The sequence below is a fragment of the Canis lupus genome, chromosome 8, assembly GCF_048164855.1.
Source record: "Canis lupus baileyi chromosome 8, mCanLup2.hap1, whole genome shotgun sequence".
NCBI classification, from domain to species: domain Eukaryota; kingdom Metazoa; phylum Chordata; class Mammalia; order Carnivora; family Canidae; genus Canis; species Canis lupus.
The window spans coordinates 15,270,674-15,842,679 of NC_132845.1; the positions used below are offsets into that span (position 1 = coordinate 15,270,674).

At 35.8% G+C, this 572,006-nt stretch overlaps 1 protein-coding gene, 3 long non-coding RNA genes and 3 pseudogenes across 13 annotated transcripts; 4 read left to right on the forward strand and 3 right to left on the reverse strand.

Moving 5' to 3' along the window:
- Nucleotides 1–13,998: 13,998 nt before the first annotated feature.
- COL24A1 (collagen type XXIV alpha 1 chain) lies at nucleotides 13,999–401,539 on the reverse strand. Of its 6 annotated transcripts, none has more exons than XM_072834342.1 (61): nucleotides 401,421–401,539; nucleotides 400,838–400,968; nucleotides 391,472–391,536; nucleotides 376,599–377,953; nucleotides 368,251–368,304; nucleotides 365,577–365,630; nucleotides 346,458–346,511; nucleotides 343,253–343,306; nucleotides 330,002–330,046; nucleotides 325,807–325,860; nucleotides 324,548–324,592; nucleotides 320,627–320,680; nucleotides 317,644–317,688; nucleotides 304,797–304,850; nucleotides 302,667–302,711; nucleotides 295,711–295,764; nucleotides 295,590–295,634; nucleotides 295,301–295,354; nucleotides 294,967–295,020; nucleotides 290,574–290,627; nucleotides 267,484–267,537; nucleotides 248,719–248,772; nucleotides 247,128–247,172; nucleotides 240,668–240,721; nucleotides 237,401–237,445; nucleotides 190,889–190,942; nucleotides 188,608–188,661; nucleotides 186,541–186,594; nucleotides 185,046–185,099; nucleotides 176,279–176,332; nucleotides 175,913–175,957; nucleotides 175,745–175,789; nucleotides 159,121–159,174; nucleotides 147,907–147,960; nucleotides 141,907–141,960; nucleotides 141,485–141,538; nucleotides 140,164–140,217; nucleotides 139,888–139,995; nucleotides 108,694–108,747; nucleotides 106,778–106,885; nucleotides 103,168–103,221; nucleotides 102,858–102,902; nucleotides 102,145–102,201; nucleotides 92,572–92,625; nucleotides 86,187–86,240; nucleotides 86,023–86,076; nucleotides 79,840–79,893; nucleotides 78,614–78,721; nucleotides 59,693–59,800; nucleotides 57,999–58,106; nucleotides 57,850–57,903; nucleotides 57,215–57,277; nucleotides 54,112–54,165; nucleotides 49,685–49,720; nucleotides 39,492–39,527; nucleotides 39,362–39,388; nucleotides 26,831–26,896; nucleotides 26,024–26,192; nucleotides 21,282–21,391; nucleotides 18,423–18,638; nucleotides 13,999–15,466 (listed from the first exon to the last, which is right to left on the reverse strand). In XM_072834342.1, the coding sequence occupies exons 2-61, from the start codon at nucleotides 400,891–400,893 to the stop codon at nucleotides 15,320–15,322; spliced, it is 5,121 nt and encodes a 1,706-aa protein (XP_072690443.1). In that variant the 5' UTR covers nucleotides 400,894–400,968; nucleotides 401,421–401,539; the 3' UTR covers nucleotides 13,999–15,319. The 6 variants fall into 6 exon arrangements, with proteins under 6 accessions (XP_072690443.1, XP_072690439.1, XP_072690442.1 ...); XM_072834338.1 differs by having other exon boundaries at nucleotides 102,858–102,911; XM_072834341.1 differs by having other exon boundaries at nucleotides 102,858–102,911; nucleotides 401,425–401,501.
- Nucleotides 115,756–117,029, reverse strand: LOC140637548 (SWI/SNF-related matrix-associated actin-dependent regulator of chromatin subfamily E member 1 pseudogene; annotated as a pseudogene).
- Nucleotides 130,528–186,712, forward strand: LOC140637873 (uncharacterized). Its single transcript, XR_012034953.1, has 4 exons — nucleotides 130,528–130,670; nucleotides 175,774–175,819; nucleotides 185,290–185,392; nucleotides 186,543–186,712. It is a non-coding gene; the product is annotated as an uncharacterized lncRNA (long non-coding RNA).
- LOC140637872 (uncharacterized) lies at nucleotides 304,675–336,856 on the forward strand. Of its 5 annotated transcripts, none has more exons than XR_012034951.1 (9): nucleotides 304,675–304,902; nucleotides 305,315–305,608; nucleotides 311,007–311,075; nucleotides 312,444–312,516; nucleotides 312,768–312,919; nucleotides 320,641–320,686; nucleotides 331,976–332,306; nucleotides 334,565–334,642; nucleotides 336,566–336,856. It is a non-coding gene; the product is annotated as an uncharacterized lncRNA (long non-coding RNA). The 5 variants fall into 5 exon arrangements; XR_012034949.1 differs by having other exon boundaries at nucleotides 304,676–304,902; nucleotides 331,991–332,306; XR_012034952.1 differs by lacking the exon at nucleotides 320,641–320,686 and having other exon boundaries at nucleotides 304,677–304,902; nucleotides 331,991–332,306.
- Nucleotides 400,684–425,977, forward strand: LOC140637871 (large ribosomal subunit protein uL30 pseudogene; annotated as a pseudogene).
- A 4,433-nt stretch (nucleotides 425,978–430,410) lies between these two features.
- On the reverse strand, nucleotides 430,411–435,310 carry LOC140637874 (uncharacterized). The gene is made up of 2 exons (XR_012034954.1): nucleotides 434,976–435,310; nucleotides 430,411–430,702 (listed from the first exon to the last, which is right to left on the reverse strand). It is a non-coding gene; the product is annotated as an uncharacterized lncRNA (long non-coding RNA).
- Nucleotides 435,311–561,405: 126,095 nt separating this feature from the next.
- On the forward strand, nucleotides 561,406–562,127 carry LOC140637867 (platelet-activating factor acetylhydrolase IB subunit alpha1 pseudogene; annotated as a pseudogene).
- Nucleotides 562,128–572,006: the final 9,879 nt, after the last annotated feature.

Sequence of the window (572,006 nt, forward strand, 5' to 3'; positions counted from 1 at the left end):
TTTGAAAGTCCTGCTGATGATAGCTTGTTTGTTTTCTCTTTCAGATCATGGAGGACAAAGTTGAGATAACCACATTTCCCAGTTCTTGGCACATTCTTCTCATGTGCAACAACCCTCTCCTTAATATTTTTGCTATTTGTACATCTCCACTCTCATACATTCGATAGGGCTCCTCATATATACATATGTCTTCGTGAAATATGTAGGATTATTTTACCGTGTGCATCTTTTTTTTTTTCGTGTGCATCTTTTTGACAGCTTCATTGAGGTGTCAGTCACATAAAATAAAATACACCTATTATAAACATACAATTCAGTAATTTTAACTTAAAAATTTTATAGAGTTCTGCAGCCATCACCAAAATCCAGTTTTAGAACATTTCCATCTACCTCCCTCCAATACCCTTGTTCTCATTTGCAATTAATCCCTGTTCCCATCCCCAGTTCCAGGCAATAATTGATCTACTTTCCACTCCTATAGATTTGCCCTTCCTGGAAATTTCTTACGAAATAATACATTATGTGGTCTTTTGAGTCTGGTTTCTTTTATTTAGCATTAAGTTACAGAGGTTCATCCATGTTGTAGCATGTCTCAGTAGTTTATTCCTTTTTATTGCTGAATAATATTCTGTTATATAGATATATCACGATTTGCTCATTCATCAGTTGATAGGGATTTGGATTGTTTGCAGGTTTTGTGTTATGAAAATTCTGCTTCCACATTCCCATACAAGTTTTTGTGTATATATATCTATATATATTCCCATTTCTCTTGAGTAGTGTTACCTAGGAGTTGAATTTCTAGACCACGTGGTAAGTTTGTATTGAATTTTTAGAAATGGCCAAATGGTTTTCCAAAGTAGTTATACCATTTTACATTCCCACTGACAATGTGTGAGGATTCCAGTTTCCCTACATCCTTGCCAGCATTGGTATTTATGGTCAGTCTTTTTGATTATGGGTGTATAGTGGTATCTCACTGTGAATTTAATTTGCATTTCTTTAATGACTAATGATGTTGAGCATTTTTTCATGTGCTTACTGGCCAGTTCTCTATCTGGATTAGTGAAAAATCTCTTCAAATCTTTTGCCTATTTTTTTTAAAGATTTTATTTATTTATTCATGAGAGACAGAGAGAGAGAGAGAGGCAGAGACACAGGCAGAGGGAGAAGCAGGCTCAATGCAGGAAGCCTGACATGGGACTCGATCCTGGATCTCCAGGATCACACCCTGGGCTGAAAGGCGGCACTAAACCACTGAGCCACCCAGTCTGCCCCATTTTACCTATTTTTAATTACTTTTTTTTTTATTATCTAGTTGTAGTAGTTCTTCATGTATTATGGATAAAATCTTTTTTAGATAGCCGTCAAGATGTTCCTTAATAATCTGCACCTCCTGCTATTCATGCCAACGTGTAAAACTTTCCCAAATTATCTGGGATTGATCTGTGTTACTGATCGCACACAGTAGAAATATATTGTGTTGCTCCTGAGGTTAGGTTTTAAAAATGGCTGTGGAGCCTGCTTCTTCCTCTGCCTGTGTCTCTGCCTCTCTCTCCCTCTCTCTGTGTATCTCATGAATAAATAAATAAAATCTAAAAAATAATAATAATAAATAAAAAATAAAAATGGCTGTGTTTCTGCTTCAGGCAATTGCTCTCTTTCTCTCTCGGATCGCTTACTCTGAGGGAAGCACGCTGCCATGTTCTGAGTTGCCCTACCAGGAGGGCTCATGTAGCAGGGAGTCGAACTCTAAGGCTGAACTGTGTCCCTCCAGAATTCATATGTTGAAACTCTAACAGTACCTCAAAATATGGCTGTATTTAGAGATAGGGCCTTTAAAAGATGATTAAGTTAAAATGAGGCCATTGAGGTGAACCCTAATTCAGTCTGATTGATGTACTTGTAGAAGGGGAAATTTGGACACAGAAAAAGATCAGAGATGTGTGCGCACAAAGACCATGTGAATACACATCAAGAAGCAGGTCATCTACAAGCCAAGGAGAGAGGTCTCAGAAGAAACCAAACCTGCCAACACTCGATTTTGTACTTCTTCTTTCTTTTCTTTTTTCTTTTCTTTCTTTTCTTTTCTTTTTTCTTTCTTTCTTCTTCTTTCTTTCTTCTTTCTTTCTTTCTTTCTTCTTTCTTTCTTCTTCTTTCTTTCTTTCTTTCTTTCTTTCTTTCTTTCTTTCTTCTTTTTCTTTCTTCTTTCTTCTTTCTTTCTTTCTTTCTTTCCTTCTCCTTTCCTTCTTCTTCTTTCTTTCTTTCTTTCTTTCTTTCTTTCTTTCTTTCTTTCTTTCTTCTTTCTTTCTTTCTTTCTTCCTTCCTTCTTTCTTTCTTCTTTCTTTTCTTTCTTTTTCTTTCTTTTCTTTCTTTTTCTTTCTTTCTTTCTTTCTTTCTTTCTTTCTTTCTTTCTTTCTTTCTTTCTTTCTTTCTTCTTTCTTCTTTCTTTCTTCTTTCTTTCTTTTTTTCTTTCCTTCCTTCCTTCCTTCCTTCCTTCCTTCCTTCCTTCCTTCCTTCCTTCCTTCTTCTTCTTCTTTCTCTTTCCTTTCTTTCTTTCAATTTTATTTATTTATTCATGAGAGACACAGAGACATAGGCAGAGGGAGTAGCAGACTCCACGCAGGGAGCTCGATGTGGGACTTGATCCTGGGACTCAATCCTGGGACTCAGGGATCATGCCCTGAGCCAAAGGCAGACACTCAACCACTGAGCCACCCAGGTGCTCCTGATTTTGGACTTCTAACCTGCAGAACTGTTAGAAAATAAGTTTCTGTTATTTAAGTGACACATTTGTCCTATTTTCTTAGAGCAGCCCTAGCAAACTAATGCACTGGGCGACAACCAGCAAGGAACTGCGGCCTGTCAACAGCTGTATGAGTGAGCTTGGAAGCAGATTCTGTAGTCCTAGTCAAATCTTGACATGGCTGTAGCTCTGGCCAATAGTTGTGCTCAGATTCCCCACATTCAAAAATCATGTGACAGAATAAATATTTGTTGTATTAAACTGCCAAGTTTTGGGGCAGTTGCTACATGGTAATAGATAATAATCCTTATATGGTTTACAAATATATTCTCCCAGTATGTGGTTTGTTTTTAATTTTCCTAATTGTGTCTTTTAAAGATTGAACATTTTATGTTTCAATGAAGTCCAGTTTATGAATTTTTAAATTTTTTTTTAAATTTTTATTTATTTATGATAGTCACATCAGAGAGCGAGAGAGAGGCAGAGACACAGGCAGAGGGAGAAGCAGGCAGGCTCCATGCACCGGGAGCCCGACGTGGGACTCGATCCCAGGTCTCCAGGATCGCGCCCTGGGCCAAAGGCAGGCGCTAAACCGCTGTGCCACCCAGGGATCCCCAGTTTATGAATTTTTAAAGTGAATTCTGCTTTTTGTGTCACACTAATAAATTTTTGGCTATCCCAGCATCTCAATGATTTTCTTCTATATTTTTTAGAAGTCTTAGGGTTTTAGCTCTTACAGTTAGATCTATGATCCATTTTGAGGTTTTTTTTTATAATGCAAATAAATGATTTATTTTTTGCATATGGATCTCTTCTTGTTCAAGCACCATTTGTTGAAAAGATCATTCTTCCCCCTTGAATTGCCTGATATTTTGTAAAAAATGAAATGACCACAAATATAAGGATTTATTTCTGGACTTTCTGTTCTGTTTCATTGATTTATATGTCTGTCTTTACACCAATACCACACTTTGTTGACGACTGTAATTTTTTTTTTTTAAATTTTTATTTATTTATGATAGTCACAGAGAGAGAGAGAGAGAGAGAGGCAGAGAGAGAAGCAGGCTCCATGCACCGGGAGCCCGATGTGGGATTCGATCCCGGGTCTCCAGGATCGCGCCCTAGGCCAAAGGCAGGCGCCAAACCGCTGCGCCACCCAGGGATCCCGACGACTGTAATTTTTAATAAGTTTTCAAACTGGGTAATTAAGTCCTCCTCCACTGGTCCTTTTTCAAAACTGTGTTGGTTATCACAGCATAACAGATGGAGATGTTGAATCACTATGTTGTACACCTGAACTATATAGCATTGTGTGTCAACTATACTTAAAAAAAAATTGTGTTGGCAGATAGGGTTGAATATGTAGATCAGTTGGAGAGAATTAGCATCTTAACAATAGTGTGTTTTACAAGCCACAAAAATGGAATACTCATTTATTTAGATTGTCTTTAATTTCACTTAATAATGTGTTTAGTTTTCAGCATACAGGTTTTTTGCACTTCTTTTGCTTAATGTATTCCTAAGGATTTTATTCTTTTTAAAAAAAATACACTCTACACCCAGTGTGGGGCTTGATTGAACTAATGACCCCAAGATCAAGAATCCGATGCCCCACTGCCTGAGCCAGCTGGGCACCTCAGTATTTTATTCTTTCTGATGTGATTTTGAAACGAATTATTTATTTTCATTTTTGGATTTTCCATCACCGGCCTATAAAAATGCAATTGATTTTTTATACTGATGTTATATCTTGCAACCTTACTAAATTCTTTTTTTGTTATATATATTATATATATATATAATATATACACACACACACATATATATATATATAGCTGGATTCAATTAACTAGTATTTTGTTTAGGAGATTTTATGTATCTTTATAAAGGATACTTGTCTATAGCTCTCTTTTCTTGTAATGTCATCAGGTTTTGTTATCAGTGTTCTTCATGCTTTTTAGGAGAGTTTCCTAACTAATTTCTACATTGTTCATTTGTTATTGATAGTATTCAATCTTAGTCAACCCATCCCTTAAGTTCATTTCAATCATTCTGTTTTTCATAACCAATTTCTCCAGGTTATTTTTGCTTCATATTGTTAATATCCTCCCTCATCTCTTTGGAGATATTTCTTTTACTCATTGAAAATTTCTCGCTTTTTAAAAAATCCATTAATTTTGCTCCACAAGTACAAATTGTCCAGTTTTCTAAGAAATTTCTTTTATGGAATTACACTCTTCAGATGCTATAATATTTTCCTCTATGATCTCATATTCACTTGGGAGTATTAGCAACTTCAGCTGTAATTCATATTTGAAAGGGAGGATCAAAAGCCTGAGACTTGGATTGTGAGTCTTCTGATTTTTTTTTTTTTTTTTTTTTTGAGGTGGCCAGTAAGGAAGACAGTGGATGAGCCTTAAAATAGAAAGCTTCTGATATTATAGTCAGGGCTTCACTAGAACCATTCTGGCCTTTCATGAGGAGAACATGCCCCTCAGGTTATCTCCCATATGCCTGCATCTGCCAACCCTTTCAAGAACTACTATGTTCTGTGGTATCACCCAGACCCTAAGGTAGAAGGAAAAGAGAAATGTTGCAAGCCAACCTGTGTGTATAGTTATCAGCTACCTTGATGTCACTCCACCTCCATGAGCAGGTGTTGGGCTGGCTCTGCTGTTGGCCCTTGAGTTGGGGCGGGCCGTGATCCAACTCAGGGTAATGTGAGTAGACAAGGGCACAACCAGAGATACTATCCCACCATTCTACCCCTTACTTCCATCAGTGTCCATCTACGACTCTAATCCTTCCTTTCCCCATCACAATGGGCCCCAACTCCCTTTTCTCTTCTACAGTCTTCTCAGAATTTCTAAAGAGCCTCCAAGATCCATTAACACCTCCTCATTTATATGACATCTTCAGTATTAGACTTGGGGACTCCAGGAAGTAAGTGTTATTAATTTGCTATCTTTGTCAGGAACTGGATTCTCCAGATTGAACTTTAAAAAATAGGGATGATAATAACTTTCTGAAATGATTTTAGAGGTGTCCTAAACATCTTTCTACTGGGCTTCCCATGGTATTGCTCAAGTTTTTCCAGGATGCAAGATGTTTCATTATATTCAGAAGTTTCATTATATTTACAACTTGGAGGCCATGTAGCAATTTCCGTATACTTGTCCATGGATTGTTGTATCAGCATCACCTGGTGTGCTTAATGAGATTTCTGGGTCTTTCCATAAAGGTACTTAATCAAAATAGAAAGACTACTGGAAAATATTTTAACAACTGTCTCTCTGTGGATGTATAAGCAGGTTCATGAATCACTGGGTGAAGGCATTACAATTACACAGTCCAAGATGATAGTTACTAGCCACAGTGGCTACTGAGCACTTGGAATGTGGTTGTCCAAATTGAGATGTGCTATAAATATAAAATGTAGACTGGATTTCAAAGATTCAGTACATAAAAAAAGAATGTAAATTATCTCATTAATAACATTTTTATATTGATCAAATGTTAAAATGACAATATTTTAGATCATTAGGTTATGTATAATACATTTTTAAAATTAATTTCACCTGTTTTTTTGTTTTTTCTTTTTTTTAATGTGGCTACTAGAAAATCTTAAATTACACATGAGGCTTATATATTTCTATTGGGCAGTGCTACACTGGAAGAGGTTATTAGAACTCAAACTCCCATTAGATGTGATTTAGATAGTAGAAGTATTCAAGAATAGCTAAGCATGGTAGTTCATTTGTTAATTCAGTCAATAAATATCTGTCTCTTCATTCTTCAAATTGTAGCCTGAGCATCTTTACATATCACAAGTCTGATAATGTCAGCCAACTCCTTAAAACCCTTCAATGTCTAATTGAATCTATACTTTGCCTTCAGGGAGGTCACAGTTTAGTGAAGGGAGACAGGCATGTGAAGAGCAATAACAATCCATTGAAGACAGGATGTATAGAAGACAGAATGTGACCCAAAGAGGAAGCAGCATGCATTCCTTTGTGGGGAAAGTTAGGAAAGTTTTCCCAAGGAGCTAACTTGAAGAAAGAGTACGAGTTGGCCAGGAGGACAAGGCAGGAGAACTTTCCAGGCAAAGGAATGAGCACATATTGTATGTTCAGAGAACATTAGGTAAGTTAGGTATGACCCGAGTGTACTGACTTTAATAAGAAAAGGTGAGCAGGTTGACAGGTAATCAGAAGCTGGGTCACTAAGGCCTTACAGGTCTTGCAGAAAAGCTTGCATTTCTTTATTCTATAGGTGAGCAGGAGCCAGTTTCATTTCCTCAGCTTGGGTTCTGAGGTTGGGACAAAGAGAAGAAACCACAGATTGGTTCTGGGTATGAAGATTCTTTAGCAGGGGAGCATGACATACTGTGATTTGGATGGGCCTATTATTACAACACAAGTAATTTGTTTTCAAAGAATTGGCTGGTTCTTCTATTACTGGCAAAAGCATTATTTGGATCAAACAAATAAATCATGATTCAAGAGGTTCAATCATAATTGATGAGCCTTTAGAAGGATCCAACAATTGTGTCATTACTATCAGAGGAATCCAGGATCTAATACAGAAGGCATAATTATTTGCAGCAGGGAAGTACATGAAATAGATTTCTAAAAAGGTTTTAGAAAAAAATTTTCTGAAAAATATTCTAAAAAATGTATTATTATCTTTTAACACCTGAACTCTGAAGGTAGCAATAATATTGGTTATAAAATCTAACTAAATAAAGTCTGATTTAGTTTTTCACTTCCAACTATTAAGCCAAAAACTTGTTGGTATCTAGTGAGTAAATTTTTTCATAGTTTTTTATTCTTTCATTGTAGGAAGACTTGGAAAAAATATATAGTATTTTTCTATGGTATACTGAATTATGTAGGAAATATTTGGGAACAGTTAAAAATTATTTTAACTGAATGTTTTATATAATGCCTGGGCATTTGTTTTGGTCATTAAATGGCTTACCCTCTTTTACAAATTGAAACCTCAAGTGAGAAAAATTGTATATAATATCAATGAATTCAAATAAAGTTTTTATAATTTAAAAATAATAATCTAAAAATAATCTAAAAATAATAAAATTATTATTATTATTATTATTATAAATAATCTTTTATTATTATAAAGGGAGATCTTTATCCCTTCATGAAGAATGTCTTTTTCTTTTTCTTTTTAAATATTTCATTTTATGTATTCATGAGAGACACAGAGAGAGGGGCAGAGACACAGGCAGAGGGAGAAGCAGGCTCCATGCAGGGAGCCTGATGTGGGACTCAGTCCCAGGACCCCGGGCTCATAACCTGAGCCAAAGGCAGACACTCAACCACTGAGTCTCAACCACTGAGACACTCAACATTGCCTGAAGAATGTCTTTTTCATGAAACTGGATTCCTAGTGTTTGCTTCAAGAAATGAGAAGTTTTCTTGAATTTCAACTATAAATTTGTTCTAAACTAGATACCTTGTAAAATCAAATTATTTTTAACAGATTGTTACTGAGATTTCTCTGCACTTGTGTGCAGTGCTAAAATTTCACTGCTAGGAACAGCCAAGATGATAGCTCAGATTTCCCACCAGTTGCTCTTCTCTACGGAGGTGCCATTTTTCTAAATTAGCTTTGAATTATACCAGGACTCTGAATCCAAAGTGCACAGATTGCATAATTGCCTACTCAGTTGAGGTGGTAATGACTTAATCATGCCTTCAGAGCCAATTACTATGTAGGTCATGGTGGAACAGTTATACTTGAATAGGGCAGAGCTCATTACATTCAAGGCGTAGCTTACACTTATTTCTGAAACTATAAAAGCTGCTAGTCTAGTATGGGAGGACCAAACTTAACATTTTGTTCAGGAAGTGAAGTCTGTCAAAATGCCTGCTGTGGAACACCAGGTTTCTACTGCTCAGGTAATTTCTGTGCCACTAGCAACACTCTCTCTTTTTGTCCATTGTAGTCATCAAACAAGAACTTCTTGTTTCCTACAGAAGGAACTACATTTGTGTTTCTTTCCAGGTAAAAAGCAGGGATAGATCTTTTATGAAGCCTAAGGCTCATACAATTTAGGGTCCTCTTTATGGAAAATAGCTAAAAATTACTGTACTTTTGCAAACTCTACAAACATAAATGCCCTGGTGAAGACATTTTTAAGGCCACTTCAAAGCCCTAAAGCTTAAATGTATTAGCTTCATGGTAACTGCCTCTAAACATATTTTAGGTGAACTTGAAAGCAGCAAGGGAAGATGACATATTACACATGGGGAACAACAGTATGAATGATGACTTCTCATCACAAACAGGCCAGAGACATCAGATTGACATATCCAAACTGCCAGGGGAAATAAAGTCCAACAAAGAATTCTATATTTAGGTAGACAAAAAATTCTTAAAAGAAAAAAAAAATTCGAGATGCCTGGGTGGTTCAGCAGTTGAGCGTCTGCCTTTAGCTCAGGGTGTGACCCCGAAGTCCTGGAATCGAGTTCCACATTGGGCTCCCTGCATGGAGCCTGCTTCTCCCTCTGACCTGTGTCTCTGCCTCTCTCTTTGTGTCTCTCATGAATAAATAAATAAAATCTTTAAAAAAAATTCAAATGAGAAAAGCCAAAACTGACAGAATTTCCAACAGAAAATGATGGAAACTATAGGACAGTAGGGCATCTTTAGAAAGAAAATGACTGATAATCTGGAATTCTATACTCAGTGAAAATGTCCTACAGACAAAATAGTTTTTAGACAAACAAAAAAATGAGAGAATTTGTTAAAGAATTACTTAAGGGAGTTCTCCAGCAGGAGGAAAATGATCTTAGATGAATGTATTATAATAAAGAAAGGAAAGGAAGGACAGGAAAGTATATATAGGTGGATAAAACCCAAGAAATATTGTCAGTTTAAGATATTAGAAAATAACGACATCTCATAGAATTCTAAGTATGTGCGGAATTAAAATACCTGACAACAACATTCCAAAATGTCAAAGAGAGAGAGAAGTGGAATTAAAGTTTTGTAATATCGTTGAGTTGTCTGGAAAGTATAAAAGTACTAATTTATGTGGCCTCTACAGAGTCGAGGATACTTATTATTGCCTTTAAAGTAGCCGTTAAAAGAAAATAAAAGTAATGCTTAATAAGCTAAAAGAGGGAGAATGGAATAATTTTACCAATCCAAAGGAAAATAAATAAATATAGATGAGACAAATACAAAATAATAGTAAAAAATGCAAATATAATAGTAATTACCTTAACTAAACAGACGGAATACTCTAAGAGTCTAAAATTGTCACAGTATATCAAAAATAAACAAATTTATAAGCATGTGCTGAGTATAACAAATATGCCTAAACAGAAGGATGCATAAAGGTTAAAAATAAAAAGATGAACAGAGATATACCAGGTTGACAATAACAAGTTACAACACAAAATTGGTATAGTCCAAGCATTTACACCACCAAAACTGACTAACATGACAAGTAGGGATTGTTTCTCTTTTCACCTTGGAGGGCTAGTTATTAAACACTTACCAGGGCACCTCTGTATAAAGCTGTGGTAAATTTGAAGGCAACCAATTACAAGTATAAAGCAAAAACGTGAGACGTAAAAGGAGAAACAGGCATATTCATAATCACACTTGGAGATTTTTAACCCATCTACCCATAACTAGAAGAAGCAGACAAAACAAAATTTTTTTATATTACAAAAAAGATTGGTGATATTTACTTATAATGACCACTGTAATTCCTATATTAATATACAAAAATGGGGAGAAAAGGGAGGCATATTATGTAACTACTGTTACACTTGTACTTTATTTCTAGAAAGCCTTTATATTTAATCTATATTATAAAAATGTAAAATCTATTGTTATAAAACAAATTATGGAAATGGCATGGCTAAGAAATAAATGAATAATTTTATGATTCACCACCACCGCCTTGGTGACAGCTAGCATGCAGCTTATCTATTAAATCTTCAGTGATGTTGTTGCTCCAACAAGAGCAGCAGCTAGTGCCTACAAAGTGATTAATGGCTTTGTGCCAGGAAGTTTTATACTTTCCCATGGTAATTTACTGAATCCACTCAACCGCCAAGTGAGATAGTTAATTTTATGTGTCAATTTTATCAGCTATAGGTGCCATGTTAAAAATTATTTCTGGGTGTTTCTGTGAGAGTGTTTCTGGATGAGATTAGCCTTTGAACCAGTGGACTCAATAAAGTAAATTGTCTCTCTCTCACAATATGAATGGGCATTAGCCAATCCACCGAGAGCCTGAATGGAACAAAAGGCAGACTAAGGAAGAATGTGCCCCCTTTTGCTTTGTCTGCCTGCTTGAGTTGGGACCTCTCATCTCCAATGGCCCCCAGACCGGATTTTAAACCATTGGCTCGCCTGGTTTTCAGACCTTTAGACTTAACAGAATTATATTACTGGCCTTCTCAGTGTCCAGTTTACAAGGTGGCGGATTGTGGAAATTCTCAGCTTCCATAATTGTGTAATCCAATTCATCCTAATAAGTTTCCATATAAAAAACATAAAATATTTTCATATATTATGCATACATAACAATATTATATGTATATTATAGATAAAATCTGTATTTCTACTTATATCTATCTATATCTCCTATTGTTTCTCTAAGAACCCTAACTCATATAGATTTTTACTTTTATTATCCTCATTTTGCAGTGAAGAAACTGAGGCAATGAAGAATAAATGATATGCCCAAAGTCACACAGCTAATCCCGAGTACTCTTAACCATTACACATAATATATTGCCTATTATGAATGGATAAAGAAGATGTGGTATATGTATACAATACAATAAAAAATTTTAAAAATTAATTAATTAAAAGAAATATATATAAAATAGAAATACCTTTGTTTTTTGTTTTTGAAGTATTAAATTTAAAGCACATTTTATTTTTTTATTGGAGTTCAGTTTGCCAACCTATAGCATAACACCCAGTGCTCATCCCGCCAAGTGTCCCCCTCAGTGCCCAACACCCAGTCACCCCAACACCCCGCCCACCTCCCCTTCCACTACCCCTTGTTCATTTCCCAGAGTTAGATGTCTCTCATGTTTTGTCACCCTCACTGATATTTTCACTCATTTTCTCTCCTTTCCCTTTATTCCCTTTCACTATTTTTTATATTCCCCAAATGAATGAGACCATATAATGTTTGTCCTTTTCTGATTGACTTATTTCACTCAGCATGACACCCTCCAGGTCCATCCATGTCGAAGCAAATGGTGGGTATTTGTCGTTTCTAATGGCTGAGTAATATTCCATTGTATACATAGACCACATCTTCTTTATCCAGTCATTTTTTGATGGGCACTGAGGCTCCTTATATATATTTCTTAAATGCTACCTAGGGAAACCACTTATGTCTCTGAAATAATTTTTTTTGGGGGGGGAACAAAAGGTATAGCACATAGACAGAAACTCTAGTTTCTTTCATTTAGAATCAACCTCTGCTCCTTTTAAGAAACAATTCTATGGTCTTCAAGTGGGAAAGCAGACATTTTTGCTATCGCCCCATTAAAAAAAATTGTAATAAAAGATACAACATAACATTGGCCATTTAAATCACCTTAAGTGCTAATTCAATTGCATGGAGTACATTCACATGTTGTGCAACCCTTATTAACATCCATCTTCAGAACTTTATCATCATCCCAAATAGAAACTTCTACTCATTAAAAAATAATTCCCAAACCCTACCTCGCCTCTGTTGTATTTCTTGTCTTTGAATTTGTCTATTCTTGGTACTTCAGGTATGTGGTACTTCATAATTTGCCCTTTTTTTCTGGCTTATTTCACACAGCATGTTTTCAAGGTAATCAGTGTTGTAGCATATAACAGAATTTCATTACTTTTTAAGACCAAATAATATTCCATCATATGTACATACCACATTTTGATCATCAGTTCATCTATGGATGCACATTTGGGTTGTTTCCATCATTTGGCTATTCTGAATGGTACCTCTGTGAACACTTGTGTACAGATATCTATTTGAGTCCTTTCTTTCAATTATTTTGCATATATATGCAACTTAGAATTACTAGGTTATATGGCAATTCTGTTTAACTTTTGAGAAATTGCCAAACTATTTTCCACTATGGCTACACCATTTTACATTCCCACCATGAATGTAGAAAGGTTCCACTTCTTCAGCATCCTTACCAATGCTTGTTATTTTCCTCTTTTTTTTTTTTTTTTTGATTTTGGATAATAGTCATCGTGGTGAGTGTGAAGTGATATCTACCTATGACTTTGATTTGCATTTTCCTAATAACTAGAGATGTTGAGCATCTTTTCATTTGTTGGCCATTTGTACATCTTCTTTGGAGAAGTGTCTGTTAGATCCTTTGTCCATTTTTTAATTGGATTGCTTTTTCATGTTGAGTTGTAGTTTTTTTTTTAAGATTTTATTTACTTATTCATGAGAGACACAGAGAGAGAGAGAGAGAGAGGCAGAGACACAGGCAGAGGGAGAAGCAGGCTCCATGCAAGGAACCTGACTCAGGACTTGATCCCAGATCTCTAGGATCAGGCCCTGGGCTGAAGGCGGCGCTAAACCGCTGAGCCACCCAGCCTGCCCGTTGTAGGAGTTTTTAAAAATACATTCTGGGATATTAATTCCTTATCAGACATATGATTTGCAAATATTTTCTCCCAATCTGTGCGATGTCTTTTCACTCTCCTGATAGTGTCCTTTGATGTACAGAAGTTCTTAATTTTGATGTAGTATAATTTATCTTTTTCTTTTTTTGAACATGGTTTTAGTGCCATCTCCAAGAAACCACTGCTAAATCCAGTGTCGTGAAGACATTTCCCTATGTTTTCTTCTAAGAGTTTTATAGTTTTGGCTGTTCCATTTAGGACTTGAGTTAAGTTTTGTATATGATACCAGATAAGTGTCCAACTTCATTCTTTTGCATGTGGATATCCAGTTTTCCCAGCACTATTTGTTGAAAAAAAAACTGTCCTTTTCCCATTGAATGATCTTGATACCTTTGTTGAAAATCAGTTGACTATATATGATATATGAGAAGGTTTATTCTGTGCCATGACCTCATTTTGTACAAGTGGGAAATAGACTCTATAATCCTCTTATAGTTATGTAATGGATACTTTGTAATAATGCAAATGTAAGAGTACAGAAGAACTACTCAGAGGACTATCATAGGTAATAAAAGGATATGATAACAAAAGAAGAAAAACAAATACCACCAAAAAAGATTTAAAGCATAGTTTTATTACAGATAGGTAAGTGTGGTTTGCTGTGGCTAAAGATATGTTTATAATGAATGTACAAGCTTTTCTATATACCAAAAGGTATAATATTTTTCTTTTAATACTGAACTAACATTTCTCTGACAAGGAAAGTCTGAATGGGCTGAGCCTATTTTAAATGGCTAAAGACTTTTTTTTTCCCACATGTTGCTTTTAATACTGGTAAATTGAATTCTTTTAGGTGTCAACACAGTAAGTTTAAGCATAGTGAAATCAATGAATACTACAAAACATGTAATTCTTACGAAGCAGAAATAATGGTTTTTATAATTTAAAACAGCAGCAATTTCAAAAGATTTGCTGAATTAAAACTTTACAAAATATATATATACATAGTATCATTCCAGATGATCATGGATTTTTAAAAATAGAATATCACAATCCCAAACTCTAACCCAAACCTACTACTAGATGTAGCTGGCCTGTAATATTTTTTACAACAATTTAAAAAATAAAAACAAAAGAAACCTTCCAATTCTCTTGTGCATAAGCACAGGTTACAGTGTGCTGGCTTTGATTCCATATCCACAAAGAGAATTTTAAAACAGAACAAGGACTTCACATAAATAATGTTTTACTTGTTATTAAGTATGTAACCAAACAAATGAAAATAAGTACTAACAACCAAAACATATCTTGATGTAACCAGTACATACACTCTTAAAGAATGACAAAGACGAAAAAAAAAAAAAGAAATAAAATAGTCTATGAAAGCCACAAGCACCTTGTTTTAGAAAGAGCACCGAGCAACACAAAAAGGCAACACGTAAGAGGTAGTGTACCACCGGCTAAGATGTATATGCCCATTGGGGACCTGAATACAGCTTAGTATTTGGGAAAATAAGACATATTAGACTGTGGCTTGTAATTTTTAGACAGAAGCATTGCACATTTGGAAGCATTAGCCAGTATTGCTCCATAGTGCTCTGCATCTCCAGCTGTCTAATGGGTACTTTGCTCTCAGTCAAAAAATACAGGCTACCCTGAAGAATTCCATGTTTATAAATTTTCAGTTCTAGGGAATTCTCTAAGAAAGCTCAGGTCAATATAATTTTTAAAAGAATTAAATACTTTATCAATTATAGTCCTTTAAAAATGCCTTTTCTCCTTCTTAGGAGGAAATCTTTTCTTCCTGAGATACTTTAAGATTTAGCCAATGCTTTATTCCATGCATTTCACAATGATAGTATCTTTCTGTCTATATTTTTCCCTCTGCAGCAATTACCTGGCCAACAGCACAAATTCTGATCTAATTCAGGAACCTCATAGAAAGCATACAGCACTGCTTTCAATGTAGTATTTCCTTTCAGTTTTGAGATGAGGAAGTTTTTGTACTTCAATTACTGGAAGCTGATTAGGGTCCTGGGTGTGAAAAAGGAATTTTGCCTTATGCCAGCTGCCATCTTGAATCTGTAAAACAAGAACAAGATGCTTTGATATGTAACTGTGTCATTAGGAGTCATTCCCAGCAGACAATGCCCTTCACTGTCAGACAACGTAGATTTAGTTTAAGGATTAGAGATAATGAATAGAAGGTCCCTAAAGCAAAGTAAATGCTGGCAGAGAGTAAGTGCTCATTTGTAACAATCATTGTGACTAGTTGAAAACACGAGTTCATTCTTTTCTCTACATGGCAGTGTATGTTCTGATTTTTCAGTCTCAGAGGCTAAGACTAGGCTTCTGCTTCTGTTGTCTGTGGATCATTGGACCAGATGCAAATTAAAAGGCTGTACTATTCCTAATATGAGTTACCCCCATCTGTTCTGTGTTCCTTTATTTGGGGCTAATTCTTCAGGATGGGCATTCTTCTTGGATGAAAGGCAATGAACTATTGCAACCTCTCTGTACATGAGGCAGGAAATAACCAGAATTGCTTCAGTCAGAAGTAAATTATAATTATATTGAATCACCTTTTAGGTTTCTTTTTTTTCCAGTCTGTGGTTACTGTTTCTATAGTTTCTTTCCTCTCTTCTTTCTAGGACTTTGTTTTTCTTATTATTGTATGCTCTTTTGTTTCTGACAAATTCTACTATGGAACAAAAACATATCATAAAATACCTTATGCTTATGATTCAACAAGACGAAATCGAGAAACACAGTTGACTAGTTTTGTGAAGCTTTTTATTAAGGATTTTATTCACTTACTTACAGAATTATCATAATATGAATTTTAAAATTTGAAGGATCTTAACTGTTAGAGATTACTTAAGCTATAAATTCCATTTACTAGTCATCAGCTTGGTGTGATAACTAGAACTAGAGCTCTGTGTATAAGACACCATTAGATTAACTCGTTAAATCTTTCAAGTAATATTTATTGAACACTAAGTTCAATTGGCACAGTTGAATAAGACCTAACCCTCTATTTTCTTACAGTATTTGGGAAATATGAAGGATGAACAAATTAGTTCTGACTTCTGAATACTAGCAGCTTACAAATTTAGTTGGAGAGGAGAAGCACAAACAGACATAACAACACAAGATAACATATGGTAAGTGCAGCATAAATTACGTAGACAGTGAGTGTTAAATTCCTCATTTCCAACTGAAGTACTCCGGGGAAGTTTTATGAGTTCAGAATTCAGAATTTAAGATGGGCCTTCAAGTATGCCTAAAATTTCCACTTGGTTAGAGAGGTAGAGAAGGCATTTCAGAGGAAGGTAATGACACGAGTAAAAACAAACATACAAATAGAAAACAGTTGGCAAAGTAGAAAATGGTTGCAAAGATAAGCTTAGCATGGGGTGAAGTGCACAGATTTTGAAAGAAATCCAGGAATCCAGGATTTTCTTTTTATATAAAATGTGAAATATACAAACTTACTTCACACAGTTGTGAGGATTAAATGAGATTTTAATTAAAATACCTAACAGTATAGTGTAGCATGGGCTGTGGAGTTATACACACCTGGGGTCTATTTCTTGATCTGCACTAATTAGCTGCATGACCTTGAGCAAGTTATTTAACCTCTCTGTGCCTTCACTTTCCTACCTACAAAATTAGACTTCTTTACAAAGCTGTTATAATTAGATAAAACAATGTATGTAGTACAGGGTAACTGCTCTATAGTAATGCTCCAATGATTAATAGTAGGAATTATTGTTGATGCTATTATTATTATTATTATTATTATTATTATTATTATTATTAATAGATCAGTTTGGCCATACTTTAGGGTTGACAGCCAATGAAAGCCCAACCTAGAAAGGTAGGTTGGAGCCCAACTGTTCTAGATGCTAAACAAAGAGCTGATAAGTTTAGATTGTATCTCAGAGATACTAGTGAGTCACTGAAAGCTTCTGGAAAAAATTGTAAAAGTTAAATGAGTTTGTTGATAATACTGATCTCTTTGCTTATAGAGAATGAGCCATATATTTCTAACTGTTTGCCTTTCATTTTTCAAATACTCAAGCACTATTTGTCTGGAAATAAAATGCTGTGAAAAGAGTCTCCAGTCCCCTGGAAATGGGAAGAGATCTTAAATTATGGGCTTCATGGTACACAAGAACAGGAAATCAAGCTTCTTAAAGTCATTAATAATATGTATGTAAAGTAGATGCTCTTCTCTCTAACAGGGTTGGGAAACCCTTCTGTAAAGGGCTAGATCATAAATGTTTTAGATTTTGTGAGCCATATAGTCTATCGCATTTATTCAACTCTGCCATCATAGTGTGATAACAGCTATAGATAATAAATTAACAATGAGTGTGGCTATGTTCCAATAACGTTTATTTATGAAAACAAGTGGTGGGCTAGATTTGGTCTATGGACTGTAGTTTGTGACACCTACTTTATACCACAATATTTTAAAATTATAGATTTTTATTACATCCATTATTTAGTTTAATAAGAAAAATGGGCTATGATTTCAATATTGATTGGCAGGGCAAGTCAATCTGCAATTATGCCCATGTTTGGTATCAGGTATAGGGACTGGCAAAATGCCCATGTTTGGTATGTATCAGGTATAGGACTTGCCTCTATAACCTGTCTTCATTAATGTAATGAGACATAAAATTACAGTGGTGAAAATATATGAAATAAATCTATTTATTTATATGCTCTTTCTATTCATGCAGGTGTAATATAAATGTTTCATATGAACAATTAAAATTAAACTTATGTGTTAATGCCTGTTTTGCATATAAAAATCCATGGATGTCCAATGGGTGTGACAAAAGTTGACAAGATATTATATAAGCAAATGATTGATTCTGAAAAATGTAAGTTTATTACAAATTGGGCACATTAAAACCTGCTACCTTTCTGGATCTTCAGCAATTAAAGTCTTCTTCCCATTATTTTAATTTTATGGTCATCAATTTTATGTTAGTTATATTGAAGAATTCTAAAAGTGCCACCTTACCTTGCAGTCATCTGAAAGCACCTTAGGTTCAAGTAGAGTGTTTTCTTCAAAAATCTGGCCATTCCATCCTTTGAAGCCAACAGGCAATCCTGAGCCACTTGACTGAGCACTTGTCCACACTGGCGTGTTTAGACAGTGAATGGTGATGATATGGGTGGCTTCTGAGCTCAGTAAATGAAGGAAGTTCATCTGGACTTTTCCAACTCCAAACTCCAACTAATGTCATAGAAATAATATACAGATTATATAAGATGTGGCAGTTGAGAAACTTATAACTTGGGGAAATCTGAGGAAAGTCCTTGAATGCAGCCTTGAGAAAGCCACTTTCCTTGGCATTAAAGTGCCAGTAAGTGGTATGCTGTTAAATGCTTAACCACCGGCTCTTGTAGGGGTGGGGAGGGGGTAATTCCTGATTTATAGCATTTTCCAATTTCCATGGTGTAAACACTCCCACCACAGCTTATTTCAGGCTATCATGGTAGTATCATTGAAAACAGGTTGGAAAGGGATATTAACAATAGGTAACAATAACAATGTTAACCATGAATCTCTATGAGCTGGCTTCAGCACACCATTAGGCTACTAGACATGACAAAAATAATGAAGGAATTTACATAATATTATCTAAAATGCATTATAATTTGTTGTTGATTAATGCTTTAAATTTTTTTGCACAAAAATCTGAAATTGTCTATACTTTTTCTTTGAATATCTTTTTTTGAGTTTCCAAGGTTACAAGTTGCAATAATAACTTGTTGAGTAACTTTAACTAGGAGAGACTTTAACGACAAGGATAGAATCTTAAATTCTTTGTGTTGCCAGCCCCTAATGCAGTTCCATTCATAGAGTGGTCATCAATAAATGTTTATTGAAATGAATGAATGCATGAACAAGTAGTAATAATAAAGTCAATAATATAGGGCAAAATTGGAGCAAAGAGGTCTGATTGCAGATTTCTCAGGCTTGGACAAGGAAGTAGATTTTTCTATAACTTTTGATGTTATTATTATTATTTTAGCATTATTCAAGCAGGGGTACTGTCATAAGGAAAATGAACAAAAATGGTTTCTACAAGGAGTTCATATTAACTTCCAAACATAAAATTAGAAAAATATCAGTTATAAGGTATCAAAGAAAGAAAAAAATATAAAATGACAACAACCAACAAAGTAAAAGGAAAAGAGAGGAAAGGCAAAGGAAGGTCAACGAGAATGAAAACATGGAAGGATCATCAAAGAACACTGGAGTTTAAGTAGTTCAGGTTCCTTTATTTTACAGCTGAGAATCCCAAACATGTAAACTACTTGAACTTTCTGAGCCTTGGTTTCTTTGCTGGTAAAGTGGAGTAGGACAGCTGTGTGGCAGGATTGTTATAAGAATTTAAGGTGCCACATGTCACCTCTACCACAGTGCCTGAGCAGAGTAGGCTCAGAGTATGATTTGCCAGGTTGGTAGAGGGAGAGAGACTAGAACCGATATCCCTAATGCCAAGCCTACTATTCTTCTCACTACCTGCCTAGTCTTTCTGAGGTAGAGTTTATGGAGGGGAGAGATGGGAGGCTTGACTCAGTCGAGGAAGGAATTGAAGTTCAGCAGTGTCACAGCTCCTATCTCCTTTGCACATGCCTCCCAGCCCCCATCTGTCTTTTATGATAATCCAGATAAAAATCCTGGGCCAAATCCAGGGGAATAAGAATGATCATGCAGATATTTTGGAAGTAGGACTATCATGCTGATCTTCATCAGAGGAACATGGATTCCCTAGGAATGAAAGAATCTTTCTTTCCTCTGCTTGAGAGTAATACTGGTGAATGTCTACTGAGATGAACTGGTGAGACACCCTTAATGAAGAGGGATAATTTAGGAAAGGGCATTGTAACAAAAAGCAGCTACAGAGACTAATAAACTGCAAATTTGAGTTGCTGCCTCTTTACGATGGACCAAACACACCATGGACAGCTGCATCAATTCTTTGTCAATGAGAAATAAGTTCTTGGTAATAATACCAAACTGGTTTAACCAGAAAAAGAAAGAAGTGCAGTTTTTATTTCTTCAATATATATTATAGATAGAACTAAGATACAGGTTTTATGAATGCTTGTCAGGGTCAATACCAGGGTCATACCAAACTAATTTTCATTCATTTTATTATACTGGAAATGTATGTTTAAGGGAGATTCTTTGTGCCAAATCATCAAAAAGAGCAAGCTTTGTGGCAAAATTCCTCTTTTAATGATGTCATTTTCAGAAAACCTTTAGGCAACTGATTACTAATTGCAAACATTGCAGCTGTTTGGGGATTTCCTAATGTGTATACATAAAGACATATATTCCACTTTTTTTTTTTTTTTAATATTGAGAGAGAGATCTGCATGAGCAGGGGAGGCACAGAGGAAGAGGGAGAGAGAATCCCAAGCCGACTTCCTGCAGAGGCAGAGTCCCATGTGGGCCTTGATCTCACAACCTGGAGATCATAACTTGAGTCCAAACCAAAAGTCAGATGCTCAACTGACTAAGTCACCAAGGTGCACAACCCACCCCCTACAACATTTTTAAAAGAAATTAAAAAGCCTAATCAGTAGAGAAAGCCATAATAATGTCAATCATAAAACACATAATCAAAATGTCAAGATTCACTAGAATTATTTTTTTAAAACATTATAAATGATCAAGCTTTAAACATATATTTATATTTTTATAGTCTTACCTGTAAAAAAAACTTAGATGATTATATATGGTAGAGAATGATAGCTTGCTTCCATTCATAAAAATCATAATTATGTGAAGTGATAGAATTTTAAAAATCATGTTCACTGATACTGGGCAAGTACCAGCATACAGTCTACCATTAATACATACCTTTGCTACAGAAACAGGAGATAAACATGTCTGACCACCAGCACTGAAATTACAGAAAACCTCAATGGCATCTGAAGGGCATCCAAGATTTGGATCAATCCAGTATTTTCCTATTAATTTATTGTAAAACATAAAAATATTTAAATTCTATAGTGAAACATATTGGAACCATCATTATAAATGATCAAGCTTTAATATATTTTTAGTCTTACCTGTAAAAAAAACTTAGATGATTATAAAGATACTTACATTTAGTCAGTGAATGAAAGCGGTAAGCACCATGCAAAATTGATACCAAAAATACTGTATTTTTCACATACTTGTCAATTTAAGGGCATTTTATAATTTCAACAAAAAAAATGATACAATGGCTGAATTTACAGCTTCTTTCCACAGATGAGCTCATCAGCTTAAAGCAAACTGTCTAAAATTAACATAGTTAATTTAGTTCACAAAGTTGCAATTGCTGTGGTGTACCTGCACACGTCTGTTCTATGTCATTACAGTTTAAAAATGAATATATATGTATATTAAACAGAAAAAAGTTCAACCTCTCTGAGGTAAAATATTACCTTTATGATAATTAGAATAAAAATAATAAGACAGCCTTTGCTTTCAGAAAGAAAATGTACAATTAAATGGTTACCATTTTTGCTCTTTCTTCATCAGATTTGTGAGAAAAAATGAAGTCCCTACAGCCAATGTAAGCCTGTCAACTATTGCTTTCACTGAATGTCCAGGAGAATCAAATGGGGTCTTAAATTCAGCCTACAGGAAATACTCAGGCTGAAAAGGTATTGATCTAATATCTAAATTCCAGAATAACAGGCTCAGAATAGTGAAGTAGCACCTAATTCTAAAAGAAAGAATTTTTGAATGAGATAGACCTGCTTTTTTTTGCTTTAAAAAGGTAAGATAACCATACAGTATTTCTCAAATGTCATTTCTACGGTAGGTAGAAATACTTGTTCCATCCTTACCCTATTGCAAAGATTCCTCTACCTCATCCTGGGCTTCCATTATTTTAGCCTTCTAAAATATCCTCAACTCTTCTTTCCTCAACTATTCCACTAATCCTTCAAAATGAATACTTGCTGAACTGGTGGCTCCAGGAGTAGGGACTGTCTTTTATTGCAGTGTTTTCACATTTTAGTGGCATTTAGAACCATCTGTTAAAACACCGATAGCTGGGTCCCATCCCCAGAGTTTCTGATTCATTAAGTCAGGGCCTGATAATCTGCATTTCAGTAGAATCTAATTCTGGTCCAGGGACATTTGAAGAACCACTGATCTATTGCGATATGAAAGAAAGGGGTGAAAGAAATCCTATCCTTTTTTTTTTTTCCTTCCCTCAGAATTTTGGGCATTTTGTAATGTTTATAGATATTAGTGCTGGATTTTTTTTTTTTAACCAGGATCTAATGTAGGCTTCCAGTTCTTATCTAATGGGGTAAACACATTATCTTCACTACCATCTCTTCTCTTCTAAGAAACAGTTTCCTTTTACTATGTGAGCTAATAAATTTCTTATAAAATGTTTTCCATCAAGCAAACTGTCATTGTTATATAGGGTAGAATGCTTTGAAGTCAGGCATTATGTTGTACAACAGTGAACTGGCAGGTACTTTGTGATTTTTTTCAGGCTATGTTGAGCTATTAATAAGATGCTATACCATAATATATCTTTGGTAGGCCTAAATGTTCAACCCCAAACTGGCTCTCCCCTAAGGACACCACTTCCCTTGCAGCCCCTTCACAGCCCCTATTAGCACTGTGCCTGGGGTAGGGAAGGTGTCTTTCTCGCTCTTCATTGACACCTCCGTTCTTTTTATTGTTTCCCTAAAACAACTCCATGGTAAAATTACTGTCATTACATTGTATCATCCATTATCCCTTCCTGTTGCAATCATGCTTTTTCTTTGAAGATTTTAGCTTTGGATGGCTATCGCTTTCAGAAAATCTATGACCTAATTCTTGGTGATTTTAAATTCACGTGGAGAGCACTTCCAATACTCTGGCCTCTCAGTTCCTTGAACTCTTCTGCCTATATTCTCATACCCTTCCCTGCTCCCCCTACTACCCCAGTCATTTCCCAGGCCATTATCCTACCTAGCCTTTGCTGTTACCTACAACTAGAATTCTTTTTTTTTTTTTTTTAAGATTTTATTTATTTAATCATCACACACACACACACACACACACACACACACACACAGAGGCAGAGACACAGGCAGAGGGAGAAGTGGGACTTGATCCCAGGTCTCCAGGATCACACCCTGGGCCGAAGGCAGCACTAAACCACCGGGCCACCGGGGGTTGCCCTACAACTAGAATTCTGCTATAATTTCCCCTCTTCTTTTTTTAAACTCATTCACTCTAGCGTCCTGACTCCAATAATCCCTCCATTCCCCAGGACCTGATATCCATTGATACTACTGTTTTTCCCCTATCTCATAATCATGTGTTCATTTCCCTTCCTACCCATGTAAAACCCATAGTCCTTTACTATAATTACTCCCTTGAAGACTTCCTCAACATCCCTGCCCCTGCCTCACTTCAATGTACTTGTCCTATAAAGTCTCAACCTTATAGCAGTCCAGTTTTGTGCCTAATCTGTGCCTGACCTTGCACAGCTAAATGTGTCTGAAGAAAAAGACAACCATGCTGACTAGACTCACTTTATATTCAAATGTTTGTAAGGCTGCCAGACAACATTGTGTTTCCCTAGTGAGTTCCCTCTGTCATTCTCCTAGTTAACTATTTGAAACCATTTCTTCTTCCCTCAACCTTATTATATGTATCCCTTCACACTTTATTCTTTTTTTTTAAAGATCTTATTTATTTATTTGATACAGAGAGAGAAAAGCAGACTCCCCATTTAGCAAAAAGCCTGATGTGGGGCTTGATCCCAGGAGCCTGAGATCATGATCTGAGCAGAAGGCAGATGCTTAACAGACTGAGCTGCCCAGGTGACCCTCCTTCATCTTTATTCTTGACTGATAACTTTTCAATTTCACTGAGACAACTGAAGCAATCTGAAATTAACTTATATAACCTCCCACTACTACATCTATTTACCTATCTGTACCTGCACACATATTTTCTGCCTTCCTTCTTTTTATAGTGGATAAACTGTGTTTCCTTATAAAACCCATATAAGGCTTACCTTATCTGTTATACCTTCAGTTTTGAGTTCTTCCCCTCTTATTTTTTCTTTTGAGTCTAATTCTGTTTGCCGTTTTTGCCAATTCTCATTCTTAGTGCTTTGTTTACCAGTATGCCTCATTATCACTGATTGTGTGCTGGGCACTATATTTGAGAAATGATTTGTGGAAATAATTTGAGCCCTAAGATGATGGCATATTTTATAGAGGACTTTTGTTTCTGTCAGATACGGGGTGGGTTACAAGTAGTCTGGAACAATCTTAGTCCAAGTTCAAAACATAAGATTCTGGGATCCCTGGGTGGCGCAGCAGTTTGGCGCCTGCCTTTGGCCCAGGGCGTGATCCTGGAGTCCTGGGATCGAATCCCACACCGGGCTCTCGGTGCATGGAGCCTGCTTCTCCCTCTGCCTGTGTCTCTGCCTCTCTCTCTCTCTCTCTCTGTGACTATCATAAATAAATAAAAATTTTTTTAAAAAAATTGAAAACAGATTAGACTTTTTAAAAAAAACAAAAAAAAAAACCACATAAGATTCTGAGGGGTCTTCATGATGTGAAGCTAGGCTACAATCTGTATGAATGTCTCTTTTCTTCCAGTGTATGTTTACTCTTAGAGTGGAGCCCTTTGAAAGCATTCTAAATCCCCACGTTTGGTGGGTCACAGATTCCAAGTTTTGATCCCAGGTCCCATGAAGCCACCAAAACCAGGATGTAGTTTGTGAACACACCCAGGGTAAAAGCAGTTCTAAGTGTGTTCATCTGTCTGCCATCTTCTTTGAAATATTGACTTGAAATGTCCTCAGTATTTTGTTAGCTATTTGATGCTTTTAACACTGTGTAGGGAATAGAGTTTTCAGCAAAAAATGATAACTACTAGTATTGATTGTACAGCTGACCACAGACCCAATAGAAATGAAAATGAAATGTGTATTGTAGCAGACAGGGTTCCCCTATTTTTCATTAGATAATTATAAATCTTCTACTTGCTTTAAAACTTTTCCTTGATGCTTCTACTCTAAATTGATTTTTGCACCTCTGGTTAGTGGATTTTGGGCTATCAGTGTAGGGATGAAAAAAATTCCAAGAATACCAAATCATTTGCCTACTCATTGACTCTGCAATGATGCACTTAATTTCCATATTGTTTAAAAACCATAATTTAAGGACAAGTGGTGGTAGGCACTCTACCATATTTTTTTCATGTTGCCACCTTTGGTGGACCTGATAGATAGTTAACTCCTGTTAACCCAAAATCAGTCCTTCCTATTCTCATTTTTAACATGCATGTGATAAGTTCCAAGCACAAAGTGTAAGCAAGTGATATCGTTAGGGTGAAGTAGGAAAAGCTGAGAATCAGTAAGGCTGTATAGAGGACATTTGTCATATGCACCCCCAGAAAAGGATACTCTGACTTCAGAATCATGTCTCCCTCTAAGAGTATTTGGTTTTTGATAACATTCAAATGCCTTCTACACTGATTCTATCAAAATGATTAAGATTTGAAATGAATACATTCTAAATCTCAAACACACTGAAATGACGAAATTAGACATCAGAGTTTGAGAAAAACCAAGAACTTACCATCTGATACCTTGTGTTCACAGTTAAGCAAATCTTTGCAGATTCGTGCTGGGTTATCTCGTGTGCCAAGAGGATTCTTGATGCTGCGCAGTAAATTGCTAAGGTAGTTCAGGGTCTTGAATATCTCTGCACTGTAGTCCATTAAAGTCACTTCGGTATTCTGGTAGCTCTGTCAAGTCATCAGAGGAATCGTATTAGCAGAAAAGCATGGAGTAGGTAACCATCACAGTAGGTAACCGTCATGATCAACATGGACCAAGACAGAAGAAAAATGTATTCTTGTTGTGTGCAATGAGTTGGAGTAGGGTGTAAAGAACAGTTTATATTTAAATATAGGCCTATGTGCTTTATTAATCTTGATTCTAAATAAGAGATTAAATTCACTCTAAAGGCCTGGTTTTCAAGCCAACATAAAACTTAACAATTATTGTGCCAATTGTAGTATAATGTTTTAAAGAAATTATATATTGAATAGAGTTTAAATAAGAAAAATAATTAACAATGATAGATCCCATTTTAAGAAATGGCTAATTTCATTTAACTATTTTCTTCTACAGTATCTAATTCCTTCTTAAAAAATTCCTTAAATGTCTTACATTTCAGTTTTAAGTGTTTTTGCTTAAAAACATCCCATGCATATATTTCTGTTTATTAAAAATGCTTACTTTGTCCTTAAAAATAGTTTCATTATGTTCAATATGTTTTAAATCCAATCTTTGAGATAAAGGCACATTTTGGACTCTGAAAAAATGTTCTGTATAATTTGTATATTGAGAGTGCCAATGTAAATAAAGCCAGATATATTACCTCCATCTGTAGGGCAGTATGTGATTCAATCAGGGCTTGAATAGCAGCATTGATATCCATTTGTTTCTGTGTAAAACAAAACTATTTGAGATTAGCAGTAACATCAACACTGAGTGCTTGAAAGTGGAGGCTGTAAATTCTGAAAGCTGTGTTATTAAAGTATCCTAGACTTGTTATCAGAAAGGGGTTTGTAACTTTTATGGTTAGACAGATCTTACCAATTTTGCCTGGATATCTGAAAGGACAATATGCTGCCTTCATCCAAATCTCAAAAGTCTCCTAATTAGAACAGGACCAAAGTCTAGAGCCTTCAAATGAAAAACTATTTGTCACTGCTACATAAAAACACACACACAAGTTACTCAGATGGAAGAAGAATGAAATATGACCCCCTCAGTTAATAAATTGTAAAGTGAAGAATAAATAACTGTAGTAATTTATAACAGTTACATTCTTGGAAGGAAAATATAATAAAATACTACTGTCCTGAGGTAGTCACCACATTCGTTTAATCTGATACTTTTGCGGTCTTAAAAACAATTTCTGAAGTTGGAAAATGCACCATTAGTCCCAAAAGAAATAATACAGCATGAATCCAATCTCCTCCTGTATTTAATAAAAGATATTTTTAGAGAAAGGCTCAGGATAACCATTAGTAAAAGTCTTTTTTGTATTTTATTTTTTAAAAAGCTTGGAAACTAAGAAGCATGAGTTGGGAGAAAGTTCTGTGAAATGGCATCTGTATAAACAAATCAAGCAATCTAACTTCTTTCAGAATGATTGTGCTGCTAAGATATCTTTTTACTTGGAGGGCCATACAATGAAAACTGTTTTCAACAGATCTCTCATAACTCATGGCTAGTAATTTGAAAAACTATTTAAAATGATGGGACAATCAATAAAATGCACTCTTCCTTGCCTCAACATGTGTTTTTCATATTGGAAAATAATTGAATCATTCTGTACATACATACTGCCAAACACTGTGATACATATTGAGGACAAAACAGTAAGCTAAAACGAAAACCACCCTTGTGAAACTGAAGTTTAAGGGAGAGAAAGGTACCGATCAAATCTTACATCTACATAATTGCAAGTTGTGATATGTACTATGAGAGAAAAAAATGTGCTTTGACCCATGAAAGAGATTGGGAGGTTTTAGTGAAATCTGGAGGATAAGAGCTTTGGAAGAATAGATCAAGGAAGGTTTCCCTGAGATAGTGACATCTGATCTGAGATCTGAAGAATAAGAATTGTGAGGAGAGGGGCTAGGAGAGCTTTCCAGGCAGAGTAATAGCCTTGCACATGAGCTATCACATAGAGAAATGTGGCCTAGTCACAAAGCAGAAAGGGTCAGTGTAAAAGTTTCTATGCAGATTAAATAATTCTGACCATCATGCCTGTGTGGATGAACAGATTTTGGGCATGAGTCACATAAAAATATTGGCACTAAACATAGGCAAGTGAATTAAGTACTAGATAGTAGCTACTTTTATATTTTCCAGTTGGTTTGTGATTATGGCTTTGAGCTTAGAAAACCTAGCATAAGCAGTTCTCAAACTCTTCAGTTCAGGACCTTTTTGCACTTTTAAATATTATTAAGGGCCTTAAAGAACTTATTTATGTGAGTTATGTCTTTTGGTATTTACCACAGTAGAAATTAAAACACAAATTTTAAAACTATTTGTGTTAATTGCTTTAAAATAACCCATCTATGTTAATACAAATATTTTAATGAAAAAGGATTGTGTTTTCCAAAACAAAAAAATGGGTGAAAAGAATGGTACTGTTTTACGCGTTTGTACATATCTTTAATGTCTGGATTGATAGAAGATAGCTTGACTGTCATATTTCCTTCAGTATTCAATTTATTTTGTGGAAATACATGAAGAAAATCTGACCTTATAGAGCTATACAGATATTTTATTTTATTGATTTAAGACCTAGTTTTTTTTTTTTTTTTTTTTTTTTTTTTTTTTTTTTTGAGATGAGAGCATGTCCCTCAATTAGGGGAAAGGGCTGAGGAGGAGAGAAAAGGATAAGCAGACACCACCCTGAGCATGGAGCCTCAGATGGGCAGACTTCACCACTCCGAGAGGAAATAGGATTATTTTAGCAGCCTTTTCAGATAAGTATGGATATTCTTCTTTGATATTATACCAAAACTTGACAAATGATAGGTTTTTAAAAAATATTTTATTTATTTATTCATGAGAGACACATAGAAGGAGGCAGAGACACAGGCAGAGGGAAAATCAGGCTCCATTCAGGGAGCCCGATGCGGGACTCAATCCCAAGACCCCAGGATCACGACCTGAGCTGAAGGCAGACGCTCAACCACTGAGCCACCCAGGTTCCCAACAAATGATAGTTTCTTAATGGTTAGTTGAAATGTGAAATCTGAAATCGTCTATGAACTCTTTTGTGCTTTTTATTTTAAAATCTATTGGTCTATCTTAAACTGTGAAAGAATCTTTTATGTATCCATGATTTGTTAAATTATGCATTGCTTATTTAGAAAACACTGGTTCATGGAATTATGTATGTAGATCTTCCAAATACTGACACATTTCATTATTATCACATATTTACATTTGTTAACATCATCACCAATCTCATCTGAAGAGTATAAGTACTGGGAAGCTATTAAACACACAGTGGTAAACAAAAGTTTTCCCCAATTTATCTTAAAAAAAAAAAGTTTTCCTCAATTTTTATTTTTGCTTGGAAGCTTGAGACTTATCATTGGCATCAACTTCTGTCAGTAGTTTTCTTGAAATGACAGGCTCACTTCAATCATGTTTAAGGAAATATCTGCCAAGTACTCACATTTGTATAACATTGTTAGTCTGTCAAGTAAATATGGTATTCTATGAAAAGAGCAACTAATTCCATTTGTAACTGAAAGCAAATGCTATACTTCAGTGTGCAGCAGAAGTGTTCTATATGTTCTTCTATTTCAGCACACAGATTATTAAAGTGCTGTATACTCAAGATTGGAGATTTAGGAGACAGCGAAAACAGTGGAGTAATAACCTCCCAGAATTTTCTCTCCTATAAATGCAATGAGAAAACTGGAAAAAATGTCAGAGTGAAGTTTTTCAGGATTATGGAAATTAACAAAATGCTTGCAGCAATCCGGGGAGATTCAGGAAAAATAGCTGGATTTCAGTAAGGGCAGTGAGCTTCATAGAACTTTAATTTGCCCTATTCCCATGTTTTTCTTTCTTTCTATGTCTTTCTTTCTTCCCATGTCTGTCTGTCTGTCTCTTTTTCTCTCTCTCTCTCTTTCTTTCTTTTGTCCCCCATGTCTTCTTTTTCAGTTCTGCAGTAGCTAAAAAACAACAGCCTATAATTACAGTAAAAACAAGAAGCCTAAAAGCCACAGGCGGGAGCAGTATGGGGTTGGAGTTGCTTCAAAGAGTCATTTCCAGTAAATTATCATTAAATGACTTGTCTGGTGGTTCCCTGGAGGACACTACTTGCATAGTTGTCTTTCTTTTACTTGACTCACAGCTCATCCAGTGCAAAACACCTGTACCCTGGGAGCATTTTTCAAAAACATGTAGAGGGAATTGTTTAACTTTGTGGCTGTCTGAAGCACTAAAAAGCAGTTGGGGCAAACAATAAGCTAACAAAAAGCATACGAGAAAAAGGTAGGGAATGAGATATCCAGTGACTTATTTTGACATATTTCTGGAAATCTAGAAGTCCATGTACATAGGTAGAGTTGTGCACATGCTTAGAAAATATCCGAGAAGGCTCTAAGTTTTCTCCTCTAGCTTTTAGTCTCTGCAAAGTCAGGAAGTTAAAGTTAAGTTATAGTTTTCAGTTGTTGCCTGGTTGAGCAATGATGGGTGTTCCAATATACACAGAGACATTTGGTAAAAACCAGGAGACTTGGGGATCCCTGGGTGGCTCAGCGGTTTAGTGCCTGCCTTTGGCTCAGAGCGCGATCCTGGAGTCCAGGGATCGAGTCCTGCGTCGGGCTCCCAGTATGGAGCCTGTTTCTCCCTCTCTTGTGTCTCTGCCCCCTCTCTCTATGTCTATCATGAATAAATAAATAAAATCTTAAAACAAACAAACTGGGAGACTTACTGGTTCTGCCATTTAAGGAAATCTCTCTCCAATTGTTAGCTGGCCACTAAGCTGTGTAGAAACTTCAGTGGACACATGTCAAAGAATACAGATTTTATAATATTCAGAAAAGTCACTAAACAATAACAAATAGCAACAAAAATAAACTCAAGGGCCAAGGGAGCAAATTTATTTCTAGAAATGCCGCATTATATTATTTACAATGCACAGTTTTCAACAAAAAATTACATGACATGCAAAGAAATATTAAGGTATGGCCCATAAGCAAGCAAAAATGCAATCCATCGATAGAAACTGCTCCTGAGGGAGCCCAGATGTTGTACTTATTAGACAAATATATTTATTAGCTATTTTAGATATGTTCAGAAAACTAAAGGAAATCATGTCTATAGAACTAAAGGAAAAAGATACATTACAAATAAAGAATACCAATTACAAAAAAATAAAATTATGGAAAAGAACCAAATAGAAATTCTGCAGATGGAAGGTACAAAAAATGAAATAAAAATTTTCTAGAGAGGCTCAACAGTAGATTTCAGTAGACAGAAGAATCAATGAACTTGAAGACAGGTTTATTCAGATTTTCCAGTCAGAAGAGTAAACAGATAAAAGAATGAATAAAATGAACAGAGGCTCTGAAACCTATGGAACATAAAGAAAAGTGCTAACATATGCATAATGGGAGTCTTAGAAGGGGAGAAGAGAGAAAGAGGGGCAGAAAGAATATTTCAAGAAATAATGGCCATAGGACAGTGATGAAAGAAATTAAATTAGAAGACACAAATAAATGAAAAGATAGTCCATGCTTGGATTAAAATAATTAATATTGTTAAAATGTCCATACTACCCAAACCAGTCTACAGAGTCATGCAATCTCTTATCAAAATTCCAATGGCACTTTTCGCAGAAATAGAACAAACAATTCTAAAATTTTTATAGAATCACAAAAGACTTTGAATAGCCAAAGCAATCTTGAAGAAGAACAAAGCTGCAAGTATCATGTTCCTAAATTTCAAACTCTATTTAATATCAAAATAATATGGTGTTGGCATTAAAGTTGACATATACAGACCAATGGAACAGAACAGAAAACCCAGAAATAAATCCATGCATATGTTGTGTCAAACAAAGGAGCCAAAAATATATCATGTGGAAGGGTAGTCTCTTCAATAAACAGTATTAGGAAAACAGGATAGCCACATGCAATAGGATAAAACTGGACCATTGCCTTAACCATATACAAACATTAACTGAAAATGGAAAAGACTTGAAAAAACACAGGTGGTAAGCTCCTTGATATTAGTTTTGGTGAATATTGCTTTTTTGGATTTGACAACAAAAGCAAAGGTATCAAAAGCCAACATAAACACTTGAGACCACATTAAACTAAGAAGCTTCTGCACAGCAAAAGAAACAATCAGCAAAATGAAAAGGTAACCTACTGAATGGAAGAAAATATTTGCAAATAATATAATCTAATAAAGGGTTAGTATCCAAAATATATACAGAATTCATACAACTCAATAGCAAATAACCCAAAACAATCCAATTAAAAATTTGGAAGAAGATCTGAATTGATATTTTTCCTAGGAAGACATAAAAATGGCCAACACATTTATGAAAAGGTGCTCAACATCACTAATCATCAGGAAGTGCAAATCAAAACCACAATGAGTGATCACTTCACACTTGTTAGAATGGCTATTATCAAAAGACAAGAAATAACACGTGTTGGAGACAATGTGGAGAAAAGGAAGCTCTTGTACAGTTACTGAAAATGTAAACTGGTACAGCCACTGTGAAAAACAATATGGAGATTCCTCAAAAAATTAATAGAATTACCATATGATCCAGCTAGTCCAATTCTGGGTATTTATCTGAGGAATACAAAAATGCTATTTTGAAAACATATATGCTTTCCTATGTTCACTGGAACATTATTTTCAACAGAAAAGAAATGGAAAGAACCAAAACCACCTGAAAGTAATAAAATGTTTTATGTCAATTATATCTTAATTTAAAAAAAAGGACTAGCTGAACATTTGTAGCTGAACATTTGATGAGAAACATTAACTTACAAATCTAAGAAGCTCAGTGAACTCCCCAGAAACATCATAAATTGTTGAAAGCTAAAGACAAAGGGAGAATCTTGAGAGCAGAAAGAGAGAAGACTCATTAGACCCCAGAGGTCCTCAATGAGATTAACAGCTAAATTTTCATTAAAAATCATAAAGGCGGGACGCCTGGGTAGCTCAGTGGTTGGGCGTCTGCCTTCATGATTCTGGAGTCCTGGGATGGAGTCCCACATTGGGCTCCCTGCATGGATCCTGCTTCTCCCTCTGCCTATGTCTCTGACTCTCTGTGTCTCTCACGAATAAATAAATAAAATCTTAAAAAAAAATCATAAGGGCATGAAGGTGTGGGATGACATATTCAGAGTGCTGAAAGAAAAAGAATGTCAACCCAGAATTCTATATCCATTAAAACTACCCTAAAAATGAAGAAAAATCAAGACATTCCTAGATAAACAAAAACTAAGAGAATTTATCACTAGCAAACCTTCCCTAGAAAGATAATAAAGGGAGTACTTCAAACTGAAATTAAAGGATACTAGGCAGAAACTTGAAACCAAATGAAGAAATAAAGAGCACTGCTAAACTATATGGGTAAATATAAAAGAAAATATAGATTCCAAATAGCCAAAATAATCCTGAAAAATAACAGAGTTAAAGGCCTCACACTTCAATTTCAAAATTTACTACAAAGCTACAGTAATCAAAACAATGTGGTACTATCATAAAGACAGACATAGACCAACATAGAATAGAGTCCAGAAGTAGACCCTCACACATATGGTCAAATGATTTTTGATCAAGGTATCAAGACCATTCAATTGGGAAAGAAGAGTCTTTAACAAATAGTGCTGGGGAAACGTGATATCCACATACAAAAGAATGAAAGCTAGACCCTTATCTTATATCATATACAAAAATAAACTCAAAATAAATCAAAGACTTAAATATAAGGTCTAAACCTATAAACCTCTTAGGAAACATAGGGGGAAAACTTCATTACATTGGATTTGGCAATGATTTCTTGGATATGACAGTAAAAGCAAGGCAAGACAATATAAACAAATTGGACTATATGAGAATTAAAAACTGGGTAAAGGACACTATCAACAGAGTGAAAAGGCAACCCATGGAATGGGAGAAAATGCTTGTATCATATATTGGATAAGGGATTTTTTTTTAAAGATTTTATTTATTTATTCATGATAGTCACAGAGAGAGAGAGAGAGGCAGAGACACAGGCAGAGGGAGAAGCACGCTCCATGCACCAGGAGCCCGATGTGGGATTCGATCCCGGGTCTCCAGGATCGCGCCCTGGGCCAAAGGCAGGCGCCAAACCGCTGCGCCACCCAGGGATCCCAGATATCCACAATGTATAAAGAACTCCTACAACCTAACAACAGTAAACAAGGCACCCAATTCAAAAATGGGCAAAGGACTTGAATAGACATTTTCCCAAAGAAAATATATAATTTAATAAGCACATGAAAAGATATTCAACCTCACTAATCATTAGGGAAATGTAAATCAAAACTACAAGTAGATATCACTTCACACCCATTAGGATGGGTGTTACAAAACAAACAAACCGGAAGATAAAAAGTGTTGGCAAGGATGTGGAAAAATCGGAACCTTGCGCAGTGCTTGTGGGAATGTGAAAGGGTGCAGCTGCTATAAAATAGTATAGCAGTACCTCAAAAAATTAGTATACGTGCTGCTGAAGCGAGCATGACAATATCTCAAAAAATTAAATGTAGAGTTACTATATGATCCAGTAATGTCCCTTCTGGGTGTATAATTCAAAGTGAATTGAAAGGAAAGACTCAATTTGTACCCCTATGTTTATAGCAGTATTATTCACAATAACTAAGAGATGGAAAAACTCATATGTCCACCTGGATAAACCAGACACGGTGTGGTTTATCACACACACACACACACACACACACACACACACACACACACACTGGAATATTATTCAGCCTCAAAAAGGAAAGAAATTCCAACACAGGCTGAAATGCAGATGAATCTTGAAGATATTATGCTAAGTAAAGTAAGCCAGTCATAAAAGGACAAATACCGTATGACTGTCATTTACATGACATTCTTGGAGTAGTAAAATTAATAGAGACAGAAAGTAGAATCATAGTTGTTAGGTGCTGGGGAAGGGAGGAGTGAGGAATTATTATTTAATGGGTACAGAGTTTCAGTTTTGAAAGAGCGAAAAAGTTCTAGAGATGGGTGGTGGAGATGGTTGCACAACATGTGAAGGTACTTAAAGTCACTGAACAATATACTTAAAATGATTAAAATGATAAATATATGTTATGTATATCGTACCCAAATTAACAACAATAATAAATAAATATGCTCATTATCCCTTACATTGAACCATCCCACTGCTGGGAATTAGTCCTATAAATATTCTGCAAAATGGAAGAATATGAACTGGACATTTGTAGTGTTTGTATTAGCAAAAGATTGGAAGCAAATACCCATCAACAGAAGACTTAGATGAATATTCTTAAGTAAAACGACCATACTTTATTTCCTGTGAATGTGTGGCAATGAAGAATACAATGACTTTTAGTGCGTTAATAGTGTAGAATATGTGACTTAATGCATAGTAAGGTACTAGCAATTTTAAATGTCAACTTAATAAAAAAGGCTTTTTTACCCCCTCCTAACAGGCACTGGAAAGAAAAGAAATGTCATAATACTTGGTCACCCATAAATGTTCTTGGCAATACACATATCTGCATAATTCCCAGCATAATCCTAAAGCCTAACTCATGCCTGGCACATATTAAAAGGATTTGCTGGGGAAGTTATTCAGCAACATCTAAGTGCCCACATCTGAGTGTAAAACTCTCATTAGGTGCAGGGATGGAATCCAAAAGCAGTAGCTCCCTCAATGTGTTTTTGTTAGAGAGAACACGTTCTCACATGAAAATCACTTAAAGTTCACAAAAACATGCACATAAAATAGAAATATAGAGAATAAGAAGTAATCAGATTGTTGGCACTATGAGGGGAACTAGGATTCATTATACCTTGGGGGAATGAAATCTTCACAATTCTTTTCCCAATTATTTTTAGTGATTACTGTTTCCACCCCCACTCCAGCACACATACTCATCTTGTTCTTCCTTTTACCCCACCAATCATTTTTGGTTAACTTTGGCATTCTATTGTAGATTTGTTAGTTTCTAAATATTTTACCATGTGCACTGATGGCTGGCCATCACTGTGATAATATCCTCAAACTCAAAAGCACCATCAATATATATGCCTTTTCCAGAAACACTTCTGTTTAGCTATTCTTAGGAACTTGGGCAAGTTACTTTACTTCTAGGTCTTAAAAAGAGGAAATTAAACTAGAGTTGAGGTTTTCAAACTTATTTTGGCCCATAGTAAGAAATATATTTTTACTTCATAATAAGGTTCATACAAAAATACAGTCATTTAATTGAATAGTTTTACAATATTTATTCTTACTAGGGCTGATATACTGATTTTTTTCTTTTTTTATTGAAGTAAAATTCACATAGCATAAAATCCACCATTTTAATCATTTTTAAAGTACACAATTCAGTTGCTTTTAGTAATTCACTATGTCATGTAGCCATCAGCACTATTTAATTTTGGAGCACTTCCATCACCTCTAAAAGAAACCTTGCACCCAGTAAGCAGTTACTCCCCACATTTTTTTCTATTTCATTTCATTTCAAAAGAATTATGAATAAGACTCACTAAACTGGTCTTAAGAAACCACTAATGAGTCACAAGTCAGTCCCAAATAATTGCTAAATAAACTACAAAGAGATTGTCTATCTCTAATTCTATGATACTCTTCAATTCTAGACATTATTTCCCTCCAAGTGAAATATTCTATCTTGGAGGATTCCCACTGAAATTTTCCAAGAGATGAACTTGCTTTTTGTTCACTCAACAGACACCTATTAAGGGCTTGAATGGAAAAGAAATTAAATAATGGTTTCCACCTTCAGAGAGTTCACAATCTCATAATAGAAACAGACTGGCATGAAAATGATTATCAATAACAAGGGGAAGTGATCAGTTCTACCTTACAGTGTGATGAGAAGAAATTAAGAAGAGTTTCAAAGAAGATATGATCATATGTTGACCTTAGAAAGAATTATGCAGGTGTTTTCTCATTGACAGATTTCTGCTCTAGAAGTCATCTTCTCAGGGTTAAACTGCCACTTTGCTACAATGGACTGTGCAAATCCTGGAAAGATAATACTAAAAAACCAGCTTTCATATTGGCCAAGAAGAAGGAAGACAAAAAGGAAAGAAAGAAAGAAGAGATAAAGAAACTAACATTTGTTAAGTATCTACAATGCGACAAGCACATATATTTTCTTATTTAATCCTAATAATTTCTCAAAGTATATATTCTTATCCACATTTTGTTCAGAGCAAAAAACTCTCGTATTACTTCATTTTGGCTGTATAGGAACACATGCAAACATTTTCTAAGTGAGAAGGGCTATGGTGCCACAAAATTTGGTATTTCAATGTGAAAATTTTCACCAATCACCTCTAGTCTGCGAGTGATTTTTTAGGACTTATTCTTTCTTAGGAAGGCAGTTATGTCAAAGTCATTGTAAAATGAGAAGAAAACTGATGAAGGTATTTGTAACCCGTGCTTTGTGGAGATCCAGGTATGGGGGTGGGTGAGGGTGGAGGGGGAGGAAGAATGGAAGTAGAGAATAATTGAAGATTAAAGAAAGGCATTCCCATTGATGTTCATGCCAGGGAAGGTTTCAATCTCCTAGTTTGATAGCCAGAAAGGGGGGGTAATTTTTTTAAATCATGGAGCATAAATCTCCTGTTTCCAAGGGGATAATCTTCCTGTGGCATCTTGCTTGAAAGTTACTCTTTGCCCTGGTGAAAAGCTGAAAGGAATGAAGAGTTTCTAGCCTGCTGAGAATAGACCACAGTGATCCACCAACTAGAACTGTCAGAGATCCAAATGACACTAGAGCAGCATGTGGAAATAAGTAAGGCTAGAAGGCATAGGACTAGACATTGTTTGGGATAATGTGGCCAACAGGAGATCTTTTTTAGGCAGGAAATCTAAACAAGGACCATTGTATTTGACCAGGCTGCTGTAGGGGTGGGGCATGGGTGAAGGTTGGGGATGGAAGGAGACCTCCTACAGGAAGCAGGAAGACAAATAGATTATTAAGTATGAGAGGGAATGCAAAGCATGTGGGAAATCAAACTTGGAACTTGAGAAGCCAGGGGATAACAGTTGATAATGAGGCAACGGAAGCATTGTTTCAAAGATAAGGGTAGCAAGCTCTGGGCTGTTACAGATAACAAGCAAATAGTTAAGTCTGAGGGCTTCCACAGCCACTGGCAACTGAAAAGGATTCATGTTACACCTAAAAGGTGGATTACTGGTTGGTAGAAAAGGAAAACATACATTTATTTATTTATTTATTTATTTATTTATTTATTTATTTATTTTTATTCATTTATTAATGAGAGGGAGAGAAAGAGAGGCAGAGACAGGAGGCAGAGGGAGAAGCAGGCTCCATGCAGGGAGCCCAATGTGGGACTCGATCCCGGGTCCCCAGGATCAGGCCCTGGGCTGAAGGCAGCGCTAAACTGCTGAGCCACCCATTTATTTATTTTAAGGATTTTATTTATTTATTCATGAGAGACACACAGAGAGAGACAGAGACATAGGCAGAGGGAGAAGCAGGATCCCTGCAGGGAGCCCAATAAGGGACTTGATCCCAGGACCCCGGGATCACTACCTGAGCAGACCACTGAGTCACCCAAGTGTCCCTGAAAAGAAACATTTAAAAAAGGAGAGCCAGAAGTTGAAGTGGGAAGAAATAGAGGGAGTTAGTATTTATGAGCACTTACTGTGTCAGACATTGTGCTATGTGCTTTACTTATTTAAAACTCAAGGGGCACCTGGATGGCTCAGTCAGGTAAGCCTCCAACACTTGATTTTTGGCTCAGGTCACGATCTCAAGGTCATGGGATTGAGCCCCCTATTGGGCTCCCTACTCAGTGGGAAGTCTGCTTGAGATTTTCTATCTCCCTCTGCCCCTCCCCCACCTTTCTTTCTCAAATAAATAAATAAATCTTAAAAAAAAAACCCCTCAAATCCACCCAAGAAAGTATGAGATCATCCCCATTTTAGAGACAAGAAGTTTAGGTTTAGATTTTGTTATTTTAGCTGGGAAGACTCTATATCAGATTAGCAAAAAGGATAGAGGTAGGGAGGAGAAACACTTTTAATAGGGAGCTAGAATAAGCTTTAAAAAGTGTTAATGTAATATACTAAGATAAAGTAAACAAAACCAGGAAAACTTACCCTTGGGCCTGGTGCTCCAGGTGGACCCTATAATATAACAAATTTTAAAAAGAATTTTTCAGTAGAGATCTCAAACCAGACAAGCATATAAACATCAACAGTAAGCAGATATAAATGTAAATAAACTCACTGGAGGCCCTGGTTGACCTCTTGGCCCTTGAGGACCCTAGAAGAAATGGAGACAAAGCACAATATGTATATCTTATGCTTTTGGTTTGATAGAAACAAGACAATGAAGATTCAGCCTTTCATGTGCAGCAGGTCATAAGAGTCAAAACTGTTTCAGTATTTTGAAGTTATTTGCTCTTTGCATTCAACTATCACACACATTCGTGAACAAGCTGGGTATTTACTTTCATGTTCTATTGATATTAATAGAAACTGAATGTTTTCATTTTAATAAACAATTATAAACATAACATTTAACATTTAAAAATGTTATTACTGCCTAAGTATGTTTTTCCTGTTATTTCTATTTACCATCCACTTTATCAGCAAAGATGAAAACTTTAGTGTTCTTAGACACCTCCTTTTCCTTCAACATCTACCTATAATTTAGCTATCTACTACTCCTGAACTGACCTCCAAATCTCTCCAAAATACTATTTTTCCATCTTTCATAGCAACTGCCTTAGTTTAGTGTTAATCGTATACTATAGATTGAATGTTTGTGTCCCCCCCCCAAAACTCACATGTGAAAGCCCTAATCTCCAATGTGATGGCATTTGGAGGTGAGGTTTTGGGGAGGTAATCTGATCATGTGGGCCCTTATGAATGTGGTGACCTTCTAAGAAGAGACAAAAGAGATATCATCTCTCTTTCTACCATATTAGGATACAGCATATCCTGTAATGCTGTCTGCAGACAAGGAAGAGGACCCTCACCTGACATTGAACCTGCCATTACCTTGATCTGGATAATGTTTGTTGTTTAAGCCATCCAGTCTATGGCAATTTGTTATAAGAACCCTAGCAGAGACATCACATTTTGCCCGGACTCCTAATCTGACATCTGACTTTATTCTCTTTACTATGCTAACTACATTCTACTTATAAATGGAAATCTAATCAGGTTATTATTTAGCTTTACACTATTCAATGGCTCTTTTTCATCTAGAGCATAAGTTATGAACTTCCTAACAGTGATAGCTACCATTTATTGAGAACTTATTACATGCCACATTGTGTGCTCACTTTGTGAGAACTGTATACCGTGTTGTGTGCTTTCTTTCCATTTTAGAGTTAAGATAATGGCAACAAGCAAATACAGGTTAGAGCTAGGATTAAAATCTAAGTCAGCTGAATATAAAAGTATACATTCTTAATCAATGTACACCCTGCCTCATCTTCAAGATCTGGGCCTCACCTGTATTTACTCTCCCCGAGACATCCTACGTTTCATCTATAACTAATTACTTGTAGGTGTCTGAATTTTTAAAAAGTTCTTTCACACATGTGTTCTCTTACATGTGCTATTTCCTTGACCAGGAATGCTCTTCCTTACCTTCTCTCTCTGTTTAACTCTAGTTCCTCATCCAGTCCAGCCTTTAAAACTCTATACTCACCTTGCTTACCCCTCCCCGGCCACCTTCCTCCTGCTCCACTAATTGCCTCTGCATTCCCTAGTACATAACACAGTGGAAAATCCCTAGGAACCCTTAAGAGTGTCTTAGTCACCTTTCCATTTTCTGGAACAAGAATAGTGTCTACTTTGTAGTAGGTGTTTGAAAATTGTTATTGAATGAATGAATAATGTTAGAATCAATTAGTATTAATTTAGAAATTAGAATAGTTAAAAATGCATTAGTAAAATGTGAAAAGTTATGTTGACATTTCTCAAAATGAAACGATAGTAATCACTGTTAAGAATGTCTGCTCAAGAGGCACCTGAGTGGCTCAGTCAGTTAAGCATGTGACTTCTGTTCAGGTCATGATTTCAGGGTTCTGGGATTGAGCCCCATGTTGGGCTCCCTGCTCAGGAGGGAGTCTGCTTCTCTCTTTCCCTCTGCCCTCCCCGCTGCTGTGCACACACACACTCTCTCTCAAATAAATAAATACAATCTTAAAAAAAAGAGAATGTCTACTCAAAATTTCACTTACTTGATGGTCAACCAAATGGTAAAATGACATTGAGTCAAATTCAGATTATGGTTAAAAGATGATAGAACACAATTTATCTTCAGTTGAGATTTGAATAATACTGATTTTTAAAATTATTTTTATTTATTTGAGAGAGTGAGAATGAGAGAGATCAGAAAGGGAGAGGGAGAAGCAGAGTCCCGCTGAGCAGGGAGCCTGATGTGGAGCTCGGTCCCAGGACCCTGAGATCACTACCTGAGCCGAAGGCAGATGCTTAACTGACTGAGCCACCCAGGCACCATTAGGCTTGACTTATATTAAGTACTGCCAGAGCTGTTGATTCTAAATATCCTGGGGGAATTAGAGAAAGCAATAGCAACTTAAAAAAGGATAGTGTACTCCAGTACCATGCCTGCTGGACATTTCTTAGTTTGCATGGCTTATGATTACAATCTAAAGTAAAGAATGTACAAAATTTCTACCTCAGAAACTGCAAGATAAATTCTGGAAATGTCATGTTGGAGATAGCTTTTATTATTTTATTATTTTAATTTTTAAAAAGATTTTATTTATTATTCATGAGAGAGACAGAGAGAGATGCCGATACATAGGCAGAGGGAGAAGCAGACTCCTCGCAGGGAGCCTGATCTGGGACTTGATCCCAGAACCCAGGATCACGCCCTGAGCCAAGGCAGACACTCAACCACCGAGCCACCCAGGTGTCCCTGGAGATAGCTTTTAAATATAGAGAGGCTCAGAATGATTTTGGCTATGTAAGTTCCTCCATTCTGGAACAACATCGTAAAAATAAACAGTTGACATTTCACCCCACTTAGCATATTTCTGACATTTGCAGTCTCACTGGTGGTTCAGGACAAAACATTAATCTTTGACTTTGAAAGAGGGATTTATCATAGAAAGAAGAAACTATTTCTATTGTTCATTTTATTGATTTCTTTTTAGCTTGTTACTCAAAACAAGTCAGGTCATCACAAATATGATCAAATGACATACTTGCAACCAAACAAGACAGGGCAAGACAGCCCTAAGAAAACAACTACGTAGAATGCGGCAATTAGCCAAGTAAAATATTATTCAACAACATAACACTTATTAGTTCTTTTCTATTCCTTTAGCTCACTAATAAGAAAAGTGATTCTCTCTCTCTAGATACTATAAACTAAAGCGGTTTATAATAAAAGAAGTCTATAATAAAATTATGATCGTCTATGTTAGTTTCCTAAAGGGAATAATGTAAATGGTAAATACTGTGAATGGTTATAGTGATTATTTGGCCATAGTCAAAGCACTACCATTGGAACTAGACTGTCTTTCCATTTAGTCCCAGAATTTACATTTGATCCTCCAAAGGTAACATTTTTTCTTACTCTGAAAAATACTCGTAAGTTCATGTTCTAGAACCTGAGCATGTTAGACTTTGCCTTTATGTAAATGCAATCTTGACTTAGTTTCATAATCTTTACTTTATGCTGGCTTAGATATAGAGAGCTTCCTTATTCTCATTTGTAAATTGAGAAGCTTGCATTGTAGGATGTTTAGCAGCATCACTGGTCTCTACTCACTAGGTGCAACTAGCAACTCTCACTTTTCCCTAGTTGTGACAACCAAATATATCTCCACATATTGCCAAATGTCTTCTGTGGTGTGTGTGTGTGTGTGTGTGTGTGTGTTAGGGAGGGGGGATGATTCCTGGTTGAGAGTCACTGATCTAGAGGGTTTAATTGGGAATTTAGTAATATTAAATAAGGTTTATTAGAAGTAATGTGATTAGGATAGATTCAGTGAATAATAAGGCACAGAGAATAACTACAAATTAGGAATCTACTTGTGGAATCTGCCAAATAAATGGCAGGTGAGAGTGATCTATCATCTATCTATCTATCTATCTATCATCATCTTCTTACCCAAGTGGCTCCTGAAGCTTATTTTCTGAGAACTACTATAATAAATAAAAAAGCACAGTGGTGTGGGAATTGGGAGACCTGGGTTCTGGTTTTATCTCTGTATCCAATTAACTGTATGTCCTTGAATTGTTGCCACATATTTGGATCTCAGATATCTCAGTTGTAACAAGGTTTGGTGAAGATAAATCTCTAAAATTCACTTTAAATTGTGATTTTCAAAGATTTTATCAATTTTCTTCTTCATATTTTGTATTTGAAGAAAGAAAGTGACCACATGTATACAAGTTGGAAATTTTAAATTTGAAGTGTGTATGAATGTAAGGAAGTATGTACTTGAATTAAAAGTTTACTAATTTTTTATTTTAAAGAATTATACTATATGAATTTAAAAAAGAATCATATACATATGCTTTAAATTCTTAATTTGTTAATATTTAGGACATATTTCCCTATAACTTAGCTTTTCCTTTTAATGCATCTTCCTCACTTTCAAATTGGAGGCAAATAAGACAATTCTAATAAAAAACTGAAACATGTGAACTTAGAGGTAATATGTGAAAAAATGTCAATTGTATTCTTCAACACTTTATTGATTTTCATTAAATAATATGCTATAAAAATGAGGCAGCTAATCTAAAATTTCAAATGCTGAGATGAGTCTCTATTTTTTCTACTTCTGTGGCTTTAAGCAATATATTCAAGTCATGACATTTTATCAAAATCCTTTTCAGGGACGCCTGGGTGGCTCAGTGGTTTAGTGCCTGCTTTCGACCCAGGGCGTGATCCTGGAGTCCCGGGATCGAGTACCATATCGGGCTCCCTGCATGGAGCCTGCTTCTCCCTCTGCCTGTGTCTCTGCCTTTCTCTCTCTCTGTCTCTCATGAATAAATAAATAAAATATTTAAAAAAATCCTTTTCAGATGATTGACACTAGGAAATTATTTTTGTTATGAGTTAATTTTTCTTTTCTTTTCTTTCTTTCTTTCTTTCTTTTTTTTTTTTTACTAATTCTATCTATTATTTCTGGTAATAATTTCTGCATTATTTACTTCATAAATTAATCATGCTCTAAAATTGGTGTCTCATGGACTTTTTAACTTTTTGGGATTGATCTGCCATTAACATGATAGTTTTGAAGCAGGTGAAGAGAATTCTACATGCTATCTGCCAGGAAGTCTTCTTAGGGTGTCTTAGAACTCTGGCTTAGTTTAGGGTATATATGAGTCCAGGGACTTATTTCTAAAATAGTCCATAGGCAGGCAGATATGGAGCAAATAGGGAATAAAAGGGAAAAAGGCATTCTTTCATATATGGCAATACAGAAACAACTTTCTCAGCAGTAGAGAGGACCTATTTAGGACCAACACTAGAGTTTATAATGTTATATTGTAGAAGATATAAAGCCTCCTAGCCAAGAAACCCAAATTTATTTTAAAGGGGATACTTTTCATATATTGTATAATGAGCTGTAACCTTTTTTTTAAGGCTCTGAATCATAATTTGGTCTTGGTGTAAAATGGCATAGCTTTATACATTGGTAAGAATGGCATAGCTTTATAAATTATTATGCCAGTTTCATGGAAGATTTAAAAATAAGATTTATAAAGCCCACTTGATAGATTCTTGTATTTCTGATGTTTGTATGAAGAGTGAAATATCAGATTTGTCTCAATACAACAGATCTTGGCTAATAAAAGTTCATTTCAAAAGTGCCCCGGGGGGCTCAGCGGTTTAGGCCTGCCTTCAGCCCAGGGCCTGATCCTGGAGACCCGGGATCGAGTCCCACGTCGAGCTCCCTGCATGGAGTCTGCTTCTCCCTCTGCCTGTGTTTCTGCCTCTCTCTCTCTCTCTCTCTGTGTGTGTCTCTCATGAATAAATAAATAAAATCTTAAAAAAAAAAAACCCACAAAAGTGCCCCATGTACTGGTATTATTTGAGGCTGAGCCCTTTGAGAGTGTTATATTTGGAAACATAATAGTTAACTAGAAGTCTCTAGGTAGTCAATTATTTAAACCAGTCCCTTAAAGAAAACAAACATACAGAATATACTGAGGAAGCCCTAATGAGAGTATCAGAAATGTTACTAAAATAGACTTTTTCATAGGATGAAAACAGAGTATGATTTAATTGTACATTTTATGAAGTTAATTGCAGATGATTTCTAGGAATTAAAAGATCATTTTTAAAAAGTTCCTTAAATCACAGTGGAATCAAAGGGAAAGCAGTGATAAAAAGATATTTAGTACCAGTTATTCAACAATAAAAACCAGAACAAACCAGTAAGTTCGAATGTGCCAGTTAATCCTTTTTTCAAAAGTGAGTTTTACTGCATATATTAAATACCACTTTGTCCCCTCCCCACCTTGGAGATTGGGAGTTTGCACGTCATTTATGAAAAGAACTATGGTAATCCACAGAGCAAAAGACTAATAAGTATGTTAACTCAGAAAATGCTGCTTTACCAGCCAGAATTGAAAATAGCTGTTAGCTTTTAATTTCAGGGAGCAGTATTCATTTATTTATTAATTCATTTCTCAAATATTACCTACTATGTAGGTAATATGTGGTAGGTTCTTTTCTGGATACTGATAACCAGTGTATCAAGGTTCCCTGCTCTCATGGAGTTTATATTCTAGCAGAGGAGATGGAAAAATAATGTAAAATACTGCTGACTACTATGAAGAAAACAAAACAGGATATTGTGAAAGAGAATAACCAGGAATAATATGACTAAATGATCATGCAAGGCTTCTCAAAGATGATAGTTGAGCAGAGACCTGAAAAATGAGATTAAAAACCAGCCTTGTGAGGAGTAGATGAAAGAATTTTCTAGGTAAAAGGGAGGCATGTTCCAAAGAAAAGAAAGAAAGTCAGCATGGTGGCAAGGGGAAAGGTGTACATCATGAGTCTAGAGGGGCAAACTGGGGCTATTTCTTATAGGGCCTAGTAGATTGAAGTAGAGAGTTTAGATTTCATTCTCTGCAAGAAGGAGTCATAGGAAGGTTTTAAAGAGGTGAGTGATATAATGTGGTTTATGCTTTAATGGCATCAGTCGATTGCTATGTAGAGAATGGATTGTAGTGGGGAAAAGTGGAAAGAAGACAAAGAAGTCAGGAGTCCAGGGGAGACATCATGGCGATGTGGACAACAGTGTCAGTGATGAAGAATGAGAGAAGTGCATGGATTCAAAATAGAAATCGGACTTGACAGGACTTGACTAGCCTCTACTTTAAAGAACTTTTCTTTATGTTCTGTGCCTTTCTTTGTTCTTTTATGGGGGATCTACTTATTTTTCTTTTATGTAGAATCATAAACTCTTAGAGCTGGAAGGGACTTTAAAGGTATGAATTCTAGTTCCCTGTTCAGTGCAGGACTATGAGTCCCATAACTCAGAAAGATAGTCATTAGGCTTCTATTGACAGGCATTATCTTGTAAAACTATATTGTTTTAAAGTAGTTCCTTATCGGGGCCTCTGGGTGGCACAGTCGGTTGAGTGACTGTGGTTTCAGTTCAGGCTGTGATATCAGGGTCCTGAGATCAAGCCCTGTGTGGAGCCCCTCTTGCTCCTGCTCTCTCCTAAAAATATGTAAATAAGCCGTTCTTTATTATATTGCACAGCTCATTATCATGTTGAGCTGAAATCAGCCTCAGCATTCCATCCATTTACTTAACAGTATCTATTCTGTGCTAATTATGTGCTGGGTTCTGTGATAGGCTGGGAATTAGGGAGTATCAAATATACTTCATGCTCTCATGGAGCTCACTGTCTCTCGGGGAGCTAAGCACAGAAATGGAAAATTCAATTCAATAAATAAATTTTAAATTTATCCTCGAGAGTCACTCATACAGATTCTTTCTCTTCCTTTCAAATGTTTAAAGACAACTATCATGTCCCAACACCTCAAATGTTTTCTAATTCATTCACCAGTAATTTACTAAATATTTATTGAACAGCAACTATAAGACAGGCACTATCTTAGGTGTTGCGGACACAGCTCTAAAACAACAACAGATGAGGGTGTCTGGGTGGCTCCCAGGGTCCTGGGATCGAGTCCCACATCCAGCTCCCTGCTCTGTGGGGAGCCTATTTCTCCCTCTCTGTCTGTGGCTCCCCCTGCTTGTGCACGCTGTCAAATAAGTAAATAAAATCTTTAATATGTATATATTAAATAATACTATATATAATATATATAATACTATATATTAAATACTATATATTAAATATTGTATATATATACACAAATGTGTGTATATATATACAAATGTGTGTGTGTGTATATATATATATATATATATATATATATATATATATACAAAAAAAAAAAACCCCAACAACAACAACAGCTAAAATGTCTGTGTTCCAGAGCCCATAATCTAGTGAGGAGAGAGATAATAAGCAAAAATCCCAAATAGATATGTAGTATTTTAGGTTATAAGGAAACAGGTTAAGAAAGGATAGGGACTCGCAGGCAGATGGAAGCACTGCTGTTTTCTATAGGCTAGGCAGGAAAAGCCTCTCTGATAAGAGGACATCGAAGTAGAGAGCAAGGAACACTTTCCAGGCATCGTACTAGGTCCTGATTACTAGTTATTATGTCCATAGGTGGCAGTTGGGTTGAGGATAAACTATGTCAGTAAGTAAGTCTACCTTGAGCAAATGATCTTTAATGATTTAAATGATTTAATGATTTAAATCTTTAAATGATCTTTACAACTTCCTGAATAGTGCAAAGCGCATGGGCAGGAAAAAACAGTTGCAAAACCCAGGAAGTGAAGAGAGAGCAATGAGAACAAGGAAAGGGATGATCAGAGGATAGAAGTCTGGCAGGGCTGAAACATTCCAGCTATTTCAACTGGGTTTTCCAGGACACGGATCCCAGATACACCACTGATCTGAGAAAGCCTTCTCTGAATCTGCTTTACTTTTGTCCATGTAGGGATGGCCTGACTGGTGCCACCACCCGCTTTATTCTGGATGCCATATGTCTATCAGCACAAACTAAAATTTCAGGCATAATCTGCTGAATTTGCAATCCATCAGGGCCGCTGAATTTTCTTTCATAGGAAATGCCTGTGATGTGGTCATAGGAACTTGAGGTTTCCTAATGCTGACAAAAGCTTATGTTCCAGCCACGGTAGTTAGAGACAATAGGTCAGGAAGGCAGATGGAGACAGACAAGTCTGGAAAATGGGCTAATTCCAAACCTCTCTACTTCTCCTTTCCCCTTTTCACTCTTCCTGGGGGATATGACTTCACTATGTGCAGTCATCCTTGCTTCCTGCTAGAGTAGGTCTGCTGAGAAAATATGAAGGTCACACTTCTGCAGATTAAAAACATCTATTTTGGGGCACCTGGCTGGCTCAGTCGGTAGAGCATGTGTCGCTTGATCTCAGGATTGTGAGCTTAAGCCTCGTGCTGGGTGTAGAGAGTACTTAAAAATACATTCTTTAAAAAAAAAAAAAAAAGAAAAACATCTATTTTGATGCCCTCTGGGGATTCTTAGGCTATCTGAAGCCACTTTATTTCCCTTCTTCAGCTAATTAATATAACTGCAACTTACTCGTTCTAAGCCCCAAGCACACCCTACAGTGAAAAGTGAAAATGTCAGCTGTCAATGGAACTTCATTATCTGTTAGGCAAGACTTTTCTGCAAACTTTATTTTTATTTGTCTTCTATACTTGGTTTCCCTCCCCTTCATTTTATTCTATGCTGGCCCTCTGTTTAAGCTGCTGCTTTAGTAAGCTCAGCAGGGTCTCTGTTGGGAAAGTGGCCTCTTTACAAAATATCCTCTTTAACCTGGAAGAACTGGAATCCCAGAAAAGTAGGAAATAGTGTCAGTATAAGCCATTTAGGGGCCGAATGTGCTATGTACCTTCTGTCCATCCTCTCACAATTGTTTGTAATTGGTTGCAATTTATAGCAAATGATTTGCTTCTGCTTTGCACCTGGTGGGCACTGGCTGGACACAGTGGGTCAACCACCTTTGCCAGAGACCTGGCAATGCTCTCACTCCAGCACCGGCGTAGAGGGCTCACAAAGCAGATGCCTGATGCCCAACAAGGCAAATATGCCCTTTCACACAGTGTGTGGGGAGAATTTGATTGGCAAGTTCTTAAACACTGTTAGGGGTTATCAGGTTTCACTACAATGTTATGCACAGATTAGTTCTACTTCCTGAAAACTATAATTTTATTTTTATACAGTATTTTTATAAGTACCAGAGACATACAATGAAAAAAAACAAACAAGGTCCTTGCTTTTATGGAATTTATATCGCCTAGTGACAAGTGATAATATAGCCACAAATTTAAACTTACAGCTTCACCTCGAAAGCCTTTTTCACCTCTGGGTCCCTACAAGAAAATGAGAAATGTTTGTTTAGTGCTACTGACGGTTATTTACCGAATGTAGTTGAGGCTACACACAGAAACATGATAACTTCTGTTTTTGTTTTTTTCTATCTAGCAAGACTTCTTTAGCAAATTTATATAAATCCTAGGTTCCTTTCCCTAAGGTGAGCAACACAAAACACAAACAAGAATGATTGATTGATTTATCATGTTCTGCACAAAGTGAGACAGGGATAACAAGCACTCAGGTAAGTCAAAGCAGCTGACCTGACAATCAACTACAGAGCAATTTAGAAGGGATGTCATCAGATTAAATTCTAATATTTGTTTCCCTCAGCCTTTGAAAACCTTGTTTCCACGGTGATGTCCTCCTTTTCTTTCATTGTCTCTTTCTAATCCTCCTTCTGAGCTTCATCCCACAAATTCTGATACACTGCATACCAGAACATTCAGTTCAAAATATTTTCTGACTTTCCTTGAGATTTCTTCTTTGATCCATGGATTATTTAGAAGTACATGCTTTAATTTTCACATATTTGGAGATTTTTTTTCAATTAAAAAAATTTAAATTTATTTTATTTAAGTTCAATGTGTCAACATAGAGTATAACACCCAGTTATACCCTCCTTAATGCCTGTCACCCAGTCACCCCGTCCCCCACCCACCTCCCCTTGCAACCCTTTGTTTCCCAGAGTTAGCAGTTTCTCATGATTTTCTTATTATCTTTCCTGTTCACTGATTTTTACTTTAATTCCATTATGGCCAGAGGACATACTTCATATGACTTCAGTTCTTTTAAGTTCAGTAAAAAAATTTTTTGGTTCAAAATATGGTCTATTTTGGTGATTTTCCATGTACACTTGAAGAGAAAGTAGAGTCTGTTATTAGATGGACATACTGTCTTAAAATTTTCTGTTTTCATTCTTGTAGAAATTATACATGTATTTTATTTATTTATTTATTTAAATGAGATGAGATAATACCATTCATCTTTTCAAAAACCTGAATTTACACTTTCACAATATGTTATGAATGTTTTTATATTAATCCCCATTCCTCTAGATAATTATAATCCTTATGTATTGTTTAATAAACTACAATACTTTTTTTTTAAACTACAATACTTTTGTTGAATTTCCTGTTAGATAATTTCTAATTTTGTCATGACAACAGTGATAAATATCTTTATACTTTATAAAATTGTCCTCCAGAAAGTTTCTTTGAAATTGCATGCACGCCTGAAATATATGGGAGTACAGATCTTCTGACACATACCATGTACTACCATTCTTTGTTAATCTTGCAGGCTAAGAATACGATTTCATTATTTCACCATTTATATTACTTCTTTCGTGTTTCCTGTCTTGTTCTGAACTCATTTTAAACCAGGTTATTAACTTTGAAAAACCAATTTTTAAGATATCTTTATAGAACTTGTTTTTATACCCTCTTCCACCTCCAGCCCAGTGTTAACAAGTTGGTAGATACCATTTAATAACTTTTTTTCTAATAAAATATTGACAAATATATTTATATATGATGAGGTGATCGGTCATTTTATAATACTGATATCATATTGTATACTCTTCTACACATTGGATTTTTCACACTTAATACTTCATAAGCAACTACAAGGCAGGTGAACTAGATATAACTAATTGTTTTTAATACTTGCATAATATTCTTTTTTTTTTACTTGCATAATATTCTATGAAATGGTTAGGCCAAAGTTTATGCAACCATTCTTCTACAGAGGAACCTTCATTTGATTTCACGTTTTGCTAATACTGCCACTACTGTGAAAAAAATCTTTGTAAAATTGCCTTAGTGTACTGAGTGCTTAATTTCTATGGCACAAATTCCTCCAAGTGGAACTGATTGGTTAAAGGGTATATGCACTTATATTTTAACAAATATCTTTCCATGAAGCCTGTAATTCACATCTACTAGTGATTAAACAAGAGTACTGTTTTCCCTAATCCCCTTCTGAGAGATTATATGTAGCATCTTATTATTACTTTAATTTGTATTTCTGTGACTATAAGTTAGGAGAGCATATTTCCAAATAATTATTGACCTTTTTGGATTTGTTTTTCAATTTTCTATTGCGTTTTCTATCTTTTTCATACCAACTTGTAAGAGCTCTTTATACATGAACTCATTATATGTTTTTGCAATTACTCTTTCCCAGCTTATACTAATTCTGTTTATGGAATCTTTTTCCAGACAAAATTTAAAAATTTTCAAGCAAACACATATTCTGTTCTTTTATATAGTTTTCAGATTTCCCTTCTTATATGAAAGGTCTTTTCCAACCCTTAAGCTATACTTAGCATAGTCACTGGCATAGGAATGGGCATGTGGCTGATCAATGGACATGAGGAAAAATGCAATGGAAGACTTCTACAAAAAGCTTTATTTTTTTCCCATGATAGGGCTATAGATCAGTTTCCACTTTGGGTATTATGTCTGGTTGTAATTGCTGAGAAATTGTAGTCATCTTGCTATAAGTTTAATTAGAAGCTAACATTCAGGAAGGCAGAGTAGAGACATGGAAACATCCTGGTCTTGGATAACATGATTGAGTCACTAAATTAACCAAATCTAAAGCCCTTCCAATTTCTGGGCTTCCTATAATGTGATATAAATTTCCTTATTATTAAAGCCGTTCGATACATGGCCCCTATTAACTTATAGCCCAAATCATCCTGATGTACCATTTTTCTTATATTTTTAATATCACTTTTGTTATAATTAAATTCCTATATTCTGAGATCTAATTCTGGACTCTAGCCTGTTTGCATTCATCTATTTGTTTATTCCTTTGCATTACCATATAGTTTCATTTACAATGACTTTAAAGTAATGTTTCCTTATTTGGAAAAGCAAGTCTTTCATCCTCTACCACTATTTTTTTTTCCCACAAAGTTTTGGCCATTCTCAAGAGCTTATTCTTTCACAATGAACTTTTCTTAAAAGTTTCTTCTTAGAATGGAAAAAAATGGAATATAGAAAAAATTTGATGTGCACGTTGGATATTATAAAGACCTTTAAGAACTATCTATAAACAAAAGATATTTTAATTGAGGCATTTTTTTATTATAGTTTCCTTGACCAATTAAAATTTCACAGTTTTGACAGAGAACAATCATTCAGTAATCACAACAGTATGTGTTTCTTAGCTGGCTGAAAAATCACCCACCAAAATCTGAGAATTCTTCCATTTACAATCTCCCATTTAGACTACATAGTGCTGAGTGGTAAATGCTGAGAATCTAGAGAAATGTCGAGTTACACTTTCCATTCTGTAAAATAAAAAATTCAGCAGTTTTGGTAGGAAATTCTTCCCTAATTTATCAAATAAAATCGAATGAGTTAATACCGCAAATATTTCGGTTTATATATTAAGACTCTGTGCCTCTCTACAATAACATTTCCAAATGATTCAAAATATTGATTCTCTGCAGGGAATACCTCTTTCCTCTTCAAATTTGTCCCTACCTACTGGGTTCTTCCTCTTGTATGTTTACACTACTGTTAGTATTGTAAAACTCTCCCCTAACCTCTTTGCCAACACATTGTCTTATTTTTCTGTTGTATTTCATAGTCAAATTTCAAATTTCTAAAGGCACTGGCATCTACTAACTTTCTCCGTTTCCTCTCCAGACGCAGCTTGAATGGGGTAGAAAGAGCACTGATCTTGAAGGAAGAAACATCACCTCTGTAATTCACTAGCTGTTCTACCTTGAATAACTAGGTGAATCTCTGTAAACTTAATCTGTTTCTCCATGTCTTAAATAGAAATAATAATACCTACTGCAAAAGTTTGCTGCAGGAATTCAAGAAAAGGTATTGAATATTTATATCTACTTCCTTCTTCACTTAAGTTTGTACTATATCTTCCAATATAATTTATTTTCTTAAAGATCAGTGTTAACTACTCCTTTCTTGAAACTCATCTATCTGAACCTTGTGCTTTTCTGTTTTACCTGGTGTTGCCACCAACTATCTCCTTCCTTTTAGTGAGTGGCACAAGGCCTCAGATCTTGCCTGTCTGCCTTTCTTCTGCTATGCTTTCTCCTTCAAAAAATTCTTTTTATTGCTTTAGTGATCACCTCTATACTAATGCTCAGCCCCTTCTCTCCTGCTTTAGTTCTAATTTCCTTTCTCAACTCCAGTTTAAAATGTCTACCTCACTACATATACCTTCTTTACACATATAATCTCTAAGTTCTCAGAAATCACCTTGCAGGTGAAAATGTACAACTATTTTTGCCCTTGGCTTCTTAAATACCCAGGGTGATCCTTTTTTGGGTTACTCTAGAAATAGGATTAAAGAAGAAAAAACAAGAATATGAAAAGGAAAAGGAAGACCTATATTGTAACAAACTTACAGTTCTACCTGTTGGGCCTATTATACCTTCTTTGCCAAAGGGGCCAGTGTTTCCCTGTTGGGGTAAAAGAATATCAGTCAGTCTCATTGCGGGTGTAATGCAGAAAAATTCTAGAAAATTTCTTGTACAATGGTAAAATAGTCCACGCTAGCATAATTCCAGTCTTTAGTATAAAAATCTTATAGCATCAGAAGAAATCATAGTACTTGTGATTTGCAGTATGTGACACAATTCTGTTTATTATCATAGATTCTTATCAGGAGAATTACATCTGTATAGTTTCTAACAAACTGATAAATCAACATTATAATTTTTATGTGGTGATAACTTCAATGATGCCATTTTACATGTGGATAATTACATAACAAATGTACTTACTTAACATAAAGAAGACTCCATACAATGATGAACAAAATTTTGAGTAACTATCTTTATAGACATTGAAGGAGATGTCTGAGTGACGTGCAGCATGGAATTGAAAGAAGGTATTGGAAAGAAACACAGAGCATTATATGTGACCAAGCTCAGTTTCTCCATCTGTTAAATAAGAATGCCTATGTCATAGGGCCATTTTGGAATTAAAAGTGAAAAATGATTTTGAAACTATAGGCTGTTATTGTTTATAAAGATAACCTTGAATAAGCTCAATCCTGGTGAACTCTTCTTAAACTATGTATGGAAATCATTTTTTTTAATTGAAGTACAACTTATATACAATATCCTATGAGTTTCAGGTGTACATCACAGCTGGAATCACTTTTAAATACAAAGACCGACTTTAAGTTATGATTTGTAAATATGGTATCCAAATCTGAAAGATCCATAATCAAATCAAGAGAGTTGATTTTTTAACCTAATCAAATTTAAGCTCTAGGCTGGTTTATTACTGAAAAAAAAAGTTAATAAAAATTTCATCAATGAACTTAACCATGATCTGCCTCTAAAATAATGATTTGTTAAAAAAATGGAGGTATACATGAACTCTAGAGAACAGTAGACCAAACAGCAAAAAATTGTCTATGTTTATTTAAATGTGTCCAAAAGATAAAGTGTTGTGACTTTATTTATCATTTATTTTTATCTTTTTAGAGAGGGAGAGAGAGGTGGTGAGGGAAGGGCAGAGGAAGAGGGAGAGAGAGCATTTCAAGCAGGCATGGAGTCCAATGGGGTGGCTTGATCTTACAACCCTGTGATCATGACCTGAGATGAAATCAAGAGTCCGACGACTCGTAATGGACTAAGTCACTCAGGCGACTAACACTCAGGTGTTATGATTTTAATGGTTGGTACCAGTTAACTACATAAATACATCTTTGAAATGAAGGATAATTAATCCAGATTTCCTACTTCAATTAATTTATTTAATCATCTAGTATTTATTATTGAGCAAGAATTAGTTCCTAGGCCACTTACTATCCATTCTATATTCTAATTATGCAGTTAGCAGACAACCTTATAATACATTATTTGGTCAATCAGCTGTGGATTCAAATTTTGGCTCTTCTACTTACTAGCCAGATATGGCCTTGAGCAAATTACCTTTAAGTGACTTAGTTTTCCCACCTGAAAAATGGAGGTAATAGCATCTCTCAGAGGATTTTTTATCAGGATTAAGTGATATAAGGGACACAAAGTGAACACTGATAGATAACAGTTTTTTGCTAAATACTAACTTATAATGACTTTTCACTTGTCTCTATCATGACTTAATAAGAGATAACTGCAATTGTAAATTAGTATTTGTGAGGAGTTACCAGAACTTTACTATTGGTGAACTGATAATATTTCTGGAGCTGCAAAGCAGTACAGGCTCAGATCCTGGCCTATAGAGACCCAGCATTTGGTGAGATTCTGCTTAGGACAGATACTAGGCAGGCAGCCAACTTCTCTTTGACAATATCAAGAAAGGATTAATTAATTGAGAATTTAATAAAACTAGAATGAAGGAATTTAATTAGTAGGGAACTTAATATATGTAAGAACTTAAAAGCAATATTTATTATAGAGAAGACTGTCTACATATAACCCACCTGTGGATAATCAAGAATTGGCCCTTATATAAAAGCACCAAATTTCCATGGTTCTTTAAAAATCATAAAAGAAACTAATAAATTTGCACCTGAAGAAATGTTGAGGCAGGGCTTTAAACAAACATTTCCTATGACAACACCAATCTTTGTATTACCGAAAATAATTTATCGTAAGAGTTGGGGAAGGGGTGTAGGATTTCAAAAATTTGACTTTTCATTTTAATATGTTGTGTAAGACAGTGGTTTTCAGCTGTAAAGTTCTTCAAGATTCCTTTCTCCTGCTTCTGGACCACTCTCCTTCTCTATGCTCTCTCCATCCTTGTCCTAGTAGCTGCTATTAGTCAAGGGGGTGCTACTGCTACAGTCAAATTATTGTTGGACATTTTATAGCTCTTTTTTTTTTTTTCAGTTTTATAGATCATTTCATCAACTAGGAGACTGTGGTCGAGAAAAACAAAAACAAAACAAAAACCAAAAACAAACAAAAACCAGTAATTGCTGATGGCTTATCTATCCCTCTTTATATTTGTGACAGTTTGCAATTCCAGGCACTAAACAGCTAATTGGAGTTCTTCAGACACTAATCTTTGCAATTATTTAAGCAGTCCCTCATCACTCTCCAGGGAGAGCTACCCCTGAGCTGGGAAAACACAGCTATTGGGAAATATTTTTCAAAGCATGGTGTGAGGAGCTCTGGTCATAGGCAAGCCTCCTGCAAATGGTGCATGGGGTGGTCTCTGGTTGTATTAGTGCTTATAACATGAAACTGCTTTATGTTTTTGTTCCTAGTGTGAGTTAATAAATACATTATCCAGTATCAACATTAATTCTGATATATATTTTCTAAAGTAAGAATTGGAAAAATGGGTGGTTTATGGGGTCTTTTGCTCAAATTAATATATGAACTGAAAAAGGCTGAGAGCCTTTGCATGTGATCTAATGAGTTTCTATCTTAAAAGTCATTTTATTAAGTTATTAATTGGGAGTATATTAATCTTAGAGTCCTTAATGTTAATTCCTACAATCTGCAAAGAATCATGATTTCTGGGCAAGTAGAATGACTTTATACTTACTCTCTGTCCAATAGGACCTTTAGGACCCGATATTCCAACAATGCCAGCATCTCCCTCAGGACCCTAAAAATATGATAAAAATAAAAGTAAAAATCTTTAACTCTATATGAATATTTTACAAGTGAAATAATCTTGTAATAATCTATTAAGAGTCGGCTCTTAAAAAATGGAATGTTAATGTAAATGGACAGTTAATGATGTACATGCTGGAGAACTACGGAGGAATTGTTCTGAAGTATGGAATCTAAAGTATACCACTATCAATTCAAGGAGGGAGAGGAGGACAGATAGATACATGATAAAGCAAGTAGAGTAAAAAGCTACAGAAGAATCTAGGTAATGGGTATATGGGTCCTCACTCATTCTCTCAAGTTTGCTGTTTGTTCGAGAATTTTCAAAATAAAATGTTTGGGACAATGAAATGTGAGGGGACAAAAGCAAGTTATTAAATAAAATAGGTAGGAAAATATATAGCTATGTAGCATTTAAAAAATTAACATATCCAAAATATACTCAAATTTATAACTATACCAATGGAAGTTTTGCAGATTAAGAAATACAGAAGCTCAAGTCAGAAACTAAATATTGGTATTTTGACATCTTTCTCATGAAAAGCAAAAGTCATGTCAACATACTCTGGGGCCTGGGAATCCTTGGAAACCTGTCAAACCTTGAACGCCATGTTCTCCCTGCAACGTGAATAGATTATGATCATCATTATTGTGCAATGGTGTTCTGGCCTGTAGACTAATGATACTTAGTGAATTTCTGAGTTGACACATACAGGCTGCCCTTTCAGACCAGGCTCTCCACATGGTCCTTGATCACCTTGTGCTCCTCGGTGACCTCTTTTACCTTGAATTCCAGGTTCACCAGGTAGCCCTTGTTCACCCTATGGACAAAAAAAGAAAGGTGATCTAGCCTTTAGAATCTACAAATATTTTGGCTTTTAAATGAAACCCAAATACAGGTCCAACCTCAGGCATAGTATGAGGCGCTGGGGAAATCAAATTCTGTATCGTCATTATCTCTACCAATATTTTCTATGCAAGGAATATTTGATTATAATGAGCAAGAAGCATAGCAGCAGGGAATGAAAATTCCAGGGATTGTGGTCATAACTGTGGAAAGAAAAGAGAAGGGGGAACTTAAAAACTAGAAAGAAGATAGCGAGGCTAAAGAGAGAATGGTGAGAGGTGGTGTGTGTGAGGGAAGGTGTTTATATATGATTTGTATTTTATTTGAATTGGTATTATTTTGCTCTGTTTTCCTTACCATACAGAGATGATTCAGCTGATATCAGAAACAGAGCAGAGTCTCCTGAAGTGTGAACCTTCGTTTTTGACATGGTTATCTTTCCAATCCTATCATTAAGAAATCTCCATTACCTGTTTTCCAAGGTTCCCTTTGATATGTATTCCCTTTAGCTCCTAAATTCCACTTTAAAGAGATACTTAAGCACCACTGTTTTATTTGTAAAAGTTAAGTCTTTTGTAAATTTATTTTTATTTTTGAAATGAAAGTTGTAATATTTTCATACCATTTCTAAAAGCAGGGATCTGGAGAAGTTTAGAGATAGATTAATGAAAAATGATGCTTGATAGATTCTGATCAAAGATTCCTTAAGATTAGCAAATCATTCTTCACTGTCTGGAGACAAAGCTTTGGAACTTGACAACTATGGATCCTTTTTATTGCAAGTTCATACATTAGAGATAGGAATCTTATTTCAGTTCCTAGTTTTAGCATTTGCTCAGCTACTTTGAAATTTAGTGGAAAGGGATAGGTCATTTCCAGTTTACCCATATGGGTCAGAATACCTGAACATTCTTTAGAAGTGGAACTATGAAAATCAAACTAAGAGGTGATAATGATGATGGTGCCAACATCTTAATCCTAGGCTTTTATGAAATTGCTTCAGACACTGGACTACTCTCTTGGTTGTCTGGGTCAATTCTGCATTGAGATAGCACTAAAACAGATTTAAAAAGCCTCTTGAATGTACAATACTCCATTCAATGAATGTGAATGCAAGATTTAATTATGGTCACTCTGATTCTAAGAAATAAGCTCCACTCTTATCAGATTTATTCATTGGTTGGTGAGATTCAGATACAGAGGAATAGGAAGTTTATCTAAGAAAGTTTGTATCAGGAAGTAAAAAAGATTTCTCTTTTTCGGAGGAGAAGGTGGATGACAGAGAGGGAAGAGGAAACAGAATGACTCAGGTAGCATTTTTTAAAGCATTGCCAATACTGAGTTAATGAGTCATTCTGGCAAATTACATGCACTGTGGTTACCACGGGAGATGAGTATGTCCAGGCCACACACTTTCCTTTTCCTCCTAAGATATTTTTATTATCGGTCAAATTTATTAAAAGCGATTAATTTTACCAACCTGTGATCTAGCCAATGAACTCAGGGACAATATGTAGGTCAATAGTGCTGCTCATCCATCAGAAGAAAATGTTAAAGTACCTTTGGGCCTGGAACCCCTGGGCTTCCCGGAAGGCCTGATGACCCCTTGGCTCCTCGAGGACCTGGAGACCCAGTCAGTCCTGTTCTTCCTGGGCTGCCCCTGGTGCCCTAAATAACATAGATAAGGGGAAAAAATGGGATATTTCCTAAAAATCCATCCAGAGGCTAAATATATGTAGGAGGGATTGGTGTTCTGAAAGCTGCTGTTGACAGGTTTGAGAGTTATCCTGGGCTTCTTTCCCAAATAAGTGAAATATTTAAGTAATGTTTTGACTCACCTAAAGTCTCCAATTATAATGTAATGGTCTGAGGTATTCAAAATGAAAATACTGAGGCAGTACAGTCCATCAGGACCTTTTGACTTAAATAGCCTACGTGTAAATTATGTGTGTTGTAGTCTAACTTTCTGTATTGTATTCTGGTTGCACGACAACTCTAATAACTGATTAATGTTTCCTTAAAAAATATTCTGTGGATATTAACTAGACTTACTGTAGTGATCATTTCTCAACATACATATATTGAATCATTATGTTGTATACCTGAAAGTAATATAATATTCTATGTCCCTTATATTTCAATTTAAAAAAAGATTAAGGAATTTAAAAAAAAAGTTTTTGAGTGGTTCATTCGTTAGCCCAGCACAGAATATCACTTATTGATATGACATATTACTAGAACTTAAGCTATGTGAATAGTTTATAGGTTGACTCTCGGTGAGAATATTTTCAAAGAAGTTAAAACACTAAATCAGTATAGCTTCAAGTAGAATCTGCTAAAATGTGATAAAATTGATAGCAATGCATTGGGAAAAGATTTATTGGACAAGTTTACAAAACTTGTGAAAATATAAGGTATTTAAACCTACGGATATTCATTGTATTATTCACCATCGGGTACACTGAGGAAAATACTCAAATCTAGCATGTATTAATGAATCAGTAGTGTCAACAGTGAACTCTGTCAATTCTTGCAACCTGGTCCAGTGTGTGGTTTTGTGTGTGTGTGTGTGTGAAAATAGAAACCGAATATCCTAATTTTTTAAAAAGATTTTATTTATTTATTCATGAGAGACACAGACAAAGAGAGGCAGAGACACAGGCAGAGGCAGGGAGCCTGATACGGGACTCGATCCCTGATCCCAGGATCAGGGCCTGAGCCAAAGGCAGATGCTCAACCACTGAGCCACCCAGGCGTCCCTGAATATCCTAATTTTATCATACAGCAATTTGATGGCTTAGTAGGGATAAAGTTTTATCAAGATATTTTGAGAATGAGATTGAAATGTTTTTGAATCGGAAAAACTACCTTAAACCTCTGTTATTGAATAATGAATAGCTTTAAAATATAGATTTTACTGCAGACTCCATAATGTTTATCAATGAATTGAACCTAAAATTATAAGGCAAATCCATGCCTGTATGTGAAGCATATACTGTGTAAAGTCTTCTTTTTCTTTTTTTAAGGGTGGGGGGCAGGAGCAGAGGCAGTGGGAGAATGAGAATCTTAAGCAGGCTCCATACCCAGCGCAAAGCACAATGCAAAGCTCAGTCTCACAACCCTGAGATCATAACCTGAGCCAAAATCAAGAGTTGGGCGCTTAACTGACCGAGCTACTCAGACAACCCAAGTAATTTTTTTTCTTTTTTTTAAGTAATTTTTTTACAGTAATCTCTATGTCCAACATGGGGCTTGAACTCATAACCCCCAAGATCAAGAGTCACATTCTATACTGACTCAGCCAGCAAGGCACCCCATATGGTAAAGTAATTTTGATGACAACTAATGTTTGAATCACAAGTAATATCAAGCAACTTTATACATTTCCTATGGTGTCAAAAATTAAAACAATAAAACTCTCAAACCTGGGCAATATGTCACTCTTCATTTCTCACGCAAATTTGCAGTGGGTAGATTTTTTTCTTTTCTTTTTTTTTAGTGGGTAGATTTTCTGAGCTCAATTTCTTTTAGTAGCATTTTTTAATACTAGAGGCAATAAATTTCTATACCTCAAAATCCATTTAACCATGCCACTGAGGAGTTCTCACCTAACAGTTCAATTGGAAATGCTAATATAAAATGTTATGACATGCTAGAAGGCAAATATCAAGAGAAGAATCTAACAAAATTTTATAAATTCTTTCCATGCAATGAATATGCACAATTAAAGTCATATGTTCAGGAATTTGGCAGTACCTATCTGTGTGAAAAGAATTTTCAAAGATAAAATATGGAAAACATGCAAAATCTCATTATAGGTAAGCATTTACAAATAAAAAGAAAATTTTGATGATAGGGAACTATAATAAGCTAATTGTGATCTCTCCTCCCACAAATCATTCCCTTTTTTCTTGTTAGTAGACTTGTATTACAAAGAAAATTGTACTAAATTATTATATTTTGAATTTTATGAAGAACAATTTTGTGAAAATCTGTTTTCTCTATTGTTACATAAGTTCTTAAATAATACGCTTAATTTTGCCTCTTGCCCTGCAAAGCCTAAAGTAGTTGCTAATATTTACAGAAAACATTTGCTGACCCCTATTTTAGGAGATGACTGCTACTTTCTGAGTTGATTCCTGGGGCACTAAATTGGGTTGTGCAATCATTCTTCTAGACATTCAGCAAATATCTGATGATGATATGTGAAAGGAAGGTACCGTGGAAAACCCTATGAGGAATATAAATATGAATAAAATATGGTTTTTGTTTTCAAGAAGCTTAAAATTAAGTGAAAAAGATAAAATGTAATATATAAATAGTTAAAGACAAATATTTTTTAAATTGTCAAATGAGGATAGAGATATAAAGCAAATACTAGAGAGGTATATAGGGGAAATTACCTCTGGTGCTAATCATGAAAGGAATTACTGAGAAAGTAGTGTGGAATTGGATTATAAGATAAAGATACTGCTGTGGCCCCTTCATTCAAGCATCAGACTCTTGATTTCAGCTCAGGTTGATCTCAGGGTTGTGAGATAGAGCTCCACATTGAGCCCTGCACTAGGCTCTAGTGAGCATGGAGCCTGCTTGGGATTCTCTTTCCCTCTCTGCCTCTCCCCTCATCACATATGCTCTCTCTCTCTCTCTCAAAAAAAAAAAAAAAAAAAAAAGGATAAAGATAAAGATAAAGATATTGCCCTTAAAGTTACAAATGTAATAGGAGAGATGATTTGCTCAAAAATAGTCTAGAGTCATCTCTGTAGAAGGCCTGGTTGGGAGAATAAGATTTAAAGATAAAGTCGATTTTGAATAGAATACTGAAGTATTTTTCCTTTTCTCCCAAGTTATTTCTTCCAAATTATATCATCACATATCTTTACATTCTCTTACTTATGGGAAGTAATTCGACATCGTTAGAGAATTAACTTTTCCAGGTAGATTTTCTTCGTGATCACCAAACTCACTAAAATTATGAGTGAAAATGTGTTTCATATTACTAGGTGCCATGTACTATGCTGGCACTTACAGGGAGATACCTACAGGATATAAATTCATATTCCTTAATTTGACCTCTAAACTTTTTTTTTTGGTCACAATCTACATTGAGTATTTTTTCTCTTATCGTTTCTATATTAGTAGCTCTTAAAATATGTAAGGAGCAATTATTAAGACAAAATCCTCATTGGAAGAAGGTAAAGGGGAGGGGGGAAACAGAGGAGACTAGGGAGAGAGTGAGAAAAGAGAGGGGGAGAGGGGAAGAGAGAGAGAAAGAGAAAAAGAAAGAAAGAAAAGAAAGAGAAAGAGGGAGGAAGCAGGACGGGTAGAGAGAAAAGAGACAGATCCACATTGTGGATTTAAGATTCAGGTGGCATGGTTCTCCCATGTTGCTTGCATCTTAATCCAAGTGTATTAATCTCTATTTCCTTCCCCTTGCCACATGAACTTGAGAACCCTGGGTTCATGTAATTGGTTCTATTTCCTTCCCCTAGCCACACAAACCCTGGATTCATGAAATGGTATCATTTTAGAACTCATCAATGCAAATGAAAGCACATCTAGTCATAGTCATCTGAGACTTTGGGATGTAAAATCTCAAAAATGTTCAATGAAGGCAGTTGTTATACCAATGGCCAGGTCTCAACAGGAATATGACTATACAGAAAAGGCAAGTCTCAAAAACAAAATTCTGATGAACAGTGCCCTCCCCACTAAAAACAGGTGAAAAACCAAAGAAACCAAGGGCTTGCAGAGAAAGAAGGGTATGTAATAGCAAGGAAAATTAAAAAACCCACCAAAACATACAGACTTAGGTTAACCCACCAAAACATACAGACTTTTTTATTTTTTCAAAACATACAGACTTAGGTTAATATACAGACTTAGCTCCAGAGTTAAACCAGGTGAATAGTTAAGTTAAAGAATGTAGATCAGTATAAGGATTTTTTTTTTTTTTTAGAACAGATTGTCTTGCAAGGCTATGAATATTCTATCCTTGGATATATTTTAGAGGTAATAGATGCCACAGGGAGAAGGTAACACATGACAGGTTACCCTAGACAATTTTAGGATACCTCAACATTCCAGAATTCTAATATAGTAGCACTTCACTTGTAATTTTAGGCAAACTTTAAGACCTTTTCTCACCAACAGGAAAAAAATGTATCTTTTGGATGATGCATGGACAACAGACATTCAGATGCTGCTGAACGCTCCTGAAGTCAATAGGTATTTTTGACTGAGAATAAAAAGGACCCTAAGACTACTCTTTAGGGTTTACTGAAAACTAGAAACTTTACTTGCAGCGTTATCACACATTTAGCACCAGACAGTGAATATGTTCCAAGTCATTTACTGTTCATGTTGGTTTCTTAGAGAGAAATTTGAGGATGGTAGCAGAGTGTTCTGGACAAAGTTCCAAACAATGTTTCATACAAGTAGAGAACAAATATTTCTTATTATGAACACAAAGACGGATGAGTAATTTTGCTTTCAAGAGAAACAGATGCTAATGCCTATGCATTCTTTCCAGTATCTTCTAAATGGTTTGTTTCAAACCAATCATTAAAGATTAAGTCATTCTGAGCAAATTTTGAAAAGTAAATAAAGTCATAATTTGTTCAGAGATGCTGAAACCAATAAACAGTTTACCCGAGTCTTTAAAAAAAAGGTTAATAGTATGATTAAAAAAAAAAAAAAAAACAACTCGTGATGTCTCATGGCTAGAGACTTCCATTATGATCAGATAGGAATCAGATTTGCCTGCTGAGTTTTTTTTAAAACTGACATATAATTGATATATAATATTGTGTAAGTTTAAAGGGCACATTGTGTTGTTCTGGTACACTTACGTTTATGTATTACAATGTGGTTATTACAGTAGTGTTAACTAATACCTTTATCATATCACATATTTATAATTTCTCTTTTGTGCTGAGAACAGTTAAGATTTAGTCCTCTGGCAACTTTGAAATTTACAGTATGGTATTGTTGACTATAATCACCGAGTTGTGCATTAGATTTCTAGAACTTACTTATCTCCTAGTTGTAAGTTTGTATCCTTAAATTGGTTTTCAACTCTGTAGGAAGTGTCAATTTTAGCTGGACTGAAACTGATGACTGCTTAAGCCTTGATAATCTAAGGAAAGAAGTACTTGGTTCAGTAATCAACAACATCAGCCACAGCAAGAATTACTTTTTATTGAGTGTCTTCTGTGTATCAGAAACTGTAATGGTAAAAAAAGAGAAAAGAAAAGAAAGAAAAGAAAGAAAAGAAAGAAAAGAAAAGAAAAGAAAAGAAAAGAAAAGAAAAGAAAAGAAACAAAACTGTAGTGGTATATGGTTGCATTGTTTTATTTAATCTTATTTCCTTCAGTAAGAGGAACTTCTTATCTTTCACTTTGACTTCCCTGTGAGGAAAGGAAAGAAGAGTATGTAAACATACACATACTTAGGTATAAATCTGCCTTTATTCTGGAACCCAATGGAAAGACATGAGAAGAAAAATGGAGTTATATGGATATATTTATAAGACAGAGAGAGAAAGATTTTGGAACAATGATGACTGGTTTGTATAAAATAGTGAAACATAACAATGAGAATGTCACTTTGTTATTCCCTAGGCCCTTTAATTTACTTGTCTTAATTTCATTAGGATTGAAACAAGTATATTAAGAAACAAGAAACAAAATAAAATTTCTTAAATACAGGCAACAACAAAAATCCACATTAAAAAAAAAGATTGTATTTATTTATTCATGAGAGACACACAGAGAGAGGCAGAGACATAGGCAGAGGGAGAAGCAGGCTCCATGCAGGGAGTCTGATGTGGGACTTGATCCCTGATCCTGGGATCATGCCCTGAGCCAAAGGCAGATGTCTGCTCAACCACTGGCTGAACCACCCAGATGCCCCCAGAAATCCACATTTCAAAGTAGATGTACAAAGGAAAAGCACCTTAAAACCGTGTTGAATGAAAAGACAAATATTAATTTTATTGATTTCTCACCAGAATGATAAATTTAAAATGACACTAAACTTCAAATTAGTTGACATTTTTCTTTAAAGTAGCACCTTGAAAATTATTAAAGTTTTTTCCTTTCCCTATTGCCAAGCATCTTCTGTGCTCATAGCATTATGTTTATATATTTATTTACTGTATGAGAAAATAGCAGTTAAAATTAATTTACTTTCTATAGAACAAAAAAAAAATAAGTATGATGCCCTGAAATTTTTTGCATTAGGCAACATAAGTACTCCATTTTTTGTTAAGCCAGCAAACCAATAGCTTATAAAAGTAATGCTTTGCTTCCTTTGTTCCAAGCAACTAAAAACACTTCTGTTTAAGTAAGAATTTCTCATTTTATTTGGTTTACTAAATATATCCCTCCTAGGAAAAAATTGGCTGTTTAAAAAATGTGGGATAATAATTATTAGGTGATTATATGCAAGGCTATATTATATAAAAATAATGTAGCATTCATAACATTTTCCTTCAGTGCCAGTCATAAGTAATGTGGCCAAATGCTGGAAACAAGATTTATGAATGAGCTGTATACTAAAGTCAGGAGGTAACTTTAGTGTTGAATCTCTAAACATATTAAAGCTTCTGGAACTTGGAACAGGGTTGAGACAAGTCATAGGGTAGTGGAGACAAGTCAGGTCTGCTTGACTTAGGTCTGTTCCCAAGAATCTACAAAACTAACGCTTGTTTGCCCTTAATGAATACAGGCATTTCAGCATTGTATTACCTCACAGAAATTATTTCTATATTTCCATTAGGGCAATTGGTGGTTTATCAGTCTTGCAAAATGGACAGTACAAATGTCACTTTAACATTGGGCAAAATTAATGTATCTTATGAAATCTCCTTTACTCAGGTCTTAACTGATAATCCCAGCACTAATGGGGATCGAAAGAGGGCTTTTCATTTATACTTTGGCTCTTAGACATGTCTAGGCTCACATCACTATGAAGAAATAAATGCCCATCTTTTGTTTCAAAAATAACAAATCTATACCCATACTATCTAATTTGATCTTCTGATAATCCTGTGAACATGTCAGTTCTTTCCTGACTGTAGGTTTTTCCATTTTGGTTCCTTCACAGAACACGTTCTTCCCTCATTTTTTATATACCTGGCTCGGTCTTACCTTCCCAAAGGAGATAAAGTGTTTATATACCCAAATATGACCTCCTTGGTGAGGCCCTCCACTGTCTACTTCCTCTATAATCTATTTCCCACATGCTCTCTCTCAACACTCTATTTATTTCTTTCATAACACAATTTGGAATTACCTGATTTGTTTATTTATTGACTACCACCCAATTACTGGGCTGAACCACATTACATTATGAATTTTAAGGTAAAAAATGGTCAAATGTCAGAAATTTCTTGCTGTTCCATGTATGTTTCATGAAGGCAGTTCTTTATCTATCTTGTTCATTGTACTCCTGGCTCATATTAAGCACTAAACACATATTTGTTGAATGAATGAATGTTAGCTTAAGCATGAGTACCTATTATTATAGGAAGATGATAATAACGATGTAGTCTACTAAATGCTTCATGTACAATGTCTCATTTGATTTTCAGAAAAAACCATTTGAATTAGGTATTATTATCTTCCTGTTACAGATAATACTTAAGACGTTATGTAACTGACACATCTTAATTTTATTCAGGGCTCCAAAGTTATAGTTATTATGCAGAGACCATTCGAATACTCTTCAAATATTTATTGAGCTTCTTCTATGGACCTGACACAGCTAAGTGCTAGGGATGCAAAGATGAATAAAGTACAATCCCAATTCTATATGAGTTTGCAGTCGTTCATCACAGAAAGTCATGACATTATGTAATCAGCAACCATATGACCTGTGCTCTGATGGAAGCAGTGTATAGAGTGTACACAAGTTTAGAACAGGGTGTCCAAGGAAGAGTGGGGAGTCCAAGGAAGAGTGTCTGAAAGAGGTCACAGTTTGGTTAAATCCTGAAAGAGCAAGAAATTGTTCATCCTAAAGTAACAGAGTAAGGTGGAGGAGCTTTTCAAGCAGAGAGCATAAATTATATGTAAAAAGACATGAAAGTAAGGAAAATATACAGAATTCAGGGGGAACATCTTAGTAATTGAGCATATCTGAGTGGGGGTGTAGCATGGTGGTTAAGAACACAGGCTGTGAATCTAGATTGATTTTGAATTCTGGCTCTATTAGTCATTGTCTATGTGACCCCGGGCAAGTTACTCAGTCTCTCTGAATCTCACCCTCTTTTCTGTAACCTGGAGACAATAGTTATACCTACCTTGTGGTTGGTTTGTTTGTTTGGTGAGAATTCAATAACTTTATACATATTCAGCACCGTGAATAGTACCTGGCACACTGTAAATGTTTAATAATTGTTAGCTGTCATTATGACTGAAATGTACAGCAAATGTGAAGAAAAAGGTAGAATGTAAGACTGGAAATGTAAACAGAGGCCAGACCATGAAGATCAACATTCCACAAAGACTATGAACTTTTTGGATTGGGAATCACTGAAGATTCAACTAGGAAATTTACGTCCTTTAGCAAATCTTTCATTTTGTTGCTAATAAGCAGCCAAACAGACTGTGTTTTGTCTGCTCTGGAAGGGTTCCTAATGAGTGGTAAGTGAGCCAAAAAAAGCACCAGGGGGAAGAGGGAGAAAGTAGCAATCAGGAAAAGCCATAACTGGAAATCACCCTCTTAATAATAAAGAGTTGACAGGATCTGCTGAATGTAGATCTGGCAAATGCAAGTACATTTCTTTCTCTAAAATACTGTGAAGAAAGAAATGCATCTTCTCAGAAACAGAGGTTTCTTTGGTGTGACTAGTTCACAGGCTAGAGGACACAGCAGATGGGTGGCAGGGCTGCTGGTGGTCCTGACAGAGGCTTCCATGGTGGTCCTGCTACTCTGTGCTTGGATTATGAGTGGGCTGATGAAGTGTGTTTTTCCTTCTTATACTGGACACAATCCACAGTGGAAAACTCTAGACTTTCGATGTTCTTTTAGGACAAGCATCTCATTTTCTACCACACTTAAGCCTGTGTTCACCTGACAAAGTGCAAAGTCAAGATTGAAAGGCCTTGATTTGTCTTAAGTCAAGATGTTAGTTTTGTTTCTTTCCCTCTTTTCCAATAACCAATTTTATTAGTTGCAGCAAAAAATAAAAAGACTGGTAAGCCTCCATTTTGATGACAAATAGATTTATGATCTTTGCAGGGAAAAGTTGTTTTCCTTTTTCATAAATGATTGAGGCACTACAGAAGTCCAATGCAATGAAAACAGCATGGTAGACTCATTTACTACAGATGTGCTAAGTTGACTAGTCTCAAAACACTCATTTATACAGAAGGAAACTCACACAGGCAAATGTGAGCCTCCCCAATCCTGTCCTTCAGTTATAGTCACGTGACCTTGAAAAAACATTGAAACTGTGGCGTGAATATGCCAAAAATTCTTTAACTCCTTGGCCACATCAAAAAAAAGAACATTGTTTAGGAAAATCAGGCAGTTGCATAATGCTAGAAATCCCAGAATAAATATTTTTTTCAGTGGAAAAATCCAGCAGTCTTTAAAGGTAAGCCAAGAAACACCACGGTGCCATGATTTTAAAAAATAAAAAAAATAAGAATAAAAAAGAAAGACCAATGGAAAGATGTCCTTATCCATTGTTGAAAATATTCTAGGGAATATGCCAGTATTTAGAGATTGTGTTACTTTGTCTTAACTAGTTTTTCTAATGCAATAGTAAGTTTCAGAAATGATTACTTGAAATCATTTTATCTAATGACCAGTTTAGTCATTGTTATCTAATATCATTGACCAGACTAGTTCCTTATAAAGCATTATCATTCTAAGTTTATATCATATATTCTACAGATAACAGAAACATTGGTAGAAAATATTTCTGTATTCATAAATACCAATAGCATGTGTAAACTTTGGGGTTAAAAGGGGGATTCCTCAAGGGAAAGTTATTTTGTTTTTTTATTTTGATGGATACAAAACACTTCAATATTTATGACATCCTGATATTCAGTGTGTATGTGAAATTTTTCTGACTTAGTCTCTGAAAATGCTAAAAGTAGGAGATGATGAATTATGATCTGATACCTAATTGCTTACTAATGGCAATAGCAGATATCATTCAACTTCATGACCCTGGGTGATATACTGCAGCAATATTCAACATTATTGTAATTCATTTGAATTCCTTTTCATCACAAAATTCCATGAGATTTTTATACTAGCCATATATAAAGGAATATGTGGCTCAGAATCTATTTTTTAAAAATGCTCAGTTTGAAGTAGAATAGCTTCATTTTTTTTAAAAAAAGATGTTATTTATTTATTCATGAGAGACACACACAGAGAGAGAGAGGCAGAGACACAGGCAGAGGGAGAAGCAGGCTCCATGCAAGGAGTCTGATATGGGATTTGATCCCAGGACTCCAGGATCACACCCTGGGTGAAAGGCAGATGCTTTAACTGCTGAGCCACCCAGATGTCCCAGTAGAAAAGCTTCAGAAGTGGACTAGAATGTGTGTGTTTTATTGTTTGATTAGTTCAGACTCAGATTCTTTCTGATTATGTCTTCAGCCTCTCCATCTCTACTGCCCATCTAGCATGTAAATGGGCTCAAGGTTCTGTCACTTGCAAATAACTCCTACTTTAATTTTAGTTTCATCTCTAGTTGTTGTCCTACTTTCTCTTTCAGAGCCAAATTTCTCCATTGAATTGTCTATATATCCGATTTCCTCACTGTCTACTCTCCTCAAGCTCTGCAATCTTCTTTCTGCCCCCACTAATCAAATCAAATGGCTATCTGCTGAAGTTACTGATCACCTCTATATTCTAAAATATAATGGTTATAATTTCATCTTTTTAGATTTCAGTGCTAATCAGGGTCCTTATTTGCAAATACCAGAAACAAATTCTGGGTAATTTAAACAGAAAATTTCCCTGAAAGGCATTGAATAGCTCATAAAAATCACAGAGAAATCCAGAAAGACAGGTTTGGAAAATGCTTAGAATTGTAGGAAGGTTAGGAACTACTGCAGCTCCTGGCCATTGACTGCAGGTCATCCCTGGAAACAGAGTACTACTGATGCTACTGCCACTAGAATAGAATCTCTATTATCTCTGCTTCTGCATATCACAAACTCCCCAGCCAAAGGCCTTCCTTGGTGGACATAACAGATTGGTTCAGCCTAAGTCATGGGCTTATGTCCTTGTTTCAAGGAGGAATTAGAAGGTGAGAGTCCAGAATTTGACTTCTGTAGAAAATGGCCTTGATTTTGGCTCAGGTGGTGATTTCAGGTTGTGAGACTGAGTGGGCACTGAGCTCCGTGCTCAGCAGGGAGCCTGCTTGAATATTCTCTCCCTTTGCCTCTGCCCCTCAGCCCATTTTCACTCTCTCTCTCTAAAATAAATAGATAAATCTTTAAAAAGAAAAAGAAAAAAAAGTGCCTCCCTGCCAAGACTCAGAGAGTTAATGCAAGCATTTATAAACATAAAAATGAGGTTAAGATGCTGGCTAGCCAAATAAAAAACAAAAATAAAACGCATGTCCAACACAACCTCTCAGGATTATTATAGTTGGTGACTTCCTCCTCGAATTATTTTTTTCTTAAGTTTCCATGACATTGTATTCTTTTTCTCCTATCTCTTATGATCACTACTTCTCAGTCTCCTCTTCCTCCTTTACCTGATTTCTGAATGATGGCATTCATTCCTCACAGCTTGGTACTGGATTTTCTTTCCATTGTTTACTTAATATTTGTGTTTTTCTTCCTTTGTTCCCTAACTCTATTCACTGCTGCTCCTCTATCTAGCTATTTGTCCTGGGATTTTGACCTGCATGGACTGCATCACCTGGGTTCTCTTGTCTTCTCTTGACTTTCAGTTGGGGTTGGTCAATGGGATACACATCACTAGGATATTAGAGGAGAGAGGAATACTTCATTTATTTCTCCCATTCCTTCCTGGCTTTGGCATTCTGTCAGTGGCTAGGTTACTTTCAACTCTAGCTCCTGTGAGGTGTCCCTTTTCCAACAGCTCCAGCTCTCAACTGGACTCTCAACTTGACATTATTTCTTTCCTTTAACCTTTCAGGTCTAAGGGCAATAACCACTTCCTACTGTTGATAGTCTCTGGATTCCCCCAACATTCCATTTTGGCTGTCTGAACCCTGTCTATTTCAGTAAATATTGTCTTCAAAATTCAAAAGTAGAGTTTTTCATCTACTTTCTAACATGACTGATTAAGTACACTTTAATATGTTGATGACTCTCACATTTATATCTGACCTCCTCTCTGAGCTCTAGGCCAGAATATTTAATTGCCTACTTAACATCTTCACATGAATATTATAACTTGGTCCATAAAATTTGGGTTTCCTTCAGTGTTTGCTTTTTTAGTGATGGGCACTATGATGCACCAAGTTAGAAACTTGCACAAGTTAGAAACTTGTAAGTTATCCTTGACATCCTTCTCCCTCCTGTCCCTCCCATAATCAAGTATCAAGTCCTATAAAAGCTACCTCCTAAATACTACTATACCCACCCACTTCTTTCCATTTGCACGTCACTAGTCTAGTCCAAACCATGAACATATGTAACCTGGAATACTGCAATAAATAGTCTTATTAGTCTCCTGTATCTACTCTTGCTCCTTTCAATCCATTTTCTATAATGAAGCCAGAGGAAGTCCTTTAAAAACGTAAAATTGGATAATGTCCCTCAATAGGTCCTACTATCTTCAGATAATGCTCAACATCCTTAATATGTCTTTCAACATGCACCATGTTGGTTGAGCCACCATGTGGTTCCTGTATACCACAACAGTATCAAACTGTATTAGTTTACAGCTTGCCTTTTGTTTACATTAGTCACCTTTTGATGAATATTTGGGATGTTTCCATTTTGGGACTATTACAAAGATAAGTGCTATGACTATGCATGGGCAAGTTTTGTGTGGACATATGTTTTCACTTCTCTTTGCTAAGAGTAGAAGGGCTAGGTCCTATGATAGGTGTTATTTTTAATGTTTTATGATACTGCCAATTCCAAAATTGACATCCTAATAGTATTAAGTGTTCTGATCCATGAACATAGTACATATCCCACTTATTTAGGTGTACTTTAATTTTTGTCAGAAATGCTTTATAATTTTCAGCATGTAGGTTTCCCCTTTGGTTAAATTATCTCATTTTGGCACTATCATATGTATTGTTTTTTAAATGTCACTTTCTGAATGTTCATTGTTAGCATATAGAAATTCAATTCAAATTTGTGTATTGATCTAACATCCTGCAACTTTGTTAATTTTACTTATTTTTTTGTAGATTCTTAAAGATTTTCTACATAGATGATCATGTTATTTATGAATAAAGATAGTTTTATTTCTTCCATTTCTTTCTGGGTTGGTTTTATTTCTTTTCATTACCTTGTGAGGGTAATAAGAAGCTTATTGCATTAATTAGAACCTCTAGTACAGTGTTGAGTGTGTCATTTAAATGTAAGAGAGTAATACAGATATCTGGAGGCATATGAGGCCTCAGAAGGCTTGTCTCACAAATGCCTACTTTGGAAATGCTCTTTGGAGGAAGTATTGAAATAATAATAGAAGCAAATTCTAGAGATTCTATAAAGGATATTGAAAGTAATAATGATCAGATAGCTTAATTAAGGTTACTACTCAAAAAAGATGCAATGGTAATAAAAAAGAAAGTAATGCATAAAAACTAAAAGTTGGGGCACCTGGATGGCACAGTGGGTTAAGCATCTGACTCTTGGTTTCTGCTCAGGTTGTGATCTCAAGATGTGAGATTGAGACTTATGACAGGCTCTGTGCTCAGTGCAGACTGCCTGGATTTTCTTTCATTCCATATACCCCTCCCCACCATAATTTTTCTTTCCCTTTCTCTAAAATAAATAAATAACTAAAAAAAAAAGAACTTTATAAATTAAAAAAAAACAGTAATAACTAACTAGAGAATAAAATAAAAAATAATACAGAAGGCCTTTATTAAGGGGCAATACTGCATATTGATAAGAACAAAGAATATTGAGTTTGGCTGCTTTCATATCTCTGAGACAATGAAAGTGACAATCTCTCAGTGCTTCGGAACGTATGTGAGTATGTATTTTTTTTTTTAAATTGAAGCATAGTTGGCCTCAGTTTCTTCATGTACAAAATAAGGATCATAATTATATATATCTTATAAGATTATAAAGATTAAATGAGTTAATATAGTTAAACACTTACTTTGGTACCTGGTACATACTTAACATTATATAAATCTTTGCCATCTATATGGAGCTGTTCTATAATAGCACAATAAAGATGATAAGAAAAAATATTTCATCTCTTATATTGGTTAACTACAATGATAAGATACGAATTTTCTTCTAATATATCTATAAAAGCAAGGTAACTCAATGACAATTCAAGCTTTCATTATGTTTTTAGAGAAACTTAGCAAATCTAATCTCAAATGTATGTAGTAGAAGTATAAAGAAGGGGGACTTTCCCTATTAAATATGAAGACACATTACAAAGTCATAGAATAAGAACAGTGTGATAATACAAACAGACCAAGGGACACCCAATTTTTTTCTGTAAAAGGGCCAGAGAGTAAATATTTTAGATTTTGTAAGGACATTGGTCTTTGTTGCACCCACTCAACTGTGATTTGTGATGCAAAAGCGCTATTTTTAAACAAATGACTGTGGCTATGTGCCCATACAACTAATTTATGGATACTGAAATTTAAGTTTCATGTCATTTTCACATGTGACAAAATCTTCGCCTTCTTTTTATTTTTTCTACCATTAAAAATGTAAAAACCATTCTTAGTTCATGGGCCATACAAATATATATCCATTTGGTTCATCAGGTGTAGTCTGCTGATACCCAGAATGGACAACTGATACAGGCCATGTATAAACGAGAACTTAAATAGAGTTGGTTGGATGTTTTCTATTTGTGTTTTGAGATCCAGTCTCTGTCCTTCTCCACCCCACACCATGCTCCAGTGGGCTCCCTCACCGTCTAGCTGTTGGTCAGTGACATACCAAGGGGAGGAAGATGGGAGAGAGCCTACTCTTGGTATAGGCAGAAAGGGAGTGTATTGTCATTAGTGAATTTTTAAAGGAATAATAAAACTTTTTGTTATCATCATCATATACTGGCAACTCTACACAATGTCAGTGATAAAACAGTCCTCCCCATTAGTGCTACTATTATCACCCTTATTTAGTTGAGTTTGGCTAATGGGACATCCTGGCAGGGGGCTGGGGTCAGGAGGACACTGAAATCTCCAGCAGATTCAGGATGCTATGTAAGCTACCTTGTTATTTGCCCCTTGTGACTGAGCAATGATAATAGCCAATAATAAAAGAGGGATCTGTGGCTGGTAGAGATGCTCTATAGGCCCTCTGATAACCTCTCCATAGCAAATCACAGCTTGTATCTATAAGATTTTGAAGATAAGCCATGCCTTCCTTTGTGACATGTAATTTTCCATCTGGAAGGTGGTTCTAGGCTTGCTCTGGTTGAAACTGAATAACCAACCCTGAGACATCAAATGACTATGTTGCCCTGAACTGCCTATTATGAACTAGGTGATGATATGTGATCCACTGAGTCATAGAATTGGATGTGCAGCAGCAGTATTCTCCTAAACGGAGATGACATATATTGAGACTGGGCCCTACCAGGTCCAGAAAGTGCAAACAAAATATGCAAGCAGCATGGGACGACTGAGTGGCTTACTGGTTGAGCGTCTGTCTTTGGCTCAGGGTGTGATCCTGGATTCCCGGGTTCGAGTCCCACATCGGGCTTCCTGCATGAAGCCTGCTTCTCTGCCTCTCTGCCTCTCTCTCTCTCTCTCTCTCTCTCTCTGTGTGTGTCTGTCTCTCATGAATAAATAAATAAAATCTTAAAAGAAAAATCCAAGCAGCCAATTAAGATTTCCATGATAGCTGCTCAACTGTTCCTTAAGCCTAGAGAACTCCCTGACCAGTTAATGGAGGAGGGAAAAGCTCAGACCTGATTTATAGATAGATCTGCGTTGAATGTCAACATCAGCTAGAAGTGCCAGACTTTAATGAAATGTGCTAGACTTTAATGAAAAGTGCTAGACTTTTCAGACTTTAATGCAGCTGCTGCATTAAAGTCTGAAAAAGATCATTAAAGGGAAATCTTCCAGTGGGCACAACCTGGGGCAAACCACATACAGGGCAATCCATACATCCATGTCCAGCTATGTGCAACCAAACAGCCCTGGTTGATACTCCAGAGTCCTAACTGCAGTTTGGAATAGCCCCGAGTGTGCAAATAGTCTTGGCATCTAGTCTTTAGTCCCCTTCAAGCTTGCCCGTTTCATGTAGAACCAGAGACTCAATTTTATGCATAAGCCATCACCCACACAGCCAATAAAAACAGTGTGGTAGATTCTAGGAATAGGGCTTAGAGTGGCATCAAATGAAATCAGTATCTTATTTATGTTGATTATTTTCTGTATTGTCTTTCTCTTTGCCATTAAGTTACTGTCCGTTAAATATGATGTAACTATTGAAGAAAGGTGTAGAGTTGCTAGAAAATATCTATTATCTGGCTAGAAACTAGCAGCACATAATAGTCACTTGCCACATTGCTGTTTTTATGCATAAAAACAATTCATGTTTTGGTAATCTAAATCAATTTTCTTATTCCATGGAATTTTCATCCTTCATAGGGGGAACTCCATGTGTCACATATTGCCAGAAAAAAAGTAGTTTGTTACATAAACCATTAAATAAACTGATATAAAAAGTAATTGATAACTTTGACCGGTCACTAATCTGATGATTACCTAATACACTGAATTATCTGAAATTCTTATTAAACACATATGTACAGGACCCTGGTTTCTACTATCCATATCTGGAATGAATAGGGATTAGCAGTATTAGCCAGACAAGAAATGATTCCCTCTTCCTGGCAATTAAGTAAATCTGTTGGCTATTAGTAGTATTTACAATTCACTTTTTAAACCTTATGAACTACTAGGTACATCTACATCCACACCACCTCCATGATCAAGCTTGTGTTCAGCAGCAAGAATTGTGATGTTTTGAAACGTGTTTTCCTTGTTTCAACTCTCAAAAGCTTATCCAAAGTAATAAGGTAAAATTTACTACAACATTTCCCAGTAAAACTTAATCCACAAAAATACAGACTCTCAGACCAATTCAATATGTTTTATTGTTATATTTTTAAAAATCCGCAACCCCATTTTAAGACTAGTACATGGTGAGTCTGGAGAGCAAAGTGAGAATGAGGGTCCAGTGCATAAACACTCTTAAACACTAAGATCTCAAATGAAAGAGACTCTTCTTTCAAGCATACTGATGTTTATGGCAGACAGAAGTCTATAAAATATCTGCTTTAATTGAAAACATCAGACTGCTGTCAAAGTTTTCTAGATTTTAACCCGATGTGCTGATATTCTGACATATTGCCTCCAAAATAAATAGAAACCATGTTTAGACTCCTTAAAAATATTCATCTTTTCAGATAGAATCTGGCTGTATTACTTCTGAAATAACTAAACTATCTCATACTTTAATTAATTATTTTTTTTCAAAGAGATATCTTATCATAGTAAAAGACAAACATTAGTTTGGGTTTGGGCTTAGGTACAGCACCAAGTTCCATTTAAATAAACAACTAGGATTGATTTAGTATTTAAGAAAAGAAAAACAGGACTACAGGTAACCACATCCAAATAGCAGAAATCTAAAAGGGTAAATATTACAGGGTTCTTGAAAGTACGTGGTTTATTATTCTAATATTTCAAGTGAAGATACAACGTGAGATGAAAAATATCTGGATTATGAGGACTTTAGGGAAGGAAAAAGGATAGGTGGCTAAACGAAGACAAAAATGGTTTTTAAAGTTCTGATCCAAATAAATAAGATAAGCACTTGCATAAAAATCAGAGAGAAGCTATATCATTGCATCACTACTAGATGAATACACAGAAGATATTCACACAATTTTAAGAAAATACTGAGGCTGTAAAAGTAAAGGGAAAATGAATTTTGGCAGGATTCCATTGAGTGACTGCCAAGCCTTAAATGTTCCAAAGGTGGCTTAGGATGTTTGATGAACTTAAGACACAGCCAGGTGATGTCGTCCCTAAAAATTTGCTTCTTATTTATAAGCTTTTATTTGTGCACAAATGACATGTATTATTTATAATATGGGTTTTTTGATGCAAAATATCCCAGAGAATGTACTCATTGACATTCCCTAAAGATCATAAACACAATTCCAAAACAACTATTAAAACAGTGGTTGGCTAATCTGAGTCAATATCAAAACTAAGAAAGCCAAAATATGTGTGGTCTAGTAAACAGATGCTTATAAATAAGACAGGAAAAGTAAAGAGAGATTCATTCTACTCACAGGAACTCCCTGGTTTCCTGGTAGCCCAGCTTTTCCAGAGTTTCCTGAAAGGCCATCAGCTCCATGGTATCCTTGAATGCCTTTTGGCCCGGGTAGGCCAGGAAGACCCTGGTAATCAAAAATTACATAGATTATAGAGAGACGCTGTACAAATGTTTAAATGACAAATACCTTTATATTTGGGAAAGGGATGTTTACATTTTTAATACCATGTCCCAGGAGAAATTTTCCTGTTTCCTTTTTGGATTCAGGTAACTGTCTTTAAAAGTTCCCTAAACAGAAGTGCTGAGCTAACTAAAATATAAACTTTTCAGCGACAGTATAATTCTCTGCTATCTTTCACTGTGCTGGCCTCTGCTCTATCCAGCTCGGGAGAAAAGTCAGCTATATGTACCTGTCAGCTTAGGATATAGCTATCCTTCACCATCTTGCAAAACCTCATGTCCTATTATTTTCTCAAGAAACAAATTATGGTTCTCTTTGTTGCCACATTGAACTAGATAATTATATGAGTGCTTAAAGGTCTGAACATTTTGTTTCTACTCTTGAGCAAGTGGATTTTATCTGTATGAATCTCTGATCTGAATGTGCTTATAATAATTTATGTTCATGTTCTCTTCTTTTTTTGAACCAACCCAGGCTACCCCAAGTAGGCATCTAGCCCTTGGCTACAGAAGACCAGCAGGAAGTAAGGCTCTGCTAATAAGCCAGTCAACACATATTTGCTTAGCTAGAGAAACTGATGGGGAAGGTAAAATTAATCTTTGTTCTGTGATGAAATGATTTAAAACATTTTCTTCTAAGACATTCTGTTCTATTTGCCAGGAAACCGAGAGGCTGTGTCCTTCAATTACAATCCAGCTCCTGCTTTTTATTCATGCTTGAGGATCTCTGACCCTTGTCACCAATCATTCAGTCATATGCCATGTGCTCTGTTTTCAGTGGTTCATAATCAGAGAGTAGCATGAGTCCACAGAGAGAGCTCCATAACACCGGAAACCAGCAGCCTTCAATTGCAGAGACTTATATTTAAACAGCACAAGCTTGGTTTTGAACTAATGGTCATATTTTGTTCCCTCTGTGTTCCAGCTTGAGCTTAAATTTTTTTTTTTGAAGACAAGCTGATTTATCCAACACTTGTCATAATTGGCTCCAAACTCTCTGCTTGCTGAAACTGCCAATTCTATTTAGAAAAACAAGAAAGATGAAAAGGGCCTGTTACTTACAGGAATCCCAGGTTTTCCAGAAGGACCAGGAGCTCCTTTTTTCCCCTTAGGACCCTAAAAATGTGAAGCATAGCTGTCACTAAATGGTAATAACGTTAACTAAGCTGAAGGCATAGAAAATATAGAAAAGAACCCTGAAAAAAAAAAAAAAAAAAAAAAGAGAACCCTGAGACCAGGATAATGAACCAGTCCTGCCACTGGCTGGCTGTACATCACTGAGATTGCCATTTAACTTTCCAGGGAGCTATTTTCTTTATCTGAAAATGAGAGAATTTGACCAGATAATTCATGAATTTCCATCTAGCTCCAAATTAAATCTTAGCTCTAAAAGGGAACTAAATATTATTTAATAAATGTCCACGTTTTCAGACTGGACCTTTGTCTTCCTATTGAAAGTGGCTAAGTGCTTTACTAATTTCATAAACATTTATTGGCTATTTTGTATCAAGCGCTCTGTTATGTGCTGGTAATGCAAAGTCAAAGTTACTGATCTCAAGTCACAGTGTGGTAAGGGACATGAACCGATAGCCTAAAATGTGCTTATCTGGAAGCATGGAGAAGAACATACTTGTGAATCAAAGAAAAGATATTTATTTCCCACGGAACTCTTTGTTTTTCCATGTGTGAGAGGTTTTAAATCATAATTGATTCAGCAGTAACTGGTCTGCCAGGATAGTTAGGAACTTTGCCCTTGTGAATCATGCCATTATCCTGATGATATCCTAAAATTATTTAAAAAGAAAAATGTGGAAAAGAGTGACCTAGTTCACAAATCAGAAAAAGAAGCATATTGTCATTACCAGACACATTTCTCAGAAGTCATCGAAAGTTCTCACAAACAATAATTCCACCAAAATGGGATGTTGTTATTAAAATTTGAAGATAAATTATGCCAAAGATTCAAGTTGACAATAACAAAATAAATAATTTTATAACATATTATATCCACTGAAAATGATCTTAACATTTTAAGAAGAAATAATATATTCAGTCATTAGAAAAAAAGGACATTTTCTGTAAGAGATTAGAAATCCAATTTTGTTAGAATTTGATAATGGGGATTATATGGAATAAGAGTTTTACCTCCAGCTTGGAAAACTATTTTACTTGCCTTAAAAAATCACTAATGTAAAGTCATTCTAAAAGTAAGGAAACCAGGAAATGAAACAGTAGATGATATGACTTTAGTTGAAGAAGATGCAATTCCTGGAATAATATCTCTAAAAATAAATATACCTTTAGAACAAAATAAAGAAGTAAAATAAATAAGATTTTAATATTAAAAATTGATTTCACTTATCTCTAATAGCATTAATTAAATAGTATATGAACTGTGATAATATCAAATATGTAACCAGAATGTTTTTTTCCTTTACAGTATTTGTTTTTATGTAAAGTGCTAATCTGTTCTAGATTTTAGATTTTCAAAATAGGTATTTCCTTAGCTTATGAATTTCAAATAGTCCTCTGAAACTCATGGTGGGGTAATAATTGGAGAAGGATATAATATTTTGAGAAGAATATATTTTTAAATACAAAAGCCTGATTTTTAAATATTTAAAGTCAAAACAAGATGACAACACTTGGACAAGATCCACCTGGCCACTAAAGGTCTCCATAGTGAATAATTCATGGTCAATGATTATTCTTGTAGAATTATGACTGTGTTTATATTTGATTATCAAAAACCAAGGTCACAAAGGATTCAAGTCATATAATTTGCCCTAAAGAACAGATTTAGAATTATAATAGTATAAGAGAAAATTTTTCCTATTTGAGGAGATATAAAGATCTTTAAGTTGGAGAAAGGTAAGAAGAGAAGTAGAAGAGAAGCAAGATTGTTCGACACTAACAGGAATCTCTGAGAAGGGCCCTTTACACCTCACTCTGCCCTCAAGTCCTGGGGTGGGTAGAAGCAATAATTCTCTCAGATAAGTGAGGGGATTTGGGAGACTGAAGTCTTCATTTAGAAGTCCACATAAACTGCACTGAGTATCAGCAGTAGAGTAGAAATTTCTACATGAGATGTCTAGGTCTGTGGGCTTGAGAAAGTCTGAGTCTCCCAAGCACAGGGCATGGTATAGGGATTAGCAGAATGTATTTCCACATGGCCAAGAACAGAAACATATAGCCCTTAAGGGCCCATATAAGGAGACTTTGTGCCTTTTCTGTACTCAGAAAATGGCTGTACATTCCAGCATGAATTAAAGAACTTCTGCAAGGAAGGCCAAGGTAGATGTCAACATAGTGGGATGATGGCAGCTGGGAATCTAAATGGATGATGTGCATTTCGGTGTATACTAGTGTAAATAGATGACTAAAGACCAAACTCACATCCGATTCCTCTTCCCTACCACTGCCACCCAGAATATATCTGCAAAACTGACAAGAAAGTGAATAGGGAAAACTCTAAATCAAATGTAGGATATTTGTGTGGATGGAATTAAAGGCACTCAGTTGATTAGATTTCCACCAATTAGATTTCTTTTTTTTTTTTCTTTTTTTTTCCAATTAGATTTCTATCACGAAGCAGAATGGGCACATGTGCACTCAGGACAGATGTTAAGTTCCATTATAAAAAGCATATAAAAAACAAAGTCATATTTTTAGTATACCTGAGTTTATGTCTTCTGGTTCAGACATACTACACATGTAAATCAGGGTTTTACTCCAATGTTCATATAATGAAATAAAAACAAAGAGATTCACAAATCATCACAGATTGATTACATTTTGGGATGCCTATTATGTTGGGGATTGTTTCAGAAAAGTTAAATGTTGTGTCATGAAATCTACATGCATGGGTTTATAATCATGAAAATTAGAATGTTATTCAGACTTGGATGGGCGTCAGGAAGCAGCTCCCAATAGAATAACACAAAACGGAAAGTATGACTATAAAAATTACTTTCAAAGTATATTTTGCTACTTGGAATAGGACAATTGCAGCAAAATCGGTCTACTGAAGACAAAAAGTGCTTAGCAAATAACAAAAATATAGTCTCTGCTGTTTTGAGATGTTCAATTCAGGAAAGATTTCCTTATTACAATTATTGTCATCATACTAAAAGGAAGTAGGTCAGTTAGGAAAAAAACACAGTCTTACAATGGAGATTTTAGATGTATCAAGATCATCAAAGTGTAGAACATTGATTCTTTAAAAAATTGTACATTAAAAAAAATCTCAAAATGGAATTGTTGGCTTATAACTCAATTAAGAGCCAAACATTACTAAACCTTAGTCCTATGTAGAGGTATTCTATTTCAATAGGAAATTACAGATTTGGGCCAAAGACAAAGAAAAAAAATTGTCATATAAGGTGTTGGTACATGATTGGGTTGCTATCATAAGAATGAAAAGAAGTTACTCCTTAACCAATACCCAGGATTCAAGTATAGTAAAGTTAGAAGTATTCTAATGCTACTTTCAAACTTAATTTATTCATATTATTTTATTGAAATATTAAGTACCCCATAAATCAACAAACAGACTTTTCTGTTTTCATAATAGGAAAGGCAAATGAATTTTACATGTAGTCTTTAGAGTGAGCATAAAATTGTGCTTTCTCTTTTGTCTGGCTATCTTTGAAAAAGAATGCTCCCTTTGAAATGAGATCAATTTAAAACAGCTTTCCAGTCATCGGGATGATACCAATTCACAGGCTCCTAGGGAAGGTAGTCTAATTCTTTTTTTAAAATTTTATTTAATTATTTAATTAATTAATTATTTATTTACTTGTTTATTTTTAATTCTTTTGATAATGGACATTTAACAATGTATCATTATAGTCCAAACTCTTGTTTGTTTTTATTTAAATGAAGCTGAAAGACAGTTATCTCAACATTTAGCTAGTTCTAACTTTGTTAGGATAGCTTTACAATATAAACAGATTTAGAGTTAGGCAATAATTACTCTTTCTTCCTTTTTTTAACCAAGAAACTTCAATTCACTAAAATCTGGAATTTTGTTTTGGAAGAAAAATAAGATTTTTGGCTTGAGTCTTAGTCTTTGAAAGCCATTATAGGACAGTTCACTACTTTTGAATTACAAAAATCTTTTTGAAAATGTAGTGGTTGTGCAATTGGCTTTGACTTGTTCTTTTTCTGTATAGATTCCCACTGTCTCATATATGAGAGCCCAATGATTAAGTTAGTTGGTTAAGTAAGATTAATCGTATTTTACTTGATTTATAAAAGATTTCAAAGTAATAGAGGCTTTTGTATAATATTAGGAGTCAGGAAATTTCTAGTGTTGGTTCTGTTGTAAACTAATTCTGGATCTTAGGTAACTCAATCTCTCTGACACTTAAATTTCTTCATCTGAAAAATGAGAGGATAGTCCAGATGATTTTACAGGGCCATTTGCAAACCTAAAAAACAAATTTAAAGCTTTGCAAAAACAAGATGACAACAATTGGACAAGATCCACCTGGCCACTAAAGGTATCCCTAGTGAATAATTCATGGTCAATGATTATTCTTGTAGCAATTATGACTGTTTAAAATTCTAAGAGGGTTTTTAATGTAACCGTGAACTGTTTGCCAGTATTGCCCAAGGCAGGATAGAATGAATCCCCTTCGATTATACAGTATTTAAGCCATAGCTTCTCAGTATCTTTTGACTCTAATACCTAGGGATAGTTGACTACATCAGCTGGAAACATAGTTGTCTAGTAAGAATATTTGAATTTCATTGGCATAATTTTAATAGATACTAATAAATATTTAAAAAATTTCTTCTTCCTGACATATGCCAAAAAAGAAAAAGAAAATACTGAGAATATGAAAGTACTAATTGTAAGAGCTTAGAAATTTTAGGATCAAGCCTTGGGAGCGCATGTGCATCCTTAGGCACTTAATCCAAATATAAGGAAGTCACATGAAAGCAGTAGTAGTGTTCTTGGTTCATAGCTTTTTCCACTATTTTTTCTAATTTGGGTACTAAAAGTTGTAAATAAGTGGGGCAATTACCTTCTCTCTCTTCATTTATTCTTGTTAAGGCTTGCCTTCAATGGTATATTTTAATTTTTTTTAATGTATTAGTTCTTATTTATTGAGGAACTGACAAGGAGTTAGTAGGTAGATGTCAAGACTATTCAAAATGGCTTTAGGTGAGTGAGCACCTATGTAATATCAGATTCGACCCAATTTTACTATTTATTCCTACATGTGGTAAACACAAAGTATGGGTGAAGACTGCTTAACGACTTTGGAGAAATATGGCCTTAATTTGATTATTTTTATCAATTTTCACCTAATTTATTATTAAAATACAGTACATTTTCTTAAGAATTTAATTTAAAATTGATAGTATATGAAATCAGAATGCTATGAAAAGTAGGGTAGCAATGAACTGACAGTATAGATTACACAGCAAATTATAAGGTAACTACCTCCAATAAGGCAGAGTTAACATTGAGCAATGCACAGGAAAAGAGATGTCTAAATTCAATAAGCTGATGTGTTTTTAGTTTATTTGATAACAGATAATTGGCTTGTCTTACAGACAAAAAGATTTTAAACCAAGCATGAATCTTTGTCACGTAGTCAAACTATTTCTACCCCTACTCTTACTAAAACTATATAGGTTTGACCAAGAGGTTTTCACTTTTCAATGCTGGTTTTAAGCTTATTGATATTTTTGCTTAAAACCGCAAAGAGAGACCATTCATTCTGGATAGCTTTGGGCAATTTTCACAAAGCCAGAGAAGCCTGATGATAAGGGGAAATTTGGATGGCAGTCAAAACACATGAAATAATCAATAATCTGGTTTTTGCACACTTAGTGACAAACACTCTGATGAGAGGCCTACAGTGATCCTTGCTCTGGAAGGGTGAATGATCATTTAAATCACAATGAACAGGGGATCCCTGGGTGGCGCAGTGGTTTAGCGCCTGCCTTTGGCCCAGGGCGCAATCCTGGAGACCCGGGATCGAGTCCCACGTTGGGCTCCCAGTGCCTGGAGCCTGCTTCTCCCTCTGCCTATGTCTCTGCCTCTCTCCCCCCAGTGCATGGAGCCTGCTTCTCCCTCTGCCTATGTCTCTGCCTCTCTCTCTCTCTCTCTCTGTGACTATCATAAATAAAAAAAAAAAAAAATTAAATCACAATGAACAGTAGCTCCTATGCCCCTGCTTTCTAAAACCAACATTAAGTTTCAAATTGTCTCAAATAATTTCAACTTACTTCAGATCCTCTCTCTCCTTTTAGTCCTTGCTCACCTTGGTCACCTGGCTCACCCTTTAATAGGAAACCAGACAGAAATCATGTATGAAGCAGAGACCAAATAAGATATATCAACATTAATTTTTTTCAATGCCAGAATTACAAAGAATATTTTCAAAACATACTGGGGGCCCTTGTTGTCCAGTAGCACCTCTTGGTCCTGGCAAACCCACATGACCCTAGGAAGAGAAAAGATGAATTATTATAGTAAATAGAGACATGTAACTTAGAAAATAAGGTGACATTGGTTAAAATAGCAGTAAAATGTTATAAAATGCAATTTATATAACAGAAATTATGATTCTTTCTTGGAAATGCTGTGGAATATAATAGCCACTGGATATTATGATTACTGAGTAGAGTATAAAGTTTGTTTCATTTTGCACATAGGTTAATGTAGTGGGGTAAATCATGGCCCACCAAAAGATTTCTATTTCCTAATTCCCAGAACCTGTGAATGTGACCTCGTTTGGAAAAAAAAAAGGTCTTTGCAGATATCATTAAGTTAATGATCTTAAAAAGAGATGATCCTGAATTGTCTAGAACAAGTACCCATATAAGAGAAAGCTAGACACAAGCAACCAAGGAGAGGGCCAGAGGCAGGCACTGGAGTGATGTAGCCACAGCAGTTAGAAAAGGAAAGCAAGGATTCTCCTCTAGAGCCTGTGGAAGGGAGCACAGTCTGCTAACATCTCAATATCAGATTCTGGTATCTAGAACTGCGAGAGAATAAATTTCTGTTGTTTTAAACCACTTGGTTTACAGTGATTTTGGTCAGGAAACTAGTATAGTAAATAACCAAAGAAAAAGGGCTTGAGAACAAATTTCTTTTTTCAACCTATTTCCACTGTGGAAGTGAATTATGTATGGTCTCCATTTTTACAAACTAAGTTTATACCATTTGGATAGATTTATTGAGTTGAAAACTGGGAGTTGTTACTGTATATAATGCCAAGACACATCAAATGACTTTAATATTCAGCAATCTGTCATCACGCTAGTCCTCCTCAGAAGGAATGCTGACCTACCACATTTCCCTTTTCAAGTGTGTAAATAGAAACTAGCAACAACCCAAGGGCATGTCAGAGTATGCATGAAGAATTCTGCATGCAAGCTCTTTTATCCCCTTTCCTAGTGTCCTCTTTGCTTCAGATTTCTTTCTTCCTGCTCTCTGTATATTACAAAAAGAATGCCATAGGCCCATTTCCTTTTTTCTGGACTAGAAGAAGAATTGCCTACATAGGCTAATGATATTTATCTCACAGAAAGATCAGTTGAAGCCTTCTTTGTTTGCATTCTTTGAGGCAAATATTTATGGTTTTAAGATCCAGCTAATTGATTTAAAAAAAAAGAACCCTGTTTAAGAGAGTGAACAGAGGCAAAGAAAAAGTCTAGTTTGGAAAGCTTTCTATAGAATATGGTCACAACTAAAGAGAATACACATGTCCTTACCAGAAAAACATGAGCAGAGTCAGCAATAATAGAATCAGGTCAATGAAGATAAAGTTTGGTACAAGTAAATACGATGATTATAAGTCATTTATTAAGCAGAACTCAGGAGAGAAATGATTGGTGAAGAGCTGGAGTTAGAGAGTGCAGTGAGACTGAGCATTTGAGCAAACTCAAAACCATGAATGGCCAATTGTGACTTAGTTACCATATTGGTCTGTAGTTTAGAGACCTTTTTGTTTTTTTTAAAGATTTTATTTATTTATTCATGAGAGAGAGAGAGAGAGAGAGAGAGAGAGAGACAGAGACACAGAGGGAGAACAGACTCCATGCAGGGAGCCCAATGTGGGACTCCATCCCAGGACTCTAGAATCACGCCCTGGGCTGAAGGAGGTGCTAAACCGCTGAGCGCCCCCGGGCTGCCATAGAGACCTTTTTAGAATGATCACAGAATAGCCAACTATTTCTCTTAGGCCATTTTTCTGCAGTGTTGAAAATTAAATATGCTGTAATAAATATTATTATAAAGTAACATAGGCAAGGTTATGGGAAGTGATTGACTTTGTCTAGTGATATTAGTGGTGGTATGCACTAAATGTCCAATAGGAGCTAGATGGCCAAGGATTTTATAAGGGAAGTGATGATATGCTGAATTTTGAAAGATGAGTGTTCCAGGTAGCAAAGTAAAAAGACCTTCTGACAAAGGAGATAGCATGGAGGAATAAGTGGAGATTAGTTTGCCAGAACATGTTACATGGGGAATGGGTTTGAGAGGCCTACAAATGGGGATAGGGAGTCTAGTTAGGAAGTTATTAAAGTAATTCAGACAAAAATGATGAAACTGAACTAAAGTAGGGCAAAGTGGCTATGTTTCAGAGCTATCTGAGGTCAAAAGAAGTGGTGAAGTAAATTTTAGAGATGAGAGGAAAGCCCAAGGAGAGGAGGGAGAGGATGAGAGAGAAAAAGAGACAGAAGCAGAGGGAGAGCAATAGACAGAGAGGGAAACAGACCGAGACAGAGAAAGAAAGAGAGGGATGATTCATTTATTGGCTTGAACACCTTAATGTCTGATGGTAGCATTCACTGAATTGAGGATGTAGAAAGAAGAGGATCAAATTTGAGGAGGATGATGAAACTGTGGTATAGGACATACTGAGGTAGAGGTGCCTGTGATGATATCCCATAGCAATCTGGATATGCATGTCTGATGCTAAGGAATGATGGCTAACTGAGGATTTAAATGTTATTTTGTTGTGCACAAAGATGCTATGGACTTTGCCAAACCAAATCAAAATGGAGTTTGAGCTAGAACATAATTTATCCAATGTATTTCTAGGACTTCATCTCACATAAGTTGAGTCTGACTTAATCTTAGGTATGTGCATGTTTTTGCCCATGGTTTTAAAAAGCAGGTGTTGACAGTATAATATGCTTATTCTCATTAAGTCCTCTGGCTTTCTCATGCCTCAAATGAATTTAGCTTGACCTATGGAATGTATAGCTTTCTGGATGACAGCTATAATTTACTATATCTTTTTTTATACTGATTAAACGTTCTTATTCTGTATATCTTTACATGTGTTTTACACAGAAGTGGGGACTGTACCTTGGAGAGGTGTCCAGTATTAAATTCATGATACCTAGTTCTGCTCCTGGTCCATGGCAGACATCCAAATATATGATGAGTGACCAGAGATTTTATTATGCATAAGACATAAGATCTGTCATGTATAAAGATGCTTAATGAGTGTTTACTGATGACAATGAGCAAGACACATGACTTCTGTAATTCTCAGTTTCTTTAAAAGGAAAAAAGAACAAAGCATGGTGAAAAAGATTTTTAAAAATTTCTAATAGTTGATAAATGAATGGAAGTAAAAATTTGCACTAGCCATTCCATTTTTTAAAATTTATTTATTTATTTGAGAGAGAGAGGGGGAAAGAAAGAGTGTACACCTGCACATGAGTGGGGAGAGGGGCAGAGGAAGAGAATCCTTAAGCAGACTCCCTGTTGAGTACAGAGCCCAATGTGGGGCTTGATCTCATGACCCTGAGATCATGATCTGAGCTGAAACCAAGAGTGGGACACTAAACTGACTGAGCCATCCAGGCGCCCCCTATTCCATTTTTTTTATCCAATAGGATAATCATGAGTTCATGACTGTAATAAGAGAATTTGTAAATATAAAAATATTTTTAAAAAGTTGGTGATTATTCAGCCACAAAAGGCACAAAGTACTAATAATTCTACAACATGATGAATTTTGAAAACATTGTGTTAAATGAAATGAGCCAGACACAAAAAGCTATATATTATATGATTCCATTTATATGAAATGTCCAGAATAGATAATCAATAGAGACATAAAACCAAGTAATGATTGCCAAAGGCTAAGAGAAATACAGAGTGAGTGCTTAATGGGTAGGTGCTTCCTCTTTGGGGTGATAATCAATAGAGACATAAAACCAAGTAATGATTGCCAAAGGCTAAGAGAAATACAGAGTGAGTGCTTAATGGGTAGGTGCTTCCTCTTTGGGGTGATGAAAATGTTCTGGAACTATGTGTGATGGCTGCAAAATATTGAGAATGTCCTAAAATTCTCTTAATTGTATACTTTAAAATGGTTAAAATGAGCATGCCAGGGTGGCTCAGTCAGTCAAGTGTTTGCCTTTGACTCAGGTCATGATCTTAGGGTCCTGAGATGGAGCTCCAGGTTAGGTTCCCTGCTCAGTGGAGAGTCTGTTTCTCCCTCTCTCTGCCCCTCCCCCCTGCTCATGCACACACATGCCTCCTTGGCTCAAATAAATAAATAAAATCTTAAAAAAATAAAATGGTTAACATGGTAAATTTTATGTGTATTTTAACCTAATAAAAAGAAGGCTTGGTGATAATGCTAACCACCAGTTTCCTAGAGTGAAAGGATAATACGTACATTTTAAAACTATCGAAAAGCAAACATTTAAAAATTTCATCTGAGGCTATAACAGAATAATCTAACTCTAAAGCAAGCATCATTTCCCAGTATGAATCAAACTTGTGCTTGGGAAAACTTGGAAGGGGACAAGTGTGGATATTTCATGGCTTTCAGATATCTAAGCAATAAAACTATTGTGGCTGTCTGGCTTAAGATGGCTTGTTTAGAATAAAACCAGCAACAAATGATAAAAATGACCTCTAAAATCTAAGAACATAGGATAGAATAAGACACAAGGGAAGATGTGGGTCAAACTAATTCATGAAATATCCACAACTGAAAACTTCACCAGTATTTGTGGAATGAGGAAGGAGAAATAGATCCCACAGTGGGCCTATGAAGAAGTTCTCTGATGAAGGATTTCTGAGTAAGGCGTGTCTATAAAGAATAAGGCAGGCAGAGTTTTTCTTCTCCTAGCCAGATGAAGAGATTCTTTTCTTCTTTCAAAAGAATAGTTACCTGTTTGTTTGGCAGTAAATTTGCTGGTTTAGCTACCAAATGTTTTGTAGTTGTAGAGACCAAAAGAAGATATTGCAAGAACCCAATTTTCCTGAGAATGTGTGAAGGTATGCACAGCAAAAACTAAGAACTTTAAGATGCTTCTCAAATTATTCTGGAAGCAGTGGGTTGGCTTCTCAATCCAAAGGAAACCTAATTTTGAATAAATACAGTGGATTCCCTGGATTTAGAAACACATATAGACACAAATGTTATATAAATTTGAAACGGAATATATATATATGATGTTTTAAAATGTTTCTCTAAAAATAGAAGAAATGCAAGATGACCACCACAACTATTACAATCATTTAGAGCTACCTTCAACATTTGTTTCAAGGAGAATTTTAGGGAGTAAAAGCTGATTTTTCAGATTTCAGACTTGAAAAAATCAATTTATTAATGATAATTATCTACCTACAAGCTTATTTATTCAATCTAGCTATTTAAATCTTCATTTCAGATATGATTACTGAAATTTTATGGGAGGAATATATTGGATCAAATAACCAATCAATTCATTATTAAATATGAATTATGTTTATATGCATATTGTATACTATTATGTACAAAGCTCAGAACAAACATTGTAGAAGAGAGAAATCATATTCAAATTGGAGAGCTGAGATACTTCTGCACATTACAAATAATTAGCAAAAATATCCACAACAGAAGAGGGTAAAATATTTCTGTTGAATGACTTCTGTAAATAATAAATATAGGACTACAGAATAGGGAAAGATTCCTGTTAGGGTGAGTTGGGAAAAAAGGAGTTTGAACTAGATTATAAAGGATAGATAGGATTTATGTAAATAAAGATAAAATAATACTGTGAGTAGACACAGAATATTGTGAGCAAAGGAACATAATAGAAGCTATAGGAAGTGAGTTAGCAGATGACCATTTTGTTTAGCTACAGACACTGTAAACAGGAAGAGGACATGAGGCAAGAATACAGAATATCCGAAACACAAATGTGCTAATAAAAAATAATACAGTGAATTCTACACATGGTCTAATATAATTTTGGCTGATGAAGCTCTTCTCATAAAATCCTTCTAACAATGGAAAAGAATTGACAGAAGGCTTGAGAATATAATGACATTCATCCACCCATTTGACGACTCTTTAATGAATTCCTACTATACACCAGGAATATTATGTTCTAGAAATTAGGGGTATAATGATAAGAAAAAAAAAAAAGCCAAAGAGTCTTGTTTTCATGGATCTTACTTTTTGGTAGAGGAAAATAGACAATAAACAAAGAAAAATGTACCAAAAAAGTAGTAAGATAATACAGGTAGCATTAAAATATGATATTAAATGATGGATAGAAAGGGCAGTGAGAGAAGGTCTTTCAGGAAGTAACATTTCAGCTGACATCTGAATGATGAGAAAAAAGCAGCAATGAGAGGAGATGAAGATGATTCTAGAAAGTTGGAACAGAAAGTACAAAGAGCTATGCTTGTTCTAATACCACAAGATATTACTAATAACTCAGTGATGCTTATTTTTATTTGAAACCAAACAAAATCACAAAGAATACTAATTCAATTTAGAAGCAAAATATTAAATTTGCTCTAATTACCTTATAGCCCTCTTCTCCAGGCTCTCCTCTCTCTCCTTGTTCCCCGATAATACCCTACAGAGACCACATGCAAAAATAATGTTTCACAGCTGGATCTAAGTATTTGTAAATACAGATAATATAGTTAGTGTGGAATATTTTTTCCAAAAATATGAAACCAAATGTATAATAATTTGCTTAGTTCCACTAAATAATTTCCAAAGATTGAATTTCAGTAGTACCAAGAGCATCATAAGCATGGAGTTATTTAAAGAGAATCTTATAATGATTCTGCTAGGAAAAATATCGAAGAAATGAAGTCCACTTTAAACAATATGAATTTTCAGATGAATAAAGTATATTAGGGACATTGGCAAAATAACCTGCATTTCTACTTAATGTTAAAATGATAGAAAAAAATTTAATCTGGATCATTCAGCCACATAATTAATTCCATTAATTAAAATATTATATTTAGTACATTATTTATGTATTTTTTGAAGTATAGTTGACATATGATATTATATTAGTTCAGGCATGCAATGTAGCGATTTGACATTTATACACATTATGAAATGATCACTAGAATAAGTCTGGTCACCATCTGTCACCATATGTAGTTATATTATTGACTATATTCACTATGCCGTACTTTCCATCCCATGACTTGTTTATTTTATCGCTGAAAGTTTGTACCACTTAATCCCCTTCACCTATTTTTCCCACCTCCCTATCTCATCCTCCTTGGACAGTTTGTTCTGTGAATTTATGAATCTGTTTGTTTGTTTTTTTTCTTCTAGACTCCACATATAAGTAAAATCATTCAGTATTATCTGTCTCTAACTTATTTCACTTAGCATAATGCCCGCTAGGTGCACCTATGTTGTCACAAAGAAGAGATTTCATTCCTTTTTATGGCTGAGTAATATCATATTGTATGTGTGTGTGTGTGTGTGTGTGTGTGTGTGTGTATAACCATCATTTTACCCATTCATCTCAGTGAACACTTAGATTGTTCCATATCTTGGCTATTGTAAATAATGCTACAATGAACATTTAGGTGTATGTATCTTTTTAAATTATATTTTTTAATTTTCTTCAGATATACACCAATAAGTCAAAGAGCTGGATCATACAATATTTTTAATTTTTAATTTTTTGAGGAATCTCCATACTGTTTTAGATAGTGGCTACACCAATTTACATTCCTACAACAGTTCATGAGGGTTCCTTTTTTTTCCCACATCCTTGCCAACATCTGTTATTTCTTCTTTGTTGTTATTTTTGATACCAGCCATTCTGACAAGTGTGAGATTAAATCTCATTGTGGTTTTGATTTGCATTTCCTTGGTTAGTGATGTTGAACATCTTTTCATGTGTCTATTGGCCTTCTATATGTCTTCTTTGGAAAAATATCTATTCTGATCCTTTATCTATTTTTATTTATATTTAAAATTTTTTTAAAAGATTTATTTATTCATGAGAGGCACATAGGCAGAGACACAGATAGAGAGAGAAGCAGCCTCCCCGGGTGGAGCCTGATGTGGGACTCGATCCCCAGACCCGGGATCATGCCCTGAGCTGAATGCAGACACTCAACTGCTGAGTCACCCAGGCATTCCCCTTTACTCATTTTTTAAAAAATCATATTGTTTTATTTGAGTTCTTTATATGTTTTGGATATTAATCCCTTATTGGATATATCATTTGCAAATATCTTCTCTCATTTAGAGGGTTGCTTTTTTGGATTTTTTGATGGTTTCCTTTACTGTGAAAAAGCTTTTTTTTTTTTTTTTTTTTTTAAAGCTTTTTAGTTTGATGTAATCCCAATTGCTTATTTTCGCTTTTGATGTCTTTGCCTGAGGAGACATATCCAAAAAAATATTGCTAAGACTGATATGCAAGAACTTACACCTGTTTTCTCTTGGAAGTTTTAGGATTTCAGGTCTTAATGTTTAGGCCTTTAATTCATTTTGTGTGTTTTTTTGCATGTATTGGAAAAAAAAGGTCCAATTTCATTCTTTTGCATGTAGCTGTCCAGTTTTCCTCAACATTATTTATTGAAAAAACTATCCTTTCCCCATTGTATATTCTTGCTTCATTAGTCAAGACTAATTGATCATAGAAGTATATATTTATTTCTGGGCTCTCTATTCTGTTCATTGATCTATGTATCTATTTTTGTGCCAGTACCATAATGTTTTGATAACCACACCTTTGTAGTAAGTACTGTTTGAATCAAGCAGCATGATATCTGCAGCTTTGTTCTTCTTTCTCAAGGTTGTTTTGGCTATTCAGGGTCTTCTCATTCCATACAAATTTTAGGATAATTTGTTCTAGTTTTGTGAAAAATCCTATTGAAATTTTGCTAGGAATTATATTGAATCTATAGGCTGCTTTGGATAGTATGAACATCTTAATATTGATTCTTCTAACTCATGAACATGGTATATCTTTCCATTTATTTTTGTCATTTTAATTTCTTTCATCAATGTCTTATAGTTTTGAGAATATAGGTCTTTCACCTCCTTGGTTAAACTTATTTCTAGAGATTTTATTATTTTTGGTTCAATTGTAAATGGGATTGTTTTCTTAATTTCTCTCTTTTTTTTAAAAAAAAGATTTTATTTGTTTATTTATTCATGAGAGACACGCAGAGAGAGAGGAAGAGACATAGGCAGAGAGAGAAGCAGGCTCCATGCAGGGAGCCAATGTGGGATTCAATACTGGGACTCCAGGATCATGTCCTGGGCTGAAGGCAGGTGCTCAACCACTGAGCCACCCAGGTATCTCTTAATTTCTCTTTCTGATAATTTGTTATTATTGCATAGAAAAGCAACAGATTACTGCATATTAATTTTTTAACCTGAAATTTTACTCAGTTAATTTAGTAATTGTAATAGTTTTTTGATGAAATCTTTATTTTCCATTTATAGTATAGTGTCATTTGTAAATATTGACAATTTTACTTCTGTCTTACCAATGGGGATGTCTTTTCTTTCTTTTTTTCTCTGCTTGCTATGGTTAGTATTTCTAGTACTGTGAATACAAATGGTGAGAGTAAGCATAGTACTATTGTTCCTTATCTTACAGGAAGAGCTTTCAGCTTTTCACCATTCAGTATGATGTTTGTTGTGTGCTTCTCAAATATAGCCTAACTTATGTTAAGATATTTATTGAGAGTTTTCATCATAAGTGGATGTTGAATTTTGTCAAATGCTTTTTCTGCATCTATTGAAAGAATCATGATTTTTATCCTTTATTTTGTTAATGTGTGTATCAAATTGATTGATTTGAAATACTGAACCATCCTTGTATTTCTGAAGTAAATCTTACTTGATTGTGGTATATGATCCTTTTAATGTATTGCCGAATTCTGTTTGCTCATATTTTGTTTTTTTTTTTGTTTTTGTTTTTTTTAAGATTTTATTTATTTAAAAAAAAAGATTTATTTATTTATTCATGAGAGACAGAGAGAGGCAGAGACACACAGGCAGAGGGAGAAGCAGGCCCCATGCAGGGACCCCGATGGGGGACTCGATCCCGGGACTCCAGGATCATGCCCCGAGCCAAAGGCAGATGCTCAACCACTGAGCCACAGAGGCGTCCCACATTTACCTCTTTTTTTTTTTTTTAATTTATTTTTTATTGGTGTTCAATTTACTAACATACAGAATAACCCCTGGTGCCCGTCACCCATTCACTCCCACCTCCCGCCCTTCTCCCCTTCTACCACCCCTAGTTCATTTCCCAGAGTTTGTTTGCTCATATTTTGTTGAGGAGTTTTGCATCTATATTCTTGAATCTATGGTCTATGTTTATCTATGATATTGGCTTGTAATTTTTTTTGTACTGTCTTTATCTGGTTTTGGTATCAGGATAATGCTAACCTCATAGAATGAATTTGAAAGCATTCCTTCCTCTAATTTTTCTGGAATAGTTTGAGAAGTATAGGTATTAATGCTTCTTTAAATATTTGATAGAGGGCAGCCCGGGTGGCTCAGTGGTTTAGTGCCGCCTTCAGCCCAGGGCATGTCCTGAAGACCTGGGATTGAGTCCTGCATTGGGCTCCCTGTTGGAGTCTACTTCTCCCTCTGCCTGTGTCTCTGCCTCTCTCTCTCTCTCTGTGTCTCTCATGAATAAATAAATAAAATATTAAAAAAATAAATAATTTGATAGAATTTATCTGTGAAGCCATCTGGTCCCAGACATTGGTTTATTGGGAGATTTTGATTGCTGATTTATTTTCATTACCAGTAATCAATATGTTCAAATTTCCATTCCTTCTTGATTTAGTCTTGGAAGATTATACATGTTTAGGAATTGATACATTTCTTCTAGGTTGCCCAATTTGTTGGCATATAACTTTGTATTAGATGGAGGATGCTGTTTTTATTTTCATTTGGCTTCAGGTATTTTTTTTTTAATTTTCTCTTTAATTTCTTCATTTACTCCTTGTTTGGTTAGTAGCATGTCGTTTAGCTTCCATGTGCCTGTGTGCTTTTCCAGTTTTTTTCTTGATATTTATCTCTAGTTGTATACCATTGTAATCAGAAAAGATGCTTGATATGATTTTAGCCTTCTAAACTTTATTAAGACTTGCTCTCTGGCCCAACATGTGATCTAACCTAGAGAATGTTCCGTGTGCACTTAAGAAGAATGAGCATTCTGTTTTTTTTTTTTTTTTAAGACTTTATTTGACAGAGCGAGTGAGCACAAGTAGGCAGAATGAGAGGGAGAAACGGGTTCCCCATTGAGCAGAAAGCCCAACATGGGGCTCAATCCCAGGATGCTGATGCTGGGATCGTAACCTCAGCCAAAGGCTGACAACCAACTGACTGAGCCACCCAGGTGCCCCTTTTCTTTTCTGCTGTTTTTGAATGGAATGTTCTGTATATATCCATTAGGTCCCTCTGGTCCAACGTGTTATTTAAGGCAACTATTTCCTTATTGACTTTCTGTCTAAATGATCCATCCATATATGTAAGTAGAGTATTAAAGTGCCCTATTATTGCATTACTGTAGATTTCTCCCATTATGTCTATTAATATTTGCTTTATAAATTTAGGTGCTACAAGGTTTGGTGCATAGGTATTTACAATTATTATATTCTCTAGTTGAATTGATCCTTTTATCATTATGTAATGCCCTTTCTTATGTCTTCTTACAGTCTTTGTTTTAAAGTCTATTTTATCTAATATGAGTACGCTATCCAGGTATTTTTCATTTCCATTTGAATGGAATATTTCTTTTCCATTCTTTCACTTTCAATCCATGTGTGTTTTTAGGTATGAAGTGAGTATCTTATAGGCAGCACATCGATGGGTTTTCTTATCCACTCAGTCTTTTGATTGGAGCATTTGTCCACTTACATTTAAAGTAATCATTGGTAGGTATATACTTATTGCCATTTTGTTAATTGTTTTCTGGTTATGTTTGCAGTTCTTTTCTGTTCTTCTCTTGCTCTCTTCCCTTGTGATTTGATGGTTTTCTTTAGTGGTACATTTGGATTTCTTTCTCTTTATTTTTTGTGAATCTATCATAGGCTTATGGTTTGTGGTTTCCATGAGTTTCATATCAATGCCCTATGTACAGAGTAGTCTATTTTAAGTTGATAGTCATTTAAGTTCAAACACATTCTAAAAGTCCAACAATTTTATTCTCCTCTCCCCACGTTTTGTGTATTTGTTGTCATAATTTACATATTTTTATTTTGTGTATCCCTTAGTTAATTATTGTGGTTATAGTTGCTTTTACTATTTTTTAAGAGAGGGGAAGGGCAGAGGGAGAAAGGAGAGAAATAATCTTAAGCAAGCTCCACATCCAACATGAAGCCCAGTATAGGGCTTGAACTTGCAATCCTGAGATCATGACTTGAGCCAAAATCAAGAGTCAGATGCTTAACTGACTGAACCACCCAGGTGCACTGTTTTTACTACTGTTGTCTTTTAAGTTTCCCACCAGCTTTATAAATGGTGGATATGCTCTCTTTACTATATGTTTGCTTATACCAGTGAGACTTTTTCTTTAATAATTTTTAAATCTTTAGTTATGGTGTTTTCTTTTCCACTTAAAGAAGTCCCTTTAGCCTTTCTCAGAAGTCCAGTTTAGAGGTGATGAAATCCATTAATTTTCATTTGTCTAGGAAACTCCTTATCTCTTAATTCTCTATGATAATCTTGCCAGGGAGTGTATTCTTGGCCAGATTTTTTTCTTTCAGCACTTTGAGTATATCAGGCCACTCCTCTCTGGCCTGCAAAGTTTCTGCTGAAATATCAGCTGATGACCTTATGGGTGTTACTGAGTATGTAACCAGTTGCTTTACTCTTGCTGTTTTAAGATTCTCTCTTTATATTTAATTTTTGACATCTTTATTTTCTGTTGGTGTGGATCTCTTTGGGTTCATCTTTTTTGGAGCTCTCTTTGCATCTTGCAGCTGGATGTTGGTTTCCTTCCCCAGTTCAGGGATGTTTTCATCTATTATTTCTTCCTTTTGTCTTGTTACACTCTATTTATTAAAGTTTATTTTATAAGACTTATATTATATGCTTAATATTTTCCCAGAGGCCTCAAACTATCTTCTTTTCTTAAACCTTTTTTTCTTTTTGGTATTCAGTTTGGATGACTTCTACTACCTTGTTTTTCCAGATTACTGATCTGTCTGTATCCTTTAATCTGCCATTATTCCATCTAGTGTATTTTTTCATTGCAGTTATTGTATTCTTCAATTCTTATTGGATCTTTTTAATACTTTCTATCTCTTTGTTGAAGTTCTCACTGTTCATCTATTCTCTCGAGTTTGGTGAGCATCTTTATGATCACTACTTTGAATCCTTTATGGGCAAATTGCTTATCTCTGTAATTTGGTTCTTTTTCTGATGCTTTATCTTGTTTTTTTGGAACATATTCCTCTGTCTCTTTGTTAGGCCTGACTTACTGTGTTTGTTTCTATGTATTAAGTAGATCAGCTATGTCTCATGGTCTTGATGGAGTGATCTCATATGTAAGGTGTTGTTTGGGCCTAAGAAGCACATTCCCCCCCAGTCACTAGAACAAGGTACTCGAGGGGTGCCTGGTGTAGGCTGTCTGTGCCCTCCTGTTGTGGCTTGGCCACAGCTGTTGCTTCCATGCTGGTGAGCAGTGCTGCCCCTGGCCCAGATGGCTGCAATGATTGGCCACATTGCTGGGGGCATATTGGTGTGGGTAGGGCAGTGCCTGGTATGGCTGGTTGTGAGGTCAAACTGAATTTGACCTGAATTATTTCCATATTTCCAGGCATACTGAATGGGTGGGCCTTGCCCTTTGTCCTTGTCAGGAGCCACATTGGAGGGATGCTGGTCCAGGCTAAAGCCACTTGTTTGGTGTGTTGGGACAGGAGCTACTTTGGAGAATGCCAGTCCTGGCTAAGGATATCTGCTGGTGTGGCAGGCTGGGAGCTACTTTGGAAGACACTGTTTAATGTTCTTTTTAAAAGTATTTAATAGCTGGGGCATCTAGGTTACTCAGTTGTTTCAGTGTCTGACTCTTGATTTTGGCTCAGGTCACAACTACAGGGTCATGAGACTCAGCCCCGTGTGGGGCTCTGCACTCAACCCTTCACTGCACTTGAGATTTTCTCTCCCTTTGCTGCTGCCCTTCTCCTACTCTCTTTCTCTCTCTCAATAAAAAAAGTTTTTTTTTTTAAAGCATCTAATAGCTAATCCTACTTTACCATTATCAAAAATTCCACTGTTTATTCCTTAATCTATGGATTTTTAATTTTTAAAAAAGATTTATTTATTTATTTATTTTGAGTCTGAGAGAGAAAGAGAGAAAGAGCATGCATGAGTAGGCAGGGGAGGGGGAAGAAGGAGGCAGAGGGAGAGGGAGAGAAGTAAACTCTCCACTGAGGCAGAAGCCTGACAGTGGGGCTTGATCTCATGACCTTGAGATAATGGCTCGAGCCAAAATCAAGAGTTGGGACACTTAACCAACTGAGCACCCAGGCATTCCTGAACTTTTGTTCAGGAATATAAATTAACCTAATAAAATTGTATTTATTTATTTTAATCCTTCATGTAGTACCTAACTAATAAATTTACACTTTTAACTTTTTCAAGACATACCTAATATAAAATCTTTGGTATGATTTTAAACTGTTAAAAATTTTCATATATTTTTATGATATATGAGAAAGCAATTTTTGCATATGAGACCTACTGTCTGAAAAGAAACTCAAATTGAAATGTTTGGCAAAACCATAAAATTGATAATGGATCACTAATTGATAAATTTTAACTTATTCCTATGTGAATAAAGGTATTTCACATAATTTAAGACAATAATCTCCGACTCTGCTTTAATGATTTAGAATGTTCTTGGTTTAAGTTTCATACCTGTCTTATGTCTACCAGATAAAATGATGCTTTTTATATTAGACTTTTAAGATATTTATTACATTTCAGTGACATTGTTTAATCTTGGCAAAGTTTTTGCATTATTTCCATATTTTCTCCCCCAGAGCTTTAGAGAGACTAGAGCATATTTGATAAAAATCTTATATATCTTATATATTCTTATAGATAAGTATTCCTCTGTATGAGATGGCTTAATTTAATCAGAATAATTCCAAAATCCTTCCTATTTCTAAAACAAAAGATAACTTTCAAACATTTCCAAAGAGACAGATCAAAATATCAGAAAAGACTACAAAATGTGATTCTTCTGCTTTAGGATTTTTTTTTTTATAAAAAAAATTATATGGAAAATGGAAAATTTAACCAATTACATTTATTTTTATGAACTGAACACTTTTGTTCTACCTATTTAATTTACAAATGTCCTTTAAGATTGTTTTAGTCAATCATGAACATAAAGGTGGTTATTCGGATAATCAAAACTACAATAGCTACTTTTCAAAATGGTGTTCATAGCTCTTAAAATGCTGAATTAGGAGAACAGGTCAGTGATCTTTAAAGAGTATTGGTTATAATAGCTGGCTAGATAAGTTTTAAAATCATTTGATAACTATGTAGATTACTATAAAAAAGTATACAGATCAGATTTTTTTAACACTTAGAAATAAATCTGGGGATCCCTGGGTGGCGCAGTGGTTTAGCGCCTGCCTTTGGCCCAGGGCGCGATCCTGGAGACCCGGGATCGAATCCCACGTCAGGCTCCCGGTGCATGGAGCCTGCTTCTCCCTCTGCCTGTGTCTCTGCCTTTCTCTCTCTCTCTCTGTGACTATCATAAATAAATAAAAATTAAAAAAAAAAAAAAAAAGAAATAAATCTGAATTTGATAATTAAAGAAACATCTGTCTTAAACTGTCTAAGGTATATAGTTTTTGATAATATCTGCAAAAAGTTGTTATAATACATTTAATGCTGAAAATTAGATTTGGAAATTCATTGTATTAAACTATGTATCATGCTAAGGATCTTAACCTGGATATAAATAAATTTCACATTTAGTTTATATAACTATAAATAGTACATGCCTATAAAATCATGTTATGAAACTAACAAAACTCCTTGAAAAGATGTGATTGGTGCTGTAAATTTATTATATATATTTTATCTTGAAACATCAAAATAATTTTAGAAAAAGACCTACTGGTTCACCTCGAGGCCCAGGTGGTCCTAGTACTGTGCTATCTTCTCCTGGATAACCCTATAATGAAGATAATAATTTTTTTTTTGAAGATAATAATTTAAAACAAAATCAAATTAATAAAATTACCTTTGAAATACACAGGCTATTATTGTCTAATATGTTATGAAATATACAATATTTATCTTATCTAAATGGAAAGCTTTTACCTACAAAACTTAGCATAGGATATTTTCTACAATTGTGATTCCTATAGGTTCTAAGAAGTGTCAATCTGCTTAAATTACATAAAAAGCAGTTTAGGAATTTGCTCAAAATTTCAGTTTTCCAATGATATTGCAAATCTACAGGAGTCCTCTTATAGTTATTCTTAACCTATAAAATATTTTACTATAAATATATTAGTCATTTAATCTATAGTCTCATAATTGCTTTCAGTAGGTAATTAATTTTACTTTCACAAAGCTTTACAGATTGCAAAGTGCTTTAGCATGTATTATTTCATGAATATCTTGAAACAACCAATCCAATCAAAGACATTTTGATGACTTATTTACATTTTTGTCTCTTGTTATTTATCTTCTAGAATTTATAATACTTCTCAAGTTGAAAAGTATTTCTTTTATTCTTTGAAAATGTTTCCATGCATACTTTCAGAAAGAACATAAGTATTTAATATTTAACTTTAGGATTGAAAAGTCAATATACACACATACCTTTTCTCCTTTAGGTCCTGGCAACCCAGGAAGTCCTGGTTGACCCTGATGACCCTAACAAAAGGACAAGTAAGTAGACATTCTACATATCATTTGTCCATATTCCACCTAATACCACCAAGGCCATACTATTAGATATTGCACTATTCTGAAAGAAAAATAAGATTTATTCTCTAGGGGGTTGAGGTCTAAATATATTAGAAGAGTTTATCAGTGAGATTTTATTTTGATTTGCATAATTGGTATGACATCTTTATAAAATCACTTTCATGTAAATACATATTTAAAATTTCCAATTAGAAATGATTACCCTATATCCTGGAATTCCTGGTTCTCCATCAGGTCCAATCAATCCTAAATGTCCCTAAAATACAAAGTAAATATTAGAGAGAAAATAGACAACTGTTTAAATCATTACTCTTATTATTTATTTGTTTATTTATTTATTTATTTATTTAGTACTCTTATTATTTAAAATTTAGACTTTTTTTAGGTATAATGTTTTACCTAGTCTGAAATGGGAGAACAAAAATTTCTAACTTTTGTCTTATTTTTCTTCTGAACCACAAAATCCACCCCAAAAAATGTTTCTGTAGTCTATGCCTGGTATGAATATTCTTAATTTAAGAAAAATATTTTCAGTTGCTAGAATCCTATATTTTTCTAGTAAACTCTTGGCAATGTAGATTGCATCTGTCAAAGTTTATGGTAGACGTGCATCACTAAATATTAGGATACAGCCTGATAGTTTTTGATATTGTCACTATGGGATCAAGGAGAACATATTTATTGATAATTCAGATGCTTTTTTTTTTTAAAGATTTTATTTATTTATTTGACAGCAAGAGTGAGTGAAAGAGAGGGAAAGAGAGAGAACACGGGCAGAAGGAAGGGGCAGAGAAAAAGGAGAAGCAGATTCCCCATTGAGCAGGGAACCTGATACAGGACTGGATCCCAGGACCCTGAGATTATCACCTGAGCCAAAGGCAGACGCTTAACTGACTGAGCTATCCAGGTACCTGATAGCTTCAGATGCTCTGATGAACAGTTTCAGCTCTAGTTAAAAGTGTTAAAAATAGAGATGGTCGACAATTTATGTGCAATAATCACCCTATTGCTTTTCTTATCAATATTTTGCAGATGAGGATACTATATAAATTAAGGGCTAATTAGTAAATGCCCCTAAAGTACTGAAAATGTGACTCAGACAATTGAAAAGAGCAAAACTAAAAATCCTAAAAATGTCTTATCTTTCATACTATCAGAAAGTTTCCACATCAACTCTCCTATTTGAGTTTGAAACTAAATAGGAAATAAGAAAATTAAGGCACAGACTAGGTATATGCCTAACCAAATATCAGACTAACCAGAAGTTCTAAATATGATAATTTACCCAAAGAACCCATGAGAACACCTATCATTAAAGTGGATATAAAGTAAAAATATAAAACTAAATGTCTTAAACAGCATCAAAGAAAAGATCTAATGGAAAAAAGGACTGCATTATAAATCATAAAATCCATAAGAAACTAACAATAAACCTAAAAAGATATAGGTAAGAACAGAATGAAGGAAATAACAAAACTTTATTAAAGGATGTATAAGAAGATATAAGCAAATAGAAAGACATATATTGCTTCTATACAGAAAGAGTCAATATTAAAGGAAACTGAAGAGCTGATTTCAAAGTTCACATGGAAGAGAGAATTATAGTAAGAGCTGAACTTTTTAGAGAAATGAATTATGGAGTACTTGCTCTTACAGGTCTCAAAAAATACTATAATAGTATAATAATTTAAATAGTATGGTATTGGACCTACGGATAGACTAACAGATTGATAGAAGAAAACAGAGAGAATGAAAACAGGCCAATAAATATTTGAGAGTTTCATTTATGGTAAGGGTGGAATTTCAGAAAAGTGGGAAACAGATTGACTATTTATTAAATGATTTTGAAACCACTGAATATCAATTTAGAAAAGAGAAAAATCAGTTCTTTATAATTTATTTCATATCAAAAAATAAACTTGATAGGGGTGAAAATAAAGCTATAAAAGTATTAGAAGAAGGATATGGAAGAGTATTTTTGTATACTTTAGGTAGGAAAGGCATTTCTAATGAAGAAATAAACCTAGAACTGTAATGTAAAAACCTGAAAAATTGGACTACATAATTAACCCTCTGTCCAGCAAAAGATATCACAAATAATATTAAAAGATAAATGATAGCAAGGGAAATCTATTTGTAATATATTTTATAACATCTTTAACAAAATACATTACCTAAAATATGTTAAGGTGTTATTGCAAGTCAATAAGAAAAAGACAACAACCTAATATAACTCATGTAAAGTGCACATGAAAAGGCAATTCCAGGGATGCCTGGATGGCTCAGCAGTTGAGTGTCTGCCTTCAGCTCAGGGCATGATCCTGGGGTCCTGGGATCGAGTCCTGCATTAGGCTCCCTGCAGGAGCATGAATATGTAACATGGAGCCTGCTCTCCCTCTGCCTCTCTGCCTCTCTCATGAATAAATAAATAAAATCGTAAAGAGAAAGGAAGAAATAAATAAATAAATGGTAATTTCCAAAAAATATTCAAATTACTTAATTGTAATTAGGGAAATGTAAATAGAAAGAAAATGAGATGCACTTTTTCATTTATCAGATTGCCAAATATCAAAAGGGTTAATATGAAGTATTGGTGGTGGGAGTGTGAATTTAATGAAACCTTTTGGAAAAGTTAGATATGTATCAATGTTTAAAAAGTAAATATTCTTTTTAGACAAAATCCAAAGTAGGAGCCTACTTTGATGGCAAGACTCTCAATTAGTTCTCATGTTTATTAAAAATTAATCACATTGCATAAAGTTTTTAAACATATAAACCAAAAGCAGAAACATATTAATAATTTAAATAAAAGAAAGTAAGAAAGACCTGAAGTAGTAAGATGAATATGTAACATGAGCCAGAGACAAACTTTTCTTAGCAGACGGATTATGCAATGCTCTCAAGAAGGCCTTGGTGAAAAGCCTAGCATCTGTGACTTTTTTTTTTTTTTTTTTTTTATTTATGATAGGCACAAAGAGAGAGAGAGGCAGAGACACAGGCAGAGGGAGAAGCATGCTCCATGCACCAGGAGCCCGACGTGGGATTCGATCCCGGGTCTCCAGGATCGCGCCCTGGGCCAAAGGCAGGCGCTAAACCACTGAGCCACCCAGGGATCCCGCATCTGTGACTTTTAAAGAAGAGGAGGAAATATACATGCATACAAGCTTATGAAACAGTGAAAACACTAAACACTATATCTCAAATATTCTGCATCTCTCATGCTGGGACTTTCTGAACAGCTCCAAATATTTTAGCGATAAAATTTTGCTATTATAGGTTCAGAAGTATTATGCTGCCCTTGTTTCCAACATCATATAAAGTTCATGCAAAAGATTAAATATTCGATGTTACGGATATTGATCACAGCTGGTTAGGTAAAAAAAAAAAAAAACTCTAGATAAGCATGTGGAGTCCAAGCTTATAACGAAAACTCATTTTTAAATAAACCTAATTTTCAAAGCAATTTGCCAATCCCAAAAGTATAGTTTTATATAGATATTAAATTATAAGTGCAAGGCATATAAACTTTCTTAGGTGAGGAGTTATAATTTGATTTTTTAAAAAACTTCATTTCATATTTTATTTCCATTTTGAGTTTTTTTCCCCTTTCCCTTTTCCATGTCCAGAAACCACTAAGCCATTTAAGTACTGTGGAATGCTTACAATTCTCCACAGCCCATGGAGGTAGATTATTTTCAATGGAACTATTGCTTTCTCTGTAAAATTAATCAAGGGATGAAACTTTAAGGACATGGATACATTTCTTTTCCATCCACAGTGAACTCAGGTCTGGAAACAAATCAAATACTAACCACAGCACCTCTAGTTCCTCTGGCACCCTTAGGACCACTTTCCCCAATTTGTCCAGGAGCACCTCTGTTTCCAATTTCTCCTGTGGGCCCTATTTGTCCTTTGTCACCCTGTGGATGTCATTAGCAAGAGAGAAAAGTGAGAAAAAAACAAATTTTCACTTAGATGAATTAACTATATCATATACCTGAATGACCCCAGAGGATATTCTGTGAGCATCATCACTGACAATAATAACATACCATAACCATCTATGTTATCCTAAAGATATAACTAAAAATAATTTAGGGAAAGAACATTAAAAAAATAGTTTTGGCAAAGCAAGCAGGTAGATCTGGTGTTCATGTTGAGTTAAAAATAACCAAGTTTCTTATTTTGAAATTTGTTATGTATGTATGTTTGCATGCATGCATGTATTTCTTGTTATCACGAGAAAATATAGGTCCTATGAGAGGCCTGTTTCTATAGAGAACGTCAATGCCACAAAGATCTATTTAATGCAAAAAGTTTCCACTGTATGGTTCTGTATATTCAAATTCATCCCTTATTGGTTTGGAGTCTTTAAAAATCCATAACATTTTTAAAATCGATAATATTTTAATATCATTTTACATCCTTCTAAAAACTAGTTACCCTCTGTTTCCCATCAAGCTGACTATCATTCTCTGCCACCAAAATACAGCTGCTTTCATTCAACTTTAAGTGCTATAATTCATTTTCTGAAAGTGGGAACCAATCTGTTCTGTTATTGATAATCAAGTAAATACAAAGGAAGACTAGACTGTGATCACAGGAAGTTTTTGGTATTCAAAATAACTCCCAGGGGTGCAGGATTTTGTAAGGACTCATACTGTCCCATTTCTGTGGGACAGTATAATAACAGTATAATAACATAAAATAAAATATTATTTTAGATATAGCATTATGTATGATAAAGAGACTTTAATAGTGGGGTTATTTTCATGGGCAAGCACAGCTACTAAATATGTAAGTGATGAATCACTGAATTTTACTCCTGAAACAAATATTACACTATATGTTAACTAACTAGAATTTAAATAAAAACTTGAAACTAAAAAAAATGGCCACTAAAATTTGCTTCATTTTTCTTTACCTTTTATTCTCACTTATATTGTCTCTACATTATGACAAAGATGGAGTGGGTATATATTAGTAGAAGCAGTAAAATTGGATTTCTGGAACCAGATATGGTATGATTTGAAGCTAAATCTAGTAATATATTCAGAACTATTATAGGAGAATTAAGAAAATCATTTCTATGTCTCACCAATACTTGAACAAATTATTGACTGCCATACAAAGATGAATTTTTCATTTTAACAGTCTAGAATATTATAAATATGCCATTCTTAGTAAAATATAAAGGAAACAAATCAACCACATTCTTGATTTGTGTTTCTTAGTCAATATATGAGAAAGATAAAATCAATCATTAACCTTTTCAATTTAGATAAACATAGTAATAATAAACCCAAAACAATTCTAATCATATTCCTTTCCACTAAACATTTTACTAAAGTTGTTAAATAAATAGCACAAATGGTATAGTATTTTCCTTTTTTCTCTTTTCCTGCCCATATTCTACTAAAGAATTTTTGGCAAATAGGAGAAGGAAAAGCAAAGATCTTTATAGAAACTACAAAGTAGGAAATTTGCCTTTAAATAATTTAAGGTGATGGGTACTCTGAAGTAGAGTTAAACATTAATTTATACAAACATGCTTTTTAAAACCAAATTCATAGTTCTTTATTATTTTATGTCTAGTGCAAATGAAAACAACACATCATCCTATTAAGCTTGGGGCATATCAGAAGAAAGATGTACCATAAAAAGATGGAAAAAAAAAGTAAACAAAACAAAACAAAGCAACAACCATAAAAGATGTAAAAAAAATTACCTTTTTCCCTGGACGACCTCTTTGTCCTGGACTTCCCACAATTCCTTCAGGTCCCTGGATATACAATTTAAAAAAGAAAATAAACTGTTAAGGAAGGACTAGAGTGTTTCAATACTTATATCACATAATCACTGAATTGAACATTATGTAAAAATGAGGATTACTTTCCAATAATATTGTTTGTATATTTATTTATTTATTATTTTAAAAAAGATTTTATTTAATTATTCATGAGAAACACAAGAAAGAGGCAGAGACATAGGCAGACGGAGAAGCAGGATCCCTATGGGGAGCCTGATGCAGGACTCGATCCCACGACCCCAAGATTACAACCTGAGCCAAAGGCAGATGCTCAACCACTGAGCCACCCAGGTGCCCCTATTTATTTATTTCTAAAGATTTTATTTATTTGTTTTAGATAGAGAGCATGAGCACACACACGAGTGGGGGAGGGGAAGAAGGAGAGAGAATCTCAAGTGGACTCTGTGCTAAGTGCCCAGCTCCAGGAGTGCTTCATCTCACGACTCTGAGATCATGACCTGAGCCAAAACATAGAGTCCCACACTCAACCAACTGAGCCACCCAGGCACCGCTGTATAATTGTTTAAGTCATGATGATTTAGAGTTCTAGCTGTTAGTAGTGAGTAGTTTACATATATAATCTGGCCAAGATAGGTAAAATTAAACTGTTCTTTACTATAGAAAAAAAATTATTTGGTTTCAGTGTAACCATTTTAATTACTGAGAATGTAATTAAAGTAAACCCAGTGCATCCATTTTAGCAGTTCTATAAGCTTTACTGTGGATTCAATATTTTGTTGAATGTATAGGATTATAAAATGTATCTAAAACATGGTCAAGAATCTCAAAATCTTATTGGAGTAGATTAAGGAGACTTTCTTTGTTCTGTGGGAAAAAAAGAGAGAAATGCACAGAGAAAAACGGAGGTAGTCATATTAAACTGTTTAAAACAATATTTTCATTTCAAATTTGTATTTTGTTTAGACAAAGTAGACCGAAATTTCTAATACACACTTTTTAAAGTAAAAATTGGCTAAAATATTTTAGATGCCATGTGAATTTTCAGGTCAACAATAATTAGGCCTAAATGATATGCACGGTAAGCCAGGATGCAAGTTCTAAAATGGGTAATAATTAATCATAGCACTCCTTGCATTAGTTGGACATGAAAATGGAAATCTCAAATTTGTGTCCCAAACCTTGGCAAACTGTAAAAATGATGTAGACAAGAAATAAATTGTGGCTTACCACTGTGCTATGTAGGCTCTTGATAAATATTTGTTGAACGAATAAACAGATACCTAAGGAAGTGACTCATGCCCTATGCTCCTGAGCAAACACTCTTCTAGCCTCAGAAAGGCAGTGAATTTAGAAGCCAAAATGGTTAAGTTCTATTGCTGTAGTTCTAGCTGCATCCAGAGGTTGAAATGATAGTTGCACTAACCTGAGATTTCTTTGTGGTTAATGCAGAGTTTTAAAAAAGAGGCAGATTAACCTTCATTAGCGGTTAACGGTGTGAACTTTTAAAAGTCACATTGCTCATTTCATATTCTGGCTCTGTCACCTTACAACAATATGACCATAGGTAGATTATTCAACTTCTAAAGGCCTCAGCTTTCCATTATATGAAAGAAGTAAAATAATACCCTTTCAAAGGGTTACTAAGATTAAACGAGATAATACATGTAAAGGTTTAGAAGAACTGGATTTTTACCGAAGCACTTAACTCAGTGTTAGTTCTACTATATATATATATATATCAAAGGATGTTAGAAGGTACAATAAACACCCATGTACCCACCACCGACTTGAAGAAAAAGAAGCAATATATATATGCATATAATTGAAGTCCCTTTACACATACCTTTCCAAACAGGTCACCCTCTCTCCTTACTCTGGTGCAAACACTGCCCCTAATTTGTTTATTATCATTCCCATGCATTTCTTTATAATTTCACTGTTTGCAATATATGGTTATTTTGCATTCAAACTTTATTTTTTTTGCATTCAAACTTTAAATAAGCACACTTTATGTATTCTTTCAAAACTTTAACACATTTGGTTTTGAAATTAATGTCTTTAATCTGTTCACTTTCTGTTTTTAATGCTACAGGATTTCATCTTCTTATATCACAACTTATTTAACCACTTTCCTACTGATGAATTTTTGTTGTGGGTTTTTTCTCTCTCATATAGATAATGCTGCAATAAATACTTTGTGCATCCCTCTATGTGCCATGTCAAAAGTTTTTTTTTTTTTTTAAAGTACAGCCTCTGAAGTTAGATTGCTGAATTATAGGGCATATGCATCCTCAAGTATACAAGATACTGTCCAATTGTTCTCCAAAGTAGTTTTGTCAATCTATATTTCCACTGCAATGTCTACGATCAATTACTCCAAATCTTCTGTAATACTTAGTACTATCAGACTTCAATCTATCTCATTGTGGAAATGACACATTGTTTTCAATTTGGATATTTCTGATTACTAAGGAAGAATGATTATCTCCTCATACGGTTATTTGACATCTTTATGTGAATCTCTGGCTCTTACCTTCTGTCCAGTATTCTCCTGAGCTGTCCTTACCTGAGTTATACATAGAAGTTTTTAATACATATTCCTGATGTGAATATTTTGTTCATTCTATGTAATACAGATCTCTTCTCTCAGGCAACAGCTTATTTTCTCACTTTAACATAACTTTTGATTAATACAAGTTTGCAATTTTAACATAGTCATATTCATCTATATTTTCTTATTTCTTTCAGTGTTTAGGAGATTCTTCTCCTCTCCCTCCAGGAGGTCATGACATGTTCTCATAAAAGTTTTCCTATTTAAAAATTTGATTTTCACAGTTAGGTTTTCACGTGGAATTTCATTCTTTTGTCTGTGTGTACACTGGTGGAAGGAGCGGTTTTATTTTGCTTTCAATTTGGATAACCAACTGTAACAAAACCATTTATTGAATATTTCATCTTTTCCTTACTGATCTGCAATCTATAATCAATTTATCAAACGTCAAGTTTCAAAATATCCTGAGATCTGAGTCTAGGATATCTTCTATTTCCACTGGTCTCTCAGTCTCCCTGTGAGTAGGCGTGACTTACTAAATTACTCTGGATTAAATAATAAGTTATGATATTGGGTAGGGCAAGTTCTCCCTTCCACATACCACTGTATTCCCACCCCCCCACAACCTGTTCTTGAAAACAGTCTTGATATTGACTCTTTGTTCTTCCACATTCTTTTTAAAATAACTTTTCATCAATCAGGTCCTATAAAAAATTCTTCTCGGGATTTTGACTAACATTGTACTGAATTTATAGACTAATTTAGGGGAGAGTTGATACTTTTTTGATATTGAATCCTCCTATTCATGAATATAAAATATTTCTCCATTTATTTAGGTCTTTGTTAATAAACATATTTTTTTCAAAAAAAATTGTGCCAACCTATTGTTAGATTTATTCCTACCTACTTAATTTTGTTGCTGTGTTGTAAATAGTACTTTTTAAAGTTTTTTTTCCTTTTTTTTAATTGAAGTTCGATTTGCCAACATATAGTATAACACCTAGTGCTCATCCCATCAAGTGCCCTCCTCAGTTTCCTAACTGCTTGTTGCTTGTGAAGATGAATGCAATCTTCTTTGTATATTCTTATATTTAGCATCTTGCTAAAATTTCATCATTTCTAATAATTTATCTGTAGATTATTTCACTTATTTTACTGTAGTGGCTAGGTCTTTGAGTAAATGTTGAATAGAAATAGTGAATAGTGGTGATCTTTGCCCATTTCTTTGAAGCTTCACCATTAAGTATGATAATCAATATGGATATTTAATTTTTACAAATGCTTTTATTTCATTGAGATTATATTATTTCTTTGTTTAATTCATAAATATGTGACTTAAACTTTTAATTCTTTTTTTTGTATATTTTTATATTGGAGTTCAATTTGCCAGCATACAGTATATCACCCAGTGCTCATCCCGTCAAGTGCCCCCCTCAGTGCCCATCACCCAGTCCCCCATCCCCCCGCCCACCTCCCCTTCCACTACCCTTTGTTCGTTTCCCAGAGTTAGGAGTCTCTCATATTCCGTCACCCTCTCTGATATTTCCCATTCATTTTCTCTCCTTTCCCCTTGAATCCCCTTCGCTATTTTTTACATTCCTGAATGAATAAAACCATATAATATTTGTTCTTCTCCGATTGACTTACTTCACTCAGCATAATACTCTCCAGTTCCATCCACCTTGAAGCAAATGGTGGGTATTTGTCTTTTCTAATGGCTGAATAATATTCCAGTGTATACATAGACCACATCTTCTTTATCCATTCATCTGTCGATGGGCACTGAGGCTCCTTCCACAGTTTGGCTATTGTAGACATTGCTGCTATAAACATCGGGGTGCAGGTGTCCCGGCGTTTCACTGCATCCCTATCTTTAGGGTAAATCCCCAGCAGTGCAATTGCTGGGTCGTAGGGCAGGTCTATTTTTAACTCTATGAGGAACCTTCACACAGTTTTCCAGAGTGGCTGTACCAGCTCACATTCCCACCAACGGTGCAAGAGGGTTCCCTTTTCTCCACATCCTCTCCAACATTTGTTGTTTTCCTGTCTTGTTAATTTTCACCAGTCTCACTGGTGTGAGGTGGTATCTTATTGCGGTTTTGATTTGTATTTCCCTGATGGCAAGTGATGCGGAGCATTTTCTCATGTGCTTGTTGGCCATATCTACGTCTTCCTCTGTGAAATTTGTTATGTCTTTTGCCCATTTCATGATTGGATTGTTTGCTTCTTTGCTGTTGAGTTTAAGAAGTTCTTTATAGATCTTGGATACTAGCCCTTTATCTGATACGTCATTTGCAAATATCTTCTCCCATTCTGTAGGTTGTCTTTTAGTTTTGTTGACTGTTTCTTTGGCTGTGCAGAAGCATTTTATCTTGATTAGGTCTCAATAGTTCATTTTTGCTTTTGTTTTCCTTGCCTTCATAGATGTATCTTGCAGAAGTTGCTGTGGCCAAGTTCAAAAAGGGTGTTGCCTGTGTTCTCCTAGAAGATTTTGATGGATTTTTGTCTCACATTTAGATCTTTCATCCATTTTGAGTTTATCTTTGTGTATGGTATAAGAGAATGGTCCAGTTTCACTCTTCTGCATGTGGCTGTCCAATTTCCCTAGCACCATTTATTGAAGAGACTGTCCTTTTTCCAGTGGATAGTCTTTCCTGCTTTGTCGAATATTAGTCGACCAGAAAGTTGAGGGCCCATTTCTGGGTTCTCTATTCTGTTCCATTGATCTGTGTGTCTGTTTTTGTGCCAGTACCACATTGTATTGAGGATCACAGCTTTGTAGTACAACGTGAAATCCGGCATTGTGATGCCCCTGGCTCTGGTTTTCTTTTTCCCCCTATATTACCCTGGCTATTCGGGGTCTTCTGATTCCATGCAAATCTTAAGATGATTTGTTCCAACCCTCTGAAGAAAGCCCATGGTATTTTGATAGGAATTGTATTGAAGGTGTAAATTGCCGTGGGTAGCATAAACATTTTCACAATGTTAATTCTTCCATTCCATGAGCATGGAATATTTTTCCATCTCTTTGTGTCTTCCTCAATTTCTTCCAGAAGTGTTCTGTAATTTTTAGGATATAGATCCTTAACCTCTTTGTTAGGCTTATTCCTAGGTATCTTATGCTTTTGGGTGCAATTATAAATGGGATTGATTCCTTAATTTCTCATTCTTCAGTCTCATTGTTAGTGTATAGAAATGCCACTGGTTTCTGGGCATTGATTTTGTATCCTGCCACACTGCTGAATTACTGTGTGAGTTCTAACAATCTTGGAGTGGAGTCTTTTGGGTTTTCTATGTACAGTATCATGTCATCTGCGAAGAGGGAGAGTTTGACTTTTTCTTGGCCAATTTGAATGCCTTTTATTTCTTTTTGTTGTCTGATTGGTGAGGCTAGGAGTTCTAGTACTATGTTGAATAGCAGTGGTGAGGGTGGACATTCCCTGTCATGTTTCTGATCTTAGGGGAAAGGCTCCCAGTGTTTCCCCACTGAGAATGATATTTGCCGTGGGCTTTTTGTAGATGGCTTTTAAGATGCTGAGGAATGTTCCCTCTATCCCTACACTCTGAAGAGTTTTGATTAAGAATGGATGCTGTATTTTGTCAAATGCTTTCTCTGCATCTTATTGAGAGGATCATATGGTTCTTGTTTTTTCTCTTGTTGATATGATCTATCACACTGATTACTTTATGAGTGTTGAACCAGCCTTGCATCCGGGGATAAATCCCACTTGGTCATGGTGAATAATCTACTTAATGTACTATTGGATCCTATTGGCTAGTATCTTGTTGAGAATTTTTGCATCTGTTTCATCAGGGGGATTGGTCCATAATTCTCCTTTTTGGTGGGGTCTTTGTCTGGTTTTGGAATTAAGGTGATGCTGGCCTCATAAAATGAATTTGGAAGTATTCTGTACCTTTCTATCTTTCGGAACAGCTTTAGTAGAATAGGTATTATTTCTTCTTTAAACATTTGATAGAATTCCCCTGGGAAGCCATCTGGCCCTGGACTTTTGTGTCTTGGGAAGTTTTTGATGACTGCTTCAATTTCCTCCCTGGTTATTGGCCTGTTCAGTTTTCTATTTCTTCCTGTTCCAGTTTTGGTGGTTTGTGGTTTTCCAGAAATGCGTCCATTTCTTCTAGATTGCCTAATTTATTGGTGTATAGCTGCTCATAATATGTTTTTAAAATTGTTTGTATTTCCTTGGTATTGGTTGTGATCTCTACTTTTTCATTCATGATTTTATTGAGTCTTTTTTCTTTTTAATAAGGCTGGCTAATGGTTTATCTATCTTATTAATTCTTTCAAATAACCAACTCCTGGTTTTGTTGATCTGTTCTACAGTACTTCTGGCCTCTATTTCATTGAGTTCTGCTCGAATCTTTTTTATTTTATTTTTATTTTTATTTTTTTGCTCGAAACTATTTTTTTCAAAAAACATTTTTTTTTCATTTAAAAAGTATTTAGAACACATAAAACAAGGCAACATTTATTCTTTCTTCTCATCTTCTGGTGTGGGGTCTGTCGGTGGCTCCTCCACTGTTGCACTGTTGCTCTCTGAGACAGTGTTACTATCACTGGTCCCTTCCTCGGCCATACTGTCCACCCCCTCTTGCCCGCTCTCCTTGTCCTCAGGAGTAGACGTGCCTTCTTCACTGTTTTGTTAGCTTTCCGTTGCTTCTTCAAGGTGTGTCTCCTCTGTCTCCATAGGGATGCTTTCGTCGTCCTTCTTCTCCTGGGCCTTACTAGCAGCTGGCTCTTGCTCAGGAACCGTGCTGCTCTGACTACGTTCAGCTTGCTCTGCTGCTTCTTTCTCCCTCTCCTCTTGCCTTTTACAAGCCTGTTCTTCTGCCTGTGCAATTTCAGCGGCAATCTTTTCCATATCCACTTCTAGTTTCAAACTGCACAACCTTTTAAGTTCATTATTAAATGAATCTCTGCTTTCTAGGAACTTTCTCTTGTTTTCCAGGTGTTGCTCCTCTATCTGAAGAAGTTCAGCTTCTAGTTTTCACTGATGAACTATTAAGGACTGGACCTGTCATTTGAGGACCTGCATTCTAGCTGTTGTGACAAATGACCGAACGTCTGGCACCACACTCTGATTTCACTGATGAGGCGGTGGTTTCTCTGGAAACGGGCGGTGGCTGTCTGCTTCACTGAAAAGCCATCATCATAATCATCTGGATCTTTAGCAGGCTGAATGCTCATGTAAGGTTCTCCTTGCTCCATGCGAGACTGTCTCTGTCGACTTTCTTCCTCTAAAGCAGCTTCTGCACTTTTCGCATTTATGTAAGCAAGGTATGCGGGAGAATTATGATAGGCCTTCGTAGGTTCATTGTACTCTATCTTTTCTGCTTTGTATTCGTTTAAATATTCTCGTTTTTCTTCATCAGTGAGATCTCGCCACATGCCACCAATAATCTTGCCAATCTCCCACAACTTTAGGTCAGGGTTGGAAGTTTTTACTTGGTCCCAGAGCTTTCTGCTGTACTTCATGTAGGGCATCAGCATCTTACCTGGTGGCTTTGGGGGCTTTGGAATCGTAATATCAGAGGATGCTGTGACCCGGCTGTTGGTGCCCGGGTTCCCTCCCAGCCTGTAGTTGTTGTAGGTGAGATGACTGTATGGATTGTATCCCACAAACCCTGGTGTGCTGGGCATTTGTGTTGCAGGAGCTGGGGTGGGAGGTGGGGCATAAGATGGTCTTTTTGACATTTTGGAAGATTAAATTCTCAGTTCCTTAAGAATGAACGATTGTATCTTCATTCTCATTAGTTTCCATGAATCTTTTAAATTCTTCTCTAATTTTCTGGTTGACCCATTCATCTTTTAGCAGGATACTCTTTAACCTCCACGTGTTTGAGTTTCTTCCAAATTTCTTCTTGTGATTGAGTTCAAATTTCAAAGCATTATAGTCTGAAAATATGCAGGAGACAATTCCAATCTTTTGGTATCGGTTGAGACCTGATTTGTGACCCAGTATGTGGTCTATTCTGGAGAAAGTTCCATGCGCACTTGAGAAGAATGTGTATTCAGTTGCGTTTGGATGCAAAGTTCTGTATATATCTATGAAATCCATCTGGTCCAGGGTATCATTTAAAGCTCTTGTTTCTTTGGTGATGTTGTGCTTAGAATAGCTGTCATTTGCAGAAAGTGCCATGTTGATGTCTCCTATTAGTGTATTATTATCTAAGTATGTCTTTACTTTGGTTATTAATTGATTTGATATACATGGAGCTCCCACATAGGGGCAAAAATATTCATGACTTATAGGTCCTTTTGTTGGATAGACCCTTTAAGTATGATATAGTGAAACTCTTCATCTCTTACTACGGTCTTTGGGATAAACTTTATCTGATATGAGGATTGCTACCCCAGCTTTCTTTTGAGAACCATTTGAATGGTAAATGGTTCTGCAACCTTCCATTTTCAGGCTATAGGTGTCCTTAAGTCTAAAATTAGTCTCTTGTAGACAGCAAATAGATGGGTCTTGCTTTTTTATCCAGTCTGAAACCCTGCGTCTTTTGGTGGGATCATTTAGCCCATTCATGTTCAGAGTTACTATTGAAAGATATGAATTTAGTGTCATCGTAATACCTATTCAGTCCCTGTTTTTGTGGATTGTTTCTTTGGGCTTCCTCTTTCTTTTACAGGGTCCCCCCTTACTATTTCTTGCAGAGCTGGTTTGGTGGTCACATAGCCTTTCAGCTTCTGCCTATCTTGGAAGCTCTTTATCTCTCCTTCTATTCTGGATGAGAGCCTTGCTGGATAAAGTATTCTTGGCTGCATATTTTTCTGATTTAGGACCCTGAATATATCCTGCCAGCCCTTTCTGGCTTGCCAGGTCTCTGTGGAGAGGTCTGCTGTTAATCTAATATTTCTTTCCATATAAGTTAGGGATCTCTTGTCTCTTGCTGCTTTAAGGATTTTCTTTTTATCTTTGGAATTTGCAAGTTTCACTATTAAATGTTGAGGTGTTGAACAGTTTTAATTGATTTGTAGATAGAGAGGGGGACCTCTCTATCTCCTGGATCTGAATGCCTGTTTCCCTCCCCAAATTAGGGAAGTTCTCAGCTATGATTTGTTCAAATATGCTTTCTGGCCCTCTGTCCCTCTCGGCGCTCTCTGGAACCCCAATTATACGTAGATTTTTCCTTTGAGGCTAGCATTTTTTTCCCTTAACCTTTCCTCATGGTCTTTTGTTTTTCTCTTATTTCCTCAGTTTCCTTCCTTGCCATCAACTTGTCTTCTATGTCACTCTTTCTTCTACCTCATTAGCCCTCATCGTTAGGACCTCCAGTTTGGATTGCATCTCATTTAATTGATTTTTAATTTCGGCCTCATTAGATCTAACTTCTGCAGTCATGAAGTCTCTTAATTCCTTTATGTTTTTCCAGAGCCACTAGTAGCTTTATAATTGTGCTTCTGAATTGGCTTTCTGACATCGAATTGTAATCCAAGTTCCATAACTCTGTGGTAGAGAGTACTGTTTCTGATTCTTTCTTTTGTAGTGAGTTCTTCTTTCTAGTCATTTTGCTCAGTGCAGAGTGGCTGTATGAGTGGGCTGAGTCAAGAACATCAACCACGACCTAAGTAAATTTCACCCTAGAAGATTCTGCTGAAGTCAGAGACCAGAAATTGAAATCAAAGATCAGAATGGTATAAAACAAAAGGACTGCTAAAGTGAAAAACAAATTTTAAAGGATAGTAGTAAAAAATAAAAGGCCAAGAATCCAAAGAACAAGAGGGAAAAAAAAAGAAGAAAAAAAGAGAAGAAAAAAACGGGGTGGACTGGGAGGTGGTGGTGGTGACGAAGTTGTAGTGGAGGGAGAAGGTGGTCTACTTGAGGGGTTCTAGAGGGTGATCCTCTTGTTTCTGAGTATATTAAGTTCTGTGTGTTAGAAGATGCTCAGTCCCATATTTATATAAACCAGAAATACTTGTAGAAGGCCGCAACATTGACCACCAAAACATAAATGAGATAAAAGGGGGGGGGGGCAGAAAGGGAATGAGGGATCTCACAGAATGAACCAGCATGGTATACCACTTGGTTCTGGGTGCATGCTGGTCATGTTTTAGAAGGTATTAACTTCAGCCATTGTAGAACAAAATGAGGCAGAGAAAACAAAAAACACAAAACAAAAAACATATCTTGTATATCTCCCAAAATTAGTTGAGTATGTTGAAGGGAATCTAGAAGTGGAAAATATACCTAGGACCTGTAATTGTAGAAATATGAGAGTCAAAAAGGAAGAATCTTAAAAATGAAGAGGTGGTAAAGCATTGTAGTTAAGGTGGGAAAGGAGAAAAAAAAATGGAAATTTACAGTCTGATATAAAAACAAGTTGTACTGGAAAAAGGAGGAAAAAAATAGGAGGGGTCCCCTCTGGTTCTATATGCTGTAGATCCCTCCACTTCCCCTGGAGCTTTCCAGCGCTGCTCAGCCAAGAACCTGCTCTTCCCCTGTCCCTCCAGCTGGTCTCCGGGGGAGAGGCTGCTGTGCTGACTCTCAGGTGTGTGCACCTGGGGGAGCTGCCCCACTCCGCCAGTACCCGGCTCCGTGGGAGCTGTTGACCCCGAGAGGCCCCCGTTCCCTGGGGCTCCTCCCCTCCCAGGCACAGGGTGACACCAGGAGGACCACCACTGGCGGTGGCCAGGTCCCCAGCCCTGGAGTCGGCTCCTGCAGTAACCACCGCAGCTCCCAGTCCACACTGGCCTAGGTGCTCCCGGAGTGGGGGGCGCTGATCCGCACAGCCTGGGGGCAGGAGCTCCCCGCTGTCCTGTGCCCTCCCCGCCTCTGCCTGTCCCGGGGGGACGCAGGATCCTGGGCCGTGTCCCCCAGGACCCTGGGATTGCGCTCCTGGGAGCCCCCAAGGCAGCAGGGCGCAGCCCCCTCTTCCCGGAGCCCCCCCTGACCCAGCGACTTCTCCCCGAGGCCCCCCCCTCCCCGGGCGTGGGCTCCAGCCCTTTACTGAGCTCGGCCCGGGGTGTGTGGGGCGCTCTCCCCCCGGGGCCCTCCTATGTTAGTGACCCCGGGAGACTGGAGGTGTCCCTGCTCCCCATGCGGTCCTGCCGGGTTTCCCTGCTGAGCGCCTTTCCCTTGGGGAAGAATCCGGTGCAGATTTTTAAAGTTCTCGCTTCTTGGGGCGGGGGCCCCCCTGTCCCCAGGCTCTCACCGCCCCCTTAGCCCGGCTCCTCACGGGGCCCCTCCCCCACTGAATTCTTTATTTTTTCTCCACTTTCCTACCTTGTTAGAAGCGAAAACCCTTCTCTCTGTAGTTCCAGCTGTTCTCTCTCTAAATCTCAGGTTGAGCTCGTAGGTGTTCAGGATGGTTTGAAAGTTATCCAGGGAGGTGGTGGGGCCCGGTGAGGTGAGGACCCTGCTCCTCCGCTGTCTTCCCCAAGTTCCTAGTTAATACTTTTTTTTTTTTTAAATTTTTATTTATTTATGATAGTCACACACACAGAGAGAGAGAGAGAGAGAGAGGCAGAGACACAGGCAGAGGGAGAAACAGGCTCCATGCACCGGGAGCCCGACGTGGGATTCGATCCCCGGTCTCCAGGATCGCGCCCTGGGCCAAAGGCAGGCGCTAAACCGCTGCGCCACCCAGGGATTCCCCCTAGTTACTACTTTTTGTGCTCTATTAAACCTGTGCGCATTCCCAAGACAAGAAGATACTCTCCTATATTTTCTTCTACTTCTAGCTTTTTATATTTAGCTTGCCTTATGATCCATATTTTATTTTTCTTAAGATTTTATTTATTCATGAGAGACACACAGAGAGAGGCAGAGACATACATAGAGGGATAAGCAGGCTCTAAACTTATAACTCTTAACAGCGTTAGGCCTTTGTTGCAATACTTGTATGAGAGGGAATCCATAACCCTTTCATTATGCCAGCACTCCACAACTGCATTGAACTCAAATATTCAGGTGTCAGCTGACACTACCGTGTGGCAATGCTACCTACCAACTAAAAATGCAGTGTAGGCATCGTTGCGTTTATATATTAATAAAAATTTGTTGATATATAAAAATAGAAGTGCTGATGTTGGTGATAAGCTTCAGTCTCACAAATGTGTATAATTATGAAATTTATTATTGCTCTGCAAGATGGCTTGTACATTCTTCAAACCTCCATTGCCTCATTTTCACTAGAAACTACACAGCCTTGCCTCGTAATGCCCTGAGACCAGTAGCAATCAAACAATAGACATCTCTTCTCAATGCTCAATCTACTGACACATCTCCGTATGTACACACATTTTGCTTCCCTTCTCTTATGAAGGAAGAAATTTCCCTGTTTTATTGTGTGAGGTCAGTTGTTCATTTGTATCTAAAACCCATGTTCTCTTCAAGGCCTTCTCTTACACTTGCACTATTAATTTTTTTTTCTTAACTAAATCACTTCCAACAGCAATTAAATATGCTAGATAGCACTGACTTAAGAAAAATACTTCCCTTGACGTCATGTCCCTCCCATCTTTTCTCTCTACTCATTCAATTTCTCACATACTTTCTAGTTCCATTTTTGCTTCCCCATGATAGCAAAACTTTCTGGAAGATTTATTTATTTTCCTTGTCACTATTTCCTTACTTCTCATTCCCTCTTCATTTGGGCTTTTGTTCTTACCACAACTCTGAAATTGATTCCCTTTGGGTCAACAACTGGCCTTACATAGTCAAATCCAATGGCTCGTTTTATCTGAAACTGTTTTCCATTCTTGAAACTTTTTAAAACTTTTGTTTACATAACAGCACACTTCTCAAATCTTCTTCTTACTTATGACATCTCCTTATTTCCTTATAGTCTAATAATTCCTAAACTTATGTTACCTGTCTTGACAGTACCATTGATCTTCTGATTATCCCACCAGCTGACATCTTTTTGAACTCCCAAAAGGCATCTCAAACTTTATGTGTCTCAGTAGGCATCTCAAATCTTGAATTCCCTCCTTAAACCCCTACACCTTGTCTCTTTGTCTTCCCCATCTCTACTGTAATGAGGCAGTATTTTGAAAATTATTAAAATTGCTTTTCTATTTTGCCTTTTTGAATACATGGGCTTTACCCTATTCAGCTTGAGGGGTTCATATGCCCAAGGGCTGAATGTATTAAGAGAAATTTTTTTTTAAATTTTCTTTTTCCAACTTGAAAATTTACAAGTTGAGCCTAGAGCACCCAGCACATGGGTTGTCCTATTATAGAAGGGCACACTTTCCATCTATAGCAAGAGAACTCTAAAGCTTTTACTAGATGATAGAAGGTTGAGATCAAGACATAGGGGAAATATAGAGAAAGCCAGGTTTTTTCTTTTGATCCCAGGAGTATGCAGGAAGGCAAAGAGGGAGGGAGAGACACAAGTGTTCAAATTTTCCTTTTTCTGAGTTTTGGCATAATGAAACCCTTGTTCCCTACTACCTCTTCAGGATGCAGGAAGGGTATCTTCTTTTTAGATATCACCTGCTTTATGGCCATATCAATTTGGATGCTCAGGAAAGTAAAAATGAAGAACATTTGTTAAATTTTCCTGAGCTACTCCTTGATTTCTATATGAAGTAGATCTAGAGAGGAACTTAGAAACACTTGAGGAGCTTGTTGAGTGGGAGTGTACTCTAGAAAGACGTGCCTCTGCTGTAAGGACTGAAGTGCAGATTTCCTGGGCTAGAACTAAATGAAAATGAAAATCCAGAAGACCTAAGAGGGATCTGAAGATTAGTGGAAGCTGAGAGGGAACACAACCCCCCACCACCTAAAGAAATGAAAATTACTAGCTACATAAGTCATCATTGTAGGCCATCAGGGTAGGCAGCAAGCAAATTGACAATCAGGGGCATGGTAATGTCACTATGAATAACACCTGCATCTAGATCCAAAGTTTCTTCATCCTTGCCATCACCAAATACTCACACTCTCTAATGGAAGGAGTAAAAGAGGGAGGTTGAGAATTGATACATTTGAGAAACAACATCGTAAGAGTCTGAGCATTACCTAAACAGAGTACTAATTTATAGGAATAGATTATTTAAGCTTTCAGCTGGGTTGGATTCAAAATTTCCTTTTCCTAGGGTACCTGGGTGGCTCAATTGGTTAAGCGTCTGCCTTTGGCTCAGGTCATGATCCTACAGGGTCCTGGGATTGAGCCCCATGTCAGGCTCCCTGCTTAGCAGGAGGGTCTGCTTCAACCTCTTCATTTGCCCCTCCCCCTGCTCATGCTTTCTCTCTCTTGCTCACTTTCTCTCAAATAAATAAAATCTTAAAAAAATAAAAAATATCTTTTCTCCCCAACCCCCCAACTCACTAATCAGTAAGTTAGAGCTTATGAGGAAAACCAGATAAACCAAAAATAATGAAATCACATATTTGCACATACGTAAGTACCAATTTGTAGCCCTGTAACACACTTAATGGTATGATCTAAAAACCAGGATTTTTTCTTTATATTTTTTCCCTTTCTCTCAACATCCAAACAATGAGAAATCCAGTCAGCTCTCTCTTCAAAGTATCTTGAATTGGATCACTATTCACTTTCTCTCTTGCCCCCTTACATACCAAACCACCTTACCACTTTCCATCTACACTATTGCCATAGTCTTCTAAATCCACTTTTACCCTCATAGTCTGTTTCTTCAAAATACCCTACATTATCACTAACAATGTTAATAAAACATCTCTCCCTGGTTAAAACCTTCCAAATGGCTGCCCACTAAAATCAGAATCATCTCCAAACCTCTTATCATGGTCTGTAATCCTCTACATGACCTGGCTCCTTCTCTTTCTCTGACATCATGTTTTCCAGTTACTCACTACATTCTAGCTACTTGGCTGTATTTCCCTATTTTTTCTTTTTCTTTCCTTCTTTTCTTTTCTTTTTTCTTTTCTTTCTTTTCTTTTCTTTCTTTTTTTGTTTTTCCCGGTTTCTAATAGTGCATCTAATAAATGCCCTTTTTATCTTAGGGTATTTGCATTAGATGTTCCCTCTGCCTAGAAAGCTTTTTCTTAGATATTTACATGACAGCTTCTTCTTATCCTTAGACATCTGGTTCAATGTAACCCTAGGTAGTCCTTTCGTGACCAGCCCAATTTAAAGTAGCCTATTGCCTAGTCACTTACCATGTTTTATTTTCTTCACAGCTCTTATCACTATCAGAAATTATTCTTGTTTACATTGCCTTCCCACACTACAGTGTAAGTTCCAAGACAGCACAGAACCTGTTTATTGCTATAACACTAGTACCCAGAACTTTGCCTCACATATAACCAATGCTTAATAAATATTTAACAAACAAATGAATGATAGAACATATGCCCAAAGTAGAAAGTATTTAGCCTTAATCAGACAGTCACCTAGTCTACTTGGTATATTCATTTGTAAAGAAATAACATCTTAAAACACATGTGCTAAAGTTTGAAGTAAAACCAAAGCTTATGAGTAAAAGGTGAAGAGTAGTGAGACATTTTATACCACCTTTTAGTTTCTAAGAAATGTAGCCTATGGATCTTCTTGGAGCATTTTACACAGTAAACTTTTGTACACTTGAAGAACACATTATGTGTGCAAAAGGGGGTTGCCTGTATTCTATATTGTATTTTCTTCTGACATTATAATCAAGAAGGTTTCCTCTGTTTTTTTGGTCCACATCTTTTTTTCTCTTCAAAGACAAGTTCTTTTCCCTTTATGCAGGAGGGGGCGGGTGAGGATTGCAATAAACTTCCACTGATATTAGGCTGGTTTATTTTGGAGCTTGTTCTGAAATGCTTAAGAAATGTCTTGCTCCAAAATGTTGGCTATTAAAAGTTAACATACGCATTGCAACCCGTTTATGTATTTAGAAGCTTGCAGAGCAGACTGGAAAAATAGCAACAATTTCTAAATGTGCATTTTTTCATAGATTTCTTCGACAATTACAAAAATAAGAATGCTGGGCAGCCTGGGTGGCTCAGCGGTTTAGGGCTACCTTCAGCCCAGGGCCTGATCCTGGAGACCAGGAATCGAGTCCCATGTCAGGCTCCCTGCATGGAGCCGGCTTCTCTCTCTCTCTCAGTCTGTGTCTCTTATGAATAAATAAATAAAATCTTAAAAAAAAAGAAAAAATAAGAGTGCTTTTATTTAAATGTCATGTCGACAGAGAAAAGTTGGCTTGATGCTGAGCCTAGTCATAAAATAGAAGGAGTTGGGATTTTAGTCTATTACTTTAAATATGTGAGAATAGTTGTATTGTCTTCAAAGTAACACATCTAGTTTTTAAAAAAAACTTTGAGATATAATTCACATGCCATATTATGAACCCATTTAAAGTGTACAATGTAATTATTTTTAGCATATTCACAGAATTGTGCAACCATCACCACAATCAATTTTAGAAAGTTTTCACTGCCCTAAAAGAAACCGTGTACCCATAAGCACCCCATTTCCTCCCAACCACTGCACCTCCACCTCCACTCCCCACCCCTAGGCAATGACTAAACTACTTTCTATCTTTATGGATATGCCTTATTTGGGACATGTCATATAACATGTGGTCTCTTTTGACTGGCTGCTTTCATTAAGTGGAATGTTTTCAAGGTTCATCAGTGTAGTGTGTATATCATTTCTTTGCATTGACAAGTAATAGTCCATTGCATGGTTCTATAACATTTATTAATATACATTTACTAATTCATCAGTTTAGGATCATTTGGGTTATTTCCACTTTTTCGCTATCATAGATAATGCTGCTATAAACATTTATGTAAGTTTTTGTCTGAACCCTGTTTTCAATTCTTTTGGGTATATACTTAGGAATAGAGTTGGTGGATCATGTAGTAACTCCATGTTTAACATTTTGAGAAACTGCCAAATTGATTTACAAAGTGTCTGTACTATTTTACATCCCATCAATGATGTATATTTAAATCATCAACATTTGGTATTTTCTGTTTTTAAAAAATTTTTTTAAATTTTTTATTATATCCTAGTCAAGTGAAGTGGTATATCATTGTGGTTTTATTTGAATTTTCCTAATAGCTAATGATGTTGATCATCTTTTGAATTGCTTATTGGCTAACTATATATCTTCTTTTGAGAAACATCTGTTTAAATGTTTTGCTAATTTTTTAATTGGGTTACCTTTTTACTACTGAGTTGTAAGAGTTCTTTATATATTCTGGATACAAATCCTTTATCATATAGGATTTGCAAATATTTTCTCCCTTTCCATGGGTGTCTTTTCACTGTCTTAATAGTTTTTTGAAGTACAAAACTTCTAATTTTAATGAATTTCAATTTTTTTCTTTTGTCACTTGTACTTTTGGTGTTATCTAAGAAAACTGCATAAATCAAGGTATGAAGATTTACTCCTATGTTTTCTTTCAAGAGATTTATAGTTTTTGCTCTGAAATTTCAGTGAATGACCCATTTTGAGTTAATTTTTATTTGTACTTTAAAGAGGGGTCCAACTTTATTTTTTTGCATGCAGGTATCCACTTGTTTTAGCATCATTTGTTGACAAGACCATTCTTTCCCTCTTTGAATGATCTTGGTACATAATATACTGTTGCAATTCAAATTTATTTTGTTCTATTTTTGTCCCCTAGGATTTATTGTATCCATTGAGATAGCCAATTACTCTAGATATATTAAACAAAGTTTGCGAGTTACACAGTGGTTTCTATCACAGACTATGTTCCTCTTCTGCTTGAAACCTTTCAATGCCTTTTTACTACACTTTGAATAAAACCCAAACTTCTTGTCATGATTTAAATAATCCCTCATGATCTGCTTCCTATTTATTTCTTCAAGCTCATCTCAAACAACTTTTCACTATTCATCCTGCAATGGTCTAGTCTATGGTCAGTGTTCATGATATTACAAAATCTGGGGTCAGGAATCTTGCTAATCTTGTTCCTCTTGGTATCCCCATTGCTTAGCAGAGTTATTGGTTCATAGAAGGTACTCAAAAACTTTGCTGAATTAATGAATGGACAAATATATATTTTATAGAGTCACAATCTGTAAGGCTAATAAAAATTTAGGAACATCTACACTAATGTGTTTTTTGTTTTTTGTTTTTTTTTTTTAGCATTTCTTCCAATGAAAGCTATACAGAGGCCAATATGTTAGATATATATACAAAGATTTTTTTTTTCCTGACTCACCTAGTAATAGAAGGAACACTCTTGCCCATTCAGCATCCCTCCCTGACATAGCCATCCTGGGAGGTTCTGCACAGCTCCAACCCCTTTATGTGTAATGCGTAAACTGAGAAACCAAAGAATGACTCACCCAACAATGTACAGCTCTTTAGTAGTAGAGCAGGGATAGTGGAAGAGCAATTCTTGCATAATGGTCAGTGCAGAGTTCTTTCTATTTCTGTGTTGGTTTATGACACAACAGTTCAGAACAAACAAGCCTAAGACCAGAGTCATAAAAATCATTCAGAAGATAAAAATTTAAATAAGTCCTTTACTCTTTAATGCCACTGACCTCAAATTTTCAAAGTTACTATTTTTCAGGGCTTCTAAGGAAATTATCTCAGGAATAAGAGTCATGTATACCTTTATCATTCTTTACTAACTATTGATAAGTCCTCTCATCTTTCTGACTTTGTTTTTTAAGATTCTATTGAGAAAGTTTCTTTATTTTGCTTCATCTTTTCTTAAGATATTCCCCTATTCCCAATCATCATACCACTCTATATAGATGGAGGAAAAATCACACTTCAATAAATCCAACCAAGTTTTGTCCTAACAGAATAAAAGAAGACAATTTTTTATACATTCAACTTTTAACTCCCATAGCTTCACATCTGTTTAGATGTTAGATACAACAGTGATAGTTTTTCACTTTTTTAGAAATGAATGACAGACCATAAGTCAAGCAGATGCTTCTTCTCAGATGTTTCCAAATTCTTTTCCAATACAGAGTTATATATTCAGGTGAACTGAACACCTTAGCACAGAATTAAAGCATAAATTATACATTTTAAAATTCCGTTCAAAGAAGTCTGCATCTTAGATTTGGGAATTTGTTATTAATGCTTCCCTTGCCTTATTTTTCAACTTAGTTTTCATTTTCTAATATTGTAGAAAGTAAGAGAAGCATTTTTTCCCTTGAAAAGAAGTTTTATTTCTTTTTCTCACTCTCTTTCTTGTTTATTTTTAAAGAATAGGTAGCATCTTTGTGACATTGCCTACAGAAAAATTTTTTTAAAGTGAAAAATAAATCCAACATCAGGCTGTCTGATTAAGCAATAGTTCCTTGGATCATAAAATTCTTTTGAAAAAATGTGCCATGGTATTTTTATTGAGTTTATGAGCTGAAAGGCATTTAAAATTCCAAGGAGAACAACAAAAAAGAATAAAAAAGAAACACACATGTGTTGTTACTAAAAAAGGCACCAAAGATGTGTATGAGGCAAGATTTTTCCTGGGAAAAATTATGAAGCAGATGAAATCTGTGTTTATCATTTTTCCATGTCTTGTTTTGAGCCCCCTTTTTCATTTCTGTTCTGCCCATCACCAGCTGTCATGATGTATCATCCCAATCTGGGATTCCTGTCTCTTATCCTACGGCATGGCTAGGCCTTTCTTTTTCCTAGTTCAGTTCTCCCCACCGACTTATAGAGTTTTGCTGGGGAAATAGGTTAAATGATTGAAAAAAATCCATGGTAAAGTATTAATAATTGTTAACAGTTAATGACTTTCCCATATAAAAATGAATTTGGGGATGCCTGGGAGGCTCAGGGGTTGAGTGTCTGTCTTTGACTCAGGGTGTGATCCTGGGATCCTGGGAATGAGTCCTGCATTGGGCTCCCATTAGGGAGTCTGCTTCTAGCTCTGCCTGTGTCTCTGCCTCTCCCTCATGAATAAATAAATAAAATCTTTTAAAAAATGAATTTGATAGGAATTTTCTGAAAGATGATCACACTTTTTCAAGCATTTGTTACTTGGCTTCTCTATAAGTCCAGCCCTGATGAATCTCCTAAAAAAGATGAAAAATATCAAGAACCTCAGAAAAGGCAAAATATAAGCCCAAGGCTTATATTTGTAGTATACTCATGGAGTAGTGTAGCTTAGAGACATAGAAGTCATAAAGGAACTAGATAGAGCCAGCTCTGCCATCTGCTATATTCTCAGCTTTCTCTGAGCCTGGTTGTTGTTTTGTTTTGTTTTGTTTTCAGTTGTAAAGTGGGGAAAATAAAGCACCACTAGATTATTGGAAGGATTCTAGAGAAAATATAAGTGAAATTCTATAGTTCAGCCTGGACCAATAATTTGAAGATAATTTTGGGGGGTGATTCTCTAATGCTTTGTACTTGCTGCAGTAGAACTTATCATAGCTTTCCAGGAGTGAGAGGGCAAGACAGAGGAGAAATGGTCACTTTACCACTTATGTAAAACCAAAGGGAAAAAGACTCCATTTGCCAATTGCTGAAAACCAGGCAATATTTCTGGTTCATCTTCAAATTTCAAATGTCATGTTGAAATACACTGGTATGGTTATTTATTATTTTGGAGAAGAAGTGAGATAGCATTATTTTAATTATTGCTAACAGAATCAAAATTATTGGTAAATGATATGAATGGCAAGATAGCCAATTTATGCTTCATTTATGGTATTTGTTGTATTCTTCCAGAGAGTTTCTTCTCAGTTCTTGAAAATGTAATTGAGATTACTGGGAGGAGGAACTACTTTAAAAGGCTGAGCAAGACTCTCAGGGTACGGCAAAAAGATAAATCACTTTCGGGTAGGGTCATAAGTGATGACTCCCAAGATATGAGTATCTTCAAATGCAGGAAAACTTAGAGAAGTAAAAAGAGAATAGTTTCGGGGGAGATCTTATATTTAAAGATATGAGACAAGATAGATAGAACAGTAAAATAAAAAAGAGAGGCCATATCCGGAAGAATATAACAGATATCATAAATTAAGCATTTAAGCAAGAGAGAAGATATTCGCATTATTTATTTATTGATATCTCTCACCTATAGTGAGAGAATCTGTCCAACATGACATTTAGAATTTCTCTTGAAGTAATACTACAATTTGAGATCAGATGTTGATAACTTAAATTATGCCTGCAAAAGATTTCTTATGTCATTCTAGAGTTAGGATATTACTCTACAGGAATTATGTCAGCTCTATGAATAAAAATGAGAAATACTAAAAGTAAGTTTGAGATAACACAAAGTGTTCCTCTTCAAATGCTTTATGACAGAAGTTCCGTAGCTGAGGTGACATCATCAGGATAGTGACATGAAATTCCTGAATTCAGCCATCCTCAGAAGACCAAGTAGCAAGTATCCACATAAAAGACCACCATTGTGAAAACCCCAGAATCTCAGGGTGAGGCTGAAGCACTCCCCTAGATCACAGAGAGATACAGAAGGACCACAGTAGAAAGGTAAGAATTAAGATTTCATTTTGATTGTATTGTCCTTTCCCCAGACCAGCCACCACAATCAGGGGGCCCCCTTGGCTTACAGTTTCTCCAGTGAGGAAAAGAAAACCCAAAGTGGACATTCAGTTCTCCCAGTGTTATGAAATGCTTCCAGGATAGCCCAATAAGGTCTCACCTCATGGGAATCCCTGGGGAAGCTTGGGGCTTGACCACTGAGCATCAGATAGAGACAGTAATAGAAGCAAGGATCATAACAACCTGTGCCCAATCTTGTTCATTGCATTCCTGCTTGCAATAGCACTTGAGCAGAGATCTATAGTGATTCTGCACATCTACAGAGCTGAGTTGGCTCTGTCTGGTCAGGGGACTTGGTTGAAGGGCTTTGCATGATTGGGGTCCCCAGCCAAAAGGAGCATACCTGCTGTGGAACCCCTTAGATGGCCCTGGGTAGGCAGGGAAACATATCTGCAACCCTGCCCAATAGCTAACCATAGACTGCCATCCCACACATTCAGGATTGCCTGGCCATAGAATCTAGGCAGTTGTGGAGTCCAAACTATACCTCTAATGAGGCAGTCAGCCAAGCCAGCAGCCCTGCCAAAATGTTCGTAATGACCAAATAATCTGAACAGTGGTCCTGGGCAGCCTTGGAACCCAGCTTAAAGTACTGCCTTGCTGTGAAGCCCAGCCAACAGCTATACCCAGCAGCAAAATCTAGCTCATGGCCCTGTTCAATTCCTAAACACAGTCTATAACCTTGTAGAGGCAAAAAGGCCAGCAAGTGGCCCTGTCCAATTACCAAAGCATAGCCCTCATCCCTGTCCAATAAAAGAGCTCAGACAATATCTCCACCCAACCATGGAGTATATAATCTCCAGTACCAACCAACAGTGAGATCAGCTGGAGACCCCACTTGACCAGAAAGCCTGGCAAGTGACCTTACCCAACACAGAGGCACAGCTAGTGGGTTAAGTAGTCATGAAGCACAGCCTGTGACTCTGTACAAACTTGAGGCACAGCCTGTGGGTCTGTCCAACTGTGAAGCCATGAAGTCTCATGAAGTTGGAGTTCAGCCAACAGCACTATTCAGTTAGGGTGCACCACAGGAGGCCTTGCCCAACTGCAGAGTCCAATCAGAGGTACTGCCTTGTCAGGGAATACAGTCTAAGGTCTCACCTTACCAGTATCCCTGACCAACCAGGGTGCCTATTCACTGGTCTCACTTGAAAATGAGGCCCAGCCAACAGGATCACCCAGCTGCAAAAAACAGCTAGTGGCAGTCCTCCCCCAACCTCATAACATAGGTAAGGGCCTTGCCCGACTGGGGACCTCAATAGTAAGCTGTGCCTGCCCCCAAATTCTACCTGTTAACCAGTCTAGTATCCTAAGCTAAGCAGGCTGGAGAAGGGCTTTCCTTGCCAAAATAAACCTCAAATGTCTGGAAAAGGGACTGCTTACTCAGATAATGTGCAGATACTAGTGCAAGGATACAAGGACCATAAAGAATCAAATCAAGAAAAAAAAAAGAATCAAATCAATATGACAATGCCAAAAGAAACTAATAAAACTTCGATAATTGATACCAAAGTAATGGAATTCTATGGACTTTATGACAATCATCTTAAAGAAGTTCAGTGAACTACAGGAACATACAAATAGACAAAATTAGAGAAACAACACATGAATAAAATGAGAAGTATGACAAACAGAAACCATAAAAATAATGAAAACAAAAATCCTAGAAATGAACAATACAATGAACTTAAGAATTCAATAGAGAGCTTCAGTAGTAGACTCAGCCAAGCAGCAGAATCAGTGAATTCAAGACAAGCCATTTGAAATTACCCAGAAGAGTAAAAAAAAAAAAAAAAAACAAAACAAAATAAAGGAAAGAAAGTCCATGGTACTTATGAGCATCAAGTGAAATAATATGTGTATTGTGATAATGCCATAAGGAGAAGAAAGAGTCTATGTGAAGATATAATGGCTGAAAATGTCCCAAACTTGGGGAGAAAAATGCACATCCAGATTCTTTAGGCCCAAAGGATCCCAAATAAGTTGAATCCAAAAAGAATTACTTTGAGACACATAACTAAACTGCAAAAAGTCAAAGACAAAGGAAGAATTTTGGAAGAAGCAAGAGAAAAACAATTTGTCCCACAAAAGAGAGCCTCCATAAGACTATAAATACATTTCTCAGCAGAAACTGCAGGCCAGGAGAAACGTTCAAAGAAAAAAAAAAGTTAACCAAGAATACTATACCCAGCAAAGATGTCTTTCAGAAATGAAGTGATAAAGACTTTCCCCTCCAAAAAAAAGCTGAAGAGTTCACCACTAAACCTGTCTTACAAGAAATGCTAAAGGGCATTTTTCAGGCTCAAATAAAATAATATAATTAATGTAAAAAAACATGACTTATAAAACTCACCAACAGATGTAAATATATATTTAAAGCCAGATTCTTTAATATTGCAATGACTGTGCATAAATCACTTACAACTCGAGTTAAAAAATTAAAAAATAAATGCATTTAAAATAGCAATAACTAGGGGATCCCTGGGTAGCTCAGTGATTTGGCGCCTGCCTTTGGCCAAGGGCGTGATCCTGGAGTCCTGGGATCGAGTCTTGCGTTGGGCTCCCAGCATGGAGCCTGCTTATCCCTCTGCCTGTGTCTCTGCCTCTCTCTCTCTCTCTCATTATGTCTATCATAAAAAAATAGCAATAACTACGATTATTTGTTACTGTATACATACTACAAAAAGATGTAAATTGTAACATGAAATGTGAGGTGGTGAGAAGAAGTAAAAATATAAAGTTTCTCTATGGTATTGAAGTTGTTATCTGCTTAAAATAAGATGTTATAACATATTTTATGTGAGCCACAAAAAATGTGGTAGATACACAGAAGTTTAACAAAGGGTTAAGTCATAGTGCTACAAAAAGTCATAAGATCACAAAGACAACAAGAGAGAAAACAAGAAGACATCATATACAAAAGGGCCAGCAAATAATTAATTAAATGTCAATAGGAAGACCTTATCAATCATTACTTTAATTGTAAATGTATTAAATTCCCTAATCAAAAGATACAGAATGGCTGCATGGATAAAAGACAAGACTTACCTATGTACTGCATACAAGAGACTCACTTAAACTTTAAGGATACACAAAGATCAAAAGTGAAGAAACAGAAAAAGATATTTCAAGCAAAAGAAATAATAATAACCAAAAAAAAGCAGGGATAGTTACACTAATATTAGACAAAATTGGCTTTAAGCAATATAGTCATGAGACAAAAATGGTCATTATATGATTATAGTAATAATATGTAAATATAAATGTTAATCAATATGTAGTAATTGTAAATATTTATACATCAAACATTGAGGCTCTTAAATATTAAAGCAAATACTAACAGAAATAAAGGAAGAAATAAATACAATACAATAATAGCTGGGGACTTTAATACTTTACTCTTTAAAATGGTTATATCATCCAGGCAGAGAATCAATAAGGGAAAAATGGATCTGAACAACACTATAGACAAATGTACCTAACAGATATATACAGCATTTCATCCAAGAGCAGCAGAATATACATTCTTTTTTAATTTTACATGAGACATTTTCAAGAATATTTCATATGTAAGGCCATTATATAAGTCTCAACAAACTTTGGAAAAGAGAACTTGTATATCAAGTATGTTTCTAACCACAGTGGTATCAAACTAGAAATCAGTAACAGGAGGAGGGATGGAAAATTTACAAATGTGTAGAAATTTAAAAACACAGTCCTCAACAACCAATGGATTAAAAAGGGAATTAAAAGGGAAATTAAAAAACTTCAATTTAACAGTTGTAAATATTTATGCCCCCAAATTGGGAGCACCTAAATATATAAATCAGTTAAAAACAAACATGAAGAAACTCATTGATAATAATATAATAATAGTAGGGGACCTTAATATCCTACTTATAGCAATGGACAGAGAATCTAAACAGAAAATCAATAAGGAAGCAATGCCTTTGAATGATACACTGCACCAGATAGACTTAACAGATATATTCAGAACATTTCATCCTAAAGCAGTAGAATACACATTCTTTTTGAGTACACATGGGACATTCTCCAGATTACAAACTGGGTCACAAATCAGGCCTTAATTAGTACAAAAAGACTGAGATCATACCATGCATATTTTCAGACCACAATGCTACAAAACTTGAAGTCAAACACTAGAAAAAACTTGGAAAGGCCATAAATACATGGAAGTTAAAGTTAACGAGGAAATTAAAGAAGAAATTTTTTAAAAATACATGGAAGTAAATGAAAATGAAAACACAACAATTTTGGATGCAGCAAAAGCAGTCGTAAGAGGGAAGTATATAGCAATACAGGCCTACCTCAAGAAGTAAGAAGTATCTCAAACACTTAACCTAACCAACTTTACACATAAAGGAGCTAGAAAAGGAATAGCAAATAAAGCCTATACCCAGCAGAAAGGAAATAATAAAGATGAGAGCAGAAATAAATGATATAGAAACAAACAAAAAACCCCAGTAGAACAGATCAATGAAACTAGAAGCTGGTTCTTTGAAAGGATTAATAAAACTTATAAACTCTTAGCCAGACTTATCAAAAAGAAAAGATAAATGACTCAAATAAAATCATGAATGAAAGGGGAGAGATTACAACCAACACAGAAATACAAACAATTATGAGAGAATATTATGAAAAATCATATGCCAACAAATTGGGCAATCTGGAAGAGATGTACCAATTCCTAGAAATATACAAATTACCAAAACTGAAATAGGAATAAATAGAAAATTTGAACAGACCAGCAAAGAAATTGAATAAGTAATCAAAAATCTTCCAATAAATAAAAGTCCAGGGCCAGATGGCTTCCCAGGGGAATTCTACCAAACATTTAAAGAATTAATATGTATTATCCTGAAACTGTTCCGAAAAATAGAAATAGAAGGAAAAATTTCAAACTTATTCTATGAGACCAGCATTGCCTTGATTCCAAAACCAGACAAAGACCTCACTATACAGGAGAATTACAGGCCAAAATTCCTGATGAACATGGATGCAAAAATTCTCAACAAGGTACTAGGCAAATCAAATCCAACAGTACATTAAAAGGATTATTCATCACAATCGAGTGGGATTTATTCCTGGGTTGCAAGGGTGGTTCAATATTCGCAAATCAATCGCTTTGATACACAACATTGATTTAATAAAAAAGGATAAGAACCATATGATCCTCTCAATAGAAGCAAAAAAAAACATTTGACAATATACAGCATCTATTCTTGATAAAAACCCTCAACAAGGGGAAACATACCTCAATATCATAGAGGCCATATATGAAAGAACCACAGCTAGTATCACCCTTAATGAGGAAAAAGAGAGCTTTTCCTCTAAGGTCAGGAACAAGACAGGGATGTCCTACTCTCACGATTGTTTAAGATAGTACTGAAAGTCCTAGCCTCAACAATCAGACAACAAAAAGAAATAAAAGCCATCCGTATTGGTAAGGAAGATATCAAACTTTCACTATTCACAGATGACATGATACTCTATGTAGAAAACCTGAAAGACTTCACAAAAAATTGCTATATCTGATACATGGAATTCAGCAAAGTCACATGTTACAAAATCAATGTACAGAAACCTGTTGCATTTCTATACATCAATAATGAAGCAACAGAAAGAGAAATTAAGGAATCAAACTGATATACAACTGCATCAAAAACTGTAAGATACCTAGGGATAAATCTAACCAAAGAGGTAAAAGATGGGCAGCCCCGGTGGTGCAGTGGTTTAGCACTGCCTGCAACCCAGAGTGTGATCCTGGAGACCCAGGATCAAGTCCCACATCAGGTTCCTTGCAGGGAGCCTGCTTCTCCCTCTGCCTGTGTCTCTGCCTCTGTGTGTGTGTGTGTGTGTGTGTCTCATGAATAAATAAAAATTTTTTAAAAAGAAATAAAATATCTGTACTATTATATATATATAATAAGGTTATATGGCTGAGTAATATATATATAAAACCTCTTTTGTGTGTGTATATATATATATATATATATATAATACACATTTCTCAGCCATAAAAAAGAATGAAATGTTGCCATTTGCAATGATGTGGGCGGAGCTAGAGAGTATTATACTAAGTAATATAAGTCAGTCATAGAAAGACAAATGCCATATGATTTTACCCATATGTATGAAACAAAACAGATAAACATAGGGGAAGGAGGGGGATAAGAGAGGGAGGCAAGCCATAAGAAACTCTTAACTACAGAGAACAAGTTGAGAATTGATGGAGGGGGAGTGGGCAGGGGAGGGGCTACATTAGTGATGGGGATTAAGGAGGGTACTTGCGACAAGCACTGAGTGTTGTATGTAAAGTGATGGATCACTAAATTCTACTCCTGAAACCAATATTACAGTGTATGTTGACTAAAATTCAAGTAATAACTTGAAACAAAATTTAAAAAAACAAAAAATCTTCAGACAAAAAAAATATGGAAACACAGCATAGTAAAATTTATGGAATGCAGCAAAAGCAGTCCTAAAAGGGGAGTGTACAGTGATAAATGCCTACTTTAAAAAAGTAGCAAGATCTCAAATAAATAACTTAACTTTATAGAAGGAGAAAAAGAAGAGCAAACTAAAGCCAAAATTACCAGAAAAATAGAAATAATAAAAATTAGAGTAAAAGTAAATGAAATAGAAAACAGAAAAAATAGAGATTAAAAAAATAGTTGGTTTCTTTGAAATGGTAAAACTGACAAACACTAAGACCTAAAGGCCCATTACAGTTAGAAATGAAAAAGAAAAAAACATTATAAATGATAATACAGAAAAGCAAGGGATCATAAAAGACTAATAAGATACAATTATTTGTCAATTTTGGACAACTTAGAATATATCTATTTGTAGAACCATACTACTTACCAGGATTGAATCATGCAGAAATAGAAAATCTAAATAGGCCAATAATGAATAAGAAGATTGAATAAGTAATGAAAAATCTCTCAACAAAGAAAAACCTTAGCAAAATATCTCAACAAAGAAACCCTAGCATTTGCTGATGAATTCCACTACACATTTAAAGAAGAATTAATGGTAGTATTTCTCAAACTCATCCAAAATTTTGAAGAGTGGAAATACACACAAGCTCAGGTCCGTATTACTCTGATAAAAAAAATCCAGATAAAGATATTATAAGAAAACTATAGGCTAATATAATACCCCTGATGAATATAAATGCAAAAATTCTCAACAAAATACTAGCAAACTAAATTCAACAGCACATTAAAAGGATCATACACCATGTTCCAATGAGATTTATTTCTTGGATGCAAGGATGGTTCAAATTGATGGCAAATTAATCGATGTGATATACCCTATTCACAGAATTAAAGGTAAAACCATATGATCATCTCAATAGATCTAGAATGAGTATTTGACAAACATCAATAAACTTTCATTATAAAAACTCTCAATACAACAGGTATAGAGGGAACATACCTCAACATAATAAAGGCCATATATGATAGACCCACAGCTAATATCATATTTAACAGTACAAAGTTGAAAAATTTTCCTACGATCAGGAACAAGAGACCAAGGTGCTTACTCTCACTGCTTCTATTCAATATAGTACTGGAAATCCTATCTGGAGCAATTAGGTAAGAAAAAGAAATAAAAGGCACCCAAATTAGAAAGGAGGAAGGAAAACTAAAACGGTCTCTGAAGATGGCATTATCTTCATATATAGAAAACTGTAAAGACTTCACAAAAACTGTTAAAATTAATAAATGATTTCAGTAAAATGTCAGGATACAAAATCACCCACAAAACACAGCCATGTTTCTTTATACTAACAATGAATTATCAGAAAAAGAAATAAAACATTCCCATTTACAACAGTATCAAAAACAAAATCTTTAGGAACAAATATAACCAAGGAGAAATATCAATACACTGAAAACTATAAGATATTGATGAAAAAAATTGAAGACACATAAATGGGGAGATAACTCATATCTATGAACTCATATTCATAGGTAGGAATAATTAATATTGTTAAAATGTTCATATTTTCTCAAACCACCAACAGATTCAATGTAATTCCTATCAAGATTCCAATGATAAGCATTAGGAAAAAAAAATCTTAAAATTCACATGAAACCAGAAAATATCCCAAATAACCAAAACAATCTTAAGAAAAAATAAAGCTAGAGGCATCACACTTCTTAATTCCAAAGTACATTAATACAAAACTATACTAATCAAAACAGTATGGTACTAGCATTAAAACAGACCTATATAAAACAAACAAACAAACAAAAAACCAGACCTATAGACTGACTAATGGAAAAGAATTGAGAGACCAGAAACAAATGAGTGCATAGAAGGTCAACTTATATTGGAAAAAAGTATGGTGTGTATATATATATATGCTTTATATATACAATGGAATATTGTTCAGCCACAAAAAGGAAATTCTGACATTTACAACAATATGGATAGACATGGAAGTCATTATGTTATGTGAAATAAATCAGAGGGGGGAAAATACTGTATGACCTCACATATGTTTGTTATCCAAAACAACTGAAATCATAGGAACAGAGAGTAGATTGATGGTTGTTGCCAGTAGTGGAGAGATGGGGGAAATAGCAAATGGGTACAAATACCTGGTTACAAAATGTTACTCATAAATATATAATGTACAATGTGGGGACTATATTTAACAATATTGCATTGTGTTCTGAAAGTTGCCAAGGGGATCTTAAAAATTTTCACCATCACACAAAAAGGTAACTGTAAAGTGATGGATGTGTTAACTAACCCTATTTGGTAATCATATATATACATATATATACACATATGTATATATATATATCAAACCACACATTGTACACATTAAATTTACACAATGTTACTTGTCAATTATATCTCAAAGTGGGAAGGAAAAAAAACTTCAAGGACTTGCATGACACATGGAAAAAGTATCTTTCTTCCTTGGATGTAAGGTAGACTGATCATTAGTCCCTGGTTTGGCCCTTTCTCAAGCCACAGTTCCATACTTTCAATTACCCAATGGACATCTAAGAGAATGAGAATGTGTGTGTGTGTGTGTGCGTGCGTGCATGTGTGTGTGTGTGTGTGTGTGTATAGGGGACTAAGTTCAATTAGTACTCACCGGAGGGCCCATTAGACCTGGTCTACCCAAGGGCCCTGTAGCCCCTGGTAGGCCTGTCTCTCCTTTTTCTCCATCCTCTCCAGAGAGACCTCTTCCTCCTGGGTTCCCCTGTAACCCAGTAAAAACTTTTAAGAAAGGGAAGGCAGTAAAATAATTATACCACAAAAGAAGCAGATTTTTGTTTGGGACATAAAAGTAATTATGTAATGATAGAATATTTTAAAGATTTCACAAACAAGTATCTACTTGTACATAATTGAGAAAAGTATAATTTACCTTTAATCCATCTTTTCCTTGGAGACCTTCTTCTCCAGGAGCTCCTGGTTCACCCTATTTTGTAGCAAAAACAATTATTTTGTTAAATCATTTACCTTATTTTTTGTTCCTGGTATCTTTAAAAAGTAGCAGGTTTATGTACATTTATTCCTACTTCTACCTTATTTGTACGGAATATTTGGCAGTATAATAAGCTTGATATAATTTGCTTGGACTAGCTCTGAAGATGATTTAAAGAATCAGTACTATAAATTCAAATATAAGATGGGTCCAGAATTTTAACTTTTAGATAATTGAGAGTAATATGTATTCACTTGGTACCTCTGTAAATTTATATAGTTAGACCTGTGTTTCCCGAGTTCAAGGACTGTAAATACTCTTAAGTGTAGTAGCTTGTTATACTGAATTAAATGGATTAATATTAATAATATTAATTCAGTTCAAATCAGTGTACCAGATTTTTAGGGTATTTTCTCCCTTATAGAGAGAAGCAACAATTAAGGCCTTGATATATCAAGAAGCTGTCTTCTAGATATAGAACTTAACAGAAAAGTATAGCCATACTCTATGAAGATATTAAAGTAGTATTGGCTCTCTTGTTACCCAAAATATTTAAAAGTGAGTTAATTATTGTGTCTTCAGAGTTGCTTCCAGACACTTCCATTACCCCAACCTCACACTGCCCAACCCCTGCAAATAAAGGAAACAAAGAAAAAGAAAATGGATGTAAAATGTATCTCCCTACTTTGCCTTTTAGTATGCAAATGTCTCTTCAAATTATCTTGGGCACTGTTATCTTGGGAAAAAAGCTTACCACAGCTCAAATTACAGGCTGTCTATATTAGAACAACTACTGTAAGCTATCTAATTATACTTATTTACAATTATTTCCTTGAATCTTGTTAACTTTTGTGACTAGGTTTTTGTTGTTGTTTTTATAAACATAAATGAGGCTGTAATCATTTGTTTGCCTTGTTAGGTCAAGAAATATACTGAGAGTTGATTACTGTTATTTGTGAATTTCTTCTTAATGTTCACATTAGTGACAATCTCAGTTACTCTGCATATGTTTAAAGCATTCTGCAGAATGCACTTCATACTGAGAAAAAGATGTATGAGGTTAGGACTCCAAATACTACTAAATTACTATATGAACAGGGTCTGGCATGTAGCTTTTAAAACTTAGAAATAAAGATAAACTTTTTCTATTATGCACCGGAAAGGTTTATTATGCATTTTTTGAAACTTTATGTATGCTAAATGTTGAGTCTCTGAACCCCTCAGGCCAGTGCATTAAAACGGTTCCCAGCAGTACACTTACCCGTAACCCTGGTTCTCCAGCAACTCCAACGTTGCCTGCAGGTCCAACATTTCCCTGAAGAAACAGGGAAAGATTAAAACTTTTTTCTACTAAAACAGCATATATAATTATGAAATGCATATCATGAGCATAGGGCTTTCAAAACACTTTCCATTTTTCCCCCAGATTAATTTATTGATAATATTTTGGCCCATTAGCCTTATCATTTGTATTTCCTCACACACAGTCAGTATATATATCTATATATTGATATAGATATATAGATATATAGATTGTATTTTTTTCTGACTCATTTGTAAACACTTCTCATTTTTATCTGCTGTCATTCATTTGCTTTCAAGATGATGGGTATTTGCTAAAATACGGCAAATGGGGTTCAGTGGTAAAAGTTTAGAGACCCCTTTACTATTTAGGAAGGTTACCTTTGCACCTGGTTCACCTGGCAGGCCAGATTCTCCCTCAATACCTGAAGGTCCCTAGAAGAAAATGATTTGACACATCATCTGTATACTTCCTTCACCAATTGCAAAGGCAATAACAACCTCCTAAGAAGATGGTAGTAATTCTTAGCTCAAGGGTAAGGCATATGTTCAGAAAAACTTCTGCTGTCACTATAAACTTCATGGCATAAGACCAGATAATTCTGGGACTTTTTAACAGTTCAAATGCCAAAACAACATTATCTGAAGTCAGGACTTTTAAGACCAATTTCTTCTAATCTTTCCTGTTATCCTTTAATCCTTGGTCAAAAACAAACCACCTCCCATTTTCTCTTCTAATTTTCTGCCTTCATACTCTTACTATTCTCTGTGTTTTTTCACTTTTCACTTTTCCCAATCATTTCTGTTGAGCCCTCTGGTGCACACTTCCTTTAAAAATTTCAGTTTTCTTTATTCATTTTATAATAAATATCACACAAAGATGTTATGAATTTATTCACATTATAGAAGATGCATATGACATGTTTTCCACTTTCCTTTCATGGTAAGGGGTCCAGTTGGGAAGAATTTGGTTCCTTTCATCTTGAAAACATACAACTTCTTTTGACCTCTGGCTGTCTCTAGGCCTGGAGCTCCTACAATTGCTGTTGTGTTGTGTTTTTCTGTTTGTTTGAGAGATATTTATCTTGTTTTTGAGCACACAAAAGGTATCCCTCCCCTCTTACCTTCCTCATTCCCCCTTCCTTTTCTCTTCTCTTTCACTTTCATTGTGTGTGTGAGTGTATGTATGTGTGTATATGTATAACTGTAAAAACATACACATGGGGCAGCCCAGGTGGCTCAGCGGTTTAGCGCCGCCTTCAGCCCACGGCCTGATCCCGGAGACCCGAGATCGAGTCCCACATCCAGCTCCCTGCATGGAACCTGCTTCTCCCTCTGCCTGTGTCTCTGCCTCTCTCTCTCTCTCTGTGTCTCTCATGAATAAATAAATAAAATCTTAAAAAAAAATAAAAACGTACACATGTATTCTGTAGTTCCCATGTTTTGGGAGTAGATGGGTATTTTAAAGTGATAATTCACAACATTATCTTGACCAAAAGCTTCCTATTTCCTTTGTATCTTTCAGGGGTTCCTCAGAAGTTCTGATCCATGGGTGATATTCTTCCTTTTAACTATTAGAGCTTAAAGTATCTTTTATGTCAGTATTTCAGAGAAGAGGAAGTTCAGTTTTCCTTTTTTTTTTTGAAGTTTAGTTTTCCATTTTGACTCAGCTTCTGCAATCCATACTCACTTTGCTTTTTTTCTAAAATAAAAGCTATACATGCACAAAGTACAGATGGAGTTATGATGAAAAACCCTAATCCCATTCCTCAGAGGCAACTACTTTATAAAACAATTTTTGTTTTTAGCTTTCTTAGTGGTTACTACTACAACTCAAAAATTATACCGCTACTTCCTGATGTATCATCTTGCTAAAAGTTTAGTTTCCTTATACTCCCTCTATTTTACCATCATTTCACAATTTTTTAATAGTTACATAATTTAAATTTTTCTGTGGGTTACTTTTGTGACTTCCTTACTATTATAGGAGGCAGCATAGTATAGCACTTAGGAGGAAAAACTATGCTCTGCCTTAGAAATGACAGAATTTAATATCTTACTCTAAGATTAATATTCTATCTTGAGAGAGAATTCCAACTCTTAGAACTTCCATATTAAAATTGCTTTCAATGTCACAGATCTCCTCTGGTTCTTAATTTCTCCCAAACTGTCAGCTCCTCCTGGCTCTTTTTATTCCTTTCTTAAACTAACTCTAGTAGTTGATCTTCTGAACTCTGGTCTTTCTTTTCTTATGCCACTCTTGGATTAGCCCTTTAAATCCTCTTCTCCATTTCTATTTCCAGTTGAATACTGCTGGAAAAAATTGCACACTTGTGCGAGTGTCATCATTATATGTTGAGAGGCATAGTGGTTAAAAGGATGGGTTATGGAGAAAGACTGCCTGAACTGAAATGTTGGCTGTACAACTACTACTAGCTATTGCTCTTGAGTAAGTTACTTAACCATTTCATGCATTTGTTTCCCCATCTGTAGAATGAAAATAATAACTACATCTATCTCACAGAGTGTAATGAGAATCCATTAATACAGTAAAGCACATAAATACTCTTAGGCACATAGAAAGTGCTTCATAATTGTGGGCTCTTATCATTACCATCAGTATGATGCCAATTCATGATATGCTACTAAAAGCTTGATTTTAGTAAGGTTTATCTGCTCTTTCACTTGCCTATAGTCATTTTCTTCTCCTATTGTCCTCAACCACTATTCTAAACCAGCAAATTTTCCTCAATAGACCTACCCAACCCCTACTCCTTATTCCAACAGAATTTTTGTCTCCTACTCTGTTAAAAAAAAAAAACCTTCTAGTTATTACATATGACTTTCTCAGCTTTCTTTAGGCTCAAAGGATGTGGCATAGTATAGGTTATCAGCATCAGCTTTTGAGTCAGATGTGGATTCAAAGCCAAGCTCTACTACTTAAAAAAAATTTTTTTTAAAGATTTTATTTATTTATTCATGGAGACACAGAGAGAGAGGCAGAGACAGAGGCAGAGAGAGAAGCAGGTTCCATGCAGGGGGCCCAATGTGGGATTCGATCCTGGGACTCTAGGATCATGCCCTGGGTGGAAGGCAGAGCCACCCAGGCATCCCAGATCAACTACTTCTTAATCATTTACCTTGGCCAGATTAACAGAGGATGATCCCCATCTCTTTAATATTCCTCTCTGGTCTCAGGAAAGGTATTGCCATTCGTCCTGTTGCACAGCCTAGAAATCTGGTAATAATTTTTGACTTTCTTTCCCCTTTACTTTCCATATTCTACAAATATTAAGGTTCTGCAGAATTTTTATAACAAACATTTCTCAAATCCATCCATTTCTTTCCCTTTCTATCCCTACGACTTTAGTTCAGATGTCCATCATTTCTTGCCTGGTTGAATGTTACGGTCCTTTAGTAGGTATTCATGGCTTCACTCCTGTCCTCTCAAATATATCCTCTATGCAGCTGCTAGAATTATCTTATCTTCCAAAAATATAAATCTGACTTTATCACTGCCCTGCTTATCATAGCTTAGAATGACTTAATATAGAAGATAAAAAATTAAGCTTGTTAACAGAGTACATGCTTTTTATGATCTAACAATTTTTTGATATTTTCATCTATTATCACACTTTGCTTTGATTTTAAACATCAAAGAATCCATATTGCATCATGTTTGTATTCTTGCTCACACTAATCCTTTTTTCTGGAAATTTCTTATCATTATTTACTCTTTTCATATGGCTAACTCCTACTTATTCCTTAAAACTCATTTTCCCACCACCCCACATTCCCCACAGTCTTCTATTTCCCTATATCCAGATGGGGGTTAATGGTGTCCATTGCTATGTTCCTATGTTGACCTGTGAATACATCCATTACTGGGTCTAATACATTGCAATGTAATAATATTTTATATGATTATCTTCTGGAATAGGTTATAAATAGACTCCTAAAGGAGTCAGGGACCATATATCAGCCATCCTTGTATTACTAGTAGATAATCATGGAATTAAAAAGAAGTCAACTAACATGGAGCACATAGAGAAGGAAAAGAGTTTTATTGGTGTGTGGCTGAACAGGTCTACACAAGTCAAACAATGTAGATCATTATTTATCAGGTTAAAAAGTTGGCATTTTATTAAAGATGAGAGCAACTGAAAAATTCCAAGGAGAAGAATGATATGACAAAGAGAAACTGGCAACAATTAGCTAAGGAATGATGGGAGTTGCTGGAGACATGCAACGAGAGCAGAAGACTAGAGCACTGGCAATTGGGATGAAAAGAAAAGGTCAAAACTGAGACATTGTAGGGGCTTATTCGGAGGGAAATGATGGCTGACTGGAGGAATAAAAGTATAGGAAGAAAGTAAGAGAAAATATAGTAGGAAGTGTCTAGGATGACTCAGTTTTTGGTTGTTGGGCATAAGGAGTATCTTTCAGTGAGAAGGGAATAAAAGGAGGAAGAACAGTGGGAAAGTGATGGGTTTGGTTTAGATACATTGAATTTAAGATGTTTATGGGTTATTTAGATGTATGCATAAAAGACAACAGGGACTCAGTAACTTCAGCTGATGAGACAGGCATGACTTAGAGCCATCAAGATGAGAGCTATGAGAATAATATTGGTAATTAAAGTCATTGTGATATTATGATTGGTACGCTGAGAAAGGACTAATCAGAAGGTAAAGAGCAGAATCAAAAGAGAGAGTTTCACAAAGGTCAACTGTGGGACTTGATCCCAGGACCCTGAGATCATGACCTGAACCAAAATCAAGAGTCAGATATTAACCAACTGAGCCACCCAGACACTCCAAGGATCACTTCTTAATATTCTTCTATAAAGGAGATATAACATCTTAGAGTGAAGGCCTGTCAAGTTAACTCTGAGTGAAGGGTAAGTGTTATTCACTTTATGTTCTTTTATTAAATGGGCTGTTAAGAGAACTTTATGTGTACAGGCAATAAACTCCTTGACATCAGCTATAGCAACTATGCAAATATGTCTCCTGAGACGAGGGAAACAAAAGCAAAAATAAACTATTGGAACTTCATCAAAATAAAAAGCTTCTGTACAGCAAAGGAGACAATCAACAAAGCTAAAAGGGAACCTAAATATGAGTAAGTTACTTAACCATTTCATGCATTTGTGGGAGAAGATATTTGTAAATTACATATCTGATAAAGGGTTAGTATCTAAAATGTATGAAGAATTTATCAAACTCAATACCCCAAAAACAAATAATCCAGTTAAAAAATGGGCAGAAGACATGAATAGACACTTTTCCAAGGAAGACATACAGATGGCCCACAGATACATGAAAAAGATGCTCAACATCATTTATCATCAAGGAAATGCAAATCAAAAGTACAATGACATATCACTATACATCAGTCAGAATGGCAAAAATTAATAACACAAGAAACAACAGATGTTGGTGAGGATGTAGAGAAAGAGGAACCCTCTTATACTGTTGGTGGGAATGCAAACTGGTACAGTCACTCTCGAAATGACTCCATACTGATTCCTCAAAAAGTTAAAAATAGAACTGCCCTACCATCCAGCAATTGCACTGCTAGGTATATACACAAAGAATACAAAAATACTAACTCAAAGGGATAAATATACTCCAATGTTTATAGTAGCGTTTTCAACAATAGCCAAATCATGGAAAGAGCCCAAATGTCCACTGACTGATAATTAGATAAAGAAGATGTGGTATGTATGTATGTATGTGTATACACACACACACACACACACACACATATATATGTGGGAATATTACTCATGCATCAAAACGGATGAAATCTTGCAATTTGCAACAAGGTGGAGGGAGCTACAGCGTATTACACTAAGTGAAATAAGTCAAAGAAAGACAAATACAATATGATTTCACACATACATGGGAAATCAGAGGTTCACAGGAGGAAAAAAGAAGAAAACCAAGAAATGGAGTCTTAACTTTAGAGAACAAACTGATGGTTATCAGAAGGAAGGTGGGTTAGGTAATGGGTTAAATAGATGATGGAGATACAGGAGTGCATTTGTGATGAGTACTGGGTGTTGTATGCAACATACACTGTATTCAATGTATGTTGAATCATTAAATTGTACACTTGAAACTAATACTATATATCAACTAACTAGAATTTAAGTAAAACTTTTTAAAAAGAGAACTTTATTAGATTCATAAAACAGTCATCCCTACCATCATCCCTACTATTAATGGAATTTTAGGCTTTATTTTCTGAATATGAAACACAACACTACAGAATTATTCTTTAAAGGTATACCTAATGTATCAACTTTACCTTGAGGAGTCTCACAAAAAGTACTGGGATGATGAAATAACAAAAAAGAGCCACAAAAAACATTACCTCAGCACCCATTTCTCCAGGAGGTCCAGCATCACCTTGCAATCCTCGTGGTCCCTACATTAAAATAAAATTTAAGATCTGAGAATCAAAGTTTACTCTGTATTTTGAATAACTTACACATCTAAATACAGAATTTATAATATATCATATGTAATAGAACACATAATACATTTATCAACTTTTTGTATAAACAAAATTATAACTTTATAGTTAATGCATCTGTTTGTGTGTGTGTGTGTGTGTGTGTGTGTGTGTGTGTGAATAGTATAAGCCTTTGGATTCAAAAGAAAAAGAAAGGACAGTACCTTTCTTGCTTTTGTTCTCCAATTCACTAATTCATTCAATAAACATTTATTAAGCACCAAATAAGGATGAAATATCATGCTAATGACTATCAAAAGTTATCTTATTTAGTGGATATGTCGATTATATTTCTACTGAATATTCCTGGCAAATATGTGACAAGCGAAATAGCATTTTTAAAGAAGCAAATATACGATCTTCAAAGAAGTAAAACTATGTTAGTATTTGCTTGATGTCATACTTTATTATGGTAGTACGTCCAGTTCAACAGTTTCTCTGTTTCATGTGAACAGATATAACAATATTTACACATATGAGATAATCACTAAGTTGCAACAAAATGCAGGTTGGGACCTGTATTGGGATCTTGGTCACTGTCATACTGAATAGTATAATTTTAAGTAAACAAACATTGAATATTTAGTTTATTGCATAAACATTAAATTGCTAAACCAAAATGATCTTCTGGGTGAGTGTGGAAGCCATTTAACTGGCTAGAATTATTTTAGATGGATTAGTACTTATTTATTTATTATTGATCGATTGATTAGTACTTATTTAGCAACTACAATATAATGCTGTTTCTCCAGGCATCTAAAGAGGCTACTTGTAGTTTTTGATCTTTCTGGAAAGTTAGCACAAAGAAGCTGTTTTCTTAGATTCAGAAAATAACAAGATAGTTAAAATTACCTATGAGATTATACTCCATAATAGTTTTGTGAATTTAAAAATGTAATAATGGAAAGAAAAAATGTGCTACGGATGGTTATCTTAAACTGTTTTCTGAATGGTTAGTCAGTAATGTTCATTTTAATTATTTGAAAAGTATGAAAAGTACGAAAAAACCCCATTTAGTATAACATCCATAATTCTACCATTCAGGGGCAACACTGTAAATATTCTTGTATATTTCCTTCTAGTTCTATTGTGGGAGCATACTTAATAAAAAATTTTAGGTCTATAGATACTTTACTATTATAAATACTTCATAACAAGTTATCCAACAGCTACATAATATTCCATTCATTTCATATTCTGCAGTACCATAATTTAGTTATTTTCTTCATTTCCAGACCTTTATATTGTTTCTATATCTCCTTTGCAGTACAATTTTACTTTATTGGATTTGTAATATGCATGTTCAACTATCAGTGAATGTGAAGGTCTGTAACATTAGGTGAGATTGTCAAATAGCTAAGATAAACATTTGAATGGTAGGATTGCAAGGTTGGTAAGCAAGTGTCACAGATGTCTTTTCTACTCAATAGTATAGCTACTAAAGGTATTCAGAGGCCACTGGTGCTTTTCAGTTATGGCTTATTAAACATTATGTATGATATTTAAACATTTATGAATTCTCAGAATGTGTTTCTACACTATTATAAACACACTGAGAGAAACACGTCTGTGCAGAAGTCTGTCTATATTTTGCATTTTCTCCCTTACAACAGAGTCTAAAATGTACCATTATTTGGTCACAAAGTTGAGTAAATGTCCTGAAAGGTGGCAATAACATTCCACAAGCAATATATAAGAGTAAAATCTATTTCCTTGAATCCACGCCAACAAAGAATATTATTTTTTAAATTCTTCTGTGATTTGATGGACAATTTCAAATATATTTGACTATTAGCAAGGTTGAATATTGGTTTTGTTATGGTTTATCAGCTGTGATATTCTATGTGTTGCTTGATCATGTTGCTTTGCCAATGTATTTTGGGAGTCATTTAAAAATTTTATGTGAGTTTTTTATGTGTTGTGGACATAAACTTAACATCCTATTTTACCATTAACATCTGCCTCGTATGTAGTTTGTCATTTAATTTTTAAAATACACTGTTAAAGATAACCTTTTGCCCCCTAAATATGATCACTGTAGATTATCTAGAAACACATAAGAGTAAAAATGACCCAAAATAACCACTTAACATTTGCTGTATTTCCTTAAAACTTTGTGCATGCAAAAAATTGGGATGGGAGAAATTTAAAATTTGTATATAGTTTATTTTTTTTTTGTATATAGTTTAATGTTAAAAACTTTTTTCCATCACACTTAAGTTAAAACATCTGTTTCCATGTAATAATTCTATATTATTTCTTTTAAAATCTACTAGCCCTAATCCTCCTTTTACAGTAGGTTAAAAATATTAAGCTATTTTACTTGCTCATAAGTTATTCTTACAATAATTAAATCTCACATCTGATTAATATGGGTACTGGGATTTTTGAATGGGATTATGTTAACTCCAATAAATACATTAATTTTAAAAATACTTAGTCTTCTAGTTAGACAATAATTTGACTTTCTACTTAAATCTGTTTCTAGGTCTCAATGAATTTTTGATGTTTTCTTCATATGTGTCCCATCAAATGTTCATTAAGTTTATTCTTAATTATTATGTTTTGTTTCTATTTAGAGTGGGATATTTTTTCTATTATATTTTATTATTGTATACAGAAAAACTGATTTTTAAAAATGTCTATTTTATGTTTTGCCATTATATTACCCTATCTCAGAAATTGAAAAATACAGAATTAAATCTTTGGAGTTTTTATTTATTTTTATTTTTATTTTTAAATTTTTATTTATTTATGATAGTCACACAGAGAGAGAGAGAGAGAGAGAGAGAGAGAGGTAGAGACACAGGCAGAGGGAGAAGCAGGCTCCATGCACCGGGAGCCCAACGTGGGATTCTATCCCGGGTCTCCAGGATTGTGCCCTGGGCCAAAGGCAGGCGCCAAACCGCTGCGCCACCCAGGGATCCCTGGAATTTTTATAAATTTTGGAGGATTTATTTAAATTTTCTTTAAATGCTTTTCTTTCCTTATATGATCATTCTTTTTTTTTTTTTTTTTTTAATAATAAATTTATTTTATTGGTGTTCAATTTGCCAACATACAGAATAACACCCAGTGCTCATCCCGTCAAGTGCCCCCCTCAGTGCCTGTCACCCATTCACCCCCAACCCCTGCCCTCCTCCCCTTCCACCACCCCTAGTTCCTTTCCCAATGTTAGGAGTCTTCATGTTCTATCTCTTTTTCTGATATTTCCTACCCATTTCTTCTCTCTTCCCTTCTATTCCCTTAAAGAAGATGTGGTTGTGTCATTTACTATGTTAGCTAAAACTTTCTGAGTGTTAGATAATGTGACAGTGGCATCTCATATTATGGTTCTTATGCTTCTATTCTTTTGGTGTTTCCTTGTAGGTTGGGTGTAGATATAAGATAAGCTACTTTGCCCTATTACAGAACCATATTTGACATTACTAGAATATTTTGTTTCAATTAGTAGACTATTTCTTAGAGAAGTTTTAGGTTTACAGAATAATTGAACAGAATGTACAGAGTTCTCATATACCATCCCTGCCCAATTTTCTCTATTTTTAACATCTGACATTAGGGTGGTACAATTATTATAAGTGATTAACCGTCATTGTACACTATTACTGTTTAAAGCCCATAGTTTTACATTAGGGTTCACTCTGTGTTGTACAGTTTTGAGAAATGCATAGTATCATGTATCCATCATTACAGTATTATATAAAATAGTTTCACTGCTCCCATATTTTCCCATTTCCACCTATTCATTCCAGATCCTCTTCCCCCAACACCTGGCAACCACTGTTTTTTACTGTCTCTAGAGTTTTGCCTTTTCCAAAATGTTACATAGTTGGAACTATTTGGTATTTAGACATTACTGACTGGCTTTTTTCACTTATCAGGATGCACTTAAAGGTTCCTCTGTCTTTTTGTCAAAGGCTTAACTGCTCTTTTTTTATTGATATGTAATATTTCATTGTATGGATGCACCAGTTTGTTTATCCATTTACCTTTTGAGGACATATCAGTTGCTTCTACTTTGGGCAACTATGAATAAAGCTGCTATAAGCATTCATGCGTGGGTTCTTGTGTAAGCATTAAGTTTCCACTCATTTTGGTAAATATCAAGGAGCATGATTGCTGAATCATAATGGTAAGAATATGTTTAGCTTTGTAAAAAACTCCCAAATTGTGTTCCAAAGTTACCATACCATTCTGTATTACCACCAACAGTGAATGAGAATTCCTGTTATTCCACAACTTTGCTAACATTTGGTATTGTCAGTGTTTTAGATTTTAGCCATTCATACAGGTGTGCAATGGTATGTTATTGTTTTAATTTGCAATTCTCTAATGACATATGATGATAAGCATATTTTCTTTTCTTTTTTTTTTGATAAGCATATTTTCTTATGCTTCTTTGCCATCTGTATGTCTTTGGTGTATTGTCTATTCAGATCTTTGTCCACTTTTTTAATGGACTGTTTTCTTACTGTTAACTGTTAAAAGCTTTTTCTACAAGTCCCTTATCAGATACACGCTTTGCAAATGTTTTCTCCCGATTGTCACATGGTCTTTCATTCTCTTAACATGTCTCTCACAGAGCAGAAGTTTTAAATTGAGTGAAATCCAACTTACCAATTTTTCCATTCATGAATCATGCTTTTGATGTTATACATAAAAAGTCATTGCCAAATCCAATGTCTGTGAGATTTTCTCATGTTAAAGAAGTTTTTCAGTTGTACATTGTAAATTTAGATCTATAATTCATTTTTAGTTATTTTTTTGTCTAAATCCTTGTTTTTTGTTTTTACTTTTGTTTTTATATGGATACCTAGTTGTTCCACCACTATTTGTTGAAAAGACTATCCACTGAGTTGCCTTTGCAACTTTGTCAAATATCACTTCATTATATTTTTGGACTTCTATTTCTGGGCTCACCATTCTGTTCAAATTATCTATTTGTCTATTCTTACTATACTGTCTTAAATACTGTAGCATTATATTAAGTTAACTTTTAAGTTAGGTAGTGCCAGTCCTCTGACTTTGTTCTTTACTATTATTTTGGCTTTTCTGTTTTTTTTTTTTTTTTTTTTTTTTGCCTTTCCATATGAATTTTAGAATTTATCAATATCTACAGAGTAACTTGCTAGTATTCTGACTGGAATTGCATTAAATCTATAGATTAAGTTGTGACATCCTATCAATATTTAGTCTTCCTATTTATGAACATGAAATACCTGTTTATTTAGATCTTTTATTTCTTTAATCAGTTTTGTAGTTTTCCTCATATATTCTGTATATATTTTGTTAGATTTATACCTACTCCTTTTTTTATTTTTGATGCTAGTGTAAATGGTGTTGTGTTTTAAATTTCAAATTCCAATTGCTTGTTGCTGGTATACGGAAAGCAAGTGACTTTTGTATGTTAATCTTGTATCTTGATATCCTGCAACCTTGTTATAATTGCTTATTAGTTCCAGGAGAGGTTTGGTTTTTGTTTTTGTTTTTGCTTTTGTCAATTGTTTGGGGTTTTCCGCATAGTTGGGTTCATATCTACTATTTTTTGTTTCTATTTTCTACTTGTTACTTTTGTTCTTTCTTTCTTTTCTTTTTTTTGTCTTCCACTCTTTTAGCCCACTGTATTTTAACAGTGAATTTTAGTTGATTCCATTTTCTCTCTTGTTTTATCATAGCAATTATACTTGTTTTAGATTTTTTAGTGGTTTCTTTAGAGTTTGCAACGTATATTCACAATTGATCCAAGTCTATTTTCAAATAACACTATACCACTACACTCAACCATAAGGTATGAGACTAAATACACTGTTGTGATTATTATTTTGTGTAAATTACCTATTCTAATAATTAAGAATTATTAGGAAAGAAAAGATTTGGTTTTCCTTTTATATATTCCTTCTAAAGTTCTTCCTTTCTTCTATCCTAGATTCTCATCTGTATTACTTTTCTTACCTCTAAAGAATTTCATTTAACATTTCTTATAAGGCTAGTCTACTAGTGACAAATTCTGTCAGTTTTTGCTTGTCTGAGAGAGTCTATTTCTAATTCACTTTTTTAAAAAAGTTTATTTATTTGAGAGAGAGAAAGAGAGAACTCAAGCACATGACGGGGGTCGGGGGGGTGGTCAGGGAGCAGAGGAAGACGGAGACTCCCCGCTGAGTAGGGAGCCTAATGTGGGACTCAGTCCCAGGACCCTGGGGATCATGACCTGAGCCAAAGGCAGCCACTTAGACAACTAAGCCACTCAGGTGCCTTCTATCTTACTTTTAAATTCCTAGTCTGAAAATTTCAAAATCTCTGCTATATCTGAGTCTGTTCCTGATTCTTGTTTTGTGCCTTCAGACTGTTTTTCCCCTTTTATCATGCCCTGTAATTTTTTTGTTGAAAAACATGATGCTTAAGGTGAAAAGACCTGAGGTAAATAGGCCTTTAGTGTAAGGTTTTAAGTTATCTTGCTGAGAATTAGGCTGTGTTTACTGTTGCGGCATTATGGTGTCAGAGGCTAAATTTCCTCCTAGTGTCATTGTTTTTGTCTTGTCTGTTGTCTTTAGGCTTTCCCAGAGATGCCTTAAATAGGGTTCGGGTTTGCAGTTGTTTTAGCTGTAGTCCTTCACTATTATATACGACCCCTATTAACGTGATGGTAAATTATAAGGGAGGAGAAGCACTCTATAGTTTTATAATTACATCTCAGTCTTTTAGTGAGCCTTGAGTTGAAGTATTTCCTTTCCCCCATGTTGAAGACTAGAAGCAGCTAGGGTTGGGAATTGCTCTCCTCCCAAGTTCAGTAGGCTTCAGCAAAACCCAAATCAGTCTGGCTCTGATAAAATGATTTCCCTTGTGGGCAAGCTTTGTTAAGGAGAACAGAGAACTCGGAGTGTATTTCAAAAATGGTTTCTTTTCCCATCCCACTGTTACATGAAGAAACAGGTATGTCTCTGAACTTTGTAGTAAGAACCTAGCAGTCTCTTGGTGGTAAAATTCAGGAACATAAGGGGTCCCCTCTTAGTTTTTAACAATTTTGATGGCCTAAATTGTGTCTTAAGCAATTTGTCAACTTTAAATTGACAAATATAATTATAGTTTAAAGTGCTCCTACCATCCAGTTATGGACTTCTGCTTCTGGTAAGCTGTGGTTCTCTGTATCCTCCTGTCTGTCTCTCCAATTTTCAGGCAACAGTTGGTCCTTTGACCTCAATGGTTTAAAACGTTGTTGATTTTCATTTTGCTCAGCTTTTTCCTTGTTGTAAGAAGAGGGATGACAGCTTCCAAGATCCTTACAGTTCAGACCAGAAACCATTTTACTATAATTTTTAACAAATCAAAAATAGTTGCTGAATGTTATGGAGTACTTGTTTTTTAGCATTTTCCTAGTATACCTGTAATATGCTATATTATAGCCTTCTTAATATTAAGTGATTTTTGCTATTTTTGTAATTCTTCTTTCATTTCATTTGTCTTTCATTTCATTCACTTAATTCTTTTTATATGTAGTTGAATTTTACTTCATTTTTCTGGTATGTAGCTGAAATTCATCTTTAGCTTTTTCTGTCGGTGCTATTTTTGTCTTATTTTAGTACTGTCAAAATTCAACCAAGATACTAATCTTTGATCTTTTGTTTCTAGAACGGTTGCCATTTTTTATATCTTCATAAGTAAGTTAACATCAGGTTTTATCATATACTTTAAATTAATCTGCGAGGGGATCCCTGGGTGGTGCAGCGGTTTGGCGCCTGCCTTTGGCCAGGGGCGCGATCCTGGAGACCCGGGATCGGGTCCCACGTTGGGCTCCCGGTGCATGGAGCCTGCTTCTCCCTCTGCCTGTGTCTCTGCCTCTCTCTCTCTCTCTGTGTGACTGTCATAAATAAATAAAAATTAAAAAAAAATTAATCTGCAAATTCTATTATCTTTTAACGTAAGTGGAAGTGACTTCTGGTACTCAAATAAGGAAGTATACCTAAAAAATAACAGTTTTTAAGTTGGAGTACATATTCTAAAGCAAAAGAATCAAGAATTGATTTTTTAGAAACTATAGCATTCCTCTCACCTTCCTTTTTAAAGGTAGTTTTTCAATGTGTAAAGGTATAAAAAATATTTATTTGGGTCAGCCAGAAACTTAGGAATCACTTTATATATGGACAGTCTATCTCTTGTTGATTTCTTTTTTTTTTTAATTTATTTTTTATTGGTGTTCAATTTACTAACATACAGAATAACCCCCAGTGCCTGTCACCCATTCACTCCCACCCCCCGCCCTCCTCCCCTTCTACCACCCCTAGTTCGTTTCCCAGAGTTAGCAGTCTTTACGTTCTGTCTCCCTTTCTGATATTTCCCACACATTTCTTCTCCCTTCCCTTATATTCCCTTTCACTATTATTTATATTCCCCAAATGAATGAGAACATATAATGTTTGTCCTTCTCCGACTGACTTACTTCACTCAGCATAATACCCTCCAGTTCCATCCACGTTGAAGCAAATGGTGGGTATTTGTCATTTCTAATAGCTGAGTAATATTCCATTGTATACATAAACCACATCTTCTTTATCCATTCATCTTTCATTGGACACCGAGGCTCCTTCCACAGTTTGGCTATCGTGGCCATTGCTGCTATAAACATCGGGGTGCAGGTGTCCCGGCGTTTCATTGCATTTGTATCTTTGGGGTTGTTGATTTCTTATCTCCTGTTGAATCTTTTATAGCTATCCACGTCTTTTCTCTGCCTATCAAAAGGGTTCTACTATCTCTTTTTGGATTATTGCAACAAAAGGATTTCTTGTCCATTTTCAGTCCTTTCTAATTTGTTTGAATGATCTTTACAAAACAATAATATGATCATAAACTAGTCTTTATCTGTTCAATGATATCCCTTTGACAAAAAAAAATGATATCCCTTTGTTCTTATGATAAAAATACAAACCTTGGGAGTAGGGGTCACAAAGCTCTAAGCTTTGTCCCATGCTTCCTTGTCCATCCTCATCTTAAACTTCTTGACTATGCCATTGCCATGCTAGCTTTCTTTTTTTTTTTTTTTAAGATTTTATTTATTTATTCATGAGAGACACAGAGAGAGGCAGAGACATAGGCAGAGGGAGGAGAAGCAGGCTTCCATGCAGGAGCCTGATGCGGGACTTGATCCTGGAATTCCAGAGGCAAAGGCAGACACTCAACTGGTGAGCTACCCAGGCGTCCCTTTCTTTTTAATTTTTTCCATGTTAGCTTTCTGTTAGATCTTCAAATAAGTATGTAGAGATTCCTCTCAACTCATGACTTCTCTCTAAAATAACCTCTCTCATCTTTGCCTATGTAACTGCTATTCATCCTTGAGATCCTAGATCAAATGTTTCTCCTCTGGAAGCCTTTCTTGTTTCTCTGTTACATATTTTTTAAAAAATTGAATTCCTATAATTCACAGCATTTATCTCAGTTTGTAAATATCCACTTATCTCTGTGATAATTTAATTGGGATATTTCTATCATTAGAATGAAACTTCAATACTTACTTACAGGTACTTAATAAGAGACAACTCTAATAGGTGCTGACTATAGAAAAGATGTAGCCCTCTCTATTTTATGATTCTCAAAATATAATATGTTTCAACATCTCTTCTGTGTCCTTCATTTTGCCAATTTACTTCTTTTCTATGATTTAACCAGGCAGCTCAAACATATATAACAAAGCCGTCATATCCACTATAAACTGATTTATATTTTATTTACCAGCCCCATGGACCCGGTGACCTGAATGTCAATTTTTAGGTGCTTTTAAACTATTTAGTTGTTTATGTCTACAGTAACAAGTCTTTTCTTATATAAAGCCTAAGATATTATCTCTGCAATTGCAATAGCTCTTTTGACATACTTTAATGTGTTCCTTATTAAGATTAAGTTAGCTTTCATTGCATTTCCCTTCATCTAATATTACTGACTAAACTATTATGCTTTTGGGCAAATGACCCTTTGTCTACTGAGTTTAACAAACATACACTAAGTAGATCTAATATGCAAGGCATTATACCAGACAAGATTACAAAGGTGAGAGAAACAGTCTCTAATTTCAAAGAGCTACAAACTTTTTCAAAGAGATATTTAAATAAATAATGCTAAAGATATTTGATCAAAAATTACATTATTTTTGGTCAAATAAATATTAGGATTGTGATGGCAAGAGATACAAAACAGGGAGAAAATCAAGAGGAGTTTAGTTTGAAAAAATCAACACTGTATCCAAAATTCTTCATTTGGAAAGAATTATATATACATTCAAATATTTACTTATTGCTTAGAGAACTTATATCATAGGTTAAATATGTAAAGGAGGAAATGAATACAATTTAGTAAGAATAGCTCTTTGTTAAATTTTCCACTTGCTACTAGCTAAATGAATTATGCTAAGGCCACCTGTAAGCCTCTGGGTCAACTAATAGATAAAATCAACCCAGTAGAGTTTGAAAGACTATATTGTATTATAAATCTTACAAACATGTTACAGCATATTACATCTGATACCATTAACTAGAAAAATGACTTCATAGGCAATAAAGAATAAGTGAAAGAGTAACCGTGACAAAATCTTTCCTTTTCACAATTATTTTCCATGGAGATTTTATAATTGAATTACATTTTTGAAATCGTGATGTAAGTTTTTGAATTATTGATGTACTGTATTTCTGTCATGTTTGTACATTTAGGCCCATTGGATGTAGAGTTTGGCTTCTTTGTATGGTATTTTATTACAGAATTGGTCTCAAAAATCTGATTTTGTGTGTGTGTGGCAGGATAATATAATCATTTTAAGAACAGCAAGCCATTCACAAAGAAAATTTCTGCAAGTCAATAAAACAGAGCCATCCTTGTTGAAAATAGAAATATGTGAAGTTTTACCAGTTCCAGAAAAACAGGACCAAATCTGACTATATGAGGCCAGAAAGGCACTAAAAACCACATTTTCTATATATATTTTCTATATAATTAGGCCCATGATAAATGCTGCTTTCAAAAATGTACCAGCCATAGCACAAGAGGGCAATAACAGAAAAGTAAATTAGAAAAGTACAAAGATAAACTTACTGGTTCTCCTTCAAGTCCCCTCTCTCCTGTACTCCCAGGGGGTCCTTGTAAACCCTGAATAAACAAAGGCAAAATGTGAAGAAAAAGTGATGCTTGAAGATGTTTTACTTCCTTACCTCAGCCTTCCTTTACAATCTTCCCACCCATTTTTCTGTCTACCTCTATTCCCTCTTTTCTTTTTATTGTAAAATATACATAACATAAAATTTACCATCTTAACAGTGTTTAAATGTGCAGTTTTGTGGCATTAAGTACCTTTGCATTGTTGGGCACTACTATCATCACTATCTATTTTTAGAATTGTTTATCTTCCCAGACTGAAATTCTATACCCGTTAAATAGCACCCTTTCCCCCCTCCCTGTTTTCCCTGGCAACCATCATTCTGCATTCTGCCTCTAATTTGAGTACGCTAGGTGACTTATGTAAGTAGTTATACTACATTTGTTCTTTTGTGTCTGGTTCCTTTCACATGGCATGTCTTCAAGTTTCACCAGTATTGGTGAGGAGTAAGATATCAGTGGCATGGGAGGATGCCAGATTCCTCTCAGCCCAATAATACAACAAGGTAATTATCAAATTATCCAAACACCCCAGAAATTGACTTGAAGACTGATAGAAAAAACTCCATAACTAAAGGGACGGTAGAAGCCATATTGAAGAAGGCAGGAAGGGCAGAGACATGGTTTAGGGGAGAAGTGAATCTTGACTGCTGTGGAAGGAAGGAAACTTTGGTTGTGGAAAAAGGCAAGAGAGAGAAGCACACAGGGGAATGCATAAGAATATTTCCCCAGAGCTATTGGCTTGAAAAATGAGAAGGGCTGAATTTCGTGAGTTCTTATAACCAGTGGAGCTTAAAGCCTAGTTTTAAAGGCCAGCAGGCTGGGCTGGGATAGAGCCCAAAGGGCACTGTGCTGCTCTTGGACAGAAGGTGGGCAAACAACCTGGAAGCATATAGAATGGAAACATCAACCTAAAGAGTGCTTGGGGCACAAAGTGGGGGCCACTATACTCTTCTTAGAGAAAATCCCTGAGAAGCAGTGTTCAAAGAGACACTTGTCTGGGAACAAAGGAGCTAGCTGGCATTATTTGCCTCCTGCGCCCTTCAGCATAAACAGTCATCTGTGGGAAGGAGTGAGCAGCACTGACACTGGCTGCCTAACTTGTTTACACTAAGCCCTACCATCCTGAACTCTGATGGAACTGCCTTTCTCAGTCACACTTGCCTTGGTCCCAGCACAGCAGGCTCCCCAAGAAGACCAGCAAAAATCCCTGCCCATACCGGGTCTCCCAATCAGAGAGTTCTGCAGAACCTCAGTTCTGGTGGAGGTGGTGACAGGTCTCATTTCACAAACAGACCAGAGCATACCTAGTTAAAACTCACCACATTCAGGCCAAGAGCCAAATACTGCCCACATCACTCAGAGGAGCCTCTGCAAATAAATGGCCTAACAGATAGAGCAGCCAGTACACAATAGCAGAGCACATGCAGCACACATGTGCCAGGAGAAACTCCCTGAAGTGCCAGGCCCTGGGCACTATATGACTTCTTTTTCATAAGGCCATTAATTCCAGGAACAGAAGATACAACTGGCTTTTCTAACACAGAGAAGTAGGCAGAGACTTACACAAAATGAGAATACAGAGGAATTTATCCCAAATGAAAGAATAAAATAAAGTCATGGCTAGAGACCAAAGCAAAACATATATAAGTAACATGCCTGATGGAGAATTTAAAGCAATGACCATAAGGATACTTACTGAACTTGAGAAAAGAAGAGAAAACATCAGTGTGATCCTTATCACAGAGATAAGAGAGTTTAAAAAAAAAAGAATCAATCAGAGATGAAGAGTGCAATAAGTGAGATTAGAAACATACTTGATGCAATGAATATCAGTTTGGAAGAAGCAAAGGAAGAAACTAATGACTTAGAAGACAAAATAATGGAAAGCAATAAAGCTGAACAAAAGACAGAAGGAAGAATTATGCAAAACAAATATATATAGCAAGCATTATGGAACTCAGTGACTCTATCAAATGTAATAACACTTGTATTATAGGAGTCCCAGAAGAAGGAGAGAGAGAAAATGGGGCAGAAAATTTATTTGGAGAAATAATAGCTGAAAACGTCCCTAATCCAGGGAAGGAAACAGACATCCAGATATAGGAGGCACAGAGAACCTTGTCAAAATCAACAAAAGCAGGCTCAGACCAAGACATATTGTCACTAAATTTGCAAATTTTACTAATAAAAAAAATCTTAAAAGCAGCAAGACAAAGAAGTCTTTCATTTACAAGGGAAAATTCATAAGGCTAGCAGGAGATTTATCAACAGAAATTTGGCAAGCCAGAGAAAGTGGCATGATATATTCAAAGGGCTGAATGGGAAAAATCTGAAACCAAGAATACTCTATCCAGCAAGGCTAGCATTCAGCATAGAAGGATATAGATAGAGAGTATCCTACACAAACCAAAATGGAAGGAATTCATGACAACTAACCCAGCCCTGCAAGAAGTATTTAAGGGGACTCTTTGAGTGGAAAGGAAAGACCAAAAGTGACAGTATAAAGGCAGGAAACACAAAATCAGTTTTATCAAAAATAAAAAAATCATTCAAAGAACTCACAAAAAAGATATATAATATAATAACATATACCTAAAGTGTGTAGAGAAGAGTAGAAAAGAATGGGTTCAAACTTAAATTACCATCAATTTAATATAGACTGCTATGTGCAAAAGGGGTTATTTACAAACCTAATGGTAATCATATATCAAAAACCACTAAGGCACATGCAAAGAATAAAAAGAAAGAAATCCAAATATATCATTATCAATATATCTGCAAACAATGTTAGAGAGAAAGGCAAGAAAGGATCAGAGACATCTCCAGAAACAACCCCAAGACAAGTAATGAAATGGCAATAAATAAATATTTATCAATAATTACTTTGACTATAAATGGACTAAACATTTATGTGTGTAGAGTTTCAGAATGGATAAAAAACAAGACCCATCTATATGCTGCCTACAGAGATTCATTTTAGACCTGAAGTTACCTGATTGAAAGTGAGGAAATGAAGAAATATTGATCGTGCAAATGGATGTCAAAAGAAAGCCAGAGTAATAATGCTTATATTGGACAAACTGACTTTAAAACAAAGACTGTGGGGAATCCCTGGTTGGCTCAGTGGTTTAGCGCCTGCCTTCCGCGCCAGGGCATTATCCTGGAGTCCTGGGATCGAGTCCCACATCAGGCTCCCTGCATGGAGCCTGCTTCTCCCTCTGCCTGTGTCTCTGCTTCTCTCTCTCTCTCTGTCTCTCATGAATAAATAAATAAAATCTTTAAAAAAATAAAAAAATAAAACAAAGACTGTAATGAGAGACAAGGAAGGATTTTATAGAATCATAAGGGGGCCAGTCCAAGAAGAAGACATAGCAATTGTAAATATTTATGTACCTAAAATGGGAGAATTCAAATACTTAAAAATATTTATACACCTAACATGGGAGCACCCAAATATTTAAAACAATTAATAACAAAGAAAAAAGGAACTAATCAATAATAATACAATAATAATAATTTTAACACCCCACTTACATCAATGGACAGATGATCTAAACAGAAAATCAACAAGGAAACAATGGCTTTGAATGACATACTGGACTAGATGGATTTATTTTATTTTATTTTATTTTATTTTTAAGATTTTATTTATTTATTTATTTATTTATTTATTCATTCATTCATTCATTCATTCATTCATGAAAGGCACAGAGAGAGAGAGAGAGAGAGAGAGAGGGAGAGGCAGAGACACAGGCAATGGGAGAAGCAGACTCCATGCAGGGAGCCCAACGTGGGACTCTATCCCGGGATGCCAGGATCACGCCCTGGGCCAAAGGCAGGCGCTAAACCACTGTGCCACCCAGGGATCCCCCTGGATTAGATGGATTTAGCAGACATATTCAGATCATTCCATCCTAAAACAGCAGAATACATATTCTTTTCAAGTGCACATGGAACATTTTCCAGAATAGATCATACAGTAGGTCACAAAGTAGGTCTCAACAAGTATAAGAAGACTGAAGTCATACCATGCACCTTTTCCCACCATAACACTATGAGACTAGAAGTCAACTACAAAAAAAAGTCTGGAAAGATCAAACTAGATGGACATTAAAAATCATGCTACCAAACAATAAATGGGTCAACTAGGAAATAAAAGAAGAAATGAAAAAGTATGTGGAAACAAATAAAAATGAAAATAGAATGGTCCAAATCCTTTGAAATGCAGTAAAAGGGTCCTAAAAGAGAAGTAAATAGCAATATAGATCTACCTTAAGAAGCAAGAAACATCTCAAATAAATAACCTAACTTTACATCTAAAGGAACTAGAAAAAGAACTACAAACAAAGCCTAAAGTCAACAGAAGGGAAGAAATAAGAAAATCAGAGTAGAAAAATAAATGATATAGAAATGAAAAAGACAATAGAACAGATCAATAAAACCAGGGGTGAGTTCTTTGGAAAAAAGAAAAACAATAAAACTGATAAACCTTGAGCAAAACTTATCAAGAAGAAAAGAGAAAGGGCCCTTCAAAAAATAGTATCACAAATGAGAAAGAAGAAATAATAACCAACACCACAGAAATACAAATAACTATAAGAGAATATTATGAAAACTATATGTCAACGAACTGGACAACCTTAAAAAAATGGATAAATCCCTAGAAACATATAAACTATCAAAGTTGAAACAAAAGGAAATAGAAAACTTGAACAGACCAATAGTCAGCAAAGAAATTGAATCAGTAATAAAAAAAATCCCCAAAAAACTAAAGTCCAGGACTAGATGGCTTCACAGATGAATTCTACCAAACATTTAAAGAAGAGTTAATACTTATTCTTCTCAAACTACTCCAAAAAATAGATAAGGAATGAAAACTTCCAAAATTATTCTCTGAGGCCAGTATTTCCTTGATAATAAAACCAGAAAAAGACTACCAAGAACTATTGGCCAATATCTCTGATGAACATGCTTGCAAAAATCCTCAACATAATACTAGCAGATCAAATCCAACAGTATATTTAAAAAAAAATCCTTCACCACCATCAGCTGGGATTTATTCCTGGGCTGAAAGGGTGGTTGAATATTCACAAATCAATCAATGTTATACATCACATTAATAAAAGAAAAGAAAAAAACCAGATGATCAAGACAATAGATGCAGGAAAAGCATCTGACAGTACAACATCCACTCATGATAAAAACTCTCAACAAAGTAGGTTTAAAGGGAACATATCTCAACATAATAAAGGCCATTTATGAAAAATCCATAGCTAATATCCTCACTGGGGAGAAATTGAGAGCTTTTCCTCTATGGTCAGGAACAAGACAGGGATGTCTACTCTTGTCACTTCTATTCAACAGAGTACTGGAAATCCTAACCATAGCAGTCAGACACCATAAAGAAATAAAAGGCATCCAAACTGAGAAGAAAGAAGTAAAATTTTCACTATTTGCAGATGACATAATACCATATATAGAAAATGTAAAAGATTTCACCCAAAACTGATAGAACTGACAAATCAGTAAAGTCACAGAACACAAAAATCAATGTATGGAAATCTGTTGCATTTCTATACACCAATAATGAGGCAGCAGAAAGAGAAATTAAGGAATCAATCCCATTTACAATTGTACCAAAAACATAAAATACCTAGGAATAAACTTAACCAAAGAGGTGAAGGACTTATACTCTGAAAACTATAAAACACTGATGAAAGAAATTGAAGATGACACAAAGAAATGGATAGAGATCCCATGCTCATGGATTAGAAGGACAAATATTATTAAAATGTCAACACTACACAAAAGCAATCTACAGATTTAATGAAATCCCTATCAAAACACCAGTAGCACATTTTACAGAGCTAGAACAAACAATCCTAAAATTTGTATGGAACCACAAAGACCCCAAACAGTCAAAGCAATCTTGAAAAGGAAAAGCAAAGCTGGAGGCATCACAATTCTGGACCCTCAACTTATATTACATAGTTGTAGTGATCAAAACAGTATGGTACTGGCACAAAAATAAACATATAGATCAATAGAACAGAACAGAAAACCCAGAAACAAACCCATAATTATATGGTCAATTGATCTTCTACGATGCAGGAAAGAATATCCAATGGGAAAATGATAGTCTCTTTAACAACAAATGGTATTGAGAAAAACTAGATAGCAATAGAAAGAATGAAACAGATCACTTTCTTGTACCATACACAAAAATAAATTCAAAATGGATTAAAGGGGATGCCTGGGTAGCTCAGTGGTTGAGCATCTGCCTTTGGCTCAGGTTGTAATCCTGGGGACCTGGGATTGAGTCCCACACCAGGCTTCCTGCGGGGAGCCTGCTTCTCCTTCTGCCTATGTCTCTGCCTCTCTCTCTGTGTCTCTCATGAATAAATAAAATCTTTAAACAACAACAACAAAATGGATTAAAGACTGAAATGTGAGACTTGAAACCATAAAAATCTTAGAAGAGAACATAGGCAGTAACTTATCTGACGTGGACTGTAGCTACATCTTTCTAAACATATGTCTTCTAAGGCAAGGGAAACAAAAGCAAAAGTAAACTGTTGGGACTTCTTCCAAATAAAAAGCTTCTACACAGCAAAGGAAACAATCAAAATTAAATGGCAACCTTTGGAATGGGAGAAGATATTTGCAAATGACATATCTGATAAAAGGTTAGTATCCAAAATGTATAAAGAACTTACAAAACTCAACACCCAAAAACCAAATAATCCAGTTAAAAAATAGGCAGAAGGCATGAATAGACCCTTTTCCAAAGAAGACATACAGATGGCTAATAGACACATGAAGAGAAATGCTCAACATTACCTACTATGGGGGAAAAGCAAATCAAAACTATAATGAGGTATCATCTCACTCCTGCCAGTATGGCTAAAATTGACAACATAGGAAACAATAGGTGTTGGTGAAGATATAGAGAAAGGGGAAGACTCTTACACTGGTGGTGGGAAGGCAAACTGGTACAGTTACTCTGAAAAATAGTATGGAGGTTCCACAAAGTTAAAGATACAATCACTCATTGATCCAGCAATCACACTACTAGGTATTTACCTAAAGAATACAAAAATGCCGATTCAAAGGGATACATGCACCCCAATGTTTATAGCAGCATTATCTATAATAGCCAAGATATGGAATCAGCCCAAGTATCCATTGACTGATGAATGGATAAAGATGTGATATACACACACACACACACACACACACACACACACACTGGAGTATTACTCAGCCATAAAAAAGAATGAAATCATGCCATTTGCAATGACATGGATGGAGCTAGAGAGTATTGTGCTAAGTGAAAGAAGTCAGTCAGAGAAAGACAAATACCATATGATTTCACTCACATGTGGAATCTAGTAAACAAAACAAAGAAGCATAGGAAAAAAAAAAGAAGAGAGGTAAACCAAGAGACAGACTGTTAACTATAGAGAACAAACTGATGGTTACCGGAAGGGAGATGTATGTGGGGTGCATGGATTACCTAGGTGATGAGGATTAAGGAGTACATTTGTGATGGGCACCTGGTAATGTATGGAGGTGCTGAATCACTAAATTGTATGCCTGAAACTAATATTCTACTGTTATGTTAATTAATCAGAATTTAAATAAAAACTTAAAAAAACTTTCTTTACTTTTAAAGTTCAATAGTATTCCATTGTAGGTTTATATCATATTTTGTATATCCATTCATCCATCAGTGGACACTTGGGTTTTCTACCTTTTGGGTATTGTGAATACTATGCCTATAAACACCGCAAAAGTGTTAAAGTTTCTAAGTTCCTGCTTTCAATTCTTTGAGGTATATATCTAAAGTGGAATTGATGGGTTATATATTAATGCTATGTTGAACTGTTTAAGGAAAACCACACTGTTTTCCATAGCAATCTCACCTTACTATTGTACCAAAACATAAGATACCTAGGAATAACAACCTTACCATTTTACATTTCCGTCAGCAATGCACAACGGTTCTAGTTTTTCTACTTCTTTGCCAACACTAGTTACTTTGTGTGTGTATGTGTGTTTTGCTTCAGTTTTTCTTTAATAATAGCTGTTCTAAGGGGGTGAGAAGTGGTTATCTCATTGTGTTTCATACTCACATTTCTCTAATATCTAGTAATATTGAGCATCTTTTCAAGTGCTTATTGGCCATTTGTATATCTTCTTTGGAGAAATGTCCATTCAAGTCCTTTTGCTCATTTTTAAATCAAGTTGTCTTTTTTGTTGTTGTTGAGTTGTAGAAATTCCTTATACTTATCTGTATTCTTATACTTAATCCCCACTTATATTCAGAGACAATTATCCAGAATTATTTTAAATTTTTATACCTTTAATATTGCTATAAAAATGGTTTCTTTCTCCAAAAATAACAACCTTGTGATGTGTTAGTAAGTATAACTTATGTCCTTAAAAACTGGTAAGGCTTAGGAGTCTCAGAAGCTAGATGGCCAGAAATGACTAAATTGAACTCTAACATCCTTTATTTTCCCTTATTTTTACATCATGCCATCTATGGTACCATTAAATTGAGTCTCAGAAGTGGGTGTATATTCTAAAATGGTATATAAAACTAAATCAAATTTCAGATCCTCTTTGATTATTCCATTTAACAATATATTGAGGATGTATTGTGTGCCAGACATTGATGACTATGAATGATATGGAAATTATGCCCTTCCTTATTTGTAATTTGCTTGATCTACATTATTGACCCTGAGAGGTTGGCAGTTATACAGTGGATCACAATCACCATTTTATATTAAAACTAAATGCTAAGAAAAATATGATATTAAATTGGAAGTAAAATTATTTAAAATTCCTAGCAACATAAAAAAATTTCTAAGTTATAGTCATTAATGCTATATTTAGGTGTGTGTAGTTCTCTGGTTAAGGAAAGAAAGATATGTGAAATCACAGACTCAAAGCTGACTAAGGCCTTGTTTCAGTCATGAAAATTTTATGTTATCCATTCACTCCAGGCTCCAAAGTTAAAGAGACAGGATCAGTATAAGGGTTCCTTTTGTGCCTCATATACCAACTGAAATATATAGCAAAAGTTTAGAAACTTAAATAATGTCTGCCTGATTTGCTTTGTAACATGTGTTCATATACCATGTCAAGCTTGATATATACTTTCAACAAGGTTAATGGTTCATAAAAGCTGTCTGGCAAAGTTATGAAATGATCTAAGTGGATCTCCTTATTTTTATTAGAGACAAACAAAGCACAAGCTAGTATAAAATAAAAATCCCTATTAAGGCTTTTCAGATAGTACTGAAAATATACTCTTTGTAGTAGAACTTCTTGCTCCATGACTTCAACCCAGCAATTATGATAATGATGACTCAGAGAATAATGAGTATTTGTTACTATGTATTGAAAGCATATGCCAAGCACATAATGAACATCATTTGATATAACTATAAAATTTCATTTTGTATTTCCCTGATGGCAAGTGATGCAGAGCATTTTCTCATGTGCATGTTGGCCATGTCTATGTTTTCCTCTGTGAGATTTCTCTTCATGTCTTTTGCCCATTTCATGATTGGATTGTTTGTTTCTTTGGTGTTGAGCCACAATGAGATACCACCTCACACCAGTGAGAATGGGGAAAATTAACAAGGCAGGAAACCACAAATGTTGGAGAGGATGTGGAGAAAGGGGAACCCTCTTGCACTGTTGGTGGGAATGTGAACTGGTGCAGCCACTCTGGAAAACTGTGTGGAGGTTCCTCAAAGAGTTAAAAATAGACCTGCCCTACCACCCAGCAATTGCACTGTTGGGATTTACCCCAAAGATACAGATGCAATGAAATGCCAGGACACCTGCACCCCGATGTTTATAGCAGCAATGTCCACAATAGCCAAACTGTGGAAGGAGCCTCGGTGTCCATCGAAAGATGAATGTATAAAGAAGATGTGGTCTATGTATACAATGGAATATTACTCAGCCATTAGAAACGACAAATACCCACCATTTGCTTCAATGTGGATGGAACTGGAGGGTATTATGCTGAGTGAAGTAAGTCAATCGGAGAAGGACAAACATTATATGGTCTCATTCATTTGGGAAATATAAATAATAGTGAAAGGGAATATAAGAGAAGGGATAAGAAATGTGTGGCAAATATCAGAAAGGGAGACAGAACATAAAGACTCCTAACTCTGGGAAACGAACTAGGGGTGGTGGAAGGGGAGGAGGGCAGGGGGTGGGGGTGAATGGGTGGCGGGCACTGAGGGGGGCACTTGACAGGATGAGCACTGGGTGTTATTCTGTATGTTGGTAAATTGAACATCAATAAAAAATAAATTTATTATAAAAAAATCTCATTTTATTTTATTTTTATTAAAAAATATTTATTTGAGAGAGAGAGAGAGAGAGAGAAGAGTGCACTCGCATATGTGTGGTGGTGGGGGGAGCGCAGAGAGCGAGAGAGAGAAAAATCCAAGCAGACTTTGTACTGAGCATGGAGCCTGATGCCAGGCTTGATCTCACAACTCATATCTGACCTGAGCTGAAACCAAGAGTCAGATGCTTAACTGACTGTACCACCTGTGCTCCCCAAAAGATATCTCATTTTAAAGATACAAAAACTGAGACTCAGTGAGGTTAAATAATTTTTATAAAGTCAAAACACCTCGTAAGTGGCAGAACCAGTATTTGATGTCCAATGTCTGATTCCAATGCCATGCTCATTGGCATGCTCATCCACTATACTGAATTGCATTCTACTGATTTCAACAAAAAATCAAACACTCAATGCCTTTTCCATATTCAGTAAATATATAGAACGTCCTCAAAGGTTTTTCTATAAGGATAAGCAAGCATGTAAATGTTATTTCATTGTAGGATTATGAAAACTGTATCTCATTATCTGAAAAGAGAGAAAGAATAGTTAATACTATATACTTTGTGTAATGTAAGGATTATGAAATAAATATTTCTCAAATATTCTGAGTTACTTCAGGAAACTACTTAAAGAACTGTTAAGAGTTTCCACTTCCAATATTGGCCAAGTAGCTCCTGTCAAAACACCTATAGTTACAGATAACTATAAACCCAGGACAAAATATCTTATAAAAGCCTGAAAACATTGAAGAAAGATAAAAAGCAGGTAAAAATTAGAGTGGAGAGGTCTACATGTAGAAGAAAGGAATGGCACTAAAATGAGTGTTTGATTTTTTATTTTAAATAAGGCTTTTAGCCAGAAGGTAAGCTATATAGGATGATTAAGAAAAAAAGAGGATAGAAATCTACAGTCTTACTGGCATGGAGAACTAGAAGGTGGAATGTGGAGTGACAGCTGCTGGGAAATGATGGACGAGAAATCCAGAGAGAAGGAATCTCAAATTCTGAGTGTAAACTCTGCTTAAATCTCTTGGTAACATTTGAAGTAAGTATTAATATGGTACATACCAAGCGTCCTACCAAAGCCACAAAAGAATTGGACAGAGTTTTTAGCAGGGAGCTACTACAGGGGAGAGAGAATTTGGAGTTTGAAAGCAATCAAGTTAATGATTTGCCAAATCAAAAAACAAAATGAAACAATGAACCATTTAAAATGTTCAACATATAGGAGTGCCTGGGTGGCTCAGTCAGTGAAACATCTGACTTTTGATCCCAGCTCAGGTTTTGATCTCAGGGTCATGAGTTCAAGCTCCTTGTTGGGCTCCATGATGAGCATAGAGACTACTTAAGAAAATAAAATGTCCAAGATATAACTCAAAACTACTAGACAGGAAAATTTTCCCATATTCACAAGAAAAGACAATTAATGGAGAGCAAACTCAAAATTACCCAAATGGTAGAATTATCCCATAAGGATTTAAAGTGGCTATTATAAATATGCTCAGTAATGTAAATAAAAATGCAGTTATGATGAATGACAAATAGGAAATCTCAGAAGAACAGCATCTATAAAAATGGAAATTACAGAACAAAAAATATCTGAAATAAAACTTAAAAATTCCATATCATAAATAAAGTTTTGCTGAGTGGGCTTAAAAAGTGAGTAGGAAGATAGAATTAGGTTATCCAATTAAAAAAGAAAACAGGAAACAGATTAAAATTGGAATGACTAAAGCCAGGGCACTTGGGTAGTTCAGTGGTTGAGCATCTGCCTTTGGCTCAGGTCGGGATCCCTTGGCCCGGGGACTGAGCTCCTCATCAGGCTCCCTGCAGGGAGCTTGCTCCTTCATCTGCCTATGTCTGTGCCTGTCTCTCGTGAAGAAATAAACAAAATCTTTGAAAAAAAAAAAAAAAAAGGAATGAATGAGGTCTCAGGGACTTGAGGGATGATATCAAAATGTTTAATATGTATTTAATTGGAATCCAAGAAGGAAAGGAAAGAGAAGATAGAATAGGAAAAAAAAAAACCCTGAAATAAACAAAGTTGAAAAACTTCTAAATATAGTGAAAACGGCAATTTACACACAAAAGAAGCTCAGCAAATCTCAAGCTGAATAATAAATACAAAGAAAATCCATGTAGGCACATCAAACTACTAGTCAAACTACTAACAGTCGAAAGTAGAGAACCTTGAAAGCAGCCAGAGAAAAATGATACATTACATGCAGGGGGAATAATGATACAGATAGATGTGGACTTCTCATCAGAAATAGTTGAGGCCCAAAGAAAATGACATGTGATCTTTATAGTACTGAATGGAAACAAATAAAAGAAAGCCCTCTTAACCCGTAATTCTATATCCAGTGGAAAAAATGATTTTGCTCATATGTGGAATTTAAGAAACAAAACACACCAGCAAAGGCAAAAGAGAGAGAGAGAGAGAGAGAGAGAGAGAGAGAGAAAAGCAAACCAAGAAACAGACTATTAACTATAGAGAACAAATTGATGGTTACCAGACGGGAGGTGGATGCCCAGGGGGATGGACTAACCAAGTAATGTGGATTGAGGAGTGTACTTGTTGTGATGAGCACAGAGTGATGTATGGAAGTGTTAAATTACTATACTGTACACCAGAAATTAATATAATGCTGTATGTTAACTAACTGAAATTAAAAACTTTAAAAAAGAATTCATATAAAATTAAAAAATGAAAGTGAAGCAAACACTTTTTCACAAACAAATACTAAGAGAATTCATGACTGGCAAAATTTGACTATAAGGAATCTAAAGGAAGTTCTATAGGCTTCAGGGAAATGATACCATTTGGAAATGCAGATCTACAGAAAAACAATGGAGAATATAAGAAAAAGTAAATGCATAGATAAATTTTTTTAAAATGCTACTTTTCCCATAAATACTCTAAAACACATATTTCACTTATATTAAAACAAAAATACTTTATTTATATTAAAGCAAAATTTAACTTTGCAAAAAAGGGTTTATAGCACACATAGATGTAAGAATTGAAAACAGTGATAGTATAAACAACAGGATGTTGATGGTGAATCGGTGTACACAGTTGCAAATTTCTTACAATTATGTTAAGCATTACTATATTAACTCTAAGCAGACTTTGGAAAGTTAGGATGTGTACTATAATCCCTAAACCAGCAGCTGGCAAACTACAGCCTGGGGGTCAAATCTGGACCAGCACTTGTTTTCTACAGAAAATGTTTACTGAGTCCTGGCTTAAAATAATCACTTAAAAATAATAGTTCAAAGAAATACAGATAAAAAGCCAATATCTAAATTAAAATGGAGTGCTCAATGCCAAAAGAAGGCACTGAACAACAATACCACCACAAGGGAAGAATAACCATAAAATGGTTGATCAAAGTACAACCAAACTGATAATTACATTAAATGGAAATGGACCGAACACTAATTAAAAGATAGAGATCTTCAGAATGAATAATAATAAAAAAAGACCCAATTAAAAGACACGTACTTTAGATGCCAAAATTCAGATGGGTTGAAAGTAAATGAATGAAAAAGATAGGCCAAGCAAGCTGCAGGCATAAGTAGGCTGTAGAGATTTATTGATCAAATAAAGCAAATGTCAAAACAAACAGTATTAGCAGGAATAAAAAGTATTACTAGAGATATAGAGGAATTTTTTTGTAAAAATAAAAGGGGGTCAGTTCATCAGGAAGACATTATAATCATAAATGTGAATATTCTTAAAATAGTGTTTTAAAATATATAAAGCAAAATTTGACAAATTTAAAGAGAGAGACAGAAATACAAAATCATTGGAGATTTAACATCCTTAACTTATCAACTGAAAGAATATCTAGGTTTAAAAAAAATCAAGAAGTGTTTTTATCAGATTTAGATATCTAAAAACAATTACCCAGGTTTTTAGCAATTACCCAGGTGTATCTTAATAACACCATGGATCATGACCTTTCCTCCTGAGTCAGATCTACATGTGGATGGAAGGCAAGTACAGGAAACAGAGTTGGCCCATTGACAGATGTACTTCTCCTGATTATCTCGGCAAGAAATGCATTACCATTTTTCATTTAATACCTGGCTTTAGAATTATGACAATTTAGAGATGTCTCTCTAATTTTACATACAAGGAAAATATCCAGCGAGCTAACCAATTTAGTCAAACTATACAGCTGTTAGAAGCATGGACTGGAGCAAAGGTCAGTCTGATCTTCAATATATCTTTCTATTATACAGCACTGCCTGCTTGCTGACAGTTGCATAGATGATTAGAGACATCTAGATTACTAGATGTGGAAGATCAAATAAATCTTTGGGACCATTTGAATTTCTTGGTCTGATTGATCCTAGCTTCCCTAAGATCTCAGAAGTCTTTTTCAGTTCAATCAAGAAGGAGATAATGTAGGTATAGAGCCATGTAAACCTCAACAACTATTATAAACTCATGATTTAATGTCCAACCCATACCCTTCACTAAAGTAACTGTACTCAATTGCTTGCCTTAAGCTATGGTTACAAATGGGTCTAATGTCTTTTATTTGATTGAGGAAGTCAAATATCACATTTTGCATTTATCTAGGCATATCTAATAGGCTGCAAATGAAAGTAAAATTCTAAGGAAGTCAATAATATATAAAATGAGTATTTTATTTCTCTCGGCTTCTTTTCTCTACAATAACAAGAATGTGATGAGCTTCAAATTTCTCTACTCATTGTCATATATTTTAAGCTTTATATACAACATAGCAAAGTGAAAAGAATCTACAGAAATACCATTTGCATTGATATAACAGAAACCCAGATGAATATTAATACTCAAAGAATTTTCTTTGGCGATGACTTCAATAAATAACACTGTCACACATAAATTCTTTCCCTGGATACAGTAATTTTTTTCTTTTAGGTCTCTGATGCTTTAGATTTGACCACTGTCAAATATCATGCTATTACGGGAAACAACAGGCAGGGGGCAGCAGATTTCAAAGAGGAACAAGTAAATGCAGTGACCTTAGTGACAACTGCTATAGCAGAAAAAAAGATTTTTCTCTTATCTTTTTCTGACTGTTCAGTTGCTGTCTATTTAAACTATTATTTAATTTTATAACTTTAAATTGTGCATATATATATATATGATAAAGCAAGATGTCATACAAATTATAATTATGATAAAATTAGGATTCTAAATAAAATCAGAAATATATGATATTTGAAAGCTCACACAATTAAGATTACTCAAAGTTTTATATATATGTACCAGTATATGTGTGTGTGCACATATGCATATGTGTATCTTTTTTTGTTTTTAATATTTCTCTCCTTCATTAGTGAATGAAGACCCTGTGATCTTTTCTTTTTTTTTTTTTTCCTGTGATCTTTTCTAGTTGACAAAATCCTGCTTTTTTGTGCTATGATCATAAAAAAAAAAAAAAAACTTGTTGCCACTCAGGGGAAAAATTTTATAGTTTCTGAAAATGTTTTTTGATAGTAGTAAAATATTTAGCATTGTATAATATTAAAAACTCTTAGAGCAGTGGCATGTCAAAGCATGATGACACACATAGCTCCCTCCATGCTCCAAGGGTCTAAAGAATGATCAGATTGAATTAAAATGAAAGTAGGCCAGAAGCCTCAAAGAAACTTCTTATTATGTTGGCTTTATTAATATTCTACTATATTTATATAATAATCTCACCATTTTATTTTTTTATTTTTTTTAAAGATTTTATTTATTTATTCATGAGAGACACACACAGAGAAAGAGAGAGAGGCAGAGACACAGGTAGAGGGAGAAGCAGGCTCCCGGCAGGGAGCCCGATGTGGGACTCGATCCCGGGACTCCAGGATCACACCCTGGGCTGAAGGCGGCACTAAACCACTGAGCCACCCGGGCTTCCCACCATTTTATTTTGAAACAGACTTTATAGAAAAATTAATCAGAACTAGGGTAGAATAAAAGCAACAGTTATCACCACCAGTTTAAAAACAGGTAAAACCAAGGCCCAGAATGTATAAGCAACTTGCACAAATCAAATATCTCCCTAATGACTGAAGGAGGAAAATAATTGGTATTCTCTTAGTCTAATGTACTGATAGTAATGACAGTTGTGCCAGAGAATAAAATGAATAAAATTTATTCAGAGCTTAATTATTCTTTATTACTTACTGGTTTCCCTTGAACTCCTCTCTCTCCAGGGTTTCCAGTCTTACCCTACATAAAGAAGAAAAGGCTTGGGTCACGGTAGGTCACTCACCAAATATTAAGCACACACACCAAGAAAAACAGTGAAGATTTTATATGTTTATCTTTAATGTGAAATGCTTTACTACTTACAATAAGACCATAAGGCCCTCTTTTTCCTTGATCTCCTTTTTCACCCTAACAAATTATCAATATCAGAGGAGTTAATATGGATGTGAAATATGGTCTTACACATGCTAGTGTATAATCACATGCAAGAAAATAGAACATCAAGTACATAGCTCAATATTTAAAAGAAAACATTTCTCTGTGTGTAGTAAAAACTTTATGTATGTTTCATACTTATGCAAAGAGAAAATTTAGAACCATACTTTTGTAAGGAACTATAACAGTTTTAAGTCAGGTAGAACATATATGGGCTCCCAAAAACTTAACTGCATATGAAATGAGAAAAATCAAAAAAAAAAAAAAAAAAAAAAAAGAAAAATCAGTGTTTACCTTGGCACCTTGTATACCTTGTTCCCCTAAGAGACCATCTGGTCCCCTTGGCCCCTAGGGATGGAAAAAAAAGGCGTACTGTTAATTTGAAATGTTGTTTTTCTTACTGTTAGGCATCCTTACAAATGAACACATTGTCTTCTTTTTGACAAATTCCTTCTGCTTGTTTCTGTACCATGGCCACAGAAAAAATATAGCTAGGTATACAGATGAACCTATTTGTATGGCATAATCAAGTCAGTGATTTAATGCCAAATAATAAATCAGATGACCACAAATACATAATACAGGTTAGTTATTTGAATATTTTGTTCACTTTATTTACTCAGGAGCCATCCACAATTTATTCTAAGAACAACTCTACATTAACTTATAAGTGGCTGGCTTGTTTGTCCAATAGTCTTAAGTTTTATATTTTGGGAATGGCGTTCTTCTCTTTATTAGAGAATAAGCACTGACTGTATTGTATCCACTATGCCCCTGCATGACAGCAGTTACTGAAAGGTAGCTAGGGCACAGGAGAGGAACAGAAAATACTGCTGGGAATACTCATGTAAATGTAAAACTTCTCAGCTAAGTTGCTATCAGTATTTATTCACTAGTTGTGAGGAACCACTAGCTGCAGTAGCCACTCTCTAATAAAATGATGGTATATGTCTCTACACCTAAATTGTAACTATCCTTGGAAGGTCTTAAGGTCCCTTTCAAAGGAATTAACTCACTCTACAACACTAGCAACACTGCAGCATCTACTGCGGAAAAGGTACCACAGTAAGTGTTACGGGGACAAACAACTGTAAGGAAGTTTCTCCTTCATGAAGTTTAAAGAGTGGTAAGGTGAATTATACAAGTGATAATATAGGGAGGTATAAGGCATTTTAAGGGCTAAAAAGATTCAAAGGAGGGAGAGGGTTTTCATATCTCTGTATATGGAAGAAAGATACCATTTTGACATTTGGAGTCATGCTTGAAAAGGAACTCTGGACAGAGAGAAAAGATGAGAAAAGGGTACAGAGGCAGGAAAAAAGATAACCAAAAATGAAAAAAGTAGTCTTAGTCTCTTCAGCTGGTCTACTGACTACATGTAGTATTTCCTAGGATTTCTACACTATTTTCTATACTAAGAAATAATTACTAAGAAATAATTGTGAAAAAAGAAAGAAATAATTGTCAAAGACTGGGACTTAAAAGGTGAAAGACTAGAGTTTATATTTAAATCAATAGGCACTGAAGATTTCTATACAGAGTGGTGATACGAATTTCCCAATACAACATGCTGATTTGAAGGAACCCCCTAGGCTCCTTCTCTTGCATCCCATCTGAGGTCAGCTTGGTTTATTCTATGTTCTCAAAAAGCTGCTTACCATGATACGATTCTCTTCCTGAGTGCTTTTAGGGTACTGCATTCCATGATCCACTCAGGCACATTCATGGGATTAGAGAGAAGGCTTACACTCCATGAGGATCTAGAGCTCCACTGGTCACAGTAAAGTTAAAACCATAATTCTAGCCTTTCAATCTCAGTCTGTATTGAAGGTACTCCATGATCTGGCCCTACCTTCCTTTTCTGCCCTATTCTGCCCTATTTTACTGTAAAGGACTGTAAAACTGAGTTACAGTCTTATTGTGTAGAACCTTGAATGTCAAGTTGAGGAATATGGACTCAATTTAGTAGAGAAGAGATCTTCAAAGGGTGTTACTCATTCAACAAACATTTGCTGAGTGCCTATTAGAAGCCAGGCACTGTTTCAGGCACAGACGATGCGGTAGGGAGAAGAGACACATCCCTGAATTCATAAGCAACCAAATAAACATATAAACTTAAACTATAAAATGACAGTAGGTAGTCAAATGGAAGTAAAATAAACGAGTGTAAGAGACAGAGTGGTGTACGAAGCCTCTCTAAAATGGCATATGGGGAAGATCATTCTGGCAGAAGAAACAGAAACTATAAAGGTCCTCCTGGGATGGGCACATGCTTGGGATGTTTAAGAGTTAAGTGACTGAAGAAGAAAGCAAGAACAATTATTAAAGGATGACTCTGAAGTTTTAAGTGCAAAGGTCCCTTAGGAACTTGTACTAAACATCACCTTTACCTTAAAAATTCAACAGCCTATATTGATTCTCTTTCTCTGTCACCTTCTATGCATTCCCCTCTTTCTGCCATATGAGAAAACACTTTGCAAAATTTTATAACAGATGGTGGCTGAGAGTATGAAAAGGAATGAGTGTTGTCTGGTGACAGATGGCAGCGACACTTGTGATGAGCATAGCATAACCTACAAAGTTGTTAAATCTTTATGTAATATACCTGAAATTAATGTAACATTGTGTGTCAACTATACTTCAATTTTTAAAAGAGGAGGGATGAGTGGTCCACATTCTAAAACACTACAGAAAACAAATGAGATCTAGACTGAAAACGTGTCCACTGGGAAGTTGGCACTTAACCCTTTTGCAACCTGAAATCTCTATATTGGATATTTTGTTACAAGAACTAGTAGAATGATGACAGCAAACAAACATAGTGTAGGTTTGCTTGGGTGGAGAGAATGAGGCAAATATAATGAATGTGATTCCAGACAATCAACCACAATGAGGCAGGCACTCCAAGGCTAGTGCTAGAGACAGAAGTCATTCTGTTTAGGTTTAAATGGTAGTATCCATTCAACTAAATCTTCCCAAACATAGAGCTATAAATTTAGAATTTAAGAAAAAAAATAAAAAAAATATTGTTTGGTCCAAAGACGTCAAGTTTCTTTTCTTACATAAAATCAGATTAAGTGGCTGCCTGGATATATACATAGAAAAGATTGCACCTAGGTCAGGAGGAGGATCTCATAATTAACTGCCGGTTTCTGCCTCTGAACATAGATCATCTAACAACAAAGCTGAACTAGTACAAACTCTGCTTTTTTAATATGAAGAAATGGAAGCCTGCAGATATGAGTTGCCTGATTCATATGATTTCTAAACATACAAAGACTTTAAATAATTGTGCTTTATTAAGTTTATATTTTTTCAAATGTTAAAAAGAAGTAAGGGTTAATCCTGTTAACAAGTGAATTTAGATTGAAATAGGACTTGAAGTTTAGAGGAAGTTTATAAGATGAATATGAAACATTTATAAGTAAAGTGTTGATTGATATTATAATTGAAAAGAGCTCCCTCCAAAATTAAGGAATACATATAATAATGATAATCACTCATTTTATTATGTTTTATATCAAAATACTTTTACTTTAAAAAATACTTTCAGATTATTATTTACTAAACCAGCACTACACAGGGAACAAAGAAAGAAATTTCTGCTCCTACAATGATGACAAAGATAACCACATTTAGTTTGAAAAAAAAGGTCTACGTATAGCAATTGCATTAATTAAAGGCTATAAAGCCTAAGATTGCTGGTTAATGGGTTAATGCTGAAAGAACTCTAGGAAAGCTTAATATTCTCCATGTTTCAGTTAACACCAAATTAATTAACTAAAAGCTTAGCTTTATCAGCATCTGTAAGTTTCACTCTGATATTACTTGTAAAAGTTGCCCCTGGGTTAGTTTATCTGCTCTCTTTGACTCCTGAAACAAAATAAGCTTTAGGACAAGTTCTAAGAGAGATATAATAGACACCTAATTGGGCATAAAGTTATCTTTTAATAACTGTTTTAAAATATCTGATTATCAGGGTGCCTGGATGGCTCAGTCAGTTAAGTGTCCAACTCTTGATTTCAGCTCAGGTGAGGATCTCAGCAGCTTGTGGTAGAGCCCTGCATTGGCTTCCATGCTGGGCATGGAACCTGCTTAAAATTCTCTCTTTCCTTCTACTTGTATCTTTTGCCCCCAGTTGCATACATGTGTGCTAAAGGAAAGAAAAGAAAATTTAAGAAAAGGTCCAATTATCTATAAAGCTCTTGGAGAATCTATGCTAGCTAAATTAAAAAATCTGATCTCTTTCTCATCATCTGTAAAAAAAGTTAAAGTTGGCTACAAAGTGGCTATTAGTAAGTTCTAAAAACTGGAATAAAGTCTGATAGCTCAGCTAAATTAAGTATGTATCATAAAATCACAAGTACTTGAATTGTAGGCAATAGTCTTAAAGCGTTAACAAAATTTCTGAATAATCAGTATAATCTGAGAAGTATTAGATGATAGGAGATAAATGTTACAATTAAAAAAATTATCATTAACTAATATATTGAGCTGCACACTAGTTTATGTAGGAAGCTTTTATCAGAATTTTAAGACCATCTCTATAATGCTTGTAATCAATTTTAATAAGCTAAAGTATCTATGAGTGGAAGAAACAACCCTTATTCACAGAACAAATGTCTTTCTGACTTGGATTCAGTATGTTTGTTGTCCCTTTAACCACATCCATCTTTGCTTGACCCCTCTATTAATTTTAAATTACTCAGATGCCTAACTAATTATGCCTAGCAGTCTGTTCTGGCTCTTGATTGATACAGCTGGGACAAATGTTCCCTTAAACAAAACCTAATATTATCTGTCATTTTGTGGGAAAAATAATTTCTTTCTAATCTTGTTATAAACTTTTTCAGGAGAAGAAACCACACAAAAAGCTCATCTTTAATACCCGGAGTGCTCCAGGTAGCAATAGCGCTGAATCTAAATGCAAATGCTGATAGCTGGTTTCCCAAAGTGGTTTGCATTTCCTTAAAGAAGCCACACATAAAAAAATTAAAAAAATAAAAAAAAAGAAGCCACAAATCAGAATTTTTATGGTCCTATCCATTCCACCTCTTGCACAGAAAACCTTCAGCCATTACATATTTCTAAGATAGTTATTCCAATTTTTTCCCTCACTTAAGTATTAAGTAGTATAGAATTAAAAAATTACTCAGTTGTATGCCTGTATATCCCTTCCTCCCGACAAGAAAGGGTACAAAAATCTGAAGTTGCCTAATGATCAAAGGCTCAATCCATGGGCAAGGAAGGAGAGGTTAACTTTGCTCAGTATGTCATCTTCCTGTTAGGGCGGCTGGAGAGAGGGCACAGAAGTACATACTGGAGAGATACCAAAGGATCTGCTACCTAGCCCCAGAGAGTTAAATGTGCACAAGAGGGACAGCAGCTAACGTTGTGCTGATCCCTAGTGACCCAAAAAGCCTAAGCCACCATCTTTCTGATACTGCAGTAGAGAATCTGCTAGCCTATATTATCTATATGACATATATGATTGTACATATTAATTAGTTTTGGCATATTAAATTATCTTACTACACTTAAATGATTATTCTTTAGCCAAATTTGGCAGGCAAAAAAAAAAGCTTAGAGTATGTAGGATAAATAATAAGAATACCTTAAATTTAGGCCAAATCTCTCACCTAAGAATCTCAAACCGTAAGAATAATACTTTTAACCAATCCTGTTCTTTTTCAACTATATAAAAAGCAGGATTATGCAACCTTCACAAAGTAGGTTAGACAAATCTTCATTAGATTAATTTGTTTAGGTTGTTTTCTGAGCTGGCAGACATTGCTGCCTGTTGAATTTTTCTTATCCTCTGGAAAAGTACTAATATTGTACAATACTTCAAAAGCCACTGGGTTGAAACTAATTAAATAGCAAAATCCAAGTGGTCCAGATCTAAAAGATAGTTATCCTTGAATCCTCCTTGGTATGAGGAGAATGCTTGACAAACTATATGAAACCAGTAAATGTTAGATAGTTGAATGGCAGATTGATAGGCAGGCAGATCCTTAAGAGTGTGTCCTATTATAGATGATGTTCACATGGCCATGTGATAACAGTGTAAGTCACAGGCAAAACAGTAAGGGCATATAAGCATTAGTTTCATAATAATAATCTGTGTGATCTCAGGGTCAATGTACGTAGGGCACAGCTTCCTCCTCAGTGTACTGTGACACAGTTGTGCCATAAGAGGTTATAGGTATGCTGGAAGGTCAACTCCCTCAGCTTTTGGGGTGGCATGGAAGAGCTACAGCACAAGGAACTTCTAGCCAGATACCTTTTTCATTTACCTCAGTCGGTTAGACATATTTTATTTATTTATTTTATTTTATTTTTTGCAATTGAAAAACATTGGGAAAGATAGACTGAGCATATTGAGATCACATCTATAGTGGAGAGTTCATCCATAGTGGAGAACAGATTGAAAAGAAGAAGACAGTAAAAATAGGAAGATATTATGTGACATCTGGAATGAAACTTTCTAATAATATATTCTCAAATATTCTGGTCTTCAGTTCTTTTTTTTTGTATTTCCAATGTTCAGGAATTACCTGAAGTATCTTCCTACAAGGAAGTGTTTTTGTACTAAACAAAGCCTTTATTCCTAAGTAAGATTTCTTGGGCAGCCCAGGTGGCTCAGCGGCTTAGTGCCGCCTTCAGCCCAGGGTGTGATCCTGGAGACCCAGGATCGAGTCCCACGTCAGGCTCCCTGCATGGAGCCTGCTTCTCCCTCTGCCTGTGTCTCTGCCTGCTTCCCTGCCCCTCCGTGTGTGTCTCATGAGTAAATAAATAAAATCTTTTAAATAACTAACTAACTAACTAACTAACTAACTAAATAAATAAATAAATAAATAAAATTTCTTTGTTTAGAGACAATTGAATGAACTTTAAGTAATTGTGAGAAGCCATTTGGGGAAATAATCAGTAAAATGTATTTGGAGAATAAGAGGAAAATAGGAGGCAAGAGTTGAAAACAAAGTGGCAAATCAGAAAAGGATAACAATCTATTGACTGATGAATGGACAAAGAAGAGGTGTCGTATTTATACAATGGAATATTACTCCACCATCAAAAAGAATAAAATCTTGCCATTTGTCATAACATGGATGGAACTAGAGTGTATTATGTTAAGCAAAATAAGTCAGCTGAAGGGACAAGTACCATGTGACTTCAATCTTATGTGAGATTTAAGAAACAAATTAGATGAACACAGGGGAAGGGAAGGAAAAAAAATAAGATAAAAACAGAGGGGGAAGCAAACCGTAAGAGACTCTTAACTACAGAGAAGAATCAAGGCTGCTGGAGGGGTGGTGGGTAGAGGGATGGTGTAACTGGGTGATGAGCCTTAAGGAGGACATTTGTTGTGATGAGCACTGGGTATTATGTATAAGTGATGACTCACTAAATTCTACTCCTGAAACTAATACTACACTATATGAATTTAAATATAACTTGAATTTAAATAAAATCTTGGGAGAGAAAAAACAAAAAGGAAAAAAGGGTAACAATCTACCCAGGGATCATGGGAAGGTTAGAAAAAGACATAGCAGAAGAACTTTCCATACAACTTAGGAGAAAGCACAGGTGGTTCAAGAGGAGTCCTTGCTTAATTACATGGCTTCTATAAGATCTCAATTACCTAATTAACAAAAGGCAAAACAGAAAAAGGATTTCTGCTTTTTTTCAATTGTTACAAAACTGATTGAACTTTCTCACTTTGACTAATAAAAAGTTGAATAAACACATTGGATCTGACCATTTATTGCCTGCTGGCAGGGTATGGACCATTAAATGACAGTTTGGGTATAGAACATCTACTGTCATTTTATTTTATCATTTTAAATCTCATTTGGGCTAAAATAGATGTAGCCATCACAATTATTTATAGACTGTAAATTTGTAACCCAGTAAGAGACAGAGTTTTTCAGAAAAGAAATAATAATAAAAACAAATTTGCACTCTTTCACCAATCTTCACTGAAAACACAGGACATGGAACTAAAGTTATTATTTCAAACTGGGCATTTATAACACTTTTCTCCCATTTGCCAACTGGAAAAAGCAGTTTTTGTTTTGCTTTTAACTTTTGTTAGTTGAGCACCATGTTTTTAGAGTTTTTAAATATTTTCTCCAGTAGCTTTAAAAATAAAAGTAAAATCATACGAGAAAGGAGAATTCATATAGCACACATATTCAGATTTATCAAGTTAAAAAAATGCCTTAGTATTCTGTGTGGTGTCAAATAAGCATAGGCTTGGGAGATAGATAGACACACTAAGATTTGAATCCTGGTTTTATCATTTCTCTCTGTCTGCCTGTAGGCCATATACTTAAACTCTCTGAGCTTTGTTTCCTTCAGCTATAATATATGAGACAATACATCTTCTTTGGGTAGTTTTGAGTAAAACTAAATAATAAATGTAAAATAATAATAATAATAATAATAATAATAATAATAATGTAAAACAATATATGTCAAGGTGCCTGGTATGTGACAGACATGCAATAAATTGTGGTTTTTATTTCTTCAAAGAAAAAAAAGGGATTTAAAAGACTCAAAGACTAAAAGGCTAAAAGATTTCTAATTTAATTCTTATGCATAGTTACCAAACAATAATTATTATATTACCTATGATTTACAATTAATAAACAGTCATCCCGCATGTGTCCTCATTCCATTTCCAGTTGCTCTTATTTTGTCAGGATATTATTAGTCCTTGCTAATGTAAGTCTCTTGTGAGTAGAAAAATTATTTAAACATCTTCACATTTACAGTTCTCGCAAAGATGGAACTGGCAATTGAGAATGAAAAAGAATTCTATATGAATTAGTAAAATTTATAAAACATAAAATGTAAAAGTATGGCTTTATGAGTACAAATGATAATGAGTCACACTCAATCAATGTAGGTAGTTTCATCTAATATAATGAAAACAAGGAAAAAACCAACAATATCTAAACACAATTGTGAAGACATAGGGCTCTTTTTGCTGACTACATCACTCTTTATGAAATCATTTTTTGAGTTAATGTACTTCTTGCATTAGATAACTTACTCTTTGTCCTTTAGGACCCTGACTTCCAGGTGGTCCTCTTGCCCCCACATGACCCTATATATTGAAAATTTAAAAATCAGTTATTGAATTCATAGGAACATTAGCAAAATAGGAGTTACAACCTTTCTTATGACATGTAAATTCTTAAAATAAAATTGATTAGTCTCCTTAAAAATATGCCTTATTTATGAAATAAATGCCATACATTTCTCTCCCATTATTCTGCTATTCTTCTCTCCCCTAGTATTCCAACTGGTTTTCAGGAGGAACACATGGAGTGACAATGGAAAGAGATACCCAGTTAGCCAATCTGACTAGTCTAATCAGCTTGGTTCATCAAAAAAGCAGTAAGTATTGCTGCATGATTTCTTTCTCATTATTCTAGACATTTATGATAATCCCATCACATAAAAATAGATTTTTTTCCTTTTATGATGAAATGTCACAAAATGCACCAAATTAATGTGTCACAAATAGACCTTAATGAAGACAAAGTTGTTACTTATTACTAAGTCAGTTATAATGAATTTTTTTTATACTTGATAATCTTTAATAAAGACTTCCTTAGAAAATGAAATTTATCTACAGGACATTAGGCAGATAAAAAACATCAACTTTTATAGGATCTTAGATTTATTTATTATCTTATGTGAGTAAAAAGATTGGCAACTGTATCAATCTACATCAATCTTCCTAATTTTAGAAGTCAATAATGTGCCTATCAGTGTACTGGAAAGTCAGCCCTATCTTCAAAACAGAAACTTCACAAAACAGCATAAACCATTTCTGATAATAGTTCTGTTTAGGAGTTTATTAAGGCTTACCATTTTCATATTTAAGTTGATAATAATGGCCAAATTTTCATAAGCAAACTTTATTTCTTTAGAGACAAGATGTTTTTTATCTTTCTCTGTATAACAAATGAAGTACTTTCAAAACTTAAGTTTTGGTCAAAGGTTTCTAGGACTTTTATCTGTCTGCTTGTTTGAGAATATTTGCAAATTTATAAGAAAAATACGTTGGAACTTGATTTTATTATCTTTCTCTGTATAACAAATGAAGTATTTCAAAACTTAAGTTTTGATCAAAAAGTTTATGATTCGTCTGGTTGTTTGATAATATTTGCAAATTTCTAAGAAAAACATGTTGAGACTTGTTGGTGATTTGTTTATCCAAGCTCATCTCTGAGATTGATTATTGATTGCTTTCTTATATGTGGTTATTCAAAAGAAAGTTTACATTTCTTTTTCTTTTAGACTACAGAATTGTACTGATTATTAAACATAATGATAAATAATATAGCAAGTAGAGATGAGGAAGTTTAAGATACCATGAAATATTCTAGCATGTTTTGCATTTACTGAGAGAACTAGCCTCCATCAATTTATACATTACTTCTTTTGCATAACAACAAAAGGTAGTATATAACCAAAATCATAGATTTAAATTTAAAGAGACAATCTAAAAGGGAATTATAAATCTTTTCTTTACTTACAGGTAATCCCAGTGGACCAATGGGTCCTGGATCCCCAGGAGGACCTGGATATCCCTATAATTTGAGTGAAAATATGAAAGATATAAAGTCTCCATCATATCTGATTCTTTTCATTGAAGACAAACCAGTAAATTATAAGTAGTAATAAAAAGTGATAATGTAAGTAAGATCTCTCTTTCCTATCCAAGATAAAAAAGGTCGTGAGAAATGTACCATAGAGATAAGACATGTTTACACAGAAGTTGTATAGCCTTTTATTAGTAACTCTTCCCTTAGAAAAGAAATTTGCTAACCAGAATCACATATTATGATCTATTGAGAAGAGAATATTCATCTTATCTTTCTGTAGGTTTTGTTAAACTATAAATATATGTATGTCATATTATATAAATTAAGAAGTTATTTCATTGTAAGAGGCCAGAGAATTCTATAATTAAGAATGTGGGGCAGCCCCAGTGGCGCAGCAGTTTAGCGCCGCCTGCAGCCCAGGGCGTGATCTGGGGACCCTGGATGGAGTCCCACATCAGGCTCTCTGCATGGAGCCTGCTTCTCCCTCTGCCTGTGTCTCTGCCTCTCTCTCTCTGCATCTCTATGAATAAATAAATAAAACCTTTAAAAAAAAAAAGAATATGAATATGTATAAATACTCTAGCCTATCAAATTTTAGAGGAACACGCCCTTTATGGTATTAATACTAATTCGGAGAATGTCTTAGTAGGTAATAATTCCTGAAATTGATTAACCTAATGGGTATATTAAATTTCTTAGTAGACAGAACTGGACGTAGCTAAAAAAACAATCTCATAATACTTTGCTTACAATACAGAAGTTAAAACTAAGGTAAAATAAATTTGTGGACAGTATTATGTGCCACCAGATCTATTACAATATATTTTCTGAAAGCAAGATTCTTTCATTATTTTTCTTGTTCTAGTTCCTATCATATTTAGAAACTATTTAATAAACTAAAAAATGCAACCTATATACAATATTTGTCAGCTATTCCTAACCTTAAAGACGCAAGAGAGGAAGATGAATTCTGGATTCTGATGTTTCACATATCAAAGAATTACATCAGGACCACAAAGTCATGAAACAGTGGCAATAATGATATGTGCCATATAAACTATAAGCTATGAAAGAAAAGTAGAATCCTAATTGAATTTTCTTTTTCATTCATTTCAGTTAATTTATGGTGGTTTAATTTCTTCTCTTAAAACTACAGATTCGGGCAGCCCGGGTGGCTCAGTGGTTTAGCGCCACCTTCAGCCCAAGGTGTGATCCTGGAGACCTGGAATCGAGTCCCACGTTGGGTTCCCTGCATGGAGCCTGCTTCTTTTTTTTTTTTTTTTAATTTATTTTTTATTGGTGTTCAATTTACTAACATACAGAATAACCCCCAGTGCCCGTCACCCATTCACTCCCACCCCCCCGCCCTCCTCCCCTTCCACCACCCCTAGTTCGTTTCCCTGCTTCTCCCTCTGCCTGTGTCTTTGCCTCTCTCTCTCCCTCTCACTGTGTCTCTCATGAGTAAATAAACAAAATCTCTAAGACAAACAAACAAACAAACAAACAAACTACAGACTCATTTGACCAAGCCATCTGCTTTGCAGGCTTTGTGGTGCCGAACAGCATTTGAAAGGAAAACTGTTTAAAGGAAAAGAAAATTCTAATGGAAATATACCATAAAATAGACATTTTCACTTACTTAAATTCCATTCAAGACAATTCCACCTCTGGAATTATGATGGAATTATGATTTTTTTATGCAAATTTAATTTTATTAAACCTTACAATGAATGTTGTGGCATATCATTTTCCATTATGTGACAATTTGTTGGCTGGCATCTGAATACAGTACTTCTTCTGAAAAATACACAGTGGGAAGTGACGAAAGGGAGAAGCTAGTTGTTTAGTGATATATGAGGGTGGGGAAAAAAAGAAAAAAAAAAAGGATGATGACCAATTAGTATCTTTAGAATCTAACTCTAAAATGGTTAAAGTTCCAAGCAATAATGCTGCCCTTGCAGCATCTGGAAACATATATTTCAAATCACTGACTCTTACCATAACACCCTTTTCCCCCTGGGGACCTAGTGGACCTGGACTGCCACGTTCTCCCTTTTAAAGCAAAGAAAAAAAAAAAAAAACATTGAAGCATGTTAATCAGTCATGACTGAGCTAAACCTTGACAGGAAAATTGTCAGAATCATACCTTACATGCATTTCTCACCTTAACCGCCAATACTTTTTAATTACAAAGTTTGCATTTTTACCTTAAAGTCATTAGACTTCTAATAAAATTAAAATCTTCTTAAAATATATTTTAAGGGATAAAATACTAAAAGTATGGTTGTTTTATAAGTAGAAATGCTTATCATTTTGAGGCATATAAAATAGAAGGATGGTAAAAGTATTAAAACATATTGTAAGAATTAACTAATTTCTAGAACTATTGAAAAAATATTTATTTCTGTAGTCTATCTACCACAATTAAGTATAATCATTGATAATCAAACATGCCATAGCAGATTAAAAGAATTAAACTGATTCATATTAAAATTCCCATGATTGTCAGAATCATAGTGTAGAACATTTGACCTTGCATGGAAGAAACAAAGTAAGAATGAAAACAATTATAAATCCAAAGTTTTTGAACTGAGCTCATTTTATATTTCTTATATTGTTACTAAAAATCAATAAGTATATATTAAGCACTTTCAATGTACTGGAGAGTTGGAGAAATATAACAGAAATTTGACTTAGAGTGTACTCTCAAGTATTTGGAGACATGACATTAACAAAGGTAAATCAATTAGGACAATTAAATTGTAAATTATGTGGTGCTTATTCTACATCCAGGAAGGGAAGAAATAAGGAAGGATTAGAGGAATCTGGGAAGACTTTATAGAGGAGATGAGAATTTGAGTCTACAGTTTGGCTTTGAATAAATACAGGGAAGGGGAGACGATACTCTAAACAAATAAAAAAAAAAAAAAACCAACAAAACCCAGTAAGAATAGGAATAGGAACATGTTGATAGTATATGAGATGGGGGAGAGAGAAAGATTTATATTGGAAAATAGTAGAAGAATTTTTGAATGAATTCATTAAGCCAAAATTATGTAGTAGTTTGACAAGAAAGTAGAGGGGTTAATAGGATCAATAATAGGGATCTAATGGTGGTTTTTCAAAATGTTTCATCATGACCCATCAAAATTAGTTCTATGCTTGTAGATAGGATGGATTAGAGAATAGAAAGGGAAGGGCAGGGTAAATTTGACAGGGGGTAAATTTAACATAAACTAGTAAGAGTATGTCTGGAGGTGGGGGTGGACTTTGGATTGACTATTAGAAAAGATGAATTATATAGAAAAAACTCTAACTCCTGCTAAAAGATTAGGCATAGAAAATGGAGGAAAAGGAAAGCAAATATGGATTTCACTCTGTTTATTCCAGAAGACTGGAAGAATCGAGATTGGGATAAGGCACACTAAAAGACATGAGATTATTGGGAAGAGACCAGTTTAAAGGTGGGGAAAAAGTGATACATTTTAGATATGTTGATTCTGACTTAAACTAAAAATTTTAGGTGGAAATAACTGGAATATTATCTAATTTACTTCTAGTCCTGGCACTACTTAATTATTTACAGAGTAGCTTTATGTAGTAATTGCAGAAGACTATCATGTTTACAATTTATATTTAGTTAATCATGTTTTAGACAAAGACCCAAAATTTTTGCTTTACTAGTCCGTTATAAGATTCCATTAAAAAATTTTAAATGCCTTTGGTGGTTTCAAACAAAGAATTACTTTTTTACTTTTATTTTTTAAAAACCTTCCTAAATTTGAAACTCAACATGGAAAATTACTCCCAAGGCAATGATTTCTAGGTAATCTTTAAGCAAATTACAATTTCCATTACAATAGCCAGTAATATCCATGGATAATTGCATACTGGATTCCAAATGGAAAGAAAAAAAAATTGTGACTGAGACTTGGATCAGGTAAAGGGATAACTTAATTCCTTTCAAAACTGCTTCCTTTAGGGGGCTTGCTCTGATAAAGTAGATTTAAATATGGTCTAGTCATAAGCATAGACCATCAGTTTTCTTTTCTCTTCAGACTACATCATTGCAAACTAAAGAGTAGTCTGCCCTTTAAAAATTAGAAACATATATCCTATTAGCTATATTTCAATATATTTAAGATATTCAAGACAGGTGATGTATTTTAAGTTATGAGTGATTTCTAATTAACATAAAGTACCATATGAATATCTCTCATTTGAGTTTAGCCTGGAACTCTTATTATTAAAAAATAAATAAATAAAATAAAGACATTACCTTTTCACCAATGCTTCCTGTAATCCCAACTTCTCCAGGTAAACCAATAGGTCCCTTTTAGGAAAAAAATATAAGAAAAAATATACATTTTTATTGCATTGCTATTGCATCTTGATTTTAAAACATCTATTATCCTTGTTTTTTTCTAACCCACCCTAAATTCTTAGAGTAAAATTCCTTCTAGTATAGATGTCCAGCCTGTGACTTCATACCAAAAAGTAATCATTCAATCAACAAATATATATGAATGTCTAATATGCGGCAGCCCCTGTGCTGGGAGGCACGTAGTTTCATATCCAAACACAGTCCCCGTCCTTGTGGAATTTATAATCCAGTGGATGTTATTAAAAACTATAGTTTTCATAACTTCTTGATGTAGATACATCAGCTTAAGTAGTCATTTCTGTGGCTTCCTTGAAAATTCCTAATATTTGCACACACCCATTCATTAATTCATTGTCATTCAAGAAATATTTGGTGCCCTTCCCTCAAAAGGCAAAAAGTCTTATACAAAGACCCAAAACAACTACATTAAAAAGTGAATTATTACAAATCATCACATTGGCTCATAAAGGAAACAAGTGTTATAATGAGGTAGAGTGAAAGAAAAGACCTATGGAAAGATGGTCAGGGTAAACCTCAGGTATGACATCTAATCTGAAGGCTGAGGAATAAGAAGAGGCCAGTTGGCCAAGAGAAGAAAAGAGGAAGAGGGTTCTAGACACAGTAAACAGCTTAAATAAAGGATGATTTTAATGTGCTGAAAAAAATGATAGAAAGCAATCAGTAACATTATTTCACAGTGAACAAGACTCAGTGTTCATCTACCTTGTCTCTATGGATTCTACTTCAAGCAATACAGAAAACAAAAAGAATAGCCTAGAATAAGCTTTACAACAACAGCATAATCTTTCTCCTATCTTCAATTATGAAGCCCTTTTCTACTATTGTTTAAAGATATATGAACCATTTTCTTTTTCAATAGCTACCAAGCAAAGGCCCTGCTTAAATAGATTATATAATAATATGTGTTAGCATATAGAAGTCACCTAAATCATGAAAAAAGATTTGCTGTATTGAAGCTAACTGAAGTTAGTGCATAGGCTATGATTTTATCCACATATATTTGTATCATTATCCATATCAATCTCTTTCTCACTCTATCTACCTACCTCCTTACCTACTGATCATGGATACACTGACATATATTAAGCATTTCCTATGTTGTCTTCCCCACAACCACCATATTTGGTAGTATCCTAATGCCCTTATAGACAAGGCAGGTGAGATAAGTAGCTTCCTGAGGTGGTTATGTTTAAGTAGTGTGGATGAGTTTAAGTGGCCATTGAGCACTTGAAATGTAGCTAGTCAAAACTAACATGAGCTATAAATGTAAAAGACATCAGATTTTGAAGATTTACTACAAAAAGAATGAAAAAAATCAAATCATTGTTTAAATTGATTACAAACTAAAATAATGTTTTGGAGATACTGGTTTAAATAAAATGTTACTAAAATCAATTTCATCTTTATTTTTTTTTACCTTTGTAAATATGGCTACTGAAAAATGTTAATGACATTTGTGACTGACATTATATCTCTACCAGACAGCATAGATCTATATTCTCAAACACTATGCTAATGTTATTTATGCTGGCTATATCCAGTTGGAAGTGATCTAATAATTTATTTCTATGATAATTAATTTTAAGAGCATTAACACTTTTACTCTGAGACAATTAATGATCAATGGTCAGTTAATCAAATCTGAGAAGAACAATGAAATATAACTGTGAGACAGTAAGCAAAATAGCAGAACCCAAACACAGACTAGTACTGACCCAGAGGAAAAACCCTTTTCCTAACACATAATCTGGGTGAGTGAATGGAGTAGGCCCATTTGACTTACTCCAGTATTGACCATGTATACCAGAACAATGTCACCTACAGAACTATTTTGCTTAGCCTATAGCCCTTGCTTACTAATTAACAGAAGCTGAATTAGGTACTAAGACTTAAAAATCCAGAGATTTTCTATATAAAGACTGGCAAGATTCTTTGTTTCAGATGACCTAGCAAGCATCAAAGGTATTTTCAAAGGCAAATCTGGATGGATCTAAGCAACAGTTGCTACTTAGATGCACTCTTCAGCTCATCATAGTCCATATCAATTGCTCTTGTCTCTTATATCTGACCTATTTCACTACTTTATACTACCTGCCTGCTCTCAATAGGGCATCTAAGTTTGTCACTCCTGATATAAGTATTAGGAGGTGCAGTCTATCAAAGGAACATACTTGCAAGAGACAGGTTCTCACTGGAAAATAGGCAGTTCACAGGCTTACATCTTTGTCCACAGGGAATCTTCAATGAAACTTAAATTAAATAATTTACTAAGACCTTGATTCCTTCCAACAGTTTTCTTTAGTTTTTTTTTTTTAAGGATTTTATTTATTTATTCATGAAAGACACAGAAAGAGAAGCAGAGACACAGGCAGAGGGAGAAGCAGGCTCAATCCCAGGATCCCAGATCACACCCTAAGCCAAAGGCAGAGGCTCAACCACTGAGCCACCCAGGCGTCCCTTCTTTAGTTTCTTATATCTATTTTCAAGTTATCCATTTCTGGAGAAAACTCTAAATTAGTGTTGTTGGAATGATGTACATTTTCCCAAAAATGAAAATTATAAAACTTCATTCTTATTTCATTAGTAATTGATTACCTATCAGGTATAAGAAACGATACTAGTCAATTTAGAAATAACTAATAACTAAAATACAAAGTAGATAGCAAAAATATTGCAAGAAGATAAAGTACTATAGGATATCAGATAAAGTAGCAGTCAGCAAACTGTGAACCCAAAGACTGGCTACTTCTTTTTGTAAATGTTTCACTGAGACACAGAAATGCCCACCTATTTACCTCTTCTCTATGGCTACTTTTGCCATACAAAGGCAGAGTTGAGTAGCTGAGACAGAGTCTGTATGGCCCATAGAGCCCGAAGCATTTTTCTTGGGTGTTTAAGGGAACAAAGAGAGCAGTCATTGAAGTTGTAGCCTTTATTTATAAGAATTATCAGCAATTTATATCTTTTTGACCAAGAATTTTCAAAACCCTGATTCCATGTCTAACATACATTAAAGAAAATGACAAACCCTAAAGCCAAACCATGCTGTGTGTGAAGAGCTAGGCAACTCTACAATAATTGAAAACATTTCACTTTTTATAAAATAGGATATGTAATAGTCTATTTATAGATTTTGTTAGCTAAAGCAGAAATTCAGAAGGCTAAAAAGCCTTATGTATAATTAATCACTTGTTAGAACTGAAAAGAAGTATTATTTTTTTCTAAAACAGTAAATGCTTTAAAATACACTAGTTCTATTTTTTAAAGTAACCACATCCTTCTTATTCACTAAAGACTGGTATAAAATTAGAATATTTCCTAGTTGAAACTAAAATGTTTAAAAATCTTTTTATATAAAGTTCTTAGACTTGACAATTGTGCCTTGTGGTTTAGAACTTGTCTATATTGTCTCAAATTTTCTTTTCAATGAAGAAACAATTGTAGTTACAAGACAAAAGAAATAATCTCAGACTCCAAAGTTCTTTAAATTCACTCAAAAATGGAATATTATAAGGCTAATTCTCCAGGATGTAGTTCTGTTTTATCTTAAAACCTATTACCTTCAATGTTTGTATATATTAGTGTTATTGCATTTACTCTCTTTAAAAATAAAAATTTTAGAGGTCATTTCAGCACAATAAAAGTAGTATTTGCTTGTACTATAATGAAATTGCTGATATTTTACTTTTTTACCTGAAAAATTAGTGATTTTACATGATTCAATCTCATACAAAATTTTAAGGGTAGGAGAAAGAAGACTAGACAGACATGAGAAATGACAACTTTAAGCTCTAGATGGGAAAATGTACTTCCGTATCTAATATTTAGTTCTCTACCTTAAGATCTCATACTTTCTTATATTTGTCCAAGACAATGAAAATACAGACTATGGTCAGTTTAGACAGATACAGGGAAGATGTAGAAAAGTAGAAATAAAGTGTATGTAATCTACCTGGATAAGAAAGAGGAATTCCTTACCTTTTCTGGGTAAGAAAGAGGAATTCATTTTAAGATGAACATGAGATATATATTGGACATTTTGGTAGGAATATTCTAACACAATTGAGTAAACAGCTCTATAGCTAAGGAAAAGAGATTTGTGAATCATTAGCAAAAAGATAGTAAAGACAAAGAGAGTAGATGAATCATTAGAGAGAGTACATGGACTGAGAAAAGGAAAGGCCAAAAACTATAACATTTAGAAAGCAGGGTGAAAAAAATAAAATTCATGGAATTGACTATAAAAGAAAGTGTACTGTCAAAAGAAGGATACCGTCGGGGTGCCTGGGTGGCTCAGTCAGTTAAGCATCTGACTCTTGATTTCAGCTCAGGTTATGATCTCAGGGTCATGAGACTGAGCTCTGTGTAGGCTTTGTACTCAGCGCGAAGTCTAGTTGTCCATCCCCTCTGCTCTTCCCCCTACTTGAGCACTCTCTCTCTCTCTCTCAAATAGAATCTTTAAAAAAAATACTAAAAGGAGGATATCGTCTATTTTGTGTGTGTGTGTGTGTGTGTGTGTGCCCATAATGTTTCCTTAGGCCTTTTCATTTAGGGGTAATTTTATAACTTGACAAACATGAATCGACCTTTTCTGTTTATTTGGAAATACATCACTGTTCCTAAAAAGCTAACCTTTGGATCACTTCACCTCTATTTTCTAATTAAATCAGTAAGCTAAGGATATATTTGTTAGTGTGACTTGGACTAAGCAACTTTAGCTCATTGTGCCTCATCCTTTGCCATTTAGGAAGAACCTCAAGTTCTTTAGTCTGCAATGCTCTGTAAAGCAAGGATAAAGTCTTATCTGATACTGTATCCCTAATACCTGACATACTCCCTGGAATACATAATTAATAAATATATGTTGAATGAATAAGTAAACAAATGAGACAGAGCAATAGTGGTGGAAACAGAGATGAACTGCCCACATTGCTCTTTAAGAAAGATATTTTTGCCCCTGTAATCAACTTCTTCAAAGTCCAGGCTTTAGCAGAGAGGCCTACATCCAAAGACTAACTAAAGTGAGAGTATAAAGGCATGTCCATTTTTGCCTAATATGGGATTACTCTGTTGGGCCCTATATTCCCCAGAGCTCCCTAGAGGATTGTTTGGGCTCTCATTTCCTCTAGTGGAAAGAAAGAGAAACTGAGCAAAAGCCCAGGATTCAATAGAGTGGTCAAACTCCAGGGAAGGTTAAACATCTAACCAAGACAATTCTGTTAGAACAAGTCAAGGCCTTTGCTGGGAAAAAAATAAAAATGGGACCCTGACACTTATCACAGGGACATCTGGATAAAGGTCCCTGAATATTTTGAACCACCAGACTCATTTGGACTCTATGAGCTTAAAGACGTAGCTTATCTCTCATTAATGGTAGCACTCTCCCCTCTAAGAAAACATGTACCCCGATTAGGATTTGTCCATATATCCTCTTTTAGCCCTTATGCCACATACTAGGAGTAAGTCACAGCATAACCCATCTGCGAGCTTGCTGTGTCTGACTTAGGAGGGAGAGACACTACCCCAAATGAATGAAAGATCTAGCCAATGTACACTAGTAGGAGTTGGGAGAGTATATGGCAACCTGATTTTACAGGTACTTAATCAAGGGAGCCATAACATAATCTAAAAAATATAAATATAATGTAAATTGGATATAAGAGTTTATTAATTTGAGAACACTTTTCAAAGATATAGGATTTAACACTCTGGCAAGGATCTCAAGAGGTTGTGCAAACTCTTGAAGTGGGTTTAAACTGTGAGGTAAGCAACTCTGCCACTTGGGTCACATGACTGGACAGACCCTATAGTTCTAGAAACATCAGAGATAGGAAAGAAAGTCATGCAGAGCTTACAACAAGCCTTGATAGAAAGGACACAACAGGCTCCTTGGATTATGTAGCAAGGTCACGCCATTTGCAATAAAGAATTTTATGTGTTTTAATTCTAATGTGCTACTTGGCTCTAATAGATACTGAGCACCTAACCCCGGGACACCAAATGACCATGCTTCTGGACCTATCTATCATAAGCTGAGTTGTGTCAGACATAAGGTGAGCAGTTCCAGTGCAATCTGGCTTAGAACCTGAGGAGGAGAGAGGTAGAAGCAAACTGAATGAACAAGTAGTCTGGATCCCCACACAGGACCTCTTTTTAGCAGAAACCTTTGGCTATCTGGGAGATCCCTTATGACTAGCTACTTGAAAAGTCCAAACTTGGTTTATGGATGGGCAGGCTTAGTGCTATGGACTGGATATTTGTGTCCTCTCAAAATTCATATGTCAAATATCCAATGTGGTGGTATTTGGAGGTAGAACTTTGGGGAGGTAATTACATGATGAGAATGGCACTCCCATGACGGGATTAATGTTGGACTTTCCAGCCTCCAGAAGTGTGAGAAATACCTGTTTGTTGTTTAAGCCACCTAGACGATGGTGTTTCATTATAGCAGCCTGAACTGTCTAAGACACTTACTATTTAATGGCAAGCTGAAAATGGATGGAAACTGCACTATTGCTTCACTCAGGAATGACTTAAAAAGCAGTGGCAAGGGAACATTTCTAATGAGCAGAATCTCTGGCAGTGCACCAGACCATCCACATTCTGGGAAGGATAAATGGCTTCAGGTTAGAGTATGTACAGACTAACAGGTATCTGTGAGTGACACTAGGGCTGGTTAGGCACCTGAAAGGAAGAAGACTGTAAGGCTGGGAACAGGATTTGAAAATGAGGCATATAGACGGGTACATTGGGTACATTAAGACACAAAGTACAAAGATCTTTGTATCAAATGTTAACACCTACCAGAGTAGGTCAAACATGGAAGAATGCCTGTAAGGATACATAATGATCCATAAAGCTGACATTAGCAAGTCTTGGTCATTAGTCATCTTTGCTGGATGATGGGCATATGAACGAAATGGGCATGGTGGGAGAGATGGAAGGTATGCATAGGCCTAACACCATGGGTTCCTACTTAAAAAGGCTTAATTATTGCTGCCACTGAATATTCACACTGCAAGCAACAGAGAACACCACTGTGCCCATGAAATGATGCCAGTCTTTGAGGAAAACAACCAACCATTCTTTGATGAGGCACATTTACTCTGGAAAGGCCGAAGATTTATTCTAACAGAAATGACATACTCTGGGAATGGGCTTCTTTCTTATCCTCAGGCTCAATTAGCAGCAGTATCTGATAGGTTACAAAATGTCTAATCTATGTTACAAGATCCCAAAAACATGTGTCAGACCATGGTACTCATTTTACAGCAAATAGGTTGTAAAAGTGGGCCTATGTTCATGGGATTTAGAAGTTATATCATATGACAAGAAGCTTCCAATGTGATGGAGCATTGGAATAGACTGCTAAAGGAGCAGTTAAAGTGCCAGCTAGGAGGTGATACTTTTTAAGGATAAAGCACCACCCTCTAGGATAAAAAAACCTACACTCTGAGTCAAAGACAGTTATATGGTATTGGATCTCCAACAGGAAATATTCATTGGTCTTGGAACCTAAGGGCAGAAGTAGAATTAATCCCATTTACTGCCACTCCCAATGCTTCTGTGGAGAGCCCTATACTTTCTATCCCCACAAAATGTAAGCTCTGCCAGAATAGAGGTCTTGGTCCTAAAAGAAGACATATTTTTATTAGGTACCACAGTAAGAGTTCCATTGAATTATAAGCTCCAGAAGCCCTTTAAGCACTTCAAGTTCTCTGGATCTGGGCACCAGAAAGCAGGAAGAGTCACCATTGTGGCATAGTTAATTCACTCTGATCATCAGAGGGAGAAGATTAGTATCACTTATGGTCCTAGAGTTAGCTGAAGTGTTAGGGGCTATAATTTGTACTACTAAGTCCTTTTCTAAGTTTTCCCTCAGGAAGAGAATCCACCAGAAACCTAAAAGAAGCAACTCCCTGAGAGGATATGAAGGTGACTCAAGTAACACAAGGAGTATACTGTGCTGAACACCAACATGAGGCCACCCAGATACTCCATCAAAAAAGCATGTGTTGCCTAAACCATCATCAGCTTCATGTCTTCACCTTCAGAGGGCCTTCTTGACCAGTGCACACCCCAGGGTCGCCCATATACTATGAGAACTTAAGTTAGAGTATAAGAGCCCAGTCATTCAGCCCAGCATGATGGGTTTGTAAAGGATTCAGAGCTTCCTGTAGGGATGGTTGAGATTTAACTAGGGCCTGTATCAATTTTAATTCTCAATCTATTCAATCCCATTTCCTCTTCCTCTTTCCTCAAGTGTCACTTTGTAATTAATACCCTGCAACAAAATGCTATCTTAGCAGTCTGCCTCTAGAATATCCCACTTCTGCTCACAGTTTCTCCTTAAATGTGAGCCTTAATCTACTGAGGGCCATGGAATTATTACAAAGTGTCAGGGAGTCAATACGTAGGTGCTGAGAGTACACTAAATACAGAAAAGCAGGACTAACACTTGTTGGTCTCTGTAAAAATGATCTTCATTTGTGAAAAGCCTGGAAATCACTAAGAGTATGTCTGAATTAGTAAAGGCAGATTCCCTTTTAATATATTCTCTTTGACAACATATAACTGTCATACTTAGTGTAGCTACTAGATACACATCCTCAACCTACTTTTTTTTTTAATTATTTATTTATTTATTTATTTATTTATGATAGTCACAGAGAGAGAGAGAGAGGCAGAGACACAGGCAGAGGGAGAAGCAGGCTCCATGCACCGGGAGCCTGATGTGGGATTCAATCCCGGGTCTCCAGGATCGCGCCCTGGGCCAAAGGCAGGCGCCAAACCGCTGCGCCACCCAGGGATCCCCCTCAACCTACTTTTAATGTCTGAGTAATGACTGTTTTCTTCATTAAACTGAATCTTTTATTCTTTTTACTAAAAGGGAGGAAATTTTTCCTTACCTATACACGGTTTCTGGGGATTGACTTGTAGGTCCAAAGTATAAGAAAATAGCATTTGGAATGTATCCCAAATGCAACTGGAGGGGGACTCTCTTGAGATAGCATCTGGAGTGAGATTTCATCCCTTTCCCTTTGTACTGAGTGATAAATCTTTTCTTGATAGATTGGGAATGAAACTTTTCAAGCTCACCAAAGCCTGAGGACACTCTGGCAGCAAAAAATTATAGCTTATTATAATTTGTTTTCCAGAATATTTGACTTACCTTACAAAAAATTCTTTAACCCTACTTCTCTTTCAAGTAAGGTGCACTTATATTATATATAGACACTATCACTATACCAATATCTAGTGCCTACAAATTTAAATAAACCTAATGAGGAAACCATGTAGCAAGGTGATTATGATAAGTCATACCTGTTACTAAATTGAGATAGTTCTCTTAATTTTTTTATAGAATGATGTAGAAGACCAAGTAAATAAAAACAGTGATTAGCCATCTGTGTTATCTGTTCTTTGAAACTAAGAATGTGCCTACTTAGCCTTATTCATTTAAAGTTTCTGAAAATTGAAGATAAGCTATCTTTAAATATTGGTGACTTGCTAAAGAAAAGCCAAACATTTAGAAAGCCTGTACTCATTAACACTTTAAAAAGTATAGAACTGCCCTAAGGTAAATTCACTCATTCATTTAGTCAACAAACATTTGAGAATACATGCCAGACAATAATTAATATGGAAAATTTATATAGTCAGTTAAATTTAAAATATAGACAAGCATTTCATTATTTTAAAAGTCCTGATTGGACAATAGTGTATTGTGGCAACAGTTTCTCTGCTTCAGACTGTTGGCATTTGGATATATGGGTTTTCTAAAATATGTAACTCGATGGTCTGCTCCGTATCCAAAGAGGGATTTCAGTTTCTGACATTTCCCTAAACAACTACTTGACTCTTACTTCCTTGGATCATACATGTAGTCATGAAATAAAAGTTCAGAATGAAGTTTTTCCCCAGGAAGGCCTGGCAATAATTAAAAGAATATGCCTGGAATGTCTACTCAACAGATGCTTTTACTCACACGTATGTTATGAGAAGCTTGAGAATAGACAGGCAACTGGTGCTGTCCTCCCTGCACTAAATTGCCTGGCATCTGGTCACATTATTCTGCTCTTCTGCATGAGTCTCATGACAATAAATCAAAGGTGATAAAGTGAGTGTCAGCACAGGGCTACCCTCTAATCTCAGTTGAACTTCTTAAATTATTGATTAAAAAAATAAGGTGGATGAGAAATAGGAATTCTCCTGCTATGACACTTGTGTTGCAAAACATTTGAACTGTAAGCTCTTCCTAAAAGTCTAATAAACTAGCAAGATCATTCACAGAAAAGAATATGTGCTTACAATTATAGCTTATTTTTTCCACATATAAAGCATTAAATTAGTTCTGCATTCTTTCATGCAGATCTCATCTGTCTTGAGTTTGGGATGTGTGTGTGTGTGTGTGTGTGTGTGTGTGTGTGTGTGTTCTATCTGAAAATAAAATTAGAGTCAGAAAATCTGTTGTCTGATGCCTCCCATTAAACCCCTCTTCCACTAAAATCCCTGTACCCAGAAATGAGGAAAATAACAGTGTGGTATTGGTAGATTGCTAAAGAGTTGAGTTCCTAGTTTAGATTTTCATTCATGAAGCAAGTCATTGAACCAGTTTGGATCTCATCTTTCCAATCTAAAAAACAAAGAGGATGGACTAGATAATATTTCTCATACATTCCGGTACTAAAATTCTATAATCTCTCTCAAAGTTTTCATACTAAGATTCTATAATTTAACTACAGGAAGATAAAAAGCACCCAGGTATGTAAAGATACTTAAAACCTTTTGAACAGGTGGCAAAGAGATGTAATTTTTTTAACTGGAATTTCAGTTCCACTATTTCATAGTGAGGAAGCTGTACTAAAGAAATGATTTGCTGAAAACATCTACCAGAGGCAGCCTTTGTGAACTTTCACAGATCTTTCTTTTTTAAAATTTAAATTCAATTAGCCAACAGAATAGTACATAGTTTCCAATGTAGTGTTCAATAATTCATCAGTTATGTATAACACTCAGTGCTCATCACATTATAGATCTTTCTTTAATGTTTTCTTTAAATTCATTGTTTATTACCTTAAAAAATCTAATTTATATAAATTCATTGCGAATGGGCTGTGTTCTGTTCATCTTGATGTTCATCTCAGCTAATCTCATTGCCTAGCACCTTACTTGGCACAGAGCAGGTGTTCAGTAAATAGAATGAATGCACAGCATTAATTGGATGTTGGATTCTTTTATTTCAGTATAGCTAACATACAGTGCTAAATTAGTTTTGGGTATATAATATAGTGATTCAATAATTCTATACATTACTCAGTGCTTATCACAAGTGTACTCCTAATCCCCTTCACTTATTTCACCCATACATCTACCCATTTCCCCTCTGGTAAACATCAGTTTTGTCCTCTATAGTTAAAAGTCTGTTTTTTACTTTGTTTTTTTCCCCTTGTTTTATTAAATTCCACATACAACTGAAATCTTATGGTATCTGACCTATTTCACTTAGCATTATACCTTCTGGATCCATCTTACGGTATCTGACCTATTTCACTTAGCATTATACCTTCTGGATCCATCTGACACCATGATTTTTATGGGTGAATAATATTCTATTATATATATATCCCCCTCTTCTTTATCCATTCATCTACCCATGGGCATGTGGGTGGTTTCCACAAATTGACTATTGTAGATAATAAACATAAGGTGCATGTATCTTTTTGAGTTAGTGTTTTTGTATTCTATGGATTAATACCCAGTAGTGCAATTACTGGATAGTGTGGTAATTCTATTTTTAATTTTTGAGGCATGTCCATATTGTTTTCCACAGTGGCTGCTTCAGGCTGCAGTCCACCAAAAGTTCAAGAGGATCCTTACTCCCATCCTTGCCAACACTTGTTGTTTCTTGTGTTTTTCATTTTAACCATTCTGACAGGTGTGAGGTGACATCTCATTGTAGTTTGGGTTTGCATTTCCCTGATATTAGTGATGTTGAACATGTTTTCATGTGTCTGTTGGCCATCTGGATATCTTCTTTGCAGAAATGTCCATTTGTGTCTTATGCCCATTTTTAAATTGAATTTTTTTTTTTTGGTGTTGAGTTGTAGAAGTTCTTTATGTATTTTTGATACTAACACTTTATCAGTCATTTGCAAATATCTCTTCCCAGTCAGTAAGTTGTCTTTTAGTTTTGACTGTTTCCTTTGCTGTGTAGAAGCTTTTTATTTTGTGTAGCTCCCAAAAGTTTATTTTTTGCTTTTGTTTCCCCTGCCTCAGGAGACATATCTAGAAAAAAGTTACTATGGCTGATATCAGAGAAATTACTGCCTGTGTTCTCTTCCAGGATTTTTATGGTTTTAGGTCTCACATTTAGGTCTTTAATACATTTTGAGTTTATTTTTGTGTGTGGTGTAAGAAAGTGGTCGAGTTTCATTCTTTTTTTTTTTAAGATTTCATTTATTTATTCATGAGAGACACACACACACACAGAGGCAGAGACACAGGCAGAGGGAGAAGCAGGCTCCGTGCAGGGAGCCCGATGTGGGACTCGATTCCGGGTCTCCAGGATCTCACCCTGGGCTGAAGGTGGTGCTAAACCACTGGGCCACTGGGGCTGCCCTCATTCTTTTTTTTTTTTTTTTAATTTAAATTCAATTTGCCATCATACGGTATAACACCCAGTGCTCATCCCATCAAGTGCCCTCCTTACTGCCCATCACTCAGTTACCCTATCCTCCCATCAACCTCCCCATCCACAAACCTTTGTTTGTTTCCCAGAGTTAGGAGTCCAGTTTCATTCTTTTGCAAGTAGCTGTCCAGTTTTCTCATCATCATTTGTTGAAGAGACTGTCTTTTACCTGTTGCATCTTCTTGCCTCTTTTGTCAAAGATTATTGACTATATAATCATGGGTTTATTTGGGGGTTTTCTATTCTCTTTCATTGATCTATGTGTCTGTTTTTGTGCCAGTATCATACTGTTTTGATTACTACAGCTTTGTAGTATATCTTAAAATCTGCACTGGGTGTTATTCTGTATGTTGGCAAATTGAACACCAATAAAAAATAAATTTACTATTAAAAAAATCTGGAATTGTGACACCTTCAATTTTATTCTTCTTTTTATTTTTATTTTTTTTTAATTTTTATTTATTTATGATAGTCACAGAGAGAGAGAGAGGCGCAGAGACACAGGCAGAGGGAGAAGCAGGCTCCATGCACTGGGAGCCCAACGTGGGATTCGATCCCGGGTCTCCAGGATCGCACCCTGGGCCAAAGGCAGGCGCCAAACCGCTGCGCCACCCAGGGATCCCATATTCTTCTTTTTAAAATTGATTTGACTATTTGAGGTCTTGTGTGATTCTAGAGAAAGTTTAGGGTTATTTGTTCTAGTTCTGTGAAAAATGCTAGTAGTATTTTGATAGGGATTGCATTAAATCAGAGTATTGCTTTGGGTAATATAGACATTTTAACAATATTTGTTTTTCCAATCCATCAGCATGGAGTTATCTTTCCATTTGTTAGTGCTGCCTTTAATTACTTTTATCAATATTTTATAATTTTCAAAGTACAGGTTTTTCACTTCATTGGTTAAAAATTTAAGTATTCTTAGGGATCTTAATTTTTTGAGTGCAATTGTAAATGGAATTGTTTTCTTAATCTCTCTTTCTGCTACATCATTATTAGTGTCCAGAAGTGCAACAGAGTTCTAGAAATTGATTTTGTATCCTGCAACATAACCAAATTTATCAGTTCTAGTAGTTGGAATTTTAGTTTTCTATGCATGTCATCTACAAATAGTAAAAGTTTTACTTCATCCTTGCCGATTTGGATGCCTTTTATTTCTTTTTGTTGTCTGATTGCTGTGGGTATGCTTTTAGTACTATGTAGAATAAAAGTGGTGAGAGTGGACATCCTTATCTTGATCCTAACCTTAGGAAATATGCTCTCAGTTTTTCCTCAGTGAGTATGAGGTTTGCTATGAGTTTTTCATATATGGTCTTTATTATGTCAAAGTATGTTCCCCCTAATCCTGCTTTATTGAAGGTTTTTATCATGAATGGATGTTGTACTTTGTCAAATGCTTGTTCTGCACCTACTGAATTGATCATATGTTTTTTTTTCTTTCTTTGTTGAGGTGATGTATCATATTGGTTGATTTAGGAATATTGAACCACCCTTGCATCCTGAGAATAAATCCCACTTGATCATGCTAATTTTTTAATATATTGTTGGATTCATTTTGCTAATATCCGTTGAGATTTTTATATCTATGTTCATCAGTGATATTGGCCTTATTTATCTTTTTTTGTAGTGTCTTTATTTAGTTTTAGTAGCAGGGTAATGCTGGCCTTACAGAATGAATTTGGAAGCTTTCCTTCCTTTTCTATTTTTTGGAATAATTTGAAAAGAATGAGTACTAACTCATCTTTAAATGTTTGGTAGAATTCACCCATGAAGCCATATGGTCCTGAACTTTTGTTTGTTGTCAGCTTTTATTAATGATTCAATTTCATTGCTGGCAACCTGTCCGTGTGAACTTACTATTTCTTCTTCAGTTTTGGCAGGTTATATGTGTTTAATTTGTTGGCTTATAATTTTACATTATATTGTCCTATAATTATTTGTATTTGTGTGATATTGGTTGTTATTTCTTCTCTTTCATTTTTAATTTTGTTTATTTGACTCCCCACTCTCTCTAGTGTGTGTGTGTGTGTGTGTGTGTATCTGGTTAAAGGTTTATCAATTTTGTTGATCTTTTCAAAGAACAAGCTCTTGATTTCATTGATCTATTTTATTGGTTTTTTAGTTTCAGTATCATTTATTTCTGCTCTAATCTTTACTATTTCCTTTCTTCTACTGGTTTTTTGTTTGTTCTTCTTTTTCTAGCTCCTTTAGGTGTAAGGTTAGGTTGCTTATCTGAGATGTTTCTTCCTCCTTGAGGTAGGCCCATATTGCTATAAATTCCCCTCTGAGAATAGCTTTAGCTGCATCCCAAAGATTTCTAGATCTTTGTATTTCTTTTTCTAAGATTTATTTATTCATGAGAGACACTCAGAGAGAGAGAGAGGCAGAGACACAGGAGAGGGATGATCAGGCTCCATGCAGGGAGCCTGACATAGGACTTGATCTCGGGTCTCCAGGATCACACCCTGGACTGAAGGCAGCACAAAACTGCTGAGTCACCAGGACTGCCCTAGATCATTGTATTTCATTTTCATTTGTCTCCATACAGTTTTTGATATCCTCTTGATTAGTTGGCTACCCATTCATTGTTTAGTAGCATGTTATTTAACATTCAAGTATTTGTGTTCCTTCCAGACTTTTTCTTGTGACTGATTTCTAGTTTCATAGCATTGTGGTTGGAAAAGATGTATGCTATGAGTCAATCGTTTTGAATTTGTTGATACCTGTTTTGTGGCCTAATATATTATCTATTCTGGAAAATGTTCCATGTGAACTTGAAAAGAATGTATATGCTGCTGTTTTAAGATGGAATGTTCCATCTTGTCCAATATGTCATTCAAAGACACTGTTTCCTTATTGAGTTTCTGTTTGTTTGTTCTTTCCATTGATGTAAGTGGGTGTTAAAGTTCTCTAGAAAAATTATTTACTTTATGTTTACTATTAGCTGTTTTATGTATTTGGGTGCTCCCATGCTGGTGCATAAATATTTATGACTGTTGTATTTTCTTGTTGGCTTATTCCCTTCATGATTATATATTATCCTTGTTTGTCTTGTTACAGTTTTGTTTTAAATTTTATTTTGTCCATTCTAAGAAATGCCACCTAGGCTTTCTTTTCAATTCCATTTGCATGATAAATACTTTTCCATCCCTTCACTTTCCGTATGGATGTGTCTTTAGGTCTGAAATGGGTCTTTGGCAGGCAGCACATAGATGAGTCTTGCTTTTTATCCATTCCATCACCTTTGTCCTTTGTTTGGAGTGTTTAGTCCACTTACATTCCAAGTAATATTGACAAGTATGTATTTATTGCCATTTTGTTACTTGTTTTATGGTTCTCTTTGTAGTTCTGTATTCCTTTCTTGTCTTGTTCTCTTCTCTGTTTGCTGGCTTTCTTTAATGATATATTTGGATTCCTTCTCTTTACTTTTTGTATATCTAGTACTGGCTTATGATTTGTGGTTATTGATATGCTTGTATATTACATCTTACACATATAGTAGATATAGTAGTCTATAACCCATTCTTTACTCTTCCTACCACAGATCTTAGGCATAAGGTATTATACAGTATATCCTTTAATTTTGTGAATCCTTTGACTGGTTTTTATTGCTATACTTAATTTTCTTGCTTTTGTACTGCCTACTTTTGTTACTCTACTTATAGTCTTTCCTTTCCACTCAGAGTCCCCATTTGATATTTCTTACATAGCTGATTTAGTGGTCATAAATTCCTTTAACTTTTGTTCCTCTGGGAAAGCCTTTACTCTCCTTCTACTCTGAATGACAGCCTAACTGGACAGAGAATTTTTGGCTGCAGGGTTTTTTCCTTTCAGCACTTTGAATATATCATGTCACTCTCTCTGGCCTGCAAAGTTTCTGCTGAGAAGTCAGCTGAGAGTATTATGGGATTTTCATTGTATATAACTATTCCCTTTTCTCTTACTGCTTTTAAAATTCTGTCACTACTTTTGCCATTTTAATTATGGTGTGTCTTAGCGTGGATCTCTGTGGGTTGATTTTGCTGGGGACTCTCTACCTTCTTGATGTGAATTGCTGTTTCCTTCCCCAGAGCTGGGAAGTTTTCAGTTATTATTTCTTCAAATAAATTATCTATTCCCATTTCTCTCTCTTCTCCTTCTGGGATTCCTATAAAGCAAATGTTATTTCACTTGATCTTGTTTCTGAGTTTCCTAAGTCTAATTTTCACTATTTTTTTTTCCTCTCTCCCATTTAAGTTGATTGTTTTCCATTATTCTGTCCTCCAGGATGCTGACTCTTTCTTCTTCTTCCTCTAGTCTACCATTTATTCCACCTAGTGTATTTTTAATTTCAGTTATTGAGTTTTTCATATCTGATTGGTTCCTTTTTATATTTCCTATCTCTTCGTGGAAGACCTCACTGAGGTCCTCTAATCTTTTCTCAAGTCCAGTGAGTATCTTTGAAACGATTATTTTAAATTCTGTATCAGGCATATTACTTATCTCCATTTTGTCTAGCTCTCCTGCTGTGATTTTGTCCTATTCTTTCTTTTGGGACATATTCCTCTATCTTCTCATTTTGTCTAACTCTGTGTGTCTGTTTCTGTGCGTTAGTAAAGTCAGCTAAGTCTCCTGTTCTTGAAAGTAGTGGCTTTATGAAGAAGAGGTCTTATGGTGCCCTGCAGCGCAATATTCCTTGTTCACCAGAACTTGGTGCTTCAGAGTATCCCTTGTGTGTGCTGCGTGTGCCCTACTGTTGTGGCTGAACTGTTTGTCTTCAGTCCAATAATCTACAATGGTTTTCTTTGCCTGTTGTGGGCAGGGTTGCTCCCTGCATTGTTAGTGCACCAGTCTGGGGCCTCCTTGGGCTTGCAATGAGTGAGGCGATGTGTTTGTCAGAGATGCAGCAGCACTGAACTATAAGGTGCTTTCCCTGTATTGTCCCCTGAAAAGCTTTCTTTGGTGGTTGAGGCCTGCAGTCAGACCAAATGTCTGCTCCTAGCTCACTGTTGGGGCTGCAGTTGGACTGATGAGTGTGGTATCTTTCCCTTTCCTCAGGGCAGGAGTCACTTTGGGGTGGTTCTGGACCCTACTGAGGCTGCTTGCACACTGCCAGGCTTGTAGTCCTCCTTTGAAGGGGCTCCAGCCAAAGGCATATTGGAAGGGCAAGTCTACAGGAAGTATAGGGGCCATCAAGATCCATGCTGGTCCACTGTGGGAGGAGACATGCAGTCACTTGGGAAAACTGTCAGACAGGCGGGGTTGGAGGGGGAGTTTCAGCAGAAGCACATGGGGATGGGGCACACTGTTAGCAAGCAAGTTGGAGACTGTTTCACTGTGCTGATTCCTACTGGTGTTCTAGGCTAGAAGGCATGGGATATAAATATTCATATCCCTTACTTAGGAAGTGAACAATGATGGGACAGTACCACCAAAGAAAGTTGAATTCTAATGGGTAGAGAAGATGATGTATATGTATATGCAATGGAATATTACTGAGCCATTAGAAACGACAAATACCCACCATTTGCTTCGACATGGATGCAACTGGAGGGTATTATGCTGAGTGAAATAAGTCAATCAGAAAAGGACAAACTTTTCATGGTCTCATTCATTTGGGGAATATAAAAATTAGTGAAAGGGAATAAAGGGGAAAGGAGAGAAAATGAGTGAAAATATCTGTGAGGGTGACAAAACATGAAAGACACCTAACTCTGGGAAACGAACAAGGGGTAATGGAAAGGGAAGTGAGCAGGGGGATGGGGTGACTGGGTGATGGGCACTGAGGGAGGCACCTTGGCGGGATGAGCACTGGGTGTTATGCTATACGTTGGCAAATTGAACTTCAATTGAAAAATTTTTTTAAAAAAGTTGAATTCTAGAAGACATTTATTTATCTAATTAGAGGACAAAACAGCAACTCAACTATATCTAAGCTACCTGAGATACCAAGTCTAGCCAGATAGGCTTATTCCTTATTATTATTTAAGATCCAAGCCTGTTGGGAGTTTCTAAGGAAAAACCTGGAGTCTGATTTTGCATGACCCTTCTCTTGCTTTGGAGTTCTCAATACATGGGGGTGGGGGGATCACCAAGAAGCAATGATCTCATTCTTTAATGACTGGAACCTCAAGATCATCACCAACTGATCTGCTAACCACTCCACAGATGTCACACAGTATGCTCTACATATGGGGCAACCAGTTACATACTAAGCCAGATCTTGGACAGAAGGAGGGTAGAGTGCAGTTCCAATTTTAGGTGGTTCTGAATTTTAATAGTGAGATGAATGAACTCAAGTTCAGACTTCTTATAGTTTGAGTGACTATCTACAACCCTAAAATGTTCTCTAGAGGGATATTAATAGTTTTTCAGACTTGTTTGGTGAATCATTGGTTACTTGGAAGATATTCGATATGTTCCTCAAATACTACCTCGTATGAATAGTGCATCTGCATTTCTCTGCAGGAAAGACTTGACATAGCAGGCCTGAGATTACTATCCTTATAATTCCCTTCACTGGCATCTGGGATCTTGGATGTAGGGATGGTTCCGACCATTTCTGGGACTCAAAGGAATGCTTCTTATCAGAGTACCTAAACTGTGGAAACAGTTTGGTTTATGCTGAATACCTGCTTTCTTTCTGGAAGTCTCGAATTTTGGTATGTGCTAGGCCAAGGGTGCCTATGTGATCAGTCCTCAATGAAAACCTTGGGTATTAAGTCTCTAATAAGCTTTCTAGGTAGACAATATTTTACATATGTTTCATAACTCATAAGCTAGTCCTGTGTAAGTCAAATGAGAGAAAACTCTGGGAAGCTACCCTGGTTTCTTTTAGACTTCACTCCATGCATCTTTTACCTTTGCTAACTTTGCTATTGTATCCTTTCTCTAATAAATCATAGTCACGAGTATAATTACATGCTGAGTTTTGTGAGTCCTAATGAATCCTCATATCTGACTGAGGACTTGGGGACCTTCCAACACAATGTCCTAGAATACCTGTGTTAATACTAATACCTATTAATTCTAATACCTGTGTTTCTCCATGAGAAACTTGAATAAAAAGTAGAAGCAGAATTTCCTTATTATTCTTTTCTTTATGCAAGAGCAGCAGCAGCAACAAATACAACCATTGCCATTTATTAAACACCGCCCATACATAGGCTTCATCTTAAGCAGTTCTCATCTTCTAACTCTAACAACAAACATGTTAAAAAGTATTTTCACTGTAAGTTTTACAACTGAGGATGAAGAAATTTAAATTTAGAATTCAAATCTATATTACTTCAAAACTCACTCTCTTTCTAAAATACCGCATCCATTTCTTCTCCTTCATATATAACAATTATGTAACTAAAACCACATTTTACATGGTAATTTCATATTTCAATGTTCAAACTGAAATACAACTACTATTCATTAAACTTATTTTTCTCTGTATTATATGCATACTGATTAACCAAGATGATGAAATAGTGACCACAGAAAGAAAGAAATCCAGTTAGTGTGTATTTCATGCTCGTCCCACATGGGAAAAGGGATGATCATGGGTTCTAAAATCTTAAAATTAAATGAAATATTCAATGTAAAATAGTACATAGCATCAATAGATGATTTAATAACTATTAATCCCTACATCCTCGTAAGGAAGGAATTGCCTTGATGTTTGGATCAATTCCTTAACATCTTATCCCTACTCCTATCTAAAACACTTCAGTGTTTTAGATTTGTCTACTATAAGTAGACGAGCACATAGAGGTTGGCAAATACACATGGAACTGAACTGACTCTAGCTGCCACTATGTTGGCAAGTATTTCAATCCAAAATTTACTGAATTTCTGCCAAGCACCAGGCCTGTGCTAGAAAATTAGAAACCAAGATGAAACTCCCTGAGTACAATCTAATGTCCAAATACAGTGCAATAAATGCAAGTTAGAATAGGTGACATAGAGTAGGCAAATAGGTGACATAACCAGCAAAACTGCCTTATTGAGAACATATGCAGTCTCTCAGTTTTATCTAAGTTATATTAACTAGAAACTTAATGCAAATAAAATAAATGACTATTGGTCAGGTTTTCATGATGGGCATGTCATGTCAGTATGTTACTGACACCAAAGGAAAAAAACAACTGATTCATTAACAATAAATAACCTCTGGTAGGGATCCCTGGGTGGCGCAGTGGTTTGGCGCCTGCCCTTGGCCCAGGGCGCGATCCTGGAGATCCGGGATCGAGTCCCACGTCAGGCTCCCGGTGCATGGAGCCTGCTTCTCCCTCTGCCTGTGTCTCTGCCTCTCTCTCTCTCACTGTGTGCCTATCATGAATAAATAAAAATTAAAAAAAAAATAACCTCTGGTAATTCTATAGGGAACAAAATGATTGTCTTAGAGAGCTTACTTTTTTTTTAAAATCAATGTAATTGATTGAACTTCAGTTGGCATGTCAGCTTGATATCTCATTAAAAAGGCATTAAGCTACCTTGCTTCCTGAAATATAAAAATTCTAATCCAGGCTAATAACGACTGAATTTTTCTCATATTTTTAAAAAGAGAATTATTTAAGAGAATTTCACTTATATCAATAGTATATGAACACTTTCCTAAAATTTTTCTCTAATATAGAAGTTTCCTGGAACTTGACTATGCCTGTCTAAGATATTTCCAGATAGAATGAATTTCATAGTCATACAATTTAAAAAGTATGCTGTAGGAATTTATTCTACTATGTTTCCCTCAGGCCATTGTTGTAAATTGATGTTTTTGAAATAGTTTGTTCCTTTCCACCCCCTTCATTCATCACCGTGTACTGTTAACTCGACATCTGTCTTGGTAATGATTTTTTGGATCCAATTCCAAAAGCAAAGGCAACAAAAGCAAAAGTAAGCAAGTGGGACTACATTAAATTAAAAGCTTTAGACTGCAAAGGAAAACATCGACAAAATTGAAAGGCAACCTACTGAACAGGGGAAAAAATTTGAAAATTATATAACTGATAAGAGGTTAATATCCAAAATACATGAAAAACTAATATTCAACAGCAAAAACTTGACAGTAAAAACTCAACAGTAAAAAAAAAAAAAAATCTGATTAAAAAAAAGAGGGTATGAATAGACATTTTTCCAAAGGAGACATATAGGTAGCCAACACATACACAAAAAGATACTTTCATCACTGATTATCAGGGAAATCCAAAACAAAACCACAATGATATATCATCTTATACTTGTTATAATGGCTATTATCAAAAAGACAAGAAATCAGAAGTGTTGGTGAGGATGTAGAGGAAAGGTTACCCTTGTGTACTATTGATGGGAACATAATTTGATACAGCTATTACAGAAAACAGTAGGAAGTTCCTCCCAAAATAAATTATCTAACACACATTTTTTGGTAACTAATAATAAACTGTTCACTATTATCCTGTTTCTTCCATTATAAATTTATTACTTTTTGAGACTCTATGATCCTGATGGGGATGGGGGGAAGGGGAGAGATGTAATCATATCTTTCTGTATTTCCATACTATGCAACAATATTAAGTAGTCAAAAATATCTTTAATATGTTTAATGAGAGATATAACATTAAAAATTACAAAGACTCGGGCACCTGGGTGGCTTAGTAGTTGAGCATCTGCCTTTGGTTCAGGTCATGATCCTGGGGTCCTGGGATCGATTCCCACATTGGGCTCCCTGCAGGGACCCTGTTTCTCCCTCTACCTATGTCTCTGCCTCTCTCTCTCTCTGTGTGTCTCTCATGAATAAATAAAAATCTTTAAAAAAATAAATAAAAATAATACAAAGATTGTCAATTATTTAGTCTTTATGGGTTTTTCTGAAACTTGTGCTTAACATTATTTCCTGACAAACGTCTGACAATTTTTTATCTTTTCAGAATCTCCATTTCTATTTGGGTTTTTATTTAATATCAGTATCTTCTACTAGACTAAGAAAGCAGTCTGGTTCCAGAGTCTTTATTCTTACCACTCTATTATACCTACCTAAGGTATTTTGTTCTCATAGTCATAGTTATAAATGATCTTCACTATTTCATTAAATCGATATTTACAAAACACACAGCAAGTGAAAGGCTCTTGTGCTAAATGATATAATGGATAAAAATAGGAATATAAACATGGATACTTTCCCCCAAGACATTTATAATAAAAAAAGACAGCCAAGGGATATATTATTAATATCTAACATACACAAAAATTAGAGTTAAATATGAAAAAAGGCTACACTTTAACATATTTAACAGGAGGGAAAGTTTATTTTCAACTGAAGTATTTAGGAAAAATTTTCTACATGTAATGTTTGAGCTGGGCTTTTAAAGAACAGATAAGATTTGATGTAAAGAGATAGAAAGGTAGGGTATTTCAAAATAGATCTAAGAGTCTATTTCAATCATTAATCTTTTTTAAAGATTTTATTTATTTGGGAGAGAGAAAGGGAGGGAGAAAGAATATGCACATGCAGAAGCAAGGGGAGGGTCAGAAGGAGAGGGAGAAGCAGAGTTCCTGCTGAGAGGGGAGCCCAGCATCAGGCTGGATTCCAGGACCAGGAGATCATGGCTGAGAACAAGGCAGACACCTAACTGACTGAGCCACCCAGGTGACCCTCAATTATTAATCTTTAAACAAAGATTAATACACAGCAGCAGGCACATATAAGATATAGTCCATGAATTTAGGGAGCTTTAACTCTATCTCCTAAATATCTTTAATAAATTTCCTCTTTGTCACTGCCCTAAAAGAACATTGCTATCATCTTTCCCTAACACTACTGCAATTTCTGCTTTATTGGTGTCCCTTTATTTCTTTACCTTGCAGCCAGTATGATATTTCCAACTGGTTAATATGATTAATTTACAATATTACTATAAATTCAGCATATCCTTGAATGTCTGGCTGGCTCAGTCAGCTAAGTGTCTGTCTTTGGCTCAGGTCATGATTCCCGGGTTCTGGGCATAATAAGGCTTCCTGCTCAGTGGGGAGCCTGCTCCTCCCTCTCATTCTTCCACTCCTCGTACTTGTGCTCTCTCATAAATAAATAAATAAATAAATAAATAAATAAATAAATAAATAAATAATATTAAAATAAAAAAATTCAACATGTCCTTACTGCCTTTAGGATAAAATGCGAACCATGCACAGGATAAAATATGGATGATGTATTTATAGGGCTTTTCATTATTTGATCATTGTTTACCTATTCTGATTCTTTCTTCACTCTCTTCCTTTCTCACACTATGAAATATATAGTAATTCAATATATGCTGGGTTCTCTCATGATTATCAACCTTTGTACAGGTCTGACCTGCTATCCAGAATGTTGCCCAAGACCTGCCTCTGTTTCTCAAAAAACTTCACATTATTCAATGTTCTGGTTAAGCAATGATTCCCCTTCAGAGCCTTCTTCTGGTTCTCCCATACAGGATGCAATGCTCTTTTTTTACAGTTCTACAATTATTATATTATAGCTTTTTTTTTTTTACATGTTTCCCCACTAATGTTTCAAAAGCAAAAAACTTTTTTTTTTTACCTTTTCCCTATTGTACCTGGTGGAATATTTCATAAATAATTGGTATACGATTAATATCTGTAAAATAGTAAGAGCCTCAAATAGACAGTGGAGTAAGATTGTAGAACAATGAATACAAGATGTATATAAATGTAGAACTATAAGGTTACTCACTTATTAAAGGTTAAGTATAAAAGAAGATAGGGCATACGAACAAAATGCTGAGCTTTCAGCTGGGTAACTGAAGGGTAGTGGTACTGATTATGGAAAATGCTGAAAGAAATAGTCCCAACCAAGATGGTGACCTGGGAGGCTCCTGAACACATGTCCTCCCACAGACACACCAAATGTACAGCTATACATATGGAGCCCTTCTCTGTGAAAGAGATCCAGAAATTAGCTCAGTGACTCCTACATATGGGACACATGAGAGAATACCCATATCAAAACAGAGAGGAAAGGCTAAAACACACTGTCACCATAAAGTCCACTCCTGGCACAACACTATACAAGCAGGAGGGGACCTCCAACTCCCAGCTTCTTCCTAAAGTACAAAGGGTTTGAATCTCACATCTGGCATCCTAGTTTTAAGACTCCCATGAGAGGGAAGGGCTCCTCAAATCCTAGTTCTGGAAGTCAACAGGGCTTATGTCCACAAGACCCATTAGACTTTTATAAACAAGGAAGCAATTATTAACAAATGTATGAGCGCTCACCATGGCTATTACCCCAGATCCCAGCGTAGAAGGAGCAGGCAAAAATCATCTATCTCTTAGCCTTGCCCTGAATAAGATTTACTACATATTTTAAAAGCTACTATCTGCGGGCCAAGTTTTTAATCTAGCAGGCATCTAGGAGCTGGTTCTGATCTTCCCCAAAGACCAGGAAAGCTATTGGACATCTCTCTTGTCTTCTCCAGGTCACTAATATCTCTGTGAAAAGAGTCTGTATATGTGACTACACTCCAGCTTTTACAGCTGCCACCCAAGGGATGGGTTTCCAGATTGCATGGCTTGGATAGCCAAAAGAGCTCACACTCACAAGTCCCATAGGACAGGGACTTAACCACCTAGGCTCAGTGTGTTAGGAACAGCCTAAAAATGTCTATCTTCTACTCTTTCTCTGGAAGGGGTTTTATTTGCCTACTTTAAAAACTGCTACCTAAGTGTCAGGCTTCTAGTTTAGCAGGCATTTAGGGACTGGCTGTAATCTTTCCCAGAGACTGGGAGAGCCAACAGACATTCTCCCCCCTGCCTACTTCAACAATGAAACCAAATTGCCAGTATCTCCCTGGAAGAGCCTGTACACACATCTGGCACCCCAGCTTTTACAGCCACTGCCCAATGAACAAGTCCCTCAGATTGCCAAGTCAACAGAACCTGCACTTACAAGTCTCACAGGGCTGGATCATATAAAGACATAGTTCTTAGCAGGTACAGGAGCACTCCCCTGTGGCAATATACTCAGCCCAGCATAAGGGAGCAGGCAAAAACTCCCATCTCCCAGTTTCTTCCTGGAAGGGGCTTAACTACATACTTTTCAGTTTCTATATGAGGGTCCAGCTTCAAATCAGCCTGCATATAGGTGACTGTGATTCCCCTCCACTCCATGGGACACTGAAAGGTCTCAGCATACTCTCAAATACTGGAAGCCACTAAGAAAAAAGAAAGAGGCTTGGACACTCACAAATTTGGGAGACATCCAGGTGCTCAGACCAGGTAAGGGTCATCTCTTAGAGGAGCTCACTTCTTAAGACTGAGAGAAGTGGTGGTTTTATCTAACACAGAAACCAACATAGAGGGTCAAGTAAACAGAAAAAACCCCAGAGGATTGTGTTCCAAATAAAATAATAAGATAAGTCTCCAGAAACAGAGACAAATGATTTACCTCTTGTAAGGTTCAAAGTAATAGTCATAAAGATGCCCAGCGAGGTCAGAACAATGTATGAACAAATTCAATTTCAACAAAGAGACGGGAAATATTAAAAAGTACCAAACAGAAGCCATAGAACTGGAACATACAATGACTGAGTTGAAAAATACATTAGAGGGTCTCAAGAACAGACTAAATCATGTGAAAGAAAAAAATCACTGAACTCAAAGGCAGATCAGTGAAATTCACCCATTTAGAGGAGCAAAGAGAAAAAGAATAAAAAAAGAGTGAAGATGTATTAACAGACTTATGGAATACCATGAAAGGAACCAATATACACATTATAGGGGTCCCAGAAGGAGAAGAGAAAAAGAGGTATAAAGCTTATTCAAAAAAAAAATAAATAAAGTCTGAAAACTTCCATAATCTGGAGAAATAAACAGACATCCAGATCCAGGAAGCCCCGAGAGTTTCAAATATGACTAATCTAAAGAGACCCATAACAAGTTATTTACAATTAAATTGTCAAAAGTTAAAGACAAAGGAGAGAATCTTAAAAGTATCAAGAAAGGACTCAACTTGTTATGAAATTACAAGGGAACCTCAATAAGACTATAAGATTTTTCAGCAGAAACTTTGTAGGCCAGAAGAGAGTGGGGTGATCTATTCAAAGTGCTATAAGATGAAACTGCCAACAAAGAACACTACCTGGTAAAGTTTTCCTTCAGAATTGAAGAAGAGATCAAGTTTTCCAGACAAGCAAAGGTGGAAAGAGTTCTCCACCACTAGATTTACAAGAAATATTAAAGAGTGTTCTTTAAGTTGAAATGAAAGGATGCTAATTAGTAACAGGAAAATATATTAAAAAGTATAAATCTCACTGCTTAAAGTAAATATATAGTGAAATTCTGAACCTTAAGGTAATGGTGGTGAGTAAATTATTTACAACTCTAGTATGAAAGTTAAAATATTATTAAATATAATTATAGCTATAATACCTTGCTAATGGCTACAAAATGTAAAAGAAAAAAATTGTGACATCAAAAACAGAAAACTGCACGGGGGGGGGGGCACTTGGTATGTGTTCAAAATTAAATTACCATCAGCTAAAAATAGACTGAAATACATTTTATGTAAGCTTCATAGTAACCACAAGGCAAAAGGCTATAGTAGATACATGAAAGATAAAGAAATCAAACCAGACCACTACAGAGAACCATCAAATCACACACACACAAAAGAGATCAAGAGAGGAAGAAAGGAACAAAGGAATTAAAAAACAACCAAGAGACAATTAACAAATGACAACAGTAAGTCCATACCATCAATAATTACTTTAAATGTAAATGGACTAAATTCTCCAAACAAAAGACACAGACTAGCTAAATGGATTTTTAAAAAAGAATACCCAGGGATGTATTGTCTGTAAGAGACTCATCTCAACTTCAAGACTGAAAGTGATAGGATGGAAAAAGATATTCCATGTAAATGGAAACTAAAAGACAGGTGAGGTAGCTAGACCTATATCACATAAAATAGACTTTAAGCCAAAGACTGTAACAAGAGACAAAGAAAGTCATTATATAATGATAAAGGAATGTGATCTAGAGAATGTAATATTTATAAACATGTATGCATTCAACCATAGGAGCAACTAAATATATAACATTAACAGATCAAACGGCACAAATATAAAAATAGCAGGACAGTTCAATGCCTCACCTTCAACAATGGATAAATAAACCAGAATGAATATTAATAAAAAAAATATTGGGTTTAGATCAGATGGACCTAACAAATGTATACAGAACATTCCATCCAACAGCACCAGAACAGATATCTTCTCAAGAACACATGGATCATTCTCCAGGATAGATCATACATATGAACCATTCTCCAGAATAGATCACATGTTAAGACACAAAATAAGTCTCAATAAATTAAGAAGATTGAAATCATATCAAATATCTTTTCCACCACAGAAATCATTACAAGAAGAAAACTGAAAAATCCACAAATATATAAAACAATCTCATATAAAATAACATTTAAAATATTTAGGAATTGAACTAAGAATATAAAAGATCTGTATACTGAAAACTAAAGACATTGATGGAAGAAGCTGAAGAAGACACAAATAAAATATCCTTTGGTTCATAAATTGGAAGAATTAATATTGTTAAAATGTCCACACCACCTAAAGCAATCTATAGTTTCAATGTAATCCCTATCAAGATTCCAGGGGCATTTTTTACAGAAATAGAAAAAATAATTTAAAAATTAGTATGGAACTGCAGAAGACTTCAAATAGCCAAAGAAATCTTAATAATAAAGATTGGAGGTAGCATGCTTTCTAGATTTCAAACTATAGTACAAAGCTGTAATCATAATTTCATGGTATTGGAATAAAAAGATCAATAGGTTAGAATAGAGAGCCTAGAAATAAACTCATGCATATACAGTCAGTTTTTGACACAAGAGCCAAGAATACTGATAGGGAAAGGAAAACCTCTTCAATAAATGGTATTTAGAAAACTGGATAGTCACATGCAAAGAATGAAAGTGAACTCCTATCTTATACACAAAAATCAACTCAAAGTGGATTAAAGACTTAAAAATTAAGATCTGAAATCATAAAACTCTTAGAAGAAAATTGATAGAGGGAGTAGCACCTTGACATTGGTCCTGACAATATTTTTTTAGACTTCATGACAAAAAGCAAAGGCAACAAAAGCAAAAATAAACAAATAGGACCACATCAAACTGAAAAGCTTCTTCATAGCAAAGGAAAGCATCAAGAGTGAAAAACACAATGGGAGAAAATATTTGCTAGCCACATATCTGATAAGGGGTTAATGTCCAAAATATACAAGGAACTCTTACAAATCAATAGAAATAAATAAATAAAAAATAAAAATAAATAAATAAATAAATAAATAAATAAATAAATGAATAAATAAATAAATAAATGTGGGACTGAGACTCGCATGGGGTTCTGTGCTTAATCTGACTGTTCCTCTCCCTCTGTTCTTCCCCCCACTCTCCCTATCTCTAAAATAAATAAAATCTTAAAAATAAAGGAAATTAATTTTAAAAAACACTTCAATGAGCAAAGAAACTGAAAAGACATTTTGCCAAAGAAGATATACAAATAGCCTCCTGGTACATAAAGTTGCTCAGTAGCACTAGTCATCAAGGAAATGCAAATCTCAACCACAATGGGAGGCCACTTCTCACCAGTGAGAATGACTACTGTCAAAAAGAAAAATAAGAGATAATAAACACTAGCAAGAGTGTAAAGAAAAGGGAACTCTTTTATACTGTTGGTGGGAATAGAAACTTGTATAGCACTATGGAAAACAGTATGGAGGCTCCTCAAGAAATTGAAAATAGAATGACCATATGACCTAATAATTCTGACCTAATAATTCTACTTCTCAGTATATATCCAAAGGAAATGTATTATCTTAAAGAGATATCTGTACTCCCATGCTCATAACAGCATTATTTACAATAGGTAGCATATAGAAACAATCTAGTGCCTGTCAATATATGAACGGATAAAAAAATATGATATATGGCACAGTTATAAGATGAATAAGGTCTAAGGACCTAATGTACATCTCTGTGACTACAGTTGATAACTACATTGTAAAATTGAAATTTTTTAAGAAAATAGAACTGTTTTCACATACACATAAAAGGTACATATATAAGGTGATAGATATGTTAAGTAACACTGTGGGGGAATTCTTTTGCTGTGTGATACCTATATTAAACCATTACATTTCAAATATCTTACAACATTATTTGTCAATTATACCTCAGTAAAGCTGAAAAAATGAACTGATATAATAGAAAATTTTATTACTGGATATTTTAGGTGATTATCAAAGATTAATATAAAGTAGAAGACTTCAAGAAAAAGAAAATGCTAAGAGGAGGGGTTGAAATGGGTTTGGGAGGAGGGGTGATAAGTACAGATTTGAATCCAATAAGTCTGAGATACAATTTTTAACTTTAAATGAAACTACAGATCAGAAAAAGCTTTTGGATTTACCTTCATCTATTTTTATTTCTTAAATACAAGTTACAGTTCATATTTAGGCTTCGCTTCACAAACCCTGGTCTTTAAAAGATTTAATTTAGTACTGGTAAGACATATAAATAAGCAAGGGCAGTAAATGATAGAGGCACATATAAGGTATAGAGGATAAAGTAATCAGGTTTAGAGGAGATGTTGTTTGAGCTGACTTGTGGAAGAACAGTAGGTACTTGTGAACCAGAAAAGATAGGAAGGACATTACAGGTAAGTATTAAGAGTCAGGGGAGCTGTGACCACTTATGCTTTACCTCCCTCCAGCTACTCAGAACTGCTTACAATACAGTTCTGCAAACTCTGCAGATATTTCACGCCTCCATATATTTTATTCTGATGCTGTTGTTCCCATTGAAATGTCCTTCCTTATTCAGATTGTATCACAACAATATGTCATACTTTCAGATGCTGCTCAAGCACATGAAAGTCCTCTTAGGATACAGCCAGTATCAAGTAACTTAGAAAAAATATCTTTCATTCTTAATTTATTTCAGTCCATCATATAAAACATATACTTATTGTCAATATAAAATGTATTAGGCATGTGTTCATTGCTGTGGGAAGCAGTTTTCTGTATAGATAATTTAAATTAAAAAGTAACTGTGATATAAAGCAAAATAAGCTAAGGATTATGATAATATAAGCACTGAAAGCCTTAATAAAGAAAGAGACTGAATCTAATTTCAGGGAGGGATATGGGAAAAGACTTCATGATAGATCAGATGATTTGAGAGGGGTCTGTAGAGTTGATGGTAGGCAGACAATGGGAGTGGGGAAATGAGGCCTTTAGAGGTCTTTAGAGGTAGAAATAATTAACAAAGGTATAAATAAATGGGTTACTTTTAAGGAACATTGAATGGCCCTGTTTGGTCTAGAAATTGGGAAGTGTGAGAAATAACAACTATAAGGATAGGTGAAGGATATATTGTAGAAGCTCTCAACAGTCAAGTTGAAAAATTCTTATAACCTATATTCTTAAGACTTCTATAGACTCATCCTCACCCCACACCCACACCCACCTCCTTATAATCTACAATGCCCCATTCCCCTAGCATTTTTAGAGAAGCTGTATCATCTAGGTCTTTCCAGATTTCAGTGACTAAATTGATTTTACTGCTAATGATATAGTCAACATACCAAAGAAACAGATTTTGACAGAATTTTTCCAAAACCCATTAATCAGGAAAAAAAAAAAAAACCTCAAAAAACTAAGCATATAATTCTTGTATGACAGCAGCTACAATCTTTCCATCTGGAACTGAAGAACTAGAAAGGTTATACAGTTATAAAAAGTTTTCTATAAGACACAAAGCTGGCTGTACTTATGGTTAAAATAAAATCATGGTTTCACTTAATTATTTTTCCTATGGTCAAAGGAAAGTATTAAACATACATCTTTTTGAACAAAAATGCTGTGATGTTCTCCCTCAGGCTGTTTGTAGAATTGATGAAAAAAAGAGATGTTTCATAAACAGAAGATAAGAATGCAAATGCAAAATATCTCAACCTAATGAGAAATACAAGTCTAACGACATTCCTTAAAACTTTTCCCAAAGTAATGAAAGAAAAACTTACTTAAACTTAGTATGTGGAAATCCTTTTATTCTTAGAACAGAACTTCAAAAATACATGCATAATGTTCAGAAAAATGTTTCCAATGATCTTGTGTGCATAAAAAAGCAGATTTCTTTGTTCTTGGAAAGTACTTCCTGATAAGATTCTTAAATATTTGTTGAGGAAAAAAAAGATAAAGTGCTGTAGACTATTTTGGATCTACATGCAGTCTACATATAAATGCAAATTAATTCATTATGTTAATGTTTAGTACACAAAATCAGTGCATGGTAGTAACATAACACGTCTGCTATTGCTTTTTTATTTGAAGAAATCACATTCACATTTAGTGCTTTTTTCAATTAATAATAAAAGAGTAATGAAACAAACACATATGGCAGATTCATTTAATAAAGACTGGTGTATCCAAAAAAAAAAAAGTATAACTTTCTATGAAAGAAAAGGGCAAACTAGACCTGTAGGCCAAATTTTGTCCTCTATTTCTTTTTTTTTCCACTATTTTTTAAAGGATTTATTTTATTTACCTGAGATAAAGAGAGCACAAACAGAGGGGAAGGCGCAGGAAGAGAGGGAGAAGCAGGCTCCCCACTGAGCAGGGAGCCGGAATCCAGGCTCGAGTCCAGGATCCTGAGATCATGACCTGAGCTAAAGGCAACTGCTTGAGACTAAGCTATCCAGGTGGACCTTTTCCACTATTTTTGTAAATAAATTTTTATTGGGAACACAGCCAGAGTCATCCATTTCCATATTGTCTAAGAGAGTGAGTTTTTGTACTACAAGAGCAGATAGAGTTGAGTAGTTGTGACAGAGTTGATATGACCTGAAAGTCTACAATATATAATATTTGGTCTTTTACAGAAAAGTTTTCTAACCCATGTTCTAAAACAAATGCTCCTTAAGCTCCAAATTCAGTAGTCCTTAAGTATTTTTTTTAAAAATCAGAACCATAAAATTTTTTCACTAGCCTTACTCTCAGATTTAAAACAGTATTTGCCTTCTCTAAGAGTAGTAGTGCCAACAGGTAGCCCAAGGCAACACCTTTATCCTGGTCTCTACCTTTACCTCCATAGTTCAGCCTATTCTTTGATATGAACAGGCAATGTATTCTCCATCTTATAAATTCTAAGCATAAAAAAGTTATTAGAAATCTATTTCTATTGATGTATAAATATCTAAATAAAACTGCACTACTAATAAATGAAAATAGCGTAGTTTTTTATGCAAACAGATTTTTATGCAAACTTGGCACTCCTTTCCAAAGAGCCACCCCACACCCCTCCTATATAGAAATTCAGAGCTTCCATTTCTTCAAACACTGTGATTACTACATTGTAGTATTTCTAATTGAGAAAACAGTAACATGTTTTTTTAGCCTAACAAAGCCAGATGTTTGTTATCAACATATATGTTATGGTAGGCATCAAAGAAATGTTTACTTCTTTTTTTAAAGAGAATATCTTCTATAAAAGGACTCATGTTTTGGTGTATTATGGAATAATTCTTTACTCATTTTTTAGATGACAAATCACTTAAGGATCAAGTCTTAAATGGCTGTATATCTAGCACACAGTAAGTCTTCAATAAGTATCTTTTGACTGATAGAATAAATAAAGAAATGTATCAGTGTCGAATCATGGGATAATAATCTTTAAACCCCGTTTGGATTCTGAATCTTAATATCCCAGGCTCAGATACAGAATTATATTAAATGTGATTTTAAAAAATAATCCTTGGGAATAAATCCTGAAAAACCAAAAGGAACTAAAAAATAATTATTTTTATCAATTCTAAAATAGGTAAAGTGATCAAGTTTATGTCCTTAGTCAGAATCCTAAAAGCACCCTAGGCAGTAGTACACTAAATGCTCACATGTGAAAAAGACTAACATTATTATTTGTGTTTGGAAGTTCAAACTTCCATTTTCATCTCTCCTCTATTTGTTACTTTGAAGCAGTGTATTGCTGTTTCAATTGGGCAATCTGGAAACTTTATAGACTAAGAAGAGTTATTTTGTTTATTACTGTTTAATATAAATGATAAATACCTTGTTCCCTATGTTACTCCATAAATGTTGGATCTTATCCTTTTCCTCAGAATATTTAACTTTTTAATAGTCACTGAATATATATTTAGTCAGGATAAAAGAAAAAAATATACTTAACATAAAACAAAGTATATAAACCTTTATATTTCTAAGATATGCTGGCCTTTCAATAACTTCTGTGTTTTTAGCATGTAGCACAGTATCGTGTGTATCATTCATTTCCCCCACAGATAGAAATTTTGCCTTTTACTTTCATTTCATAATCATGTAAGTTTTTTTCATTTTTGATAGTTTTCCCTTAATAACCACTTATATGTGCTTTAATCTTGGTCTACCTCTTATGATATTTGTTTTTGCAACATGAACAATTTTCTGTAATCTTCATTTTCCCCATACACTTTAACTTTCATAGCTGTAGAAAAAAGTTCTATGGGACCACATTTAATAGAGTATTTATTTTCCTAATAATTTATTTCACTTTTTACAAAGAGATGTCATAAATGTAAAAAAAAATAAAATGGTATATTTGATAGCCCAAAGGATTCAGAAATCCTTCCACCTTTATAAACATTTCAGCTTTTCCCTGAAATTTGCTGACTCCATTTTATTAGAAAAATCTCCTGTGTTTGTGATTAAAATACTATTGATATCTCAGGGACCTGGGTGGCTCCATCAGGACTCTTGATTTCAGCTCAGATCATGATCTCAGGGTTGTGAGATCAAGCCCCACATCAGATTCCACACTTAGCATGAAGTCTGTTTGAGATTCTTTCCATTTCCCTACGTCCCACTCCCCCTAACCACTCTCTCTAAAATCGGTAAATAAACCTTTAAAAAATACTATTAGTATCTCATTTATGAAATAATAGCTCACCATGGGATCACTTACACCTGGTTTTCAGAGAATGGTAGGTTTAGAACTGTCTTTAATTCACTTCTCTTCAATTTACCTAGAATTGTAATGTCATATATCTTCTGTTTATATCCACTGATATGTCCACATACTTTGTGTGTATTCCTTTTTTATTTCACTGACTTATACTTCTTTCTAGTTTTCTTTTTTTTCTAATTTTCTACACCTTCATGGACTTCATACTATAATGAAATTAATTCACTATGGCTTCTTAATCCAGTAAGTGATGCTATTTACACATTTCAAAGATGATAAATGTCCAACACATGATCCTAAAACAAAAGAATTTTGACACATCTATGTTTTTGAGACACTTCCTCAAACCATAATGTGGTCCTTGGGCCCCATAATCTCTAACTTTATATAGTTAACAATAAGACAATATGTATTCTTTAGAAAGGCAATAATTGGAAATCTTCATCTCGTTAAGTGGAAGCAGGGTGTTAAATTTCTTACCTTCTCCGAAACACATTTTCTTTTTTACAAAATAGAAGTAATTTTTACTTTCCAGAGTCTTTGTGAGGATTAACTGATACAACATATACAAAGTATCTGACCTATTACAGATTTTCAATAAATAGTAGCTATTTTTATTATATTCAAGTAAACATCCTTTTCATGATTGTATGTATGGTAGATATACATTTCATGTAATTTCCATTCTGAGAAAAACTCCTTTGTATGTAGGAGACACATAACAGCTTTATAGTTGTCCTACAGGTCTGCGCAGCTTGGAATCAGTGGGGGATAGTTGACATTTTTAAGATAAAGCATTGAGATTACAGAGGCTTTTTAAGGGCAGTTTGAGAGAGTTTTACTTTGTTCTTCTCATTTGGCTAAATGGTGTTATCAGCTTCTGGGACTTTTCCTCAAGAAAATATGAGCCACTTTTTATGATTTATGTAAGTCTATTTAAAGTAGCGTTCTCCTTTGAATGAAAGGAGAAATGGAACTTATTAAATAAAATCAACTTGTATGAAGTCTGATAATAATTTCATGGTAATGCCACCAGAGAGCAACAAAACTAATCACTGTATTAAATGAGGTTTTGTGATATACACTTCTTGAATATTTTTTCCAGATCTTTCAAAATCTTTCCTGATTCCACTGTGAATACATTAAATTGTTTTAATAATTCTAAGAAATTAATAACATTTGACAGTTTTAAAATTTAACTGCCAGCTTTGCCTAAGATTACAAAGTAAAATTTTATTTTGCTCATTTACAAATCTAACTATTGTTTCCCAAGTTTCCATTTAAAGACGGGACAACTAAAGTAGGTGGGAAAGTGGTAGAGTAAGAGGACCCTAAGCTCATGTTCACCATGTATACAATTAGATAACGCTCATAGGGCAGCCCCGGTGGCTTAGCGGTTTAGCACCACTTTCAGCCCAGGGCGTGATCCTGGAGACCCAGGATCGAGTCCCACGTCAGGCTCCCGGCATGGAGCCTCCTTCTCCCTCTACCTGTGTCTCTGCCTCTCTCTGTCTCTCATGAATAAATGAATAAAATCTTTAAAAAAAAAATAACGCTCATATCAGTGTAAATAACCCAGAAGATGATCCAAAGACTGGCAGATCAAACTCTACAACTAAAGGTAGGGAAGAGGCCACATCAGAGAGGGTACAAAGAGCAACAGGGTCCCCAGCAATGGGGAACAAGCAAGCTGGCAGTCCATGGAGTTGAGTGAGGGGGAGCTGAAGCCATGGAGATGGCAGAGAAACAGACTCACACATTAGGGAGCCTGCATGGGGAAGATGAATCCCCATAACCTTAGGCTTTGAAAATGAGAGGGGCTAAATTTCCTGAGTTCTTACAACCAGCAGGATTTAAAACCTGGAATTTAAAAAATCACTGGGCTTAGCTCTGGGAGAGCCCAGACAGCAAAAGGAAGCTGAGTCACCACCCTTCAAGAGATAGCATGACAAACAGCCCCTGCAGATACAGCACAGAAGGGGCAATTTGAAAAAGGTCTGGGACATACAGGCAGGAGAGTAGTTTACTCATTTTATAGAGCATCTAGAAGGGACAGGGGTCACAGGAATACTCATGCAGGAACAAAGGAGCTGGCAGGCACCTTCTCCCTCCCCCAACCCCCAGCATAAATACACTGCTACCTGTGGGAATCAGTATGACCAGAATTTACTACCTAATTACTTACACCAAGCCCTACGCCTCCGGGCTTCAGCAGATCCGCCCTTTGCAGCCACCTACACCTAAGTATCCTGTAGCAGTTCCCTTCCCCTAGAAGACTGGCACAAACCTTGCCAACACCATGTCTCCTGACCAGGGCACTTTGTGGATCTACCCAGGCCAGCCCCAGGCCCAGCAACTGTAGCAGCAGGTCTCATTTTGCAAGTAGACTGGCAGGCACTGTGGTAAAACTGTGTGCCCCACTCCAGCCTGGTCCCAACACACTCACTACTAGAACCTGTCCAAAGTAAAGCCATTAGCCAGGTAGCATAAAAATAGCTCCCTCAGGGGCCAGTACCCCTTCAAAGTAACTACTGGTGTAAGGGAAAGATGACCTGGTATAAGGGAAAGATGACCTCACATCAGACCAAATAGATTAAACAGATATATTCAGAACATTCCATCATAAAACAACGGAATACACATTCCTTTCAAGATCACACAGAGAACATTCTCTGGAATAGATCATATATTAGGCCATAAAACAAATCTCAACAAATTCAGAAAGACTGAAGTCATACCATGTATCTTTTCTGACTCCAATGCTATGAAACTAGAACTTTTTCCAGAAAAACTCTGGAAAGAGCACAAATACATAGCGGTTAAATAACATGCTCAATGAATGAGTCAACCAAAAAATCAAAGAAGAAATAAAAATTTACATGGAGAAAAATAAAAATGAAAACACAATGTTCCAAAATCTTTGGAATGCACCAAAAGCAGTTCTAAGAGGGAAGCTTTTGTGTTTTTTTTTTAAGATTTTATTTATTCATGAGAGACCCAGAGAGAGAGAGAGAGAGAAAGAGAAGCAGAGACATAGGCAGAGGGAGAAGCAGGTTCCCCTCAAGGAGCCTGATGTGGGACTCGATCCCAGAATCTCAGGTCACGACCTGAGCCAAAGGCAGACACTCAATTACTGAGCCACCCAGGCATCCCTAAGAGGGAAGTTTATTAGCAATACAGGCCTACCTCAAGGAGCAAAAATCTCAAATAAACAACCTAAGCTTACACCTAAGGGAGCTAGAAAAAGAAGAACAGACAAAACCCAAAACCAGTAAAAGGAAGGAAATAATAAAGATCAGAGTAGAGTGGGTGGGTGGGTGGGAAGGCTGGGGCAGGGGCCAGATAAAAATTATTTGGTTTGATTTTGATTTTTTTTTTCAGTTTTCTGAGATTAAAGGTTTTGTGATATCTCTAAAAAAAAAAAAAGATCAGAGTAGAAATAAATGATATAGAAACTAAAACCAAACCAAAACAAAGCAAAACAAAAAAATGGAGCAGATGAAACCAGGAGCTAGTTCTTAGAAAAGATCAACAAAATTGACAGACCTTTAACCAGACTCAGAAAAGAAAGAAAAAAAAGAAAGAAAAAGAGAGAGAAATCAAATAAACAAAATCAGAAATGACAGAGGAAAAATAATAAGTGACACCACAGAAATACAAAGGATTGTAACAGAATATTATGAAAAACTATATGCCAACAAATTGGACGATCCAGGAGAGATGAAAAATGTAGAAACATATAACATACCCAAACTGAAACAGAAATAGTAAATTTTAACAGACTGATTACCAGCAATGAAATTGAATTAGTAATCAAAAAACTCCCAACAACCAGAAGTCGATGATCAGATAGCTTCACAGATGAATTTAAAACATTTAAAACATTAAATTAAACATTTAAAAAAAGGTTAAGACGTATTCTCAAAATTTTCCAAAAAAATAGAAGAAGAAGAAAAACTTCAAATTCATTCTATGAGACCAGTATTACCCTGATATCAAAACCAGATAAAGACACCACCAAAAAACAGAACTATAACAATCTTTGATGGACATGGATGCAAAAATCCTCACCAAAATATTAGGCAAACTAAACCCAACAATATATTAAAAAAAATCACTCACCACTATCAAGCGGGATTTACTCTATGGCTGCAAGGGTGATTCAATATTCACAAATCAATCAACGTGATACATCACATCAATAAGAAAAAGGAGAAGAAGCATATGATCCTTTCAGTAGATGCAGAAGGAACATTTGACAAAGTACAACATCCATTCATGATAAAAACCCTCAATGAAGCAGGATTAGAGGGAACATATCTCAACATAATAAAGGCCTTATAAGAAAACTAATATCATACTGAATGAGGAAAAACAGAGCTTTTTCCTATGGTCAGGAACAAGACAAAGATAATTGTCTCACCACTTTTATTCTGACTCTCACCACTTTTATTCAACATAGTATTGGAAGTCCTAGCCACAGCAATCAGACCAAAACCAAAACAAACCAAAATTAAAAAAAAAAAAAAAAAAATCCAAACCGGTAAGGGAGAAGTAAAACTTTCACTATTTGCAAATGACACTATACTATATATATAGAAAACCTGAAAGATTCTACCCAACAAACTACTAGAACTGAAAAATGAATTCAGTAAGGTTGCAGGACACAAAATCAATGTACAGAAATCCAGTGCATTTCTATACACTAATAATGAATCAGCAGAAGGAAAAATTAAGAAAATAATCCCATTTGCAATTGTACCAAAAAAATCAAACAGCTAGAAAAAAACCTAATCAAAGAGATTGAAAGATCTGTACTCTTAAGAACTATGAGACACAGATGAAAAGAACGAGGACAACACAAACAAATGGAAAGATATTCCATGTTCACAGATTGGAAGAACAAATATTGTTAAAATGTCTATACTAAGCAAAAGCAATCTACACATTTAATGCAACCCCTACTAAAACACCAACAGCATTTTTCACAGAAAACAAACAATCCTAAAATTTGTACAGACTCACAAAACACCCCAAAGAGCCAAAGCAGTCTTGAGAAAGAAAAACAAAACTGAAGATATCACAATTCCAGACTTAAGTTATATCACAAATCTGTAGTAATCAAAACAGCATGGTACAGCACAATAACAGACACAAAGATCAAGAAGACAGAATAGAAAACCCAGAAATAAACCTATAATTATATGGTCAATTCATCTTTGACAAAGGAGTTAAGAACATGTAATGTGAAAAAAGATAATCTCTTCAACAAATGGCATTGAGGAAACTAGACAGCTACTTGCAAAAGAATGAAACTGGACCACTTTCTTATACCACACACAAAAATAAACTAAAAATGGGTTAAAGACCTAAATATGAGACCTCATAACCATAAAAATCCTAGAAGAGATCACAGGCAATAATTTCTCTATATTGCCTGTAGCAACTTTTTTCTAGATATGCCTTGAGGCAAGGGAAACAAAAACAAAAACTTTTGGGACTTTTTCAAAATAAAAAAGCTTCTGCACAGCAAAGGAAACAATCAACAAATCTAAATAACAACTTATTGACTGAGAGAAGATATTTGCAAATGACATAGCTGATAAAGGGTTAGTATCCAAAAATATATAAATAACTTATACAACTAAACACAAAAAAAAAAAACAAATTATCCAATTTAAAAGTTGGCAGAAGAGGGACAAGTGGTTAAGCGTCTGCCTTTGGCTTAGGGCGTAATCCTGGAGACCTGGGATCGAGTCCCACATTGGGCTCCCTGCACGGAGCCTGCTTCTCCCTCTGCCTCTCTTTCTTTCTTTCTCTGTGTCTCTCATGAATAAATAAATAAAATCTTTAAAAAAAAATGGGCAGAAGACGTGAATAGACATTCCTCCAAAGAAGACATGCAGATGGCAAATAGAGGCATGAAAAGATGCTCAACATTACTCATCATCAGGGAAATGCAAATCAAAATTAGAATGAGATAGTACCCCATACCTGTCAGAATGGTTAAAATAAAAAAGGCAAAAAACAAGTGTTGCTGAGGATGTGGAGAAAAAAGAATCCTCATGCACTGTTGGTGAGACTGTGAACAAGTGCAGCTACCATGGAAGACAGTACGGAGGGCCTTCAAAAAATTAAAATTAGAACTACCCTACAATCCCAGGTAGGGTACTAGGTATTCATCCAAAGAATACAAAAACACAAATTCGAAAGGATGTATGAACCCTGTGTTAACTGCAGCATTAACTACAATAGCCAAATTATGGAAGCCACCTACATGTCCACTGACGGATGGATAAATTAGAGGTGATATATATTATATATTTAATGGAATATTACTCAGCCATAAAAAAGAATATCTTGCCATTTGCAACAATATGGAGAGAATTACGCTAAGTGAAATCAGTCAGTCAGAGAGAGACAAATGCCGTATCACTTCATTCATATGTGCACTTTAAGAAACAAAACAAATAACAAAGGGGGGGAAAAGAGACAGACCAGAGACAGACTCTTAACTATAGGGAACAATCAGATGGCTACCAGATGGGAGGTCAGTGTGGGATAGGTGAAGTAAGTGAAGGGGAGAAGGGATATATTTATCTTGATGAGCATTGAGGAATATATGGAACTCCTGAGTCAGTCTATTGTACATCTGAAACTAATATAACACTGTATGTTAACTATACTGGAATGATAATAGAAGTGAATAAAATAAAGTAAATAAAATATAATAAAAATAAAATAATAAAGATAAAATAAATAAAATTAAAAATAAAATATAAAATAAAGAGAACAAGATAATTAGCCAATTGATTTTAGAAGTACATAAAAAATAAAGAGAGGAACTGATGATTTATGATGCAGATAAAAGAACCTTGAACAGGAAGTAGAAAATCCAAATATGAAATCAAGATCCACTGCTTACTAACTGTATGAATTTGAACACATCAAGTAACTTGAGTAAATTTCAATTTCCTCACTTTCAGAATGTCAATAAGCTTTATCTTACTAGAGTTGTTTCAAGATTAAATGAAATAACATTTCTTCCATAAATAGATTCCTTCTTTTCATTTCCACCTCTGACTCCACCTCTATTTGGTCTTGAAGGAACTAGCTATAATCCTACTTAGAATCAGCCATCAGAAGCTCTATAATTCTAAAGGTTTTGTAATGAGAAGTGGAATACCTGATTTTGAGGATTATCCATGGCCTTTCCTCTTCCTCTTCCTTTCTGCTCATCAGTCATTTACTATACACTAGCACACCAGAGGGCAGGCAGAAAAACAGAGAGGACACAGTAGATCGCTTATGAAATTTTGCTAAATTGATAAATTCAGGAATAAATGATATAAAATCAAGTAGCTGAGTTATATTTTAAAAGGTAAATCAATATGGCCAGACCATAGGACACTCTTAATAATCCCTTCAGGTGGACAGGAAGTTGCAACTGAAACTTAATGTAGTCACTTTACGAAAAAAAAAAAATTCCAAATTTTATAATCAAAAGAAACCAGAAAAGAATCCTGGAGGTCATTGCCACTCATTTTCCAAAGACATCCCGGTTTCTCGCTACAGGGAAAAGCTTACATGGTTTTGAATATCTGAGCCATAAAGGAAATAGAGGTTGTTATCCCCTTCATGAAAAAGGTTGTGGAGCCATTGGCTCTAAAATATTGAATCTAGTTCCATTTGCTATAACAGCAGGAAGACATAATGAAATTGGAGGAGAGCCAGAGAAAAGAAGCCAAATTGGCAGGTGAGAGGAAGACGAGGAACATTTAAATTCTTAGAAAAGAGTCCTAGATTCTTAGAATTGGAATTATCCTTAGATATCATATATACTAATTCCTTATGTGTCCAGAATATTCCTGATAAATCATAAATAGTTTAGTTATCAAAGACCTATTATATGCTGGGGACTGACTAGAATCCTTCCTCTTTTTTTGCAGCCCATGTTCAAATTATCACCTCAAATATATCTCGTATGCATCCACTTCTCTTATATCCACTGCCATCACCTTGGCCCAAGTCATCCTTCTTTCTCATTTAGGCTATGACAATAGCATTCTAACTGGTTACCCTCTTCTGCTCTGCTCCTCATAACCATGTTCCAACTTCCCAATCCATTGCCACTAGTGTGACTATAAAACACAAATTAAATCATGTCATTGGCTTACACAGAATACTTCAATGATTTTCCATCTACTTCAGGATCAAGTCCAAAGTAATAAACATGGCCCTGAAAGATTTGGCTTCTGCCTCCTTTACTAATAGCCCCTCACTATGCTTTTTCCCTTGGCTCACGAAGTTCTATCCATACTGGCTTTCTTTCAGTTCCTAAAACAGCCAAATGCTTTTCCATATAATAATAACCACCACCACCACCATTACAGATAACATTTCCCAGGTTTTTACTATGTGATTGGCTCTGTGCTAAGTGCTTTGCCCTGTTTAATCCTCACAAGAAATTCCATGAAGTTATTATTTTCACGCTTTTATTGTTGAGAAAACAAATATTTAGAGAAATTTCTCTAAAGCAAAGTTAAGGCCAAAGTTGGAAAGTCTGTTATGTTGCATATTCCAGGAATGTTCTTTCTCCCCACTCTTCCCTAGCTAGATCATACTATGCTTCATGGTTACAAATCATATATTGTTTCCTCAAAGCAGACTTCTCTCATTTTCTGATCTAAATTTGGCACATCTATCAGAGTCCCTTAAACTTTTCCTTTATAGAATATAACACAGTTTATGAACATGTATTTCTTTATGCAGTTATTTAGAAGGTGTAGAATTACTCCATGGGAGAGTCTGAGCATTAGAAATTTTATTAAAATATTTTGCCAACAAAAAAAGCTGCTCTCTTATAATGTCTATCCACTGATCCTAATTCTGCTCTCTTGACCAATACTAAAAAATTAGATTCTTTTCTCTTTAATACCTCTTCAAAATACTTTCAGCAGGAAAGTTAAAGACCGAGAGGACTGGCAATTAGGTGGGATAATTTCAGGTTTATTCATAAAAAGTAGAATGCTAGAATGAAAAGGATGAGGGGCATCTTTTGGAATTATAGATGTTTTTAGGGCACATTTATAAAAATTAATTATTTGTCTACAATAAATGAATGTAAAAAGTATAGAGACATGAGATATAGATGGGGTTTCTGTGCTTGGCATGCTGTATCACAAACTAGGTTCTAATTTGTATAGATCTAGAAGGAAACAAAACTGGAGGAGGTCCAGTTAAAGGCAATTAAAAGACTATGAAAGATTGGGAAAAGCAAAACCTAGCTATGCAATTTCAACTAACCTTAGATATCTCAAAATTACAATACTGATGTCAGAAAGTACAATCATATCTTACCATATTATGAGTTTTGTTTTAACAGAACTGTGGATTGGATGAACCATATTTCTAAGATTTTGAAATTAGTAAGATAAAATAAAAGCTGGGAATTACCAAGAGCTGAAAGCAAATACTCTTTAGGCATTTTATATATTTTAATTAACTCAATATAGTCACTAAAGTTTTTTGTTTTAAAGTCTATCTCCTATCCTTAATGAGAAAGATGAAACATCAAAGATGCAAAGGTCCTTTTGTTTGATAAGATATTTGGTGTTTAAAATCTCTCTATAACTTGTAGTCCAAGTGGCTATTAGAAAATAAATTAAGTGACTTGATGGTGGGGGATCCTTTCACAAAGTATATGTGTATTAAATCACCACGGGTGACTGGGTGGCTCAGTTGGTTAAGCCTCTGCCTTTGGCTTAGGTCATGACCTCAGGGTCCTCGGATCAAGCCCCACATTGGGGCTCAACAGGGAGCCTGTTTCTCCCTCTGCCTGCCACTCCCCCTGCTCTAATTCTCTCTCTCTCTGTGACAAATAAATAAAATCTTTTAAAAAAATCATCACATACACTTTAAATATCTTATAACTTTGTCAATTATACTGCCATAAAGCCAGGATATGACACTTTGAGATTTAGATTTTGAGTTTCGATCTCTAGGTTTAAATCTCAGTCTGTAATTTATTAGTTATGCGACTTCGAACAAATTCCTTACTGAGCTTCAGTTTCCTCAGTTCAAAAACTATAATAACAAAATGTGTCTTTTTTTTTTCAAAATGTATCTTTTAAAATTGAGAATTAAATGCAATGTTGCAATGTTAAACATCCCTTTGTCTTATGTCTGGCACATAGCAAATGCTCAATAAATGTTAATTTCCCTCTAATAATAGAAATCCACTATCTGCCGAGGCACTTCCTCTTTAGACAGCACTCATTGGCAATGGGTTCTTATACTGTCTGGAACTATTCCAACACTACTAAGTAAATAACACTTAGAAGTATAATATATCATGTTTTATTAAGGAAAGATGCGCTTGGGGTGCCTAAGTGGCACAATAGGTTAAAGATCTGACTCTTGGTTTCAGCTCAGGTTGTGATCTCAGGTCTGATGATCTCTGGCTCTGGGCTCAGCATTAAGTCAGCTTCAGATTCTCTGTCCCTTTTCCTCTACCCCTCCTGCTTATGCCTTGCTCACTCTTTCTCAAATAAATAAATAAATCTTTAAAAAAGAAAAAAAAGATGCTCTTCATTGGTATTTTAACTTTGGCTATTAATTCTAGTTTATACATATTTCTTAGCAATTTGTCACTCAAACACAGAACTTAATTACTTTGAATGACCTTAGAGAAATGCGAGTTACAATTATATCAAAAGTCTTGAATAATCTAATTGATGTAAATGTTCCACTGAAATTACCTTTCTCAGTAAAAACAAGAACAAAAAATTCTTCTTCTAGTTATTAAGGATTAATTGGTATGGCAATGATCTTTTAAGATTAAATGAATCCTCTCCTATTTTTATTAAGAACTAATGACAAAAATAAGACTATCAGAAATATATTGCTATTTTATCACAAGGCCAGGAAATATGATTGTTTAATTACTTAAGATTGTAAAATAATCTTTTAGAAAAGTTGTTTTTAAGTCATGAGATAGTTTAGAGGTAATAGAATGTGTTCATTTAACCTATTAAATGGTACTATTTGCTTTATGATAACCCAGCACACTTTGTAAATAAATTTACCTATCTTGCATTAATGCAATTTTCCACTTTGTATATGTCATATGGGTTCATTTGTTAGAAAATATTTTAGCTGGCTTTCCCTAGTACAGGAAATAAAATTACTTATATCTGATTCAAACACAACATAAAGCATCCTACTTCCATAGAAATGTAAACTTCAACAAATCAAACTTTTTTGAGTAAAGAAATTACAATATGCTAATACTTTACTTCTTAGTTTATCTTTCAAACCTGAAGAAAAATATTTTCAAGCTTAAAAGCTTACTATTTTATGGCTTGGTAAGTTGTAATTTTTTAATAATGAAAAATGTTAAGGTCAAATTTAGATTGAAATGATCAGAACTAAAATTAAAGACCAAATATTAGAAATAAGAATGCTCCTGAGATTATAAATGTAATTTATTTTGGACAAAAATATCAGTAACTGAAAAAAAAAAATATCAGTAACTGTATTTCCTCTTAGTTCTCTTGTACAGTAGGTTTTATTTGTCATATCACAAATGACTTTAAATTTGTAGGAGCTAAGCATTTTTGGTACAGAATTTTATTAAGCACAAATCATGGTTAATATGACTTCTAGACGTGCTTACAGATGATGGTAAAAATAAAAGAGCATAAGATAAGCTTACTGTTTCACCAATCTTTCCAATGTTTCCTTGATCTCCAACTTCTCCCTGTTAATAAAAAATAGAAAGCTGTAAAAATGGTTATTTTCCAAATAAGATCACTCATGACATTGCTTCCATTTTCATTTAATGTGATTAGTCAAATCCATAAAAAAAATGCAAAGAGAACTTCAGTTATTCAAAACTGAGGAACACAGTCTTTCCAGTATTTCCTTACGTTACATTCTTCTATTTATGAATTTAATCACTTTTAAAACATTTTCGCAAATAAAATTTTAAACACGAAATATTCAGACATACTCTGTAAAAGGCAGAATGGTAGGTGCTGCAGAAGGTATTAAGAAGAATAAAAATAAAAGAAAGACTTTGCCCACAGGAATGCTCTATTTGTTTCAGGAGAAAAGATCTCACACTGCTGAGCAGAACAGAATACCTGTAGTAGGTTTAAGCGGTAAGGGAGCTCATAGGAGCATGCATGCTGTGGGCTGGTACAGCCAGAGTTGGCTTCCCTGGGGAAGTCATGTATGCTCATAACATTACCACAGTCTATAGTCCATGATGCTCTGAAAACTCAATTTTTCAAAACTTGTCTGGTGGCAAACTTGACCTAACCCGAATTTATTTGGCAGCAACACTTTATCTGACCTGAGAGGCGATTTATACTCCTGTTTATTTTAATTAATCTGAACATCCTTCTATTTCACCACAGAAATATTAGCATTTCTAATTACACTGTGCTGTCCCATAGCCAGCTGGCGGCATTAGGTAAACTGTAATATATTCATCATACTATCTTTTGAAAATCCAAACATCGATGATTTCAAGTAATAGCTTATGAAACTGTATTTGAGTTGGGCTTTGAAGAATGGGTGAGATTTCACCAATGATGAGAAAGGTCCATTTTTGGTGTTGAGGAATGGCATCAGTGAAGGCTGAACAAAGTCATGGATTAATGAAAGGTATAAGATTAAGTTCATGGTACCATGCAGAGTTAACCTGACAAGGGTGTATGTTCTATATATGGAAAGAGGAAATTTAACCATCAATTGCTATTTAAAAATTAATTAAAATTAAACCATCCATTGCTATCTGAAACATTAAATTAAAAATTTAAATGCTATTCAAAAATTAAAATTATTTATTATTAAATTGCTACTTAAAAATAAATTTAAAATTAATTAAAATTAAAGCATCAATTGCTATTTTTAAAAATTAGTAATTAAATCTCAGGATGAAATAGTAAATTGCTAAACAGCACTGAACAATATTGTAGCCACTAATAACGTATACATAGCTACTGAGCATTTGAAACTGGCTGATGTGAACTGAAATGTGATGCAAATATAAAATACACAGTAGATTTCAAAGACTCTATACCAAAAAAGAATATAAAATATCTCATTAATAATTTTAATATTGATCACATGTTGAAATGATGATATTTTCATATTTTGGGTTACATAAACATTATTACTAAAATTAATATCATTTGTCTCTTTTCATGTTTTTCTGTGGCTCACATCTGTGATTTATATTATATACTCTACTGGATAGTGCTGATTTTAAGCACTGATACCTAATATTCATATGAGTAATCAATTTGAAATAAACTTTTAAAGACTACACAAGTTTTTGTTTCAATTTCTGTATGCTTTTAGATATACAATAAAGAATGAAGCATTTTGGTTTGTAAATCCTAGTTTTTGACTGACAATTCACTAGACAGCTCTTGTAGAAAATTTGTGACAGAATAATATACAGATTATTAATTTTCTTGTATTTCTCCCTCTTTACCCAATACCCCTCTCAGGTTCCAAGGGAGAGGGACCGTTTTTGTGCTTCATAGTCTTAGGGGAGGTTTGTATTAACAGGCAGAAAGCAGAAGTGGCTTGCAGATTACGTGCATTCCTGCCTTAGTTTTCAGGGAGCCTGAAGGTCGGAGGTGAGTTGGTCTTTGAGGGTAACAAGAGAGAGAGGAATATTTCCCCAGGCCTAGGAAGAGAACAGAGATCCTAGGGTTCTGTAAAAGGTGGTGTGACCCTTAACCAACTCCCAAGTGCTCCCCCCAGGAATGCCAGGTTCCCCCAAGGGAATGCCTGGTTCTAGTGAACAGCTGTATGATACACCAAGACTAAAATCTCGGACAAATACAAGGAGTTGATGATTAAAGAACTCCTTCATCTCCTGGGTAACAAAGACCCCCCTAAATGCTGGTGTGATTCTACTAAGGAGACAGGATGTCACTATGGCTAAGATTCAGTTTCTTGGCAGTTTGACTAGATGGTAGCTCACAGGTGGACTTTTTAGAGCTATTTGGCAGTACAAGGATTAATCTCGGTCACGGAGAATTAACTTTTCTGTTTATAAATATCATGTTTCCATTTCCAGGTCTAACTTGAAGGTCACGTACACATATTCCCCCAGGATGACTACAGCCACAGAGAGACAGGCTGACACATTAGAAAATATTTTAGCTCATATCTCTTTATTAATTGACCTCAAAAAATACTGTCTTTCCCTTAGATCCTAGTATCACAAAAATAGTTTAATATAAATTAATTGTAACTTTAAGGAATCTAGCTACAATGCTGTAAAGCTTTTCAATTTTTCCTTAGGTTTTAAGTTTGTATAAATCAGCAATTCTTATAAACTAGTAACTAGTTTTCTTTAGACCTTAGTGTTGTACATACAAAACCACTGCATTATTTTATATTTGTTGGTGTTAAAAAGTCATACAAAACTTAGAAACAAGGCAAAAATGTAGGTGCCACATTCTTTCAATGACATAAAGTGGTAAAGGCCACCTAGTGATTTTCTAGAAATGTACTTAGAATCACTACACAATTGCTTAAAGGACTCAGACTTGATGAAGATATATAAAATCTATATCTATATATAGTGAAGTTCTATTAACTTACAGATTTATGTCCAGTGAAATGGATAGCCCCCCAAATTATGGTTTATTCTCCTATATCTAACCACAAATCTCAATAATTCTTTATTAAACTGTATATCTATCCAAATAAGGATATAGATAGATATAAACACAGTCACAGTTATAGATATTTATAGACTCAGATATACAGATGTGGATATAAAGATACATAACTTCTCAAATGCTAGTTGAGCCAGTTTTAACATATTACTGGTTCCCTCACTAATAAGTTGAAAAAAATCTTAGACAGATGTTCATTTTATATTTTTGTGACAGTCATAATTTTATCTTTTTGAAAACTATACTTTGTAACTGCTAAGTATCAGGTACTTTACCTTTAAGCCTTCTGGTCCTGGTTCACCTGCATACCCCTTTTGACCTGGTTTTCCCTAGAAGAAAACAGAAAAAAAAGAGATATGTTTAATCATATGTTTTCGGAAATTACCAAACATTTATGAGATTCAGACCATTCTATGAAATAAAGCACTTCAAAATTATTTGATAAGTGTATTTTAGCATCCCCATTAGTATTCATTCTACAGTCTTTAACTGTCTACTATGTGCCCCGCACAGTTATAGGGGTTGAGGAATGAAGAATACACTAAGCATATCTGCCTTCATAGAGCTTACATTCTAATGAGGATGATAAAATTCAAAAAAAAAGTAAATATATAGTATTTACGTACTGTTAAATGTAAAGGACATAGAGTTAAGCAAGGAAGGGAGACATAAACTGTTGTGAGAGTTTTGTTGAAATTTTTTATAAGATTGCCAAGGAAGATTTTTCACAACAGGTTTGCCGCCAGAACACAGGTGTTGTGAAAACCACCGCTAAACCTAAACCAAAACGGGAGGAAAAGACTCATGACTCACATCAATATCGTCATCATCGGACACATAGATTTGGGGAAGTCTACCACTACTGGCCATCTGATCTACAAATGTGGTGGGATCGACAAAAGAACTACCAAAAAATTTGAGAAGGAGGCTGCTGAGATGGGAAAAGGCTCCTTCAAGTATGCCTGGGTCTTGGATAAACTGAAAGCTGAATGTCAACATGGTATCACCATTGATATCTCCCTGTGGAAATTCGAGACCAGCAGGTATTATGTGACCATCATTGATGCCCCAGGACACAGAGACTTTATCAAAAACATGATTATAGGCACATCTCACGCTGACTGTGCTGTCCTGATTGTCACTGCTGGTGTTGGTGAATTTGAAGTAGGTATTTCCAAGAATGGGCAGACCTGTGAGCATGTCCTTCTGGCTTACACACTGGGTGTAAAATAACTAATTGTTGGTGTTAACACAATGGATTCTACTGAGCCACCCTACAGCCAGAAGAGATATGAGGAAATCGTTAAGGAAGTCAGCACCTACATTAAGAAAATTGGCTACAACCCTAACACAGTAGCATTTGTGCCAATTTCTGGTTGGAATGGTGACAACATGCTGGAGCCAAGTGCTAACATGCCTTGGTTCAAGGGATGGAAAGTCACCTGTAAAGATAGGAATGCCAGTGGAACCATACTGCTTGAAGCTCTGGATTGCATTTTGCCACCAACTCGTCCAACTGATAAGCCCTTGCATCTGCCTCTCCAGGACATCTACAAAATTGGTAGTATTGGTACTGTCCCAGGGGGCCGAGTGGAGACTGGTGTTCTTAAGCCTGGCATGGTGGTCACCTTTGCTCCAATGTTACAATGTCTGTTGAAATGCACCATGAAGATTTGAGTGAGGCTCTTCCTGGGGACAATGTGGGCTTCAGGGTCAAGAACGTAGCTGTCAAAGATGTTCGTCGTGGCAATGTGGCTGGTGACAGCAAAAATGACCCACCAATGGAAGCAGCTGGCTTCACGGCTCAGGTGATTATCCTGAACCATCCAAGCCAAATCAGTGCTGGATATGCACCTGTGCTGGATTGTCACACAGCTCACATTGCTTGCAAGTTTGCTGAGCTGAAGGAAAGGACAGACGGTTGCTGTGGGTGTCATCAAAGGAGGCAGCTGGAGCTGGCAAGGTCACCAAGTCTGCCCAGAAAGCTCAGAAGGCTAAATGAATATTATCCCCAATACCTGCCACCCCAATCTTAATCAGTGGTGGAAGAACAGTCTCAGAACTGTTTGTGTTAATTGGCCATTTAAGTTTAATAGTAAAAGACTGGTTCATAATAACAGTGTATCGCAAAACCTTCAGAAGGAAAGGAGACTGTTTTGTGGACCATTTGGATTTTTTTTGTGCGTGTCTGGCAGTTTTAAGTTATTAGTTTTTAAAAATCAGTACTTTTTAATGGAAACAACTTGACCAAAAATCTGTCACAGAATTTTGAGACCCATTAAAACAAAAGTTTCAGAGAAGGACAAACATTATATGGTCTCATTCATTTGGGGAATATAAAAAATAGTGAAAGGGAATAAAGGGGAAAGGAGAGAAAATGAGTGGGAAATATCAGAGAGGGAGACAGAACGTGAGAGACTCCTAACTCTGGGAAACAAACAAGGGGTGGTGTAAGGGGAAGTGGGGGTGGGGTAGGGTGACTGGGTGATGGGCACTGAGGGGGGCACTTGACGGGATGAGCCCTGAGTGTTATGCTAAATGTTGGCAAATCGAACTCCAATAAAAAAATATACAAAAAAAAATAACAACAACAAAAAAGATTGCCACGGAAGACCTCACTGAGAAGATAGCGTATGAGTAAAGACTTAAAAGGGATAAGTTATATGGTTACCTGAAGAAAGAATATTTCAAGCATAGGAAAAAACATGTGCAAAGGGCCCTGAGGCAAGCATGTGACTGGTCTGTTAAAGAAACCATGAAGAGTCAATGAAGCTGGAGCACAATAAGAAAGGAGAGTAGTAAGAAGATGAGGTCAAAGAAAGGAATGGGGGATGAGAAGCCAGATCATGTAAGGCCTGAAGGGTTATAGTAAGGGCTTTGCTTTCTACTCTGAATGAAGCAGGAAAACTCAGAAAAGCTTTGAGAAAAGAAGTGTCATTATCTATGTTTTAACAGGACCACTTTAATGCAAGAGTGGAAGCAGGCAGTCCAAAGAGGATTACGATAGTCCAAGTGAAAGATGACAGTGGCATAGACCAAGGTGGTAACAGAAGAGATTGTAAGTAAAACTGTGTATATAATTTGAAGGTAGAGCTTACAGGATTTGCTAACAGGTCATGTGTAGAATGTGAGAGAAAGAGAAGAATCAGGAATAAACTCAATATTTTAATCTGAGTAAGAAATGAAACAAGGAAGATTGTAAGAAGAAAGGTTTGGAGGGCAAATTGGGAACTAAATTTAATAAACTCTAGTTTGCTAGTCTTGTTAGATATTCAAAGTAGAGAGATCTAGTGGTAGTTTTACATGTCCAGGGATTCAGAGGGTAGAAAATTCTGGTCTGAACATATGATTTTGGCAATCACCAGCATTCTGATGGTATTTAAAGCCATAAGGCTCGACCTACTCATCTAGGAGTGAGTGTAAACTCAAGTCCACAAAGCAAGCCCTGGGGCACTCCAAAACTTTGAATTTGAAGAAATGAGGAAAATAGCAAATTTCCTGCCAGAGATTTAGGAGGAAGATCATGTAAGTGAAGAAAGTGTTTCCAGGAGGAGGATGTGATCCTGTCAAATTCTGAGGCATGCAAGTATTGCGTAATACAAAAATTGAGAAATGACCATTGAATTCAGCAACATGGAAGTCACTGATGACCTTCACAAAGTCATTTGTTTTGGAGTGGTATGGACAAGAATGGTTTCAGCAGATAGGGTGAGGAGAAAAACGTAAAGTGCATATATTGACGATACTTCTGAGAATTTTTACTGAAAAGGAAAGGGGAAAAAAGGTTAACACCTCGAAGAAAACCTGGGATCAATATGTTTTGTTTTTTGGTTTTTAAACTGGTAGAAATAACAGCATCTTTATTTGCTGATAGGAGGGATCCATTAAAGAAAACAAAATTAAGATGCAGGCAAAAGTGGGAAATAGTTGGATCAATGTTCCTCAGTAGGCAAAAGGATAAGATACATTGTAAACAAGTGGAAGTTTTGACCTTAGCTACAAAAATGACCTGTTCATCCACAATAACAGGAGGGAAGACTTTTTAAATGGCATAGATACAGAGAGGTGGGTAGAAGCAATAGTAGAAACCTGTGGAAGCTCTCCTCTGAATACTTCAATCTTCTCAGGGAACTAGGATGCAAGGTAATGGGCTAAGAATGAGGATTAAAGTGAGTGGATCTGAGAAGAGAGAAAGTGTAAAATAATAATTTGAAAACTAAAAGTAAATGTGTATTGGGGGGTATGTGTGTGGCTCAGACAGTTAAGTCTCTGTCTTTGGCTCAGTTCATGATCTGAAGGTCCTAGGATCAAGCCAGCATTAGAGCAGGGAGTCTGCTTTGCCCTCTGCTCCTTCCCTCCTCATTCTCTTTCTCAAATAAATAAATAAACAAATAAATAAATAAAATCATTTTTAAAAAGTAAATGAGTACGGCAATAGAATTCAGAATGCAATCAAAGGGATAATTTAGTGTTTTGAGGATGACGAAGAAAGATGTGAGGGGTCAGGAGTGAAACAAGAATAACAGAAAGGCAAAAAGGTCAATAGATTAAAATTCCTACTGGGACTGTTGGATTGGTTATTAGAAAGAATGTACTAGAAAGAAAGGAGATTATGGCTGGAGAGTGAGAAGTTTGAAACTGAAAATAATGAGAGGCTGCTATTACTGGTAATGATAAGGTAAATGTTATGACTACAGCAGTTAGTACCTAAAGAGAGTGGAAAATAAGATTACTGAAGGAGAAGAAGTCAAAATCCCAGATATTGGGTAGGTCAATCGTTAGTGTGTGGTTTCTAATATAATTGATATCTGATTATACAAAATTTGATTAAGGAAATCACTATGTCTCAACATGTGTGACAAATTCAAATCTAAGAGTAAAAAAACTGTGGAGCGCAATTGCCAAATAGAATACTAATTTATAATACCTACCAGGTATTATTGGTTTGGATTTTATTATTCCTATCCATTAATAGATATTCTTATTTTTCTTTCTTAAAACAAAACGAAACAATCCTCTAGCTTTCATTGTATTTTGACTGCATACAAAAACTTTAGCAACTTTAAAATTATATTTAGGACTTCTAACAAAAAATTGTTCTAACTTTTACCTCTGCCTTGCTTGAAATTGTTAGTGGTTTCTTAGCAAGCACAAAGTAAAGCAAAGAATCAAAAATCATCCCATTATTGTTAAATATCAATTGTTCTCTAATCAATTTGCAGAGACGCCAGAAGAAATGTAATTAAGAGTCTAAATTATTAGATTTATCTATGATATTTACAAAAAAATTTAAAATAATACACTTTATTCACATTGTTTTAGAAAAAGAATATTTCTTTCATCTTTAATAATGTAATACTTAAGCATTACAGTATATTAAGTAATAGTTATACAGTAATAGTTATACATCATATCTACATTATGGAAGGAAAATCACTGAAATCTGTATCAGCATATTTATTATCTCTTTAAAGTCAAGAAATTCAGAGCACCAGTGCTGGAGTCATCACTTCTGGCCCTGTTTAAGTTTTGCCATATTAGGTTTACCCTGAGCATGTAATAGTAAAGCCTTATTTTAATATTTTAAAACTGTGGACAATATCTTGCAGGGTTGTTTTCAGGGTTAGAGATGATTCGTGTGACATACTTAGAGCAATACTAGGTTTAAATTGATCTTCAACCATTAGTAGCAACAATAGTAATAAATATTAAGGCTGAGTTGATAAGGGGCAAACACGGTTCTCTGTTTTCTAGAGGAGCAAATTTTAAACGAGATCAATTATACTGGGCTCAAATAACAATAGTCTTTCTGTTATATAACTCACCTCATACAAAATGAAATAAAAATTCTTTTTCTTTCAATGGGATAGTGTATACATGTTAGTGAGGTAAAGGTGCAAAAGAAAGAATTACTGTTTCCATAAATGCAAAAATGTTTTAAGAACCTGCATGCTACGATGTTCTCAAGGAAAAAGAATGAGATGGATTCATGTGAGTCTAATGATGTCTCTTAAAATAAACGTGATACACACACCTTTATTATTTCATAATAATGTAAGGTTTGGTCGTGCATGCCCAAATTCTTAAAGAACATGTTTTCAGAACTTGAAAACAGGTAATTCATATATCACCACACAATATTATATGAAGGAAAGGCTGACAGAAAATACTTCCTATTTAGTTTCCATAATTTTGTTGGCATACTCAGAAAAGAACATTCTCAGAATATCACTAAAATGGCTAAAGTGTTTAGCTTTCTTTCTTTCTTTTTTTTTTTTTTTTTTAGATTTATTTTTCTATTCATGAGAGACACAAGAGAGAGTCAGAAACATAGGCAGAGGGAGAGGGAGAAGCAGGCTCCCTGTAGAGAGCCTGATGTGGGACTCGATCCCAGGATCTAGGATCACACCCTGAGCCGAGGGCAGATGCTCAACCACTGAGCCACCCAGGCATCCCGGTATTTAGCTTTCTATTACATTTTGAGAAACTTTATAAATAATTAGCACAAATTACTAAGACCATAAAACCACTAAAGCAACAAGCAAAAATACAGTAGACATATCATTTAAAATATCCCTGGGAAATTCCAGTTATAGGCCTATATTATTTGGAGGGATTATATGTTATAGGCTTTTCTGTCCTTTAGTAAAACTTAAAATTTGGTGCTATTAAAAGACATTCACATAAGTTATTTTAAGAGAAGTACTTTTTGAAAAGTATTTACATGATACCTACTCTTGGCCCCAGTTCTCCAAAGGGTCCAATCGGTCCTTCTTCTCCCTTAAAAAATAAAATGAGAATATATCATGGCCTGAAATAGGTATTTATAAAAGTAACTCTTATTCTATTTACTCTGAGATGTGATGAAAATAATGCTGTGACTTTCTTGCATTTTATTTTTTTTTTTTAAAGATTTTATTTATTTGAGAGAGACTGATCATGAGCAGGGAAGGGACAGAGGGAAAAGCTCCTGCTGAAGAGGGAACCTGACGTGGGCTTGGATCCCAGATCATACTGGAGCCCAAATCAGATGCTTAACCTACCTAGTGACCCAGGTACCCCAACTTTCTTGTATTTTACTGTGCCATCCCGTAACATTTTAGTTTTTTGAGTGATAACCCCACGTCTATCCTAAGGGGGACATGCCCTATTTGACTTTTTTTTTTTTAATTTTTATTTATTTATGATAGTCACAGAGAGAGAGAGAGGCAGAGACACAGGCAGAGGGAGAAGCAGGCTCCATGCACCGGGAGCCCGACGTGGGATTCGATCCCGGGTCTCCAGGATCGTGCCCCGGGCCAAAGGCAGGCGCCAAACCGCTGCGCCACCCAGGGATCCTATTTGACTATTTTTAAACTGGTAGATGATAAAAGTTATATGTAGAAAATTGAGAATGAATAAGAGTGAAAGTGATGAGGGTATTTACCACAAAATTAGGATATTTGAAGGAGGTTAGTATCTAAAACATATGAACAACTTATACAACTCAACATCAAACGCCAAAATAATCCAATTAAAAATGGACAGAGGGCCTGAATAGACATTTTTCTGAAGAAGACATACAGATGGTCAACAGACATATGAAAAGATGCTCAGCATCCCTAATCATTAGGAAAATGCAAATCAAATCCAAAACAAAGATTAGGAATCACTGAAATCATATATTAAGGATAACGTTCACCTTCTTGAGCTCAATCTCTCTCTCACACAGAGAGGAACTCAACTAAGTTCTTAATAGATGGAAATCAATATACACTGGTATATTAAAAAATTACTGGTACAGAACATGTTTGCTCTTGGCACATTTTAATACTTCATTCATTCAATAAATATAGATTTGAATCTTAGTTCTGTTTTAAGCCTTAGAGATACAAAGGTATATCAGATCCTACCCAATAGAGTTAATGTCTAGAGATTCTTGACTAGCTTATTGGTTCAATATTCTTGGGGTGAAACCAATTATAATGTCATAAAAGTATAAAATCTTGTGAATTCTTCTAAGGATCAAAAGATGTATCAGTGGACAGATTATAGAGGAACATCAAAAAATAAAGGATTTTTATATATTATTCTCCAAGAAAATTAAAAAGTAATAAATGTTTTTATTGCATTTATTGATAAATTTTCTAAAACATGCTGATTTTTCACCTTTAAATAAAATCCCATTTCCTAACTGCCTGTAAAAAATGGCAACCTGAAATCCTCTATGGAAAAAACTGTCCACACATTAAAGCAATGTTTCTTTAAGCAATAAAATTCCACAGAAATGAAAAAGGGAAAATTTGAACTAAAACAATTACTGACTCATTATTTATTTATTCCATACCTGAAGTCCTTTGAGACCAGGAGGTCCAGGAGGTCCCCTATTTCCAAGGAGTCCCTATAAAAGCAACATAAGTACAAATAATAAAAACTTTACCTCAAAAAAAAAAAAAAAAACCTTTACCTCAATGAATATTCCTCAATCAGCATTAATCTGGAGATGGCCAATACAATTTGGTACCATTCCTTTCCCATTATGAAGTTATCAAAGTAAGGTCAGAGGATAGGTGAGCAGTAAACTCCAAAACATTGGGGAATGTAGGATAAACTATTTTTTTTAAGTATGTTTGTGTTCAAATAATCTGCTCAGTATGTTACTCTTCAGCCACTCAGAAAAGTACTTCAAATTTAAAGCAATGAGTACAATTGTTAATTTGGTAATAGTACAATAAATATGTAATAGAGTATCCAAAAGTCTAAAAACAGACAGAAGCGACATATTCTGTTTTATTATCTGTTAAGAGACTAGCTTGCAGATGAAAGTAACAATCTGAATGTGATTAGGAATTTCACTATTAAAAAACTCGTTTGTTAAAATGCATGTTGTTAAAAAATCAAATGCTCTCTGAATAAAAATTCATTAAAGTCACTTAAAAATCTTTTTATTTCAGAAAATACCCTATTTATCTATTTAACATGATGACATTTTATTATTCAGTTCTGCTCCCCTAACTATACAATGTGTCAGCAACGTTTTAAGTAAATCTCTTTTAAAAACTAACTTTTGTATTATTGCTTTTAGTGATTCTATAACCATTAAAAGATATTTTCTAATTTTTAAATGTAGAAAATATGCCAAATCGTGAATCTATCCAGGTGGGTTTAATTTTTAGTTCTGGAATGCAGCTGAGCGACAAACTGCACAAGAATCTTGTCTTCACATTACACCTTGCTCTATCATTGCTATATTCTAATACAAAAAAAAAAAAAAAAGAAAAACTCTTGGTCAGTTTAACAGTCTATAATATCACAAGGTTATGTATATAATGTTATTCGAGAAACTGACTTAGGCAATAACATTTCGTGCAGCTATCTTATTTTTTTATTGGAAGAGATGGATTAGATTATTGAAATGGGTATATGTTATTTGATGCAAGTTCATCATGCATTTGCAAAAGCATCCTAATTTTACTTAGGGAAACACTTTCTCCTCACTCAGCCTACCTGATTTGAGGGGAGGTGAGTTCATCTCTGCCTAAATTTGAGGGCTGACATGTGACATGTATACCTAAGTCAGTCAGCATATTCTACACCTTTAAAAATAGTGATTGGTTCAGTAATGAGGCAGGAATCCAACTCAGTCTAACTAAAGAAAGTTTTTGCACTACAGTGTAACAACTGGGAGTACCATTAAGGATGATAAAAATCTAAACAGTGGGAAACGATGAAGTGGAGCATGCCTGAGAATGAAATCCATAAATTAATGAAAAGAACAGAAGTAATTGGATTCTAATCATATTATTTGCGGTCTTGAATTTAATTGTTTGGATTCCTAAACTTTTCTTCTATTTATGTAGTCATGTTTATGTTTTCATTACTTACAAATGAAAGAATTCTGATATAAAGATTTCTTTCATTTTAAATTTAAATTCAATTTGTCAACATATAGTATAACACCCAGTGTTCATCACATCAAGTGCCCTCCTTAATGCCCATCACCCAGTTACCCCATCCCCCTTCTACCCACCTTCCCTTCTGCAAACCTTTGTTTGTTTCCCAGAGTCAGGAGTCTGTCATGGTTTGTCTTCCTCTCTAATTTTTTCCCACTCAGTTTCCCCCCTTCCTTTCTGGTTCCTTTCACTATTTCTGATATTCCACATATGAGTGAAACCATATGATAATTTCTTTCTCCGATTGACTTATTTCAGTCAGCAAATTATCCTCCAGTTCCATCCACATTGATGTAAATGGTAGATATTCATCTTTCTGTTGGCTGAGTAATATTCAATTGTATTTATATACCACATCTTTTTATCCATCATCTGTCAAAGGGCATCTAGGCTCCTTCCACAGTTTGGATATTGTAGACACTGCTGCTATGAACATCGGGGTGCAGGTGTCCCATTGTTTCACTACATCTGTATCTTTGGGGTAAATACTCAGAAAATTGCTGGGTCATACAGTAGCTCTATTTTTAACTTCTTGAGGAACCTAACCTCCTCACTGTTTTCCAGAGTAGCTGCACCAGCTTGCATTCCCAACAACAGTGTAAGAGGGTTCCCCTTTCTCTACATCCTTGCCAACATTTGTTGCTTCCAGGCTTGTTCATTTTAGCACAGCAAGGGAAACAGTCAACAAAACTACAAGAATGGGAGAAGATATTTGCAATGACATATTAGATAAAGGGCTAGTATCCAAGGTACATAAAGAACTTAACAAACTCAACACTCAAAAAACAAACAATTCAGTCAAGAATGGGCAGAAGATATGAAGAGACATTTCTCCAATGTCTCCAATGTCAGAACTACCTATGGCCAACAAGCACATGAAAAAATGCTCCACACATCACTGCCTTTATAGACATGTCTTGCAAGAAGTTGCTGTGGCTGAGTTCAAAAACGTTACTGCCTGTGTTCTGCTCTTGTATTTTGATGGATTCTTATCTCACATTTAGGTCTTTCATCCACTTTGAGTTTATATTTGTGATATAATAATTTCTAACTCTTTAATATCCAAAATAGTCTTCTTGGTCTCAAAGTGATAGGTTTTAAGTATTTAGACTGATGTAAGATATGGAATCAGAATGTTCTGATATTTAAATTCTATCACAGGACAGCTTATGCTTAATTATTTAATTCATTGTTCATTCATTTTTTCATCCACCATCTATTAATTTCCTCTACGGGTAAGGTCCAATAAACAGCACAGCATTAGGCCCTGGGTATACAAATACAAATAAAATACAGTTCCTATTTTTAATCAATTCATAATTTATTATAGATGATGGCGCTTTAAAATAAAAATTAGTAAATAATTGTAATGGAAATAGAAGTAGAACCAAAGTATAATGGGAACTTAGATGAAAGACAAAAATCTTTTCTGGGAGGGTCATAAATTTTTTATCTTTGCAAATGATTTTGTGCTGAATTTTGATAGGCTACTAAAAATTTATAGCATAAAATAAGCAGACACCAAAAACTTATTAACAACTCCTGGGGCTCAAAGCCATTGATGAATATACAATTTCAGATTATTGTGTATGTGTAAGAAACTGGCTCAGCTCCATATGCAAGATATAACCAGCAGAAGGCTGAGTGATCAAAAACAACAACACCACCACTAGGGTGCCTTATTCTCTCACTGCAGCTATTTACCTGCATGAATGGTACCAATGACCAAGAAATTAAAAATAACTCTCAGGAAGCACATAAACCCTCTTTCCTTTCTCTTCCAAGACCAATTTATAATCTTAGAAAAGTTGTAAAATCTGAATTAAAAAACAAAACAAAACTAGTTATATGCTATTTATAAGAAACACACGTAAAACAAAAATACAGGGAAATTTAAAGTCAAAAAAAGTAGAAAAAGATATTCAAGAGATTCACCAGCCCAAAAAGAGTTGAAATAATTAATGTTAGACATAGTAGACTTTAAAATAAAACAGATTATTAGAATTAAGAGGGTCACTAAATGATAGAAGGCTGTATTCACCAGGAAGAGATTAAAAACTCTTGATGTTTGTGCAACTTATAAATTTCAAATATGAGGTAAAAATGAATAAAAATAAATTGAGAAATCTAGTATTAGAGAGAGAAATTCAGGGATCCCTGGGTGGCGCAGCGGTTTGGTGCCTGCCTTTGGCCCAGGGCACGATCCTGGAGACCCAGGATCGAATCCCACGTCGGGCTCCCGGTGCATGGAGCCTGCTTCTCCCTCTGCCTATGTCTCTGCCTCTCTCTCTCTCTCTCTCTGTGTGTGACTATCATAAATAAATAAAAAATTAAAAAAAAAAAAAGAGAGAGAAATTCAACATATCTTTCAGAAATTAGTAGATCTAGCAAATAAAAATCAATAGGAATAGAGAAGACTGAAATAGCAAAATTACTTGATCTAATGGCCATATATAGAACAATGAATCCTCAAGTTGGAGTTTACAAATTCTTTACAAGCACACATGTAAAATTTGTGAAAATTAACCTCAAGAAAGAAAGGCCATAATTGTCTAACAACAGTATCGATTAAAAAATTGTATATACATAGTGGCTTACTCTATAGCAGTAAAAATAAATAAGCCGTAATTACATGCATCAACCTAGGGTACACAAAAAAGATAAGACTGAATGGCAGGACCAAATCATTGAAGAACTTATGCAGTATAATTCCTTTTGTATGAATTTCCTAAACAAGGAAAACAACAAATACTATGAGAGTGTATACACAGATGCGAAAAAAAGAGAGTGTTTATAAATGCAAGAAGGGAAGAAACAGACATGATTAGTGAGGAACACTCAAGAAGCTTATAAGTCTATTTCTTAATGTTAATATAGTTTTTTCATCATTATTTAAGCTATGCACATGTTTCATATTTGCCATATTAAATATGCAAATTCTCCAGCACAGATCACGTAGATTACATATTAGGTCACAAAAGAAGTCTTAACACATATAATAAAATTGAAATTATATCAACTATTCTTTCTGACCTTAATGAAATGAAACTAGAAATCAAATAGCAGAAGGAAAACAAAAAAAGTCACAAATAGGAGGAAATTAAATAACACTCTTGAATGTGGGAAACAGGCCTGCTGTATCATAAATAGATCTAAGAAAAGAGGCCGTTAATACACGATCCTGAGAGGGGCACCTGGGTGGCTCAGTCAAGTATCTGCCTTCAGCTCAGGTCATGATCCTGGGCTCCTGGGATCAAGTCCCTGCTGAGCAGGGAGCCGGCTTCTCTCTCTCCCTCTGCTGCTTCCCCTGTTTGTGCTCTCCCTCTGTCTCTCTCTCTCTCTCAAATAAATAAATAAAATCTTTAAAAAATATATATGATCCTGAAAAATGCATCCCATGATGTGACAAAGAGATACAGAAGAGCAGTAAGTCCTGAACGCAAGATGCAACCAACTAGAACACCAGAGTGGACTATTCATCATACTTGAAACTTCCTTGTGCACCCTACATGGGAGGGATGTTTGTTAGAAGTTATTTTAAGCCTGCTTCTTTGTATTACCTGACTTATCTAATGTAGAGATCTCTCTTTCAAATACATAGGGTTAAACAATGCATCTAGTAAAAGCAGCAGCCTTTATGAGCTTGGGACCTTTGCAGGCTTTGCATTGGTCCCCTGATCCCCACAGTATTTTGTGTCTGTCTCTTCTTTTATTTCGTGTGTGCATTGCACTTTCAAAAAAGAGATCAAAAGGGAAATTAGAAAATATTTTCAGATAAATGAGAATGAGAACACAATACACTAAAATTTATGGGATGCATAAAAATAGTACTAAGAGGGAATTTTAAAATGGTAAACACCTACATTAAAAAAAGATCTCAAATAAGCCACCTAACTTTACACCTCAAGAAACTGGAAAAAGAACAAACTAAGCCCAAAGTTAGGAGATAAAAGGAAATAATAAAAATTAGAGCATAAATAAGTGAATAGAGAATAGGAAAACAATAGAAAAAAATAATAAAACTATAGGTTTTTTAAAAATCAACAAAATTGCGGACATTGCTGCTATAAACATCAAGGTGCAGGTGTCCCGGTGTTTCATTGCATCTGCATCTTTGGGGTAAATAGCCAAACTGTGGAAGGAGCCTCGGTGTCCATCAAAATATGAATGGATAAAGAAGATGTGGTTTATGTATACAATGGAATATTACTCAGCCATTAGAAATGACAAATACCCACCATTTGCTTCAACGTGGATGGAACTGGAGGGTATTATCCTGAGTGAAATAAGTCAATCGGAGAAGGACAGACATTATATGGTCTCATTCATTTGGGGAATATAAATAATAGTGAAAGGGAATAGAAGGGAAGGGAGAAGAAATGGGCAGGAAATATCAGAAAGGGAGACAGAACATGAAGACTCCTAACTCTGAGAAACGAACTAGGGGTGGTGGAAGGGGAGGAGGGCAGGGGGTGGGGATGAATGGGTGATGGGCACTGAGGGGGGCACTTGACGGGATGAGCACTGGGTATTATTTTGTATGTTGGCAAATTGAACACCAATAAAAAATAAATTTATTATTTATTAAAAAAAATCAACAGGGATCCCTGGGTGGCGCAGCGGTTTGGCGCCTGCCTTTGGCCCAGGGTGCGATCCTGGAGACCCGGGATCGAATCCCACGTCGGGCTCCCGGTGCATGGAGCCTGCTTCTCCCTCTGCCTCTCTTTCTCTCTCTCTCTCTCTCTGTGTGTGTGTGACTATCATAAATAAATAAAAATTCATATAAAAAAGACTATTAAAAAAATCAACAAAATTGACAAATGTCTATCTGGACTAAAAAAGACTTAAAAAAATAAAAATATGAAAGAGGATCATAAGACACTAATACAAACAATTACACACAAACATATTAGATAACCTAGGAGACATAGATAAAACTCCAAGAAACATATATCCTATCAAAACTGAATCATGAAGAAATACAAAATCCAACAGATCTCTAACTTATAAGGAGATTGAATCAGTAATAAAAGACATCCCAGCCAGGAAAAGCACAGAACCATACAACTTCACTGGGAAAATTCCACAAAACATTAAAAAAAAAAAAAAAAGAATTGATGTAAATCCTTTTCAAACTCTCTCAAAAAGCTGAAAAGAAGAGAACACTTCCAAACTCATTTTATAAGGCCAGCATTACTCTGATACCAAGCCAGACCAAGACACTACGAGAAAAGAAAATCACATGCCAAATTCTCTGATGAACATAGGTATAAAAATCTACAGAATGGGAGAAGATATTTGCAAATGACATATCAGATAAAGGGCTAGTTTCCAAGATCTATAAAGAACTTATTAAACTCAACACCAAAGAAACAAACAATCCAATCATGAAATGGGCAAAAGACATGAACAGAAATCTCACAGAGGAAGACATAGACATGGCCAACATGCATATGAGAAAATGCTCTGCATCACTTGCCATCAGGGAAATACAAATCAAAACTACAATGAGATACCACCTCACACCAGTGAGAATGGGGAAAATTAACAAGGCAGGAAACAACAAATGTTGGAGAGGATGCGGAGAAAAGGGAACCCTCTTACACTGTTGGTGGGAATGTGAACTGGTGCAGCCACTCTGGAAAACTGTGTGGAGGTTCCTCAAACAGTTAAAAATATACCTGCCTTACGACCCAGCAATTGCACTGTTGGGGATTTACCCCAAAGATACAAATGCAATGAAACGCCGGGACACCTGCACCCCGATGTTTCTAGCAGCAATGGCCACTATAGCCAAACTGTGGAAGGAGCCTCGGTGTCCAACGAAAGATGAATGGATAAAGAAGATGTGGTTTATGTATACAATGGAATATTACTCAGCTATTAGAAATGACAAATACCCACCATTTGCTTCAACGTGGATGGAACTGGAGGGTATTATGCTGAGTGAAGTAAGTCAGTCGGAGAAGGACAAACATTATATGTTCTCATTCATTTGGGGAATATAAATAATAGTGAAAGGGAAAATAAGGGAAGGGAGAAGAAATGTGTGGGAAATATCAGAAAGGGAGACAGAACGTAAAGACTGCTAACTCTGGGAAACGAACTAGGGGTGGTAGAGGGGAGGAGGGCGGGGGGTGGGAGTGAATGGGTGACGGGCACTGGGTATTATTCTGTACGTTAGTAAACTGAACACCAATAAAAAAAAAAAAAAAAAAAGAAACTGGAAAAAAAAAAAAATCCTCAAAAAAATACTAGCAAAAAAAAAAAATATACTACCAGAATGAATTCAACAGCACATTAGAGGACCATATACCATAACCAAATGGGATTCATTCCTAGGATGCAAGGATTGTTTATATATGAAAATCAATGTGATACACCATATTAACAGAACAAAAGATAAAAATAACATGATCATGTCAATAGATACAGGAAAAGCATTTGAAAAAATTCAATACCCTTTCATGATAAAATACTTGACAATCTAAAAAATAGGAGGAAATTACCTCAATCTAATAAAGCCCACATATGAAAAGTCCACAGTTACTATACTCAATAGTGGAAAACTGAAAGCTTTCCTCTAAGATTAAGAACAAGGCAAGAATGCTCATTCCCATCATTTCTACAAGTGATTCCCATCATTTCTATCCTAGATAGAGCAATTAATCCAGAAAGAAAAAAATGCACCCAAGTAGGAAAGGGAAAAGTAAAATTCCTGCTCAGAGATGACATACAAGATGACCCTGTATGTAGAAAATCCTAAAGATGTTACCAACATGTTGTTAGAACTAATAAATGAATTCAACCACGGTGCAGAATACAAAATCAATATACAAAAATCAGCTGCATTTGTATACATTGACAGCAAACAATTTGAAAATGAAGTAAGAAAAGAATCCCATTTACCATAGCATCAAAAACAATAAAATACTTAGGAATAAACTTAACCAAGGAGGTGAAAGACTTGTTAACACTGAAAATTACAAAACATTGGTGACAGAAATTAAAGATGACACCAATAGTATAAAGATATGTCATGTTCATGGACTAGAAGACTTAATACTGTTAAAATATTCTACACTAACAAAAGCAATCTATAAATTCAGTGTAATCCCTGGCAAGAACTCAATGGCAAATATAAAATTAACCAGTTCTATCATTCACATGGAACCACAAAGAACCCTCAATAGCCAAAACAATCTTGAGAAAGAAGAAAGCTGTAGGTCTCACATTTCTTTTTTCTTTTTTTTTAAATCCCTGTTTGAATTTTAAAGATTTATTTATTTATTTATGATAGACAGAGAAAGAGAGAGAGGCAGAGACACAGGCAGAGGGAGAAGCAGGCTCCATGCAGGGAGCCCGATGTGGGACTTGATCCCGGGTCTTCAGGACCACAGCCTGGGCCGAAGCCAGCGCTAAACCGCTGAGCCACCCGGGCTGCCCGGTCTTATATTTCTTGACTTCAAAATATACTAAAACATTATAATAATTCAAACAGTTTGGTACTGGACAAATACACAAACCAGTGAAACAGAATAGAGTACTCAGAAATAAAACCACACATATATGGTCAAATAGTCTTTAACAAGAGTGCTAAGACTATACAAGGGAAAAAAGACTGTCTCTTTAAGAAATGATGTTAGGAAAGCTGGATATGCAAAGGATTGAAATCGGATGCTATCTTATACCATACACACGAATCATTTCAAAATGCATTAAAGACTTATATAAGACCTAAAACCATAAAAATCCTAGAAGAAAACACTGGCAGAAAGTTCCATCACATTGGTGGTGGTACTGGTTTTTTGGATTTCACACAAAAGCAAAGGCAACAAAAGCAAAAATAGACTCATAAATATTTCTGCATAGAAAAAAACAACATAGTGAAAAGGCAGCTTACAAAATAGGAGAAAATATGTGTAAACCATAAATCTGATAAGTGTTTAATATCTAAAATATATAAGGAACTCCTAGAACCCAACAGCAAAAACCAAATAACTTAAAATAATGGCCAAAGGACTTCAACAGAAACTTCTCCAAATAAAACATACAAACGACTGAGTATATATAAAAATGTTCAGCATCACTAATCATTAGGGAAATGCAAATCAAAGCCACAAAGAGACATCACCTCATACCTGTTACAATGACTATTATAAGCAAACAAACAGAAAATAAATGTTGACAGGATGTAGAGAAATTGAAATCCTTATGCACTGTTGGTGGGAATGTAAAATAGTGCAGCCTCTATGGAAAACTGTATGGAGTTCCTCCAAAATTAAAAATAGAACTACCATATGATCCAGTCACCACACTTCTGGGTATTTATCCAAAAGACTGGAAAATGGGATTTCAAAGAGATAACTGCATTCCCATGTTCAATACAGCATTACATAATAGCCTATAGCTGGAAACAACCTACGTGCCCTTTGATGGGTGAATGGATAAAGAAAATGTGCATATTTAGACTACATATGCTGCATCATGGTTGAACCTTGAAGACCTTATGCTAAGGGAAATGAACCAGGCACAGGACAAATAATGTATAATTCTATGTATATGAGGTGCCTAAAATAGTCATTGTCATAGAAGCAGAAAGAATGATGGTTGCCATAGGTTAGGAGAGGTGGAAATGCAGAGTTGCTGTTCAGTGGGTATAGACTTTCAGTCATGCAAAGTAAAAATTGTCTAGAGATTTGGTGTACAACAATGTGCATATAGTTCACATTATTATACTACACACTTAAAAATTAGTTACGAGAGGAGATTTTATGTAATGTGTTTTTATCACAACAACAACAACAAAAATCTTCTATGGGCTTATTGGCTTATTAGTATTTAAACTTCTCAGCTTTATATTTAAGATATGTCACAATCTAACTCCTAACTTTCTTTTTAAGACAGGTAGGTTTATTTTACCCTCCATTCCTTTATTCATTTTTGTACCTGTTCTATAAAGACTCTCATTCCTTGATTCTATCTGGCCAAATCCAACCCAAACAACTCAACATCCTAATTTTTCTGTAAAGTTTCTCAGAAAAATGGCCATATTAGTCATTCTCTCCCCTTCCCTGAGCTCCTTATTGTCCACTTATGTGCTGCCTAGTTATGCTTTTTTTAACTTTTCACATGTGGAAATCTCACGCTTTCAGAAAATTACAAGTTCCTAGCAGACAGAAAGCCATGTTTTAAACTTGTTTTCAAGTAATTGCTTAATACAGTACATTGCCCATTGTACAATCTTGTACTTCTTAGCTGACTAAATGAAGTCTGGAGAATAAAATGGCTAATATCAGAAACCTTGATTTAGTATATGAAATGTGAATCTTCAGAGCAGGGTCAAGGTAATCTTAGAAAACTATTTGGAATTATACACATTCCTTTTACTAAGTTAGCTCACATTATCATACAGATAATCACATGACATTTTAATAATTCACTGTGAAGGTTATTTCCATATTCTGTTACATAACTTCACAAATAGTAGGCTTTCTCTAAAAACTTATCAGAGATGTTATACAACAGAAAATACCAACCTGTTTTACCATCCTTAATTCCATAGCCAAGTAACAACACAAATCATTACAACAACAAATAAATTACTCCTCTGTTTACTGGAGAACAGAGAATATTTATCGGGTACTCACTTTCTGCAGTTAGCAGCAAAGGATGTGGTTTTTCTAATGTTACTTAAAAGCAGATGGCCAAATTGGGTGGCTTTTAAAAAAGGCTCGCCCTAAACCATGTTTTGTATCGACATACACATATACATACACACTCATTCTCGCAATCAATAGAACCATAATCAACATAAGTTTTCAATCTTAGTTTGAGGTTTTTAGTCAACTGGCAGAAAATGAAGAGAAAATAAAAGGCTTCTTTAGAGCTGTGCCAAATTGTTCTGGAAAGAACCCATTGTTTTACAAATAGGGTAACCATGTATTTCACATAGAGTGCACATAATTGTCTTGATGATCACCTTAAATAGCCTTGACAGAGTTTTAATATTTTATATTGTCCCTACTTTCCAATTAAGATATGTATATTAAAATAAAAGTTTTAAGATGCTTCCATGATACAGCGCACACTACTAAAAAAATTCATCATGCTAATAGTGTCAGTATGTTTGACTCTGTTTTTCCCTTGTTTCTAAAAACAACTTCAATAAAAATAGGAAGCACCACAAAGAAAAACGTAACCAGACCCTTCTTAAACTACAACACTAAATCCCGTCCCTCTTCCTTCAAAATTTTCTGGTTCTTTTCATCTCTTCTAAAATATTTTATTCTAAAATTCAGTGATATATAAACAACCAAATTAGTCTAATGACATTGTTGCTGATGAGGCTTCAAGTTCATGTTTACTGAATACATTTAGATAAAGAATCCACAAAGTGATTATTACTCATCGGAAATTCAACCACTGGTATTCAGTAAAACATCTAGTTTTCAGGGGTTTTGTCCCATGTTTAAACACTCTAAGACTTAAATAAGTAATGAGAAGGAAGTTTTAAAGATCACTGTTGTAACATTATTCAAGAGATGAGTTGGTTTTCTTCAGTTTTCTGATATTTTTCTTGACAAAAGTGAATTTTGTTTGGAAACAAAATTTCCAAACTGAAAGGAATTTAGAAAGCTACCTGGTTCTTCACCTAGTATGACATGCATTCTTGAAAACATTAAGTTCAATTATTACTTCCTCTTAAAGTAATTCTCAATTGCCTAGGGCAGAATCTGTTTCTTAATTATGGAGGCTCTCATAGCACTTCAAATTTTTTGTATAGCATTTCTTACAACATTTTGTGATTTTTTTTTGGCATCTCTCACAAAACTGTTACCTCATCCAAGGGAGGAGCCATAGTTTTTTTTTTTTTTTAATTTATTTATTCAGAGAGAGAGAGAGACTGAGAGGCAGAGACACAGGCAGAGGGAGAAGCTGGCTCCATGCAGGGAGCCTGACGCAGGACTCGATCCTGGGTCTCCAGGATCAGACCCCGGGCTGCAGGCGGCGCTAAACCCCTGCGCCACCGGGGGTGCCCGGAACCATAGTTTAGAAATCTTTATAATCTCACATTTACTACTTGGCCTAACACATAAGAGAAACTCAATATATGTTAAATAAATGAAATTCTAAATGAATGGATGAATGGATGTGTTTATATATGCTTCAAGTTCCTAAGTATGCAGCAGGTGAAGGACTAAACATTACAGAAGTTATCAACTCCATTCTCTATATACCATTCCCTCTCAAAATCCCCTCATGCTACTATTTCTACTTTTAAGCTTGGTTTACTGCTATTTATTATTTCTACCTTGATGTCAAACAGGTACTTCAAACTAAGTACACCCAAAATGAAACTTTTGTATTCCCCATCCTCTAAAGCTACTCCTCCCATGTTCCCTATTTAAGTCAATAACTCAAGTCATAGTCTCAGTTTTATCTTTAGTTTCTCTTTCCCCCATCATCTTCATTTAATAAATTACCAAGTTGAATTGTTTCTATTTCCAAAATAGTTTCTGAATACAGTCATTCAATCAATCATCCATTCAGCCAAACTCTCCTGCATTCCTATCTTAAGCTATGGATATTATTATGGTTATTGTGATGTTTATAAAATCAATTAGTCTCTTCTCTCAAGAGCTCATAGCCTCATAGAGGGATAAGCAAGTCAGCAGTTGTAATATATGTAAGTAACTGCTTGGTAGATTTTTTTCAGGAATACAGAGAAAGGATATCTTGATCAGACTTGTAAGAAACAGGGAATGCTTCCTGGATAATGTAGTATGTGATGTCTGTTAGCCAGATAAAGTAGGGCACAGGAAGGTAGAGAGATAACCAGACAAAAAGAACAGCACACTGGAAGCTTTGAGATTTGAACAAGTATGTCAGGGTTTGGTACTCCAAATAGTTTAGTTAGAGTAATGCTTTTGGAAGAGTGATGGTAATGTGATATAAACAATAGAGTTGAAGACAGAAGGTTATAAAGAGCCTTGTGTAAAAAGTAAAGAAGTATAAGCCTTAACCTGGAAGCTGTGGAAATCACTGAAGGATATAAACACAAGGGAGACATGATAAAATCTGTACTTTACAAACATTATTCCATCAGCAGCTTGGAAGCAGATTTGAAAAAACTGCAGACTGGAAGCTAGGAAACAAATGAAGGATCATTACTAATGCTAGTCAAAGATAAAAAAAGGCCTAGCCTACAACATTGGCAGTGAAAACGGGTTTTAATGGCAAAGGGGAAATTTTGATTCAAGGGAGAGATCAGCATAAAGGTGACAATTCAGATGGCATGAGGTTGTGCAGGAGGTAGAGAAGTTTTGATGTAAAACGTGTATGGAACTTGAATACTGAGGAAGAGGAAAAATATTTCTTCTATGGAGACAGAAAAGAAGGGAGAAATATTGCTTTCTATATATATATATATATATATATATATATGGCAAGTTTGTAAGTGGCCAATAGGGTTGCCAGATAAAATACAGGATGTCCAGTTAAGTTTGAATTTCATATAAACAATGAATAATTTTTAGTGTAAATATGTTCCACATACTGCACTTTCATCCTCTCACAAGTTTCCTTTTCCTGAATGCCGTACATCTCCCTTGTCTATATGCAAATTCCTATTCATTTGTCAAGTCAGCTCAAGTGCTACCTTCTCAGCAAAACATAATCTGAATTCCCTATCCCATTATTTGCACAGTATTACATACTGTATATAATTCATATGGTCATTATAAAGTTTTCTTGCATAGCTTTTTCTATATTATAAGTTTTTTGAAAGTAGGGATCAACACATTTTATCTTTGTCAATAGTCTAGCATCTAGCACAATGGCTGTCATATAAGATGTAGTCAATAAATATTTGCTGATTGAATGTTCTATTTCAGATTTTTAAAATCCTTTTCTATTTTTCTAGTTTATCGCCTTGTCTTCAGTTTCCCCCCTGTTTAAACCATCCTCCATACTGAACAAAAGGTACCTTTTTAAATGTAAATCACGTAGGACACTTTACTACTTAAATATCTATGATTGCTTCATGATGCCCATAGATAAAGTAGAAACACTTTATTTAGCATGGTATTGAATATTTTCCACAATTTCATCCCAAAGCTAAGTGGTTAAGAACTCAGACTTTAAAATCATGTCTGGGTTAGAATCCTAAGTCACTTGATAGTTATATGATGGTAAGGCATTACTTAACCATCTGTAAAATGGGGGTAATACCTACCCCATAATGTTGTGAAGATTAAGTGAGATGTGTGTAAGACATCTATTATAGTGCCATATACAGTATTTGCCACTATAGTAGACTAACAAATATAGCTATTATTAAAGCTCCATCTATCACTTCCTCTACACTCAAACAAACCTTCCACAGCAGCTATATTGTACTTCATAACCTGTCTATTCTCTAAACTTCAGGCTATTTCATCCTTTCATGTCTTTATTAACAATATTTGATTTGTTTATAATGCTCATTCTATGTGAGTCTGCATATTGAAACCTTGATATTTAAACTTAGTGTAGAGGCAATCCAAGACAGTGGGGAAAAAAAAAAAAAAAAAAAAAAAAAAAAACAACCTTGAACTCACCTCCTCCCATGCACACAGCAAATTTGTAACTACATATAGAATAAGTCTTCTCAAGAAAAACTGAAGGTTCATTGAACAACTTCTATACAACAAAAGATAAAGGACTGCACACATCAGGGTGGGAGAGATAAAGGAAAGGTAACAGTGGGAACTCCACTCCCATTGTGGTAACCTGCAGCAGGGAGAGATACTACTGAGGAGTTCACATTCAGATATTGCCCACTATGAGGCAAAGAAGAGCAGTGGTTTAAAGGGAAACTAGGCTATAAGTGAAGGAAATTAATTTACTAATCCTAGAGTGACTGCCAAATGGGTAGGAAATTGCTGGAACTCTCCCCCAAATCAAAAGAGCTGGTGAGCACCATGTTTTATGTTATCCTTCCACCTTGATGGCACAGATAGGAATAGGGTACAGGTGCTCTAGCTAATCTGCTAGTGCCATCTCAGTGCTCCTGGTGTCCTTGCCCACCTCAGCTTCAGTTGTCCCCAAAATATGGCCCCAGTACAGCATGCCTGAGGCCCCCACAGCTGTGCCCACCTCAGTTCCAACTGTCCTATTAATATAGCCTTGGCACAGCATGCTCTGGGACCCTGCAGCATTTGTCTGATCTAGCAATCCCATCAAAGGGGTCCCGGTAGTTTGCCTGGGAACCCCCTAGCCTGTGCCTATATCAGCTCCAGCCACCCCATCAAGTCAGCCCCAACATGACATGTTATGGGACTACATAGCCTGTACCTGATACAACCACCCAACAAGTTGGGCCTCCCCCTACCCCAGCCTGTGCCCACTCCAAAGCAACCCCTCGCACAGCATGCCCAGAAACCCTCCTGGTCCTACTCCAGCTCTAATGTCCTGTTAAGACGGCTACAGTACAGTGCTTCCCAGAACCCTCCTGACCCATGACCATCAAAGCTGCCAGACATCCAAGTCCAGGAAGCAATAAGAGTCTCTAAAGAATGAACCCACACATATTTTAGTTAAACATATTATAATCAAAATGGCAAAAGTTAAAGACAGAATCTTAAAGGCAGTAAGAGAGGGTACATGCATGGCTCAGTCAGTTAAGCATTCAATTCTTGACTTCAGCTCAGGTCCTAATCCCAGGGTTGTGAGATCAAGCCCCATATCAGGCTCTGTGCTGGGTGTGTAGCCTGCTTGGGACTCTTTCTCTTCCTCTTCCTCTGCCCCCACTACTCCCAGCTCACACATACTCTCTCAGTTTCAAAAGAGAGAGAGCAAGAAATGAGGAAAGAAAAAAGAAAAAGGGAGGGAGGGAGAGAGGGAGGAAGGATGAAAAAAAGAAAGAAAGAAAGAAAGAAAGAAAGAAAGAAAGAAAGAAAGAAAGAAAGAAGAAAGAAAAGAAAGAAAAAAAGAAAGAAAAGAAAAGAAAAGAAAAGAAAAGAAAGAAAGAAAGAAAGAAAGAAAGAAAGAAAGAAAGAAAGAAAAAAGCAGTCAGCAAAAGAAAAAAAATAATAATCATGTACAAGGGAAATACCATAAGACTGTCAGCTAATTTTTCAGCAGAGACTCTGGAGGTCAGAAGAGAGTAGCAGGATATATTGAAAGTGCTGAAAGGGAAAAATTTATACCCAAGAATACTCTACCCAGCAAGGTTATCATTCAGAATTAGAGAACAGATGAAGAGTTTCCCAGACAAGGAAACTAAGGAAGTTCATCGCCACTAAACTAATCTTACAAAAAATGTTAAAGAATCTTGAATCTTGAAAAAGAAAGGCCCAGAATTAGAAATAAGAAAATATATGAGGGCAGCCCCGGTGGCTCAGTGGTTTAGCGCGGGCTTCAGCCTAGGGCATGATCCTGGAGTCCTGGGATAGAGTCCCACATCAGGCTCCCTGCATGGAGCCTGCTTCTCCCTCTGTCTATATCTCTGCCTTTCTCTCTCTCTCTCTCTGCGTCTCTCATGAATAAATAAATTTAAAAATCTTAAAAACAAGAGAAAATATATGAAAGAAAAAAATCCCACTGGTAAAAGCAAATATATATGGTAAAGGAGTAGATCAGCCACTTAAAAAGTTAGCATAAAGATTTAAAGACAAAAATACTAAAATCCCTGCACAGTGTTGATAAGAATGTAAATTAGCACAGCCATTTTGGAAAACAGTATGGAATTTCCTCAAAAAAATCAAAAGAGGGGCAGCCGGGGTGGCTCAGCAGTTTAGCACCACCTTCAGCCCAGAGTGTGATCCTGGGGTCCCGGGATTAAGTTTCACGTTGGGCTCCCCGCATGAAGCCTGCTTCTCCCTCTGCCTGTGTCTCTGCCTCTCTCTCTCTGTGCATCTCTCATGAATAATAAATAAAACCTTAAAAAAAATCAAAAGAGAACTATCATATGATCCAATAATTCCACTTCTGGGTATTTATCCAAACAAAATCAAAACACCAACTCAGAGATAAATGCACCCCTGTATTCATTGCAGCATTACCTGCAATAGTCGAATATGGAAGCAAATATGGAAGTGTCCATTGATAGATGAGTGGAAAAAAAGATGCGACAGACATATACAATGGAACATTATTCCATCATAAAAAAGAATGAAATCTTGCTATCTGTTTTTTTTTTTTTTTGAAATCTTGCTATTTGTGACAACATGGATGGAACTAGAGGGTATTATACTATGTGAAATAAGTCAAAGATAAATATCACATGATTCCACTTGTATGTAGAATCTAAAAACTAAAAATGAACAAATAAAACAGAAACAGTTGCACAAACTGTTGATTACCACAGAGGAGAGGGGTCAGGGCAAGGAGGCAAAATAGGTGAAAGGCTTAAGAGATATAAACTTCCAGTTAGAAAATCAACGAGCGGGTCATAGGAAGATCATGTACAGAATAGAGAATAAAGTCAATAATATTTCAATAACTTTATATGATGACAGATAGTAACTAAGCTAACAGAATAAGATATCACAATTATACTTCAATAAATAAAAAAGAACTAAAATTTTGTAAATTTCTAGTAATATATATGTGACAACAGTAAAGGAAGTTAAAAATGCTTGGGTTTCTTCAGTTATTTTGTGCTATATATAATTTCTAGGATACTATAGGCTTTCTTATATTTTAATCAGAAGATATTTTATGGATCCTAAAGGGTTTCAGCAGCCAGAAAACTCTCATCCATCTATCGTAGATTTTTTTTTCATCTCTTCCAAGAAATCCTTTCTTCAGTGATTTATGTTTTTTTAAAATATTATCTCTCTAATCTATGTCTGTACCGAAGAAGGAAAATCATTGTCAATGACCTGAACCAAGAAGTTGGATAATATACTCTAACTAAACAAAGGGTGCCAAAAGAACAACCAAACATGCAAGCTGCTTCCTGATTATCTTGAAATATGCTGAACAGTTCATTAAATGCACCTGAGATAGCTCAAAAATATCCAGACATATACTGATATTCTTAAAGTAGTTTTTTTTTTTTTTACCGATTCATTGGTATTTGAGATTTAAAAAAAAAAAACCTCTAAATATAATGCTTTTTTCTCTTTTTTCTTTTTTTCTTTTTTCTTTTCTTTTTTTTTTTTTTTTTTTACCTTTAATCCTTCAGGGCCATTCTGTCCAGGAATCCCAATATCTCCTGGAAAACCCTAGGGAACACAAAAATATAGAGTTTACTCAATAGCTATTACTGTATATCTGTTAAACATATGAAAATTTCCTTTACCATTCTCTCATGCCAGGTTAAAGTAATTTTTACTGCTCAAAAACTCAATATTAAAGGTGAATTATTAGGCAGTTGTTTTAACACTGGAATACAAAATTGACAAAGTATACTAAAGCAGAACTTCACTAGCTATTCAGAAACAATCTTCAGACCCAAAGAATATTCTCTAATTCAGTCTAAGAGAACCAAAGTCTCATTCCAAAACCATCTACAACATTGCAAAAGGTTCGTAATAGGTCCTTTCAATGACCTATGGGACACCCAAGGATTAGGTGAATGTAATGTTAAATTCACTGTTTACTAACTACATGTTAACTTATAGATTTTTGTTAGGTAGAAATGCAAATAACTTCTGTCTTGTGAAAAAAATAACCATAAAGGTTATAAGTTGGTATACAGGATATTAATCAGTTTTGTATCTAACTCAATCATCTTAATCTAACATTCCCATATTTAATCCTTAATAAATACCTGGTTCTTCAAATTCTCTCAAATTCATCTTAGCATCTTATTGGTTTCATCATTTATGAGTTCAAAAAATTTTTCCACCCATATTTACTTTATATTTGCCTGAGAATCACAATTTTTTAGTTTTTGGAAATTATATTTTAACAGTTTAAAATAGTTGACTCAAGAAATAGAAAGGGGCTGTAGTGTTAAATAAAACTGTGCTGGGGAAAAGTCTAGAGTGTTGCTCTAAAATGGTTAGATCAATCAATGTTCTTGCTAAAATAATGAATTAGAATGTGATTCATCATGATCAGTTTCAAGAATGAGAATAAGCTAGTAAGTGTAGTTTTACCTCTATTGATTTTGTCACAGATAAAGCTGTTTCAATACTTCCTGCTGATTTGGGCAAAGGAAGAGAAGGCAAGACAAGTATAAGAATCAGCATAATTTTTTTTAAAAGATTTTATTTGATATATTTGAGAGAGAAAGAATGAGCAGGGGGAAAGGCAAAGGGAGAAGCAAACTCCCTGCTGAGCATGGAGCCCAATGTGGGGCTCAATCCCAGGACCCTGAGATCATGACCTGAGTCAGTCAGATGCTTAACAGAATGAGCCACCCAGGAGCCCCAAGAATCAGCATCTTAAAAAGTAAAAGTTGCAAGTAAATATGAATTTGAGCTAGAAAAAGTAGTTCAGTGAAGAAGTAAATATGATGGTAATAAAAATGTCCACAAGTAACCTCGAATTGCAAGGTTGATTTTAGAATACTCACCCTGGAAAGATAAATCAAAAGAGAGTAATACTAACTCATCCAATCAAGATCAGGACAGAAATGCCTTGATTCTGATTTAAAATGTGTATTCTAGGGGTGCCTGGGTGACTCAGCACTTAAGCGTCTGCCTTCGGCTCAGGACGTCCCTGCACGGAGCCTGCTTCTCTCTCTGCCTATATCTCTGCCTCTCTCTCTCTCTCTCTCTCTCTCTGTATCTCTCATTAATAAATAAATAAAATCTTTTAAAAAATGTGTATTCTATGGAGAAAAATATTACTTAGGGACATCTGTGGCAAGAGGAAAGTCAATAACAGAAAAACTGGTCACAGGACCAGATTTAAGATTGGGAATAGAGTATGTTTAATACAGACTTGTTGATTGCTTTTCTAATTAAAGGAAATCAGGTTCATTTATGCTTTCTCTGTCTAAATAATTTTCCCTCATCTTTCTTCACCTGGAAGACTTATGTTATAAAATTGAGTAACATTTTTTCCAAGTTTTTATTTAAATTTCAGCTAGTTAACATACAGTGCAATACTAATTTTAGGTGTAGAATTCAATGATTTATCACTTACATTCAAGACCCAGTGCTCATCCCAAGTGTCCTCCTTAATACTCACCACCTGTTTAATCCATCCCCCCTGCCAACCTCCCCTTCAGTAACCATCAGTTTCTTCTCTATAGTCAAATTATGGAAGAAGCCCAAATATCCATCAACTGATGGATCAACTGATGGTTCAACTGATGAATGGATTAAGATGTGGCATGGAATAGTGCTCAGCCATAAAAGAAATGAAATCTTGCCATTTGCAATGACATGGTTGCAGCTACAGAGTATTATGCTAAGGGAAATGTCAGCCAGAGAGACAATTATCATATGATTTCACGTATATGTGGAATTTAAGAAACAAAACAAATGAACATAAAGAGAAAAAAAAAGACAAACCAAAAAAATTGAATAATATTTTGCTTCCAAATCTTTTTTTGATCCCCAAACCATTACTTAGGTCTCTTCTAAGAAATCTCACACCATCCTAGAGTCCTACAAGGTCACTTAATGTAGTGCTATATTATTTTCTTCAACAGATTGTAAGCTTCTTGAAGGCAGTTTTATGTCTTACGAACTATAATATTTTGGACAACTAGTATAACATCTGGTACATAGTAAGTGCTAAAAGATTTGTTTTGTTTTTGCTGTCATTGTTGAGTGACTGACTTGTTTCCTTTGGGAAAAAAAAAATGTCTGGTAGCTACTTTTGGCCCCTGGGTACTTGTTTACAACCACTGGTTCAGAGCATCCCCATGGATAAATTCATAGTTCCTGTCAATCCTGCAGAAGAGCCTGAAACACCCTGTCATTCTAGAAAGCAAAAAGACTATAAAAAGTGTCAAATCTAAGGTTATATTAAAAATACTGAGGGGGGATTGAAGAAGATAACGGGTAGATATGTGATAATATGAACTTCAGTAAGAACAAGAATCACAATGGATTGAAACATATCAAATATGTTTAAATTCATAAGTTGGTAATGATACAACAATTAAAGAACTGCCCACTTATAGAGGATGAAAGGAAGTTAACTCCTTATTTTGAAAACTGGTTTAGAAAGGTGAAGAATCAGGCATTTATTCTACTTTTCCCATATATACTGTGCCACTACTAACCAAATAGTAGATGAGGAGATGTATTCAGCTAATAAATAAAAAAGGAATGATACAGCAAACATGTCTCTATTTTGCAATCCCCTAAATCTAATACATCTGGGCAGATGAGTAATCAGCTGTTACTAACACCATAAAAAAAAGAGAGAGATAACTGGACATCATGTGCTTTCTGATGAAAGAACACAGTATCGCCTATAGTCTCACCAAAAACAAACAAACAAAAAATGAATGTGGCCAGGCCTCTGTAAGTGACTTTCCAGGTCACATGATGGGGGATCTTTAACAGCTAAATTATAAGGGGGGAAAAGGGAATGGAAAGAAAGCTTGTAGACTGAATGACATACTAATAAAATAAATTACATCATAGTTTTAAAAGATTCACACGTGAATGACAAACCATAAAAGAAAAAAAGCACTGCCAAGTTTTGGGAGAGAGAAAGGTTTGTGGTTGGGTTGTGATTCAAAAAAGCTTCTGGGGATAACTGGCAGTTCTATTCTGACCTGTGTAGCAGTTAAAATAGTGTCTGTCTTACAACTCTTTGTGATACACATTTGTTTTATATAGTTCTGCATCTGTGCTTTATTTTTCAATAAGACAGCAAGAAAAAGTTTATTGATGTGACTTCTGGGTAAACATGGAATATTAAGTATATGCATGAATATCTGTTCCTTCTTAGACATTAAAATAATAGTAAAGCAATATTAAAAAGACATAAAGTGCCAAAGACTAGGGGAATTAGAGACAACAAGATGTCAATAATTCAGAAGCCTTTTATTTCTTTTTGTTATCTGGTTGCTGTGGCTAGGACTTCCAGTACCAAACCAAATAAAAGTGGTGAGAGTTGACATCCTGACTTGTTCCTGATCATAGAGGAAAAGCACTCACCTATCAGAATGGTTAAAATCAACAACACATGAAACAACAGGGGTTGGTAATAATGCGGAGAAAAAGAAAGCATTGCATTGTTGATGGAAATGCAAACTGGCCAGCTTTGTAAAACAGTATGGAGGTTCCACAAAAAGTTAAAAATAGAACAACCCTATGATCCAGCAATCATACTTCTAGGTATTTACCCAAAGAATACAAAAATACTAATTCCAATGGATACATGCATCCCAATGTTTACAGTGGCATTATCTACAATAACCAGATGTGGAAATAGCCCAAAAGTCCATCTACTAATGAAAGGAAAAGAAGTGAGGTACACCCGCAGACATATACACACAATGGAATATTACTCAGCCATACAAAAAAAAAATGAAATCTTGAAATCTGCAATGACATAGATGTAGCTAGAGAGTATTATGCTAAGCAAAATAGGTCAGTCAGAGAAAGACAAATAACATATTATTTTGCTAATATGTGAAATCTAAGAAACAAGCAAAGGGAAAATAAAAGAGAGAAGGGGCAAACCAAGAAACAGACTCTTAACTATAGAGATTACAGTGATGGTTAATCTAGGGGAGAGGGGAGAGGAAAATAAGTGATGGGGATTAAGAAGTGCACTTGCTGTGATGAGCACCGGGTGATGTATGGAAGTGCTAAATGACTAACTGTACTGTACACCTGGAACTAGTATTATACTATTATGTTAACTGAAACTTAAATAAAAACTTTTTTTTAAATAAAAACTTTTAAAAAAAAGATACTGATAATCTGATCTTATAGTCATATCAGTTGAATTTTTAAAATTAAAACTTTATTTGAAAGCTCAGAAATACATCAGTACAGCTATTAAAAGGAGAAAAAAATATATTTTCTTCTCAAATAGGACACTTTAGAAACTTAACCACAGAACATTTTTATTATGTTAAAAGTTCCTATCTGGGTTACTACCAAGTAAAGGTCTTACCTTTTAAACAACAGATTTTAAAATACAAAAATTAGAATTAACTGGCTCAACTGAACTTTAATGATAACATATGTATATAAAAGAATTTTTTTAACCTTTCAGATTTACCTATCAAAATGTAAATCAAAAAAAAATGTAAATCAAATGACAAGACATGGTTGTCCTTACCAAGAAACAACATTTCAAAGAACTTACTGATTGAAAGATAAAAAGTACATCACTCAGAGTATAATTTCCATTAAAAAATTATGTTGGCATGAAACAATACAGAAAAAAATTAAAAACAAAAATCTGATAAAGATGCTTTAATTCATTTGTTTTAGTTTGAAATAATTTGGAAACCTCTGAAAAGTCAAAATGGTTTCTCCCACAGTATGTTTCATTATTTCATTATCTCAGTTAAGTCATCACATCACAATTAAAAATACGTCTTAGTGAGGAGAAGAAAGAGTAGCCTCCTTTCTGGTGCCTTTATTTTAGGCTGAGATATAACTGACATACAACATTATATTAATATCAGCTGTAAAACACATCATTTACATGCATATATATTGTGAAATGCTTACCACAATGTCTAGTTAAATCTATCACTACAAATGGTTACAATTTTTTTTTTTTTATCTTATGATGAGAACTTTTAAGATCCACTCCCTTAATAACTTTTGGCAAGAGTTAGAAGTTTGGAAACTAGAGTGTCTAATAGACTAAGTATGTGATATTCTATGACATACATTGAGCACTTTCATATTTCTTTGATAAGAGTTAGAAAGTCTCTCTTTTCTACCAAATTTTTAGTCCTCCCGTTAAAAAATGGTAAATGGATAGACAATCTACAAATAAACCCAATGGATAAACTAATTTTGGCATATTGGAAAATGAAACAACCTGGATGTGGCAACTTGGATGAATATTGAATGTGTTGTATATTCTTAGTCTCCTTTGTCATAGATTGACTGCACATAGGTGGGTTTACTTCTGGGACTTCTGTTCCACTGATCTATGTCTCTGGTTTTAACACTAATATCATACTGTTTTGATTATTATAGCTTTGTAATATACTTTGAAATCTAGAAGTGTGATGCCTGCCTCCATCTTTGTTCTTCTTTCTTCAGATTGCTTTGGCATTTCAAGGTCACTTGTGGTTATACACGTTTTAGGACTATTTGTTCTTTTTTCTGTGAAAAACACTATTAGAATTAGAGTTTGCACTGAATCTGTAGATAGGTTTGGGTAGTATGGACATTTTAACAATATTAATTCTTCCAATCCATGAGCATGACATATCTCTCCATTTTATGTGTGTCTTCTTCAATTTCTTTCATCAATGTCTTACAGTTTTCAGTGTACATGTTTTTCACCTCCTTGATTAAATTTACTCCTAGAGATTTTATTCTTTTTGATGCAATTGTAAATGAGATTGTTTTCTTAATTTTCTCTTTCTGATAGTTCATTATTAGTGTAAAGAAACAGGGTAAATTTTGAATGCTGATTTTATATACCTTCTTAATAGAAATAGACTAATCACTAATTTCTATCAAGAAGCAGAAAACTGAAGTGGCTTTAAAAATAGTAAGTGAAAATGTGTCATCTGTTTTTAGACTCCTCACATCTGTTTACAGCACTGAGAAGAGTGACTCAGCACTCCCTCAAGTAAAACCATTGTTTTATTATTCTCTAATCACTAAAGGTTGGAAACAAATTCACATGCATTTTTTTCAAGCAAAACCTGGGAACCAAAGTACTAGAGATTCCAATAGTTTCCTGGGAAATCATAAGAGTACAATATGGTCATTCTTATTTTGGCAGTAGTTAGAAGTTTGCAAGCTAGAATATCCTAGAGTAAATACACAATGCTCCATGGCATATATAGAGCACTTCAGTATTTCTTTGATAAATGTTACAAAGTCTCCATTTTCTATTAAAAAAATAGTATTTCCAGTTAAAAAAAATGGTTAAAAATAGTAAATGGATAAACAATCCACAAATAAATAAATCCAATGGATAAACCAATTATCATATATCAAAAAATGAAACAACCTGGATGAATCTTGAAGACATTATGCTAAGTAAGAGACCCCAGATGAAAAAAAAAGTATACACTATATGAGTTCATTTATACAAAAACTTTAGACAAATGCAAATTAATCTTTAGTTACAAAAAGTAGATCACTGGTAGCCCAGGAAAAATTGGGGGCAGGAAGGTAAGAGGGAGAGATTACCAAAGGTAAACCAGAAAATTATTGATTTTGACAGATATGTTTGCTATCTTGATCTTGGTAATGCTTTCATAGGTTATACACACATGAAAATATGTGAAATCACATAGTTGAAATATACATAACTTATTTATGCCAAATACACCTGAATAAGGTTGTAGCAACAACAAAAAAGGTAATTGGGTGTTTTAGAAAATCATTGCTATGGGGCAGTACACAGTTTGCAATGATTTGAAGATCTTTAGAGAGAAAATAGAATTTATTCATTGAACATGTCCCCAGAAAAAATAGTGAAGTTCAGATTTTAGATTGTTCTGGAAGTAGTAACATATTCAATTATAATAATAGGCTGAAATTAAAGTACATGTTTTGGGAAATTTAAACTTTCCTGATATTTTATAAAGTAGCTTTAAAATACTCTGTTGTTGATAACATGATACTCTATATAGAACTTAAATTTTTAAAAATAATAATTAAAAAAATAAACTAGGAATAAAAAATACTCTGTTGTCATATAGAACTTAAATTTTTAAAAATAACAATTAAAAAAATAAACTAGGAATAAAAAATAAAATACTCTGTTGTTATAGACAGTAGCATCATTTAGGCCATTTAACTTACATAAATTGTCATTGATTTTTATATCAATCATGCTTTAAATATGCAAGAACACAATACAGGGCTTAAACTTATCTTCTTAAGTAGTTTATAAGTCTTAACAAAGTAGAAATGAATGTATTTCTTATTTTAAAAAGTCATATTAAAACAAGATAAAATTAATAAATCATTCGAGATAGGGCAACATATAAGTTATGGACTCCTAATGGGCAAAGTTATTCAAAATCTAGTCTGATGCTTGTTGGGCAAAGTTTTTCAAAATCTAGTCTGATGCTTGTATACAGCACATTCAATAAAGATCTGACAGCTTCAATTGATGACCAAATTAAAAATGAATTATTTGAATAATTATTTTCAATTCTGCAGTTTCAAAGTTATTCTTTGTCAAAAAAAAAAATACAAAAAACAAAAAACTGCTCCATAAAACTTAACTAGCATAGCTTCTATAGATAGAATAGCAACATATGCAAGTGAGAAAGAATGCAGTCAGAGGGAGAGAGGTACTATAAAGGGAGAATTGCGTTTGAGATGTGGGTCCAAAAAACATAAGATTTCGTTCTTTAGCATTTGTGGAAGTACATGCCATTTCAGTAATATGGGGAGTCCAAGTTAGAAAGTAGTAATAATAGAAAAAAGAACTAAAATGACCTTTTCTGAGTGAGAATAATCCATGTAAAATTTAATGCCAAAAATAAAATATTTGACAGGGCAGGAGTAATAAATTCACTTTCCCAGGAAAGTATAGAAATGAAACTTTAGCACAGGGCAGCATGCAACTGCAAATTAAGGAACTGTTCTGTCTTCTGGGAAAACCACAAACAAAATATGAGCCTCTGGAAAAATAAAGGCAAAATAAGGAATTTATCTAGGTATCTGGCTTTCTTTCACTTTCTTGTGCTGTTTTGGAACTAAAAAGCCATAAAAAGTGGATTTTTTTCATTACAATATCATTGAGAATATTTGCAAATGATTATTGCTATTCATATATTTTCCCTTTTGCAATTCTATATTCTTTGGTAGTAAATATAGAACAGCTGAATTCTATTAATATGTAGCATCCTAAAAATCTAGCAAAGAAAATCCAGAAACAATAAAAACAATGAAAATTCCTTAACACAACATACACTCTCTAAATGACTTGTTTAATAAGACTTTATTTAAATAACATTATCAGTATGCTTGAAGTCACTCTTAAAAGACTGTTTAAATAATATTAACAGTATATTTGAAGTCACTCTTAAAAGAACCTACAAAATCATTTGCAAAGTCCATTTTTATTTTACTGAAATCCACACAAAATTATACTAAACTTTTAATTTTAAGGTAAACTATTTTGACCATTATGTAATCCTTAGATTTGGATAACTCCTAGTGACAAAAAGCAGTGTTAGACTGGGGAAGGGAGAAACATGAGAGACATAAAGGAAGAACTACAAAAGTGAACAAAGAAAATTTGAATTTTTAAAAAGATTTTATTTATTTACTTGAGAGAGAGAGAGAGAGAGAGAGCACGCCCATGAGCAGAGGGAGGGGCGGAAGGGAGGCGAGGGAGAGAAAGAATCTCAAGCAGACTCTGTGCTGAGCGTGGAGACCACACAAAGTTCAATCTCATGAACCTGAGATCAAATCAAGAGTCGGACATTTAACCAACTGAGTCATCCAGGTGCCCAGAAATTTTGGGATTTGATAGATGTAACTATCTTGATTTTAGTGATGGTTTAATAAGTTATACATATGTCAAAAATTATCAAATTATACAATTTAAATATATATAGTTTATTATATGTTTTAGATAACCACTGCTCTAGACAATAGTTTGCAACCATTTGAAGACCCTTAGAAAACTTGTCCCTACATAAAAATCGGGAAGTTCAGATTTCAAATTATTTTGGAGGTAATAACAGGACTATGATTTGATACTCACCTTTGGGTAAGTATCATTTTAGGTACTCCATGTATATATATTTGACTCATTTAGAATTCTTATATGCTCTTGGTATTCAACATACACTAGAGAACAAAAATATTCCCTGGTACCATACAATGTGTATTCCGGAGACTCTATCTCAGATTCTCCCTTTTTCAGTGTGTGTAGGTTTGTGGCAAGGAGTGGGAATGTTAGATGATTTAAAAAGTTGATTTATATTGTTATGAGGAACTGGCATATATCAATTGCCTACTTTTGTTTCAAGTGCACAGCTACAGGTCTGGGAAATCCTATTCTCGTTTCTCCAAATGGAATGAATATCGTGGCTATTTTGTTTTGTTTCTAAAACCATGCTGGTTATCTGGGATTCAGACCTATATTTAGCCTCACTAAAAAGAACGCACTTTATTCCAAGAACCTGGCCTTGGAGCTACAAGCAATAACTGATCAATACACTGGGTTATCTTCTTTTGGAGAAGGGAGGGTATATTTTCAGCTGTGTGGGTGACTGTACTCTGTTACCAGAGGCATTTTAAAAACTGGGGGCACCTGGGTAGCTCAGTTGGTTAGGCATCCAACTCTTGGTTTTGATCTCAGGGTGGTGAGATTGAGCCCTGCATTGAGCTCCATGCTGGGTGTGGAACCTGCTTGGCATTCTCTCTCCCTCTGCTTTCCCTCTCCCCTCTGCCCTTTAATATGAAAAAAACAAAACAAAAAAAAATGTATAAGTGGGAAGAATGGTATATGTAGATACTGGGCATCAAAGATAGAAGGCATCTTCTTTTTTTATCTGCTCACCAGCTCTTTGAAAAATTACTCTTCCCCAATTTGTAGTCCATGCGGTTCTGGTCCCAATCCCAATTTCCAGGGGTGAGTAAATGATCCAAATCTTGCCAATTACAGTACTCCAATCCCATGACGACTGTAACTGATTTAAAGATGATCATGTAATCCAAGCCAGATTGGCTGGAATCCACCTTAGAATTTTTGCTAGAGCTATAAAGAAAAAAGAATGCTTTCTTTTTGCTAAGACTGCCTAGAATTGCTAATGGCCACCTTTTCCTCACTGTGTTCCTGTGACTCAAGCCAACAGTAAGGCTAAGAGATGGTGAGTGTCTTGATTATATTAATCAAACTCTTGTATCCAGCCAAATCTCTAGGCACATACATTGCTGGACTTCCAGATTACATCAGCCAATCCTGAGTTTGGCTTAAGACTATTTTAGGTAGGTTTTGTCATTTTTAATGGAAACAGGCTTGACTAAAACATTGAATTATTTGCAGTTTTTTAAATATACCTAGCTTCCTCATATATCTGTGCTGGAATACCCTTTCCCTCTGTTTCCATTTGAAAACTGCTATTTCTTTAAGTCTTTGCTCAAGCAACCATACTTCTTGGAAGTCTTCTTTCACTTCCTACTCCAGGTTCCCTCATCATATAATTTGTTGCCAACTCAAATATAACATAATCTGTGAAGCTTTTCATGGTTCCCCTTAGACAGAATCAGTAGCTTGTTCCTTTATATTCATACAGAACTCTAATATAGCCATACAGTACCAATGACTCTATATTGTAATTAAGAGTTTCTTTTTTTCCAATAAAATGTGAGCTCATAGAGGAAAATGAATATATCTTATCCATCTTTATACCTCTAATATTTAACTTAACATGCTGCTGGCATGCAATTCTCCATAGTCTCTTGCATTTCAGTACATTATACAAATGAGATACTGACTATGCATCATTCCAGCCTGTCTTTTCAGAGATTTCTATATAGAAAAGATGGCCATAGTGTCTCCCTCTGTAGCAAAAGGCAGGAATGCTTACTGTCCATATAATAATCTCTTTCTGGAACACATTATTATTTTTTTTTGTCACTAACCATTATAAAAGATTGTTTCTCTAAGTTCAAAGTTACTCTTATGTAATACAACCATTGCAATATGCAAATGTCATCTAGCCCTCTTCACATCATCCCATGAAAAGTAAGGCTCCGTGAATCATGGCAAAAATGCTTTTACTCTGGAAATGGCTATTAAGAATAATAAACTGTCTTTTGTCTCTGTCCCAGAAGTCTTGCATCTTCTAACAAAATCTGTGAAACTATCAGGCTAACTTGCTGGCTTGGAAATAGGATAAAATTTCAGATCCTTTACAGTCTCTGACAATTCTGGTGATAAGAATGGGATACTGATGGAGACACAGCTTTCCTTTAAAGAGGAAGTATGAGGGCCTTATCAGATGATTAATGAGATTTGAGGAAAGTCCATGAGAATAGGCAGTGAACATGTTAACCAAATTGCATGGTCAACCAGGCAATAAATGATCCTCTACTTTGCTGCCTGCTAAAAGGAGGAATTAGAGGAGATGGCTATAGGCTAAGTGCTAGGAGCAGGAAATATCTTCAAAGACAGTTGTCTTCATTGTTGCTAACTCTCTTCTGGGTGGGAAGATTTCTTCATCAATCTAGTGAGCAAACTCAGGTCTACCTCAATAGAACAATGGTACTAAGTACTATTAGTAATAGCAACAAATAGTACAAAGATTCATTCTGGATAGGTAGAAGAGTCAGCCTCCTTACATTCAACTGTTATGGAGACTCCCACCTACAGTGAGTATGAAAGGACAGAAATTTGTGAGCACTATGGGCAGAAACCAGGCAAGTCAATAAAAATTCAGCTTGTTCATTTGGGAGATTGGGGGCAGGTTCCATATTTTTTCACAATGCAACAATTGTAATATTAGGCTTGACTACCTAGCTACTGAAGCCTCTGTCTTGATATCACTTGGAATCAAAGACCTTATGCAATTTGACACCAACCTAGTTTTACAACCTTATCTATCACTCTATACCAGGAATCTGTCAGCTAGTCCATTTCATTTACTGTTTTATAAACCCATTATGCGTATCAGCTAGATGTCTAGGCTCTGTGCATATGATTTACCCCACCTGGAATGCCCTGCCATTTATTCATCAACAATGTAATTCAAGATCCATCTTTTCCTTAAATCCTTCCCTAATTCCTCCATCTCATGGTAATCTTTCTCTACTAATAATGAACTATAGTAACTACTTATTTCTTACATGATGCCTTTAAGATTATCTAACAGTAAATGTATATATCTTGATTTTTCCTAATTTGCTATAAATTGCCTTAAATTATGGACAATATGTTAGTTTTGTGGATATCCTACAGTGTTTACTAGGCATAGCTTTGTACACAGTAGGAACTAAAGAAATGATTTGTTATTGACTGATTTAATCATATTTTCTTTCAGCACCAGGTTTTGAGTAACAACTAAAAACATCAAATTACTCAACCAAATCCAAGTGATGAAAGATAATGAAGAAGTAACTGGTTTAAGTAAAGGAAACCCAACTGGACTAAGATCTATGTAGATCTTATGTAGGCTGGCTTATTCAAGTTAAGTTCACTATGGTGTTAAAATGGACATTTAGAGGCATGCCTTTGTTTGATATGAGCAGACTCTCCAAATGAACTCTGCTATTTGTCTCTAGTGAAGACCATCTTGGTAGAAAAAAAAGGACCCACTGCTTGGCCATTTCTGGTATCTCTGTGATTGGTGGTCTCAGCTCATTTTTGTAGTCAACACTTGGCCTCACTTACCACGTACATCATCCAAAATTCAATGATTTGGCAATCTCAGTAGTTCAGTCTAACAGCTGAATCAACAAACATTCTAACTATCCTACTACCACATTTGAAGGTAGTCTGCTGCCAGAACTGGGAGAAAGCATGGGGTTGGTGCTCAAAACTGACACTTACTATGCTTAAAGAAATAGAGAAGATTCATGTACAGTATTTTCCATGTGTTTTTGTTAAAAGCAAAGAACTAGCATGGAAAAAAATGTAATCTTATGTTTAAAGTATGTGATGCATTTTGGGACATCTCTAATATTTACAATTCTGGAAAGGGCTAAAAGCACAGATATGTTTACTTCTCTGGTATAGCAATTTTACTTGCCTAGAATAAGTAAAACATTATGAAGCAAGAAAAAACAGTTTGAAATAATAGACTGAAGTGAAATTTGTTCATATGATCTTTAATGATGAACAATCTCTTCAATGTCCATGACAAATAACAGCATTTATAACAAAAGTTTCAGAGTGCTTTGCTTTCACTGACTTATGAAAATGCAAGCTTCTGAACTAGAAGTTACTAGCAAGAAATACTGGCCAGTCTTGTTTTGTCTTATTGGTAATATAGATGACAACTTATACGGTATGATTAATTTGAGGAGCATCAAAGTTTCTAAAAATCTTTCCCAGCTCACTAAACAGCACCCTAAATTCTACAATTCAAGACTCATTGCATTAAGTTCAGGTCTGTTTGGTGTTAAAATGTAAATATCCTTGAAAGGGGATTGTATTGAAGTTAGCTGTTCTGCTATTTACTGCTTGAAGTAAAATATATTTATCAGGTCTTTAAATATATTTAAATATTAATATTAATATTTAAAATACATTTAAATATATCAGGTCTTCCTTTGATAGGAAAAGAAACACCGGTTATTTGAGATGGACAAGAATTCATGCTGAAGAGGGAAAGAACATAGGAAGACCAGTGGCTGTAGGAATCAAGTTATTTCGCTATTTTACAATTTTCTCTGGGGAATAAACTAATTCTAGACTTTTAAAGAATTAACGGACTTCTAATTTTTCATTTGATCAAACATAATTAATTTTGATGTCTGGGAAAAAAGACAGATGGTGACAGTGGAGGTGTTGACATAATCTGAATTGAATATTGATTTCTTTTTTTTTTTTTTTTTGAAAATGATTTCTTGAATATAAGTTCCTTGAAGTCAAGATCAAATCTATGGACTTCAGCATTTTTTTTTTTTTAGTAATAAGAATATAATGAATATCTCAAAAAGATCTGTTGAAAAGAAATAATTAGAAATGCCTGGGTGGCTCAGTGGTTAAGCATCTGCCTTCGGCTCAGGTCATGATCCTGGAGTCCTGGGATTGAGTCCCACATCAGGCTCCCTGTGTGGAACCTGCTTCTCCCTTTGCCTGTGTCTCTGTCTATGTCTCTCATGAATAAATAAATAAAATATTTTTTAAAAATAATTAGAACCGGATTGTCAAAAGAAGAGCTTAAAAGGAAGAGCTACTCCTATAGTTAGGTAGACCTTTGGGTTCTAAGGATCAGACAATCACATCTAGATGACTGCCAATCATATTGTGTAGAGAGAATGTCAGAGATCCCTGCCAAGATTAAAAATCTAAAATATGCATGGGTGGTGGTTTCTATCAGACCTACTGTTTAATTCACCAGACTACCACCTGCAGACATCAGGTAGATTGTGGAGATAGACTGCAGACTACCACAGCCCCAGTTGGAGATGCTATGTCAGATGTTGTATCATTAATACAGCAGATTACTAAGCCCTTCTATATTTGGTAATTGATTCGGTAATCACTGATTTGGCAAATGCCCTCTTTTCCTTTATAATTAAAAGAAAATAAAAATTAGCCCTATGCATTCACATGGGGCCCTTCCAATTTGGAAATATAAGCAGATCATCTTCACAGAAAGAGATACATAATTTATAAGATTTTACCTTTCTTTCCTGACCAAGAAAAAAAAAAAGGATGAGCACATATGTAAATATTTTTAAAATGTAATGGCATATGGGAAATAATCATTTCAATCAATCACAAAAAAAAATTAAAAATCATAAGGCTATTTTATGATTTACATGGAAGTAAATTTGAAAACCTAGATGAAACAGACAATTTCCTAAGGATAATTCAACAAAGCTAATCCCATTAGAGATAGCTTAAAAAGGTTAATTTTTTTTCAAAGCAATAGAAAAATTCATCAAGGAACTACCTTATAGAAAAGCATTGATTCCAGATGGTTTCACAGAGGAATTCCACCAAACCTAATAGATAAGATAGTCTCAATGCTCCATGAATTACTACAGAGCACTAAAAATGAAGACTTCTTAATTATTTTGATGAAATAAGTATAACACTAATACCTAAGCTTGACAAAGTACCAAAAAAGATTGAATATTATAGATCAAGATCACCTACAATTATTGATGCAAAAATACAAATAAATATTAGTAGCATTAGCATTATATCAGGAAAATAATATACCACGATCAAGTAGAATTTTTTTTAAAACTGCAACAGAAACTAGTCATTATGTAGAAATAGTCAATACATAGACACTATACAGAATAACCATTATATGGAAAATAGTTAATAGAAAATCTGTTACTATACCATACAAATAGATCTAAAAAAAAATATAATAGTCTCCATAGATGTTGAAAATATAACAAATACTTAAAAAATATAACAACCATTCCTGACTAAAGAAATCACTCAAGCAATAGAAACTAATAAATATTTCTTTACATAATAAAATATAAGCATATTTTAATTCTAATGCCAGAATTTACTTCATGAGTGATCACTATAGTACTTCCATTAGGATCAGGAACAAGGCAAAGGTGAACACTGCTTCCAATTCTTCAACATTGTACTGGAAGTATTACAATGTCATTAGAATGAGAATTGAATTACAGGTATGAGAACTGAGAAAGAAGAACTAAAAGGATCTCTATTTAAAAATTACATGAGAGTATGTCTAGAAAACTTTAGAAAATCAATGGCGAAATTAACTCAAAGATAAACTATTAAGGTACCAGGATGTAAAATTAACATTCAGAAATCAAAACTCTCCATATCTATACAAAAACCTATTAGAAAAATCCCATTTACAATAGCTACAAAAGATACTTGAGAACAAATTTAATAAAATAAATCTATATGTACAAAACCTTCATGAGGAAAACTTCAAAATATCCCTTAAAAACACAAAAGGAGACTTGAACAAGACTTGAACATACCTTTATTAAAGGTATTCATTATTCTTGGACTGGATGATCCAATATCATAAAAATGTCACTACTCCCTAAATTAATCCATTAAGTACAAATCAACAAAAATAATAATTTTTTTGTGAAGCTAGTTATGTTGATGCTAAAGTATATATGTAAAAAATAAGTAAGTATAGCCATGAAAGCGCTAAAAAAAGTAAAGGTAAGAGAACTTATAGCCTTTCCAGATATTAAAATATACCATAAAGTAGTATTACTTCATAGGTACCAAAGTACCATAACACATAAAAGCTTTAATGTACCAAAATTTCATTTGTTTTGATTACTATAGCTTTGTAATATAGCTTGTAATCAGGGAATGTGATTTCTCCAGCTTCGTTCCTCTTTCTCAGGAATGCTTTGGCTATAGACCAATGGAACAGAATAGAAAACCCAGACATAAAGTCATGCACATACAGTCAACTAATTTTTGACAACGGTAGCAAGAACACACAATGGGGAAAAGATGGTCTCTTCAATAAATTGTTCTGGGAAAACTGGATATCCACAAGTAATAGAATGAAAACAGAACCCTATTTTACACCACTCAAGAAAATTAACTCGAAATGGATCAAAGACTTAAATATAAAACCTGAAGCCATAAAACTGCTAGAAGAAAACAGGCAGAAAGCTCCTGTCTTGGCAATGATTCCCTGGATAAGACACCAAAAGCACAGGCAACAAAAGCTAAAGTAAGTGGGAAACAATAAAAAAAAGAAAATTGAAAAGGCAACTCATAAATACACTCAATAACTAAAAGACCGTCTAATTAAAAAATGGGCAGAGGGGCAGCCCCTGGGTGGCTCAGCAGTTTAGCGCTGCCTTCAGTCGAGGGCGTGATCCCAGAGACCCAGGATCAAGTCCCACCATCAGGCTCCCTGCATGGAGCCTGCTTCTCCCTCTGCCTGTGTCTCTGCCTCTCTCTCTCTCTGTGCCTCTCATGAATAAATAAAGAAAATCTTTTTTAAAAAATGAGCAGAGGATTTGCACAAATATTTTTCCAAAGAAGACATACAACGGCCAGTGGGTACATGAAAAGGTATTCAACATCACTACTCAGCAGAGAAATGCAAATCAAAACCCCAATTAGGTATCACTTCACACCTGTTAGAATGACTATTATCAAAAGGATCAGAAATAACAAGAGTTAGCAAGAATGTAAAGAAAAGAGAATGCTTGTGCATTCTTTGTGAGAACGTATATTGGTACAGCCACTTCAGAAAACAGTATAAAGTTTCCTCAAAAATATTAAAAATAAAACAACCATATGATCAAGCAATTCTACTTCTGGATATTTGTCTGAAGAAACGTAACAATTAACTTAAAAAGATATACACACTCCTATGTTCACTGCATTATTCACAATAGGCAAGTTATGGAAACAATCTAAAAATATTTTATTTGATGGGTGAATGGATAAAGATGTGATATGAAGGAGGGAAGATGGTGGCAGAGAAGAACCCTAGGCTCACCTTGTCCTGCAAATACAACTAGATAACTATTAACTCCTCCTAAATACCCCCAGAAATTGACCTGAAGAATGGCAGAACAAACTCCACAACTAAAGGTAGAGAAAAGGCCACGTCAAAGAAGGTAGAAAGTGCAGAGATGTGGTTTTCTAAAGAAATGGATTAAGGCTGATGTGGTGGGGAGGGAGCTGCAATTGTGGAGAAGGGTGAGATACAGACTAGCACACAGAGGAGCAGAGAGAGAAAATGAATCCCACAGCAATGGCTTGGAAAGTGAGGGGGCCAAATTTTGTGAGTTCTTGCAAGCAGCAGGGCTTAAAGTCTGGAGTTTTAAAGGTCAGTAAGTATGTCTGGGATAGATCCCAGAGGGCACTGCTCTGATCTTGGAGAGAAGGCAGGCAAACAGCCCATTGACATACAGCATGGAAACAGCAATCTGAAGAATGCCTGGGGCAAACAGTCCGAAGGCTATTTGTTCATCTCAGAACATGTCCCAATGAGGCAGTGTTCATGGAAAGACCCCTCTGGGAACAAAATAACTGGCTACAGCCATTTCTCTCCCACCCCCCACCCCGCACCTCAGTATAAGTACAGGCTGCCCTGCAGAAACCAGCACAGTCCAGTACTCTCTACCTAACTTGCTTACACCAAACCCTGCCATGCTGTGCTCCAGTGGAATCACCTCTCCCAGGCATGCTTGCTTCAGTGCCCACAGACCTTTCCCCTATAAGATCAGCCCAAACTCCTGCTCACATTGCATCTCCCAGTGTGGGGGTTTGCAGAGCATCAGTTCCAGTGGCAGTGGCAACAGGTCTCATTTCACAAACACCTAGTTAAAACTGTGCCACATTCAGGCCAGGGACCAAACACTCCTCACAATAGGCAAACAGAGCTTCTGCAGATGACTGGCCTGATGGATAAAGCAGTCAGGACAAAACAGCAAAGCACACATACTCTGGAAACACTTTCGGAAGTACCAGACCCTGGGGAACAGGGTACACCACACAGCAGGGCAATTCAGGACCTCTTCTTCATAAGGCCATTACCCTCCAAAACAGCAGACGTAGTTGACTTTCCTAACACAGAGAAACAGGCACAGAGACTTAGAAAAAATGAGAAGACAGAGAAATTTATCCCAAGTGAAAGAACATGACAAGTCCACGGCCAGAGATTTAAGTGAAACAGATATAAGTAACATGCCTGATAGAGAGTTTAAAGTAATGATCATAGGGATACTCACTGGACGTGAAAGACAGGAGTAAGACCATTAACACAGAGATAAATAGGTTATTTTTCAGATACCAACTTCAATCTTTTCTCACCCAATAATTAACAAAAGCTATCACAGAAGTATAAACCTAGGTGTCATCATTTTGGCCCCTAATAGGATTACTTTTACTGAATTGTATTTTGGCATTATGACATCATTAATCTAAACAGAAAGATGGAAATCACACAATACCATGAACTGTTGCCCTTCTTTTGAACAATTAATGTGTTTTTTATACAAGGAAGAAGAGATTCATATAACTGATCATGTTTTACTATTTCAGCCAGTAGGAAGTTCTGAGAAGCTGGTTTTTCAATCTCAGCTGAGTTCTTAATACAACTCAGAAATTATTTTATAAGTCTCCAGCTACTCCTCCATTTACTCTTCAGAGATTGCCTCAAGTGCCCTCTTTCTGCACACACAGTCCTCTTACTCTTGCGATTGCCTCCTACTTACAGAGAAAACAGAATCTACCCTATTTCTTTTCTTTTAACTTCCTTCTCCCTGTGAAAAATTTCCTACATTTGTGCTATGCACAATTTATTTATTCTTGATCTTTCTTGCTTTGTACAGAAATGTGAATTTCCCCCCAGGTGTTGCTTTAGGTCTAACACTCAAATTTTTATAATGATTTGTTCTCAAAAATTAAAAATTAAAAAAATGATTTGTTCTCATCCAGTTCTAAATATTTTCCAATTTCCATTGTGATTTGTTTTCTTTTCTGTATGTTTTTAAGTTACCAAAGTTTATCTTATGGCTCTTATATTATTAATTTTAAGCTTAATTGCACTATAAATAGGAAATGTAGCTTTCTGGGGGCAAGTGTCCAGGTGCAGTATTTTTGAATCTTGTTTCATATACTCTCCTTAAATGATTTCATCTGTTACAACTGCTTTATCTAATACCACTGTGTGGATAATTACAAATGTTTATCTCTAGTCCTGAGTTTCAGGCCTATAGTTTTTATACACTGATCAGACTAATTTCTTTTATGCCCAACAGACACTGCTGTCCTAACAAATTCAAAACCAACACATTATCTCTATCCACACCTCTAAATATCTTCTTCGTTCTTTTTTTATTCTCTATTTTTAGGTTATCCCACATTCTACCCAACTCTTCAAGCAAGTAACATTAAAATTGTCTCTTACTCCTTTCTTACACAAACTAAATGGACTTAACTGAGCGGTTCAAGGGCTATGAATTGTATATCCTAATTATTTCTTGAAACCATGTTTTCTCTATTGTAACAGGCCCTCATCATTTATAGCCTGGCCTTGCATTATCCTCGTAAATAGCCTTTAATTAGTTTTGTCACCTTTCCCCCTCTCCTTCTCATTTACTGTTGCTCTCGCTACCACATGTATGTTGAAAACACAAGTCTGATCATTTCATTCCCTTGCTTAAAAATCTTTGATCACTGCCTACAGGATAAAGTCTACATTTAACACAACATATAAAACCCCCTATCTGGGCAGCCCCAGCGGTTTAGCGCCACCTTCAGCCCAGGGCGTGATCCTGGAGTCCTGGGATGGAGTCTCATGTCAGGCTCCCTGCATGGAGCCTGCTTCTACCTTTGCCTGTGTCTCTCTGCCTCTCTCTCTAGGTCTCTCATGAATAAATAAATAAAAATATTTTTTAAAAACCCTGAGAAAATTAATCTACTGCGCAAGTAGAAATTTCAGGTTTGATATAATAAACATACTATTGTAAATTCTTAGATCTGCAATTCTACCAAAAGTCTAATGTTGAGGAGGATTTGGATAAAAGGGTTGCCTTATATATAACAACTGCCTACACATAACATTTTTATGATTAAAAAAACTTATGCTCTCTAGATTAGACTCCTTTTCCAAAAGAACCCTCTACCAGTTAGATGAATACAGGTTACATCTTTGGCCCAATGAAAACATTTAATGCAGGTAAGCAAGTAGAATGAGACTAGTCTGACAAGGGTCAGCTCAGGACCTTAGTAGTGCAGAAATCAAACACAATGAGACAATGTTTTGAATGATGATTGCAAATCATAAAATCTCAAAGGCAACAGAGAACAAAGAAACATCTCTGGAAGACCAAGTAGTAAGTAAAAACATAGCCCATGGATCCTTTATCCTGGCTTTAGGAAAAAGAAGAAAATTATTCCAACCAAGTAAAAAGGAGGTGACACTGTACTCCCTAGCATATATCCTATCTGTAACAAAAGTTACAACAGAACAATCTATGTTCATAATAATAATCTTTAAAGGTAATAAAAAACAAATTAGGTTCTGTATCCTCAGTATGAGAAGACAGGTAAACAGAAGTCATTCCAGGGAGGTTTGTATGAAAAAATTATTAAAAGCATACAGGCTCATAAAAGATATAAACATATTAATGTGTTAGTTACTATTTTAATTATCTGTTAACAATTGCTTCAGTTTCTCAAAACAATTTCCTTCTTCCCAGAATGCGAACATCAATATATTGCTGTATTTTATCTCCTTATTAATAAAACTAGGTAAACAGAGTTTTTTGGATTTTTTTTATCAATATCCAATGTGTTTTTAAATGAGACAGTAAGTAAGAATAGGCATTTGCTGAAGAAATCAGCCAACCCTGGAAGAGCTGCAGGGTAAGAAGTAGATTTTATGGTTTACCAAGAGAGGGAGAAAACATTGGTAGAGTGCTATTTCTAGAAATTCCATCTACTGCTCTGACACTGTTCATTGCTCTGATTTATTCTGAAGCCAAATTCATTTTCTTAGCTTTACTACTGTATCTATGATTCTGAATTAGATGTGTCTGTGTATTTATATGTGTATGTACATGTATTTTTTGGCTTATATTTCTGAACTAGAGTGAGCTTCAGAAGCTTTTTTTTTTTTAAGATTTATTTATTTATGATAGACACACAGAGAGAGAGAGAGAGAGAGGCAGAGACACAGGAGGAGGGAGAAGCAGGTTCCATGGCAGGAGCCCGACGCGGGACTCGATCCCAGGATTACAGGATCGCGCCCCGGGCCAAAGGCAGGCGCTAAACCGCTGCGCCACCCAGGGATCACCTAGAAGCTTTATCTCCATGTGGCATGTATCTTTGATGCATAAAATGATTTTTATTTTATTTTTTAGATTTTATTTATTTATTTGACAGAGAAAGTAAGATAGCGCCAGCAGGCAGAGCAGTACAGGGAGAGGGAGAAGCAGGCTCAGCAGGGAGCCCAATGTGGGGATCATGACCTGAGTCAAAGGCTGACGCCTAACTGACTGAGCCACTCAGGTGCTCCATAAATTGATTTAAAAAAAAAAAAAATTCAAATGTTTCAACTTAGAATGTGTTCTATGTGAACTTGCAGGGAAAAAAAGAAACTCTACATCAAATATTCAGCCAAAGTCAAAATTTTGAAGAATAAACAAGCAAATGTGATAAATGTACTACAGACTTAACTATATTTATTCTAGAATATAAGATCCAAATGATATATGCATACAGCAAAAATTAGAAGCATTTCATATTAAAAATTAAGTGGACTTTATCCCAAAATTTGATATCATACCCCAAGTATGTGTTATTAATAGTTGTGGTGAACAAATAAACCAGCTGTGATGGAATCAGGACTATAATGTGGCTAATACCTTTCTATTCCCTTGGGATCACCTTTTGCTATAGTAGAAAAAAAAAATTAGTCCAAACTATTTACAAAGATGTAAATTTTAATGAGAATCTTTCTTAAGCCTATTATATAAAAACATGTTTTACAATCAAGTTTAATTATTATGACTTTTGTTTCAAATTTATTATCTTCCAACTAACATTTTACCTCTGGTCCTGGAGGGCCACATGGTCCTTGGGGTCCTGGGTCACCCACCTGGCCCTAAAATAGGGGTGGGGATAAAATTGTAAGCATTAATCTAATAAATACAATATGAAATGGAAATAGATGTATAATAAGCAAACAGAACTCAATGTATTATGCCACACAAAATTATAACGACTTTTCAGCAAACAACAGTCAATATATTGTGTCAAACAGAGTTGTAACTGCCATTCAGAAGGACTTAATTTGTAACCATCATCACTGTGGAAAACTTATTTAAATAAAATGTGTGTGGATGTAATATATGTTTACTCCTAATCTTGGAGATACAAACAAATTGAGTCAAGTGCTCAAATCAAGAAAAAAAAAAAAATGCATGGATATGTGTCTGTTACCCAGAGATAAGGCAATAAAGTTTGACTTAACAAAGTTCGGGACTCTAGATGTGGAGCTGTTTCCATAATCAACCAGAGTCTGGGACTGTCCTTGAAAATTCCTTTCTCCTTTGATACTACAAGAGGCCGCCTGGGTTAATAATTTAGAATCATCTGGATTTAAATCCCTGCTGCTAAATCTTTCTTAGCCTCAGTTTTCTTAACAATAGAAATAATAATGATAACAAGTACTAACATTGTAACAGGGTAATTGTGAGGATTAAATGAGATAATATATTTAAGGTGCTTAGCTTACACAGTGCCTGGAAATAAATGTTAACCAATTTTGTAACCTTTAATCCTTCCTTTCACATCCTTCTCTCTCTTGGATACCTAAAATTCCTAGATTGTTTGGATCATTAAATTAAAATGTTGAGGATTTGTTTTAAGTATCTCTGAAGCCATTTTCTGACATTTGGGTTAACAGCGTGAAATTAGAGCTGGAGAGGAAGTTCAGTGGAGAGAAAAATGGTCAGAAAGCCTGAAACCGGAGAAGGCTGGTCATATTCTCAAGAGATGAAAGGAGACAGTTGTCTGATACCCTTATTTTCATAAAACAACAACAACAAGAAACTATTGAATTAAAATTATTTCTGTCATACTAAGTTTCTATATGAGTTTCAAATTTGACTTAATAGGTCTCAGATTACATACAATTACAGGATACAATATGTGTTTATCCATGATTCAAGAAGTAAAGCTCAGTTTTCCATAACCACTTAAGCCATTCTCATACAGTCCTTAAGTATTCGGGTATCCGGATATAAAACAGTACACAATATAACTACTGCAATCAAATCTAGAAAAAAGCAATGAAGTGTTACATAAAACTTGATTCAAGTTCTCCTAAAGAAACAAAATCATAATTCATCATAATCAGTATCTAGGAGTCAAATTCTTAAAATGGTATTTCTCTAAAGAAAGATAGGGCTCTCACTGGAGACCTCTGGTGGCCAAAACCAAACAAGAAGCTAAATTTATAGGTTTTGAGGAAAAATAGGATTCCCTAGGTCTTCGTTTTCAGAAAAGTTAATTGACAACCAGATGTTTAAAAATACAAATTTTGGAAAAATTACTTTCTTCAGAATAAATCTTCATTTTGAAATTTTTCAACTGGTAGTTTCCTTGAATGTCGTCTTTTTTTTTTTTTTTTTAAACTGAGTTTTCAGGTAAATTTTAGACAATGGAGTAATGATTAAGTAAACTTCTATAACTGACAACTTCTAGTTAAAAATGTGGAAAGACATAATAATTGTCTTTGCTTTATTCTAAGGAAAGAATTTTCTTAACTTCTCATTGGTAGTTATCTCTGGATTTTAAATACTTGTAGTGTGAAAGATTCCCTGTTGCAAAACATTAAAAGCCTTTCAGATCAGGACATTCTTTCTTTTATTCTGTAAGTCTTCTCTCAATGTTACAACTTAGATTTATTTGGAAAGAAAAGTATCACTAACTCCAGCATCTTAGAAAACAAGCAACCAAAAGTAGGAGATATAAAATAAAGACATCCTTATGACTTTGATATTCTTTTCATGATAGTGAACAAATGATTTAGATAGGCATTAACTTGGATAATTTCTTTTTAATATAACAGATTCGGTGTCCCCGTTCAAAATTAGGAGATTTCCAGGTCAAATCTCCTAATTTTTTCTATTAATAACATACAAACAAGTGATAAAGTGAGACACTAAAGACTCACAAATATTAATTCATAAGTCTCTCTCCTATCTTCAGTCTGATGCATATATTTTTCAAAGGCTTGATAAAACAAAAAATGGTCAACTAACTCCTATGAAAGTAATCCCCAATGACATTAAAAATGTATTTTTTATTAATATAGAAAGGTACAAAATGGGCAAGTAAACCCCTCACTCTTATCACCTTATGCTCCCTGTATCACGGCCCTAAAAAATCACATTAGTGTTGCTTCTGGTGATTTATTCCAGGAAAAAATAATATGAAGTTTTAAGACATTATGTTAAAGGTGAAACAGGCTCTCCACCTTTCCTTTAGTTTAGACTAGAGAAATACCGGTAAGCACCATCACTGAGAAAGGGAACTAAAAAGTCACAGATTTGCAAGGAAACTTAAATATAATATAGTCTGACTCCCAGTTTAAACAAGAAACTGAATATCACAGTGGTTAAATGCTCAAGGTCATAGCAAATCAGTATCAGAGCTAGGATTAAAATCTAAGTCTCTTCTTTCTCAGAGCAGTGTTATCCCCTCTGCCCTATAATAAACATACTATCAATATAAACTGTAGCAAAAAGTAAAGGAGACATTAAAAAGATTTACTTTGTATAAGCATGATAGATGACTTTAGTTTTCTTAAGTAATCAATTGTAAAGTATAACAATAATATTGATACCACTTATTACATAATATTGACCTTAGAAAGTGTGTTGAAAGAAAACCCTCATGTTATGAACAATGAGGATGGAAGAAGTCTAGGGTCTTACTTTACAAACCACTGCAGATATTGTAAGTTCCTGTTACATGATGAGAATAATCATTGAAAAACAGAAGGTTTTTGTTAGTTTCATGACCTATTCTTATGCCCCTTATTTATCTACTTTGGAATTTTTGAGATTCAACTCCAGAGCATGAGTCTGGGTACATGACTGGCCAGGTTAACTCTGAGTCCAGGGCAAAAAACTAGTGAAGCCTACCACAGCATGTCACTTGACAAAAAGACACTGAGAATTGTTCTTTGGGATAAATAATTCCTGAGAGATGTATATGAAATGCTGTCACTTTTAGAAGTCATACAGAATGAGGCATATAACTTAATACTGCTTCCTCTGACAAAAAATAAACAAGCCTTAGATGGGAGGTGACAGAAGGAAACACGATGATTTGCTCAGGGAATGACACTCTTTTTAAAATATATGTTATAATGTTACCTTAATAAATTATAATTTTTCATCTACCTTTTTCTATCTACAAGCACTTTCACCTTGAGTTGTAATCAATATTGAAATGCTAAAACAATCTTAAAATATTAAATCCTACAACAGTGTAGCACAGTGTTGAGCACAGTGTTGAGTGGCTAAGCATCTGAGCTCTGACATATATGATTACCTAGGTTTTCCCAGGTGACCAGCAACTAACTAAGGAAACTTGGGCAAATTATTTTAACTCTGTATCTCAGTTTCCCTAATCTGTGAAATAAGAATAATAATAGTACCAACTTCATATGATTTTTGTAAAGATTAAATTAGAGGTACAGACCTTAGGATTGTGACCAGTACTTTGTAAACATTCAATAAATCTTAGCTATAGTAATTATTATGACTTTCAATGTAGAGAGACATACTTTTAACTCATGTTTTAACCATTATTTAAGTGATTTTAATTAGTAATTTTAGTTTGAGCTGGGTTTCATGTTAACTGCAATATAAGATACTCTTTTTTTTCCAACTAATTGATGCCCAAAGGTTAAAAAAAAAAAAAAAAAAAAGCCAAAGAAGTAGAATATTTGTGCCCACAGAGTGTGGCATGCTACCTTTTCTTCATGATATTTCTTTTTTTTTTTTTAAGATTTTATTTACTTTATGCATGAGAGAGACAGAGAGAGAGAGAGGCAGAGTTCATGATATTTCTTTAATGAAATATGCTGGATTGAAAGATATTTGGAAAAATTAAATTATTCAAAATATTTTGTATTTTCTACCCTAAATATCCATTGTTAACTTTAAATACTATCCATAACTGATCAAACAAGACCTTTAGGGCTCACAGAAACTTGGTTTTGGCCTGGCATGAGGGTGTGGCAGGAAGAATGGAATGTGAGTTGAAAACCTGGATTAACTGTACCCTAAAACTGAAGAGAAAGAATGCCAGACTGGTAGGTTTATATCCTACTTCTTATATTCCACTAATACCAACAAGTGTCAAAGATTCATGCCATGATATATACTTTGTTAATTGGAAAAAGCAGAGCAAAAGTTCAAACCTACTGAAGGCCCTGGCTTTCCTCTCATCCCTGGTGGTCCTGAAACACCAACAGCACCCTTCAGGAAGAGAATAACAGAAGATGAAAGCTATTATACCACAAAAGGCAGCTATGCCTCTATTTACAAACTACTTAAAAAATTCATAGAGTTAATCTAAAAACTTTGAGAAAATCACTTCAAACAAGATGTGTAAAACCAGTTTTGATACCATATCCTAATAAACTACATAGCTAAAATAATCATTACTCCAATCCTTTCAAAGAATTTATACTTTTTCACTGAATTTTTGTATTTATATAAACTTAATGGTAAAAAAAAAAAAAAAAAAAAAAGTTACCTTGTCTCCAGGATACCCTGGTTCTCCTGGCTCTCCTATAATGCCTTGTTCACCCTAGAAAGCACAATTTCATACAAAGTCATGTAAGCAACACAAACATAATAATATTAAAAAGTAAGTATTAATTAGAGAAGAATAGTTTCTCTTTTTTTACTACTTCTGAGAAAATTGTATGATTGACAGTACAGATTAGATCTCATATTTAGAAACAAAATATTGGATAAATTGTATTGACTAAAAAAAATGTGATAAGAAATTATTTCTATGATAATGTAAATATTTAAATCACCTTATCACCTTTGATTCCAGGTAGGCCCTTATTCCCGGAAAGACCCTATAAAAAAAAGTGATATTTTGTGACATCATAGAGAAATTAAAGGGAAATATCCATTATGCAAATAGAGACATACCATTGGGCCTGGAATTCCAGAAGGTCCAAGTGGTCCAATAGGGCCAATATTGCCCTGAAAAGCAGTAAGACAGAAAGGCATCATTAAATATCCACTAGGATTGGAAAGAGAATATGGTAAAATTAATTAATTAGCTAATTAAGAACATTTCATCTCACTAAGCTCCCACATGTGCCTTGTTCTTCCACAACTTCTTTTCCTCTCCACATTTTTAATATTTGAAACTTTAGTGAGTCATCCTACTCCCTGAAGTCTATTCATACCAGTCTAGTCCACAAGGATCCTCCCCTTCCTTTATTTCCTATAATGCTTAACTCTCCATGACATTTATCTTGAAATATTTCTCCAACTAGATAATGTCTTGAAGATAAGGGAAATATTTTAGTGCCACATTCCCAGGAGGTATTCAATATATACTTCATTTGATCCTCTTCTATTTTTATTTCACTCTTTTATTGAGGATTTATTGGGTAGTTACTATGTTCCAGGGATTCCAGTGATTTCATTTCATGATTTGAAATTTGCAGAATTATAAAATTTACCATAATTCTGGAATAAACTGAGACTGAACAAAAGACTCTAGTCTACTGGGCTTCCCTATCATTCATTCATTATTTAACATTTGTTGAACATAACATGTACACAGACACTGAAGTTGTGTGGAGGAAAGAAGATGAAAAAGACAGTCACCAACAAGTTCTCAGTTTAATTCTCCAATTCAAGATTCCTCAAAAACATAACAACCACTATCACCTCCTGCAAGCAAGTGATTTAGAAGAACTCCTCAAATACATCATCTTAGAAGACAAAGGACAATAGTCACAATAAGGGTATTGAAAAGTAAAATTTGAAAAAAAAAATGGTTTGGGGATCACTTACAATTTTTTGTGACACTGACATTTCCATTTTCCTTCTTTCTCTTGCTACCTCTCTCTGTGCCTAGCTTCTGTATCATCCTTCATCTTCAAAGAACAAGTTGCCTTAAACCTCCTTTTTATGGTTTCCAACTATTAAAAAACTTCTAAAGGTGTATTTTGTGGCAATACTAAAAGTGTTGCCCTTTTACCAAATTTCTTAGGAATCCCAGGCCCTCACTACCTACTCTTCTTTTACTTCTCCCTCCTCCAAATCCCACACTCTAGCCACAATGGACTATTTTCCATTCTCTGAACATGCTCTCTATCACGTGCTCAAAGCTTTTGAGGGTATAGTTACCAATACTGGAATGGTCTTCTGTACTGGTGAATATATTGCACTGTACTTCATTTCCTATGTTCCTAGTCTGTGCATTCTGTGATAGCAGAAGCATGATTATTGATTTTTTTATTTCCCAGATCCAGCATAATAACTGGCACATAATAGTTTTGAAATAAAGTATGAAATGAATACTGAAGAGCCTGTCAGAATAGCCAAAACCAAAAAGAAATAACAAGTGTTGGTGGGGATGTGGAGAAAAATGAACCCTTGCACACGCCGGCAGAAATGCAAATTGGTGGAGCCACTGTAGAAAAACAATATGGACCTTCCTCAAAAAATTAAAAGAATTAACATCTGATCCAGTAATTCCACTACTACCATTTATTCAAAGAAAACACTAATTCAAAAAGATGTATGGATCCTATGCTTATGGCAGCATTACTTACAACAGTCAAGATATGGAAGCAATTCAAGTGTCCATTCATAGATGAATGGATAAAGAAGATGTGGTATACAAACACACACACATACACACACAACAGGAATATTACTCAGCCATAAAAAAGAGATCTTACCACTTGCAACAACATGGATGGACCTAGAGGTTAAAATGCTAAGTGAAATTAACAGAGAAAGACAAATACCATAGGATTTCACTCATAAGTGCAATTTAGAAAACAAAACAAATGAACAGGGGATCCCTGGGTGGCTCAGTGGTTTAGCGCCTGCTTTTGGGACAGGGCATGGTCCTGGAGTCCCCGGATCAAGTCCAGCATTGGGCTCTTGGCGTGGAGCCTGCTTCTCCCTCTGCCCGTGTCTCTGACCCTCTCTCTCTCTCTCTCTCTCTCTGTGTCTATCATGAATATATAAATTTTTTAAAATCTTAAAAAAATAAAAAACAAAACAAATGAACAAAGAAAAAAGACAAAAAAACAGATTCTTAAATACAGAGAACAAACTGGTAGCTGCTAGAGGTTAGTTGGGGGGGTGGCTGAAATACATAAATGGGATTAAGAGTACAGTTATCATGATGAGCACTGATTAATGTACAGAATTACTGAATGATTATTTTGTACACCTGAAACTAATATAATGCTGTATGTTAATTATACTTCAGAAAAAAAAAACCTTAAACAGTGATTCTAGAGCTCTAATCTCCCAACATAACAGAGCATTGCTAATAGTCTACATTTATATAATACAAATTTCAGAATGGAAAATATGACATCTTTACTTTTGAGTGAGTCCTAAAGTCTGTGAAATATAATGGAGATAAATTATTTCCAGCATGTTTAATCCTGACATATATGAGAGACTGTGAGAAGAAAAGAGTAATACTTTCCAACTTAATAAATAGATTGCAATATTAATATATCACAAATTCCGTCAGTAGGAAACAACTGCTCTTATAATTACAGAGGCTAGTTTATTCAAAGTTCATAGCTTTAAAAATAATGAGTTTCAAAAAATACAATAAACATTTCTGTCTGGAAATTATGCAGTAATAATCTAGGTAAGTATGGAAAAAATATCTTATAAACAAATAAGCAAATATTTCGTTGTCATCCTGTTGGGTTTTTTTCTATAGGCAATAATATTAACTTTGTTTTGTTAAATAGAAGACTGCGCATAGACTAATTAGATGAATGTACTTTGGGTGCACAATCTACTATTTTACTTTTTAGTGACTCTAGAAGAAATATCACAAAATAGTAAGTGTGGAGAGATATCAAAGAACATACATGTTATAAAGATTTAGTAAAATAGGAAATCAATAATTAAAATAGCATGGGTATAAAAACCTCCAAGAAGCAGCAAACATTTTGTGGTATGTTACAAATCGTGTGGAAAATCCTAGTCCTGAAAAAATACAGCTTTCTCAAAGCAACCCGTGATAAGCTAAGAGCAGTTTTTGGTTCCACAAGGATAATCTGAAAGCCTTCAGCACTCGCTGCTTACCACACTCCTCTTCCATGAGAAGACGGAGCAGACAGGAGAAATACTTCCATGCGTGGCAGCTTAGCTGAGGGTGTCTGGGATACAACACCAAAGGCAGAAGAGCCTCCCTCACAGTCAGAAATAATAAAGAATTTTTGAATCAAAGTGAGTCAAAGAAACAGAGACCCAAGGATAGGTTCTTCACATAAAACCAGCAGCTGCTAGCCAATTCGGGCTCCTATGAGTGAACACGCTATAGAGAAGACTGTGGGTTCCTCTTCAGGCTTTCCAACCACACCCACCCACACTCACAAGTCATAATCACTATCACTAATTAAGAAAGCAAATGACAATCATCTGTAAGAAAAAATCATTTAGAGAAAGCCGTCTCCTCTCTTGTCAGAAACTTGCTTCCTGTAAGGAAACAAGCAGATGTGTGCTTGCAGATAAACAGAGCAAGCAAAACTGTTTGCTGTGAAATATAAATGTTCTATGCAAATCTTTCCCAATTATCTTCATAACCTCTCCTCTTTCCATTCTACTCCCATCCCCCCATACTTCCTAGGCTACAATCCTACTGCTCCTCTTTCCATTGCCCAAACATTGCATTTTTTCACCTCTTCCGTGCATTTAAAGAGACATTCTTCTTCCTAAAGAGCCCATTTCCTATCTACTCCTCTCCATCCATGCACAATCTTCAAGATACAGTTAAAACACATCTTTTCTGCAAAGCCTCCCCTCTCAAGATAACATAAATTGCACCTTTTTCAGTGGTTTTTGTCCATTATAGCAGTGATCAAATCATATGATATCACCTATTTTTCCTTCTATGTCATTAGATTATAATGTTGCCAAAAACAGAAATCTTGTTTGTATTTTTAGGCCTAGCATCTAGTTCATGATTTGATAGCCGGTGCTCACGCTGATTTTAAAATTTAATAAATGTAAAACGGAGGTAGTAATACCTGCTCTGTCTACTCGAGGAACAAATGAGATATGTATGTGAAAGTACTTTGAAAAGTATGAAGTACTATACATATCGATGTAGAGATGAGGATTACAAAGATGACTGTTAGTATCATTAGGCATTTTCTATTCTGTGGAAAAGAAATCTCTTCCCATTAACTAAAGAGTAAATTGAGAAAGAGAAAGGACAAAACAAAAACCCCAACCAGTTGATTTTACTAAGCACTATTATGTGTTGGAACTGTGCTAAATCCTGGAATTGAAAAACGAGTAAGAATTAACTACTAGGTAGAAAAGTGAAAGTTAAGTGTTTCAGGTAGACCAACAAGCTCAAGTGCAAAGGCCATATCATAGGAAAGCTGCGTGGCATCTGAGAATAAACAGTTTTGCCAGGGCACAAAGTATGTCTGAAGATGCAGTTAAGAACCAAAACAGACTAGACCTGCTAAGATTTTGGTCTTAAACTTCAGCATAATAGCAGAAGCTTCTGAGCTAACCAACTGATAGGTTGAGTGAAGCATGTGTAAGGAATATCTTTGGAATCCAACTACCTTCCCCAGTTTCCTTTCCTTCCCCCATTGGAAAGGCCACTGACTATTGCCTACAGGTTTAATCCTATCCAAGTTCTCAGAAAAAAAAGAAAAAAAAAAAAACTGGTCCTTTGGGTTTTTGGGTTCCACCTTTGCATAGAGCTTCTCATGAAGCCTAAAGAAATCTCATAAGATAAATGGCATATATTTTAAGGTACTATAAGTTTTAAGAAGGTGGCATGACACATGGGTAGAATTTTGGGCTTTAGTTTAGATCACCTGGCTTCAATAGAAACTATCACTCAGAAACTGAGTGGCCTTGGCTTGTTCTGAGAATTAAATAACCTAGCACTATGACTAGCACATAGAAAATACTAAATAAAAGTGAGCTATTATTAGGGTGATTGGGTGGAAGAATTGGTTAAGCATCCAATCTTTGGTTCTGGCTCAGGTCATGACCTCAGGGTCACAAGAGCAAGCCCTGTGTTGGGCTGTGTGCTTAGCAGGGAGTCTGCTGGAGATTCTCTTCTTTGCCCTTCCCTCCCTCGCTCTCTCTTTCTGTCCTTAAAAAATAAATAAATCTTTTTTTTTTTTTAAAGAGAGCCTCTATTGCTAATTTCATTATTAGTATATGAATATTATATGTAAAAGTTTAAATATCCCAGACTCATTCATGTTCTCTGACTCTTAATTATACTCTTGCCAACCCCAAATGGCAAGTTAAAAGTTGTTATGTTGATTTTTACAATAGTTTCAGTAACTGAACTCTTGATGTATTCCTTTGGTCAAGTTGTCACCTTCTGCCTTGGGGCAGTTTAGGTGGGGAAAAAAACATTAAATTTAGACTCAAAAGGTGTGTGTTCAAGTTCAAACTACAAATAATTGTGGCTGTAATTTATGGTATAAAACTCTGGAGTTCAATTACCTACTTGATGTGTTAGAGCAAGCTGTAAGCTGATTTGGGGGGAAAATCTTACCTCTGCCCATGGTCACTTCCTATTTTTATATGGATACACATAGTTTACTTGTAAGATTCTATTTTCATTGGGCTCCTTACATTGCATAAAAGTATGTCAATCTTGCCTTTAGCTCAGCTGACTATTAAACCACATGGCTCTAAATTTATATAAAAGATCTGCAACTTACATCCCTGCCGTGAACTTTAAGTGACTGAGAGAAATATATTTATGAAGTTATGGCATAAGTAGCCACCTGTTTGCTTTAGTGAATAATCTCAAATTTATCTGATAACTATATATCTGGAGTGCATTATTTTGGTCTCTACAGAATTGCCTTTACTAAATTTTACTTTGCCTACATCAGAAACTCCAGTAAAACTCAGAGTTAAATTCACTGAATAAAAAATTATTAAGTGGACAAATAATACAATCACACTTTTAGTTTAATAAGTTATTTTTTTAAGATTTTATTTATTTGACAGAGAGCGAACACACAAGCAGGGGAGGGGGGCAGAGAGAGAGAAGTAGACTGTGTAGGGAGCCCTATGTGGGGCTCAATCCCAGGACCCCGGGAGAATGACCTGAGCCAAAGGCAGACTCTCAACCGACTAAGCTACCCAGGTGCCCCTAGTATAATGAATTAGGTATCAAATGTTTAGCAGCAGGGACACCTGGGTGGCTCAGTGGTTGAGCGTCTACCTTTGGCTCAGGGCGTGATCCCAGGATCTGGGACTGAGTCCCACATCAGGTTCCTTGAATGGAGCCTGCTTCTCCCTCTGCCTAGGTCTCTGTCTCTCTCTCTATCTCTTTTTCTGTGTCTCTCATGAATGAATGAATGAATGAATGAATGAATGAATAAATTCTTTTTAAAAATAAAATAAAATGTTTAGTAGCACTAGTGAAATGCAACTACAGTCTGTTGTTCAAGATGTTTCCCAACTATCAATTCAATTTTATTCTGGAAATAAAATCTACAGTTACCATTTTCTATGATATGGTATGGCATGATATTTAGACCTATCTGTATCTATCCAGGCCAGATGGTATAAAAGCCTTTCAAAGGAGAGAAGTGGCTGTTTGATGCCATACTTTTGAAGAAACGGAGTCTTAAGTGTCTATTAATGAGACAGACATAAATACAGATGTACACATAAATCTGTAGAAATTTGTTGTTTTAGGCTATCATAAAGTTTAATTTTTTGACTCATAATGCTAGTCTAATTTGTGTAACTGGTGGGAAAATACATTTGAGCAAGGCTGATATCCAACAATGACACTGAAACATCTAATTTTTCTAAAGATTTTAAAATGCATCTAACAAATATAAACACAGTATTTTATAGGAATTTTAATGCTTGATACTTACTCTAAGCCCAGGAAATCCCGGAGGACCAATGCTACCTACAAGACCCTATGTAAAAGAAATGTACACAGTTGGTTAAATACAATTGCAAACAACTAAAGGTATTTTCTAAAGACAAACCAAACACTTCCAGAAAAAAATATATATATCAAATTTTACATTATGCATCCTCTTAAGGAGTGCAAATCTCTGGTGGTAGTTTATGTTCTTCAAAAATGCCCTTGGCTCCAAGTTTTTGGAAGCCAGGACTACCACCTAGCCTAGGATATAGATTGTTCTGTGTCTTTTATGTATTTAATAAAGGAAGTAAATCCTATAAATCATCAGGATTGTAGATACAACCAACCTATGTATAATATATATAAAAATGGGTGGTCAGCATATGGAGTTAGAGGAGCATTTTCAGATGATTTAAAACACTACCCATTCTTGAAGCATAATATTTAAATTCTCTACACTTCACTTTTCTCATTTATAAAATAGGAATAATAACATTTGGGGCACCTGGGAGGGTCAATTTGTTAAAGTGTCAGCTTAGGTCTTGATCTCAGCTCAGGTCTTGATCTCAGGGTTGTGAGTTTAAGCCCTGCTCTGGGTCCCACAGTGGGCATGGAGCTAACTTTAAAAAAAAGAAAAGGAGTAATAACATTTGTTCTCACTAGTAGAGATCACAATGAAAACTGTCATAATGTATAAAAGGTTTTGAAAATTTTCTCACAAATGTAAGAAATTGCCAATATCATTAATTATGTATACAATAAATGAGATTTTAAATTATCAATATTAATTTTTCCAATAGATTTGTGATGATCCTTTGAACCTGTCATTATAACCATTATGATCATTCCTAATTCACTCCATGGCACTGTTACATTATTTACATGATACAAAGTACAGGAACAGTCCCTCTGCCTTTGTTGCATTTCAAGTTCTGTTTTGAAAATAAGGTACAGTAAAAAATAGAATTATAAGCCAATAAAATAAAATATCCAGTTTATTCTTATATTATAAAAGATATTAAAGCCTGAAAATACTCTTCAAGATGCACTATATTTAAGTAAAGAGCAGATTTCAAAAAGAAATATTTTAAATATGGGAAGACCCCAACCCTAACAAACTTCATGTATATTTAACTGACAAAAACATTAAATAAGATGGCTTCACAGTTAGTTATGCAAGGACATAAATGTATTAAAGGAACAAGTAAATAATGCTTACTTTATTACTCTTGAAATGAAAAGCTTCCCAGAATCAAGGGCAAGAAAAGTATGGTAAACATTCTACTTAAAACATCATTCAGGTTTTTAACAATTTATTTGGAAATCAGTTCTACTCTCATCTGCCAAGACTACAACAAATAAAACTTTGGCTAAATTAACAAATAAATCAAAGAAGTCTTAATTTAGAAAAATGAATTAAAAAGAAACTACTTTCAAATGCCTTACGTATAAATACTAGTAATTTTTACCTATATCTAAATATAGGAACTATTCCTAATTTAAGCTATAAGGATTTAGTGACTGACTCTAATTCACCTTAAGATCTTATGGAATAGATTAGAGGGAGGTGATAGACGTTCTTTGAGAATTAAAAAAAAAAAATTCTAATGTCAAAAAAAACAACAATCCATCATTATTCCTTGATAATATAATTAAACTAATTATAGAATGGCAACTCCCTAATCTGAAAATAATAGCTGAATAGTCTCAAAGGAGATTTCTCTACAAACAAATACCCAAAGTCAGGTAGATCCATGACAGGCTTGAGTCAAAAAGAGCTATCACTAAGAGCAAATTTTTACATGAGGCTTGTTAGTATCTTCATGTACATGAAAGGCTTCCCCCTCATTGCAAAAACATATGTCACATATGTCAGTATTATGATCATCTATTTCTAATTTTTTACTTGAGCAGTTACATTTAACAGTCACAATAATTAATTTTAATGATTGTCTCCCAAGACAGAACTTATTCATAACATTTGTGTCTTTACAAATTAGAAATGTGTACAGAGACATCAAAACTGTCTGGCCAATAGTGCTTATTTGGATGTCATAATGAGGATGGCAAGTGCAGGTGCTGTGGCGTCTGAGTGATGTCAGATTGCAAGGCTGGACTATCACAATGTACTCACAGGACTGCCATCAGGGCCAGCAGGGCCTCTGTCTCCAAAGTCACCTGGAAAACCCTGGCCCAGGGAAGAAAGAAGAACGGCCGTTGAAGCCAACACAGATAAGAAAGTCATAACCTCTAAATTGTAGTACAACAAAAACTTGTATTTGTTTTTTTATAATACTTCATTGATTTTGTTCAGTATAATATTCCTACATTTTACAAAAATTATTTTACATGCCACATAATATATACAAAAAACTAAGTTGGAGAAAATAAACATTTGTTCGTCACAATATAAAGAATCACTGAATAAGAGGGAACGTAACAAAGATTTCTCTGACCAATTCATTAGTTATCTCCATTATTTCTTGCCATTCCTAGACCCAAATCACAAAGAATGAAATGGCTAATATTATTTAAGCATGTACTTAGCACACTTACCATGTGCTAAGATCTTTAAACACTTTATTATATACATACTACTTCATTTTATCTTCCTAACAAGTCAAATCAATGAATACTATCCTCACTTTGCAGTTAAGAAAACTAAAGCAGAGAGCTTGTCACTTGCACTCCACCAGTGATGAGTGCGACTGAGATTGGAATGGAGGAAGTCTGAATGCAGAGTCTGTGCTCTTTCTCCTATTCTACACTGAATATTTTAGCTCATCATTTCAAGATATGATAAACATATAACAAATCATTTAAGTACTTTGTTATTGGGGAAAGCCACAATGCACATAAATACTGCAACCATAAAATGTGGTGCGACTGAAAATCAAGCTTCTCCAGTGCCTACCGTGGATTCTACACTGTAAACTATGAAGGGTAGTAAGTAATACACTTACTTATTATACATCCTTTTGTAAAATAACTCAATTACTTGGTTACTCTTACTTTATATACTACAATTCTTCTCTAAATATTTGCCACTAGATTTATCAACTTTAAAAGCTCACTTTTTAACAACTACTTTGTGAAATAATTTATAAGATTATCATCAACATTTTAATAATATTCATTTTTAAAATTTTTGTAAAACTAACAGAAATAAGGGGCACCTGGATAGCTCAGTGGTTGAGTGTCTGCCTTTGGCTCAGGTCATAATTCTGGGATCCTGGGATCAAGTCCTGCATCAGGCTCCCTGGAGGGAGTCTGCTTCTCCTTTTACCTATGTTTCTGTCTCTCTGTCTCTCATGAATAAAAAAAAAAATCTTAAAAAAAGAAAAAGACTCCCAGAAATAAAAGTACATCATTAGAGTCTTATAATCTCTTTATTTAGGTAAATCAGTTATTTAATACATATTTAAAAGATTGTCAAAAATCACTGGTTACCAGTACAAATACAAATGGGCTAAATTTAAAAGATAGTTTAGCAATAGGAAAAAAAAAAAGTGTGATGCTTCTAAGGCATCGTTAACTCATACTAGAAGTTTTTCTTATTCTGTAATCAGAGGATAATGCAAAAACCATCTGTGTAGTCAAACATATTGTAGCCATACCCTCTTCAAAGTCAGTTGAAGTTCAGGCAGGCGTTTTGCTTTCATTGTCCTTGGAAGTCAAATTCTGTTGTCAACAAGCTCACATATCTGCAATACATCATACTATTTGGTATGAGCTAATAAGGGTATTTCAAAGTATTTATGATGTGCAGGTAATGGAAAAAGTGGAGGAAAAATTCTGTAATAAATCTGAAACATGAGAGATGATTGATTTTTTAGATAGATCATTAGGTTTTTCAGAAAGTTCAATGAAATCATAAAGACTGGGGTACATACTGCATGATTCCATTAACATGAAATATCCAGAAGAGGCAAATCCAGAGACATTAGAAAACAGATTACTGGTTGCCTAGGGCTGGTGATGCAGGGAGAATTGGGCAGTGACTGCTAATGGGTACAGGGTTTCTTTCTGGGTGAAGAAAATGTTCTAAAATTAATGTGACAGCTACACAACTCTGTCAGTATAATAATCACTGAACTGTACATTTTAAAGAGTGAATTTTATGGTATGTGAATTAGATCCCAACAGTTTTTCTTAAAAAATGAAGACACAATCAGTCTGAATAGTTGAGACAGACTGAAAACATCCTTGGGGACTCACTCAGGATTGCCTAGAAGATACGTTATTTGGGAATGAGTGGCTCCATCCTCACCCAGTAGGAGGAGCTGCTCTCCAGTTCAGTTTTCCATAAAACTAGTGATTTCCCCCCCCTAGGGGGAGAAAGGGGAGGATCAATTCTATGATCAATTCTTCACTTACCACAAAATCTGCACTAGCATAATAGGTAATGGAAAACTTATTAATTTCAACGTTCCATTCTTCTGGCAGTTCAACATTACAATAAATATTAGCTGTTCAACTTGACTTTGCTCCTAAAACAATGTAGTTAAACTGAGTAATACCTACTTTTAAATTTTTTTCTGTACTATTTCTCCTCTTACTTAACTTCCCAATAAACATTTCATTTCATTCTATTTATTTATTTACTTACTTACTTACTATTCATGAGAGACACAGAGAAAGAGAGACAGAGACTTAGGTGGAGGGAGAAGCAGACTCCCTGGGAAGCATGATGTGGGACTCAACCCCAAGGCCCGGGGATCACAACCCCAGCCGAAGGCAGACACTCAACCACTGAGCCACCCAGGTGTCCCTTCATTTCATTCTTAATTCTCTCGTCTAGACAGATATCATTTATTTATTTTCTATCCTTCTTAGATATTGACCATTGGGTCATCAATTTCTGAAATAATTCCTATTAAACCTAGATATACTTACCTGTATATGAAATATAGCACAATTAATGCCACAAAAAAGCATTGTTATATCTATCTACATACTGGACATTTATTTTCTTTTAAAAAACATCATACCAATGTTTTTATGTTGTTGAATATGTCATGTGTTTACTATTTATCAGTTATTTTATTTCTAGTAATTATATGCATGATTTTTTTTTTTTTTTTAATGCAGGAGAGGTTCTGTGTTCCTTTAATTAGGAACCTAAATGTTTGCAGTCACAAGTCTCCTTTGTCAAAAACTGATCTTAAAGGATTGGTTGTGAAATATGGAACAATAGTGAGAAAACACTTTGCCTTTGAACTTAGAATACAAAAGATAAGTTTCTATAGTTTCTTTTTCCACTTGAGAGAATTTGCTATAATATAAAATACTAAATTTTCTCTCACATTTACCTAGTAGAAAATTATAACCATTAATTTAAATCAAATTGTGCTTTCCTAGAAATACCTTTATTCCTGCCAAAGGATTTATTAATCATTTTCTGGGATTATCATCCATAGGGAAGCTTGAGTTTTTGCTTTCTTGCCCAATTTGCCAATTTCATCAATGTAATAACTGTCTACTAGTGGGCAAGCCAGAGTCTCATTGTTTGTTCTGTGTTGTGCATAATTCTCTTTCTTACATATTAATCATTTTGATGAGTTATAAAATTTTATTTTATGAAGAATATGACATTTCAGGGATTTCATTTGATCTCTTCAAGTCATGAATAATGTTCTTGCTCCTTTCCACTGTTTGATCAGTATAATGGACAGAGTTTAAGGTGACTTCCTATGATTCCGACCTCCTGCTGCTGCTATTCATGCTTTTGTGTGATACTCACCCTTTGAATGAGGGTGTGCCTATGATCTGCTTATTCTAACAGAATATAGAACAGGTGATGGGATGTCACCAATATGATTACATTATACTATATAAGATTCCATCTTAGCAGCCTGGAGCTAAAAACCTTCCTTGCGAGCTTGATAAAATAAGCAGCTATGATGGAGATGCCCAAATGGCAGGGAATTGTGAGTGAGCTCTAGGAACTATGATCAGCCCATAGGACCTAAATCTATAGCCAAGACCTGGTCTATAGCCATAAGCCAACAAAAGGCCTAGGGGTTCAATTCTATAGCCTTGAAGAAATGAGGTTTTCTCACAACATGAATGAAGCTGGAAGTGAACTTTTCCCTAGCCAAGCCTCCAGATGATCGTGCAGCCCGCTGACATTTTGACTGCAGGCTTGTGACCCTAAGCAGAAATTTTATAGTTACTTAAAACTTTAAAAATTTAATCTAATTAAATATCTATATTTTAAAAGCTTCCTCATTTTGGTATTTCATATTCAACTAGTTCCAAATGCAAAGAATTTTTATCATTCTTCATGAATTTTGTGTTTGTAATTATTAAATGCAAATTTAGGAGTAATATAAATTGTTTAAGAATGCAAAATATTTCAGTTTCTAGGTGCAGCTGTTGCAAATACTGCACTAATTCTATTCCCTTTGAAACCATAAATCCTAACACAAACAGAAGGAAGAAAATAGAAGTCTGCATTATCAGGAAACAGTACTTCATTATACAGGATTCTATTGCATTCATACTGAAAGAAGAATTAGATAAGTTAATTAATTCATCTTTCCTCTTATCTAAGTGCTTCTGCTGCCTGACCAAATTCTCGCCACAATCTTGAGCAGTTTCTATCTCTATTTTTGGCAGTGACACCACCTACAAAGCTTCATGATGTTCGGACATGAGATTATAGGCCACAGACACAAAGAATTTCCCTGAGGCCTAAAGACATTAAATTGTGATAGCCAGCCTCAAAGATGGACCCCCATGATTCTCACTTCCTGATATTAATGCCTTTGTGTAGTATGCTCTCATTTTGAATCATGACTCACCTATGTGACTAACAGAATATTGAAATACAGTGTATCTTCTGGGGTAGGTCATAAAGGGCACTACACCTTCTACATTGCTGTTATGGACCATGGTGCAAGCCAACAACCATGCTGTGAAGACATTCAAGTTCTATGTGGAGAGGTCTCTATGAATAGGCAATGAGGCCTGCCAGCATCTAGCACCAACATGGCTGGCCTGCAAGTGAGCCACCTTAAAAGCTGATCCTCCAACCCCAGTCAAGCCTTCAGATGATAGTAGTGTTACCCAAAATCTTAACTGTAACCTCATGAGAAACCCTATGTTAGACCCACCCAAATAAAGTATTTCCAAATTCTCAACCCACAAAAAACTCTGAAAAATAATATATAGTTATTGTTGTTTTAAGTCACTAACTTGGAGTAACTTGTTTTATAGCAATAGATAATACATGGCAATAAGAGTGGTCTAAATTACAGGTCATATTACACCAATGCTAAGTGCTGGATCCTAAGTGACATGGGCACTTATGTGTTTTGTTTTTAATATATTTATTTATTTGCGATGTACAGGGTCCTCAAAAGTATAGTGCCCAGATCAAGTTTCTCTCTTGCCTGGAACCTAACAGTGGTACTGTCAATCAAACATAGTAGTTACATAACACTAAGAACTATTCTAGACTTGGTATGCCTAAATATGTGCATGGTATTAATATTTTAGAGGATAGATACTATACTTGGTAGTATACCTAAATGTCTTGAAATAGTGGGAAACTTATTGCTTAGAGAGTCTAGTAAAATTATTATTTTCCGAATTCTACAAAGAAATTAGAAAAATACTGCATATAAAATAATTAGGAAAGTATGAGGACCAAAATAACCATAAATACTAATGACTACATTTATGGAATTTTATTTTATTTTTTTTTTAATTTTTTTATTTATTTATGATAGTTACAGAGAGAGAGAGAGGCAGAGACACAGGCAGAGAGAGGGAGAAGCAGGCTCCACGCACCGGGAGCCTGACGTGGGACTCGATCCCGGGTCTCCGGGATCACGCCCTGGGCCAAAGGCAGGCGCCAAACCGCTGCACCACCCAGGGATCCCCATTTATGGAATTTTAAAAAACAAAAGTAATGCAAAATTTTTCTGTTAAAAGCCACAGTTAACTATGAATATACTTTGCTAAAAAAAAAAAAAGAATATACTTTGCTCTTTTCAGAGAACAATGGTTTAGAAATAGCATATTCAATTTAAAGTAATGATAAAAAATTATCATAAAAGACACATACACTAAGTAGGCATTATCAACAAAAATTGAAATACAACTTTTTCTAAGACTAAGCAATAAAAAGAGAAGATCAACTAACTTGTCTTGGCTTAGAAACACTAAAAATAAAACCTGGTAATTACCTCTGCACCTTTTAAACATGAATATATATTACCACGAAATTGTGATATTTTTAAATCCTTCAAAAAGAAAGTATAATTACTATAGGAAAAGGCGAGAGTGTGAAGTACTCTGTGTAGATTCAGTTTCTTCCACTTTCTTTTCCTCACAGGTTGGATAATTTGATCCATACTTCAAGCATCAACCATGTTCTGTTAGTTGAAACTAATTTTAAACTTAGGTAAGAATTTAAGAACTTTCAGCCCAATTCTCAGAGATTTAGCATCAAGTCAGGCTTACTGTTTACCTAGTTATGATTGGGGCCCCAGTTCTCACATTCAAATTCTTGCTTTGTTCTTAAAGCCTAGTTACCATTTTATACCCCGGTTGTGGAAATTGCAATCTGCTGCCTTCTTGTGTCCATGAAGCAGTTTTGGTATACAACATGTTCTATCCCTCGATCATAAGGGCCCCACCTTATTCTTGTCATTTTTCCTCACTGAGAACCCAAGCCAAGCCTCATGGCCATATTTACACTCACATTCCTGACTTTGATAACCTACAGGACTCTTGAGTTTTCCTTTACATTATCTGCCCTAAAAATAACTGCCTGTCTGAATTTCCACCTGTTAGTTTTATAATCTCTAAGAAATCATGCTCTACCTGGACATCTCCCAAATTATCAGCTATAGTTCATTGGGTATCTCTCTTTTCTATTTATCCCAACCTGGAAGGTAGGTTTAATTCAAAGTCCTGATCTCTTCCATACATCTTGTTAAGCTATTGTAAGCCAAATATAGTCACTACAGACTAAAACTAGTAAGTAAAAATCAGAAAATACATTTTTCTGAAAGAGAATCACTTAAAAGTTAATAACATTTTTTTTCAGAATGCTCTAGCAACAGTAGTACTTTATCTATAATCGAATTAACCACAATCTTTTCCTCGAACAAAGGAAGCACTGTCTCCAAATTCTTGATAAAATGTATGTATCTGAGACCTATTGTGCAACACGTATTTAAGACTGTCTTGGGCTAAGGATAGAAACTAATAACAGATGTCTAACAGAAGGATTTTATATTCTGAAATTCTAACACTGGAGTTAGAAGCCAAAATACAGTTTACTTTAAATAGACTCTTCTAACAGAAAGATGTATGAGAAAAGAGGAGGAGACACTCCTTTCTATAGTTAGAAAAGTAAACATCTCTGAAGTCTAGGTGCCTTAAGGGTGTTATTTTGTCTGCCATTCTAAGGCAGACAATAAGGCATATTTTGATTTTCATAGGAAGAAAACTGAGTACACTTTTTCTTTGTCAAACTTTAATGTAAAATGATTTGATTATTTATAATCTATTCCTATCAGGTCTGAAAAACCCCTTCAAAAATCTCTATATTTTGACAACAATTTTCTAGGTGTTATTGAGAATAAATTCCAGCTCCAATTTCATGTTTATCTTCAATCCCAACAAGTCAGTTCTGGCATAAATATTTTAGATCTGTGGAGTCATATAAATTTGCATAACCAACTTAGTACAACAAAGAGACTAGTGATTAAGTCAATCTGGGAGCCATGTAAAATGCTTTTTTTTTTTTTTTAAACAACTATAGAACTTCCTGACTGTGGCATTACAGAATGAAGTTTGAAATCTTTGCATTAAAAAAAGAAGCTGCTTACAATTAGGTAATACTTATAAAATCTGATGTTAACAAATACATATGAAACCTCTCCCTGCCTTCTCTCTTTTTAAATAGCTTTCTTTTTTCCATTATAAATTGGTGGATGACTTATGCTTTTAAAGAATCTGGTTCATCCAATATGTTCCAAGAAGCTTTTCCAATAAAGACAGTAAAAGCATATAAAATAGAATGGTAGTTCTATGGGATTTAAGAGTCTTGACCAATAAAGATGGTCTACTACTTTGTTTTTATCAGAGATCTCTTCAGAAAAAACTTGAGATAAATTCAACCTATATACATACATAGACTGCATAAAGAATGGATGAGTGGCACTTAGAGGTCTGTGGCTGTCTTCTAACATTAACTGACAGTAATGATTTTGATCCAAGAGGGAAGGAAGGAAATAGGTAAGAATTATAATATCTTAATACCTAAAAGCATAAGTACAGAAATATTGACTAATATCTGACTGATCACATGAGGTCTTTAAAAATAATTAACGATTATTAGTAAATACCTTATACTAAGATCTTCAAACAAAAAAATAGTTTATACTACAGGGAAGAAAAAACTTATCAAAGGCCAATGACATAAGACCAAAAGACAAATAAACTTGTTAATATAACTACTTTTACATACTCTAATCCTAAAATAAACCAAACTCCCACCAAAATTAGTTTTCTTTTCCTGCTTGAAAAAACAAAAACACATTGTGTTATAAACATCAATCTGTAAACACTGGATAAATACGATGTTTCATTTTGGGGAAAAGTTTTCAAGGAAGTAAGATTTAAAATGAAAAATCTTTTAACTGAAACGTTAAATTTAAAAATAGCAGTATGAGGCTAAAGACTAAATAACTCTTGAACAACCAAAATAGTATGTTATTTTGAAATGTTTCCATTTTCAAAAGAGTTCATATAATATTTATACTCTCTAGGAGAAGATATCTCTTACTTGTAAGTCTATCATTTTATTAAAAAAAATACAGAAATAACTAAGGAAGCTGATTCACAACAACTTAATTCCATGCTTAGAGTTTATTCAGGAAAATAAGTGATGATTTAGCCAGCAGTAGGAGCATATGATTGATAGCAAAAGTTTTCCAAGCCTAAGCTTAGTAATGTTACCAACTCACTGAACAATTTCGGACAGTACTCTTACTACCCCCCCATGTTTCTGCATGCAATACACCTAACATTATATGTTATGTCTCTCTATATAAGAAAGACACATATATATTAATATTTTGGTCAACCTCATATCAAACACACAGCTTTAGTACACAGATTAGAAACCGACTCAGTACTGCAAAGAAGCTCATCTAGATTAATATTTAGAAGGAACTGAACTTGTCTTTTGAAGTTTTCTATGTCTATTTTGACTTTCAAAGTGTCTCATATCATCCATAATACAGAAAATGAAGTAATTTATTTTACCAGCTTCTGGCCTTAATTTCAGAGACTTTAAAAACCTGTGTAAAATATTATATAAAACTTTTTTTTTAATTTTTATGTATTTATGATAGTCACACAGAGAGAGAGAGAGAGAGAGAAGCAGAGACAGGCAGAGGGAGAAGCAGGCTCCATGCACTGGGAGCCCGATGTGGGATTTGATCCTGGGTCTCCAGGATCACGCCCTGGGTCAAAGGCAGGCGCCAAACCACTGTGTCACCCAGGGATCCCAATATTATATAAAACTTAAGGAGTTATCCAAAAAGAATTATTAGTTTTCTACAAATTACATTATAAAAATTACTTTAAACTGAAACATACTCTATGTTCATGAGATTGCATATCTCCATCTGCCTAAAATTTGAGGAAATGAGCTAATTTAATACAAAAAAGAATAATCAGATTAATTAAAGGAAAGTGATGATTATAATACATCTAAAGTACATCAGAAAACATTCATACTCATGAGAGTATATGAAATAACATGAGATCTGTATAGGAGTATCCTAATAAAGCATGAATCCACATTTCTAAACAACTCTGAAGTCGGCTGAAAACTGGAAGTAACTGTCTTTGACACATGCATACCCAAAAGTTTTTTAGATACAGGTATTTTCAGATTTTAATATTTCCAGGTTTCTGTTACATTCTTTCAGATATATAGGTTTCTGTCCTCTCCTTTATGGTGGGCTAGAATGCTTTAGCTCTGCCGTAGTATTTGAGTATCTACTTCATATGTAGTAACAGATAGTATACATAATTTAATAAATTGACAAGAAAAAATGGCCAAATTTGTTTTCTACACACTTAATATTTTCTACATCAGAGAGTGGATACATCATTTAAAGATATTTTTCTTTTACTATTATTAAAGCAGTACTAAGTAATCATTTTTCCCATGGAATTTTAATCATCTAATTTGAAATACAAGTGTCCCATAATGCATAATATCCCATGCTAATACATTTGCCCTTACTTAATGTCAAAGCTGTTTGAAGATGATTTTACTTATAATAAACAGAACATAGGGGAGCATTTATACATAAGATACACTTCTAAAATAGTGTCTGAGGTCAGCCTTGGCATAATTTGACTTGTGGCTGTAACTGTATCTTACTTTAATACTGTGATTTCCTCATAAACGTGGCCAAATCATTTTGCGGTAAAAACAAAAGTACGTATAGCATACATGACATATTATAGCACCAGACAGATTTTCTACTATAAACACTATTTAGGAAAAATGAGGTACATATGTTTTTCAAATATAATTTTCCTAAGGATCTGAATCTGTAAGAAGGGCATATGTTTTTAAAGCAATAAAAATATACAAATTTTGTAATGTAAAGGACAGTATAATCAACCCAGTAATCATTCTATTCATTATTTTCCCACAGTTTTCTTGAACTTCTCTTTTTAATTCAATAGCATCTGCTGGATAATTTTTACTAGGGAGTAAAAAAACAGAAGTTATCTATAAATTCCCATGGATAATTTTAGAGTTCATGGTGGAGCAGGAAACTGGAAATTGCCTATACATTTCCAAGATAAATTAATATTTATATAAAACCAGCCATATTAATAAATGAAGTTAGTAGCAACGTAAGTGATGTATCACAGGAGCTTTGGGAAAACACTCTATTTTTTCAACAACACCTAAAATTCCACCATTGCAGATTATTTATTTTGTCTTAAACTACACTTAACATATAATTATTAATAAATAATGTAACAGTTGAACAGTTTCTATATTCATATAAATACAGAAATAATTTATATGATACTATAATAATTCTATATTCATATAAATATAGAAATAATTTATATGATACTATAATAAATTTATTCATTTTTTTCACTGATGTCATATTTTGATAGGAAAAAGACAAAAAAAATAAAGATGAAGAATGGAGAAGACAAGAATAGAGGAGATAAATTTCACCTACTCTCAATTTTGAGAACTCTGCATATTTAGATTAAATATTTGCACATGATAATTAGGTATTTCTGTTTGGAGTGTGTGTATGAGGGCTAAAACAGAAAGAAGTAGCATAACATTTTGTAGTATAAGAGTGTAATTAAATGAGATGGCATACAAAATATTTATCAGAGTTCCTAAGTGTTAAAAATGCAGATGGTGGGTCGCCTGGGTGGCTCAGGGGTTAAGCGTCTGCCTTCGGCCCAGGGCGTGATCCTGGAGACCCAGAATCGAGTCCCATGTCGGGCTCCCTGCGTAGAGCCTGCTTCTCCCTCTACCTGTGTCTCTGCCTCTCTCTCTCTCTCTCTGTGTCTCTCATGAATAAATAAGTAAATAAAATCTTTTAAAAAAAAATGCAGATGGTGATAGTGACAATTTCTGTGGTTAGAAGTGCTAGAAGATTAGCTCTAAAGTTGAATATAAATGTAAGAAAAGGGATCCCTGGGTGGCGCAGCGGTTTGGCGCCTGCCTTTGGCCCAGGGCGCGATCCTGGAGACCCGGGATCGAATCCCACATCCGGCTCCCAGTGCATGGAGCCTGCTTCTCCCTCTGCCTATGTCTCTGCCTCTCTCTGTGTGTGTGTGACTATCATAAATAAATAAAAATTAAAAAATAAATAAATAAATGTAAAAAAACAAAATGGTTTACTTATTTTCAATTTCTTGACAGTCTATTAAGCTTATCTTTAATAAACTGAAATCTTTAAAGTGAAACTTTAAATTCTACATCTACCACCATTATCTATAAGATTCTGAACATGTCTTTGAACGTCACTAAGCCTCATTCTCCTCACCTATATAATGGTGACATTAATACCTATTCTAATCTACCTTCTAGAAATACTTCAAAGTCCAAGAACAAATGCTTTAAAAGGATGAGTATGGTGAGGTCTGTAATCTTTTATAATTATCATCAAGGCTTTATTTATATACACCAACATTTTAGAAAAGTTGTTACAAAAAAAAAAAAAACAATTTCTTTCCTCATAGACTAGAGAATACAGTGTAGCACAGAAAGTGTTACCCTACAAATAAATACCTATGGATAACAGTAAAAACAACACAAGCAAAAAGGATGTGGCTAGTTAGCTACACTAATTTAGCCAAGATAACATGAGGATGCTTCCCTGAACCACAGTTTTCATATTTGTTAAATGATAGGGGTATAAAGATGATGTCAAAATTTCCTCCCATCTCTGAAATTATTATATTCTCTGGCAAAATTCACTTTCCTTGATTTTTTTTAATCTGAAAATATAAAAAGCTAAAAACATAAAAAATATAGCTTCTGAGCTAGTATTTGAAGCAGGCATTTTTAAAACCTATAGAATATGAGAGTGAATACTGCTATCATTATTGTTTTAAACTGTTCATATATTTTCTGTGACATTTTAATTCCTTATCCTATGGCTAAAAGTCTCTTCCACTGGTCTATTAAATGGGTTAAGAGTGTTAAATTTCGTATTTTTTATTTTTTTATTTTTAGTTTTTAAATTTCATATTTTTTAAATCTAATTTTTCCTTCACAGGTTCAGGTCTTATTTGATAGACGGTTAAGGTAGCAAAATTTAAATTCTGTTGAATGAGATAGATCATTTACAACAAGAACAACTACATTTATATTTGTATAGGTGAGAAATATGCACATAATTAGACTATATTTCTCTGAACTGAACCTCAAAAAATAAAAGCTGAATTACCTGTCTTCCCTTAAGACCCTTCTTTCCCCGGATCCCAGGAACACCCTAGAATATGTAAAAGTCAAAAATTAACATTTGTTGAATAAATGAATGAGATAGATATTACAGATCTTTTTTTTCTCAAACATCAGTTAATGAAGTATGATGAAGAGAAAAATGAATTGTTTGTTAAACTGGTATGACATTCAGAGAAGCTTTAATATATTAAATTAACTAAAGTATCTACTTTTCTCCTTCATAACAGAATCCTGATTTTATTCTGAAATGCATCTTATCTGTATTTCTAAATGGGGTCCTGACATTCCTCTGGTGATAGTTATTTGCCCAGAGGTGGGCACACAACCAAAGCTGGCACAACCAGATAAATAGGAAGGTCTTACTTTTCCAACACCTAAGGGATAATTACCTCCTCTCTGTCTCCCTATCTTTCTGGCTGCACATAAATGAAAGCACACTTAGCCCTCGCACTGTCAATTCTGCAATTGTATAGGAAATCTGCCTTAGTGTAAAGCTACCATGAGGCAAGGCAAAGCAGAGATGATATCACTATGCTCAAGATCATATTGTGCCTAGATCCCACCTAACCTATAGATTTCTGGTCTTGTAGGAAGCAGTAGGGCATGGTACTTAAACACTCAAGCTTTGGAGCGAGAACATCTGTGCTCAGATCCTGGCTCTTATTACCTGTATATAGTCTTAGACAAATCTTTCTCTCTATGCCTCATTTTTTTTCATCTATAGTGAGAAAAATAATAATAGTACCTATCTCACTATTTGTGAGCATTAGAGAAATTAATTCATATAAAGTATTTGCATAGTGCCTTGCCTATATATAACTATCCAGTATATTGTTTGCTATTATCATTACCATCATTATTAAAAATTTCCTCATTTTTAAGCCAGTTTGAGTTGGGATTTTCTGTTATTTGCAGTCCAAAATATCTTCACGGATATAATCACCTTGAGACTTAGAATTACTTAGAAGCCTTAGAGTCTAAGGAATCTGCTGAATTATGTAGCTTGGGAGTTATAGTATATACAGGTAAGTTAGACAATATCATTAGTTGAAGTAATCCATCCACTTTTAGTTCAACAGTGTTTGATAAAGACTCATCTAATGTCTTATCAAAATAGTATGGTGAGCAATAGGATTCATTTCATCAAGACTTTACACATTTTTACATAATATAGCCCACCTTTTTTCAAAAAGTAAGGTAATTATTTTTCATAATTTTAGTAGCTCACTAAATCTCAGTAGGAAACCTAAGGATAATACAGACAAAATTATATAATCACTTTGTCATAGATATAGATATAGACATAGATATAGATATAGATATAGATATAGATATAGATAGATATAGATACACACATATACCTATTACTGACTCTCAGGAAGGAATTTTTCTATTTGTTTTCAGGAGTGATTAACATTATACTCTTTTTGCCTGTCTTCTCTATGTCTCTTTTCTACTCTCTTCTCTAAACATACACACTTTACATTATCCATAGTTAGTTATATTATTCATAGCCATATCATTCATAGTTTTAATGAAAATTTTGAGGTAGCCAAATATTAGGACATGTTACACATGATAGCCATAATACCACAAAATGGTCTTACATTTATGACTTGAGACAGGTCTTAATATTTCCACAGAGACTGGCCAAAATTAGTGAACATGATTGCAGGCAGTGTGCCTAATGATGGTCAGTGATGCGATCCTTAAATTCAAGATGATAACATTTTGCAAGGACTTAAATTTGCTCTATTTATTACATCATTAACTAGAAATAAGATCAAGAAAGTATTATATCTTAAGCAATAGTATATCTGCTGCTCAAGATATATGTATATATGTATATATGTATACTGAGATATACAGCAGTATATACTCCTTTGGTCAAGGAGGAGCAGTTCAATTCTTTGCATGATAGATTGGAAACATGATCTATAAGTCTGCTGTATCACATGGCAATTAAGTAGCATAGGTGCAGGATCACACTGAAGATATTTTTGCAAGTGAAAGAAACGACTTGTATATTCATCAAGGGAAAATCTTCACCTCATCTCTCCAAAGAAGACCAGACATTTTGATTGTCACTACAGCACATTTAAACTGAGTATTTCATCTCTGTCAGGAAGTTCACAAGTGATTACAAGAAAATGTGGTATAATTTACTCAAATTATATATTTGAAAATTTCATCTAGCAAAGAACAATCTGGTTTACTTTCACTTGCAAAAACCAGTTTCCAGAAATGAAGAAAACTCTGGCCTGAATAGTATACCTACAATAATAGCACTGAATGCTAAATTTTGATATGACTATTTTCAAATCTAATATTGCTCAATTCTATTTCTTCAATGAATACTGACAGTAAAATTAAAGAATACAAATAGAAAACAATGAACTGCTTTCAACACCAAAAACTAAACATGATGAAGTTGGAATGCTAGAACTCTGTACCTATTTGATTAACTTAACTGTTTTAAGACCAATCATTTTGCAAAGATTCTATCTTTATTCACAAGTACCTTTAATTACAGTAGGCATCTGTCTCATACCCACATTTATGGACAGCTCTATTCCATTATGAAATTAAAAAAAATATATCTTCTGAGGCTGAACTTTTTTACTATATGTTGTACTATAAAACACAAGACCTGTCAAGAGTTCATACTTAAAGATTAATGAACTATAAAGTATAATTTTCATAATTAGATGTTTACCATTTCAATTTGTGTTTTTTAAAAATTGAATTTAAAATAGCTAACCACACATGTTCATGTTTGTATTACCTTACTTCCTTAAAACAAAATTCAGTAGAATACTAGGGAGTCCAACTAATTTCTGGTAGGTGATTTTTCATAAAACTGGCTTGCTTCACTCAGTAAGATGAAATGAATGTGAGCTTACGACCCTGTTGAACTATCATAAGCATATTACTTTAGAAATAATATTTGAAGGAAATGGACTTACTCTTTCTCCTTCAGGTCCCAGTTGTCCTACTTCTCCAGGAGAGCCAATAAAACCCTTAAAGTAAGCAAATAATCTTTATTTTATTTGAACATTTACCCTATAAGTAATTCCAAATACAGATCATACATTTTTTTTCTTAATAATATCAAACTCTAAGACTTAACAGAATAAATAACTTCCCCTTTACCTTATCACCTTCCTTCCAGAAGTTACAATCTTTTCATTAAAAAAAAAAAAAGTAGGGAACATAACATAAGACACAGTGACCAGTGAAAATCAAGACCAAATCCTTTCCTTTGTTGAATTTTATAGTGGGTAGAAAATATATAATAAACTAAAATACAAGGCTGAATGGAATATCAAAAGATACAAAGTAGCACAGAGGGAGAAGAGATGCATTCCAAAGTAGCAAGAGGTAAAGGCAATAAAATGTTTAGAAAAAGACTGGCACTTGAGATAGGTAACAGAGTAGGTCAAATCCTGACAAGCAGAGGATGGAGAAAGAAAACTCCAAGCAGAACAATTATGGTGAGTGGAAACAGAGAACTTCAGGGAGTGTTTATAAATGGGAACGGATAGCATTATACCTGTAAGACGCTTTAGAGAGGAGCAAAGATCCAATGTACCTTAAAGAAGATTCCAACTGATATGACAACAAGGGACACATATAAATAGCAGTGCAAGGTATTTTATCCTAATACACTTCAGTTATATTTCTGTGGTAAATAATAACTTCTTCAATTTAAAAGATAAAGTATATGATAGTTTGGAGACTAGATTAAGGAGACCTTCAAATTTCAAGCTAAGAATTTTAGACAACTGGAAGCTACTGCCTTTAGGGGATTGTGGTAGTGCCCTAAGATTAGGTTGTATTTCTAAAATGTTAATCTGTTGACAGGATATAGAATACATCTGAGACAAGAAACAATAAATGTAGGAAAACCTGTTAGACGCTCTTTCAATGGTCCAAATTTGAAGGAATATGAGCCTGGATTATCGATTCAAAAAACATTATTTAAGTGCCTATTATGTGCCAGAAACTGCACTTAAAAGATGAATATGAAAGTCAGTGCGCTCAAGAAGTTCATGGTTTTTTTAGGAAAAAGGGTCAAACAACTAAATCATTGTAATATCATATGATAATTATAATATGATTATGTGATATATTATGTGATAAATACAAAATCAACAGAAACTTTGGAGGCAGAGTGACCAACATTGCCCAGAGGGAAGATTTAGGAAAGCTTTATAGAGGAGGCAACACTTGAGCAGCATTAATAATGTACTACTATTCATTCAATCAATAGGAATGACATGACATGGCATTTATATAGAATTGCAAATAGCTGTATGTGGATGAATACATCCACATACAGCTATGAATTTATAATGAATTGCAAATAGCTGTATGTTAAAGGGTAGCAATGGCCACATCAAGGAAAGTCTTTTGTGTAATGATGGAAAGTCTAGAATTTATACTGTGAGCTATTAAAAAAAATATTTAGGCATAGTTTTGATACAATCAAATTTGCAGCCTATACAATTCACTAGGTTTACTATGGAGCAACTGGTCTTTGTATCGGTCTCTATAAAGATTGAGGCAAAGATGACACTAAGGTTTATGGCTGGATGGTAAGCAAATGGTAACCACTGATAGAAATATAGAAAACAAAGAGGAATGCTATTTGGTAGAAAGAGGAGAAGTTCTTTCGGTCATTTTGAGTTTACAGTATTGATGAGGTATCCAAATGTAATTATCTTGGCAGGGAATTGGAAATGTGAGACTTATAGAAAGAGTTTATAGAGAGATAAGGTTTGTAAGACAGGTATGCTGGAGGCCTTTCAGGTAAACTAGAGCTCTGAGGAGAAAACAAAAAGAAAAATTATCACTAAACTAGAGAGAGGTTGAAATGGAGGTGGTTTTGAAATGCAGAATCATTTTATGGATACAGAGAACAGCCCAAGTGAAAGGGAATTTGAAGGACAGATAAAAAAAGCCATTTTGACTAATTTCTATAAAGGCTACTTTAATCAGAGAATGGGTGACCTTTCAGAATGAATGCTTTCATAATAATATACATTAAGGAAGAATTCAGATTTTTTAAAAATTATTTATTTGAGAGAGACAGAGAAAGAGAGAAAGCACAAACAGGGGGAGCTGCAGAGGAAGAGAAGGGGTCCCCGGCATCATGACCTGAGCCAAAGGCAGACACTTAACTGACAGAGCCACCCAGGCACCTGAAGAATTGAGATTTTTTTTAAAAAAGTAAATGTCATTTGTAGAAGCAGAACAGCATTACTCACAATAGCCAAAACGTGGAAGCAACTCAAATGCTTAACAGATGGATAGATAAACAAAATATGGAATATATGTACAATTGAATATTATTCAGTCTTAAAAGGGAAGGAAATTCTGACACGTGCTACCGCATGAATAAACCCTGAAGACAATCATGCTAAGAGAAATAAGCCAGTCACAAAAAGATAGATATTGAATGATACCACTTAAATGAAATACACAGAATAGTCAAGTTTATAGAGACAGAAAGCAGAATGGTTGCCTGAAGTTGGGAGGAAGTGAGAATGAGGAGTTACTACTTAAAGGATATAGAGATGGAATTTGGGAAGATGAAAAAGTTCTGAGGATGGATGGTGGTAATGGCTGCACAACAATGTGAATGTACTTCATGCCTCTTGCTACCGACTGAATTCATATGTTGAAGTGTAGTCACCAGTGTGATGGTATTTCAAGGTGAGCTCTTTGGGAGGTAATTAGGGCATGAGGGTAGAGCCCTCATGAATGGGTTTAGCGCCCCTAGAAGAAGAGATATGAGAAAGATGACTGCTATCTCAGCTATGTAAAGATAAAGCGAGAAGGCAACTGTCTACACGCCATGAAGTAGGCTGTCACCAGATGTTGGATCTGCTAGTGCCTTGACCTTGAACTTCTCAGACTCTAGAACTGTGTGAGGGGACCCCAACAGGGAGCTCCATCCTCAGAATAAGATCTGAGGCAAAATCAAGGGTCGGACACTTAACTGACTGAATCATGCAGGCGCCTCTCAAAAAAGTATTTTAGATAATACAAAGCATAGATGTAGATTCTGGAAAATAACTATTAAAAATAAAGAATTTTAAAAACAAAAATTCCAGTTTACTTTTTCTAATTTTTCCTAGACTAGCTTTGATTTTAATTTGTAGCACACTATGTAAGATATCACAGTAATTTTTTTTAATTCCCTTAATGATTAAAAGTGACTAAACTTGGGGTGCCTGGGTGGCTCAGCAGTTGAGCATCTGCCTTCAGGTCCAGGTGTGATCCCAGAATCCCAGGATCGAGTCGGGCTACCTACATGGAGCCTGCTTCTCCCTCTACCTGTGTCTCCGCCTCTCTCTCTCTAATGAATAAATAAATAAAAATCCTTAAAATAAATAAATTTTTAAAAATGTCTAAACTCTTTAGTGGTTTGGAAGTGCAATGGTGTATTCTTGATATGATAAGCTTATTTCCTTCTTTGCAGATATTTTTTTTCCTCCAGACAGTTTTTGTATCATATTATCTCAGCCTTGAAATTAATATGAATTTTTTTGACTCTTCATATTTTTTATCATGATTTCTTAGGTCTATATATGTTCATATATAAATGGTACTACAACTGTTTATAGAGTCCATTCTAACCTACCAGACATTATGCTAGGAGCCAGAAAATAATAGAAAAGAATGATGTAAAACCTACTACTGTTAAGACTGCTCTCTGTGACCATTAAAAATGAAAGTATCTATTGGACAAATGTCCTTTTCAGGCTAAACTGGCATTACATTCAAAGTTCTTGTGGACGTGTGAAACTGATACCTATTTTATATATTTCATTCTACTTTTATACAAGCATGCTTACAAAAGGATGAAAATGGTTACTTACTCGTACACCTTTAGGACCTGGATTACCTTCTGGTCCAGCTAAACCCTAGTGTGAACAAAAGACATCATCATCATGCTATAATATTTTAAAAGCATTGTTTATAAATAAAATAAAATAAGATATAAAGAGATATCATTTTTACAAGTATAAAATTCAGAACTAGGTATACTTAATGAAGATTATATATGTTCAAGGAGTTTTAGAATTTCAGAACCAAAGAGGCACTATATATATAATCTCTACAAAAATATATTTTAGTCACCTAAATAAGGTAAATTAGCACACATTATAAGATACAAAAAAAATAATTTTAATTAAACTTTCTCATTGGAAAACCATGTTCTTTTTAAAACACATCTAAAAAAATAAAAAAAATAAAACACATCTAATTAACTTATCTAAAATATATTCCCATAATTTAAAAAATACATTTTTAATTTCTGATCAATGTCCATATGCTTGAGTATTTTTATATGTTTCTGATAATACAAATCATCACTTGGTTGTAAGACTCTAATATACAATACTCTCCGTGTATTTTTAAGACCTAAAATATGGGATTTTGTTAACTATAGATTACTTTTTGACATTTTCACTTCCCTCATTCTTGAGAATAAAAAAGGTATTACAACTATAGTTTTCCAGTATGCTAAATGAATAATTAATTTCAAGAGTAAGTCTTCAATTCATGAAAACCTATGAAAGAAAATTTGCTCTATTATTAGTCTACATGAAATAAATAAAATTATAAATTAGAAAAAATTAAATATGAAATGTTTAGAGTAAATTTTCAAAACTGCATCACAAAGGCTTGAATTCATTTCAAATAAAAGCATTTGGTGGTGGTATACATGCCAAACTGTGTCTCAAGTTTTTATAACTGTGCTATTAAAAAACAATGCTTGTTATACAATCTTAACTCTTACCATTACTTCATTTTAGTGAGTGAAAGTATTGTAAAATCCATAGCAGGATTGTTTTAAAATCTTATTTGACCCTTGGGCATTTTAATTTTGAAGGTTCCACTGTATCACATCATACCTGTTTAGAAACCCCACTCCCACTTTAAACAAACCTCTCTACAGTAATATTTTTGAAGGATTTTTACAATTTAAATTTTAAAACTATTTTGCCATGAGTAATTCATTATTCAATAAAAATAAGCCAATTATTATTTGAACTTTAACTCTGAAAATCAGAACATACAATGCATTAATGAAAAGGAACATAAAAGGAAAATGTAAATATAGTTACCTCACCTGCCTGCCAGGGTAACCACGTGAACCAATATTACCAGTGAATCCTGGAATTCCCTGAAATAAAAAATAAAATAAATAAAACAATACAACAAAAACCAAAAGAAGCCCAAGGAAGCAAATTTGGCACAATTATAATACTCAAGTTTATAAAAAAATTTTCCCCCATAAAAGTACTAAGGGTCCTGCACATTGTTTATCTGACTGAAATCACCTATATGAAATAAAAATGAGCCAAAACTGGACAACCTGGGTAGCTCAGTGGTTGAGCATCTGCCTTTAGTTCAGGGCGTGATCCTGGGGTCTTGAGATTGAGTTCCACATTGGGCTCCCTGAGAGGAGCCTGCTTCTCCCTCTGCCTATTCTCTGCCTCTCTCTGTGTCTCTCTCATGAATAAATAAATAAAATCCTAAAAAAAAAAAAAAAAAAGAAACAAAGAAAGAAACATGGAGACTCAAAGGCTTAAGAAAGGAAACTTGCCACAGAACTGGGAGGTCAAATAAGAAGAAAGACCTCCACTTTGTCTTGACTTTCTTTCATTGATAAATTATTCATTCATTTGTTAGTTTATCCAAAGTCTAGGTCTATTAAATAGTTCTTGAACCAAGAAAATGCCAGAAGAATGTACATTGAACTGCCTTTACTTAACCTCAAATGACAGCCATCGTAAATTTATTATAATTTTGTTATTTATTATGTAAATCATTTCCTTCTTATTGTTTGTAAAAGAGATAAAAGACACTAAGTAGCCCTTTGCCCTTCTACTTTGAAGCACACAGAAGAGTGTTTCCTTCAGTTTAAGTATAGAAACACTATAAAACTCCTAAAAATCTGGAAAATCTGCAGAGATAATAAAGGAAAAGGCAAATGGAGGATCATAGATGAAAATTTTTGTCCTCCCATTTTATTAGACATGTAGGCTTCAGATATATCTTTTTTTCTACTTTTCTCAGAATCTCTTAATTTTGTTCTTTTCTCATTTATCTCTCTTCTCTCCCTTTCCTCCAACAATTACTATTTGCTGAGCACTTTTTATGTGCCAATCACTATGCCAATCACTTTATATCTATGAGGTAGATACTATTTTCTCTATTATACATTTGAAGAAAGTAAGATACAGAGAAGTTAAGAAACTTGCCGAAGATATCACAGTTGGTAAGTAGCAGAGCCTGGATATGAATTTAGATAATCTGATGAAAGTTGTCATATGATGCACATACACATACATATACATGTATATGTCCACATACATATAGACATCCATTTATAGACATGACAATGGACAATTTAACACAATATGAATAAAACACTGGCTTTCTGAGGAGCACAGAATAAGATTCTTATCTACAGATGGAGAGATTTGTCCTATGAATTCCAGAAACCATATTTCTATATTAAATATTACCTTATTAAAATTTGAATAATATAAAATATTTTATTCCCACAATAACATTCATTTAGCTCCTATCATATGCCAGGCACTATTTCAAGCATTTTATATGTATTATCTTATTTAATCTGCCTAAACTCTGTAAATTAGGTTTATTTTACAGATTAAAAAAAATGAGACATAAAGTGTCTGTCACCAGTGGAAAGTCACTCAGCTAGTAAGTGAAAAGCCAGGAGTTGAACCAGCATGTCTCATTCCAGAGACCGCCATCCAAGGTTGCTTCCCTAGCATAATTCTGAAGTGTGTGTAATTTCCAATAGTATTCTAGGGAAAGCCCTCTAATTATGAGATTTGCTCCAGTCTATTTACAACAGCTTCCTTTATGCCTCATCCAATTCTGAAATACACAGGCCTATATCCAGACATCCACAAAACCTTATATTTGGGTATGCCAATAGAAAGGAGTAAAATAAATTAAAAGAACTGCTTTTATTCTACAGGTCACTGTCTGGCTAGGGCCAACCACCATGCCTTTCATTCCTCTCCTAACCAAATCAAGTTAATTGAACTCTATTAAAAAGCAATCTGTTTTAAGACATAAAGGAAATCTGATTTTGAATGAATTTTCACAGAGGGTGGTAAGGCAACATGTAAAGATCTAATACATTCCAGCTGTAAAGATAAACACAAAAGAATTCCACTGGATGGCTAAATTCTGCTATCCTGGAATGGCAATAAACAAAGTAAACAAGCCTTTAGCAGTCTTATATTGCATAAACATGTCCAAGCCAACCACACCCTAAAATCACTGTGACAACCATAGAAGCTCAAAAGAAACTCAAAGCAAACACTACAACTTAAAATTCACTATGCACTCAAAAATGGTTAAAAACAAAAAAGTCAGGCCACTTAAATCTATAGATTGAATGCGGGAATTTAGATGCCAGGTTCTTATCTCTAGATCCTAGAGAAGTTAGGAATAGGAACCTGCCTCTATCCTACTTCTAACACCAACATTTAAAGCACATGCTCTGAGATAATCAGACTTCATTGAGAATCCCAGCACTGCTACCAACTAGAATTAGTAAAATAGAATAACAATATCTAGGTCACAGGATTATTGTGTAGACAAAATAGAACAATGTGCAGAAATATATTTAAAAGTGGGAGAAACTGCAACAATTACTGTTCACTCTGAGAACAATAATAAGTATACTAAGAACTGGGTTATAGAGCAATTGTGAGAACACTTATAAGTATTAACACAGTCAATTTTTCATTTACTTGTGAAATACTAGGTTTTCTTTATTAGAAACCATACATTTGTGTCAAAGTATTTTCCTTTTTTTTTTTTAAGATTTTATTTATTTATTCATGAGAGGCACAGAGAGAGAGAGAGAGAGAGAGAGAGAGAGAGAGAGACAGGCACTGGACCAAAGGCAGGCGCCAAACCGCTGAGCTACCCGGGGATCCACAAAGTATTTTTCTAGAGACTTTTTTCTTCACAGGGACTAAACCTTCCTGCCTTTCTTTTTTCCCCATTAATGATTTTTAGCACTTGTTTGATCTTAAAAAAACCGAGATTGAACTTGTTACTGATACATATATCACCTTACCTGCCATATCTAGTAATTAGTAATCCTGAAAAATTGTACCTCAGGGACTGAACAGAGTGTACTGTCCCACTTAACATGAATGAAAGAGAAAATTAGCTTCATTTCATTTATATCTTTCTCTCAGGGACATTCCATCACATGTTTTCCTGGAGCTCTCTTTAGGGCTTCCTGAGGCTCTTTGCTGAATCTCCAATAATGGTGTCTATCACCCTAGTTAGTTTTAATCTCTCACCCTTTTCACTGCTTTATTTATACTGACCTAGTACACACTGTATTGAAGACAAGTGATATGGCTTTATTTTTTTTCCTATGACGTGATATATTATTTTCTGGTGGGAGAAAGAATAACATATTAAAAACTAAATAGTTTCCAAACTATTCTGACTTTTAAATATGTGCGTATTTATGTAATGGACAACGCCATATGTGTAACTCTGACTTGGTTTTTTATTAAAATTTATTTACATTCCCTTATGCAAGGGTCAGGAAACTTAACAGCTAAGAGTAAGCTTTTGTAAATAGGCAAGCCCCTAAAACTGTATAAAAAATCAAATGTGTGGGGTATCTGGGTGGCTCAGTCTGTTAAGTGTCTGCCTTTGGCTCAGGTCATGTTCCCAGGGTCCTGGGATGGAGCCCTGAGTTGGGCTCTCCACTGAGCAGGGAGCCCGCTTCTTCCTGTCCCTCTGCCTCTCCTGACACTTGTGCTCTCTCTTTCTATCTCTCTAATAAATAAAATCTTAAAAAAAAAAATCAAATGTGTGAAAGAAAAAAACAAAAAATAAAAATAAATCAAGTGTGTAGTGTGTGCATGTGTGCATGCATGTACATGAATATGTGTGTTTTCTGGGGAAAGAGTTCATTGATAACACTCATAAAGGGATTTGTGAACCTCAAAAATTTAAGAACTGCTATTCTGGAAAATGTTAGGCAGATAGTTAAAGTCAGTCAGGGATTTGGGGAATAAACAAAAACAAAAACAAATCAATAATATGATCAATTGAAAAGTTTGGCCTGCACTAAACAGAGAAAAAGTCACAGAGAAGAAAATCTTAAATAATAAATGGGTGAAAATAATTTCTCAGTGGAGTTCACTAATGTATCTTTTTTTACTGGAAAAGATACAAGTTTGTTTTTTTGTTGTTGTTGTTTTGTTTTGTTTTTAAGATATAAGTTTTATAAATAAAGTACTTACTGGTTCACCTCGGGGTCCTGGGAGCCCTGGATAGCCTTTGAGTCCCTGTAACGTTAAAGGTGAAGACATGCCATGAACAGTAAGTAAGCTCATAAAAGCTGAAAACTAAACAAAGGTTCTAAGTTGTTTTTTATCCCAACTTTTTGTTTCCTCATCAATGCCTATTTAATTCTTATAATTTATTTCTTATTCATCTTTTTAAGTATTTGAATTATTTATTACTATTAACAAAAATTATAGCATAGTATTGAATAGAGAATAAAAAATAGCATCTTTTACATAAAGCTGGTATCCAGGAATGGGTCTGTTAAATCTTACTGAAGCTTTTTAAAAGTTGGTTTATTTATTTTTTATTTATTTATTTTTAGAAAGGTAGGAGGATAGGAGGGAGAACGAACGAATCCTAAGCTGTCTCCATGCCAGCACAGAGCCCAACACTGGACTCTATCAAGATGCTTTTAGTTTATTAATGCTGAAGCAAAATGCCCTTAGACATAATCTATTTGTAATTACTGAAAAACTAGACCATATTCTGGCAGTTTCTTTAATCCAAATACTGTCATCACACTCCATGAATGACCTAAGAAAAATCAAAGAGCCTGCTGATGGGTCCTATGAAAAAAGAGGTTTTACAGAGCTAAAAAATTACTATGAAAAAAATTGTTTTCCATATTATAGAACCAAAATCAAATCTTTAATCTTCATTATTAACACCCAAAGATATTAAAATAGATAATATCCTTTTTCTTCTACAAAGATCCTCTATAAGCAAAATGAAGAAAGCTAAATGAAGGAACAGGAGGAAAGAAAGAAAGAAAGAAAGAAAGAAAGAAAGAAAGAAAGAAAGAAAGAAAGAAAGAAGGAAGGAAGGAAGGAAGGAAGGAAGGAAGGAAGGAAGGAAGGAAGGAAAGAAAGAAAGAAAGAAAGAAAGAAAGAAAGAAAGAAAGAAAGAAAGAAAGAAGAAAGAAGAAAGAAAAAAGAAAGAAAGAAAGAAAGAAAGAAAGAAAGAAAGAAAGAAAGAAAGAAAGAAAGAGAGAGAGGAAGGAAGGAAGACTGGTGTTTGTTTAGCTCTTGTCAACAATCAGTAAATCAACATACTGTTTACTGTTTACTAGATTTTGATATATACAAAAAAAAAAAAAAAAAAAAAGAAAAAGTTCCTTTTCTTAAGAACCTCATAGGACTTCAGGGTGCCTGAGTGGCTCAGTCCATTTAGTGTCTGACTCTCGGTTTCAGCTCAGGTCATGATCTCTGGGTCATGAGATGGAACCATGCACAGGGCTCTGCATTCAGCAAGGAGTCTGCTTTTCTCCCTCTTCCCCTTTCTCTCACTCATGTGTTCCTGTGTGTGTGCTCTCTCTCCTTCTCTCTCTCAATAAATAAATCTTTTTAAAAAAAGAGAGAGAAAATACCTCATAGGATTTTAAGCAAATTATAACTCAAAAACCGAAATCATTTAGAGCTTACAAATATCAAAACTTTGAATTAATATACTGCAAACTGAAGATAAGTTTTTAGAATTTCAGGATATAAAATAATGTAATTAAAAGGTCATTCAGGATTAATCACTGAGGGTTTTAATAATTTGTATTAATGAATTAGAGAAGGAAGTAATGCTTTGGCTAGACAAAGAGGAAATTAGAAGCGGTGCCTATTCGAAAAACAAGGAAGTGATCTGAGAAAGATGGGGGAGAGAAGGGGGTGGGGGGGAGAAGGAAGAAAGGAACCTCACTGAGCTGCTCTGTGCCAGATGTTGTGCCAGCCATTTCCAAATACTTCATTTAATTTGATAGTAATCCTACAAGGTAGGTATTTCCTCCATTTTAGAACCCCTCCCATAAGCCTATTTCCTTTTCCTTTTCTTTAAAAAAGTATGTGTTTATTCATTTACTTATTTATGTTTCTTTCTGTGAATACTTGAGTCTAACTATATGCCTCCCTTTCTTTGGCTACCACCTGTTTTTCTGACCACAGTTTCTTTCCTCCCAGAGCCCATGATGAAACAGAACACAGTGGCAGTACAACTTCTTTAATTACTTTCTCTGAAACACTTTAAAATGGTGAGCTAGACTTGTTAAACATGGTATCTTCTGCATGTACAATTTCCTTTGAAGGGACTGTCCGACATCCAGAGACTCTAATAAGAGGGCAGCGACAGTCATGACCTGTCCTCTGTGAACTCACTCCTACTCCACCTCGGCCACAGGACACAACACTCGATCTGTGGGAGACCAATACGAAGTCTGGCCCCTAGCCAATGAAGTCACTTGGAATAAAGAGTTTTGCCTAAATAGAAACAAAGTGGGTCAGTCAAATCCTTTTTTAATTAAGTGAAACTATTTTTCAGAAAGGAAAGAAAGAAAAATTCAGGCACTTAGCAGTGGGGGGATGAGGGGGTGGGGGCTGAAGCCGGAAATATTCACAAAGGTTAAGAGGAAGAGCAGGGGAATTGAGATGCTACAAGAAAGTCAGTGTATCAATACAAAATTTAGAGTAGGCACAAACTACCTTGAGGAAGAAAGTTGTTCTCAGAGGAAAAGCAAGATAATACAAAAAGGCAGATGGAGAAAGAGCAGAGGAGTAACAACAGAACAGTAGTAGGAAAGCACAGTAAAGGATTCACAAACTAAAGCTACTAAGATACTCAGAACTGTTTTGAATCAGTACTGGTCTCCATAAGACTTAGGTATATTACAGCACCTATTTTTAGATTCCTTGGGTCCCTGCTTCCCTTAATACTATAGAGAGGAATGAAATAATTATCTCTTCCTTGATATAGCCTAAGTCTACATTCTTTGCAATCAATAGAGCCTGAGTAAATCAAAATGTTTTAGCTGTCTTTTCACTGCTAATAATAATAAGGAACAGACTGAGCACACGGAGTTCTAGTTCCAGTTTTGCCACTAACTAGCTACATCATGAGCTTCAAAGTCTATATTTATAAAATGATGGCAGTGAATTTTTATTTATTTATTTTTAATTTAAAATTTCCTTTTACTGTTAGCATTCTGTGATTACTTGGGCTATACGAAAGTCACTACTTTTTTAATTTAGCTTTCATTGAATGAAAAACAAAGGCATATTTATGAGTCAACTTGGACTAAGAGGCAGAAGAAGAATTTAAGTAAGATTGATGTATATATCAGAGAAAAAACAAGATTCAGGCACATGATATAAAATAAAGATAGAGATTCTGAGATGTGTAGAATGGAAGAGAGTGGGTCAGGTTGGAGGCTTTCATAGCATAGTGAAAGATAATTATAAATCAGATTTGAGTGGTGGAATAAAAGATGGTATATAAGCTCCTTAGAGAGTTCTTTATATATGTTATTCAATGTGGTATTTTCAGTGCCTAAAACAGTACCTACCTCATAGAAAGTGCCCATTAATTAATTAATGACGAGATTTGGATGAATGAATGAACTGATCAAAAGACTTCAATGGATTTGAGAGTTACTTGAGTAGAAAATAGATTCTAATTTTTTTTTAGATTTATTTATTCATTTTAGAGAGACAGAAAGAGACAGAGAGGGTATATAGGTACAAGCAGAGAGAGAATCTCAAGCAGACTCCGTGCTGGGCACAGAACTTGATGCAGAACTCAGTTGCATGACCCTGAGATCATGACCTGAGCTCAAATCAAGAATTGGACACTTAAGTAACTGAACTATGCAGGTGCCCCCAAAATAGATACTAAGTATCTAATATCACATCTTAATTCTCTTAATGTTAAAATGAAAGATAAGTAAGTAGGATTAAAAAATGTCTTTGCTACTTTAATGTGATATTATTGTATCTATAATATACCGGAGTTAGAACCACTATTATAGAAAGGTCTCCATTTATTCCCTATATCTGTGACTACACTCCTTATTTATTTTCTACTTAAACACTAGTCTGTAAAGTTTTTAAATAAATTTCCTGGGATTAAGTTCCTGGGAAAAATGCCTACATTTAAATTTTGGCAGAGCTCCAATCGAGGGATCTAATATTTTATTTTTAAAAGTTAGTTTATAATATAGCCTTTTGAATATATTTGAGTCACTGTTTTCTATATTCACATAGGAAGAACAAAAAAAGCCCAGTAAATGACAATACACAATTTTTCTCAGATGAATACATTGAAAAAAAAATTGATGTGAACACATTCCTCAAGGAATGTCAATAGGAAAATTTACAAACTGTTTTAAAACAGATTAAAGACTCATTATAGGGACGCCTGGGTGGCTTACTGGTTGAGCGTCTGCCTTTGGCTTGGGGCATGATCCCAGTTTAGGGATAGAGTTCCAAATCAGGATCCCTGTGAGGAGCCTGTTTCTCCCTCTGCCTATGTCTCTGCCTCTCTCTGTGTCTCTCATGAATAAATAAACAAAATCTTAAAAAAAAAAAAGACTCATTACAATAAATTATAGAATTGTCTAAATATTTTTTGTGATGGGAAATTGCATTACCAAGAATTCCAATAACAAATGGGGCTCAGAATCTAATCTTAACACAGAGACTTTAATTTTAATACTTATTTCAACAAAAATTTCACCTTTAACAAATATATGTTATCAATAGGTAACCGCATGACCAAAAAGAAAAAAAGAAAGAGTGAAAGAGATACAGTAGAATTGAAATCAGAAATGTTAAGAGATGGTAAGGAAACAAATTTCAAGTATATACCTGAACTTTGCCCAAGCTTAAATTTTGAATGCATAAATAAAATGTTAATCCATAAGGAAGATAGTGGTACCATTTATATACAGGCCATCCTTACTTGACATGGTACTACAGGACCACAGAACAGACTGTCCAAGCTGAAACCATGCAAAGCAATATTAATAATGGGAAAAACTGCAAATGTTTTGTGACTTTTAAAAATTTTTGTCAAATGTTAAAAATTCTGTCAGTTACAATTGTGTAGGGAAATGAAAAAAATGCTAAACTAATATTTAGAGTCAATGTAATTCAAAACATTAAAAACATTGAGAAAGTGTCATTTCTTAGAAAAAAAAATCATAAAGAGTAGTTTGAATAGGTTGGCCTTGTATACATTACCATACTGAGCAAGCATATTTTCTACACTTTGGCAAATTGTCACAGTCCTTTCCAAGTCTGGATCAACTGTGAACATTTTATCCTTTGTACGTTCAATGTCATGAACTAGTTCCAAAAGTTCTTCTACTGTGAAGTTTTTTTGCTGGTGTTAACCTCCTCTGGGAAATCTCTGTCAAATTCATCACAACCCTTTCCTCATTTATGTCAAAAAGTTAATCTTTAGTATGTTCCTCTGGCTGTATCAGCTAGAGTCTCTCAAATGGCAGCCATGTCCCAGTATCAGTTATTTCTTCTATAATTCCATTTATGTTCAATTTTAATTTTAAGCCCTGTGTTATCTCAGGATAGGAAGGGAGTAATCTATTTTGCTATACCCTCATCTTTCGTGGTCAATTACATCTTTTGATTATCCATTGTGTAAAATATCTCATAGGTTTATCACTGAGAGACAAAGAAGCAACATACTACACGCTTTGCTACCTATGTATAACTAACAGATATGCAGTGAACAATCACCACCTGGCTGAATGATATGATGTGGCTAGTCGTTGATCTGGATGCATATCTGTTATTTATGTAGTTTTTGTAGTTTATGTTGTTTTGTAGGCAGAAGAGACAGTAGCAAAGTTTGTACTTATGTAATTAACCACAACTATGGAAATGAAATTTGAATCATGTTGCTGGGAGATTGGTGCTATTTAATTAAACATAAGTAACTGAAATCTGTGTATGTGGGAACGATGTAAAGTGAGAAATGCCTATATAGAGAGACAGTGAGAGAAAAAAATTCTCTAATAAATCTCCATGTTGTCAATTTTATAAATTAATGGTTTTCTCCTTTTAGCAGTATTTTTCCCTCACTAGATGGAAAAGACTTGTATTTACTCAAAGATTTTTCCTACATATGAGAAAGTATCCCCTGTGGTATAAGACAGCTTCTGTATTGTCACCCTACCTTTCTATCTTGGACTTCCTCCTATAGACTTTAGATTACAGAAAAGTAGAAGAATTCCTCTCTAGAACCCACAAAATGCCAAAGAAACTGGAGAACAGATGATTTGCCTGTGGTACTCCCTTCCTTAAAACCTTCCAGTAGTTCTCTATTACCTGATAAATTAATAGATATGAGTGATACATGATACAAGTTCTTTTATATATGAACTTCTGAATAATACCCTTCAAGCTTTATCTCTTTATCTTTATCTTCCTACCTCAAACTTCGTAACCCCAGGCACCAGGAACTGCCTCTTACCTGTGAGCCTTTCTTTACACTGACATTTGTGTGTTAGCATACTCACGTCTACTAATTACAGTATCATCAGGATAACTGCTGCTCTTCCTCAAGATGCAGTTCAGATGTTGCCTTCTTCCCTGTTCCCCAAACACTCTCCCACTTCCTGCCCCCAGAAGTTTAGATGACCCTCAACTATGTCCTATAATAACTTTTGCATATCTTCATTTTTGCCCTTGCTATAGTGTAATCCACTTTTGTAATTTACATTCGTGTGCTTTCTTTTTTAGACACTTAACTACTTGAAGAGAGGAACTACACCTTATTACGTAACACTGGTTTCCTGAATGAATTGCAAGGCAAAAAACAATTGTGACTAAAACAACTATAGCCTTCCAGAGTTAGCGACAGATTTTTATCTCCAAAATGAAACTCCTCTTTTGTTTGAGGCAATTTCCCTGGATCTTTTGCTTCTGTCTTGTCTCAAGAAGCTGAGGCAAAGGTGGGCTAACCTTGTATATAAGCATGTGAAAAGTAACATCACTGAGAGATCAATAAACAGGTTAACCAGGTCTACTCAGCCTAATTTGGAATGAAGTACTGAAAGGAGGACCCAGGGAAAACAAGACAGGAAAGAAGGGGCACTGATTTGAAAAGCAGACACTAAGGAAAAAGAGGCCCACTAGGACTGGGTGAAAGGACGCAGTCAATTTAACTTAAGAGCAGCAATCATCAGTCACTCACTAAGAATGCATGCCACACACTAGGCTGAGATACCACAGTGTAAAATATAGTCCTTTGCACGAAGGAACTCCCGAGTCACTCATATATTTCTCTTTAGCCATTGCTACTTCACTGTTTTCCGAAAGTGATATTAAATTTCATTTATCTTCATTTATCTGTAATGTAACAGCATTAGTTTGCAGATTAGGTAAATCCAACTTTCTAATGAAAAACTTGTCAAACACTACAGGATGCATAGCAATAATGCCTTGAGGAATACAAAGACCTAAAACCATGTTTGGCCAAAATAACCAGAGGAAACTAGCAAAATTGAGAAACAGTGATAAAATAACTGTGGGGAAAAAAAAAAAAAAAAGAATCCCTTAACAAAAAAATCAGAATGAGATGAAAATAAATAACTAAGAGAATGTAAGCACTTCTTGGGGGAAGGCTATATATTTCCTTAAGTCCTAAGAACAAGAAGTTTAAGTTTCTAAAAAAACAAATAAATAGAAGGCAGATCCTCGATAAATGGAGAATTGGAAGGGACTCAAATTACAGGATGAATGCCACACAAACCTCTCTATTCTACTCACCTCCCCTTCTTGAGAGATACTTCCCTCATGCACACAACAGACTTGTGCCAACCTTTGTCCTAAACTACTTGCTATGACCTACTGACCTACTAACTTCTAATCAGCACTTGGTTTTTACTTTGGTCCCATCAACAGTCCTTCTCCACTAGTTCTCATGGAGAAAAAGAGTATGATAAACTAATTCTCAAAATGGTGCTAGATGACAGATAACACTTTTTCTGAAGACACAGAATTTTTTTTTTTTAATTTCTGGAACCTGAAATACTTTTAGCCAAATAAATTTTCTCCTCAATGTTAAAATGTCAATCACAAAAGCTAGACAGAGGAAAATATCTTTGGACACAGGAAAATTTTCAAAGTCCCGCAAATTATACCACTGGCAAACCCTGGTTTGTCTGTGGGAGTTCAGTACTGCATGGCCTTGCTCTCTGTGTGCCTTACCATTAGTGGGAACAGAGGATTGCAGAGGAGAAGGCAACAGTGATGACAACACAGCCCCTATGCAGCAACATCTGTATTAGACTTTCACTACTAGGCTTGGACTGGATACCAACCCAATGTAAAGTGTAGCTTTCCAGATTTTTACCAGGATAGTGGGCAAGTGAGAAAATAATCTATAGAGATAATTCTGTAAAACAGTAGAATTCTCCCTAATTCTCTCTTCAGACACAGATCTTTTTGGCAATCCTGATTTTTTATTATCGTTCTCATGGACACTCAGTATTGTAGTTCGTTGGTATTGTCCTTGCTTTAAATAGATTATGAAGAACTGTATAGTTGTGAGTAACTAATAAACCCCAGTGCATTCCCCTTAATACTTTCACTGCTTTTTTCCTTTCCAACTTTATAAAGATATTTACTGTGTACTTCATATGTAATGGAGATTTTTAAAAATATTTTAAATAATTCCATTAAAACAGAATATGAATTCAATTGACTGTAAATTATTGCTATAACCATAGTAGTTAGTATTTTTGATATTCAGAAAAATGCTGCCATACATTATGCATAAAAACCTGTATTAAAATGTATGCATGATATTTCACAATTGCTGTGAGTTATATGCCTATATGCTAAGATGTGCTTAACTGCTCCCATCTGGCTTTTATCCTCTTGATCTGAGAAAAACTGCTCCAATTGAAATCACTGTTAATGTTCTTACAATTTTAAATAGCAGATTTCCAATTTTAATATAGCAACTGATTGGCTATATTAAAAAACAATTTAAAAATCCATCTGGAGTCCAAGCTCAGAATTATGACTCTTGTCCTCCATCCAACACAGCATGCACTCTGGATCCAACTTATCTGCCTTTGGCACAAATTAGACACTTAGTGGGAAGTAAAAATACACTTTAGTTCCTAGGAAAATAAAAGTACATGAAGGTGGCTAAATTGAGGCAATGCACCAGCCAACCTAGGGAAACACAGTGCTTGTTAAGATGTTAATACTGGTTTTAAAAAAAGGGGGGGAGGGAGGAGACAGATAAAAAAGAGGAAGAGAAAGAAGTAAACTGAAAAATCTATGGGTGAAAAAAAACATTGCTACTGATTTATTTGCTTCATTATTTCTCTCAATATTACTTCTAGTTTTCAGAAAGTTTTTAACTTCAACCTTCTGTTTATCTCAACAGTTTTCATGAGCTGTCAGTGTTTTCCACATGACTTTCTTGCAGCCATTTTCAAGATTACTTGAGTATGGCTTATATTAAAAGAATTTTAATATTTCCAGATAGTTCCAACAAAAAGGAATAATGAAGTCATTATTATCTGTCATCCAAAACTATATCTGTTCCCTTGGCTTTCATAAAAAACAAAATTTTACTTCCTCTTACATATATGCCTAGGACAGTAAGAAGACTAAAATACATATCTAACAAACACTGGCTTAACTAATTAATTAATGAGGAAGCAATATTTGAAGTTATTAAGAACAGTCATATGTCAAACAGGCCTGAATTTGAGTCCTAACTCAGCCAATTAATAAATGTGTTGCCTTGGGTAAGAGATTTAACCCTCTTATAATTCAATTAACTTATTTATGATATACTAAACATATTGTTTGTCTCAATGAGGTTTTTTTAAGATTTTATTTATTTATTTATTTATTTATTTATTTATTTGAGAGAGAGCATGAGTGCACATGAGTTAGGGGGAGGAGCAGAGAGGCAGAAAATCACAAGCAGACTCCACACTAAGAGAGGAACCTGACATAGCGCTCAATCTCACAACCTTGAGACTATGACTTGGGTTGAAACCAAGAGTTGAACCTTCAACCGAATGAGCCTCCCTGGTGCCCCACAATGAGTTGTTTTGAAAATGAAAAGACACAGAGCTCATCAAAGCAATTGGAATATTGCACATAATAAAATAGCTACTATTAATATTAGTATAATAGGTATAATGATACTTCACAAAATAGTATAATATATAAAAAAGATGTAATAAATTTCATATTAATCAAAACCCAAGTACCTTGTTCATCTCTCATAATATGCAAAGAATAGTTAAAAGCACAGTGGATTCAGTAGCAGTAAGTTTCATCTCTAGATCCTGTCATAATTCTGAGTGACCATAAGCAATTATCTTAACTTCTCTAGGCTTCTGTTACAAAGTGAATTACTGAAGTTCTTGTCTTGACCTTAAGAATTCACCTAGCACATTGGGGATCCCTGGGTGCCTCAGCGGTTTAGCACTGCCTTCAGCCAGGGCATGATCCTGGAGTCCCGGGATGGAGTCCCACATCGGGCTCCCTGCATGGAGCCTGCTTCTCCCTCTGCCTGTGCCTCTGCCTCTCTCTCTCTCTTTCTGTGTCTCTCATGAATGAATAAATAAAATCTTAAAAAAAATTCACCTAGCACTAACACTATGGATAGAACTGCAAGGATGAAAGAAACAGGAGTCCCAGGTTACAGCTAATATGAGCCATTATTCTAGGTTCTCCTAATGTGGATCCTGTTTGCAAGGAAGTAACCCAGAGTGACTCAAGTGGTTCAAAACATGAAACAAAATTAGTAAATTCCATAAAAACAGCTCATGATTTACCTGAACATTTTACCCAATAATTGGTCTTGCCCTTTCCCCTTCTATACAAACCACAGTAACAGTCTATCAAGTATATTTTGAATGTACTTCTATTGTATATTCATATTAAAATGACACATGCACATAGTGTGATAGAAATTTGTCCCAAGCCTGCTAGGTGGAGAATTAGTTTAGGTTTAGACTGAGTCTTTATATCCTTTTCCTAGCAATAGTCATTTTTTAAAAATCTGTACATAGTTTCTGTTAATAGCCATACTCTATTCAACAAGAGGAAAAATTCTCAGAAACACTACAAAATCATTTTAAATGTTTAAACACTGTTCTAAACTAACTACAATCAAATCATAGTAAACCATCAATGCTTCATTTACCAGAAAGTAATTTTGTTTCTAAATACTAAACTTTCAACTATACTTCTAAACTAAACTAAACTTTCTCTCTAGAGAAAATGGAGCTACAGTTGCTAATTAATCACTGGCTTCTATATGATCAAAAAAAAAAAAAAGGCAGATTTTAGAAGTTCAAAAAATCATATAAGAGGAAAAGGAGTCTGTGAAAGATAATCTATAACACAGTTTGTTTAAAAGAATGTCGTATTTCACTTTACTAGACTTATACAGACCAAAAAGAATTATTAATCTTAAGATCTTAAAATACTGATAAGCCAAGATATATATGCACAGGTCTTTGGAAGCTAACACCTTCTGCTTTATTTTTTTTTTAAGATTTTATTTATTTATTCATGACAGACACAGAGAGAAAGAGAGAGAGGCAGAAACACAGGCAGAGAGAGAAGCAGGCTCCATGCAGGGAACCCGATGAGGGACTCGATCCGGGATCATGCCCCAAGCCAAAGGCAGGCGCCAAACCGCTGAGCCACCCAGGCTGCCCCACCTTCTGCTTTAAATAAGCACAATTTCAAAGTTAAAATGATAATCTGCTGTAATGGTTAAAATTAGCCTTTTTAAATTTATAGATATTTCTTTATATACTCCTTTATACAATAACCGCTCAAACTACTAAATTCCCTTTCCTGGATTGCTAATTTCATGAGCCATAGGCATCATTTAACCTCAGAAAGTAATGATTAGTTCTTCTGTCATATGTAGTATCATTCTTTAGGATAAAATAACTGTAATATATGTAATATCAAACAAAATAATTAAGATAATTTCCATGAGATTATCTGTTTGATGCTATTCCTCAGTATAGTTCTTCAGAGATATACTTAGTGGTCAGAGGTATACTAAGAAGCATTAATCAAACAGATTTATGACTGGTAATCAAGACCAATTCTGTTAGAAATGATCACTCTGCAGTTTCCTATCTCCATGGAAAAAACGAACAACCTCAAGAAGTGATAAGATTATAAGCACTCTCTAGGATGAAGATTAGTCTGAAGGCCATAAAAATAATGGTAGTATAAAAAAAATAATAATAATAATGGTAGTATATTCATGGAGAAAAAACACTCCATGAGAACAAAATTTTTTTCATCATTTTAAAATTCAGCCCTTTAGCAAGAGTTATGAAGAAAAGCAAACAAGTTCATGTTTCCAAAACCAGATAAAGAGCTGATGGCTAACAGTTATTAGGGCTTGTTATTTGTCTGACACTGTATTCTATTCCATGGATTCTCTCATTTTTTCTTCCCCAAAACTCCCTATGAAGTGGGTAGTATTAGCTTCACATTTTACAAATGAGGCAACTGGAAGGTAGAGAGGTTAAGCATCCTACCCAAAGTCACTGGGACCTAGAAAATGGCAGATGGGATTTGAACCAAGTAACCAAAGCCTAAGTACCATTTCCAATCTCCCAAGAGCAAAGGAATATGACAAAGACATCAACACAGTTCATTCCTCTATATATTTAGATAATCTTATCAAGTCAAATACTACCCTTCAACAATTTGGGGCCCTTAATACTTTGAAAGATATTTTGTATCCTCCTTTTCCCCTGAATAGTCAACAATTCAGTGTTTAGGGGAAAAAACAGAATCATGGAAGAGAAGCAGGAAACTACACAATATATTTTATATAAAAATAATTCTAGCAGGTATGTTAATATTTCTTTTTACCTCAGAAAAAGCCTAGTCATATACTTACCACCACTGTTTTTTACCAGTTATCCCCAATTCTAACTTCTATCCTACTCTTCAGGCCTCATATTCATATACATCATGGCAGAGATTATTACTTCCTAAGAAAATAAGAATCTTAAAAAAAAGGCCAAAAGTATTATCTACAACCAGATATATTTCACTTTACAAATAAAAATTAAAAAGTGACTTTAGAGTTTCAGAAGTAGGTTACAGCCCTAATATTTTTTAAAAAGGAGAAAGAGGAGGAAGATAAAAACACTCTATCAGTGACTTTGCCTTCTTTCTCCACATAAATTTTGTTCCCATCATTAACTGAAGGGATTTATTTTTCATAAGGCACTGCCTATTGTGGGCACCACTTTCCTGGATTAGGACAGCATCCTAATTCCTTTCGCTGAGAAAAGGATTTTAAAACACTGACTTTGGGCACAACTTCAAAATGAGATTTTAAGAGTTCAAGAGCTTCCAGACACAGATGACATCCAATTATGTGAAAATAAAACTACCTCTTACCTTATCACCTTGCATACCAGGGGGCCCCATTAATCCAGAAAGGCCTTGATTGCCCTAAGAACAAAAGAAACAGAAGTTTAATGTTATGCAAGGGAAGTGAAAATTAGAATTCCCTTGCTGCAGGATTTCACCTTGGACATCAAAATCTTACTGCATTTATATCTGATCTTTGAAATCTGTTCCCAGTTCCACCTCATTTCTGAGTCCTTTTGAGACTTTTTCTGAGGCTCCTGGCATTTCTGCCTTCCCATGCTGAATCGCACTGTACTTCCCTACCTCCATGCCCCTGCTCCTTTTTTTATGGACGTTCTTTTCTCTAGGAATGCCTTTACCCCTTGAATTCCTGATGTTTCAAGGTTCGCTGTGTTTTAAAAATCTAAAGTTTACTTAAAATTTCTACAAGTACTTTGTGCAGCAGCTGGGGAGAGAGCTTGGGCTGCTTCCTGGCAGGACTCCCACAGACTCCCATGAGGAACCTCAGGAGGCAGGGCTGTGGGGAGCAGAGCTGGGTTCATGTGGCACACCAGAGAAAGGGGACAGCTCTCCTTTGGGGCTGCACTGGTACTGGGCACTGTACCACTGGGGAGTAAACGCTGAGAAAATGTTTTGGGAGGATGTGTGTTTGTAGCCTGCAGATGGGATTTCACCTGTTAGGGCCATCTTTCCTCCTGACCTCGCACCCCTCTCGCCCCCACAAGCTTTGATGACAGCCTTTGAGCCCATTTGGGGGTAGGAGAGAGAAAGTATACTCATGTAAGGGGAGAGAGTGGCTGATAGAAATGACAGTGAGAGGCACAGAGGAGGCAGTGTGAATTGACAAGAAGAAAACAACAACAAGGAACGGGAAGATAATCTTGAGGCTCCACTTTGCTCCAAGCAGTTTTTCTTTATTTCCCTTCCTCTCCATCTTTCTGTTGCAACAAATATATTGTGCATCAAGAAACAACGTTGTGAAACAAAAAAGGGTACTCAGGTAATAATCCTAAATAACTCCTAAGTGACTGTGTTGTGTTTAATATTTAGTGCACTGGGTACTTTAATATGTCATCAAATTAAACAATCAGAATAGGAAAGATTGTTTCTGATGATTATCAGTTGAATACCTTTCCATCTGTACTAATTTCATTTTAATACTTTTTGACATCTTATTAACATAGCTTCCATTTGTGATGATTGACCAGTTTATACAGATAATTTTGTTTTTTACATTTATGATTCTGATAGAGGGAAAAGAAAGCTGCACTAGGAAACAGGCTATTGGAGGCTGCTGGGTGGGTCACTTGGTTTCCCTTCCAAGTTCCTCCGCCTGAAAAATAAGATAATATTTCACTTGTCCTATAGGAAAGGAAAAAGGAAAAGCACTATTTAAAAGCTACCTTTGTGTGCCACTGAGATCCCAAAAGGGCTTAAACACTTAAATATACTCTATGAGAGATGTTCTTTAGTGGATGTTCCATGCTGAAGGACTAGCTCATGCACTTCTTTTGTTTCATCACTGACCATATATTTATTGTCAAAATCGCTAAGTGATTAACAAACACAAATTGTTCTCCAATCCCCTCTACTTATCAATATAATGTTCATATTTTATTTGTATTCACAATGTATGTGTATAAAGGATCCTGCCTCCTCAGTGTACTTGAATCCAATTTAATATAAATATAATATGTAAGAAATGTTTTTAAATTTTACCATTTTAGAAATACATCTCTCAATTTTAAAAGTTGGATTTCACTTAAATCTCAACGGCAACATATTATTAAATCCTGTGTCTTACTACATTACTCCTATACAGCATTAACCACAATTAGTATATGAGCAACTCAAAAAATGAAAAAAGACTGACATACTTCCAAGCCTCAATTCCAATGCTGAGCCATCCTATATTTTATACAGATACTGTACACATACTGAACCACCCTGTATTTTGTACAAGGAAGCCACAAGTAAAGATAAAACCAAGCATTTGATATAAATGTAAATGCTTAATTTGGGGAGTGGGGGTTATTTAAAGCAGTCACCAAAACAGAATCGACCTCTAACTTCTAAATTTTAAGTAAGAAGTCAAATGTCCTATATTTAGATATATTAAAAGATGGCATTTTGTTTCTCAGATTGCAGGATATTTTTCCTTGCAATAACTAAGGGACCAATGAAAATATGTTTCTAATAATAAATTTCCATTATTTTTCTAAATTATTTATATTCAGTGAACTCAGTTCCATCATAGGAATAAAATTCTCAAGATTCAAGATTAAAAATTTTTTGAGGATTTACTTGTTGGTATAATACCTGCAAAGTTCAATAATACAGTGTGGGTTTTTTGTTCATTTGTTTTAAGTTTACAAGAGTTCCTATAAGCCAGTTAAAGAATGAGATTTCAATCCAGGAACCACCAAAATTATTCAGGTATTTTAAAAGTTAGTGAATGTGTATCATACAAACAAAAACATCCTATAATTGTATCACATTCGTTAAGTATTCATCTAAATAGAGCTTCCCAGAGGTGTTCCTAAAGACTCCATTTGTATTCATCCTCACTAGAAAACGGTATCTTCCTCCCAACAAAGATTTTGCTGCTAGCTTTACTTTAAAATGTCAGTTTCTTTTTACCTGAATGTGTATGTTTGACAGTATTATGATAAAATGAAATGCATACTAGGCTAAAAGTCAAATATATCATTAACCCAGCCACTTACTATCCATGAGTCATTTAAATTCTGTGAATTCTGTTTTCTTAACTGGAAAACAAGATAATGATGACTACTTCTCTCAAGTTACTGTGGGACTTAAAAAAGATAAAGTATGTGGAACTAGTCTAAAGAAGTGCAAAATGACATTGGAATTTATGTATTATTGTATGTATGCCTTTTAACAGAAAATTTTTGAGATTAGGGCCACATCCTGCTCTAATCTTTTGTGCCCCCACCCCCACCCCATCCCTACCTGGCAGGTAGCACAATGGTAGTCCACAGTAGACACCCAATAAATTAATGTTAAAATTTTAATTGATGAGTTAAGCTGATGATAGAATTTATTTTTCAAATATTTCTTCCTTCATTAAAGTTCTCTAGCTTCTCTAATACCTTAATTCTCTGTCTTCTCTGTCTGATACCAAGTAAAATACGTATTTTAAAAAGGTAAAAATGAATTTTTAATGTTTGAAGTATATCACCATAATTTTATTCCATGGGCAACTAATTACCTTTTCTCCAGGAACAGCTTGACCAGGGGAAAATCCTGGATCTCCTTTGGGGCCCTAGATAAAACAATTATAAAACACTAGGTGAAGCATAAATTACATACAGTATATGACACTTCTTCAGTTGAATGCATCATCAGTTGATACATATGTATCATATGGTATTCAATAAAATTATTTTATATTGAAATGGGCATTTATTATTTGCTTTTTTAACATATATTCTAGCCTTATTTTAAAATGTCAGACATAGATGATTTTTAAAATCTAACAAAGTTATGCTACCACTGAGACGTCTTTCCTTAAGGGACCGATATAAAGGCTCCATTAACCTATCCATTTTTATGACGTATTCAGTTATAATTCCTATTTTTAGCACTGGAAAACCAGTTACTTTTAGTAAAAGAAATCTGCTTATAATTCTTAAACTTTTATATCATTCCAAGTTCAAATATTTTCCAAAATCTTGCAATGTACATGTATTACTTTTGTAATAAAGAAAAAAATAAATCAAAAAATACCTCTAATTGCCAAAATAGACATAAAAATAGATACTTCTCACGCTCTGGGAATCTTATATTTTACTTTTCAAGAGAAATATGACATTAGGTTTCAATCAAATTTTTTTTGCACAATATTAATCTTTCTTATTTTGCATACTGGCAAAGTATCTCTTTTTCTATTTCCCATCTCATAAAATTAAGAGGCCACAATTGAGCGTCTTTATAATTCCAATTATGACTTCATTACCATTCTCAACTAGTAATAATTTCCATTCCTAGAGAGTTCTAAATGCTATTTTTATTCTATGAGCAATAGTCATGTTTTCTTTCACAAATTCAAGGATGCTTTCAAATACCACTCAAACTGAAGAAAGGAGAACCACAAGAAAAGTCCTTCATGTTCGCCAGCAAGTCTTTCCATTTTACAAATTAGAAATAAATATTCACTGGCAAAAAGGTCTATATTCTTGAGTCAAAAGAAATTTTTAAGAGAATGTTATTTTCCAGGTTGATCTCTTCCCTTACATAGCTATCGCCACTTCTATCAGTAAGGCTACAATTTTAGACCACTGATAACAAAATTATGGGACCTGAGAAACAGCGTTAGCAATATCTCAATATTTACAAACTCAATCCATTATCCAAAAAGAAAAAGGGTAATATAGTTAGAAATTGTAAGAGATATTAGAGTTTATCCAGTAAGACATATTTTATAGATAAAGAAGCAATGAGGTCCAGAGGGGTTAAATGACTTGATTAAAATTGCTTTGAAAAGTAATGACAAACCTTGTCAATTTTCTTTTTTATATCACAATGCCTATTAAATAAAAATCTTATTTATTGGTTTTTGTATTTCAGTCTTTTATTATAAAATCTAGCCAATTGATTTGAGGCCATATTTACAAAGAATTTTAAAAGAACTTAAGAAACCATAGCTCTTGAGAATTTTAAATATAATAAAATTCTTTCTGGCTATTTTTTTACTTATAAATATCAGATTAAAAATTCTTTTTTAAATTCTATCTGAATTTTCTATTATCTACTTTATTATTAACAACTAATCTAACATTTCATCCTTACTTAAAAAAAAAAAACTGAGAACGTGGTAAAAGTAATCAATTCATCAATAAAAATCAGGTTGAAAGACAGAGAGCTTTTTCTTATTCATAAGCTTTATGCATCTGGGCAACATATTTAAAGAAATAGTACCAAATCTCTTTTATTCCCACACAAATGTGCTTGAGTTAATTGATCAACTTGTTCTACGACCATAATTCAAGTCAACATGAAGGAAATGCTCTTAACCTGGCCACTTGTGGATTAGGATCCTCCATAGTATAAAATGCATGAGCTGAGATTATTGAACATGCCAACTTTACATAAAATGTCAGAGAAATAGGGCATATTTCTCTGCGTTAAAGAATGCTCCCAAAATGTTTTACTTAGTATTAATTCTATGAGTCCTGACACACTTTTAGTCATACTTGATTGGCTTTTCAAATCCCCTTTGGAATTAAAAATAAATGCTTATAAATTAATAATTGACTTTGGCTTTCATATTGACTTCTACTTACTTCTACATGACTTTGTTAAAGGAACTATACATCCTTTTGAGTGTAAGAGGAAAAGGAAGCTGCCTACCTTTTATTATTCAAAGAATTCTCAAAGTTCCACCTATTCTACTGTTCTGCTATACAGTCTAAAATTCCCATTATCAGCACAACTCTTTTAGACTATTATTGGATTTCCAAGGGTCCTCTGTCTAGAGAGGGAAACTCCCTAAGTACTAGACTCATTAACATCTTAGAACAAATTCATCAGATTAGAGCCCACTCAATATAATGGAAAGAACATCGGGATTTAGAGTAAAAACACTGAACAAATTATTTAATTTCTCTGAATTTGAGATCCCTCCTCCATAAAATTAGAAAAAGAATAACACCTACGTAGTTTAGCTTATAAGATATAGGTCAAATTCCTCAATGTAGGTATTAAAAATAACAAGATTAGAGATGATTATTAAAATCAACTTTGCAATTATTGCCATCTTAACAAGCAGAGAACACAATTCTTGAATGAATTATTGATGGAGCTGCAAAATTTAGATGAAAAGAATTTGAAATTAAAAATTCAAATATGGATGAGCTAAATTGGGAGAGTCCCATAAAAGAAACACTAAGTGACATGATCTTGAGATTAACATCACTTGAATATTCTTTAACATTACTAATAATTATATAAGCTTCATAGTGTCAATTTTAAGCATTACACTCTCTAACCAACACTTCCTATCTTTATAGCTCACTAAGTGCCCACAACTTTAACAATTATTTGACCTACTGTAACTGCTAATATGTGATTCCACCACATTGTCTCATCCTTATGTGGCCTGACTTAAGCCACAAATAAGCAGCAAATACCAAGGTCTAAAGTTATAATCACTTCATTGCATATATAAATGGCACCATTTCTTCTTTATGTTTCTGTGTTACAAGCTTACCTGGCAATTCTTAAATCTAAACTCACCACCTACTCTATCCCATCCCCTAGCAGCTGAATGTGACTAACAGAAAACAATCATGCTGACAAACCTCACTTTAAATTCATGACATTTTATATTAATTGGTTTTGTTTTCTTTTGTTTTTTGGTGTATCTAATAATTACCTTAGTCAATTCACTTTCCCATTTTAATAGATAATTATTTCATAACTCTCTCTCTTCACTCTAATGGGTGATCTTACTTTTAACATTTGCAACCTGTCATAACTAAATCCACTATGTCACCTAAATCTGTTCCAAAATACTCGGCCTTCATAATAAAACCCAATCTGCCTCATGAGGACATCACTGACATACTGTTTTCCCTACATTATTTTAATTTCTATTTCTTTGCTTGTTGATATCACCAAGTAAACACATTGTATTTCCTCCGATCTTAAAAAACAACTTTACTTGAGCTACATCTTCCTTCCCTCTTCCATTACACTATTCCCTGTTAGACCAAAACTCCTAGAAACTTGTCTACGTTAACAAGGAGACTTCTTCCATTCTCTCTTGGACTTAATCCACTCAGACTATTGCTCCTACCCTACTTTACTGTCATTCTTTCTCAGTCTCCTTTGCTAGTTCTTCCTCTTCTGCCTAATATACTAAACTCCGGAGTACCCCAAGACTTGATCCTTGGACACTTCTCTGTCTATATTTATCTATAGGTCAAGACTATACATAAAACAACTTTTTTTTTTTAAACAACTATTTGAATGCATAGGAGAACAAGCAAAAAGTAGGACACACTGGAGGGGATTCTATTTTTGAAAGAAAAAAAACACACTTGGTATAATACACATAAACAACTTTTTTTCTAAAGACCCTCCACGGTCTGCATTGAATGACTAGATTCAAGCAGAAAACCATAGATTTTGGTTAATGGTGTCAGAGGACAGTGTGTCAGACTACCTGAATAGCTGTAAATTGAAGGGGGAAATCCAAGAAAGAAAAAACAAATAAACAAAGAGGACAGCTTCCCCTCCAAATCTGGATAAAGACTTTCTTCAATTCTTTGCTGATACTAAATGTGGTTGCATGAGACACATTCCAAAGAGTTCACCAAGAAGCAAAAAACAGAAGGCTAAAATAATTGAATATAAATTTCAGCTGCTGGCCACCACAGAAGAAATAATTTGAGGTTTGAGTCACATCATTTTAAGGGGCATGGTAAAGGTAATCACCTTTCCACTGACATTTAGGACAGGTATCCTTTAGAAGCAAATACTATATCCTTGGACTGACATACCACAATAAGTAAGACTAAAATGAACCTGCCCTTTTAAAAAACTACCAAACCTGTACAAGTTTAAGGTGATGAGCTAGTTATTTAATTGCCTATAGAACAAAGAAATCAACCATCATCAAAAGATTTCAAAGAAAATAAAGGAATCTAAAATTCTTGTACATATCATCCATAATATCTAGTACATAATCAAATTCTTCTAGGCATACAAAGAAAAGTAAAATCTGACCAGAGTAAAGAAAAAAGTGGTCAATACAAACAGGCTTCAAAAAGACCCAGATACTGGAATTAGCAGGCGAAGATTTTAAATTAACTATTACAAATATGTTCAATTATGATCATCAAAATTAGTGAGCACAGAAATATCAGCAGACAAGTGAAAACTCTACAAAAAAGAACAATAGAATCCTAGAACTGATAATATAGTATCTGAAATGAAAAATCTGGATGAGATTAACAGTATATTAGAGAAAGCAGAAATTAAGTTAGTAAATATAAGGAGAGATCTGTAGAAATTAACTAATGTGAAGTAAAAAGAAAAAAAATGCAAAAAGGAGCAAAGCTCTAGTGACCTGTGGGGCAACATTAAGTAGTCTAACATACATGTATACAGAGTCCCAGAAGGAAAGGAGAGAAAGAATGACAGAAAAATTATTTGAAAAAATAATGGCCAAAAATATCACAGATTCATTACAAAAAGACCAATACTTACAGATCCAAGGCATTTGGTGAACTCCAAATAAGAAATATCTACAGGAAATTACCCCTATGTACATTATAGTCAAACTGCTAATGGCCAGACAAAGAAAAATATCTCAAAAGCAGTCTATGAAAAATGACAGATTACAATGAGGGAAATAACAATATGACTAATGACTAACTTCTTATCAGAAATAGTGGAGATCACAAGAACCATATAAGCATCTTTAAAGTGCTAAAAGAAAAACACTCTCAATCAAGATTTTTATACTCTATGAAAATATACTTCAAAAAACATAGACAAAACAAATTTCAGGTAAATAAAAACCAAGAGAATCCATCACTAGCAGAATTGCACCCCAAGAAATATTGAAGGAACTTCTTTTAGCTAAAGGAAAGTGATACAAACTAGAAACTCAGATCTATAGAAACAAACGAAGAGCCCTGGAAATGAAAATAAATGACTCCCTTATTTGTTTCTTCTCTTAATTTCTTTAAAGACTGATGACTTAATACAAAAATTACTACATGGTACTTTAGAGTTTATAATGATATAGATGGAAAATAAATGACAATAAAACACAAAGGATAAGAACAACGTGTAAATATAATCATAATGTCATAAGGGTCTTATGATTTAAATGAACTACCACCATATTAACTCTAGTAAGTTAGAATGAGTTAAGGATGCATATTGTAAACTCTAAAGCAACCTTAAAATCAATCAATCAGAGATATAGCTGAAATGCCAATAGAGAAATTATATGAAATGCTAAAAAATATTTTATTAACCCAAAAGAAGGCAGAAAAGGAGGAATAAGGAACAAAAAACATATGGGATAAATGGAAAAGAAATGACAGTGTAGGCTGAGACCAAATCATACCAATAATTACACAAATATAAATGGAGTTAACATTCCAATTAGAAATCAGAGATAATCAGACCAGATATCTGTATTGTCTATAAGATCTAATATGTATTGTCTATAAGAGATGTGTTTTAAATGTAGAAAGATAAAGGACAAGAAAAATAAATACCAGGCAAACAATAATCATAAAAAAGCTGATGTGGCTATTACTATCAGACATACTAGACTTCAAGAAAAGGAGTACTAGGGCAGCCTGGGTGGCTCAGCGGTTTAGCGCCACCTTCAGCCCAGGGCATGATCCTGGAGACCTGGGATCGAGTCCTACATCAGGCTCCCTGCATGGAGCCTGCTTCTCTCTGCCTGTGTCTCTGCCTCTCTCTCTCTGTGTCTCTCATGAATAAATAAAAATCTTTAAAAAAAAGAAAAAGAGTATTACTGGAGATAAGGAGAGACATTTGATAATAATAAAAAGGATCAGTTCATTAAAAAAGACACAACAATCTTTAAACATGTATGCACAACACAGAGCTGCAAAATAAATGGAACAAATACTGACTAAATACTTCCTAAACATTAAATAGAGAAACAAAAAAACAAAAAAAAAATAGAAAGAAAGAAAGAAAGAAAGAAAGAAAGAAAGAAAGAAAGAAAGAAAGAAAGAAAGTAATCCAAATAACGGTTGGCTACTTTAACACACCTCTTTCAATAATTAATGGAACAACTAAATTTTAAAAAACCCAGTAAGGATGTAGAAAAATTTGATCACTAAACCAGTCCCACAAGAAATGTTCAAGGAGACTCTCTGAGTGGAGAGGAAAGACCACAAATAAGAGTATGAAAATAAGTATATCTGCATAAGATGTTATATACAAACCTAATAATAAAAACAAATTGAAGATCAATAATAGCTATGCAAAGTATAGGGAGAAAGGAATCCAAGTATATTACTAAAGAAAATGAGCAAACCATGAAAGAGAGCCAGTTGAGAAAGGATCAGAGAGAAAAACTACAAAAGCAACCACTAAAAAAGCAACAAAATAGCAATAAATATGAAAATATCAATAACTACCTTAAATGGGAATGGACCAAATGCTCCAATCAAAAGACATAGGATAACAAAATAGATAAAAAAGACCCATCTATATATTATCTACAGGAGACTCCTTTCATCTCCAAAGACAGCAGAACTTTGAAACTGAGAGGATGGAGAAACATTTATCATGCAAATGCATGTCAAAAAAAAAATTATAGTACCAATACTTATATTAGACAAAATAGACTTTAAAACAGATTGTAACAAGAGACAAAGACACTATATACTCATGAAGGGAATAATCCATTAAGATATAATAATTGTAAATATGCACCCAACATGGAAGCACCCAAACATATAAAAAAGGTTAATAATAAACATAAAGAAACTAATCAATAGTAATACAATAATAGTAGTGACTTTAACACTACACTTACATCAATGGACAGATCATTCAAAGATAAAATCAATAAGGAAAGAGTGACTTTGAATGACACACTGGAATCATCTCACACTGGTGAGATGGATTTAGCAGATATATCCAAAAAATTCCACCCTAAAACAACAGAATATACATTCTTTTCAAGTACACATGGAACATTCTCCAGAATAGATCATATCAGATTAGAAAACAAGCCTCAGCAAATTCAAAAAGATAGAAATCACACAATGCAACTTTTCTGACCACAGTATTATGAAACTAGAAATCACCATAAGAAAAAATACAGAAAGCACAAATATATAGGCTAAATAATATGCTACTAAACAATGAATAGATCAACCAAGAAATTAAATAAAAAATTACATGGAAACAGATGAAAATTAAAATATACAGGTCTGAAATGTTTGAGATGTAGCAAAAGTGGTTCTAAGAGTGAAATTTAGGGACACCTGGGTGGCTCAGCGGTTGAGCATCTGCCTTTGGCTCAGAGCGTGATCCTGGGGTTCAGATCAAGTCCCACATCTGGCTCCTAGCAGGGAGCCTGCTTCTTCCTCTGTCTGTGTCTCTGTCTTTCTGTGTGTCTATCATGAATAAATAAAATCTTAAAAAAAAAAAAAGAGTGAGGGATCCCTGGGTGGCACAGCGGTTTGGCGCCTGCCTTTGGCCCAGGGCGCAATCCTGGAGACCCGGGATCAAATCCCACATCGGGCTCCCGGTGCATGGAGCCTGCTTCTCCCTCTGCCTGTGTCTCTGCCTCTCTCTCTCTCTCTCTCTGTGTGACTATCATAAATAAATAAAAATTTAAAAAAAAAAGAGTGAAATTTATAGCCACACAAACCTACTCGAGAAACAAGAAAAATCTCAATTAACAACTTAACCTTACACCTCACAGAGCTAGAAAAAGAACTATGGACAAAACCAAAACCAACAAAAGTAGGGAAATAAAGATAAGAACAGATATAAATGATACAGAAATTAAAAAGATAATAGAAGAGATCAATGAAATCAAGAACTGGTTCTTAGAAAAGATGAACAAAATTGATAAACCTCTAGACAGATAAAATAATAAAGAAAGAAAGAAAAGAAAGAAAACTAAAAATCACAAATGAGAGAGGAGAAACGATAGCCAACAGCACAGAAATACCAACAATTGTAAGAGAATATTATGAAAAAACTAAAGGCCAACAAATTAAACAACCTAGAAGAAATAGATAAGTTCCTAGGAACATATAGCCTAGCAAAACTTCCCAAAAGGAGAAATAGAAAATTTGAACAGGCCAATTACCAGCAATGACATTGAATCAATAATCAAAAAACTCCTAACAAAAAAAGTGCAGAACAGACAGCTTTACAGGCAAATACTACCAAACATTTAAAGAAGAGTTAATACCTATTCTCAAACTATTCAAAAAAATAGAAGGGTAAGTAAAACTTACAAATTCATTCTATGAGCCAAGCATTACTTGGATACCAAAATCAGATAAAGAAATCACCAATAAATAAATAAACAAACAGAGAAATACATGCCAATATCTCTGATGAACATAGATGCAAAAATCCTCAACAAAATATTAGTAAACCAAATCCAATAAAACATTTTAAAAATTGCCACAACGAAGTGGGATTTATTCCCAAGATGCAAAGGTAGTTCAATATTTGCAAACCAATCAACGCGATTCATCATATCAACAAGAGACAAGAGAAGTGTATATGATCATTTCAATAGATGCAGAAAAAGTATTTGATAAAGTATAACATCCATTCAGATTAAAAACCCTTAACAAAGTAGGTTTAGAAGGAACATACCTTAACACAAGAAAGGTATGTTTGGAAAACCTACAGCAAACATACTCAATGGGGAAAAACTGAGAGCTTTTCCCCTAAGATCAGGAATAAGACAAGGATGTCCACTCCCATCACTTTTATTCAATATAGTACTGGAAATCTTAGACATAGCAATCAAACAAAAAAAAATAAAGAAAAGGCATAATTGGTAAGGAAGAAGTAAAACCTTCATTATTTACAGATGACGAGATACTATACATGTAAAACCTAATGACACCAACAAAAAACTACTAGAACTGATAATTCAGTAAAGTTGCAGGATACAAAATCAATGAAAAAAAAAAAAACCTGTTGCATTTCTATATAATAATAGTGAAGCAGCGGAAAGAAATTAGGGAATCAATCCTATTTACAATTATAACAAAAATAATAAAATACTTAGGAATAAACTTAGAGAGGTGAAAGACCTGTATTCTGAAAACTATAAAACACTGATGAAAGAAATTGAAGTTTATACAAATGGAAAGACATTCCATGCACATAGATTGAAAGAACAAATATTAAGATGTCTGTACTACCTATCTATATAGACTTAATGCAATCACTATCAAAACACCAAAAGTACTTTTTACAGAACTAAAACAAGCACTCCTAAAATTTGTATACGGCTACAAAAGACTAAACTAAAGTAACCTTGAAAAAGAAAAACAAAACTGGAGGTATCACAATTCTAGATCTCGTATTATATTACAAATCTGTAGTAATCAAATTAGTATGGTATTGACACAAAAATAGACATATAGATCAACAGAAGAGAACAGAAACCCCAGAAATAAACCCACAATTCTTAGTCAAATAATCTTCAACAAATCAGAAAAGAATATTCAATGGGAAAATGTCTCTTCACCGAATGCTACTGGAAAATTGGACAGCAAAAGAATCAAACTGACAACTTCCTTATACCATACACAAAAATAAAATCAAAATGGATTAAAGAGCTAAATATGAGACCTGAAACCATAAAAATTCTAGAAAAGAGCACAGGCAGTAATTTCTCTGACATGCGCCATAGCAGTATTTTTCTAGATATGTTCCCTGAGACAAGGGAAACAAAAGTAAAATTGCACTATCGAGACTACAGCAAAAGGAAAGTCTGCACAGCAAAGGAAATAATCAACAAAACTAAACAATAGCCTACTGAATGGGAGAAAATATTTGCAAATGACATAATCTGATAAATGGTTAGTATCCAAAATATACGAAGAATTTAAAAACTCAACATTCAGAAACCAAATAACCCAATTAAAAAATGGGCAAAAGACATGAACAGAAATTTCTCCAAAGCAGACATATAGATGGCTAACTAACACATGAAAAGATCTCAACATCACTCATCATCAGGAAAAGGCAAATCAAAACTACAATGAGATTTCATCTCTCACCTGTCAAAACAGCTAAAATTGAAAACACAATTAAGTTTTAGCAAGGATGTGGAGAAAAAAGAACCCTCACACACTGTTGGGAACACAAACTGCTGCGGCCACTATGGAAAACAGTATGGAGGCTCCTCAAAAAGTTAAAAATATAACTACTCTATGATCCAGTAATTACACTGTAACACATTTACACCCAAATCACAGAAACATTAATTCAAAAAGATATATGCACTCTGATGTTTACCGAAGCATTATTTACAATAGCCAAATTATGGAGGCAGCCCAAGTGTCCACTGATAGATGAATAGATTAAGATGTAGTGTGTATGTATGTGAGTGTATATATATATTATATATAATGGAATATTATTCAGTCATAAAATAGAATGAAATCTTGCCATTTGCAACAACGTGGATGGAGGTATAGTGCTAAGCAAAATAAGTCAGTCAGAGAAAGACAAATACCATATCATCCCACTCATATGAGGAATTTAAGGATGAAAACAAATGAGTAACAGAAGAAAAGAGAAACAAAGCAAGAATTAGAACAAACTAATAGCTACCAATGGGAGGTAGGTAGGAGGATTAAAGAGAGAAATTAAAGAGTGCATTTCTCATGATGAGCACTATGTAATATATAGTATTGTATATTATGTAACATAATATATTACTATATATTAATATATAGTATTGTGTAATACAATTTTATAAGTAATATGTAGAATTATTGAATATACAGAATCATTATATTATACACTTGAAATTAATATAATACTGTTTGTTAACTATGCTGGAATTAAAATTAGAAGTTTAATAAACAAACAAAAATACATAAATCTTTTAAAGTACACATGGAATATTCATCAAGATAGACCACTTGTTGGTCATCAAACTGCCGCAATACATTTTAAAATATTGAACTCTTCCATTGAGCACTCTCTAACCACAGTGGAATTAAATAAGAAACTAATAACATTAAGATAACTAGAAAAACTTTTAAGAGATGGAAATTAAACAAAACAATATATTCTAAATGATCCATGAGTCAAAGAAACATACATTTCAATCTGAATGGTATGAAAATGCAACATATCAAATTTTGTGGGATGAAATTTTATCAGTCCTTAGAGGAAAATTTATAGCTCTAAAATGCTTATATTAGAAGAGAGATTTAAAAAACGAAATACTAAATAATTCATAGGGGAAAAAAAAGCCAAAAGTTACCTCTTTGAAAATATTAATGGAAATGAATTCTTGATTTCTGCCCAGACAAAAACAAAACAAAATAAGCTCAACAAACAAATAAAAACCTGACATCATGTTCCTCCTCATTCTAATAGACAATAAATAGCTCCCACAATACCAGTATTCCACTGCTTAAGACATAGATTATCTTTGACTCTGCTCTCTTATGTATGCCTGCTCTCATATGTATCTTACATATGCCACATATGTAATTCATCAGCAAATCATACTGACTGTACCTCAAAATGTGTATGATCACTTCACACCACCTGCACTGTTTACACTCTACCCCATGCCATCATCACCAATGACGTGGACTTGGGTAGACCAGTGAAGTAGTCTCCAAACTGGTGTCCCTATTTCCACCTTTTCCCTATCCTACTCTATTCTCCACATGAAACCAGAACCATCCTCCTACAAAATAAACTGGATGATAACATTTATCTACCTAGGGTTTTTTGTGAGCTTATTGGTGGGCTGTTTTAATCTGATTAACCCTCCATGTGCCTGTCACCCACTGGGTTTTTGTCACCTACCTATCACATGGGAAAGGGTGGAGGGCTCCTTCCAGGGTAGTGTAAAATCCTTTTAAGGTTGGTTTCCTGGGGAAATGGGGAGGTGGGGGCACTTTCCCTGCCAGCCTTTCTTGTGCCTATCCTTCATTAATGTCAGCAAAAAAGACAATGCGCACTTAGACATTAACCTGATAGGTAGGCAGATACACGACCAACGCCCTGATTGGCTCAACTCAGCACACCCTGATTGCTTAAGACAGTTCTGCTAAAGAGCTCATAAAAACCTCTAAACTTAGAAACTCTCAGGGCAACCCTCTCCAATCCCCTCCCTCTCCGGGAGCTTTGTACTATTGCTCAATAAACTTTGCTTTGCTGGCCACCACTCTTTGTCTGTCTACTTCTCTATCCTCAAAGCAACTGTGACCCAAGAACAGCTGGCACTAAAGGTGAGAAATCTGCATCACGAGGTCCTACATAATCTGGCTCTGGCTATCTCTCTGACCTATCTTCTAGGATTTATCTCAAAGACTGTCAAGCAGCCTCCTGCCTCAAGGCCTTTGGATTTACTGGGTTATTTTTGTAGTTTTTCAACCCTTTCCTCATCAGGATTGCAAAAATGGTAATTTTAAATTCTAACATGCTTTCCTCATTTCCTAGCTTTTTCTATAAAGAGAAACTACCCTTCATCAAGTATTCGGTTGTCCTGAGGTTACATTCTATAAAAAAGCAAGATAATTTTATAAGAAAACTTTTATTCTTTCCCCTTACTTTTTCTTCTATTTATCTTTTTTTCAAAATAATGATATATTGTGGCATAATAAAAATATATATTTAGTCTTTGTTCCTGGGTTCTGGCACAGAGCTCCTAAAACCCTTGGAATTTCCTGAGTCATACAAGTGTCTTTTGTTATTCATAACAATACCCTTTGACCACATCTGAGCTTATGCTAATGAGGTGACTCAGGGTGGTGCCCATAGATAGCTTCAGGATGGAGGCTAGTCACCAGAAAGGCAAACAAGTGGCTAGAGGGTGGGAATTCAGGAGCAGGGGTTAGGGTGAGAGATTGAGCTACACAAATTTTTGAACAAAGAGATTCCAAGAGCTTCCAGGTTGGTGAACAGAACACACTGATGTGCCAGGAAAGTGTCATTACCTGGAGAGGGCATGGAAGTTCTAAGCCCCTCACCTTCCATACCTTGCCCCATATGCATCTCTTCCATTTAGCTCTTCTTGAGTTGTATTTTTTATAATAAACTGGGAAACTTGAAACTGGGAAACTTGTTTTCCTGAGTTTGTGAGCTGTCCTAAGGCAGTACCAAACCTGAGGGAGTGGGAGGTTGTGGGAACCCCTGAATTGGTTGTCAGCCAGACAGAAATATGAGTAGTCTGGACAACTCCTCTGTGGCTGGCATCTCAAGTGCAGACTGTCCTGAGGGACTGAGCCCTTAAATCTGTGGGTCTGACACTAACTCAGAGTTGAATACACAGTTGGTGTGTGAGGATTTGATAATTTCAGAGATGTAATTCCTTAGCATTCTCTAAAGGTGACGAGTGAAAGTTTGTCTGTCTGTATTTAGCATCATTATAACTCATGTATTTAGAGATACTTGATGTGAGTCAATCCACTGAACTTATTATCCTTAATTATGTTCAAACCACATCGCTCTTTGGCTGGTAGAAGTCTTTCAAATTGGCCCTGGAATCCTTCTGACACGACTCTAATTGTCTTTGATACCCAGAAGGAAACATTTTTAATACATTTAAGTCATATTTTAGCTGAAATCACAAGCACAGAATCAAAGGAAAGGACCATGTTATTTTGTCTCGTCCTTTAGAAGATGGTCCCTGTGTTGACCAGAATAACAGAGGTAACGTTGTCTTCAGCATTTTAACATACTTTATATTTTCAAAATGCTGGACTGAACATTTTTCATAGCAATTTGATTCAGCAAAAATTCTTAAAATGGGTCAGCATCTATGCTCAATACATTTATTTATTCCCATATAAGGAAAATGGGACTTCTAGTTTAGAAGACATGGGGACATAGGGTCAAAACCAAGAATAGAAATAGCACTAAGATTATTCTCTGGGATTCGATATTATTGTTAATAACATTTGATTTAATATTACTAATGGGACATTGTTATTGCAGTTTGTTAAGGTTAGACGATTTATATAACTGGATTAAACATGGATTTTTTGTTTTATTGGCAAAGATTTTTTTATCTAATTTAATTTTAAAGCATTTTTTATTTGAGTATAGTTGACACACAATGTTACATTAGTTTCAGATGTACAGTATGATTCAACATCTTTATACATCATGCCATGATTACCACAAGTGTAACTACCATCTGTCACCATACAATGTTATTATAATATCACTGACTGTATTCCCTATGTTGTGCCTTTTATTCACATGACTTATTCATTCCATTACTGGAAGCCTGTATCTCCTACTCCCCTTCACCTATTTTGCCCATCTCCCTTCCCTTTGGCAACCATCAGTTTGTTCTCTGTATTTATTTGTCTAATTCTGCTTTTCGTTTACTCTTTTTTTTTTTTTTAAGATTCCACATGAGTGAAATCATATGGTATTTGTCTTTCTCAATAACTGGATTAAATTTGAAGGAACTATTGGCCTTGACTAAAGTAATATAAACTGTGAATGTTTATGGGAAGGTTTTAAGTTTCCTTTAAGAAGTGTTTTTGAGAAAGAAACTATCTTTACCACAAATAGATTGCCTGGACTAGAATTATAAATATATGGTAGTCTGAAGATATAGACTCTGCATTCATAACTCATATTTAAAGATCTACTGCATAATTAATCATATGTTTAATTAATAGTAATAAAAATATCCATCAGCCTGCAAATAAAGTTCATTAAATATAGGAATATGATAAACTGTGAACCCAGATGGCATTTGCTGACAAGAAAAAAAAAAGCTATTCTCTCTAGTAAATAAGAAGTGGAATTTACTTTCTTGTAATTCTTTTAGAAGGACATTATTTCTACCATTAGTTTCTTGATTTCAGCTAATGATTTTAGTTAATGAGCTCAATAGTCTTCAATTGGCATCATATTAGTCTTACTTATGCTGAAAAAAATGGTGATGTAGCCACTAAAATTTCATGTGGCACTTCATCCTATTATTTAACAAATTAACATAGTTCTCAGGACTAGAGATCAGTTTCACTCTTCATGCAGTTTATCTTCATATGTTGTTGTAAGTATCCACAGAATAAGCTAGAACGTTGGAATAGACATGTTTTGTTACCATTGCTAAATGAATTCATAGTCTTTCAATTCCATTAGGTTATCCCACCCCACCCTTCCTCCTTCAGATCATATTTTATAAATTAATTACTATTTTGAGAGATAACCTGGTATTAGGAAGAGAGCAAGACAGATTAAACTCTGATTATAACTCTACCAGTTATAAATTGTTACTTTAGTTCAGTACTTAGCTCTCTATGTCTGTTTTCTTCTGTGCAAAGCAGAAGGTAATAAACCCTACTCTGAATAGTGCTCTTAATTGAAATGAATCTGAATGAGATACCAGACATAAAATTATTATCAGATATTAGAAGCTTAATAAGTATTAGTCCTCCATCCCTTATGATATCAGTGCCTTGTTACTAATATTAACTCAGCTTTTTGGTTCAGTTTTACATTTACTCAATAGTACCCAACACATACTGGGCACTGGGTTAGACACAAATGCAAAAATGAGTAAATTCTGGCCCTTGCATGCAAACAACTAAGAGTCTATTAAACCAACACATAAGTGAGAACTCATTTATCTGAAGAGAGATGAGAACTGCCCAGATCACTTTACATTTCCTGTCCTTTATGATAAATACTAATTTTATTGTAAAAGCAAAACAGAAAACAAAATGGATTAGTTTTACATCAATCTAGAATATTTTAGCAAAATAAGCTTTATTCTTATAAATTTTTCAATCACCTTATACATAGAACATACTTATACACTGTCTTAAGGTATTTTCATTCATAAGATTCATATAAGATTTTTGTTTTATTTACCAAATAAGAAGAGTGGTATTTTTAGCAAGTCACATTTCTAATTTGCCTAGTTGCCTTGTAAGTAGCTCCTTCAAGAAAAGAAAAACATTTCTTAAGTGTCACCTATATATAAGCATTACCAGATGCTTTATGTGCTTTAAATCATTTAACTTATATAAGGTACCTTTTGGTTCTAACGATTTTTATAAAGTGCATTAATCCAAATATGTTTGTATAGAGAGTTCATTATGCATTGCATTTTCTATTTCAGTTAAATCTTTTTAAACGTCAATTGCCTTAATTTGCTCTTTCCATAGATTCAGATAACCTCCTTTTGAAGTAGATTATTTCTTTTGCAAGAAACAAGATGACTTTTTATATAATTTTCTTAGAAACCAACAATTCTACCTCTGCTATTCTTGATAAATAATAACTGAGAAAAAACATTTGGGATTGCCTTTATACTTTAAAATTTCTTAATTAGAAGAAATCTTTATTCCTTAAAGGAAAATAAATCCTATGATTATATGTCAAAATTTATTGTCAAGACAGCATGCTCCACATTTTTTGCATTATCCTGAAAAAAAATTATAGGAGGACTATAAAGTTCGACTGTTCTATTGATCTTGGTTAATCTAAAATGCATGGTAAATATCTAGGAAAATTTTTAGAAAAACCACACCCTACAAGTTTATTGGATGCATTTAAGATACAGTGGTAATTTTTAACATCTGTCACAAATAAAACCTAGGAATAAATTTAATCAAGGAGGTGAAAGACTTGTATTCTGAAAACTATAAGACATGAACAAAAGAAATTGAAGACACAAATAAATGTAAGATATTCTGTGCTAATGGAATGAAAGAATTAATATTATTAAAATGTCCATATTACCCAAGCAATCTACAGACTCAATGCAATCACTACCAAAATTCCAATGGCACATTTCACAAAGATAGAACAAATAATCCTCAAATTTGTATGTAACCAAAGCAATCTTAGGAGAACAACAAAGCTGGAGCATTATGCTCCCTGATTTCAAACTATATTATAAAGCTATAATAATGAAAACAATATGTTACTAACATAAAAAGAGTCACATTGATCAATGGAACAGAATAAGGAGCCCAGAAATAAATCCATTCATATACAGCTGATTAGCTTACAAAAGTTAATCAAAAGGCAAAAATATACAATGGGGAAAGGACAGATTCTTTAATAAATGGTGTTGGGAAAACTGGACAGCCATATGCAAAAGAATGAAATTAGACTATTCTCTTATACTATACACAAAATAAACTCAAAATGAATTAAAGACTTTAAGACCTGAAACCATAAAACTCCAAGGAGAAAACATAGGCAGTAAGCTCCTTGACGTCATTCTTGGCAATGCTATTTTTAGATCTGACTCCAAAAGTGAAGGCAACAAAAGCAAAAATAAACAAGTGTGAATATATCAATTGAAAAGATTCAGCAAAGAAAATCATCATAAAAGTGAAAAAGCAACCTACTGAATTAGAGAAAATATTTCCAAATTATATATCCAAATTCAACAGTTCAACATTAAAACAAAACAATACAATTGATTAAAAAAAGGCAGAAGAGCTGATTAGGCATTTATTCTAAGATGATATACAGATGGCAAACAGGCACATGAAAAACTACTCTATCACTAGTCATTAGGAAAATGGAAATCAAGACCACAATGACTTATCACTTCATACCTGTTGGAATGGCTATTATCAAAAAGACAAGAAATAACTAGTGTTGTTGAAGACATGGAGAACAGGGAACCCACATGCACTGTTGGAAGGAATGTAAATTGGTATAGCTACTGTGGAAAACAGTATGGAGTTTTGTCAAAAAATTTTTTAAAACTTCCAGTTATAAGATAAATGAGTTAATAAGGAGATAAAAAATACAGGGAATATAGTCAATAATATAAAATAAAAAGTGAATATAGTCAATAATATAAAATAAAAAGTGAATAGAGCTACCATATGATCAATCCAACAAATCAAAAAAAAAAAAAAAAAACTACTAATTCATCAAGATATATGCACCCCTGTGCTGTGGTTCATTGCAGCATTATTTACAATAGCCAAGATATGAAAAGAACCTAAATGTCCATCAATGAATGAATGGATAAAGATGTGGTATAAATACACACACACATGCACAATAGAATACTGCTGAGCCATAAAAATGAAATCTTGCCATTTCTGACAACATGGATGGACCTTAAGGGCATTATGCTAAGTGAAATAAGCCAGAAAGAGGAAGACAAATGTATATGTATCAAACATATCATACATACGTATGATCTTACTTACATGTGGAATCTAAAAAGCAAAACAGGTGAACAAATAAAACAAAATTTATGCATTCAGAGAACAGAGTGGTGGTTATGGGAGCCTCTAAAGGAAGGGGTACACACTTCCAGTTGTGAAATAAATAGGTCATGGCGATGTGATGTGTGGCATGGTGATTACAGTCAATGGTACTGCATGCATATTTGAAGGTTGCCAGGAAAGTGGATCATGAAACAAATTTTCATCATAAGAAAAAATTTTTTGTAACTTTTTATGATGATACATGGGGGCTGGACTTATTGTGGTGATCATTTTTAGTATGTACAAGTGTCAAATCATTGTGTTATATCCTTGAAATAGTTTTAATGTTTATGTTCATTATATCTCAATTTAAAAAAAAATTAAGGACCTTCTTTAATAATGTCAGGAAAATAATGTGATACTCACTAGTCATCACTCACCTTTGGACCTGGCAATCCAGGTAACCCAGGATTTCCATGTGGCCCCGGTATGCCCTGCAAATAGTAAAAATGTCGTATCACTCTTAGAACAAATCTAGATACAAATAACAGGTAGTATTTGTTGTAACATTCAAACAAATATCACACAGCATAATTTCATTAAAATGAATGCTATCTTTTTTTTTCATAAAATTATGTATCTTTTCCTAGATGTTGGATATTTTACTCTTGGAAAAGAAAGCTACGCTAATTATTAAAAAGGACTAGATTTTCTGTATTTTGATTCAAAACACTGCCTTGAGATGCTTACCTCTTTTAGTTTTCACCCCTATCTCCAGCCATGTTGCATAGTGCTACTTCTAAAAGCTGTGCAGAATAAGAAGTCTAAAAATAACAAAGTGCAAATGTTTAATCTTCTGTCAACATGCCTTAACCCTTTCTGCACTTGGGTTTTTGCTTATGCCATTATATATGCCTTAAAGACTTACTTTATTTCACTTTGCCCCCCCTACTACTGCCCAAATCATTTTTCAAGTGTCAACTAAGATCCCACCTCATTTTTAAATCCTAGCTACACCATCATAAAGTGGTTTCTCTTTCCTACTAACTTCCATAGAAATTCCTACATGTAAAGTTCATTTGCAATTAATTGTTTGTTGCTTTAGGATATTTCTTACACTGTTCTAACCTGTTATTTAAATATTTTATTGCTATTTTAACTCTCTTACAATATGTGCCATTTAGTGCTAGGATTGAAATTTTTTTGAAAAGGGATCGTTTTTCATATCACCAGGATAGCACTTGGAACATATGAGATACCCAGTAAATATCTGTCAATAACTGCTTTATTTACCAATTATTCATAGATTAACTGTTTTAATGCTTTCTGTTTCTTATTACCGATCCTCATAACAATCCTTCAAGGTGGTTATTTTAACTCCCATTTACAAATGAAGAAACTTAAGCTTACAGAAAACAGCAAGTAGAGGAACTATGATTCAATTCCAGAAGGCCTTCCAGGTCTCCAGACCCCTATATTCATTTGGGTTTGGTACCCACTTCTGAGCCATACCTCTAGCCATACCTCTAGCCTAACACACAACATATAGTTAATAATTACTTATTTTTCTGTCTTTTCCATTCTGAATTAATAGAGCATTGTGTTTCAAAAAGGAGAGGGGCATTAGCAAAAGCAATACTGGAAGTAGAACTAGCAACATTAAAACTAAGGGAACAAGATTAGATATTATGACATATGTCCTTTGTAACTTAAAAAAAATAAATTAAAAAAAATAGATGGAAAATTTTATGAGGATTTACAATGAGTTACTGATGAGATGTTGGACAAGGGCATAAATGCTTATTTTACGAAGTTCAATAGTGCAACCGTGAGCTAGGACAATAACTTTAGAAAAAATTAATATCAGTGAAAGTATGAGGTCTTTTTTTTAAGGATAATTTGCTGGTTGTCCCCAAATGAGATAAAATCTAGTGAGAGAAAAAATGTGAAGTTGCCAGTTTTACTTTAAAGAACGCAAAGGAGACAAAATTAGGAACACAGGTGTAATATTTAGCCTTGAGAAGAGGAATACCATTTCTTTCCTAAAGGATTGAATAAATAAACTTAAAAAAAGATAGAAACTAGAGAAGGAAACGTCTGTATCATGGGAATAGATGGAGACTCAAACGTTGAAGGTCATGCTGTGCAAAAACAGAATCAGTAGTGGAAAGGGAGTGGAATTAGCACAAAGAGAGATCCAGTCCCACAGAAAAGTAGGATCCAGACAGGAACTGGGAGCATGGAAGTGGTCTGCCAGCTATGGAAGAGTGAGCACACTGATGAGAGGCTCTGAAAGGAACATGATAGGTCATCAAGTATAGAGAAATAAACCAAACACTAAACCACTACAGCCAGTGAGCGTTCATCTGAGGCTTCATACCAAGAAGACTTTGTTGTGAATATGAACGACTCACAGTAATATTTCAGGATGATTTCTCATCGTATTGTTTGCATGATAGATAAAAATCAGGATAGAAAGAAAGGGGATCGTACAAGGCATGTGCATTTGTCTTTATAACACACAGTCCCAATCTTTTTTCTGGCTCTTTGAAGAACTTCTGTTAGTAAAAGTCCACATTTATTTTCTTAAGTTTGAAAGAAATAAATTTTAACACAGCAGTAAATCTTTTGTTGGACCTGCGTAATGTGAGAAACTACTGCTGATCCTTAAGGCAGCTTTTTCCTCAGGACAATTATTTTTCTAGTCAGTAGCTTCAGGATTTTCCACTATTTAATCCAGGAATGTACTATTTTAAGGCAGCCCACTCCTCTTCATTTCCCAAAGCAAATGAACCCCACCTTGAACTATCAACTACCGATGAGATCACTTTATAACTAAGAATAATGTTACAAGTAGCACCGAAAGAGGCACTAATCTACAAATTTGATAATCCTTCTTGGGCATGTTCACAGAGAATGCTCTGGCTGGGTGTTTACACTCAAATAAACAAGCTGCACATGTTCCTGAGTTTCTCTTGAATTGGCAAAGGTAGGGCTAAGTCTGAAGACCCAGGCAGGTTTCCAAAGGAAGTACATACTGTACAATCCTAGGAAAACCATACCACAAAGTTACTGATTCTAACAGCAAGTGGGACATGGAGCCCATTTACTTACCCGTGGACCTCTCTTTCCGGATGGACCTGGGATACCTGCTGGACCCGGTGGACCCTTGGAAAACAATTGCCAAGATGTCAAGCAGCATAATAGATGCATCTTTTCTCACAAGTCTCATTAAGATTCCCATACTAGGGCTTTTTTGCAGTCCCCAGTTCCTAGCTGATGGCGATTTTACAGTAACATGAATCCCACTCACCCTAATCAGCAGGGGTGAGAGTTGAAACTCAAGTGTCCTCTTTAATCTGGCCAGAAATGGCAGCAGGAAGTCTGTGACTTATGGTTACAGCCTCTGTATCTGGTTTTTACGGGGACCATAACTAGTAGTTTTGTGGGTAATTTTTACCTAACTTTACTTTTACTACTGAAGGCGGAATTCAATTTAGGGTTTGGAGACCAACAACTGCAGGTTTTTTTTTCAGACACATTTCAAAAGACTTGCCCTGAAAAATTAAAGCAGTGACCATAGTATGTTCTTTAAAAGACTTACAGCCAGAATCTGTGTAATGTGTTAAAACCCTCATGAGATCCTTCTAGTATACTCAGTAATAAATCTGCCTTACACCGAATATAGCATACCAGGAGGTCAGTTATAGACTTAAATGGTTTGCAAAACAAAGTATGAAAGCAAAAGTTGATCCGTGTTTAAAGTGTTCTGAGTTCTTTAAATGTTATTCATTAAATACATCGAATAAGATATTGGAAACTACTACTTTACCTCCTCATGTAATACTTTGTCATCTTTTTTCACTTACTTTAACAATCGGCTAGGGGCAGAATAAATATTCATTCGGGACATGGTTAACACATTCATTCATTCATCTTTCATTCATTTTATTGTTACTGAGCACTCTGCTGACATGGAATGATTCTTGGTGTCTCTAGAGCATACACATATTCCATTTTACAAATATCCATTAAATATTGCTTTAAGAATAGTATGAACATTGAAATTAGACGTATCAAAGTTAAAGTACCACTCCTATCATTAACAAGCAGCATACTTAATGAGCCTCCTTTTTAGCCTCATTTTTCTCATTTCTCAATTTTGCTATTAACTACTTTTTGAAAAATTCTTCCTTTATTTAAGTTATGATCATTTTGAAGTTTCATACTGTTCTTTTTATATTCCAAACTGTCCACTTTCCTTTAATTGTATTTTTCCTTCTCCTATTCCCTAACTTAATAAAAACCTTTCATGTACTTCCTAATATTGAGAGATAAGTACTATATCTATTCAACCTCCGACTGAGGGCATTCTCCTTCCTGAGTTGTTTTCAAATATTTTAACAGCTAGTATTTTACTACTAGTGTCCACCAAAGATTGACTTCCACTTATTTTTTTAAAAAATTGAAATTCTTTTCACAGTTCTGGTTGTTGTTAAAATCAGAAGTTAACAGCTATTGACTTGAAGTCCCAAAAATAAGAAGATTAGAAAACTAAAATCGAATGTCCAGTTTGGTTTATTGCCCTATCACACTACATTACAACAAAAGAAACACCATTCCTTTCACATTGAAAAGGTAATTAATATTAGTACTGGGGAAGAAAGAAAGTATATTTTATGTCATGATTAAAATATTTAAGTTTTTTAATAAGCACTAAATAAAAATCAATTTTAGCTTTCTACACAATTTTGCATTTTCGAATCTTTGAGAACAGATTATTAATAGGGATTTCTAGAAAACAGGGAAGTAAATTGATTTTATATGCCATGTCTTGTTTGAGGAGAATAAGTTATTTTCTGTAAATAAAGTACTAAAAATGGCCCTTTAACTTTGAGATTATTGATTATTAAGAGAAAGTATAATTCAATGAAAAGAGCAATAGTTTTGCAATTGTCCAATTTAGATTCAAATCATTACTCAATCATTTACTAGCTAAATGACTTTGGATAAATCAGTTACTCTTTTTAAGCCATAGTTCCTCATCTTTAAAATAAATTATAAAAATAAGTTATGATTATTTTTAATTTTTATAATCATTTCTAATGATTATAAAAATCTACCTTTCAGAGTTATTGTGAACATTAAAGATACTAGATAGAAAAAAACCTATCACTATGGCTGATATATAGTAGTTGACCAGTAAACTGTAATGAATTTTTTATTTTTATTTAATTAATTAATTTATTTTTTTTAATTTATTTATTTTTAAGATTTTACTTATTTATTCATGAGAGACAGAGGCAGAGACACGGGCAGAGGGAGAAGCAGGCTCCATGCAGGGAGCCCAACATGGGACTTGATCCTGGGTCTCCAGGATCACACCCTGGGCTGAAGGCAGCGCTAAACCACTGAGCTACCAGGGCTGCCCCATAATGAATTTTTTAAAGGTGTATATGGGACACATCAACTACTCAATTAATGTTAGTTATAATATAATTACTAGGGTAATTACTATTATTACTAGTATATAAGTATATATATTAAGGCAAATATATTTACTAGACTATAACTTCTAAAAGATAGGAATGCCTAGCTAATTAATCTTAGAAGTCCTGTGTCTAAAATTCCTTTTTTCATTCATTCATTCATTCATTCATTCATTCAATAAACATTAGTAAGCATCAAGCCCTCCTGGAGCTTACAGTCCAGATAAAAAGACACATGTTAACAGATAAGTACATAATTATACATTTTACTTAGTGATAATGAGGGAAAAGCAAGCAACAGAGAGATTCACATAGTTAGTGCACCTCATTTATTTGTGATGTCAAAAGAATTCTCTGAGGAAGTGCTAAGTTAGGCCAAAAAGACAAATAAGAGAAAAGAAGAGAAAATAAAATTCCAGAAAATTGGAAGAAATGAATGAGGGTATGAGTAAAACAAAACAAACCAAAGAAGAAGCATAGTCTTAGTGAGAAATTAAAAAGAAAACTCAGTGAGAATAAAGGGAAGTGGAACAAAATGAAGTTGCAGAAGTAAGAAGGAGCCAAATCATGTACACCTACATAGGTTATAATAAAAAGTCTTTCATTTATTATAAGTGCTTTATTCTTTTGCCGCTTAAGAATTTAAGCAGCTAAAAGATGTGAGGTGATTTGTGTTTTCAAAAAGATCACTAGAGAATTTTCATAAAACATGGCAGAATGAGAACATTTTTTAAACTTCTCTCCCTCCCTCAAAACCCACTGAAAACAACAAAAAGCACCAAAAGAAAAAACATCATTTCCAACAAAACAGGGATAGGACCACAACCACAAACCACAAAATATGAACATTATCTTCCAAATACTGAGAAACGGTGGTGTAAGGAAAGATGTTGAGAGATGACCGAAAACCAAAAACCTCCTCAGACCTCAAAACTTGGACAGGCTACAGTTATCTAAAAGCATATCAATCTTGAGAGTTCATTCCAAAAATCCTTTGATTACAACGATGAGGTTTAAGGGAATGAGAAAGCCATAGCCAATATGATTAATGGCCCAATGAAGACCCAGCTCCAAACAGCCCAGAGTAAGGAAGGTAGAGCTAAAAAGGAAGAACCCATCATTTTTATGACCTGCAACCAAAGATCCTATCCTCAGGAGATTTCTGGTGGTGAAAGAGGATAAAAGACAGGAGCATAAATCATCATATTGGCTCTTAAGGAGCCTGTGAAATAAAGAGCTTCATAATAAATTATACATGAAAATAAGAGAAGATCTGTCTCCAAGCAGAGGACAAAATAAATACGGTAAGATGGTGTTTAAAGGTAGCAACTTAAATTTGACACTGTGTGTCACTCCACCTAACTTTCCTTTGCCTCTCCCTATACTATCCCAAAACAAATAGTGGCCCAGTTAGAGTTGTTTTTATTTTTTAAATGGCTAATAACCAGAAAGAAACCAGCAGGTGACTTATACATACATATCAAGGAGGGACGGGGGAAAGTATGAGGACAGAAACATAAATTTAAAATAAATGAAAATTATTCATCAGAGGAGGGACACCTGGGTGGCCCAGTGGTTGAGCCTCTGCCTTCAGCTCAGGACATGATCCCAGAGTTCTGGGATTGAGTCCTGCATTGGGCTCCTGCATAGAGCCTGCTTCTCCTCCCTCTGCCTGTGTCTCTGCCTCTCTCTGTGTGTCTCTCACGAATAAATAAATCTTTTTAAAAAATTATTTATCAGAGGAGGAATTACTCCATGCAACAGAGAAAAAGTTCAGTCATATAGATGCAAAGAATTTCAAGATGCCATTTTTCTATAAAAAGAGAACTCAAGGGGTGCCTGGGTGGCTTAGTTGGCTAGGTGGCTGCCTTTGGCTTGGGTCATGATCCCAGGGCCCTGGGATCAAGCCCCATGTCAGGCTCCCTGCTTAGCAGGGATGGGGGGGGGGGGGTGGTCTGCTTCTCCCTTTCTCTCTACCCATCCCCCCTGCTCATGCTCTCTCTCAAATACATATACAGTTTTTAAAAAGAGAGAGAGAGAGAGAACTCAAAGAAGAGTTACAAAAAATAAAAGTAACAATGAAGGGTAATGAAATGTGAACCAGAGAGTTCAAGAAAGATATGAAAAGAGCAAAAAAGAAACCATTATAGGCGAAAACCATGTCAAATACAATTGAAAAATCAATAAAGGAATGTGAGTGCAGAATAACTGAATTCACACAAAATGAAATAGAAAAAAGAGCAATTACACATAGACATGCTTGTAGAGATTATATCTGATATCACAAAGGACATCCAACATATGTTTGTTGAGGAGCCTGAAGAAGAACACGGGAAAAAAAGAAAAGAAAAATATTTGAGGATATAAGGGAAGATGTTTCTATAATGAAATAAAAATAATCTTCATATCAAAGGAGTACCAGAAAAAAAAAAAAAAAAACCTGATACAGACTTCAATAGGCTTAATGAACTTGAGAGATGATGAAGGAACTGCACAGGTATAAGGTGGAAAAAATCATCACCGCAAGTAGGAGAAATCAGGCTGGCCTCAGAGACTTCACATAGTAACATCTACTTCAAGAAGTGAAGCAACAATCCCTGCAAAGTTCATCATTTCATCACCATTCATACTTTCATTAGATTTTTTTAAAATCTACCTTTAGTCTTCTACCCTATGTTTCAGTTGGACTGTGAAGTTCAACAGCAGCTTTCATTAGAAGAACCCATTTCCTCCACTGTTCAGTCCTCACCCTTTTTGACTTCTATGTAGCTTTTGGAACTACTGATCAATTTCTTCTCAAAACTCTTCATGGGCTTTTGTCACAGTACACTATACTCTTCTCTCCCATCTGACCATTCATTCACTTTTCTGCTTTTTGTCTGCCATAATCCCAAAGCAAACATTCCCCCATGATTTGCTTCTTCACTTATGCCAAACTCCTTTCTTTGAAAATTATCCAACCCTATAGCTTTAACTATAATATTAATAGGAAGAGTCCCAAATCTTTATCTCTATCTTGATCTCTCTTTCGCACTTCAGCTTCTTCAATGTTTCCAACAGCTGAATTTCCAACAGAATTATCAATGTTCTAACTTAGTTTCCACTCCTAAAATTGACTTCCTCTCTTAATTATTGATTTTAGTAAAGGTATTACCATTCTCTCAATCCGCAGACTTAAAACTTCAGTTGTCTTTGATTCTCTTCCTTTCTGCTTGGTTCCTAGGCCTAATTAATTTCCTAGTTCTACCAAATCTTTCTTCAAAATATCTCTTAAATCCTACCTTTCCTCTTCATTTCCACTGCTCTCATCCTAGATTAGTTAGTCCTAGCCCTTGTAACATCAAGATGATAGCAGGGGGATGCCTGGGTGGCTCAGCGGTTGAACCTTTGGCTCAGGTTGTGATCCTGGGGTCCTGGAATTGAGTCCCACATCAAGCTTCTTGTGGGGAGCCTGCTCCTCCCTCTGCCTAGGTCTCTGCCTCTCTCTCTCACTCTGTGTCACTCATAAATAAATAAATAAAATCTTAAAAAAAAAAAAAGATGATAGCAGAAACTTCTTGTCTGTGCTGGGCACTAACAGACTGACTTACCTATTAGTATCTGTTCAGAAACCTACAAAATTCCCCGTAAGAACAAAATAAAATTATAACTATCAGTTTGACAATTAAAACTCTCCACGACCTGACAACATCTAGCTTGGGTCTTATATCTGTCCAATATTATTCAATCTAACATCATGAAAGAGTTTGAGCTTTAGAGGCAGAAAACCTGAATTCAAACCCTGGGGTTCCATCGTTTATTAGCAATGTGGTTATGAGCAAGTAAATTAACTTTTCTAGGCTTCTGTTTCTTCACTTGAAAGATGAAGATAATAATACCAACCTCACTGAGTTAATTTAAGATAAGGTAATGAATGTAAAGGGCATGGTACAGCATCTGTCACAAAGTAAAAACTCAATAGATGATAGCTGTTATGCCACTTTTCCTATATAAAAAATAGACCAGTTCCTTCCCCCTATCAAAATCTATGCATTCTTTGAGGCTTAAGTTACAACTTTGTTCACAAGAACTTATTCTGAACAACTCAGCCTTAAGTGATCTTACATAGGGATCTCCTCAGAAAATATTTCTCTCAGGCACCTGGTTCAGTGGGTTAAGCATCTGCCTTCAGCTCAGGTCATGATCTCAGGGTCCTGGGATTGAGCCCCGTGTCAGGCTCCCTGCTCAGAAGGGAGTCAACTTCTCCCTCTGTCCCTCCTTCTGTTTGTGTAAGTTGTAATAAATAAATAAAATCTTTTTAAAAAAGAAAATATATCTGTTATGAACATTTGTACCCCATACACTTGGTTTGTAAGCTCCTTTTGATCCATGACTGTGTTACACATACTTTGTGTTCCTGCTTTGCCCATAGCAGAAACTAAGTAAATATCCGTTAAATATTATTGGTCCATTTACCAACGTTGAAATGACTATTTGGGGATTTATAGAAGAACATAATACTCATCTCATCATACGGACTTTTTCTGAAGAAAGTAAATGGCTTCATAACTATTTGTTTAATATGACCTGCCCAGTAGCTCACTTTTATTATTAATATGTTAATAATTAATTGCTATAGTGGAAAAGACTTTATTTCTCTATAACATATTATTCAGATTTTATTTTAAAATCTTTAAATATTCACTTTAATAAGAATTGTTCAATACCCATCAAATCACTTTAAGCAAGAACCACAAAGGAAACATAAGCTAAGCAAGTGACATCATCTTCTCCCGTTCAATGGCTTCCAGAATCAAACTAATGACCCCAAATTTATTTTCATCAAATAAATACTTTAAGATATATTTTAGTCTGCTTGCAATTAGAAAATTATTTTTTAAAGATTTTATTTATTTATTCGTGAAAGACACAGAGAGAGAGGCAGAGACGCAGGCAGAGGGAGAAGCAGGCTCCATGCAGGAAGCCGGATGCGGGACTCGATCTTGGGTCTCCAGGATCACGCCCTGGGCTGAAGGCTGCGCTAAACCGCTGAGCCACCGGGACTGCCCAGAAAATTATTTTCTAAACACATATGGGAGATTACTCAAGATATACAAATATAAAAGGCAAAAACATGTTTCTAATGTGATTTTAAATAGATTTTTTAAAGTTTTAAATGATTTAGAAATTTTTCAAATATTCATCTGTAATTGCACCTACACAACAAAAGAGCTTCAGAGCTGAAAACATCTATTATCTCATAGTTTTGTTTATACATTATTAAATAAGTGATTTGGCTGGGTTTTTTCTATTGAATACGCAGATGGGCTGTTAGCTATTTTTTGTATTAGGTACCTAGAGCTTTTATTAATTCATAAATGTAAATGCACTATATCATTAAAGATATAATGAAATATGTTACTCTTAATAGATACTAAACTATTTCATTTATAACAATAATGTGTTTGCTTTTTTCCAGTGATTCACTATAAAATTATCTCTACCTGAAATAAATTTTTATATTCCATTTTAATCCATTTGATTTTATTTTGCTGAAAGATGTGTTTAATAATGATTATCATTAATTTAATTGATGTATGTAATGCATTTTTCTTTAGTATATTTCAAGTTTCATATCCTTCTCTTAACATAACTATGTTTTAAATCTATGTTTTTTCTATAAAGAATGCTGATCTATATTTAACAGTCAAAATTCTGCTTGAGTTTCAACTGGACAAGAAAAACATACAGTTTACTCACCACTTTACCAGAATTAAGTAACCTTTCAGCCTACCAAAAAAACAACAACAACAACAACAAAAATACAATATTCGAATCAAATATTGGTTGGATGCATTATAGTAACCATAAATTCACTTACTATAGGCAGGATACATTTCTGACACATATCTGTTCTGCTCTGTATTATTAAGTCTAGAGGTTTTTTTCTTTTTGATAGTTAATACATTAAGACAGATTTTAAAAACAACTTACGGGAGGTCCAGGGTCCCCTTTTGGCCCTCTTAGAGTCTCCATTTCGAGCATTGTATTAAGATCCTCATAATAATAATAATAATCATAAAGGTCAGTCTCATAGCTATTTTCGATGGGATAGGTAGCATCAGGATCAAATTCACCTTCTTTCCTCAGGTCAAGGTGATTGTCCACAGACGGCTCATCTGTCACTCTGTATAAGGTTGTGTTTAAAATCTGTTGCGGTTCCATGAGTTCATTAGTGTGTAGATTTGCTGCAATAGCCTTCTTGAGATTGATCATTGTTTCTTGTTTTATATGTGGAAGAACAGATGATATCTTCTTAAATGGTAGCAGACCAGTTACTCTATCATTATGTTGTGTGACATTGTCAGATACATTTGGGAGAGAACTAAATTTCTCCTTGCTCTTTGTTCTCGCCTTATTAAGGAGATGATGGGTCACTGACAGGCTTAAATTTGTCTGAGTATGTTCCTCAGTAATCATTTCTTTGGCCTGAATTCCATGGTTTACAAGATCCACAGCAGACACATTGCTTGAATGAAGAGACATTGACTGAGATTTTGACATCTGGAGTCCTTGCTGTTTACGGACTGTTGCAGAATCATTATTTATCATATTTGGGATGCTTTTGCCTTTGGTAAATGTGTCCTCTGACAGCACTTTTTCACCAAATTTTTTGGGCAAGGGAGAGTTTTCCAGTATTTCAGCTGGTTTGATGGTTGTATGAAGAAGGCTTATCTCAGGGCGACAACGCTGTTTCATATATCTACAATAGTCTGCAGATACTTCTGCAGAAGGAATAATATCTAACTGACATAGTATTCCTTCAAAATGGACAGAATTATTATTCATACTTCCTAAGGTAAACACACTGTTAGAATCAAAAGTCTGAACTTCTGAAAGAGTCTCTCTGCTAAAAGATTTCTTTCCACACTCAACAAACATTGAGACAACTTGGTTTCTAATAGTAATGGCAAATGAGTGCCATCGCTCATTGTGAACACTGTAGTTGAAAAATACAGACTGCTTTCCTCCAAGGTATACTACTAATTTTTTAGGTAATAACTGCACTCCTAATTGCAGTCTATTTTTATTTCTAATGCTGAAGAGAAATGCATTGTTTACTCTATGTGACTGCAACCCAATTAATATTGTAAATGGCTGTTCTAAGTTGAATGGTAAAATTTTCATGAGAGGTGACTCAATATAAGCATCATTTGTTAAAATGACACCTAATTCTGTTAAGTGGACCCCCTGAGGTAATGATGTAGATGATGATGGTACAGCAGTCACTGATGATGAGTGTCTTACATCTTTGCCTCCAAGGCCTAGTTGATGAAGAATGTCTATGCCTGGAAATTAAAAAGAGAGAGAGAGAGAGAGAAGGAGAAAGAATCTTACTCTTATGTATTCATGTGTTCATATAAAATTTGAATATATTCTCATCTCAACAGTAATCCCTAAAATAAGCATGCTCTATCAATTTCCAGGTAATGAGAGAAATGGAGAGAACGAGTAAAATATTATACTCAGTTATTTGAAACACACACATACACACACAACCATGCACACACACACACACACACACACACACACACAAACACACCCCAATATCTCTAAACCCAAAATTTAATAATTGTTCTCTCCGGAATCTTATTTGGTACTCCAATGAATATTACTTCTTTAATTTAGGACTTAAAATTTTATGACTTCTATGTTAAAGAGGAACAGGGGACACAGTTACCAAAAGAAATTTATAACTTGGCAGTCATTTTATAAATTAAGTTCACATAATCTTTTAATCTATAATTTTGCAGGCTATTTTCCCTTACAGGTTTCTGAGAATTTACAAGTCACATAAGAGTTCTCCCTATGCCTAATACCTTATGTGTGCTTCAGAAAGAGTATTCAGTCACCTTGATATCTCCTGGACAGGAGAACTTAAATTCCAATTATTGGTGATCATATACTTTTTATTTCCCTTCCAAGTTTCTCTTGCTTCCATTGTTTTCTCAGTCTTCCACAGTCTTGGTAATTTTTATCCAAACCATTTTTAGACTTTCTCAATATTTATCACATAATACAGATTTTATGTAATATAAATTTCATATAATTAAGGCCTTTATTAGTTTATTTTTATTGCAATGTTACTAATAGTATACTGCTTATCTTCCTTATCCAATTATAAACTCTTGGAAGACAGATTCTATGTCTGATTCACTACTCAATATCTAGTATTAAATTAAATTTAATATTTAATTTATTAAATAAATTAAAATATTTTCGTAGAAGAGAGCTTTACAAAATACTCAAGTGTTTTAAGGTTAGAACAACCATCATTTTATTGATAAAAACAGTTGTAGTTTTATACTAGTTCTAACTGTTATAAATGTTTGTATCTAAGATACAGTATGACAGCATCTCTCAAACTCTTCCACCAAAACATTATTAACAGCAGTTTAGAATTATATGCGTCTCCAGGAATTTGGAGGAATAGTTTAAAGAGGCCCCATAAAAGCACAAAAAATATCTTTGACTTCTCATGTTTTATAGTTAAAATTTAGGAAAAACTTTTTAATTTTACTCAATAATATGACTATGTTTGTTTTAATATAAAACATGAACTACCAGCTAAATCAGTTAACCATCCCCATCCCAATCTTCATTGAAAATTTATACTCCTGAAACATAGATCTGCTTAGTCTGTGAATTTTTTTGATTAATTAATCCATTTGAGGGAGGGAGAGAGAGAGAGAGAAGATAGACAACATACAGGTGGAGAGAGGGAAAGGGAGGAGAGATGGAGGAACCCCTCTCTCCCACAGCACCTGCTCTGCTGAGTGGGAAGCCTTACTCAGGGCCTTGATCCCAGGACTCTGATTATCATGACCTGAGCTGAAAACAAGAGTTGGCTGTTTGACTGAGGCACCCAGGTGGCCCAAGTCAGTGACTTTGAGTCTTGACCAATGATATCTGCCTCTATGGGTGTACATATCTCAATCTGAGAGATAAACTATGTTAGAAACACTGCTCTTATGAAAATTACAATGCTTAAAGTGTATAAATCGTATACTATGTTGAAAGTTTTCATTCTATAAGATGCCAGATAGGCTATCCTTACACAAAGGAAGTGCCACTTGTCTGTGGTGGAATGTCAAGGGCTACTCCTTGCCCAAAGAAAACTTCTCCTTGCATTTAACAAGAACCCCTGTTATCTAGTAACTAAAATTACTGATGCTATTCATTGAAATATTACTGGAAAGAGCAATAATAAAAACTTTATTATGTGTGTTTTTAATATTTCATATATATTTTCCTTTGATTCTATTTTTATTTGAGTTTTTACAACAAATAGCTAAGATTTTTTAAGACAAATGTCTTTGAAGATTTGCTACTCAGTAAGTTTCTTGTTATTGAACTATCCTTGCATTTCTGAAATAAAATCTACTTGATGGTTGGATATTATTATTTTGAAAGTTTGCTGGATTCTCAAAGAATAATATATGTAGAATCATCACATTAATAATTATAAGTTAAACTCCCTCTGTCTGTGTCTCTGCCTCTCTTAGTCTGTCTCTCATGAATAAATAAATAATTATTTATAAGTTAAGACTGGTGTGTGGTTTTTCTCCTACTGGACTATTTTTACCAGACTATAACACCAATTCATTATTTTCTATAGCCTAATTTAAATACAATTTATAAGACTAAGTTTTAAAAATGTGAAGTACAAATTAGACATAATTCTCTAATCACAATACTAACAAGTTAGATTTTAATAACAAAATGAGAAAACAAATAAACAAAATCCTTTAATTGGAAAATGTAAAGATTTTCTCCTAAATCACTTGGGTCAATGGGAAAATACAAATAAAAATTACATAGTTTTTAGAAAATAACAAAAATTAAAATACTGCATATCAAGGTCTATGGGATACACCTCTAGAATTATCTTTTAGAAAGAAAGACTCATATTTTTATTCTGTTACCTCTAAAATTATAAATATACACAATGTCTCTAGTCCCCTTTATTTAGACAGATCTATTATTTCTTTCCTATGAACAGTGTTTCCTCTTTCTTTTTCTCCCTCCTCCCCTCTCCCTTACCATCTAACATTAGCCAATAGAATTAGCTTTCCTAGCATTTATCTTTTTATTATTAAGTATCCTGATAGTATTTTTTATTTGCTTTATCAGATTTGGATAATATTATTTTCCAGCTTCTAAATAGGAGCCAATCACCAAACTTAATGTATTTCCTGTCTTTTATTCCCTTTTTCCCTCCTATTGTGAATGATTGTATCATTCCTACATTAATTTATATCATAATTTATATGCAGTTCTGTTCCCACATTTTCTCCTGGTAAATAGAACCAGTCTTTTGGAGTCATTTTCCCAGTTATTTCCTTTTTGATGAAGTTAATCCTGTTTTAATCTCCTCAAGAAACATTCATGAGAAAATTTCCTGGATGTTTGACTTTTTAGAATTGTTTGTTGGTTGCATTGGTTTTTTGTTTGTTTGTTTGTTTTGGTTTTTTATAAAGATTTCGTTATTTATTCATGAGAGACACAGAGAGAGAGGCAGAGACATAGGCAGAGGGAGAAGCAGGCTCCATGCAGGAAGCCCGATGTGGGACTTAACCCCAGGATTCCAGGATCATTCCCTGAGCCAAAGGCAGACGATCAACCGCTGAGCCACCAAAGCATCCCTGCTGATAGCATTGTATCTTAAGTTTCATTGGACATAAAATTCGTTGCTAATGTCTTCTTTCCTTGATTATCTTATTCAAGATATGATTCCACTATCTATAGGTATGGAATGTTAGGATAGAAAAATCTGAAGGCAGCTAATTTTGTTTCTCCCTCTAAGTGACTCAATTTTTTTTTTTTAACCAACATGCCCCAAAACTGCTGCTCTTTATCCTTGAAGTACAAATTTTATTAGGATATGGCTTCATATTAACCATTCTGGATAAATGTTTCCAGGCATATAGTATGCCCATTTGCTGTTCCCTCCAGCAAAGTTTTCATGAATTGGATCCCTGAATATTTGTTCTATTTTATAGTTGTGGTTTTCCTCTTCAAAAATTACTATTATAAGTATGTTTAATCTCCACCACTGTCTTCTATATCTATCATTTCTCTGCAATCTTTTAAAATATGTTATTTATCTTCAGTTCTGTTTTTTCATTCCTGCCTTTACCATGTTTTCTATAATTTCTAACCTCTTTTTGTGTTCCTTCCAATTTCCTCTTGATTTATAAAAAGGATTTTTCCTACGACACCTTTTCTGAGTTCTACAAGCTCACAATTCATATCCCTTTAATATCTTGCCATCTCTTCCTTCTCTTGAGTTCTTATATTTCTGTTTTATGATCTTCCTTCATCGTGATTTTTTTTATCTGTGCATTCTCATTTTGCTGCTTTCACCTATATTTTTCTTATTGTACCTTTCTATTTATGCTGTGTTGCTTTTAGTTACTCACTATTTCATACTCAATAGAAAGATGCTAGGGAGAAGACAAAGGGGCATGCCTTCCAAATCTCAAAACCCAAAGGCTGTTTCAACATTACCAGAGTTCTTTCAAGTGGCCTTTTGATATAGCCTCACCTTCTTCTCTGGATCAGACCTAATCTAGCAGAACTTCTATAGCCATCCTAGCTGGCAACACCCTACTCTCCTTCCCCAGTATCCACTCTCATTGCTATATGCTTCAGAATGAATCCTTCACCTTAGGAAGTAGATTTGTGCATGTTCTGAGATCTTTCCTCACCGAGCCATTTAGCTATTATCTGTGCTTCTTTCTTGTACTTGCTCCTGGGCAGCTTCTGTCCTCCCCAGATCCTGTAGCAGTTGTTTTGTATAGGGGCTCAAGGTTAAGGTACTTTGGGGTATGCTCCTCATTTAAAAAGTGTGTGGTTATACAGGCACTTTTATGTTTTTCTCAGCATATTTTGAGAGTTTGTAGATTTTATCATTCCCCTAGTTTTGCTGGAAATGGAGTTTTCAGGGTTATTTACTATTTCATTCATCTTTTTTTCTTTTTGTATGATATACAAAAACAGAAGTGGGAAGATAATATCTCATGATTTCAAGTTTATATTTAAAGTCTATATGTAGGGGATCCCTGGGTGGCTCAGCGGTTTAGCGCCTGCCTTTGGCCCAGGGCGTGATCCTGGAGTCTTGGGATTGAGTCCCACATCGGGCTCCTGGCATGGAGCCTGCTTCTCCCTCCTCCTGTGTCTCTGCCTCTCTCTCTCTCTCTCTCTCTCTCTCTCTCTATATATATATATATATATATATATATGTCTATCATAAATAAATAAATAAATAAATAAATCTTTAAAAAAATAAAAAATAAAAAAATAAAATCTATATGTATTTCAAAGATGAAGAATCTGAAGCCCAGAGAGATTATGTAACCTGGTCAAGATCATATGGCTGATAAATACTAGAAATAGATATAAGTCCAATCAGTCTAGCCTCAAAGTCTATAATCTTTGTCTCACCACACTACCTTACAGGCACTCTATTCTCCACATCACCTGGCATATTCTTTGGCAAGTCTCACAATCAATCATGGCAGGGTTATTTCTTCCCACTGAATCTCACAGTGGGCAATACCCCCTAGGTTGCCAACAGAATTGGTATCTGAGTGGACATCTAAATGTTAATCCTACTTAAACTTTCAAATCTTAATGTGAATATGTTTAGCTTAAATTTTGTGGCAGATACTGATATGAGAACAGAGAAGTCTTAAGGATAAAAGGCACATATGAGAGGGTCTGGGGAGAACAGGAGAATGAAAGTCTTCTATCAGAGGACAGACCATTGTTAATTTAGGTCTGGCCCTGGATATCACCAAACTGCAATTTGGAAGTTAAATTTAGATAATTAGTACTGATGAATACAGCAAGAAAAAACTTAGTTGGCTATAATAGGTTACTTGTTTCATTAGTGGCCCTAACCACAAAATCAATCCAGTTTGTGCTACTTGGGAAATCAGTTACTATTTAAAGAATACTGATTACCAACTAGGCACTTCATTAAGTGCTTTGCCTTTCTTTTCATTAAGAAATTTTTTTAATTAGAAATTTTTTTCTAAATACTTTTCTTGAGTATAGTTGACACTATAGTTTCAAGTGTACAACATAGTCAACAAATCTATACATTATGCTATGCTCACTATAAGTGTAGCTACCATGTGTCCCCATACATTATTACAATACCATTGACTATAGTCCCTATGCTGTATCTTTCATCCCCATGACTTCTTCATTCCATAACTGGAAGCCTGTAACCTCCCACTCTCCTTCACCCGTCTTGCCATCCCCCCATTCTCCTTCCCTCTGGCAGCCATCAGTTTGTTCTCTGTATTTATAGTTCTGATCCTGCTTTTTGTTTATTCATTTGTTGCACTTTGCATTTTTTTTACAGAATAAAAATAGTAGCAGCATTCATTAATTCCATGTACCAAGCACTGTTTTCACAACTTTATTAAGCCACATAAAGCTCACAATAACCCTGTGAGGTAGGTACTATGGTTAACTCTATCTGACAGACATAAAAACTAGGTCACAGAGAATCTGAATAACTTTCCCAAGATCACCCAAGTAGGAAGTGTAGAGGCAGAACCTGAAAGCAGGCAGTCCTCCTGACTCAACCTCTCAGCATAGCAATTTAGAAATGCATATGTCACCTAACAGCAGAACAGATTTTTATCTCTTTCACCTATTTGCTTCTTAAACAGAATAAATCATGGTGTCACCAAGACAACGGGCTTTGCTCTTTTTACTGTAAACACAATGACTTCACCCAAAACATGATTTCAACAACCACATATGCTGACTCACAAACCTCTCTTCTGGATTTGCATATCCAATCGCCTACTAAACTTATGTGGTAGAGACTAGACGTCCTGCAAGCACTTCTCACTCAATATATTTTCCCCCACATTTGTTCCTCTTATTTTAGTGCCTCTCTTAGCAAAGAGTCCCATTCCCAAACCACCAGCCAGAGTTCTATGTTTATAGTGTCAATTCTATCATGCCAATCTCCTGAACAAATTCTGCCCATGGCTTCCCGTTACAGTAAAAAATACAATCCAGACTCTTAACATGGTGTATGAAACCTCTGTCATCAGCCCCCTTCTTACCTCTCTTATCTCTTTGCATTTCATCCCACCTTACTTTGCACCAGCCATGCTTTTCCTTTCTTATTCCTTAAAATCACTAACCTCATTTTGAATTCCTGGTGTTTGTACTTATTGTTCTTTCTGTTTAGAATGATCTGAACCCTTGAGTTCATTCAGATCTAGACTCAAATGTGATCTCGTCAGAGAGGTCTTCCCTGACAATACCTAAAATATAAAATTGTCCTTCTCCTTGCCCCAGTGACTCTCCAACATCTTCCCATGCTTTATGTTTTCTTCACAGCACTGAGAATTGAGGGGAAGATATACATAAATATATCATACATTATATATATATATATCACATTATATATACAGAGAATTGCCTACCGCTTTATTCCCCAGTTGAAATGTAAGTCCATGAGGGTAGCACTTCACCATGTTTTACTATTATATTCCATCATGTAGAATAATGACTAAGACAAAGTGGGTCCAAAGTATTGCTTGAATGAATGAATCAATCAATCCAGCCATCTAACCCAGAAACCTGGTAATCACCTTTGATACTCCCTTTCCAACCATTCTCCATAGCTATTCAGTCACCAAGTCCAACACAAACTTTAGTTAAGCTCTCTTTATCCTTAGATTATTATATTAGTCTCCTAATAGATTTCTCTGCCTCTTTTAAGACATCCTTATCCAATCTTTCATCCACACTGCTGCCAGGGAAACCTTTCTCTCTTTGTACAGAACAAAATGAACATTTAGTTCATGACACTGCTTCCTATAACACATCAGTAGTTCTCAAAGCTTTCATATAAAACTGAAACTTCTTATTTTAGCCCTCAAGCCCTTCGTGATCTAACCCCTGCCTGCATTTCCAGTCTCGTATCTCATTCATTCCTAATAAGCTTTCCCCTTTTTAATCTATGCTAAACATCAAAGGTAATCAAACCCAAAATATCAGAACAGGAAGATTTAGAATGTAGGAAAAAAGGATCACTTTCGCAAGAGAATATACTAGAAGTAAAAGAAAACCATTAAACAAGGAATGAAGTATATCTGCTCTTTAAGCCTTATGGATATCCTATTTTAAAAAATATTTTTACCAGGTAAGTAGGTGGCTCAGTGGTTGAGTCTCTGCCTTTGGCTCAGGATGTGATCCCCATCCTCGGATCAGGTCCAGCATCAGGCTCCTCTCAGGGAGCCTGCTTCTCCCTCTGCCTGTGTGTCTGCCTCTCTGTGTGTGTGTGTCTTTCATGAATAAATAAATAAAATCTTTAAAAAAAAAATTTTAATAAAAATATCTTTTTACTATATTCCATCCCCTCACTCTTTGATTAAAGGATTGTGACTTCATTTTAAAGTAATTTTTGTGTTGATATTCACATGGAATTGTTATGTTCAACCTCACAGTTGATGAGGTTGAGCAGATTAGCATATTCAGGATTATTTGTATAATTGTAGTGGTATGGTGGTCTTATTGTCAAATTATGCAAGTGGATCATTGGGACCCCTCATCTTGATTTTACTTTTCTGTCCTTCTTTTCCACCCTTTCTATTATGGTACCCAAAGTCCACATGCCACTTGTGTAGTAAAAAATTTAACCTTGCCCAAAGAGTAGACATACGTTTGTTCTCGGCTTCTAGAAGGCACTCAATAAACCCTTGAATATCTTGCCTTATAAAGATATATTTGTTTATCTGAGGGTTATGAACCATAGCAAATAGTCCAACAACATGATTTATGGTAAGGGCTTTGGTCATGTGGTATCCATTCAACCTCAAGAGGGACTTCAGAAACTAAGGTCAGCTACATGGGCAGTCCACCATGTCCATTGGGGCAGAGCCCCAATATAGACTCTGGACATAAGGGCTCAGGTGAGTTTCACTGGTTGGCAATATTCTGTGCATACTGTCACATATCATTGCTGGGAAAGTTGGCACTCATTCCACTGGGAGAGGACAACTGGAAGCTCCATATGTGGGACTTTCCTAGACCCTAACCCATGTGTCTCTTCTGTTGGTTGATGTTAATGCATTCTCTTTTGCTGTAATAAACCATAACTATAACAGGTTACACTGGGTTCTATAAATTCTTCTAAAGCATTATTGAGACTGAAAATTATCTTGGGGACTCAAACTTATAATTGGTCAGAAGTAACCTTGGTCTTGGTGACTGCCCCCTAATCTACACTAGCTCTTACACATTTTTCCTTCAATGGTATCTGCTTACTTCATGGCATTTGCCACTCACAATTTTTTTTCTTTTACTTTTCTTAAATCTCTTGCTATGTCAAATGTATCTGGTTTTTTTTTTAATCCTATTCTTTCAGACCCCTCTAAGTATATCCCTTCATGCCAAATTTACTCATTTTATAAGATTCAGTTGAAATATTACCTCCTCTGTAAGACTTCAGTGTAATTTTTGTTTGTTGTTGTTTTGTTATACACTAAAGACAAATAGATTGTACTCAATTTGCTAATAAAATCAATCTTCTAAGCCTGCAGGGCTGATGCTGAGATATAGCCACAGACACTACAACCTTGCTTATTTTTAATTTGAAACTTGTATAGTAAGCATCATTAATACTATTGTCACTAGTTAGAAGAAAAGAAGGAAGGAGAGAGGGAAGAGAGGAAAATGGAAAGAGAGAGAGGGAGATAAAGTGGGAAGAGAAAAGAAGAATAGGAAAAGGGTGAGAAAAAGGAGAAATTGAATCTCAGTAAATGATGAAATTATGACTCATACCCAAGTATCTGACATTAAATCCAGTGGCTATATAATTAACTCTATGGTGCAGTATAAACTATGCCTAAAGAAAAAGACATGGGAGAGCCAATTGTTGTACTTATTTTGTAAGTTTTACAAACACTTCTTTTCATAAGAGAGCCAAGGAAACATTGTAGCTGTCAATATTCAACAATATTCTAATATTCATAAATTGGACGAACAACAGTAATATCATGTTTGTCCCTCATAAATGTAAGGATTTTTACATTTCTTAGTGTAGCTTAAAAGATTTAAAAGTTATCAACTTTTAAAGTTAAAAATATCACATCACAGTATAAAAATTATGTTAGCTCATTAAATAACTAAATATAATATAGCACATAATTTAATAAATTTTTGCTGTTAAAATTTTCATATATCTGGGTCAGTGAAATCTCCAAGCTTTCTAGTTTGTATAAATGAAAAAATTACATGATTGTTTAAAATAAAATCACAAAGGAACACCTAGATGGCTCAGTTGGCTAAGTATCTGCCTTTAGCTCAGGTCATGATCCCAGAGTCCCAGGATGGAGCCCCACATCAGGCTTCCTGCTCAGCAAGGATCTGCTGCCCCTCTGACCCTCCCCTCTCTCATGCTTTCTCTCTCTCAAATAAATAAATAAAATCTTTTAAAAAATAAAGTCACAAAGTTGTAAATAAGAAAAATAATATAAGCCTTAATATGTTTGTCTTAACCAATTTACCTAAATTGATTAAATTAACCAGATAATTGCCCAATATCTGCTTTCTATTGTTCTATTTAGTCTCAGCCAAATAGTGCTAAAATCAAGACTCAAATACAAGCTGCCTGGCTTCCAGCTCACTGAGTGAAGGAACTAAAGGAGTTGCTTAAATTCAACTACTTTAGTTTATTTCAGTTTTTTAATATTATGAGTATATGGGAAAAGAGAAGGATCATAAGCATCTTTTTTTCCTGAAAAAGATTACTGTGTCTTCATCAAATAACAGGCATGCACTAAACACTTGACATGTATTATCTCATTTTATCCATACAACTCTATGTGGTAAGAACTCTTATTACTTCATTCTTATTACTTCACTCTTATTATTTTCACTTTGCTGAAAATGAAGCTCAGAGTATTTGACTTGCTCCAGATCATATACCTAGTAAGTACTGGAACCTGGCTTCTGGTTCTAGAATACCTGTGCTTTATTTAGTTACACTAGGTATGTTTAAAGTGGCAATTGTGACTTTAAAGTATTCCTGTTGTAAATAACACATCTATTATGGATAAAGAGATAAAGCAAATTTGTTTATAAAATGAGAAATGAAGCTTTAACCAACTAATGTGTAAAGTTTTTGGTTAAGTGTCCATAAGGGGTTTTGGCAGAAAATACTTAGAGAACTGTAGCTAGAATGAGCTGATTCTCCGTTAACAATAAACACATTTTGGATTCATTTCCACAGGAAATATTCTTTTTGGAAATGAGTATTCTACACATAGAGGTTTCTACACATGTGGTTTTCACACCTAGGGATCATGAACCTGAGAATGCTGTGTATGTTGAGGATTAGCTACACATCTTGCAGGGTGTATGTTACCATGTAGAAGTACTGCAGCTAGGTCCATCTCTGGCAGCCAGCTTACAAACACAGACTGGGTAAAAAGGAAAGCAGACTCTATATAAGATAAGAAAAGGGATCTAGATCTGTCAAATCCTCAGAAAAAGCTGTAAATAATTAATTTTTCCTTGAAGCAGAATCATGTATTCAATAGGTTATATCTAAAACTTGGTTATAAAACAAATTCAAAATTTTAATTTTTTAAAAAAGATTTTTATCTACTTATTTGAGAGACAGCACACGTACATGAGCTGGGGGTGGTGATGCATGCAGCGGAAGGAGAAGCAGAAGCAGACTCCCCACTGAGCAGGGAGCCCAAAGCAGGGCTCAATCTCTGGACCCCAGGATCTTGACCTGAGCCAAATGCAGTCGTTTGACTGACTGAGCCACCCAGGTGCCCCCCAGAATTTAAATTTATGAACAAGGTTATTTAAAATTATTTTCTTAAAAAAATAAAAAAATAAAAAATAAAATAAAATAAAATTATTTTCTTGGCTGTATTAAAACTTAATGGAATAACTGAAAACATGGCAAATAACAGATGTTTATATCTGGTCAGTGAATTTAAGAGGGAGGCATGAGGCTTCAAGTATGGGGTGGGGGATGAAAGTCTGTATAAGAAGCTTTCAAACCACGCCAGCAGATGGTAATTATAAAATAAGAAGACGGGTAGTGGAAAGAGGGTTTTCTGTTGTCAGAGATGGACAGGCCTAGATTCAAGTCCTAGTTGTAAGAGCCTGAGTAAAAGCCTTCTGTGAGCCTCAGTTTCTTCATCTATAATCCCTATCCTAAAGGCTCACTGTGAAGATCAGAATATTACATGTAAAGTACCAGCAAAGGACAAGCCACAGAATATATACATAATTAATAATGACAATTCTCCTTCTCTTTTTGATCTTCTCTGTGGTTCAAGAAGCTTAATTTTAAAGAATTTGTAGACTTTGCAATCAAAATACTTGAGTTCAAATCTTGGTTCTTCTATTCATTAGCCTATAACCCTTGGGCTAGTTATTTATTCTTCTTAATTTATGTTTCAGCAGCTATATCATGGGCATAATTACAAAAACTCTGTGATGAGGTAGTGGTGAATATATATTCTACAAGCATAGGGCTGGTACACAATTAAATTCTCAGAAGGTATAACAATAGTAGTAACAGTGAACTAAAAGATACAATTCCTCTCTTCTTCATGGCTAATTAAATCAAAATAAAGTAACAGCAATGACTTGGTCAAGAACAGCATTTCATGAAGCTCTATGTGACATCCGACCTAATTTAACCAGAAAATTAGGTTAAATTTAACCTAATTTAACCGTAAAACAGAATTAGAAGATGCCTTCCAAGATATCTTTTAATTCATCTACGTGCTACTTGACAGAGAACTTAGCTGCCTACTTGTCAGTTTGGTCAATCAGATAGAGGATGACCCCTTCCTTTATGCACCCTCTCTCTACCTATGTATATTCCATTTCTTTCTCTCTTTCTTATTGTTGTTTAGTTGATTGACCAAGTGGCTTGTGGAACTGGTCAGTGAACTGAAATGTTGGTTTTGTCAGAATGAATAATTTGGCAGCCCTGCTGATGGAAGACAGAGGAGTTTAAAAAAAAAAAAAAATTGGAGCCATGCTGATACTCTCTGTGGATGCAGCATAGTTCCAGGGTTTTTCTCTTTGACTTGGACTTTGTATTTTTTAATCTTTGACAAAGGCACTTGTCTTTACATTTTGAGACCAGAGACATTATCTTATTTATATTTCTATCACTGGCAATTAGGACATTATGTGGCAAGTAGAAGATACTTTTTAAAATGCTGTTTAATAAATGAATAAATTTGAGAATACATAGATTCCTGAAACTTGATCATCATCTGGGTAGTACCCAGCAACTAGCTAGCACACAAAAACAAAACGTTGAACAATTTTCTAAACCTCTCCATTTGAATTAAATAAAATCCCAAACCCACTGGTATGCAAATTGTATTTTGTTTCTCAATGATGTAAATCTAGATGGAACATTTCGTATATGCTCGTGTTGTTTCAAGAAGTGCAAAGGTAACTCAGTCACAGTTCGCCACCCCCAAGAACTCCCACTTCAATGAAGTCACAAGCAAAGCCTTTTCACTATACAAAACTTCCCTTTTATAGAGAGTTTGCTTAAAAATGTAAGCAATTTCACAGATGGAAGATCTGAGTAATTTTTTAAAGGTCATATTTCCCCCCAAAATTGGTTTTTTTCACCCTTACATTCTCATTGTACTGGGTAGAATTTTTTATTGTTTCATTTTGAATCTAAGGTTCTGATCATTCTAAAGTCATATACTTTTGCTGTTTGGAAGCAGAATTTTTATATAAGCAAATACGTAACAAGGTAACTTTCTTACCTTGTTCTTGTGCATGAACAACACCCCCTGCCACACATAGCACAATAAAATGAAGGAGCAGTTTCCTAAAAAAAAGGGGAAAATTTTAGTGGGTTTTTTCAACCTATAAATCATATAAAATCCAAAATAAACTCTAGTACAAGATTAAGAAGTAAGCTATCATTTTAATTAACACAGTATTTTAATACTCGTAATGGTTAAGAGCAAGGGCTTTGAATTTAAGTTCCAGCTTTGCCACTTAAGTATATGACTTGGGCAACTTTTTATCACCTCAGTGTCTCCTCATCTGTTAAATCTATCTCATAAACTTTTTTTGAAGATTAACTAAAAAATTTCATGTCAGGCATACAAAACAGTACCTGGCGCATAGGAAGTACTCAATAAATGTGAACTAGTCCAAATAATACTATTATTATTATTATTGTGACTATATATTACCTCAAATTATCATACATGCAATTTTATACCAAGTAATATAACTTTACACAAAATAACTTATAGTCACTTAACTATAATGATTATAAACTATGGAACCAGGGATTTGTTTAAATGAATCTATATATGTAAAAGCCCTTTGATTATCGTATCAAAGCCATGAATATCGCTTCTACTTAGATCCATGAGATTTGGGTTCTGAAAATAGCAATGGCCTGTAGATGTCAACATTGAACATTTTGATTAGCAGTAATTGTGAGCACAATACTCATTGCATATCAAAATGTTCATTCATATTGATTAGCTGAGTAAAAATATTTTGATTTTTTTTTAGTATAACCAAACTTTTGATAGGTTTTTTTGACTAATCTTCATAGTTGGCTATATCTACCTCCCAAGTGAAAATCATAGAGATAATTCCAAAAAGTAACGGCAAGCTTGCTGAAAACAATAATTTATCACCTAATTCTGTTTTTCTTTTATTCTAACCCAGGGACTTTCCAAATGACATTTCTGTAAAATACAGTTCTCTAAGGAGTAACTACAAAGCCCTCTGAAAGATTTTTTTTCTTTTTTATTAAGTTCTTGGTGTACTAATAGTAACTGCTACATTTCCTATTTATTATCAATGATAAATATTTTTTATTTTTATCAACTAGTATAAGGAGCACGTTAATATAACAAAGATAATCTTTTACAAAGTGAGCAACAATGCATAATTATACTCTTCTCCTTAGTATAATGAGATTGTCATTTGTATTAAAATGGCCTTCACCATATTTTAGTAAGTGAAAAATACACACACTGTGGTCATTCAGTACAGAACACAACTTTTATAAGATGAAGCTTTGATATAGTTAAAACTGTCAATTTTATAATCAAATCAACTGAACAATTACAGAAATTTCTATTTCTGATACGAGTGAATACTTGAAACATATATTTTATATGAAGAACATAAAAGATTCCTATGTATGGTGTCATCCATTTAAAACCATAGTTCTCAAATGTTAGTTTGCTGAAGGAACCACATGAGATGCTTATGAAAAATGTAGATTCTGGGCTTGCCTCAGAGATTATGATTCATAAATTTGGAGTGAATCCTCAGTTTGTAGACACCTTTACTAGCTGATTCTAATATGGATTGTGCATTTACCAGACTCTGAGGAACAATTTAGAAGACTTAGTATTTATAGTTACGCTGTACTTAAAACACACAAATATTATTTTGCTCAAATCACATCTAATTTATGACATAAGACTATTTGAGCCTGGTGGGGGAGGGGGGGATGTTGTTTTGCTGTTTATTTTGTTTTTATCCTTTTCTCCTGCTCTAGATCAGTGGTCTCAAACTTTACTGTGCAGCAGAGTCACCTGGAAGGCTTGTTAAAGATTGCTGGGCTCCACCCTGAGAGCTTCTGACTCTCTGGATCTGGGGTGGGGTTTGAGAATTTGCATTTATAACAAGTTCCCAGGCAATGCTGATGCTGTGTATCTGGGGTTTATGCTCTGAGGACCAGCGTTCAGGGATAGATGATGCTCAAGAGATGGTGAAAAGGCCTACCTGTTTTGAATCTGGTTTTTACCTTCATTGCACAGTGGAATCACCTGGGGAGTTTTTAAAACTACTAATATTTGTTTTTGTTTTTGTTTTTTTTTTTTTTTTTAAATATTTTATTTATTTATTCGAGAGAGAGAGAGAGAGAGAGGCAGAGACACAGGCAGAGGGAGAAGCAGGCTCCATGCACTGGGAGCCCGATGTGGGACTCGATCCCGGGTCTCCAGGATCCCGCCCTGGGCCAAAGGCAGGCGCCAAACCGCTGCGCCACCCAGGGATCCCTAAAACTACTAATATTTGGATCCTGCCCTCTCCACCCCTGCCCCCAACGATTCTGATTTTAATTTGTGGTACAGGGATTTTTAAACATTCCTCAGGTGATTCTACTGTACAAAACAAGTTGAGGACCTCTGTGCGAGATTAAAATGATAACCCTAGGTTCTCCAGGATGGATCCCAAAGTGATCTAGAGTTTGAGAAAAAGGAGACTCTTCCTTTCAACTTTATATTTTCAACAAATAACTGGCAGGATATATACCAGTGAGACTAAAAAAATAGCTCAGGATGATAATCACTGAAGGAGAGTGCATCGGAATTATGCCGTCCTAGCAGAAAATGGAATGCGAAAGGAATCATGTCTCATTTGCCCAAGGTAATCTGGATCACTTAAGAGTTTAGATAACCCAACGGGCACTCTTCTATTCAGAGGAAGCTAACTAATGAAGAATATAATAACCAGCAGTCATTTAGCAATTCAGCCAACTCATAGACTTCCCCAATGACCTCTGAGGAGAAAAATGAAAAATAAAATTCTTTCTAGGCATGTTAACAAGTCCATTCCTGGTGTAAGGCAGGAAAACCTGAACACATCAAACATCATCCCTTAGCCAGCTGATCTTAGGGGATTATGACAAATCAGTTGAGCCACACCTTATGTAAGTGTACCTATGTGTTAAAACCAATGACTAATAGAGAAGTAGAGACTGATGACTAAAAGAGTCATCAGTCTCTTTTTTTTTTTTCTGATTTTTTTTTTTTCTGATTATATCCCAAACCAACAGCAACTAAGGAAGAACATATGGATATCCATATCCATAGCAATATGGATTCCATTACACCCGACCTCCTTCCCCTGAAGCTGCAGCCATATCACATTATACTGTATTCCCTGGAGAGACCTTGCAAGTATCTGAAATGCCCTCTTAGTCTCCACCTGTCAGAATCTTAAGTGTCATCAAAGCCTAAATTGAATAACATCTGCTCCATGAAGTTTCCATCATCCCTAAAGGCGGCTTGGCTTGCTCCCTCCTCTCTGTACTCTTAATGCTTTTATTGGAACTTTATTATATTCCATTCATGTTGTACCTTTTAGGATTAATTAGTAAGTAAATATCTGAACAAGCAACAGGTCTTCACCTTTTATCTATTTCTTACATGAAACTAAAACTTAAAAAACATTTTTATGATGGAAAGGAGTAAGAGTAACATCTCCCAATGACTGAAGAATTCAACTCTTCCCTATGGACCTTATTCTTTTAACACTTGGGAAAAGTAAAGTAAAATAAATAAGGGCACTTTTAGTTGACTGACAAAGAAGAGATAAAGAAGAGAAAGAACTTTTAAAAATATCTGCCATGACAGAGCTTTTTTTTTTTCGTTGTAACCATTTTTCTCATCCCTGAAGTTGGAACACAGAGAAGACATCAAGCTTAATTGACATACTCAGTTAAAAAGCCAAACTCCATCATTGTATGAAACGGATGTCTAATGAATCCAAGCTTTCTGGAAAATGCCTAGTTAAGCTGGGCTTGTTTATTTCTTTGGTTTTTTCCCCCCCTCCCATGAAATCACATTTACTATACATTCACTTAATAAGGAAAAAATGTCACATTTCCCTATTAGCAGGAGATAGAATTCTCCAGGGCATCAGCTGTGCTTTACGTCTCTCCTGCTGGACCATGTATGCATTTAGTGCTAAGACATGCTGGAGTAATTGAATAAAATTAAAACTGCATTAGTTTGGACAGAAAACCACACAGTAAATAAGAAAGTAAAACTAGACTGGGAGTCAAAAGACTAAACCTGATTCTATTTCTAACTTACCATGTGAGCTTGTATGGGTCACTTCAATGTTCTGAGCCTTGGCTGACTCATCTATCATGTGATGACATAATATAAAGTTTATATTTTACATTCTAAATATAACACCCTAAAATCCGTGTGAATGGTAGGATCTGTTAGTATACTAGCATTAGAGGACAAAGATCAAATTATTTAGCAAGATCTTCCATAAATCACTATATATTAGACATGGTGCTTAACCATAAATCTGGAAAGGTCTTCCTACAATTCTGGCCAATGCTCTTTTAATTAAATAACCTAAAATAGTCTACTAAGTTCGCTCATTTGTTCACATATTTACTTTACCAAAAAGCATCACTGGTATATAAATATGAATATTTCTCAAATATTCAAAGCACATCTGCTTTTATTCCTTTTCTGTATGTGTGGACCGTATGTCACTGATATAAACTATCAGAAGTACATCTATTCAAACATTTCACAAAATCAGACCAGATCTAAAAAAAGTCAACAATATGGTAACAGTCAATAAAAGTTCAGAAAATATAACCCATGATATTAATATCTGAGGATCTCTAACAAAATATGAAATATTTCTATGTGTCTGGTCTGCTAGCCACATTTTCAGTATGACAGAAGCCACAATCAAAACATAACCAGACATGTGATGGGTGAAGGCCTGGAGGGGATCAGACAGGAAATAGATATCCAAAGACCATACTCAGAATATTTAAGGAACGAATATTCATCCCAGGCATCTTCCCTAAATAATTTTCAGAGCTTTTCAACGTTCTCTTTACCTAAAGGGTTTAAGTTACTTTAGGAGAATCCCAGGCATTTTTGTGTTTAGGGCATCCATGAGACTCTCAGGTATTGTGTCTTCAGGCTACCGAAGCTCATTCCTACATAATTCAAGTTATAATTGTAAGAAAGACTTGTGAAATCTTGTGACTAGGAAACTATTTTTTTATGAGTTGGTGATTTTAATTTAAACCAATTGGAAAAGGCGAAATAGTCTGAAAACCACATGTGATATATATCAATAATTTCAACAATTACCGTTACACTACATTTACAAGCAAAAATCATGACTTTACAGATTTTGCTCTTTACTAACTGCAAAGATCCAAAAATAGTAAAATTTCTGTCCCTTGTTACCCAAATAACTGAAGATCAGTTCTCATCCCAGCAATGGGGATAAAGTTGGATATGATTTAGGGAGTAAAGTGTTGTCATTGATATACAATGAATTTTTGAGACTATCAATTCAGCTCAGGAGGTAATTATATAACTAATACAGTGTGAAGCATTAGAATTTTTGGTTAAATTTTAAGCATACAGGCAATTCATGAAGTACAAGGGAGATAAATGCTTAAGGACTTAACGTGATTAAAATGCTTAGAGTCCAGTCAGTAGCAGGGAAGCAAAAATACCTCAACTAGCCTGTCCTCGTAATATCCCAGAAATTGTTAAAATGCTGCCTAGCGTAGCAAAGTTCCTGGAACACACTAATGTTAAATAAAGTTTGTTTAATGAATGAGTTAATCTTCAGTTAGTGAGACTATCAGGTGGTCTTGAGTTTCAATAAGCATACAACTTCTCTAGCATCTTCTACATGCACACGAATCCCAAGATCAAGAAGTCAGGTCATCCTAACCTCCATTTATTTAGCTAAGAAAGTTACCTGGTTTAAAGGCCTTTCAGAATCTGGTCTCTTGGTCTCCAGATCCAGCTCCAGTCACTCCCCTTCTAGAAAGTGTGCTCCAACCAACTTCATTTCTTTCAGGCCCTCAAATGAACTGTGCTATCTCACCTCTCAGCCTTTTACTGTTCTGTCTGCAAAGTCTCATACCTTTTCCAGTTAGGTCTCGGTGAGAATTTCATTTCCTTTGATCAGCCTTTCTTTCCAGGGTTACCCTTCTCTATCGACCCCACCTATCCAGGACTGCTAGGTGTCCTCCTATCTGTACCTTTATCTAATTTTGGTATACCTGGTTGTTCATTTTGTGTTTCCTATACTAAACTGGGCACATGGGAGGAGCAGCAATTGTGTCTTGCTCCACCATTGTATCCCTTCTGCTTAGAACCACACTGGGCACATAGTTGGAGCTCAGAAAATATTTGCTGAATAAATGAGTGAGTGATTAAGTGAATGAATGCCAGGATAAATGTAAGCCTTTTATGAGAATGAAAATGAAATTGTCTTTACCTTATTTCTCATTCAGTTACAAATTCTAAAATAAGTCATAGTTGCAAAGCATGGCAAGGAAACTAGCACAGTTATTTTAATTTCCATAATAAAATTTATTTTTTCTCCTGCCACTTCACAGATTACCAAGCAGAATGTCTAAGCAACACTCAAAACTACTTTCCATAAGTTACAATTCCTTTCCTTGAGACATCAGTTTATTCTAACTGAAAGCAAAGATAACTAAGCAACTTTAAAGAATACAATTTCATGCCAACTATGTAATAGATGTTTATATCCAAAACTACCTCCCCTCCCCACAAACACACACACTTTGGCTATAGAAACACTTTACTTAGAATAGCAGCCTGCCTGGGAGACTTTCTGATACTGTTAAATCATTATATCTAACACTGACTTTTGGTTTTAATTTCTTTTTATTACTTCCACAAATTCACATTAGGTAACTCACTTAGCAGCCCCATGAAATAAAATGTCTTTCAGGATCTAGTTTTAAAACTGTAAATGTTTTTGGGTGACTAATCAGAATTGTGACTTTAAAAAACTGCTCCTGCTTTTACAAAAAAATTAAAAAGTCACCACAAAAGGATGGTGGAAAATTAAAACCTCAAGGATTTCATTAGAAACCCTAAGGTTTAATTCAGTGGACTGACATTATCATCAGCTAATCAGCTGCTTCAGCCAAGTCCCGTCCCTATGGGGCTGGTAGCGGTTTTTCTTTTTAAAAAAACTGAAGAATGTTTAATTCCTTAAGGAAATTGGATTTGTTGTTGTTGTTTTTTGTTTTTTTCTTTTGAGAAACAATTTTCTCAGATCAATCAGTAACTACCTTTCCCCTACTTGGCATGTGTATGGCTGGAGCAGCGAGGGGGTGCAATCTGAGGTAACCACGAATTACCCTCAATTCTCTGCAGCCCACCCCCACTGGCAACTGGAGTGAAACAAACTGATGGCAGAGGAGTCTGCAAGGTCCCGGACAGAAAGACCTTCTAGACCAGCGCCTTCACCCAGGAGCTGCTATCAACCCAAAGTCTCTCTGCAAAGGTTCTTCTCCCATTCCACGTAGTCTAAGTTTTCCTCAGTTCCTTGGTGTAATCCATTCTGTTTGCTTTCCCTGTCTCCCTCCCCCCAATCATCTGGACCCAATTTACAAACCCCAAACTGCCCAAAGATTTATTCAGGGCCTTTTCTGGGACCGTCTGGAAGGGAGGTATAGGCAAGACAGGCTAGGAGCCGAAGATCTGCTTTAGGGCAGCCCGGGTGGCTCAGCGGTTTAGCACCTGCCTTCCGCCCAGGGCGTGATCCTGGAGTCGCAGGATCGAGTCCCGCATCGGGCTCCCTGCATGGTGCCTGCTTGTCCCTCCGCCTCTCTCTCTGTTGCTCATGCTCTGTTGCTAATAAATAAAATCTTAAAAAAAAAAAAAGATCTGCTTTAATCCGAGAGGTTGTCACAGCTAGCAGCCCCACAGGCGGTGGGGCAACGACGCAGGCCTTGCTCAGTGGCCAAGGGAGGGCCTGCGGGGGGAGGGGGGACCGGGGACGCGACCAGGGCGCGGGCACCGAGGCGCGGGTTGCGGGCGGACCGGAGGGGCCCGCCTCGCCCACCTCTCCTGGTGCACGTGCCCTTCCACGGGGGCCCCGAGCTCCCTGCACCCTCCCGCGGGGTCCGGGGCTCCTTGCACCCTTCCGCGGCGACCCGGGGCTCCCTGCACCCTCCCGCAGGGGTGCGGGGGCCGGGGCTCCTTGCACCCTTCCGCGGCAGCCCGCAGCACCTTGCACCCTTCTGCGGGGTCGGAGCTCCCTGCACCCTCCCGCGGCGGCCCAGAGCATCTTGCACCCTTCCGCGGGGGCCCGGAGCTCCCTGCACCCTTCCGCGGGGACCCGGGGCTCCTTGCACCCTCCCGCGGGGACCCGGGGCTCCTTGCACCCTTCCGCGGCGGCCGGGAGCAGCAGGGGGATGCGCGCGGCCCCGCAGGATCGGCCGCGCCCCGAGCCCGCTTTCCCACCGGCTCCTCGCGTTGGGCCTTTTATCAAGAAATGTGGCGGGAAAGCCGCCCGGGAAGCGGGTGCGACCCGCGTGAGCCGCCGCGGGGAAGCCGCCCCCCAGCGCCTGAGCTCTTCCGGGCCCCGGGCCCCACGCACCGACCCCTCCGGCTTCGGGCGCTCGCGGGGGGCGGGGGCGGGGAGCGGGGGGCGGGGGGCGTCCTCCTCGGCCGGGAAGCGCAGCCGCGCGGGCTCCCGGGGTCAGAGCAGGGAGCGCGCGAGCCCCAGCCACGCTCGGCTGCACGCGGCGGGGAAGCACGTGTGCACACAAACACCGCCCCGGGGCGGCCCCTCCCCGCGCCCCGCCTCCGTCGCCGGCCCTCCGCCCGCTCGGGCCGCGTGGCCCGCGACCCTCCTCCCAGCGGCCCTCCCCGGGCAAGGCGCATCCCGCGCTGACCTCTTCAGGGGGAGCGGGCAGCCCGCGAGGCGTGCACCCCCGCCCCACGTCTCTTCCCAGGGACGGCGCCCGCGGGGCCCCGCGCGAACGCTCCCGGAGGAGCGGCCCCGCCCCGCGCCCAGCCCCTGCGCGGGTGACAGGCGGGGGCCGCGGGCTGTCGGCCCCCACCGACCGGAGGCGAGCGCCCCGATGCCCGAGGCCCCGCGGGTGTCCTCGCCCTCCCGCCCGGCAGCCGCACCCCGCGTGGGCGCCCGCGGCCCAGGCTGCGCGCACGGAGCCCCGAGGAGCGCGGCGGGGGCGCGGAGCCTCAGGGCCCGAGCGCGGGGCCGACGGAGGGCTCGCGGGCGGCGCGGCTGGAGCCCCGGGAGCCGCCGCTGCCCGCCCCGGGACGCGCGCCAGCGAGCCGTCCCTCCGCAGCCGCAGGACCTCGTTAGCATAAACCTTCGGAGAGATCCGCTGGCAGGACGCGTCCCTTCCAACACGGTATTTTACAAACTGAGGAGGCAGGAGGCGGATGCCACGGCCGCCCGCCGGCTCCCAACTCCAGAAGCGCCAGGGCGCGCGGATCTCCCGGGCGCGCAGCGGGGCCCGAGGTCGGGGAGGGGTGGGCTGACCCTGGCCTCGGGGCGACCGGGCTACTTACGTTTGTGCCGTGTGGGAGACCTTTCCACGCCTTGTCCTGTGGGCTCCTAAATGCATTTGTATGCATTTGTCCCTGCAGCGAAGCGCTAACGGAAAACAGAAGGCAACTCCGATCTGCTAAGGGTGCAGGTACTGGCCATGAAAGAGGGAAAAAAAAAAAAAAAAAAAAAGTCACATGAAAACGATGCTCCGAAATCGCAACCACAACAAAAAGGGAGGAGGGAAATGGGAAGGGGAAAGAAATAGCACCCAAAGGGTAGACCGGTCAGCTAGGCTTCCTAGCTCCCTGGCTCGGGAGCGGGCGAGCCCGGGCGGGGGCGGGGGGCTCCCCTGGGAGGGCGGGCGGGGAGCAAGACCTCGGGCGGGCGGCGGGGCGCCGGCAGCAGCTGGAGCTCCGCCGCGAGCGCAGCCCTCGAGTTCACTTGCGGTTCAAAGGCGACTCTGTGACTCCAGTGGAGTCCTCTGCTGTGGGCCTGGGAGGAGAGGAGGGTGGGGGGAGGGAAGGAGATGGGGGGAGGGGGATGGCGGGGGGGAGGCCTTGGAAGCCACCCGCGCCGGAACATTTGTCGGACAAGCGCACACACCCACTTCGGCAGTCGAGCGGCTGCGAGGGGGCCGGTGGCCACCGCAGGCGCTCAGCGCGGACTGCCGCCGGCCGCTTCCCCGGGAAGAAGAGGAGCCCAGCAAATCCGGCCGGTGTTAAATTTCACCGCTCACTGACTTGCAATGACATCACCAAACACAGCGCACACCTCCCCCTCCGCCCCGCAACCTACCCCCAGCCCGCGCGGGGTTCCCGCGCCCCCGGCCCCTGGGCCCCCCGCGCCCCGGGCGCGCCCGCTTCCCACGCCACCCTCCCTCGGCGTCCCCGAGCGCGTCGGTGACTGCCACCCGTCCTTCGTGTCCCCTTTCCTGCAGTCCCCAATATGATCTTTTCCTCTTGCACGTCTCCCATCCCTGAGCTTTTTCTCTGTTGCCTTCGCACACACGGTCTGAAATCACACTCCGCGGAGCCCTTCATTCTCGACCTTCTTGCTTTTTACTTTTTGCACTGATGCTTGTGGCCTAGGTCACCTTCTAGAGGGACTGCGACGGTCCTCCTTTCTACCTTTCCTCCCGTCTGCCCCCCTGTACTGCTCTTCTGCCGATTTTTCTCTCCTGTGATCCACTTTTCTGCTTTCTCCTCTTCTCCAGCTTACAAATACGGATTAATGATCTGCGTCTATGCATCTAGAGCATGCTAACAGACCACGGATCTTTCCAGTTTGAATGAATGTCTTCTCTCATTTTTGAAATAAATTTCTTTTTTGACATAAGCCTCCAGCCCTGCGCAGCTTTTTCACAGCCTGACAAGGCCACCTTCCAAGTCCTGGGGAAAAAAATATTAACCATCTGATTTTATCTGTTTATTAATAAGAGTAAGGAAATTCCAGGAGGCCAGGGATCTGTTCTCTTACTCTTGCTGTATTTTCAGCACTTAAAATACTACTTAGCGTGTCTATTTAACCAGTGACTGTTGTATACCATTGAATATCATTTCTCCACCAAGTTTTCCTGGCCTATTCTGTGTGCCATCCACAGCTAATGATCCTTCCACATGTTGAAAAGCATCCCACATTACACACACATTATAAAAGTTAAAGCAACTATATTGATAAATAGAAACGGTTGATGCAACCCTTGGAATTTTAGGAATTATTTCCCCAAAAAATAGGGGAATTGTTTTTTTCCTCCAAGAACATAGGATTTAATTCACCTTCCCTTCCTTCAATTTTTCAACTTTTTATTTTGAAATGATTTTAGATTTACATAAAAGTCAAAAAACTAGTACAGAGTTCCTGTATATCTTGCACAGACTTCTAATAGTGATATCTACCTAACAGCAATACAATGATCAAAGCCAAAAAATTAACACTAATACAATACCATTGACTAATCTATAGCTCTTATTCAAATTTTGTCAGTTTTCTAAAATGTCTTTTGTCTGGTCTAGTATTTAAGTCAGGATCTTATACTCTGTTCATTAATTAACAGAGAGATTGGGGATCCCTGGGTGGCTCAGCAGTTTAGCACCTGCCTTTGGCCTAGGGTGTGATCCTGGAGTCCCGGGATCCAGTCCTGCATCAGGCTCCCTGCATGAAGCCTGCTTCTCCCTCTGCCTGTGTCTCTGCCTCTCTCTCTCTCTCTCTCTCTCTCTCTCTCTGTGTCTCGTGAATAAATAAAATCTTAAAAAAAAATTAACAGATTAATCTGTTGTATCTCCTTAGTTTCCTCCCATCTGTGGAGTTCCTGTATTCTTTTGTCTTTCATGACTTCCACCCTTTTGAATTAGTCATTTGGTAGAAGGTCTCTCAATTTGGATTTGTCTGATGTATTCTCATGATCAGGTTCAGGTTACCTATTTTGGGCATAAATACTACTGAAGTGATGTTGTTTCTTTCTTAGGGCATTATATTGGTTATATATAATGTTGTTATATCTTATTACTGGTAATGTTAACTTAGATCACTTAGTCTAAGGTGCAACGTGCCAGGCCTAACCACTGTAAAATCCCTCCCACCCCCTGATTTTTGTAACAAATAGCCACAGCTTTCTGGAATCCTTCTAGAAATCCAAGGCTGAGGGAAGACAGTCATTCTTAAATAGCCTTAAACTACAGTTTTTCTGCAGATTACTACTCAACTAAAAAAAAGTAATTTGGTTTGGTGGAAAGAATAGATAAGAATTAATCAGTAACTCACCTAATCTTTGTCTTCATTTTCATCAAGGATTAAAACCATTTTTTTTTCTATTCATAATATTGAGTGAATATTTGAGTGCTGTATGAAATGGAAATACTTAATAAAATGTATCTCAGGTTCTTTGACTATAAGAAGAGAATAGTTGCTAGTTATAGTTAATAGAGCTCTTGTAATGCAGAAGATCCTAAAGGATCCACATAGTGTCATATAGAGTACATTTGTTTGTGGGAGCAGAAGCATTTGCCTAGTAAAAAATAATGTAAGGAAAAAAATTTTAAATAATGTAAGGTTTAAATGCTATAGACTATTTAGGATGGTGGAGATTCACATAGCTCAAATTGATCAAGACAGATTAACCAGAGACCTTGGGACTTACTTAGTTGGGCCTTGAAAAGTGAAGAGGGTTTACATAAGTAGAACATTCCTCTTTCTGGAAATGGATAACAGGAGATTCACAATGGGTAAGAGGAGGATATCTTAATTATATTCAGAAAGAAAGAAATAGATTCATTGGTTGGATTAGAAGTTTGTGCATTGGAAGAAAGATTGAGGACAAAGTATGGAAGTCTGAATGCCAGGATAAGGGTTCATTCATTCATTCAATAAACACTTATTATTTGGTATTCTAGGCACTTGAGTTACATTGGTGAACAAAATGCATGAAAATTCCCTTCGTGGAGTTTCCATTTTACCATTTAAGATTTAATCTATGGGCAATAGGAAACAAATTAAAGAATTTCAAACTGATAAATGATTATGTTCCAAATTCCCATTTTAAGAAGACTGATCAGTACCAGAGCCAAGATTGAAAAGCGAGAAGGTTGGAGGATAAGTTAAATGGAAGTGTTAAAATATGCTAGTGTTTTGAACTATGGAAGAAATGATAGAAAAGCTAAATAAGGGAATCATTATTAAAAGAAATAAAAAAGGGATCCCTGGGTGGCGCAGCGGTTTGGCACCTGCCTTTGGCCCAGGGCACGATCCTGGAGACCCGGGATCGAATCCCAGGTCGGGCTCCTGGGGCATGGAGCCTGCTTCTCCCTCTGCCTGTGTCTCTGCCTCTCTCTCTCTCTGTGACTATCATAAATAAATAAATAAATAAATAAATAAATAAATAAATAAAAAATTAAAAAGGTCTGATAACTGGTTACATTGGGAAGGGAGAATGAAATTTCAAGTCCAAATGACTGAAAAATTATGCCATTGGCCAATGTCAAAGGGAATACAACTAATTCAGTTTGAGACATATTTAGCTTCAGATATTGGTAGGAAATTCTATTGGGCCCATCCAAGATCTTTTGGAGTTGAAAGCTAGATTTCAAGAGAAAGGCCAGAGCTAAAGTTTTAGATTTCTTCATTATCTGCATAAAGTGGTATTTGAGGCTTTAACAGCAGAGTCTATTTTCAAAGAAGTGAATATAGAAATGGAAAACAGAGAGACAAGGATCTAAACTTAGGTTATAGAAAGTGGGGGGAGACAATGCAGAATTAAAAGAGATAGAACCAGGGTGCCTGGGTGGCTCAGCCAGTTAGGCCTCTGCCTTCAGCTCAGGTCATGATCTCCAGGGTCCTGGCCTTGAGCCCCATGTTGGGCGGCCTGCTCAGTGGGGTGTCTGCTTCTCCCTCTCCCTCTGCCTCTCCTCCTGGATCGTGCTCTCTCTCTCTCTCTTTCTCTCTAATAAATAAAATCTTAAAAAAGATAAAAGAGAACCAAAAATATGTAGCATTATTAAATAATAGTATAGGAATTCAAAAAATTATAATACAGTAAATACTGTAAATCATATTTACTATGCATGAGTGTTAAGTATTTTTGATATATTAACTCATTTTATCCCCTTAATGAATCCTATTGAGTAGGTACTGTTTATCACTTCCATTCTACAGAAGAGGAGATTAAGGCAGAAAAAGATTACAGTGGAACCTTGAACAACACAGAGGGTTAGAGTGAGTTAGGAAGGAAGGGTGGAATTATTGACAGCATCAATTTTACCCAGTCAGTCTACGTGAGTTTACATCTTGACTACCAGTTTTGTGATCTGAGACAATTTAACTACAATTGACCTTTGAACATCATGGGTTTGAACTGTGTGGACCCTCTTACACATGGATTGTTCAATACAATACAGTCCTGTAGATATATTTTCTTAGGACTTTCTTAACATTTTCTATTCTCTAGCTTACTTTATTGTAAGAATATGGTACATGAGTTGCTTTTTACAATTACAGATTCCCGAGTTTTATGCCTCTAGATTCTGACTGAGCCTGTCTAAGGTGGGACTTGAATCTACATTTTTAACAAGTCATTGTTAAAAGTACTGCAAGTAATTGTGATACAGATAGACTAGTGATATGCTAACATGTCAACCCATTCTTGACTTAGTCATCAAGTACAATGCTTATTGACTGCCTGTAAAATCTCTTAATGAGTAAGTACTCTTGTTCACATGGATCTAGGCAGAATCATTGTGGCTTAACCAAAATTCCATGTTTACATATTTACTGAATGATTGAATAACTAAATAAAGAGTGTCATACCAACTGTGTATTAGGCAGTGTCCTAAGACCTGGGGTTATGAAGATATGTGGCATAATTATTCCTTTCAAAGAGCTTATTACCTGCTAGGAACGGGATCTAATAAAAACCAACTGGTATAGATGATGGAAAGAAGTAAGAATAACCAACTGGTGACATGGAGCAGTTGGGGCACAAAGGAGATAATACCCAATTCTCGCAAGAGTGATTGGGAGCATGTGAGGTTTGGGTCTTTAAAAATGAATAGGTGTTTGCCAAGTAGACATGAAAATTCAAGCCAATCCAGGTGGAGGAGGCAGCATAGGCAACAGCATGGAGGTATAAAAAGTCCTAGCATCGTGATTACGGGCATGCAGTTGGAAAAACTATAATATAGAGATGAGGATGGAAAGATCATGGAGAACCTTCACTGATATTTGAGAGATACATGTTTAAACTTTACTCATTTTAAGATATGGGTCCTAGAAATTTAGATTTTATTTTGTGTTTAATACATAATGCACCCAAGTTAGAGACACAGAGTTCATTAAAGTAATAAGGGATACTTACTCTGGTTACAGTAATTGGCGGGGCGGGGGGGGTGGGGGGGAGGCAGGCCGATAGCTGGAAGAGTTCTTTCACCAGAGCCTTTGAGAAGATGACAAAAAAGATTCACAAAAATGACTTAATATTCACTTTGGGAACAGAACTATATACACTTGTCAAATAGCTAACTAAGGCATGTTTATATACAATGTATTGCAAATGATAAAATATTTCAATCCCTCCTCACTACAGAAACAGATGAAAATTATTAGCTTGGATGGTGAGGAAATTTTTTCAGTTCTGATCCAATTTGAATTTCCTGTCTTTTATTATGCAAACTTTTTCAATTTTCTCTGCTGCCACTTTTTCCTTCCCAAGTCTGTTTATGCTAGAATCTTTCTTCTTTTCTTCTCTTCCTTTATTCTTAGACTTGTGAATTAACTCAAATGTGCATCTAAAACAGTTGGTAGAATGATGTTCCTTTCTTGGTTTGCTGGTCCAGGAGCTAGTGAGGTCTCCATAATGTGTTTTTCTTTCATATGGATGCCCATGGTCTTTGACATGCTTTGGACCATGTGGTGCTGGAAGAGAGTTTTATTCTGAGGTTAATAGGAAGTGTAACATGTTTATTGGGACTAGATCTGAAACCAGACAGAAACACAGACAATCTTGACACATTGTGCATAATACAGAGTTCACCATTCCAATCCCACCCGACTACATTCCCTTTGAACAGGACTAGTTTGATCACTTCGCACATACTATTGCCTAGCTTATCTGCTCAGATAAAACATGGAAGTCAAGAACTAAGATAAGCCCATTGTCTATTAATTACTTGTCTCTACCATCCCAGTTGCCTGTTTTTCATTCCTTCTGTGTAATGTCTCACTGTTCTAGCCATTTTTTTTTTAAGATTTTATTTATTTATTCATGAGAGACACAGAGAGAGAGAGAGAGAGAAAGGGGCAGAGACACAGGCAGAAGGAGAAGCAGGCTCCCTGCAGGGGTCTCCAGGATCAGGCCCTAGGCTGAAGGCGGCGCTAAACCGCTGAGCCACCAGGGCTGCCCTGTTCTAGCCATTTAGCACAGATTCTATATTCATTTGTGAAGTGAACTAAATGGAGGCTACCAATTGATTTAAATGCAACTCACTTTTCTCTGGCAAGGAACCTTAATCAGTGTTAAGGTCCTAACCAATGGGCTAGGATAATCTGAGTCCAAATACCAGACAAGATAAAATAAAAGGGTTACATATGTACAGTATGTTCCACTAAGTGCTCTATTAGTTTATTTTAGTCTGCCATGCCATTCAAACAATTGTGTGTGTGTGTGTGTGTGTGTGTGTGTGTGTTGTGGGTAAAGTTTGAATGAAATTAAAAAATAGCCACAGGGGTATTCATTACAATGGGCCTCATGCCTATGAAGCAAAGTGTTTCAGTGACACCATTCATTCCACTGAAGTTCATGATCTATCAGCATTTCTATTTTAAACCCTTTCTGAATGATTTCCAAAATCTGCAGTGTTACCAGAGGGCCCATTAGTTTTCAAATGTATATTTAAAGTTAAATTAAAACTGGTAATTCCGAGTATATCTTTGAAACCTTAAAGATTCTCCCCTCTCTTCTCCCATTAAAAATTCATCGCTACAGACAATGTACTCCTGATACCAGATGTGGTAGCATGGTGGAGATAGGACACAGACTGAGGGGGAATTTGCTATAGAGATAGATATTTTATAAACCTTTTAGTGTATCTTCACCCAAATTCCTTTATTGAACTGCTATAATGGAGTTATTTTATGGAAATAATAGGTATTTCAGTAGTGAAAGAAATTTCTACTCAGATTTACTTTTCCTTAATCTCCTCTGGCAATTCCCTCATTTCTAGTAGTATAAAATTCTAGTCTAAAAGTTGGTGGGGAAAAAAGCTTAATGTTATATCTTTTAATTAGAGTGTGATGGGACGCCTGGGTGGCAGTTGTTGAACATCTGCCTTAGGCTCAGGGCGTGATCCCAGAGTCCTGGAATTGAGTCCCACATGGGGCTCCCTGCATGGAGCCTGTTTCTCCTCCCTCTGCCTATGTCTCTGCCTCTCTGTGTGTATCTCTCATGAATAAATAAATAAAATCTTTTTTAAAAAAATTAGAGTATGATATCGTTCTAGATGTACATAAGTAAAATAATTTTTAAGCAACATTTTGAAGCTATGTTAACATAATTATGGTACATAGAATCATAACGGCACACGAATGTTAATGTTATTTGTTTAATCAAAAAAATATATCATTGGGGATGCCTGGCTGGCTCACTTGGTCAAGCATGACTCTCTCTGAGACTCATCTATATCTTTGGTTGGAAAGACTCTCCCATTTCTGATCTTTGTGTGTCAGCCCTATCTGTCTGCCACAGTTATTTCCCAGAAGCCCTGAAAAGAAGAGTGTATGATTAATAGCAGGACTCAATATAATCACTCTTGATTCCATTGGCTCTCATCCAATAGAGAAAATGAATCCAAACAATTACATGTGACCCTCTTGTGCTCTAAAATAAGATCTCCAACATAGTCACACTTTTATTTATACCAAAGTCTCAAAGGTTTCAGATTGGTGAGAATTCCAAGATGAAGTTTTCTAAATTTACCCTTTGAATTGCACCTTCTAAAATTATTTTTCCTGACCTACAATTCTTAGACTTTAACATTTACTATGATATAGTGCATGTCTCCCATTTTATTCAAGCAAACATTAGGGCTTATACTGACCATATGAATGAATCACGTAATTTCCCTTCTATTTTGTTTAGCCTTTGCACACAAATATTAAATCAAAATTCTTTTCCGGTGCACCTGCTGAGAGAGACAGAGTAGAGAGACAGAGACAAAGAGAGACAGAGAAGACTCAAGACTCAGTTCTTTCTCTTTAAGTCTATCTGTTTAGCTCATATTTCCACAGTTCAGTTTAGGAAGTAAATTGACTAGAAGGCTTTATTTGGATAACATACAAATTATTTCTCTCCTCAGAGAAAATTTCCTATTTTACATTTTCTCTCTTTTAAAATTCCTCAGAGGAAATTTTAGCCACGTTTAAAGACTCTATAACAGTTCTAAAAGATCTTTAAATCAATAGAATAGTTGTGTTGATACTGAATAAAACGAAAAGAATTGCAAAACCACTTTGATGCTTAAATTTTCTTAAAATTATGTATTTAGAATAGTATCTGCCCACTATAATCACTTATCATTTTCTTCTCAGAAAGCATTTAGTTTTTCTTCATTTCCCCACCCCCATAACCACTATATCCAATGTGTGTTTTAACAAAATATCTGTAACCTAGGACAAGAACAATATATTTTGGAATATATATTCAAGGGGAAAGTATTTAGAATTCCATTAGTGCCAGCCCAAAAGTATGGGGCATTACTTTGGCCAAAGAAATACTAAATGTGGATAGAAAATATTTAGGAAATATAAGAAATGGAAAGAATTAGAAAGTGCCTTCAAGGGTAAGCAAGCAGACTAATTCTAGGAGAGATGGATGTTCTTCCTAAAAATCTTTGGCTTAAAAAAAGTGCAAGAGAAATAGTGTTGGACTACAGTAGCAAAGATGAATTTTTTTCCCCAGATCAGCATTTTATAAAAGAAGGAATATGAAAGGAAGGATTTTTAAACTCACAGACCAGATTGCATAAAGGATTGTTTCCATTATATGAAAGTTAAGTAGCTTTTGAATGTCATGAATGAATATCTGCTTTGTGTGAAATGCTTCTCTTAAACTCATTGTGATATTAAGCATATTTATGTAAATAATGGGTGATGGTTTTAATATTATATAAACATTACCTTTGTTATGTGATCCTTCTGAAAGACTCTGCTGACTGTTACTTTTGGCTTAAGAAATCAGTGAAATCATATAGGTTTTTAAGGAAATCCACAGGAATGTATAAAACCTCCCCCTCCCACTCTGGAAGAGAAAATCAATGCCCCTTTTATGTACCTACATTTCTACAGGCAGGTCTACAGCTTATAGCTGGAATAAATCCATGATACAGTAGAATAGGCTTAACCCAATATGAGATCAAATCCTAGCTCTGCCACTCAGAAGCATGAGATCTAAGGTAGATTACTTAATTTCTCTCACCTTCAGCTTCCCTGTTGGCAAAGTTAGGGTTATACTGCTATTCATGCTCACAAGGGTGCTGTGAAGATTAAATAAAATAGTCCCAAGGCATCTGGGTGGCTCAGTTGGTTAACCATCTGCCTCTTGATTTCAGCTCAGGTCATGATCTCAGCTCATGATCTCAGGCTTGAGGGATCAAGTGCCTCATGGGCAGCTCGCTCAGCAGGAAGTCTGCTTACTGTTCTCTCTCACTCTCTCAAATAAATAAATAAATCTTTAAAAAATAATAAATGAAATAATCCTATGTAAGGTGCCAGGCTCTGGTGCATAGCACATGCCCAAGAAATGAAACAGCCTCCCAAACACCTTTGAGGTCTGCAGTCCAGGTATTGTTTACCCCAATTTTTTTTAAGATTTTATTTATTTATTCATGAGAGACAGACAGAGAGAGAGAGGCAGAGACACAGGCAGAGGTAGAAGCAGGACCCATTCAGGGAGCCCGACGTGGAACTTGATTCCCAGGACTTCAGGATCATGCTCTGGGCCAAAGGCAGGCGCTAAACCACTGAGCCACCCAGGGATCCCTGTTTATCCCAATTTTACAAATCATGAAACAGGCTTGAAGACAAAGCTACAGTCACAGAGTTAATGAGTAGCAGAGTCACATCAGGAATACAGGTCCTGCTGATGATAATGATAATAACAGTAATAATACTATTTCTGATTATTGTGATAACAGTAGTAACATTATTTTTATTTTTAGTATTATTAGGTAATGACTTGGTTGATTGATTAGCATTTTACTTCATTTTGCTTCTTATTTTCAACTCCTATGAAGCTTTCATTGAAGACGGGAAACAAAGTACCCTCTCACAGGGAGAAGAGCTTCTCTTCCCTAGTGGCATGTACAAGCCCAGAACAGCCAGAAACAGCCCTGTTTTCACTTGGAAATAAAACAAAACAAATGATGAGATTACTTAAGCTATCAGTTCAAACTGCGATAGATGCATTTGCCTCCAAACCTCTCCAAATGGTAGCAATTACTGGTTTAAATTTTTTTTTAATTTATTTATGATAGTCACACAGAGGAGGGTGGGGTGGCAGAGACATAGGCAGAGGGAGAAGCAGGCTCCATGCACCGGGAGTCCGACGTGGGATTTGATCCCGGGTCTCCAGGATCGCGCCCTGGGCCAAAGGCAGGCGCCAAACTGCTGCGCCACCCAGGGATCCCGCAATTACTGGTTTAATGTCGATGACTTGCCACTACTTGAGCCCTATATTGATATCCCTATGAATGAATGTGTATTCACATAGCTAGTTTACATGTAAAAAAAACCTATTCCTATGAACCCTCGAGTGTTTGTTTTAGACTGCTTAGCCAGTTAGTTCACCAGGTATTAGCAGGCCAGAGTCCATGTCTTTCATGCTATGAAAGATATTTCAGTAATGTAGACAGCTTAATACTGGCTACTGAATCTAGTATAGTCAGGAGAAGAAAATCCTTTGTTCTCTTTATTGGTTTCAATATTCTTGAAAATCTGGGAAATCTGTGGTCATGTGTGTACAGGGTTGGAATATAATATTTCTTTATAAATGAATCAACGTTGATCCAAGAGAAGGTTCCAGAGGGGTTAACGCTGCTCAGTTAAAGGACTGCTCAGACGTGGGTGTGTGTGTGCCTGCACTGTACACACACAAGCTGTGACCATGTGAAGCCAGTATGAGTTCACAAACGACAAGATCTGACGGACTTATCTAATTTCCTTTTTGGACAGATTGGCAAAACTTGGATCAAAGGAACACCTATCAATCCAGTGTATCTGGATCTTGGCAAGGCATTTGACTAGATTTTTATGATTCTCTTATGGAGAAAAGAGAGAAATATGTTTTAGATGATAACAAGCCAAACAATATATAATTACTCGAGGGATGTTAATTAATAAATAGATATGAACCGGCATAGACATCTTACAGGACATCTTAAGTTCTGATGTTAGCAATTTCCAAGTTTAAGTTTTCAAATACTTAAATGAGGTCATCGAAGACATTTGAGAATGCTGATGAAATTTGGAAATGCTATATCATTGGGATTTGAGTGGGGTGACCAACGTTTCCCAATTTACCTCAGACTTTCCCACTTTGAGCACTTAGAGTCCCAAATCCTGGGAAACCCCTCAGACCCAGGTAAACCAGTGTGATGGTTAGTCACTCTAGATTTGATTAGGAGTTAGAAATGACGTGAGGTAGGTAATTTTTAAATTACCCAATTTAAGTACCTCATATAAGTGGAATCATACAATATTTGTCCTTTTGTGACTGGCTTATTTCATTCAGCATAATGTTTTCAAGGTTCAGCAATGTTGTAGTATGGTCAGAATTCTCCCCTTTTTAAAGTCTGACTTATGTATATATACACCACATTTTGTTTATCCATTTATCCCATTTATTCATTGAGGGCCACTGGGGGTGCTTCCACCTTATAACTATTGTGAATAATGCCACTATAAACATGGGTAGTTCAAATATCTGTTTAAATCTCAATTTCACTTGTTTTGGGTACATATCTAGCAATGGGATTGCTGGGTCGTATGGTAATTCCATTTTTAATTTTTAAAGGAACCTCCATACTATGTTCCATAGCAGCTACACCATTTTATATTTCTACCAGGAGTGCACAAGAGTTGCAGTTCCTTCACAGCCCTGCCAAAACTCGTGTTCTCTTTCTTTCTTTTTTTCTTTCTTCTTAAATAAAGTAGCTATGTTAATGGGTGTGAAATGGTAACTTACTGTGGTTTTTCATTTCCCTAATGATTAGTGATGTTGATGACCTTTTCATGGGCTTATTTGCCATTTGTATATCTTCTTTGGAGAAATGCCTATTTAAGTCTTCGCTCATTTTAAAAATTGGATTGTTAGTTTGTTGAACTGTAGTTTTTTATATGTTATAAATAGCCATCCTAATGGGTGTATCCACAGGATCTCAATGCCATCAAATGCATTTAAGATTATCCTCTCACAAGATGAAATTATTTAAGAATTTTGAGCAGATAGTACCAAGAGATTTAAATTTAGGTGGTTCACTCTGGAGAAGAAAGATTGAAGGGGGGGAAGCCTGAAGCAGGGTAACAGTACAGAAGCTCTTATTATCAGTTAAGAAACCATGAAGACCTTTGGTAATGGAATTGAGGAGGAAGAGACATACATGAGATTTTTAAAAGGGCAATATCAAAAAGGCTAGATGACTGACTAATGGGCTGTGAATAGGAGAAATGCAAGATGATTTCCCAGTTTCTTAGGAGAATGGGTGGATGGTAGCTTTACACCAAACTCAGGAGTCGAGGGAAAGATACAACCAGTTTTATTTAAATTGAATATGCAGTACCTGTAAGGTAGCCAGGTGAATATGCCTCATTGGTGGTTAAATATATTAGCCTGGAGCTTAGCACAAAATCTGAGTTTGGGATAGACTTATCACAGTGTAGGTAAACCCTGAAACCAAGATTGTCCAAGGACAGTGAGTAAAATTTTAAAAGCATATTGATTTCTGAGAAATACCCAAATTTATGGGCTGGGCAGAGCAAGAGAAGCCCACAAAGAGGAGCAAGAAAGAATATCCATGAAGGTAAAATTTATAGGGATACTAGTTCAGCTCAATATAAGAATGTTTTTAAAATTAGAGTTGTCCAAAAAAGGAGGGCGGGGGGAGTCCTTTTGTTGAAAGTGAGTTCGCAGCCACTGGAACCATTGTCAGAAGCAGGACAATCACTTACCTGGATGTCACAGGAGGGATTCATTCCCTGATGAGGATTTGGTTTCCATGTTAAGAGTATACTTTAAAAAAAAAAAAAAAAAAAAAGATTTTATTTTTTTGAGAGAAAAAACAGAGCATGAGGGGGGGCGCGTAAAAAGACAAGCAGACTCCCTTCTGAGCAGGGAGCCCAAAGCAGGGCTTAATCCCAGGACCCCGAGATCATGACCTGAGCTGAAGGCAGATGCTTAACAGACTGAGCCACCCAGAGCCCCCAAGAATATACTTTTTAATGACTAGAAAAATCTACTGTTTCATCAGAAAACAATGTGAATTAATAAAACCCTGGGAGGGGGATCCCTGGGTGGCTCAGTAGTTTAGTGCCTGTCTTTGGCTTAGGGCGTGACCCGTCAGTCCTGGGATTGAGACCCGCATTGGGCTCCCTGCATGGAACCTGCTTCTCCCTCTGCCTGTCTCTGCCTCTCTCTGTATGTCTCTCATTAATAAATAAATAAAATCTTAAAAAAAAAAAAAACCCTGGGAGACTTTTACTTGTTTAATATTTGAAGTTTCCAGGACTAATTGAAAAAGAAGAAATACGTGAAAACTTTTTAGTCTTTCAAATCAAGAGCTAGGCATATCCCCACTCAGAAACTGCTGCAAATATTTCAGAATATAAGCCAAAATAATAACTGTGATTCTCTTATAAATAATGCTTGCTGAAAGACTCAGACATACTGGCCAAAAGACTTTGGTTCCAGTAAGATGAGTAAGAGAATTTGCCAGCTCCTTAGAAGACAATTCCCCCTGTGTCAAAAGAAGACTGTGTGTGCTTCAGTTTTATTTACAGTTATTAATTATGAATATGGAAGCATTATGAATAAAGGAAATATGAATAATTACATAAGCCAGAATTACTGGTTCTCTGTCCCAAATCATGAGGTTTACCCTGGGGAAGTGGAAAGCAACAGAGTAAAACTTCTCCAGAATGCTACTTGATAAATATTCCATCTTCTGGCTGGAAGGAAAGAGCAACCTTTGCCTTTGAGTCCTTTATTGGTTCTGTAGCTCCTAACGAGGCCCACCTGCCCCAGCCTGCTGACTGACAGCACAGCTGCACTCTGTCAGGCAAGGTCTGCTCCCAGGACCCACCAGACCTGGATGAAATTCAGATCACCAGTTAATGCAATCTCATTGCTGGTCTCTGAGGAATGGTAACTGGCTTTCCAAACAAATACGAACAGTCTGGGAATCATCTCTATAGTCTACACATACGCAAAGCTATTTGGGAATGAAGGCAGTAAGTCTTTTTTTTTTTTTGGTCTAAAAGCCTACATTATTCATTTTTTTGTCAGTCCCTCCATCCATCCTCACCTCTGAGAAAGTGAGTTTTCTCTAAAACCTGCACCATTGTAATATCCTTTCAGGGTCAGATAGTGATGATTTGAATCCTGCCTCTATCCTGTGTAAACTCAGCTATCTTTCCTTGGTTTCCTTGTCTGTCAAATGAGTTATAATACATAAAGAGCTTATAACAGTGTGGACACGTAGTATTCAACAATGTATGCAGTATATACAGGGTTCCTATACCCATCAACTTAGAGAACTCATCAAATCAACTGATGTTCCTCCTGAATGGGCAAAGGAAGAGGATCAAGAATGCTTGGAAAATTAGCCTTTGGTTCAAAATTGAAATAGATTGCTTCACTTGTTGAGCTATGGGCATAAATCACCTTTTCACACTTATTCTCCAGGGTCTAGGGTCTCCAATCTTCTCCTAATGAGGAGCTATTTATGAAATAATGTCATCCCCCAAATCTTCAGCATGCTGACTTGTGTTGGGTCCTTAAAGTTCCAGATGATGAGAGATTTGGAGGCAGGAGAAAACGAATTGCTAAGAACTGATATCTGGCTCACTGAATCAATTTTTGAACTAAAGTACCTTTCTGTGTTAAACTATCACCATCATCATCAAATCCTAGAATTTTATTTTTTTTAAATTTTTATTTATTTATAATAGTCACAGAGAGAGAGAGGCAGAGACACAGGCAGAGGGAGAAGCAGGCTCCATGCACCTGGAGCCCAACGTGGGATTCGATCCTGGGTCTCCAGGATCGTGCCCTGAGCCAAAGGCAGGCGCTAAACCGCTGCGCCACCCAGGGATCCCAAATCCTAGAATTTTAGAATGGAAAGAGACCTTTTATTATTATCAGGTATATATATATATATATATATATATATATATATATATACCCCTATATGAAAGAGTTAGATTTGATACATATATACATATGTATATATGAGACACAGAGTTGCGAAGTCATTTGCTCAATATTTTTTTTTAACAAATTAGTCATAAAGATTAAAGTCTACCCCTCCTGGTTCAGTTCCCTCTTTCATACTTCCATCCAACAACTATTTCTTAGATTCTTCTGATATGCAAAATATTGAGTAAGGAGGTGAATAAAACATAATCTCAGCCCTCAAAATCTTATAGTTTAGAAGAGAATCATACTGAGTAGATGAACTGTTACATTTTAATGGTGAAATATTCAGTGCTATACTGTTGGGCAGAAAGATAACAGAAGGGCATGTTACAGTCTGCTGAGAACATCTCATCATCACTGAGAAGGACTTATTTTGTGTCAACACTGTCTAAGATTCTAGGGATACAAATGTACAAAGGCACACTACTATTCTCCAAAGATTGTAAAGATGATCACAAATACAGTAAAAACCAGCACATTCCATGTTATATGACTGCTGCAGACAGTATAGTACTAAGGAGCTCAAAAGATGGAGAGCTCACCAAGGGATGGGGCCATTGGAGGAGATGAAAATGGCATTGGACTTCGAAGGAAATAACATTTTGTGCTTGGAATTTATCTCCAAAAAGTAGAAATGTGATTCTTCCTTATGACAAATCTGACTCTTTCCCCCAATGTAACAGATGTTCTCATGACAATCTTTTTCAGAACTTACAAGGAAGAACTTAAAGGTGATAGTCTTAGAGCATCCTTTCCTCTGTCACATGTCTTGTTTTTGCTGTGCTTCCTAGTTCATCCTCTCCAAAGGATTTTTTTTTATATTCAAATGTATTTTAGAAATTATTCACCTATTCCTTCTCAGTATCCTACTCTAGCTGTTTCTCAACAAATCTTTTTCCTAGTCCAACCTCTTAAGAAATATATCAGAATAGGCTTTATTTTTCATACTAAATTTTGACATTTTCCCAACATAGCTCAATATGTGACTTTCAAGTAAAAGCTTTCCCAAACAAAATTGTGACAATGTTACCATGAAAAATCTTTCAACCATTAAAATGTGAAAATGTGGGCAGCCCGGGTGGCTCAGCGGTTTAGCACCGCCTTTGGCCCAGGGTGTGATCCTGGAGGCCCGGGATCAAGTCCCACATCAGGCTCCCTGTATGGAGGCTGCTTCTCCCTCTGCCCGTGTCTCTGCCTCTCTCTCTGTGCCTCTCATAAATAAATAAATAAAATCTTTTAAATAAATAAATAAATAAATAAATAAATAAATAAATAAATAAATAAAATAAAGTGTGAAAATGTGCATGTGAATTTTAAAGTATTAGAGCCCAATGAGTAAGTGAATTATAGAAAAAAAGGGTTAATATCAAATGCCTAGACATTATTACCTAAACTTGGATAAACCAGGAAATTTTCCAAATCAAATATGAAATCATCAGCCCAATATGATTAGGAGAAAAGTGATGTAATAAAATCAACTTTTAAATATCTATATGGCATGTTGCATTTCCTAGGAATCTTCAAATGTTTGCTTAAGAATAGCCAAAGCAATTGCAATAAAATATAAAACAGCTCTTTGAAATCATATTTCTAAAAATTTATAAATTTCCCCAATTCCCTACATTATTTAAAGAAAAAGTTATTTTCCCAGGAAGGAAACTTCATTTTAAAAACCACTCCAGTATTTCCCTTGCAAAGAAATAAGCCAGATGATTCTAACACATGGAATTTTACTTGGGGAAAATTCAGAAATACAAGGAAACTTTAGTAACTCTTTAGTACTAACAATCACTGTGTAATTCCTCGAAGTTTTCTTCCTGATGAAAGTCGATGAGATAATAATGTCTACTGAGAAACAAAATAAACAAAAACCTGGAAATCAGCAGCAAGTGGTTATATAGAATCCATATGATATTCTAGAAAGAAACTGGACTGGGATCAAGATGCGTGTATTTGCCACTTACCAAGCAGAAGAGAACAGATTCTATAGGTATGTTACATTTGATGATTTTTTGACAAGTATATATACCTGTGAAATCACCACTCCAAACAAGATATGGAAGGTTTTCATCACCCTAGAAAGTTCTTTCATGTCCCACTGCCATCAAGCTCCTCCCCCATTTCTGCCCCAGGAAGCTATTGTTTTTATTTCTACTTCTATAAATTAGTTTTACCTTTTCTAAAACTTCATGTAAATGGAACCATGTACCTTCTTGTTACACTGCTATTCAGTTGTTTTTTAAGACTCATTTATGGGAAGTCCTGGTGGCCCTGCAGTGTAGTGCCGCCTTCAGCCCAGGGCGTGATCCTGGAGACCTAGGATCAAGTCCCACGTCGGGCTCCGTGCATGGAGCCTGCTTCTCCCTCTGCCTGTGTCTCTGCCTCTCTCTGTCTCTCATAAATAAATAAACAAAATCTTAAAAAAAAAATAAAGACTCATTTATGTTGTCATGTGTGGTGTTCTTTCTGCTGCAGAGTATATCCCATTGTATAAATAAACTATTTATCCATTCCCTTGTTGATGGACATTTGGGTTATTTTCAGCTTGGGACTATTTTTTTTTTTTTTTTTTTTTTTTTTATTTATGATAGTCACAGAGAGAGAGAGAGAGAGAGAGGCAGAGACACAGGCAGAGGGAGAAGCAGGCTCCATGCACCGGGAGCCTGATGTGGGATTCGATCCCGGGTCTCCAGGATCGCGCCCCGGGCCAAAGGCAGGCACTAAACCGCTGCGCCACCCAGGGATCCCTCAGCTTGGGACTATTATAAATAAAACTGTTATGGATAATCTGTCATCATATTATTTGCTTTCCATTTGTCTCTTCAAATTATTTTTCCTCTGTTTTTCTTTTCCTGCCTTTATTTGGTTAATCAAATATGTTTTTGGGACACCTGGGTGGCTCAGTGGTTGAGTGCCTGCCTTCAGCTCAGGTTGTGATCCTGGGTCCTAGGATCCAGTCCCACATCAGGCTCCCCATGGGAAGGCTGCTTCTCCCTCTGCCTATGTCTCTGCCTCTGTCTCTGAGTCTCTCATAAATGAATAAATAAATAAAATCTTTAAAAAATATATATGTTTTAAGTATTCCTCTTATTTCATCTATTGGCTTCTTTACCGTAACTTTTTGTTTTTAATTTTTAAGTGGTTGCTCTAGCACTAACCATATGCATGTATAATTCATCAAAGGCTATTTGTAGTCCAATATTTTACCACTTCACTCTTTATACCAGACTCTTCACCCTTCCCATTTGCTACTTCCCATGTCACAAATATAATAATTTATAAGAATATAACTCCTTTTACCTGCCCTTCCTTTTACTTTTTCAAAGCTGTCAACCTCACTGTACAACGTTGTTATTTTCCATTTAAATGGTAAGTGATTTCTATATTTACCCATTTACTTACCATTTCCAGTGCTCTCCATTCATTACTATAGATTGAAGTTCCATATGGCATTACTTCCCTGTAGCCTGAAGAACGTCTTTTATCATGTCTTATAATGCGAGTCTTTATTATAAGAGTTTTTGGATATTATTTCTGAAATCCTTCAAAAGTTGTGTTGACAGGGTTTTTTTCTCAGATTTAAAGATATTATTCTATTATCTTCTGGCCCCTATTGCTTCTGATAATAGTCATTATTTATATCATTACTTTCCTGTGATTAATATGTCTCTTTCTACTTCCAAATTTTCTCTTTCTTTGGTTTTCATCAATTTAATGTGTTTTTCCTTTATTTATTACTGCTTATTACTTGGAAATAAATCAATTTTTAAAATCAAAGTTAGTAACATTTCAGTCATTATGTCTTAAAATATGTTTTCTTCTTATACTCAGTCTTAGGGACTCTGTTACATATATCTTAAACCATTTGATATTGTTCCATGGGTCCTGAGGCATTGTTAACTTTTCTTTAATTTTTCTCTCTGTTCTTTAGAAAATACCTGAATTTTAACTCAAGGCCCTTGATTTTTTTCTTCTGCCATCTACAGCTTGCTGTTAAGCTCATCTGGTGAATTTTTAATTTTAGTTAGGATTTTCCACTCTAGAATTTCCTTTTTTAAAAAAGAGTTTTTTGGCTCTTTTTCCAGCTGGAACCATGGAGGGTGCAGAAGAGAAGAAGAAGGTTCCTGCTGTGCCAGAAACCCTTAAGAAAAAGCAAAGGAACTTCGCAGAGTTGAAGATCAAGTGTCTGAGAAAAAAGTTTGCCCAAAAGATGCTTCAAAAGGCAAGGAGGAAGCTTATCTATGAAAAAGTTAAGCATTACCACAAGGAGTACAGGCAGATGTACAGAACTGAGATTCGCATGGCGAGGATGGCGAGAAAAGCCAGCAACTTCTACGTGCCTGCAGAACCCAAGTTGGGATTTGTCATCAGGATCAGAGGTATCAATGGTGTGAGCCCAAAGGTTCGAAAGGTGTTGCAGCTTCTTCGCCTTCACCAGATCTTCTTCAATGGCACCTTTGTTAAGCTCAACAAGGCTTCAGTTAGCATGCTAAGGATTGTGGAACCATAAATAGCTTGGAGGTACCCAGACCTGAAGTCAGTGAATGAACTGATCTACAAGCGTGGTTATGGCAAATCAACAAGAAGCGAATTGCCCTGACAGATAACACATTGATTGCTCGGTCTCTTGGTAAATATGGCATCATCTGCATGGAGGATCTGATTCAGGAGATCTATACTATTGGAAAACGTTTCAAAGAAGCGAACAACTTTTTATGGCCCTTCAAATTATCTTCTCCACGCAGAGGAATGAAGAAAAAGGCCACCCATTTTGTAGAAGGTGGAGATGCTGGCAACAGGGAAGACCAGATCAATAGGCTTATTAGAAGGATGAACTAAGGTATCTACCATGATTATTTTTATAATCTGGTCAGTTAATAAATGACTACTTTCAAATGGAAAAAAATAAAATAAAATAAATTAAAATAAAAAAGAGTTTTTTGTACTCTGCTAAGACACCACTTCCTCATCAAGATCTTACATTCCTTTACTTACTTGAACACATTTTTCTTTCATTCTTTTTAACATATTTATTATGGCTACTTTAAAGTCTGTGCTAAAATTAATATGTGGGAACTCTAGAAGTTGGTTCATATTAACTGCTTTTTTCTTGACTATGAGATTTCTTTTCATGTCTCATAATTTTTGTTTGCGTATAAAACTTTGTAGATGATTCATTGCAGAGACACTGGATTTTGTTACCTTATTTTGAAGAGTCTTGATTTTTGTTCTAGAAGTAGTTTAACTGTTAAACAACTTGAACTTGGGTAAACCGTGGTCTTATACTTTGCTAGCATGATTCTGTGGAATGTCCATGGTGTTTTCCGCATTCCTGTTACTGAGCCATATTTATCTCTAGTAGGGAGAGAGTTTGGAAGTTTAGGTTTTGTTACAGTGGATCTAAAGTAGATTTTATTCTAGAGTGTGCTTCTTACTTGTAGGGTATGGCCTTACTGGTATTTCAGCTAAATGGCTAGGATGTTGATGAAATATTAACTCAGTTCCCCTATTCTGATTGGGCTGGAGCTCTAATGTTTTCCAGCACAGCTTACTGTGTCAGAGTCAAAAATCGTCCCCACAGAGGGCACCTTGTGAGGTGAGGCTCACCTTAAGAGCTTTCCTTCTCTCAGAGATTATTTTTGTGGCTGCCTATGGTTAAATGCCTGCAAACAGTTGCCTTGTACATTCTGTTTAGATTTACAGTTGTTTATGGCAGGAGAATAGTCCTATGCCAGTTATTCATTCTTATGCAGAAGAAGTCCTCCTCAGGTATAATATGACTTTGCTTTCTGGCTTGAATGAATAGGTAATGATGGCTCCACTAACTGCCATAAGAAATCTGAGATCAGAAGCAAGCTTAGGACAAACCAGATGACTTGGGTTTTGTTCATGTTGCGTAGGAGGCATGAGAGATGCTGGTAGAGACAGTGTTATTCTTTTGTTAATACTTACGCTTAAAGTTGATCACCATTTATACATACACAAAACTATTCTTTCCTATTATATTACATTTAAATATCCTCTTTAGGGTCACCTGGGTATGTCAGTTGATTAAGCATCTGACTCTTGATTTTAGCTCAGGCCTTGATCTCAGGTTGGAAGTTCAAGCCCTGTGTTGGGCTCCATGTTGGGTGTGGAGCCTACTTAAAAATTTAAAAAAGCAAATATCCTCTTTAAATTTTAAGAAATACAAATAGCATTGATTTGGACTCTTTCCTGTTATTTGAGAACTAGAGCCAAAGTTATAGTAAGGGAAATATTTGTTTCCAAAGTGATTTGTCAAAAACTTGATTTATTTTTTCTTTGAGGTGGAAAAAGCATCTATTTAATTGTGATAAAACTATTTCTCTCTTTTTCTTCTGCACTGCATGAGTATTACCATTCAGCCACTGGAGACTAGATATAACTCTGTGCCACACACATGTGTTCTCACTGAAGTAAAACTCCTCCAATATACCAACCACAAATATGAAACAAAGGTGCTGACACAACTGGAAGAACATGAGCAATAACAACGAATGTATTTGGGTGTTCCTGTGGGCTAAGGCAGGAATGAAAGTAAAAAACACTCTCGTACAACTCTGAGCCATCACTATTCCACTAGACATTTCAGTTTTTACCAGCTGTAGCATGAAGGGCAGTTGGGGATTAGACTGTAAAATTCTCCTGGCAGTCATTCAGGGGCAGCCACTGTCCAGTAGGAATTATACCGTGTCCACTTCTGCATAACTGCAGGTCAGCTTCCCACTACATCCAGTCTATGGCATTCATCATATCTGGCTGGCAGCTAAGGGGGCTGCAACCTTGAACCACAGGCCCGCAGGGATTTGTATCCTCTGGCTTCTCTTCTAAACATGTCAAATCTGGGCAGCCTGGTTGACTCAACAGCTTAGCACCGCCTTCAGCCCAGGGCGTGATCCTGGAGACCCAGGATCGAGTCCCACATGGGGCTCCCTGCATGGAGCCTGCTTCTCCCTCTGCCTGTGTCTCTGCCTCTCTCTCTCTGTCTCTCATGAATAAATGAATAAAATCTTAAAAAAAAAAAAAATAAACATGTCAAATGCTGGGCCTCATCAGCAGGAATATTTTGGGGCTGCAAATTTACCAATTTTACTCTCTATTTCCCTTTTCCCCCCGCCCCACTAGGAGCAGTCTTTCACTATCTCAGGTTCTGCTCTTTGTGCTATATGGATGCATATTAATTGAACTAAACTTGGTTGCATGAAGATGAACAGAAAGTACTATGGTTTACTCGGAGTGGTACAGAAGAAGTCAAAATAGTTCATGAGGATTTAATATCCTTTAGCTAGATTGATGACCATTAGATGACAGACTGCTTTAAAGTCTGTATTTCATTTACTTTGTTTAAATTCTTGGTACCAGGCAGTCCTGGTGGCGCAGCAGTTTAGTGCCGCCTGCAGCCTGCCGTGTGATCCTGGAGACCCGGGATCAAATCCCGTGTCAGGCTCCCTGCATGGAGCCTGCTTCTCCCTCTGCCTGTGTCTCTGCCTCTCTCTCTCTCTCTCTCTCTCTCTATGAATAAATAAACAAAAAAATCTGTAAAAAAATTTTTTTAAAAAGATTTAAAAAATAAAACTTTAAAAAATAAATAAATAAATTCTTGGTACCTAACTCAGTACCTAACCCAAGGAAAGTGTGTTTGACGAATCTTTGCTGTTGAATGAACACCAGGAAAAAGGCACCTGTTCCAGTTACTTTGGCATAGGACACTCTAAAGAATGGAAATATGTTGGCATTCCATCATCTTCAGTCCAAACTGCCTTCATGTGCTTTCCTGACATAGTGGAATGAATTACTTGTTTGTTACACACACACACACACACACACACACACACACACACAAACCCGAAAACAAAAATTCAATGTTGACCAACTTTGACATTTAAATACTGGTCTCATTAATTACTACTTAGCTGTGTGGCAATGGACAAGCTACTTACCATCTCTGGGCCTCAGTTTTCTCATCTGTAAAATGCAGGTAGTAATTGTACGGACTTCAGAGGATTCTTGTAAATATTAAAAAATGAATGGTGTTATACATGTATTGGTCACAATAAGATCTTCATATGTAGTTATTATTATAATTGTTGTTATTAAATACTTTTTAAGGAGATAAATTGTTAAGAATGTTTATAAATGCCAACCATTAGCTTCATAAATGCTAACCAGAAGCAATAAATACACTACTTTGGTTAGTAACCAAAAATCTGGCTTCAGACCAAGTAGAAAATAATAAATTATTTCTTGTATAAGCAAAGAGTTTCAAATAATTGTAGGCTATTCTCATGCTTAAAGTAATGTATAGGTATATTTATTTACTCAATAACTATAGTTGTCTGAATCGTTGTCCTTCCAAAAGTTATGCTGAAGTCCTAATTCCCAGTGTCTGTGAATGTGATCTTATTTGGAATAGAGTCTTTGCAGATATAATCAAGTTACAACAAAGCATATTAGACTGGTCCCTAAGGCCAGTGACTAATGCCAGTATATGAGAAAGGAGTGGACTATCAGACACAGAGACACAGATACACAAGGAAGAAGATCGTGTGAAGATGCAGGCACTGAATGATGTAGCCACAAGCCAAGGACACTGGCAACCCCCAGAAGCTAAGAAGAGGCATGAAAAGAAAGAATTCTTCCCTAATCCTTCATGGAGTATGGTCCTGTTGACAATTTGATTTTGGACTTTAAGGCTCCAGAACTGTAAAAGAATAAATTTCTGTTGTTTAATGACACAAAGTTTTTGGTAGTTTGTTATGGCAGCCTTAGGAAACTAACACAAGGGGGGCCATTTTTCTCCTCCATTTTAAAATATCATTGTGAAACAAGACTTTAAAAATATCTTTAGTCGGATTTTGTTTAAAATGTATGGTTTGTGTGCAGGAACTTCACACTTCATTTTCCTTTATAAATTTTTTGGAGGCGAATGATATAAACTATGGAAAGACAACTGCAGGAAGGGGTGTTTTAAACATGGGGCTATGTTTAAGTAATGTTACTGATCTTTAAAGAGTGTGAGTTACATTCTAATAATGTGGAAGTTCCTTATAATGTTTTCCAGGAGACAGGGTTTTGAACTCTATGTGCAGGAAACCATTACATTGGGGGAAAATATTGCTTTATGGGTCTCTGGCTGGGACTTTTAAGTGTTATGTATGAGAAAACATTAAAACTGGGGTAAGAGAAAGATGTTGTAACAAAGTGATCTTTATTATGTTTCAAAACACCAACTTCTGAGGAGTGTAAATAAGCATCCTTCAAATTCATTCTTATTTGATTGCTTTTGTTCACATTTCTGGAGTTGATTTTACTTGTGTTTAAAAAAATACTCCTTTGGAAGTAAAATAAAAATTTTAACACAAAGCCTTTCAACCAAAAGCACATAATACTTTTTGAGATACTACAGTTCTAGTTAGCGTAGAGAACATGACACAGTTCTCTAAATTATGAACAAACTGAGGCCATTATGTAATAGAGGGTATCCAGGATTTGGGCATCAGGAAGGCATGGGCAAGAAGAAAGAGCTTTGAAGTTACATAGAGTCCAGATACTCTAAGACAATAATCAATTCAGTTATATATATTTTTTTATTTTTCATACCTATGTAATGGAATAATTCTTCTACTTCATTGGTTACTGATAGATTATTTGAGCTAATGTACACAAAGTGGATAGAATAATTTCTAGTTCTTATAGAAGCTCAATAAATATTTTTTCTCCTTCTCCAATGAATCTTTTACATTTGAGATGATCTGTCTTTACATCCAGGAATTGGAGAGAGGCTGGATGAAATGTCAGCACTATGTTCATAGACCCAAGTTATATTGCAATTTCTAGAAAATTCCGGTGTCTTCTTTAGCAGAATGGAACCTGTAAGATTTCCCCTGGAGATCATCAAGGCTTTCCATCATACTGGGCAATGCCTGGAATTGCCTGATTAAATGTAGTCACCTCCTGTCCCAGAGCTTGAAGGAAATTTCTGCTCACTTTGCAATTTTAGCAGAGTACAAAGAATATTGCATTGGGAGCAATGAGAAACAGGTTGGGGCATAGGTCTAATCTATTTTGTCCCTAATTCCTTCAACTGTAAATTCAGCAGGTGGGAATAGATTGATCTCCAAGATTATTTTGGAGATACATTAACTAAGGTATACTTTGGAGTCAGATGGCTATTGATTTGAATTTTGGCTCTACCACTCAATTTTTTTTTTTTTTTTGTCAAGGCATTTAACTCTTGGGGCCTTAGTTGTACCTATTGTAAAATAGCCAATAATACATAATTGAAATGAGAAAAATATTGGAAGCACCTGGCACAAAGCAAATGCACAATAAACATTAGCTCTCTTTTACTAGATGAGTATTTCTTAAACTGTAACATGAATCAGAGTCACCTGGAAGGCTTGTAAAAAGAAGGAAATGAAGCCCCCAGAATTTCTGATTCAGTACATCTACGGTTAGGGCCCCAAATGTTGCATTTCTAGTGAGGACCCAGGTGATGCCCCAATCATGTGTTGAAAATCAACACTCTGCATCAGGAGTTGGCAAAATGCAGCACTTGGGCTCTATTTGGCCCACTGCTTGCTTTTGTAAATAAAGTTTTATTGGAACACATACATGCCTATCAGTTTACACATTGTCTATAGCTACTTTCCCACAATAACAATAGAGCTGAGTGCTACAACAGAAACTGTATAGCCCACAAAGCCTAAAATATTTATTATTTGGCCTTTTACAGAAAAGTTAGCAGGCCTACTGTAGACTACCATGTAGTATTGTTCCTAAGGAGCTTTAGGGCTCTGACAATTTATTTAAAATGTATTTTCTGTTGGGAGGCCTAGATATCTTTTTTTTTTAAAGATTTTATTTATTTATTCATTCATGAGAGATACAGAGAGAGAGAGAGAGAGAGAGAGAGAAAGGCAGAGACACAGGAGAGGGAGAAGCAGGCTCCATGCAAGGAGCCTGATGTGGGACTCGATCCCTGGTCTCCAGGAACATACCCTGGGCTGCAGGCGGCACTAAACCACTGCACCACTGGGGCTGCCCCAAGGCCTAGATATCTTCTCAAATATTAAAAAACATATTCTCTGTGAGCCTAAAGTCTTCCTTAACCGAATCCACGGAAATATAATGATATCCTGGCACAGCATAGTTGCTAAGAAGCCTCTTGAGTCTGAACTCAAGCTTTGGATAAGATATTTCACTTCCTATATGGTAAGTGGGGATAGTAATAATACTTATCACATAGGGTAATCATGAGGATGAAAGTGAATTATACACTTGAAGCATTTAGAAAAGTCCCTGGCGTCCAGAAGGCCATCAGTAAGTATTAGCTATTACCATTATTATTATTAAGGGAAAAGACACCTTCAGAGTGCTCTGTTCTCAGAACCACATTTCCCCTTTCCAGGTTCTTCAAGCTTTTTAATGAGTACGTGAGATCATAAAGTGTATTCACTGTATGTTTACAATAGCAATATAGCCACTTACTCTAGTTTAAAATATTTGATCACAAATCTTGCTATCTCTAATATCAAAAGCAAAGAGACCAAATTGCGTTTTTATGGAGATGATTCATTGGAACTAATGACAAAATTAATAGGGCAGATTTAGGCTAATCCATTCTTTCCAGCAGTCCTTTGTGGAGACTTAAAGTCTTTTCTGAAGTGGGAAGGAGATGAAAGGTCCTTTAAATGAAAAAAAATCCTGCATATCATACGAAGGAATCTTTGTGGTCAAGTTTAAATTTTTATCCTGAGTTGTTTGTTCTGAGTCTGAGGCTGTCCAGAAAGGTCATGGAAAATAAGTTTTCTTTGGGTTCTGTCACAGGGCTGTTTTGCTTGTAGAACGTTGCCTTCTAATAATCTTTGAACTTGAAGCACTGGGCACATGAGTGATAAACTACAGACACTTACTCGTGACATGAGCACAGGCTCGGTCAGCTCCACCCGCTTTTCCATCTTCTTGACTGTCATTTTGCTGTCACTCAGCATACTATCCCATGCTTTTCTTGCACCTCCTAGCAGTGCAGCAGTCCTAAGAGGCAGATATTCATTAGGTTCCTAGATTTTTTTCCTTAGAGCTTGTAAGCCTGGGCCTCTATTTCCTCTTTTCTAAAATGAGATAATTGACTAATGTACTATTGTGAATATTAAATTTGAGAGCATATGACAAGTGCTTTGTGAACTCCTGATGTATGTGAGGACTCCGCAAACATTAGGGCTTTGTCTTCTACCCCCTTCCATCCACCCCCTACCCAATACCCCCGCTATTTTTTGAACTTTTTTTTTTTTTTTGAACTTTGTAATGAGACCTTGTAAAGTAATTTGTCTTTACTTAGTCCTTTAAAAATGGTTTCCTAAGAACCTGGGTCCTTGAAGCTGAACTGTAGGTAGCCCTCACTCAGGGGGAGCAGCCATGTGTGAAAGAATTAAAAGCAGCTGGGCTAGGCACCTTTAAAAAGGTGGTTCAGAGAGTGCTGGGGTGTGCAAGGGGGCCAGAGGAATCACTTAGGCCAGGATGAACTAACTGCTGTTAGGAAGTAATGTAATGGACTGCAGTGGAAGAAGCCTTGTAGTGTTAATGAGGCAATGAACACTAGGCTTAAAAATAGTAGCTAAGTTCAAGTTGAAACAGATGGAGCTGAAAGCCATGAAAATGGCCTGAGGCAGTTATAGGTACAAATCAAGCAAATACACATATATTTTAGGAAATTGAACTGCTAGGTTAGTAAGGGTACTGCAGTAAGAGTTTTGAAAACAAATGCCCTCTAACCATGGTATTGCAAAGGTAAGAGTATGCAACATATAGATAATATTAAAGTTTATTTTGATTAAAAAATCTGAGTAGGTGGAGAGCTTATTCCTACACCTGTAGAGTACTTCTCCACTCTGGAAGTAAGTCAGACCATCTTACCAGTATTTTCCCATTTCCCTATTTCCGGGTGACAGCCTTGGAATTGCTGGTGAAATCTCCACAGGCCTGTCCATCATTGCAATTGATCCAAAGTTGCAGAACAGAGTGGCTGCAGCCACTCTGGAAAACTGTGTGGAGGTTTCTCAAAGAGTTAAAAATAGACCTGCCCTACCACCCAGCAATTGCACTGCTGGAGATTTACCCCAAAGATACAGAATGCAATGAAATGCCGGGACACCTGCACCCCGATGTTTCTAGCAGCAATGTCCACAATAGCCAAACTGTGGAAGGAGCCTCGGTGTCCATCGAAAGATGAATGGATAAAGAAGCTGTGGTCTATGTATACAATGGAATATTCCTCAGCCATTAGAAATGACAAATACCCACCATTTGCTTCAACGTGGATGGAACTGGAGGGTATTATGCTGAGTGAAGTAAGTCAATCGGAGAAGGACAAACATTATATGGTCTCATTCATTTGGGGAATATAAATAATAGTGAAAGGGAATAGAAGGGAAGGGAGAAGAAATGGGTAGGAAATATCAGAAAGGGAGACAGAACATGAAGACTCCTAACTCTGGGAAACGAACTAGGGGTGGTGGAAGGGGAGAAGGGTGGGGGATGGGGGTGAATAGGTGATGGGCACTGAGGGGGGCACTTGACGGGATGAGCACTGGGTGTTATTCTGTATGTTAGCAAACTGAACACCAATAAAAAATAAATTTATTATTTAAAAAAAACAAAGTTGCAGAACAAAATCATGCAACTTTCTCTTGAAGTAAAATGAAACTCTGAATCTTTAACTTTGAAGATAAAGCTGTTCAGTTCAACCTTCATTTCCCTCTCCTTCTCTTCTTTCAACCAGACAAAGCTTTTTTTTCCCCATTCTCCAACTAATGGCCCTTTATTTCATGGTTCCTGGTTACAGAAGTTGGCTTCATCTGTCCATCTCGAAAACATCCAGAGAGCAGCAGGAATCACTTGATATTCAGCATTCCTATTTAGTATGGTAGATGATTGAGAGATGATCTGCAGAAGTCCTTTTTTTAATTAAAGTATAATTGATAAACAATATTCTATTATTTTCAGGTGTACACAATAGTGATTCAATATTTTTATACATTATGAAATGATCCCCATAAGTCCATTTACCATGTCACCACATAGCTATTACAATATTAATAACTTATTATTATGTACTAGATTTGAACTAGTATAGTGTGTAGTTTTGTAAATAATATCTTTGAAAGTTTTCCGTAACATTCAAGGAAACAACCAGGACCTTATAAAGGTGCTATGGAGAACTGAATTAAGTATAAAAGGTTCCAGTATACTTTGTTTGCTATAGAATAAGGTATTTACGCAAATTCATCTGGTGTGGAGTTTAAATTTCCATCCTAATTCTAATTAATGAAGAATTCAAACTTCAGAGGGCAAGGAAAAGTTGACTAGGTTTGTTTGACCACCAAGGTTGATCTGACTAAGACTTTCTAAAATCCAATTATTCCTAATTTATTCCAGACGCTCTCTTCCTAAAAAAGGGCTTATATTCAATTTGCTGTAAACGATAATCAATGAGACTTATTATAAGTAAGTTAGCTGATTAGTTGTTTGATGTCATAGAAACATTTTAGAAACATAAACAATGACAACAAACAGTTTAGAATTTAGCATCCTCAGGAATTGATCTATGATGTCAGGGCACAGCTGTTATGGGCGATGTGACACCACTGGATGAAGGAGGAAGGCACTCAGGAGCTGCTGAACAGTACTGACAGAGAAGTACCCCTTCTTCCAGCACCAGTGCCTGCCTGGCTTAGCCATTAATTTGTAAAACTCATTTAGTCTTTCAAGATTAAATCATGGATGTTTAATTTCTCAAAAAAAAAAAAACTGGCTCAGTGGTAGAGAAGAATTTATCAAGAAGGTCAGGCAATTACACAATGGTCTTAGGACAATGTGTAAAAAGCATGCTGATGATTACAATGATGTCTTTGTTTTATGTCTGAGCATCTTAATTTTATTTGGCTTTCTTGGTGCCGGCGTTAGAACACACAAACAGCTGTTTTACATCAATGCTTATTTGGTACATTCCACATAGTCCATCAGTTGTGAAGTGAAATCAATCACTTCCCCAATTTTTCAACAACCACAGGGCCAGATAAGATATGCTTTCTTAAGACAAAATGGTTTTGACTCCGTAGCCTGCAGTATTTTACACTAGCCATATACTTTCTTCCTCTTCCCCACTATTATATTTTTTCCTTTGCCTTTATACCCATGACTAATAATACCCTGTGCCTAATTGCAGGCTGTGTGTTGTCCTCATCTCAACTTTATTAGTTTATCCAAATCCTGTTTCCTTGAGTGACCATCACAGATGGCATCTTTTATAATTAGCCCATTGGTCATCCAGATTTAGTATTGTTTATGGATGGGTGGACAGAATTTGTGTCTGATGGTCCATATCCTCTCTCTTCTCTGCCCTCTAGCCTGGGACCTTCGCTCATCAAAAATTTATGTTTTTCTTATCAAACCAGCTGAAAAACATTTCCTATCATGTATATATGTGAGCAGATATCCGGGGGTAGGGAGTTGACTATCAATCCATGATATCAATATTCTCATGATGCATTTTATGTCTCATCAACATGCAAAATGCATCAATGTGCAAAATGTACCTCATAATGCAGAAAGGTAAACCATTGTGAGAAACTCTTACTGGTTTTCTAAAAACAAAAACAAAACAAAACAAAAAAAAAAACACAAGAAAACATTGCTGTTAGTATATACCTAATAAATATTTATAAGATACCATTTAAATTACAGTGAGTCAAATTCCCTTTAATTCAAACTAAACTCAAGATAAACTTTTAGGTATTAATTTCCTAATACCAGTTAATATGGCATGGTGTGAATAATTTTATCCTGTAGGAGAAATTAATGGAATTCCATATTAATGTATGATCTATAAACTTGGTAAAGGGAAAAAAATAAAGGTGACACTGACAAAGTCAGTATAAATTAAAGCACAAGGAGAAACAACTGCGATGAAATAATCTTCCAACACTGAAGACATCATATGCAAGCTATATATCAAGTAAACTTAAGGGTGCCTCCTTGTGTCAGACTTGTAAGGTAGAAAATTCTGATATCAGTATGGAGAACTTAGAATGACTAAACTGTGGCTAATGACCCCTGTTTAATAGGAGTATAATATTCTTTAGATTTTGTTAGCAATAGTTGTGGACATGACACCTTTCTTCCATCACTAAGTTACTAGGAAATTGAGATAATTCTAAATAATTCCTCTGTAATAAAATAGTGCATGGTGTTTTCCCAAATCCACAATACCTGAAGATTCACTTTGACTCCGTTTTCCTGAAGTAATGCTAATACAGATCATGGGTAATCTGAGAATCTTCCTCTGAATTAAAAACTCCAGTTCCCACTAATTCTGCTCTGATTTTTGCCCCTAAATGACTTTATGTCTTAATCAAGTTCACTTGAACAGTCTCCATCATGTGCCATACCAGATTTCTATCTGGGTTTTTTTTTTTTTTTTTTAATCTGGGGTATTTTTGCCCCTAAATGACTTTATGTCTTAATCAGATTCACTTGAACAGTCTCCATCGGTGCCATACCAGATTTCTATCTTGATGCCAGTCCTAATCTGTTCATGCTACCTAAAAGAGTTCTATTCCCTTACCTGCATGCCTGTACTTAAATTAAGTGTTTATTGTTTTCAGGTGCTCAATCCAAACATGATTTTATTGTTCTTCTTATTGCTAGCATGTACAAAAAAACTAGTGAACTTAGAGTCTGAATTTCAGGCAGCAAGCCAACTCTGAGATACATTTCTGCAATCAAAATTAACTGCAACATCAACTGGAATGAAGAAAAAGCATGGAAGTAAAGGTTAACATATCATAAAAAGAAGAATCTGGGGTTGTCTTTCAAGAATCTTTTTGGACTAATGAATCCAGACCATTGCCTGGTTGCAAAAGCTCTATATCATTAAGGCAAAGGGCACAGTGGCCTTTCCACCCTAGATTTTATTGGCGAATGCCCAGCTCTGATACTATGTATGTAGCGTGTGTGCTAGGCAATTTGAAATAGGCCTTCAAGTCTCTAGTGCTATCAATTATTAGACTTCTTTTTCCTTAACATAAACATCGACTTCTAAAAGCTAATTTTTTCCCCCTGACATTTACTGTCCCACCCCCGGACTATGTCAGATGATTGTACCATCTGTTTGAATAAAAACTCTAATTTGGCCTGGATTTGGATTTTGTTTTTTCCCACTTCAGTCTATCAGATCCTTAACCATTACATCAAACCACAAGAAACCACATATTTCTTCACAGAGTAAATGATCCTCGTCTGGCCCCATTGGCCTACCAGGGCTTCCAGTTTAGGTCTTCTCTCTGAGTCTTGAGTTTCCTGTTGCTGCCTGACAAGCTCTGCAATACCTCAGGCTTCAAGTGCCAAGAAGCCTGCTCCAGACTGAGCGGGCATGCTGATTATCTTCCCAAGTGTTAGATGCCCATGGCTTCCGTCACTGCCTTCTGGACAGAGCTAACAGTGTCAGGGAAATAAAAAAGTTTGGACTAGATAATTTTAAAAATCTCTTTCAGGTCTAAATTCCAGATTTCACATTTATAGATGAGAAAACTGAGGCTTGAAGAAGCTGACTCTTTAAGGAAAAGAGAGCACGTGAAGTTGCCTATTGATAAAGCTGGAGGTAATGTCAGTGATGTGCTGGTTAATGTTTAAAAACCAGATCTAGGGGTGGGGAAGAAAAAAGTCCTAATTCATAGCATTTCTGTAGTGTAATTCTAGTGCTGATTTCTGTGGTATAAATACTCCCATGATAGTTGATTTCAAACTACCAACATGAGTCAACCAGCTGCAAAATTCCTCAAAATGTAATAATCGGCTCTTGGGATCTGGTACCAATCAGCTCCAGCACATCCCCCAAAATGTTCTGATTTAATAGTGATAATGGAAGGAACACTTGGTTGGTTCTATCGCCCTGCATTTCTCTAATCTTGACAGATAAGATCACTTAACTCCAACCTGAGGGCATGGTACCTTTCCAGATTCTGAGGCTAATGGTCTCCCTAGACTAGGGAACATAAAGCCCCTTAAGGCAGTAATTCATTGAGCCCTGACTTTTTCAAGCTCCCTCACACCCTTGTTCCCTCGGTTCTACTGTGAGGATATCCAGCCTCCTCAGTGACTGGCTTGCTGCCAAAGAACCTACTCACCTTAAGACTTGGGTTTCCATAGATGATAACCAAAATCCACTCCAAGACATGCCCATGAGTTTATTTTACTCTAAAATTTTATCCGGTTGTGTAGGTAGGAACCACACTAAGAGAAGCAGCTACTGTTGAATTGTAGAAAATAGGCATTAGGGCATGTGAGAAATGCTCATAACGAGGAAGCTTCCAGACCTATAGCCACTATAGTAATGTGTTATTTCTAAAGATATTGAGGTCCTTTATCTTCTTTTCACTTCTGACTTATAAAAGACCAAAATTGCATAAAAGCCTATGATGCTGAGGAAAAGACACATCAGAGTCATGTACCTCTCTCTTGAACAAAAGACATTCCACTATGAGGTCATCAAAGATACACTGATTTCAAAATGTAGCCTAGGAAACCCTTCACGAATGGCTATCATTTTGAAACGAGGACTTAAAAAAAATATGAACTCTGGCATAAAAATGAATGAATAATCATACACAGTATTCACAAATCATAGTTCACTGATCAACTTTTAACAATTCAGGGAAAATCCAAAAACAGAGAAATACATAAGAATGCATCCAACAAACTCTTACACAAACCTTTAAAAATTATAGTTATGAAGACCACGTAGCCACATGAAGAACATTTAAGATTTGTTAGGGTAAAAAGATATAAAACTGTGTGTCATTAACAGTATAACAATGTTTTTATATGTACATAGAAAAAAAAAGCCCTAGGAGATACTCCTGAATTGTTATCTTAGGACGGGCATTACTAGTTTTTCCTGTTTTCTAACTTTCCAAAGTTTCTATAATGTGGTTAATTATTCTTATGCTGAAAGGATATCTAAGCTTAAAAACAAACAATAAAATAATAAATTTAAAAGTAACCCGGATCCCTAACCAGGACCCTGACTACTCTTATGCACACTGAGAAAGCTCTCCCCCTGAATAAGACCCTTGCTGCACATGTGCAAGGCTCAGGGCAGACCTCATCACATCTCTTAGACCAGAAATACCATTTCAAACACCAAAAGACTCGTGGCAGAGGGAGGACACTTGAGGTGAGTTGTTGTCATTCATGCTTTCTTCTTAGCTCCCCAGGGAAAGACCAGGTACCCTTCCTTCTCATGTTGGTGCTGCTAGAGAATGCCTCACTTCAGGTACAATTCACTACTGACTATATCCTCCTTTGTCCCACAGTCTCTGGATCCTTTATTCCATTGCTAACTCGCTTCCTTATGTTTTCAACCTCTTCAAACACTTGGGCCAAGAGAATAACTTGGCTTCCTGGTTTCCCTCAGTTGCATCCCAAACTGCTGATCCTCCCCACTCTGGTAAAAGCTTACCCTTCTTTTTTTTTTTTTTTTTTTTTTAAGATTGTATTTATTTATTCATGAGAGACACAGAGAGAGAGAAGCAGAGACACAGGCAGAGGGAGAAGCAGGCTCCACGCAGGGAGCCCGACGGGGGACTTGATCCCAGGTCTCCAGGATCATGCCCTGGGCCGAAGGAGGAGCTAAACAGCTGAGCTACTCCGGCCCCAAAAGCTTACCCTTCTTGAAGCTCATATTATTCCATTTTCCCACCTTCTAGCCTTCGTTGGTAATGCTGTGTACTATCTCCTGGTGACCTCCTGGCTTTTGCTGAAGACTTTGGCATGTGGTTCAACATTTCCCTCTTTACCCCCACCAGCAAGACCCAAGTCTGGATCCATACTGTATCTGCAATCTCTATTCTTGGATCAGGGTGCCTGAAAATTGCTGCAAAGCAAACAACTCTGCAAAACAGAGCTGCTACAAATTTGCCATTTCCCAGTGGTGCTTCCTCAATCCTGTCTCATTCATCTTCACCAAAGATGTAAAGAAAGGTCTTTGGTAAAGTAGCAAGTTGCATGGAGTCCCTGCCACTATCAAGTGTCTCTTAGTTCCAATTCACCCTTCAAATATATATACTCTGTGATGATGGATGGAATCGCTTGAAGTATTTCTCTGTTAAAGTTAGCATGATGTTAAGCTTTCTCAGTAGAGAGCGCTGGAGGGACACCGCGAGAGGAGGGGGCTCTCTTGAGGTTTCTGGCTGCAGTGTGGTAGATGAGCAGCAGCAGCGTGGGTGTGAGGACATCTGGTGGTACTTGGCCCTAGGCACTCACTCAGCAGGCCCTGTCCCTCAGGGACACTGCAGCCCCAGCGCAGCCTGGTGATCCTCTTCCTGCTGCCCTCTCTACAGATATCCTGTGCTCCAGGCTCCCTCTTGGTATTGACTCCCTGATTATTTGCACTAACTCCCTCCTCTGGGGTGGTTCCCATTGTCCTCTCCATGCTGTGCTCCTCCAATGTCACATTCCTGCCTGTCACATTCCTCCCCGGAGGGACACCAGGCCTCCACTGCTACTGCACACCCATGTGCTGGCCACCAGCTGTGGCTCCCCAGCCCTGCCTGTATGCCAGAGGGATCATTCCTGCTTATCCTGTGACTGCAGACCAGCTCTGGCCAGCAAATCAGCAAACTTCTCACCATCTAGTAGGTTCACATACACATTCTCCAATGTTAGAATCTAAGAACCTATCTATCCAGAGAGGATAGAATTAGTTAGTGGGAGATTTGTCTACACTTGCTGCTTCCACTTGACATCTTACCTAGTCTTCATCCTACTGCACTCTGGCTTCCACCCCATTTACTGAAAATATTTGCTCCAAGATTACCAACAATTTTATTAGGCTTTTTTTTTTTTTTGTTAAGATTTTTATTTATTAATTTGAGAGAGTGTGTGTGTCTGTGTGTGCTCACACACAGACTAGGGGGAGGGGCAGAGGGAAAGGGAGAGAGAAAGAATCTCAAGCAGACTCTACACTGAGCATGGAGCCTGACCCAGGGTTTGATCCCAGGACCCTGAGATCATGACCTGAGCCAAAACCAAGAGCCAGCTCCTTAACCCACTGAGCCACCAGGCTCCCCCTACAAGCTTATTATTAATGTTAACAGACAGTGTTTTGGACCTCATCTCATTTGACTTATCTGCTCCATCTGACACTGACTGGTTGCTTTTATTTTGTGACACATTTTCCTGGTTTTCCTTCTACTTCTTTGATAATTTATTTTCAGTCTCCTTCAGTGGCACTTCTCTCTGCCTGTTTCTTCAACTAATGTTTTTCCAGGATTTTGCCCTTGGTCTTCTCCATGTAACATCCTGTGTAACGTCTTCCATTCCCATGGTTTCAACTCTCATTTACATAAGGCAATCTCAGATCTATACACTGAGTTCAAACCTCTGTCCTGAGCACTATCTTCCTCTACGCATTGTCACCATGATTCATGGGCAACTCAAACACACTGTGTCCAAACTGAAATGATCTGCTGATCTGAGATCTATTTTTCTCCCCCATTTTCTGCATCAGTGAATAACTCTACCAGTCACCCTGCTCAAGGCAGGCACCTGGCAGTTATTCCACATTTGCTTCCCTTTCTCATCTTCAAAACCCATCAGTCACAAAGTCCTATTGATCTCTGTCCTGAATAGCTCTCCATCTTCCAACTTCTTTTCATCAACATGACCCAAACTTTAGCAAGAAAATATATTCTAAATATGTTGGAAGCATAATCAAGGAATAAGTGGATAACATGAGGGGGTGCATTCCAGAGGGTGGTTACAGCTTGTGCAAGAGCATGGAGACATGAAGCAGTGTGATCTCATGCTCTTCTTTACTATACCTACCATATGGTAAAGAGCATGTTACTGTGAAGGTATTTTGTACATGTGGTTAACATCTACAATTAATTGACCTTTTTTAAAAGATTTTATTTATTTATTCATGAGAGACACACACAGAGAGAGGTAGAGACACAGGCACAGGGAGAAGCAGGCTCCATACGGGGAGCCTGATGTGGGACTCAATCCTGGGTCTCCAGGATCACGCCCTGAGCCGAAACCAGATGCCCAATGGCTGAGCCACCCAGGGATCCCTACAATTAATTGACTTTAACCAAAGGAGATTACCTTTGGTAATATAGGTGGCCTCACCCAATAAGTTGAGGACCTTAAGAGCAACAACTAAGGTGTCCTGAAGAAGAAGAAATTTTGCCTCAAGACTACACATTAACTCCTGCCTGAGTTTCCAACCTGCTGGCCTACCCTACAACTTTCAGACTTGCCAGCCCCAATATGAGCCAATTCCATAAAATATATATATATATATATATATATATATATATATATGCATGTATATCTTTATATATATTTGTATATTATATATATTAGACACATATCTATCTCCTATTGGTTCTTTTTCTCTTATGTTCCTTGACTAATACACCTGCAAAATTCCTTCACTTGGCCTACTTGAATACTTTATGGCCAAGCCCACAGATGGGTCTATCTCAGAGTTCCAGACTCTGCAATTTAAATCTTCCTACATTCAGCTAAATCACAAGATATGAAAACCAAAGATCATGTTTGTCATATTCCATGTATGAAGTCATGTGGCATTTGTGATAAGAACTGTACTTTTTAGCAGTTAGAAATACACTTTGTCGGAATTTTTGGATATGAGAGAAGAGAAAAAAACAAAATATGTCAGGAGAAAACCAGTTTGGTTATCAGTAAATTAACTGGCCTGACAGCTTGAATAAAAATTTGTAATAAATTTCTCCTTTGGATAAAAAAGAAAAAGTTAACTAGTTCAACCCATAGATGGAAAGGAGTCAAGAACTAAATTCCATTTTTGGCTACTGTCCTAATAACTTTTCTAGGTTTTTCATTTTTTAAACAAAGAGGCTGTGGGAGCAAGGAGGCAGTGAGAAAAATCTTGTTGTTGGCACAGTTCATTTAATTTCTTGTGTGGAGAACCAGTAGACTAAAAAGGTCAGGTTAGTACCTATAGCAGGTAAGAGAAGACATTTGTAGTGTTCAAGTATCTAGTGATTTGAAAGGGACAGTCTTTATTTCCTGTGACAATTGTTTATTATAAAGGTGAACCCTGATCCTCGTGATGGGCTTGTTGGTAGGATTTCTGGTAGCAAGCATGGCACCAAGACAGCCAAACATTTTGGATTTGCTGGGGATCAATACTAGAGGATAAGATGTCTTTAATCTCTGAAGAGGACATTCTTGAATCAAATTTCTCTCCAGAGATGATCTGGATTAGTTCAGTGATCATCAACATTTTTGCAAATACATCAAAGTCTCTTTTTATTACAATTCTCCATCCTGAGATGTTACATCATATCTATGCTGAGGGAGCATCCCCAAGCATGTGCTCTTTATTCAAGAAAAAATTTAGCAGAACTAATGATCCCCCCAAAATGATGCTATGACTCATGCTAACCCCACAGTGCCTGCAAAGAGCTCAGAAAATTCATTTCTTTGTTTATTTGTCAAATATTTTAGAGACTTTTTTTTCTCTTCATTTTCAGGATAGAGTTAAGGAAGAGAAGCACAGGAATTGTTTTAAAAGGTTTTATAGTTTTGAGTAGAGACATGTCAGTTTTAAATTTAACAAATGAACTAAAAAAACTTCAAGTTAAGAGTCTAATACTGTATGACTTAGATTTTTTAGTTTCCTAAATGGCTCCTTGCACTTAGGATGTGCATTAAAGTAATTATGGAATGCATTGCCTGAACTGAAGCCCAATTGTCAACTGAACTGCATTGGAAAATCACAAAGTAAGCTCAAGAATACCATAATAATAGTGTAACAATGCAGAACTGAAAATTTGGGGGTGGGATTTAAACACATTAATAACTCTGTCTCAAAAATCACCATACAAATTCAGGGTTTTTTTGTCTTAAGTTTTCAAGTGAAATTTGATTTGATGTTTTTCTTAAAGATCAAAATTTGCCAAGCAACCAAGTTTGTAGGTCCTCTGCTAGTCTTTATGACAAATTTTAGTGGTATATGATTATGAGAATCAGAATCTACACAAAAACCATGAATTTGTCTGGTTTCTATTGTGGAAAGTTCCATTTCTGAGTCTCATCTTAAACTTACCACCACTATACCACAATTCTAATGTCATAAACATTCTGGAAAGGCACAGGGAACCAGCAAAATAAGGTGTCAAGCACTTTCTTAGTACTCAAACATTTTGTTAAGTTGAAAGAATAAGTAAGAATTAATGAAATTTGGATGGTGGTGGGAATTCTAAAATATTTTTGATAGGGGCACTAGATCATTACCCTAACCTGAAATTCAGTTACCATGCAAGCTATGGTGCTACATGTAAATAATAGGCTTATCTCAAGACTCCATTCATGGGATCTGATCCTACAAAGTAAATAATATGTGAGAGATAAAAAAAAAAAAAAGAAAGAAACAGACTCAGTTATATTGTAAATACAAAAATATTCTCATTTAATAGAATAACATATGTTAAGTCCTTAAGAATAACATCTTGACATATTGATGATAGCATATTGGCACATGATAGGCACTTGAATGTTTACTAAAAAATATTAAACAAGCACGTGATTGTTTTTATGTAATGGAGAAAACTTTCTCAGATTCTTGCATTATTTAGCAGCTGCTGGTGAATGTAGCACAAAAATTGGTATTTCAACTCAGTTCCAATTGAAGTAGCTGTCCAGTATTGGAGGTCTGGTCATGCATTGGTTTTGTATTAGTTACGCATTAATGGGGGATTGTTTGGCAATAGCATCAACTCTGGACCCTCAATTTATATAGAGTCAGTCTATTCATTGTTGAATTGAAAATGCTACAGATGAATTTGCAACAGAGAGACCCTCCCTCTCTTTTTATGATGGAAATGGGGGAAGTGCCGGGGCAGCATTTGCAACTTAGTAGCAGCTGAAGCCTTGCCAAGAGCCTGTCTCAGGAGTAGCTGCTGTGAGGACTAGTCATCACCCCCATTTGGGAATGGCTGAGAGTCTCTCAGCTTGGCCCACATCCCAGGAGGAGGGAGGATACTGGAAGCTGAAGGAGCGTGATGGGTGAAAATGAGAAAAACTGGCATGTAGCTGTGGAGGTCAGCTCCCAAAAGGCTGGGCTCTTCTCAAATGTCACCAAAGAAGAACCAACCAGAGGCAAGGTCTATAAACAACCACAGATATAATAAGAGGCTACGAAACAAGACTCAGTGAAAAGGTTTAAGGAACTGGGATGATTTATTCTGAAGAAGGGAAGCTGAGAAAGATGTATTGGGGACTACTTACGACTCAGTAGGAAGAAATAATTCTACAGTTGACTGAGTGCTTATGCAACAAGCTAGGCATTTTCACATATTTGGCTACCATTTTAACAGTAACCCTATGAAGAACCATCTTATGGATGAGAAAAAAGACTCAAAAGTTCAGCAACTTATTCACATCACACAGCTAATATGGACAAAGCTGGGATTCTCTTCCAAGTCAGCCTGACTGCCAGTCTTTCCCTACAGGGCAGTGACTGCTCTACAAAATTTCCTACTCACAAATGGATTTGCCTACAAGCCCAGAGAGGAGGCTCCAGCAGGGGAGGAGAGTGTCTGTATAAACATCTCATGCCTCTAGTTGCCTTCTGTCTGCTACTGGCAACACAAATTGCACCTGTCTCCCACACTACCTACCTAACACAGTTGCACACTTATTGCCAGAGTGTAAAAAGACTTGCAATTCAAATCTGAGTGACTCCTAACCATAATGATGGTTTTATACACACACACACACACACACACACACACACACACACACACCCTTCCACACATCTCCCTTAAGCTTTTGGATTGAGGTCATATACTTTAATAAAATAGCCAGTGCTCTCTGGTAAAGAAGCATAGGACTCTGACTCAGCCACCTTACCTAGAGAGTTAGAGAAGAAGATAAGTCACTACAAACCAGAGACACTTCAGGCAGAAACTAATAATAATAATTCAATAACAGTCCCCCTCACCACATCCTGGGGCCATGGGTAGAACCATTATAGTATGTTATATCTGACATTCCTAAAACCAGAGAAAGGCAGGGAGGAACTTAGGGTCACCTGGTCCAATTCCTACATCATTCATGAGGAATCTGCCACCAAATAATCTTGGTTTAGACAAAAACAGGATTAGTGTCTATTTCCCAACTACTCCAAGATACTCCCACCAGGCTCCCATACAGTATTATAGTATTCCCAGGTCCCAGAAGATGTCATTTATTTATTCTCATTTATTCCTATTTATTCTAAGCACTTATATAGGTCATTTATTGGATCTTTAGAATAATCCCATGAGTTAGAACATTGATTTTACAGGTGAGAACACTGACCCACAGAGCCATAAGGTAACTCTCTATGGGTCATGCAGCTGAACGTGCCAGAGTCTGGCCACAGTCTTGATTACTAAACAACATTGCCTCTTAAACAACAAGTGGCCTCTGCTTAACTTTTATTTCATTCTTTGCCACTTCTAGCTCTGCAAATTAAGCGCTGGCTATATTAAGGTACTTATATTCCCTGACACATGTCCTGTTTCCCCGTGCTTCCCCTTGCTGAAATGCCTTCTCACCTGGATCATTCCCACTTACCTCTCAAATCTCTGCTGAGATAGTGCCTCCAACCAGCGACGTCTTCCTTGCTATCACCCACCACCACCGTAAAGCCCAGGATAGGTCTGCCTTTTATGCACTCTCATTGCCCCTTGCTTCCCCCATCTGAACTCCTATCCCTTTATTCACTTGCACATTCCCGGGGACAGAAAGTTGCCTGAGTGCAAGAATACTGTCATGATGGCCTTGTGTCCTGTGTGGTGAGCATCATAGCTTATACATAAGAATTTACATAGCAAGGACCAGGAAACCTGACACTTAAAGGTGAGGTCTCCCACAATCCAGAAGATAGTTTCTATTTTCCTAAAAAGATTGCCACTAAAACAATGTAAGTTTCACAAGAGCCGGGATGTTTGTCAGATTTATTCACTGATGTACCTCTAGAGACTGGAACAGCTCCTGGTACCTTGGAAAAACTCAGTAAGTATTTGTTGAATGACTCAACAAAACAAAACATCTATACTTGTTAGTGATGTCATTCGTTTTGAAAAATGTTACATTAAAAGGCATTTTAACATTACTGTTCTTCTAGAGTTTCCCAATACCCATCCTCCTATTGGATATCTATTTGAATGTTAATTACTGATTTTATTTTTTACGTGATTTATAAAGATGCATGTAAGCAGGCAGATTTTGCAAAACACATGTTTATATTTTTAAAGAACCTCTTAAATATATTCTAGGTTATTTACAACTTTCATTCAAAATAATACATGCAGATAGGAAAAAGTGGGGCAATAAAAAACACCAATGATCATTGGTTATCAACAGAGTGATAACCACTTTTAACATTTTGGTATCCTTCAAGACCTCACATTATTTTCATTTTTTCTCCAGTCTACACACATATATGATATATGTGTGATGTGTGTGGCCTGTATACCAAATATGTACGTACAGATTGAGAAAATATATATTTACATATATATGTATACTACACATATTTGAACATATACACATACATATGGTTTTATAAATGTATTATACATTCTGTCTTATAAATTTCCTAATTCACTTAACACTTATTGTAAGCATAGTTCTGTACTAGTAAACACTTTTCCACATTGCCATTTAACCTACTTTATGGATTTATCCTCCTCCAAACGGTAAGCAACTTGATCCCGGTTCAAGGGGTTATTCTGAGTGAGGATAAACATAGTAGCCCTCAACAAACATCTGCTGAATGGATGCACACTGCATCTAGATCTCTGAGCACACCCTTGGTGATGCCCACTGGATACATTTTTTTCAGGTCTCAAGTTTCTGTGAGGGATCATTCACCTCTGAGTAGTAGACAGCTTACCTCAACCATGAAAAGAGGGGACTACTAAGAGTCAGGAGCCACAGCTGGCCCTCCTGAGACTCAGGAATCAGAAAGCATTGCTCCCTTGCTTGCTCCTCTGTGTGTCTGTGCTCTATTCTGGCCTCTCCCCGTACATTTGTTCTCTCCTCTGTGGAGAAGCAGAGCTGAGAGAATCAGACTTTCGGCTCACGTATTTCTGTTCAAGCCTTGAACAGAGTACAACTAGCATGAGCACCATCTTCACCCTCATAGGAGAGGGAATCTGGGTCAGGGATCCACACTGGGTTCAGTTTGCTCTTAACAGGGAGACAGAACAGGTAATGACAACTCTGTCAGTGGGAAGGGAAATATCAGAGAAGGAGGCTCGCGAGCCAGTTATGTTAGGTGATTCAATGTAATTAACCTCAGATGTATGCCTTGGAAAGCAGTAGAAATGAATAGAAGAGTAGATGCTACTAGAATTGAGGCATACAACAATTTTCCACAAGCATTTCCAACAATAACTTATCTGACGGCTCTGTGTTTCCAAGGGCCCACCCTCTGCATAACCATGAAATAGGTCAAATTTGTCATTTGTATTGTTCCAGCTTCAATTTCAGAGTCCCCCTCCCTCTGCTCAGTTAGCCCCCTTTCTCCCTGCTGAGCAGAAGCCCAAATTTCATCCCCCTTTCCCAGGAAGCTTCCCTCCAACTCTCACGACATAATGTTCCATTCCCTCAGAACTTTTTCTCTCTCTGCAAATCTAATGAACAAGGTCTTTACTAAGTTAGCAACAGTGGTGACTTATTTATATATACTACTTCTCATTCCAGAAAGGATTAAGGGGAGCTTATGAGGATACCTAAAATAAAGTAAGATATCTTAAGTAAAAGTAGGAAAGAAAAACAATAGTAGGAACATAAAATGAAGCCAGGGATAAGGTTAATTTAAAAATGGTTTCTTTCTACCCATAAAGACCTATAAGTTTTCTATGAATAGGTTATTAATTTGGCTCAATGTTTAAGTAACAAGCATGAAAAAAGAACTCTAATCAGTTGCCCAGTTCATAGTGTTCAAAAGGTAAAAAGAGACCAATTGTTCAGAAGTAATTCTTAGAATTAAAACTAAAATAGAATTGCTGTATGTTCCTATAAAGATGACACAGTCTAATACTATTTTTAAAATGTTCTTACAAAGATAAGTGTATTCAGGCCTCAGTAGAGCTGATAATACCACATTCAGAGCTCAAGTGAGGGGCCAGCCTGCTAGGCATTTTCCAGGGTCGCTATTTCAACATCATCTTTGATATATTGGAAACCCAGTGCTAGCTGACTCAAATTTTTATACATGACTTTATACATATCTGGTAAAACATAAATTGAACTTATTACATGGGATCCTGCTCAAGAAAATTGTGTCCTTGGATCAAAATGGGCACTGTATCCCTAACTCAATTTAATCTTTTGTGGCACATATGAGTAAGTTCTTTTGGGCAATTACAGCCGATATCAGCCATGTCTCAGGCACCTGAAACTGAAATTCTGAATATGAATAAGTCATGGGCTTGACACATCTACTGGGAAGGACTTAATCTATTCACATTTTAAATAATTTAACATGTCTCCTAAGAAGTTGTCTAATTCCAAATATTGCAAATAGTAACTGCATGTAATAAATTCCTTATTTTAAACATAAAGTCAATTTGTACTCTATTTTTGTTATTAGAAGCCATCTTTTTCACCATTTCCACCAAGTAACTATTTTAAAAATCCTTTAAAAATATTGATTAGGGGGGCAGCTGGGTAGCTTAGTTGGTTAGGCACCTGACTCTTGATTTCAGCTTCGGTCTTAATCTCAGGGTCATAAATTCAAGCTCTGTGTTGGGCCCCACTCTGGGCATGGAGCCTGTTTAAAATACGTGCGTATGTGTGTTTGGTGATGTGTCCCTTTAGGGTCTTACCTAGGCTCCCACCTGTCTTAGTCCAGACCTGATTTTACCAATGCTCAGTTCAATAAAAGCAGTTCTACATAAGTACTGATGACCTTATGTGCTGCTTCTCCCAGAAGAAACTAATGGAACTGAAAGAAAAGAGACTGAGATTCCAACTCTGGGTAAGTGCCTCTGTACCCATTTATTTACTCCCTGCAGGGAGCTTGCTTCTCCCTCTGCCTATGTCTCTGCCTCTGTGTCTCTCATAAATAAATAAATAAATAAATAAATAAATAAACAAATAAATAAATAAATCTTTTAAAAAATTATTAACAGCTGGTTAGAGCCAATAAAAAAAAAGAAACAAAATCAAAATGAACAAACCAAATAGATAAAAGAGCAATGCAAAGAACGTCTATAATACCAAGAGACAGTTTATTACCTCATAGTTGGTTGTATAATTGGGTTAGCATTTAATGCCTTAGTCTATAAGGAAGGATCAAACAACATTTATCAGCCCTTTATCTTTTGCAAATTTCACAAACACCTCATAAGGAAGGATGGTTATCATCTCAGAGTTCTGACTTCTTTGAAGAAAGACTAGATGTTAGACATAAAATTTCAAGGTGGTACAGTGAAAGTAATTGCCCACAGAGAAACTGAGAGTTCAGATAAGTAGCTTCATGGCCTCACTAATAAAATTCTGCTGATACAAAATATGAACTATTTCTGAAAGAAGAAGAATTTTTCTAAATTTTCAAGAAAATTTAGCCAACTTATTCTAGTTTGTACAAAAAGGTGTACAAATAAATACATTTTAGAAAAGTGTCTGGGATCAAAATATCTGAATCTTCATCCCTGAAAGAATTTGAGGGCCCCTCAAATCTTGAAAGAGTGCTACTAGTCTCTTGAGAAGTGATACCTGCAATAACATGCCCTATGTTTCCATACATCAAATGCTGAGAAGAAAAATAAAAACATATGTGGCTGGGATTTCTTTTTTTAAGAAAAGAAAACCATATTTAAGGTTTCCTGTCCAGATGCATCAGTGAGACACATCTTGCTTGTCTGTCTCTATAACATCCTAACATCCGGTCACTGTGCACAATTTTACGTGAACGAGATTCCTACCAGAGGAAAAAGGAACTCAGGCTTCTGAATTGTGAGTTACTATATGCCACAGAGTATATAAAAGTAATTTAGGACGGTATTTTTTCCCCAGTTAAGTCTTTTAATTTAACTTTATTTAACCACCACAGTTCTTGTTTGGATAACAAAGATAAATGTGCACCTTGGGTCCAAACCTGGATGCTATTCTTGGCTCTCTCAGAGTCACTTAAGCAAACAAAATGTGTCTGTTCTTGTCTTCCTTTCAAAATTGTCTTGATTGACTAATAACTAAGACTCCCTCTACAGGGTGTTTTGTTTCTAAGCTATGAACTGTAGTGGTGGGAAACAGCTAAGCTCAGTGTTTTAAATTTTAGGCTTTGGAGTCAGATAGACCTGAGTTGACCTCTGCTTATTGCTTATGAGCTTGGGCCAATCACTGAGTCCCACTAAGTTCTGGATCTTCAACTGTAAAATGGGATAATAATAATAATAAAACCTATTTCACAGGCAGTTGTGAAAGTAAATGAGTTAAAGCATATGAGGTGCTTACGCTTTAACTAAGAACAATAAATACTGACTATATGTTATTTTAAAAATAAGAAGCCACAAAAAAAAAAAAAAAAAAAGCTACCAACAAGGGGCTTTTCTCCCAGTAATGGCAGACTAGGTAACTTGGAACAACCAACTCTTCTAGTGATGATAACTAGCAGAATACACAAAATATACTTTAAAATATTGCTTGAATACATGAAAGAGCTAACAAGAGAGTGAAGAATTTTGGGAGTAAAATGTAGAAGAAGCAGTTTTAGAGAGCATGGCTCTGGGATCCCTTTTCTGCCCTGGGGTTTCTTCCAATTCTGGAAAACAGCTGAAATCTGAAAAGCCAAGTAGAGCTTTTGTCAGCTTCATGGAGCTAGGGTGACAAAACAGGAGTTCAAGGACTTCCAAAGGGAGAGGCTTTGGGCTAAACGCCAAAGTAAGGATCAATTTGAAATAAGTTCTGGTACAGATGAAAGTCTAGTTTCAAATAATCTCAATTACAGGTTTTTATTAAGGTGAACTGGCATTTATGAGGTCCCTATCAGCTTACAACTATGTAAATACTCTCTGGGGGATAGAGAATCACTCTGGGCTTCACTTCTTTCTAGAATTTTTTATATACAATGTTTGGTGCTCAATCAAAAATAACTAGACCTTTCTTTCTTCCTAGATAATTCAGTTCATAATCCATTAGTAAAATGGGTGTTTTTGAGGGTGACAGGGCACTAGTTCAGCAACTGTGAGGGGAACCAAGGACAGTGATGAAGGCACATATGAAATAGAGAAGGATGATGAAGATGATGGGAAATTAGTTACACACAGAAGGAATTTATCCAATAAATAAACATACTGAAGAAGATAAGAACCAGGTTTCTCCCGTCAGAGAAGAGAGTTACAAATGTGGAAGGAAAACTAGAATAAAAACTCTGCTGCTGGATTAGAAGTGGGGTTTTTCAATATGTCTAGATTGACCTAGCAATAAATATAGATACAAATGTGAATGTACACACATCCACACATATTCCCTAGTTCTGTCCAATGACAAGGCCTAGGAACAAGATACCCCCATGGTTTTGAGTACACCTAACACACAAGTCTTGTTTTCTAAATTCCATTCTCCACTAAAGGAAACTAGAGTTCCTTGGAAAAATGGTTAATTCCTGGTTTATTCGGAGAAAGTACAAGCTAAGCCTGGAATATCTCATTGGGCCATAAAGTAAAGAAGTGCAAGGGATAGGTCAAAAGACAAGAAAGTGTATGAGTTTTCTATTGCTATATAAGAAATTACCACAAACTTAGAAGCATAAAACAATTCATGTTTATTATCTCATAGTTTCTGTGAAATAGGTGTCTAGGGACCATTTATCTGAGTTCTCTGCTCAGAGCCTTTGAAGGCTAGAATCAAGGTATCATCTGGCCTGTGTTTTCATCTGGATGTTTGGGGAAAGCCACTCACAAACACAGGTTGTTGGAAGAATGCATTTCTTTACTGCTCAGTTTCTTTTTTCGTGACCAATATCAGTTCCTAGAGGCTTCCTGTCATTCCTTGATATTAGATCACTTACTTACTTAAAAAAATTACAGACCAATCCCACTCATAACTTAGGGATGAAAATCCTAAACAAAATGCTAGTAAACAGAATCCAACAGTATATAAGAAGGATAATATGTCATCACCAATTAGATTTATAGAATTGTAAAATTGATTTTAACATTCATAAATCTATTAATATAATTTACCAATTACTAGAATTAAAAGCAAAAAACACATATGATTATCTCTATAATATGTAGAAAATCTTTTGATAATATTTAACATTCATTATAATAAGTCTTGTCTCAGCAAGATAATGCATTTGTCTTAGCAAGTTAGAAACAGAAAAAAACTCTTAATTTGGTAAAATGCTATCTACAAAGAAACTTATTGCAAACATCACATTTAGTGGAGAAATGTTGAAACAGTTTTCTCCAAGATGAAGAGGGAGACAAACATACTCTCCACTAATATTAAACATTATATGGCATTCCTAACCAGTTCGATAAAGTAGGAAAAGTAAAAAATAATTGAAAAGGAAAAAAAACAAAACTCATTATTCAGACAGTATCATTATTTATGTAGTAAAATTTAAAAACCTACACAGAAAGGATGCCTGGATGGCTCAGTGGTTGAGAATCTGCCTTCAGCTCAGGGCATGATCCCAGAGTCCTGGGATTGAGTCCGGAATCGAGTGCTCCCTGCAGGAGCCTACTCCCTCTGCCTATGTCTCTGTCTGTCTCTCTGTGTCTCTCATGAATAGATAAATCAAATCTTAAAAAAAAACTATAGGTAAATTATTAGAAACAATAATGAAGCTTACCAAGTTTATTGGATACAAAGTAATATTTTAAAGATTAACTGACTTTTATATTTGAGAATCAAATAGAAAATGGAAATTTTAAAATTTCTATGCACAATAGCAAACATAAAAAAAATCAAATATCTAGAAACAAAGTTGTGCATGACCTCTATATACACAAGCATGCACCACACGCACAGACACACACATACACACACTCTACTGGAAAAAGTTTCAAAGTTTTAAGTAGGTAGAGGAATTTACCATGTTCATGAATTATAAGACTATTTTAAACATAATACTTTTTCCCAAATGGAACTAATGGAATCAGTACAATCTCTGACAAAATCTTAGGGCTTTTTTTGGTGGTGTGGTAGAAATAAACTAGCTAATTCTAAAATGTATTTGGAGACACAAATGACTAGGAATACTAAGACACTCTGGGAATATAACAAAGTGTGAAGAAAACTCACTCTTCCAGATATCAAGAGTTATTATAAAGCTGTATGACTTGAGACAATGTAATAATTGTAATAGCTGAAGGATAGAGAAACTGATCAATGGACAGAAAAGAAAATGGAGAAAGGAGACCCGCACATACAGGGGCACTTAATTATGATGAAGCTGCACTAATGGAACAGTGATTAGACAATGATCTTTTCAATAAAGGATAATGGGTCCATTGATATTAATATGGAAAAATAGTGAAACTTAAGGCCTTATACCATATTCACAAAAATAAATTTCAAGTGGATTGTGAATCTAGTCAAAAGGCGAAATAATAAAACTTGTAGAAGGTAATATAGGATGATATCTTCATGATCCTGGGGTAGGAAAAGATTTCTTAATCATGATGCAAAAAGATAACTATAGAGGAAAGGATTGAAATATTGACTACTTTGAAAATAAGAATTTTAATTCATCAAAAATCACCATTAAGAAAGTAAAAGGCAGGACGCCTGGGTGGCTCAGTGGTTGAGTGTCTGCCTTTTGCTCAGGGCATGATCATGGGTCCAGGGATCGAGTCCCATATTGGGCTCCCTGCAAGGAGCTTGCTTCTCCCTCTGTTTATGTCTCTTCTTCTCTCTGTGTCTCTCATGAATAAATAAATAAAATCTTAAAAAAAGGAAAGTAAAAGGCAAGCTATCTAATGGACGAAGATATGTATATCAGATAGAGTTGTCAAAAGTTCATGCTCAGAATACATAATTTGTATAAATCAATAAGAAAAAGCCAAAATATTCAATAGACAAATAGGCAAGAGACTTGAACAGGCACTTTATAAAAGAGGATATACAAATGGTCAATAAACAAATGAAAAAGTATTCAATTTCATTATTCACCCAGAAAATGTAAATTAAAACTATAATATCTCTAAATACCCAGAAGGATATGTAAAGTATAAAAGACTGATAATATAAAGTTTGGACAAGGATGTAGACAATGAGAACACTAACCACTACCAGTAGAAGTAGTAATTGGTATGACCACTTGAAAACCTTATAACATTATTTACTAAAGTTTAATGAATGCATACCCCATGATCCGCAATTCTTCTCTTCGATGTGTACCCAACAGAAATGCTTGCACATGTATATCATGAAACATGTTTCTGGAGTGTTTGTTAGCAGCACTCTTCATAATGTTGAATGAAAATGTTGTTGTCACAACATTTATGTCATTTATATTTATATGTCATTTATGTCACAACATAAATGTTGTCATAAAATAGACTGTGTGTTTCTTCTTACATAAAGTTTAAAACCAGGGAAAATTAAAAAAAATAAATAAATAAAAAATAAAACCAGGGAAAATAATCATGCAAGTATTTGCGATAGTGGTTACCTTAGATTAGGAAAGAGGGGCTAGTGGTTGGGAGATAGCACAAGATAGGTTTCTGGGAAACTGGAGATATTATTTCTTGAATAAAATGTTAGTTACATGGTTATTTGTTTTGTGATCATCCTGAGTTCTACATTTACGTTTTGCTTACTTTACTGTATGTAACCTAGAACATACTGTATAAACTTCTAGATATTTTCTTTATTGGTGTCAGGGGAGGGACCAAGTGACACTCAGGAAGAATCTGGTTAATTAATACTAAAGCTGTTTCTACTACCACTATCTTAACATATATTTTGATATAGTTCTTTTCTTCCTAGTTAACTCTACTTACATAGTAAGTAGACACCAAGAGAAATGAGAAAACTGGTCCATCCAAATACAAATTTTCTGGAGAAAGATAAGGGAAATTTAACAGTAAAAACTTGTGCTTTTATCATATTGATTGTTTCTGTTTGACACTGGGAATAGTGCATCTTGCTGGAGCTGAGATAGTATTTATCTTCTTCAGAGTAGAGTGGTAAGTGCTAACTCCTGAAAGGATGTAATATTTTAAGGAAAAGATGATAGATACTTAAAACCCAAATCTCTGTAGTATGTTTTGTCCGCATTCACAATCCAATGAAAAAATTCTTCAAATTCTCTCTTCCAGTTGTCTTTTTCCTTTTTTCAAAGTGAATTCATGGGATGATATGAACATCCTCATCCTACCATGTACCACATTTCTTCTTTAGGCACATCATTCCCCCAAACCTGTTTTCTTTGTTGTAGTCAGTCAGATCTCCCTGGTGACACCACTGGTTTAGTATCACAAGTTTGAGTTATGTAAGATAAATAAGTTATGGAGATCTACTGAATAACATTATGCCTATGGTTAACATTATTATATTATGCACTTAAAAATTTAAGAGGGTAGACCTCATGTTAAATGTTCTTGCCACAAAAATAATTTTTTTTAACATTAAAAAACCATATACTGACCACTTACCATATTCCAGGAATCCTGCTTCAGCCTTTCTGTAAAGGTCTGTGTCCCACTCATAGGCACAGATATTAGAGTTTCTTCCATAGGAATTTCCTGATGACAACATTGCCAAAGCTTATTTTAGGATTTTGCTTCACTTTATGGTGAATTCTAGAGTGAATGTTTTCACTTAAGAATTCAAACAAATTGGAACAATGTTGTATTCTACATGTATGCATTTTGACTTTCATCTCTCACAAAGGGGGCTGGAGGACCAGGGTCAATAGGAAACATGAGAAACAAAAGTGGAAAGAGCATGACTCTAGCTGGGAAAGTGTAAGTGAAAACCAAAATAATGAATACATCAAGTTATATAACTGAGGCATCCAACATTACACCACAGTGTGTGTATAATAAGTTACCAAAGAAATAGCTGCCTAATTTAATGGGATCAGAGCTAATTGGACTGGATACCTCTTCACATAAATAATCTGCTGCAGGGAATGAAAATATTTCTGGAAGTTTCTCCATTCTGTAAGTAATGAATGTGAAAAGGAAACAGGAAAAGAGATATGTTTGATCCCTTTGGAAAATATTTTAGCATAATTAAAAGTATATAGCCTTGTAGGCACTGAATAATGTATGCCAGTGATTAGACCATTTTCATAATTTGATAAAGGCTTAGAATGTCTACAAATGATTATGAAGTAACTGTGCAAATATCTAGTTACAAGACAGCAAGTACAAGTGGTCGCATTAAAGTGTTTGAATGTAAAGCCACATGAGGCTAATGATCCCCCACAACACAGAGTAAATGGTAAAACCCCACCACAGACTGCTACAGGCCCGATGGCAGAAATGGCTTTTCCATTTCATTTCCTGATCTCACAATCCTGAGTTATATAACATGTTTAAAATGAATGAATTTGTCTCCTTGATGAGTTTCCCAGTCTTGGGTTTTAAAGAGGAAATGGAAAAGACCGTGGTCCCCGCACACACAAAAACAGTTATATGTGTAAGCTTCTCACATGCCTCATTTTTATTCAATCCAAAATAAACTCTGACCCTCTGATACTGTAGGTGGCTCCTTGGGGAAGGATGTTGAGAGCAAACCAGCACATAGCTGTGGCATGTAAATGAATGCTCTTGCTCAGGCCCTTTCAAAACCACAGTGTCCCTACCCCTTCTGCACAGAGCAGGTCAAAAATACCTATCGGAAGAATAGAAATCCTTCCATTTTGTTTGGATTTCTTAATAAGGAAGAACCAGGCAAAATAATTTATCCAGGCTCTATTCTTAAACATTTAGTGACTGCTTTTAAAAGGCCTATGGCCTTTATTTTTTTCTGGGGGTGTGAGGGGCAGAGGGATAGGGAGAGAATTTTTAAGCAGGCTCCATGCCCAGTGGGGAGCCCAGCACAGGGCTCAAACTCATGACTTTGAGATCAAGACCTGCGCTAAGATCAAGAGTCTGAAGTTTAACCAACTGAGCCACCCAGGAGACCCTAAAAGGCCTGCAGCCTTTAGACATTTCAGTTGCACAATTCAAAATAATTTCAGAGGACAATTAGTTTGTACACTTTTCCATTTAGCTTTATCTTCCTTTAGGGTGTATGCATGTGGCTCATTAAGCTGTAGGTTCTATGGAAGTCCATGAGCTGTGTTCAACACCATCACTGGTGCTATTGTCCAGCATCTGTGTTTAAGGCAGTGAGTCACTCATAGTACCTGTCCTGTGAGGTCCAGAAGCAGACTGAGGTTGAACTCCCTGCCTAGCTTCTGACACTATCAGATCACAGGTCCCAGTCGAACCAGTTTGCAGCCTCTACCTCAGGATTCACATCTGTAGGAAGGTACTCAATTTCCAAACATCCAAACATGTCATTGGGCTGACACATCATTAGAGATGATTGTGGCTTTAAAAGTAAATTAGCCTGATGGAGCAAAACTGTTGCTAATTTTTCATTTTCTTGCCTCATCTTCACTCTCCTCCTCTTTCCTAAATGCCTCCTCATAAGCAGTACCTTTTTGGTACTGGGCAAATGTCTTTCAAGAGCAAAAAGGAGCAAGGACAGGTCCTGGTTGAGAAACTCCAGGCTTGACTTTTAGTGTTCTCCAGAAAGTGCAGGGCGGCCTACCAGAGTAGCCAAGGTTGCTTAAGATTTCATTTTCTTTAGTGTAATAACAATTATAATGATGAGAGTAATACTTATAGCTACTATCTGTTGAATATTTACTATGTAATATTATTCCTATTATATAGGTGAAGAAATGAAAGTTTACTAAATTCATCAACCTGCCCAAAGTAGATTCCTTTTTTTTTTTTAATTTTATTTATTTATTCATGAGAGACACACAGAGAGAGGCAGAAACATAGGCAGAGGGAGAAGCAGGCTCTCTGCAGTGAGCCCAATGTGGGACTCGATCCACCCTGGAATCACGCCCTGAGCTGAAGGCAGATGCTCAACCACTGAGCCACCCAGGCATCCCCCAAGTAGATTCTTAACCACCAACTATGTCATCTAACATTTTCTTCTTTTCTTTTTTCCTTTTAATTTTATTTCTTGCCTTGTTCTAAAAAGAGAGTTTGATATAAAGATGTTTTCACTGTCCAGTAGCAAGTTATTCATTAAAGTAGCATTTCCCCCTATCTACCATAACAGACATGAGAATATTATTAATAGTTTTACATTCCCATTATCAGATTATTGGGTTTGAATAAAGTGTACCAAGAAAAATGAGGATGAAATTGTCAGAACCTTAACTCTAGTTATAGCTTTGTCACTTCTTTCCTTGTTGCCTGGACTTGGGAGAACCCTGTGACCCATCTGAGCCTCAATTCTGTTATCAGTAAAATGGGTAACGTAATAGCATCTATCCTAATCACATTAGAGAGCTTAGTAATTAGAATATTTATAAACTCGGGGCACCTGGGTGGCTCAGTCGGCTGGGTGTTTGCCTTCAGCTCAAGTCATGATGCCGTCCTGGGATCGAGCCCGACATTGGGCTCCCTGCTCAGTGGGGGACCTGCTTCTCCCTCTCCCTCTGCTGCTACCCCTGCTTATGCTTTCTCTGTCAAATAAATAAATAAAATCTTTATTAAGAAAAGGAATATTTACAAACTCTTAAGTGGCACATGGGTGTCATATGGAATTACTACTAACCATATGATCCTAGATGCTTGGCAATCCCAGGAGGTCTTGCTCCTACCTTAGAAGGCTTGTAGCAATTAAAAGCAGAGGACTGAACATGGGTCATATGTTCAGGATTCAGTCTATCAAATAGTGTGAGTACAGCATAGGGAGTGTAATTTTGGCATATCTCAACTCAGCGTCTGAGGGGTTGTAAGCCCTGGGTACAAGGGTGATGCCTTATTCAACTTCTGTCCCTGGCACTTGGCACACAGTAAGTGCTCAGTAACCATTAGTTAAATTAAACACACCAGACAAATGAAATCTGATCATAGATCCAGAGGTGGAAATTCACTTTCTTTCCAAATTCACAAGTGGGAAGCCTGTTCATTCACTGCCATAGAATTGTTAAATTTGGCATATTAGAAGAGTTTTGAAGATTTGGGATTTTACTCCTGACCATTCTGTTGCCTTTCTCTCTTGAGACAATTCCATGCCAGAACAAGTCTGATATTTTAACTTAAGTGAATATCAAAAATAGATAAAGCAACTGTGACAACACAGTTCCTAATGAATGTAACAGTGAGGCAGAAAGGAGAGCAGGGTAGCTTTAAGCCGTGGAAGAAAAAGAAAAAAGTGATTGTCAGAAATGCTGGGAAACTGTCAAACCCACAGCTTCTGTGAAAGCCAAAATTCTGCTTACAAATACAATGACAAGTGACATGCAAGCTGCCTTTCTACAGATTACTATATAAAAGGCGTTTGTGCTTCTAAGCACAAAGGCTGAAAATACAGAACAGGCGGTCAGGAGGAAGCAGGTTAGGAAGACTGGAAGGCCAACATGGAGGCCAAGGCCAGAGGCAGGAAGGCTCTGTCGTATGGTTTTTTATAATGATTCAATGTGGGATTGTCTTGGTCCAGTTTCCTGAAGGGATACATCTCTATGCTCAAAGACACTTCAGGGTTTAAAGACTTCATCCTATCCCCTAAATACTCTTTGAATGGACCAGGAAGTGCTTTAGGTGAGGTGATCCTGGAACAGTCCTCTGGATCCCCTGGTACCAGATCAGCCTTTGTCTAGCTCATATTCCCCTTCCAAACTGAGCTTGGAATAGTCATAGAGTGGGGTAAAGTGGAGGTGGGGGGAGGAGGAGAGGTGGAAGGACAGTTCATGTCTCATAAAGCATTTATCACATGTTTGACATTTGGTTAGACTCCAGAAAAATCCTACCCAGGATAGAGATTTTAACAGACTCCAAATGTCATTGTACTCTCTGCCAAGAACATGGCCCATATTAAAAATCTCTGAGATACAGGACAATGGAAAAAAAAAAAAGCAGAGAGAAAGCAAACACCTATGCTCTCCCTGGAATGTAATGATTCTATAGCATTTTTAAAGCCTAGAGAAAATTCTACATCTATGAATGTAATAACATTCATATTTAGAGCCATACTTATTGCTCAGTTTAAAATCATATCAGGAAACTCATTTAGTCAATGCACAAATATCAACAAGAGGATGATTTTTACTTTCTAATTCATAGAGGATCTAAACACCTTCTCTACTAACCTCCTCCACTCTACAGATAGATCCTATTATCCTCCCTCATTTTAAAGATGAAGAAACTGAGGCCTAGTGAGCTTAAGGAAAAGGACTAAGGGATTTGAATTAGGAACATGGGCTTCATGACCACACTCTTCTGATAACACCTTTGAAGCCTGAGAAAAATGACTTATACATTTTACAAATATGGAAATTGAGACTTAGGAGCTGCCCAAATTGACAACAAGAACTCAAGGGACCTTTAAAGCTCTTGTTTCTTTGGAGATGTTGTGTTTAGAAGACCTATCAAGTGTAGAAAGCACTAGATTATTTTAAGATTTGTGTGGAATCAGAAAAGACCCTGAATAGCCAGAGGAATATTTAAAAAGAAAACCAGAGCTGGGGGCATCACAATGCCAGATTTCAGGTTGTACTACAAAGCTGCGGTCATCAAGACAGTGTGGTACTGGCACAAAAACAGACACATAGATCAATGGAACAGAATAGAGAACCCAGAAGTGGACCCTGAACTTTATGGTCAACTAATATTCGATAAAGGAGGAAAGACTATCCATTGGAAGAAAGACAGTCTCTTCAATAAATGGTGCTGGGAAAATTGGACATCCACATGCAGAAGAATGAAACTAGACCACTCTCTTGCACCATACACAAAGATAAACTCAAAATGGATGAAAGATCTAAATGTGAGACAAGATTCCATCCAAATCCTAGAGGAGAACATAGGCAACACCCTTTTTGAACTCGGCCACAGTAACTTCTTGCAAGATACATCCATGAAGGCAAATGAAACAAAAGCAAAAATGAACTATTGGGACTTCATCAAGATAAGAAGCTTTTGCACAGCAAAGGGATACAGTCAACAAAACTAAAAGACAACCTACAGAATGGGAGAAGATATTTGCAAATGGCATATCAGATAAAGGGCTAGTTTCCAAGATCTATAAAGAACTTATTAAACTCAACAGCAAAGAAACAAACAATCCAATCATGAAATGGGCAAAAGACATGAACAGAAATCTCACAGAGGAAGACATAGACATGGTCAACATGCACATGAGGAAATGCTCTGGGGGATCCCTGGGTGGCGCAGCGGTTTGGCGCCTGCCTTTGGCCCAGGGCGCGATCCTGGAGACCCGGAATCGAATCCCACATCAGGCTCCCCGTGCATGGAGCCTGCTTCTCCCTCTGCCTGTGTCTCTGCCTCTCTCTCTCTCTCTCTCTCTGTGACTATAAGAAAGAAAAGAAAGAAAGAAAGAAAGAAAGAAAGAAAGAAAGAAAGAAAGAAAGAAAGAAAGAAAAAATGCTCTGCATCACTTGCCATCAGGGAAATACAAATCAAAACCACAATGAGATACCACCTCACACCAGTGAGAATGGGGAAAATTAACAAGGCAGGAAACCACAAATGTTGGAGAGGATGTGGAGAAAAGGGAAGCCTCTTACACTGTTGGTGGGAATGTGAACTGGTGCAGCCACTCTGGAAAACTGTGGAGGTTCCTCAAAGAGTTAAAAATAGAGCTACCCTACGACCCAGCAATTGCACTGTTGGGGATTTACCCCAAAGATACAGATGTAATGAGACACCGGGACACCTGCACCCCGATGTTTATAGCAGCAATGTCCACAACAAACAAACTGTGGAAGGAGCCTCGGTGTCCATCGAAAGATGAATGGATAAAGAAGCTGTGGTCTATGTATACAATGGAATATTCCTCAGCCATTAGAAACGACAAATACCCACCATTTGCTTCAACGTGGATGGAACTGGAGGGTATTATGCTGAGTGAAGTAAGTCAATCGGAGAAGGACAAACATTATATGGTCTCATTCATTTGGGGAATATAAATAATAGTGAAAGGGAATAGAAGGGAAGGGAGAAGAAATGGGTAGGAAATATCAGAAAGGGAGACAGAACGTAAAGACTCCTAACTCTGGGAAACGAACTAGGGGTGGTGGAAGGGGAGGAGGGCCGGGGGGTGGGGGTGAATGGGTGGCGGGCACTGAGGGGGGCACTTGATGGGAGCACTGGGTGTTATTCTGTATGTTGGCAAATTGAACACCAATAAAAAATAAATTTATTATTAAAAAAAAAAAAAAAAAAGAATTCAAGGGACCTGAATTCAAACATGTCTTTCTGACTCCTGAACCTATGCTCTTTCCATTGCATTGTGTTGCTTGCCAAGCTTCAGGGTAGAAGTAAGGACAGTTTTAACTTCTAAAGCTGCCTTAGAACAGCCAAAATAATTTGAGTAGAAATATGCAAATTAAGCACTACTGTTACGTAAATATCCTCCTCTGCTGTCCCTAACATTTTCATACACAGCTGGCTGTTACCCTTGAAGAAATCCAGGTTAAAAACAGTGCTGTAAATTGTATGTTTGTTTTTCATCTACTCAGACTTCAAATACTCACCAACAAGGGTGTGTGTGTGAGGGAGTTCTAGAGATAAACACTTTTTACTAAGAAAGATCTTAGCGGTCTTTTCTTCCAGACAGTCAAATATATATATATATCTGGTAGTTTCTCTCCCATCTCTCTTCCAATAGCCTGAGAGTCATAGTCAACTGGCTGGTATGTGAAGTGTGAATGGCTTCTATCACAGAAAGACATGACCTTGGCATGCAAATTGGAAATTAAAGATTAAAAAAAAATTACTTTCTCATTTCCACTGTTGGGCTCACTCAGTAGATTTTCATCCTGAAGCCTGAGTCCTTGGAAGTGGTAAAAAAACATTAAGTCTGGGTCAGTAGCTCCCCATTAATATCCATACAGGCTTTCTTTTTTGTCAAAAAAAGCTTTGCTCTATCACCATTGGGTGGTATGTCTCCTTTGCACATCATTAAACAGAGAGGGGTCAATTGTGGGGGAAAGAATAGGGAGCCCTACAGAGAAAATGAGGCATGTTTCATGCAGACACATGTCTTTATCCTAGTGGGATATTATTAATACAGAACTAGGTTCCATCACTAAGGAAATAGTTTCTTTCTTCTCATCTCTGGTTCCCCCCATGAGGAATTATGGGCTGAATTGTGTCCCTTTAAAAAAAGATAGATTGAAGTCCTAACATAGCTTTGAAGTACCCCAGAATGTGACCCAATTTGGAAATACGGTCATTGCAGATGTAACTAGTTAAGATCTAAAAAAGTACACTTTTTGGGGGGTAGGCCCCCTAATCCAACATGACTGATGGCCTTATAAAGAAGATGATCATGTGAAGACAGAGACACAGGGAGGATGCCATGTGATGAAGATAAAGACAGACATTGGAATTATGCAACTGCAAATGCACCAAAAATTGCAAAATGTGCTTCCAAACTACCAGAAGCTAGGAAGAGGCAAGGAAGGATTCCCCATAGGTTTCAGAAGAAACATGGACTTATCTACAACTTATTTCAGAATCCTAGCCTCCAGAACTGATAAACTATACATTTCTGAAGTCTTAAGCCACCCAGTTTATGGTACTTTGTTATGGTTGCCCTAGGAAACTAATACAAAGGTCTTTGGATTCAGTCAGGAGCAATGGATTCAGTCTGTCAGTATTATGGTTTCTCAAATTTGTAGCTATCATTTTAGGACATATGCCCAATATAGATTATAGCCATGATGGAAGCCCTGAAGTGTCAGCACCATAAAAAAAGGAGGGTTATACAGAACCAGTCATCCCTGGGTTTCAGCCAGAAATTCCCTCCCTCCTTTCCTCAACCTCCTCTCACTCCAAGGACCCCAGGAAAACACACTTCCACATAAATTACTCCCACTATTCATTTTACTAAATCCCTCCATATCACAATTGAAATTCCAAACCTATCAGTTCTAGGCTACCTACCAGATGTCTGTACTCCTGCTCATACTATTTATTTACCCTTTGAGCTGTTGGTAATAAGCTCTACAAAGGGCTAGGCAGCCCCACCCTGGCTTTTAAGATTGTTTTGCATGTGTATGTGAGTAATCCTAACAGACTAAAAATTTCGAAGAGGAGGAAGGTGGAGGACTTTACACTACAGAAATGAAAACAACCTTAACTAGAATAGTAAGTGCCATCAAGGCATTTCACTGCCTCATTTGTTACCAGTCACTATGAGATTCTAAGCAACCTGAAAAACCCTCCAGCTGACAGACAGCAAGAACCCAAGAAGGGATATAAAAGTATATGGAGTTACAGCAGGCCTCAGATATCTGGGGGAAAAAATGTTTCCCTTTTTTCTTAGGTCAATGTCCATTCAAGTTGTAGGACCTACATTGAGAGCAGAGTGTTGCCTGGCCTTCCCTTAATCTCTTTAAGTTCTGAGATCCTGACTGCAAGTTTTGTTTTGTTTTGTTTTGTTTTGTTTTGTTTTTACCACTTCAGCTGGCTCTGATTTGAGTTCACACTTTAGCAAATTCAAATGCAAAACCAGCTGGTTCCTCTAATCTTCAATTTTTGTAACTGCCAACCCTGTTCTTTGGAGTTTTCTGACTCTTTTTAGCTATAAAAGAAAAAACATCGATCCAAGTACCTCCTTTCTTTCTTTCTCTTTTACTTTCACAAAGAACACTTCACTGTCACCAAATGTGCGCATGTTTTTCCCCACACCAAGCAATTCTCCATGACATCAGATGGAGATCTTGTAATTTACTCAAATCTAACACTATGTGGAGACAATGTCAGATCCCACAGGTTAAGGGTTCAGTCCCAAAGATTATGCCCACCCCACTTCAGATGCCAATTCCAAGTCCCAAGTAGTAGGTCCTCGGGTTATTTATAACTTCTGTCCAACCTGGCTACAAATTTGAGGTTCCCATAACCTCCTCCTCAGGATTGATTAATTTGCTAGAGTGGCTCATGGAACTTGGGGAAACACATCTTCTACCAGTTTATTCAAGTATATAATAAAGGTTATAGACTGAACAGCCAGATGAAGAGATACATAGAGCAAGATCTGGGAGGATTTGGAGTACGGGGGCTTCCCTCCCCATGGACTTGGGTGTGTCACTCTCCTGGTATGGATACATTCATCTACCTGGAAGTTCTACAAACCTCATAACCTTTAGACTTTTTATGGAGGTTTCATCACATAGGCATATCCATCATTAACTCCATTTTCAGCCCTTCTCCCTTCTCAAGAGAAGGAGGGCTGATCTGAAAATTCTAAGCTTCTAATCATGTCCTGGTCTTTTGGTGACAAGCCCTGATCCAGAAACCCACCCAGAATTACCTCCCTAGAACTAAAGACACTTTTGTCATCCAGGAAATTACAAGAGGTTCAGAAGCTCTGTGTCAGGAACTGGGATCAAAGACCAAATATTAGAACAAAGGATGTACCTAGAGCTTCTATCACTTAGGAGATTACAAGGGTTTTAGGAGCTCTGTGCCAGGAACTGGTAGTAGAAACCAATATATATTTTCTAAACCCATTTTTTTTTTGCAAGGTCTGTGCAATCATTGACCCCAGAAGTGAAGTGTTTAACGCCCACCTACACATTTTATGGCATTGTCAGGAAGCCAACCTTCATACTCTATTGACCTCAGCTTCCATGTAGAGCCAGTTCAGTTTGAGAAATAGCCCAAAGCTTAGACTTGTATAGAGAAGTAAGACATTAAGTTATTTTTTATTTGGAGAGATTTTTATTAAAAGCCACAATCTTCTTTTCATTTCTCCAAACTATTACACTTTGTATCGTGTAGGCCCCTCATTTGTCCTTAAAATGGATCATTTTTTTGTGATAGCTTTGTCTTGTGTTTTTTTTTTTTTTTAGAATCTTCTCCCCTTTTTTATTGAGTTAAAATACACATAAAATATTTATCAATGATTTTTCAGTGTATAGTTAAGTGTATTAAATTTTCTGTGCTAGCTTTTATTTTAATGTTTATACTGTTTATTAGCCAATCCAACTGACTACATACTAGATACTGTTCTGGATGATACAGATACAACAGTGAATAAGGCAGAGAAGTCCCTGGTGCTTGCAGAATTTATAGGCCAAGGCAAACTGTTGCAAACTGTTAAATCTAAACACAATGTTAAACCACCATCAGTGGTTTTCAATCTTGGCTACACTTTAGAATCTCCTGGAAAGCTTTAAAACATCCCAATGCCAGGACTTCTGGTACCAGACATGATAGGACAGCTTGAATTAAAGTAATCCTTCTACTGAAAATAACTTTAAAAGCTAAACAAAGTACACAACTGTGTGAAGTCATTGGAGAGAAACCAACTCTGGTAGGACTTGAGGGACTAATTTCTGAGAGAAGGGAAATACCGCTTCATATTCATGCTGGCTTTTTTCCTGGAAAGGCAAAATCCCAAAGAGGTAAGAACTGTTAAAAATAATAATAATAATAAATAAATAATAAAGCAAACCTTCAAGTCTTGGGCAATTCCCCCTCAAAGTATTGGATAACTGCTAAGCTATGCATGTACAGGGCAAGGCTCCAAGAAATTCAATAAAAAGCAGCAGATGAAAGCTAAACTGCTGAGCAGAGACTTCAGTGGCCACACAGTGCTGGGGAGATGGAGGTTGGAGTTTCCCACCATGGTGCTGAGTCCTGGGTAAATAACTTGCAATTTCATAAGCCATAGAAGGACTACCCCTAGGAGTAGGGGATATACTCAGTAGTGAAGGCAAAATGAAAATAGACCAGCCCTAACAAAGTCTAAACTGGCCCTCAACAGGATTGCTGTGATCTTCTGTTTCTGTATATATTGACCCAAAGCTGTATTAACCCCCTTTGGAAGAAGATAACACCATTCAGAGACTATAATTTTTAATGCAGAATGTTTGGTACATAGTTTTTCTTTTTTTTTTTTTAAGTAACCAAATTATTGAAAATCAAAAGAAAATAAACCTATACATACTTCAGTTATTTTTAAGTATCTAATATCTCTAATATCTATAATTAATATGTTCAAGACACAAAAGAGAAGAATTAAATGGAAATCTAGAACTGAGATACTTTAGTATTAAAATTTCAATACATAAATGTAATAGCAGATTAGACACAGATGAACAGAGAATTAGTGAATTGAAAGTTAGGTCACTATAAATTATCAAGATTAAAATTTAGAAAAACATCCTGATGCCCAATTATATCAGAATTTTGAGGAATGAGACACAGGCATTGGTAATGTTCCTAGCCTTCCTTTAAGAACCCAGCACATAGGGGGCACCTGGGTGGTACTGTGGTTGAGCATCTGCCTTTGGCTCAGGTCATGATCCCAGGATCGAGTCCCAGAGGCTTCTCCCTCTGCCTATGTCTCTGCCTCTCTTTCTTTGTCTCTCATGAATAAATAAACAAAATCTTTTTAAAAAGGGGGGGGGAACCCCATGCATAACCTGTCAAGAATATTTGCACAAGAGAATTTTAAACAGGTTGGTGATATGCTTTGGGCTTTTGTTTTTAAATGACCCCTGGATCCTGTGAGGAGAATAAACTGAGGGAGATATTGTAGAAGCAGAGAGAGGTAGGGTGATCTAGCACTTGATTGCTGTGGTCTAGACAAGAGATGATGGTGACTCTAGTGGCATATCTCATGGTATAAAATAAGATCCAAGGTAAGCAAGAGTGAGACAATCAGGACTCTGATAGATCAGTGGGAGGTAGGGATGAAAGATAAATTCTTGTATAACTAAGTGATTCTCATTCAGGAGCAATTTTTTAGGCTACACATGGCAAGATCTGGAGATGTGACGACTAACCTTCAGGCACTGACGGCTCTAACGACAAAGAATTATCTGGTCCAAAATATCAACAGAGCTGCTGTTAAGAAACCCTTGTTTAACCTATTAAAAAGGTATGGCTTGCCTCCACAAACTAGCTTTCCCCTTTTGTATATGTGTTTTCAACTATACAATTCTAGAGACAACATAGACTATATCTTTCACTGCTGTATCTTCACCTGTACTGCCTCACACATTAAAAAAAATTAATAAACTTAATTTTTTACAGCATTTTTCTGTAAGTTTACAGAAAAACTTAGTGGAAAGTACAAAGAATTCCCATATACCTCTTTTTCCACCCACACACAATACTCCCAATTATTAATATCTTGCATTAGTGGTGCATTTGTTGTAATTGATGAACTAATACTAATATATTATAATTAACTGGAGTTCATAGTTCATATTACATTTTTATACAAATACCTCTCGATGAATAATCGATTACCAACTAATGTAATCATCTGTGAAGGGATATGACAATAAAAAGAAAGGAAGAAGGGAAGAAGGGAACTACCAGTACTTTTTTTGGTGGGGGAGACTACTAATAATTGAGCATCAATTATATACCAAGCACTATGCAAGTCAATATATATATATATAAAATTCATATATATATGTAATATTATTATATGTAATCATGTCAATAACTGAGTTAAGTACTATAATCTTACCTTAAGGATGAGGAAATTTAGGCTCAGAAACTTTATGGTATTTGTAAAAAGGCACACAGCTAGTAAGTGGGGAAGGTGGAACACAGCATCAAGCCCATATTTGAGTAGTTGCACTAAATACTTCTTTTTTCTTTTTTCCTTTTACATTTCCTGTTTTAAAATATCTTCACCTGCTACTGGTGCACAGTCCCAAGCAGTGAGTAGTCCTACAAGTCCTTTACCAGCCTTGCCTCTCAACTCCACCAGTGGAGGTCCATGTGGTTCCAGTCTGTGCCAAGTGGCTGCCCCACCCCTGATACTTTTAAGCCAGGCTAACAGGCTAACACACCCACACAAAACCATAAAATCAACTGAAAATGCTAGCAGATGTTCAACAGTCTCTCAGCTCCCTCTCTCACCTCCCTTCTGATCCTGGCTCATTCTCATCAATCCAGGGCTGAACCCTTGGCTCTCCCTATATCCACCCTGCACCCCAGACTAGAACTCTTGCAGATTTTTCCTTGAAGGCTATCTCATCTGGGTTCCCCAGCATGCCTTCTGGCTTAGTTTGAATCTTTCACTCTGGTATCTCTCCTTGTCTCAGATGTGTCAGGGAAAGAGACCTTAGTTTCCACTCAGACCTAGGTCTGGTCTAGAATCTTAGCTGAGGATGAGCTTGACTTTCAGAATGTTATGGGTGTTAAGACTGGATGGTGTTGACTGATCAGATGAAACGTGGCAGAGGGCTGGAAGGCTTGCTCTAGACCAGAAATAGTTCATAAACATTCTCTCTGCCCTCTGCCTTAGGAGGTGCTGGAATTTAGAAAGAGCCCACACCAGAGCACTAATGCTCCACTTAGAATGAACTGCCTTGGTAGTTCTGTATTCCCACCCACCTCCTCACATCTTTGCTTTTGTGTGCATTAATCTCCCTCTAAATTATAAATTCCTGTGGGAACAAGAATCATTTTCATTTCTAACCATAGTTTCCTTTCCTCAAAATTCCAAGATCTGTACAAATCTTTTGAACTTCTATAAAGCACATTGTTCTCTTCTGTTTCTTTTGAATGATATTGAAAACCCCAGTTATTTGCCTCTCTCTATGACATCATTTCGCTGTAAATGGATTCACCACTATCATCAAAGTGCTACTGAATACACCTCAGGAACCTCAGCATAGGCTCCCAAAAATGGATCTTGTTTTTGTTCCCTTTCCTGAGCTTCTCTCTTATCCTTTTAGAAACATTGGGAGAAATGAAATTTATCTAATAGAAAATTTTTTCTCATCTACTGCAGATACTGCTTTTAGTGCCATCTCCACAAGTCCAAGAGTCTTTGGATTTTCCTTCTTTTTTTCTCTCCTTCCCTTTCTCTCTCCATCCCTACCCTCCTTTATTTTTCCTTCCCTTGCTCCCTTTTCTGTAGTGCTGTGGTCTCCTTACATTCAATTGGTTTCAGGAGAACTGTGGGTGAAAAAAATCACAATGCTTAGATGAAACTCTCTTCTTAAATTTTAGGCTTCCATTTTTTCTAGACACTTTGCTTCTTCCTCTCCCAAGTCAGTCTAGTCATTTTGTGCTATTTCTGGCAGCTCATATGCTTGGGGGAGAGGGGGCAGGGGGAATGCAATAGAAGAAGAGGAAAACAGAATTTTCTGCTTAGTGAAATAGGATAAGACAGTAAAATTTGATTAGTCAGCCTCCCGAATAAAACACCAGACCTTGGATGGAACATAGTTTCTTAAAAAAAAAAAAAAAAAAAAAAGACGCTGTTAAGTATATCAGACATAAAAGGTAGATAAAACACAATATACAATTTTTAAAATAATGTGTATTTAGGGTATTCCTAAAATACAAAGAGTATTCCTCTCCTTAAGTGATACTTAGGCCAAAAATTTCATAGTCATTCTTGACTCTTTTTTCTCATACCTATATCCAATCAGCAAATCCAGTTACTTCTACTTTCAAAAGCAGAAAAATGGACCCCTTTTCTCTACCTCAATTGTGCCATCAAAATTCAAGCCACTATCATGTCTTCCCTGATTACTGCAAAGGAAGATTTCTCTCCCTCCTCCCTTGACATTCTCTACAATGGCCAGAACAATCCTTTCATATGACTAAGTCAGAACCTGCTGCTAGCTCTTTTCTCAAAAACCTGTGATGGCTCCCCATGTCACCTAGCCTAGAGGCTGACAACCAGAGCCTGGAAGTTAGATCTAAGTTAAATCTGTAAAGTTTTATTGTAATGCAGCCATGTCCACTCACTACATATTATCTATGACAGCTTTTATGTTACAACAGCAGAGTTGAGTATTTGCAATGGAGACCCTATGGCCCACAAGGCCTGAGATATTTACTATCCTGTCCTTTTCAGAAAGTTTGCCAATATGTGACCTAGCACATAGTGCTTTTAAAGCCCTACTGACAGCTCTACCTCTCTGACCATATTGTTTATTCCTGTTTCAGCTGCAATGTACTTCTCCCAAAGACACCGGGCATATGGGATGTTAAGACCATTGCACTGGTTACTCCCTTTGCTTAATATGCTACTGCCCCAGATATTCATGTGGCTTACTCTTTTACCTCTTTTAAATCTTGGCTGACATGTCATCTTTTCAATGAAGCCTACCCTTATTGTTCCACTTAATTTTGCAACCTATATACCCAATCTGATCTATCTTAACACCCACACCTTCTTATTTTTTCCATAGAACTTATCACCTTTTAACACAATAACAATTTATAATTTAATTTTAACATTTTTTGTTCCTCCTTATGGAATATATTCCCCATGAGGGGCTCTTGTACATGTCCTTGAAGCAGTGCCTGGTACAAAGTAGACATTTGATAAATACTAGTTGAATGACATGATACTGAAGAATCAGATCATTACCTCTGAAGGCCTCCATGTGTCCTTCTGTAATCACACTCCTACCTGCTCTCCTCTCATGTAAATATTCTTTGAGTAATTTTTTAGTCATTTCTTTGCTTTTCTTTATAGTTGCACCAAATTTTATATATCCCTTTAAAACTTATGCTTAGTCTAGCCAGCTTTGTAACTTTATAAAGTGAATAATACTTGTATGTATCTTTCTGAAACTTTTTTCTCCCTCAACATTGTTTATAACATTCATTCATATTAAAGCATATAGTTATGCTAACTTTCATTGCTGGACAAGTATTACAGTGTATAGTACACCATAATTCACTTATATTTTCTACAACATATTTAGGTATTTTGGTTGCTTCAGTTTCTTCTTATAAACTATAATGTCAGGAACATTCCATATACATCTTCTACGCGTGTAAGATTTTCTCTAGGGTTCCTATCTATGAGTGGAATTCCTGGCTTGTAAAGATTTACAGATTCAGTTTTATTGAATAATACCAATTGTTTTCTATAGGTTTACACAAATTTATACCTCTACTAGCAGTACAAGAGAGCTCTATTCTATAGCTCCATATCCTCACTAACATTTGGTTCTGTCAGATTTCTTATAGGGGCTGTGTATAGTGGTAACTCACTGTGGTTTTAATTTGCATTTTTCTGTTCACCAAGAAATTGAGAATCTTTTCATATGTTTATGAGCCATTTGTTATTCCTTTTCTGTGAAATGCTTGTTCATTTTTCTCCCCTATTGGATTGTTTTTGCTTTTTCTTACTGAGTCACAGAAGCCAAAAGCATGATTTTCTCAAAGCATTAAATTTAAGGACAATTGCACTGCACAGCATCACAATGTCTGAGGGCAAGACTGTCTTAAAGTCTAATATAATCAATAATGTGGAACAATGGTCCAGACTCACCAAGAACAATTTATATAATACTTGCTGGCTAGCATTAAATGAAGAAATCAATATTCAACAGAACATGTTTAAACTGTGCTCCTGGTTTAAGTTAACCAAATAAATAATATCTTTGAGGAAGATTTTAATTAAAAATAGGTAAAATAAAAATAAAGATGTGTGCAGAAATGGGGTTCTGTTTATGAGTATATACTAGATATACTGATCTTTAACTCATTTTTTCACTGTTAGGCTTTTTTCCTTTACAGTTCCAGACAGAAACAATGATGAAAACTGACATTAATAATTGGTAAAAAAAAAAAAAAAAAAAAAAAATTTGTAAAGTAAATATCAACATTTTTCCAAAGGTTATATTAATGTACACCCCAGCCAAATTACATCTACCACAATTCCAAATGCAAATCTAACCATTCTCCTATCTTAGAGTGAATGATGCCCATTCATTGCTAAAATGGAATATTGTTCCAAGAAACTGAGAAATAAATCCCATGACACTCTGTTGCTGGACATACTGTTCTCACTTGGGAAACATTTGAGCCATTCATGCATGTCTTCCATTTTGTTTTGTTGAAAAGGGATTTCCTGTCTATGTATCTATGTTAGAAAACAGGATAGATCTTATTCATTACACAACCTAAGCCAGGGAATTTTAGTTTCTTTATCTGCAATCTAGTAAAGACATTGTTTATAACAGGTTAAAGAAACTTGTCACAGAAAATTCAGTATCTCAATATTTATTGAGAAATATCTTTCCTAGTGTCCTAACTCCAGCCTCTTTATCTACTAAAAGTGATGTCAAACAAAATTCTAAGAAACAAAACAAATCTGAAAATGACTTTTGAACTTGTGACTATAAAGCATATTAGAAAATATTATTTAAATAAAATTATTTTAACCATTTAGGAATAGAAAGGTAAGTTTCCAGTTGGAAAGGGTCCACTGACATTCAAGCATAATAAAAAAAAACTAGAATCATATCAAAACATATAACTGAAATTTCAAGACACTAGAGTTAAAAAGAATATGTTTAAAGTTTACAGTAATTACAAACAAAACAAAAAACAGTTCACCTAGGAATTACTAAATAACACCTAACTATAACAGCAACACTAGAAGCTGGAAAATAATGGAATAATGTTTTAAAATCTGAAAGAAAATATTTCTGACCTGTTAATTCTTTTTTTTTTCTGACCTGTAATTCTATACCAAGTCAAACAATCAATTGTAAGAACAGAACAAATATGTGTTCAAATATGCAATGTCTTGGGAACCCTGGGTGGCACAGCGGTTTAGCGCCTGCCTTTGGCCCAGGGCGCGATCCTGGAGACCCAGGATCGAATCCCACGTCGGGCTCCCTGCATGGAGCCTGCTTCTCCCTCTGCCTGTGTCTCTGCCTCTCTCTCTCTCTCTCTCTCTGTGACTATCATAAATAAATAAAAATTGAAAAAAAAAAACAAAAACAAATATGCAATGTCTCAAAAACAAAAGCCATTCTTCCCTTTCAGAAAACACCATTGGAGAATGTGCTTCTCCAAAAGGAGGGAGTAAAACAAGTAGAAAGGAGATATGGAATCCAGAAAACAGAGAGTCCATTACCAGAATGAGGGAAGAGTATCCCAGGATGATAATGACAAGAGATAAGATTCTAGGAATTAGGTTATATAGTAGGTCTAGAGAGTACCTAGCCCGGTTTAGAACAAGAAGATGAAGAATTTAGGAGAAAAATCTTTTATAAACTGAAAGACTATCAGATATGTTCAAATGTTACAAAAGGATATTCTCAGTTTTATAAAGATTTTGGGGGCAGCCTGGGTGGCTCAGTGGTTTAGCGCCGCCTTCAGCCCAGGGCCTGATCCTGGGGACTCTGGATGGAGTCCTGTGTCGGGATCCCTGCATGGAGCCTGCTTCTCCCTCTGCCTGTGTATCTGCCTCTCTGTCTCTCATGAATAAATAAATAAAATCTTAAAAAAAAAAAAAAAGAAAAATTTTGGGATAAATTAATCATACTAAGAAGAAAACTAAGCAAATAGGAAAGCAATGAAATTATTACCTTCAGGGAAACAAAAAAATTGCATAAAGAAGGAAAGAAATGCAATTGCTTGTAACCACATTAATTATCTGACTTAATAGTTAATAACAATGTAAAATTTTAATATCTAACCAAAATTTGTGATCTATTATATAGGAAAATCTACAATTTAGAAAGGATAGAAGAAAAGGTGTGTTTGTGTATATGTCTATGGCAGGAATATTAAATCCTTCTTTTCCATATCAATAGTTAATAAAAATCAATAGGTAATAACTCGAATTTCAAAAATAGTTAAGAATTGTCGTATAAAGATATTATTTAGATATGTGGAGGTAAACTTCCAAAGTAACAGAAGTGTTGACAGTGGTTGACTGAATTGGGACTGGAAGATGGAGAAGAGCTAACTTTTCCACTGTAAGACTCATAAAATTATTAGTCTTTTAAACTTATATGTTCAACTTAGATAAAAATAAAAATTATTCAGTAATATAATCAAGTGAGATAAAATATTATGGCAAGAATGAGATATCTCCTTTTAACAGAGGAGTTTCTGGGCCTGGTAAGATAGAAGTCCGGGCTTGGAGATAACAGATCAGCAGACAGTCTAAGAGGCTTTGCCCAAGATTAAGTTACTTATTGGAGGCAAACACACCACTAGCACCCAATGTTCTGATTTCAACTTACTTTAGCTAACCCTACATTAAGGAGTTTTCAGAGTACTATTAAATATTCATCCATAGAATTTTATTCATTCTGGATGATACTATATAAACATTAACAAGAAACAAATATAGTCTCAGAATTGATGTTTCTTGAGCACTTATTATATGACATCCACTTAAGATATCTTAACCAAGTTCTATTTTCACAACAATCTGATGAAGTAGTAGTCATCCCCATTTTACAAATGAGGGAACTGAGGCTTCTAAGGATAAATTACTTTGCTTAAGGTCACATAGGTCATAAGTGTGAACCTGGGCTTGGAACCCAGATTTGTCTAACTCTCAAACTTAATTCCTCTCATTTTCTCTTCCTTATGTGCCTATAGAGGGCCATGAAGGTGGCAACAATGAAGGATCACTACTTATATATCATAAATAGGTCTGGTGGTAGGTGTAGCAGCATCGGCCCAGGTTGGTGGGTGGATGGGTAGGGTACCTTGCCCTTACCTGTTGTGTATCTCTATCATAGGACTTAACCACATTTTATCACAGTTAATCATTTGTACATCTGTCTCTTCAGACTGAGGAGCTTCACCAGGACAGGCAGTGAGTCCTATTTGTCTGTGCAGGCTCAGCACCTAGCACGGGGCTTACCCTATAGAGTAATTATTCAAGAAATATATAGTGAACAAACCTGTTAGTTTCAAGCTAAGGCATTAGGGTATTTCCTGTTCTTTTTGTACAAACTTGACTATACCTAATTCTCTATCTTTAGTCAATCCAGATGGCTGATGGTTTAATTAGAAAGCACTAAAGGGGTAGGGGTGGGGGGGTTGGCCCTGGGTGGCTCAGTCAGTTGAGCACCCAACTCTTGATTTTGGCCCAGGTCATGATCTCAGGCCCATGAGATTAAGCCCATGTGGGGCTTCACGCTCAGCAGGGAGTCTGCTTCTCACCCTCTCCCTGAGCCCTTCCCTCTATCTCCCACCCACACTTTCTTTCTCTAAAATAAATAAATCTTTTTTTTTATAAAGGCACTAAAGATATTATTAATCAAACATCAACATTTTAAAATCCTTTCTCTGAAGTAGTGATTTTTATAATTTTAGTGAATAATCAGCTTCTTTTATTTTTACCTGGAGTTAATAGTTTCATAGACCCCTCAATCTGCTCTACTTTCTCAATTTTGAATCATCCAGGCTGAAAGCTGGAACTCTCCCTTGATTCCAGGCTCACTTTTCCCTCCACATCTATTCAAAGTTGAAACCTCACTAGCTCCTTAATGTGTCCCTTTTCCCGGCTCCCATAGTTTTAGCTCAGACAATTATTTTTCACCTGGATGGAGGCAGCGTCTTTTTTCAATCTCTATTTCCCCAGGTTATCCCCATACCAAACAATGAGGAAGAAAACTTAATAGGAGAATGAAAGAGAGCAATTAGCTCTGATTAGAGGTGATTTATATGAAAAAACCCAGCATAATCACTGGCAAAAAAATAGATTCCCAAAACATGTCTTAGGATTTGGGATTTTTTGTTTGTTTTGGTAGGGAGTAGGGGTCAGGACGTTGGTCTGGACAAGGTGAAATTTAAGCAAGCCTTAAAAGAAAAAATCCTTGTGCCTAAGAAATCTATCTTTATTTTCTGTGATAAAATGGGTGCCATTTGCCAAAGGTTGAATTTTGCTTCTTTGCAAAATGAAATATGTAACCCTTCACAAAACTGAACTCCCATGACCAATGCATTATATCATTTATGATAAGTATGCTGTATTTTTCTGTGGAACAAACCTTGTCTCATGCATAATTGTCATAAATCATGAAACAAGAATGTATTTCAAAAGAAAAGTGACCGCCTATAATTCAAAGGCAGTGGCTTCCCATTTAAGTAAGGGAGAAGTTAGGGGGAAAGTTTCCATGTGGGAGGTTGCCATTTATCCACTCTTCCTTCCTGCTAAAACATCAGTTCTTCATTTAGATAGATATTCACTTCTTCCTGAGTACAAGTGTTCTTTCTGTTTTTTAAATAGCCCTCATGGTGTTCTGAGTAATCCTGACAGCCACCAGTGGACACTGAACCCAAGATTTCTTGCTGATCTCAACAAAGGAATTGATTAATGGTTCTCCACCCCCCCACCCCCCCAATCCCTTCTCTTACTCACCTTCCCACACAAAAAATTACCATAATAAATGCATCTGTATTGGCGGGGCTAAAAGAAGTATGTCAGATTCTATTTCATTTCAATCCATAAAAAGGGAGTGAGGAAGTTTAAAAAGTAAAGTTGAAGTTATGATTAGATAAGAGAGATAAGACAAAAATTTGTGGTGCTGTGCTGTGCTCTGGAGGGTGTTGGTATATCCAGGGCTTGGGAATGGCCTTGAGCTGGTAAGCTGTTAGGCAGTCTTGAACCCTGGCTGGGTTATCTCCTTACTTCTGATTGCATCGACTAATGCGTGTCTGTGCTCTCTGAGTTCTTAAAACATGAAGTTATCATCAGCTGTAGAATTATACTAGTAGTAAGTTATAGTCATAACTCACACTTATTGAGTGCCCACTCTGTGCCAGACACTGGAGCTACCTATGTCTTTATATACCTAATGTAGTTCTTCATCCTATGAAGTAAATACAATCATTGTCTGCATTTTGCCAATGAGAAAACTGAGGCTAAGTTACTTGCCCAGGGCCATTGAACAATCAAGAGCAGAGCCAGAACCTGATTCCTTTAGGATATGAATTCCCTGATCCACAGGTGACTATAGTGAAGTGAATGCAGGTCCTGAGTGTTAAACATGGCAGGACGCAGAAGGATGTTGCTGCCACTGGCCTGATTACTTGACTCTAACTGGAAAAGTTTTCATTTTAGATTTCAAAACAATATGGCTGCTGTCAATCTATTGTCTTACACAAAAGCAAATAAGGTTGAGTGGAATGACACTCAGGCGGGTGGCCTGGGACTGAGCAGAAGTAGAAGTAGGTTCTATGAGTAGAGTTAAATTGGATTCATAGGTACTCCACTAAATATTGTGCTAGAGGAAGTGTGACATTGGGCAGATTCAGAGACGGTTTTGAGAATGAAAGTTGACTAATGAGGTAAAAGGGCAGATACTGTCCGTAGTCCAGGAACCAAGGTTGAGTGAAGAAAACAGAAGCATTTGTATCTTTAAATTTTTTTTTATTAATTTATTTATGATAGTCACAGAGAGAGAGAGAGAGAGAGAGAGAGAGGCAGAGACATAGGCAGAGGGAGAAGCAGGCTCCATGCACCGGGAGCCCGATGTGGGACTTGATCCCGGGTCTCCAGGATCGCGCCCTGGGCCAAAGGCAGGCGCCAAACTGCTGCACCACCCAGGGATCCCCACATTTGTATCTTTAAATGATAGAGGTGGTTTTCACTGTAGAACAGTAGTTCTCCATTTTGGCCTCATACTGGAATCACATTTATAGCTTACCCTCTTGGAGAACTATTAAAAAAGACAGGTGTCCGGGGCCAGTGGTATGCTGAAGCCAGCTTTATATTGACTTGTAGGCTGAATGTCAGCAAATCTTTCCAACTGCCGTCCACTGGCATCACATTTGTTGCTTGAATTTAAGTTAGTATTTACACCATAGAAACTGGCAAACACTACAAATCAAGGTGTCCTTCTTTGGGAGAGCCAGTAGCTAACATTTACCAGTACGCTACTGCCTGGGTCTACCCTCAAAGATTCTGATTTAATTGGCATCGTTTGGAGCACATTAGAAATGCAGAATCTTACCACACCCAGGACCTGTGTGCTACTAAATCAGAATCTGAACTTTAATAACAGGGACACAATGAAGTTTGTGAAGCACTGGTCTAAAACATTTACAGCAGAAAGTTGCTTACAGTCCACTGATCTAATTGTATAAAGATGAAAAGACAGAAGCAGAGAATAGCAATGAAGAGAGGAGGACACATTGGTGGCCATGAAAAAGGCACAGCCAGCCCACAGAACAGAAGGTAGCTAGGATCCATCTGCAAGACTAGGTGGACATCTCAGGTTTTATTTCTCTGTTCTTATTATCTACAAATAGGAATCCTACTCATGTGACTTTTTACAATATTCTGCATCGATCATCTTTGATGTTTCTTTAAAGAACTGTGAAAAGATGCAAAAGAAAAATATGTAGCTTAATTAATCAACACTATATTTCACAGCACTGCCTTCTTAAAGCATTTCTACTAAACTCATAAAACCTGACAAGATGGAAGTGCAGTAGACAAAGCATCAAGGAGAAGGCTATCCATGATGAATAATGACTTCACATTGTCTTTATGTAAGTTCTAGAATTGGAATGTTTTTAGCAGATATCCCTTCACACTCAAACAATATTTCTTATTTAGTTTCAGCCAGTTGGGCTCTGCAAATGTTGAGCTGAGGAAAGCTTAAAATGAAAGAAGAACTCTGTAACTTTCTGGGTCTAGTTCATAAGCAGTTTGGTGAAAAGGCTTAGAAATATTCCAACCTACATCCAATGAAATATTGAACACTCCATGTTGAAAAGAATTATGGAATCAAGTCAGGGAGAGTCCTTAGAAATCCAACTTGAATAATCACTGAATCCCAAAATGATCTGTTTCCCTCAAGAAGCATGCAAATAATTTCCTGATTCTTTTGTCATCTTCCACAAGATGGAACAGGAATATCTTCCTCATGTATTCATACAACAAATTTTTACTGGGTACTTGCTCTACACAAGGCACTGAACTGAATTCCTGGGATACAAAGATGAATGAAATAGATCTCACTTTTATTGATTCATGGATGATCCAAGAGACATTGCTTCAGCCATCCACTCACTGAACTGACTTAGTGTGCCTACCAAAACTTTCAAAACAGAAATCAGAAATCTGAAAACTATTTCTCACTGGGAAAAGACTGGTGGGCCCAGAATTTCTAGTGACTACTTAAAGAACTATATTGTCAGGTTTAATCCGATTGGTAGTGAAATGAAATAGAGAGGCCAGGCAAAAGTTGGTGGAGGCAAGCTTTTAATGGGACGCACTCTTGGTGGAGGTTCCTGGCTTGCTGAGGAGGGAGAGAGAGGGAAGTCATGCACAGGGGAGTTGCAAGTGGGCTTTTTAAGGGGGGAGGGAGAAGGGGATGTGTGTCTGTATGTGGTAATAGGTATTAGGATATGTTACTGGTGGAATCCGTATGGAGCCATAACTGCTTATGCCCTTATATGGGGTCTGGGTAAGGTACGGTTCAGGTTTCCTGCATAGGTCCCGTCTCCCCTGGATGACGTGCCTTGGGTGGTCTGCTGATGGAGGGAAAGTTCTGAGGTGGGGGCAACAAGGTGGAGGGTCTGCCACCATTTTGTTGGTGCCTCCCAACCCCGCTTGATCCCACTGGCCCAACGAATATTATTTTAGCAGAAGAGAAAAATTATTTTTAAAATAGTGAAATGATTGAATGAATGATGACTCTGGGTTATTTCAAGAGAAACATTCTTAGTTGGTTGGCCAAGTGTGGCAGCATTGACCTCTTAATCTGCACGTTGACATTTTCCACTTGAAAAATATAATGCAGCTTCCCTATCAAAATACCATGTACTTTCTTCAGAGAGTTGGAACAAATCATCTTAAGATTTGTATGGAATCAGAAAAGACCCCGAATAGCCAGAGGAATATTTAAAAAGAAAACCAGAGCTGGGGGCATCACAATGCCAGATTTCAGGTTGTACTACAAAGCTGCGGTCATCAAGACAGTGTGGTACTGGCACAAAAACAGACACATGGATCAATGGAACAGAATAGAGAATCCGGAAATGGCCCCTCAACTCTATGGTCAACTAATATTCAACAAAGCAGGGAAGGCTATCCACTAGAAAAAAGACCGTCTCTTCAATAAATGGTGCTGGGAAAATTGGACAGCCACATGCAGAAGAATGAAACTAGACCACTCTCTTGCACCATACACAAAGATAAACTCAAAATGGATGAAAGATCTAAATGTGAGACAAGATTCCATCAAAATCCTAGAGGAGAACACAGGCAACACCCTTTTTGAACTTGGCCACAGCAACTTCTTGCAAGATACATCCATAAAGGCAAGGGAAACAAAAGCAAAAATGAATTATTGGGAGTTAATCAAGATAAAAAGCTTCTGCACAGCCAAAGAAACAGTCAACAAAACTAAAAGACAACTATTAAAAAAGACAGGTGCCCGGGGCCAGTGGTATGCTGAAGCCAGCTTTATATTGACTTGTAGGCTGAATGTCAGCAAATCTTTCCAACTGCCGTCCAGTGGCATCATGTTTGTTGCTTGAATTTATGTTAGTATTTATGCCATAGAAACTGGCAAAGATATAGATATATACCATAGAAACTGGGAGAAGATATTTGCAAATGACCTATCAGATAAAGGGCTAGTATCCAAGATCTATAAAGAACTTCTTTTTTTTTTTTTAATTTTTATTTATTTATGATAGTCACAGAGAGAGAGAGAGAGAGAGTGAGAGAGGCAGAGACACAGGCAGAAGGAGAAGCAGGCTCCATGCACCGGGAGCCCGACGTGGGATTCGATCCCGGGTCTCCAGGATTGCGCCCTGGGCCAAAGGCGGGCGCCAAACCGCTGCGCCACCCAGGGATCCCTATAAAGAACTTCTTAAACTCAACAGCAAAGTAACAAACAATCCAATCATGAAATGGGCAAAAGACATGAACAGAAATTTCACAGAGGAAGACATAGACATGGCCAACAAGCACATGAGGAAATGCTCCGCATCACTTGCCATCAGGGAAATACAAATCAAAGCCACAATGTGATACCACCTCATACCAGTAAGAAGGGTGAAAATCAACAAGACAGGAAATAACAAATGTTGGAGAGAATGTGGAGAAAAGGGAACCCTTTTGCGCTGTTGGTGGGAATGTGAACTGGTGCAGCCACTCTGGAAAACTGTGTGGAGGTTCCTCAAAGAGTTAAAAATAGATCTGCCCTACAACCCAGCAATTGCACTGCTGGGGATTTACCCCAAAGATACAGATTCAGTGAAACGCTGGGACATCTGCACCCCAATGTTCATAGCAGCAATGTCCACAATAGCCAAACTGTGGAAGGAGCCTCGGTGTCCACTGACAGATGAATGGATAGAGAAGACGTGGTCTATGTATACAATGGAAAAAACGACGAATACCCACCATTTGCTTCAACGTGGATGGAATTGGAGGGTATTACGCTGAGTGAAGTAAGTCAGTCGGAGAAGGACAATTTATGGTCTCACTTATTCAGGGAATATAAAAAATAGTGAAAGGGAATAAAGGGGAAAGGAGAGAAAAATGAGTGAAAATATCAGTGAGGGAGACAGAGCATGAGAGACACCTAACTCTGGGAAACGAACAAGGGGTAGTGGAAGGGGAGGTGGGCAGGAAGATGGGGTGACTGGGTGACGGGCACTGAGGGGGGCACTTGACAAGATGAGCACTAGGTGTTATGCTAGATGTTGGCAAATTGAACTTCAATTTAAAAAAATTAAATAAAATAAATAATCTTTTTTAAAAGAAAGAAAAAAAAAGAAAGAAAAATATAATGCAGCTTGCCTGATTTTTTTTTTTTTTTTTTTTGTCCTGAGACAAATCCTTAGCATGAGACGGCTAATAGGACTAGAGGTAAGTGATGGATAGGAATCCATTCTATGCACAGGCTGTTTTGCCAGACAGGACTAGAAGCTAAAGGGAAAACCAACCAGCAAACAAAAAAGGTTCTCATTTCCAAAGAAACAAAAAATAAATGACATTCCAGTTTGTCACTAAAGTCTTTAGCAGAGAATTTGGAATTTCAGCCGCTTCCTACATGAACACTTGAACGCACTGCACTGACTTGTGCCATCAGCTATTTGACCTGAGAACATGACCTTAAAAAGTAACCCATCCTCTAAGACTTTTCTATTTGTTTACACTCTATAGAGTCTTCTTTTCTCCCTCTAGTGACCCCAGCTGTGTCTTGAGCCACTTAAGGAGAAGTCTGAGATCCCTTTGTTAAAAACTGGAAAGTCAGCATTCCTGCATAGACACAAAGGAGTGGGCCCGCTACCCCCTCCTCTTATTTGCCCAGTTAATGCAACAACACGACACAACACACTTTTTCTATATGAAACCTCAGATGAGACTGCAGATTTCTAAACTGTTTACAACAAAACGTGAAATGGCCTCAAGCCAGTCCAAATGTACGTTGCCTGGATCATGTCAAATCATATCCCCCCCCACCCCCACCCCCGCACCTCCATGGAGCAGAGCCTTCGTTTGGCCTAAAGTTTGCTTGGCAGGCAGAGTGGACTTGTTGCTCCCGCCAGCTGTGTCTGATAAGCAGATGACAAGATAAAACATTATCTTCATTTGAGCCTTCCCTAACTACCACAGTGTAGAAAATCAAAGGCTGGGCCCTGTATCTGTGCAATCATGATTCAAGGCAATAAGGGCAAATATTACTCATTTTTAGTAAATCTGTGAAGCAAACTTCTGATTCATCTAGCCTATAATTCATGAGTTATAAACACACTGAATAATAACATATCACAAAGTCCTTGAAGCCATCTTCTCAAAATTGGGAATACCGGTATGTTTTGTTTTGCTTTTCTGGTATATGTAGAAATAGAAATTAAATTAATTCATTGATAGTGAATTATTATTACCAAATAATGACTATTTTTCACTAAGCTTTACATTCTGTAAGGCATGTTTGCATCCACTACCTCTCATAATTTCACATAATTTCACAAGCCCTATCAAGTGTGAGGCAGTAAGACTCAGGTCATGGATTTGCTTGAACCTCCTACTGATGAGGGAACAGAAGACTAGCTGAGGACAAAGAACAAACTGACACCCGACAACCCCCCATCTCAAGGTGGGATATGCGTGATGTTCCTCCAGGAAGTTCCCAACTGTCTTAATGTTAATACCTTGCCAGAGGGAAAAACAACCTTAACTTGACAATACTAATGGCCTCCAGTATCTTTTGTAGGTCCTCCTTAGCATATAAAAATCTTTTGGAAACCTCCCTTTTCCTAAATTTTACAATCCGAATTGTTTCCAATGGGTTAAAAGGCATCCCAAAGGAGAGTCCTTGGGGACTGAACAAGAAGCCTCATGCCCCTGAAAGAGAAGGTCCATTACCAAAGAAAATCCCCACTACCACCACCCCCAGGTGGCATCCCAAGCAGCATAGGTTCCTGATGTCAAAGCAGCTGGAGGTGTCCCCTGAAACAAAATCACCATGATCACTGCAGCTGTTTAAGGCCCCTGTAGGGTGGAGGCCTGCCCCCTCCCACTTCCCCATGGCATTCTAGATTATGATGGTGCTGATGTATGGACTGAAATACAGTGCCTTGAAGGTTGTGCCATGAAGGTCATACCTTTTTTCACCTTGTCTTGAAGAACCCGCTGTTTTTAACCCATGGAGAAAGCTAGAAAAGTTTTACAAGGGGAAATTACACAATTTTGTAGCTTAAGTAGTTAGTAGAGGACATTTATAGAAAACAGTAAAGATAGAAATTCATTGTGGTCTAAGTGACATTCCAACACATGTAGTCTTTACAGTCAACTTCCCTAGGAAACACTCTCCAGTGGGTTTTAATTCAGTTGGGTACTGGTTTCCACTGACTCCCAATGGAGGTCTTGTGGCCAGAAGTGGCTAGACCAGGGATGTGAAGGGGATCACATTAGATCAATAAGGAGGAAACCTCACTGGGAGTCTTAAGATTGGCAGCTGTCCTGGTGACTTAGGTGGCTGTCCTGTGCCCAAGACAGACAACTTTGTATAAGGACAGGAATAAAGAGAGGGCATCAAGTTTCTGGATCTTATTACCATCTCGGCAGGATACTAACTTCCAGCCAAAAGGCAGGCTTTCTTCTCCCTATAGAGTAACCACAGGCTAGAGGATTGCAGCCTGAGCAATTGGCATGAAAGTGTTCCAATAAGGCCGTACTCCTTGAAGGGCTCCTAGAATGAGAGTAAAAGGAAGAGAAGAAAATATTCACCAATTTTGCACCGAAGCTGAGAGTCCAGATGTAAAGACTCCAACCCCCATGTTGGCGGCCAAATGATGGAAGTTTGAAATAGGTGAGGTTTGGTGGGGTGAGGTCCAGAGCCAATGGCCAAGAATGAATTCTTGAGACATCTTTGGTATAAAATCGTGGTTTATTAAAGCATGGGGACAGGACCACTGGGCAGGAAGAGGTGCTGTCTGGGGCTTGTGAGGAGTGATGACTTCCAGGTTGGTCACTGTATGCTTGGCTAAAGCCTCTACATGTAATTTTATATTAATAGAGGTAGTTCCGAGGACAGATAGGATTAAGGAATAAAACGATCAAGAAGCCCTCTTTGTTTGCTGTCCAGCCTTAACAGTAATTAGAAGGAATCACTGGCAAGTGGAAGATTTGTCTCAAGAGATAAGGGCATCCTCAAGTGTTACCTAATCCAATCATAGGGAAAGTGAGGTCACCCATTATCTCCACAATTCCATAGTTAGGAGTAGGGTATGCTCTGGCTTTTAGGGAAAGCCACACAGAATTGATTTAAAATGCCAAGTGGGTTATATAATGGTAGGTGGATAAAGTGCCAAAGCATTGATTACTGGATGTAGGCTTGTGCTTTTGACTTCTTATTCCAGAGAAACTAAGGATACTTAAGTCTGTTGGTAAACATGCTTTGTGCTTAATAGATTCATAAATTTGTCATATAAAGAGTTTTGGTATAGCAGTTGACAATTCCTTACTAGTTTTCACTAGAGACTAAGGTTCCTATAAAGAATGCAAAATTCTCTTAAATGTAATAAAGACTGATGAAAATAAGGGAAGTAATGCTATCTGTAAAAAAGATGTAAGGAATGCAAATACATTTTTGCTGAAGGCAAAATAATAATTTTGTCCTAAATAGGACTGGAAAAAAATGGCTCTGGGACAAAATCTAAATGCAAAGGAAAGTTGTAGAAGGTTTGTGATGGGAAAACCTTGGAAAGGAATTTTAGGTGTGTTGAGAACTGACTAACGAAATGAAAGGATTTTAAAAGTACACTGGCATAGGATTGAAATTACCCTTTTTTTCTCTGTTCAAAAGACAAAGTTCTCTTGAATCATTGGTCTACTCTTTTTTTTTTTTTTTAAAGATTTTATTTATTCATTCATGAGAGACACAGAGAGAGAGAGAGAGAGGCAGAGACCCAGGCAGAGGGAGAAGCAGGTTCCATGCAAGGAGCCCGATGTGGGACTCGATCCCAGGACTCCAGGATCATGCCCTGAGCAGAAGGCAGAGGCTCATCCACTGAGCCACCCAGGTGTACCAAGGAAACCAGTTTCCACATTTTATCTTTATCAGGTTCTCTGATCACCTGGTTAAAACTTCTCAATATTACAGGAGCTAAGTTTTGCTAGCAACTCTATCACCCTATATATTTACCTTTGTAGTCTTACTGTTTCCTTGGTTAAATAAAGTTTGAGTTTTGTAATGATCTGTAATCCTATTCAAACATATGCTATAACTTTTTTTTTTTAAGATTTTATTTATTTATTCATGAGAGACACACAGAGAGAGGCAGAGACTTAGGCAGAGGGAGAAGCAGGCTCCATGCAGGGAGCCCAACGTGGGACCCGATTCCGGGACTCTAGGATCAAGCCTTGGGCCGAAGGCAGGCACTCAACCGCTGAGCCACCCAGGGATCCCCGACATATGCTATACCTTTCTGAGGTTTTAACAAACTTTCCAAAAATTAAATTATAAGAGAAATCTCTCTAACTCACTAGGCCTTTTTATTTGGTATGTTGTTACTCTGGAAGCACTGTTAAATAAGCCTTAGGTTATGTTGTTTGGGTAAATGCTATAACTATTCTAGAGGTTATGTGCAATTCCTAAAGTTTTAGTGTTTTAATAGAAGGTCATCATTTGATATTTTGCTTATTGAAATGATACGTGTTATAATGAAATAACTAGATTTCCTTGCCAGCTATGTTGTAACCTCTCCTCAGATCTTTAACTGTGTCCATTTTTGAGTCCTTTGCCATTTATAATTGTTCTTATTCTCTTGAAAAATGAGTTTCATCTTCAAGAAGATTCATATGAAGGACTTTTAGGAAAAATGCAAGTTTTTGGTGTCTTTAAAATCCTAAAACTGTAATGGGTAAGAATTTCCAGAACTAATCAAAGTTGCATCCAAACCGAACAAGAAATAATAACATGGGACTAGGTAAACTGAGAAAAATAATCATTTATTTATTTTTGTAACTCTTGGTTGAAACATTGCTAATTCTCTAATATTTACTATTCCAGAATAGGGAAACTTTCTCTTAAGACATCAGTGATATATAGAAATAATAATAAAACAAAGTGTTTAACTTTTCTATCTGAGCCCTCTGAAATTCAGAAGGTCTCAGTATTCTTTCTTCCATGGCAATCATAGTCATTTGCATAAATTCAATAAGAATCTGTTCTCCTTGTAACAGGACACCACTGGAAATATTGGTTACATTACCAAGATTTTGAATGGAATGTCATATTTGAGAGACATGCATAGACTCAGATATGACCAAACAGCTTTAAGTCAACCTTAGTTGATTTTATGAAACCTGGAGCCATAAAGCCACTTAGAAATGTTGGCCTGATACCTTGCTTACAGAGTTCCCAGCACCCTCACCAGGTGAATAAAGAATGTTACTTCCTGGCAAATGCAGGAACCTCAGGATACTTTGGTGACCTCGTGAAGAGGAATCTGCTCAAATACCTCATGAACAGGTATTGCCAGCATGTCTGATAGCAAGTACTTGGCTTGGCTTCTGATCTGGAGAGGCTATGAAAAGTTCAACAGAGATTCTTATAAAAAGTTCTAGCAACATAGGTTCTAAAAGATCTATATCATCAATCATTACTCTTGCTTATATAAATAATTAGGCCAAATATGTTCAAATTGGAATTGTTTTGTAAACAAATTAGTCTTGATTTGACTATCTCTGGAAATTAGGGTTATTTTAAAGAGAAAAACTATGTTTCAATAACTCACCTTTGTGGATGTTAAATTCTAGTTCTGATTGTCTTTAAATGTTTGTTGTTTACCTAAGCTACAACTTGAGGTAAACCTTAGAGAATTTGCCACAATAGCTCATGTATAGACAATCTTCTTGTTTCTTATTCTTTGGGGATAATAACAGGACCCCATGGGCATATGATTATTTAAACAGCTAAAAAAAAAAAAAAGAATTGATTCCCCAACAATTGTATAAGCCACCTAGCATTTTAACCAATTATGTGTGGCTTTCCCTAAAAGCCAGAGCCTACCCCATTCTATGAGGCTAACTATGGAATTGTGGAGATAATGGGTGACGTCACTTTCCCTATGATTGGATTAGATGATAACACTTGAGGATGCCCTTATCTCTTGAGACAACTCTTCCACTTGCCAGTGATTCCTTGTAATCTTGTAATTAGGATATTGTTAAGGCTGGACCCAAACAGAGAGGGCTTCTTGATGGTTAGTCATATCTGTCCTAGGAACTACCTTTATTAATGTAAAATTACATGTAGAGGCTTTAGCCAAGCATACGGTGACCAATTTGAAAATACACTGTCGTCACTCCTCACAAGCCTGGGATAGTACCTCTTCCTGCCCTGGAGGTCCTGTCCCTATGCTTTAATAAAAGCACCATTTTACACCAAAGATATCTCAAGAATTCATTCTTGGCCATTGGCTCTGGACCTCATCCCACTTAAACCTCACCTATTTCAAAACTACATCACTTGAACTTACCAGATGAGTTACTTAAGGCAAGATACCCAACTTGGCTAAAGGATCAGTATTCTCATCACGAAATGTGGGTTAATAGAGTTTAAGTGATAGGAATCTGTGAGGATTAAATTAGATAATCTTTGCTAAATTGTCTTATAAATATTACATGAGATAATTATGTAAAGCTGTTAGCACAGTGCCTGTCATATGCTCATTAAGTGAAAACTCTTACTATTATTAGACTGGACAGGGTAGATGATTATATTCAGAGATGGCAAGTGATTGCTCAAGGGCACATAATCTATTATTCCAAACACAGGGGCCCAGAACCTAAGACTTCTGTACTTCATTTGTACACATGGAGTTTTACTTCTTGCAAACAGTACTGTACTAGATGCAGCAAGGATGAAGATAAATGTTAAAAAACACAATCCAGACTTCTACTTCAAGGCAAGATGAAGTCATAGGAACTAGACTTGCTCTCCTGCCTGAAACAGCCAGAAAACAGACAGAATGTATAAAATAACAGTTTTCAAGACACTAGGCATCAGGCAATGAAGTATAGTGGTCTCTGAAAGATGGACAAAAATAAGGTGAGCCCTGTGATTATCCCAGCTTTATACTTTGAGAGAATTTCCTGGGTGTGGTACAGAAGGGGGAAACCAGGAGGCACCCAAAGGATATCCTGAGTTAAGGAGATGTAACTTAAAGCCTGGGGAGAGAAAGGCAGTAAGTTGATAGGCCAGAATACTAGAGGGGAGATGGCTACACAGAGGAAATCTGCAAAGGGGTTTCCTTGAGTATTCAGTTAAATACTGATCAGTGCTTGTGTGTAAAGAAATCAATAACAGAAAGATATCTGGAAGATCCCCAAATATTTGGGAATGAAATAAAACACTTAGAAATAACTGAGTGGTCAAAGAATAACTCAAAAAAGAAATAAAAACTGTTTTGAACTAAAACTGAAACATAACATCAAAATTTGTAGGATGCTGTTAAAGTAGTACCAAGGGGGAAATTCATAGTATTAAATGCCTATATTAGAAAAGAAAAAGTCTCAAATCAATGACCTCAGCTTCTACCTAAGTAAACTAGAAAAAGAAGGGCAAATTAAGCCCAAGGTAATTGCAGAAGAATGAAAATAATAAAGATCAATGCCCAAATCATTAAAATAGAAAACAGCAAGCAATAGAGAAAAATCAATTAAACCAAGTACTGGTTCTTTGAGAGCAATAAAATTTATAAGCTGCTAGCTAGGCTGATCGGGAAAAAAATAGAGAAGATACCAATTACCAACATCAAGGAGTAGAGAACCAACATCATTACAGATTCTTCAGATATTAACACTACAATAAGGGAATGTTATGAAAAGTTCATGTCAATAAATTTGCTGACTTACATGAAATGGAACAAACTACCAAAGCTTACTCAAGGAGAAATAGATAACTTGGTTGGCCCTATACTTATTAAATATGTTGATTTCATAGTTAAAAATCATTTCATACAATAAACTCCAAGCCCAGATAGTGACCCTGGTAAATATTTATGGAAGAAATAATACCAATTGTGTACACACTCTTCCAGAAAATTGAAAAGGAAAGAATACATGCCAATATGTTATATGAAGTCAGTCACACACTGATACAAAAAGGAGACAAGGACGTTATAAAAAAACTACACAAACAACAACAAAACTTAGCAAACTGAATGCAGTAATACACAAAGAGAATGATACATATGTCCCTGGAATATAAAGATGGTCTAACATTTTTAAAAAATCAATGTAAATAACCATTTTAACAAAGTAAAAATTATAGGATAATTATATGATAATAAAATGCAGAAAAAGCATTTTAGACAAAATCCAATATCAATTATTGGCCAAAACTCTCAGAAGCCTAGGGGGAGAGGAAACTTCTTGATTGGATAAAGGACATCTACAAAAAACACAAAGCTTTAAGTAAAAACCTACTATATAAAACAGACAAGACCAAGTGATTTTAATGAAACAAAGTTCAAACTCCCATCCCCAGCCCTCCTTTCCTGTGGAGACTAGGGAAATGCCACTTGCTCCTGAGGGTCCAAGGCCTTGATGTGAAAATCCTGCTATGAGCTGGACCCATGGAGCCAGGTCATCAATAAACAGTTACTGACACACTAGTCTATGTGATGGTTATGTCTTGAACACAGCCAGTAATCAGCCTCAGGGTAGTGGTGGTGCCTTAGTTCGAGACTAGAGTCTGACCAAATGCCTTGCATATAGTAGGTATTTTATGTTGGCTGGATTACCAGAAATAGCTACATAAAGTAGAAGATCATAGGGTGATGACTTGTGAATCTTAATCTGAAGAACATCTATCAACACCAGGGGTGCGTAAAGCCATTAAATAAGTATCATGAAGCTTTCTTGAGTTTTAATTTGACTTAAAAATTGGTAAAAAGTTATTTTTGCAAAATATAGTACATCTTTACCTATATTTTAATAACAAAACATGAGATTTAAAAGAAAATTCAGGCTTGTAGCAGGTTATCTCAAGCTAAGGGAGTAGGTACTCAATTTCCTCTGTTATCAGAGGCTTGAGAAGTGCTAAAAGAATCCAAATGCATCATCATGTTGTAGATAAGGACCCAGATTGTTTACAAGGTTTATTTGAGGTCACAGTTAGATAGTGGGTAACTATTATGAGGTATCCTAAAGGCCTACTCCTTCAGAAGTATCTGGGAAAAAATGTTATCTGTTCAATGAGTAAAAAATTAAAGAACTTTCCATGGACCTGCTGACCAAATGAAGGGGGGGAAGGGGCACCAACACAGCCAGAGTTAATGTACTGATATTTTCAAATTAGGAGGACCTATATGCACTTGTAAATCCTATAATCAAGACCAGATAACGTAAGTTTCAGGTAAGAACTAAATACCCTGAACATAGCAGGCAGATAGTGGAGGGAGAGACAGCACCTTCGTCATTAGGATGGAAAAGTGCATTTTGGTAGTCTCCCAATGAAGGGAAGGAGAGAAGCCTCATTTTCCTTCTTTAAAACAAGCATAGCTGACTTGAAACACCCCAAGTCCTACCAAGCACATTTTCCCTATGAACGTAAACTGGAGGTCTTCTGCCCAGGGAGAATGGGTTGCCAAGGCGAGGGCTGGATGACAATGACCTACTGGGTCTCTCTCAATTTCTAAAATTAAATGGTTCTACAGTGACACAGAACTGCCCGTCTCTGTCTTCTCTATAATGAAAATCTAGGCCATGCATTTGCTTAGTGTGTGCTTTGTGAAATGGGTAGAATTTGTTATTTGCTTAATTCCAAGCGAGACCCTTCATAAGTAGTTTAAAGTGATAAACTCTGAGAGGCAATATACCTGTCTCACACACCTGCATGTGAACGTAAATACTGATGAAATACACAATAGCTCATGGGGAATGAGCAGAGGGACAGCCTCTATGGCAGGCAGGACATGCCATATTTGTAATACTGCAACAGAAACTAGAAAAAAATGGCTTTTGGAATCCCATACCAAGAAAGTAAATTATCTCTGATGGAAGAGAGCTGTTGGCTATATCACGGAATCTTTTACTACCACCAAACGAACCCTTTGTTAACCTAGACATTTTTTTTAAAGGGCAAAAACACTTTCAATTATCGGCATTCCCTTGAGGGCTTCCACTGAGCATCTTATTCAGTCTTCTGTCATGCAGATGTTCACTTGGTTAATACTCAAGAAAGAAGCAGACAGATTCATTAGCAGACAGGCAGACACACAAATTCCTCTTTGGAAAATTCACCACAAATTTTTCTTAAGTGCTCGCCTTCTTTGATCGCTGTCATGGACATTTCAATTCAGACTGTAGCCATGAAAGAATTTGATTCTGAAAGCTACTGAGGGGCTCCATCACATGCCAGGCTTCTGCAGTAAAGCACTGGGTAGGGCAGGGTTGAAGAGCAGCAGGGAGGTAGGCATCCTGGTGCCTGATGCCCTTTACTACACTATATTCCATTCTTCTTGGCATTACCCCCTTTACCATGAGTTGTCATTAATTCCTTCCAGCTTCTACTCCGAGCAAATCCTACTTCCCTGATTATATTCTGGGATTCATTTGCTGGGCCAGTGCCTAGCTTGGTTACACATGTGTAACTACTATTGAAACCTAATATTGCACAGTAGAATACTAGATGTTGAATTGGCTTTCTATTCTATGGGCTGACTAGGCAAAGAAGAAGATAACTGCCTCTCCACTAAAATTGTGTTTTCTATTACATCCTGAAGGGCTTCTCGGATTTGCCCCTAAAACCTGAAGGGAAAAAAACAAGGACTGCTGAGCCCACTGACTTTCCCAAAGCCCAGCACAGAATGACAGAGTCAGCAGACCTTTGCTTTACAGCTTCTCAGCACTCTCCCTGGATGTAGTCGTATTGTGTGTGGCCTCAGCAAGGAGTTCCATGCTACATTATGGGCTTCTAGGGAGATGGGAATAACCTCAGATAGTTAGGGCAAAGAGGTAGGACACTTGCAGTCCAGATCATAAGGAGGTTCGCCTCCTACCTGATTTAGTCTGGTAATGATATTGCAGGGCTCTCTGAGGCGGGGCTCATCTTCACATGAGGCTTGAAGGATATAAAGCAGTGTGCCCAGGTTGAAGCCATAAGCTTGAGCCAACTTCTAGGGGAAGAGAGGCTGGAAGGAGTGAAGTAGGTAGGTAAGACGTGTAATGTTAAGCAGGAAGCTGAGTAGAAACCCTGGTGGACCATGGAGGACAGCACAGCAAACTCCCAGGCACTTATGGACTCATACATTAATTCTAGTATTCTAGTAATTCAGTATTACCTGGTCTCCTTCAGGTCTACAAATTGCTCCTTGTGATCTGCCACACTCGGTTTCTCAACATGGATCTTTCATAACCATCATAGGATAGTATGGGGGAAGGTAGGGTTTGACAATTATTTCTGCATCATTGATCAAATTGTAAAATATATCAAGATCATTAAAAAATTATTTGTGAAGCTAAAGAAAGGAGGAGGAACTAGCCAAAGTGGTCATCTAGCATTTAACTGACTTGACTAAAAATTTTCAGTTTACAAGAGGCCATTTTTCCAGGGGGCAGTCTAGGTCTATTATTTTGAAACTTTCCTAAGTCGTCTTGGTTTGCTCCCTTTCTTTGTTGTTTTCCTTGGAAAAACTTGACCATTTGGAGAGCTTCCTAAAAAAACTATGCTCATAACCTGCAGACATGTAATCACCCTATTTATCTTACCACATTTCTGGTACCACTTGTCAAATTATTATGCTTTGAAAAATACCAGTCCCTTTCTACCTTCTCCAACCTTAAGCAGAAGCCCTTGATGGAAACTGACTTTATTAGCAGCTCTCAACAGACCTTTGAAACAGCAGAAAAAGAGCAAAATATTGGCTTCCTTCAGAAGTTTGTAAACTGAAGGACAAGAAGACTTTCATTTATTCTTTTTCTGTTTTGAGTGGATTTATGTGGTGCTAGAAACAGGAGCTAAGGATAAAAATCTTTTGTTTCACAGATTATATATCATGTTTACCTTTGCCAGATTATTTTCTTTACACACTTCTTTGCTAAGGAAAGGACTTCCTCAAAACAAAACTGTAAGGGGAGACATGAATGGGCTATTTATGAAAAATAGGTTTTGGAGACGTCTGAGGAATTGGATTGAGTACAGAGGTTAAATAACTTAAAACACTTAAAAGCTTTGTACGTGACAGAAAAGTGATTTGGAAGTTCAGAGATTTAAAAAAAACCCTTTGGAGAAAGCCTGAAGGGATCTTTATATCCTCAAAGATCAACACCATATTTTAGGATTCCCTTTGGTTCGGTTTGGTTCAAAAAAATCTTCTGAATGAATCTGAATTATAATTTATAAGACTAAAGAGAAAGGTGAGACTTTGGAATATTGTGTTGGTTTCTGAGGGATTTAAGTACAAATGAATGAAATAGAAAATAAGACAATCAATGAAACCAGCAGTTGACTCTTTGGAAAGATCAATAAAATTTACAAATTTTTAGCTGGATTGAACAAGTAAAAGAAAGAGAAGACAGAAATTAACAAAATCAAAGAGGAAAGAGGGGACATCACTACTAACTACAGAAATTAAAAATAATCACTTTGTGCCAACAAATTAGACAATTTAGATGAAGTAGACAAACTCCTAGAAAGCTACAAATTACTATTAATAATACCCCCACAAAGAAAATCCCTGATCTCTGTGGCTTCATTGATGAATTGTATCAAATATTTAAAGAAAATATAATACAAATTATTCATAAACTCTCAGAAAATGGAGAGGAGAATACTTCCCAATTCATTTTAGGAGACCAGTATTACCTTAATACCAAAGTCAGAAAGAGATGGCTGAAGAAATGAGAACAACAATTCCACATAAACATAGATGCTATATGTATCAAATGGAATAAGCAACACATGAAAAGGATTATACACCATAACCACATAGTACTAAGGTCAGCAATACAAGGTTGGCTTAACATATCAATTAATGTAATGCATCAGATTGATAGAATAAAGGGAAAAAACATGAAAATCTTAGTAGATGCAGAGAAAGCATTCAAAAAAAATCCAGTACACTTTCATAATAAAAACTCTTAAGAGACTAAGACTATGAGGACATATCTGCAGCCTGATAAAGGGCATCTGCAAAAAATTCACAGCTAACATCATATTTAATGTTGAAAGACAAAATACTTTCTCCCTAGGAAGCACAAGGGTCTCCTTTCACTTCTTCTCAACATCCTCCTCTCAACATTGTACTGGATGTTCTTGTGGGTGAAATAAAGGAGAAAAAAATTAAGTTTCTATGTTGAAGAAGACAGAGTACTGTCCTTATTTGCAGAAAACATGATCCTATATGTAGAAAATACCAAGCAATCAATTAAAAACCTATTAGAATAAATAGGTTAGCAAGAGTACATAATGCAAGATCAATATACAACAATTAGTTGTATTTCTATACTATCAACAATCTAAAATAAAAGTAAGAGAACAATTATATTCACAACAGCATCGAAAAGAATAAAGCACTTAGAATTAAATTTAACAAAATGAATGATGGACTTGTACACTGAAAACTACTAAACAATGTTGAGAGAAATTAAAGAAAATGACCTTACATGTATGGTCATTTGATTTTTCAGCAAAGGTGCCATGGTAATTCAATGGGGGAAAGGACAATCTTTTTAACAAATAGTTTGGGAAAAAAATTGGATGGTCACATGCAAAAAATATGAACTTAGATCCTGTCTTCACACGTTACTTAAAAATTAACTTCAGATAGATCACAGAATAAATTTAAGAGCTAGTAATAAAAAAATTTCTGGGAAAAAAAATAATAGGAGAAAATCTTTGTGGCCTTGGATTAGAAAGAGTTCTTAGATATGATACCAAATGCATAATCCATTAAATCCATTAAATAGTGATAAAGTTTGGCAAAAAAAGTGATAAAGTTGGGAAATTTTTAAATTTTCATTTCAAAATTTAAAACTTTTCATTTTCTTATTGGTGTCTTTTTAAGAGCGAAAGATAAGCTAGAACCTGAGAGAAAATATTTATAAATAACACATCTGATAAAGAATGTGTATTCAGCATATATAAAGAATTCTTGCAACTCAATAATACAAACAATGAAATGGGCAAAGAAATGGGCAAAAGAATTAAAAGGTAATTTTACCAACAAAGACACATAGACTGCTAATACGTGAAAAGATGTTCTACATCATTACTCATTAAAGAAATGCAGTTTAAAACCAAAAATGAGATACTACTACATACCTACTAGAATGACTATGATCAAAAAGACAAGACAATTCCAAGCATTGGTGAGGAGGTAGAAAAAACAGAACTTATCATACAACCCAAAAATTCCACTTCTAAGAATTTACCCATGAGAAATGATACTGTATGTCCATACAAAGACATATATATGAATGTATAAAGAAGCATTATCGTAACACCCCAAAAACTAGAAACAGTCCAAACTGACTGAAAACAACCTACCAATTGGTGAACGAATGCACAAAACAGGATATATCCATATAATAGAATTCTTTTTAGCAATAACAAGAAATGAGGAACTGATATATGCTACAACATGAATGAATCTCAAAAATATTATGCTAAATGAAAGAACCAGATGCAAATGACAACATATTTTATGGTTGCATTTACATAAAATGTTCATCAAAGGCAAATATACGGATAGGAAGCAGATCAGTGGTTAGTTGGGCAGAGATCTTCACAGACAGGAGGCAATTTTTTTGTGGTGATGTAAATGTTCTAAAACTGGGTTTGGATTGCAGTGATGGTTGCACAACTCTATAGATTTACCAAAAAATCGTTCACTTATATACTTTAACATGGGTGAATTTTATGGCATGTAAATAATGTCTCAACACTGTTTAAAGAAAGAGTAAAAAAAATAAAAAATAAATTAAAAAAAGAGTAAAGGGTAAATTGTTCTATAGTTCCTAGCTATCATAATACTGACATTTTCTGAATTTCTTTCTATTTATTGAACACTAAGTAAGTGTCAGATATTAAGAGTTTTATGAAGATGTTTATATTTAACTATCATAATTACCCTCTAAGGTCAAAATTATTTTCCCATTTTACATATGAGGAAACAGCTCCAGAGAAAATAAACAAAAATCCAGGGCCACTGAGCTAGTTATCTGAAGGGCAAAGATTTGAACCCATCATTTGTTGGAGACAAGGCCCAGGCTCTTACTGCACCTTAGTATCTGTCTGCAGACTTCTAAGTGAATTAATTTTGGCTCTGTCTGATACATGAAGTAAAGCTACCCAATTTCCCACCATTTCTTCCTTTAATATCTTTATAGACACGTGAGTTTATTTTCCTCCTTCCTACCTCGGTCATTCACTTTCCCATCAATTACTGTGCTTTAGTGGTTTTTAATCTTCAGCTGTGTTTCAGCAGTGTTTAATCTTCTCATGCATCAGGTAACTGTTGCAGTGCTTGACATCTTGGATCAACAAAGCAGAGGACTCCAGGCTATGAAGGGAAATTCCTAGTGCTTGGAAAAGCAAGTTTTCCATAGCTTAAATTTTGCATTAACAGTAGGCCTTTTGAGTCCATTGAATCTGGTAACTCTTTGGAAAAATATAAATTGATCACATAGTGCATATTATAAAAATGCGTTTGTCTCTAAATGGTTTCACATGAGACATAGTTTATTCCACAGGTTAACTTTCTAAATTAAATTTTGACTTTCTCTAAAGTCAAAATACTAAGAACCATGCTTCATAACTGAATAGGTTTTTTTCATTAATAACAAAAAACAGCATCAAGTTGAAAGGTCCACTGGGTAGATCTAAAATGTGGGAACAATTCATAATTGAGGGCCTAATGTTCCATTTAAAAAAAAAAATCTCTTTGAGGTATCATCAGACAAACTTAAGAATTCTCCACCACTGGCCATTTCCAAGTACAGATGCCAGTTTGACCACACATTTTAAACATGTGTCTGGAGAATTTTATGTAGCTCCTTTTACAAACTTAAAGAGAAATATATTCTCTGGTAACAGAGAAAATTGGTCTATTGGGAGGATTTAGAAATGGAAAAAATGTAGAAAATAATCCACAAGTAAATACTAGGGCAGTTTCTATTTGTACCTATGCCTGCACTGGTTATAGGTTAGGCTGTTTTGAAGACTACACACATATGTTATGCATAAATGTATTCTGGAAGAAAGGTAAGAAGAAAGAAGCCATGATCAGAGGATGGTATAATAAGAAATCTAATCCATTTTACTGCACAGTTGTTGCTAAAGCATATCGGCAGCTAAGATCACCATGTGGTGAACCATGCCCCATAAAAGAACATATTGATGGCCACTATATGGGACAATAAACCAATAAATCAACATGCTATTGCTGTAACACAATTGCAACCAGAGACTTTTATCTTCCATAGTCAGAAGAAGTACTTATTAAATTTTGCTCTAATTATCTTCTATTTATTAAATTTAAATTTTTAAAATTTTGCCTTGTCAGATAATTCTTTATCAGATGATTTCCCGTTTATCTCTTATGAGATAAGAGATAAACGTTTACCACTCTGTTTTTACTTAAAACTCATTATAACCAACTTTTGAACCCACGTATTTGTCTACTTGTTTAAAACCAATTTCCCTGTTGCAGAGAAATGGGAAGTTCAAAATGAACAAGCTCCACTGCTGTTAGAAAATAAAAATAACCCCTGGGGCTGTGGACCAGAGTAATAGGAGTTGGTCCCTAAGTAAGACCACAGGTTGGCAGTGGCAAAGGGCATTCAGCCTGCAGGCACAGGGCCATGGCCCCAGCATCACAGCTCCTGGACTAGGATGGACAAGACCGAGACAGTGACAGGCTCATCTTGCTGGCATTGTCTGGCCCATCTGAAGGGCACAGGCCACAGGAGAAGAATGATGCTAGTGCCGACAGTGCAAGATAATTCTCCCCTACTTCGGACATGGCTCAGAGAAAGAGGAATAGAGAGGATGGGTCATAATGTGGGCTCCAAGACAACTGTGTTCACTCCCCATGAGACCCCAGAGTCTGAGTATGCAGAGGGACTAGCCTTGGCTCCCTCCATCTAGTGTAGAAAGTCTAAAGTGGTACTGTATACACTGCAGTATGTTTTCCTCGCCATGACCTCTAAAGTAGGTATGACTGTTAACCCACATTTACAGATGATGCCCCAGGTTATAGGAGGGCAATTGACCTGCTATAAAGGGTTCAGTGTATTAATGGTGAAGCCAGGCTAGAACCCGGTCTTCTGACCCCCATTCTGATATTCCCTCCAGTGAAAAACACTAACTCTCCGAAATCAATAGTGCAGGAGAGGTTTACTGCTTTTTCTTCTCAATGTAGTCATAGGAGGAAGACTAGACTCTAGTTAAGATAACAAGAGGGACACTGTTGTGCCAACAGCATAAAAAACCCCACTCTGGACAGATGGTTTTAGCATTTCCCCTTCTGTTCCTTCCTTGTTCTTTTTCTTGGTTGGTATCCTGCTGCATGTGTCCTAGGAGACCAAGGTAGAACTGCCAATTGCCATTCTGTCTGGCGAAGGGGCTCCATGGTTTCCATTCAGAGGTAGGGGTTATAATTCCACATTTGAAATTTGGTTTGGATTGAACTTTGGGCCACAATTCTCATATTCAAAAGGGGAAAAAATCTTCTCCAAAAAGGCTTTTTGTTTTTTCTCAATGTTTTCAAGTTTTAAGTAGAAAAAGAAAAAAGGTGACAAGTCCAATATTTTTTGGTGAGGATCAGCAGCATCTTTTTTTTCAAAGATCATCATTCTACATAGCACAGATTGACTACTGGAACTGCTATTCTGGAAGCTGTTGAAAATGTGATCTGGACAGAAGAGGAGTTCATGTTTCAGAGCATCTGATGTCGTATTTTTCCAAAAATATCTTGTAAAGATCAATCTATCCACCATCGGTCTCCTTAGTGCGATGTTGTGTACAAAAGCCTCTTGGGAACATAAGTAGTGATAAGTAGCTAAAAGGAGATATTAAATATTGTTTGCATAACATTTTAAAGTTTGAAAAATGCTTTTCCTTTCCCTGCCACATTTCAACCTCTTAAGTGGCTTCTATTTTGTTATATGTGAGAGGACTGAAAAGCACCTCGCTCAGCTTCTCCCCTGACTATCAAGGGATGCAACTGACTCAGAAGCATGAGCCACATTCATGACATGTCAATACCTCTCACTTTTTTTTTTTAAGTTGGCTCCATGCCCAGTGTGGAGGGTTTGAATAGGGCTTGAACTCATGACCCTGAGATCAAGACCTGAGTTGAGGTCAAGAGTCGGATGGTTAACTGACTGAGCCACCCAGATGCCCCACAAATAATTCTGCCGAAAATAAATCCCCTCTAATTAGTTATGTGAATAAGCAGCCATGTGGAAATAAAGCTTCTGAATTTGCTCACTGCTGTATTTGGTACCCTTACAAGGTGAAATGCTACCACCCCTGGATGGGCTCTGTGACCACCAACTTACTGTTCAATAAAATTCAAAGGGGTGAAAATGCTGGATTTTACTTAAACACTTATTTCTCAGGTCTTTCAATATGCCCCAGTCTGCTGTTGAGAAATGAGTCAGAAATTAGGAGCCAAAGCTGTCTGCCCCCCCCTGCGTCTCTGAGGCTTGCTGTTCGGCAAGTAGAGAGAGGAGCTACAGACTCTACCCTCATTTCCCTGAATTAGAAGCAGTTACAGGCTTCTTTTCCTGCATAGCCTTAGCATTTTTCCCCACAATTTTCTCATAGCATATTCCATATTATATTATGACTTTTTTTGTTTATACTGTAATTCCCCACTTCGTTGTGACCCTTTTTTTTTTTTTTAAGATTTATTTATTTATTCATGAGAGACGAGAAAGAGCCAGAGACATAGGCAGAGGGAGAAGCAGTCTCCTCACATGGAGCCTGATGGGTGACTCCATCCCAGATCCTGGGATCACGCCCTGAGCCAAAGGCAGATGCTCAACCACTGAGCCACCCAGGCGTCCCTGTTGTGACCCTTTCTGAGGCTGGGACTGTTTGTCATCTAAACAGCACAGCACCGGGCACAGAGGAGAGGCTCAATGAACATTCACTGAATAAATGAGTAGGACATAAGGTTTGCCATACGAATGAACTCAGAGACTCATGGCACACTGTCACTAAAGCATCCCCATGTGGCAGGGATCTAATTGTAGAGGTGCACTGGCTAGATCGATGATTGCCTAATCTTACATTTCTGGCTAGAAGAAATGTCTTAGAGTTAGAAAAATAATATTCCTGTTCACTTAAATTTTCTTTTTCATGTCACAGAGCTTGTTTTTTTTATAGATACGGTGCTACCTTTCCATAGAGGGCAGGCACATATCCCTGTTCCAACAGTGAGGATGTGCTAGATCAAACTATTCATACTCTCTCACCTTTCCCCTGCTAACCAGTTGCATATTTATAGGTTGACAAGCCTGGAGTTAAAGTGTAATCTGGGGTCAGCATGGAAGAAAAGACAAAGATGAAGGGAGATGGAGCTAAATCAGGGAAAGTGGAACACCTGTTACAGATTAGCACTGAACAAAAAAGGCTCTCACATTGTAATGACCAAAGGTGAGCTGGTCGTTGGTCTTTGGTTCTCCAGTAAACTGGTATTGAGGGTAAACCGGTATGCAAATATCTTACAGACAAAACTTACACTCAGAGCTATTAAGAGGTGGAATGGGTCTGCTCTTCTGACTCTATAGTCTTTCACTAGCACGTCTATAGCATTTGCTGCTTCCAAAACACTTGATGAAACACGTGTTTTCTTAATTAACCCTCATGGAGGAAATAGAACATAGCTGTTAATAGTTGATTGTATGGGTTTTGCAGTCAGACTGACCTTGGTTAGAATCCTGGCTTCCATTACTTGCTATATGACCTTGGGCAAAGTTTAACCTCTCTGAGCCCCAGTTAGCATCTACAATGAACGCATAAGAATACTGCCTTTCTCAAGAGTTGTTAAAGTTAAATAAGGTAATATACATACATCATTTGGCCAAAAAAAGTGCTATAATAAGTGCTTTAAAACAATTGTAAATGATGTAAATATTATTCTTACCCGTTAGAAGACACTCTGCTTGCCCACCCCTAGAGAGCTATTCTGATAGGCAAGTGAAGGAAGACCTTCCGAATGAAATGCTTACTCTGCACCAGGTCTCAAGGATATTGGCTTGGAATCCTGACAGTCTCTATTTAGTCACAATTCCTGCCAACTTGAGTCAGCCTCCTGCCCATGTCAGGACCAAGCCTGCAGCTTCTCCTCATCACATGACTCTTCTCTCAAACCTTCTCTAGCTCATATTGCCTGGCCCTGGCCCCAGGGAAGACATGACACAGGCCATTGGAGCAAGATGTTTCATTAAGTTGGCCAGGAAGACAGCTTTTCTTAGAGAGACTTTTTTTGGAAAAGAAATTCCTCCTTTCAAGTAAAATAACCCTGACTGAAATCACTGGGCTATGCCAGCGACATCAGGGCATCGTTAAAAGAAAAGCCTTGACTAAGCAATGTTTATAATTTCAGAGTTGTTTGGAGTTTACGGTGTAATTTATGCCATGTGTTCTATCATTAACAGTTTTTAAGACTGATCTATTTTTTTTTCATTCAACTGAGCACAAAACACCTACTTATGACACGGCATCTCCCATAATAAGGAAGACACACTCTTTCATTGAACTGGGAGGTTTCCTTTGTAAACCATTATTTGTTGGGTAGCATTTCCCTTCAACTACCTAACTGGCTACAGACAATGAAAACAACTTAAAGAGCAAAGAGTTCAATTTCAAGGTCTACTTGCCCCGCATTTGCATTGTGAGCTGTCTGCCATAGGGTAGTTCAGTTTGCTGGTAGGAGCCAGCCTTGGTTCATGTTTAAGAATCAGGAACGTCTCTGAGGCTGAGCAGAGCCTCAGAAGTATCTTTCAAGAACACCTTCGGGGCAACAAGGCGCTGTTGCTTTATGTGGAGTGAAAGGGGGGTCACAGCTGTGAGGAGTTGAGCTCTGACTCCTATCATGTAGCTGCCAGAAGTACATTGTTGAGCATACCACAACACATACCCTGAAAGGGCTCAGTTCTTTCTCAGAGGTCTGACTGTATGAAATATGGTCTGTGTAGAATAGTCCCTAAGAAACATTGAACTACTGGAACATCTAGTGCAGCTTAAAAAAAAAAAAAATCAACCAACAAAACTCTTTGAAAATAAAACAAGACACATACACACACACTCCAAACCTAACCTCTGCCTTGGTTTAGATTTCACAGGAGAGGAATAAGATTTGAAATGCTACTTCTGCAACACCGGTAAAAACATGACTAAGTCTACACAGCAGAACTAAAATGGAAGGAAGCTCTTTGTCCCCGATTTATTTCTATGTTACTGCTTCTTATCCATGATGTAGCATGACCTTGGTAACTAGCAACAGCTCAACACTTCATGTGCTGACTCTTAGGCCTTCTCAGCTCACAGAACTGAGGCATGAGTAACATGGCTTTGAGAACCCTATGACAAACACTGGGATTGGGAGTATATGCAAGATTCAAGATAACAGACATCTGAATAACACATCCATACCCTGAGTCATGCTTAGTGTCTCCCTCCTTTACACCCACAACCAGTTGGTTGCTGAATTTTATCTGCCTCCTAGGAAATCCCTCAAGTCTGATCCCTCTTGCTGTCCTTGGAATAACTGCCATGGCTCTTGTCAGCCGTATTTAACAGCCTCCTCACTGACTTCCCTTTTGTCCTCTTCCCTTCTTTTCTCAGTACAGCCTCACAGTGATCCTCCTAAAGCACAAATCAGCTCTTACCAGCAAATTCCAATGTCCTTTCATTGACCACAGGATAGAGTTCAAACTCCTTCCAAGTGCCTTTGATGGCCTGGGGATCTAACTATCTGGGTTTTGTCACTGAGTGGTGTTTGTCCTTAATCTCTCTGAGCCTCAGTGTCCTCACCCATAAATGAGGATAATAATAGTACTGCTCTCACAAGGTTGTCATAGGGGTTCAGTGAGATAAAGTAAGTAGAGTCTTCTTAATGTTAGATACAGAAGAGGTGCTAAATGAAAGCTGTGCCAATGTACAGAGCGCTCAGCCCACAGCCTTTACACTGGATAACTTGCAGTTCCAGGAATAGGTTCAGCAACTTAGTGCCTGTTGTTTTTCATTAATTGATTATTCATTCATCAGATATTTATTGAATACCTACACATGTCTGTGGCCTCAGCACCAACAATTTATTGAGTACCAAAGAGATAGAAATGACAAGACAAGGTAGGTACTAGCTCTCTTGAAGTTTACATTCTAGAAATGAAGACCCAGATAATAAAATTAGAAAGATTGATCATACTAAATGTTGGAGAAGATGTGGAGCATCTGGAATTCTCATACAACTGGTACTGGGAATGTAAACGGTGCAGCCACTTTGGAAAACAGTTTGGCAGCTTGTTATAATTAAACAGGCACTCACCACATAGCCCTACAATTCCACTCTTAAGTTATTAAAGAAAAGAAAGAAAAAGTGGGGGCATCTGGGTGGTACAGTCAGTTAAGCCTCCAACTCATGGTTTTGGCTCAGGTCCTGATCTCAGGATCATGAGATTGAGCCCCACAGCAGCAGCACAGTCTCCGTGCTCAGTGCAAAGTCTGTTAAGTTTCTCCCTCTCTCTTTCTCTGGCCATCCCCACTTCTCTAAAATAAATAAATCTTTAAAAAAGAAAGAAGAAAGAAAGAAAGAAAGAAAGAAAGAAAGAAAGAAAGAAAGAAAGAAAGAAAGAAGAAAGAAAGAAAGAAAGAAAGAAAGAAAGAAAGAAAGAAAGAAAGAAAGAAAGAAAGAAAGAAAATATGTCCACACCGGTAAAGATTTGTACATTCATATTCATAGTAGCTTTATTCATAGTATGCGAAACTGGAAACAATCCAAATGTCTGTCAACAGGTGAATGGATAGATTGTGGTACATTTCTACAGTGGAATGTTATTCAGTGATACAAAGAGATGTATCAACTCTTACATGTGTGAATATGTGTAAATCTTGAAAAAATTATGTTTAGTCAAAAGTCAGATATCAATAAATATATACTGTTTGATTCCATTTATATATTCCAGAATTAGGCAACACTAATATATAGGGACAGAAAGCAGACTAGTAGTTACCTAGGGTCAACTTTGCAAGGGAGGGAAGGAGGAGAATTGACTACAGAGAACCATTTGGAGTGATGAAAATATTCTGCATTTTAACTGGAGTGATGGGTGTGCATATTTGTACTTTAAATGGGCACATTTTATTGGATTTAAATTATGCTTCAACAAAGTTTAATTTTTTTAAGAAAAAAGATTAGTGAATGTTTATTGCCTAAGGGAAACTAAATACAAAGAAATCTATTACCCTTGGGAAGAGCTAAATCAGACAATTCAATCATTAAAGGTACAATCATGAATTTAAACATTAATTTACACTTCAAGTGAGTATCTGGGGTATTTCAATTTAAATTGAATATAACCCAGATAGTTTAGAACAATCTCTAGTATTCCTGTATTCTGAGGTCATTTAATGATTTCTTCCACGATAAAGCAGTGTACTAGGTCTTAGGGAAATAATAATAAAAGAATCTTGCAGGTAAGACAGATAAGAAAAAAGACAATCACAATATAGTTAGTTATAAGACATATTTTAATAGAGTTGTATGCAATGTGCTATGGAGTTTGGGTGGAAGAGTGAACATGGAAGTGTGAGATGTTAAGTAGTGATATTGAATATGGGTCTGGATATAAAGATCTGGAGTTCTGTTGCTAAGGAAACAGATTTGTGAATTATCAGCATGTGTGTGGTAGCTGACGTCATGGAAATGGATGGGTCTTCTGAAAAAGAGAGTGCAGAATGAGGAGAAAGCTGATGACAGACTTTTAAGGGACAAGAGGAGAAGGAGGAAGCTTACAAGGAGTTTGAGAAGGAGTCATGTGCTGTCATAGAAACCAAGATAGAGCCTTTAGAGTTGGAGGGAGTATCCTCAGTGTCAACTGCTACAAAGAGATCAAGGAAGATAAGGATTTGACAAGTCAGATACAGCACAAGTGCAAGGAGCAGAGCAGAGGCCAGACTGAGGAGTGCAAACAATGAATGCTAGAAGCTGTGGAAAGCAGACAGAAAAATAATCCAGAGGACCATTATGGGGGAAATTTAAATAAATATTGGAAAGACTGAAGCCCAGAGAGGTGAATGGCTGATACTTCTTGGCTGATTATACTTGCTTGTGGAATCCAGGCAAGTGTGCAAATTTTACCTCTATCCTTGAGAATTCAGTTAGTAAAATTAATTCCAGTATGAAATGGAAAATCTTAGCTTGGCACCCAGTCTAGAGACCATTCCTCTAGCTGACCTTTTCTCCCATGATAATGGCTACTATTATTGATCACCTCCATGTGCCTGGCACCAGGCTTGTGCCTTCTATAGATTCAGTCTTTGTGGCTTGTCTACTTCTGGGTACTATGGTAAGCAGAAATGCCAGACACATTTTTAAAGATTCTTTGAAGTGAATGAAAGAGTCTGAAATCAGAAGCCAAACACTCATTAGAATATGCTGTTCTTAGAAGGCGCTTTGTTATAAATTATTTTCATGCAAAAACTCAGCTCCTTTTTGGGGCTGCCCATGAATGTAAGATATCACACCAGGTCTGCATTTCCCAGGGCCAAGCCAACAGCTGGGATGAATTGCCCCTTGCTAATGTGAAATTGCCAGAGTGTGTTGACTCTCTCCTGAAGGTGGTCACGAGGCTGCTGCTACTTCCCCTTTGGTGGCACAATATGCAACAGAGTGGGCATCAATCTGGACGGTAAAACGTGGCTCAGTCTGACTGCACTTTAGATCCTAAATAGAAGAGCAAATGTCCTACGTGCTCTGCTATCAAGACCCTAATTGCAATATTTATCACCCCTGCCAGGTCTCAATTTCCAACTGTTAAATGAAAGGGCATTGAGTACCACCCTACATTTGTATACGGGTATTTTTAAGTGCTACTGTTTATGCCACCAAAATTCTATTTATACTTCATAATCACATACATTGTTCAATGTAGGTTATATGTAGAGATTATTTTGAAAAAAGAGAGCTAATAATTTTGACTAAATCATGCACTTTAGAAAATTTTCCAATAGAGTCAGTAATCCAGTGTATTTTAATTTAGTCTAGTGCCACCTACCTTAATTTATCTTTGTTCTTTCGATGTGGTTCAGTTAAAAATAAATCGCATTTTTTTTACTGGAGATGGTATCTTTGATGTAAGGTCTTAATAATTCCATGAAAGAGAAACAAAACAAAACTCAACGACAAACCATTAAACATTTAAACCAAAAGATTATAGATAAGAAAGAAGGAAAGAAGGAAAGAAGGGAAAGAAAGAAAGAAAGAAAGAAAGAAAGAAAGAAAGAAAGAAAGAAAGAAAGAAAGAAAGAAAGAAAAAAGAGCAGGGAAGGAAGGAAGAAAGGAAGGAAGGAAGGAAGGAAGGAAGGAAGGAAGGAAGGAAGGAAGGAAGGAAGGAAAGAACTTAGTTGTGGGGGATCCCTGGATCTAATGTGTATCAATGCAGAGTCATCCCTAAGCAAAAAATTTCTTTTGTTTTAAGATTAGACATCATTAAATAATAATGCTAAATAGAATAATTGTTAGAGAATCATTTTTACAAACTAAAGTTCTGAGAGACAGAGATTTCATTTTATAATGGAATATTTTTAAAATGTTCATCCAAACAGCTATAGATAAACCTTTTATTTCTTTATATCCAAAGAATCTATAATGGGATTGAGGCATCATTTGGATTGAGGAAAATTAATGAATAAATTAAAAACAGATTTACAAAGAATAGTTGCTGCTTTGCTTCTTCAAATGGCTTTCATAAAATAATTCAGGTTTCTAGCATGTTTGAGGTCTGAAGTAATTGTCAGATGTGCAGGACTCAGGAGCTGGTAAAAGTGAATTCAGCTCAAAGGAAAGAGAGTTACACCAGAACCTAGTCATGAACTGACAAGACTTCAGTGCAGTAAGAAACCTGATGAGTCAGGTAATTTGACCACCAGTGGCAACATCCCTTGACTGAATGGCTATAAGCTTATGAAAGAGAGAGTCTTTGTCATATTTTCTTCCTTTTCAAACCATTGGGTAGTTTGTATAAACATTAGAGTAAGAGTATCAAAATGAATTTATACTATAGCTCTGTGATATGCTCCTCCATAATCTAGAAGACTTCTGAAGACACTCCTAGAATCAGAGTTTCTACCATTGTTTAATCAAATTTTCCCGAGGAGTAAAAAGGAAACAATGAATGCCTGGGCTCTTTATATGTATTAGCTCATCTAAACTTCACAGCAACCTCGTGAAGTATCATTTATTTATCTCATTCGCAGATGAGGAATCTCAGTGTGAGAGATTAATTAACCTGACCAAAGTTACACAGCTAGTTAAATTAGTGGCAGAGTCTCAATTTAAGTAAAGTCTGGCTCCTTACAAAAAAACATATGACCTTCCAAGATGAAACATTCTTTATTTGATTTGGTAGATATTTTTTCTCATATACTTAAGCTACTATTAAAAAGAAGGTACAGGGTGCCTGGGTGGCTCAGTGGTTGAGCATCTCCTTTTGGCTCAGGTTGTGATCCCGGGGTCCTGGGATCAAGTCCTGCATTGAGCTACCTGCAGGAGGCCTGCTTCTTCCTCTGTCTATGTCTCTGCCTCTCTATGTCTGTGTCTATGTCTCTTGTGAATAAATAAATAAAATATTAAAAAAAGAAGGTATAGCTAAAAGTGAATATTTATTAAATCTAAGAGAAGACATTGACTTTGACACTTATCTTATGACTCTACCTTGCTCTTTGTAGTGCTCTTTGTAGTAATGTATCAAAGAAAACATCTAGAACCTCTTGGTAAATCCAGGGACTGATGAGGTTCAGTTTATTCTCTGTAGATTCAGGTGAGAGCAAAAGAACAAGCCACAGGGAAGACTTGCCTTTGTTTAAAGCCTAAGATAGTAACAATGGTTGTTATGGCTCAGTGCAAATACTAGGTACCAGTGGTCACTAGCAACTTTCCCAGGAGAGGCACAACTGTTACCTAACTGCTAAATAAATGTTATTAATAAGAAACACACCTAAAGGGAAAGGACAAGGAAAAAGCAAACATAAGTGATTATTAATAATATGTCAGGAAAATACATACCAAAAACCCCATAGCTATAATATTAATTCTAAACAAGAATTCAAGAAGAAAAAGGGTACTATCAAAAGACAAAAGATATCATTCACAAAGAAGATATAATATTTTTGTGCCAAGCAACATTAGTGCCAAAGAAACTTGAGTTCTTTAGTGTTAAAAAATCCAACTACAATGTTGAAAATAAAAACAACTTTAGAAACATGTGATATACACATAGTAAAATGTATATTACATCAAATAATACATATTTTCCCAATTGTGATATTTGGTTGTACATTTGGCTACAAATAACCTTAATAAATTATGGACATCAGAGATTTTCCAGACCTTATTTTCTGATTATAATCCAATAAAACTAGAAATCAACCATAAAAGGAAGAGAAAAAGCTTAACTATTAGAAATTAAGAAACACTCTAAAGAAATCCTAAACCAAAGTAAAAGCAGGCTAGAAAGTAACAACATAACAATTCATATTAAAATGAGATATAACTGAAGCTAAAAGCAGATGAAAATGTGTTCCTAGAATACATTTACGGCAAAAAATAAAGACTCATTAAATGATTTAATATTAACATTAAATTTAATATTTCTATTTTTTAAGATTTTATTTATTTGAGACACACACAGAGAGAGAGGCAGAGACACAGGCAGAGGGAGAAGCAGGCTCCATGCAGGGAGCCTGACGTGGGACTTGATCCCAGGTCTCCAGGATCATGCCCTCGGCTGAAGGCGGTGCTAAACCACTGAGCCATTCAGGCTGCCCCAAATTTAATATTTCTAACTTTAAATATTATAAATAAAAACAACGCCAAAATAAGTCAATAGAAAGCAGGAGACACAAATTAATAAAGACAAAAGATTAAAATAATGAAATAAAAAATAACAAAAATTAAAAAATTAAAAATGGAAAAGATCTACTAAGTCTCATTAAAAGGAAGAGAAAACAAAAACAAATGATATTAGCAATGAGAAAGATACCACAAATTAAAAGAACTATAAGAGAATATTTTATGTGATGATAAGATAATCAGTTTGAAAAGTCTGAAAGAATTATATGATTTTCTATAAAAGCATAAAGTACCAAAATGGGTCCAAGAAAAGTAAAAAAAAAAAAAAAAGCCAACACTTTAGCACACCAATAACTGTATGTAGATTGGAAAGATAATTAAAGAACTCCCATTAGAAAAAAAAGAAAAAAAAAAGGCATGCTCAAGACACATGTATCAAGACAAGACAGTTTTGTATTTGGGTTCTATTTAATCCTTAAAACCAGGTCATACATATGGTTGTTTGTTCTATATAAAGCCACAGAAAAAGTCTGTAAACTCCTTGACTCATTTTATGAAGCTAGCATAACTGTAATCTTAAAACCCAATAAGTACAAACCAAGGTATGGTTATTGAAAAATAAACTTTACCTATAAAAAAGATTAATGGGAACTATTTCTTTGCAACAAATATATAAGAATAATATCAAGATTCCTGCTATCTAATTGCTCCATGGTAATGAGACAAATTAGGTAGGAGTACTCCAGTGTCTGAGTAGGATATACCTGGATCCAGCCAGGGGACCATTACCAGCCTGAGTACTAGAGGGTGTTTTTAAGCTGAAATGAAGAAGCCAAATCTTCAGAAAATGGTAGTTATCACTAGGAAAGTTCAACTCATGTAAAAGATTCCTATTAGTTTTATCTTAGCTAAAGCTTACATAGAACTTTATTATGTCAGGCATTTGGCTAAGCACTTTTGCATTATTTTCTCATTTAATTTCAATATCTCCCTAAGGCAGGTACTATTATTATCCCCATTTTGAAAGCGAAGAAACAAGACTATCCAGTGTCCTATAGGAAGGAAGTGGCACAGCCAGGATTTGAATCTTGCTGTGAATTCAATCTAGAACCATTCTGTGTACACTCTTCCCAACTCCATTTTGCTGGCCTTCTCATGCCACCATCTTTGTATATGTTATTCTTTTTGCCCAGAACACTTAACCAAAATAATAATAGTAGTGGTAATCACAATAAAAGTTATTATTAAAACAATGGCTGCCATTTATTGAGTGATGAATATGTTCCCAGCACTGTGCTATGTTATGTGTATTATCTCATTAAATCCTTCTAACACCCTATGAGGCAGCTATTAAGTCCATCAGTCAACACAACATGATGGGTTGCATGTTCCAAGGCAGAGTGGAAGGATTTGGGAGGGCAGTGGTTGGTGAAAGGGTGGTTCATGTCAGTATTCTCAAAAAAAAAAAAAAAAAAAAAAAAGTCCTGGTAAGCAGCAGCTACATATTTTATCAGCTTAAAATATTTCCTAATGAGAGTAAAAAAAAGAAAAATCTTTGTAAGATTACATTTTTACCTGTAGTTTTTCTTTTCTTTCTTTCTTTCTTTTTTTTTTTACCTGTAGTTTTTCTAGCATTAAAAAGTCATTAATCAAGCTTATAGAAGCTGTTGAAAAGTCTTGACGGAGTATTATTAAAAATATTCCATATCTAGTCAGGAAGATAAAAGAAACAATCATAAAGAAAACACCACCTAACAAAAGAGAGACATTTGTCTTATCTAACTTCATAAGTTATACAGTCACATAATTTTAGCATCTTCAGGTAGAGTTAGAAGTTACTAATGCAAGAAAAGACAACAAAGTATATCAACTACTCTCTATTCCAAATATGTAATTATTTATTTTCCATGTGTCTGATAGATTGTCACAAAGTAAGAAATCCCTAAATAAACACCATTTAATCCTAGACAGTATTACTATATCTTAATTGTAGTATTAGTATTCACAAATTTGGGGGAAAAGCACAGAGATTTTAATTCCACTGAGCAAATGGAAGAAATACAACACTTTAAAAATTATCAACTTTATATGGCTTATTGATATTTAACTAGTTTGAATAAAGAAACCTATCATTCCAACTAAACAAAAAACAAAAGCCTCTTTAAAAATCCGTCATTATAGAAAAGAGAATTTTAAAATATATTTTGATATCAATAGGACAAATTTGAATATGCCTTATGTATTAAATTTCTTGCTTGTGATAATGTTATCATAGTTATTTAGGTGAATGTCTTTTTTAGGTGACAATTCTAAAGTATTTTGGGGTGAAGTATCATAAGGTCTACTATTTTTTTTTAAGATTTTATTTATTTATTCATGAAACACACACACACACACACACACACACACACACACACACAGAGGCAGAGACGCAGACAGAGGGAGAAGCAGGCTCCATGCAGGGAGCCCAATGTGGGACTCGATCCCAGGTCTCCAGGATTACACCCTGGGCTGAAGGCGGTGCTAAACCACTGAGCCACGGGGGCTGCCCAAGGTCTACTACTTTTTTTTTTTTTTCTTTTTATGATAGTCACAGAGAGACACAGGCAGAGGGAGAAGCAGGCTCCATGCACCGGGAGCCCGACATGGGATTCGATCCGGGGTCTCCAGGATCGCGCCCTGGGCCAAAGGCAGGCGCCAAACCGCTGCGCCACCCAGGGATCCCAAGGTCTACTACTTTTAAGCTGTTTAACAATAACAGAAGAAAAAAAAAAAAAAGAAAAAAAAATAACAAAAGAGTAGAATATAGCAAAATATTTAAGAGTGGCGACTCTATATTAGGGGTATGTGGCTTCTTCTGTACTAATTTTCAACTTTCCTGAAGGATTACAAATTTTCAAAATAAAACTTAAGAAATGTGATTACAGAAAATTAACCGCCTTTTGTATCTTGTGTCTTAGTAGCTAACATACAAGTCATTGAAATGCTTTCATTTTCCTATGTTCCCACATATTTATTCCTAACATTAATTAAGACCTACCAATGTACCAGGAAGAAACCACTATAAATAGATATAATAACCCAATATGGAAAAATCAGACAAATGCTATTTCTTTTAAGCTGTAGTTCAAAAATACTAAAGGAACACCACAAAACCTTGGTCTAGGGAAGCCTGGGTGGCTCAGTGGTTTAGCGCCTGCCTTCAGCCCAGGGCGTGATCCTGGAGTCCAGGGATGGAGTCCCCACATCGGGCTCCCTGAGTGGAGCCTGCTTCTCCCTCTGCCTATGCCTCTGCCAATCTCTCTCTCTCTCTCTCTCTCTCTCTCTCTCTCTCTCTCTCATAAATAAATAAAATCTTAAACAAAACCAAACCCAAAACCTTGGTCTATTATTAATGTGATTTGGAGGGATACTTGGAACATTTCTAGAGTAGCTGCTGTATGCTGATGAAACATGGAGTTTTGTTTTTCAAATTCTTTACTTTTCATCATCTTTATAGACAACATGTAAAATCCCCAAGCCTGGAGAAGAGCAGTCTTCCTGTAAGCATGTGGGGCTCTTGACCCCTACTAAGTGAAGTCAGGAATGCTGAAGAGGGTTAAAGCTCCCAAATTCTTAAAAAAAAAAAAAAAAAAAGCTCCCAAATTCTTGTGTGAGGTAGGGTGGGTGGGAGCATTTCCCGCCCATAGGAAAGGTTGGAAACATCAAGGATTTTTAAAGCTCTCCAGGTGATTCTCATATAGAGCCAGTGATTCTCAATTGAGAACCACTGGTCTAGAGACTTGTTCCTTGGTGTGTCTGTAGACCATCAGCAACCGCACCCCTTGAAAACTTGTCAGAAATTGAGAATTTTAGGCCTCACCCCAAACCCACTGAATCAGAATCTGCTTTTTAACAAGATCCCCAGGAGATTCAAATGCACACTGAAATCTAACAATGAGTACAATGATCCAGCAGGTAGAAGGTTGATCCAATACTTTGATGATATTTGACATCCTTATCAGTGCCAGGTTATGATAGAAAACAGTTTTGTCCTCAAAGAACTCAGTCTTAAACTTAAAGATGTCCCCTCCCCCTCTTCCAACTAAGTAAGACTTTCAGGTCAAGGATCCTTCCCTGTTTCTCCTAGTAACTGCAGAGTCTAGCACAGTGCTTCACAGATCATGAGTTTACTATAAATGTGTCTTGATCATGCCAGCAGAAATAAGAATGCTTTGAAATTAGGAGCTATCTTTGATCAAAAGACTATAAATCTCATGGTATAAACATAATACATCAGGCCTTCTTTGAAAATTTTAGGAATATCAGAAAAGAGAATATCATTGGCTTCCTGACAAGCTCTTTGCAATCTGTGGAGTTTTAGCAAACTAAAATATAATTCACTTTCCTCCCTATCACCACTGGTACCAAGTACTCAATTGTTTCTTTACCACATACACTGAGAAGGCCTGTGGTTGTTTACTATTTCATTCTTTTCTGTTTACAGTATAAAAGTGTAAATTGAAACTGTACTGTAAAGAAAAAAACAATTTTCTGAAGCTATTCTCCAGAGAAAAGGCAATGAAAGGTGAAACAAATTATGTAATGTGTTTAATAGCAAGCTTAGAAGGCCTAATTCAGCTGATTTAAACCAGCCAAGAGAGACCAAGCTCTTCTATAATACTTCACACAGTCAGAAAGATTTTCCCCAGCAACATCTCTTGATCAGAACTGGAATTCTATAAAACACATAGGACAGCAGAAGCCAAATCTATGAGGCTTCTGTACTTTTAGCTCATCCTCATCTGCCCAGGAAGAAAATAGTAATGGCAGGACCATGTCAACAGAAGGTGGTAGTACTTGGCACCAAGGTTCCTTATAATTCCAGAGATTTCCAGAAAGGAGCCAGCTTCCTACTTACAGTCTTTACCTCCTAACTCTCCATACCTCTTGGTCCTCTGAGAAGGGGATGGAGTGGAAAACTTGTAAAAATTGATTATTTATTAGGCTAAGTCTCTTAACCCACGTTATTCTATCAATAATAAAAATCCTGATTCCATGTATTGCTTTGGCATATTTAAATCACTGCATATTGTCAGAAATAGTATATATTTTGTCCAAGACTTAAAAATACTGTAATGGGGGGGCACTTGGGTAGCTCAGTTAGTTGAGCATCCAACTCTTGATTTCAGTTCAGGTTGTGATCTTGGGGTGGTGGGATTGAGCCCTGTATCAGGCTCCACACTCAGATGGCAGTCCGCTTGAGATTCTCTCTCTCTCGCTCTTTGCTCCTCCTTCCCATTCACTCACACACACACACACACTCTCTCTCTCAAATAATAAATAAATAAATCTTTCAAAAAATACTGCAACTTATTAGATGTATAGGAGCTCAGGTCTTCCTATTTTTTTTGTTTTGTTTTGTTTTGTTTTTATTGGAGTTCGATTCGCCAACATATCTATTTTTTTAATAGCAGAATCCTTTACATTCCAAAGTCAGTTATGAGGGTAAGAGGACCTGCCTATCAAATGGATAAGAAAAATAATATTCAGCACAAATAGAAAACACCCACTGAAATACAATCACATTTTAATCATTAGAGAAATCTTGTGATCTCCATATCTGGATAGAAGTCTTATGAGCCTTATATTTAATATATACGTGGTAATAGAACACAGAAATACCTTCTCATATCCACTTCAAGGAAGAAATCATCTGGCAGCAGGCACCATAGTTTGAGCTACTCAATATGTCTAACTTTCATATATGCTCAGCTTCAGGCAACAATATGTCTGCATATATCCACGTAACTACTGAACTTCAACAGATGTCTGTCTATTTTGAACTGAAAATACAGAGTAAATGAAATCGAATTAAATACCTGTGGGAAATTCTATTTCAAGCCAACCAAAGTACATGTAGGAACAGATAAACTCTGTAAGAGCAAAAAATTAATAAAACATTTATAACTACCTCATGTCCCTTTCAGATATAAAATTAATAAAACTGACAGTGGTTTTTAAAATACAGTTACCCTCAATATACCAACTTGTAAGAAGGTAGGCTCATTCGGAAATGAATTGTGAGCAAATGGAGATTTCTTATCCTCTAAGAGGCTGCTGGTGTGCAAACATGGATTTCGGAATTCTTTTCACCTAAAAATTTGTAGCATTTCCAGAAGGAATGTGTTTGGTTGAATGGGATGACAATAAACAACTGCCTTCGATCAGCAAAACACTTTGCGTGGTCCTTTTCCACGTTTTAAAATCTTAGATATTATCTTGAGCTCAGCATGTTTGCGTGTCAGATGGATGTTTGCAAAATGTTGTCATCCCCGGGGAGCTAGGAGAATTCAACCTCGGCCCGATGCTAAATAAATATACATAGATAGACACACACACACACACACACACATCAGAAGAATTCTTCCAGTAAAATACCAATACAAGGTCTGAAAGTCAACATTTGTTCTCCAAATGTCTGCACTGTCCATATGTATTTACTCAAATCTTTATTATTCTTAAATTTTTGAGAGGAAAGCGATGAAGTTCTGCCATGCCGTAACAGTACAAAGCCTAAATTAATAAAATAGAAATAGATAGCGTGCCTAAATGGAAGAATATGGAGACATGATGATTAAGAACACAAGCTCTGTGGATAGAGCCCAGCCATCTCTTGAGCTTGCTGTGTCTCTGGCCAGCTGATTAGTAAAGTAAGGTAACTATAATTATTTCATAGGGTAGTTAGGAGATTAAGTAAGATACCATGTGCCAGGTATTTAGTACATTGCCTATCTCATAGTAGAAAATGCAGTGTTATCAAAATATTCTTATCAATAAATTTAATTATAGAAAATGAGTGACTGAATACTGTCTCAGTTGTTTTGGTCACCTTCATGGGTAGTTCATGGGCATTTTTGCAGACTAGCAATCCAAAGGCTCTAAGACTCTTAGAAACTAGAGGACTTCTGAGGATCCCGGGGTGGCTCAGCGGTTGAGCACCTGTCTTTGGCCCAGGACGTGATCCTGGAGACCCGGGATCGAGTCCCACATGGGGCTCCCTGCATAGAGCCTGCTTCTCCCTCTGCCTGTGTCTCTGCCACTCTCTCTCTCTCTCTCTCTTTCATGAATAAATAAATAAAATCTTAAAAACAAAAACAGAGGATGTCTTGCCCAACTTTCACCTCATCCCATGGATGATCTGAAGATATATTTTAAAGGCTAAACCTCTGCAGAACTCTCAGTTTCTATTTGAAATTCTAATCTGGTGTTTGTGATCTAGTTTCTAAAATATGGGTGCAGAGTACCTTTAATGGGGAACATCGGGTTGTTCAATAGAAGGTGTTTTCTCAGAAACCTGGACACTCAAAGCCAAATCAATGTAGCCCATGTGGTACAAAAGAAAAATTTAACCCCACTTTTAGGCCTACTGGAATTATAATCTAGTCAGTTTTGAAAATCAGAATCAAGATTTCAAAGACACACTAGAGTCAGACTATCAAATTCATGAGATAAAAAAAAATCTATAATCTTTTACACATCATTATGTTTAAAAATTTGTTAAAAAGTTTGCCATGCTATCATATGTTCCATTTGGCAATAGTCTTGTCAGGTCCAATGAAAACTCTATTCACTGGATATTAGAGCATTTAAATATGGCTGCTTTGAATGTTTTTTTTTTTTTTTTTTTTTTTTGTAGCCACACCTGGTACTAATGTGTTGATGAAAAGTCATTCAGGAAAGGAAGTCCAAAAACATGGTTGCCATTGAATATTCTCTCTAGGACAGGTATGTTGATCAAATATCAAGCTATACTGCCAGGTCTGATGCATAATTAATGGACACTTGGACACTTAGCACTTAGCAGCACAGAACTGAATAAAGAAAATTAAGCACAATTTTAGACACATATCATGTGTTCTATTCCACTGGTTTCTATCACTGAGAATACAGGATAAGTGGTTCTGTGCTATCTCCTGCTACCAAACAAAATTAAATAATGCTACCTTTCTATTTGTTAATATTATACAGCTTACAAACTACTTTCACGTGCAATGCTCATTCAACCCTCACATCTATATGAAACAGTTTGTAAACTCTCAAGGAAAGCATTACTATTTATATTTTAAGACCTAAGAAATGTGAAGTGGCCCATGCAAAAACAGAGATAAACAATAAACCTAGAATTTCCTCTTAAAGTGCCCCCAATGATTAGAGCACCAACAAAGACTGCTTTGGGACTAATCAAATATCTGGAAACCTACAGCTCACATCATGATGACCATGCTAGTTCCAGAGGTGTCAAGAGACAAGAGTTGGCATTGAATGGGCTCCAGAAGCCCAGTCTTCTAATTATGACCAGCGGACTATTGGGCTGGTACTTGAGATCTGAAAGGAAGAGTGGATGTACATTCTGGGGTATAATGTTCAATCAAAATGGAATATTGTAATGAGTGGAACTGAGAGTATTTCTAATATCATCCAACAGAGTTAATAATTCTGATACTGTCAACTAAAAAAAAAAAAAAAAAAGCCAATTCCAGCATCTGCCTTTGCTTATATGTGGCTAGATTTCAAATATTTCCAAACCATATGTGGATTTAAATGGATTTGATGATACTGTATAGCTGCTTTTTGATTTCTTGGTTGATTTTTTTTTTTTTGCATATTGGAAAGAGAATATGAAAGATCAAATGAAAAGAACTGTTGCCAGAAAAATGTGTAGTCCATCTTTCTTTTCAAAACATTGGATTCATGAGCTCAATCTTGTTTTATTGACTTTATAATTTCCTGATGTTTTTACTTAGTTTTTCTTAGGGGATATATATATATATATATATACACACACACACACACATATGGATGTCTACAAATTAATCTTATAACCTCATCCATAAATGACTTAATACATGACAGGGATGTAGTTTTATATATAAAATGTCCAATCAATGTCAGAATCATTAGATTCCTAAACAACAGAAAAAGAATCCTGAGACTCAACGGGAATAGGGTTGCATACAACCAACAGTCCTGCTTTATTTCTGTAACTTATCTCAAGGCAGCAGGGAGAATAGTAAATAAAAACTTGAAGGCATATTTGGTTGGACAAGGAGATCAGACTCCAAAATATTTATAAATGTTGCCAAAACAATTGAGTTAGCACAGAAGCCCCATGGGAGGAAGCAGAGTGAAGCCCAGCAGAGAGAGTCCAGCAGTGACAGACATCAGAATTTAAGAAAGAAAGAAACAAAAATACTCCCAAAGCTCAGAGACACATACTGAAGGGCAGAAGCTATATTCCTTGCTATATTCCTTTTCTGATTGGGAAGGTATAAGAATGGAGTTGAGCTGAAATGAGAATAAGCCCTGGTGAACCTGGCTCATTCAAGAAACAGAGGAACCAGAGCTAGCTAAGATTAAAAAAAAAAAAAAAGTTATATTTGCAGGAAGTTTAGTGTTATCTAAAAGACAACAGTCTTTTGGGACACCTGGATGGCTCAGCAGTTTAGTGGCTGCCTTCAACTCAGGTTGTGATCCTGGGGTTTGGGATCAAGTCCCACACTGGGCTCCCTATGAGGAGCCTGCTTCTCCCTCTGCCTGTGTCTCTGCCTCATTCTCTCTCTCTGTGTCTCTCATGAATAAATAAATAAATCTTAAAAAAAAAAAAAAGACAACAGTCTTTCTTTTGTTAAAGCCATCTAATGTAGAAGATCATCCTGACCTCTTCCCACCTAAGGAAACTTTTGCAAAGAGCTGATACAGGAAAATTCAATGCATTCCATGGGGAATGTATCTTTGTATGATATAAAACTTTAAATGTGTCTTTATATAAATCAAAATTCAATACATTTAATGAAGAAAAGTAAATTCAATAAGTAGCACAGCATCATTACAAAGAACCTATAAGAATAAGGAGTAAAGCAGTAAAATTTTTAATAGATAAAAACACTCATTCACAGAACACTGGCCCAGAGCACATAAAGTTATGAATAACACTGTTTGCCCCAAAGTAATAAAAACAATCTTCTTTACAAGAAAACTCACAAAGCAGAAATGCCAGATCTAAAGAAGAAAATATTGAAACAGATGAGATGAAGTGTAAACTGTGAGACCTGAGGAAAGAAGCAGAGATATAAAATGAAAATATCACAGAAATTAAAATAAGGCTGAAAAAAGATTAAAGGTAACACATTATGGAAAACATAAAAGGGATATAGAAGACAAAATAAAAACAGCAAATACTGAAAAATAAAAATAAAGAACTAAAAGGTATTACAGAAAAAAATGAGAGCTATAGATGATAGATGTAGAAGATCCAACATATACATAAGTGGAATCCCTAAGAAGAAACTCTAAACAACAATCTAAACAGAAAAAAGCAACTGTTTAGAAACACAATTCAAGTAAACTCTCTATATAAAGACCATAGAATGTGCTAGGGAGAACTTACCCAAAACAGTCAACATGGAGACATAATCTAGCATATCCACTTGTCTTCAAAGATGAGAAAGAACCCATTGAGCAATCAGGCAAAAACATCAAGTATGTTATAAAAAGGAAACAATCAGGGTGAACTTGGGTTTCTCATGAGCAAAATTTATCACCAAGAAAACATAATATAATCTAGAAAACACTTAAGGAAAGAAAGCAAGAGTTGAAGATTTAGCATCAAACCAAAGGAAACTTTAAATTTCCAGGCTATAGACAACAGATTACAACACGCAACGATTCAGGGACTGTTGTTTCCATACTTTTTGTTTTGTTTTGTTTCCCTACTTTCTTGACTAAACTTCTAAAGACAAAGGACTGAGCATGAGCTTTAATACACTAAGCTAAAGAACCAAGACTAAAACACATTTGGAGATTAGAGTGACACAAGAAAATGTAAATATTTTATTCCCTAACAAGCTAGAGATGATATTATGAACAGAAATTGGAAAAAAAAAATAGGAAAGTGGGAAAATAAGAACACAGATACCCTCGTGTTTAGTATCTGGAGTAGAAGTATAGCATTTAAAGATGACATGTTAAGTAATACCCATATAAACATTTAACAACACAAACATAAATTTTAAAGCTAAATGATGGAGAAAAGGTAGGGAAAAGGAGAAAAAATAAGAAAGATTTTGATTTCATATATGGGAATTCATAAAGAACTAAGACTATTGCATGAAGCTATAATTGCAAAAGTAATATAATAAAACTGCAAATCTTAATATCAATAGAATCACATAGAGAAAGAAAAATGAAGAAAACAAAACACATACCTTATGCTACACTGCCTTTTCTCTCTCAGTCTGTACATGTTTCCCTACAATCAATATACAGAGGAAGAGAAGACTCAGGCCTGGCCTACTGAGAGTTCTGAACAATATGCAGGCATTAGCCAAAATTGGACAGCTGAAGCACTACAGCCCCCTTGTGAGACATCTCTGAAGAACAGTGGTGAAGAGAAATCCCCTTGGTAGACAAAACTGAAAAGTGCACCTAGTTGTTCTCTTGGTAAGGAGAAATGGCCAGATGTGTAATTATATATAAATTCATGTGTTGTGGCCAATGGTTTGGCTACTTGGTCAGGAACTTGAAAGGAACATGATTGGAAAATTAGTAACAAGGAATTTGGGGAAGAGGTATGTGGATAAAACTCTCTGATTGGGCCAAAATCTCCATGAAGATAGTTGTGTCTCATATGAATGCTCATCAAAGGGTGACTCAGCAGAGGAAGATTTTTCATCAAGTGGACAAGATGACTTACTCTATGGATGCCAGTTAGTCTCCTTCTCCATGTTATTGGAGTCTCCACCCTTGTTATTGTCCAATGAACTCATGAACAAAGTGACCATGATGACAAAGATGGAGGGTATGCACAACCTCAGCATCATGGGCTTCCACTCATGAAAGCTGACCTGGACATGGCCACTGCTGAGTAGTCAATCTGCCAGTGGCTGAGTCTAATACTGAGTACCCAAAATGGCACCACTACCTGGGATGATCAGCCAACTATCTGATGACAGATTGATTACACTGTATGGCATCCATTATGGAAGGGACATTGATTTATTCTTACTGAAATAGACATTTACTCTTATTATGGATTTGCTTTTCCTATACCCAATACTTCTGCCAATGTACAATCCATATATTTATAGAATGCCTTATCTACCAGCATGGAATTACACACAGAATTACTTCTGATCAAGGAACTTACTTCACAACAAAAGATGTGAGGCAATACCCTATGATTATGGAATTCACTGGTCTTACCATGTTCCCCACCCTTCTAAAGCAGCTGGCATGACAGAATGGTAGAACGGCCTTTTGAAGATTCATTTATAGCATCAGCTAGGTGACAATACATAGTAGAGCTGAAATAAGGTTCTCTAGAGGGCTACATATGCCCTGAATCAGCATCCAGTATATGGTGCTGTTTTCTCCCATATCTAGGATTCAAGGGGTAGGAATAGGAGTGGCCACCACCCACTATTAACTCTAGTGACCCACTAGCAAAATCTCCTGGCCTACAGGTCTTAGTTCCAAAGAGAGGAATGCTTTCACCAGGAGACACAATAATTTCTGAAAATTAAGACTGTCATCCAGCCACTGTGGACTCCTCATGCCTCTGAAAAAACAGGCAAGAAAAGGGAGTTACTGTGCTGGCTGAGTGACTGAGCCTAACTACTAAGGGAAAATTAGACCATTACTCCACAATGGAGATACAGATGAGTATGTCTGAAATACAAGAGCTCCCTTAGGATGTCCATTAGTATTACCATACCCTGTGATTAAGATCAATGGAAAACTATAAGAACCCAATCCAGGTATACCTAATAATTACCTAGACCTTTCAGGAATGAAAGTTTGGGTCACTCCACCAAGTAAAGAACCACGACCAACTAGGTACTTCCAGGAGGCAAAGGAAATGTTAAATGGTATTAGAAAAAGGTAGTTACAAATACAAGATCTGACCATGTGACAAGCTGAAGAAATGAGGACCATAACTGTCATGAGTATTGCATGTTTGTGTTGTGTATATATCAAATATATTCATTTTCTTTCCTCTCTTGTTTCCTTATCATGTAATATAAGATGTAATAACTTTGCATCATAGTATTTAAATATTGTTAATTTTACATCATAGTGTTTAAGTTATAGGATATCAAGGAAAAGAATAAATATCACTAAAAGAATTTGTTCCTCTTCTGGGGAAGGGCTTAATGCATTTTTGGTTGTACTCAGGGTAGTCACACCATGAGAGTAGAATTATGATGCTGTTATTATCTGTATTTGGAGATTAAGTATGGTTTAATGAGATTCATATGGGTGTTGAATTGACAAAGGGTAGACTTATAATAGTTAATTTTATGGTTCAACTTGATTAGGCCTTGGAGTGTCCAGATAATTGGTTGAACAATATTCTGAGTATATTTGTTGGTGTGTTTCTGGAAGAGATTAATATTTGAATTGGTAAACTGAGTAAAGCAGATTGCCCTCCCTAGTGTGAATGGGCCTCATCCAATCTGTTGAAGGCTTGAATAGAACAAAAAGGCTGAATAAGGGGGAATTTGCTCTCTGTGTGCCTGACTGTCTTTATTAGGACATTGGTCTTTTCATGCCTTTGGACTCACCCTCAGACTGAAACTTACACCATCAAGTCTCCTTATTTTCAGGCCCTCAAGCTTAGACTGGAACTTATACCATCAACTTGGGTCTCCAGTTTGCCAAATGGAACTTGTTGGCCTCCATAATCACATGAGCCAATTCTTCACTATAGATAGACAGATAGAGATAGGGATATACATATCCCTAAAAGAAGCACTTAAAATAAAAAATAGATGGTTATAATCTTCATCCTACTGGTCTTCTCTCTTCTGGAGAACCTGACTCGTTCAGATTGGAAAACTAAGAATATTAAATAAAGTTATAATTACAAAAGTACTAGTGAGAACAAAACTGCAAAATTTTCCTTTGTTGTTGTTCAGGTTTAGTTGACATACAATGTTACATTAGTTTCAAGTATACAATATAGTGATTTGACAATTCTATTTATTACATAGTGCTTGCCATGATAAATGTAGTTACCTACCATCTGCCACCATACAAAATTATTACAATTTTATTGACTATATTCTTAAGGCTGTACTTTTCATCCTCATACCTTATTTATTTTATAACTATAAGTTTGTATCTCTTAATCTCCTTCACCTATTTCATCCATCCCACCTAGTCACCTTCTCTCTGGCAACCACTAGTTTGTTCTCTGTACTTATGAGTCTGACAAACATTTCTTAGTATCAGTAGAATCATATACAGACACCAAATCAAAGAAAACCAAAAGACTGGAAACTATACATTTAGGAAATATAAAATAATTAAGTTCAAAAATATCTGCTACATTGATAAATGTAAGTAGGCTTCAGATTAGATTATTAAACCCACTATATACTGTCTTTAAAAGAAGCACTAAAAATAAAAATAATACAGAATAGCTAATCATAGAATAATGGCATGCCAGACAAATGAGAAAAAGAAAAAGAAAAGGAAGCAAAGGCTGCAACATAATATCAGAGAATTACCAAAGGTAATTATACAGTGGTAAACATGTAATATTTATGACTATGTATGCCCCAAGTAACCAAGGAATATATAACGAGAAATAAAAACCTACTAAAAATAGGAAATTTTAATTCACTTCTCTAGATTATGACAGATAAAGGAAAAAATCAAGTAAAGATATGATATAGATATGACTGACATAACAATTTACTCAATTGATCTGGTTATAAATATCATTCTGTATCCTGAAAAAAAGAGATTACACTTTCTGTTTAAGTGCCTATGAAATAGCCACAGAAACTGATGATGTACGAGGATTCAAAGAAAATCTCAGTACATTGCAAAAACTAGAAATGGCATGGACAAAATTCTCTGATCACTATTCCATGCTATAAATTAACAATAAAATCAGAAAACTAAAAATAAATATCTCTTAAGTAGAACTTAAGAAGTTGGAAAACACATACATTGAAAGTGCTGAAAGAAAAAATCCTATAACTAAGAATACTCTATCCAGCACGGCTATCATTCAGAATAGAAGAAGAGATAAAGAGTTTCCAAGATAAATAAAAGTTAAAGAAATATATGACCACTAAATGAGCTCTATGAGAAATATTAAAGAGAAAATTTTGAATGGCAAGGAAAGGGTATAAGTAAAGGTAAGAAAAATAGGAAATGCAAAAGCAGCAATATTAAGTATATCTATAAAAACCAGCCAAGGGATTCGTAAAATAAAAAAGATGTAAAATATGGGGTGCCTCGGTGGCACAGTCAGTTAAGCACCCTACTCTTGGTTTCAGCTCAGGTAGTGATCTCAAGGTCATGAGAGGGAATCCTGTCAGGCTCTAGGCTCAGCAGGGCGTCTGCTTGAGATTCTCTCTCCCTCTCCCTCTGCCCCTCCCCCGGTGCTCTTGTGCATGTGCACTGTGTGCATGTGCACTCGTGTGCATGTGCATGCATGCTTTCTCTCTCTCAATTACATATAAATATTTTTTTAAAAGATGTAAAATATGACACCATATACCTAAAATGTGGCAGAGAGAGGAGTAAAGAATGGGTTCAAACTTAAGCAACCATCAACTTAATATAGACCATTATATCCATAAGATGTTATATATAAACCCAATGGTAACTACAAACCAAAAATGAGAAATAGATATGAAAAAATAATAAAGAGAGAAAAGAATCCAAATATAACACTAAAGAAAATCAGAAAACTGTGTGAGGAAAGAGCAAGAGAAGAAAGGAACAGAGAAGAACTACAAAAGGAACCAAACAAGTAACAAAATGGCAATAAGTACAACCTATCAATAATTACTTTGAATATAAATGGACTAAATGCTTTAATCAAAAGACATGGTGATAGAATAGGTAAAAAAACAAGACCCATCTATATTCTGCCAACAAGAGACTCATTTCAGACCTCAAGACATGCAGATTGAAAGTGAAGGGATGGAAAAGCACTTAAACACATGGAAGTAAAAAGAAAGCTTCGGTAGCAATATTAACATAGATAAAATGGACTTTAAAATAAAGACAGGCAAGGACATGATATAATCATAAACAATCCAACAAGAAGATATAACAGTCATAAATATTAGTGCACCCAACATAGGAGCACTCAAATGCATAAAGCAGCTAATAACACACATAAATAAATTAATTGATAATAATACAATAATAGTAGAGGACTTTAAGACCCCACTTACATCAATGGATAGATTATCCAAACAGAAAATCAACAAGGAAACAATGGCTTTGAATGACACACTGGACAGATGGGTCTAGCAGATATATTAATAACATTCCATCCTAAAACAGAATATACATTCTTCCCAAGTGTACATGAAACATTCTTCAGAATAGATCACACATTAGGCCACAAACAAGTCTCAACAAATTGAAAACGTCTCATACCATGCATCTTTTCCAACCAGAATGCTATGAAACTAAAAATCAACCACAAGAAGAAAGCTGGAAAGAACACAAATAAATTGAGGTTAAATAACATGCTAATAAACAAAGAATGAGTCAAGCAAGAAATCAAAGAGGAAATAAAAAAATGCATGGAGACAAATGAGAATGAAAACCCAATGGCCTGAAATCTTTGAGATGCAGCAAAAGTTGTTCTAAGAGGGAAGTATATAGCAATACAGGCCTACCTCAAGAAGTAAGAAACATCTCAAACACCTAAGGGAGCTAGAAAAAGAACAACAAACAATTTCCAAAGCCAGTAGAAGCAATGAAATAATGAAAAGTAAAGCACAAATAAAATAGAAGTTAAAAAAAGATAGAACATATCAATGAAATCAGGACCTGGTACTTTGAAAAGATCAACAAAATTAATAAACCTCTAGCCAGACCCATAAAAAGGAAAGAAGAATGAAGGAAGGAAGGAAAGAAAGAAAGAAAGAAAGAAAGAAAGAAAGAAAGAAAGAAAGAAAGATCAAATAAAATAAAAAATAAAAGAGAAGAAATAACAACCCACACCACAGAAATACAAAAGATCATAAGAGAATATTATGAAAAATTATATACCAACAAATTGGACAACCTAACAGAAATGAATAAATTCCTAGAAATATATAACCTCCCAAAACTGAATCAAGAAGAAATAGAAAATTTGAGCAGGCTGATTACTAGCAATGAAATTGAATCAATAATAAAAAACTCCCAACAAAGCAAAATCCAGGACCAGATGGCTTCACAGATGAATCCTACGAAATATTTAAAGAAGAGTTAACACCAATTCTCTGATTTCTCTTCAGATCATGTAAATTTTACACCTTTTACTAAAGAAGAGTTAATACCTATTATCAAACTATTCCAAAAAATAGAAGAAGAAAGAAAATTTCCTAATAATAAATTACTCTAACACCAAACCAGAAAAAGACACTACATACAAAAGAACTACAGGCCAGTATCTTTGATGAACACAGATGTAAAAATTCTCAACAAAATACTAGCAAACCAAACCCAACAAATTGTTTACCACTATCAAGTGAAATTTATTTCTGGGCTGCACGGGAGGTTCAATATTTGCAAATCAATCAACATTATACATCACATCAATAAGAGAAGAAGACAAGGATGTCCACCATCACCCCTTTTATTCAACACAGTACTCTAACTTCTATCCACAGCAATCAGACAACAAAAGGAAGGAAAAGGCATCAAAATTGGTAAGCGAGAAGTAAAACTTACACTATTGGCAGATGACATGATATTATGTATAGAAAACTCTAAAGACTCCATGAAAAATTACTGATAAATGAATCAGTAAAGTTGAAGGATACAAAGTCAATATACAGAAATCAATTGCATTCCTATACACTAATAATGAAGTAATAGAAAGAAAAAATAAGAAAACAATCCAATATACAATTGCATCAAAAATAATAAAATCCCTAGGAATAAATTTAACCAAGGAGGTGAAAGACCTGGATTCTGAAAACTATAAAACACTGATGAAAGAAATTGAAGACAAGACAAACAACTGGAAAAATATTTCATGCTCATGGAATGGAAGAACAAATATTGTTAAGATGTCCATACTACCGAAAGCAATCTACAGATTTAATGAAATCCCTATCAAAATATCAACCTCATTTTTCACATAACTAGAAAAATAATCCTAGAATTTGTACGGAACAACAAAAGATCCTGAAGAGCCAAAGCAATCTTGAAAAAGATGAACAATACTGGAGGTATCATAATTCCAGATTTCAAGATATACTTCAAAACTGTAGTAATCAAAATGGTATAGTACTGGCACAAAAACATAAGACACATAGATCAATAGAACCAGAATAGAAAATCCAGAAATAAACCCTTGATTATACAGTCAATTAATCTTTGACAAAGGAAGTAAGAATATGCAATGTGAAAAAGAAAGTCTCTTCATCAAATGATGTTGGGAGAACTGACAGCAACATGCAAAAGAATGAAACTGGACCACTTTCTTACACCATCCACAGAAACAAACTTAAAATGGATTAAGGATATAATGTGGACCTAAAACCATAAAAATCCCAGAAGGCAGGACAGACAATAATTTCTCTGACATCTGCTATAGCAATATCTTTCTAGATATGTGTCCCGAGTCAAGGAAACAAAAGCAAAAATAAATTTTTGGGAGTACAACAAAATAAAAAGCTTTTACATAGCAAAGTTAACAACCAAGAAAAATAAAAGATACCCAACTGAATGGGAGAAGATATTCGCAAATGACATATCCAATAAAGGTTTAGTCCTCAAAATGTATAAAGAACTTATACGGGATCCCTGGGTGGCACAGCGGTTTAGCGCCTGCCTTTGGCCCAGGGCGCGATCCTGGAGACCCAGGATCGAATCCCATATCGGGCTCCTGGTGCATGGAGCCTGCTTCTCCCTCTGCCTATGTCTCCACCTCTCTCTCTCTCTCTCTCTCTCTCTCTGTGACTATCATAAATAAATAAAAATTAAAAAAAAAAAGAACTTATACAACTCAACAGAAAAAAAAAAAACCCCACATATAATCCAATTAAAAATGGGCAGAAGAGGGACACCTGGGTGGCTCAGTGGTTGAGCACCTGCCTTCGGTCCAGGGAGTGAACTTGGAGTCCCAGGATCAAGTCCCACATCAGGCTCCCTGCATAGAGTCTGCTTCTCTCTCTGCCTATGTCTCTGCCAATCTCTCTCTCTGTGTCTTTCATGAATAAATAAATAAAATCTTTTTTTAAAAATGGGCTGAAGACATGAATAGACATTTTTCCAAAAATGACATCCAGATGGCCAAGAGACACATGAAAAAATGTTCAACATCACTAATTATCAGGGAAATGCAAATCAAAATCACAATGAAATATCACCTCACACCTGTTAGAATGGCTAAAATAAAAAACTCAAGAAACAAGCATTGGTGAGGATGTGGAGGAAAAGGAACCCTTAGGCACTGTTGGTGGAAATAAAAACTGATACAGCCACTGCAGAAAACAGTATGGGAGTTTCTTAAAAAATTAAAAAGAATTACCATATGATCTAGTAATCTCTACTGGATTTACCCAAAGAATACAAAAACACTAATGCGAAAAGATAGATACATGCACCCCGATGTTTGTTGCAGTATTACTTACAACAGCCAAATTATGGAAGCAGACCAAATATCCATCCATAGATGAGTGGATAAAGAATATATATATATATATATATATATATATATATATATATGCAATAGAATATTAGTAACAAAGAAGAATGAAATCTTGTCACTTGCAACAACATGGATGGATCTAGAGAATATAATGCTAAGTGAAATAAGTCAGAGAAAGACAAATACCATACGATTTCACTCATATGTGAAATTTAAGAGATAAGGCAAATGAACAAATAAAAAAAATAGACGCTAAAAACTAAAGAGAACTGATGATTACCAAAGAGGTGGTAGGTGGGGTGATTGGTGAAATAGGTGAATAGGATTAAGAGTACACTTATCTTGGGCACTGAGTAACTTATAGAACTGCTGAATCTCTATATGGTACACCTGAAACTAATATAACACTATACATTAACTACTGGAATAATAAGTGTAAAAATAAAATAAAAATTTAAAACATTTTTAAAAAGACAGAAAACAAAAACTGAAATCTGGTGCTTTGAAAAAAGTCAACTGGCTAATTCAGTCAAGAAAAGAAATGAAAAAAATGTGTTAATGAAGTCAGTACTAAGGGAGAAATAACCATAAAAATGAAAAAGAAAAAAAAAAAGACCAAACCTTAATAAACTGGACTTGAACAAATGGAAAGGCATTTTGGGTATGAAGACTCAAAAATAGCAAAACTAACCCTTCAAAAGATATAAAATAAACAGTGCATAAATAGCACAATTTCCATAGAAGAAGCACAGAATTTCATCAAAGAGCTATTGCTGCCTCTTGCCCATTTTCCCTAGCCAAAATACCAGGTAGATATAATTTCTCAGGGGAATTGTACAGACTTTCAAAAAACAGATATTTCTAATGTTATTTAAAATGTTTTAGGGGATCCCTGGGTGGCGCAGCGGTTTGGCGCCTGCCTTTGGCCCAGGGCGTGATCCTGGAGACCCGGGATCGAATCCCACATCGGGCTCCCGGTGCATGGAGCCTGCTTCTCCCTCTGCCTGTGTCTCTGCCTCTCTCTCTCTCCCTGTGTGCCTATCATAAATAAAAAAAAAAAAAAAAAAAAAAAATTTAAAAAAAAAAATAAATAAAAAAATAAAATGTTTTAGAGTATAGACAAAGAATTAAATTTTCTTTTTTGAAGTAAGTAGGGCACTGATGGTAAAAATCTAATAAAGCACATAAAAAATAAAACTATCTCTTATGTCTTGTATGAATATTGAAGAAAATTTCTTTTTAAGAATATTTTTTTAAATATTTTTATTTATTCATGAGAAACACAGCAAGAGAGAGAGGCAGAGACATAGGCTGAGGGAGAAGCAGGCTCCCTGCAAGGAGCCTGATGTGGGACTCGATCCCGAGATCATGCCTTGGGCCAAGGGCAAAAGCTCAATCACTGAGCCACCCAGGGGTCCCAGAATATTGAAGAAAATTCCTAAATAAGTCCAGCAGCATATTTAAAAATAATGCATCATTTCCAAGTAGAATTTATTACAAGTCTGCAAAAGGAGGTTTAATATCAGAAAATCTATTAATCTATAGGTATGATCTCTCAATTACTGGCATAAGAAAAAGAATCATAGGGACCCCTGAGTGGCTCAGTCATTTGAGCATCCAACTCTTGGTTTCGGCTCAGGTCATGGTCTTATATGGGTCATAGGATCAAGACCCATGTCAGGTTCCATGCTCAGTGGGGAGTTTGCTTGAAGAGTCTCTCCCTCTGCTCCTCCCTCTACCCACACTCTCTCTCTCAAATAAAATAAACAAATCTTTAAAAAAAACAAACAGAAAAAAAACCATAAATTATCTTCATATGTATTAAAAAGACATTTGACCAAATTCAAGAACCATTCTTCATGAAATTCTTAAGAATATATTTATCAATTGATAATTCTTTAAATATTAGAATATGTTTATTGCTGCCCCCAATCAGTTTTATGTTTAAGGGGGAAACACAAGAGCATACCCACTCAGGAACAAGGCTACATTGGTCGTATCACCAGTATTATTTAACATTATACCAGAAGTACTAGCCATGCACTTATGCAAGAGAAACAAATTAGAGACAGAGAAATTAAAAAGGAGATAAAGTTATCACTATATGCAGATTACATGATAACATACGTAGAAAACCCAAGGAAGTCAAGTGAAACACTACTACAAATAAACAAAAAATTCAGTAAATTAGAAGGTGTAAAATTATAATTAGAAGTTTCATATACATAATCCATATTAATTGAAAACATAATGAAAGAAAATACCTCATTTCTAGGGAAAGGGGCTAAAAGAAATGTTCAAGGCCTTGTAATCTAAAGAAAAAAAATATTAAAACATTCTCTGAAAGACAAAAGGAAGTCTTGAACAAATGGAAAGGCATTTTGGGTATGAAGACTCAATATCATAAAGATGTTGATCCTCCCTAAGATAACTTGTAAATTTAATGTAATTCCAATAAAAATAAAAGCCAAGTTTTTTTTTTTCAGAACTAGAGTTTAAAACTTATTGATCTTAAAATCTATATGGAAATATAAACACAAAGTCAGGAAATCTCCCAAAAGGAGAATACTGGGGGAATTTTCTTTGTTAGATAAAGCTTTAATAATAAAGTATACTGCTGACACACAGACAAATGCCACAGTCAGAAGGAGACCTAAATACATATGGAACAGACCTAAATACATTTTAGTATTGATATCTCAAATCACTGACAAAATAGGACTATCAATCAATTATCTGGGAACAACCAGGAAGCCATGTGTAGAAAAAGTATGGCTTGATCTATATTTCACATCATAACCCAAGACACGTCCCAAGTGGGCTAGAAATTTATGCTATAGATACAAACACATAAGAATAATATGACACTTTAAAAGTACTGAAAAAATAAAATAAAAGTATTCACTGAAGCACTAAAACAACATATTGGAAATAGCCTTACTGCTCACCATAGGGGACTGGTTAAATGCATTAATAACATATCTTTAAAATGGAATATGATGATTTTATGTTAAAAAAGATATTTTATATGAATATATTATATCAAAAGGCCTCCAAGCTATAATAAGTGAAAAGACTAAGGAGTAATAAAATGTGCAAAGTATATTGTTAGCTGTACTTAAAAAGAGGAACAATATAATAATATAAATTTGTGGGCAGCCCCAGTGGCTCAGCGGTTTAGAGCCGCCTTCAGCCCAGAGTGTGATCCTGGAGACCCAGGATTGAGTCACATGTTGGGCTCCCTGCATGGGGCCTGCTTCTCCTTCTGCCTGTGTCTCTGCCTCTCTCTCTATGTGTGTCTCTCATGAATAAATAAATAAAATCTTAAATATATATATATATACATATATATTTGTATTGGCTTGTATATAAATAAAAACTCTTATGAAGTATAACTGAGAAATCAATAAAACTGATCACCCATTAGGGGTCTACAAGAAACAGATGGCTAAGGTCAAGGATGTGAAGGAAAATTGTAGCTATATACATTTTTATACTTTCTATCAGAAAGTTAAACCAGGTAAATACTTATGCAAAAAGTTAGTACATATTTTTAAATGACAATAGTCCTAATCTAATTATAACCAAAGTGAAACAGGAAGGTCTATAAACAATTTGTCTATTAGCAGACAAAAACTCTACTAGCAGAGATAAATTTATTTCACCAATAAATATGTCCATAATGCTTTTTTTTGTAAATAAATACCACTTTAAAAAAAAAATGTGGGGCATCTGGGTGGCTCAATCAGTTAAGCATTTGCTTTCAGCTTGGGTCATGATCCGGAGTGGCTGGGATGGAGTGGCTCCCTGCTCAGCGGGGAGTCTGCTTCTTCCTCTCTCTCTCTGCCTCCCCCAACTCATGCTCTCTCTTGCTCACTTGCTCTCTCTCAAGTAAATAAATAAAACCTTTAAAAAAAATTTTTTAAAAGAAAAAAAAAAAGACATTCTTGAACTTTACAGCCTAGGCCAAATGCCCGTGTTTTATATTTATACACACATGCATCCCCTGTTCTTCCGTAGAACACTTATTAAAATTAATAATCAGGATGCCTGGGTGGCTCAGTGACCATCTGCCTTCAGCTCAGGGCGTGATCCTGAGGTTATGGGATTGAGTCCCGCATTGGGCTCCTGAAATGGAGAGCCTGCTTCTCCCTCTGCCTATGTCTCTCTCTGCCTCTCTCCCTGTGTCTCTCATGAATAAATAAATACAATCTTTTTAAAAAAAATTTAAAAATTAAATTAATAATCAACTCATAATAAATTATTCAGTGTCTGTCTGCCATCCTAGAATGTAAACATCACAAGGGCAGCAACCAGGGCTGTGTTGTTTACTTGTTTCTTGCAGTGTTGACACACAGCAGGTACTCTCTCTGTGTTACATGAAGGAGTTGTGTTTTAAAATCTAGATGTTTTATTTCCATTTGTTCTGGGAGTCAAAATAACTATTGCTACATCCCTGGTTCACTGCTACTTAGATAGAGGGGCTGAGCAAGATGCTTGCTGACATCTTCTCTGCTGTGCTGCTTCATGCAGGTATCTATCCTTCCTTTGGAAGAAAGGGTTAAACTGAAAATCTATTTGCAGGAGACCTCTGAGGTTTCAAACACTTGATGTGCTCTTGAAAGAAGTTTTGGAATTTTCCCCACATTCATTCCACTCTTCTGTACAAAAGAACTCTCCACATCCATCAAGTTTTGGCCATGCTAATGGCCACTACAGTTAGAGATGTCATTTTCCAGCTTCCCTTAATTTTTAGTGAGGCTTTGAGTCTTGGTTTTAGCTATAGGTTTTAGCAACAATGTCTGCTTCATGTCCTCCAAAATGAAGGTGTTTTCTCTCTTTCCTTCCCTTGGCCTGGAACATGGGTATAGTGTGGTGCAGGTGAAGACAACTGGAACAAATGGCTTGGAGCCAGAGAGGAAAGCCAATGGAGCAGATGGCAGAGTCATACCACCAACCAAGGTTCCTAGGTGACTTTGTAAAGCATAGTGCAATTACCCATCTTGAGCTATGAGATAGAAAGAAGCTTCTAGAATATTTAAACCACTGTACTTGGAATCACTTTTTTTTTAAATAGCAACATTCAACTGCTGGGATTCTTGGTTGCTGGATCTATTTTGCAGAGAACAAAATCCACTCTACCTAGTTTAAGAAGAAAGGGATTTTCTATAGCCCATTAGATAACTTATGGAACTTTTTGGAAAGCCAAGAAAACAATCTTGGATTACACACTGTCAAGGGCAATGTTGCCAGAAAAAACGTCCAACTCACAATAGATTTATTCCCAAGAAAATCCCACTGATGAGAGAACTCTAAGCTAACCCCCCACCCAGTATCATCCGTTTCTCTGGGTTCCACACTAACTTGTTGAACTGTGAGAATGAACACAGCTACCCATAGAGCTCAACTGGGTCCTGCCTCTCTGTGTCACACCAGGGTGGGCTCTGGCTGTAATGTATCGATCTACTTAGCTCTCCTTCCTTTCTGGCATTAATGTTTCCTGTAAAGAAGCTTTTGTTTCAGTCTCTTGGGGGTGTTTGGTGCTTTCATTTGCTCTCAGCAATATCACTGAATGGCCCATTTCTTCTTTAAGGGTTCCTAAAAACGTGATCTTTCAAAATTTTTCATTTTAAGTTCAGCATAATAAAATGCTTTAAACAAGGGATGTCATTTTCAGCAAGAGTCATCCTGTCACAATTCTAGGCCTAATTCCAAAACCATCCCTGAAAGGACATGATTTATGGACAAAGAATGAGTTTAAGTCACAAAGTTGGCAAGTAGTCAAAATAGATCAACTCTCAATTATTAACATTCTGAGCCATATGTGAATTGACTAGAAAGCAGATCTTGGGTCATAAACATTAAGACTTGTTCTTTCCTTTCTGTCAGTTTAAACACCAAAAGCACTTTAGGGAACTAAAGAAACATGAACATTTGTAAAGGAAAAAGACTTTTACTTCTATTGCCAGGATACTCTTTCACATTCTTTCTAATGTTTTATTTAGTTTAATGTTTTCTATAATGTTTACAACTTTCCTAAAAGGTACTTCATTGTGACTCAGCAAAGTATGTCACCTTCATATATTTTTCATATTTTTACTTGCAAGCTTTGATATATGTACACACCCATGAAGCCATCATCACAATGAAGATAATGAGGTGCCTATCACTCCCCAAATTCCTCAATCCCCATGTAATCCTAAAACCCAGAACCCCAGGCGTTCATATATTTTCATATAACTTCATATATTTTCACGTAACTGCAAACTGTCTCTTCAGTGTTTAAAACATTTTTCATCTTAGTTTTGCCAGAAATCTTCCTATAGTCTATAATATTCTCACCTTCCTTATTAAATGGAAGATACTTCTTTCATATCTTAATGAATACCTATCACTACTTACGCTTCGAAGAGTAAAATTCTAACTACTTTTCAAACTTTTTTCTCTTTCTATATTATTGGCAATCACTTTTTACTGGAACTCCATCAAATATGTGGATGCCATCTCCTCTTTTTAAATGTATTTTTTAAATAATTTATCAAGCTTAATTGAAGTTGTGTGTTAAGCAAAGCCAAGAGGCTCTGCGTGAGGGTTTCTAAGTTTATCCAGGAAGTAAAGAATTTAATAACTTCAGTGAGCTACAGTGCTGCAGCTTTGTCAAGGCCATGCCAACCTGCTTTTCAGAAAATTTCTGGTTGTGTATATGAAAGACTAGGTGATCGTAGAAATCTGACCCCAAAAGAGAGTGGTTTTACTATAATTTTAGATTCAATCTTTTTGAAAACAGTTTTATTGAAGTATAATTGATATATAATAAACTACATATATTTAAAGTGTACACTTGCAAGCTTTGATATATGTACACACCCATGAAACCATCATTACAACAAGATAATAAGCATGCCTATCACTCCCCAAAATTCCTCATCCCCTGTGTAATCCTAAAACCTAGAACCCCCGGAAACCACTGATCTCCTTTATGTCACTACAGGTTAGTTTGTATTTTCTAGAGTTTTAAATAAATGCAATCATACAATATGTATTGTTGTTGTTGTTGTTTTTGGCTGTTTTCCCCCTACTCTGCATAATTATTTTGAGATTCATCCATGCTGTAGCATGTACTGATAATTCATTCCTTTTTATTGCTGAGTAACAGCATACTTTATAGCCATACCATAGTTTGTTTATCTACCCATCTGTTTATAAACATTTGGATTGTTTTCATTTTTTAGCTATTACTAATGTGAGCTTTTATGTACAAGTGTGTGGTGTTATGGGCTAATTTGTGTTCCCTGTAAAATTCATATGTTGAAGTTCTAGCCCCCATTATCTCAGAATATAGCATCTTATTTGGAGACAAGAGGATATATAGAACTGATTAAGTCTTGTCCTCGTAAGAAGAAATTAGGATAAATGGAAAGACACCAGGGGAGGGGAGGACATGCACAGAGAAAAGACCCGTGAGGACATAGCAGGAAGGCAGTCAGAGAGGCCTCAGAGAAAACCAACCATACTGGTACCAAATCTTGGGCTTCCAGTCTCCAAAGCTGTGAGAAAATAGATTGGTTGCTTAACCTACCTAGTCTATTTTATTTTGTTATGGCAGCCCTAGCAAATTAATATATATGGACATGTACTTTCATTTCTCTGGAATAAATAAATACCTAGGAGTGGAATGATGGGTCATAATGTAAGTATAAATTTAATTATTTTTAAGTGAAAAGTAAATTCTTTTTAATAAACTGAGAAACCATTTTTCAAAATAGTTGTACCACATTACATGCTAACTAGCAGTATGTGAGAATCCTAGTTCCTTTGTACTGGTAAGGTCAGTCTTTTTAATATCAGTAATTTTAATAAAGTGAACTGCTAGTTTCTAGAAGTTCTATAGTTTTAGGTTTTCATTTAGGTCTATGATCCATTTTGAGTGAATTTTTGCAAATGGTGTATAAATTAAGGTTATTTCCCGTTTCACCATTTGTTAAAAACACTATTGAAAATCAGTTGACCATAAATTGTGAGTCTACTTCTAAATTCTATTTTGTTCCATTGATCTATTTCTCTGTCTTTACAATAGTGCCATACTATCTTGATTATGATAATATTTTACTAAGCTTGAAATCAAGTAGTTTTAGTCCTCCAACTCAGTTCTTTCCAAAGTTGTCATGGCTATTGTAGGTCCTTGGCATTTCCATATGTATTTCAGAATTGGTTTATCAATTCCTACAAAAGAACCTGCTGGGATTATGATTGAGATTGCATTAAATCTTTAGAGTTAGTTTCAATTAGTTGATTTGTTTTCCTAGTATGGTTCACATTTTCTTGCTTCTTTGCATGACTTGTAATCTTTAATGACCAGCAGACATTGTAAATTTCATCTTGTTGGGTGCTGATAGTCTTGTGTTCCTCTAAATATTCTAGAGCTTTGTTCTAGGATGCAGTTAAATTACTTGGAAACAATTTTATCCTTTCATGTCTTATTGGACTAGCCCACAGCAATGCTTAGTCTAGAACTATTTACATTCTACCACTGAGCCAAGACCCTTCTGTGTATCAAACCCAAGTCCTGTAAATCATGAGCTTTTCTACTCTGGCTTCTGGGAGGAAGTTCTATTCTCAGCCCTGTATGAGTGGTGGGCACTGCTACTTCTAACACGTTTAGGCATTTCTTTTCCCAACTTCAGGCAGTTTCCTCCAAGACAGGTCCTAATCACTACTCGGCTACACTCTCAAGGGAAACCCTTTGCAGATCTCTGACTTCCTCTCTCTGTGCGGCTCTCTCCTTTCCAATACTCTGTCCTGTGAATGATAGCCATCTTAGTGTCCTGGACCCTCAGCTTTACCTCCTCACCTCACAAAGTCCACTACTCACTCTGAGTTCCCTCCCTCCTAGCACTGTGACCTGGAACTCTCCAAGATGGTAAGCAGAGTAATCACAGAGCTCTTCTTGCTTATTTCCTGTCTCTCAGAGATCACTATCCTTTGTTGCCTGATGTTTGGTGTCCTGAAAATCACTGCTTCCAATATTTTGTCCATCTTTTGGATTGTTACTGGTAAGAAGAATATGGTCCCTATTACTCTATCTGGGTCATAAGTGGAAGTTCCTCACAATCTGTTTTTTTGCCAACGTTTTATAACTTCAAGATAAAGGCAATGCAATTTTTAAACAATATGTCATTGATTAAAACTTTTAGTAAAATGTTAGCTATTTTAATTCACTTATTTTTCTTATATTATGCCATTCAGGAACTATGCCTTTTGATTCTAACCAATGTGGGATTCCTTTTCCATTCTGTATCAAGCATTGTCAATAATAAAGGTAGCACTGGACAATAAATATTGACTTTCTGTCTTTATGTGCCAACTCTGATTTGTTATGGCCACCAGATTGTGTTGGCTCATAATAGTCTATTTGCTACATCTCCATCAATAACTAAAAGCAAGTAGAGAGGAAAAGTTTTAAGTTAAGAAGTTGTTTCAAATTTTGGTTAGAGTGCTAAAACATTCTCCAAAAAGAATAAGGCCTGCTGTATGCCAGACACTGTGCTAAGTGTTTTACATATCTTATCTCATTTTCCTTCCTTCCAAAAACTATGAATTAGATACCATTTTTAATATACAATACTTAGGGAGGAAACTGAGGCCTAGCAAAGATACATTTGCCTAAAATTAACAGCTAGTAAATAATGAAAATTGAATTCTAGGCTAAACAGTCTAATTCCAAAGCCATGTTCATAATCACAATCAACATAGTTTGGGCATACATAAAAATGGAAGAGCAGAACAGAAAAGAGCTCAAAATCAAAACCACTATATAAATGGGATTTTACTGTATGATAAAGATGACACAAATTAATTTAACAATTACTGCTGAACAACTGGCTCTGCAATATATATAAAAAAAATTATTACACCATACAAGCAAAAGATACAATTCACACATTTTAAAAAATTAAAGTACAAAATAGAACTAGTACTAAAAAGAATGTAGAACACCAGAAAAATAGGTTCCTGTGTCACTCAGGGTGGGCTAAGTTGTACGCCAGGAACACAGACAACCTCAGAGTCTCAGTGCCTTGGACAACAAAGGTGCATCTCTCCTTCATTTATATGTCCAACACAGATTGACAGGCATTCTCCTCATCATGGTCACTCAGGACCCAGACTCCATCTCAACTATGTTTCCACAATCACCACAGCAGGGAGAAGCAGAGGTTTCCAGCTAGAAATAATTAGTCTGATCTTGAAGAAGCCACGTGACCTATGGCTACAACCCATTGGCTAAAACAAACCATATCAAATGTTAAGGTCAAAGGGGTTGACAATAGTGCATTCAATCAAAGACCTGGAAGGAAAAAGAAATATTCCGAATAGCCTTAGTAACTATTCCTTTGCTTTTACCTCAGTTTCATAAGAATGCTGCTAGATTTTAGTACTAGACATGATTTTTGTTTTTGTAGTTGTTGTTGACTTGTGAAGAATTCTTTTGATTATATTTTAATTTTTATCATATTTATATATATGTATGCAATTTTTTACACTTCTATTTTTATTGTATCATTAAAAATTCTTTTTAACAAGTTTTCTTCACTCAAGTTTGCCATCAGTTTTTATCAGGGAGAATGTTGAATTTTATCTTTTAAAATCTATAAAAATAAGCACTTTTTTTCTCCTTCAACCTTAATAATTACTATGAATTTTCTACTTTGAATCATTCTCGCATTGCAGGGGAAAACCTTACTAAATCACAATTTATTATTATTTTGTTTAAATGCTTCCAGATTGATATATATTTCAACAGTTTATTTTGAATGTTTTCATTATCATATCTGAAATCAGGCTACATAGTCTGATATTTTTGTTCCATCTTTGTTGATGACCTATATAACTCACGAGTGAAAACTACCTATTCTAGTGTCTCTAAGAAAGTAAATTTTGAAACATCCTAAATTTCTTCTACAGTTGTTGGTTTATTCAGATTTTTGAACTTTTCTTAAGTTCTTAGCTTAAACTATCCATTCTACCCAGATATTTTTTTTAATTTTTTTAATTTATTTATGATAGTCACACACAGAGAGAGAGAGAGAGAGAGAGGCAGAGACATAGGCAGAGGGAGAAGCAGGCTCCATGCACTGGAAGCCCGATGTGGGATTCGATCCCGGGTCTCCAGGATCGCGTCCTGGGCCAAAGGCAGGCGCCAAACCACTGCGCCACCCAGGGATCCCCTACCCAGATATTTTTAATGACAAAGTTGTAGATGGTCCATTTTAATTATATTTTCAATCTCTATCTAAGGTTATATACCCTTTTTCATTCATAATATTTGCATTTGTATCTCTTACATTTTTTTTCTTGGTCAGAACATGCCAAACATTTACCTGTTTTACTGACTTTTATAAAACTGGCTCTTGATGTTACTCATTAATTTTTTGCTTTATTACTGTCTTATTCATTAATTTCCACTTTCTTCCTCCTTTTGTAGTTGAATTCTTTAATTTCTGGGATCTTTTCTAGGTTCTTCAGACAAAAGTTTAGTTTGTTTCATTTCAATTATGATCATTCTATGTGCTATCTCAACTGTCACAACTTCTCCAACATCTAAAAGGTTTCTCTCTGGAATGAATGAGTGTGTGTGTGTATATGTGTGGATGTTTTAAAAGTAATAATTTGACAGAAATTTATGCAAAAGAAACAAAATAAATTTCATAATGGTAGGACTGTTCACTTCACAGGGCCAACTGCTGTGCTTTAAAGCACTTGGTGAATGAATAAATGTACCTGTTCCTTGCAAACATCTCTCAGGTTCTTGTCTCTACTCATTCACCTGGAATGCCCTTTCCCATTTTTGCTTGGTAAATGTGTGTCAATTCTTCAAGACTGGTTCTAGGCCATTTGCCAAAAATCAATTGCAGAAAGCCTGACTTTCCATTAGGCCAATTTGCCAAATTTTCTTGTTCCTTTGAACTATTTCTAAAGTTTACAACAATTCACATTGGATGGGACAGTTTTAATAGTTTTTAAACATTTGTGTAAACTTTCAGTTGACCACTTCATTTTGTTTTCATAACAGCATTTTAAGGAATGTTTAATTTGTCTCTACTCAGATTCTTGGTGCTACAGTTGGAAAAAACTGAGACAGAGGAAAGGGATTTCTACTGGGGGCAAGATAAAAAGGAGGGTCAGTAAACATTGTTTCTCACGCAGAGGCAGGATGTCCACATAAGAAAAAGGATAAGTTCATGGCCCATATATTCAAAAGAATATATTCTCAAATGTAATTTTATAAGTACATTCTACTTATAAATAAGAAGCCGCACCCAGATTCCTCCCCTGTTTCCTACACATATAGCCCTGTTTCATCTCACCTCTGTAGTCTCCTTCTGGGAGGGCTGTGCTATGTGCTGACTCTGCTTCCTGTCTCTTCCCAAGTAGTCATTCCATCCCTGCTCCTTCCAGTGCCAGCAGCAAGGAGCTGGGGCAGAGACAAACCCAACATTCCTTTGCATGCTATTATGGAGACAAAATTAAAACTAGCTCATCAAAACTAAAGCAGTGAAAGGAAACAAGTAAATCCATAGAAGCAGTTATTTGGTGAATGGAACTCATTTCCTCTAGGACTTCACTCACTTGACTACTCTACAAAGCCTTCTCTGACTCTACGTGGCTGAATTGGTGGGTGCCACTATACCCTGTTCACACCACCATTATATCACTTAGAAATGATTTGAAGATAGAAGCATTCTATCTTATCTGATTTCATAAATAGCTCACTTTATAGACTACTTATGCATTCAACATCTACTTAATAAAAAAAAATTCTTCATTGAACAGATATTTATGAAGGGGGCGTTAAATGGGAGAAGGAGTGAAAAGGTACAAGCTTCCAGTTAAAAATTATAAGTCATGGGGATGTAATTACAGTATGGTGACTATAGTTAATAATACTGTATTTCATATTTGAAAGTTGCTAAGATGGCAAATCATAAAAGTTCTCATCACAAGAAAAAATGTTTTGTAGCTATGTATAGTGATGGATGCTAACTACACTTATTACAGGGATCATTTCATAATATATACAAATATCAAATCATTATATTGTACACCTGAAACTAACACGTTATCGGTCAATTTTACCTCAATAAAAAGATCTTTTTAAAAAACTGAACACATTTACTATGTGCTAGAAAGTAGAGTAGATGCTAAAGATTAAGGTTAAGTAAGTCCAAGTTCCAGTCCAAAGATCTCACTCTGGGGGATGCAGACCAAGTCTCAGAAATCTTTATATTCACCCTTCCACTTTGCATTGTGGTTGGCTTAGTCTGTGCTCAATAGAAATGCTGAGCATATTATAGGCATGCTGCCACTAAAAGAACTAGAACTACAAGTTCCAAGTACACTCATGGGTATTATAACTAACATTTAAAATAGCAGCAGAAAACAGTTCAAGTCCAAGAAAGTTTATGAGGTGGCTCTGAAAGCTACATTTCTAATTCACCAAAATATTCAACAATAGCAAAAAAAAAAAAAAAAAAAAAAGCAAAGAAAATTGTTTAGTGAGATACATGGTATTCAGAAAGTCACAAGAAGAAGAAGAAGAAGAAAAAAAAAAGAACATGGGATAGCCCTGCATTTAAAGTTTGTCATTTAAGTTTTAGCAATAATAACCCAGTAACTTTCTTCCAAGTCAGTTGGGATATATTAAATAATCTGTTAGGTGTAAACTCATTGAAAAAATGTTATTAATTCAGCCATGTTTGAGTTCAAAATGTAACCTATCAGTCCCAGGATGATAAAAATTAAACAGTGTTGAAGCATTCCAGATTCAGTGTCTTATAGCTTCCACATGGCTGATCAAAAACATGCAGAAATATGTAGTAATTTAGGAAGTTCAGTAACATATAAAAAATGACCACAATAAAATTTAATTCAAATCTGGCCCTCAGGATCTTTGAAAACTATATCTAAATTATTCTGGATATTTAAAAATAGAAATTATGTTGTCTGATATTCCCTTAAATAACCCTCTTTTAAAATAAACTTCATCAGAAACCTAAATTTATTATTGGTACTCAAAAAGAAAGGTCTTTGGAATCTCCATCCCTTGAAATTCTGTTCAGTGGTAGTGGGTAGTAATTATGTTTGAGTTTGAGTGCATTTTCAGACAGCATACATGTTAGACTGAATAATGTCCCTGTCCCCCCAAAAATATGTCCTAATCCCTGGAACCTATGAATATTACCTTATGGGGCCATTAAGGACTTCACATATATAATTAAATTAAAGACTTTGAGATGGGAAGATTACTCTGGATTACCTGGGTACATAACAATTAATATAGTTATGATTTACAGTTGTATCAGTTATACTTTGTCAATGTAATTATTTAATTTAGAGGCACAATAAATCCTATTTATTAGGATAAATCCTGTAGTCAAACTGATGTGAAAGACAAAATTACAAGGATAATAAAAGTCAACATATTCTGCTCCACCTCTCTTGAATGAACCAGAATTCCCTTATTTCCTACTTTGGCTCAAGGGCCAGACTGTGCCCTTAGGCCATCAAAACCAGTTAGTCACACAATTGCCTCATTGACTCCTATTAAGTAACTAACTCATATGCTCTGAGTTATAACTAGATCTAATTCAGGACCTGTCAGACTGTCAGGCCAGATTTCCATGATGCAGTCCCTGAACAAAACATCTAAGGCCAGAGATTCCAACAACTTCTTTTACCCTATAAATTTAAAGAATCTTTGGAGTAAGCCCTCTGCCCCTTAACACTTCTTGAATAGCCAGATAAGTTCTGAGAGGTGCAGCTCTGCTTCCCAAATTACTCTGGATGATCTGATCATCCAACAAATTCCCAGCTATCCTCACCATCATATAATCCGCAGCTACACAATTAGGACTATTAATTAAATCTCAGGTAAAAGCTTTAACTTTATATCTTTGTAATTAAGAGACATTTTTATATACACACAGATGCCCAAAGCCTTTTTAATTAAAACCTTTTGGTGGAAATACTCTTACTTTCCATTTTGGAGATGGTGAGAAGTATATGAAAAGTTTGATTCTACTCAGGGCATTCCTGTTTTAAATCAAATTAATTTTTCCATAAAATATTCTGTGATTTTCCCCCTCTTACTACACTTCAGCCAGACATGTTCCCTTTGAAATTAATTCCAGTTTGTGAAATTTGAAAGATGAAGACTAGTAGGAATTTAATTTCATATTGGTGGTTTCTGTGGCTGGGTAAACATTATTAATGTTTTCATAATGGCACAGTAAGTGATTTAGCTCACTAAGCACAATGGACATATGGTACCATGTTTGTATTAGCTCTGCCCAGTTCATAAAAAGAAATCACTAAGTATGATTCACAGGTCTACATTTTTTTAAAACTAACCCACTGCATTTGAATATGAATTTGTCACCAATAGGGAAGATCTCAAGCTAATATGAACTGTGGCAAGAGACCATAGATATACCATTAGATATAAAGCTTAATAACTACAGCATATACAAAGTGGGTGATTAACAATTTAATTCTACAAATGCTGGGGTCTTATTATATATATGACAGGTCCTGTATCCTGAACTGGGGATGGAGTGATGAGCCAGCTCCAGCCTGCTCTATGGAGCCTAGTATACAAATGGAGTACCACACTTCCTAGACTCCCTGTGGGTTCCACTAATCAGGTGCATTTATCAAAGACCAAGATTCAAACTAAATTAAGTGGTGACTCGGGTAGCTACAGATTTTGTGAGCCCATTACTAAACGAAAATGCATGTACCCTGTACAAAAAGCGGGAAAAAAACTTTCCTTCCTTCTTTGGTCTTTCCCACAATTTGTCATGATGGATTTTTTTTTTCTTTTTTGTTTGCTATTCAATGTTGCACTCCCAGGACGCAGGGACACTCAGAGTAGGCTTTGGACACTCATCTGCGCACAAGGGCCCTGCCCACAATTCTGCACACTGGCTGCTAGGTTTCCTCTGTCACCTGCTGCAGGACTGAAGCCTCCAGAAGTCCAGTCAGTCATCTCTTTCCCAAGTCCTGCCACCCCAGTCCACAGAGGATGGTCCAGTCCGAGAGTATTGTCACCTCTGCAGCCCGACGTTCTATGCACCAGGACAGAGGCCGGCAAGAGACCTGTCCCCGGCACCCCATCACCTAATGCTTGATGCTGCCACCGGCCTAAGGGGAGGACTTCGTGACCTGCTCTGCCCGCAGATGCCACAGGGCACATGTGCCTGACTCAAACCTATCCCAATCCTCCCACACTCCAGAGTGTCAGGAGTTGAAGGCCTGGAGGGTCAGGGCAGAAGGGACTGGCCCAGAACTTTTCACAGGGAGGTGGCAGGAGGAAAGAGCTGAGGCTCCAAGCTCCCAATGCAAAATCCGCCCTCCCAAAGTAAAACACAAATTTGAAGATAACATTTAGAATTTCAAGGTGGCAACCTCAGAGTGCTGGACTCCAAGCCTGGTGCCCTTCTCAGCGTGGCATCTTGAACGACTGCACAAGCTACATGCTTGTGAGGCTGGTCCTGAGTGGAGAGAGGGTGGAAGGCTTTCATTTTATGCCTTTGGATTTTAGCAAAGGTATTAAGGTTTTTCATCATCAGTTTCTTGCAAAAATAGCAGGAAGAGGGGCACCTGGGTAGCTCAGTTGGTTAAGCATCTGGCTTTGCTGAGGTCATGATTCCAGGGTCCTCCCACTGAGCCTCAATTAGGGCTCCCCACTCAGCAGGAGCCTGCCTCTCCATTTCCTTCTGCAGCTCCTCCTGCTGGTGCTGTCAAATAAATAAATAAAATCTTAAAAAAAAAATGCAAGGAAGAGACTGTGAGGTTTTTAGCCATGCAGAAGCTGTGTGATTTTGCAAATTGGAGTCGTTCCTAGAAGCTCAGCATAGAGCCTCCTCTTATAGACTTTAAGATAATTCTGTAAAGAATAGAATAAGCTAGCAATAATTCCCATATCCCAACCAGAAGGGTTCAGTTGCAAATAACAGAAACCACAAGGGATATAGTTGTATAATTCTGTCTGGAGAGGCATGATATAAGACAATTCCAGGAGTAAATTGATTACAGTGGTGAGCAATGTTCAGAAACAAAAGCAAGCATTTTATATTGAAGATGTCATTCAGTGTTAGAAGAAGAACCAATTACACTAAAGCAGAGGCTTCACAGAAATGAAATAGCTTTGTCATTCTTCACTTCTCTTTATAGTATGAATTGGAGAGGATAGTTGAAACAGAGCAATGATTAGGTTTGAGAATGGAGAATAAATTATGTCCTTGCTTAGAAAAAAGTAGGAATTGTCCCCATGATAAAGTAGGAAAACATGAGCTTTTGATTTAAGTAGATTTACTTGCTGTATTATGTTGGGTAAGTAGATTAATTCTCCAAGTCTCTGGTTCTTCATACCATCTATCCTTCCAGGGTAGTTAGAGATAATACATAAAAAGAACCTAGAATAATATCTAATACACAGTAGATACTCAAGAATTGCTGTTATTATGATACTAAAATAAAAATTTGTGAATAGGAACAGGTTTAGGAATATGTGGATGGCTTTTCCAGGTCACCCTTATAACTGGGTTCATCACTCAAAGCAACACCACCCCAATTATCTATTGGATTCCTTGGCGTTCATCTCCTATCCTCCCATCTATCCATCTACCAGTCCAGTCCACTCACTCATCCCCCTCTCACCAGTCCATCTATCCTCTCTCCCTTCTAAAACTGGAACTGTCATAAAAGTTGGAATTCAATATTCAGAAGCCTCAAGATTGCCTAGTAGCCATCTATCACAGCAAGCCATGAATTACAGATGGGATTTACTCTAAAATAAAATTAGCTTAAAATCCATATAAAACTTTATCCTCAAAAAGTTGCATCAACTTTGTAGCAATCCCAGGGATGCTAAAAATTTCTGTGTTTGATGGGAGATGGGTCTTGATGTCAGTGCCACCATCTGTTTTGAATATTGATGAGGAATCCTTCTATAACTTTGCATGTACCATTTCTTCAGCTTAGAATGTCTTCCCCTGGTTGATTTGATAAATTTAAGGTCCATACCATATTTCTGCTCCTCTTGAATCCTCCAGCATTCCTGGCAACTGATCACCCCCTCCTCATTACCAACATTGTATCTCATGCACACCTCTGCATAGCACTTCCTATAGTAAATTACACTTATTTGTTTATACAGCCATATATTTGAGATCCTTGTTTATATTTTTAAAAATCTAAAAATCTAGCTCCATTGGATAAATAGGGGTGCTTGCTACATGCTGAACTAATCTAGAACCTTAGCAGCAAGCACAAGCCCTTCTAGACTCCATCCCATGTCAGCTCAGTCTAGGTTCTCCTCTTAAGTTATGATCAGCAGCTCTATACATCCTTCCCTTTGCTTACTGGAGCTCATTGTGTGGGAAAGCACTTCACTCAAATCTCATCCATCCATTTCCATACCCCTGTTCCGTCCTGTACCCTCTCAGATACACTCTGGAATGTAAAGAGGAAAACAGGAGGCAAAAGAAAAAAACAAAAGAGAGGGTTTCAGGAAGAACAGCATGATCAACAATGACAAATGTAACACGAGGTAAGAGAGAGGTTGAAGTGTCAAATGTATTGAGCCTTACCATGCTCCAGGCTTACACAAGATGTAAAGAGTAGACAAAATAACAAGGCAGATGAGTTCTTGCCCACTTGGACCTTGCATCCTGCCATGCTACATGCAATAAGTGAACAAACAATCACAGTTCATAAGTATGACAAAAGAAAAAAATAGGGAGATAAGATGATGTTGCCTATGACAGTAAATGGTTACTTATAATTAATCCTAAATTACTGCTGTATGTCAAATCTTGTTCTAAATACTACATGTATATAATCTCATTTAATCCTTACAGCAACCGTAGGAGATCTGTACAATTATATCCTTAATTATAGATGAGAAACTGAACCACAGAGAGGTTAAATGATGTTTTCAAGGTCACATGTCAATCATTGTACATTCCAGAAAAAGCCTGAGAATGGATATCTGAGCCAAGACCTGAGGGATGCTAACCAAGCAGCCAGAGAGAGAACCCCAGGCTATGGGAAGAACAAGGACAAAAGCCTGGAGGTAGTTAGGGGATTTGAAGATGAGAGAGGAGACAGGTGGGGCTGGATGACCAGGAGTGAGGGGGTAAGTGCAGGAGATGAGACTGATGGGGAGCAGGGGCTGATCACTGGGCTGGTATGTTGCATGAGGAGGTTGTGATGAGAGCCAGATTGACTTGAGCAGTTGCAAAATGGAGCTGTGGTGGCAGAAGGCAGGGTTAGTGGGTTGAGGAGAGAATGGGAGGTGCAGAAGTGAAGACAAATACTCAGAACTGCTTAAAGCAGCCCTGCTTTAGAAAGAGGAGAAAGGGTGGTAGAGGCAGGATGCGGGGTTGAGAAACTAAGTATGTGTAAATGCTGTAGAGAATGAGTTTACGACATAGGAGAGATGATTTTTCTGAGCCAGGTCTGAATATGCACTGAGGGGCTCTGATTCAGGGTATCAGGGAGGGATTAGAGTCTGAGGAGGGTCAGCGATTCCAGTGTGACTGGAGTGATGGAAGGAAGGAGGGATTGGATGCTCATAAATTCATAACTGAGATGGAAAAAAGCTGGAAAGCTAGCATCTCCTTCTTTTGTTCTGTGAAGTAGGTTCCTCACATCCTGTGTCCCATTCATGTGATTGAATACTCAAGGCCAAACTTTACTAGAATTAAAGCTGAGATTCTTACTTCTCTCAGACCTAGTCCTTGTCCTCTACCCATTCCCAGTTGAGGCTCCTGCTGTGGATTACCGCTCCTGGCTCCTCTGCTGACCAAAAGATGATCAGTACAACAAAATGCTTTGTGCCTGTTTTCCTGAGACCAGGGAATACCTAAAGTCTTAGAATGGCAGTAATATATGCTCAAAAATTAAAAATACATGAGAATTGATCTCTTTATCAAGGAACTTTGTGACAAATAGCTCACTATGTATGTAAACCTCATACCATGAGATGACACCAAAGGAATTCCATAGCCCCATTATCAAGGAAAATATTTCTGTACTGGGTGGAGTGAAATCCTATGAACAATTCCCTCTGGCAGCATTGATTTTGTCAACCTAGACTGAATGGGATCACAGATTCTGACAGATAGAAAATTCCACTGGTGTAAGACATTAATGAACATGTTCAATAAAGCTGTTATGATGAAATGACATGTTCATTCCAAAACACCTACCCACAGTTTATTCATCTCTTTTGAGAAAATTATAATGGTGTGTTTCTCTCCCTTAATAATAAAGATAATAAGAACAATCCATGCAGAAAAGGATGGGTTACTTCCATTACTCAAAATGAGTTTTACATAACAATTTGCTTGTTTTGAGAAATAAATTCTTTCTTCTTATGAAAAGGCTGAAATTGTTGACATGACTATTATAAAATTTTTCTCAAATTTTCAGATGTAAGATCAGTAATGTCTGAGCATCTGATGTATTAAATGGTGATTATAGTTGATAACATGGCATCATTATAGATGAAATTTGTTAAGAGATTAGAACTTAACTATTCTCACGCACACAAAAAAGATAAATATGTGAGGTGATGGATGTGTTAACTTGATGGGAGGAATCCTTTCACAATGCATATCAACTCATGCCCTACACTTTAAATATCTTATGATTTTGTCAATTATAACTCAATAAAACTAAAAAAATAGTAAAATGATTTATATGCATCTTTTCTCCCACTCATCCACAATTCTTTTTTTCTCAACATATAAACTCTGTTGGGGAGGAAAGACTATGCTCTTTGAATTAGATAAAAAAAAAAAAATAAAAGGTTATGTTCAGAAAAATTTTAGAAGTATGTTGCACTATATTATCTAAAAACCATATATCAATTATAGTATTTTTCTAAATGTCTGAAAATTCACTATTTTAAATTAAATATCCTAGACTCAACATAGATATCTACTGTTTAAATTATTCTTAAGTCACAAGAAATAAGAGACTTTATCATATTAATAGTCTGAAATATGAACAGACTATTTAAAGATTGGGTTGAACAGTCATCAAGGAAGTATATGAAAAATTTTTCAAAAAAGCAGTAAAAATGCCCAACAAAACAGGTCACATTTTTCTAATAATGCCATTATTAGTTGTATCAATGTTTCTCAAGGTGAGATGCATAAAGCCCTAAGTTACCTGAAAGTTTTGTTACCAAAAATCAAATTGATTGTTTCCAGATTTTTAGATTACAATTGAATCTAAAAGAAGAAAGATGGTAACTACTAAATGCTAGGTTTTATAATGTTTTACTATTAAGGAGAATGAAATAGGAGTTGTATTTAGATAAGTTCTGGTTATTGTTACAAGATAAATTGAGGTATATTTAAAATTTTAAGAATTTGAGCAAAAATGGATTCTAATTGGGTAGCACCAAATGGGAAATGATTAATAGGAGTTCTTCATGGACAGGAGCTATGGGCAAGACTTTTATAGAGAAGAGATGGAAGCAAAGCAAGGAAATTATTTGATTGGCTCTAGCTAAAGCATTTGCTTTATTTGGAAAAGCCTAGCTGGTTGTTTGTGATTGGTTGTCTTTCTGTTTTGATTTCTTAACCTTGAGGGATTTATAGGCATAAGTTTTAGTTTGCTGAAACTAAGGCTGCTAAGGTATTAGAACCAGCTCGGTCTACTTGCTCCCTTGTTTAATTAATTTAACAATACATATTTTTTGTTAGAATTTATCAGTTAATTTGAGATAAGAATGGAAACTAATTAGGGTATGGAGACAACACTACACATGACTAATTTTTTTAAAAATGAAAATAAAAAAGAAAAATCTGATTTAGGAGATCCTGTATAGATTCCCTATTGGATTTAATTAAACTGACGGAACATTACTGTTTCCAGAAACTTTTGTTTGCCTATGGTTTTTCAAATAAAATGACCAAAAAATGTATTATTACTTCCAATGCTAATGTATTAGTTTAAGACACTAACTTTAGCGTAACACCTGAAAGTGGGTTGAATAATTAAGGAGCTAACTATTAAGTAATAAAATGTCTAATGTAAGGCTGTCAAGAGCTGGAGCTCTGTATCATTGAGAACCACGGTCAGTCCTGTCTTTCTACTCCATCATGCTTGGCATGTGACTTTTCTCCACATTGTCATGGCATGGCTGCTGCACTATCTCACGTTTCATCTCCTGTCAGGGCCATATCACCTTAGTTTATCCCTTTGAAAAAGCTGTTTCAAAGTTTCATGTAATAACTTACATGTTACTGGCTAGAATTGGGTCATATGGTCACCTCTTGTGGAAAGATTGTTAGGAAGGTGAGTATTTTAGGGTTGCCTGGGTGGCTCAGTTGATTAAGCATCGGACTTTTGGTTTTGGCTCAGGTCATGATCCAATGGGTCATGAGATCAAGCCCCACTCATGGGGTCCCGGCTCAACAGGGAGTCTGCTTGAAGATTGTCTCCCTTTGCCTCTCTTCCCACTTGCTCTCTCTCTCTCAAATAAACAAATTAAAAAAAAAAAAAAAGTATTTTAGCTTTCAAGCCATTACATAGAAAAAGGCAAGAGTGAAAGATTCCAAATGGTTTTTAAACCACCTGGTCTGCATCTGTAGGCAAGGGGATGAGGAATTTTGTAAAAAATATTAATAGGCCATCCAGATAATTTTCTAAATCACAGAAAGAGCACATTTCCTTAGCAAATACTGATTTTTATAAGTATTATTGGTTGGCACTAGAAGGCAAATCTTACTGATTTAGTGAATCAATGTAAAAGACACTTACTTACCAGTGAGATGGTTTTTCAATGTGCTAATCTCCTGTTATGATTTGACTTTCAGAGGACTTCAATTTTTCAAATGCTTTTATTTCAACTCTGGACACTTCTAGACACTCAAACTTTAGGATAACATAGATCTCAGCCCCATTATTCCCTTTCCAAGCTATATCAAGAAACAACAACAGGGAGCAAGTTTGTCTACTTACATTAGCTAGCTAGGGAAGTAAGGTGTTAAATGGTCTCACTTATATGATGATTCTACATATTAGAACCAGCTAGGAAATTTTTAAGAAATTCTGATAAATTGATTTTTAAGAGCTCCGTAGATAATTAGGATGTGCAGCAAGTGCTGACAACTACTGCATTAGAAAGAAGGAAAAAACTAGAAATAGCATGGAAAGCCATAAGCAAGTTATTGAACCTCTTTAAGTTCATTTTTCTCATCTATTAAGTGAGTTAATCCATATAAACATTTAGTTTGGTGTGTGGTACATGGTAAACACTTAATAAATATTATTGTTTTGATGTTAATATATTTTTGGAAAAAAAAATTTTGTGGGCAAATGGAGTTTTTCCAAGGCAAGCAATGAACTATAAGAGCAGAAATCTTGAAGATAGCAAAACTGGGTATTTAAATCCCAGCTTGGCCATTTATAGTTAATTTGACATTGAGCAGGGAAGCCATTTGATCTCTCAGTTTTCTCACCTATTAAATATGAATATTACCTAATTTTCAGGTTGTAATGAAGGTGTAATATAATGAAGATTAAAAGATACTATGTATGCTAAAGTGTAATTTTCAGAAATGTAAAATCATGACTCTTACACAAATATAAAATGGACATGTACCAAAGATTTTACTCAACTTTTTAATACTTGAAAGAACAGATATGATGGTAAGACTTGTTCAAATGAGAATCTGACTTAAAAAGCTTTATAATCTCCAGTCAAAATTCATTTGCATTGATACAAACTGGAATTATTTGCATTGCTATTTGTCTTTTACAATTTGACATCTATCCTTGGAGAGTTGTAAAATAATCTAGTCAAGAGAAAGTCAATTTAAGGTGCACATTCCTGCAATGGGATAATCTGAAGTTCTTCTGATAATGCTTAGCACTCTACTGAAAGCATTCTACTGTAATCTTTGACCATTTCCAAGTCCTAACATGTAAATAAAGCATATGGCAGGGTATATCCATCATGTATTAAATACTGATTAAATGGTGCTTCCAGTTCTTGTTATTCTTGGGTAATATGATTATTTACCCAAAAAACCTAAGCAAATCAACTGAATGTATGTCTAAGACAGATTTGTCATTATTATGACACTAAGCATTCATGCTTTACATTCCTCCCACTGCTGTAAACATAGCAATGCTAGGTGTTTTTATAATAAAGAAAAGTCATAGTCATATTCAAAAGCATTATAATAGATATCTGCAGCAATACACAGGCAGCCCAGAGTTGGACTTGTGTGGGACGACAGAGCCAGGTGTCCTTACGAAAGCTGGAAGCAAGGAAGTGTTACCTTTGCCAGCTCAATGTCTGAATCTCTCTGATATTTCCAGTCACCAACGGACAGAAGCTGGAGCCACCAACTAAGACCATGCCTTGGCTAGGGATGGTACAGGCAAGCAAAAGACTGAGATGAGGAGGCTTGGATAAGAGGAAGATGGAAACTTTTACATAAAATAAGCCTTAAAGGAACTAGAATTTCAAAGAAAATGAGAAAAATTAACAGAAAGACAGCAAATAAACCTAACCACAGCAGTAATAATTCATAGAGAATATGATGCAGCCATTAATTGTGGAATGTTTAACAACATGGAAAATGTGTTAAAAGGAAAACATGTCAAGAGGGAGGTCAATGTGTTTAAGACAAGTCTGCTCTTTGGCCTCTAGTCCTCAACTCCTTTTCTACTCTTCTTTTTCCCCCATTGCAGGGAGCAGGAAGTCTGCATACTCGCCTTTACATACTCCCCTTCCAGTTGTCTCACAGAGAATCTTCCCATAGGAGACAGTAGCACTGGGAATGACAAGGACTGTCCTTGGAGATAGCTCCTACAAACGTGGTGGCAGCAGCAGGCAAGTCTGAGCAACACGGTTTGGGCGGTAGGGTTCCTGGACTCGTGTAACACTAGTAGGATTTTAAAAAATTTATTCTATCATTTTCTTTCCATCTGAGCCAAGAACCTTAGAAAAGGTTCTATTCTGAGTACATAGCCAAGGAAGTGCAGGATTGTCAATGTGGTTGTTTTAAAGTTAGCTTCTCAGGCATTGTGATTGAAACATAACCCTGATGGCTTGCACAGTGTAATAAAATGCTTCACAAAAGGTTGCAGAATTGTAGGATGTAATAAAATCTTCTTAGCTTCATTTCCAATGCTGCAGAACTGCCCACTTCCTGTAAATCAGCTGCAGTTGAGTTCCGGCAGCCTCAGGAGCACACAGACTGTCGAGTCTGGGCAAAAGCATCTGACTTTCTGCTTCTGTTATCTTGGGCATGGTAGCAGCCTCCGGCAGTTACTAATCTTTAGATAAACACACCTTCCCTTTTTGCGGCTCTTCAATCCTTTCAACATATTCATAACTACTTTTCTGTAGTACTTTTGCTCTGGGTTGGTTGCCTGAGTGGACACTGACTGATAGAGCTGGCTACATTAGCACAATACAGGTAACGGGCAGCATTCTCGTATATGCTGAAAAATCAGAGCAACGATGATTCTTAAGGAACTGTGGATGAAAGCAGGAACTGACTTACTATGCTAAAAAAAAAAAAAAGTGAATAGCTTACACAGTACAAATGTATGTGCATATCTATAGAAAGGAGGTTGGTTTTCTCTAATTCTCTGTAATAGAATTGCAGGTGATTTTTCTGTGATGAGAGGATTACCAGTGCTGGAAGCAGCCTAATTAGGCTCACATCCCAGCTCTTCGACCTAAGTGTGTAGCCCTGGGCAGGATTTTTAACCACTCCGCTTCAATTTCTCCAAATGCCAACTGGTTTCAGAAATATCTCAAAAAGTCACTTGAAGGGAAAAAGTGAGTTACTGAAGTTAAATAGCACAGAAAAAAACCTGGTATATAATATATAAGTGGTTTTCAGAAATTAATTAAAAATTATTTAAATATTCTAATTCATTTTTTTAAAAGATTTTATTTATTTATTCATGAGAGACAGAGAGAGAGAGAGAGAGAGAGAGAGAGAGAGGCAGAGACACAGCAGAGGGAGAAGCAGGCTCCAAGCAGGGAGCCTAACGTGGGACTTGATCCCTGATCTCCAGGATCACATCCTGGGCTGAAGGTGGTGCTAAACTGCTGAGCCACCCAGGCTGCCCCTAAATATTCTAATTCTAATAAAGGATATATAATTGACCAGAAAACATGTGATATAAAAAGAAAAATGTGACATTTCACAAAAAGAAAATATAAGTAGTTTTAGAGTTACTGTTAAATTTTTAATTGAATTTTTATAGTGTCACAGGGCTTTAGAAGCCACGTCCTATTGGTCACACAAACCAATCACAGGGCAATGTGAGAGGGAACTACACGAGGGTGAGAAGGAGATGGGGATTGTTGTGGGCCACCTTGGAGACCGGCTACCACAATCTGGACTATGAAGACCACTGTCATGCTTATGACCAAATTAATTTTTTCCCTAAACCAGTTAATAATGCATGCTGCTAAGAGTAACAGAAGTTCCAGCAAAAGGTGATTTAAATAAAAAGTTTTCATCCCACTAGAAGCCCCAAACTAGGCAGTCCACAGCTAGTATGGCAGTCAAGGATACATTCAAGGACCCAAGCTCCTTCTCACCTTCAGCTCTACCATTCTCAGTGATGACCACAGCACTTACAGACCCCCACAGCACTTCCAGAAAGACATCATGTGGCTCCAGAGACCTTCCCCCTTATACCTTGGTCAGAATCTCATCATACAACTTTTAGCTGAAAAGCAAACTGGGGAATTGGGTTTTTAGATATTCCAGTCTCTATAATAGATGAAGGCAAAGAAAAACAAGGAAAACTGTGTTGACTGAGCCCACACTTCCTAAGCTCAGATTTTGGAGACAGCATTTTCCTAAGGTAAATCACGAGGCAATACATTACTAGAGCTACATTATAGCATAAAAGAAGTACAGGGATTTGCATGTAAAAGGTTCTTACGAACTCTTTCTCAAGTTACCATATTATATAGTTTTAGGTATTTAGCATCTCTTCTCATCAATAACCTTATACAAGCATTTCTTAAAATGACTTTATACGCTATTTGCATTCATTGGGAAAGACAGATTTTCCATTACTAGTAGGTAAAAAGAGTAAAACAACACAATAATTTTATGTAGTTTACTTCATCTTAATTTCAGGATTTGCATTAAAGGTTTTTGTTGGTGCATGAAATGCCAAGCCCAGCTACACTTCAGCTCAATGCTTCTCTTGCCACCCACTGTGCCCCAAACCTTTTCCTACTATCCTATAGATCTCTCCTCACATAAAAGTTCTTTTTCTATCACTCTTCTTCTTGGTTCAGGATTCTCTTCTTTAAATAACATAAAAATAAAAAATGATAGGGCAAATGACTAAACACATTCCCCTTAGAAAAAAAAAATGTTATAAGAAACTAACTTTGTAAAGGAGACAACCCGAAAAACAAACTGCATTCTGAAAATACCATGAAATGCCAACATAGCATTTTTGTACTTCAAAAAAATGTCTTCAACTTTTATGCCAAAATTGACTTGAAAATTGAAGCTGTTAAAAATACACACTTAATTTAGTAGCTTTTAATTCACAGGGCTTTCTCATGGGTGGGGTTGCAAAGTGGTGAGCTGAATTTTGCCACAGAGGAATATACTGCCTCTGTACAAGTCAGACTTTTTACTAAGAATAGACTTGTGGGCTGCAGGATAATTAAAAAGTGCTTGGCATAATTGAAGTTTTGGTGAGGAAATGATTAAAGTCATGGTCTTGCATGTTGGGTGTATACAAACTACTTTAAAACTTGGATACTGGAATGTATGGCCTTAAAAGGACTGCATTAAGAAGAAAAACATAAAATGTCCCTGATAAGCTGTACTTCATTTTTAAATAGAACTGAAGTCACTAAAATTATATATTGCTTTTTACATGAATAGTAGAAACTTGCTATACCTATTAGAATATAGAAAAACATCTTTTTTAAAAGGGTAGTTTATGCTTTTACTCAAAACAGACAATGGAAAATAAATGACAGAAAAATGTTTACTTGGTCATTTCATCATTAACAAACATTTTCAATGTTGCTCAGTATCTCTAGCTTTGTGCTCTACTAAAATTTAAAAGTATGTAAAAATTAATTCTTGCTATTTATAAAAAAAAAACCAGATACTGATTAAATTATTGAAAGTTAAAGAATTAGGCTTTCTTTTAAAGGTTTTGAATAGACAATAGTGGGTGGCAAGAGAAGCATTGAGCTGAAGTGTAGCTGGGCTTGGCATTTCATGCACATTTTGAATAGGCAACTATTACCAGTGGCGACTTTGGGAAGTGGAATCTGGGGTGAGAAGCAGTGATGTAATACTTTTTACATCATATTCCTTAATAGCATTTGAATTTGCTTTTAATTAAACATTATCTTCATAATTAAGTTCTTAATGATAAAATTAAGTTGAAAACTTTATTAGATCAAAAATCAAAAAAAAAATCACTGAAGAAATTGAAAAGTCATAAAAAAGAATTGTCTTGACTGAAACTTGAAAAGTATCTTCACATATGATATGAACAAGTTTCAAAATAGATCCAGCCTGGATCTGGAATTACCATCTTAAGACTGAACAGGAAAACTGAAATGATAACATACTGTTTTGTGTTATAGTGCTCTTTAAAATCTATCTGATTCTCTCTCTCTCTTCCTTTGCCTCTCCTCCCCACCTCTACCTCATGTGCATATGCTTGAACTCTCTCTAAAAATAAAATGAAATAAAAAAATGAAAAAAACTCTATCCGAAAAATCAAGGAACTCCAATTCCTTATTATCAATTGACCCATTAACAAAAGGAAAGGCCATCATCCTCATCTTTTTCCTAGTAATTTTGAGGTCTCCTAACATGCTTTAATTACCAGTTTTAGGGTTCCCAGGCTAGGTGTAGACCCCATGAAATACGATAAAGATGAAAAATATGAATTTAGATGATTATTTTACACATGGCTACAACGTTAATTTTTATTTATTTATTTATTTATTTATTTATTTTTTAAATTTATTTATTTATTCATGATAGAGGGGGGGAGAGAGAGAGAGAGAGAGAGGCAGAGACACAGGCAGAGGAAGAAGCAGGCTCCATGCCAGGAACCCGATGCTGGACTTGATCCCCAGTCTCCAGGATCGCGCCCTGGGCCAAAGGCAGGCGCTAAACCACTGAGCCACCCAAGGATCCCTAATTTTTATTTTAAACTAATACCTATACTGCACTATAAAACCAACAAAAGGTTTTATTATCAGACTAAATTATCCTAGACAAAATTATCAAGGACTGGGAAGGGGAGGGGAAGGGAGAACTAACTAACTCCTAACTCTATGAAAAGGCACTGAAACAAAAATAGTGAAATAGACACAAATTATCAGGCAAATATGAAGACAAGGTATGTAGAGGTAGCAATATCATCCAATTATAATTCAAGGCAAAAAGGCATAAAATAATGAAGCCTATGTACCTAAGTCATCAACTTTGTGACTATCCACAAAAGATTAAAAAGTGAATGTTCTCAGACATCTTTTGAAAAGAGCAGATAATATCCAAATAATAGCATCAAATTATGTGGAATAAAAATAATACTTGTAGGAGGAAAAATGGGCAGAAACACATATGCAGTGGGAGACTTTAACATGCATCAGCATTAATATGTGACAAGACAGACAAAATAAGGAAATTCACAAAACTTAGAAAAGTGATAACGAATAATTGCAGAAGAATAACAAAATTAGAAAACTAGCATTTTAAGATTCCCTAGTGAAATAATGGATCTTGGCAATGATTATCAATGACTGCTTAAAAGCGTTTGGTAAAAGTTGACATGATTCTTTTTAATGAATGATTCAGTTTGATATCACCAGAATCCACTGATCCATTTTAATGTTAATGATAGTTGGACAGAGATCATATTACTCCTAATGTGATACAGCTGAAAGTATACAGTACCACCTAGGACATATTCTTGACAAAAAGATTTAAAACTTGAATTCAATCATGATTTTGGACCTAAATACTGGTTTACAGGAAATACAGAAGATGTAGAAACATGTTAAATAATGCCATGAGGATATAATCAACCAAAGAAAGATTATGAGAAATTCTGTAGGGCAAATTACCTGATTTATTCCATAAATGTCATGAAAAATAAAGGTAGGGCAACTATTAGAGATTCAAGAGACATGTCTACCAAATGCAATATGTGAATTTTTTTTGGATCCTGGTATGAATAAGTCATTTGTAAAAAGACAAATTTTAAACACAAATATTTAAAAAACATACAATGTTTACTATTAATATTAATTACAATCTTATGCTGCCTGTTTAAAAAGGCAAGAGCATCAACTGAAATACTAACAGAATTAGTAATGTGACTAAATAGAAGATAAAAATGATACTTTTCATATACTATTAATCACTAGTAAGAAACTAACAATTCTTGAGCTACACAAAAAAATCCAAATTCTCAGAAATAATTTTACAATGAAATATATGTAAGCAGTTGGAAAACTATAAAACTTATACTGATACAAATGCTTAAATTAATTGAGAACTAGAGTTTAAAACTCTATTTATACTCCTTCCCATTGCCTTAATAATCATTGAACATTAAACGTGCTTTAGCCCATCTTACCATATACCTTGGTTCCTTACGCTGTTATCAATCTACTAATCAAAAACATATGACAGTTACCTTGATTATTTATTTTAGTAAAAATGTCTCTTTACTTGGGAATCCCAAAATCACGAACTGAAGTATGCGGTTATAGAATCACTCATTATTAGCAGTTAGGCAGATAATCATAACTGGATCCTTTTGCCATTAATGATTTGGGGTTTGCTAAATCATTTGTGAACTTTCTAGGATTAGGAAATTGCTGCAGCTTCATAAAGTTTCATTATGGGAACCACAGCCTTTATCACCTCCTATGGCCTAGTGTCATTAAATGCAGTTCTGCTATGTTAAATTTACAAGGCTCCCACCACCAGCAGCAACCAGATGACCATAAACCAGCTTAGGGAATATTGTTGTCCTGGCCATTCCAGTTACCCCAATCTGAGTATTTATAGTGATTACATTGTCAAATTATAATGTGATCCTGGCAGTAGTTAATGCCATAATCCTAGGCATGGTTCTCTCTACATATTCACCATACCTTTATTTTTATTTTATTTTATTTTTAAAATATTTTATTTATTCACAGAGACACACAGAGAGAGGGGGGCAGAGGGAGAAGCAGGCTCTATGCAGGGAGCCTGACATGGGACTCGATCCCTGGGTCCCCAGGATCACACCCCGGGCTGCAGGCGGTGCTAAACCGCTGTGCCACCGGGGCTGCCCTTCACCGTACCTTTAAAGGATATCATTATAAATCAATTAAAAGCTAATGTGGGAATACATCCTAATAACCTTCCATATCATTCCTCAACTAAGTATCACAATAAATTATAACTGGTTCAACTATTTATAAATTAAATAAAACATTTATTTGTGAAGTAGATAGGAGTTTTTACATTTTTTATAACTAGATTTTCTGAGAATTGCAGAAGACTTGCATTTATCAACTAAAATACCAAGTATCCACAGACTTAGAATTTAAAAATTAATAAAACAAATAAGCATAAACTCAACCATAAATATTATTTTGTTTCAGTCATTTTCCCATTACAAATAACTTTATCTCAGTTATTTCAAAGCCAAACTATACTGCAATCCATGCAATGGAAATTATGTGTTCTTCTGGATGAAGAAAATTTGTAATACAGAAAAAAAAACAGAAGAGAAACTAAGATAGTAAACAGGTTAATAAGATGCTAATTTCCACTTCCAAATAAAAGGCTATAAATAGTCTAGATGAGCCATGGAATAGAGACCCAGGCTGAGGAAGGGAGTCTGATACACCTACATTCTCAGATCCAAAAGGCATCTAGAGTTAGTACCAGTTCTCCCCTAAGGGGTATGAGAAAATATTCAGAGTCTTTCATAAGAGAAGGGCTAGAAAAGAGGAATGAATTTATTGAGGCAAAGGGTCTCAAACAGTGCCACAAATGGGTTACAATGTGAAAGTACTAATCTTCTCAACTCGTAAAGTGGACTGATCTGGTCGAGACCTATGTTGGCTAAGAGCTCTGGGCCAGAAATTTCTGGCTATAAGCATCCTCCTCTATTTACTATAGTTTTACATAAAATATATATTATTTTCCATATGTGTCATGGTTTTAAAAAGGTTAAGAAACAAACGAAAAAAAAAACACAAAAAAAGTTAGGAAGTAAAAAAAAAAAAAGTTAGGAAGTTCTGTTGTGTGCGAAGAAAATAGGTTTTAATCATCTCTGATGTTCAGCATTTGGCAGCTATGTTTCCTGAGGAGACAGCTGCCAGTGCTGTCCATGGCTAGAAGCTGGGAATTCAGGCTTGGCCTCTAGGAGAGGACTGCTTCTGGGGGGTCAGAGAAGGCAGCAGAAGTTTTGATGGTAGGTGGAAAATGGAGGGAAACAACGGAGATTCATGGGTGTCAAATATACAGCATGTTTCCTCATTAAGACATTTTCTGAATTATGAAGCCTGTGTGGGATAATTGGCTAAAATCTTAATCTGAAAACCAGTGAAGAACAGAGAACTACTTGCAGTCCATCAATGCTTAAGAAGGAAAGACTCTCACACTTAAATTCCAAAAAAGATAGCCATTGGAAAAAGGGTGGCCAGAGGTAGACTCTGTCTTGTCAAAACAATAACCTAGTCTCACATCAGCTAATTGCATTAAGGCACCTAATTTGCTTTACAGAAAAAAGGTAGATCCTCCTTGGCAAAAAATAAGTCATCTTTACTCTAAAGAGAAGGAAACTTGGGGAAAACAAAGATATTTGATTGATTTACAAGAGTAATCAAAGGAGAGAAAAAGGAACATAAAACAAGCAGTCTCAAGAGGGGAGTATATTGCAACACAGGCTTATAAGAAGGAAAACCCCAAATAAACAACCTAACCTTATACCTAAAGGAGCTAGAAAAAGAACAACAAATGAGGCCAAAAGCTAGAAGGAAGTAAATAATAAGGATTAGAGCAGAAATAAATGATACAGAAACTAAAACAAAAACAAAAGCAAAACCCAAAAAACAAAAGAACAGATCAATGAAACCAGAAGCCAGTTCTTTAAAAAAAATTAATACTCAGCTCTTTCACTCTGATACACACACACACACACACACACACACACACACACACACACACAGAGCTGGTGATCCCTTCCACACATTTCTCACTCTCAAATGGTTTCTCCTCCCAAGAAAAGACTCTAGATTCACCACCACCCCCAACACATGCTGGGCCTTTCAGGAGCTGGGGCGCCAAGATGAGCAGAGAGGAGAACCCAGCCAGCAAGCTGACACCGGTGCAGGACATGCAGGGCGACAGACGCTGGATGTCCCTGCACCATCGTTTCGTGGCTGACAGCAAAGATAAGGAAGCCAAAGTCGTCTTCATCAGGGACTGCTTGGTCCAGCTAATGCACCAGTGCGAGATCTGGCGGGAGCTTTTTTCTCTGCACGTGCTTAACTTTGGCATTGGCAGTGACAGCACGCAACATATGCTTTGGCGGCTGGAGAATGATTGTGGTGGTCTGGGTGGGTACCAACAACCACGGGCACACAGCAGAGCAAGTGACTGGTGGCATCAAGGCCGTTGTGCAACTGGTGAACCAACGGCAGTCCCAGGCCCAGGTCGTGGTGCTGGGCCTGCTTCCAAGGGGCCAGCACCCTAACCCACTTCGTGAGAAAAACCTGCGGGTGAATGAGCTGGTCCGAGCGGCACTGGCTGGCCACCCACGGGCACACTTCCTGGATGCCGACCCTGGCTTTGTGCACTCAGACGGCACCATAAGACACCATGACATGTACGATTACCTGCATCTGAGCTGCCTGGGCTACCCACCTGTCTGTCGGGCCTTGCACTCCCTGCTTCTGCGTCTGCTGGCCCAAGACCAGGGCCAGGGCATCCCCCTGCCAGAAGCTACACCCTAAGCATCCTCCTCCCCCGACATTAAATTCTCATTCCTCAGTCAAAAAAAAAAAAAAATTAATACTCGGGTGCCTGCGTGGTTCAGTCAGTCAAGCGTCTGCCCTCTCTGCCTGCTTCTCCCTCTCCCTCTCCCTCTGCCTGCTGTTCCCCCTGCTTGTGCTTTCTCTCTCTCAAATAAATAAATAAAATCTTAAAAAATTTAATTAATAAGCCTCCAATCAGATTCATCAAAAAAAATAAAAAAATGTTTATTCATTCAAATAAACAAAATCCAAAAAGAGGACAAATGACCACCAAAACCACAGAAATACAAACAATTGTTAGAGAATATTATGAAAAATTATATGCCAACAAATTGAACAATCTGGATGAAATAGATAAATTCCTAGAAACTACCAAAATTGAAACAGGAATAAAAAACTTGAACAGATTGATAACTAGCAAAGAAATTGAATCAGTAATTTAAAAAGTTAAAAAATTAAAAAAAAAAAAACTCCCAACAAACAAAATTCCTGGGACAGATGGCTTCACAGGCAAATTCTACCAAACATTTAAGGAAGAGTTAATACCTATTTTTTTCTCAAACTATTCCAAAAATAGAAGAGGAAGGTAAACTTTCAAACTCATTCTATGAGGCCAGAATTACCCTGATACCCAAACCAGATAGACCCCACTAAAAAAGTGAACTACAGGCTATTTCCTGAATAACATGGATATAAAAATTCTCAATAAAATACTAGCAAACTGAATTTAAAAATACATTAAAAAAATCATTCACCACAATCAAGTCGGATTTACTCCTGGGTTGCAGGGGTGGTTCAATATTCATAAATCAATCACTGTGATGCAGCACATTAATTAAAAAAAAAAACACAAAGGATAAGAGCCATATGATCCTCTCAATAGATGCAAAAAAAAAAGCATTTGACAACATATAGCATCTTTTTTTTCTTTAAGATTATTTATTTATTCATGAAAGATACACACAGAGAGGCAGAGATACAGACAGAGGGAGAAGCAAGCTTTCTGTGGGTTGCCTGATGCGGGACTAGATTCCAGGACTCTGGGATCATGCCTTGAGCTGAAGGCAGATGCTTAACCACTGAGCCACCCAGGTATCCCTACAGCATCTATCTTTATAAAAACTCTCAACAAAGTAGGCATAGAGGGAACATACATAACATCATAAAGGCCATATATGAAAAATCCACAGCATGTATCTTCTTCAAGTTTGAAAAACTGAGAGCTTTACCTCTATGGTCAGGAACAAGACAGGGATGTTGACTCTCACCAATGTTATTTAACATAGTACCGGAAGTCCCAGCCTCAGCAATCAGACAGACAAAAAAGAAATAAAAGGCATCCAAATCGGCAAGGAAGAAGTAAAATTTTCAATATTTGCAGATGACATGATACTATATACAAAACACCTGAAAGACTCCACCAAAAATTGCTCAGATACATGAATTCAGTAGTTGCAGGACAGAAAATGAATGTGCAGAAATCTTTCCATTTCCATACACCAATAATGAAGCAGCAGAAAGAGAAATTAAGGAATCAATCCCATTTACATTTGCAGCAAAAGCAAAAAGATACCTAGGAATAAATCAACCAAAGAGGTGAAAGGCCTGTACTCCAAAAACTATAAGACACTTAAGAGAGAAACTGGAGATGACACAAAGAAATGGAAACACACTCCATGATCGTGGATTGGAAGAACAAATATTGTTAAAATGCTGGTACCAGCCAAAACAATGTACATATTGAATGCAATCCCTATAAAAATATCAAGAGCATTTTTCACAGAGCTGGAACAATCCTAAAATTTGTATGGAACCACAAAAGAACTTGAATAGCCAAAGCAATCTTGAAAAAGAAAAGCAAAGTTGGAGGCACTGAAATTCTGGACTTCAAGTTATATTACAAAGTTATAGTGATCAAACCAATATGGTACTGACACAAAAATAAACGAATAGTTCAATGGAGCAGAATAGCAAACTTGGAAAGGAACCCACAATTGCGTGGTCAATTAATCCTTGACAAATCAGGAAAGAATATCCAATGGAAAAAAGATAATCTCTTCAACAAATGATGTTGGGAAAACTGGACAGCAACATGTAAAAGAATGAAACTGCACCCTGTCATACACCATACACAAAAATAAATTAAAATAACAAAAGACTGAAATGTGAGACCTGAGTCATAAAAATCCTAGAAGAGAACACAGGCAGTAACCTCTTCAACATTGGCCATAGCCACATCTTTCTAGATATGTCTACTGAGGTGAGGGAAACAAGAGCAAAAATAAACTATCATGATTTCATCAAAATATAAAGCTTCTGTAAAGTGAAGGAAACAATCAACAAAACTAAAAGGTAACCTACATAATGGGAGAAGATTTTTGCAAACGACATTATCTGATAAAGGGTTAGTATCCAAAACATATAAAGAACTTATTTGCAAATGACATGATCTGATAAAGGGTTAGTATCCAAAATACATAAAAAACTTATAAAACTCAACACTCAAAACCCAAATAATCCAATTAAGAAATGGCAGAAAACATGAATAGACATTTTTCCAAAGATGTACAGATGGTCAACAGACACATGAAAGGATACTGAACATTTCTGATCATCAGGGAAATATCATCTCACACCTGTCAGAATGGCTTAAATCAACAACACAAGAAACAACAGGTGTTGGTGACAATATGGAGAAAGGGAACCCTCTTGCACTGTTGGTTAGAACACAAACTGATGTAGCCACTCCGGGAACCAGTATAGAGGTTAAAAACAGAACTACCCTAAGATCCAGCTATCATATTGCTGGGTATTTATGCAAATACAGAAACACTAATGCAAAGAGATACATGCAACCTGATGTGTATAGCAGCATTATCTACAATAGTCAAGATATAGAGGTAGCCCAAGTATCCACTGATTGATGAATGGATAATAAATGTGGGGGGGGGGAGGTGTATATCAGAATATTATTCAGCCATAAAAAAGAATGAAGTATTGGTATTTGCAATGGCATGGATGGAATCTTGGCATTTGCGAGGACATAGATGGTGCTGGAGAGTGTAATGCTAAGTGAAGTCAATTAGAGAAAGATAAATACCATATGATTTCACTCACATATGGTATTTAAAAAAACAAAACAAATGAGCAAAGGGGGGAAAAAAAGAAGGGAGGCAAACCAAGAAACAGACTGTTAATTATAGGGAACAAACTGATGGTTACCAGAAGGGAGGGGGGATGGGTGAAATAGGTGATGGGAATTAAGGAGAGCACTTGTGATAAACACCAGGTGTTGTATGGAAGTGCTGAATCACTATGTTGTACACCTGAAACTAATATTGCACTGTATGTTAACTGGAATCTAATAAAAACTTTTAAAAAAGACAAAAATGTCATAATAAGATTAAAAAATGGATTAAGGGACACCTGGGTGGCTCAGTGCTTGAACTGGGCGTGATCTTGGGAGTCCCAGGATCGAGTCCCACATCGGGCTCCCTGCATGGAGCCTGCTTCTCCTTCTTCCTATATCTCTGCCTCTCTGTGTGTCTCTGATGAATTAAAAAAAAAAAAAAAAAGGATCAAATAGGAAAAAAATCAATAAGCCCAAGTATGTTAAAAATTAAATAATAAATAGGCTAAAATATTCAGATGATTGTCAAACTGAAAAGGCAACAAGCAAACAATATTTTTGTGGCTTACAGAATAAAATATAAGGCTATAGAAATGTTGGGAATAATAGGATGGAAAAAGATATACAGTTGACCCCTGAACAACATATAGGTTAACGGCATTGACCCCCCTGTGCAGTCCAAAATCACATATAACTTGTGACTCCCCCAAAACTTAACTACTATAGCTTACTGTTGACTGGAAGCCTTATCAATAACGTAAATAATCAATTAACTCATATTTTGTATGCTACATGTGTTATGTATTATATACTATATTCTTACAATAAAATAAGCTAGAGAAAAGAAAATGTTAAGAAAACCATAAGGAAGAGAAAATACATGTACAGTACTACACTGTATTTATTGAAAAAAAAATATATGCGGACCCATGAAGTCCAAACTTGTGTTGTTCAAGGGTCAATTGTACTATGAAAGCTGGCATAACTATATTAATATGAGACGACATACTTTAAGGCAAAAAGCATTAGTAGAAACAAAGACATTTAATAATGATAAAAGGGGTCAACCCACAGGAAAACAATTCTAAATCTGAATGCATACAATAACATAGGTCAAAATAGATACAGAGAAAATGGAAAGAATTAAGAAATGAGAAATAAACACAACTGAAACTGACAGAATGAGAAACAGAAAAATATACAATAATGATGAGAGATTTTTATATACCTTCACTATTCAGAAATTTAATACCATTTGGGGAGGTAGAGAAAATTGCTCTCCTGCCTTAGGACACTGCCCCCATAACTAAAACTGACAAGAATGCCTTTAAGAAAAAAAATTACAGGCCAATCTCTCATGCAAACGTAGAGGTAAAAATCCTCAACAAAATATTAGCAGATTAGTTTAATACAGCAATAAACAACAACAACAAAAGGATAATATAGAATGAGCAAATAGAGTTTATTTCAGAAGTGCAAGGGTGATTTAATATTTGAAAGCAATTAATCTAATTAACACTATTAACCAAAAAGCAGAGGAAATCATATACTTATTTTGAAAGATATATTAAATAGCAATTCATAAAATCCAACATCCATTCATAATAAAAACTCTTAGCAAACTAGGAGTAGAAAGGCATTTCTTAATCTGATAATACATCTACAATAACCCACATCAAACATTATACATAATGAATTATTGAAAGCTATTCCCTAAGATTTCAAAGAAGAAAACAGTATCCGCTGTCATTATCTTATTCAAAATTGTATAGGAAGTCTTATCCAGTGTACTAAAAAAAAAAGAGAGATAAGACAAAGGCATAAAAATTAGAAGAAATTAGTCTTTATTTGCAAATGATATGACTGTATGCAAAGAAAAGCCCAAAGAACATATAAACTATCCATATGAAAAAAAATTCTTATCTCCTGGCTCAAACCATAAGCAAAATCTAATCACGATGGATTGCAGATTGAAACATGAAATGCAAAACAAAGCTTTTAGAAGAAAACGGAAGACACCATCTTCATTAGCTTGGAATAGGCAAAGATTTCTGAAATAGGATACAAAAGATGCTAACCATAAAGGAAACAACTGATAAACTAGACTATATCTGTGACAGTCAATTTTATGTCAATTTGACGGGATCATGGGATGCTCAGCTATCTGATTAAAGATTATTACTCCGTGGGTCTGTGAGGGTGTTTCTGGAAGAAATTAGCATTTGAATTGGTAGACTGAATAAAGCAGATTTCCCCCTCCAATGTGGGTGGGCATCATCTAATCCTTTGAGGGCCTGAATAGAACAAAAAAGATAGAGGGAGGATTTACTGGAGGTTTGCATGATTACTTGTGCTGAAACATCAATCTCCTGCCCTCAGTACTCCTGGCTTTCAGGCCTTCAGACTAGAATTTGTATCATTGGCTTTCAGGCCAATGAACACCAACAGCTTTCCTGAGACTCCAGATTGCAGACAGCAGAGCATGGGACTTCTCAGGTTCAACGGTCACATAGCCCATACCATGGAAATGGTTTCTCTAGAGAAACGTGACCAACACAATATTAAAATTAAGAACTCTGATCATTAAAAGTTACAATGAAGAAAGTAAAAAGACAACTAATAGAGAAGTAAAAAATATTTTATATATCTCCCACAAAGATTCATATCCCGAATTCATTTTATACTACCACCTATCTTGACTTTTAACATAAAAAAATTAATAAAGGAGGTGCCTGCCTGGCTCAGTTGGAAGAGCATTTAACTCTTTTTTTTTTTTTTTTGACAGAGAGAAAGAGCACAAGCAGGGGGAGTGGCAGGCAGAAGGAGAGGGAGAAGCAGGCCCCCTGCAGAGCAGAGATCCCTATGTGGGGCTGGATACCAGGACCTGAGCTGAAGGCAAACACTCAACCGACTGAGCCACCCAAGTGCCCAGAGCATGCAACTCTTAATCTTGGTGAATTCAAGCCCCATGGTGGATGTAGAGATTAATTTTTTAATTTTGAAAAAAAAAATTAATACAAATGAATATCAAATAATAGATATGTAGAAAGCTTCTGGTTTTATTAAATTGACACCAGTTCTAGCACTTCTAAAATTATGAACAAATGCTAACATTTATAATTTAATAACTCCTGGTAAATTTCAGAGCATGTTCACATTCCTACTTTACAGTCACAATTAAAATTGAGAGATGACTTGGCCATACTGCTATTCATTTGAATGTCGAATGACAAGATTTGTTACTAGGTGCCAGTCATTAGCTAAACAATGGAGTGGCATAACAGAAGTAGTTCCCACCAGCATCTAATTATTATCTTAGGATAAATGCCTAAGTTGAAAATTATTGTAGCAAATGGCATGAGCAATTCTGTTTCAAGAACCCTGAAAACTTTTATGGCATTTGATACTATAATTTACATCTAAGCATTTATCCTAAAGTAACAATTAAATGCATGATGATAGCCATTGCAGAAGAGTTTGTAATAGAGAAAACATGAAAACAATACAACTATCCAACTGTAGAGTAATAATTAAATTATTTTTCTATATCAAGAGATAAATGGAACAGTAAGTCCCATTTGTAATGTGTGAGAATTCTTATTTTACCTCTTTTGAAAACTAGGAATTACCTTTTTAAAATTACTATAAGGAAAAAGAAATTCATTTTCACTTGCACTTCTTTAGTACTAAATCTGAGCTTTTTTTTTTTTTTTTAAGATTTTATAAACTTACTTGACAGAGAGAGAGCACAAGCAGGTGGAGTAGCAGGCAAAGGGAGTGGGAGAAGCAGGCTCCCTGCTGGGCAAGGAACTCAATGTGGGGGGCTGGATGTGGGGCTTGATCCCAAGGCTCTGGGATTATGACCTAAAGCAAAGGCAGACACCTAACCAACTGAGCCACCCAGGTGCCTCTAAATTTGAAGATCTTATTTTTATTTGTTAGCCATTGGGAATTCTTCTGACCTGTTTTTATCCTTTGGCCATTTTATCTGATGGACATTCAAATTTTATTAATGTGTAAGACTTGTTAATATGTTAGGCAGAAAAAAGAAAGTTATAGATATAAATCTTTATGTCTACACAAAGATTTTCAAGTGGTAGGCTTAGTGTTTTATTATTTTATTTTTTAAAGATTTTATTTATTTATTCATGAGAGACACTGAGAGAGAGAGAAGCAGAGACACGGGCAGAGGGAGAAGCAGGCTCTATGCAGTGAGCAGGATGTGGGATTTGATCCTGGGACTCCAGGATCACTCTGGGCTAAATGAAGGCGGGCGCCAGACTGCTGAGCCACCCAGGGATCCCCAGGTTTAGTGTTTTAATAGGAGTCAGCTCATTTAATTAAAATTCTTATTTCTCATTTCAATTTTATGAACACTATCAGAAAGGCTAAAATACAACTCTCAAATAAGACAAGTTCAAAATAGTAAAACCCAAGTTAGACTTCTGGCATGGAAATGAAAACTTATGAAGTTTTAAAGAATTAACTATGCTCATCTGGAGAAGTAAAACAAAATCTTTTAAATATAAAAAAGTTTTAGATAGTATTCAGGTGACATTCAAGAAGTTTTAGTTACCATTAATTACAAAAATAAAATTGCCATTTTTAAAAGATCATTTACATATGCCTTACCATATTAGATTCAAATACTCTATTCAGTTCTCTTTCAAAAATTGTGTTTTTTTAAATGATAGGAAAGAGATCTACTTTACAAAGATGTTGCAAAAAATAAGCTTGCAAAAGTGGTCACAGTTTACAATTAAAATGTTTATTAAAAATAATGTGTGACAGCTAATCACAGGTTTAATTTTTCTGGTTTGAAGCTTAGTCTGTTGTCAATATTAACTTCACCAAGTAACAACAAACAACATAGAGGGCTCCTAACAGTTCTCCTTCCCTCTAACCCCACCCTCAAGCCATGCCAAAGAAAGAACAAGCAAGATACTTTTTTTTTAATGTACCTAAACTTTACAATCTTAAGGAAATCTTAAATTTTAAGGAAAGAAGTTATTTTTAATATTTTTTTCTCTCATGGAAGTGTTATAAAGTATTGCAACTGATTGTAACATTAAATCAAAAACACTAACATTATACTTGGGACGTAAGCAACGTTCCCAACCGAGTAGTATCAGAAGAAAAGAAGACACCAGATGGGATTTTTATTAATCTTAAGAAAAAAAGAAATTCCTCTTAAAACTACCTGAAGCAACCCATTCCACTTTTCCTGACTACCTCCCAATGCCGACTCCCTCCCATTTTCCACTGTAGCCTCTGCGACACACGTCTGATCATAAATAAGGTCTCCTGTACCCTGAGTCTCTTCAGACTCTACCTCTGCCTGAAAGGAAACCTGCCACCTCACCCACAAAACGGCTTCCCCTGCAGATGGCAAGAGAGAGAGCTACTCATTCTTCCAGACTGTGTAACTTCCCTACCTTTCCTGGCAACTCCCCTTGCCCTACTTTGAAGCTCAGAACTAATGGCAGCATTGCCATCCCTCCATCTACCTATCCATCCAACAAATACATGCTTAGTGGCTACGTACCAGGCACTGTGTTAGATGTAGGCTACCGGACAGTAACTCCCACTGTTAAAATCTAGGGAAACAGATGTGATGCAATCACACAAGTAAAAAATTGCCAATTCAGAAAGAGTAGGAAGCTATGTGAATGAGGAGGATCCAGTGAGGCCAAAGTGAGGGAAAGAGTATTTCAAAAGGAAGGAAGGCATGAATTCAGTTTTCAGGGAAAGCAAGTGCAACTGGGCACGGTGGGTAAGGTGAGTAAGGAAAGAGTGGTAGGAGTGAGGAAGTGGGCAGAGCCTTGAGGCCATGGACATGAGGGCCAGAACATGCAAGGCCGTAAGGGTCACGTTGAAGACTTTGGATTTTATTCTAAATGCAATCAGAAACAAGTAGTAGAGTACTTTGATTCTGTAGCACAGCGACCTGCTCACCTGCCCATGTTTACCCAGGATGCTTGCCCTTCACCTCTACCCCAATTCCTGCCATTCTAGATGGCTTTAACATCCGTGCCTTCTCAGTTTCACGGCATCCTGTGTTCCAGTGACCTCCACTACACCTCAACCAGACTTCTCACTTTTTCCTTGTCCCACACTATTGCACCTGTGAAAATCCAATTCTAATGTTTCCAATATTTCAGTGTCAGACCATAACCTCCTTCATTCCTTCCACTCCCTAACATGTCTACCATCCAACCTCTAAATTTTTTTTATCCGGTTAGCAAATAATTGAAAGTAATATGATCTCATTGGAATAAGTGGAATAATTACTATTTCCTCTATCCCTACACCAAGGTATGTAGGCTTCTCAACACCTTTCTCCATGCTTATGCCAACATATATGAACTTATTCACAAAGAGACGCTTGGTTTGATTACAAAAGGTGAATCATACTCAATACATAATTCTGTAACTCAGAAGGTTACAATAAAAATTTTGTAAAAATAAAAATCATGAACAAATCTCAAGCCAGGAGATACAGATTGAATTCATTAAGTTGCATTAGGTTGCATTAAAAGCATTATTCTAGGTTCCCCTTCACAGGGGACCTTAACTTGTGGTTTGCTGCAACAAACTTGCTGACCCCAGGACACCTTGAAATGGCGTTCAAGTGGAGTGAAAGTACTTCCAGTCTTGGTAGTAGAGAGGAACCGACGCTCGTGACTGAAAACATTGGGAGCAAGAAGGTTTTTCACATCCCTTCAGCTGTGGGTAGCAGGTCTCAGGTCGTGAGAACTAAAGCCATCTGCCTTTCACCACCTG

Excerpts from the sequence above, each read along its gene's own strand:
- COL24A1 (XM_072834338.1), bottom strand. The coding sequence starts at position 400,893 with ATGCATTTAGGAGCCCACAGGACAAGGCGTGGAAAGGTCTCCCACACG. Across the intron at positions 103,222-106,777 it reads GAGGAACTAGAGGTGCTGTG|GGACATTTAGGATTGATTGG; the intron begins GTTAGTATTTGA and ends TTTGTATTTTAG. Across the intron at positions 21,392-26,023 it reads TGAACACAAGGTATCAGATG|GAAAATACTGGATTGATCCA; the intron begins GTAAGTTCTTGG and ends ATAAATTAATAG.